This window comes from Aegilops tauschii, chromosome 7 (assembly GCF_002575655.3).
Source record: "Aegilops tauschii subsp. strangulata cultivar AL8/78 chromosome 7, Aet v6.0, whole genome shotgun sequence".
NCBI lineage: Eukaryota > Viridiplantae > Streptophyta > Magnoliopsida > Poales > Poaceae > Aegilops > Aegilops tauschii.
This window is the reverse complement of record NC_053041.3, coordinates 580,445,210-581,021,925: the sequence shown is the minus strand read 5'-3', so window position 1 is coordinate 581,021,925 and position 576,716 is coordinate 580,445,210. Positions and strand designations below refer to the sequence as shown.

Here is a 576,716-nt window from a genome sequence, read left to right as displayed (position 1 = left end):
GAAACAAATTCCAGTTTTGGCACGAGCTCGTACTGCGGGAGCACCACAAGGCCTGCCGCAGGAGTTACATTTTCCTCTCGGGGCCCACGGGACCGAACTTCAGTGGCTTAGTGCCCGGCCTATGAGTCAATGACATGCAGACCTTAAATGCGGCTGGCCCACATGTCATTCTCATGGTGGTGGCGTGGTTCGTGACTCACTCATTCGAGATGAAATGGCCGGTGGTGGCGTGGCCGTGGCGAGGGTGCCACAGCTGAGCGTCGGGGCGTTACGAGGTGTAGATGGCCACATCGGCGGGTACTACCTGTAGTACATAAGTACTCCAGCTGAGGATTGATGCCCGGGACGAAATGTGTCACAGCCGCTGGATGAAAATTCGATGGTGCGGGAGTACAGATCGGAGCACAACAGCGGAGCAGGCAAACCGCGTCCAATCGGGTGTGTCTGTGGTAGAAAGTTGATGGTCGCCGCAGTTCAGCTGGCCCGCATGTCATGCACACAAAGGCAGAGGAGCGGTGGGGCCGAGAGGGATGAGGGGCATGTCGGGGGATGAGGATCCCTGACGCGAACAATCCTACCATTCTGTCACTAACATGTGGGACCCATAAGCGTGGGTCCCACCTGTCAGCGAAGGAAAGGTAGGGCAAGGCAGTGATAGCCACGTCAGAGGATCCATGTCCACGTCGGGGGACATCGTGCCGTGGGTTGGAGCGGCGTCGTGGGAATCGCGTGTGGGTGTGGCAGTGGTAGAAACAAGAAACGTGATGGTCGCCGTGGTTCAACTTCCATGGACAAACTGTCATGTCTGCTGACACATGTATATCAAAACTAGAGTGTTTATATTTCAAGCATGTGAACAAGTATTATTCTACTACTTTGGATCCATTGCAACGCACGGGCCAGCACATTGGTAGTACACTACAGGAATCAGCTATTTTGCCGTCTGCCACGGCGGACGGCAAAAGCCTTTGCCGTCAGCCGCGACGGCAAAAGGCTCCGGCAAAGTAGGCTACGGTAAAGAGCTACTTTGTCGTCTGCTTCCTGGCGGCTGACGGCAAAGGGCCTTTGCCGTCTGCAGCGGACGGCAAAGAGAGCAGACGGCAATAATTGCGCTGTCAGTCCGTTAAGTGGCTAACGGCAGGCCTTTGCCGTCCGCCGCTGATGGCAAACTTTCTATTGTCTTTGCCGTCTGCCACTGATGGCAAACTTGCTAGTGTCTTTGCCGTCTGCCACTGATGGCAAACTTGCTAGTGTCTTTGTCGTCTGCCACTGTAGGCAAACTTTCTAGTGTCTTTATCGTCTGCCACTGTAGGCAAACTGACCAAATGGGTCAGCTCCCAGGAAGCACAGTTGGCTGCCATGTGGCTTCTTTGCCGTCTGCGGCTGACGGCAAAGAGCCCGTTGCCGTCGGTGGCAGACGGCAAAGAGCCTGCATATTGTCTCTTTTTTCTGTTTTTTATTAAATCCAACAATTTTCACAGCAAATATATATGACATATATAGATATATTTCACAGGCCTATTTAACAGCAAACATATCACATATATCCAGCACATAAGTTCCATACATTCATACATAAGCAAGTTCCATCCATTCTACATAAGCAAGTTCCATCCATACATATTACATAAGCAAGTTCCATCCATCCATTCATACATAAGCAAGTTCCATCCATACATAAACAAGCACTCCATAGCAAGCTAGCTTCCATGAAGTGAATGAAATCTGCAAAATGGCAAAATAAGAAAGTTAGAAATAGGTGACTAGAATAAGAAGACTAGAACAAGAAGAGTAGAACAAGAAGAAGACTAGAACAAGAAGAAGACTAGAACAAGAAGAGTATGTCATTTATGAGCTAACTTACGTGAAATGGATCATATATGAGCTAACTAAGTTGAAATGGGCCGTTTATGAGCTAGCTAAGGTGAAATGGATCATTTATGAGCTAACTTAGTTGAAATGGGTCGTTTATGAGCTAACTAAGGTCAAATGGATCGTTTTTTAGGTAACTAAGGTGAAATGGATCGTTTTTTAGCTAACTTAGGTGAAATGGATCATTTATGAGCTAACTTAGTTGAAATGGATCATTTATGAGCTAACTTAGGTGAAATGGATCATTTATGAGCTAATTTAGTTGAAATGGATCTTTTTGAGCTAACTTAGGTGAAATGGATCATTTAAGAGCTAATTTAGGTGAAATGGATCGTTTTTGAGCTAACTTGGTGAAATGGATCGTTTATGAGCTAAATTAGTTGAAATGGACCGTTTATGATATAACCTAGGTAAGATGGGTAATTTTGGAGTTAACCTAGGTGAAATGGGTCATTTTAAAGCTAACGTAGGTAAAATAGATCATTTAGGAGCTAATCTAGGTAAAATGGGTCATTTTTGAGCTAACTTGGATGAACTGGATCATTTATAAGCTAACCAAGGTAAAATGGGTCATTTTAGAGCTAACTTAGGTAAAATGGATCATTTATGAGCTAACTAAGCTAATTATGCAATTTTTGACATAAGTAAGCTAAGTACAGATCGTTTTAGAGCTAACTTAGGTAAAATGGATGGTTTTGGAGGTCAGTAAGCTTATTAAGTCATTTTGGAGGAGAAGAAGCTAAGTCTAGGTCATTATGGTAAGCATTGGAGGAAATAAAGCTAAGTCTAGGTCTTTATGCATGTGTTAAGCAAAACACTAGATAAACTTACCATGATCCAGGAGGTGTAGGAGCGGGCTGGCTCGTGTCGGTAGCTGGAGAAGGATCGTGCGATGCTTGTCTGGAGTTACACTGCACCAAAGATCATTTCCAATGTCTTGTTAGCATGATGACACTCAGATGTTAAACTAGCAAGTAATGTCCATCCAAATTAAACTCACCGTGGTCCCAGGAGCAATCACTGGCATCGGCGGAGCGGTATGACCGGTCTTCTCGCACACAGACTGCACATTTGGTTTTGACGACTCGGTCATACTAGTTAGTAATGAGACAAACACTACATGAATGTTTTGGCTAATCTGCAGAAGAAACTTACCACAAGGAGCTCGTACATGGCCCTTGCCTACATGTTATTCCGTGCCCTCTCCTCCTCCAACATCTTTGTCGTCCTCTCCTCCAACTCCCGCTGCCTCTCCGTCGCCTCCGCCAGAAGTTTCTCCGTTCTATCTCTCTCACTCTGTATAGCAGCCTGCAACACCACTCACATGACCATTTGTAATCATTGATGGAAGCGCACACAATGTAATGGAGAAAGATAGCTGAGTACGTATCACTAACCTTGATGGCGAGTTGCACTGGCCGTTCACGAGGCCTTATCTCAGGAGCGGAGCTCGACTGGCGCGCCTTGATCTCCGGGAGAGTGCTAGGACAACGGATAAGTCCATCTCCAATGGCTATGGAGCCATGGGACCTCCCGCCACCAGATATCATCACCAGCTCTGGATCAATGGGACCCTGGCTCGGGTTAAAGTCCTCCCCTTTCCTCGCCTTCCCCTCATCTCTATATCTCACGAGCTTGTTGTGGGAGGAGATGTTGGTGAAGTTGTTTGCATCATCGAGGTCAGACTGAGAGAATGCCTTGACTTTCTTGAAAGAGGCAGTGTGGGCCATGGCATACAGGTCGTACACCTCTGGCACCTTATCCACCTTATTGTGGCGTGCCTGAAAGAGAGAAACAATGTAAATTAGTAATTAAAGGGCTCAAGCTAGCATGATGAATGAATTGCATGAATCATGAAGCAAACCACATACCCAGTTCCGCCCGAACTGATATAAGTTGGAGCTGCCTTGATGGTGTGGCACACCTTCCATTTGGGCACGTTTGTCCTTGGCCTCGTTGTGGAGGGCTAGCCATTCTTTTGAGCACCACTCATTGACCAACACCTCCCAACAATCCATCCGATCCGCACACCATCTCGGAGGCGCCTAAGTTAGCAAATAGAAACTTGAGCGCTACGGCTAAGAATTACTAAATGAAGGAACTTAAGTAGAAGGCCTTAAGAATTACCATCATGTACTGCTCCTTACTCAGGAACTTATCGCGGCACGCCGGCTTGGTCTTCTTGATACCACGCAAGGCGTAGTAGTCTCGAACAGCCTGCACCCGAGCCTCGTGCCGTAAGTTCTGTAGTAGGCGCTTGCAGACGTTCTCGATAACATGTGCCGTGTCCTCCTCGTATCCCTCCTCACACCTGTAGAATGTCTGCAATCAAATGAGACAATATTGATTAGTACAATTAATAACTAGCTAGTTGAAGATTTTTAAATGTGTAAAGGAGAAATTACCCAGAACTTTCTGATCACCACGTCTGCCCTCGTGTCGCACAAGACACCGTCGATAATCTCATCCGGCGGGGCCGGGGCAGCCAAGTAGTGCTCCCAGCTCAATCCAAGCTCTGGAAGCCGACCCTCACCAGGCAATGTGACAAACCCCGGGAAGTTTTGCCGGCAAAGAACTCCAAGGACGGAGTTGGGCCGGCGGACACTATGATGGTGGTCCCAACCCCTGCAGCATGACAAGGCCAACACATTAGTTATTTGAAGAAACGTGAATGCTGAAGGTACAAAAATATTAAATGCACTTACCTCTCCCCATCAGGGAAAATCAACCACCTCTGCTCGCGGGTCGCCGGCACGGACGGGAGCCGTGTAGCACCACGCTGGTAGACGGTGCCCCCTCCTCCTCAATATCAGTCGGCTCCCCGCCATCATCAGCATGGCTACTCGGCTCCTCGGGTTGATCCGGCCAGGTACCCCATCCGGACGTGTGCTCCTCCGGGGTCTCGTGGGCCGAACTCTCGTGGGCCGAAGGCCAGTCGACCCGAGGCTCATGGGCCCAAGACCCGTGGACCGGAGGCTCGTGGACCGGAGTCCGTGTAGCCTCCTCCTCGGACGAGTCCACCCTAGCAGTCACGTGCTCGGGTGAAACAGCTGGGGGTGGCGGCGAGGAAGGCACCGTAGCAGTCACCCTGCCTCCTCTCCCGCGACCACGTGCCCCACCTCCTCTCTTCCTACCTCGTCCCCTGCTGGGCACCGCGGTCGACGAAGAAGGGCCCAGCGGTGTCGCCATACTGTCCAGCAACGCTCGGCGGAGAGGTGCGTCTGGAATGGAAGACCACACACCACGCGCCAACGAAGAAGGGGCCTTGGCGCACTTCCGACCAGCGCCCACCATCTTTCAACACCTGCCATGACAAACAGTAAACGAAATTAGTACAACATAAAAAAAAGAACGACATGAATAATAATATGTGTATCACTTAAGTGTATCATCATCAAGTACAACATAAAAAAATTTAATACCTGACACTACTAATAATCTCGATCAGTATTATCAATAAATGCATAATCATCATCATCACTATAATCAATGACGGGGTCATAGGGTTCAGTGGCATCAACATGTGGAAGGCCACCTTGACGTAATCGGTCAAGCAATGACAGGTCATCCGCAGCAGTAACCTCTTCTTGTTCTGGCTCTTCTTGTTCCTCCTCTGGGGTGATGGCTGATTCACTGTCGCTGTCTACTTCAATGTTTTCGGGTGAAGTATAGCGGTTCTTGAAACGCTTTTTGGAAAGACGTGTCTCTTGGAAGAATTCTCCTTCATATGTGTCTGGGTTAATGTGAGGTTCATAATCCTCTTCCTTTGGGGGAGATAGTCTAGCACGTGGCGGCACTTCATAAACGACATCCCAACCTTTCAGATTTGGATTAGTTTGGCAGGCCCACGGTAGATAGAATACTTGGGTCGCCTGTTGAGCCGTAATATAGACATCAGGAACATCTAAATGGGTGGTTTGGTTGATTTCAACTAGCCCTATATGTTCATGAGTCCTTCTAGTCTCCTTCGGCTGAAACCGATAACATTTGAAGACTACGACATTCGGTGGGTTTTCACCATAGAATAGAAGTTCATAAATTGCTTCAACTCTCCCATAATACTCGGTACCTCCTTCGCCGATAGCAGATACACAACAATTTGTAGACTTTCGGTCGGCCATAGATAGCTCTTTGCCATAGGTACGAAAGCGATACCCGTTGATGTCGTATTTGTCAAATGAACGGACCTTATAGTCAAAACCATTAGCAACTTGTCTCAATTCGGCGTCCATAGACTCTGAATTAGCCTACAAGTTTAATATGAAAGGATTGTTGCATTACGCACAAATTAGCGAATGAAATGAAATTGTCTAATAGAAATTACCGTTTGTTTGAACCAAGAGATGAAACCGGGATAGCCGCCTCCTTGCTTTGCGAGAAGCTCATACTCTTCGACAGAATCCTTTTGGATCACCGCTCCATACGAGAATAAGGCGACGTATCGACTGTATGAAATATCCAGGAATAAGAGCAGTTCAAAGGAAATAGAAGTTGCGAAACAATGTACTGAGAACTTACTCGATGTACGGCCGCACTTCTATCAGGTTGTTGAAGATATACAACGAAATGGTCCGCCATTGTTCGTTATCCAAAGATACTGGATTTGAAACAATGGCTGGTGCGAGATTCCCTTTGAATAGGCTGAGGTTGGATCCACCCTTTTTAGGGTCGTCACCATTGTACCAAGGCTTCGGATTATGCAAATGACGATTTTTGGCTTCGTAGTGTGCTGTCACGAAGTTTGCCGCCTCCTCAGTGATGAATGCCTCAGCCATCGATGCTTCAATTCTACGTTTATTTTTACATTTTTGTCGAAGCGTCTTCTGCATCCTCTCAGTTGGGTAGCACCAACGATTTTGCACGGGCCCCCCCAATCTTGCCTCGGTCGGGAGATGCAAAATCAAATGTTGCATTGGATTAAAGAAGCCCGGTGGAAAGATCTTCTCTAACTTGCAGATCAACTCCGGCGCCAACTCTTCCATTTCTTCTAGCACGCCAGGCGATAGTTCTTTCGCACAAAGAACACGGAAGAAATAGCTGAGTTCTGCCAGTACTAGCCATTCATCCTCAGGGATGAAGCCACGCAACATCACCGGCATTACCCGCTCAATCCATATGTGCCAATCATGACTCTTGAGACCAAATATCTTCAATTTATCAAGACTGGCTCCCCTCTTTAGATTCGCTGCATACCCATCAGGGAACATCAACTGCATTTTCACCCACAAGATAATTTCCCTCATAGCTGGCCTTCCAAGATTGAACCATGCCTTTGGCTTCGTCCAGTTCTGCTTTCCTTTCGGTTCTTTCATGTTTTGTAACGGCCTATCACATAGCGCCTCCAGATCGACTCTAGCCTTAGTATTATCCTTTGACTTCCCATCTATGCCGAACAATGTACCAAAAAGTGCCTCGGCGATATTCTTCTCAGTGTGCATCACGTCGATGTTGTGTGGGCAAAGGAGGTCTTTGAAGTAAGGCATATCCCATAAGCATGTTTTGTGAGTCCAGGCGTGCTTAGAATTATACCCCTTGAAGTACCCTGGACGCTCTGGATCTGGCTCGAGAGCGTTTAACTGATCCAGGGTCTGTTGGCCTGTCAATGCAGGTGGTGCAGAGTTTTTGACAACTCTACCTCTGATGAAGTTCTTCTTGTCTTTCCTGAACTTATGGCGAGGATTCAGGAACTGTCTATGCATGTCGAAGCAAGAAAACTTGCGACCGGCCTGAAGCCAACGAAACTCAAGAGCTCCCTTGCATGTGGGGCACGGGAACCTTCCATGCACACACCAGCCAACGAATAGCGCATACGCCGGCAAGTCATGCGTCGAGTACATGTACCAGACACGCATTATGAAGTTCTGTTTGCTATAGGCGTCGTATGTCTTGAACCCATTATCCTAGGCTTCTTGCAATTCGTCCTTAAGCGGCTGCATGTACACATTCATATTTTTCCCCGGATAATTGGGCCCTGGAATTATCAACGTCAGGAAAATGTTCTTTCTTTGCATAATCTGTCCGGGGGGAGATTGAGTGGAAAGACAAATACGGGCCAACAACTGTATTGGGCTGCCGTCATACCAAACACACTGAACCCATCCGTGCTGATGCCGACTCGAGGATGCCTCGGATCTGCCGCTTTGTCAGCATGTAATTCATCAAACTTTTTCCACGCAACACCATCCGATGTGTGTACAATCATCAGATTCCCATCTGCATCTAGTTCGGTTCTTTTGCCCGTTTTGTGCCATGTCATCTGTCTGGCCGTCTCTTCGACCATGAAAAGACGTTGAAGTCTTGGTACGATTGGCATATACCGAAGAACACTAACGGGGATTTCGGTCTGTGTCTTCTCACCCATACCGTTGTCTACCAAAACATACCTGGAAGACTTGCAAATGGGACAATAGTTCAAGTCCGCATAGTCAAGCCTAAACAAGACACATCCTTTCTCACAGGCATGTATCTTATCATAGGGCATCTTCAGTGCATGGAGGATTTTGTCCGACTGGTACAGGTTTGCAGGCATTACATGGCCTTTGGGTAGAAAGCGTCCAAATACTGTCATCATTGCATCGTAGCATTCTCTGCCCAAGTTGAACTGAGCCTTCAGAGCCATTACTTGTGAGATGGCATCCAACTGACAAAGCTCAGTGTGCTCATGGAGCGGACGTTTTGAAGACTCCAACATTTCATTGAAGGCCTTTGCAGATTCCTCCATCTCCTCGTCCGAATCCCGAGCATCATCGAAGTCTTGCACCATGTTTTCCATCCCGGTACCATGCTCGTCGGTGCGACGACGATCCACCTCAGCTCGGTCACGTTGGGCAGACTCACCATGAAATGTCCACACCATATAATCGGGCGTAAAACCACTCTTCTGTAGGTGTTTGCCCATTTCAGCCTCTGTCCTCTTTTCCCAATTGCCGCACCGTAAAAAGGGGCACCAGGTTTTCCTCTGGCCATTTGCAAATGCGGCTCGCACAAACCCCTTGGTTTTGTGAACCATTCAGTGCTCCATTTGTTCTGACCAGTGTGACCGGTGTACATCCACGCACGATCACTCATCTTGACTTTCAGAGCTACTAGACACACAACAAATATATATATATATAATTCACCATGTATATATTTATCAGTTGATCTACTTTGTCAATTTTATTACGTCCATGCAACCTACACTCTAATAGGTAATGATAGGTCCTAATCCCACCCGAGTATGTTTAGATTGGGTTCATTTTCCCATGCTATGCTCCGGATCCTACGCAAAATTTCGGCAGCACCTCCCTGCTGTTCTCCTGATACACGTCTCTGCAATAAACAGAGAGGATGTGTACCCGGAGAACAACAGGGAGGCACTGACGAAACTTATGCGTCAGATCCGGAGCAAAGCATATGGGAAAACGAACCCAATCTAAACATACTCGGGCTGTCCATGGATAGCGTTGGACAATTCGAAAGAATCAAGGTTATAAATATGCAAATGCATGCATATTTATAACTATGACGCTTTCGAACGGGAGACACATATTGGTTACGCATACTGATGATTCAAGACACATATATAGCTAGCTCTCAAGTTTCATCGGCACGAACACCGGAACAGAGCAAATAATTAATGGGGGAGGAGGACATGTTATTTGTGCTCACCCACGAACGAAGGGGCAGAGCTCGTCAAACGCACAGCGAGGTCGTTGACCACCAAACCCCGCAGCGATGAAACAACTGCACATTTAAATCTACCCAATCAACACAATTATATATGATGTTTTCATAACAAAATCGAAAAATATAAGACCTAACTAATAATTCACAAATATATGACCCCATCGGCCTCTGCAAGGCCAAAGAACACCTTTTCGGGAGGTGTCGGGGGTCGGGGTGTCGTGTCGGTGTCGGGGTGCCGTGTCGGGGTCGGGGTGCTGTTTCGGGGTCGGGGTGTCGTGTCGGGGTCAGGGGTTAGGGGGTCGGGTGTCGGGGTGGAGTCGGGGTCGGGTGTCGTGGTGTGGTGTCGGGGTTGGGGGGTCAGGGGGTCAGGGGGTCGGGGTGTCGTGTCGGGGTCGGGGTGTGGTGTCGGGGTCGGGGTGTCGGCGGGTGGGGTGGGGGCGGAGGGGTCTTCTTCTTTCTTTCAATTCTTCTTCTTCTTTCCTTTCTTCTTCTTCTTCTTTCATCTTTTTTCTACTTTTTTACTTCTTTTCGTTTCTTCCTTTCTTCTTCTTCTACTTCTTCTACTTCTTTTCTTCTTCTTCTTTTTACATCTTTTTTGTACTTCTTTTCTTCCTTTCTTCTTCTTCTACTTCTTTTCTTCTTTTTCTTTTTTCATCTTTTTTATACTTCTTCTCTTTTCTTCTTCTTCTACTTCTAGCACTAACACTAACACTAACACAATCTAGCACTAACAATTAAACAGAAAAAAATGAAAAAACAGAAGAAAAAAAAACACTAGTCCCTCACCGGAGCAATGGGACGGTCGGCGGGGGGCGGTGGCGGGGGGGCACCGGGCGGCGGGGGCGGTGCCGGGGGCGGCGCAGGGCGGCGGGGGCGCCGCCGGGCGGCGGGGGAGGCGCCGGGCGGCTGGGGCGGCGGCGGGCGGCGGGTGGCGGGGCGACGGGGCGTCGGCGGGTGGGGTGGGGGCGGCGCCGGGCGGCGGGTGGCGGGGCGACGGGGCGTCGGCGGGTGGGGTGGGGGCGGAGGGGTGGGGGGCGACGGGGCGGAGGGGGCGACGGGGCGGCGGGTGGCGGGGCGACGGGGGTGGCGGCGGCGGGCGGCGGCGGCGGCTGTGGGGTGGGATGTGGTGGCGGGGCGCGTCGGGGAGGAGAGAGGGAGAGAAGAGAGAGTAACGGGCGGGGGGGTAGGGGCCGTTAGTTAGTCTCCTCTTTGCCGTCCGCCAATCTTTGCCGTCCGCCTTTATGTCTCTTTGCCGTCTGCTAGCAGACGGCAAAGAGGTGGGGCGTTAAGTTTTTCTAAACGGGCGGGGGGTGGGGGCCACCTCTCTCTTTGCCGTCAGCCAGCGGACGGCAAAGATTCTTTGTCGTCCGCTGGCTGACGGCAAAGAGCCGGCAGCTGGCAAAGACCTGTTTTGTCGTCTGCCATTTCTTTGCCGTCTGCTTTTGGGTAGCTGATGGCAAAGAGCTTCTTTGCCGTCAGCTAGCAGACGGCAAAGAGCTGGCAGATGTCAAATTAGCTGATTCCAGTAGTGGTAGTAGTGTCCATCTCTATCTCTAGAGGCCTTCCCTCGTTCATCCTTTTCTCTCACAAGATAAACTACTCATACAAATGCATCTTGATGTTCCGTGGAACGCACGAGGATGTTTCCTTGGGGGTCTCTCCAGCGCGGCGTGGCCGTAGTTGCAAGTTGACGCCCCTTGGGATGCCAACGTTGAGGGGCACTCGGATTTCCTCCGATGAGCAGGTAAGATGAGTTTGATCACGTAGTAAATGCATTCTAAAGACTACTTCCGTGTCCATTTCCTAATTCTCCCCTGCCCACTGTTTCACAGGTTAGGCTCGGTGCGAGTGGAGATTGGCTTGCATATGTACGGGAGGGTACCAACATCAATTTGCACAACATTTACAACGGTGACACCGTTCCCATAGAACCTTTGTCCAACATTAGGATCAGCCATGCAACGGGCCACCACATGAATTGGTATGATGGAACCACGGTGAGATTGAATAAGATAGCACGAACCTTGCACATGGCGGTCAAAGGCGGACCATGCTGTCTACGGCTGATTTGTTGCCGTACGAGTAGGAAGACGCTGTGCTCCTTTCTAACTGCATCTTCGCGGTGACAAACCAGGGGACTTATTTTGTATGGGACACATCCTACGATATACTCCCTCTCTCCCAGTTTATTTGTTTTGAATCTTTTCGTTTTATAAGTTTCAAATTCAAATTTAGAGCTCCCCATCACATGTTGAGATAACAATGTCCATTAAATCGTTGCATGCATGTATAGTAAAGAAACAAATCTCGAGTTTGGCACGAGTTCGTGCTGCGGGAGCACCACAAGCCCTGGCGCAGGAGTTACATTTCCCTCTCAGGGCCGTCGGGACTGAGCTTCAGCGCCTTACTACACCTACCTTTGAGTCAATAACATGTGGACCCGATAGGTGACTGGTCCACATGTAATGCTCCCGTAGGCAGAGGGGCAGTGGGGCCAAGAGGGGTGAGCCGCAGGTCGGGGGACGTGTGGTTTCATGGGTTCGAGCGGCGTCGTGGGAATCGCGGGTGGTTGTGGTAGAAACTTGATGCTCGCCGCATTTTAGGTGGCCCACATGTCATGCACACAAAGGCAGAGGGGCGGTGCGGCCGAGAGGGGTGAGGCGCACGTCGGGGGGCGTGGTGCCGTGGGTTGGAGAGGCATCGTGGGAATCGCGAGATGAAACGTGATGGTCACCGTAGTTGAACTTCCATGGACAAGCTGTCATGTCTACGGACACATGCACTGCATACCGATCACTGGAAGGAGTAGCAGAGAAAGCTATATATGCGGATAAATAGTTCCTTATAGTCAAGCGGACCCACGCTACTACTCTGTTCCAAAGACATGCACACCATCGAAATAGTCCATCTATATCAATATACACCGAGAGGGAATAATTTTTTTTACAAGAGAGGAAATAGTTCATCCATCCATAATGCCCTCCTGCTGGTGCAGCCTTTTCTTCTTCTTCTTCTTCTTGTTCTCATTCTCTGTGGGAGACGGCTTCGCAACAAGCTCTTTGGACCTTGCAGCTATCTCGAAACTCACACGGGCATCGAGGGCAGCATATTTTATCCCCTCGTATGTCAAGGGATAATTCTCCCATCCAGACGACCTTAATGCCACCGTCTCGTCACCCTTCTGAAGATTTGTACTAAGCACAAAATTTGCTACGTCAAATAGGGATGGTGTCTGTTTATCACAATCTTCTACAGGAATTTTGATTCTGGTTTGTAGGTCAGCGATGCTTTTCAAATCAAGGTTGTACGGCTCCAGCTTCTGTTTGTCCCCTTCGATGGCTGCCCCACAGAAGTATACGTCCTCTCGAGACAAGAAATCGTGAAGCTCACCTGGTATGGAGGGCGAGTGTATGATGTGGTACACCAATGTTGGAAATATGCCCTAGAGGCAATAATAAAATGGTTATTATTATATTTCCTTGTTCATGATAATTGTCTATTGTTCATGCTATAATTGTGTTATCCGGAAATCGTAATACATGTGTGAATACATAGACCACAACATGTCCCTAGTGAGCCTCTAGTTGACTAGCTCGTTGATCAACAGATAGTCATGGTTTCCTGACTATGGACATTGGATGTCATTGATAACGGGATCACATCATTAGGAGAATGATGTGATGGACAAGACCCAATCCTAAGCATAGCACAAGATCGTGTAGTTTGTTTGCTAGAGCTTTTCCAAATGTCAAGTATCATTTCCTTAGACCATGAGATTGTGCAACTCCCGGATACCATAGGAGTGCTTTGGGTGTGCCAAACGTCACAACGTAACTGGGTGGCTATAAAGGTGCACTACGGGTATCTCCGAAAGTGTCTGTTGGGTTGGCACGAATCGAGACTGGGATTTGTCACTCCGTATGACGGAGAGGTATCTCTGGGCCCACTCGGTAATGCATCATCATAATGAGCTTAATGTGACCAAGTGTTTGGTCACGGGATCATGCATTACGGTACGAGTAAAGTGACTTGCCGGTAACGAGATTGAACAAGGTATTGGGATACCGACGATCGAATCTCGGGCAAGTAACGTACCGATTGACAAAGGGAATTGTATACGGGATTGATTGAATCCTCGACATCGTGGTTCATCCGATGAGATCATCGTGGAACATGCGGGAGCCAACATGCGTATCCAGATCCCGCTGTTGGTTATTGACCGGAGAGTCGTCTCGGTCATGTCTGCATGTCTCCCAAACCCGTAGGGTCTACACACTTAAGGTTCGGTGACGCTAGGGTTGTAGAGATACTAGTATGCGGTAACCCGAAATTTGTTCGGAGTCCCGGATGAGATCCCGGATGTCACGAGGAGTTCCGGAATGGTCCGGAGGTGAAGAATTATATATAGGAAGTCCAGTTTCGGCCACCGGGAAAGTTTCGGGGGTCACCGGTATTGTACCGGGACCACCGGAAGGGTCCCGGGAGTCCACCGGGTGGGGCCACCTATCCCGGAGGGCCCCATGGGCTGAAGAGGGGAAGGGAACCAGCCCCTGGTGGGCTGGTGCGCCCCGCTTGGGCCTCACCTGCGCCTAGGGTTGGAAACCCTAGGGGTGGGGGGGCGCCCCACTTGACTTGGGGGGCAAGTCCCCCCTTGGCCGCCCCCCCCCCCCCTTGAGATGGGATCTCAGGCGGCCGGCGCCCCCCCCCCTGGACCCCTATATAAAGAGGGGGGAGGGAGGGCAGCAGCACCAAAGCCCCTGGCGCCTCCTTCTCCCTCCCGTGACACCTCTCCCTCTCGCTAAGCTTGGCGAAGCCCTGCCGAGATCCCCGCTACTTCCACCACCACGCCGTCGTGCTGCTGGATCTCCATCAACCTCTCCCTCTCCCTTGCTGGATCAAGAAGGAGGAGACGTCTTCCCCAACCGTACATGTGTTGAACGCGGAGGTGCCGTCCGTTCGGCGCTCGGTCATCGGTGATTTGGATCACGACGAGTACGACTCAATCAACCCCGTTCACTTGAACGCTTCCGCTCGCGATCTACAAGGGTATGTAGATGCACTCCTTCCCTCTCGTTGCTAGTAAAATCCATAGATTGATCTTGGTGATGCGGAGAAAATTTTAAATTTCTGCTACGATCCCCAACAGTGGTATCAGAGCTAGGTCTATGCGTAGTTTCTATGCACGAGTAGAACACAAACTTGTTGTGGGCGTAGATGTTGTCAATTTTCTTGCCACTACTAGTCTTATCTTGTTTCGGCGGCATCGTGGGATGAAGCGGCCCGTACCAACCTTACACGTACACTTACGTGAGACAGGTTCCACCGACTGACATGCACTAGTTGCATAAGGTGGCTAGCGGGTGTCTGTCTCTCCCACTTTAGTCAGATCGGATTCGATGAAAAGGGTCCTTATGAAGGGTAAATATAAATTGGCATATCACGTTGTGGTTTTACGTAGGTAAGAAACGTTCTTGCTAGAAACCTATAGAAGCCACGTAAAAACATGCAACAACAATTAGAGGACGTCTAACTTGTTTTTGCAGCATATGCCTTGTGATGTGATATGACCAAAAGGATGTGATGAATGAGATATATGTGATGTATGAGATTGATCATGTTCTTGTAATAGGAATCACGACTTGCATGTCGATGAGTATGACAACCGGCAGGAGCCATAGGAGTTGTCTTTATTTTTTGTATGACCTGCGTGTCATTGAATAACGCCATGTAAATTACTTTACTTTATTGCTAAACACGTTAGCCATAGAAGTAGAAGTAATCGTTGGCGTGACAACTTCGTGAAGACACGATGATGGAGATCATGATGATGGAGATCATGGTGTCATGCCGGTGACGAAGATGATCATGGCGCTGCGAAGATGGAGATCAAAAGGAGCAAAATGATATTGGCCATATCATGTCACTATTTGATTGCATGTGATGTTTATCATGTTTTACATCTTATTTGCTTAGAACGACGATAGCTCAAATAAGATGATCCCTCGCAATAATTTCAAGAAAGTGTTCCCCCTAACTGTGCACCGTTGCAAAGGTTCGTTGTTTCGAAGCACCACGTGATGATCGGGTGTGATAGATTCTAACGTTCGAATACAACGGGTGTAAGCCAGATTTACACACGCAATACACTTAGGTTGACTTGACGAGCCTAGCATGTACAGACATGGCCTCGGAACACGGAAGACCGAAAGGTCGAGCATGAGTCGTATAGAAGATACGATCAACATGAAGATGTTCACCGATGTTGACTAGTCCGTCTCACGTGATGATCGGACACGGCCTAGTTGACTCGGATCATGTTTCACTTAGATGACTAGAGGGATGTCTATCTAAGTGGGAGTTCATTGAATAATTTGATTAGATGAACTTAATTATCATGAACTTAGTCTAAAATCTTTACAATATGTCTTGTAGATCAAATGGCCCACGCTAATGTTGCCCTCAACTTCAACGCATTCCTAGAGAAAACCAAGCTGAAAGATGATGGCAGCAACTATACGGACTGGGTCCGGAACCTGAGGATCATCCTCATAGCTGCCAAGAAAGATTATGTCCTAGAAGCACCGCTAGGTGACACACCCATCCCAGAGAACCAAGACATTATGAACGCTTGGCAACAGCGTGCCGATGATTACTCCCTCATTCAGTGCGGCATGCTTTACAGCTTAGAACCGGGGCTCCAAAAGCGTTTTGAGCAACACGGAGCATATGAGATGTTCGAAGAGCTGAAAATGGTTTTCCAAGCTCATGCCCGGGTCGAGAGATATGATGTCTCCGACAAGTTCTTCAGTTGTAAGATGGAGAAAAATAATTCTGTCAGTGAGCACATACTCAAAATGTCTGGGTTACACAACCGCTTGACTCAGCTGGGAGTTAATCTCCCGGATGATGCGGTCATTGACAGAATCCTTCAGTCGCTTCCACCGAGCTACAAGAGCTTTGTGATGAACTTCAATATGCAGGGGATGGAAAAGACCATTCCTGAGGTATATTCAATGCTGAAATCAGCGAAGGTGGAGATCAAAAAGGAACATCAAGTGTTGATGGTGAATAAAACCACTAAGTTCAAGAAAGGCAAGGGTAAGAAGAACTTCAAGAAGGACGGCAAGGGAGTTGTCGCGCCCGGTAAACCAGTTGCCGGGAAGAAGCCAAAGAATGGACCCAAGCCTGAGACTGAGTGCTTTTATTGCAAGGGAAGTGGTCACTGGAAGCGGAACTGCCCCAAGTACTTAGCGGACAAGAAGGCCGGCAACACCAAAGGTATATGTGATATACATGTTATTGATGTGTACCTTACCAGCACTCGTAGTAGCTCCTGGGTATTTGATACTGGTGCGGTTGCTCATATTTGTAACTCAAAGCAGGAGTTGCAGAATAAACGGAGACTGGCAAAGGACGAGGTGACGATGCGCGTCGGGAATGGTTCCAAGGTAGATGTGATCGCCGTCGGCACGCTACCTCTACATTTACCTACGGGATTAGTTTTAAACCTCAATAATTGTTATTTAGTGCCAGCTTTGAGCATGAACATTGTATCTGGATCTCGTTTAATGCGAGATGGCTACTCATTTAAATCCGAGAATAATGGTTGTTCTATTTATATGAGAGATATGTTTTATGGTCATGCCCCGCTGGTCAATGGTTTATTCTTAATGAATCTCGAACGTGATGTTACACATATTCATAGTGTGAATACCAAAAGATGTAAAGTTGATAACGATAGTCCCACATACTTGTGGCACTGCCGCCTTGGTCACATTGGTGTCAAGCGCATGAAGAAGCTCCATGCTGATGGACTTTTAGAGTCTCTCGATTATGAATCATTTGACACATGCGAACCATGCCTCATGGGCAAAATGACCAAGACTCCGTTCTCCGAAACAATGGAGCGAGCAACCAACTTATTAGAAATCATACATACTGATGTGTGCGGTCCAATGAGTGTTGAGGCTCGCGGAGGCTGTCGTTATGTTCTCACTCTCACTGATGACTTGAGTAGATATGGGTATGTCTACCTAATGAAACACAAGTCTGAGACCTTTGAAAAGTTCAAGGAATTTCAGAGTGAGGTTGAGAATCAACGTGACAGGAAAATAAAATTCTTACGATCAGATCGTGGGGGGGGAATATTTGAGTCACGAATTTGGCACACACTTAAGGAAATGTGGAATAGTTTCACAACTCACGCCGCCTGGAACACCTCAACGAAATGGTGTGTCCGAACGTCGTAATCGCACTCTATTGGATATGGTGCGATCTATGATGTCTCTTACCAATCTACCGCTCTCATTTTGGGGCTATGCTTTGGAGACTGCCGCATTCACTTTAAATAGGGCTCCGTCGAAATCCGTTGAGATGACACCGTATGAATTATGGTTTGGGAAGAAACCTAAGCTGTCGTTTCTAAAAGTTTGGGGATGCGATGCTTATGTCAAGAAACTTCAACCTGAAAAGCTCGAACCCAAGTCGGAAAAATGCGTCTTCATAGGATACCCTAAGGAAACCATTGGGTATACCTTCTACCTCAGATCCGAAGGCAAGATCTTTGTTGCCAAGAACGGGTCCTTTCTGGAGAAAGAGTTTCTCTCGAAAGAAGTAAGTGGGAGGAAAGTGGAACTTGATGAAGTACTACCTCTTGAACCGGAAAGTAGCGCAGCTCAGGAAGATGTTCCTGTGGTGCCTGCACTGACTAGAGAGGAAGCTAATGATGATGATCAAGGTACTTCGGATCAAGTTACTACTGAACTTCGTAGGTCCACGAGGACACGTTCCACACCAGAGTTGTATGGCAACCCTGTCCTGGAAATCATGTTGTTAGACAACGGTGAACCTTCGAACTATGAAGAAGCAGTGGCGGGTCCAACAAATGGCTTGAAGCCATGCAATCCGAGATAGGATCCATGTATGAAAACAAAGTGTGGACTTTGACAGACTTGCCCGATGATCGGCGAGCGATAGAAAACAAATGGATCTTTAAGAAGAAGACGGACGCGGATGGTAATGTTACCATCTATAAAGCTCGACTTGTCGCTAAGGGTTATTGACAAGTTCAAGGGGTTGACTACGATGAGACTTTCTCACCCGTAGCGAAGCTGATGTCCGTCCGAATCATGTTAGCAATTGCCGCATACTATGATTATGAGATATGGCAAATGGACGTCAAAACGGCATTCCTTAACGGCTTTCTTAAGGAAGAATTGTATATGATGCAGCCGGAAGGTTTTGTCGATCCTAAGAATGCTAACAAGGTATGCAAGCTCCAGCACTCCATCTATGGGCTGGTGCAAGCATCTCGGAGTTGGAACATTCGATTTGATGAGATGATCAAACCGTTTGGGTTTACACAGACTTATGGAGAAGCATGTGTTTACAAGAAAGTGAGTGGGAGCTCTGTAGCATTTCTCATATTATATGTGGATGACATACTGTTGATGGGAAATGATATAGAATTCTTGGGAAGCATAAAGGCCTACTTGAACAAGTGTTTTTCAATGAAGGACCTTGGAGAAGCTGCTTATATATTAGGCATCAAGATCTATAGAGATAGATCAAGATGCCTCATTGGTCTTTCACAAAGTACGTACCTTGACAAGATATTGAAGAAGTTCAATATGGATCAGTCCAAGAAGGGGTTCTTGCCTGTATTGCATGGTGTGCAATTGAGCACGGCTCAATGCCCGACCACGGCAGAAGATAGAGAAAAGATGAGTGTCGTCCCCTATGCCTCGGCCATAGGGTCTATTATGTATGCCATGCTGTGTACCAGACCTGATGTAAACCTTGCCGTAAGTTTGGTAGGAAGGTACCAAAGTAATCCCGGCATGGAAGACTGGATAGCGGTCAAGAATATCCTGAAGTACCTGAAAAAGGACTAAGGATATGTTTCTCGTTTATGGAGGTGACGAAGAGCTCGTCGTAAAGGGTTACGTCGATGCTAGCTTCGACACAGATCTGGATGACTCTAAGTCACAAACCGGATACGTGTATATTTTGAATGGTGGGGCAGTAAGCTGGTGCAGTTGCAAGCAAAGCGTTGTGGCGGGATCTACATGTGAAGCGAAATACATGGCGGCCTCAGAGGCAGCACAAGAAGCAATCTGGGTGAAGGAGTTCATTACCGACCTAGCAGTTATTCCCAATGCGTCGGGCCCGATGACTCTCTTCTGTGACAACACTGGAGCTATTGCCCTTGCCAAGGAGCCCAGGTTTCACAGGAAGACCAGGCATATCAAGCGTCGCTTCAACTCCATTCGTGAAAGTGTTCAAAATGGAGACATAGATATCTGTAAAGTACATACGGACCTGAATGTAGCAGATCCGTTGACTAAACCTCTCCCTAGAGCAAAACATGATCAACACCAGAACTCTATGGGTGTTCGATTCATCACAATGTAACTAGATTATTGACTCGAGTGCAAGTGGGAGACTGTTGGAAATATGCCCTAGAGGCAATAATAAAATGGTTATTATTATATTTCCTTGTTCATGATAATTGTCTATTGTTCATGCTATAATTGTGTTATCCGGAAATCATAATACATGTGTGAATACATAGACCACAACATGTCCCTAGTGAGCCTCTAGTTGACTAGCTCGTTGATCAACAGATAGTCATGGTTTCCTGACTATGGACATTGGATGTCATTGATAACGGGATCACATCATTAGGAGAATGATGTGATGGACAAGACCCAATCCTAAGCATAGCACAAGATCGTGTAGTTCGTTTGCTAGAGCTTTTCCAAATGTCAAGTATCATTTCCTTAGACCATGAGATTGTGCAACTCCCGGATACCATAGGAGTGCTTTGGGTGTGCCAAACGTCACAACGTAACTGGGTGGCTATAAAGGTGCACTACGGGTATCTCCGAAAGTGTCTGTTGGGTTGGCACGAATCGAGACTGGGATTTGTCACTCCGTATGACGGAGAGGTATCTCTGGGCCCACTCGGTAATGCATCATCATAATGAGCTCAATGTGACCAAGTGTTTGGTCACGGGATCATGCATTACGGTACGAGTAAAGTGACTTGCCGGTAACGAGATTGAACAAGGTATTGGGATACCGACGATCGAATCTCGGGCAAGTAACGTACCGATTGACAAAGGGAATTGTATACGGGATTGATTGAATCCTCGACATCGTGGTTCATCCGATGAGATCATCGTGGATCATGCGGGAGCCAACATGGGTATCCAGATCCCGTTGTTGGTTATTGACCGGAGAGTTGTCTCGGTCATGTCTGCATGTCTCCCGAACCCGTAGGGTCTACACACTTAAGGTTCGGTGATGCTAGGGTTGTAGAGATACTAGTATGCGGTAACCCAAAAGTTGTTCGGAGTCCCGTATGAGATCCCGGACGTCGCGAGGAGTTCCGGAATGGTCCGGAGGTGAAGAATTATATATAGGAAGTCCAGTTTCGGCCACCGGGAAAGTTTCGGGGGTCACCGGTATTGTACCGGGACCACCGGAAGGGTCCCGGGGGTCCACCGGGTGGGGCCACCTATCCCGGAGGGCCCATGGGCTGAAGTGGGGAAGGGAACCAGCCCCTGGTGGGCTGGTGCGCCCCCCTTGGGCCTCCCTGCGCCTAGGGTTGGAAACCCTAGGGGTGGGGGGGCGCCCCACTTGACTTGGGGGGCAAGTCCCCCCCTTGGCCGCCCCCCCCCCCCTTGAGATGGGATCTCACGGGGCCGGCGCCCCCCTGGACCCCTATATGAAGAGGGGGGAGGCAGCAGCACCAAAGCCCCTGGCGCCTCCTTCTCCCTCCCGTGACACCTCTCCCTCTCGCTAAGCTTGGCGAAGCCCTGCCGAGATCCCCGCTACTTCCACCACCACGCCGTCGTGCTCCTGGATCTCCATCAACCTCTCCCTCCCCCTTGCTGGATCAAGAAGGAGGAGACGTCTTCCCCAACCGTACGTGTGTTGAACGCGGAGGTGCCGTCCGTTCGGCGCTCGGTCATCGGTGATTTGGATCACGACGAGTACGACTCCATCAACCCCGTTCACTTGAACGCTTCCGCTCGCGATCTACAAGGGTATGTAGATGCACTCCATCCCTCTCGTTGCTAGTAAACTCCATAGATTGATCTTGGTGATGCATAGAAAATTTTAAATTTCTGCTACGATCCCCAACAACGAAAACATCATCTTCGAGGCACAGCAGAAGGACGGCGGCGCGCTGGATCTTCCCAGGGGCACGCTCCGTGTACTCTGCGTCGGGACCGATGACCCTCGTCTCTACCTTTTCGAGGGAGTTGGATAAATTGTTGATCCACTGCCGAACAACCCTTGGGTGGACGGTGACGGTGGCAACTATGCGCATCGAGCCTTCGACGAGGACATGTTGGACGCTAAAAACCTGCATCTCGATCTCTTTCGCCATTTGGAACCGCTGGAACGGAGGGCTATGGTTTGGAGAATTAGGATTAGATGGCTAGTCTAACTGAAGTAGTAGAAGATTATTTAAAGAGGTTAAAACAATGTGAACGCAGTGGGGTTTGGATGCAAATGAAGACGAAGGGGAGGTGAAGAAGCCGAGGAGAATCGGTTCCCGATGGAGAAGTAAATGGGAGAAGTGGCATGCAGACAGTTGATTAGATGGCTAGGTAGACTAAACAAAAAGGCTATGCGGGTAGACTGATGAGTCGTACCTATTCGTGTACGTGCCCATCCTTCCTGATAAGTGGGACCTATGCAAACAGATAAAGAAATGTGTCATAGTTTTTTTTGAGCGCGTGAGTGGGAGACACAACATTCTCTGGTTAAGGAATACTCCCTCCGTTTAGGTGAGTATAAGTCACCTTATGAAAATCAGGTTTTCCCAAAACCTTTAGGCGTGGAGCATTAACTTCCTGCTCAATCCCCTCCCAGCCTCGATAGCCAGCGTTCTCTTCCTCTGCTGCCGCGTTCTACCTTTCCATTTTTCCTCTTCTCAAGTGTGGAACACTCTGCATGCCGTCCTTGATGCACCAGAACGACCACTGCATGCATCGCGGCAGGGCGTTGATTGGGCATGCACGAGAACTTGGTTCTGCTCGCAATATGGATGATACCTGAACGATGAAGTGAACAGGCATGCTAGCACGAGAGACCTATTTCCACTATACAATACTGGAGTACTCATGTTCCTACTAGTAGTAGTAGTACAACTGTGGTACACTTGATGGTCAAAATACTATTCATCCGGTCCTCACAGTGAAGTGACAACACCCTGCGCCTGACACTAGTCCAGGCGGCGTGTTCGGGTTACCAAAGTCAACCTCACCCTGTGCACTGTGCAGTCTGTCACCGCCGCTATACAGCACATTGGCGCCTCGCCTCGTCTCCCTCTCCGCTCCCATAGCACCACTCCATCTCCATCCCCTTCTCCGTCTCCGTCTCCGTCTCCATCTCACTATGCCCCCGTGTACCGTCGCCTCACTCGCCTCCCCCAGTACCACTATTCCCTCGCTAGCCGCTCCAGCACCGACATCCTTCTCCCCGTAAATCAAGCCCCCTTCCAAACTCCACCATGGCCGAACGCGAACCGCGCAGCATCCATATGAGCCGCAATTGGAGCAATCTCCCCAGTGACATCCTCGACCTCTGTTGTTCGTGTATGGATATGTTGAGCGCCCTGCGGCTGGCTGCATGCTCGAGGGACATGCACACGGCCATCATCGAAGCGAGGCCTAAGCTTTTCAAGACACCCTGCTTGCTGCTATCTGGTCTTGCGAGATTGGCTCACCATGATACGGAGGCGTGCATGATGCCCCTCGACTTCAATCCGATCTCCATTAGCCGAAACTTCTTTGCAGGTATGTAGTGGGTCGCCGTACATCATTTCCCTCGACATCGATCCGATCACCATCGCCCGAAACTTCTTGGCAGGTATGTACTGGGTCGGCGTGAACTCCCACTGGATGGCTGCCTTCAGAGAAGACGGTAAAAAGTTGGTGCTCGTGAACTTCCAGACCTCCCATGAGATTATCCTTCCTCCGTTGGATTATATAGAGTATTACCATCGCGGTCCAAGTCATCTAGATTACTATGTCAGTTGGGCGGACCTTGTTTTGCAGAAGATTGTAATCTGCCAAGTGCCCACACGACATGCGAATTACGCAGACTTCAAGCTAATTGCCTTGTTCGACCGCGGACTCGCCTATCTTTACGTCGGTGCCTTCTTTAGCTAGAAACAACTCGGCTTGCAGTGGATCATCGTCAAAACTGATACACACTTCTGTGATGCTATTGAACACAATGGCATCATCTACGCGATCGACAAAGCAGATGGCACCATGTATTGCTGGGACGGCGCGTGTAAGTTGTTTCCATCTCATGTTAATGATGACGCCATGACACTGTTTGAACTTTTTGTGATGATTGGCATATCCCTGTTTGAGCAGAATTTGAGTAGAACTATGGAAATGTATTAGAGACGCCGTAAATTAGCTATATTTGGAATGAGTTAATTCATGCGATTGTGACCATGTCATTACAGCCAATTTGTACCCTGAATAATCAAACGGTTAGGAATATATGGATATTATCCTTATTTTACAGTAATCTATATACTACTACTAAATATGAGTGTGTATCAATGGCCATGTTAGTTTCCTCATTTTCATGATGTAGAAACATGCACCACACTGTTGGTTTCATCTAACCATACATTAGGGAAGTAAATGTGCATGTGGAGAACTCTATATTTGGAAGTAGTGAAATCCTGCAATGCTTACCATGTGTACATACCTATATTCGCCCTTCAGCAATCAATGGCTAGAATAATATCCTCACAAAAAAATTGCCCACAGAACACGAGTATATAACAATGCATGGTATGTTAGTTACCTTGAAGAATTTGTTTGTGAGGACAGAACATGATTACTCCCTCCGTTCCCAAATATTTGTCTTTCTAGAGATTTTAACAAGTGACTACATACGGAGCAAAATGAGTGAATCTACACTCTAAAATATGTCTACATACATCCGTATGTTGTGTCTATTTGAAATGCCTAGAAAGACAAATATTTGGGAACGGAGGGAGTACATAACATGCATGACATGGTAGTTTCCTGTGAAGAATCGATTGCGAGATAACATGAGTATAACCATGCATGGCACTTCTATATTTTCGAACCCAGTATACATTTCCCTGCATTTTCCTCCCAGTTCCAACAGGGACATATCAATGCTGTTTCTTGCATTATCCTACTCATACTCTGAACAATGCTGATCTTATATTAACAATGCCTGTCCTTTTTGATATGATGCAGTGTCCCTACAGTTACTGCCCTTTGTAATCACACCACCTTTGCCAAAAACAGGGAAGCACAACTGGTTCCTCGCTCGATCAGACGACGGCAAAAGACTGATGATCATTCGGACACATGAGCCGGAAAAGTTATATTGCAAAAACCCCACTGTATACAAGCACCGTGTAATACGTGAGTATCCGGACAGTGGTTGTTACGTCTATGAGCAGGATACCAGCTTGTTGGGGCCTTTAGGATTTTTTAGTTGGAGGCGGGTAAACAGCCTTGGTTCACACTCTCTGTTTCTCGGACTCAATTATCCGATTAACCAGGAGATCACCGTTGGCAAGGACCTTGATGGCAGAGAGGCTCTGTTTGCTATGGAAAACTGTGTCTACACGGCGAGCCCTAGGAGTTCGGGAGCAAACTCCCCTGATTGTCAACGATACAGCCTGCAGCCAAAAGAAGGTGAGAATGACAAAGGCATCCGGATTAACTTTGATCCTTGGATGTCTCAATTACGACAGGCAGTGATGTGGTTCAAGCCTTCAGGTTGATAGGTAATTGGGCTGTTGCATCGAAAGGGTGGAGTACTGGTGTCTCCGGATCACTGATCGCTGAAGCGGGGCTGCAAATTATGATGGTGTTGGATCATCTCTTCGAATGACTTTGTTGTCTTTGCTGCTGGTTCTGGATGGGTAGTTCTTTCTTTTGTTATGCATATTCCTTGTCATTTGGTCATCCTCGTCTATGTCACTCTTACTATGTAATAGTTGCTTCTATTTAGAATGTCATTCTCGTCTGGATCACGAGAGTCTGAGCGCTGCAGATGGGTGTGTTTTGGTGGTGTAGCAAGACTTCTTATGAACTATCATGTCTTGCTGTTTATGTCAGTAGTAGTCACTAGTCAGTGTTTGAATGTTGTATATATCATTGTTTTGAACTGTTTATTGTCTCGAACTACTGGTGGGCTAAATGAGGGCATCACCATTCTCCAGTGTTTAGAGTATATCTCCTTTTTTCAAGTTATATAATTTGAGCTCAATGTCTTTTCGATGATGTACACTTGTTTGGGCCAGTGAGGTGTCGTTGAATATGGGCCGAGTAGTAACGCAATGCTAAACAGGTCAATTATGACTCTCAAGCCGGGCTCTCAAAAGATCCTGAAAAAAAAGGCCGGGCTCTCCAAAAAAGAAAGAATAAGGACTCTTAGGCCGACATGTGGTTGCCACCGGTGTTTTCGTGCGCTTGCGCGCCGAGAGCATATTGGCGCGTGCTCGAAATTCATGCTACCTTTTCATCCCCAGTCTCCCGCCCCTCCCCCACCTCTGGAATCTCGATTCCTACTCCAGTTCCCCCTAATCCCCCTCCTGTACTCCCTATACTCAAGCGCACTATCATGCCGCCGGTCAACGCGGATCTCCGAGCCGGAGATCCTGAGGTCCGTCCTGCCTTCGGTCGCTGCGTGCTGTCGCTCAACAGTGGCATGGCGGCGCTTGACGACCAGTTTGCCGGCAAAGTGCTGATGGTAACCATCAATGGCAACCGGCCTCCCGTCTCGCCGGACGACCTTGTTAAAGCTCTTGGCATTGCGCACGGCATCCAAATAAGTGACTTGCTCGTCGAAGTCTATCTGCCACCGACTGATTTCTTCGTCAGGTTCCGGACAACTTTCGACTGCAGTCGTGTGTTCGAATCTTCCCGGCGTTTGTTCTGCGATGGCGCGATGGTGAGCTTTGATCGGTGGCACCCAGGATGGGGCTTAGTGCCCTCTAAGCTTGATTTTTTAACAAAGCTTACCTTCCATGGCATGCCTCGACGTGCTTGGAACAACGAGTCCATGAACGAGCTTATCAACAACCTTGGAGGTGAGCTCGTAAGTATGTTTGTTCCTCCAGACAGCTGGGCTCTGACGGTTATGGCATGGATGAAGAAGCCGTCCACCATACCGAAGGTGATTGGTGTTGAGATACCGGTGCAGGAACCGGGGTTGTACTATTCGTCGCCACCAAGGCCGCCGCGGACCATGTTAGGGATGTACCTGTATCGAGTGTTCGTGCATGTCGAAGAAGTGGTCAATCCATCAATCGAAGTCCTGCCGCCGCCGCTGGTGCCAGGGTCCGTCGACGACGTCCATTACAGGAGTCAACGTCAGACTTTCCCCGTGTTGCTCGGAACGATGGATGGCACAGGGCCTACTCCATCGCACGGCGGAGGCCACTGCTTCTCTGGGAGAAGAGGCAGGGCTGGCTGCCTGGATGTGCTCTAATTTGAGGTAACAACTGAATCTTGTCAGATACTAGTTAAATCCAAGCTATGGGTGTGAAGCACTGATATGCCAGTACATTTGATTGTGACCTGTTCTAATTTTGTACCTGAACTTTTTTTAGAAAGGGATGTACGTCAACTTAATGTGCTAGCAGAACTTATTGTGTTGTCTGTCTGTTTTCTTTGCACAACATTCAAGATATTTCCCCGTCATTGATAAAGACGATGAACCATTATGTACGACTTCGTTGGTTTCAACATAGCCCTTCCCGTAGCGATCCACTTCTTCCATCCTGATTGTGCCGCCTGCGTGAAATTTTTGTATGCAAGTTCAGTGTGCTATGATGTTCTATATGATTGTGTCAACTATATAAGTTTTTACTGAGCATCAGCAATGCATATGGCTGAAAGATGTATTTACGAGCATCGACCGATGGGTCTCTCTCTATCTCTCTCTCTCTCTCTCTCACACACACACACACGCGCGCGTGCGCACACGCACACGCACAAGTGGGACCCGTTGAATTATTTATTTGCTCGTGACAACTTTTAATTAGGTTACACTGTAATCTAAATTTTTTCTTAAGTTATTAATTGAGCTCAGTGACTTCAAAAAGTTGTACAGAAGCCTTGTTTGGGCCTTTCCGGCGTCGCTGAATGTGGGATGAGTAACCATGTTAGGTTGTACTGTACTACACAGGCCATTTTTTTCAACATCAGCAATGCAACAGGGCCGACAGTTGTACACAATATCTGGGTCAACTTGTTATTCTCCGCCCCGCTGGGCTGCAAACTTTCCTAGGAGGTATGCATTAAGCTTAACAAGAAAATGGACTTTAAGAAATAATAAATGGGATGTAATTATAATAACTGGACAGTTACTATGCACCAAACACGTAATTAGTTTGAAAAATATATTATTTTTGGAATTTGAAAATTTTAATTTCATTACTTGTTGCGCGCGCAATATTTCGTTGGATTTTTTAACGTAATACAACTTTATTTTGAAATTATATTTAACCTGACTAGAAATTTCGGATCCCATCAAAATGTGGGAATTTTTTTTGAATTCTGTTTTGAGCGATTGTTTGAAATTATTAATCGTTGTCCTAGCTAGAAGTTGGGTTGTACTTTTAACAAACTGTAAATGGGTTATAATAAATTCCATTAGAATTAAAAAAGGGTTGTACATTCTTACAAATCGCAAATGGGCTATATGTTCTCTGCCAAATCCGAGCTGTGGGCCTACTAAGTTGACACGTACCAAGGGCTTGTCAACTTAGTCAATATAAATGATTCTAGCTGCAGTGGCTGTCACATCCCTAGTTCTGGTATGACCTAGACTAGCTAGTCATATGTGCATCATGTTTAAATTCCATTTAAATTTGAAGTGGGGATCTATGAAACCCTCAGAATCATTTCTGGAAATGACCCAAAAAAAATTGCTCCAAAAGGGTCCAAGAAAATGTTCATGTTGCTCTCTGAAAATATTGGACAGAGATAAAAATCAAACCAATATTTTTAGGGGCTCATTAATATTTATTTTGGGCATTTGGAATTAATGCAGTAATTATTTGCTTTGGATATATATTGTTATATATATAAAATATTGTCCAAAAATTATGCCATTTGTTAAGGAGTTCTGGAATAATACCACTAGCCCCAACAAAAAATTGGCATAAGAAAATAAAATGGTTTATCATTTTTTATTAAACCAAACGAATGTCAGAAAAATAGAAAAGAAACAGAAATGGAAAAACCTACCTGTGCTTACCTGCGGCCCAGCTGGACCAGCCCGCCAGCGCCGTCGTCCTCCTGGCGCCAGTCGGCCAGGCGTGTGGCCGGCGCGCGCGCACGGCCGTGCCGCCACACCACCTGCCTGCCTGTCCTCCCCCTCGTCGCCTGGATGCCCCGCGTGACGCCACGCGCCGCCCCGCACCTCTCTCGCTCTCCCCCGTGCTCATTCCCTCTTCCCCTTCGCTCTCTCTCTCGCGGCCGAACGCGCCCGTCGCCGCCGTCCACAGCCACCGTGGCCTCGGCCACTGCCGCACCTCCCCGACACGCTCCACAGCTCCGCCGCGACCCCCTCTCCCTCCTCATCGAGCCAAGCAACCCGGGCGAGCTCCGCTTCGTCCTCGGCGGCATCGTCTTCATCTTCGGCCGCCCGAGATCGACGGCGACCCTCCGGCCGCACCAGCCCTTCGCCGAGCTCTCCGACGACGCCCCCGAATCCGCCGTGAGCCCCTGCATCGGTTCCCCCTTCTCTTCTGCTTCCCCGTGCTCTGTAGCCCCCGCAGCCGCTCGAGCCCGAGCTCCGGCCGCCGCCGCAAGCTCCGCTGCGGCGAGCTCCGGCCACCCCTCCACCTCCTTCCTGCCCCACCAGATGCGCGAGAGCCCGGGCTACGCCCCGGTGCCCTTAGTCGCCGCCCCCGTGGCCTGTAACGCGGACGCCGCCGCGTCCAGTGGTCGCCGGCGACGAGCCCCGTCGCCTTAGTCCTGCCACGTGGGTCCGGCCTGTCAGGTGATTAGCTTAATGCTAATCACCACCTAAACTAACCCCTGACACTGACCAGTGGGCCCCAGCGCCACTAACACTATAATTAGGATAAACTAACCCCCTGTTTAACCCTGTGTCACTGACGTGTGGACCCCACACGTCAGGTTTGACCTGGTCAGTCGTGGTTGACTCGCTGACGTCATGCCACCGTCATGCTGACGCATTTATTCCTTTCTGGATTTAAATTAAATCAGGAAATTCCAAAAATTAGTAAAACTTCTAAAATTCATAGAAATTCAACCGTAGCTCAGATTGAAATAATTTATATATGTAAAATCATCAGAAAAATGCAATCTATCCATCTGTACTAGTTTCATGCATGACAGACCAACTTATAGCTACTGTATAGGTGAAAACATATAAATGGCATATATAAGAGCTTACTTTGGAGATGCATTTGAATCTTTGGTTCAAATGGATTTCACCCAAATGAATGCTAGATGCATTAGCACAAACAGCATCACATCTACATGCCATGATCATGCATCATATTGTTGCATATGCTTGTGTATTGATTGTCGACAGCGTTCCTTCTCGATAGGTCCTGCTCCGAAGAGTGTTCGAGAGTACCTGCCTGTGAAGCAGTGCCTCCTCTGTTGATCTACCAGGCAAGCAAACCCCCTTTGTTCATTCCGATACAACCCTACTCTCTCGCTCCTGCTCTCTTTTACTACATTAGGACAACAACGATTCAACTGCTACTTTATGCTGCGGTAGTTGAACCCATTCCTCTGCATGACCTGTCATTGCCATAGTAAATAGTTGAAACCCACTAGCATGTGTAGGAGTTGATTGAGCCATGTTGTGTTCCTACCATGCCATGCCTGCTATTGCTTAGAGTTGTGTCAGGTCTGGTTCATTGGGAATGAATTGGAGTGCTACGATATGTTCTGGTGCCGAGAGTTAAGCGTGTGAACACGATTTGGTAAAGGTAGCGGTGAGAGGCCATGTAGGAGTACATGGTGGGTTGTCTCATTGGGACCGTCCTTAAGAACCGAGTTCTGTGTAAGTTGTCCAATGACTAGCTACTACCACACATTGGGCTCCGGGCGCTCCAAGCTCTCTCGACTTATTAACCGCCTTGGTCTCTGTCCAGGAGTTGCAATTAGTTTCTGGTGTTTGTAGGTAGTGTTAGTAGTCTACCAAGTGGCACCCGGCCAGGTGGGCTTGGGACAGACTAGGCACAAGTGGCACGGTGTACCAAGCGTAGATCCATCCGGCGAGGTGGGCTTGGGAACCCTACACACATCGTTTGGGGCCGTGAGCGACACCCCGGCCGGATCTCCTTGCGGATGGAACCCGAATAGGCGATAAACCTGGACTAGAGTCTTGTGTGGTTAGTCAGGTCGTGGCCGACACCCTCGCCAGGCTTCCGCTTGAAGGTTGCCGAGGTACATGACGTGTACATGGCGGTAAGTGGCGAGAGCGTGTGTGAAGCAGTACACCCCTGCAGGGTTATCATGATCTATTCGAATAGCCGTGTCCTCGGTTATGGACTTCTTGGATGCTTACGTGGTACATAGACAACTTGAAGTGGATACTCTAAAATGCTCAAGATAAGTGTGAGTGCTATGGATGGCTTCTCGTAGTGAGACGGGAATGAATCCATAGTGGTCTATTGAGGTGGTGATTAGTGGACTCGTGTGCGCCTTCTTACCTCAAAGAAGTTTCTCGTAGTCGTAGAACAGGATAGCCACTGAGTCAAGCTGGCTTGCTGCAACTAAACCCCACACTACCTTCTTGATACAAATGCATGTATGATAGGATCTGATGTAAGTCTTGCTGAGTACCTTTGTACTCACGTTGCTTTATTTATGTTTCTGCAGCGGAGACTTCAGTCTTACTAGTAGTTCCGCTTGGACTTCGACGAGTAGCTTGTACCTCAGCTACGATCTTGTACCCTTGGGAGGGGCTTGTAGATAGTCAGGCTTCTCAGCCTTTTCTTTTGTAGTTGTCTGTACTCAGACATGTAATGCTTCCGTTGCTTGTATGCTCTGAATGATGGGTCATGTGACCCCTGTTTGTACTTAATGCTATGTGGCTCTTCTCGGCCTTTTATCTATATGAGTTTGCGTTATGTTGTGATGCCATGTTGTACAGCACATACTTGCATACGTGTAACGTGTATTGCTATGTGTGGGATCCGACAACCTAGTTGTCTATCCTTGGTAGCCTCTCTTATGGGGAAATGTAGTCTAGTGCTTCCACCGAGCCATGGTAGTCCGCTACAGCCCGGTTTACCGGAGTCCTGCTAGCCCAGCACTACTGCTCCGGAACACTTAGACTGGCCGGCATGTGATTCACTTCGTTCCTGTGTCTGTCCCTTCGGGGAAATGTCACGCGGTGACATCCAGAGTCCTGCCTAGCCTGCTACAGCCCGGGTTCCCGGAGTCCTGTTAGCCCAGTTGCTACAGCCCGGATTCACACGCTGCTGACCGACATGCTCGATGTTGTTTCATGTATGCCTGTCCCCGTAAGTTAGTGCCACTTTGGGTTCACGACTAGTCATGTCGGCCCGGGTTCTTTGTCATATGGATGCTAGCGACACTATCATATACGTGAGCCAAAAGGCGCAAACGGTCCCGGCCATGGTAAGGCGACGCCCGTGGGAATACCGTGCGTGAGGCCGCAAAGTGATATGAGGTGTTACATGCTAGATCGGTGTGACTTAGAATCGGGGTCCCGACAGCTTTTGGTATCAGAGCCTGACTGCCTGTAGGATTTCCAAGCCAACCTGGTCGAAGTTGAGTCTAGAAATTCTATAGTTATGTAAGGGAATTGATTGTGGAAGGTAACGTAAGGCTCTTTTTACTTCTTTTATCTCATGCCCTTCTGATCTGAGTCATCCTATCTTTCCTACGGGGTTAAGGAACTAGGCTTCCTCTTCTGTCTATCAGGATCACGTGTACTACTCCGTTGTCTCTTAGGATTGGTTGATCAGAGTCATATCCCAGTTCGAGTACCTCCGGTGTAGCCTATTTAGTAATATCTCAGAACCTTGAGTGACCATGTTGAGTATGGTGCTACCCCGCCTTTTGCAGAATGTCTCATTTTGAGCATTTTACTGCCGTTATGCTGCCAGATTTGTCCTAGGAGTTTGAGAGATACTAAATTTCCTTATGCTACATGTTGCATCCTATAGTTGTTGTTGACCTCGTCCTTGGTTCCGCTTCTCAGGATGTCGTCAGTTAACCGAAGTTCTGTTGCTCGTTGCCTGAACCACGGAGGTGGTAGGGATGAGGAGGATCCTTCCGACCAGCCTTCGTTGGCAGAGTTTATGTTAGAGATGGAGAGGAACAAGCATGAGTCTAACCGCTTGTTAGCACGTATCGAGGAGAACACCGCACCCCAGTGCAAAGAGTCAGCGACCATCTATGATTTCATTGGTCTGAAACCACCTACCTTCCATCATTCCATTGAGCCACTCGATGCAGATGACTGGCTCCGTAGTATCACACACAAGCTGCATTCTGCGAACGTAGCTGAAGGTGACAAGGTCACCTATGCTGCATATCACCTGGAAGGTCCTGCTAGTCTTTGGTAGCAGAACTATGAGGCTATGCTTCCAGCTGGCCAGATACCGACCTGGAGAGATTTCACTGAGGCTTTTCGCGAGCATCGCATTCCTCAGGCTCTCATTGACCGCAAGAGAGAAGAGTTCTGTAGTTTCACCCAGGGTAAGATGGCTGTTCATGCTTACAGTAGAGAGTTTGAGAACCTCGCCCGCTATGCTACAGAAGAAGTGTCCACGGACGCTAAGAAGCAGGCTAGGTTCCAGAACGGTCTCAACCCCAAGTTGCGTCGAGATCTCCACCTGCACCATTGCAATACATTCCAGGCTCTTGTGAACAAGGCCATTAATGCGGAGACAACTCAGCTCACCTACGAGGAGTCTCGTAAGCACACCCGTGATTTGGGTTCTTCCTCCGGTTCTAGTTCTCAGAAGCGCCGGATTTGGATTCCGAACTCTGCTCTTCCACCCGGTTATACCCCGAGACCACCTTATGTGGCGCCTCACCCAGTTCAGCCGTATGCTCCACCCAGGCCTATTGGTGGACCGCCTGCCAACGCGGCTCCACGTCCTACCTCCAAGATTTGTTACAAGTGCGGAGAGCCAGGCCACACCGCCCGTATTTGCACTCAGACCCGTGTTGCTCCACCCCAGCCCGAGAAGTCTGTTGGCCGTGGTAAGCCATCACGCAAGATGATCAGTACCAAGTCAGCTCCCACTGAATGTGGACGTGTGCATCACGTCTCAGCTAAAGACGCTCAGGATGATCCAGATGTCGTTCTTGGTACACTCCTTGTAAACTGTCATCCAGCTTCGGTTCTATTCGATACTGGAGCATCTCACTCCTTCATCTCTGAAGGCTATGCTCGTTTGCACGACATGTCATTTTGTGATATGCCAACTCCACTTGAAATCCAAACTCCAGGATCTAGATGGCAAACTACCAGAATAAGCCATGGCAATGAAATCCTTATTGACAGACTTGTATTCCTTGCCTCACTTATAGCCCTCAAGTCTACAGATATTAACATCATCTTGGGCATGGACTGGATGACAGCTCATCATGCCAAGATTGATTGTTACACCAGGTCTGTTCAACTCACACACCCATCTGGCAAGTTAGTCACTGTCTCCACCAGAGTTGCAAAGCGTCAACTCTATTCTCTTAATGCCAGTCCTCTTCCAGACCTTGAAGATATCCTGGTAGTCCGTGACTTTCCGGATGTCTTTCCAGAAGAACTGCCAGGTATTCCACCTGACAGGGATGTAGAGTTTGTCATAGATCTTATCCCAGGAACCGCCCCAATTTCTAGGAGACCTTACAAGATGGCACCCTTAGAGCTAGCCGAGCTTAAGAAACAACTCGATGAATCCTTGCAAAAGGGTTTCATCCGTCCTAGTTCTTCTCCTTGGGCTTGCCCCGTCCTCTTCGTCAAGAAGAAGGATGGTACGGACCGGATGGTTGTGGATTATCGTCCCGTTAATTTGGTCACGATAAAGAACAAGTATCCGCTCCCCAGGATCAACGACCTGTATGATCAGCTCGCTGGATCCTCAGTCTTTTCCAAGATGGATTTGAGGTTAGGCTACCACCAAATCAAGATTAGAAACGGGGACATTCCTAAGACGGCTTTTGTCACTCGTTATCGCCAGTACGAGTACACCGTCATGTCCTTTGGTCTAACCAATGCTCCAGCTACCTTCTCCCGCTTGATGAACTCGATCTTCATGGAGTACTTAGACAAGTTCGTCATGGTTTACCTCGATGATATCCTTATCTACTCGAAGAACGAGGAAGAGCATGCCGAACATCTTAGACTTGTGTTAGAAAAACTCAGAGAGCACCGCCTTTATGCCAAGTTCTCCAAGTGCGAATTTTGGTTGCCAGAAGTGACCTATCTGGGCCACGTGATCTCTGGTAAGGGCATTGCTGTCAATCCCGAGCGAGTTCAGGCCGTTCTTGCTTGGACTCCACCTGTAACGGTTAAGCAAGTTAGGAGTTTCCTTGGTCTAGCCAGTTATTGTCGCCGCTTTGTTGAGAACTTCTCCAAAGTAGCCAAACCCCTCACGGAACTTCTCAAGAAAGATAAAAAGTTTGAGTGGTCCCCACAGTGTGAGTACAGTTTTCAGGAACTGAAAAGACGCCTGACTTCTGCTCCCATACTGGTGCCACCGGATTTCACTAAAGACTTTGTTATCTACTGCGACGCCTCACGACAGGGACTAGGCTGCATTCTTATGCAGGATCGTCATGTGATTGCCTATGCATCTCGACAGTTGCATCCACATGAGGAGAATTATCCTACACATGATCTAGAGCTTGCAGCCGTAGTCTATGCACTTAAGACATGGCGACATTACCTTCTTGGTAAACGTTGCGAGATTTACACCGATCACCAGAGTCTCAAGTATATTTTCACCCAACCAGATTTGAACCTTAGGCAAAGACGTTGGTTGGAGTTGATCTCAGATTACGACTTAGGGATTACCTACACCCCGGGCAAGGGCAATGTCATGGCTGATGCGCTAAGTCGTAAGTCCTATTGCAACAATCTTATGTTGCAGCAGGGCCAACCACTTCTCCATGAGGAATTCTGTAAGCTTAACCTTCACATTGCTCCTCACGGATTCCTTTCTACCTTGGTGGCGAAACCTACTCTTGTGGATCAGATCATCTCTGCTCAGAAGCAGGATACGGGAATTTCCCGGATCAAGAGAAACATTAATAAGGGAGTTGGTGGAAGTTTCTCTATAGATGATCAAGGTGCTGTTTTCTTTGAGAATCGCTTGGTGGTTCCCAAGAATCAACATCTTTGGCAACTGATCCTTAAGGAGGCTCATGAATCTCCTCTCATGATTCATCCCGGTAGTACTAAGATGTATCAGGACCTACGCCAGAGGTTCTGGTGGACTAGGATGAAGAGAGAAATTGCTGAGTTCATAGCTAACTTTGATGTTTGTCGTCGCGTTAAGGCAGAACATCAAAGGCATGGTGGCACCCTTCAACCTTTAGCCATTCCTGAGTGGAAATGGGATAAAGTTGGTATGGATTTCATCACCGGCTTTCCCAGGACCAAGAAAGGGAATAACGCTATCTTCGTAGTCATTGATCGTCTTTCCAAAGTGGCTCACTTCCTACCTGTTCGAGAGAGTATCACTGCTAGTCAGCTCGCTGACTTATATATTTCTCGAATAGTGTCACTTCATGGTGTTCCACTAGAGATCAATTCAGACCGTGGTAGTCTCTTCACTTCTCATTTCTGGGAGAGTTTCCAATCTGCCATGGGCACCCATCTTTCCTTCAGTACCGCTTTCCACCCTCAATCAAGTGGTCAGGTGGAAAGGGTCAACCAAATTCTCGAAGACATGCTTAGAGCTTGCGTTATCTCATTCGGTATGGATTGGGAGAAATGCCTACCTTTCGCCGAGTTTGCTTATAACAATAGCTACCAATCCAGTCTTAAGAAAGCTCCTTTCGAGATTCTGTATGGACGAAGATGTCGAACACCTTTGAACTGGTCAGAAACCGGTGAAAGACAATTCTTTGGACCGGACATGATCCAGGAAGCAGAAGAGCAAGTTCGCATCATTCGTGAGAATTTGAAAACAGCCCAGTCTCGTCAAAAGAGCCAGTATGACCGTTGTCATAAGGAAGTGGCTTATGAAGTTGGCGACAAGGCTTACCTTCGGGTTACTCCCCTAAAGGGTACCCATCGTTTCGGTATCAAGGGCAAGTTGGCTCCTCGTTACATTGGTCCTTTTTGCATTCTCGCTAAACGAGGAGAGGTTGCCTACCAGTTGGAACTACCCCCACATCTTTCTCGAGTCCATGATGTCTTCCACGTCTCTCAACTCAGGCGTTGCTTCTCGGATCCCATCCGCGGAGTGGACCACGAAACGCTTGATCTCCAAGATAACCTCACATATCGAGAGTACCCTATTCGCATTCTTGATCAAGCAGAGCGTGTCACCCGACGTCAAAACACCAAGTTTCTCAAGGTTCAGTGGTCTCATCATTCCGAGAGCGAAGCTACTTGGGAGCGAGAAGATCGTCTTCGACTGGAGTACCCCACCTACTTTCCATCGACCCCTGAATCTCGGGACGAGATTCTTTCAAGTGGGGGCGAGTTGTCACATCCCTAGTTCTGGTATGACCTAGACTAGCTAGCCATGTGTGCATCATGTTTAAATTCCATTTAAATTTGAAGTGGGGATCTGTGAAACCCTCAAAATCATTTCTGGAAATGACCCAGATAAATATTGCTCCAAAAGGGTCCAAGAAAATGTTCATGTTGCTCTCTGAAAATATTGGACAGAGATGAAAATCAAACCAATATTTTTAGGGGCTCATAAATATTTATTTTGGGCATTTGGAATTAATGCAGTAATTATTTGCTTTGGATATATATTGTTATATATATAAAATATTGTCCAAAAATTATGCCATTTGTTAAGGAGTTCTGGATTAATACCACTAGCCCCTACAAAAAATTGGCATAAGAAAATAAAATGGTTTATCATTTTTTATTAAACCAAACGAATGTCAGAAAAATAGAAAAGAAACAGAAATGGAAAAACCTACCTGTGCTTACCTGCGGCCCAGCTGGACCAGCCCGCCAGCGCCGTCGTCCTCCTGGCGCCAGTCGGCCAGGCGTGTGGCCGGCGCGCGCGCACGGCCGTGCCGCCACGCCACCTGCCTGCCTATCCTCCCCCCCGTCGCCTGGATGCCCCGCGCGACGCCACGTGCCGCCCCGCACCTCTCTCGCTCTCCCCCGTGCTCATTCCCTCTTCCCCTTCGCTCTCTCTCTCTCGTGGCCGAACGCGCCCGTCGCCGCCGTCCACAGCCACCGTGGCCTCGGCCACTGCTGCACATCCCCGACACGCTCCACAGCTCCGTCGCGACCCCCTCTCCCTCCTCACCGAGCCAAGCAACCCGGGCGAGCTCCGCTTCGTCCTCGGCGGCGTCGTCTTCGTCTCCGGCCGCCCGAGATCGACGGCGACCCTCCGGCCGCACCAGCCCTTCGCCGAGCTCTCCGACGACGCCCCCGAATCCGCCGTGAGCCCCTGCATCGGTTCCCCCTTCTCTTCTGCTTCCCCGTGCTCTGTAGCCCCCGCAGCCGCTCGAGCCCGAGCTCCGGCCGCCGCCGCGAGCTCCGCTCCGGCGAGCTCCGGCCACCCCTCCTCCTCCTTCCTGCCCCACCAGATGCGCGAGAGCCCGGGCTATGCCCCGGTGCCCTTAGCCGCCGCCCCCGTGGCCTGTAACGCGGACGCCGCCGCGTCTAGTGGTCGCCGGCGACGAGCCCCATCGCCTGAGTCCTGCCATGTGGGTCCGGCCTGTCAGGTGATTAGCTTAGTGCTAATCACCACCAAAACTAACCCCTGACACTGACCAGTGGGCCCCAGCGCCACTAACACTGTAATTAGGATAAACTAACCCCCTATTTAACCCTGTGTCACTGACGTGTGGACCCCACACGTCAGGTTTGACCTGGTCAGCCGTGGTTGACTCACTGACGTCATGCCACCGTCATGCTGACACATTTATTCCTTTCTGGATTTAAATTAAATTAGGAAATTCTAGAAATTAGTAAAACTTCTAAAATTCATAGAAATTCAACCGTAGCTCAGATTGAAATAATTTATATATGTAAAATAATCAGAAAAATGCAATCTATCCCTCTGTACTAGTTTCATGCATGACAAAACAACTTATAGCTACTGTATAGGTGAAAACATATAAATGGCATATATAAGAGCTTACTTTGGAGATGCATTTGAATCTTTGGTTCAAATGGATTTCACCCAAATGAATGCTAGATGCATTAGCACAAACAGCATCACATCTACATGGCATGATCATGCATCATATTGTTGCATATGCTTGTGTATTGATTGTCGACAGCGTTCCTTCTCGATAGGTCCTGCTCCGAAGAGTGTTCGAGAGTACCTGCCTGTGAAGCAGTGCCTCCTCTGTTGATCTACCAGGCAAGCAAACCCCCTTTGTTCATTCCGATACAACCCTACTCTCTCGCTCCTGCTCTCTTTTACTACATTAGGACAACAACGATTCAACTGCTACTTTATGCTGCGGTAGTTGAACCCATTCCTCTGCATGACCTGTCATTGCCACAGTAAATAGTTGAAACCCACTAGCATGTGTAGGAGTTGATTGAGCCATGTTGTGTTCCTACCATGCCATGCCTGCTATTGCTTAGAGTTGTGTCAGGTCTGGTTCATTGGGAATGAATTGGAGTGTTACGATATGTTCTGGTGCCGAGAGTTAAGCGTGTGAACACGATTTGGTAAAGGTAGCGGTGAGAGGCCATGTAGGAGTACATGGTGGGTTGTCTCATTGGGACCGTCCTTAAGAACCGAGTTCTGTGTAAGTTGTCCAATGACTAGCTACTACCACACATTGGGCTCCGGGCGCTCCAAGCTCTCTCGACTTATTAACCGCCTTGGTCTCTGTCCAGGAGTTGCAATTAGTTTCTGGTGTTTGTAGGTAGTGTTAGTAGTCTACCAAGTGGCACCCGGCCAGGTGGGCTTGGGACAGACTAGGCACAAGTGGCACGGTGTACCAAGCGTAGATCCATCCGGCGAGGTGGGCTTGGGAACCCTGCACACATCGTTTGGGGCCGTAAGCGACACCCCGGCCGGATCTCCTTGCGGATGGAACCCGAATAGGCGATAAACCTGGACTAGAGTCTTGTGTGGTTAGTCAGGTCGTGGCAGACACCCTCGCCAGGCTTCCGCTTGAAGGTTGCCGAGGTACATGACGTGTACATGGCGGTAAGTGGCGATAGCGTGTGTGAAGCAGTACACCCCTGCAGGGTTATCATGGTCTATTCGAATAGCCGTGTCCTCGGTTATGGACTTCTTGGATGCTTACGTGGTACATAGACAACTTGAAGTGGATACTCTAAAATGCTCAAGATAAGTGTGAGTGCTATGGATGGCTTCTCGTAGTGAGATGGGAATGAATCCATAGTGGTGTATTGAGGTGGTGATTAGTGGACTCGTGTGCGCCTTCTTACCTCAAAGAAGTTTCTTGTAGTCGTAGAACAGGATAGCCACTGAGTCAAGCTGGCTTGCTGCAACTAAACCCCACACTACCTTCTTGATACAAATGCATGTATGATAGGATCTGATGTAAGTCTTGCTGAGTACCTTTGCACTCACGTTGCTTTATTTATGTTTCTGCAGCGGAGACTTCAGTTTTACTAGTAGTTCCGCTTGGACTTCGACGAGTAGCTTGTACCTCAGCTACGATCTTGTACCCTTGGGAGGGGCTTGTAGATAGTCAGGCTTCTCAGCCTTTTCTTTTGTAGTTGTCTGTACTCAGACATGTAATGCTTCCATTGCTTGTATGCTCTGAATGATGGGTCATGTGACCCCTGTTTGTACTTAATGCTATGTGGCTCTTCTGGGCCTTTTATCTATATGAGTTTGCGTTATGTTGTGATGCCATGTTTTACAGCACATACTTGCATGTTATGCGTACGTGTAACGTGTATTGCTATGTGTGGGATCCGACAACCTAGTTGTCTATCCTTGGTAGCCTCTCTTATGGGGAAATGTAGTCTAGTGCTTCCACCGAGCCATGGTAGTCTGCTACAGCCCGGTTTACCGGAGTCCTGCTAGCCCAGCACTACTGCTCCGGAACACTTAGACTGGCCGGCATGTGATTCACTTCGTTCCTGTGTCTGTCCCTTCGGGGAAATGTCACGCAGTGACATCCGGAGTCCTGCCTAGCCTGCTACAGCCCGGGTTCCAGGAGTCATGTTAGCCCAGTTGCTACAGCCCGGATTCACACGCTGCTGACCGACATGCTCGATGTTGTTTCATGTATGCCTGTCCCCGTAAGTTAGTGCCACTTTGGGTTCACGACTAGTCATGTCGGCCCGGGTTCTTTGTCATATGGATGCTAGCGACACTATCATATACGTGAGCCAAAAGGCGCAAACGGTCCCGACCATGGTAAGGCGACACCCGTGGGAATACCGTGGGTGAGGCCGCAAAGTGATATGAGGTGTTACATGCTAGATCGGTGTGACTTAGAATCGGGGTCCCGACATGATCGTACGATGTCCATCCAACGGCCGTAGTGCTTCTTCAACCTCTGGTCTTCTTGCTCCAGCCACCCAAAGCAGCGCCGGTCGTGTCGCGTGCTCCTGCCTCCCGTGGCCGGCTGTGATGCCGCGGAGGCCTCACCGCCCCGTACTACTCCCACCGCTGGCCAGGCCATCCCTCTGCTCACCCACACCCCCTGTTATTCTGCGGCGATGGCAACCTCACACCGCAGCCGAACCAATGAACCCTCGTACTCCTCTCCGCGCGGACTTCCACTGCTGCGTCTTCCCCGGCTCCGCGTCGTCCCCTTCCTAGGCCTCGCCGTCGTCCAGACCACCGCCCTGGTGCTCTCGGCGCGGCGTGGTCAACGTGGTCAACGACCGACTTCCATCGGAAGAGTACTGTACGTGGAGAGGCTGACAGCTGGGTCCAGGCGGCCGCAAGGAAGTGCCTCCTTATTACGCGCAAAATAATTATTCCTCCACCTCACAGCAGGGACCCACTGGACGGGCCACCTTATTTCACGAAAAAATGTTTCCCCCCTGACTGCTGGGACCCACCGAACGGGCCAGCGTATTTCGTGAAAAAAACGTTCCCCCCGCTGTCAGCTCGGACCCACCGGAAGTGCCTCCTTATTACGCACAAAAAAATGAATACTCCCCCTGCTAGCTGGGACCCACCATGGTGGGAGGCTGACTTGTGGGCCTACTAAGTTGACTGGGACGGGGGCCTTTGTCAACTTTAGTCAATATGAACGATTCTAGCTCCAGTGACCGTACGATGTCCATCCAACGGCCGTAGTGCTTCTTCAACCTCTGGTCTTCTTGCTCCAGCCGCCCAAAGCAGCGCCGGTCGTGCCGCATGCTCCTGCCTTCCGTGGCCGGCTATGCTGCCGCGGAGGCCTCACCGCCCCCTACTATTCCCACCGCTGGCCAGGCCCTGCGGCGACGGCAGCCTCACACCGCAGCCGAACCAGTGAACCCTCGTACTCCTCTCCGCGTGGGCTTCCACTGCCGCGTCTTCCCCGGCTCCCCGTCGTCCCCTTCCTAGGCCTCGCCGTCGTCCATCGCCCTGGTGCTCTCGGCGCGGCGTGGTCAACGTGGTCAAGGAACGACTTCCATCGGACGTGGTCTGTACGTGGGGAGGCTGACAGGTGGGTCCACGGCCGCAGCAAGGAAGTGCCTCCTTATTACGTGGAAAATAATGATTCCTCCACCTAACAGCTGGGACCCATCGGACAGGCCACTGTATTTCACGAAAAAAACGTTTCCCCCTGACTGCTGGGACCCACCAGCTACATCTTCGCATGCAAGGAAGTGCGTCCGGGCAAAAAAAATGATTCGCCCCCCTGACTGCTGGGACCCGCCAGCTACATCTTCGCAGGCAAGGAAGTGCCTGACAGTCGGAACCCACCTGGTCGAAGCGTACGTAGCGTTGTCATTCTGGTCGCGAACGTGTACGTACATATATACTGGTGGATGTAGAGGCGCGCACGTGTCGTAGTAGAGGCGCGCACGTGTCGTAGTAGAGGCGCGCACGTAGCATGTACACGTACGTACAGCGGCCAGGGTGCAAGAAAGAAAATAAGACCACGTATGTGTACATATGGGCGGGGTCTCGAACGCCTACTCGCGCATACGTACGGCCAGGACTCGTGTACATGGCTGGGTCGGAACGGAGAAACAGCGTCGTCGTCGTGTTCATGGGGAGGCAACGGAATGCGTCGTGTTCATGGGGAGGCAACGGAATGCGTCGTGTTCATCGGGAGGCAACGGAACGCGTGGGAGCCAACCGGCTGGGTCAGAACGGAATGCGTGGTCGTGTTCATCGGGAGGGCTTGGACAGAACAGGCGATGGAAATGAGGCCTGGTGTACCGCACAACGGAGGAAACGGACCTCCTACGTTCAGAACGGGGTCCTGTTGATCGGGAGGGGTTTGGCGTACCGCAAAACGGAGGAAACGGACCTCCTACAGTCGAAACGGGGGTCCTGTTGATCGGGAGGGGTGTGGCGTACCGCAAAACGGACGAAACGGACCTCCTACGGTCGAAACGGGGGTCCTGTTGATTGGGAGGGGTGTGGCGTATCGCAAAACGGACGAAACGGACCTCCTACGGTCGAAACGGGGGTCCTGTTCATCGGGAGGGGTGTGGCGTACCGCAAAACGGGACTCCACGGGATACTGTTCATCTCCACCGTCGACCTCCTCCAGCCTCCACGGGCTACCGTCGACCTCCTCCAGCCTCCACAGGCTCCTGTTCATCCAGCCTCCACCGCGCGCTACTCCACCGGCTACTGTTCAACCACCCCTCCACCGTCTACTGTTCATCCAGCCCTCCACACCACGGGGTCCTGTTCAACCACCCCTCCACGGGCACCCCTCCACCGTCTACTGTTCATCCAGCCCTCCACCACATCACGGGGTCCTATTCATCCAGAGGCAACGCCACCGCTCACTGTTCATCCAACCCCCCCCCCCCCCCCGCAACGCTCACTGTTCATCCCAGAGGCAGCATCGATCGGCTTCAGTTAGCAGCAGTAGCGAAGGAATCGCTCGATCGGGTTCAGTTAACAGCCATCGATCGATCGCTCGGGTTCAGTAACGCGTAGCCTGCAGTGCAATCGCTCGGGTTCAGTTAGAGCCCAACGCCTCGCTCGGGTTCAGTTAGAGCCAATGCCTCGCACACACGCGCGTACGTGTACGAGAGAAACGCGCATCGCTCGGCCCCCGACCTCCCACCGTAACCGGGAACTCCCCGAAATTTTCCTCGCCCTCGCTTCTACCACGGTTTTTTCCGTCATGGACGGCCCAAAGAATGTCATGCAGCTGCGTCTCCGGCCCGCCCAGGACGAAAAGCCCATTTCTGTAATGATTTTTTGTCATAGAAGTAGGAGCCCACCACATCTATGATGATACCGGGTTTTGTCACAATTATCATCATAGAAGTGTCATATGTATGACAGAATTTTTTTTCTTTCGGCCCAAAATGTCACGGATGTGTCTTTTTTTACTAGTGTTATGATCAAAATAAATCTTTTACCAAACATATCATTGATGCTTTAATGCAATCCTATGAAGAAAAGCTTGAATTAGAAGTTTCTATCCCTAGAAAACTTTACGATGAGTAGGAACCTACTATTAAAATTAAAATTAGAGATCATGAATGCTATGCTTTATGTGATTTGGGTGCTAGTGTTTCCATGATTCGAAAAACTTTGTGTGATGTGTTAGGCTTCCGTGAATTTGATGATTGTTCTTTAAATTTGCATCTTGCAGATTCCACCATTAAGAAACCTATGGGAAGGATTAATGATGTTCTTATTGTTGCAAATAGGAATTATGTGCCCGTAGATTTCATTATTCTTGATATAGATTGCAATCCTACATGTCCTATTATTCTTGGTCGACCTTTCCTTAGAACGATTGGTGCAATTATTGATATGAAGGAAGGAAATATTAGATTCCAATTTCCGTTAAGGAAAGGCATGGAACACTTTCCTAGGAAGAAAATTAGATTACCTTATGAATCTATTATGAGAGCCACTTATGGATTGCATACCAAAGATGACAATACCTAGATCTATTCTTGTTTCTATGCCTAGCTAGGGGCGTTAAACGATAGCGCTTGTTGGGAGGCAACCCAATTTTATTTTTGTTTCTTGCTTTTTGTTTCTGTTTAGTAATAAATAATTCATCATGCTACTTCTTTGATTGTGTTTTTTGTGTTTTAATTAGTGTTTGTGCCAAGTAAAGCCTTTAGGATCTTCTTGGATGATAGTTGTTTGATCTTGCTGTAAAAAACAGAAACTTTGCGCGCACGATATTAGTTTTCATAAATCACAGAAATGTGCTTTTCAGTTGATTATTTTTGCAGTAGATTAATAAACAAATTACCCTGGACTTCCTAATTTGGAGAATTTTTAGAGTTCTAGAAGTTTACGTTTGATACAGATTGCTACAGACTGTTCTGTTTTTGACAGATTCTGTTTTTCGCGTGTTGTTTGCTTATTTTGATGAATCTATGGCTAGTATCGGGGGGTATGAACCATAGAGAAGTTGGAATACAGTAGATTTAACACCAATATAAATAAAGAATGAGTTCATTACAGTACCTTAATGTGGTGGTTTGTTTTATTTCGCTAACGGAGCTCATGAGATTTTCTGTTGAGTTTTGTGTTGTGAAGTTTTCAAGTTTTGGGGTAAAGATTTGATGGATTTTGGAACAAGGAGTGGCAAGAGCCTAAGCTTGGGGATGCCCAAGGCACCCCAAGGTAAAATTCAAGGACAACCAAAAGCCTAAGCTTGGGGATGCCCCGGAAGGCATCCCCTCTTTCGTCTTCGTCTATCGGTAACTTTACTTGATGCTATATTTTTATTCACCACATGATATGTGTTTTTGCTTGGAGCGTCTTGTATGATTTGAGTCTTTGCTTTTTAGATACCACAATCATCCTTGTTGTACACACCTTTTGGAGAGACACACATGAATCGGAATTTATTAGAATACTCTATGTGCTTCACTTATATCTTTTGAGCTAGATAATTTTGCTCTAGTGCTTCACTTATATCTTTTTAGAGCATGGTGGTGGTTTTATTTTATAGAAATTATTGATCTCTCATGCTTCACTTATATTATTTTGAGAGTCTCTTAGAACAGCATGGTAATTTGCTTTGGCTATAAAACTAGTCCTAATATGATAGGCATCCAAGATAGGTATAATAAAAACTATCATATGAAGTGCATTGAATACTATGAGAAGTTTGATTCTTTATGATTGTTTTGAGATATGAAGATGGTGATATTAGAGTCATGCTAGTTGAGTAGTTATGAATTTGAGAAATACTTGTGTTGAAGTTTGTGATTCCCGTAGCATGCACGTATGGTGAACCGTTATGTGATGAAGTCGGAGCATGATTTATTTATTGATTGTCTTCCTTATGAGTGGCGGTCGGGGACGAGCGATGATCTTTTCCTACCAATCTATCCCCCTAGGAGCATGCGCGTAATACTTTGCTTTGATAACTTGTAGATTTTTGCAATAAGCATGAGTTCTTTATGACTAATGTTGAGTCCATGGATTATACGCACTCTCACCCTTCCACCATTGCTAGCCTCTCTAATACCGCGCACCTTTCACCGGTATCATACACCCACCATATACCTTCCTCAAAACAGCCACCATACCTACCTATTATGGCCTTTCCATAGCCATTCCGAGATATATTGCCATGCAACTTACCACCGTTTCGTTTATTATGACACGCTCCATTATTGTCATATTGCTTTGCATGATCATGTAGTTGACATCGTATTTGTGGCAAAGCCACCATTCATAATTCTTTCATACATGTCACTCTTGATTCATTGCATATCCCGGTACACCGCCGGAGGCATACACATAGAGTCATACTTTGTTCTAAGTATTGAGTTCTAATTTTTGAGTTGTAAGTAAATAAAAGTGTGATGATCATCATTATTAGAGCATTGTCCCAAGTGAGGAAAGGATGATGGAGACTATGATTCCCCCACAAGTCAGGATGAGACTCTGGACGAAAAGAAAAAAAGGAGAAAATAAGAGGCCATAAAAAAAGAGAAAAGGCCCAAATAAAAAAAAAGAGAAATAGAGAGAAGGGACAATGTTACTATCCTTTTACCACACTTGTGCTTCAAAGTAGCACCATGATCTTCATGATAGAGAGTCTCCTATGTTGTCACTTTCATATACTAGTGGGAATTTTACATTATAGAACTTGGCTTGTATATTCCAATGATGGGCTTCCTCAAAATGCCCTAGGTCTTCGTGAGCAAGCGAGTTGGATGCACACCCACTTAGTTTCTTTTGTTGAGCTTTCATACACTTATAGCTCTAGTGCATCCGTTGCATGGCAATCCCTACTCACTCACATTGATATCTATTGATGGGCATCTCCATAGCCCATTGATACGCCTAGTTGATGTGAGACTATCTCCTCCTTTTTGTCTTGTCCACAACCACCATTCTATTCCACATATAATGCTATGTCCATGGCTCACGCTCATGTATTGCGTGAAAATTGAAAAAGTTAAAAAAATAAAGTATGAAACAATTGCTTGGCTGAAACCGGGGTTGTGCATGATTAAATACTTTGTGTGATGAAGATAGAGCATAGCCAGACTATAAGATTTTGTAGGGATAACTTTCTTTGGCCATGTTATTTTGAGAAGACATGATTGCTTTGTTAGTATTCTTGAAGTATTATTATTTTTATGTCAATATTAAACTTTTATCTTGAATCTTTCGGATCTGAACATTCATGCCACAATAAAGAAAATTACATTGAGAATTATGCTAGGTAGCATTCCACATCAAAAAATCTGTTTTTATCATTTACCTACTCGAGGACGAGCAGGAATTAAGCTTGGGGATGCTTGATACGTCTCCAACGTATCTATAATTTTTGATTGTTCCATGCTATTATATTATCTGTATTGGATGTTTAATGGGCTTTATTATACACTTTTATATTATTTTTGGGACTAGCCTACTAACCAAAAGCCCAGTGCAAATTACTGTTTTTTTTGCCTATTTCGGTGTTTCGCAGAAAAGGAATATCAAACGGAGTCCAAACGGAATGAAACCTTCGGGAGAGTTATTTTTGGAACAAACGCAATCCAGGATACTTGGAGTGGACGTCAAGGAAGGAACGAGGCGGCCACGAGGTAGGAGGGCGCGCCCAGGGGGGTAGGCGCGCCCTCCACCCTCATGGGCCCCTCGTGGCTCCACCGACCTACTTCTTTCGCCTATATATACTCATATACCCGAAAACATCCAGGAGCACCACGAAACCCTATTTCCACAACCGCAACCTTCTGTACAAGTGAGATCCCATCTTGGAGCCTTTTCCGGCACTCCGCCGGAGGGGGAATCGATCACGGAGGGCTTCTAAATCAACACCATAGCCTCTCCGATGATGTGTGAGTAGTTTACCACAGATCTTCGGGTCCATAGTTATTAGCTAGATGGCTTCTTCTCTCTCTTTGGATCTCAATACAAAGTTCTCCTCGATTCTCTTGGAGATCTATTCGATGTAATTCTTTTTCCGGTGTGTTTGTCAAGATCTGATGAATTGTAGGTTTATGATCAAGATTATCTATGAACAATATTTGATTCTTCTCTGAATTCTTTTATGCATGATTTAATATCTTTGCAAGTCTCTTCGAATTATCAATTTGGTTTGGCCTACTAGATTGATCTTTCTTGCAATGGGAGAAGTGCTTAGCTTTGGGTTCAATCTTGCGGTGTCCTTTCCTAGTGACAGCAGGGGCAACAAGGCACGTATTGTATTGTTGCCATCAAGGATAAAAAAGATGGGGTTTATATCATATTGCTTGTGTTTATCCCTCTACATCATGTCATCTTGCCTAATGCGTTACTCTGTTCTTATGAACTTAATACTCTAGATGCATGCTGGATAGCGGTCGATGTGTGGAGTAATAGTAGTAGATGCAGGCAGGAGTCGTCTATTTGTCACGGACGTGATGCCTATATACATGATCATGCCTAGATATTCTCATAACTATGCACTGTTGGAAATATGCCCTAGAGACAATAATAAATTGGTTATTATTATATCTCCTTGTTCATGATAATCGTTTATTATCCATGCTAGAATTGTATTGATAGGAAACTCAGATACATGTGTGGATACATAGACAACACCATGTCCCTAGTAAGCCTCTAGGAGACTAGCTCGTTGATCAATAGATGGTTACGGTTTCCTGACCATGGACATTGGATGTCGTTGATAACAGGATCACATCATTAGGAGAATGATGTGATGGACAAGACCCAATCCTAAGCCTAGCACAAGATCGTGTAGTTCGTTTGCTAAGAGCTTTTCTAATGTCAAGTATCATTTCCTTAGACCATGAGATTGTGCAACTCCCGGATACCGTAGGAATGCTTTGGGTGTATCAAACGTCACAACGTAACTGGGTGGCTATAAAGGTGCACTACAGGTATCTCCGAAAGTGTCTGTTGGGTTGGCACGAATCGAGACTGGGATTTGTCACTCCGTGTAAACGGAGAGGTATCTCTGGGCCCACTCGGTAAGACATCATCATTATGTGCACAATGTGACCAAGGAGTTGATCACGGGATGATGTGTTACGGAACGAGTAAAGAGACTTGTCGGTAACGAGATTGAACAAGGTATCGGGATACCGACGATCGAATCTCGGGCAAGTAACATACCGATAGACAAAGGGAATTGTATACGGGATTGATTGAATCCTCGACATCGTGGTTCATCCGATGAGATCATCGAGGAGCATGTGGGAGCCAACATGGGTATCCAGATCCCGCTGTTGGTTATTGACCAAAGAGTCGTCTCGGTCATGTCTGCGTGTCTCCCGAACCCGTAGGGTCTACACACTTAAGGTTCGGTGACGCTAGGGTTGTAGAGATATTAGTATGCGGAAACCCGAAAGTTGTTCGGAGTCCCGGATGAGATCCTGGACGTCACGAGGAGTTCCGGAATGGTCCGGAGGTGAAGAATTATATATGGGAAGTCCAGTTTCGGCCACCGGGAAAGTTTCGGGGGTTATCGGTATTGTACCGGGACCACCGGAAGGGTCCCGGGGGTCCACCGGGTGGGGCCACCTATCCCGGAGGGCCCCATGGGCTGAAGTGGGAAGGGAACCAGCCCTTAGTGGGCTGGGGCGCCCCCCTTGGGCCTCCCCCTGCGCCTAGGGTTGGAAACCCTAGGGGTGGGGGCGCCCCACTTGGCTTGGGGTGGAAGCCACCCCCTTCCCCCTTGGCCACCGCCCCCCTTGGAGATCTGATCTCCCAGGGCCGGCGCCCCCCCAGGGGTCCCTATATATAGTGGGGGGAGGGAGGGCAGCAGTAACACAGCCCCTGGCGCCTCCCTCTCCCCCAGCAACACCTCTCCCTCTCGCAGAAGCTTGGCGAAGCCCTGCCGAGATCCCCGCTACTTCCACCACCACGCCGTCGTGCTGCTGGATCTCCATCAACCTCTCCTTCCCCCTTGCTGGATCAAGAAGGAGGAGACGTCGCTGCTCCGTACGTGTGTTGAACGCGGAGGTGCCGTCCGTTCGACACTCGGTCATCGGTGATTTGGATCACGGCGAGTACAACTCCATCAACCCCGTTCACTTGAACGCTTCCGCTCGCGATCTACAAGGGTATGTAGATGCACTCCCCTTCCCCTCGTTGCTAGATTACTCCATAGATTGATCTTGGTGATGCGTAGAAAATTTTGAATTTCTGCTACGTTCCCCAACAGTGGCATCATGAGCTAGGTCTATGCGTAGTTTCTATGCACGAGTAGAACACAAAGTAGTTGTGGGCGTCGATTTTGTCAATTTACTTGCCGTTACTAGTCTTATCTTGATTCGGCGGCATCGTGGGATGAAGCGGCCCGGACCGACCTTACACGTACTCTTACGTGAGACAGGTTCCACCGACTGACATGCACTAGTTGCATAAGGTGGCTAGCGGGTGCCTGTCTCTCCCACTTTAGTCGGATCGGATTCGATGAAAAGGGTCCTTATGAAGGGTAAATAGAAATTGGCATATCACGTTGTGGTTTTTGCGTAGGTAAGAAACGTTCTTGCTAGAAACCCATAGCAGCCACGTAAAACATGCAACAACAATTAGAGGACGTCTAACTTGTTTTTGCAGGGTATGCTATGTGATATGATATGGCCAAAAGGATGTGATGAATGATATATGTGATGTATGAGATTGATCATGTTCTTGTAATAGGAATCACGACTTGCATGTCGATGAGTATGACAACCGGCAGGAGCCATAGGAGTTGTCTTAATTTTTGAATGACCTGCGTGTCAATGAAAAACGCCATGTAATTACTTTACTTTATTGCTAACCGTACGTTAGCCATAGTAGTAGAAGTAATAGTTGGCGAGACAACTTCATGAAGACACGATGATGGAGATCATGGTGTCATGCCGGTGACGAAGGTGATCATGCCGCGCCTCGAAGATGGAGATCAAAGGCGCAAGATGATATTGGCCATATCACGTCACTTTATGATTTGCATGTGATGTTTATCATGTTTACATCTTATTTGCTTAGAACGACGGTAGCATAAATAAGATGATCCCTCACTAAAATTTCAAGAGACGTATTCCCCCTAACTGTGCACCGTTGCGAAGGTTCGTTGTTTCGAAGCACCACGTGATGATCGGGTGTGATAGATTCTAACGTTCGAATACAACGGGTGTTGACGAGCCTAGCATGTACAGACATGGCCTCGGAACACATGCGTAACACTTAGGTTGACTTGACGAGCCTAGCATGTACAAACATGGCCTCGGAACACAAGAGATCGAAAGGTCGAACATGAGTCGTATGGTAGATGCGATCAACATGGAGATGTTCACCGATGATGACTAGTCCGTCTCACGTGACGATCGGACACGGCCTAGTTTGACTCGGATCATCTATCACTTAGATGACTAGAGGGATGTCTATCTGAGTGGGAGTTCATTAAATAATCAGATGAACTTAATTATCATGAACATAGTCAAAAGGTCTTTGCAAATTATGTCATAGCTTACGCTTTAGTTCTACTGTTTAAGATATGTTCCTAGAGAAAATTTAGTTGAAAGTTGGTAGTAGCAATTATGCGGACTCGGTCCGTAAACTGAGGATTGTCCTCATTGCTGCACAGAAGGCTTATGTCCTTAATGCACCGCTCGGTGTGCTGAACCTCAGCGTCGTCTGTAGATGTCGCGAAACATCTGACATACACGTTTTGATGACTACGTGATAGTTCGGTGCGTAATGCTAACGGTTTAGAATTGTGGCACCAAAGACGTTTTTGAAACGTCGCAGAACATATGAGATGTTCCGAAGACTGAAATTGGGATTTCAGACTAGTGCCCACGTCAAGAGGTATGAGACCTCTGACAAGTTTCTTAAGCCTGCAGACTAAGGGAGAAAAGCTCAATCGTTGAGCATGTGCTCAGATTGTCTGAGTGCCACAATCGCTTGAATCGAGTGGGAGTTAATCTTCCAGATGAGATAGTGATGGTTCTCCATAGTCACTGCCACCAAGCTATTAGAGCTTCGTGATGAACTATAACATATCAGGGATAGATATGATGATCCTTGAGCTATTCGCGATGTTTGACACCGCGAAAGTAGAAATCAAATAGGAGCATCAATTGTTGATGGTTAATAAAACCACTAGTTTCAAGAAGGGCAAGGGCAAAAGGGATATTTCATGAAACAGCAAATCATTTGCTGCTCTAGTGAAGAATCCCAAGGTTAAACCCAAACCCGAGACTAAGTGCTCCTGTAATGAGGGGAACGGTCACTGAAGCAGAACTACCCTAGATACTTGGTAGATGAGAAGGCAGGCAAGGTCGACAGAAGTATATTGGATATACATTATATGAATGTGTACTTTACCAGTACTCCTAGCAGCACCAGGGTATTAGATACCGGTTCGGTTGCTAAGTGTTAGTAACTCGAAATAAAAGCTGTGGAATAAACGGAGACTAGCTAAAGGTGAGATGACGATATGTGTTGGAAGTGTTTCCAAGGTTGATGTGATCAAGCATCGCATGCTCCCTCTACCATCGAGATTTGGTGTTTGCGTTGAGCATGATTGGATTATGTTTATCGCAATACGGTTATTCATTTAAGGAGAATAATGGTTACTCTGTTTATTTGAATAATACCTTCAATGGTCTTGCACCTAAAATGAATCTCGATCGCAGTGATACACATGTTCGTGCCAAAAGATGTAAAATAGTAATGATAGTACCACATACTTGTGCCACTGCCATTTGAGTCATATTGGTATAGAATGCATGAAGAAGCTCCATGTAGATGGATCTTTGGACTCACTCGTTTGAAAAGATTGAGACATGCGAACCATGTCTATTGGTATATATGCATGAAGAAACTCCATGCAGATGGATCGTTTGGACTCACTTGATTTTGAATCACTTGAGACATGCAAATCATACCACATGGGCAAGATGACTGAAAGGCCTCGTTTTCAGTAAGATGGAACAAGAAAGCAACTTGTTGGAAGTAATACATTTTGATGTGTGCAGTCCAATGAGTGCTGAGGCATGCAGTGGATATCGTTATGTTCTTACTTCACAGATGATTTGAGTAGATGCTGAGTGTATTTACTTGATGAAACACAAGTCTGAATTATTGAAAGGTTCAAGTGATTTTAGAATGAAGTTGAAGATCGTCGTGACAAGAGGATAAAGTGTCTATGATATGATCATAGAGATGAATATCTGAGTTACGAGTTTGGCACACAATTAAGACATTGTGGAAAGTGTTTTACAATTAATACCGCCTGGAACACCATAGTGTGATGGTGTGTCCGAACATCATAACTACACCCTATTGGATATGGTGCATACCATGATGTCTCTTATCGAATTACCGCTATCGTTTATGGGTTAGGCATTAGAGACAACCGCATTCACTTTAAATAGGGCACCACGCAATTCCGTTGAGACGACACCGTTTAGAGAAAGCTAAGTTGTCGTTTCTTAAAAGTTTGGGGCTGCGATGCTTATGTGAAAAAAGTTTCAGGCTGATAAGCTCGAACCCAAAGCGGATAAATGCATCTTCATAAGAATGCCCAAAACAGTTGGGTATACCTCCTATTTCAGATCTGGAAGCAAAAGTAATTGCTTCTAGAAACGAGTCCTTTCTCGAGGAAAAGTTTCTCTCGAAAGAATTGAGTGGGAGGATGGTGGAGACTTGATGAGGTTATTGAACCATGACTTCAACTAGTGTGTAGCAGGGCACAGGAAGTTGTTCCTGTGGCACCTACACCAATTGAAGTGGAAGCTTATGATAGTGATCATGAAACTTCGGATCAAGTCACTACCAAACCTCGTAGGTCGATAAGGATGCGTACTACTTCAGAGTGGTATGTAATCCTGTCTTGGAAGTCATGTTGCTAGACAACAATGAACCTACGAGCTATGGAGAAGCGATGGTGGGCCCATATTCCAACAAATGGTTAGAAGCCATGAAATCCGAGATAGGATCCATGTATCAGAACAAAGCATGGACTTTGGTGAACTTGCCCGATGATCGGCAAGCCATTGAGATAAATGGATCTTTAAGAAGAAGACGGACATGGACGGTAATGTTACCGTCTATGAAGCTCGACTTGTGGCAAAGAGAATTTTCACAAGTTCAAGGAGTTGACTACAATGAGATTTTCTCATCTGTAGCGATGCTTAAGTCCGTCGGAATCATGTTAGCATTAGCTGCATTTATGAAATCTGGCAGATGGATGTCAAAAACAAGTTTCCTTACCAGTTTTCGTAAGGAAAGGTTGTATGTGATACAATCAGAAAGGTTTTGTCGATCCTAAGGATGCTAAAAGGTATGCTAGCTCCAGCGAACCTTCCATGGACTAGAGCAAGCATCTCGGAGTCAGAATATACGCTTTGATGGAGTGATCAAAGTTTTTGGGTTTATACAAAGTTTGTTAGAAACTTGTATTTACAATAAAGTGAGTGGGAGCGCTACAACATTTCTGATAAGTATATGTGAATGACATATTGTTATCCGAAATGATGTAAAATTTCTGGAAAGCATAAAGGGTTGTTTGAAAGGAGTTTTTTTAAAAGGAAGACCTGGATAAAGCTGCTTACATATTGGGCATCAAGATCTATAGAGATAGATCAAGACGCCTGATGATACTTTCAAAGAACGCACACCTTGACATGATTTTGAAAGAGTTCAAAATAGATCAGCAAAGAAGGAGTTCTTGGCTGTGTTACAAGGTGTGAGTATTGAGTAAGACTCAAGACCTGACCACAGCAGAAGAGAGAGAAAGGACGAAGGTCGTCCCCTATGCTTTAGACATAGGCTCTACAGTATGCTATGCTGTGTACCGCATATGAAGTGTGCCTTGCCATGAGTTGGTCAAGGGGTAAAATAGTGATCCGGGAATGGATCACATGACAGCGGTCGAACTTATCCTTAGTATCTAGTGGACTAAGGAATTTTCTCGATTATGGAGGTGAAAAGGAGTTCGTCGTAAAGGGTTACATCGATGCGAACTTTTACACTAATCCGGATGACTCTGAGTAGTAAACCGGATTCGTATAGTAGAGCAGTTATTTGAAATGGCTCCAAGTAGCACGTGGTAGCATCCACAAGATGACATAGATATTCGTAAAGCACACACGAATCTGAAAGGTTCAGACCCGTTGACTAATAACCTCTCTCACAAGCATAACATGATCAAACCAGAACTCATTGAGTGTTAATCCAATAGTGATGTGAACTAGATTGTTGACTCTAGTAAACTCTTTGGATGTTGGTCACATGGTGATGTGACCTGTGAGTGTTAATCACATGGTGATGTGAACTAGATTATTGACTCTAGTGCAAGTGGGAGACTGTTGGAAATATGCCCTAGAGGCAATAATAAATTGGTTATTATTATATCTCCTTGTTCATGATAATCGTTTATTATCCATGCTAGAATTGTATTGATAGGAAACTCAGATACATGTGTGGATACATAGAAAACACCATGTCCCTAGTAAGCCTCTAGGAGACTAGCTCGTTGATCAATAGATGGTTACGGTTTCCTGACCATGGACATTGGATGTCGTTGATAACGGGATCACATCATTAGGAGAATGATGTGATGGACAAGACCCAATCCTAAGCCTAGCACAAGATCGTGTAGTTCGTTTGCTAAGAGCTTTTCTAATGTCAAGTATCATTTCCTTAGACCATGAGATTGTGCAACTCCCGGATACCGTAGGAATGCTTTGGGTGTACCAAACGTCACAATGTAACTGGGTGGCTATAAAGGTGCACTACAGGTATCTCCGAAAGTGTTTGTTGGGTTGGCACGAATCGAGACTGGGATTTGTCACTCCGTGTAAACGGAGAGGTATCTCTGGGCCCACTCGGTAAGACATCATCATTATGTGCACAATGTGACCAAGGAGTTGATCACGGGATGATGTGTTACGGAACGAGTAAAGAGACTTGCCGGTAACGAGATTGAACAAGGTATCGGGATACCGACGATCGAATCTCGGGCAAGTAACATACCGATAGACAAAAGGAATTGTATACGGGATTGATTGAATCCTCGACATCGTGGTTCATCCGATGAGATCATCGAGGAGCATGTGGGAGCCAACATGGGTATCCAGATCCTGCTGTTGGTTATTGACCGGAGAGTCGTCTCGGTCATGTCTGCGTGTCTCCCGAACCCGTAGGGTCTACACACTTAAGGTTCGGTGACACTAGGGTTGTAGAGATATTAGTATGCGGGAACCCGAAAGTTGTTCGGAGTCCCGAATGAGATCCCGGACGTCACGAGGAGTTCCGGAATGGTCCGGAGGTGAAGAATTATATATGGGAAGTCCAGTTTCGGCCACCAGGAAAGTTTTGTGGGTTATCGGTATTGTACCGGGACCACCGGAAGGGTCCCGGGGGTCCACCGGGTGAGGCCACCTATCTCGGAGGGCCCCATGGGCTGAAGTGGGAAGGGAACCGGCCCTTAGTGGGCTGGGGCGCCCCCCCTTGGGCCTCTCCCTGCGCCTAGGGTTGGAAACCCTAGGGGTGGGGGGCGCCCCACTTGGCTTGGGGGGGAAGCCACCCCCCCTTCCCCCTTGGCCACCGCCCCCCTTGGAGATCTGGTCTCCCAGGGCCGGCGCCCCCCCTAGGGGTCCCTATATATAGTGGGGGAGGGAGGGCAGCAGTAACACAGCCCCTGGCGCATCCCTCTCCCCCAGCAACACCTCTCCCTCTCGCAGAAGCTTGGCGAAGCCCTGCCGAGATCCCCGCTACTTCCACCACCACGCCGTCGTGCTGCTGGATCTCCATCAACCTCTCCTTCCCCCTTGCTGGATCAAGAAGGAGGAGACGTCACTGCTCCGTACGTGTGTTGAACGCGGAGGTGCCGTCCGTTCGGCACTCGGTCATCGGTGATTTGGATCATGGCGAGTACGACTCCATCAACCCCGTTCACTTGAACGCTTCCGCTCGCGATCTACAAGGGTATGTAGATGCACTCCCCTTCCCCTCGTTGCTAGATTACTCCATAGATTGATCTTGGTGATGCGTAGAAAATTTTGAATTTCTGCTACGTTCCCCAACATGCACTTCTCTATCAATTGCTCGACAGTAATTTGTTCACCCACCGTAGAATTGGCTATCTTGAGAGAAGCCACTAGTGAAACCTATGGCCCCCGGGTCTATTTTCCATCATATTAATCTCTTGTCAACTTGCTATTTCTATTGTCGTTTATTTTGCAATCTTTACTTTCCAATCTATATCATAAAATACCAAAAATATTTATCTTATTATCACTATCAGATCTCACTTTTGCAAGTGGCCGTGAAGGGATTGACAACCCCTTTATCGCGTTGGTTGCATGGTTCTTATTTCTTTGTGTAGGTACGAGGGACTTGCGTGTAGTCTCCTACTGGATTGATACCTTGGTTCTCAAAAACTGAGGGAAATACTTACGCTACTTTGCTGCATCACCCTTTCCTCTTCAAGGGAAAACCAACGCATGCTCAAGAGGTAGCATTGATCTCCATTGAAGCATCGTTGTCGTCTCGCCAACTATTGCTACTACGACTATCGCTACCGCTTAGTGATAAAGTAAAGCAATTACATGGCGATTGCATTTCATACAATAAAGCGACAACCATATGGCTCCTGCCAGTTGCCGATAACCATTACAAAACATGATCATCTCATACAACAATTTATATATCATCACGTCTTGACCATATCACATCACAACATGCCCTGCAAAAACAAGTTAGACGTCCTCTACTTTGTTGTTGCAAGTTTTACGTGGCTGCTACGGGCTTAGCAAGAACCGTTCTTACCTACGCATCAAAAACCACAACGATTTTTCATCATGTGTGCTGTTTTAACCTTCAACAAGGACCAGGCGTAGCCAAACTCGATTCAACTAAAGCTGGAGAAATAGATACCCACTAGCCACCTGTGTGCGAAGCACGTCGGTAGATCTAGTCTCGCGTAAGCGTACGCGTAATGTCGGTATGGGCCGCTTCATCCAACAATACCGCCGAATCAAACTATGACATGCTGGTAAGCAGTATGACTATTATCGCCCACAACTCTTTGTATTCTACTCGTGCATATAACATCTACGCATAGACCTGGCTCGGATGCCACTGTTGGGGAACGAAGTAATTTCAAAAAAATTCCTATGCACACGCAAGATCCATCTAGGTGATGCATAGCAACGAGCGGGAGAGTGTGTCCACGTACCCTTGTAGACCAAAAGCGGAAGCGTTATGGCAACGCGGTTGATGTAGTCATACGTCTTCACGATCCGACCGATCTCAGCACCGAACGTACAGCACCTCCGTGTTCAGCACACGTTCAGCTCGATGACATCCCTCGTACTCTTGATCCAGTTGAGGCCGAGGGAGAGTTTCGTCAGCACGACGGCGTGGCGACGGTGATGATGAAGTTACCGGCACAGGGCTTCGCCTAAGCACTACGACGATATGACCGAGGTGGAATATGGTGGAGGAGGCACCGCACACGACTAAAACAACTGTCAGCTTATGTGTTCTAGGGTGCCCCCTGCTCCCGTATATAAAGGAGCAAGGGGGAGGCCGACCGGCCCTCATAGGCGCGCCAAGGGGGGAGGAATCCTCCTACTAGTAGGAGTAGGACTCCCCCCTTTCCTAGTCCTACTAGGAGGGGGAAAGAGAAGGAAGGAGGGGGCGCCGCCCCTCCCCCTAGTCCAATTCGGACTAGGCCCATGGGGGGGCGGCCAGCCCCTTGGCAGCCCCTCCCTCTCTCCCCTAGGCCCAATAAGGCTCATTACTTCTCCGGTGGTTCCGATAACCCTTCCGACACTCCAATATATCCGGTGACCCCCGGAACTCATCCGGTGTCTGAATATAGTCATCCAATATATCAATCTTTATGTCTCGACCATTTTGAGACTCCTCGTCATGTCCGTGATCACATCCGGGACTCCGAACTACCTTCGGTACATCAAAACACATAAACTCATAATACCGATCGTCATCGAATGTTAAGCGTGCGGACCCTACGGGTTCGAGAACTATGTAGACATGACCGAGACACTTCTCTAGTCAATAACCAATAGCGGAACCTGGATGCTCATATTGGCTCCTACATATATTCTACGAATATCTTTATCGGTCAAACCGCATAACAACATACGTTGTTCCCTTTGTCATCGGTATGTTACTTGCCCGAGATTCGTTCGTCGGTATCTCAATACCTAGTTCAATCTCGTTACTGGCAAGTCTCTTTACTCGTTCCGTAATGCATCACCCCGTGACTAACTCATTAGTCACATTGCTTGCAAGGCTTATAGTGATGTGCATTACCGAGAGGGCCCAGAGACACCTCTCCGAAACACGGAGTGACAAATCCTAATCTCGATCTATGCCAACCCAACAAACACCATCGGAGACACCTGTAGAGCATCTTTATAATCACCCAGTTACGTTGTGACGTTTGATAGCACACTAAGTGTTCCTCCGGTATTCGGGAGTTGCATAATCTCATAGTCATAGGAACATGTATAAGTCATGAAGAAAGCAATAGCAATAAACTAAATGATCATAGTGCTAAGCTAACAGACGGGTCTTGTCCATCACATCATTCTCTAATGATGTGATCCTGTTCATCAAATGACAACACATGTCTATGGCTAGGAAACTTAACCATCTTTGATTAATGAGCTAGTCTAGTAAAGGCATACTAGGGACACTCTTTTTGTCTATGTATTCACACATGTACTAAGTTTCCGGTTAATACAATTCTAGCATGAATAATAAACATTTATCATGATATAAGGAAATATAAATAACAACTTTATTATTGCCTCTAGGGCATATTTCCTTCATATGTGGCAGAGTTCAGTAGAGTGAAAATGATATTCAACGGCCAATAATGCAGCCGATGTGCAGCCGACACATACTCTACACCATGAGATTGATGTGCATCTAATTTACAAACGGCCTGATGGGCAACGTCGCCTGATTATCGTGTGAAAAGCATCGGTTGAATAGCAACGCTCCAAGGCTCAAATCTTAAAATAGAAGCACTTCCTCTTTATTCTAGAATCTTTCACACTTTAATTATTAAACTTTTTTCTTCTAAATAAATTACCATTATGTTTTACTTTATGATTTATGATGTGCAATGTGCACAAATATCAAAACACAAACACTTCTTTATTCTGAAATCTTCCATACGATAATTACATAAACACTCTAGCGGGGCAGCATCCATCGTTCACGGGTTACGTTGAGATTCCTAAGAGCTCTGTTGGTATAAACCTTTCTCGGTGCAATATAGAGAGAGTGACATCACTCATGTATTTATTTGCTTATGGTTCATGTAATGATTGGTCAGTTGAGGGGGTGACCCATTTAACTTCTAGCTTATGGTAAAAGATTTCCAAACGGGTGCACACACTCTTGGTCGTCCAATCCAAGGCGAGGATGAGCACATTGTGCGATTGCGAGACGGGGGCATTGCACTCAATGGCGTAGGCAGCGCCGAGCCATGACCAAGGCTAATAGCTATTGCTACAGACACATTATTTCAGCCACGCGCCCCAGGCCATGGCCCCTCTTGTTGGGGGCCTGGCTACGCCACTGATTGCATTGTTAATGGAGATAGGCATGAGGTGTCAGCGTCCAATATTTCCCCTTTCTCCTAACTTTTTCTCGCCCAATCTTATCTCACACGTGTCACTTCTCTCGCTTCCTTGATCATGGCATGATTCTTCTATCAACAGTTTCGCAACAGTGGTGGCTATGGCACCCTGACATGGGTGGGGATGGATTGAGTCATCATGGTACAAACACAGAACGCTCATTACACGCATGCACACTCAGTCGTATGAGCACACACGCGCGCACAATTTATCCCTATGTTGCAACTTGATATCTGAAGGGGATACTAGCTAGGGAAACGAAGGGCAAAGACATTTTATTTCTGAACTACGTAGCCTCTTTGTGGATTGCCGGACCTACACCTTATTGCTGGAGATTTCAACTTAGTTCGATACTCCACTAAGAAAAGTAATGGTAATAACAACCAAAACCGAGCGAGAAGTTTAATGCTTGGATTGATCTTTGGAGCAAAGATTGAATGGGCAGTAGGCTCTTTACTTGGGCTATTGATCAATATGAGATTATCATGTCTACCATAGATAGGGTTTTCCAGTACACTAAGTTAGATACATAATTCCCTCTAGCTATGGTTCAATCTTTACCTAGGTTGGGGAGTAACTACACACCTATTATGTGGGATTCAGGTGTTGGTCAACTTCCTAAAAAATTGTCTTTAAATTTTAGAAGTGGTGGCTGGTCGGAGCTAATCAGAAAGATGTTTAAAATTTTTCGAATCAACCCAGTATGGGCATAACCCCCATAGAAGTATCACTTATTAAAATTAGGAATCTTAGAACGACCACAAAAGGGTGGAGTAGCAGTATACAAGTTAAGCTCAGAAACCTAAAAAAAAGATGATGCTGTAATATTATATACTCCCCTTCGTCCGGAATTACTTGTCGCGGAAATGGATAAAAATGGATGTATCTAGAACTAACATACGTCTAGATACATTCATTTCTTCAACAAGTATTTCCGGACGGAGGGAGTACTAGTCATCAAAAGAGAAAATGCCATGGCAGTTTTACGAAAAGCCATTCAGTTTCTCCAAATACACTGAAACCGTGAGAGGAACGTTCGCAAATGCCATCTTTTGTGGCGAACGTTCGCCAGAAACGGCAACTCTTATTTTAAAACTACTACTGTTCACTTCCAAGTCCCTGGACAGTGGGACCCATGTGTAAGCACAAGCCGGGGAACACGCGGCCGGCGCGTAAAACCCTAAACCCCTCCCTCGCCCTCCACTCCCCCTCCTATCTAATCCAAAAATCCCCTGCTCCTCCTCCTCTCATCGCCTCTCTTTTCTTCCTCCCCAAGACCTCCGACCCCCTTCCCCCAGGCCCATGCCCCGGGCCCCGAAACCCTAGCCCCCCCCCCCCCCCCCCCCCCCGCCCGCCTCCGCCCCGCCATGCCGCCGCGGCCGTCCCTCCAGTCGCTGCTCCTCATGGCCGCCTCCACCTCCGCGGGCGCCGGGGGCTCGGGCCTCCTCCTCGCCGCGCGCCGCCGCTTCCCCGCCGCCTTCGCCGCCGCGGGGGGCCACCGCGTCGGCCTGCTCCACTCCTTCCCCTCCCGGACCCGCCTCCCCCGGCGGCCCGAGCTCGCCTGCTGCTTCGGGACCGCCCCCGCCGAGGCCGTGCCCGCCGCCGCCCCCGCGACCCCGCGCTCCAGGAATGGTAATGCGACGCCGTACCACTCCGAGAGATTCTTTGGTTCCGCTTTGTGGCGCAGGCAGGGGTTCCTTCTTCTTTCTGCATCACGCACCGCGTGCAACAGGGAGCTCTGGCGCCGAGCGAGCATTGCTGGTTCAGTGCTTAGTGAAATTTCAGTAGCACCGTACATTTCTTATTGTTTTGGCTTGTAGTAAGATAGATAGTTCTGAAGCCTGCGCTCTTATATATGATATCAAGGGAGATCGTGCTCGAAAAAAATCTTGGGTTTGTGGCCTAGAAAAAGCGTTTCTCTGTTTTACAGAATTTGAGGTCTCTCGGTTGTGAATAACCTGGCGCACCTGCTCATTTGCATAGCTGCTGTTTTGTCGCATTGAAAGTGGTTTGCTAATGCTTCGTGATAACTAGATGTAGAATCCTTGCTGTTTTTACTGATGTGCTGTCATTCTGTGATAACAGTTCGTTCCATGGAGGAGAGAAGGGCTTGTGAAGAACGACTAGGGCAGGTAGTTGAGAAGATGAAAAAGGAAGGAATAGATATGAGCCAATGGAGGCTTGGCACTTTTCAACGGACGATTTGCCCACAGGTATGCCTTTTCTGATACCAAGAATTGTTGTTTCTATTTGCTTTTCTTTTCATAATGTATTTAGTTGGGTAAGCAAGTAAGCTAAAAGGGTTGTTTTTTCTGGATTGAGAACAATCAAGAATTCACAGCCACAATTTGTTTTGAGCGGTTTAATTAGCTCATTTGTGTTCCACATATCATGCACATTGGAAGTATGTATCAACGAGCCTGCCTTCTTGTAGAGTGAAGTGGCTGCACATTATGATCAATTTGATGACCAGCTTACAAACATGTTCATCTGTATATAATACAGATACATATATGCTATTTTGGTGATCCATTGTACTTTATATTCTATCAAACAGCAAATGGTTAAGTATGATTTCCCTTTTGTTAACTAGTGCGAAGGGGGCTCAACTGAGGAACGAAGCCTCAGCGTATTCATCCGGGAAGATGGGTGAGTTTTTATGTACAGCACATTTTGAGCTTGTTAGTTGGAGTTGTTTCTTAAGGTATATGTACTGTAGGCTATTTGTCATCTGATCTCTGTCCTATGCTGTTTCTTCAGTACACATGGAAACTGGACTTGTTTTAGAGCGAATTGTGGATGGAAAGGCTATACCCAGGTGAGTTTAGCAACAACTTAAAGAAAACTGAAAGTAATATAGCTCTTGAATCTTGATACCACTATTGTTCTGTCTTGCGTCTGCAGCCTGATGGAGTTCCGAAGGCGTACCAAGCAAAGAAGGACTCGGGAAATGAAAATGAAAGTGACCAGGAAGTCAAAGCAAATCAGCCAGTCAAGGTTATCAGAAAACTTCGTGAAGAGGACCTGCGTCTCGAGCCTCTTTGTGATGAGGTAATGGAAGTATTATCAAGTAGACTTTTTTTATTGTTATATTCTTCAAATGATACTGAAACCATCTTCATAGTTCTCTTTTGCATTCTTTGTTGTATGCTGGCAAAACTTTTGCACATGAGTATTCTGTAAGATGGTTATCTCTTGCAGCTCGTGACATACTTTTCAGAAAGAATGATATCGGCAAAAACACTTAGAAGGAACAATGTATCGCAACGTAAAAGGAATAACAAGGTATGACTGTACTGTTGATGCATTTTTACTATGGAAAAACATGCATTGGGTTACACACATATGGTATTTCGTTGCAGATCGTTATTGCTTTCACCTATAGACGTGATAAAGTCCTTGTTGGCTGCAAATACAGGGAAGTATCTAAGAAATTTTCACAGGTTTGTTTTGATGTTCCTTTTTAGGTTGCATGCTTAATTTATATTTCTATGAATATTATTCATACTCACTTTTTCTTCTTAACAGGAGGCGAACACAGAGAAAATTTTGTACGGTCTGGATGATATAAAGCAAGCACGCGATATTATCATTGTATGTTCTACATAAGCCATGCGACATTTTTCTTATTTATTTTTTGTTGCCAATCCATTTGAGCTTGAGTTCACAAAGTATTTACTAGCTTTTTGTCCTTTCTGACATTGCAGGTTGAGGGTGAAATTGATAAACTTTCCATGGAGGAGGCTGGCTATTGTAATTGTGTGAGTGTGCCAGATGGTGCACCAGCGCAAGTATCAAACAAACTCCCGGACAAAGATCATGTTAGAACTATTTTCTGATACTGCTGCTAGTTTTTGTCACTAGAGTTTGTGTTTGCCACTGTTATTTATTAGTATAGCTCCTTTAATGTGAGCTGATCTGTACTGGAAACCTTAACTGTGACCTAACATCTTCTTACGTTCCCTGTAAAGCTAGGATAAAAAGTATTCATATCTGTGGAACTGCAAAGAGTATCTTGACCCGGTGCGCATTTTCCTCGTTTCAGAAGTTATTTGCAAACTCTATTGTTAAGATCTTAGTTTTGGTGTACTGAATATGTTCTGCTATATGGTATTAGGCATCTAGGATAATACTGGCAACGGATGCTGATCCTCCAGGGCAGGCTCTTGCTGAGGAACTTGCTCGACGTCTTGGTAAAGAAAGGTTTGTCTGCCATTGTGTTGCAATCACAAGCCTCCACAATTACTTTAATTACCTATGACTGCAGGTCATCATTTAACTCGTTTGCCACATTTAATTTGATGCAATCAGGTGTTGGAGGGTCAAATGGCCAAAGAAGAACGAGACAGAATTTTGCAAAGATGCTAACGAGGTTTTTTATGGCATGCATATGCAACTTTGACTGATAAATAATATCACTATCATTCTTTTGCTTGTCTTTCATGCTGAAAGATTTCTGATGTCACAAGTACGATCAACCTCTAAGAGGTGTAAAAATGTCCTGCTCCTAACGTGACTTTCTAGCGATAAGCTTATACTAACTTGTATCGAGAGTCTAAATGTTAACTTCCTCATCCTAGATTGTAGTATTAACGTATTATGATGCTTTCTGAAAGTAATCTACTTGTTGTTCTTAATTAGAGCCTGTAAGGTTTTGTGTATGCAATTAATCTACATTCTGAAGAACCATCTAAAATATATAGCCACATTTGAGTTCAGTTCGTATTATCTCTAGCTCTGTTTTTATGAAACTAGACAACTGTGTTTTGGAACTTTGGGTGTTCTTACACGTCCTGTAGTTGATCCTTGTAACTCCCTTTTCAACTACAGGTACTTATGTTCTTAGGACCACGAGCATTGAAAGAGGTTATAGAAGGTGCAGAACTGTATCCTATAAGAGGTCTATTCAACTTCAAAGATTTCTTCCCTGAGATCGATAGTTATTATCTAGGAATTCATGGGGATGAGCTTGGAATTCCTACTGGTTGGAAATGTATGGATGGGCTCTACAAGGTATCTATTAGTTGTGTTTTTCATTTGTTTTTCGTCCTATTTTGATCGGTTCGAGCTGGCTTCGTCCCTTGCCAAGTTAAAGAGTTCCTTTGTTTTCTTTTGCACATGGAAGCTTGTTTTATGACCGCATTGGCTGTTGACATATGCCATGAAATCAGATCATTTAACCAATTTCAGTGAACTTCATACTGTGTTGTCATGTATTATGACTCCTTGATACTTGTTGAAAACAACTAGGTGATTTCTTCCTGCCAAGAGTTCCTTCTCTTTTCTTTATTTGCACACTGAAGGTCGTTTTCTGACTGCAACATGAAACCAGATTATTTAACCAATTTTGGGAATAGCCGTTGACATGTGGCATGTTGTCGTGTTTTCTGACTTGTTGATCTAGTTGAAAGCAATTATATGATTCCAGCTTCAGTGGCTAGCGTGCCCAAAAAGATGGGCCTGAACTGTAGCACATTGGAAGCTATAGTTGCAGGCTTCAATGCATTAGGCATTAGCCACAATTTCTCATGTGATTTTGTTTATTTTCCTGCAGGTTGTTCCTGGGGAATTGACCATAGTAACAGGAGTACCAAATTCCGGCAAAAGTGAGTGGATCGATGCATTACTGTGTAATATAAACAATCAGTGTGGATGGAAATTTGTACTATGCTCGATGGAAAACAAGGCAAGCCATTGTTTACTATCAATGCTATCTAGCCTTTCATTTCATTCGACACCTCGAAATAATGATGATTTTGGTGTTTAGGTCAGAGACCATGCCCGGAAACTATTGGAGAAGCACATTAAGAAACCTTTCTTTGATGCTAGGTAAGGATAAGAGTCTGCAAGTGTATCTCTGTTTGTGTCTGATCTCATATATGATACCTAGAATAAGCAACTGCCTTTTAAAGGACAGTTCCTTTTGAGGAAGAGAGTAAGCTCACGTGCTATCAACTGTGAAGTCAACAGAAGATTATTTGGAATAGATTCCACTCTGAACTTTGGCTATTTATTCTTGTTGTTTTGAAGGTTTTGTGATTACATCTAGTTGGTTTAGCAATCCTTGTTTTGGTTTCTACAGATATGGGGGCTCTGTGGAACGGATGAGTAAAGATGAATTTGAAGAAGGCAAAGAATGGTTGAATGAGTCATTCCATCTGATTAGGTATATACTAAGTTCAATTACATTGTTTTAAATAGTGGTAAGACGTCAGGGTTTTCAAAGACAGTTTGGATCTGCCCATGAAACCCACCTTTTGCAAATTTTAGAACTGGAGCTGCTATTTGTGGTGCGTGCATATAACCAGATTGAACGCACCACCCTTCCTTCTGTCGGTTTTGTCCCGGTTGTCGGTTGATCCCAATCCCGAGACTGAACACCCTAAGTAATAGGTCAGCAAGCGACCACCCCACCTTGCAGCACTGTTTCAGAAAGCACCCTTGAAAGTGTTTTAACCAATACTCGTTTTAACATTTTAAAAATAAAATTATATATTTGTGATATGAACTATACTAAACACAGAACAAAATGATCACTTATATAAACTTACCATACATTGTATCATGTTTGTTCCATATGAGGACGTTGGTAAGGGTCTGGTCAATACTAGCTTGAAATTCCAAATGATGGTAGGAACTAAGCAACAAAGAGTGGTGGAATAAATAAGCAAAAAGAAGCATGTAAACACTATAATCCAAATGTGTTATATTTGGAAAGGAGCGACACATTGTAGTTATCATTCTCCAATTCCATTTGTAGAAAAATATAAGCCTAGTCTGTCTGAGTTGCATGCTGTAATCTGGCAATATGAACTTTGGAATTTGAAATATTTTTTAGCTGCAAATTTTCTACTTATCTCGCTTTTTTTAGCAAAATTTATCTCGCTTTCATTGGAGTCAAACTCAGTCACTTGTGTTTTGTGCTGCCTATATAGCTTGTTGATGAAGCGAAACAAAAACCAAAATTATTTCCTTGTGGCCGCTTGAAAGGTCTCTGTAGCACTCTAAGGCCTGCTAAACTGCTAAACCAATAACATATGGTCACAACACTTATATCTTCATCATCTACGGCTACATTGGTAGCAGCCACTATTATCAATGTTTATTTTCAGTCATCAAGAGCGCTCTGTTTAGAAGGGCATGGTAGCATCAGTGTGTCTTGGCTTCTCTTCATGCGCACTTTACTGGGAAGGAATAGTAGTTGTATTTCTCTTGGATGATGTGCCTGTATTAAATGGTGGTTCAGATTTCAAGTTGACGTTGAATATGTGTTGCTTAATCAGGTGTGAAGATGATTGCCTTCCATCCATCGATTGGGTTCTTAATCTTGCTAAAGCCGCAGTTCTAAGACATGGAGTACGTGGTCTTGTGATTGATCCTTATAACGAGCTTGACCATCAGCGCCCCCCAAATCAGTAAGCATTACCCAAACCATACATTCATTGTAAAAGATAGGTAGCGTTTTTGCAAGTATGTCAACTATAACTCTGCTATTACCCAGCTACATATGTTTCCCTTTTGTTTTTGGTGAGTTAACTCATTTGCTATGTTATTAACAGAACCGAGACAGAATATGTCAGCCAGATCCTTACGAAGATTAAGCGTTTTGCACAACATCATTCATGTCATGTATGGTTTGTTGCGCACCCTAGGCAGGTAATAAAAATTTCACACAATCTCATATAGATCTTTGCAACACAGTTGCAATATGCAATCAGGTTTCATTTGGTGTTATTGTTTGTAAAAAGCTTCACAACTGGACTGGCGCACCGCCTAATATGTACGACATCAGTGGAAGTGCGCATTTCATAAACAAATGTGATAATGGTATCGTCATACACCGAAACAGGGATCCAGATGCTGGCCCTGTGGATGTCGTGCAGGTTGATATTTGCACCTTTTCAACACATGCTTCATTTTAATGCCAGTGCCTGACTCTTATCTGTTTTGCCTGGTTGGATGGGGAATCATAGGTCTGTATGAAGAAGGTTCGGAACAAAGTGATTGGGCAAATAGGGGATGCTTTCTTGACATACGACCGGTATGCTCATCACAAAACTAATTGTTTCCATCATTTTCTAAACTGAGGTTTCTTGATGATCCTTCATAACCATTTCAACATAATGATTTTTTTTCTGCTTTGTTCCATAATTTCTGAAGTGCCTTTGTAAAGGGTCAATTATGGTTTATGTAGTTTACCTTGTCTTCAAATTGCATGGCTAACTTAATAACCAAATCATGGTCGTATTTCCTGCCACAGGATTACTGGTGAATACAAGGAAGCCGATGAGGCCATTGTAGCAAAGGTGGTGAAGCAGCAGATTCGTCAGAAATCGACAAGTTACCAACGCTGATTTACTTTGCTCGCTCTCCCGGACAGTTGCCACGGTTGAGATATTATGGCCCTCGCTTCTGTGGATGTCACAGTTGACAGTTTGCCGTGTGATCGTGGCAGATTGGCTAACTTGATCGTTCATGCATCTGAGCTGATTCCTGGTGCGAAAAATGTGGTCGAAGGCTACTAACCTTACTAAGACGGCCACATGGCATTGCTGGGGTGTGGTGGTGTATAGCAAGCTAGATCATATTATTGTAATTAATCGTCGCACCAGGCGGAGGTCGTGTCAGCAGGGAAAGCTCATCTCAACCGCTAGTAGGTTATTTTTTGTATGCCCTTCCGACGGTTGTAGCAGTTGGAAGTCCATGACACTCACACGTACCGTTGGCATCAGTTTGCATGCATCAGCAGAAGCCCATGATTTGCTCATCGGAGGCCCCATGTTTTGAACCTTCCTACCACCCAGCACATGCCATCGACCATGTGGTGACCAAATCTATTTGGATCTGAGCTGGAACGACAAATGCTTCCAAAATCTATGATCATTAGATCATTAACCAGCATTTTTCTTTCCCGCTTAACTTTGCACCGTTCATTCGTGCTTGTGTCCCTGTGCCGCTGGCTGGCCCTTGGTTAACAGCTAGCTGGAGCTGGTCTTGCTAGGTGTTTCTGATGGGCAGCCAGCTGGACCAAAATCAAGGCTGGTTCTGTTTGATTGGCAACGGCTGTCCTGTGTCTGATTGGCAATGGCAATGGCTGGCTGTTGCTTTGCTCAACAGTCGGCTGCTTGGTTGTGCTTTACTGTAGTACAGGGTACAGCCCACTCTCTTTTTTGGCAAACGGCGGTACGCCCTACTGGAGCTGCTGCTGCAGCTGTATGGGCCAACCGAATGCGTACTTGTTCCTTCACCACAAATAAATTTTTAAAAAGTGTGCATCGGTTGGTCGGTATCAAAACCACCGCTTCTTTTATTTCTCCAGCTTGCAAAAAAGCCATAGGCAATGCACCACCGAATGCACGATGATCTTAGAGTATGAACATATGACTTGGCCTAGGACAACGGACGCCTGCTTCAAATCATAGGCCAACTCAGACAGAGCGCACCTGTTCCTTCACCGAAATAATTCTTAAAAAAAATGCGTACCAATTAAAATCAGCACCACCACCACCTCTTTGCATGCATTGGAACCTCCAGCTTGCAATTAGCTGTGACGCCATAAACAATGCGCCACTAAATGCAATGACATAAATTTCATATTGTGTGTGTGAACAATACCGTGACTTGGCCTAGACTAGCAAGAACAAGAAATATCCTCATCAAAAAGATAAAGCAAGAAGAAGAACGCCCTGCTGTCAGGTCAAACGCCGAGCTGGCAGTCAGATTTAATAATAACAACAAGTAAAGGTACGGGCCCAACAAACAAAAGCGAATCAATCAAACAACAAACAACAGCCTAGCATCTTTCTCAAAAAAAAAAGGAAAAAAAAAACAGGCTAGCATGGCCTCTCTACTGACTGCCTGTAGCCAGCAGCGAGGGAGCACTGCCGCGCGAGAGAAACAAAAGCGGTTAGCAAGGAGGTAGCCGTTGGCATGGGCCGGCCCGCCTGGCCCTGCGCCGCAGAAAGCAAAGCAAAGCGAAGACGGACGACCCAACGGCTCGCCCGTCCTACCTGGCGCCACCCCATTGGCCCCCGCCCCGTAGCCGTTGCGAGGCCGCGGTGCCCGCTATATAGCGCTCCCTTCTTCCTCCCCGCTCCACACACCACCACCAAAGCCACCTTCGCCTCTGACACCGCCCAGGAATCTCCGGCCTTCTTTGCTTTGCTCGCGTCTGTCGTCGTTGTGAGGTTTCTTGTTGAGTGACTGACCGGCGGCATGGGCGTGGAGGTCGTCTCCGGCGGGGCTGTGGAGGCGGTGGCGCCGGCGAAGGAGGTGAGTGCGAAGGTGGAGGTGGAGGCGGGCGCGGCCGCCGTGGCCGTGGCCAAGAACATGTCGTTCAGGGAGGAGAGCAACCGCCTGGGCGACCTCAAGGACGCCGAGCGGAAGGCGCTCGCCGAGCTCCGCGCCAAGGTCGAGGAGGCCATCGTCGAGGGCAAGCTGTTCGACGACGACAGCGCCAGCGTCAAGGTCAAGGCGAAGGTGGAGCCCAAGAAGAAGGAGGGTAAGAAGAAGGAGGGCAAGAAGAAGAAGGCCGAGGAGAAGAAGGAGGAGGCGGCGGCCGACGAGAAGAAGCCGGAGGTGGCTGCTGAGGAGAAGAAGGAGGATGCGGTGGAAGCGGGTGAGGAGAAGAAAGAGGAGGAAGCCAAGGAGGAGGTGGCCGTGGCCGAGCCGGCCGAGGAGAAGAAGGAGGAGGCCGTGGCGGCCGAGGAGAAGCAGGAGGAGGCGGCTGAAGAAAAGAAAGAGCCGGAGGCCGAGGCGGCCGCGGAGAAGGAGGAGACCGCCGCCGTCGAGGCCGAGAAGGCGGCGCCGGTCGCGGCGGCCGTCGTCGACAAGGACGTGGCGCTGTGGGGCGTGCCGCTGCTGCCGAGCAAGGGCGACGAGGCCACGGACGTGGTCCTCCTCAAGTTCCTCCGCGCGCGCGACTTCAAGGCGGGCGCCGCCTTCGACATGCTCCGCCGGACGCTCCGGTGGCGCCGGGAGTGGAAGAGCCTGGCCGCCACCGCCGCCGACGGCGACGACGACGAGGGCGACGCGCTCCCGGAGGGCGCGTGCGTCCTCGACGGCGCGGACCGCGAGGGCCACCCGGTGTGCTACAACGCGCTGGGCGTGTTCGCGGACGAGGCCGTGTACAGGAGCGCGCTGGGCACCGACGGCGGCAAGAAGCCGGCCCGGTTCCTCCGCTGGCGGGTGCGCGCCATGGAGCGCCACGTGGCCGAGCTCGACTTCCGCCCCGGCGGCGCCGCGTCGCTGCTGCAGGTGACGGACCTCCGCGGCTCCCCCGGCCCCGCCAGGAAGGACCTCCGCGTCGCCATGAAGCAGGTGCTCGACCTCTTCCAGGACAACTACCCCGAGCTCGTCGCCAGGAACGTGAGTGCCCAAAACATTTCGATTTCATTCCCCCAAGCATGCCATGAAATTGCTTCGAGATCTGACTGGATTTTCATGGCGCCGCCGTGCTGCAGATCCTGATCAACGTGCCGTTCTCCTACTACGCCTTCACGACCGTCTTCTTCCCGTTCCTGACGCAGCGGACCAAGAGCAAGCTGGTCGTCGCCCGCCCCTCGAAGGTCACCGAGACGCTGCTCAAGTACATCCCGATCGAGGCCATCCCGGTGAAGTACGGCGGGCTGAAGCGCGACGGCGACACGGAGTTCGCCTGCGAGCACGACGCCGAGATCGCCGAGGTGGTCGTCAAGGCGAACTCCACCGAAACCATCGAGATGGAGGCCACCGAGGTACAACAGAAAGATCATAATTGCTATGTTATTATTCTCATTCAGAATTGCAGAGCCGACTGACTGAATTTGTAACATTCAGGGCGACACGACGCTGACGTGGGACGTGACGGTGCTGGGGTGGGAGGTGAGGTACACGGAGGAGTTCGTGCCCGCCGACGAGGGCGCGTACACCATCGTGGTGAGCAAGGGCCGGAAGGTGGGCGCCGGCGAGGAGGCGGTGCGCAACTCGTTCCGCGCGGTGGAGGCCGGCAAGGTGGTGATCACGGTGGAGAACGCGACCCGCGGCAGGAAGCGGGTGCTCTTCCGGCACAAGGCCAAGAGCGCCCTCGCCAAGAAGTGCTGAAGAAAGTGATGATAAATTATGAGGCTTTGGGGGGGATTCTTTGGAGGGGGACTTGTGTGCGTGTGGATTCTACATTCATTATTCAATTCTTTTGTGCAAGAGAGTACTGTAGTAGGGGTTGTTGTGTTTCGCGAGCACCATTCTTTTGTCATGGAATTATTATTGTCTGAGAATATAAAGAGGTTTTTACCCGGTTAAAGTTTATGCCCTGTTTTCGAAATCAGGACCGAGATTCAGTGACATGCAATCATGCCCCCCTCTTTTCGACACCCCAGATCCACCTCTTGGCAGCCTTTTTTTTTAAGAAAGGCCATCATGGCTAGCTTTATTGATTTCAAATAGGAATTACATCGTCTACGAGTTTGGAAACCAGACAAGCCGGGGGCTCATCAGTCCATGAATTACAAATCTTATTACAAAAACAGTAACTAGCTAGTACATGCGCCGCTTGATTCGAAGAACAAGCACAATGTTTAAAGATAACCTTCCCAATTGGCTGTCTATTTTTTATTTCTACCTTTCCTTTTGTTTTTAGAATCTTTACGCATTTTTACCTGACTCAACATTGTTTGGTGGGCTCGGCCCGCTAACGAACGAACACTCCGCTGCGGCAAGCCGTGGCGTACAGCCCAACTCAAGTCTGACGCCCCCTCCCCCGCCCCGATCTTCTTCTCCGTAGCCGCAGCAGCGCCGGCGGTGGAGGCCCCCGATCCGATCCCCACCGCGCCGGCTTCACTCACTGCTTGAGGTGAGTCCCGTCGGGATCTCCCGCGCCTCCTCCTCTCCCTTCTCTCCCTCCGGATCCCAGGCTGCTCTCCTCCTTGAGGAGCCGCTCCAGTCCTAGATCTCCATTCCATGCGTCATGCGCGTGCGTAGTGACTAGTTTTAGAATGTACGTACTGTAGTTGATGTTTCTACTTGATGCGGTGCCTTCATAATTCTAGATTTTCAGACGAGAATCAGACGCCGTAATGTATGCCATCACCAGTTGGAAAACCCAAAAAACAAAAGAAAAACCCACTGTAACCTGGTTAACGAACATGTCCTCGGTTTTTTCTTGTTTGATTTCTTCCGAGCTTTTAATCTTGTCAGAAAACTATAGGTTACCAGTTAATGGTTTGATGGTTTGGACTCTTTTTGTCGATTCATGATTCGGTGAGTCCAGGGATTGGCGTGCACCAAATTCAGGTATTGATTGACGTTACATTTCCTAGCAACCAAACAAATTTCGACTTCTGCCCCCTTTTTTTTCATTCACAGTAGCGGTGTAAAACCATTGACCGTTTGCGTTTATGTTTGCGTCACCATTCTGGAAACAAACATGTCCAAATTCGTAACGCGTGCGTGTGAGCTGCTAGGCTGTGACAGCCTTGTTACGGTGCAAGAGAATCTGATTGCGAATTGTTTTTCTTTCTTACTGGTTAGCTCCAAGCGTTCTGAGGGTGCAAGGTTTGTGAGGATGCCGAAGGCTGACGGGGATGCCAAGCTCCTGATCCAGTCCCTGAACAAGGCCTATGCTGCCACGCCCACGAATCTCAAGGCAATTGCCATTCTCTCTCGTGTTGCCGCAAGTGGCCACTGTCAAATATCTGATTGCTGATCCTATTCTAACATTTCTGCAGATCATTGACCTGTATGTGTTTTTTGCCATGGTGACTGCGCTTGTTCAGGTAATTTAGGATGTTTCACGTTTTCCCAAAGATATGTGATTTAGGATGGATAAGTTTAAATCTTACTTGACAATTTCATTTTTCAAGAAAGCAAGGATACAAAGAGGGTTGTGATATTGTGAAATGATTTGTTCTAGTATAGCATGAAAATCTAGGAAGGGCGGTATCATGTTTGCTTACTATACCGCATTTCTCAATTTTGAAGGAGCAGGGTGTCAGCCTGCAAAAAACTGCTGTGCCCAGTACCTAGCCATCTGGCAACCAAATTCGTGTAGGTGTAAATGTCATGGATTGCTAAGCATTTGTATGCCCCTTGATGTTTGATTTGACAGATCAAGTGTTAGCCATTGTTTTCTAGGTGGTGTGCTTGATATAGTGTGTACTGGCCAGATTATTAGGATCAGGTGCAAGTTTCCTTTAAGCACGTACTTTTGCTGACTAGCATTATCTTTGTCATCAGTTTATAAGCCATAAGTCTTCTGTTCACCCATAATCACAAAAGGCCCGATCCATTTGCAAACTACTGAAATGCTCCCTCATGTGGCAAACCAGGTTGGTTACATGGGAGTAGTTGGGTCATTTCCCTTCAACTCGTTCCTCTCAGGTGTCCTGTCATGCATAGGAACTGCAGTGCTTGCTGGTAAGAATTTCATAAGCCCCTCTCAATCCTGGCCACCCTTCCTTGGCTGCATGATATGTCATTGTCTACGTTTTTGCAGTGTGCCTCCGTATTCAAGTCAACAAGGACAACAAGGAATTCAAGGTAACTCTAGTTTCATTGTTAGCGTTTAATCTGCTGCAATACTCTGTTCTTTGGAATCCAGCATAACATTGTATGTCAAAACATTTATGTACAGGATCTTCCTCCAGAAAGGGCCTTTGCAGATTTCGTCCTGTGCAATCTGGTGCTCCACCTGGTGATCATAAACTTCCTCGGATAAGCCACTGTCCTATGAGTTTTTTAGATTTTGTAGTGTCCTAATGTTTGAGACTGTCATCATGTTCGATGTTCATGTGGTACCGCACACCATCTATGTAATCCGAGAGTTTCTCTGTGAACTATAATAATTTCGTGAATTTAGTGCTAACAACATAAGGACATGAGAACTTGCTTTCTTTTGATGCGGTGAAGACTGGCAAGATCGCGAAAGTCATCTTTTGATCCCGAGCTCATATGCTCCCGCATGAACAGTAAAATCGAAAAAATATCAAAAAAAATTCAAAAAATTCCAATTTTTTTTTGAGAGAAACATTGACAAAAGTTCTAAGTGCCTGCAAAAATTCATCATGAAATCACATTCCTGTAAGGCGTGGCAAAAAAAAAACAAATTCAGTGCTTCAAAATGCTTTTGAAAGTAGCTTTTTCAGAGTACTGTTTTTGTTTTTTTGCCCATGCCTTCTAGGAATGTGATTTCATGACGAATTTTTGCAGGCACTTAGAACTTTTGTCAATGTTTCTCCCAAAAAGAATTTGGAATTTTTTGAATTTTTTTCGATTTTACTGTTCATGCGGGAGCATATGAGCTCGGGATCAATTCCTCCGCGTCCGCAAGATCACTTCAATATTGTCACTGTTCTTTACTGCCGAAGCTGTTAAAGAAAATAAAATGTTTGTCCTGATGCCGCAATGCTCCAAATATTCTAGTGTCCTAATGTTCAAACACTGAACTTGAAGCTCCAAATATTGGCACCGGGAGTTGTGTACTTATGGAGTTCTTTTTTTCTTTTTGCAAATATTTTGTATTTCCCATTCACCCAATCAGTATGCTTCAATTTCATTTGTGCCGGAGAGTAAAATTTCAATGCAGAACCACTTCAGTTTTATTACCCCATATTTTGATACCCAACCACCATAATTGTTTGCATTGCAATGCTTCAGGTTATTCATTCGACCAGCGTGCTTGAGTTGTACCAAACACCGTGAAGGGATACAATTCCGGACCTCAGGTGCATACTTGAACCAAACAAGACTGCCGTTTTTTCATTCCAGCGCCAGTAATCTGTTTCCAACTGCGTCACCAAAGTTCAAGCAAACTATCTATACCATGCACCAGCCTACTCTTTCCAAAGGCCCTCCGTTCCAAAATAGATGACCCAACAATATTAAGCAAAACAGCATATGCCACTTCTCTAGAAGACCAAGATAACAATTTGTCAGATTTACCAATACAGAATGGCAAGAAGTATACCTGGCCATATGTTGGGCTGGGCCGGGCCGGGCCGGGCCCGGCCATCGGGCCTAGATATCAGGCCCAGGCCCGACCCACCAGTGGAAAAGCCCGCCGGGTCTCGAGCCATTGGGCCAAGCCCTTCCCTAAATCGCAAATATGCCAAGCCCGGTCCAGCCCAGCTGTCGGGCCTATACCTCAGGCCCAGGCCCAATTCGTGGGCAAGGTCGGGCCGGGTGAGGTCAGGCTTTTTCGGGCCAGGTCGGGTCGGGCCGGCCGGGCCGGGTATCCCATGGCCATGTATAGTAGGAAGGAACTTTGTCTATTAGTATAATTAAAATAACAAACAAAACCTACCAGGGCAACATTGCATTTATAAATCACATCTTTCTTTTCGTAACAATGAGCCACCTCGTCGATTTCCATTAAAGAAACCACCAACAGGGTTATTACAACGGTAGAAAGCAAAACAAAGGAGAAACTAAAGAAAGTATTTAGCGAACACACTCGCATCTCAGTGCGCAAGTTGCACAACCATTTGAGCAAAACATCTATCATCGCAAAGCGTACAACCAGGAAACCAACAACATCTATTTAACACAGAAAAACAGCGACAACAGGCATGAAACTGATCCTCATCAAGAACACACCATCTAGTGCACAATCATCTTCCTTCAAGCTTCAAGATGTCTACTTAGGGGATTCCATCCATGGATCCTGGCATATGCTTCTTCCAGGATCAAGATCTTGATCTTCAGATTGTTAGAACAGGGTTGAGCTGTGTGTAGTGGCTTCTTTGCTTATTTCCCTCACAAGTATATGTACTGCTGGCCTATTGGCCCCGTTGAATAGAAGCTCATTTCATAACATGGTATAAGAGCTAGGGTTAGGTTCCCCACTGCCGCCGCCAGCTGGTCCAGGCCACCGCTGCCGCCATCCTTCCCGGCCGATGCCAAATTAACGGTGAATAACCAAACCAAATACTCCATCCGTCCTAAAATTTTTGTCTTAGATTTGTCTAGATAAGGATGTATCTAGTCACGCTTTAAAGTTAGATACATCCGCATCTAGAAAAATTTAAGACAAATTTTTTGAGACGGAGGTAATGTAAACTTTGTACTCGCGACAAAAACAAGGACAAAAATTATGGAACGGAGAGAGTAATATATTATACATGTAAGAAGAGCACACCGATACATTCCCAGGCAAGCATACATGTAAGACCACACCGATACTTGGGCACACACTTAACATTGTTTCATGCGTAGTCTTTGGCAAACAGCACTCTCGTCAAATCAATAGGGGTTTTATGACGGTACATGGTTGACACACCACAGCCACATGAAAACCTTCTTATTACAAACACAAACATGACCACAAGCCAAACAAAACCAAACCACACACAAACAAACGGTACGTTCGTCTCCATCTCGTTGGAAACAAATCAAGAAGATGTACTCCTGATCTTGGGAAAACACAACATCACACCGATTTATTCTTCAGAAAAACACACCAACATAATCTTTGGAAATGAACACCTGAACCGCTGTGGCAACGCAGCAGTCAGGAGCAGCAAGGCATGACATCATCTTGCACCACCAAATCTAGACAACATAGCATAGGGCATTATAGTTGAGAGTAGAATGCATAGCCGAGAGGATGATAGGAATTGAACACAATACATGCATGATTAATTAACTTGTTGATGTACATCTGCACTTGATCTACATGCAGAGTATTCTTTGAAGTGCATATTACTCTACCATATAGTAAATGTTAACTTTATGATATGGTACATATATTAAGCAAGAAACCACTGGAGAAAGCATTGTGCATGTGTACCTAAAACGGGTTGCGACGGTTTCACCGGAGAACGGAAATTCTCTCCAGGGGCATCTTGTAATAAGACGAGTGGTGCGTCTTGAAGAGGGAAGGATGATGGCCGGCCTCCTGACCGTCCCACTCCAGCTTGTCCCACCAATCCTTCTCGCAGTCCACGACAGGGTGGTTGTCTCGGCCGATGGCTGGGAGGCGCCTCAGACCCCAGCAGCCCCTGACCCTGATGGTCTCGAGCTTGGGAGCAAACATCTTGGCTTCGCATATCTGCTGCAGCTTGTGGAGGTCGTGCAGGTACACATGCTTCAGGTTGGGGAACTCCAGTGTACCACTTATGAACGCCATAGGTATGTATGTTGAAATGCTCAGGTCGAGCTTCTGCTCCACTGGGAACACCACTTTCAGATCGCCACAGAAGACGATGTGGATGGTCTCCAAGTTTCTCAAGGTGTCCAACCACGACAGTGGGAGGATAAATGTGAGCCTCGGGCAGGAGTGAAGGTGTATGCTCTGCAGTTTCGCATACCTATGAGCACGTGCCGAGTAATACCTGGCCGATCCTTCGCTCCAAATGCAGCGGGCCATTGGAAGATCAGCTGCCCAAATGCTCTCTAGTTCTTCAAAATTGCAATAAACGTGATTAGCATCGAATACTGTGTGTAGCTTGGGACATCGCTCCACACGACACCATTTGAGACAATTCCAACCAAGTTTCAGCACTTGACCGGACTTCATGAGTCCAGGGATGTTTCCAGGGTTGGCAGTAGTGATGGAAGAATTGTCATGCACATGCAGCGACTCAGCCTTGTCCATCACTAAGATGATAGCTTTCATTCCTGGGATGGTTTCCACGCTAGTGTTGCTAAATCCATCACCAATCTCCACATGGTAGTCCCCCGGCTGAAACTGCACTGCGCTGCTGTAGTCATGATCAATACTTATGTCATCAACAGCAAAATCATTGTAGGTGTTGTAAGAGTGATTGGGAAATAATGACTTCGCTAGGGGTGGCCCTGATATGCTGTCAGAGCCCATCTTCTCGTTGCTGCACCACTGTCCGCCAGCAGATATGCAGAGGTTTAGACTACATCCAACGGTGTATGGGGACCAAAAGATATTGTAACTTCTTCGCACTAGTGACTGAATGAATCTCATGTCCATTGTAGCAACATATCCATGATGATGTCCCTTTTTTAGCTTGTCTAAATCTGGTAGTGTTCTTTCGACCTTTTCTCCTCGGGTGTCAATGACTAGCAAAGTTAGTCTGGGCACCCCCATTTCTGGCCAAAGCACGGCACGAAGCTGCTCACAACCCATCATGATGATTCGTTGGAGACATGGGACAGGCACCACCTCAGACCGAGGAATGCCAAAATCATACAAATCAACAGTGTCGTTGCTTCCATTGCAGAATAGGATTAAACATCTGTGTTCTTGTAGGGTTCGGTGGATCTCTCTCCCGACATCATTAATCTCACCTCTTGATGCTTCATCTGTCCCAGTGAAATCATCTTCCCTGTCTTGCCTATCAATGGCAGCCATCACCCGATGAGGAAGCTCCAGTATTTGTGCGATTGTCCTTTGGAGTGCTCTTCGGCTTTTCCACCTGGAGCAATCAACGTGGATGATCTTGTCGAATCTTTCCAACAGATACGGAGGAGGGTGCTTGTCTATTGCTCTAAGCACCGCAGAAGCAGCCAGGCCTTGATATCCATCAAAATAGATGGGCTTATGTGCAGCCCTACTCGTATCCACTAGATAATAACGAGAGATCTTCTCTGCCGCTTGTTCGACATTGCTCGCAAAGATGACCTACATTATTTGATGGCAATTAAATGATGTTGCTGATTACCATTTTGCGATTTTTGTCAAGTGTAGTAGTAGTAAGTAGTAACAAATACTCCTACGCAAACAACGCCTCTACTTAGTTTTTGCTATTATTAGGAACAGTAATTAAACTGCGACGGTATGTCACGACCACAACTTGAGTATGTCTGTGTTTGTCAGACGGACCTAGCTAGAGAAGGATGGCGGGAGGAGGATTTAATGGCGGTGTGTTAGGGCAAAGATGTACGCGTTGCTCCGGTTAGGGGTACTGCAGCCAGGGGAGGAGGCAGAGAAATTAGTTAATTAAGCAGATGGCAGTTGGAGGAGGGTTCTCCCCTTCTAGCCAGGCTCCTAGCAGCTCTTGTAATGTCAAGCCTGGCGTTTAAAGGGCTAATTAATTTCAGCAAGAATCACATCCTCTATCTGGAGTGCTCTTGTTCTCTACTGCGGCTAATTAATTAAAGAGAAAAGTATACTTTTCGTTTCTCAACTCTTGGTGAAGTCTAAATTTGGTCCATCAACTTCAAAACCGGACAACTTGCACCCCCAAGTACCGAAACCGGACAAGGTTCGTCCCTGGACTTGGTTTTGACCGATTTTGGTGTTGACTCACCCCGGTTTTGACCGGTGCTCACTCATATTCCTGTAATCTTTTTATATCCGTGAACTTTTTGAATTCACATACACTTTTCAACTCCGCGTAGTTTTATCAAGGTCGCGTATTTTTTTCAAAAATAAACATACTTTTTTCAAATCAGCGAATATTCTGAAATTCGCGTACCTTTTCCAAATCCGTTATTTTTTAACATTTACGTACTTTTTGGCGAAGGTACATGAACTTGGAAAAAGTACACATATTTGAAAAAAATACATGAACTTGGAAAAAGTACGTAGATTTAAAAAAAGTACACAAATTTTAAAAAGGTTCACGTATTTGAAAAAAATAACCGAATTTGAGAACATTACGTGGACTTGGAAAAGGTAGGAAAATTTGAGTCGGAACGGTCAAAACCGGGGTGGGACAGCACCAAAACCAGTCAAAACCGTGACCAAGGATGAATCTTGTCCGGTTTCAGAAGTTAAGGGTGCAAGTTGTTCGGTTTTGGAGTTGAGGGACCAAATCTAGACTCCGCCAAGAATTGAGGGACGAAAAGTATACTTTTCTCTTAATTAAATTAGCTAGCTAGCATATCTCAGAAATTTTAAGTTTAGGATTAACTATGGAGACTGTATGTACCTGTTTTATGATTAGCATACCATGCACCAGAAGAAAGTATTACTGGTCTACATTGGGAGAACTGCATGCATGCGTGTAGCTAGGTGGAAAAAGTATGTACCTCTTGATCTCGAGGCATGATGACTAGTGTTCCAGTGAAGGCCCGGCAAAGGCAGGAAGCTCCAGAATTCTAAACCATCGATCTGCACCTCCAGGTGAATCAGTTTGCAGCTGGCACCTAGCTATACCAGAAGAGCCTAGGTATTAGTTATGTTCTTGCCTGAACAAACATTGTCAATCGATGCATAATTAAATACCTATTCTTTTGGAAAGAAAAGAAACTGCAAGTAATTAACCTGAGAAATATATATATAGCGGAAGAATCATATCAGTAGTGTCACCTTAATCCGTAGGCTGGCACACCTTGTGTGCTGATCTATGATGCGGTTGCGGTTGCAGTAGAAGATGTATGTTTACGTCAGGTGAAGGAGCAACAATGAATGAATGGGGATAGTGGAGAGCGATTGCAGAGTGTTGCCGACATGCTGGGATGCAGCAGTGTTTGGTCTTTGGCTTTAGTTTTGGCCAAAGCATCCGTAGCTGGTTCTTTGCTTCAGGCTGGAGCTACTTAAAGAATAAAGATTGAACTATCAGCTTCCTCCTTTTCTTTTTCTTTGAATAATATAAAGGAGGAGGCTAGACCTTGGATTGGAATCCAAGCAGGTGTATCTAAAGGTGTGCGGGAGGGGCACACAGATTTTTTCTTCTGTTCTCTTTCATGAAAAAACATAAAAATAACACTACCACAAGCAGCCATGGAGGAAGTATATCCAGCAGTTTGCATACATGAGCCCAAAGCTGCCATTTTGTGCGGAAAATGCATGTGATACAGTGCAAAGATTCGAAGAATGCAAGCACCATAGTTCGGGCATCTCCAACGCTGACCGGCAAATATGCTCCGGCATCCGTCCGCGGATAGGGGGATCAGTCCATGGACATTGATGCCGGAGGCCGCCATCCAAAGCTGCTCGCATCCAATGCAAGCATCAACTATTTGAACTAACTAGATAAAATTCATTCAAAGACAGCGGATTTCATTAAAGTTTGGATATAATTTACATAAATGAACGAATTTTCGACCGTTTTACTTAAAACTATATAAAAAACTAAACCCTATACCGGACAACCACCTCATACGCGTGGCCGCCATGTCCTGCCGCACCGCGTCGCCGTCCATGTCATCGTCATTGTCGTCATCTCTCCAGCAGTGCAAGGATGTCGAAGGGCCGCGGTAGCCTACCGCTCTGCCTTTTGTTGTGTGGTGCGGAGGGCCGCCTTGGCCACTGCTGGCGGGGCCGCGGAGCTCTGGCCGCGGCCTTGCCCTTGTCGGTCTTGGCGAAGCAGTCGCTAAGCGACTATTGCTCGCCGATCTTGGCGAGCTCGCCGTCAAGGCGGGGGCGGTGCCTGGTTGCCGTCTCCGCGGTGGTGACGGAGTGGTAGAGCGTCCACGCGGCAGCGAGGTCAGGGTCATTGCAGACCCATTTCGGGGCCACGTCTATCTTGGGGAACGCGAAGCGGCGACCGGCATTGCGCCGATCATACCTTGCCTACTGCCTTCCCGCACGCTCCGCCTCGGATACCATGACACGAGAGTCGGCGGCACTACCGTAACCGCCGCCTCCGAGGTAGTGGAGGAGCAGCCACGTGCCTTTGCGGTCGCGGGTGGCAGCTCCTCCTTTATCTAGCGGCGGTGGCGAGAAGGCCCATCAATCCACGTGTACCAGCTGTGCGGCAGGGTCGACGTCGGCTGGACCTTGACGCGGTGGAGGCGCAAGGGGGACGTCCGCTCCTTCTTCACGCGGCCTCCGACGTGGAGGCCTGAAAGTGCAACTTATCCCCGGGTGGTTTTGGTAATTCATAACAACATATACTTTATTTAATTAATGCCTATTCAAAGAATATTTCAGGAAAGTTCAATTAGGTATGGAAAATGAAATGTGAATATGGACCCCTCAAAATGCAAAGGACATGCATTAACAAAGCTCCAAGACTCTACATGTGGTTAAGTGATCAAAGATCACACTGAGTCCATAGGAAAGACAATACTATTAAAAGGGGATGATGTTTTGATCATGAGTCATTTGCTCAAGTGCTTGAAGATATTGCTCCAAAAACCCTTAACCACACCCTCACAATCATATCTGTCCAAAACCCTAAAGTCATTCTTGGTCCCACCGAACCAATCCATTCTAGTCTCACCGAGATACACCAGAGAGAGCTACTGCTTAAATCCTAGGAACTCGGTTTCACCGAGATGACATTCGGTCCCACCGAAGTGAACGTGCCAACCTTCTATAACCTATCGTTTTCATTTCGGAATTTCTAAATGAAACCGATCGGTGTCACCGAAGTGTGGAAAGTGCTTAGGTCATCACATATCGGTCGCACTGAGTGGATTCATCTGGTCTCACAGAGACATCCGAAGTTCAAAACTTTTGCATTGGTCTGTCTCACCGAGTGTTTCACTCGGTCCCACCGAGTTGTGCATAAAGGTGTGTAATGGTTAGATTTTTGGTGATGGCTATATATACCCCACCCACACCACCTACTCTTAGAGAGAGCAACAAGGACGAAACTACCACTTCCTATATCCATTTTTTGAGAGAAAACCACCTATACTTGTGTTGAGATCCAGGAATTCCACTCCAACCATTTGATCCTTGATTTCTAGCCTCCTCGAGTTGCTTTTCACTCCAATACCTCTCCTACTACCAAGCCAAATCTGTGAGAGAGTGATTGAGTGTTGAGGAGACTAACTTTTGAAACACAAGAGCAAGGAGTTCATCATCAACAACATCTATTACCTTTTGGAGAGTGGTGTCTCCTAGACTGGTTTAGTGTCACCTGGGAGCCTCCAAATCATGTGGAGTTGAACCAAGGAGTTTGTAAGGGCGAGGAGATCGCCTACTTCGTGAAGATCTACCCCGAGTGAGGCTAGTCCTTCGTGGGCGTAAGCCATGGTAGCATAGACAAGGTTGCTTTTCGTGGACCCTTCGTGGGTGGAGCCCTCCATGGACTCGCCCAACTGTTACCCTCCTTGGGTTGAAGTCCCTATCAACGTGGATGTATGATAGTGCCACATATCGGAACCACGCCAAAAATTCACGTCTTCATTGTGTTTGATCTTCCGATTTCTACCTCCCTTTACTTTCTTACGCTTGCATGTTGTTCCTTATCCGCTGCCTATACTCTAGAAATGCATGTGTATATTGTATTGGTTGCCATTTAACTTGTGCTAAAAATTGGTCTAAATTTCAATTTAAAAACTGTAACTCGTGCCTTGTTAGTGTCTATTCACCCACCCCCCTTTAGACCTATCTTCTCGATCCTACAAGGTCGCGGTTGCGTGGCAGGGACGCCGGTTCATCTTTCACCTGCCGTAGTGGGGATGTTGCCTCCTGCTACACATGGACATGCGTCGGGGACGATGGCTCCTTCACGCGCGTCGGTGATGACCCACAAGTATAGGGGATCAATCGTAGTCCTTTCGATAAGTAAGAGTGTCCAACCCAACGAGGAGCAGAAGGAAATGACAAGTTGTTTTTAGCAAGGTAATTTCTGCAAGCACTAAAATAGTCGGTAACAAGTAGTTTGATAGCAAGATAATTTGTAACGAGCAAGTAACGGTAACGTTAAATAAAGTGCAGCAAAGTAGCCCAATCCTTTTGTGGCAAAGGACAGGTCAAACCGGTCTCTTATGATAAGCAAAGCGTTCTTGAGGGTACACGGGAATTTCACCATATCACTTTCATCATGTTGGCTTGATTCGTGTTCTCTACTTTGATAATTTGATATGTGGGTGGACCGGTGCTTAGGTGTTGTTCTTACTTGAACACCTCCTAGTTATGATTAACCCCCTCACAAGCATCTGCAACTACGAGAAAAGTATTAAGATAAAATCTAACCATGTCATTAAACTTTTGGATCCAAATTCGTCCCTTATGAAATAGCGCATAAACTAGGGTTTAAGCTTCTGTCACTCTAGCAACCCATCATCTAATAACTACTCCACAATGCATTCCCTTAAGCCCAAATATGGTGAAGTGCCATGCAGTCGACATTCACATGACACCACTAAGGGAATCACAACATACATATCATCAAAATATCGAACACATATCAAGTTCACATGATTACTTGCAACATGACTTCTCCCGTGACCTCAAGAACAAAAGTAACTACTCACAAATGATAATCATGCTCAAGATCAGAGGGGTATTAAATAGCATAATGGATCTGAACATATAATCTTCCACCAAATAAATCATATAGTAATCAACTACAAGATGTAATCAACACTACTTGTCACCCACAGGTACCAATCTGGGGTTCCAGTACAAAGATTGAACACAAGAGATGAACTAGGGTTTGAGAGGAGATGGTGTTGTTGAAGATGTTGATGGAGATTGCCTTCCCAAAGATGGGAGAGTTGTTGGTGATGATGATGGCGATGATTTCCCCCCTCCGGGAGGGAAGTTCCCCCGGCGGAATCTCTCCACCAGAGGGCAAAAGTGCTCCTGCCAAAGTTCCGCCTCGAGACTGCGGCGCTTCATCCCGAAAGTCTCCTCCTAATTTTTTCTAGGTCAAAATGACCTCTATACCAGAAGATGGTCACCGGAGGTGGGCCGAGGAGGGCACAACCCACCAGGGCGCGCCTTGGGGCCCAGGCGTGCCCTGGTGTCTTGTGCTCACCAGGGTGGCCCCCTCCGGTAGTTATTTGCTCCAGTATTTTTATATATTCCAAAACAATTCTCCGTAAATTTTTCGCTCATTTGGAGATGTGTAGAATAGGTAACTCTGACGTAACTTTTTTAGGTCCAGAATTCCAGCTGCCGGCATTCTCACTCTTTGTGTAAACCTTGCATATTATGAGAGAAAAGGCATAGAATTACTACAAAAAGCATTATTATGCATAAAAACATTACAAATAGCAGTAGGAAAACATGATGCAAAATGGACGTATCAACTCCCCCAAGCTTAGACCTCGCTTGTCCTCAAGTGAAAAATCGAAATCGAAAATCATGCCCACATGCTTAGAGAGAGAGAGGTGTCGATAAAAACAAAATACGGACATAGAAGAATCATGCTTATTATTATAACAGCAGAGAAATTTAACATAAAACTTTATCACGCAATTTTTATCATATAACTTCTCATAAACAAGTAACAATTCATCACAACATTGAAGTATAAAGCATAAACCTTATTGGAAGCCAACAAACTATGTTCTCAGTCAACTTTGCAACTACAATTCATCATATTTTCAGGAACGGTCATGTATCGGAGCCTTTTGGCAAGTTCACAGACTCATGTTGGGGAACGTAGCAGAAATTCAAAATTTTCTACGCATCACCAAGATCAATCTATGGAGTAATCTAGCAACGAGGGGAAGGGGAGTGCATCTACATACCATTGTAGATCGCGATGCGGAAGCGCTGCAAGAACGCGGATGAAGGAGTCGTACTCGTAGCGATTCAGATCGCGGTTGATTCCGATCTAAGCGCCGAACCACGGCGCCTCCACGTTCAACACACGTGCAGCCCGGTGACGTCTCCCACGCCTTGATCCAGCAAGGAGAGAGGGAGAGGTTGGGAAGACTCCATCCAGCAGCAGCACGACGATGTGGTGGTGATGGAGGAGCATGGCAATCCCGCAGGGCTTCGCCAAGCACCGCGGGAGAGGAGGAGGAGGGAGAGGGGTAGGGCTGCGCCAAAAGAGAGACGTTCTCGTGTGTCTGGCAGCCCCAAATACCTCCAGTATATATAGGGGAAGGGGGAGGGGCTGCGCCCCATCTAGGGTTCCCTCCCCAGGGGTGGCGGCAGCCCCCAAACCCATCTAGGGTGCGGCCAAGGGGAGGAGAGGGGGGGGGCGCCACTAGGGTGGGCCTTAAGGCCCATCTGGACCTAGGGTTTGCCCCCTCCCACTCTCCCATGCGCTTGGGCCTTGGTGGGGGGGGGGGGGGGGCGCACCAGCCCACCTGGGGCTGGTCCCCTCCCACACTTGGCCCACGCAGCCTTCTGGGGCTGGTGGCCCCACTTGGTGGACCCCCGGGACCCTCCCGGTGGTCCCGGTACATTACCGATAACACCCGAAACCTTTCCGGTGACCAAAACATGACTTCCCATATATAAATCTTTACCTCCGGACCATTCCGGAACTCCTCGTGACGTCCGGGATCTCATCCGGGACTCCGAACAACATTCGGTAACCACGTACATACTTTCCCTATAACCCTAGCGTCATCGAACCTTAAGTGTGTAGACCCTACGGGTTCGGGAACCATGCAGACATGACCGAGATGTTCTCCGGTCAATAACCAACAGCGGGATCTGGATACCCATGTTGGCTCCCACATGTTCCACGATGATCTCATCGGATGAACCACGATGTCGGGGATTCAATCAATCCCGTATACAATTCCCTTTGTCTATCGATATGTTACTTGCCCGAGATTCGATCGTCGGTATCCCTATACCTTGTTCAATCTCGTTACCGGCAAGTCTCTTTACTCGTTCCGTAACTCACATCATCCCGTGATCAACTCCTTGGTCACATTGAGCACATTATGATGATGTCCTACCGAGTGGGCCCAGAGATACCTTTCCGTTTACACGGAGTCTCGATTCGTGCCAACCCAACAGACACTTTCGGAGATACCCGTAGTGCACCTTTATAGCCACCCAGTTACGTTGTGACGTTTGGCACACCCAAAGCATTCCTATGGTATCCGGGAGTTGCACAATCTCATGGTCTAAGGAAATGATACTTGACATTAGAAAAGCTCTGAGCAAACGAACTACACGATCTTGTGCTAGGCTTAGGATTGGGTCTTGTCCATCACATCATTCTCCTAATGATGTGATCCCGTTATCAACGACATCCAATGTCCATGGTCAGGAAACCGTAACCATCTGTTGATCAACGAGCTAGTCTCCTAGAGGCTTACTAGGGACATGGTGTTGTCTATGTATCCACACATGTATCTGAGTTTCCTATCAATACAATTCTAGCATGGATAATAAACGATTATCATGAACAAGGAAATATAATAATAACCAATTTATTATTGCCTCTAGGGCATATTTCCAACAGTCTCCCACTTGCACTAGAGTCAATAATCTAGTCCACATCACCATGTGATTAACACTCATAGGTCACATCACCATGTGACCAACATCCAAAGAGTTCACTAGAGTCAACAATCTAGTTCACATCACTATGTGATTAACACTCAATGAGTTCTGGTTTGATCATGTTATGCTTGTGAGAGAGGTTATTAGTCAACGGGTCTGAACCTTTCAGATCCGTGTGCTTTACGAATATCTATGTCATCTTGTGGATGCTACCACGCGCTACTTGGAGCCATTTCAAGTAATTGCTCTACTATACGAATCCGGTTTACTACTCAGAGTCATCCGGATTAGTGTCAAAGTTCGCATCGACGTAACCCTTTACGACGAACTCCTTTTCACCTCCATAATCGAGAAAATTCCTTAGTCCACTAGATACTAAGGATAAGTTCGACCGCTGTCATGTGATCCATTCCCGGATCACTATTGTGCCCCTTGACCAACTCATGGCAAGGCATACTTCATGTGCGGTACGCAGCATAGCATACTGTAGAGCCTACGTCTGAAGCATAGGGGACGACCTTCGTCCTTTCTCTCTCTTTTGCTGTGGTCAGGTCTTGAGTCTTACTCAATACTCACACCTTGTAACACAGCCAAGAACTCCTTCTTTGCTGATCTATTTTGAACTCTTTCAAAATCATGTCAAGGTGTGCGTTCTTTGAAAGTATCATCAGGCGTCTTGATCTATCTCTATAGATCTTAATGCCCAATACGTAAGCAGCTTCATCCAGGTCTTCCTTTGAAAAACTCCTTTCAAACAACCCTTTATGCTTTCCAGAAATTTTACATCATTTCGGATCAACAATATGTCATTCACATATACTTATCAGAAATGTTGTAGCGCTCCCACTCACTTTATTGTAAATACAAGTTTCTAACAAACTTTGTATAAACCCAAAAACTTTGATCACTCCATCAAAGCGTATATTCTGACTCCGAGATGCTTGCTCTAGTCCATGGAAGGATCGCTGGAGCTAGCATACCTTTTAGCATCCTTAGGATCGACAAAACCTTTCTGATTGTATCACATACAACCTTTCCTTACGAAAACAGGTAAGGAAACTTGTTTTGACATCCATCTGCCAGATTTCATAAATGCAGCTAATGCTAACATGATTCCGACGGACTTAAGCATCGCTACGGATGAGAAAATCTCATCGTGGTCAACTCCTTGAACTTGTGAAAATACTCTTTTCCACAAGTCGAGCTTCATAGACGGTAACATTACCGTCCATGTCCGTCTTCTTCTTAAAGATCCATTTATCTCGGATTTCATGGCTTCTAACCATTTGTCGGAATATGGGCCCACCATCGCTTCTCCATAGCTCGTAGGTTCAGTATTGTCCAACAACATGATATCTCAGACAGGATCACGTACCACTCTGAAGTAGCACGCATCCTCGTCGTCCTACGAGGTTTGGTAGTGACTTGATCCGAAGTTTCATGATCACTATCATAAGCTTCCACTTCAATTGGTGTAGGTGCCACAGGAACAACTTCCTGTGCCCTGCTACACACTAGTTGAAGTGACGGTTCAATAACCTTATCAAGTCTCCACCATCCTCCCACTCAATTCTTTCGAGAGAAACTTTTCCTCGAGAAAGGACCTGTTTCTAGAAGCAATTACTTTTGCTTCCAGATCTGAAATAGGAGGTATACCCAACTGTTTTTTGGGTATTCCATGAAGACGCATTTATCCGCTTTGGGTTCGAGCTTATCAGCCTGAAACTTTTTCACATAAGCATCGCATCCCCAAACTTTTAAGAAACGACAACTTGGGTTTCTCTAAACGGTGTCGTCTCAACGGAATTGCGTGGTGCCCCTTTTAAAGTGAATGCGGTTGTCTCTAATGCCTAACCCATAAACGATAGTGGTAATTCGATAAGAGACATCATGGTATGCCCCATATCCAATAGGGTGCAGCTATGATGTCCGGACACACCATCACACTATGGTGTTCCAGGCGGTATTAATTGTGAAACACTTTCCACAATGTCTTAATTGTGTGCCAAACTCGTAACTCAGATACTCATCTCTATGATCATATCACAGACATTTTATCCTCTTGTCATGACGATCTTCAACTTCACTCTGAAATTACTTGAACCTTTCAATAATTCAGACTTGTGTTTCATCAAGTAAATACACTCAGCATCTACTCAAATCATCTGTGAAGTAAGAACATAACGATATCCACTGCATGCCTCAGCACTCATTGGACTGCATACATCAAAATGTATTACTTCCAATAAGTTGCTCTCTTGTTCCATCTTACTGAAAACGAGGCCTTTCAGTCATGTTGCCCATGTGGTATGATTTGCATGTCTCAAGTGATTCAAAATCAAGTGAGTCCAAACGATCCATCTGCATGGAGTTTCTTCATGCATATATACCAATAGACATGGTTCGCATGTCTCAATCTTTTCAAAAACGAGTGAGTCCAAAGATCCATCTACATGGAGCTTCTTCATGCGTTTTATCCCAATATGACTCAAATAGCAGTGCCACAAGTATGTGGTACTATCATTACTTTTGGCATGAACATGTGTATCACTACGATCGAGATTCATTTTAGGTGTAAGGCCATTGAAGGTATTATTCAAATAAACAGAGTAACCATTATTCTCCTTAAATGAATAACCGTATTGCGATAAACATAATCCAATCATGTTCAACGCAAACACCAAATCTCGATAGTAGAGGGAGCATGCGATGCTTGATCACATCAATCTTGGAAACACTTCCAACACACATCGTCATCTCACCTTTATCCAGTCTCCATTTATTCCGCAGCTTTTATTTCGAGTTACTAACACTTAGCAACCGAACCGGTATCTAATACCCTGGTGCTGCTAGGAGTACTAGTAAAGTACACATTCATATAACGTATATCCAATATACTTCTGTCGACCTTGCCTGCCTTCTCATCTACCAAGTATCTAGGGTAGTACTGCTTCAGTGACCGTTCCCCTCATTACAGAAGCACTTAGTCTCGGGTTTGGGTTCAACCTTGGGATTCTTCACTAGAGCAGCAAATGATTTGCTGTTTCATGAAGTATCCCTTTTGCCCTTGCCCTTCTAGAAACTAGTGGTTTTACTAACCATCAACAATTGATGCTCCTTCTTGATTTCTACTTTCGCGGTGTCAAACATCGCGAGTTGCTCAAGGATCATCATCTATCCTTGATATTTATAGTTCATCACGAAGCTCTAATAGCTTGGTGGCAGTGATTATGGAGAACCATCACTATCTCATCTGGAAGATTAACTCCCACTCGATTCAAGCGATTGTGGCACTCAGACAATCTGAGCACATGCTCAACGATTGAGCTTTTCTCCCTTAGTTTGCAGGCCTAAGAAACTTGTCAGAGGTCTCATACCTCTTGACGTGGGCACTAGTCCGAAATCCCAATTTCAGTCTTCGGAACATCTCATATGTTCTGCGACGTTTCAAAAAACCGTCTTTGGTGCCACAATTCTAAACCGTTAGCATTACTCACTGAACTATCACGTAGTCATCAAAACGTGTATGTCAGATGTTTCACAACATCTACAGACGACGCTGAGGTTCAGCACACCGAGCGGTGCATTAAGGACATAAGCCCTCTGTGCAGCAATGAGGACAATCCTCAGTTTACGGACCCAGTCCGCATAATTGCTACTACCAACTTTCAACTAAATTTTCTCTAGGAACATATCTTAAACAGTAGAACTAAAGCGTATGACATAATTTGCAAAGACTTTTTGACTATGTTCATGATAATTAAGTTCATCTGATTAATGAACTCCCACTCAGATAGACATCCCTCTAGTCATCTAAGTGATACATGATCCGAGTCAAACTAGGCCGTGTCCGATCATCACGTGAGACGGACTAGTCATCATCGGTGAACATCTCCATGTTGATCGTATCTACTATACGACTCATGTTCGACCTTTCGGTCTCTTGTGTTCCGAGGCCATGTCTGTACATGCTAGGCTCGTCAAGTCAACCTAAGTGTTTCGCATGTGTTCCGAGGCCATGTCTGTACATGCTAGGCTTGTCAACACCCGTTGTATTCGAATGTTAGAATCTATCACACCCGATCATCACGTGGTGCTTCGAAACAACGAACCTTCGCAACGGTGCACAGTTAGGGGGAACACGTCTCTTGAAATTTTAGTGAGGGATCATCTTACTTACTACCGTCGTTCTAAGCAAATAAGATGCAAAACATGATAAACATCACATGCAATCAAATAGTGACATGATATGGCCAATATCATTTTGCTCCTTTGATCTCAATCTTCGGGGCACCATGATCATCTTCGTCACCGGCATGACACCATGATCTCCATCATCATGATCTCCATCATTGTGTCTTTATGAAGTTGTCACGCCAACGATTACTTCTACTTCTATGGCTAACGCGCTTAGCAATAAAGTAAAGTAATTTACATGGCGTTATTCAATGACACGCAGGTCATACAAAAAATAAAGACAACTCCTATGGCTCCTGCCGGTTGTCATACTCATCGACATGCAAGTCGTGATTCCTATTACAAGAATATGATCAATCTCATACATCACATATATCATTCATCACATCTTCTGGCCATATCACATCACATAGCACATGCTGCAAAAACAAGTTAGACGTCCTCTAATTGTTGTTGCAAGTTTTTTCTTGGCTTGTATAGGTTTCTAGCAAGAACGTTTCTTACCTACGTAAAACCACAACGTGATATGCCAATTTCTATTTACCCTTCATAAGGACCCTTTTCATCGAATCCGTTCCGACTAAAGTGGGAGAGACAGACACCCGCTAGCCACCTTATGCAACTAGTGCATGTCAGTCGGTGGAACCTGTCTCACGTAAGCGTACGTGTAAGGTCGGTCCGGGCCGCTTCATCCCACAATGCCGCCGAAACAAGATAAGACTAGTAGCGGCAAGAAGAACTGGCAACATCTACGCCCACAACTGCTTTGTGTTCTACTCGTGCATAGAAACTACGCATAGACCTAGCTCATGATGCCACTGTTGGGGAACGTAGCAGAAATTCAAAATTTCTACGCATCACCAAGATCAATCTATGGAGTAATCTAGCAACGAGGGGAAGGGGAGTGCATCTACATACAATTGTAGATCGCGATGTGCAAGCGTTGCAAGAACGCGGATGAAGGAGTCGTACTCGTAGCGATTCAGATCGCGGTTGATTCCGATCTAAGCGCCGAACCACGGCGCCTCCGCGTTCAACACACGTGCAGCCCGGTGACGTCTCCCACGCCTTGATCCAGCAAGGAGAGAGGGAGAGGTTGGGAAGACTCCATCCAGCAGCAGCACGACAGTGTGGTGGTGATGGAGGAGCGTGGCAATCCCGCAGGGCTTCGCCAAGCACCGCGGGAGAGGAGGAGGAGGGAGAGGGGTAGGGCTGCGCCGAAAGAGAGACGTTCTCGTGTGTCTGGCAGCCCCAAATACCTCCAGTATATATAGGGGAAGGGGGAGGGGCTGCGCCCCATCTAGGGTTCCCTCCCCAGGGGTGGCGGCAGCCCCCAAACCCATCTAGGGTGCGGCCAAGGGGAGGAGAGGGGGGGCGCCACTAGGGTGGGCCTTAAGGCCCATCTGGACCTAGGGTTTGCCCCCTCCCACTCTCCCATGCGCTTGGGCCTTGGTGGGGGGGGGGGGCGCACCAGCCCACCTGGGGCTGGTCCCCTCCCACACTTGGCCCACGCAGCCTTCTGGGGCTGGTGGCCCCACTTGGTGGACCCCCGGGACCCTCCCGGTGGTCCCGGTACATTATCGATAACACCCGAAACCTTTCCGGTGACCAAAACATGACTTCCCATATATAAATCTTTACCTCCGGACCATTCCGGAACTCCTCGTGACGTCCGGGATCTCATCCGGGACTCCGAACAACATTTGGTAACCACGTACATACTTTCCCTATAACCCTAGCGTCATCGAACCTTAAGTGTGTAGACCCTACGGGTTCGGGAACCATGCAGACATGACCGAGATGTTCTCCGGTCAATAACCAACAGCGGGATCTGGATACCCATGTGGGCTCCAACATGTTCCACGATGATCTCATCGGATGAACCACGATGTCGGGGATTCAATCAATCCCGTATACAATTCCCTTTGTCTATCGATATGTTACTTGCCCGAGATTCGATCGTCGGTATCCCTATACCTTGTTCAATCTCGTTACCGGCAAGTCTCTTTACTCGTTCCGTAACTCACATCATCCCGTGATCAACTCCTTGGTCACATTGTGCACATTATGATGATGTCCTACCGAGTGGGCCCAGAGATACCTCTCCGTTTACACGGAGTGACAAATCCCAGTCTCGATTCGTGCCAACCCAACAGACACTTTCAGAGATACCCGTAGTGCACCTTTATAGCCATCCAGTTACGTTGTGACGTTTGGCACACCCAAAGCATTCCTACGGTATCCGGGAGTTGCACAATCTCATGGTCTAAGGAAATGATACTTGACATTAGAAAAGCTCTGAGCAAACGAACTACACAATCTTGTGCTAGGCTTAGGATTGGGTCTTGTCCATCACATCATTCTCCTAATGATGTGATCCCGTTATCAACGACATCCAATGTCCATGGTCAGGAAACCGTAACCATCTGTTGATCAACGAGCTAGTCTCCTAGAGGCTTACTAGGGACATGGTGTTGTCTATGTATCCACACATGTATCTGAGTTTCCTATCAATACAATTCTAGCATGGATAATAAACGATTATCATGAACAAGGAAATATAATAATAACCAATTTATTATTGCCTCTAGGGCATATTTCCAACAACTCAAACATCATTTAATCTTCTATGATTGTTAACACTCACAGCATACCCATGAACAAAAAGTTTCAACCAGACACATAGAAAGATAGGGGCTTATAGTTTTGCCTCCCAGCGTATTCACCTCACGGGTGATGACAACAATAATAACTCATGTTCACTCATATCCAACTGGATATATGTGCCTAGATCTTTCCTCAACACATGATGCTTGCAAAAAGAGAAAATAAAAGGAATAGGGAAGAATACTTTGACTCTTGCATAAAAGTAAATACATAAAAGTAAAAGATAGGCCCTTCGCAGAGGGAAGCAGAGGTTGTCATGCACTTATTTGTTTGTATACCAAATCCCTTAATGCAAAATAACATCACGTTATATTGCCCCTTATGATAGCAACCTTTATTATGCAGTCCATCGCTTTTATCACTTTGCCATCACAAGTTCGTACAACGCTCAATTTTCTCTTACACTAAATGATCCAACACATTTAGAAGCAATTTTTATTGCCTTATTGTACCAATGACAACTTACTTGAAGGATCTTACTCAATTCATAGGTACGTATGGTGGACTCGCAAAATAAGATTTTGGGTTTAAGGGTTTTTGGATGCACAAGTAGTATCTCTACTTAGTGTAGAGTTTTTGGCTAGCAAAGATATTGAGCAAGCACCACATGTTGAAGGATCTATGACAATATAACTTCTATGTGAATATGAACAAACATAAATCATTACGTTGTCTTCCTTCTCCAACGTCAACAATTTTGGCATATAATATTTAATGTGGGCTCACAATCATAAAAGATGTCCAAGATAGTGTATTTGCATGTGAATCTTCTCTTCCCTTATTAATTCTTTCATGAATTGCATTATTGACCAATGCTATGTTTGTTAATCTCCAATAAATTTTACCACTTACACTTTTCCTTATGTGATGTCATTACTTACCATAAGATTAGCATATGATCTTTTTCATTTATTTTTATTTCTTTTTATTAAAGCATAAAAGTAAAGAAACAAAACTCAAACTACTCTTTATTATATATCTCGCACACGATTACATAGATAGATAGATCACTAAGCAAGCACTCGAAGATAGATTGAACTAAACTTTTATTCAACTAAATCATAGGATAACTAAAGATCAAACTAAAATAGATAAAGGCAAAGATAGTGGTGGTGATACGATACCAGGGCACCTCCTCCAAGCTTGGCACAAGCCAAGGGGAGTGCCCATACCATGAACTCAAGTCTTCTTTGGTGGGGAAGATGGTGATGGTGGTGATGAGGTAGCATTACACTTCAGGCTCAGAAGGTGCTCCAATCTACAAATGGTGCTCCGGAGGGCTATGACATGCTCTTGCAACAGAATATTTTCACGAGTGAGATATTTATTTTGCACATGAACCGTTTCAATGATCCTAAAAGCTTCAATTTCAGTAGGGGTGAGATGATCGTAGTATGGTAGAAGAATCTCTTCTTCTTGTGCTGCCGGAACTTGATATCTCGCAACTTTCTTGACCTTATCACCCTTGATGGTCTCCTCTGGTTCCTCTCTCTTTAGTTCTATCTTCATCAACCAAGCATCCTCTTCTACTTTGTTGGAGGAGGGAGAAGATATGATGCCTGACTTGACAGATCTAACAAAAAAACAGCAAGAAAGAAGAACAGAAGATTTCTCCGTGATACGGTGTGCAATACTTTCGGGGGGTATATAAAGATCTTTTATCTTGGGAAACAAGCAAACAAGAGAAAAACGGAGTCGGGAAGGTTCCCGAGGTGGGCACAACCCACCTGGGCGCACCAGGCAAGCTAGGCGCGCTCTGGTTTCTTGTGCCCTCCTCGGTTGCCTTCCCGGTTGTTCCTTATTTTCCTAATTTTTAAAATATTCTAAAACTAACAAAAAATATTTTTGCGGATTTTTCGGAGTCCGTTTACTTACCGTATCACGTACCTCCTCTTTTTCAGGATTCTGTAGTGTTCCGAAAGGTTTATTTTATGTGTTCCTCCGGTGTCATGGTTTGAATAATATTGCTTTCAACATTAATAGGCGTACCTGAGATAAGTGTTTAATTCTTTGCCCATTGACCACCTTCGGGTTAGTACCTTCGGCATTATTAATCTTGATAGCTCCAGAGTGATAAACCTCGGTCCTTCCCATTTAGAGAGAAGTTTTCCTGCAAAAAATCTAAAACGAGAGTTGTACAAAAGAACATATTCTCCAACTTTGAATTCCCACTTAGATTCTTTTGTCATGCCATCTTTTAACTTTTTTTAAAAATAATTTGGCCTTTTCAGAAGCTTGGGTTCTCCATTCATCTAATGAGCTAATATCAAATAACCTTTTTTCACCGGCAAGTTTGAAATCATAATTAAGTTCTTTAATTGGCCAATATGCTTTATGTTCTAACTCAAGAGGTAAATGACAAGCTTTACCATAAACCATTTTATAGGGAGACATACCCATAGGATTTTTATATGCTGTTCTGTAGGCCCAAAGTGCATCATCCAACTTCTTAGACCAATTCTTTCGAGACCTATTAACAATTTTTTGTAATATTAATTTTATTTCTCTATTGCTAAGTTCAACTTGACCACTAGATTGAGGATGATAGGGTGATGCAATTCTATGGTTAACATCATATTTAGCAAGCATTTTATGGAAAGCACCATGAATGAAGTGTGAACCACCATCAATCATTAAATATCTAGGGAATCCAACCCTTGGGAAAATAACTTCTTTAAGCATTTTAATGGAAGTGTTATGATCAGCGCTACTAGTTGGAACAACTTCTACCCACTTAGTGACATAATCAACAGCAACCAAAATATGTGTATACCCATTAGGGGAAGAAAAAGGTACCATATAATCAAAACCCCAAACATCAAATGGTTCAATAGCAAGTGAATAATTCATGGGCATTTCTTGACGCTTATTGATATTACCAATTCTTTGACATTCATCACAAGATAAAACAAACTTACGGGCATCCTTGAAGAGAGTAGGCCAATAAAAACCAGATTGTAATACCTTGTGAGCAGTTCTATCTCCCGCATGATGTCCTCCATAAGCTTCAGAGTGACATTTCCGTAGGATTTGTTTCTGTTCATGCTCAGGTACACAACGTCTAATAATACCATCTACTCCTTCTTTATAAAGACTAGATGACTAGTTGCGCCAAATGGCGCAAAGGCCCATTTAAAACCATGTTCGTGTTGAAAATATTTGCATTTTTTTCAATAACCGTATATTTGAGTACATTTGGTAAGAACTTATACCCCTATACATAAAGGAAATTAAATGCAAATATTTTCTGAAGGTAATAATGCCACAAATTAGATTATCGGTAGGTCAAGATAGTTGAGTCTGCAATTAGGAACTCCGAGTAGCTGTAAACTTGCATTAAAAAGAGTAAACACAAGTGACACAATAAAATGTACTTAATACATGAACTCGTGAACATTTGTACATGATAAGTTAATAGAAATAGTGGTCAATTACATCATATAATTTGGTTCTATACTCTTGTGTATATATCCTAGGTGCTACCCCTTTGTGATCAACTCTTTGTCCTTCGAATCGAATGGCACGGCTACTGCCCCTTGTGGAAAAAGAAAGGACTCTATAATACCCATAAACGTAAACTTATAATTGCAAAAACAAAACACCACAAGCACCATATATAAGGATATATTACAAAATACAATGCAGTTCATAGGCTCATTCTTCAATTGACATTCTGGACATCAAATCAAAATTATGAGGTATTGTTGTGAATTGCAAAACTTCTAAACCAGGTGCTAGCCTCAGAACATCCTTCAGTATGTACCTACCACAAATTATAGTCAGATTAATAAAATACATATCCCTTTTTAGAAGAGAAAATACACAACCATCTAAAATAGAGAAAATTGGCGGCATGCGGCATAAAGAAGATATTGCTCATGCTCGCTTGAGACAAGGAATATAGCTAAAGAATTTTCCAAACCTTGAGAACGAACTACAATAAACAGCAAAAAGAATCTAATATTCTACATATGCTGGACACATGGATGTTACTACAAAAAGGGAATGCATCAACAAGCATAAGTATCTCATTTTTAGCTACCAATATTAGCAAATATTCTGTTATGGGAAACTATTTAATGGTAGAAACTCTGAAAGACGCAAAGTCATTCGTTTCACATCATCATCTTGCTGGTGACCAAATAAACACTATTGTTTCATGTGTAGTTCAAGGCTGTATTTCAGAAAGTCTAACTGTGTCGGAAAGAAAAACTTGAAACCAACACTGTAAAAAAAGCGTGCCTAAAACTGTAAAAAATTTGAACCTAGTCCAAGCACTTCCTAAAATACCTTGTTATGTTCTCTATGAGTGCACTCATTAATCTGTCAGCGGGTGTCATAAAGAGCATCGGCGAGACACCTTTTACCATGCGGCAGCTAGTGTCATGTAAAAAGGGGTGGAATCATCAGGTGAAGATTTTGCATCCCTGAGTATAACTAATAAGGATATTGCACTACCTCCTGGTTGTCCTACCAGTAAACAATCATATCAACATATGAACCACATAGTTGTTGGGAAAACAATGGTTTCTAGGTTGGTTTTTAGCACCAACCCTTAGAATGTTGCAATGTTACTTATGCTGATACATCAACTCTATTCAACAGTGTACCAAAAATGTCTTGCTTCAGACAGAGATAATGAATTAACAATTCCATCATGTGTTTTTCAAACCCAGCAATTCTTAATGTTGCATGACCTTGTGGAGTCAGGTAGATATCACAAAATTCTATGAAAGACTACCAGCCAAAATGGCAAAAGAAAAGAAAGTTCAGCAGAGCAGAGAGAGTAGAAAATTCATTATTACTTGGGAGCGACACATGTTCATTAACTGGGGGAGGCATGGTGTCATCTGTTTTCAATGGCCTGAAATCAATCCAACAAGCTTCATCTACCAAGGAGATAACCCATTAGGCCTTTTAACACTCTGCATCATCATCCCATCTGATCTGTCAGGCTGACAGTCAGCGAACAATACTTCAGCTTTGCACATGATTTAAGGACAATCTAATGGGAGCAATCGTAGAAAAGTAAATCAACAGTGAATTGTTGTTTTTGCCTTTTTGGAGACATCTCTTACGATTAAAATACCTATCCAGAACAATCAATATAAGGCATTGTGAGCAGATAAACATTATTGTTTCATTATCTCCCAACAACCTAGATCAAAAGCATTAACCAACTTAGTGTGTGCCTAGCCTTACAGAATATCATAGCACAGACATTCATTGAAGAAGATAAATGATTATAAACTCTGAGCCAGTCACACTACCACAAAAACATGATAACCCTTGAAAAAAATACCAGCTCGAAGGTATGGAGGCAAAAGCATCAAAGGTATATGGGGAAGAACTCACCAGAGCAAAACCAATGGAACAATTAGTAATCCTGCTTACATGAAGCACCAGCGAAAACAATGATAAATTTAGACCGGCGCTTCAGCAAGAAATTACTTCAACACAATGGCAACCAACCACAACTCCTTTAAAGATGACTATAATGAATTTAACACAGTAGTAGTTTAGTTTCCACAAGTGAAACAATGAAGAAGCTTATTGTATAAGTTTACTTAATTTGGTCACAGTAAGCTAAGTATTTATGTGCACAAAATAGGGAGGCACACTTTCTTCAGGCCTGATTACTGAATGGCAGGTACTAACTGAAGTAAACCAAGCATGTATGTGCTCTGAATATTCACAATTGCCAGTAAAAAAAGTAACTAACTATATTTACCAAAATGTACAATGCCCAAGCTCAGTGAGGGAAACAAACACAAGGAATAGAGGTCGCAGACCTGAAACCTGCTGAAGTTTGCGTCGGTCTCCCTCTCAAGGGCCAATCTAGAAACAAAATCAGCAAGCTATGTGCCTCCATGGCAAGTTTTCCATCTATAATTGAGAAGCACCTGCAAAGATGGAATAGTCATCAGCCATAAATCACAAGTTCTAGGCAAAGAAAGAGAATTCCTATAAAGCAAGTATCAAAACATTGCTCCCTTCAAGATGATGTCCCCTCTGCATCATAACATTTTTTCCCGACCTTTGAAGACACTGCACTGAACCCTCTTCAGCAAATAGAGCATAGATTCATGAAGAGCTCTAGAAGAGATTAAATGGGTACACATGACCATTACACATGTCATGAGTTAAATAGGTTCGTTATGATGACAGGAGCAAAAGCAAGTATACTATAAGGAATTAATTACGATATGGGATTACAAATTTGAGAAAACAAGGGAGAAATAATAAGGTACCCGAGCAAATCGGAAGAGCGGCGACAGAATAATAAGGTACATAGATATTAGAGGTAAATTGTTATCCGGAAATCTATACATGGTTCAAACATGGTTCAATCTTATTTAAGAAATTAAAATTTTGATTTTTATGTGACCCACATTATAGAATAAATGCTAACCTTTTGACAAGTCCTATGCAATATCAAGAATCTAGATCCAACCAATGCACTCGACTTGCCCTGCAAATATATACATGGTTCATAGTTATTTTCAGAAATTAGGATTTCATCCACAGTTGCAACTCCAACACCAAAAAGAACTAACCATTCATTTTTTAGAAGTTTGGACAGAAACAAAGAACAATGCTTACCTGATAGAAACCAACAGAGTTGAACATAGACTCTGATTGAGAAGCCAAATTGAGATGCCATTGAGCACTCCAAATCCCATGAAGGTCCTTCCATAGAAAGATTTGTGCTCAAAGGGCTTCATACATAATGCCACATGAAGTCAATAGAATGGAACAAAGAGATGCCAGGCTATCAACATGGTTGTTGTACAATAAAGAATAAGGGTGAGTAAACTTTTAGGGTAAACCAATCTACTTTTGTTTTTTCTAATATGTTTAGACTACTACTCTTTCCTTCTCAAAATATCATTTGATAACTGGTACACCACAATCTCACTCTAGCTCCTTCTGCTCGACATATTCATTTCAGTAAGTCACCCTAGCCGAGTGGTTGTATCATTCAAGTTAAGCTCACGGCTTGTTTATTTTGTTTTAACCATGGTGTGTTACAACCCACAATACCTATCCATACCGAAAAACAAAATTTGCAACTCGCACTAACCAACATAGTTTTTTTCCTGAATTTACACTTGCAATACCACATACCAAAATGGATGCGGTAGTTACATGGAGTAATTAGGCTATTGAAAATAATATGTAAATCTATCGATGCTCCAAGTATATATTAATTAAAAGCCAACCTAGTGTAATTTTCATTTAAGAATAATATAGCATTGACCCTGCGATATACTTGTATGCGGATTTTCTTAGAATCACACTTGCTTCGCTATTTTGTACACCGGCACGCTCTCTTCCATACTAAGCATATGTTGGCTACTTCAGTAGCACCTATCCATATTTTCACTTTGCTAGGATATTCGCTGGAAGAGAAGAAGTGAAGACTCTATTCTTCAACTTTGTTGCCATGCATACATACACATATTCAGTTGACGAAACATGGTTTACTTTATACTTACACACATGATCCTAAATCTGAGAAACCAGAAATGGCCTAGTCAAGCTACAACCTTTGAACACATACCTTATTTTGCCAGATGGTGTGCAGTGTGATGGCCACGAACAACAAGACCTGGACCAAAATACCGAAGATGATTCCCATCCAAAGGCCCTGCCCACCTGTATAAGGAAGCAAGTGAAGGCAAGTTCAAAAGCAAGCATGAGAACACATGATAACCGAGCTAATATGTTCACTGTTTGTTGTTTTTTCAGAAGGGGATGACCCTGGCCTCTGCATAAGTGATGCACACAGCAAGTATTCACTGATGCATACCAAAAAAAATGTGGCTTCACATCCCTGTGACAGATTCCGAATAGTAATGAATGTACACGAGCCCCCTAAATAGACACCACCAATGTAGAATTGACTTAGAATAGTTGCACAATGGAAGACACACATTTCACATTTATTCATTGACAATTCACAAACCTGATAGGTGTAAAGCTTGACGTAGATAAGTGACATCCCCTGTTTGGCATTACTGTAGTTCTTAAGCCCGCGGTAGAGCGTCTCGGGGACATACTCCGTGACAAGGTTCAGAAACAGCTCACTCCACTTGTGGTTGAGAAGAAGCAGTGCTTGAGGAAGACAACATTGGAATGGTTAATCGAACGCATAAGCTGCAGCTCCCGATAGTACCTTCTTAATGGCTACCGTCTCCCCAGTTTCCAAGCATTTAGCCTACACATGCAACCATTTCGCTAAACATCAGGCTGGTAATCGACAACACAAACAGAGAAACAAACATTGGCTAGAGCAATCACCTGAAAGACGGCGCCAAATGAACCAGTGCCCAAAATGTGCTCTGCCATGTAGCTTTTGCGTTCCATCTGGTTTCATCCTTTCCAGGTCTGAATTTTGAGCAGGCAAATAAACTCGTCTCATGGAGCAGCAACTGCCAAATCCACCTTCTTTTGGCACTCTGGTTTTCCATCACATCGCTTCTTTGTCCAGTGATTTTCAGGAAGGTGGCAATCTCCCAACATACTTCTCATAACAACTAACAGGCAATGCCGTTCCTACCAGTGTGACCACCAGCAGAACCCATTCGGACTTCCATGGCCTTATCCTCTATTATATATTTATATGAAGACTGGTTAGTGAAATAGGCAAAGTAGTAAAGTAACTAATTTGTGTATCATAAGTACAAATTTCTGATTACTGCGAGTAATCAGTAGTAGTAGCATCTGGGACAAAATTTTAGTTTTTACTCAACAACACATCTCACTAAGGCAATACTGGCCGTAAAACTCAGGCCAAGAGACACAAGGGAAACATAAGAGACGGACAGCGCACATGTCGCCGGCCTGAGCTCGACCGCATGTTGTCCTCGTTTCCTCCAACTCGAGGGCGGTGTGCGGAGGCAGGGGAGGAGTCGCCGCTGGCGAGCAAGAGGGATAGGAAGAGGGCAAATCAGAGGGAGCAAAAGGGGCAGAAGGAAGACCAGCGAAGGCGACGACGGCATCCTTCCCTGCCTCGTACCCTCCCCAGATGGGCCCCGGAACAGCCGCCACCATCTCCGTCGTCTCGTGCCCGAGCGGCACCTCATCGCAGCTTGACGCCGCCACCACCGCTCCTCTCGCGCTGCCGCCGATGCATCCGCCGCTCCCCCGCCTTGAGCCGGCCTGCCGCCATTTAGCCTTAGCGGGAGGAGGAGAAACACGAAGGGGAGGAGGCGGAGGGGGGGGACACGGGGCTCGAGAGCGGAGGGATTGGTGGCTGGAAGACGCGAGGGGAGGCCCCAGATCGAGGGGAGCAGCGGCGATGGAGGGAGAGGAGGCCGCCGGAGTTGGGGTTGGGTGGTTGGGGCGTGTGCCCCTGCCCGCTACCACCCGTCGGCTCTGCAGGCCGCGCCCCGCGCCACCCGCGCGAGCCCGCTGCTGCTTCTGGGCGCCACCCGTGCGCGCTGCTGCTCGCCCCGCCTGACCGCCCCGTGCACGCCTTGTTCGCGCACCGCACGCGCCGGCCGCGCCCTGTCCCACGCCCTTTAGCGCTGCTCCGCGCACGCCCGGCGCTGCTCGCTTCCGCTGCACCCTTCCGCAGCCGCCATGCCCGCCGCCGCCGCGGCCCGACCGCGTCCGCCTCCCTTCACCGCCCGCCTACGCCTGCCGCTGCCTCCCGCTTCGCCGCTGCGCGCCCACAGCCGCGGCGATGGCTGATGGAGGATGGGGAGGCGTCGTGGGAAGAAAGAGACGAGCGGCAACGGCGACCACGCGCTGGGGCTTCGAGAGGTGGATAGAAGTGGAGGGGAGGAGGAGGCGGCACAGCGAGGAGGGGACGCGCAGGATTGGCCCGACAGTGCTAGGTTTCCGGTAGAGGATTGGCCTGGCTCTTGTCGAGGATCTCGTTTTCGGGAGTGGATTGGTCTGCCTCATTCACGCAGGCTCCAGGAAACCCTCCCTCTGCTCGATGGCCCCCATAGGTTCGCGACCCCACCTGTCATCCTCTTCCGAAGCAGTCACAAAGGTAAAAAAAAGTGGACGGCTGACCAAACGCCAGCAGCCAAAAAAATACACTGTTGCGCTTCGAGCAACCCAATCCTGCGGCCGAACGCGTCGCGTGCGCGCAGTGCCCCCAGATGGGCGGCTACTTTTATATGTTCAACTAGATGACCCGTTGCACCCATGGCGCAAAGGCCGAGTGCAAACCGGGTATTGGAGGAGGACTTGTTGGCATTTTTTATTAACAAATTATAATAATGTGCGTTCATTTTTCCCCGCAAGCAAATAAACTAACTATAATATTTGTAGGCAGTCCTCTCTCGACGGTTGGGAGTTTTTTCCCGCGAACAAATAAACTAACTATAATTAAGTTACCTGAGTTCACTACGATCTGCTGGTAAATAAAAATTTGGGAATGGCGATCATACATTTTCTTTAAGTATTATTATTTTATCAAATTTGGGAAATGTAGACCGTAAGTCAAAAAAAAAAAATGAAAGTAAGACTCCGTCGGCCTCATTAAAGCTAAGAAGGCACCTCGTCGACCTCATTAAAGCTGAAAAGGCACTCTTCGGCCTAAGAGGGGTCATACTTTTGAAAATTTTGAATCAGGGCATACATTTTCCCAATTTGTTAACATAAGCTCTAGAACAGCTAATATTGCATTGGGAACAGCAGATACAGTAGGCGATTGCGTGAACAAATATTTACAGTAGATTGAAACAGTCATTCGAGAGAGAGGGTACAACAAAAGAGGTCTAATAGCGTTATCCACGGAATATGAAAGTTGCTCCGTTCGGATTTAAACAGGTAAAAGTATGAATGGAGTTTTGGCTTGTCTTTATGACTGCCAAAACCGGGATTGCAAACATGCAAGTAACATAGCAGTAGACTGTTTAAAAGGGTGTTGTAGGAAAACAACGGTTGCCATGCAGCGTTCACTTGTTCTTGCAGGCTTCAAAGTAGCGGCGAAGAAGGTAGTAAAGGCCAAAACAACCTGAGGAAAAATACAGGAATATTCATAAGGTAAGAGCTCAACATGGTACCGGAAAGTTTATAGGAGGAAAATTGCTACTGCAGCAAAGCTTATTATACATGTAGCCTATCAGTTATTGGCAGAAGGCGTGGACATGAATACATGTATGAGCTGATATGAGAGGCAGAAGATAAAAGTAAAGAAGTGAAAAGATTATTAGTTGCGTGAATAGACATACCACACATAGACGCTCATTCTGAAGCGCAGATTGCTTAGGGACCTATCATTGTTTTATGAAATGGTTGATGCAGCAGCAGCAGTAGTGGCAATCCTGAAATTATGAAGTTTTCAATAAAAGGCATACATTAGTAATGAGTATTTATATTCTATATGAATATAAATAGAAGGCCAACAAGACAAAATAATGAATGTGAGGCAGCAAAATTTAGAAGCTGAATTGCGTGGGTTGATAACAGCAAATTTGTTATGGTTCATGCATCTATTTCCAATCTGGATAAATAGTCAATAGCGTTTTATGTCTCACTGTATAGATATAGTGTACCCGTTAAGCCTAGCTGGCTGAGCAAGCACCGCTTCCGCGCTGTTGGCAGGTGCAGCAGTACAAGCATCTGGATCAACATCAGCAAGTGCAGGGGCCTGTGACAGGGATATGTTGATCACTGGGAATCATCAAAGGAAAAATCAACAACAATAAAAGAGAAAGCTATGCTGAAACTTGAGTTCTTAAATGGTTGTGGGGTACATATTGGGGCAGCAATCAGTACTATCTCTCTACTATCTGGTTAATTTCGGGTGTCTACTATGAGTTTCATCTTGGGTGCAAACAAACATTAAGGGAGCCATTATCTGTATTTTTTAACTAAGGGTATTATCTGCCTGCTATCATTTGTTTTGGGTCTATCCACAATTTGCTACCATCACTCTGGATTTGTGCATGCACTCCTTACATAATCTCACTATGTTTTATTCCCATGCATGTCAGTTATTGTACACAATGGAATTGAACATGTAGAGCAAAAGAGACGAGCCTTGTGTGGCAATAAAATTTCATGCAGACGTCGCTCGTGGGCGCAAAGGCAGACCCCCCTCCACCCATTCGGATCATAATCAAGAGGAAGATAACTGTTCTGAGGGGGATTCAGAAGCAGAAGACCACTCCTATTTACCCCATGAGGTCTTCTCTCTAACTTGGCATGCCGTTGTTGGTAATATCATGCATATGGTGCCTTGCATTGCTTAGTGTATACACCAAAGATGACATCTGCTTAGTTTAGACATGCTTTGTGTCAATGCCATCTGTTTAGTTTCTTTATCGTATATGTGAATCATGCAATGCCATCTTGTTTAGCCAGGCATCATATATGTGAATTTTGCAATGCCACCCTGGTTAGCCAGTCATCTTATATGTGAATTATATCATGACATAATTTTTTTATTACGTGTTAAATTTGTCAACAATTTTAGTAATTCAATTACTCTTCCTGTGCATCAGCCATTCGGCACGGTCATGGAAAAATCTGGAGTGGAAACAAGGTCTTTAGAGCAGACAATGCTATCTAACAAAGCACATGTCTTGCTGGTTACAAATAGCTCCTCAGAGGAGGATTCAGAGACAGATGACCAGTCCTATCCCCCCCCCCCCCCCCCCCCCGAGGTGCATGCTCTAACTTGGCAGAGTTATGTTGCTCATATCGTGCGTATGGTATCTTGCATTGCTATGTCATTTGCTTAGTTTAGACATGCTTTGTGTGAATGCCACCTGTTTAGTGTCTAATTACCATATATGTGAATTATGCAATGCCATCTTGTTGCAAGACATTATATATGTGAATTATGCAATGCTATCTTGTTGCAAGGCATTATATATGTGAATTACGCAATACCATGTTGTTTAGCCAAGCGTCATATATGTGAATTATATCATGCCGTCCTTTTTTGTATTTCTCATTGCTTTTGTCAACAATGTTTGTATATTCAACTGCTCTTCCTGTGCATTAGCCATTTGAATTGGTGATGGAGAAATCTGGAGTGAAAACAAGGTCTTCACAGCAGACAATGCTACCTGGTGAAGTAGATATCTTGCTGGTTACAGATAGCTCTTCCGAGGAGGATTCAGAGGCAGATGACCAGTCCAATTATCCCCCTGAGGTGTATGCTCAAACTTGGCAGGGTTATATTACTCATATCATGCATATGTTGTATTGCAATGCTTAGTTTTTACATCATATACACGATATTGAATGCCATCTCCTTAGTTGACACATCATATATGCGATTGCCCTCTGCTCACTTCCTTAGTATATAAATCATATATTTGAATTATATCATGCCATGATGTTTACATAGACAGCATGTATTTGAATTATGGCATGCCAACCCATTTTCTAAAGACATAATATAGTTATATCATCTCATCCTATTCACATAGTCATCATATTTTGAATTATGTCATTCTATCCGTGAATTATATCATGCCATCATGTTTCCATCGACGGCATGTTTGTGATTTATGGCATGCCAACCACTTAGACACATCGTATAGTTATATCATGTCATCCTGTTTACATAGTCATCATATTTTGAAGTATGTCATTCTATCTTGTTTAGTTAGCCATCATACATGTGAAATTGTGTCATGCTATCCTGTTGAATTAGCCATCATATATGTGAAATCATGTCCTGCTATTCTGTTTGGTTAGACAACATAAATGTGAATTATTTCATGCCCTGTTTTCTTCCCTACTATCCATTGCACCTGTCTATCTTACAATGTCTGTACATTCAATTACTTTTCTTGTTTATCAGCCATTTCAATTGGAGGGGGTGATGGCAGTATCTGTGGGAGTAAAAACACGGTCTTCAGAAAAGATTGTGCTACCTGTCGATGGAGATAGAACCATGGTTGTACTTGCCCAAGAACCAGCCCCACCACACATAACCCAGACTCACGCAGATTGTACCCCTACCCAGTTGGACAGAGAACCAGCTACACCCCTTCTAACCCCAACCCCAGCAGATAGTAACCCAGTTCCCATTGACACAACACCGTCTCCACCACAGAGCACCCAAACACGAGCAGTTAGTAAGGCAACTGCAGTGCCCAAAGCACGAGGACCACCACTCCGAACCCCAAGTCAACGCTTAAAGCAGAAGAAGAATTGTTCTCAGGTCAGATTCCGTAGCTATGGTTCATACTACTTTGCTCTTGCATCACTGTATTTACTCATACCAACTAATTTCAAATTTGAAGGATGCAATTGAAACTCCAATGGCGCAACAGGTATGTTTTAAACCTTTTTCTTTAACGCGTTTGCTGTTGTAACTTGCTCTATCTTGATTTCAGTTTCAATTGAATAAACAGTTATATTCTCATGCCATGCACCTTACAAGTGTTGTTATTGCTGTGTAGTTTCCCACACATATATTCTGTCTAAGCTGCTTTGTCTTAAATAGATATGATTCGAACTGTATCTATCTTGATTTGGCAACATAAACTAGAATGATATAGACCATACAGTGACCATACTACATAGATATTTGTTTGTTTCATGTTGTTATCCTGTCCACCTTACTACTGAACTAGTTTACCAAAATGAGTTTCATATACTACATTGTAAACCTGTGATGTGTTTCTTTGTTTCTCTTTTAGAATGCGGATAAAATATTGGAGAAGAGTACCCCGTTATGCAATGGTACAGGAAGTAATGCAGATAAGGTTCAAGATAGTGAGACATCCCTGTTGGTCTCCAAGAAAGATGATAAAAACTATATTGAAGACCCTGAGACAACCCCAAAGTCCTGTCTAGATGTAGTGTTTGAGTTACTGGCTACTACTGCTGGCACCAACTCTTCGAACTCGCTGCCTGAATCAGTTCGGCTTCTTGAGTCTCAACTTCAAGTTGAAATACATCATTCAGATGTTATGCGACAGGAAGCCGAAGGACTGAGGAAGTCCCTGTAGAATTCAGATGCATACTTTCTGGTGCAACAGCATGTGCTGGAGGATTTAAGCGCCAAAGAAGAGAAAGTTAATAAGCTTGCTAAGCATCTTGCCAGCATTATGGGTACCCAGGATATTGTTTCTTGAGCTCTTCTGAAGTGGTTTCAGTTCTGGACTTGTTTTGCTGCGGCGTTTATATGCTGCTTTGTTCCCTATATTTGCACTGGTGGCGAACTTTGATGCCCAGTGGATGTAATATGTGTAATAGCCATGATAGCCTAGCGTAAGTTGCTTGCCTATTTATTTCCTTATTGTGTTGTTTATTTGTTTTCTTGTAGTCAGTGCAGTTCTTTTTCTGTGGTTTGCTAGTGGCCGCAATAACCTATTTTTTAAAACTAGGCCACATTAACCATGGGCTACATATTTACTGTAGTTAACATGGGCCTCCTACGGGTCGTAGAAACAATGGGCCTTCTATGGGCCGTAGAAACAATGGGCCTTCTACGGGGCGTAGAAACCATGGGCCTTATACGAGCCGTTGACACAATGGGCCTTCTACAGGCCGTATCATCAGTAGGCCTTCTACGGGCTGTATGATCGGTTGGCCAAACATGGGCCAATAGCAGACCACATTATGGCCATAAATGGGCTAGAGTTGAAATCGTCCGTTCATGGGCCGACCATAACGGGCCGTCGTTAATCGGCCGTATTTGATGACGCTATGAAAACGGCCCAACGTATTAACGGGCCACAAACGGGCCGACTTTAACCACGGGCTGAGTTTGGCCCACAAGCAGAAAATGACAGTAACGGGCCAAAAGTAAACGAATGCTAGAAATGAGCCCAAGAATAAATGGGCCCTGAGATGGCCGAAAGATAACATGGGCTGGAAACGGCCCAATGGAATAATGGGCCGTTAATGGGTATAAAGTGATACACTGTTCATTACGGGCCAGTTTTACCACGGGCCGTTAATGGGCCGAGGGTTACTAAGGGCCTCATATGAGCCGAAAGACGTCATGGGCCATACATGGGCCGGAAGTTAAAACTAGCTGGAATTATAATGGACGGCCCAGATGACGCTACTGGGCCTAATTCGGATAGGCCGTAAACGGGCCCTGGGTTAGCGGGCTGTAAATGGGCTATATGCGAACAGGCCGTTAACAGGCTTGTCATGGGCCGGCCCGCCACCTTTTGACCAAGTCAAACGGGTCGGCCTTTTCACAGGAATGGGCCTCTGTTGGGCCATGCCACGTGTTGACGTATCATAGGCGCTTTGGGTCCAATGAGTGGATGACATATGTCCCAACGGCGAGCCGACACGTGTTCCCTCCAGCCAATGATGATTTTACACGTGGAAAATCCCCATTGGTCGGGGCTATTAACGGGTTATCGGATCCAAAACTGGACCCGATAGCTTAACGGCGTTCCGTTACGGTGGATGCCACGTGTCGGTCACCCTTGACGAAAGCACTTCTGTGACGCGCGATTTATCGTCATGGAAGTGGACACTTCCGTGATGATAATTTTGGTAATGTCATGGAACACTTCTACGACAGCATAGGTATGACTATCTTGATTCTGTCATAATATTGTCATGGATGTACATGCATGACAGAAAACGTGACCTACTGTGACAAACACGTATCATCACGGAAGTGTATTTTTTGTAGTGGAAGGTGGTGGTGATGAAGAGATCTTGTCCTCGGATTTCCATGGCAGTGGTCCACCATCATAAGAGGAGGAGTGAGTCTCACGGGTCCTACAACTAGCAGCCAAACTCATACCTTTAAACCTCGCCTCATATTCAAAGACTTGGTTTTGGAGATCGTAGATCTGGCTTTGGGGAAGTTGACTTGCTCGTTGAGGGTGAAGACGATGTCCTTCATGGGCTTGCCATCCACCTTAAGATCACGGGAGAGGTCCGTGATCATGAGGTGATTGGCATTGAGTCCACGCTCCACCATCCCCTTGCACCGGAAGACCTCTTGCTCCATAGCTTCAAGCCTGGACTCCACGGTTCCTGTTCCCTTGGGACCTTGCACATCGCGGATGTGAAGCACCCACTCATGCATCTGGATAGCTTGGGGGTGCCGCACCACCTCCCGCAGATATGGGTTGATGACGTTCTTGAAGAACTTGTCCTTGGAGGAGCTTGAAGCGGCCATGGCAGATAGGATCTGACAGAAAACGGCAAGGAAAAGAAAACCGAAGATTTCTCCGCGGTACAGTGATCAACAGGTTCGGGAAGTATATATAGATTTTTTATCCTGGGAAACAAGCAAATGGAAGAAAAACAGAGTCCAGAAGGTGTCCCTGGTGGGCACAACCCACCTAGGCGCGCCAGGCCCTGGTGTCTTGTGCCCACCAGGGTACGCTTCCCGGTAGTTTCTTATTTTTCCTATTTTTCTAAATATTCCAAAACTGACAGAAAATATTTTTGTGGATTTTTCGGAGTCCGTTTACTTACCGTATCACGTACCTCCTTATTTTCACGATTCTGGAGTGTTCCGGAAGGACTCTTTTATGTGTTCTTCCGGTGTCATAGTTTGGATAATATTGCTTTCAACATTAATAGGCGTACCTGAGATATAATGTTTTATTCGTTGCCAATTGACAACCTTCGGGTTAGTACCTTCATCATTATTTATTTTGATGGCTCCAGACCGATAAAGTTCCTCGATAACATAGGGGCCTTCCCATTTTGAGAGGAGTTTTCCTGCAAAGAATCTAAAACGAGAGTTGTACAAAAGAACATATTCTCTGACTTTAAACTCACGCTTTTGGATTCTTTTGTCATGCCATCTTTTAACTTTTTCTTTAAATAATTTTGCATTTTCATAAGCTTGGGTTCTCCATTCATCTAAAGAGCTGATATCAAATAACCTGTTTTCACCAACAAGTTTGAAATCATAGTTGAGCTCTTTGATAGCCCAATATGCTTTATGTTCTAACTCAAGAGGCAAATGACATGCTTTTCCATAAACCATTTTATAAGGAGACGTACCCATAGGATTTTTATATGTTGTTCTATAAGCCCAAAGTGCATCATCTAATTTCTTAGACCAATTCTTCCTGGACCTATTGATAATCTTTTGCAAAGTTAATTTTATTTCTCTATTGCTAAGTTCAACTTGACCACTAGACTGAGGATGATAAGGTGATGCAATTCTATGGTTAACATCATACTTGGCAAGCATTTTACGGAAAGCACCATGAATAAAGTGTGAACCACCATCAGTCATTAAATATCTAGGGACTCCAAACCTAGGGAAAATAACTTCCTTAAGCATTTTAATAGAGGTGTTGTGATCAGCACTACTGGTTGGAATAGCTTCTACCCATTTAGTAACATAATCAACAACAACCAAAATATGTGTATACCCGTTAGATGAAGGAAAAGGTCCCATGTAATCAAATCCCCAAAAATCAAATGGTTCAACAGCAAGTGAATAATTCATAGGCATTTCTTGACGCTTACCGATATTACCTATTCTTTGACATTCATCACAAGATAAGATGAACTTACGGGCATCCTTGAAGAGAGTAGGCCAATAAAATCCAGATTGTAATACCTTGTGAGCAGTTCTATCTCCAGCATGATGCCCTCCATAAGCTTCGGAGTGACATTTCCGTAGGATTTGTCCCTGTTCATGCTCAGGTACACAACGTCTAATAATACCATCTACTCCTTCTTTATAAAGATGTGGGTCATCCCAGAAGTAATGTCTTAAATCATAGAAAAATTTTGTTCTTTTGTTGATATGTAAAACTAGGTGGTAAATATTTAGCAACAATGTAATTAGCATAATCAGCATACGAAGGAGTACTATGAGCAACATTATTGCATCTAACTGCTCATCAGGGAAACTATCATCAATAGGTAGGGGGTCATCAGGCACATTTTCAAGCCTAGATAAATTATCAGCTACGGGGTTCTCAGCTCCTTTTCTATTAATGATATGTAAATCAAATTCTTGTAACAAGATAACCCACCGAATAAGTCTAGTTTTAGCATCTTTCTTTTCCATAAGATATTTAATAGCAGCATGACCGGTGTGAACTATTACTTTGGAATCAACAATATAAGGTCTAAATTTATCACAAGCAAACACCACTGCTAAGAATTCTTTTTTAGTAGTAGCATAGTTTCGTTGAGCATTGTCTAGAGTTTTACTAGCATCATGAATAACATTCAGTTTCTTATCAACTCTTTGTCCTAGAACAACACCAACAACATAATCACTAGCATCACACATAATTTCAAAAGGCAAGTTCCAATCAGGTGGTTGAACAATAGGTGCAAAAATTAAGGCTTTCTTGAGTGTTTCAAAGACTTGTAAAAAACATCATCAAAAACGAAAGGAATATCCTTTTGCAAAAGATTCGTAAGAGGCCTAGAAATTTTAGAAAAGTCTTTGATAAATCTCCTATAGAAACTAGCATGACCTAAGAAACTACGAATACCTTTAATATCTTTAGGACATGGCATTTTCTCAATTGCATCAACCTTAGCTTTGTCCACTTCAATACCTCTTTCAGAAATTTTATGACCCAAGACAATGACTTCATTAACCATAAAGTGTCACTTCTCCCAATTCAAGACAAGATTTGTTTGTTCGCATCTCTGCAAAACTCGATCAAGATTGCTTAAACAATCATCAAAAGACTTCCCATAAACAGGGAAATCATCCATGAAAACCTCATCAATATTTTCACAAAAGTCAGAGAATATAGCAGTCATACATCTTTGGAAGGTAGCAGGTGCATTACATAAACCAAAAGGCATACGTCTATAAGCTCGGTGCTTCCTTAGAACTTTCAATAATATTTCCTCTTCATGTTCTGAAAGGTTAGCACTAATAATAACAGGATATATCTTCTTTTCATCAGGATAAGCATATTTCAAAGTGTCTCGCAGTTGTTTTAATTCAAACACAGGATCGCCTTTAGGTGGAGCAGGACCTCCTAGAGTTTTAATAGGCAAATTGTGTTTAAGCAGAGGACGTTGTTCAAACAAAATCTTATCTATTTCATTTCTTTCATGCATATGTAAATCATTTTCATGGTCTAGCAAATATTGTTCTAGTGGATCAGTAGGAGGCACAACAATAGAAGCAAGACCAATTAGTTCATACTTACTAGGCAATTCTTTTTCATGAAGCTTTCTACTAAACTTGGAAAAATTAAACTCATGAGACTCATCACCAAAACTAACACCGATAGTTTGTTTCTCACAATCTATTCTAGCATTAACGGTGTTCAAGAAAGGTCTACAAAAGATAATGGGACAAAAGTCATCTTGTGGGGAACCAAGAACAAGAAAATCAGTAGGGTATTTTATTTTCCCACACAAGACTTCAACATCTCTAACGATCCCAATTGGTGATATAGTGTCTCTATTAGCAAGTTTAATAGTAACATCTATGTATTCTATCTGTGCGGGTGCTATGTCATTCATAATTTCTTGATATAAGGTATAAGGAATAGCACTCACGCTAGCACCTATGTCACATAAATCATGATAACAGTGATCTCCTATTTTAACTAAGACAACGGGCATGCCAACAACAGGTCTATGTTTATCTTTTTTATCAGGTTTGGAAATTCTAGCAGCTTCTTCACAGAAGTAAATAACATGCCCATCTACATCTTCTTCCAAGAGATATTCAACCATAGCAATACTAGGTTCTACTTTAATTTGTTCATCAGGTTTAGGTGTTCTAATATAGCTTTTTTTACCACAGTTTAAGCTTTAACATGTTCCTTTATCCTAACAGGGAAAGACGGTTTCTCAATATAAGCAGAAGGAACAACGGGATCAACATTGTAAAGTATAGTTTCTTCTTTAACTGGCACAGGTTCTTTAATTTCTTCTTTAATAGGTGGGTGATATTTAAAGCACTTCTCTTTAGGGAGATCAACATGAGTAGCAAATGATTCACGGAAGGAGGCTACTATCTCAGAGTCAAGTCCATATTTAGTGCTAAACCTTTGAAAAGCATCGGTATCCATAAAAGATTTAACACAATCATACTTAAGTTTAATACGTGACTCTTTACCTTCGTCGAGTTCCCAATCTTCAGAGTTGCGTTTAATTCTTTCACAAAGATCCCACCAGAATTCAATAGTCTTCTTCATAAAAGAGCCAGCACAAGAGGTATCAACCATGGTTTGATCATTACGAGAAAGCCGAGCATAAAAGTTCTGGATAATAATTTCTCTTGAGAGCTCATGATTGGGGCATGAATGTAACATTTACTTAAGCCTCCCCCAAGCTAGAGCGATACTTTCTCCTTCACGAGGTCAAAAATTATATATATAATTCCGATCACGATGAACTAAATGCATAGGATAAAGTTTTTGATGGAACTCCAATTTCAAACGATTCCAATTCCAAGATCCAATATCATCGCATAGCCTATACCATGCCAATGCTTTTCCCTTTAAAGATAAATGGAAATCCTTTTTCATAACTTCATCTCCGGGTAAACCTGCAAGCTTGAACAATCCACAAATTTGTTCTACATATATCAAGTGCATATTAGGATGTTCGGTTCCATCTCCTGCATAAGGATTCGCTAGCAGTTGCTCTATCATACCCGAAGGGAATTTAATATTCAACATTTTAAGTAGGTGCAGTAGGTTGAGGGGTAGCTAATTGTGGTTCCGTTCGAGGTGAAGATACCCCGAACAAACCCCTCAAAGGGTTGTTTTCCATGGTAACAAGTGACAATAAATTTCAGCACACTATATAAATGTTTCCTTACCGAATTCCACTTACCGAAGGCGCTTCACTCTCCGGCAACGGCGCCAGAAAATAGCCTTGATGACCCACAAGTATAGGGGATCAATTGTAGCTCTTTCCAATAAGTAAGAGAGTCGATCCCAACGAGGAGCAGAAGGAAATGACAAGTGGTTTTCAGCAAGGTAATGTCTGCAAGTGCTGAAATTGTAAGTAACAAAGTAGTTTGATAGCAAGGTATTTTGTAACGAGCAAGTAATGATAGTAGTAACAAAAGTGCAGAAAGGTAGCCCGATCCTTTTGAGGCAAAGGACGGGCCAAAACAGTCTCTTATGATAAGCAAAGCGTTCTTGAGGGTACACGGGAATTTCATCAGGTCACTTTCATCATGTTGGCTTAATTCGTGTTCGGTACTTTGATAATTTGATATGTGGGCGGACCAGTGCTTAGGTGTTGTTCTTACTTGAACAAACCTCCTACTTATGATTAACCCTCCCGCAAGCATCCGCAACTACGAGAAAAGTATTAAGAATAAATTCTACACATAGTATTAAACTTTTGGGTCCAATTGGTCCCTTACGGAATAGCGCATAAACTGGGGTTTAAGCTTCTGTCACTCTCGCAACCCATCATCTAATTGCTACTCCACAATGCATTCCCTTAGGCCCAAATATGGTGAAGTGTCATGTAGTCGACGTTCACATGACACCACTAAGGGAATCACTGTTTGAAATATGCCCTAGAGGCAATAATAAAATGGTTATTATTGTATTTCCTTGTTCATGATAATTGTCTGTTGTTCATGCTATAATTGTATTAACTGGAAACCGTAATACATGTGTGAATACATAGACCACAACATGTCTCTAGTAAGCCTCTAGTTGACTAGCTCGTTGATCAATAGATGGTTATGGTTTCCTGACCATGGACATTGGATGTCATTGATAACGGGATCACATCATTAAGAGAATGATGTGATGGACAAGACCCAATCCTAAGCATAGCACAAGATCGTGTAGTTCGTTTGCTAGAGCTTTTCTAGTGTCAAGTATCATTTCCTTAGACCATGAGATTGTGCAACTCCCGGATACCGTAGGAATGCTTTGGGTGTACCAAACGTCACAACGTAACTGGGTGGCTATAAAGGTGCACTACAGGTGTCTCCGAAAGTGTCTGTTGGGTTGGCACGAATCGAGACTGGGATTTGTCACTCCGTATGACGGAGAGGTATCTCTGGGCCCACTCGGTAATGCATCATCATAATGAGCTCAATGTGACTAAGGAGTTAGCCATGGGATCATGCGTTACAGTACGAGTAAAGTGACTTGCCGGTAACGAGATTGAACAAGGTATTGGGATACCGACGATCGAATCTCGGGCAAGTAACGTACCGATTGACAAAGGGAATTGTATACGGGATTGATTGAATCCTCGACATCGTGGTTCATCCGATGAGATCATCGTGGAACATGTGGGAGCCAACATGGGTATCCAGATCCCGCTGTTGGTTATTGACCGGAGAGTCGTCTCGGTCATGTCTGTAGGTCTCCCGATCCCGTAGGGTCTACACACTTAAGGTTCGGTGACGCTAGAGTTCTAGAGATATTAGTATGCGGTTAACCGAAAGTTGTTCGGAGTCCCGGATGAGATCCCGGACGTCAGAGGAGTTCACTAATGGTCCGGAGGTAAAGATTTATATATGAGAAGTCCTATTTTGGCCACCGGAAAATGTTCGGGATTTTTTGGTATTGTACCGGGAAGGTTCTAGAAGGTTCCGAAGTGGGGCCCACCTGCATGGGGGGACCCACATGAACGTGGGTAGTGGGGGCAAGGCCCCACACCCCTGGTCAAGGCGCACCAAGATCCCACCTTAGAAGGAATAAGATCATATCCCGAAGGGATAAGATCAAGATCCCTAAAAAAGGGGGATAACAATCGGTGCGGAAGGGAAATGATGGGATTTCTTTTCCCCACCTTTGCCAGCGCCCCAATGGACTTGGAGGGCAAGAAACCAGCCCCTTCCACCCCTATGTATAGTGGGGAGGCGCATGGGAGCAGCACCCCAAGCCCTGGCGCCTCCCTCCCTCCCGTGACACCTCTTCCTCCCCGCTTGCGCTTGGCGAAGCCCTGCCGGGATCCCGCTACTTCCACCACCACGCCGTCGTGCTGCTGGATCTCCATCAACTTCTCCTCCCCCCTTGCTGGATAAAGAAGGAGGAGATGTCCCCGCTCCGTACGTGTGTTGAACGCGGAGGTGTCGTCCATTCGGCGCTAGGATCATCGGTGATTTGGATCACGACGAGTACGACTCCATCAACCCCGTTCTCTTGAACGCTTCCGCGCGCGATCTACAAGGGTATGTAGATGCACTCCCCTCTCTCTCGTTGCTAGATGAGTCCATAGATTGATCTTGGTGATACGTAGAAAATTTTAAATTTCTGCTACGTTCCCCAACAATCACAACATACATACTAACAAAATATCGAACACATATCAAGTTCACATGATTTCTCCCGTGACCTCAAGAACAAAAGTAACTACTCACAAATGATAATCATGCTCAAGATCAGAGGGGTATTAAATAGCAAATTGGATCTCAACATATAATCTTGCACCAAATAAACCATATAGTAATCAACTACAAGATGTAATCAACACTACTAGTCACCCACAAGCACCAATCTATAGTTCCGGTAACAAGATTGAACACAAGAGATGAACTAGGGTTTGAGAGGAGAGGGTGCTGTTGAATATGTTGATGGAGATTTCCCTCCCCAAGATGGGAGAGTTGTGTGTGATGATGATGACGATGATTTCCCCTCTGGGAGGGAAGTTCCCCCGGCGGAATCGCTCCACCGAAGGGAAGAAGTGCTCCTGCCCAAGTTCCGCCTCGAGACGGCGGCGCTCCATCCCAAAAGTCTTCCCCTTATTTTTTCTAGGTTAAAATGACTTATATACCAGAAGATGGGCACCGGAGGTGGGCCTGGGTGAGCACAACCCACCAGGGCGCGCTTGGGCTCCCTGGTGCGCCCAGGTGGGTTGTGCCCACCTGGTGGGCCCCCTCTGGTACTTATTTGCTCCAATATTCCTCATATATTCCATAGTAACAAGTGACAATAAATTTCAGCATGTAATAATAATTTTTCCTTACCAAGAGTGCTTCACTCCCCGGCAACGGTGCCAGAAAAGAGCCTTGATGACCCACAAGTATAGGGGACCTATCATAGTCCTTTCGATAAATAATAGTGTGGAATCCAACTAGGAGCAGAAGGAAATGACAAGTGGTTTTCATCAAGGTAATTTCTGCAAGCACTGAAATAGTCGGTAACAGGTAGTTTGATAGCAAGATAATTTGTAACGAGCAAGTAACAGTAACGGTAAATAAAGTGCACCAAGGTAGCCCAGTCCTTTTGTGGCAAAGGACAGGCCAAAACGGTCTCTTATGATAAGCAAAGCGTTTTTGAGGGTACATGGGAATTTCACCATATCACTTTCATCATGTTGGCTTGATTCGTGTTTGCTACTTTGATAATTTGATATGTGGGTGGATCAGTACTTGGGTGTTGTTCTTACTTGAACAAACCTCCTACTTATGATTAAGCCCCTCGCAGGCATCCGCAACTATGAGAAAAGTATTAAGGTAAAATCTAACCATAGTGTTGGGGATATAACTATTGGGTATGACCCGCCCAGGAGGGGCCGGGCCATACCACTGGCGGTTCATAATGACAAGGTCAATGAAGATGTTAAAGATGGCGGTTCACGAAGCAGGCTTATTGAAGGCCCAAGACCCAAAGGCGACTTGAGAACCACGGGCGTAAACCACCATTTATTATCTTGTACATTAAGGAAACTATAGGTTCTGTCACCGAGCCAGGCACGTTGTGTATGAGCCGGTCGGAACTCTGTAGGCCGTCGGGCATCAACCTATGTATATAAAGGGGTGACCCGGCAGTGGTTTAGGGCAAGAAACAAGAGATCGAGAACTAGGTCAAGCGTATTCACTCCCTGGTAATCGAAACCTAAGCAATACCACCTCAAACTGGATTAGGCTTTTACCTTCAACGCAAGGGGCCGAACCAGTATAAACTCTCTGTGTCCCTTGTCCCATTTAACCCTTTTAAGCTAACCTAGTTGCGATGGCTCCACGACTAATTCCTTCTGCTAGGACATCTGCCGTGACAATTCCACGACACATAGCATTAAACTTTCGGACCCAAATCGGTCCCTTACGAAATAGCGCATAAACTAGGGTTTATGCTTCTGTCACTCTAGCAACCCATCATCTAATAACTACTCCACAATGCATTCCCTTAGGCCCAAATATGGTGAAGTGTCATGTAGTCGACGTTCACATGACACCACTAAGGGAATCACAACATACATACTAACAAAATATCGAACACATATCAAGTTCACATGATTTCTCCCGTGACCTCAAGAACAAAAGTAACTACTCACAAATGATAATCATGCTCAAGATCAGAGGGGTATTAAATAGCATATTGGATCTGAACATATAATCTTCCACCAAATAAACCATTTAGTAATCAACTACAAGATGTAATCAACACTACTAGTCACCCACAAGCAGCAATCTATAGTTCCGGTAACAAGATTGAACACAAGAGATGAACTAGGGTTTGAGAGGAGATGGTGCTGTTGAATATGTTGATGGAGATTGCCCTCCCCAAGATGGGAGAGTTGTTGGTGATGATGATGACGATGATTTCCCCCTCCGGGAGGGACGTTCCCCCGGCGGAATCGCTCCACCAAAGGGAAAAAGTGCTCCTGCCCAAGTTCCGCCTCGAGACGGCGGCGCTCCGTCCCGAAAGTCTTCCCCTTATTTTTTCTAGGTCAAAATGACTTATATACCAGAAGATGGGCACCGGAGGTTGGCCTGGTGATGAGGCACAAACTAGCAAGACGCTAATTCGTGCGTGAAGACAGTCCGATCTTTCACGGTACTAGCAGCAACACCAAGAAATTCTGGTCGAGCAATGATGCAAGACCGTAAAATCGAAACTTGTGTCGAGTAGATGAGATCAAGTCCACGCGCAGCAGCAACAAAATCCCCACGGATCAGCAACGAAGATATTTGGTGTCCCCTGACATAGGACGTTTTCGATAGCTTTATTCAACTCACGACTAAAACAATCTCAAAACAACCTGCCGTAGAAGGCCGAAGCCGTGCCCTTTATATGAGCGACGCACAAGTCCAAATCACCTACGGTAGAAAACCAAAACTAACAAGGACTCTCTCTCTCTCTCCTATCTCAACTAAACAAGATAATAACTAATTAAATATTCGGCTACATTGATCACCTGACAACCGAACGAGACCAGAATTAGTACTTGCACATAACCTTCTTTGGACTTGCAATACACATAGCGATTTTCTTATTTGGTGGAGTCCTAAAATTTGGCTCCACCTTTTCCTGTAGCGGAGGGATCTGAATCAATATTGAACCAATCAAAATATGTTGTTTCGGAATAAAATGCTCCTGGTTACTTTCAGGTGTGGGTGAATATTCTTTTGACGCCAAACAATAGCTTTGGTTTTAGTGGTCACATCATCCCATCCCTCTTGAAACGAAACCGTCCTCAGTTTCGTGGTAGTTTTAGGGACTTTCTTTAGAGCGGAAATAACTGAATCCTCTTTGATAGCATTGGCAAACATTGGTTGTAGCACGTGCCTCCTTCCAGCATCCCAAAAAGAATATGTGTTCGACCTTCTGTCATGGGTGGCATGATGATCGTACTGCCGTGGTCTACCCAATAACAAGTGGTATGCATCCATTGGCAAGACGTCACAGATAACTATATCGTTATAGCCGCCAACTGAAAAATTTACACGCACCTTGTGAGTAACTTTCAATCTGCCTGACTGATATAACCATTCGATGCAGTGTGGTTGTGGATGCTTCCAGGTAGGCAAAGCTAAAGCATCCACCAAGTCCTTGCTGACCGCGTTGGTGTAGCTTCCTCCATCTATGATCAACTTACAATTAGTGTTGTTGATTTTGCACTGAGTTTGAAAAATATTCCAACGTTGCCCCTTATCCTCAATGCGATCTTCTTGCACTCGCTGCACCATCAATGACGGATATGATTCGGCAACTTCAAAACCCGCGGTCACCTTTTCAGCATATTCAAAATTTTCACTAGAAATGCCTCTTCATCACTAGTGGATGCATAACCATCTCTTGTGAGCAACACTTTTTTCTCATTAGGACATTCACGCTTCATATGTCCCCTTCCTCCACACTTGAAACACTCTATGTCACTAGTGCGTGTGGTCGACTGCGCTTAGAATCAGACCTCGACAATCCTAATTTGGAAGCATCCTTCTGCACAGAATCATGAGAGAGATTTGATGTTGCTGCCCTAGAGCTAGGAACGACATCCTCACTCTTATGTTGCGAGCGTCGCCATGTGTTCAAAGTGGTACTAGTAACTTTGTTAACTTGGCGTCGCCTAATCTGTTATTCTGCACGCACAGCTTGGTGCACAAAATCTTGTATGTATTAGTAGACCACCATGTCAACATGATCCTGCACCTCAATATTTAGCCCATTAAAGAAACGTGCCATGGTCGCCTCCGAATGCTCCGTTGTTCCTGTACGAATCATAAGCAATTCCATCTCCTTGTAATATTCATCAACACTCATATTACCTTGAGAGAGCCGCTGCAACTTGTTGTACATATCTCTTTTATAGTGCTCAGGAACAAAACGTCGCCTCATGAATTCTTTCATCCCTCGCCAAGTCATCGAGCGATGTCTTGAACGACAAATTTGACTCCACCAAATTAGCGCGTAACCGGTGAACTCAATTCCAGCAAGTTGAACTTTCTTCTCCTCGTTATAATGATGGGCATCAAAAATTTGATGAACGCGCATCTCCCACTCCAAATAACCTTCTGGTTCGCACTTGCCGGAGAACGAAGGGATTGAAATTTTTATGCATCCAATTCCATCATCCACAGGCACATGCACAACTTGACCAACTCGGTCATGCACTCCGCCATGTACGGAAGTTTCAGGGCGAGGCTCATAGTGTCGTGTTCGTGGCGCGTACCCCACCTGGTCAACGCCATCACCGAGACCATCATCTCCAGCATGAGGTTTTGCCGCCAAACGAGGATCATGCACGCCGGCATGTCCGTCGCGAGCAGGTGGTGCAGAATGCAGTGGAGTAAAATTCATCGCCGGCATATTGATGATGTGGTGGAGTAAAATTCATCGCCGGCATATTGATGATGTCTGCCAAACCATCGACCCGAGTGATCAGGATATCTATCCTTTTGGCAAGCGCATCATGACATTGCTTGATGTAGTTGCATGTGTGGTCAAAACCGTCCCAAATATTTTGAGGAATATCATCCGCATACACTGGACGTACAACTTCCTCAGAATCAGCAGCAACCTCATCACCCTTGTTGACCGAGGTTGACATCTTGATCAACACAGTACCGTGAACAACCTTAGCTCTGATACCACTTGATGAGGCACAAACTAGCAAGACGCTAATTCGTGCGTGAAGACAGTCCGATCTTTCACGGTACTAGCAGCAACAACAAGAAATTCCGGTCGAGCAAAGATGCAAGACCGTAAGATCGAAACTTGCGTCGAGTAGATGAGATCGACTCCACGCGCAGCAGCAACAAAATCCTCACAGATCAGCAACGAAGATATTTGGTGTCCCCTGACATAGGACGTTTTCGGTAGCTTTATTCAACTCACGACTAAAACAATCTCAAAAGAACCTGCCGTACAAGGCCGAAGCCATGCCCTTTATATGAGCGACGCACAAGTCAAAATCACCTACGGTAGAAAACCAAAACTAACAAGGACTCTCTCTCTCTCTCCTATCTCAACTAAACAAGATAATAACTAATTAAATATCCGGCTCCGTTGATCACCTGACAACCGAACGAAACCAGAACTAGTACTTGCACGTAACCTTCTTTGGACTTGCAACACACGTAGCAATTTTCTTCTTTGGCGGAGTCCTAAAATTTGGCTCCACCTTTTACTGTAGCGGAGGGATCTAAATCAATATTGAACCAATCAAAATATGTTGTTTTGGAATAAAATGCTCCTGGTTACTTTCAGGTGTGGGCTGAATATTCTTTTGACGCCAAACAATAGCTTTGGTTTTAGTGGTCATGTCACCTGGGTGAGCACAACCCACTAGGGCACACCTGGGCTCCCTGGCGCACCCAGGTGGGTTTTGCCCACCTAGTGGGCTCCCTCTGGTACTTATTTGCTCCAATATTCCTCATATATTCCATAAAAATTCTCCATGAAGTTTCAGCTTGTTTGGAGTTGTGCAGAATAGGTAGCCTGACGTAGTTTTTCCAGGTCCAGATTTCCAGCTGCCGGAATTCTCCCTTTTTATGTGTACCATGTAAATTATGAGAGAAAAGGCATTAGAATTACTCCAAAAGGCATTATTATGCATAAAAACATCATAAATAATAGTAAGGAAACATGATGCAAAATGGACGTATCATTTGGTTCTATCTCCTGCATAAGGATTAGCTAGCAGTTGTTCTATCATACCCGAAGGAATTTCATAACCAATATTTTCAGTAGGTGCACTAGGTTGAGGGGCAACTAATTGTGCTTCACATCGAGGGGAATATACCCCGAACAAACCCCTCAAAGGATGGTTCTCCATAGTAACAAGTGACAATAAATTTCAGCATGTAATAATAATTTTTCCTTACCAAGAGCGCCTCACTCCCCGGCAACGGTGCCAGAAAAGAGCCTTGATGACCCACAAGTATAGGGGACCTATCGTAGTCCTTTCGGTAAGTAATAGTGTCGAATCCAGCTAGGAGCAGAAGGAAATGACAAGTGGTTTTCATCAAGGTAATTTCTGCAAGCACTGAAATAGTCGGTAACAGGTAGTTTGATAGCAAGATAATTTGTAACGAGCAAGTAACAGTAATGGTAAATAAAGTGCACAAGGTAGCCCAATCCTTTTGTGGCAAAGGACAGGCCAAAACGGCTCTTATGATAAGCAAAGCGTTCTTGAGGGTACACGGGAATTTCACCATATCACTTTCATCATGTTGGCTTGATTCGTGGGTGGACCGGTGCTTAGGTGTTGTTCTTACTTGAACAAACCTCCTACTTCTAATTAACCCCCTCGCAAGCATCTGCAACTATGAGAAAAGTATTAAGGTAAAATCTAACCATAGCATTAAACTTTTGGACCCAAATCGGTCCCTTACGAAATAGCGCATAAACTAGGGTTTATGCTTCTGTCACTCTAGCAACCCATCATCTAATAAATACTCCACAATGCATTCTCTTAGGCCCAAATATGGTGAAGTGCCATGTAGTCAACGTTCACATGACACCACTAAGGGAATCACAACATACATATCATCAAAATATCGAACACATATCAAGTTCACATGATTACTTGCAACATGACTTCTCCCGTGACCTCAAGAACAAAAGTAACTACTCACAAATGATAATCATGCTCAAGATCAGAGGGGTATTAAATAGTATAATGGATCTGAACATGTAATCTTCCACCAAATAAACCATATAGTAATCAACTACAAGATGTAATCAACACTACTAGTCACCCACAGGCAGCAATCTGAGGTTCCGGTACAAAGATTGAACACAAGAGATGAACTAGGGTTTGAGAGGAGATGGTGTTGTTGAAGATGTTGATGGAGATTGCCTTCCCAAATATGGGAGAGTTGTTGGTTTTCCCCTCCGGGAGGGAAGTTTCCCCGCCGGAGGGCAAAAGTGCTCCTGCCCAAGTTCCGCCTCGAGACGGCGGTGCTTCGTCCCGAAAGTCCCCTCCTAATTTTTCTAGGTCAAAATGACCTATATACCAGAAGATGGGCACCGGAGGTGGGCAGAGAAGGGCACAACTCACCAGGGCGCGCCTGGGGGCCCATGCGCGCCCTGGTGTCTTGTGCTCACCAGGGTGGGCCCCTCCGGTAGTTATTTGCTCCAGTATTTTTTATATATTCCAAAACAATTCTCGTAAATTTTCAGCTCATTTGGAGATGTGCAGAATAGGTAACTCTGACTTAGCTTTTTTAGGTCCAGAATTCCAGCTACCGGCATTCTCCCTCTTTGTGTAAACCTTGCATATTATGAGAGAAAATGCATTAGAGTTACTCCAAAAAGCATTATTATGCATAAAAACATTACAAATAACAGTAGGAAAACATGATGCAAAATGGACGTATCAGTCGGCGATTGTGGTGTCGGGCCCATCTGACGGAGCGAGCACTCCGTCATGATCTCCATCTGACAGACGTATTCTTCTTTTGCCAGAGTCGCCTCCAAGAGGAGACGGGCCGCTGCTGCGGCTGGCCCTCCTCATCGCTAGAGGAGATGACTACTCCTCCTTGCCGGAGTAGCCAGCTCCCTTGGATGCAGATGGGCCCGGAGAGCGAGGGCGGCGGCACAATGATCTGCGTGAACAAGAACTTCAACCGTCTATGCCTGCCGGCGCGGAGAACCAAGACTTTGGCATCTCCGCTGGGCTCGGGGAGGAGGAAGGGCTCATGGAGGTGACGGGGAGGGGGAGGGGAAATGCTCAGGGAGGGGGAGTGTGGCTCTGTGCATTGCCGGCGCATGACTGAAATATCCGCGGTTAGGCCAGGCGAAGGGGCAGTCAGCCCGCTTCAACGCGGCGCAGCGGCTACAGTTGGTTACTCGGGACGTGGCGTCCGCATTGAAGCGGCGATGCCTAATACGTCCCAACATATATATAATTTATGAAGTATTCATGCCATGTGTACAACAATTTTATATGGTTTTGGTATAATTTGAATAGAACTAACCCAGACTGACGCTGTTTTCAGCAGAACTACCGTGGTGTTTTTTTGTGTAGAAATAAAAGTTCTCGGAATGGGCTGAAAATTTACGGTGATTTTTTATGGACCAGAAGTGACCCACAGAGCACCGAAGCTGGACCAGGGGATGGCTGAGGGAGCCATAAGCCTGGGGGCACCTCCCGAGCTTGTGGGCTCCTCGGGCACCCCCCTGATGTGAAATCGACGCCAAAATTTCCTATATATTCCAAAAACCCCAAAACTTGACCTAGATGAGAAGTTCCGCTGCCCCAAGCCTCTGTATCCACAGAAACTCAATTGGGGCCCTGTTCCGGCACCCTGCCAGAGGGGAAAATCATCATCGGAGGCCATCTTCATCATCTCGACGGTCTCCATGACGAGGAGGGAGTAGTTCACCCTCGGGGCTGAGGGTATGTACCAGTAGTTATGTGTGTGATCTCTCTCTCTCTCTATCTATCTCTCTCTCTCTCGTGTTCTTGATTTGACACGATCTTGATGTATCACGAGTTTTGTTAATATAGTTGGATCATATGGTGTTTCTCCCTCTCTATCTTGTTATGATGAATTGAGTTTTTACCTTTGAGGTTTCACTATTATCGGATAGAATACTTTTATGGATTTGAGAACACTTGATGTATGTCTTGCATATGAATACCCATGGTGACAATGGGATATTATATTGATTCACTTGATGTATGTTTTGGCACTCAACTAGCGGATTCCCGAGGTGAAATTGGGGTAATCTATGCATAGGGGTTTATGCACGTTTTTGTCCTACTTTCTCCAGTAGAAATCTTGGGGCACTCTTTGAAGTTCTTTGTGTTGGATTGAATATTATGAATCTGAAGTTGTTTGATGCATATCGAATAATCAACTCAAGGATACTTGTGGTGACATTAGAGTATCTAGGTGACATTAGAGTTGGTTGATGTGTATCATATGGTGTTATTTTAGTACGAACTCTAGGGATGTTTATGACACTTATAGGAATAGCTCAATAGATTGATCGGAAAGGATAACTTTGAGGTGGTTTCGTACCCTACAAACAATTTCATCTTATGTTCTCCGCTAGATAAGAACTTTGGAGTGACTCTTTGTCACACGTTGAGGGATTGTTATATGATTCAATTATGTTAGCACTGTTGAGAGATTGCACTAGTGAAAGTACGAACCCTAGGCCTTGTTTCCAAGCAATTCAATATTGTTTGTGCTCCATTTTACTACTTATTACCTTCCTATTTTTATATTTTCAGATTACAAAAACCTATATCTACTCACTATACTACACTTGTATCACCATCTCTTCACCGAACTAGTGCACCTATACAATTTGCCATTGTATTGGGTGTTTTGGGGACACAAAAGATTTCTTGTATTTGATTGCAGGGTTGTTTGAGAGAGACCATCTTCATCCTACGCCTCCCACGGATTGATAAACCTTAGGTCATCCACTTGAGGGAAAATTGCTACTATCCTACAAAACTCTACGCTTGGAGTCCCAACACGAGTCTACAAGAATAAGTTATGTAGTAGGCATCAAGCTCTTTTCTGGCACTGTTGCCGAGGAGGTGAGTGCTTGAAGGTATATCTTTAAATCTTGCAATTGGATCTTTTAGTTTCTTCTTTTATCGCTAGTTTGGTTTTATAAAAGAAAACTACAAAAAAAAATGGAAGTTAGGTTGCCTCAAATTCTTCATCTTTATCATGCCTTTCTTGAAAATGATGGATCGGAAAATTAAGCTCAATTGTTAGAAGAAGAATTCAATAAAATGTTTGGCATAGACTCTTTGATTGATGAGCATGATTGCAATGTTGCTAGTATGAATTATTTGAATATCCATGATGCTAGTGATATAGAAAGCCATAAGCTTGGAGATGCTATATTTGATGAAGATGATATTTTTAGTCCCCCATGTTTTGTTGAGAAAATTTATTATGATGATAGCATGCCTCCTATTTATGATAATTACAACGATGAGAGTGGGTTTGGAAGAGTGTCAACTCTAAGTAATGATCCCACTATTTTGGAGGGTGTTGAATCTTATTGTAATAATTATGAAAGTGGATATGGATAGGTCATTACTTTATTTAATTATGATTCCACTATTTCGGAAGAGATTTCAATTGATTATGACAACAAAGTTGCTATCTATAATTATTATGGTGATGACATATATGCTATAAAGAATAATGATAACCATGAAACTTGTGATCATGATTTTTGATACGTCTCCGTCGTATCTACTTTTCTAAACTATTTTGCCCTTGTTTTGGACTCTAACTTGCATGATTTGAATGGAACTAACCCGGACTGATGATGTTTTCAGCAGAATTGCCATGGTGTTATTTTTGTGCAGAAATAGAAGTTCTCGGAATGACCTGAAAATTCACAGAGATCATTTTTGGAATTAATAAAAAATATTGGCGAAAGAATCAATAGAAGGGGGCCCACACCCTGGCCACAAGGGTGGGGGCGCGCCCACCCCCTAGGGCGCGCCCTCCATCCTTGTGGGCCCCCTGGACCTACACCGACCTCAACTCCAACTCCATATATTCACGTTCGCGGAGGAAAAAATCAGAGAGAAGGATTCATTGCGTTTTATGATACGGAGCCGCCGCCAAGCCCTGTTCTTCCTCGGGAGGGCAGATCTGGAGTCCGTTTTGGGCTCCGGAGAGGGGAATCCGCGCCATCATCATCATCAACTATCCTCCATCACCAATTTCATGATGCTCACCGCCGTGTGTGAGTAATCTCATCGCAGGCTTGCTGGACCGTGATGGGTTGGATGAGATCTACCATGTAATCGAGTTAGTTTTGTTAGGGTTTGATCCCTAGTATCCACTATGTTCTAAGATTGATGTTGCTATGACTTTGCTATGCCTAATGCTTGTCACTAGGGCCCGACTGCCATGATTTCAGATCTGAACCTATTATGTTTTCATGAATATATTTGTGTTCTTGATCCTATCGTGCAAGTTATAGTCACCTACTACGTGTTATGACCCGGCAACCCTGGAGTGACAATAGTCGGGATACTTCCCGGTGATGACCGTAGTTTGAGGAGTTCATGTATTCACTAAGTGCTAATGCTTTGGTCTGGTACTCTATTAAAAGGAGACCTTAATATACCTTAGTTTCCAATAGGACCCCGCTTCCATGGGAGGGTAGGACAAAAGATGTCATGCAAGTTCTTTTGCATAAGCACGTATGACTATATTCAGAATACATGCCTACATTATATTGATGAATTGGGGCTAGTTCTGTGTCATCCTATGTTATAACTGTTGCATGATGAATGTCATCCGCCATAATTATCCATTGCCTACGAGCTTTTCACGTATTGATCTTTGCTTCATTACTTTTCCGTTGCCATTGTTACGATTGCTACAAAACGGCTACTGTTACTTTTGCCACTGTTACTGTTACTTCCATACTACTTTGCTACTAAATACTTTGCTGTAGATATTAAGTTTTTCAGGTGTGGTTGAATTGACAACTCGGCTGCTAATACTTGAGAATATTCTTTGGCTCCCCTTGTGTCGAATCAATAAATTTGGGTTGAATACTCTACCCTCGAAAACTGTTGCGATCCCCTATAGTTGTGGGTTATCAAGACCTTTTTCCGGCGCTATTGCCGGGGAGCATAGCTCTATTTTCTTAGTCACTTGGTATTTGTATAGGGAAAATTTTGTTTTTGCCACTCTAGATTTTGCCAATGTTCCTTATGCCACTCTAGAATTTGACATCACTTTTGCCACTCTTAGTTTTTGACAATTATCACAATTGCCATTCCGGTGGCAAAAGAAAAAATTTCAGAGTGGCAATTGTGATAATTTTCAAAAGCTAGGAGTGGCAAAAATGAAATAAAATTATTTCACTTTTGCCACAGAATGGCAATTGTGATAATTGTCAAAAACCAAGAGTGGCAAAAGTGAAATGTCAAAATCTAGAGTGGCATAAGGAAAATTGGCAAAATCTAGAGTGGCAAAACCAAAATTTTCCCATTTGTATATGTTGATTACTATGAGGAATCTGAAAGACAACAAAACCAAGATCTATCCCTCAACTACGAGGGGAGGTAAGGAACTGCCATCTAGCTCTGCACTTGATTCTCCTTCTGTTTTGAGTAAACTTGTGACACCTATACCTGCTATTGATTCTGATATGTCGCATGTTATTGATGATGCCACTTCTGCTATGCATGATGCTTATGATGAAACTACTTCTCTGCTTGATAATACTGTGCCACTAGGTGAATTTCTTGATGAACAACTTGCTAGGGTTAGAGAGAATGAAATTACTGAAACTGATGATATTTTTGAAACTAAAGATTATGATTCTCCCCCTAGATATGAATTGCCCGTTGTACCTGAGGGTTATGTTATGGATGAAGAAACTGCTAGAGACTTCTTTGCTTGCAATGCTAGGGAAGATCTTAAGAAACTGTTAGCTAAGCTGAAAGAAAAATATTTGAATTCTAGAATGAAATATGATCCTAATTTTTCTACTTCACCTATCTTTGTTACTAATAAGGATTATGAATTCTCTGTCGATCCTGAGTTAATTTCTTTGGTTGAATCTGATCCTTTCTATGGTTATGAATCTGAAACTGTTGTGGCACATCTTACTAAATTGAATGATATGGCCACCCTATTTGCTCATGAGGAAAAAAATTGCTACTACTATATTCTTAAATTGTTTCCTTTCTCGTTAAAGGGTGCTTCAATTCTTATCTTTTATGTGAGCATCATCAAAATCATCATGCCTAGCTAGAAAGGCATTAAAGAAAAACGCTTGTTGGGAGACAACCCAATATTTATAACTATTTTTTTGTCAACATGATTAAGCTACTATAGTAATCATGTTTTATAGCTTTTGTTTCAATAAACTACCAAGTAAAGCCTTTGGGATAGTGTGGATAATAGTTGACTTGATTCTATGCAAAAATAGCAAATTTTGCGCCTAGTTTTGGAATTACCATAATTCACTGGGATGTGATAAAAGTTTGAAATTTTTACACATGATTGATATACAAATTTCCTACGTTTTCCTAAATTTTTAGTTACAGAAGTATGGTTCTTGTTCAGATCATTACAGACTGTTCTGTTTTTTTACAGATTTTGTTTTTGATGCACAGTTTGCTTGTTTTATAGTTTCTATGACTTATATTGGTCAATATAAATTGTAGAAATTATAGGTTACAGTAGGCATTGTTTGAGAGCAATTATGAATCTTGTCTTGACTGTACCAAAGTGAAAGATTTGCTCTTTATCATACTAACCTATCTCATGAAGTTTCGTTAAGTTTTCTGTGATTGAAGTTTTCAAATTTTGGGTGAGATATCGATATGAGGAGAATAAGGAGTGGCAAGACCCTAAGCTTGGGGTTGCACAAGGTGTTGGTGAACGTAGTAATTTAAAAAATTCCTACGCACACGCAAGATCATGGTGATGCATAGCAACGAGAGGGGAGAGTGTCGTCCATGTACCCTCATAGACCGTAAGCGGAAGCGTTATGAGAACGCGGTTGATGTAGTCGTACGTCTTCACGATCCGACCGATCCAAGCACCAAAGGCACGGCACCTCCGAGTTCAGCACACGTTCAGCTCGATGACGTCCCATGAACTCCGATCCAGCAGAGCTTCGCGAGAGAGTTCCGTCAGCACGACGGCGTGATGACGGTGATGATGTTGCTACCGACGCAGGGCTTCGCCTAAGCACCTCTACGATATGATCGAGGTGGATTATGGTGGAGGGGGGCACCGCACACGGCTTGGAACAATCAACTTGTGTGTCTTTGGGTGCCCCCCGCCCCCGTATATAAAGGAGCAACGGGGAGGCCGGCCGGCCCTAGGAGGGCGCGTCAAGAGGAGGAGTCCTCCTCCTAGTGGGAGTAGGACTCCCCTTTCCTAGTCCCACTAGGAGGGGGAAGGACCCCCCCCTTCCTTGTACTATTCGGACTGAAGGGGAGGAGGCGCGCGACCTGCCTTGTCCGGGCCCTCTCTCTCCACTAGGGCCCATCAAGGCCCATTAGCCCCCGGGGGGTTCCGGTAACCCCCCCCCCCCCGGCACTCTGGTTTTCTCTGAGATCCCTCGAAACTCTTCCGGTGTCCGAATGTAGCCATCCAATATATCAATCTTCATGTCGCGACCATTTCGAGACTCCTCGTCATGTCCGTGATTATATCCGGGACTCCGAAATACCTTCGGTACATCAAAACACATAAACTCATAATACCGATCGTCACCGAACGTTAAGCGTGCGGACCCTACGGGTTCGAGAACTATGTAGACATGACGGAGACTCGTTTCCGGTCAATAACCAATAGCAGAACCTGGATGCTCATATTGGCTCCTACATATTCTACGAAGATCTTTATCGGTCAAACCGCATAACAACATACGTTGTTCCCTTTGTCATCGGTATGTTACTTGCCCGAGATTCGATCGTCGGTATCTCAATACCTAGTTCAATCTCATTACCGGCAAGTTTCTTTACTCGTTCCGAAATACATCATCCAGCAACTAACTCATTAGTTGCATTGCTTGCAAGGCTTATAGTGATGTGCATTACCGAGAGGGCCCAGAGATACCTCTCCTACAATCAGAGTGACAAATCCTAATCTCGATCTATGCCAACCCAACAAGTACCTTCGGAGACACCTGTAGAGCACCTTTATAATCACCCAGTTACGTTGTGACGTTTGGTAGCACACAAAGTGTTCCTCCAGTATTCAGGAGTTGCACAATCTCATAGTCATAGGAACATGTATAAGTCATGAAGAAAGCAATAGCAATATACTAAACGATCAAATGCTAAACTAACGGAATGGGTCAAGTCAATCACATCATTCTATAATGATGTGATCCTGTTAATCAAATGACAACTCATGTCTATGGCGAGGAAACTTAACCATCTTTGATTCAACGAGCTAGTCAAGTAGAGGCAAACTAGTGACACTCTGTTTTGTCTATGTATTCACACATGTACTAAGTTTCCGGTTAATACAATTCTAGCATGAATATAAAACATTTATCATGATATAAGGAAATATAAATAACAACATTATTATTGCCTCTAGGGCATATTTCCTTTAGTCTCCCACTTGCACTAGAGTCAATAATCTAGATTACACAGTATTGATTCTAACACCCATGGAGTCTTGGTGCTGATCATGTTTTGCTCGTGAGAGAGGCTTAGTCAACGGGTCTGCAACATTCAGATCTGTATGTATCTTGCAAATCTCTATGTCTCCCTCCTTGACTTGGTCACTGTCGGGTGGTAGGTGCGACATATGCCAACGGGTGGCTTATCATTGTGGGAGCTAGTAAGACGTCGCCGGTGCCTGGAAACGGGATGAGGCGAAGACATGCATGCTGGCAAATCTTACCCAGGTTCGGGGCTCTCCGTGGAGATAACACCCCTAGTCCTGCTCTGTGGGGTCTCTGCATGATCACTAGACCAAAATGAGTAGCTACAAACGCTCCTTGAGCTGTCAGGTTAGAGGGAGAAGAAGGGCAAGGCTAGCTCTCCTTTTCTCTCTATGTGGTGTGTGTAATTCTATGAGACCAACCCTTTGCATGGGTGCCCCGGGGGGTTTATATAGGCCTACCCCCCAGGGGTACAATAGTAATCCGGCTGGGCGCGGGTCCCAGCCGTCAGTGTATGTGTTCGCCGGCTTCTCCGCCGGCCATTGGGGCCCGCCGACTGGTGGGTCCCGCCGGCTGCCGGCCTCTTGGTCGACAGGCCGGCCCCACCGCCTGGCAGTCTTGTCGGCGGCTGGTTACTGTTGCCTCGCCCCTGATGACGAGGGCTTTGTCAAGGTAAGCGTGGCTACAGCGCCGCCGCCTTGTGGGCTCTCACTGTAGCCTCACCTCGTCTTGTCTCCTTAATGAGGCTAGTGTTTCGAGAGAGGGAGGTAGCCGGCTATTGGGAGCCGGCCACGCCCCCAGCCGACAAGGGGAGGCCGGACCGCCTTTGAGCGTCTCTCTGGCTAAAGGGGCCCGCCGCCAGCGGGCCGTACTGGCATTTGTCGTGGGTGACGTCGAGGTCAACATGGCTACAGTGCCGCGCCGGGCGGGAGATGGCTGATCCGTACGGCGCCCTGTGGCCATGCCGGCTCCGGGATTCGGGGGTAGTGGGCCGCACTGCAGCCATGTCCCATCTTATCACCGTTATGTGGACGCAGTCTTGGTGGGTGCGGTCTTGGCCGGCTTCTGGGAGTCGGCATTCTTCAAGGCCGGCTTCCTGGAGTCGGTCCTCTTGGGGCCGGCTTCCTGGAGTCGAACATCTCGTAGCTTTCTTGGGGAAGTTTTCTGACTGGGTCGCCTTCGGGAAGTCGGCCCTGGGGATAGTCGGCCTGGGGAAGGCGGCCCTATGCTTCGTATGCTTGAAGGCTTGAATGGCTTAATAATTTTTGAAGAGCTAGGGGAGTCGGTTAGGCTACCCGTGGCCATTTACTCTGACAGTAGTCCCCGAAGCTGGTTGGGCCTCGAGGTTGAGTGGAGGTCGAGAAGCTCGGGTAGCTTCTTATCTTGACGAGTCGGCAGCTGGGAGCCGGCTTCGGTTGGGCGCGCCGTCTTGGCGAAAAAAATTGAAGTCGGAGGGCGGGAGTCTACTGGCGCGCGCGCTGGGCTGCGGGCCGGCCACTCGCCGCCTGCGAACCACGTGGCATCCCTTGGCTGAAAAGCCTGCCAGCCCACGCGCGACAAGACGTCGCCGCAGGTCGGGGGCCCACCACTCCTACGCCCGGGCCTGGGCGCGGATTCTCTGCGGCCCAAAGCCGTCCTCATGTCTTCCTGCGGCGGTTTCGGCACGCCTTTAGGGCGCAGTAATCGCGGGACGTGGGGGGACTGGGAGCAGTTAATCCCACGTCCCACCCCATGTCTCGCCTCCTCGGCTTCGCCGCACGAGGCTATAAGTAGGGGGAGGAGGGGAAGCGGCAGGCGCTCGCACGCTCCCCTCCTCTCCGCCATCTTCTTCCTCCTGCTCTCCCTCATAGCAGCGCCTCGCCGCCGCGCCGTCCCACCATCCTTTTCTCCGCCGCCGCGCTCATTCTCGCCGGCTTCACGCCGTCATGCAGTACGGCGGGGACTGGGACGGCTCCAACGTCCATGAGGACCACGTCGAGTTCCTCCGCAAGACGCGGCAGCTGCCCGGCGCGGATAAGGTGCGGGTCCGCCTCGCGCCCGCGAAGGAGATCACGCCGGAGCCGGAGGAGGGCGAGCGGGTGGTCTTCCGCTCGCATTTCTTGCGCGGCATCGGCTTGCCCGCGAGCGCCTTCTTCCGCTCTTTTCTTGAATTCTACCAACTCCAGCCGCACCACCTCACCCCGAATACGGTGCTGCTACTGTCCGCCTTCGTCACCTTGTGCGAAGGCTACCTCGGCATCCTCCCCACCCTCGAGCTCTGAGGGGAGTTCTTCCAGTCCAAGCTGGGCACGTGTATGCAGGGTGTGCCGGCTCAGAGTGGCACCTTCATCGCGATGCGGAGGGTGACAGCTGACAACCCCTTCCCCGTCATCACGCTGATCCAGTCGGTGAAGCTCTGGCAGAAGTCATACTTCTATGTGAAGAACGTCGCCCCGCAAGGCGACTACGTCAATTTGCCGGCTTACGTAGCCGGCCCGCCGGCGGGTAGGCGGCCCCAGTGGTCCTATCGGGCCGTGACGCTGACGCCGGCTGGAGTCGCGGCTGTCGCCCGACTGCGAGTGATGATCCAGTCGGAGGGCCTATCTGGGCCCGACCTGCTGGCCGCCTTCGTCACGCGCCGGGTGCTTCCGCTCCAGAGCCGCCCTCATCTGATCTGTCAGATGAGCGGCCAGCTCGATCCGAGTCGGATGTGCACCAAAGACATGCCGCACGACGAAGTGGCCCACATGGTGAACTACCTTGCGAACTGCAAGCTCTCCGCAGAGTGGCAGTTTGGCAAGGAGCCATATTGCTGAGCTCACCCGCCGCCCACGGTACGTTCTCTTTTTCCCTTTCTTCTCTCAGTTTTGTCGCCGAGTTCCTTTTGGCCGACTCTGACTAGTCGGCTTGTCTCGACAAAGCCCTCTTCTTCGGCCTGCAGGCGGGTCGGACGCGGAGCGCCGATTCGTCCCCGACCGGACGGAGCACGATCTGGAGGACCCCGACTTGGGGGCGGCCGCCATGGAAGACAACACCGAGGCGGGCGGCCGCCAAGCCGGCGGCGAGGCAGGCGGCTCCGGGCTTGGAGTCAGCTTCGACGACTGGCCGGATGACGACGAGGCGGAAGTCGTCCCACGACGCCAGCCGGCTTCTGGCCACGGCGCAGGTTCCTCCTTCGCGCCGCCTGCTCGGGGCGGCGGGCAGAAGCGTCGTGCCGCGTCGGGCTTGTTCGGCAGTCGGACGAAGAAGCCCAAGGGCGGGGCAGCGGCGACCAGGCGGGAAGAGGCGGCCACGAAGGCGGCCCGCTTCCGCAAGGCGGTGAAGCAGCCGCAGACGGTGTCGGCGTAAGTATATACTCCTTCATGTATTCTTTCTTATTTTCTCTGGTAGTTCATGAATCCTTGTCCTTTCTCAAAAAATCAGGGCTCCATTGTCGCTCGAGCGGGTTGCTGCCGCCTCCGTCGTTGGATCGCCGGGAGGATCCGGGAGCACCACTCGCCGCGTGGACCCCCGTGCCAATCTTCAGGCGGTGACGAAGCGGAACGCGCGGGAGGCGCGGGAGGAGCGGGAGGCGGAGGCATTGAAGGCGGCCGCCGCCAAGGTGGCGTAGGAGGAGGAGACGGCGAAGGCGCGCGCCGATGCGGCGGCCAAGGCCCAAGCGGAGGCTCCGGCCGCGGCGATGGCGGAGGGGGCTTTGCTAGTCACCCCTCTGCGCGTCGCGGCGCCTGAGGCCCCAGAGCCCCCGCCAGAAGAAGCCGGCGGCGACCAGCCGGGATTGGAGAGGGAGGACGACGTTGTCGTCCTGGAGAGGGAGGCGGGACCGGCCCCGCCGACTGGGGCGACCCAAGGCGGCCGGCCTAACTTGCCGCCCGCGCAATCGGCCGGGGGCGAGCCGGCCGCGAGGACTGATCTGGTGGTCCGGACGCCGTCGTGCCAGCGCGCGGGGAAGGCCGCATCAGAGCCGCAGAAGGCTGCATCGGAGCCGCAGCAGGCCGCGGGCTCTAGCTCGTCGGCCCAGGACATGGAGGCGGCCACCGCCATCTCGGGGTGGACGCCGGGTGGAGGGACGGCGGTGATGAATGTGGCCGCGCAGGACGTCCGGACCCGGCTTCAAGCCCAGGCTGCGGCGCTCAGGAAGTACAACGACGAGTTCCTTGCGACGCGGGCGGCCATCCGGGTTAGTCTTCTAGTCTTTGCTTTTTTTGATCTTGGTTTCTTCCGTGGGGGCGCGTCAGCGCACCCACTGGGTGTAGTCCCCGAGTTTCGAGTCGGCTGCTGAGCAGGCGGCTTGGAACTTCCTAGTGGACCTTGTTTTGCTGTCCTTGTTCTCATTCGCTCTTCTGCCTGACTTGCAGGACTACCACAACCTCTGCGCGGCTGCCTTCAACTCCCAGGCTCGGGAGCTGACCCAGAAGACTGCTGACTTATCTGAGAGCCAGTGTAAGTGCTTCGTTTTTATCTCACGTGGGGGCGCGTCAGCGCACCCACTGGGTGTAGTCCCCGAGATTCGGGCCGACTGCTGAGCAGTCGGGTCGGATCTTCCCTGACGACTTCTTCTTATTGCTTCGTTTTTCTCTGCCATCCCTGCAACGGCCAACACCAGTCTAAGGGAGCAGCTGGGAGGGACTCAGGCCGCCCTCCGTGCTAAGGAGGCCGAGTTTGCCGCCTTGGTACAGGAGCATGACCGCCTAGCCAAGAGGTTGGACGACCAGGAGGAGAGCCACAAGGCGGCCCTGAAGGCGGTGCGGGACAGCGAGGCCGCCCTCCAAGCCGAGTATGAAACAGAAGCGGCCAGCTGGGCCGAAGCGAAGCAGTCGCTGATCAACGGCTATGGCCAGATCGAAGACCTGGTTGACGGTAAGCCGCCTTCCTCTTCGTCCTTTCTTGCCGCTTGCCGTTTTAGCTCGTTTTCTGACTTGGTGTTTTTCTCTTCTTTCTCTTTCTTCCTTGCGCAGAGTACTTCCCTGGCTACTCTATGTTGGGGATCGTAGCAGAATTTTAAAATTTCCTACGCATCACCAAGATCCATCTATGGAGTATACTAGCAACGAGGGGAAATGAGTGCATCTACATACCCTTGTAGATCGCGAGCGGAAGCGTTCCAATGAACGGGGTTGATGGAGTCGTACTCGCCGTGATCCAAATCACCGATGACCGAGTGCCGAACGGACGGCACCTCCGCGTTCAACACACGTACGGAGCAGCGACGTCTCCTCCTTCTTGATCCAGCAAGGGGGAAGGAGAGGTTGATGGAGATCTAGCAGCACGACGGCGTGGTGGTGGATGTAGCGGGGATCTCGGCAGGGCTTCGCCAAGCTTCTGCGAGAGGGAGAGGTGTTGCAGGGGGAGAGGGAGGCGCCATGGGCTGCGGTGCTGCTGCCCTCCCTCCCCCCCACTATATATAGGCCCCCTGGGGGGGCACCGGCCCTGGGAGATCAGATCTCCAAGGGGGGCGGCGGCCAAGGGGGAAGGGGGGTGGCTTCCCCCCCCCCCCCCAAGCCAAGTGGGGCGCCCCCCACCCCCTGGGTTTCGAACCCTAGGCGCAGGGGGAGGCCCAAGGGGGGGCGCCCCAGCCCACTAAGGGCTGGTTCCCTTCCCACTTCAGCCCATGGGGCCCTCCGGGATAGGTGGCCCCACCCGGTGGACCCCCGGGACCCTTCCGGTGGTCCCGGTACAATACCGATAACCCCCGAAACTTTCCCGGTCGCCGAAACTGGACTTCCTATATATAATTCTTCACCTCCGGACCATTCCGGAACTCCTCGTGACGTCCGGGATCTCATCCGGGACTCCGAACAACTTTCAGGTTTCTGCATACTAATATCTCTACAACCCTAGCGTCACCGAACCTTAAGTGTGTAGACCCTACGGGTTCGGGAGACATGCAGACATGACCGAGACGCCTCTCCGGTCAATAACCAACAGCGGGATCTGGATACCCATGTTGGCTCCCACATGTTCCACGATGATGTCATCGGATGAACCACGATGTCGAGGATTCAATCAATCCCGTATACAATTCCCTTTGTCAATCGGTATGTTACTTGCCCGAGATTCGATCGTCGGTATCCCAATACCTTGTTCAATCTCGTTACCGGCAAGTCTCTTTACTCGTATCGTAATGCATGATCCCGTGGCTAACTCCTTAGTCACATTGAGCTCATTATGATGATGCATTACCGAGTGGGCCCAGAGATACCTCTCCGTCATACGGAGTGAAAAATCCCTGTCTCGATCTGTGCCAACTCAACAGACACTTTCGGAGATACCCGTAGTGTACCTTTATAGTCACCCAGTTACGTTGTGACGTTTGGCACACCCAAAGTACTCCTATGGTATCCGGGAGTTGCACGATCTCATGGTCTAAGGAAATGATACTTGACATTGGAAAAGCTCTAGCAAACGAACTACACGATCTTTGAGCTATGCTTAGGATTGGGTCTTGTCCATCACATCATTCTCCTAATGATGTGATCCCGTTATCAATGACATCCAATGTCCATAGTCAGGAAACCATGACTATCTGTTGATCAACGAGCTAGTCAACTAGAGGCTTACTAGGGACACGTTGTGGTCTATGTATTCACACATGTATTACGATTTCGGGATAACACAATTATAGCATGAAAAATAGACAATTATCATGAACAAAGAAATATAATAATAACCATTTATTATTGCCTCTAGGGCATATTTCCAACAGTCTCCCACTTGCACTAGAGTCAATAATCTAGTTACATTGTGATGAATCGAACACCCATAGCGTTCTGGTGTTGATCATGTTTTGCTCTAGGGAGAGGTTTAGTCAACGGATCTGCTACATTCAGGTCCGTATGTACTTTACAAATATCTATGTCTCCATTCTGAACACTTCCACGAATGGAGTTGAAGCGACGCTTGATATACCTGGTCTTCCTGTGAAACCTGGGCTCCTTGGCAAGGGCAATAGCTCCAGTGTTGTCACAGAAGAGAGTCATCGGGCCCGACGCATTGGGAATCACCCCTAGGTCGGTAATGAACTCCTTCATCCAGATTGCTTCTTGCGCTGCCTCTGAGGCTGCCATGTACTCCGCTTCACATGTAGATCCCGCCACGACGCTTTGCTTGCAACTGCACCAGCTTACTGCTCCTCCATTCAAAATATACACGTATCCGGTTTGTGACTTCGAGTCATCCAGATCTGTGTCGAAGCTAGCGTCGACGTAACCCTTTACGACGAGCTCTTCGTCACCTCCATAAACGAGAAACATATCCTTAGTCCTCTTCAGGTACTTCAGGATATTCTTGACCGATGTCCAGTGTTCCATGCCGGGATTACTTTGGTACCTTCCTACCAAACTTACGGCAAGGTTTACATCAGGTCTGGTACACAGCATGGCATACATAATAGACCCTATGGCCGAGGCATAGGGGATGACACTCATCTTTTCTCTATCTTCTGCCGTGGTCGGGCATTGAGCCGTGCTCAATTGCACACCTTGCAATACAGGCAAGAACCCCTTCTTGGACTGATCCATATTGAACTTCTTCGATATCTTGTCAAGGTACGTACTCTGTGAAAGACCAATGAGGCGTCTTGATCTATCTCTATAGATCTTTATGCCTAATATATAAGCAGCTTCTCCAAGGTCCTTCATTGAAAAACACTTATTCAAGTAGGCCTTTATACTTTCCAAGAATTCTATATCATTTCCCATCAATAATATGTCATCCACATATTATAAGAGAAATGCTACAGAGCTCCCACTCACTTTCTTGTAAACACAGGCTTCTCCATAAGTCTGTGTAAACCCAAACGCTTTGATCATCTCATCAAAACGAATGTTCCAACTCCGAGATGCTTGCACCAGCCCATAGATTGAGCGCTGGAGCTTGCATACTTTGTCAGCATTCTTAGGATCGACAAAACCTTCCGGCTGCGTCATATACAATTGTTCCTTAAGGAAGCCGTTAAGGAATGTCGTTTTGACGTCCATCTGCCATATCTCATAATCATAGTATGCGGCAATTGCTAACATGATTTGGACGGACTTCAGCTTCGCTACGGGTGAGAAAGTCTCATCGTAGTCAACCCCTTGAACTTGTCGATAACCCTTAGCGACAAGTCGAGCCTTATAGATGGTCACATTACCATCCGCGTCTGTCTTCTTCTTAAAGATCCATTTATTTTCTATGGCTCGCCGATCATCAGGCAAGTCAGTCAAAGTCCATACTTCGTTTTCATACATGGATCCTATCTCGGATTTCATGGATTCTAGCCATTTGTCGGAATCCGGGCCCGCCATCGCTTCTTCATAGTTCGAAGGTTCACCGTTGTCTAACAACATGATTTCCAGGACAGGGTTGCCGTACCACTCTGGTGCGGAACGTGTCCTTGTGGACCTACGAAGTTCAGCAGTAACTTGATCTGAAGCTTCATGATCATCATCATTAACTTCCTCCCCAGTCGGTGTAGGCACCACAGGAACATCTTCCCGCGCTGCGCTACTTTCCGGTTCGGAAGGGGTGACTATCACCTCATCAAGTTCCACTTTCCTCCCACTCATTTCTTTCGAGAGAAACTCTTTCTCCAGAAAGGACCCGTTCTTGGAAACAAAGATCTTGCCTTCGGATCTGAGGTAGAAGGTATACCCAATGGTTTCCTTAGGGTATCCTATGAAGACGCATTTTTCCGACTTGGGTTCGAGCTTTTCAGGTTGAAGTTTCTTGACATAAGCATCGCATCCCCAAGCTTTTAGAAACGACAGCTTAGGTTTCTTCCCAAACCATAATTCATACGGTGTCGTCTCAACGGATTTCGACGGAGCCCTATTTAAAGTGAATGCGGCGGTCTCTAAAGCATAGCCCCAAAATGAGAGCGGTAGATCGGTAAGAGACATCATAGATCGCACCATATCCAATAGAGTGCGATTACGACGTTCGGACACACCATTTCGCTGAGGTGTTCCAGGCGGCATGAGTTGTGAAACGATTCCATATTTCCTTAAGTGCGTACCAAATTCGTGACTTAAATTTTCTCCACCACGATCCGATCATAAGAATTTTATTTTCCTATCACGTTGATTCTGAACCTCACTCTGAAATTCCTTGAACTTTTCAAAGGTTTCAGACTTGTGTTTCATTAAGTAGACATACCCATATCTACTTAAGTCATCAGTGAGAGTGAGAACATAACGATATCCTCCGCGAGCCTCAACACTCATTGGACCACACACATCGGTATGTATGATTTCCAATAAGTTGGTTGCTCGCTCCATGTCACGACCGGATTTTCGGGATATTAATTTCCCAGAAAACGGCCTTTGTGCTCACCAGCCCCAGGATTACTGTTAGCTGATGAGGCACCAACTTGATACAAGAATTCCAAGCAAAGTACAAGATATGTAGTACAAGACCATTGTGGCTTAGGAGTACAACACTTGGTTTCTAGTGGTTGATGGCGGAAGCGGTTTGTGGTTCATCTGCGTCTATGGGACTCCATTTCCTACAAGAATAGCTGACCAGGATAACTCCTATCTTCGCGAGGCTGCTATCGTTGTTGCGTAGGTTCCGGGGCTGTCATCGCAATGCTCTCTCCATGCAAGAAATATGGCCAAGACAATAGCCAGGGACAAGCCACTGAGTACGTTTGAATGTACTCGCAAACATTAAGAACACGGGTATAATATAACAAGGGGGTAATCATGCTCCGAAATATTCATGATCATAACGTCTGCCATGAAAATCTGTGATGCACGCATGCAGGGAAAATATGAACATGTAATACGGGAGTAAAAATAGAATGCACCGACCGAGTGTCTGAAATGACTCCTCGAAAGGTTGCAAATAAAATAAAAATGCCTCAGTCGGGCGTCTGAGCGACACCACATAAAGGGCTTATGAATAATAAATAAAATGACAAACGTGCCGCAGTAGGGCGTCTGAGCGACGCCACATAAAGGGCTTATAAAGGATAATTAAACAACGAGCATGCCGCAGTCGGGCGTCTGAGCGACACCACATAAAGGGCTTATAAAGAATAATTAAATAACAAGCATGCCGCAGTCGGGCGTCTGAGCGACGCCACATAAAGGGCTTATAAATAATAAAGAAATGACAAACATGCCGCAGTCGGGCGTCTGAGCGACGCCTCATAAAGGGCTTATATAAGAATAATCACAGTGAATATCCAGGAGGTAGAACCATCCCAGGGATACTCAATAATTCGAATAATGTAACTGGTTAGTCCATAATAATAAACATAATCCTCATACGTCACAGGTCATAAACAATATCTAGTCTAGACGTTTCTCCATCCGAAGACCATCACTAGATTCTAGTTAGCCGTTTCTCCATCCGAACACCGTTACTAGACCCACCTCAGACTGAAGTCCTTACCCATGAACATGGCTATCCAAAAAGATATGACCTCTGCAGAGGGTGTACTCTTTACCCACGAGTAACGGATTTATTTAGTCCATCGGGACTAATTCCGCCTACAGCCTTTTAATTGAAAACACGCCTAACCTGCACACACCAGCTTAACTTACCGGTGTCTGGAATCACCCACGACACCTGTCAAGCAAAACTCTAAGTGGGGAGGCTACAACCTCGACGTAGCATGGGATCAAATTTATATCGTGCGCTCTAAGGGGTGCCCCCCTCTCGGTCCCAACCGAAAACACCCATGCCCCCGGACCAGGTGGCATGCCTACCGGATGCATCCGGTATCTTCCACCATGGCCTCTCTGTACGGTGTGTGCCTTGGTAAGGGGTTGACAACTTACTGAACCGTACCCTACCTGCGGCAGGGACAAGTGGTAGTACAAAACAAGTAGGGGAAGTTACTGAACAAGACTCGACCTACGACCGACTCAGGTGGTCCAAGTATTCTCCGAATGATTAGCATAACCAAAATATTCCCATTAACAGACAGAATCACCGCTCATCAAGCCTCATCATGCCATACCGGACACACTCGTCTCGACGAGGAACTAGGGACAAGCTCGTGTCTACCCAAGACCACGACTTTCCCGGCTTCCTTCCGGTATGCATGAGAAGCTCACGAGGATGGTCTTTATCTCCAGCAGAACCATTACTAACAGTAAAGCATCTCCAATATGCACTTATGTGTGTGACTTTACCGTTACATAAAAATAACGAATGCTCCAAGTCAAAGTGGTGTTGTAACCGTATCAAAACACCTCACGAAAATATTATGCCAGGGTTCAGAATGCTTGCCTTCAAGGGTATGCAAGGGGGTGCACTTATTTGAAAATTTTCTTCTCTCTCCATTTCCCTATTTTGAAAAATATTCAGATAACAAATATTTCAAAAACAGTACAACAATTTGTCCCAAATATTTTTGAAATAAATCTTAAAATAAACTAGATGAAATTTGAGAGAGGTAGGAAAAAGAATCAACTCATTTGGAGTTTTATTTTAAAAGATATAGCCAGTCAAAGTTCTATTTTTAATAAAACCAGAAAAAGAAAACGTTTCGGTACAGAATACGCTTTCGGGGTAGGGGATACGTACTCGCGGAAATACGCTTCCACTTAAGCCAGCGTGGGTGGCGCGGGGGTCACTGACAGTGGGTCCAGAGGGCCCACTGGTCAGGTTTGACCATTCCCCCCTCTCCCTCCTCTTCCTCTGCCTGAACGGGGCGGGACTCCGGCGATTGCCATCGACGAACGGCGGCTCCTTGAGGGCACCTGAGGGCAGGGATGGACCCGCCAGACCGGGGCGGTCCTCCCGGTGGTCGCTGGGTCGGCGGTGGTGGGAGGAGTCGCCGGCGGCGAGCTCCGCGGCGGAGAGGGCTACGGGAGGGAAGTGGGTTTTGGGCTCCGGTGATTTCCGGTCGAGGCTGAGGCGCTGGGCAGCTTCGCAAGAACAAGAGGAAGCGAGTGGTGGCGCTGGATGGGCGAGGGAGTGCCTAGTTGCGACGAATGGCACCGGAAGGCAGCGGCGGCCGAACCGGCCGGAGGTGGGGGAGATGGCCTCTTCCGGTCAATCCACTGCTTGGGGGAGCTCTAGGGGGAAGGTTTGAGGTCGCGTGAGCGCTCGGAGGGGCTCGGGGTCTCCTTTTATAGGCGTTCGAGGCTGGTCCCGCGGCGGCCGTGGATAAGAACACCGGCGACCGTCGCTCTGTAGCTGCAGGGCGACGTGGCGGCGACGAGCGCGTGCCGACGGGCTTCAGGATAAGCTCGAGCTGTTCACAGGGGCAGCTGGCGCGCTGGTGTGGCTTGGGCGGCGCGTCCATGGCAGGAGCTCACTACCGACGCCAGCGTGCCGCCAAGGGCTTCTGACGGCGGCGCTGTAGGGCGCCATAGGTGGCTTGGAGGGTACTGGCGAGTGGGCGAGTGTAGTGCGCGGCTCTGCAGGCGAGCAAGGGCCAGGGCGTGACGCGGCGAGGGCGGCAGTGCGACGCGGTGACTCGGTGCACGCGCGTGCAAAACGTGCGCTCTGGGCGCGCCCAGAGCACGCACGGGACATGCTCGACAAAATGCCAGGGCAGCCTAGAGTGCGAGGGTGAGGCTGGCAATTAACAGGACTAGGTTAGGAGTAGCTAGGATCTTAGTGGACAAGGTTGCTGGGTCAGTGGATCAAATCCATAATGCAAACTAGCAAACATGCCAAAACTAACTGTGCACACCAAGTGTTCGACAGAATGCCAAGTGCATTTAGGCAACTCTTGGAGTGGCCAAAATCTCCAGATCAGTGTCTCTCTAGATGTAGGTGATGATGGCAAGATCATTTGGGCAAAGCCAGAAACTTGCTAGTGCAAGTTTTGCAAAACTTCAATTTTGGACAGAAGGAAAAAGGTCTCATTGCATGCACTTAAAATCCTCCAATGGGTCCCCTCTCCTGGACTTGAGGGTTTGGTAGGGAGGGCTACAAGCAGGAAAAAGCTCAGGGGCACTAGAGCAAAAATAAAATGGGGTTGCGGTACAAATCACCAAACTGGACCAGAATGAAAAAGAGGTTGATTCACTCAAAAGTTTCAAAGAACATCACTGGGTTTTTGCATGAAGTTGAATTATATGCATCTACTGACATCCCCAAACACTTGGAAGAATTTTTAAAGAAATATTTAAATAGGTTGCAGTGCAAAAATGCCTACTGGACCAGATTTGAAAAGTTGATGTAGAGCTCAAAATCTCCAATAACTAAAAGATATTTTTGCATAAAAGTGATGTGGAGTCATCACATGACATCCCCAAATTTTGGTGGAAATTTTAAATGCATCAATCAAATGGTTGCAGTGCAAAACAGGCTCCAAATTCATGAAAAATCATTTTAAAAGAATAAAGCTCAGGGAAAAGCAATCTTGCAATTAAATCCTCTGATAAAGAATTGTTTCTTAGAGAGAGTATATAAGTCCAATAATACCTTTGGAAAGTTTTCACTTGAGGTAAAAACCCATAATATCAAAAGGGAAAATCTAGACAAATGGAAAAGTTTTATTTCCTGGCAAAATTTTAATTAATAAAACAAGGTCAAAATTTTGGGGTGTCACACTCCATTGTTCCGGAGAACGGAGTCTTGGTCATCTTACCCATGAGGCATGGTTCGCACGTGTCAAATGATTCGTAATCAAGAGACTCCAAAAGTCCATCTGCATGGAGCTTCTTCATGCGCTTGACACCAATGTGACCAAGGCGGCAGTGCCACAAGTATGTGGGACTATCGTTATCAACTTTACATCTTTTGGTATTCACACTATGAATATGTGTAACATCACTTTCGAGATTCATCAAGAATAAACCATTGACCAGCGGGGCATGACCATAAAACATATCTCTCATATAAATAGAACAATCATTATTCTCGGATTTAAATGAGTAGCCATCTCGAATTAAACGAGATCCAAATACAATGTTCATGCTCAAAGCTGGCACTAAATAAAAATTATTGAGGTTTAAAACTAATCCCGTAGGTAGATGCAGAGGTAGCGTGCCAACGGCGATCACATCGACCTTGGAACCATTCCCGACGCGCATCGTCACCTCGTCCTTCGCCAGTCTCCGCTTATTCCACAGTTCCTGTTTCGAGTTACAAATATGAGCAACCACACCGGTATCAAATACCCAGGAGCTACTACGAGTACTGGTAAGGTACACATCAATTACATGTATATCACATATACCTTTGGTGTTGCCGGCCTTCTTGTCCGCTAAGTATTTGGGGCAGTTCCGCTTCCAGTGACCACTTCCCTTGCAATAAAAGCACTCAGTCTCAGGCTTGGGTCCATTTCTTGACTTCTTCCCGGCAACTGGCTTACCGGGCGCGGCAACTCCCTTGCCGTCCTTCTTGAAGTTCTTCTTACCCTTGCCTTGCTTGAACTTAGTGGTTTTATTCACCATCAACACTTGATGTTCCTTTCTGATCTCCACCTCCGCTGATTTCAGCATTGAATATACCTTAGGAATGGTCTTTTCCATTCCCTGCATATTGAAGTTCATCACAAAGCTCTTGTAGCTCGGTGGAAGCGACTGAAGGATTCTGTCAATGACCGCGTCATCCGGGAGATTAACTCCCAGCTGAGACAAGCGGTTGTGTAACCCAGACATTCTGAGTATGTGCTCACTAACAGAACTATTTTCCTCCATTTTACAGCTGAAGAACTTGTCGGAGACTTCATATCTCTCAACCCGGGCATGAGCTTGGAAAACCATTTTCAGCTCCTCGAACATCTCATATGCTCCATGTTTCTCAAAACGCTTTTGGAGCCCCAGTTCTAAGCTGTAAAGCATGCCGCACTGAACGAGGGAGTAATCATCAGCACGTGATTGCCAAACGTTCATAACGTCTTGGTTCTCTGGGATTGGTGCTTCACCTAGCGGTGCTTCTAGGACATAATCTTTCTTGGCAGCTATGAGGATGATCCTCAGGTTCTGGACCCAGTCCGTATAGTTGTTGCCATCATCTTTCAGCTTGGTTTTCTCTAGGAACGCGTTGAAGTTGAGGACAACGTGGGCCATTTGATCTACAAGACATATTGTAAAGATTTTAGACTAAGTTCATGATAATTAAGTTCATCTAATCAAATTACTCAATGAACTCCCACTCAGATGGACATCCCTCTAGTCATTTAAGTGAAACATGATCCGAGTTAACTAGGCCGTGTCCGATCATCACGTGAGACGGACTAGTCAAGATCGGTGAACATCTCCCTGTTGATCGTATCTTCTATACGACTCATGCTCGACCTTTCGGTCCTCTGTGTTCCAAGGCCATGTCTGTACTGCTAGGCACGTCAAGTCAACCTAAGTGTACTGCGTGTGTTCCGAGGCCATGTCTATACATGCTAGGCTCGTCAACACCCGTTGTATGCGAACGTTAGAATCCATCACACCTGATCATCACGTGGTGCTTCGAAACAACGAACCTTCGCAACGGTGCACAGTTAGGGGGAACACTTTCTTGAAATTATTATAAGGGATCATCTTACTTACTATCGTCGTTCTAAGCAAATAAGATGCAAAACATGATAAACATCACATGCAATCAAATAGTGACATGATATGGCCAATATCATTTTGCTCCTTTGATCTCCATCTTCGGGGCACCATGATCATCTTCGTCACCGGCATCACACCATGATCTCCATCATAATGATCTCCATCATTGTGTCTTCATGAAGTTGTCACGCCAACGATTACTTCTACTTCTATGGCTAACGCGTTTAGCAATAAAGCAAAGTAATTTACATGGCGTTATTCAATGACACGCAGGTCATACAAAAAATAAAGACAACTCCTATGGCTCCTGCCGGTTGTCATACTCATAGACATGCAAGTCGTGATTCCTATTACAAGAATATGATCAATCTCATACATCACATATATCATTCATCACATCTTCTGGCCATATCATATCACAAGGCACATGCTGCAAAAACAAGTTAGACGTCCTCTAATTGTTGTTGCAAGTTTTTACGTGGCTTGTATAGGTTTCTAGCAAGAACGTTTCTTACCTATGTAAAACCACAACGTGATATGCCAATTTCTATTTACCCTTCATAAGGACCCTTTTCATCGAATCCGTTCTGACTAAAGTGGGAGAGACAAACACCCGCCAGCCACCTTATGCAACTAGTGCATGTCAGTTGGTGGAACCTGTCTCACGTAAGCATACGTGTAAGGTCGGTCCGGGCCGCTTCATCCCACAATACCGCCAAAACAATATAAGACTAGTAGCGGCAAGAAGAATTGGCAACATCTACGCCCACAACTGCTTTGTGTTCTACTCGTGCATAGTAACTACGCATAGGCCTGGCTCATGATGCCACTGTTGGGGATCGTAGCAGAATTTTAAAATTTCCTACGCATCACCAAGATCCATCTATGGAGTATACTAGCAACGAGGGGAAAGGAGTGCATCTACATACCCTTGTAGATCGCGAGCGGAAGCATTCCAATGAACGGGGTTCATGGAGTCGTACTCGCCGTGATCCAAATCACCGATGACCGAGTGCCGAACGGACGGCACCTCCGCGTTCAACACACGTACGGAGCAACGACGTCTCCTCCTTCTTGATCCAGCAAGGGGGAAGGAGAGGTTGATGGAGATCCAGCAGCACGACGGCGTGGTGGTGGATGTAGCGGGGATCTCGGCAGGGCTTCGCCAAGCTTCTGCGAGAGGGAGAGGTGTTGCAGGGGGAGAGGGAGGTGCCAGGGGCTGTGGTGCTGCTGCCCTCCCTCCCCCCACTATATATAGGCCCCCTGGGGGGCGCCGGCCCTGGGAGATCAGATCTCCAAGGGGGGGCGGCGGCCAAGGGGGAAGGGGGTGGCTTCCCCCCAAGCCAAGTGGGGCGCCCCCCACCCCCAGGGTTTCCAACCCTAGGCGCAGGGGGAGGCCCAAGGGGGGGCGCCCCATACCACTATGGGCTGGTTGCCTTCCCACTTCAGCCCATGGGGCCCTCCGGGATAGGTGGCCCCACCCGGTGGACCCCCGGGACCCTTCCGGTGGTCCCGGTACAATACCGATAACCCCCAAAACTTTCCTGGTGGCCGAAACTGGACTTCCGATATATAATTCTTCACCTCCGAACCATTCCGGAACTCCTCGTGATGTCCGAGATCTCATCCGGGACTCCGAACAACTTTCGGGTTTCCGCATACTAATATCTCCACAACCCTAGCGTCACCGAACCTTAAGTGTGTAGACCCTATGGGTTCGGGAGACATGCAGACATGACCGAGACGCCTCTCCGGCTAATAACCAACAGCGGGATCTGGATACCCATGTTGGCTCCCACATGTTCCACGATGATCTCATTGGATGAACCACGATGTCGAGGATTCAATCAATCCTGTATACAATTCCCTTTGTCAATCGGTATGTTACTTGCCCGAGATTCGATCGTCGGTATCCCAATACCTTGTTCAATCTCGTTACCGGCAAGTCTCTTTACTCGTATCGTAATGCATGATCCCATGGCTAACTCCTTAGTCACATTGAGCTCATTATGATGATGAATTACCGAGTGGGCCCAGAGATACATCTCCGTCATACGGAGTGACAAATCCCAGTCTCGATCCGTGCCAACTCAACAGACACTTTCGGAGATACCCGTAGTGTACCTTTATAGTCACCCAGTTACGTTGTGACGTTTGGCACATCCAAAGTACTCCTACGGTATCCGGGAGTTGCACGATCTCATGGTCTAAGGAAATGATACTTGACATTGGAAAAGCTCTAGCAAACGAACTACATGATCTTTGAGCTATGCTTAGGATTGGGTCTTGTCCATCACATCATTCTCCTAATGATGTGATCCCGTTATCAATGACATCCAATGTCCATAGTCAGGAAACCATGACTATCTGTTGATCAACGAGCTAGTCAACTAGAGGCTTACTAGGGACACGTTGTGGTCTATGTATTCACACATGTATTACGATTTCCGGATAACACAATTATAGCATGAACAATAGACAATTATCATGAACAAAGAAATATAATAATAACCATTTATTATTGCCTCTAGGGCATATTTCCAACACTATACTGCTGCCAACCAGATCGTCGAGGCCCGCCGCGAGGCACAGAGGCAGGCTGGCGCCGAGATCGCGCCGAACGCTCGCCGGTCGCTGGAGGAGCAGCTCTTGGCGATCCAAGCCCGCCTCCAGCCGGCTCATCGCCTGCTCCGCCGGCTTCAGCGTGTCGGAGCGCAGGTGTTGGCCGCTCTCTGTCCTGGTGAAGTGATTCCCCGCACCCCCAGTCGGACTGCCGACTGGCTGGAGGTGGCGGTCGGCCGCTTCGAGGCCTGGAAAGCTTCGGCGGCTCGGTCCGGCGCCAGGCGGGCGCTGGAGTTCGCCAAGGCCTGGTATCCCGGGCTGAGTCTGGACCAGCTGGCCACCTGGCGGCAGCAGGCTGACACGAAGCTGGAGTCGGCGCGGCCGGCTATCATCCGGCGGGCTTCGGCGATCGCCGACTACACCGACACCAGCGCCTTCGCTCCTGAGGTGGACGACAACGGTGTTGCCCGGCCGGAGGAGTGGTTCGGGCTGAACCCGGCGGACGGCGAAGACTCGGCGGAGGAGATCGACTCCAGCGACGAGGGCGAGGAGGAGGGGGAGGAAGGTGAAGACGCCGGGCCAGATGGTGGAGCGGCCGGTCAGCCTCAGCTTGACCGTTCCTCCAGCAACAAGGCACGCGCGGGTGCGCCGCCTGCAGCCGGCGATGATCAAGCCGAGACCCGCCAGCCAGCCACTCCTCCAGCCGGTGGCGCCGTCTCCACCGACCAACCCGGCTCCCACACCGCGCCCTTAGTCTAGTCTGCTATCTTTATTTTCCTGTCTTATCACTCTTGGAACAATATTTTGTTAAGTTTGCACAATTCCACCCACTGGGGGTGTATTCGAACTATGTTGATTGCCGGCCTGTTGGGGGCCTTATGTGTAAATATGAATATGCATGTGTTTGGCTTTCCCTTGTTCTTTGCTTTTCATCCTTCTGCTGTTTCCTTTGCCGCCCTCCCTTGGTTTCCGCCTCCCTAGTCGGACAGTTGCTCTGCAATCTGTGGCTGGAGAAGTGCTTGGCCAGTTGGGAGGGCAAGTACTCTAGCTTTGTTGGATTATAGCGAAGTGTTTGGGAGGCCGGCCAGCCGGCTATTTTGACAGTCGGCTTGCGTGGTTGGAGGCCGTCTTTTCGTTATACAAGTTCGTTAGTCCTTAGCCATTTTTCGTGTGGGCATCTTTTCTGCCTTTGGCTCTTGCTAGTCGGACAGTCGGTTCTTCGAGCTGCGACTTTCAACAAGAGAGGGTCCGGGAGCCGGCACACTACTTGTCTGACTTCAGGTAGAACTTTTAATATAACTTAAGGCGGCCAGTCCCCGGGTCGGCTAGTAGAACCCGGTGCTAGACAGAGAATCAAATGTAATAATACATTCATGAATATGACAATCGTCATTCATAGATAAAGGAAGGCAGTCCCCGAGTTCTCCTCGGGGGGCCTGTTGTTTCGTACTTAATACAAAAGGGTAGCATGATACATACTGCTTTCAACTGTAAAATCTTCTCAGGAGGTTCGCGTTCCATGGTCGCTCCGACTCCTTGCCGGAATCATCCCTCTTGCGTGCTCTTGGTTTTTGTGCGTCGATCAGGTAGTAGGAGTCGTTGCCTAGTGCCTTGCTGATGACGAAAGGGCCTTCCCAAGGGGCCGAGAGCTTGTGTTGGCCGGCTGTTCGCTGGATCAGCCGAAGCACAAGGTCACCCTCTTGGAAAGATCTTGGCCTGACCTTGCGGTTGTGGTAACGGCACAACCCCTGCTGGTAGATGGCGGACTGGCTAAGTGCTAACAGCCGGCCTTCTTCCAGCAGGTCGACGCCGTCTTCTCGTGCTTCCTTGGCATCCGCCTCCGTGTACATGGTGACCCGAGGCGAGTCAAACTCGATGTCGGTTGGGATGACAACCTCGGCACCATATACAAGGAAGAACGGAGTGAAGCCGGTCGACTTGTTAGGGGTAGTACGCAGACTCCAGAGGACAGCCGGCAGCTCATCGAGCCAGCAGCCGGCCGATCACTCTAGTGGTACGACCAGTCGGGGCTTGATGCCAGAGAGGATGAGTCCATTTGCATGCTCGACCTGGCCGTTTGACTGCGGGTGGCAACAGACGCTAAGTCCAGTCGGATACTCTGCGTCGTGCAGAAACGTGCCAGTGCTCCTTTGGCAAAGTTTGTGCCATTGTCGGTGATGATGCTGTGCGGCACGCCGTACCCAGTAGTGATGTCGGCAATGAACGTCATGGCAGTCGGCCCGTTCAGCTTATTGATCGGCTTTGCTTCGATCCACTTGGTAAATTTGTCCACGGCGACAAGCAGATGTGTCAAGCCACCGCGGGCTGTCTTGAATGGGCCCACCATGTCCAGCCCCCAGACGGCAAAGGGCCAGGTGAGGGGGATGGTCTTGAGTGCAGAAGCCGGCAGGTGTTGCTTGGAACTGAAGACTTGGCATCCTTTGCAGCTCTTGACTATCTCTTTGGCATCTTCCAAAGCAGTCGGCCAAAAGAAACCGTGGCGGAAAGCTTTGGCCACAAGTGATCTTGAGGCTGCGTGGTGGCCGCATTCGCCTTGAAGGATATCCTTGAGGATTGCCACTCCTTTCTCTGGCACGACGCAGCGCTGGAAGACTCCAGTGACGCTGCGCTTGACAAGCTCTCTGTTTATTATTGCATATGCTCCGGCTCGACGTTGCACTAGTCTTGCCGAGATCTCATCAGCCGGCAGCTCTCTGTTGACTAGAAAGTTGAGAATGGGCTGGGCCCATGATGGAGCTGTGACTTCTTCTACTGTCAATACGGCCACCATGACTCGGGTGGGTGGTTGGGTGGTGGGGGGGGTTGGAGTCGGCCACGGCTTCTTGTGTTGCTGCAGTCCCCGGGCCGACTGCTGCAGTCCCCGGGCCGGGTTCTGAAGTCCCCGAGCCGGCTGTTGGGTTCGTCCAGTCGGATCTGGCTGCATCAGGGGCAGGCGGTACGAAGATAGAGTCCGACTCTGGAGACGGCTTGATGGACGGCTTGAGGAGGCGCTGGAGAGAGACACCGGTCGGTATAGCCTGTCGGGTGGAGCCGATCCGCGCCAGGGCATCTGCTTGGTCGTTGTCGGCCCATGGTACGTGAAGGAACTCGCACCCTTCGAAGTACCCACTGATCTGCTGGACGAGGAATCGATAGCTCGCCATGTTTGCATCCTTGGCGTCCCAGTCGCCAGATGACTGCCGGACCACCAAGTCTGAGTCGCCATAGCACAGGATCCGGCGTATGCCAAGCTCTTTGGCTAGCCGGAGCCCGTGTATGAGTGCCTCGTACTCGGCCAAGCTGGTAGATGTCGGCCCACCGCGTGAGGTAGTCGCGGGTCGACTCGTTGGGCCCTTGGACGCATAGGGAGAGCTGGCGAGGCTTGGGAGGCCGCTTGTACGTGCTGGTGAAGTTGCGGACGAAGACTTCCGTGAAGTCCAGCCAGCTGTTGACGCTGTAGGGCTTGAGGCTGTTGAGCCAGGTACGCGCCGTGCCTTGTAGCATGAGGGGGATGTACTTCACGGCTACGCGCCTGTTGCCGTTGGGTATGTTGACAGCCGTAGAGTAGTCGATGAGCCAATCTTCTGGCTTCACAGAGCCGTTGTACTTGGGCGTGTCTCTGAGGAGCGAGAACCCTTTGGGGAAGGGCTCATCGCGGATGCGGGGGCCAAAGCATGGCGGACCGACATCGTCTTCTTCTTCTAGCACCAGGGATCGAGCCAGGCGGTCGATCCGGTGCCGGGCGTCGTTCTCGCCGACTCCTTCACGGTGGCCTAGTCGGCCACCAAGAGTCGGATGCGTGACAGGCGGCGGGGTGGGATATCTCTCCCCTCGAGGCGGGGGAGGAGGCGGGTTTCCTTGGCGCTCCACTGCTCGAGGGCGGCCTTCCGCGTCGCGCTCGATGGTGATCCGAGTCCGGCTGCGGCTAGCAGCCGGCTCCTTGTCTTTCCTCGCGCGGGCGCCGCTCGCAGTCGGCGATCGGGATGCCGCGGCGTTATCTCGGCGCGGGGGAGGACTCTCAGCGCGGGCGCCGGCTTCGTGTCGTTCTGCGGCCGCGTTGATCAGCTGCTGGATTCGCCTTGTCATATAGGGGAGCTCATTGGCTCCCAGCCCATTTAGCTCTTCAGCTGCCGCCTGAGCGGCTCGCAGATTCTCGAGCGGGATGGCGTAGACGGGGTGCTCCGCCCCCAGCATGCTGGCGATGGCCGCGCCGCGCTTCTGGACGAGGCCGGCTCGGCTCGGCCCGCCATGAGGCGGTGTGCCAAAGGCGGCGCGGTCGACTTCGCGCTGGTGAGCCTCGGTGAGGCGTCTCATGGAGGCTATCTTCTGGCCTTCCGCGATGAGGGCGAGGCGGTGTGCCTCCAGGGTCTTGGCGTCGGCATCAGCCAGGATGGGGATGGATAAGTCATGCATCGCAGCTTGCAGGGCGTCGTGGGCGTTCTCGCCCGAGTTGGCGACGTGGCTGATGATCAGCACTTCGATGACAGCGCTGCTGCCGCTGTCAGCTCGAGGGAGAGGGTCGTCGAAGACTACCACGTCGGAGGGGTAGGCGTCAAGCGATGCCGTGTCGAAGTCGACAAGCATCGGGTCGGTGGAGCCGACCGACTCCAAGTCTACAGCAGGCTCGCCAGAGACGTGAAGTTGGTCGAGGAGGCTGACGAGGCAGCTCTCGGGGTAGTCCGTGCCCGCGTCGGACGCGGGCTCGTCGGAGATGCGAGTCTCGCCGAGCAGATCGGCGAGGCAGCTCGCTGCGCAGGCGTCGTCGACGCCTTGCAGCGCATCGGGGCAAACGCCGTCGGGCGTAGCAGGCTGGCTGCGCTCGCGGGGGAGGAAAAGGGTTCCCGTCTAGAACAGGTCTCCGGACGACGGTGCACCTGGCCCCACGGTGGGCGCCAAATGTCGGGTGTAGTCGGGTGGTAGGTGTGACATATGCCAACGGGTGGCTTATCATTGTGGGAGCCAGTAAGACGTCGCCGGTGCCTGGAAACGGGATGAGGCGAAGACATGCACGCCGGTGAATCTTACCCAGGTTCGGGGCTCTCCGCAGAGATAACACCCCTAGTCCTGCTCTGCAGGGTCTCCGCATGATCACTAGATCGAAATGAGTAGCTACAAACGCTCCTTGAGCTGTCGGGTTAGAGGGAGAAGAAGGGCAAGGCTAGCTCTCCTTTTCTCTCTATGTGGTGTGTGTAATTCTATGAGACCAACCCTTTGCATGGGTGCCCCGGGGGGTTTATATAGGCCTACCCCCTAGGGGTACAATAGTAATCCGGCTGGGCGCGGGTCCCAGCCGTCAGTGTTTGTGTTCGCCAGCTTCTCCGCCGGCCATTGGGGCCCGCCGAATGGTGGGTCCCGCCGGCTGCCGGCCTCTTGGTCGACATGCCGGCCCCACCACTTGGGGGTCTTGTCGGCGGCTTGTTACTGTTGCCTCGCCCCTGATGATGAGGGCTTTGTCGAGGTAAGCATGGCTACAGCGTAGCCGCCTTGCGGGCTCTCACTGTAGCCTTACCTCGTCTTGTCTCCTTAATGTGGCACGTGTTTCGAGGGAGGGAGGAAGCCGGCTCCTGGGGGCCGGCTACGCCCCTGGCCGACTAGGGGAGGCCGGGCCGCCTTCGAGCGTCTCTCTGGCTAAAGGGGCCCGCCGCCCGCGGGCCGTACTGGCGTCTATCATGGATGACGTCGAGGCCAACATGGCTACAGTGCCGCGCCGGACAGGAGATGGCTGACCCGTACGGCGTCCTGTGGCCATGCCTGCTTCGGGATTCGGGGTTAGTGGGCTGTATTGTGGCCACGCCCCGTCTTATCACCGTTAGGCGGATACAGTCGTGGTGGGTGCGGTCTTGGCCGGCTTCTGGGAGTCGGCGTTCTTCATGGCCGGCTTCTGGGAGTCGGCCATCTCATAGCTTTCTTGGGGAAGGTTTCTGGGACTGGGTCGCCTTCTGGGAGTCGGCCCTGGGGATAGCCGGCCGGGGGAAGGCGGCCCTATGCTTCGTATGCTTTAAGGCTTAAATGACCTGATAATTTTTTGAGGAGCCAGGGGGAGTCGGTTAGGCTACCCGTGGCCATTTACTCCGACAGTAGTCCCCGAAGCTGATTGGGCTTCGAGGTTGGGTGGAAGTCGAGAAGCTCGGTCAGCTTCCTATCTTGACGAGCCGGCAGCTGGGAGCCGGCTTCGGTTGGGCGCGCCGTCTTGGCAAAAAAAATTGAAGTCGGAGGGCGGGAGTCTGTTGGCTCGCGCGCCGGCTGGCGGGCCGGCCACTCGCCGCCTGCGATCCACGTGGCATCCCTTGGCTAAAAAGCCTGCCAGCCCACGCGCGCGACAAGACGTCGCCGCAGGTCGGGGGCCCACCACTCCTACGCCCGGGCCCAGGCACGGATTCTCTGCGGCCCAAAGCCGTCCGCATGTCTTCCTGCGGCGGTTTCGGCACGCCGTTAGGGCGCAGTAATCGCGGGACGTGGGGGGAGTGGGTGCAGTTAATCCCACGTCCCACCCCACGTCTCGCCTCCTCGGCTTCGCCGCACGAGGCTATAAGTAGGGGGAAGGGGAAGCGGCAGGCGCTCGCACGCTCCCCTCCTCTCTGCCATCTTCTTCCTCCTGCTCCCTCTCACAGCAGCGTCTCGCCGCCGCACCATTCCACCACTCTTTTCCCCGCCGCCGCGGTCATTCTCGCCAGCCTCACGCCGCGATGCAGTACGGCGGGGACTGGGATGGCTCCAACGTTCATGAGGACCATGTCGAGTTCCTCCGCAAGACGCGGCGGCTGCCCGGCGCGGACAAGGTGCGGGTCCGTCTCGCGCCGGAGAAGGAGATTACGCCGGAGCCGGAGGAAGGCGAGCGGGTGGTCCTCCGCTCGAATTTCTTGCGCGGCATCGGCTTGCCGGCAAGCGCCTTCTTCCGCTCCTTTCTTGAATTCTACCAACTCCAGCCGCACCACCTCACCCCGAACACGGTGGTGCTGCTGTCCGCCTTCGTCACCTTGTGCGAAGGCTACCTCGGCGTCCTCCCCACCCTCGAGCTCTGGGGGAAGTTCTTCCAGTCCAAGCTGGGCACGCGTATGCAGGGCGTGCCGGCTCAGAGTGGCGCCTTCATCGCGATGCGGAGGGTGACAGCCGACAACCCCTTCCCCGTCATCACGCTGATCCTGTCGGTGAAGCTCTGGCAGAAGTCATACTTCTATGTGAAGAATGTCGCCCCGCAAGGCGACTACGTCAATTTGCCGGCTTAGGAAGCCGGCCCGCCGGCGGGTAGGCGGCCCCAGTGGTCCTATCGGGCCGTGACGCTGACGCCGGCTGGAGCCGCGGCTGTCGCCCGACTGCGGGTGATGATCCAGTCGGAGGGCCTATCGGGGCCCGACCTGCTGGCCGCCTTCGTCACGCGCCGGGTGCTTCCGCTCCAGAGCCGCCCTCATCTGATCTGTCAGATGAGTGGCCAGCTCGATCCGAGTCAGATGTGCACCAAAGACATGCCGCACGACGAAGTGGCCCACATGGTGAACTACCTTGCGAACTGCAAGCTCTCCGCAGAGTGGCAGTTTGGCAAGGAGCCATATTGCCGAGCTCACCCGCCGTCCACGGTATGTTCTCTTTTTCCCTTTCTTCTCTCAGTTTTGTCACCGAGTTCCTTTTGGCCGACTCTGACTAGTCGGCTTGTCTCGACAGAGCCCTCTTCTTCGGCCTGCAGGCGGGTCGGACGTGGAGTGCCGATTCGTCCCCGACCGGACGGAGCACGATCTGGTGGACCTCGACTTGGGGGCAGCCGCCATGGATGACAACACCGAGGCGGGCGGTGGCCAAGCCGGCGGCGAGGCAGGCGGCTCCGGGCTTGGAGTCAGCTTCGACGACTGGCCGGATGATGACGAGGCGGAAGTCGTCCCACGCCGCCAGCCGGCGCCTGGCCACGGCGTGGGTTCCTCCGCCGCGCCGCCTGCTCGAGGCGGCGGGCCAAAGCGTCGTGCCGCGCCGGGCTTGTTCGGCAGTCGGCCGAAGAAGCCCAGGGGCGGGGCAGCGGCGACCAGGCAGGAAGAGGCGGCCGCGAAGGCGGCCCGCTTTCGCAAGGCGGTGAAGCAGCCGCAGACGGTGTCGGCGTAAGTATATACTCCTTCATGTATTTTTTCTTCTTTTCTCTGGTAGTTCCTGAATCCTTGTCCTTTCTCAAAAAACCAGGGCTCCATTGTCGCTCGAGCGGGTTGCTGCCGCCTCCGTCGTTGGGTCGCCGGGAGGATCTGGGAGCACCACTTGCCGCGTGGACCCCCGTGCCGATCTTCAGGCGGCGACGGAGCGGAACGCGTGGGAGGAGCGGGAGGCGCGGGAGGCGGAGGCATTGAGGGCGGCTGCCGCCAAGGCGGCGCAGGAGGAGGAGGCGGCGAAGGCGCGCGCCGACGCCGCGGCCAAGGCCCAAGCGGAGGCTGCGGCTGCGGCGATGGCGGAGGGGGCCTTGCTGGTCACTCCACTGCGCGTCGCGGAGCCTGGGGCCCCAGAGCCCTCGCCAGAAGAAGCTGGCAGTGACCAGCCGGGGCTGGAGAGGGAGGATGACATCATCGTCCTGGAGAGGGAGGCGGCACCGGCCCCGCCGCCTGGGGCGACTCAAGGCGGCCGGCCTAACCTGCCGCCTGTGCAATCGGCCGGGGGTGAGCCGGCCGCGAGGACTGATCTGGTGGTCCAGACGCCGTCGCGCCATCGCGCGGGGAAGGCCGCATTAGAGCCGCAGAAGGCTGCATCGGAGCCGCAGCAGGCCGCGGGCTCCAGCTCGTCGGCCTAGGACATGGAGGCGGCCAGCGCCATATCGGGGTGGACGCCGGATGAAGGGACAGCGGTGATGAATGTGGCCGCGCAGGACGTCCGGACCCGGCTTCAAGCCCAGGCTGCGGCGCTGAGGAAGTACAACGACGAGTTCCTTGCGACGCGGGCGGCCATCCGGGTTAGTCTTCTTGTCTTTGTTTTTTTTTATCTTGGTTTCTTCCGTGGGGGCGCGTCAGCGCACCCACTGGGTGTAGTCCCCGAGTTCCGAGTCGGCTGCTGAGCAGGCGGCTTGGAACTTCCTAGCGGACCTTGTTTAGTTGTTCTTGTTCTCATTCGCTCTTCTGCCTGAGTTGTAGGACTACCACAACCTCCGCGCGGCTGCCTTCAACTCCCAGGCTCGGGAGCTGACCCAGAAGACTGCTGACTTATCCGAGAGACGGGGTAAGTGCTTCGTTTTTTTATCTTACGTGGGGGCGCGTCAGCGCACCCACTGGGTGTAGTCCCCAAGATTCGGGCCGACTGCTGAGCAGTCGGGTCGGATCTTCCTTGACGACTTCTTCTTATTGCTTCTTTTTTCTCTGCCGTCCCTGCAGCGGCCAACGCCAGTCTAAGGGAGCAGCTGGGAGGGTCTCAGGCCGTCCTCCGTGCTAAGGAGGCCGAGTTTGCCGCCTTGGCGCAGGAGCGTGACCGCCTGGCCAAAAGGTTGGCCGACCAGGAGGAGAGCCACAAGGCGGCCCTGAAGGCGGTGCAGGACAGCGAGGCCGCCCTCCAGGCCGAGTATGAGACAGAGGCGGCTAGCTGGGACGAAGCGAAGGAGACGCTAATCAACGGCTATGGCCAGATCTAAGATTTGGTTGACGGTAAGCCGCCTTCTTCTTCGTCCTTGCTTGCCGCTTGCCGTTTTGGCTCATTTTCTGACTTGGTGTTTTTCTCTTCTTTCTCTTTCTTTCTTGCGCAGAGTACTTCCCTGGCTACTCTACCGCCGCCAACCAGATCATCGAGGCCCGCCGCGAGGCACAGAGGCAGGCTGGCGCCGAGATCGCGCCAAACGCTCGCCGGTCGCTGGAGGAGCAGCTCTTGGCGATCCAGGCCCGCCTCCAGCCGGCTCATCGCCTGCTCCGCCAGCTTCAACGTGTCGGGGCGCAGGTGTTGGCCGCTCTCTGGCCTGGTGAAGTGATTCCCCGCACCCCCAGTCGGACTGCCGACTGGCTGGAGGTGGCGGTCGGCCGCTTCGAGGCCTGGAAGGCTTCGGCGGCTCGGTCCGGCGCCAGGCGGGCGCTGGAGTTCGTCAAGGCCTGGTATCCCGGGCTGAGTCTGGACCAGCTGGCCACCTAGCGGCAGCAGGCCGACACGGAGCTGGAGCCGGCGCGGCCGGCTATCATCCGGCGGGCTTCAGCGATCGCCGACTACACCGACACCAGCGCCTTCGCTCCTGAGGTGGACGACAACGGTGTTGCCCAGCCGGAGGAATGGTTCGGGCTGAACCCGGCAGACGGCGAAGACTCGGTGGAGGAGATCGACTCCAGCGACGAGGGCGAAGAGGAGGAGGAGGAGGGTGAAGACGCCGGGCCAGATGGTGGAGCGGCCGGTCAGCCTCAGCTTGATCGTGCCTCCAGCAACAAGGCACGCGCGGGTGCACCGCCTGCAGCCGGCGATGATCAAGCCGAGACCTGCCAGCCGGCCACTCCTCCAGCCGGTGGCGCCGTCTCCACCGACCAACCCGGCTCCCACACCGCGCCCTTAGTCTAGTTTGCTGCCTTTATTTTCCTGTCTTGCCACTCTTGGAACATTATTTTGTTAGGCTTGCACAATTCCACCCACTAGGGGTGTATTCGAACTATGTTGATTGCTGGCCTGTTGGGGGCCTTATATGTAAACATGATTATGCATGCGTTTGGCTTTCCCTTGTTCTTTGCTTTTCATCCTTCTGCTGTTTCCTTTGCCGCCCTCCCTTGGTTGCCGCCTCCCCAGTCGGACAGTTGCTCTGCAATCTGTGGCTGGAGTAGTTCTTGGCCAGTTGGGAGGGCAAGTACTCTAGCTTTGTTGGATTATAGCGAAGTGTTTGGGAGGCCGGCCAGCCGGCTGTTTAGACAGTCGGCAAGCGTGGTTGGAGGCCGTCTTTTCGTTATACAAGTTCGTTAGTCCTTAGCCGTTTTTCGTGTGGGCATCTTTTCTGCCTTTGGCTCTTGCTAGTCGGACAGTCGGTTCTTCGAGCTGCGACTTTCAACAAGAGAGGACTCGGGAGCCGGCACACTACTTGTCTGACTTCAGGTAGAACTTTAATATAACTTAAGGCGGCCAGTCCCCGGGCCGACTAGTCGAACCCGGTGCCAGACAGAAAATCAAATGTAATAATACATTCATGAATATGACACTCGTCATTCATAGATAAAGGAAGGTAGTCCCCAAGTGCTCCTCGGGGGGGCTGTTGTTTCGTACTTAATACAAAAGGGTAGCATGATACATCTTGCTTTTAACTGTAAAATCTTCTCAGGAGGTTCGCGTTCCATGGTCGCTCCGACTCCTTGCCAGAATCATCCCTCTTGCGTGCTCTTGGCTTTTGCGCGTCGATCAGGTAGTAGGAGTCATTGCCTAGTGCCTTGCTGATGACGAAAGGGCCTTCCCAAGGGGCCGAGAGCTTGTGCTGGCCGGCTGTTCGCTGGATCAGCCGGAGCACAAGGTCGCCCTCTTGGAAAGATCTTGGCTTGACCTTGCGGTTGTGGTAACGACGCAACCCCTGGTGGTAGATGGCAGACCGGCTGAGTGCCAACAGCCGGCCTTCTTCCAGCAGGTCGACGCCGTCTTCTCGCGCTTCCTTGGCCTCCGCCTCCGTGTACATGGTGACTCGAGGCGAGTCGAACTCGATGTCGGTTGGGATGACAGCCTCGGCACCATATACAAGGAAGAACGGAGTGAAGCCGGTTGACTTGTTAGGGGTAGTACGCAGACTCCAGAGGACATCCGGCAGCTCATCGAGCCAGCAGCCGGCCGATTGCTCCAGTGGTATGACCAGTCGAGGCTTGATGCCGGATAGGATGAGTCCATTTGCTCGCTCGACCTGGCCGTTTGACTGCGGGTGGGCAACGGACGCTATGTCCAGTCGGATACTCTGCGTCGCGCAGAAACGTGCCAGTGCTCCTTTGGCAAAGTTTGTGCCGTTGTCGGTGATGATGCTGTGCGGCACACCGTACCGAGTAGTGATGTCGGTGATGAATGTCACAGCAGTCGGCCCGTTCAGCTTCTTGATCGGCTTTGCTTCGATCCACTTGGTAAATTTGTCCACGGCGACAAGCAGATGTGTCAAGCCGCCGCGGGCTGTCTTGAATGGGCCCACCATGTCCAGCCCCCAGACGGCACAGGGCCAGGTGAGGGGGATGGTCTTGAGTGCAGAAGCCGGCAAGTGTTGCTTGGAACTGAAGACTTGGCATCCTTTGCAGCTCTTGACTATCTCTTTGGCATCTTCCAAAGCAGTCGGCCAAAAGAAACCGTGGCGGAAAGCTTTGGCCACAAGTGATCTTGAGGCTGCGTGGTGGCCGCATTCGCCTTGATGGATATCCTTGAGGATTGCCACTCCTTTCTCTGGCTCGACGCAGCGCTGGAAGACTCCAGTGACGCTGCGCTTGACAAGCTCTCTATTTATTATTGCATATGCTCCGGCTCGACGTTGCACTAGTCTTGCCAAGATCTCATCAGTCGGCAGCTCTCTGTTGACTAGAAAGTTGAGGATGGGCTGGGCCCATGATGGAGCTGAGACTTCCTCTACTGTCAATACGGCCACCGTGACTCGGGTGGGTGGGTTGGGTGGTGGAGGGTTGGAGTCGGCCGCCGCTTCTTGTGTTGTTGCAGTCCCCGGGCCGACTGCTGCAGTCCCGGGGCCGGGTTCTGAAGTCCCCGAGCCGGGTGTGACTACGACAGTCCCCGGGCCGGTTGTCGAAGTCCCCGTGCCGCCTGCTGGGTTCCTCCAGTCGGATCCGGCTGCATCGGGGGCAGGCAGTACGAAGATAGAATCCGGCTCTGGAGACGGCTTGATGGACGGCTTGAGGAGGCGCTGGAGAGAGACACCGCTTGGTATAACCTCTCGGGTGGAGCCAATCCGCGCCAGGGCATCTGCTTGGTCGTTGTCGGCCCGTGGTACGTGAAGGAACTCGCACCCTTCGAAGTACCCATTGATCTGCTGGACGAGGAACCGATAGCTCGCCATGTTTGCGTCCTTGGCGTCCCAGTCGCCAGATGACTGCTGGACCACCAAGTCTGAGTCGCCATAACACAGGATCCGTCGTATGCCGAGTTCTTTGGCTAGCCGGAGCCCGTGTATGAGTGCCTCGTACTCGGCCACGTTGTTGGAGGCGGCGAAGTGGATTTGCAGCGTGTATCTGAGTTTGTCGCCTTTGGGAGAGGTGAGGACGATGCCGGCTCCCAAGCCGGTGCGCATCTTGGACCCGTCGAAGGGCATCCGCCAATGGGTAGAGTCGGCAGCCGGCGGTAGGTACTGGGTCTCGGCCCAGTCGACGAGGAAGTCGGCCAATGCTTGGGACTTGATGGCGGTGCGGGGCTGGTAAAAGATGGTGTAAGGTGCCAGCGCGATGGCCCATTTGGCCACCCGACCGGATGCATCCCGGCTGCCTATGATCTCGGCGAGCGGGGCGGTGCACACGACCGTGATGGGATGCTCTTGGAAGTAGGGCTTCAGCTTCTTGGCGGCGAAGTACACCCCATAGCACATCTTCTGGTAATGCGGGTAGTTTTGCTTTGAGCTGGATAGTACTTCGCTTAGATAATACACCGGCCTCTGGACTAGCTGGGCTCGGCCTTCTTTCGGGCGCTGGACCACGACAACTGTACTGACCACTCGGCTAGTCGCGACAATGTAGAGGAGCATGGGCTCCTTCTCAGTCGGCGCCGCCAGGACAGGTGGAGTAGTCAACATCTTCTTCAACTCATGAAAGGCTTGGTCGACTTGGTCATTCCACTCGAAATGAGTGGATTTCTTCATGAGTCGGTACAGGGGAAGAGCCTTCTCTCCTAGCCAGCTGATGAAGCGGTTTAAGGAGGCCAGGCACCCAGTGAACTTCTGCACATCCCGCAACTTGGTGGGAATCTCCATCCTCTCAATGGCCTTGATCTTCACAGGGTTGCACTCAATGCCGCATTCGGAGACCAGAAAGCCTAGAAGCTGGCCGGCTGGTACTCCGAACACGCATTTCTCGGGGTTGAGCTTGATCTGGAATCGGCGCAAGTTGGCGAATGTTTCTTTGAGGTCCTCCAGCTGGGTGCCGCGCTTCTCTGTCTTCACCACAATATCGTCTATGTAGACGTGGGCATTTCTGCCGAGTTGCTTGAGGAGGCATTTCTGCATGCAACGCTAAAAAGTGGCACCGGCATTCCTTAAGCCGAATGTCATAGTCAGGTAACAGAAAGCTCCGAATGGTGTGATGAAGGCCGTCTTCAGGCGGTCTGCTGGGTCCAACTTGATCTAATGGTACCTTGAGTAGGCATCCAAAAAACTCAACAGCTCGCATCCGGCCGTGGAGTCTATCACTTGGTCAATTCGTGGCAAAGCCAACGGATCTTTGGGGCAGGCCTTGTTCAGGCTGGTGTAGTCTATACACATACGCCACTTGTTGTTCTTCTTCAACACCAAGACTGGGTTGGCAAGCCACTCTGGGAAAAATACTTCCATAATAAAGCCGGCGGCAAGGAGCCGGGCTATTTCTTCTCCTACAATTCTTGGCTTCTCTTCTGACAGTCGGCGAAGGGGCTGCTTGACCGGCTTCGCGTCGGTTCGGACGTGTAATTTGTGCTCGGCGAAATCCTTCAGAACACCCGGCATGTCGTTTGGGGACCATGCAAAGATGTCTTGATTCTCACGGAGGAAGTCGACGAGCAGGCCTTCCTATTTACTGTCCAGGTTTGCCCCAATGACAGCAAACCTTTCCGGGTTCTCCGGGTCCAGAGGTATCTTCTTCGTCTCCTTGGCCGGCTGGAAGGAGCCCTGCGCATCATAATACTTGGGGTTGGGGGACAAGGCCGGCTGCTTGCCGGCCATGGCCACAACCCGTTCTAGTATCTTCTTCTCTTCTGCCACTACGAGGGACTCGGCCAGCCGACTGCTGGCTGTAGCGCACTCGATGGACTTCTTGTAGTCGCCGGCTACAGTGATGATCCCCTTCGAGCTCGGCATCTTCATCTTCAGGTAGGCGTAGTGGGGCACAGCCATGAACTTGGCCAGAGCAGGTCGGCCAAGCAAGGCATGGTAAGGGCTCTCCAGATCCACTACCTCGAACCAGATCGCTTCTCGGCGAAAATGATCCTTGTCTCCGAAGAGAACATCCGTCTTGATCTTGCCGATCGGGGAACAGGACAAGCCGGGTACGATGCCATGGAACACGGTCCGGCTTGGCATGAGCTGCTTCACCTTGATGTTCAGCTTCTCCATGGTATCGCGGTACAGTATGTTGATACTGCTTCCGCCATCAATCAAAACGCGGGAGAATCGGGCGGCTCGCCTCTCCGTTGCAAGGGTGACGTCCAATACTAATGCGTAGGAGCCAGGGGACGGCATCACCTCTGGGTGGTCGGCCTGGCTCCAGTTGATGGGCTTCTCGGACCAGTGCATGAACTCGGGGTTGCTGGAGGCGACTGCGTTGACCTCTTGGTGCTGTCGGCGCCGACTGCGCTTGTCTTCAACTTGGCTTGTGAAGACGACGTAGGCGGCGTGCTCTTCAGGGAACTCATCTTGAATGGCTCCGACTGCTGGTCGAGCCGCCGGCTGCTGGGGGGCTGGAGGCGGCGGGCCGGGAGGCGGAGGCGGCACCAGCCCCTCGCCCTTGGAGATCCGTGTGAGCCAGTGGCACTTTCGGGTCGTGTGGTTGGACGGCTTCGCGCCGCTATGGAATTTGCAGGGGGCATCGAGAGTTTGCTCGTAGGAGAAAGCCGGCTGCCAAGCCGGCCTGCCCGTCCTTCTTCTTGGGAGCGGGCCGTTCTTCAGGCTACTCATCTTCAACTATGGCCACTTGCCGACTGGTGGAAGGCGGCATAGGGGCCTTGCGCATGTGATCATTCTGGTAGGGGCGCCGATTGGAGTCGCCAGCCGGCGTCTTGGGAGCCGGAGCGATCACCTTCCCAGAGGCGTCCACTCGAAGCTCAGTCTTCATCGAGGAGTCGGCCGTGGCGTACTTGTCCGCGATGATCACCAGTTCGTCGAGGGTAGCCGGCTCGTCGCAAAGGAGTCGGAGCTTGAGGAGGGTGCCCTCTCGGCACCCAGCGGTGAAGTACTCGATGGCCTGAACCTCGTGCAGCCCCTCGCATGAGTTGCGGAGCTCGGCCCACCGCGTGAGGTAGTCGCGGGTCGACTCGTTGGGCCCTTGGACGCATAGGGAGAGTTGGCGAGGCTTGGGAGGCCGCTTGTACGTGCTGGTGAAGTTGCGGACAAAGACTTCCGTGAAGTCCAGCCAGCTGTTGACGCTGTAGGGCTTGAGGCTGTTGAGCCAGGTGCGCGCCGTGCCTTGCAGCATGAGGGGGACGTACTTCACGGCTACGCGCCGGTTGCCGTTGGCTATGCTGGCAGCAGTAGAGTAGTCGATGAGCCAATCTTCCGGCTTCACAGAGCCGTTGTACTTGGGCGTGTCTCTGGGGAGCGAGAACCCTTTGGGGAAGGGCTCGTCGCGGATGCGGGGGCCAAAGCATGGCGGACCGACATCGTCTTCTTCTTCTAGCACCAGGGATCGAGCCAGGCGGTCGATCCGGTGGCGGGCGTCATTCTTGCCGACTCCTTCGCGGTGGCCTAGTCGGCCACCAAGAGTCGGATGCGTGACAGGCGGCGGGGTGGGATATCTCTCCCCTCGAGGCGGGGGAGGAGGCGGATTTCCTTGGCGCTCCACTGCTCGAGGGCGGCCTTCCGCGTCGCGCTCGATGGTGATCCGAGTCCGGCTGCGGCTAGCAGCCGGCTCCTTGTCTTTCCTCGCGCGGGCACCGCTCGCAGTCGGCGACCGGGATGTCGCGGCGTGCTCTCGGCGCGGGGGAGGACTCTTAGCGCGGGCGCCGGCTTCGTGTCGTTCTGCGGCCGCGTCGATCAGCTGCTGGATTCGCCTTGCCATGTAGGGGAGCTCATCGGCTCCCAGCCCATTTAGCTCTTCAGCGGCCGCCTGAGCGGCACGTAGATTCTCGAGCGGGGTGGCGTAGACGGGGCGGTCTGCCCCCAGCATGCTGGCGATAGCCGCGCCGCGCTTCTGGACGAAGCCGGCTCGGCTCGGCCCGCCATGAGGCGGCGTGCCAAAGGCGCCACGGTCGACTTCGCGCTGGTGAGCCTCGGTGAGGCGTCTCATGGAGGCTATCTTCTGGCCTTCCGCGATGAGGGCGAGGTGGCGTGCCTCCAGAGCCTCAGCGTCGGCGTCGGCCGGGATGGGGACGGATAAGTCGTGCATCGCCGCTTGCAAGGCGTCGTGGGCATTCTCGCCCGAGTTGGCGGCGTGGCTGATGACCAGCACCTCCGTGACAGCACTGCTGCCGCTGTCAGCTCGGGGGAGAGGGTCGTCAAAGACTACCACATCGGAGGGGTAGGCGTCGAGCGATGCCGTGTTGGAGTCGACAAGCATCGGGTCGGTGGAGCCGACCGACTCCATGTCCACAGCAGGCTCGCTGGAGACATGAAGTTGGTCGAGGAGGCTGACGAGGTGGCTCTCAGGGTGGTCCGTGCCTGCATCGGATGCGGGCTCGTCGGAGATGCGAGTCTCGCCGAGCAGATCGGCGAGGCAGCTCGCTGCGCAGGCGTCGTCGACACCTTGCAGCACGTCCGGGGAAACGCCATCGGGCGCAGCAGGCTGGCTGCGCTCGCGGGGGAGAAAAAGGGTTCCCGTCCAGAACAGGTCTCCGGACGACGGTGCACCTGGCCCCACGGTGGGCGCCAAATGTCGGGTGGTAGGTGCGACATATGCCAACGGGTGGCTTATCATGGTGGGAGCCAGTAAGACGTCGCCGGTGCCTGGAAACGGGATGAGGCGAAGACATGCACGCCGGCGAATCTTACCCAGGTTCGGGGCTCTCCGCGGAGATAACACCCCTAGTCCTGCTCTGCGGGGTCTCCGCATGATCACTAGATCGAAATGAGTAGCTACAAACGCTCCTTGAGCTGTCGGGTTAGAGGGAGACGAAGGGCAAGGCTAGCTCTCCTTTTCTCTCTATGTGGTGTGTGTAATTCTATGAGACCAACCCTTTGCATGGGTGCCCCGGGGGGTTTATATAGGCCTACCCCCCAGGGGTACAATAGTAATTCGGCTCGGCGCGGGTCCCAGCCGTCAGTGTCTGTGTTCGCCGGCTTCTCTGCCGGCCATTAGGGCCCGCCGAATCGTGGGTCCCGCCGGCTGCCGGCCTCTTGGTCGATAGGCCGGCCCCACCACTTGGGGGTCTTGTCGGCGGCTTGTTACTGTTGCCTCGCCCCTGATGATGAGGGCTTTGTCGAGGTAAGCATGGCTACAGCGTAGCCGCCTTGCGGGCTCTCACTGTAGCCTTACCTCGTCTTGTCTCCTTAATGTGGCACGTGTTTCGAGGGAGGGAGGTAGCCGGCTCCTAGGGGCCGGCTACGCCCCTGGCCGACTAGGGGAGGCCGGGCCGCCTTCGAGCGTCTCTCTGGCTAAAGGGCTCGCCGCCCGCGGGCCGTACTGGCGTCTGTCGTGGATGACGTCGAGGCCAACATGGCTACAGTGTTGCGCCGGACGGGAGATGGCTGACCCGTACGGCGTCCTGTGGCCATGCCTGCTTCGGGATTCGGGGGTAGTGGGTTCTACTGTGGCCACACCCCGTCTTATCACCGTTAGGCGGATACAGTCGTGGTGGGTGCGGTCTTGGCCGGCTTCTGGGAGTCGGCGTTCTTCATGGCCGGCTTCTGGGAGTCGGCCATCTCATAGCTTTCTTGGGGAAGGTTTCTGGGACTGGGTCGCCTTCTGGGAGTCGGCCCTGGGGATAGCCGGCCGGGGGAAGGCGGCCCTATGCTTCGTATGCTTTAAGGCTTAAATGACCTGATAATTTTTTGAGGAGCCAGGGGGAGTCGGTTAGGCTACCCGTGGCCATTTACTCCGACAGGTGGTAGGTGCGACATATGCCAACGGGTGGCTTATCATGGTGGGAGCCAGTAAGACGTCGCCGGTGCCTGGAAACGGGATGAGGCGAAGACATGCACGCCGGCGAATCTTACCCAGGTTCGGGGCTCTCCGTGGAGATAACACCCCTAGTCCTGCTCTGCGGGGTCTCCGCATGATCACTAGACCAAAATGAGTAGCTACAAATGCTCCTTGAGCTGTCGGGTTAGACGGAGAAGAAGGGCAAGGCTAGCTCTCCTTTTCTCTCTATGTGGTGTGTGTAATTCTATGAGACCAACCCTTTGCATGGGTGCCCCGGGGGGTTTACATAGGCCTACCCCTCAGGGGTACAATAGTAATCCGGCTGGGCGCGGGTCCCAGCCGTCAGTGTCTGTGTTCGCCGGCTTCTCTGCCAGCCATTGGGGCCCGCTGACTGGTGGGTCCCGCCGGCTGCCGGCCTCTTGGTCGACAGGCCGGCCCCACCGCCTGGCGGTCTTGTCGGCGGCTGGTTACTGTTGCCTCGCCCCTGATGACGAGGGCTTTGTCGGGGTAAGCATGGCTACAGCGCCGCCGCCTTGCGGGCTCTCACTGTAGCCTCACCTCGTCTTGTCTCCTTAATGAGGCTCGTGTTTCGAGGGAGGGAGGTAGCCGGCTATTGGGAGCCGGCCACGCCCCCACCCGACTAGGGGAGGCCGGGCCGCCTTTGAGCGTCTCTCTGGCTAAAGGGGCCCGCCGCCCGCGGGACATACTGGCGTCTGTCGTGGGTGACGTCGAGGCCAACATGGCTACAGTGCCGCGCCGGACGGGAGATGGCTGATCCGTACGGCGCCCTGTGGCCATGCCGGCTCCGGGATTCGGGGGTAGTGGGCCGCACTGCAGCCACGTCCCGTCTTATCACCATTATGTGGACGCAGTCTTGGTGGGTGCGGTCTTGGCCGGCTTCTGGGAGTCGGCATTCTTCAAGGCCGGCTTCCTGGAGTCGGTTCTCTTGGGGCCGGCTTCCTGGAGTCGGACATCTCGTAGCTTTCTTGGGGAAGGTTTCTGACTGGGTCGCCTTCGGGAAGTCGGCCCTGGGATAGTCGGCCGGGGGAAGGCGGCCCTATGCTTCGTATGCTTGAAGGCTTGAATGGCTTAATAATTTTTGAAGAGCTAGGGGGAGTCGGTTAGGCTACCCGTGGCCATTTACTCCGACAGTCACGGATGGAATTGAAGCTTCTCTTGATGTGCTTGGTTATCTTGTGAAATCTGGATTCCTTTGCCAAGGCAATTGCACCAGTATTGTCACAAAAGATTTTCATTGGACCCGATGCACTAGGTATGACACCTAGATCGGACATGAACTCCTTCATCCAAACTCCTCCATTTCCTGCTTCCAAAGCAGCTATGTACTCCGCTTCACACGCAGATCCCGCCACGACGCTTTGCTTAGAACTGCACCAACTGACAGCTCCACCGGTCAATATAAATACGTATCCAGTTTGTGACTTAGAGTCATCCGGATCAGTGTCAAAGCTTGCATCGACGTAACGGTTTACGACGAGCTCTTTGTCACCTTCATAAACGAGAAACATATCCTTAGTCCTTTTTAGGTATTTCAGGATGTTCTTGACCGCTGTCCAGTGTTCCACTCCTGGATAACTTTGGTACCTCCCTGCTAAACTAATAGCAAGGCACACATCAGGTCTGGTACATAGCATTGCATACATGATAGAGCCTATGGCTGAAGCATAGGGAACATCTTTCATTTTCTCTCTATCTTCTGAAGTGGTCGGGCATTGAGTCTGACTCAACTTCACACCTTGTAACACAGGCAAGAACCCTTTCTTTGCTTGATCCATTTTGAACTTCTTCAAAACTTTATCAAGGTATGTGCTTTGTGAAAGTCCAATTATGCGTCTTGATCTATCTCTATAGATCTTGATGCCCAATATATAAGAAGCTTCACCGAGGTCTTTCATTGAAAAACTTTTATTCAAGTATCCTTTTATGCTATCCAGAAATTCTATATCATTTCCAATCAACAATAATCCACATATAATATTAGAAATGCTACAGAGCTCCCACTCACTTTCTTGTAAATACAGGCTTCTCCAAAAGTCTGTATAAAACCATATACCTTGACCACACTATCAAAACGTTTATTTTAACTCCGAGATGTTTGCACCAGTCCATAGATGGATCGCTGGAGCTTACACACTTTGTTAGTATCTTTTGGATCGATAAAACCTTCAGGTTGCATCATATACAAATCTTCTTCCAGAAATCCATTCAGGAACACAGTCTTTACATCCATTTGCCAAATTTCATAATCATAAAATGCGGCAATTGCTAACATGATTCGGACGGACTTAAGCATCGCTATGGGTGAGAAAGTCTCATCGTACTCAACTCCTTGAACTTGTCGAAAACCTTTCACAACAAGTCGAGCTTTGTAGACAGTAACATTACCATCAGCGTCAGTCCTCTTATTGAAGATCCATTTATTCTCGATGGCTTGCCGATCATCGTGCAAGTCAACCAAAGTACACACTTTGTTCTCATACATGGATCCCATCTCAGATTTCATGGCCTCAAGCCATTTTGCGGAATCTGGGCTCATCATCACTTCCTCATAGTTCGTAGGTTCATCATGGTCTAGTAACATGACCTCCAGAACAGGATTACCGTACCACTCTGGTGCGGATCTTACTCTGGTTGACCTACGAGGTTCAGTAGTAACTTGATCTGAAGTTACATGATCATCATCATTAGCTTCCTCACTAATTGGTGTAGGAATCACAGGAACAGATTTCTGTGATGAACCACTTTCCAATAAGGGAGCAGGTACTGTTACCTCATCAAGTTCTACTTTCCTCCCACTCACTTCTTTTGAGAGAAACTCCTTCTCTAGAAAGGATCCATTCTTAGCAACGAATGTCTTGCCTTCCGATCTGTGATAGAAGGTGTACCCAACAGTCTCCTTTGGGTATCCTATAAAGACACATTTCTCCTATTTGGGTTCGAGCTTATTAGGTTGAAGCTTTTTCACATAAGCATCGCAGCCCCAAACTTTAAGAAACGACAACTTTGGTTTCTTGCCAAACCACAGTTCATAAGGCGTCATCTCAATGGATTTAGATGGTGCCCTATTTAACGTGAATGCAGTCGTCTCTAAAGCATAACCCCAAAACGATAGCGGTAAATCAGTAAGAGACATCATAGATCGCACCATATCTAGTAAAGTACGATTACGACGTTCGGACACACCATTACGTTGTGGTGTTCCGGGTGGCGTGAGTTGGGAAACTATTCCGCATTCTTTCAAATGAAGACCAAACTCGTAACTCAAATATTCTCCTCCACGATCAGATCATAGAAACTTTATTTTCTTGTTACGATGATTTTCCACTTCACTCTGAAATTCTTTGAACTTTTCAAATGTTTCAGACTTATGTTTCATCAAGTAGATATACCCATATCTGCTTAAATCATCTGTGAAGGTGAGAAAATAGCGATACCCACCGCGAGCCTCAACATTCATCGGACCACATACATCGGTATGTATGATTTCCAACAAATCTGTTGCTTGCTCCATAGTTCCGGAGAACGGCGTTTTAGTCATCTTGCCCATGAGGCATGGTTCGCAAGTACCAAGTGATTCCAAAAGTCCATCAAAATGGAGTTTCTTCATGCGCTTTACACCAATATGACCTAAACGGCAGTGCCACAAATAAGTTGCACTATCATTATCCACTCTGCATCTTTTGGCTTCAATATTATGAATATGTGTATCACTACTATCGAGATTCATCAAAAATAGACCACTCTTCAAGGGTGCATGACCATAAAAGATATTACTCATATAAATAGAATAACCATTATTCTCAGATTTAAATGAATAACCGTCTCGCGTCAAACAAGATCCAGATATAATGTTCATGCTCAACGCTGGCACCAAATAACAATTATTCAGCTCTAAAACTAATCCCGAAGGTAGATGTAGAGATAGCGTGCCAACCGCGATCACATCGACTTTGGAACCATTTCCCACGCACATCGTCACCTCGTCCTTAGCCAATCTTCGCTTAATCTATAGTCCCTATTTCGAGTTGCAAATATTAGCAACAGAACCAGTATCAAATACCCAGGTGCTACTGCAAGCATTAGTAAGGTACACATCAATAACATGTATATCACATATACCTTTGTTCACCTTGCCATCCTTCTTATCCGCCAAATACTTGGGGCAGTTCCGCTTCCAGTGACCAGTCCCTTTGCAGTAGAAGCACTCAGTCTCAGGCTTAGGTCCAGACTTGGGCTTCTTCACTTGAGCAGCAACTTGCTTGCCGTTCTTCTTGAAGTTCCCCTTCTTCCCTTTACCATTTTTCTTGAAACTGGTGGTCTTGTTGACCATCAACACTTGATGCTCCTTCTTGATTTCTACCTCCGCAGCCTTTAGTATCGCAAAGAGCTCGGGAATTGTCTTATCCATCCCTTGCATATTATAGTTCATCACGAAGCTCTTGTAGATTGGTGGCAGTGATTGAAGAATTCTGTCAATGACAATATCATCCGGAAGATTAACTCCCGGTTGAATCAACTGATTGTTATACCTAGACATTTTGAGTATATGCTCACGGACAGAACTATTCTCCTCCATCTTGCAGCTATAGAACTTATTGGAGACTTCATATCTCTCAATCCGGGCATTTGCTTGAAATATTAACTTCAACTCCTGGAACATCTCATATGCTCCATGATGTTCAAAACGTCGTTGAAGTCCCGGTTCTAAGCCGTAAAGCATGGCACACTGAACTATCGAGTAGTCATCAGCTTTGCTCTGCCAGACGTTCATAACATCTGGCGTTGCTCCTGCAGCGGGTTTGGCACCTAGCGGTGCTTCCAGGACGTAATTCTTCTATGCAGCAATGAGGATAATCCTCAAGTTACGGACCCAGTCTGTGTAATTGCTACCATCATATTTCAACTTTGCTTTCTCAAGGAACGCATTAAAATTCAACGGAACAACAGCACGGGCCACCTATCTACAAACAACATAGACATGCAAAATACTATCAGGTACTAAGTTCATGATAAATCAAAGTTCAATTAATCATATTACTTAAGAACTCCCACTTAGATAGACATCCCTCTAATCATCTAAGTGATCACGTGATCCAAATCAACTAAACAATGTCTGATCATCACGTGAGATGGAATAGTTTTCAATGGTGAACATCACTATATTGATCATATCTACTATATGATTCACGCTCGACCTTTCGGTCTCAGTGTTCCGAGGCCATATCTGCATATGCTAGGCTCATCAAGTTTAACCCGAGTATTCTGCTTATGCAAAACTGGCTTGCACCCATTGTATGTGAACGTAGAGCTTATCACAGCCGATCATCAGATGTTGTCTCGGCACGACGAACTTTTGCAACGGTGCATACTCAGGGAGAACACTTATACCTTGAAATTTAGTGAGAGATCATCTTATAATGCTACCGTCGATCTAAGCAAAATAAGATGCATAAAAGATAAACATCACATGCAATCAATATAAGTGATATCATATCGCCATCGTCATCTTGTGCCTTTGATCTCCATCTCCAAAGCACCGTGATGATCACCATCGTCACCGGCGCGACATCTTGATCTCCATCGTAGCATCGTTGTCCTCTCGCCAACTATTGCTTCTACGACTATCGCTACCGCTTAGTGATAAAGTAAAGCAATTACATGGTGATTGCATTTCATACAATAAAGCGACAACCATATGGCTCCTGCCAGTCGCCGATAACTTGGTTACAAAACATGATCATCTCATACAATAAAATTTAGCATCATGTCTTGACCATATCACATCACAACATGCCCTGCAAAAACAAGTTAGACGTCCTCTACTTTGTTGTTGCAAGTTTTATGTGGCTGCTACGGGCTGAGCAAGAACCGTTCTTACCTACGCATCAAAACCACAACGATATTTCGTCAAGTATGTGTTGTTTTAACCTTCACAAGGACCGGGTGTAGCCACACTCGATTCAACTAAAGTTGGAGAAACTGACATCCGCCAGCCACCTGTGTGCAAAGCACGTCAGTAGAACCAGTCTCGCGTAAGCGTACGCGTAATGTTGGTCCGGGCCGCTTCATCCAACAATACCGCCAAATCAAAGTATGACATGCTGGTAAGCGGTATGACTTGTATCGCCCACAACTCACTGGTGTTCTACTCGTGCATATAACATCTACGCATAAACCTGGCTTGGATGCCACTGTTGGGGAACGTAGTAATTTCAAAAAAATTCCTACGCACACGCAAGATCATGGTGATGCATAGCAACAAGAGGGGAGAGTGTCATCCACGTACCCTCGTAGACCGTAAGCGGAAGCGTTATGAGAACGTGGTTGATGTAGTCGTACGTCTTCACGATCCGGCCGATCCAAGTACCGAACGCACGGCACCTCTGAGTTCAGCACACATTCAGCTCGATGACGTCCCACGAACTCCGATCCAGCAGAGCTTCGCGGAGTTCCTTCAGCACGACGGTGTGATGACGGTGATGATGTTGCTACCGACACAGGGCTTCGCCTAATAAGCACCGCTACGATATGATCGAGGTGGATTATGGTGGAGGGGGGCACCGCACACGGCTTGGAATGATCAACTTGTGTGTCTTTGGGTGCCCCCCCCCCCCGCCCCCGTATATAAAGGAGCAAGGGGGGAGGCCGGCCGGACCTAGGAGGGCGCGCCAAGAGGAGGCGTCCTCCTCCTAGTGGGAGTAGGACTCCCCTTTTCTAGTCCCACTAGGAGGGGGAAGGAAGGAGTGGGAGAGGGGAAAGGAAAGGGGGCGCCGCCCCCCCCCCCTTCCTTGTCCTATTCGGACTCAAGGGGAGGGGGCGCGTCCTGCCTTGGCCGGCCCCTCTCTCTCCACTAGGGCCCATCAAGGCCCATTAGCCCCTGGGGGGTTCCGGTAAACCCCTCCCCCCCCCCCCCCGGCACTCCGGTTTTCTCCGAGATCCCCTGAAACTCTTTCGGTGTCCGAATATAGCCATCCAATATATCAATCTTCATGTCTCGACCATTTCGAGACTCCTCGTCATGTTCGTGATCATATCCGGGACTCCGAACTACCTTCAGTACATCAAAACACATAAACTCATAATACCGATCATCACCGAACGTTAAGCGTGCGGACCCTACGGGTTCGAGAACTATGTAGACATGACCGAGACTCGTTTCCGGTCAATAACCAATAGCGGAACCTGGATGCTCATATTGGCTCCTACATATTCTACGAAGATCTTTATCGGTCAAACCGCATAACAACTTACATTGTTCCCTTTGTCATCGGTATGTTACTTGCCCGAGATTTGGTCGTCGGTATCTCAATACCTAGTTCAATCTCGTTGCCGGCAAGTTTCTTTACACGTTCCGCAATACATCATCCCGCAACTAACTCATTAGTTGCATTGCCTGCAAGGCTTATAGTGATGTGCATTACCGAGAGGGCCCAGAGATACCTCTCCGCAATCGGAGTGACAAATCCTAATCTCGATCTATGCCAACCCAACAAGTACCTTCGGAGACACCTGTAGAGCACCTTTATAATCACCCAGTTATGTAGTGACGTTTGGTAGCACACAAAGTGTTCCTTCGGTATTCGGGAGTTGCATAATCTCATAGTCATAGGAACATGTATAAGTCATGAATAAAGCAATAGCAATATACTAAACGATCAAATGCTAAGCTAACGGAATGGGTCAAGTCAATCACATCATTCTCTAATGATGTGATCCCGTTAATCAAATGACAACTCATGTCTATGGCTAGGAAACTTAAGCATCTTTGATTCAACGGGCTAGTCAAGTAGAGGCAAACTAGTGACACTCTGTTTGGTCTATGTATTCACACATGTACTAAGTTTCCGGTTAATACAATTCTAGCATGAATAATAAACATTTATCATGATATAAGGAAATATAAATAACAACTTTATTATTGCCTCTAGGACATATTTCCTTCACAAGGCACCCCAAGGTAATACTCAAGGAAGACCCAAGCGTCCAAGCTTGGGGATGCCCCGGAATGCATCCCCTCTTTCGTCTTCAACATTATTGGTAACCTCACTTGAAGCTATATTTTTATTCGTCACATGATATGTGTTTTGCTTGGAGCATCATTTTATTTTATTAGGATTTGCTTGTTGTTATTTAGAACAATTTTCTGTATCTTTTATTTCAATATAAATGTCAAGTATAGCCCTTACCATGCTTATTTTGCAAGTGTATATGTTGCTGTTTGAAAACAAATTTTTTTCTATTATTTTCTAAATTCCTCTGGAAAGTCAGAACGTGATAAAATCCTAAGAATTTTACACAGTAAGCTACGATAAGTTTTCTACAATGTGGTAATTTTTTAGAATTTTTGGAGTTATGAATCTTCTTTCACCCTTTAGACTGTTCTGTTTAGACAGATTGTTGTTATGTTTGCATATGTTTGCTTGTTTAATGATTCTATTTGATGATAGGAGTATTAAATATGCATATGCATTTAGTATGTAATTTCAAATTATAATTTTAGTGATTTGTTATAGTAGAGAATGATAAGGTTTTGCGTTGATTTATACTAACTTATCTCACGAGTTCTTGTTGAGTTAACCGTGATATGAGAGGAATTAAGGAGACACAAAAACTCAAGCTTGGGGATGACTAAGGCATCCCAAATTAATATTCCAAGAAGTATCAAGCATCTAAGCTTGGGGATGCACCGGTAGGCATCCCACCTTTCTTCTTCAACAACTATCGGTTAGTTTTTGTTGAGCCTAAGTTTTTAATTGTTCACGTCATATGTGCTATTCTTGGAATATCATTTTTTTGTTTTTTTTGTTATTTGAATAAAATACTTAAGATCTAGAATTTTTAAATGAGAGAGTCCTCACATAGATACTCAATTATTTAACTACTCTTTGTGCTTTACATATATCCTTTTGAGTAGTTTGTCATTTACTCTTGTGCTTCACTTATATCCTATGAGTAAATTTTTGAATGAATTGAATATCATAAAGTTGAAATTATATGTGCTTCATACGCGTGTACCATGCTTTGAAATATTTCACATTTGGTTTAGAAAGTAAAATCTATTGAAGTTTGACAATCACAATATTGGTCATACAAACAATTCATGAAAGATAGTATATGAAAGAGAACTTTCACATACAAATATATTATCTTGGACATCTTTTATGATTGCGAACACCCATTAATTATTTTCACTTGAGAAAATTAGTTAAAGTTGGACAAGGAAGACAACATAATGAGTTATGGTTGAGTATATTTGTATAGAAGTTATATTGTTACGGATCCTCCAACATGTGGTGCTTGTTTAGAATCTTTTGCTAGCCAAAAAATTTATACTAAGCGGGAATACTGCTTGTGCATCCAAAATCCTTGAGCCAAGTTTCTTCCATGAGTGTCCACCATACCTACCTATATACGGTATTACTCTGCCGTTCCAAGTAAATTTGCATGTGCCACCTCCAATCAATCAAATAAGCATTTGTTTTGTGTGCTCGTACCGCTCATGGAGCGGCAGGGGGTGGTCAGTATCTTCCATGCTAAGCGGGTTATTCTCATGATGGGTGTTTATTCACTTTTCATTGCACGAGAGAGGCTGGTAATTGGGATGCTTAGTCTCATGATCAAAACGCAAAATAATGAAACAAAGTCCCCCGGAAAGTTGATTGTATGGAGGGCACCCGATGATTCGACTAGCCATGGCTTGTGTTTGAATGGTTGAGAGGGAGTAAACTTTACCTTTCCACTTGGGACCGCTTATAATGTGTTTAGCATGGCAGATATCGAGAACTCTTGGTCGTGACATTGACAGGAAATGCATGCCTCTCAAAATGTATTCATCTCTGTTTTAAGCATCGAGCTTTGGCACCTCTGCAAATCCATACTTCCCTCCGCGAAGGGCCTATCTTTTACTTTTTAGTTTTTACTTTCATGCAAGAGTGAATAGTATTTCTTCTTATTCCAACATATTCTTTAGTTAGCAAGCATCATGTGGTGGGGAAAGATCCACGCATATATGGCCATTCAAATATATTTGATCATGATTTATTATTGTTGACAATTATCACTATGATAAATAAGTTGGGAGGCGAAACATTAAAGCCATATCTTTCTCTGTGTTCGATGGATGCTATTTGTTCTAAAAATATGCTTTGAGTATTAGCAATCATAGAAGATTATATGATAATTAAGTATGTGAAGCCTTTACTTAGACTTTGTTGAAAATAAGATGCATTGAAATTGTTTGGTGACTAAGAACATAGGTGACTGGCTGACTGAATTTGGTTGTGTGACACAAACGATTCAGGGTGACACGACGCTGATGTGGGACCTGGCGGTGCCAGGGTGGGATGCGAGGTACACGAAGGAGTTCCTGCCCGCCGACGAGGGCGCGTACACCATCGTGGTGAGCAAGGGCCGGAAGGTGGGCGCCGGCGAGGAGGCGGTGCGCAACTTGTTCCGCGCGGCGGAGGCCGTCAAGGTGGTGATCACGGTGGAGAACACGACCCGCGGGAGGAAGCGGGTGCTCTTCTGGCACAAGGCCAAGAGCGCCCTCGCCAAGAAGTGCTAAGGAAATGCTGATTCGGGGGGAATTCTTTGGAAGCTGAGCTGAGATCTGTGTCATTCGTGTGTGTGGATTCGACATTCATTCCATTCTTTTGCGCAAGAGTTAGTGGTACATTGTGTTGTGTTTGGCGAGCATTCTTTTGTCATGGAATTATTATCTGAGAAACATAAAGAGCTTGCAAAATGTGCCTTTCTTTTTGAATGACATTACATGTTTTTACCCTTTTTTAGATCTTGGAAAAAACTAACGCCCACACGTGTGGCATCATGCGCATCGCCGACACGCCTCCTTTACCACTCATTTTGCCACATGTGAATAAATGACATCAGCAGGAATCTTTTTTGTTTTTCGGCTTCAAAATTTTTTATCTCCTAATTAAAAAATCAAATTAAAAATCCGTTTTGACCATTAAATCCGACTCGACGAGATCTTCAAAATAAGACCCAATGTTGATATGTTTCGACAAAAAAAATAATTCCTAAAAGTTCCATGATGTTTACACTGTAGTTGCCATAGTGCTTAAACTAAAGTTGCCATGTGGCAACTTCAGTTTGTAGAGCATGTCAATTTTACTATTTTAATGATGGCAACTTCAGTACTTTGACCATGAAAATTATTTTTTGTATGAACCATGGCAATTTTAAGTGCATGTATCATGGCAATTTTAGTTTATGGTTCATGACAAGTCTAGTTTCTTAATTCCCCATTTTATAAATGTCAAAATTTACTTTTAAATGTAGAAGAAAATAGCTTAAACATATCATGGCAACTTTAGTGTAAACACCATGGCAATTCATGTGCAATAGACATGGCAACTTTTAACCCCAAAAAAAATTCGTCGAAATATATTGATTTGAGATCTAGTTTTGAAGATCTCGTCGTGAGGAATTTAATGGTGAAAACGGATCTTCAATCGGATTTTTCATTTAAGAGATAAAACATTTTAAAAACTAAAAATCCAAAAAGATCTTCACATGCATGCATGCGGTTACGTGGCGCAGTCTGTGTGTTATAGGACGTGTGGGCGGGTTTCGCTCCCACCACACGTGTGGGCGTTAGCGTTGTCCTAGATCTTTTAGGGCAGCCTTTTCAAGAAATATATAGATATTTTTTGAGAAAAAAGAAATATATAGATAAATTATTATTATTTTACCTTTTTTTAGGTGTAACTAGGGTTTTATTCAACGATCAAAACTGACGGGATACAAATGATGTCTGGTGTGTTCCCTAGCCACACATGTCGACCAATAGGGAGTGTCGAGGCTGCTTTTGCCAAGGCATGAGCCTCACAGTTCGCCTCCCTATTTTCAAACCGAAAACTAACTTTAACAAAATCTAAAGTTCTAACTTTAATCTCTTCAATTACACAGGCATAAGAAGATGATTGCGCAGCACCATTGATGACTGAGACGACTTGCAGGCAGTCCGACGCTATGATCACATGTGATAGAAGAAGATCTTGAGCAAGTGCTAGTGCCTCATTGCATGCTTGGGCCTCCAGACTTGCAGCGTCCACTAAACCTTCAAACACCACCGCGGATGCGCCAATGTAGCTTCCTTCTTTGTCCCTGCATATAACCGCGCATGCTCCCGTCTTCCCTGACCTGGAGATAGCGCCATCCACATTCATCTTCGCCGCATCTTCACCAGGTGGAATCCACTTCCGGCCTCTTGGCTTTGCCTCGCTGGTATGCAATATGGAATTATGCTTCGATGCTATTTCAAGGTCCTGCAAGTACCTGTTAACGAAGCACATGGTAGATAATGGGCTCTGGAATTCATTATCAAGGATCGCCCTTCTCCGTGCCCACCATATTGCCCACATGGTGATTAGAACTCTAGCGAGATCTTGCTGATTCAATGATTCAAACAGCCAGAATAGCCATAGCCTTGCATCATCACTTCTGTTGGAAATCAGATGTTCCAGTGTTTCCTCATCACCTAGCGCCCACACGCACCGTGCCATCCTGCACTCAAACAAGGAATGCCGCCATGAGTCATATTCCTCCTTGCATAAACCACAGTCAGGGGATGTGGCCATCTTGCGTTCATGGTGGACAGATCCAGGACATTTCTGCTAATCTCCAAACAAAAACCTTGACCTTTGATGGAACTTTAACTTTCCACAATTGAGACCATGATCTGCTTTTAGCTTCAGTGTTCGAGTGGCTCGGCCTATGCTCTAGCCAGTCCTCTCATTGGTATTTAATTCCTCTTATCATCCTATATGCTGATTTGACTGTGAAGATTCCCCGACGGTCGTAGTGCCATGCCCAAAAATCAGGCTGTACACGAGAGCTTAAAGGAATGTTCAGAATAACATCAACATCCGGCTGAACAACGTTCTCGGTCAGCACTTGTTTGTTCCATGATCTGGACGTTGCATCAATGAGTTATGACACTAACTGCGGCGGAGCGGGAGAAATAGGACATATAGATCTCAACTTGAAATCTCGCGGCAGCCAGTTGTCTTCCCAAATGCGTGTTTCAGCCCCCGATCCAATTCTCTTTATCAGGCCCAAAGCAAGCACATCTCTTCCCTCCATCAATGAGTGCCAAACCTGGGAAGGCCGAGCGCCAAGGCTTGCAACCAGTATGTTGCTCTGAGGGTAGTATCAAGCACAAAGAACACGTGCACTCAAGGACTCCGGGTCTTGAAGTAATCGCCAGACTTGACGAGCAAGTAAAGCAAGGTTGAAGAGCTCTATATCCCTGAATCCAATGCCTCCCATATGCTTTGGTTTACACATAGTCTTCCAAGAAACCCAAGCCAGTTTTCTTTGGCCTCGCTTACTCCCCCACCAAAACTTTCGAATAAGGCTGTTTATATGTTCAGTTAGGCCGCGGCAAAGTTTGAAGCATGACATAGAATATGTCCGGATGGATTGTGCAACCGATTTGATCAAGACTTCTTTCCCCCCTGCTGATAAACATTTCTCCATCCATCCTTGAATATGTTTCCAAATCATGTCCTTCAAATATCTGAAACTTCCTTCCTTGTTCTTCCCTAGATCCGTGGGTAGGCCTAAGTATTTCTCTGATAAGGATTCTTTTTGAACATCCAATGCATTCTTTATCTCATTCTGTGTAGCCTCTAGCACACCCTTGCTGAAATATATAGAGGATTTCTCTGTGTTGACACGCTGGCCCGACGCATCACAATACATCCTCAAAATGTTCTGGACTCGAGTTGCATTCTCCATGTTAGCTTCAAAGAACAAAAGACTGTCATCTGCAAAGAGCAAGTGATTAACTTGCGGGGCTGTTTCTGCCACAGCTAAACCCCGTATACCGCCACCATGATGTTTTAGTAGACATGAGAGACCCTCAGCTTCAAGTAAAAATAAGTACGGGGAGATAGGATCCCCTTGCCTCATGCCCCTTGATGGCCTGAAATCATGCAAACTGCCACCGTTAAACAGAACTGAAAATGTGACTAACGAAACACATCTCATAATAGTCTCTGTGAACCGTGGGCTAATACTCACTCTCAACATAACGGCCTTCAGATAAGGCCATTCCAAGCGATCATACGCTTTCATCATGTCTAAATTCAGGGCAACGAAATGATTATTCTTTACTCTCCTCGTTTTCATATAATGCAAGCACTCGTAAGCTGTCAAAAAATTATCCGTGATTAGGCGTCCAGGCACAAAGGCCGACTGCTCCTCAGAAATTACCTCAGGGGGGATGATCTTCAACCTATTAGCTAAGACCTTTGACGCAATCTTATAGATCACGTTGCAAAGACTTATAGACCGAAACTGTCCTCTAATGGACTAGCGATCTTGGGAATAAGAACAATGGACATACGGTTGATATCCTCCGGCGAGTCCTCTCCATCAAGCAATCTGATAATCATGCCAGTAACCTCTTCACCACATAGGTCCCAATGTCTTTGAAAAAAGTGTGCAGGAAAACCATCGGGACCCGGTGCTTTTGTTGGGAACATTTGAAAGAGAGCAACCTTGACCTCCTCTTTTGTGTATGGTGCATTAAGCTTCGCATTCATATTTCCATCCACTATGACAGGGATGTGGGACAAAACCTCCTCCATCCCAATACAGCCTTCAGACATGTACAAATTCTCATAGAACTGGTTAGTCATTCCTGCCATCTCTTCAGCGTCTGAAGTAACTGTCCCATCCGGCCTCTCAAGCTGAGCGATATTGTTTCTTGCCCTTCTAGCACTTGCCTTCTTTTGGAAATACTGAGTATTGCTGTCACCTGCACACAGCCAGTCGATGCGCGACCGTTGTCTCATCATTATCTCCTCTCGGTATGATATCTCGACAATCTTGTCCTTGACCCTCTTTTCCTCCTCGCCCGGCCCAACACGAGTCGGGTCGGCTCGCAAAACTGCTAGCTGATGACGCAGCTTTCTCAACTCTTCCCGTACTGACCCAAACATTGCTCGGCTCCAATGTTTAAGTGACGCTCCGACCGATGACAACTTGGCAGCTAACTCTGTTATATTGGTAGCTGGTTGGTTCTGCTCCCACTCACGTTTCAGCGTAGCCCCAAACCGATCATCCGTCTCCCAACAACATTCATAACGGAAGGGCTTCCTCAGTGCAATCCTCAAATTGTTCGCTTCCAGTTCATTTAACAGTAAAATTGGGATGTGATCTGATTTTGCTGCTGTGAGATGTTCCACTGAAGCAAAGGGAAACATAGCTGACCAGTTGGCACTCGCCAAAGCTGGGTCAAGCCGAACTCTGCAAAATTCGCATCCCACCACTCTCTTCTCAACGGTCTAGTCCAACGCTTTGTATCCGAGACCAGCTAGTTCGCATACATCGACCGCTTCTTTGAAACCTTCCATTTGTGCACTATCTCTCTCATTAGGGCCCATCTGCTCCTCTTGTCAAAGTATCTCATTAAAGTCCCCGATGCACAGCCATGGCAGGGTACTCTCTCCTCGTAAGAGCTTCATTGTGTCCCACGTCTTGTACCTCAAGCTCCTGTTAGCTGCACCATAGAAACATGACAAACGCCATGGGTCCTTGCCCGGCTCCTTCACTACGGAATCAATATGGTATTGTGAGTAGGATTTTATTTCAAGATCAACATTATTCTTCCAAAACATACACAAGCCTCCACTTCTGCCCGCACTATCTACTCCAAAACGACCTGTAAATCCTAAACTACCCGCCAAACCTTCCACCCTATACTTCGCTAACTGCGTCTCCACAATGCAAAGCACCATCGGCGCACATGCCTCCACTAAATCGCGGAGCTCTCTGACCGTCGTAGGGTCGCCAATCCCGCGACAGTTCCAGCATAGAGTTCTCATTGGGCTCGGCGGCCCTCCCCGGAGGAGGCCGCCTGATCAGTTATGTCCATTTCATCACCATGCAACACACCATCCTGCCTTCTTCTCTTCACTATAGGGACTTTCCCCAGAGTATTATTTACCCCCGTTGCAGTATCATCTCCATTGTTTTCCAACATTAGAACTATTCCAGCAACCCTTCCTTCTAGGTTTGGAACCACTTAGCCTCGAATATTGACTGACCCATCAGCTGAGACCAGCCTTTTGCGCATGTTCATGTTATCGGTTGCTCTCGTATCTTGTTGGGAATAGTCCACATTAGTAAATTGCCAGTCATTCTCCTCCCCCTCTCTTCTTTCTCCTTCACGGCCTCCCCTCCCTTGTTTACCACCTCTACCTCCTCTTCCTCCATACCTACCTCCTCTACCACGTCCCTCCATGTTCGCCCTTCCTCCTGCCACATATGTTGGCTGCTCCGATCCCCACAGAAGCCACTCTCCCCAGTCGCAGGTACAAGGATCATGGATTCCGTCCCCGCATTCCTCCATTGTGTGTCCCATCAAACCACAAAAATAGCAGAAGTCCGGCAGCCTATCATAGAAGACAGGATATCTCTTCATCTCCCTGAGGGTTATCGGTGCAAACCTAACAAGAGGTGTACTCACATCCACAGAAACCCTGATTCTCAAAGCACTTGCTGGATTGATCTTGCCTTCATTGACAATGACTGTCGGAGTAATGGGCCATGGGTAGCCTAACCCGAGCCCCAAAACCTTTCAAGGCATCGGGGCTGGCTGCGCCCCTCAAGACGTCAAGATGAAGCGCCGCCTTCTGGTGACCGGCTGGCCGAACGGCCGACTGCTAGAAGACGGCCGCGCTTAAGAAGACGGCCCCGAGACGGACCAACTCCTGGCAGGCGGCCTCCAGAGAGGCCGATTCCTGGCAGTCGGCCCACGGTGCCCTCAGAGTCTGCGCCCCCATTAAGGAGACAAGACAGGGTGAGGCTACAGTGTAGCCCATCATCCCCGTATCCAGGGTCGGGCGAGGCCACAGTGCTCCGTACAGGCGGAGATCCCCGCCCGGCGCGGCACTGTTGCCACTCCGCCCCTGACATCACCCCTGTCAGGCAAAGCCCTGCTCCCACGACCGCCTGTCAGTGCGGCCCAAGGACGACGGGCCCTACCGATCAGCGAGAGCCCGGAAGACGGCTAGAGCCCCACCAGCCGGACCCGAGGGAGGTCAGCCCCCAGCAGTCGGGCCGCCCCTTCCTCGGGGCCCACGCGCCAATAACCAGACGAGACGCAGAGTGGCTACAGCAATCGCCCGCCAAGCGGCAGGACTGTGGCCACGCTCTCCTGACCAAGCCTGCGTCATTAGCATCACGGCTACAGTGATCAGCAGCCGACAAGACCCGTGAGCGGCGGGGGCGGCCTGTCGGCTCCGTACCAGATCAGTCGGCGGGGCCCACCAGGCGGCGGGCCCCAGCAGCCGGCGGAGAAGCCGGCGACCAGAGAGACGGACAACCGGGTCCTACACCCGGCTAGATTACTATTGTACCCCTGGGGGTAGGCCTGTATAAACCCCCCAAGGCGCCCATGCAAAGGGTTCGAACCTGCTAGGACTAGACTCACACTTAGAGGAGGAAAGAGCGTGCCTGCCTTCTTCCACCTCTAGCAAACAGCTCAAGGAGCACCATTGTACCACTAGTGCCTTAGTGACCATCCGGGGACCCCGCAGAGCAGGACTGGGGGTGTTATCTCCACGGAGAGCCCCAAACCTGGGTAAAGTCCGCCAGCGTACGTGTCTACGCATCATCCCGCTTCCAGGCACCGGCGACGTTCTACTCACTCCCACCATGATAAGCCATCCTTTGGCATATGTCGCACCCAACCCCCGACATTTGGCGCCCACCGTGGGGCGAGGTGCACCGTCTCCCGGAGACCTGCTCTGGACGGGAACCTTGTTCATTCCTGGCGAGCGCAGCCAGCCCGGCACGCCAAACGGCATATGCACCGACGTGCTACGCGGCATGGAGGCCTCCTGCGCGGCGAGCTGCCTCGCCGATCTTGTTGGCGAGATTCGCCTCTCCGACGAGCCCGCATCTGATGCGGGCACCGATGGCCCTGAGAGCCGCCTTGTGAGCCTCCTCGATCAGCTCCACGTCGCCAGCGAGCCTGCTGTTGACTTGGAGTCGGTTGGCTCCACCGACCCGATGTTGGTCGACTCCGACACGGCGTCGCTCGACGCGTTCCCCTCCAACGTGGTGGTCTACGACGAGCCGCTTCCTCGCGCGGACAGCTGCGGCAGCACCGTCACGGAAGTGCTCGCCATTAGCCACGGCAAGCACTCAGGCGGAGGTGGTCAAGATCCGTTGCAGGCGGCGATACAAGACCTGACTGCGCACATCACGGAAGACGCTGACGCCGAGACGCTGGAGGCACGCCGCGTCCATCTCGTCCAGAGCGCCAACCGGCTGGCCAGCATGAGACGCCTTTCGGAGGCCTACCAGCGTGAGATGGACCATGCTGTCGGTGGCACGCCAGCTCCCGGTGGGCCTAGCCGCATTGGCCAAATCCGGCAGCGTGGCGCGACCGTCGCCAGCTTGTTCGGGACAGATCGTCCCGTCTATGCCACGCCTGCGGAGAACATACGAGCTGCCCAGGCGGCAGCAGACGATTTAGACAAGCTCGAGGGCAACGAGCGTCGCCACATGACGGAGCGAGTTCAGCAGCTCCTTGACGCGGCTGCTGAGCAGCAAGATGCCGGCTGCCGGACCGAAGCGCCCAACCGGCGAAACGACGATCCGCCTCCTCGACGAGACCAAGGCGCGACATCCCGGACGCCGACTGGTGGCGTCCGCGATAGAAGAGACAAGGAGCCGGCTGCCAGCCGCAGCCAGACTCGCATCACCATCGAGCGCGACCAAGACGGCCGCCCAAGAGCAGTACAGCGACGAGACGACTGTCCTCCTCCTCCTCCCCACAGGGAGAGGCGCGTTTCCCCGCCGCCTGTTGATCACCCGTCACTCGGCGACCGCCTTGGGCGCCGAGAAGGAATCGGAGAAAACGACGCCCGCCACCGGATCGACCGCCTCAACCGATCCCTGGCGCTAGAAGAAGAAGATGAGATGGGTCCGCCTTGCTTCGGCCCCCGCATCCGGGACGAACCTTTCCCCAAAGGGTTCACGCTCCCGAGAGATACTCCCAAGTACACCGGCTCCATGAAGCCGGAGGACTGGCTGGTCGACTACTCCACAGCCGTCAGCATCGCGAACGGCAACAAGCGCGTTGTCGTGAAGTATGTTCCGCTCATGCTCCAGGGCACGGCTCGGACATGGCTGAACAGTTTGAAGCCCCGCGGCATCAATAGCTGGGTTGATTTCACTGAAGCATTTGTCCGTAACTTCACCAGCACGTACAAGCGGCCGCCCAAGCCTCGCCAACTCTCCTTTTGCATTCAAGGCCCCAACGAGTCGACTCGCGACTATCTTACGCACTGGGCCGAGTTGCGCAATTCGTGCGAGGGTGTGCACGAGGTGCAGGCCATCGAGTATTTCACTACCGGGTGCCGAGAGGGCACCCTCCTCAAGCACAAGCTTCTCTGCGACGAGCCGGCGACCCTCGACGAACTGCTAATCATAGCAGACAAGTACGCCACGGCCGACTCATCCATGAAGGCGCAGATTCAAGTCAACGTGTCGGGCAAGGTGGCCCCTCAAGCTCCTCGGACCCCGGCTGGTGACACCAGTCGGAGGCAGCAACCAAACGACAACAAGCGCAAGGCCATATAGCCGGCTTCCTAAAGCCGGCAGGTGGCGACAGTTGAAGATCAGTAGCCAGAAGGATCGCCTCCTCCCAAGCGCCAGAAGGGCGGCAAACCCAACTGGCTACCCGCTTTCTCGTACGAGCAGACTCTAGATGCACCTTGCAAGTTCCATAGCGGTGCGAAGCCGTCAAATCACACTACTCGGAAGTGCCACTGGCTCACCGGGATCGCCAAGGGCGACGGACTCCAGCCTCCTCCGCCAGCCGGCCCGCCGCCTCCTCCTCCTCAGCAGCCGGCAGCCCGGCCAGTCGGTGCCATACAAGATGACTATCCCGAGGAACATGGGGCCTACGTCGTGTTCACCAGCATAGCCGACGACAGGCGTAGCAGACGGCACCAGCAGCTGGAAGTGAATGCAGTAGCATCGGAGACCCCCGAGTTCATGCACTGGTCGGAGAAGCCCATCAGCAGGAGCAGAGCTGACCACCCGGAAGTGATGCCAAATCCCGGCTCTTATGCCTTGGTGTTGGATGCCACATTTGCCACAGAGAGGCGACCTGCTCGTTTCTCCCGAGTCCTGATAGATGGCGGCAGCAGCATCAACATCCTGTACAAGGATACCATGGAAAAGTTGGGGATCAAGCAGAGACATCTTCAGCCCAGCCAGACTGTTTTTCATGGCATAGTTCCTGGCCTTTCCTGCTCACCAATCGGCAAAACTCAGATAGATGTTCTCTTCGGGGACAAAAATCATTTCCGCCGAGAGCCAGTCTGGTTTGAGGTGGTGGACCTTGAGAGCCCCTATCATGCACTGCTTGGTCGGCCTGCTCTGGCCAAGTTCATGGCGGTCCCCCACTATGCCTACCTCAAGATGAAGATGCCGAGCTCCAAGGGAATCCTGACCATAGCAGGAGACTACAAGAAGTCGTCCGCCTACGCAGCAGAGAGCAGCCGGTTAGCCGAGTCCCTCGTGATCGCGGCTGAGAAGCGGCTCAGGTTGTGGCGATGGCAGGCAAGCAGCCGGAAATGTCACCCAACCCCAAGGAGTCGGAAGCTGAGGGCTCGTTCAAGCCGGCCAAAGAGACAAAGAAGATACCCTTGGACCCGGAGCACCCGAGAGAAGTACGCTGTCATAGGTGCGAACCTTGACAGCAAATAGGAAGGCGAGCTCGTCGATTTCCTCCGTGAGAATCGGGACATTTTTGCAAGGTCCCCCAAGGACATGCCGGGTGTTTCGACAGAATTCTCAGAGCACAAGCTACATGTCCGGTCAGACGCCAAACCAGTCCGACAGCCCCTGTGCCGCCTGTCGGAGGAGAAGAGAAGAGTTGTTGGAGAAGAGATAGCCCGGCTTCTAGCAGCCGGCTTCATCATGGAAGTATTCTTTCCAGAGTGGCTAGCCAACCAGGTCCTGGTGCTGAAGAAGAACAAACAGTGGCGCATGTGTATTGATTACACCAGCCTCAACAAAGCATGCCCCAAAGACCCGTTCGCTTTGCCAAGAATTGACCAAGTGATTGACTCCACAGCCGGATGCGAGCTATTGAGTTTTTTGGATGCGTACTCAGGGTACCACCAGATCAAGCTGAACCCGGCCGACAGGCTGAAGACCGCCTTCATCACGCCATTCGGAGCCTTCTGTTACCTGACCATGACGTTCGGCCTGAGGAATGCCGGCGCCACATTTCAGCGCTGCATGCAGAAGTGTCTCATCAAGCAACTCAGCAGAAACGCCCACGTCTACGTGGATGATGTAGTGGTGAAGACGGAGAAGCGTGGAACGCTGCTAGAAGACCTCAAGGAGACCTTCGAGAACTTGCGCCGATTTTAAATCAAGCTCAACCTAGAGAAATGCGTCTTTGGAGTGCCAGCCGGCCAGCTTCTTGGCTTTCTGGTCTCAGAGCGCGGCATAGAGTGCAACCCTATGAAGATCAAAGACATCGAGAGGATGGAAGTGCCCACCCGACTGCTGGACGTGCAAAAATTCACCGGTTGTTTGGCATCCATCAGCCGTTTCATCAGCTGGCTGGGCGAGAAGGCTCTTCCCTGTACCAGCTCATGAAGAAGACCACTTTTTTCGAGTGGAACGACAAGGCGGATGAAGCTTTTCTCCAGCTCAAGAAGATCTTGACCACTCCGTCTGTCCTAGCGGCTCCGACTCCTAAGGAGCCCATGCTCCTCTACATCGCCGCTACCAGCCGGGTGGTCAGCATAGTCATGTTGGTGGAATGCAAGGAATAGGGCAAAGCACTACCAGTCCAGAGGCCGGTGTATTACCTTAGTGAAGTGTTGTCCACCTCCAAGCAAAACTACCCCCACTACCAGAAGATGTGCTACGGCGTACACTTCGCCGCCAAGAAACTGAAGCCATACTTCCAAGAGCACCCAATCACTGTGGTCTGCAAAGCTCCGCTTGCCGAGATCATCGGAAGCCGAGATGCTTCAGGCCGAGTGGCCAAACGGGCCATAGATTTGGCCCCCTACACCATCTACTACCAGCCTCGCACCGCCATCAAGTCACAAGCACTGGCCGACTTCCTCGTTGATTGGGCCGAGACCCAGTACCTGCCGCCTGCGCCAGACTCCACCCATTGGCGAATGCATTTTGATGGTTAAAAGATGCGCACCGGTTTGGGAGCCGGCGTCGTCCTCACCTCTCCCAAAGGCGACAAACTAAGATATGTGCTGCAAATTCACTTTGCCGCCTCCAACAACGTCGCGGAATACGAAGCACTCATTAATGGGCTTCGGCTTGCCAAGGAACTCGGCATTCGCCGGATCCTGTGCTATGGTGATTCCGACTTGGTGGTCCAACAGTCGTCAGGCAACCGGGATGCCAAGGATGCAAATATGGCGAGTTACCGTTTCCTCGTGCAGCAACTCAGTGGATACTTTGAAGGGTGCGAGTTTCTCCATGTGCCAAGGAGTGACAATGAGCAAGCAGATGCCTTGGCACGAATCGGTTCCACCTAGCAAGCAATACCAACCGGCGTCGCCCTACAACGCCTCCTCAAGCCGTCTGTCAAGCCATCGCCAGAATCGGATTCCATCTTTGTGCCGCTCCTCCTGAAGCAGTCGGATCCGACTTGAGGACCCCAGCAGCCGGCACGAGGAATTCGGCAGGCGACCCGGGGACTGCAGCAGCCGAACCCGGTCCGGGGACTTCAAAGCCCGACCCGGGGACTGCAGCAGTCGGCCCGGGGACTTCGTCAACCCAGCAAGCGACAGCCGGCTCCAACCCGCCGCCTCCCGGCCCAACCGCCCTCGTGCAAGTAGCAGTCTTAGCAATCGAAGAAATCGCAGCACCTTCATGGGCCAAGCCCATCTTCAACATCCTGGTGAACAAAGAGCTGCCGACCGATGAGATCTCGGCCCGGCAAGTGCAACGCCGGGCAGCAGCATACACCATAGTCAACAGAGAGCTTGTAAGGCGCAGTGTCACTGGCGTCTACCAGCGCTGCGTGGAGCCGGAGCAAGGCCAAGCAATCCTCAAAGATATCCATCAAGGCGAGTGTGGTCAACACGTGGCTTCAAGAGCACTCGTGGCCAAAGCTTTCCGCCATGGGTTTTTCGGGCCGACTACTTTAGAAGACGCCAAAGATCTGGTCCAGAAATGCAAAGGGTGCCAGAAGTTCCGCTCGCAGCCACATCAGTTGGCTTCTGCACTCAAGACTATCCCCATTGCCTGGCCCTTTGCTGTCTGGGGCCTGGACATGGTGGGACCATTCAAAATAGCACGAGGTGGCATGACTCATCTGCTTGTCGCGGTGGACAAGTTCACCAAGTGGATAGAAGCAAAATCAATCAAGAAATTGAATGGTCCGACTGCTGTGACTTTCATCTCCGACATCACCATCCGGTATGGCATACCACACAGCATCATCACCGACAACGGCACGAACTTCGCCAAAGGCGCCTTGGCCCGTTTCTGCGCGACGCAGGGCATCCGACTGGACTTAGCATCCGTTGCCCACCCGCAGTCAAACGGCCAAGTGGAGCATGCAAACGGCCTCATCTTGTCCGGCATCAAGCCCCGACTGGTCGAGCCTCTGGAGCGTTCGGTCGGCTGCTGGCTCGACGAGCTGCCGGCCGTCCTCTGGAGTCTGCGCACAACCCCGAACAAGTCAACCGGCTTCACTCCCTTCTTCCTTGTCTACGATGCCGAAGCCGTCATCCCGACGGACATAGAATTCGACTCCCCTCGAGTCACCATGTACACCGAAGAGGAGGCAGAAGAAGCACGACAAGACAGCGTCGATCTGCTGGAAGAGGGCCGGCTGTTGGCACTCAGCCGGTCCACCATCTACCAGCAGAGTCTGTGTCGATACTACAATCAAAAGGTCAAGCCAAGATCCTTCCAAGAAGGAGACCTCGTGCTCCGGCTGATCCAGCGAACAGCCGGCCAGCACAAGCTCTCGGCACCTTGAGAAGGCCCCTTCATCATCAGCAAGGTGTTCGGCAACGACTCCTACTACCTCATCGACGCTCAGATGCCTCGAGCACGCAAAAGAGACGACTCTGGCAAGGAGACAGAGCGACCATGGAATGCAAACCTCCTTCGAAGTTTTATAGTTGATACAGTATGTACCACGCCAACTTTTGTATTAAGTACGAAGACTCCAGGTCCCCCGAGAAGAGCTCGGGGACTGCCCTCTTTTATCTATATGATAAGTATTATGCCTGTCATTTGAGTTATTTCATTTATCCGTCCGGCACCGGGTTCGACCAGTCGACCCGAGGACTTGCCGCTTTGTACTATGAAATGCTTCCTGTAGCCGGAAAAGTAATGTGTTGGCACCTTAGCCTTCTCCTGCTAGAGGCCGCAGCTCGCAGAGCGACTGTTCGGTCGGCAGGAGCTGAGACGAAAAGGGTGTCTGCATGAAAAATGGCTAAGGACCTAAAGCATACACATAGTCCAAGCCGGCTTCTCGCCTCACCGACCGGCTGCCGAGCAGCCGGTCGGCCGGCTTCTACTTAACTTGCCAGAAAACTCTAGCCGGCTAAGTACTTGCCTTCCCGAAAGTGGCTAAGTACTTGACCCAGCCACAGTCTGCAGAGCGGCTGTTCGGCTAGCAAGACGGCAACCAAGGGAAGGCGGCAAAGGAAAAAAGCCAAAGAGCAGAAAGCAAGGAAAGATAGAACTCGGCTAAAATATTTACACGTCAAAAGGCCCTTGGCCGACATTCAACATAAGTTTGAAATACACCCCGCGGGTGGAATTGTGCGAAAATAACAAAGTTTGTTGAGACCGATAAGCAGGAAGAAGCAAAGGTAAATGGCAGCCTAGGAAGCAGTAGACGGAGTCGGCCAAATGGTGGAGTCGGTGGTGCCGGCTAGTTGGGCGGCCGGTTGGTCGGTCTCCAGTTGGTCGCCCTCAGCAGCAGCCGGCTCGCTCGGGCGTGGCTCGTTGCTGGAGGCGTGGTCGAGTTGAGGCTGGCCGTCCGCTCCGACCTCTGGTGCCTCCTCTTCACCTTCCTCCTCCTCTTCATCTTCTCCCTCGTCGCTGGAGTCGATCACCTCGGCCGAGTCCTCGCCATCCTCCGGGTTCAGCCCAAACCACTCCGGCGGCGCCTCAACACCGTTCTCGGCCAGCTCCAGGACGAAGATGCTGGTGTTGGTGTACTCGGCGATTGCCGCCGCTCGCTTGACAAGGTCGTCCTCCACTGCCACCAGCTCCTCCTGGGCTTCCAGTCAAAACATGGTCAACTGGGCTAGGTCTAGCCCAGGGTACCACGCCTTGACGAACTCCAAGGCCCGGCGCGCTCCGGCCCGGCCGAGGAGCCCTTCCACGCCTCAAGACGGCCGGCCGCCACCTCCAGCCAGTCGGCAGTCCGACTGGGAGTGCGCAATGCCGGCATGTCCGGCCACAGGGCAGCGATCGCCTGGGCGCCGACACGCTGAAGACGGCGCAGCATCCGGTGAGCCGGCCGAAGACGGGCCTCGATGCTCAGGAGCTGCTCGCTAAGGGTCCGGGGGCGTCGGCAGCAATCTGCGCACCTTCCGCCCTCCGTCCTTCGCGATCAGCTTCGATGGCCTGATTGGCGGCGTTAGAATGACCAGGGAAGAAGTCTGCCAAAACAGAAAGCAAAGAGCCAGAGTTAGAGGCGAGAGGCCGGCTCGGTCAGCAGCCGGCAGCTCAAAGAAGGAAAAAGAGGGAAGCTCACCATCAACTATGTCTTCGATCGCGCCAAAGCCGGCAGTCAGCATCGCCTCCTTGTCAGTCCAGGCGGAGCGTTCGGTCGCGAACTCGGCGAGGAGGCTGGTCTCCTTGTCCTCCGCCTCCTTCTGGCTTTCTTGAGAAGCTCCGCCTGCTCCGCCAGTTGCGTGACCAGCCGGTCACGCTCTTCGGCCAGTTTGCTGCACTCCATTTCCTTGGCACGAAGCGCGGTGTTGGCCTCGCCCAGCTGCTGCTGCAGGGTGGTGTTGGCCTCTGCAGAAGAGGAAAAGGACATCAACAAAGAAAGACGAAGTTGCCAGGAAGATCCGGCCCGACTGCTCAACAGCCGGCCCGAATCTCGGGGACTACAGCCCACGGGTGCGCCAGCGCGCCCCCGCGGAGAAAGAAGCTATCAAGTGTCAACCAAAAGAAGAACAGTTGCCGGGGAGATCCGGCCCGACTGCTCAGCAGTCGGCCCGAATCTCGGGGACTACAGCTCGCGGGTGCGCCAGCGCGCCCCCGCAGAGAAAGAAAAAGGCTTACTCCGGCTCTCCGACAAGTCGACGGCTCGTTGATCCGACTCCTGGACCTTGGAGTTGAAGGCGGACGCGCGGAGGTTGTGGTAATCCTGCAGCAAAGATATTAGTACTCGGAGCTTGCCAAATTAAAGTTCAGATCCGCCTGCTCAGCAGCCGGCCCGAAACACAAGAATTAAAAACAAAGAAGCAAGAAGCGTACCCGGATGGCCTCTCGCGATTCCAGGAACGCCTTGTTGCAGTGCTTGAGAGCGTCGGCCTCGGCGCGGAGCTTGGCTTGAACGTCCAGGATCGCCTTGTTCAGAGGGCCCGTCCCGCCTCCCCGCACCCACCCAGTGGGCGCGGCGCTGGTCGCCTCGGTGTCCAGGATCGAGGAGCTTGCAACGCCGGTCTCCAGCGGGCGTGGCGTCGAGGCCGCCTTCGCGAGCCGGCGGCGTGAGGGTGTGCAGACCCCGGGAGTCGGGCCTGTCACCATCTCGTTTCCGGCTGGTGGCGCCGGCGGGTCGACCGGCTGCTTGTCTCGCGCCTCCTCAGAAGGTGGCGGCGGGGGTACGATTACGTCCGGCATGGCGGTGTCGCTGCCGTCCCTCTCCATGATAGGGTGCTCGCCGCCGGCTTCCTCGGTCTGCGCCACGAACTCCGGTGGTGGCGGCGCAGAGTTCAGGGGGGACGACAAACATCGCCGACTGACGGCGTGCGGCTTCCTCGGCCTGCTTCTTCGCCGCAGTGGCGGCCTCGGCCTCCGCCAGCTTCCTCAATGCGGCGGCCTCCGCTCTGTCCGCCTCCGCCCTCTCCAGGCGGGCGGCCTCCTGCTCCTCGCGCGCCTCCCGCACGTTTCGCTCCGTCGCCTCCCGGAGGTCGGCGGCCGGATCGACCCGCCGGGTGGTGGTGGAAGTCTCCGCCGACCCCACGATGGAGGCGGCGGCCGACTTCTCAAGAGAGAGCGGGGCCCTAGATCAAGGGAGGCGAAGCAAAGAAACTCAGACAAGACCAGAAAAGGAAGGAGAAAGTACGAGAGGAAGATAGTACTTACGCGGAAACTAGCTGCGGCTCCTTCACCGCCTTGCGGAAGCGGATGGCTTTCGCAACCGCTTCATCCCGCTTGGTCACCACGGCCGAGCCCTTGGGCTTGCCGACTGCCGAACAGGCTCGGCGCGGCCCTGTGCTTTTTCGCGCCGCCTCGGGCTGCCGGCGCGTCAGACGAGCTCGCGCCCGGCTGATCAAACCCCGGCTGGCGACGCGGGACGACTTCCCCCGCGTCGTCGTCTGGCCAGTCCTTGAGGCCGGCTCCGAGCCCTGAGCCGCCTGCTGCGTCGCCTCCTCCCTCGGCGTCATCCTCCAAGGCCGCCGCCCCCAAGTCGGGGTCATCCACGTCGCTCTCTGCCCGGTCAGGGAGAAATTGACGCTCCGGCCCCGCGGCGCCGGCTGCCGGCTGGAGGAGGGAGCTCTGTTCGAAGAGCTGGTTGGTCAGGCTAGACAAACGGAACTCGGCAAAAGGAGAAAGAGAGAAGGAAAGGAAATTTACCATAGGCGGGCTGTTGGCGCGAGAATACGGCTCGTTGCTGAACCGCCACTCTTCCGTAAGCTTGCAGTTCGCAAGGTAGTTCACCATATGAGCTACCTCGGCGTGAGGCATCTCCTTGGTGCACAGCCGGCTGGGGTCCCGATGCCCGCTCATCTGACAGATCATGTGAGGGCGGCCCTGGAGTGGGAGCACCCGGCGCGCCACGAAGGCGGACAGCAAGTCGGGCCCGGTCAGGCCCTCCGACTGTACCAGCGTCCGGAGCCACGCGATGGCGGCGGCTCTGGAAGGCGACAGTGTTTTTGCCCGGTACGGCCAGTTGGGCCGCCTCCCGGCTGGCGGGCCGGCAGCGTAAGCCGACAGGTTGACCCAGTCGCCCTCCGCGAAGATGCTCTTCACGTAAAAGTATGACTGCTGCCACATCTTCACCGACTGGATCAGCGAGATGGGAGGAAATGGATTGTCGCCGCCCGGCCTCCACACCGCTATGAAGGCGCCGCATTAAGCCGGCACGCCCGCGACGACGGTGCCGAGCTTGGTGTAGAAAAACTCCCCCCAAAGCTCGATAGTGGGGAGGACGCCGAGGAAGCCTTCGCACAGAGTGACAAAGGCGGATAGCAGCACCACCGTGTTCGGGGTGAGGGTGGTGCGGCTGGAGGTGGTAGAATTCGAGGAAGGCCCGGAAGAAGCCGCTCGCCGGCAGGCCGAGGCCGCGCAGGCAGTGCGAGCGGAAGATTACCCGCTCGCCCTCCTCCGGCGCCGGCGAGATCTCCCCCTCCGGCACGAGGCGAACCTTCACATGGTCCTTGCTGGGCAGCCGCCGCGTCTGGCGGAGGAAGTCGATGTGGTCTTCATGAACTGTGGAGCTGTCCCAGGCTCCGGTGCGCGCCATGGGACGAGAGGTTGACGGAGACGAACTGCGGCGGCGCTTCGGTGGGGCTCGGGGCGCTGCGGCAGGAGGAAGAAGATGAAGGGAGAGTAAGGGTGGAGGGGGGCGCGTGCTTTGCCGCTCCCTCTCCTTTCCCTACTTATAGCCAGGGGCTATGAAGCCGAGGGGGTGGGCGTGGGATCGTGGGATTAATTGTGCCCACGACCCCACGTTCCCGCCTTTACCGCGTGGGTTACTGCGCGTAGTAACTCCACAGAGAAACCCAACCGCCCGCCTCGGCCACAGCGGGTCCGCTCGTAGGCCGAGGCCCGGTGGTGGCGGGCCCGGCCTACGGTCGCGTCCCATCACGCGCGTGGGCTGGCAGGCCGACCCGGCTGGCTGGCGCCACGTGGCACGCTCCCGACGGGCGGCGGGCCGAGAAGCTTAGCAAGCACGCCACCTGGTTCCCGACGATGCGTTCGAAATTCCTGAAAGCTCCGACTGGACGCACCCGACTCCTGCCAACCGGCTTCCCAGGAGTCGGACGAAGCTCCCTTCAGAGTACCCGGAGGAACAAACTGTTGAGGCTCTTCGGCTCCTCGGCCGCGGCACCTCACCAGCTTCGGGGACTACTGTCGGAGTAATGGGCCACGGGTAGCCTAACCCGAGCCCCAGAACCTTTCAAGGCATCGGGGCCGGCTGCGCCCCTCAAGACGTCAAGATGAAGCGCCGCCTTCTGATGACCGGCTGGCCGAACGGCCGACTGCTAGAAGACGGCCGCGCTTAAGAAGACGGCTCCGAGACGGACCGACTCCTGGCAGGCGGCCTCCAGAGAGGCCGATTCCTGGCAGTCGGCCCACGGTGCCCTCAAAGTCTGCGCCCCCATTAAGGAGACAAGACAGGGTGAGGCTACAGTGTAGCCCATCATCCCCGTATCCAGGGCCGGGCGAGGCCACAGTGCTCCGTACAGGCGGAGATCCCCGCCCGGCGCGCCACTGTTGCCACTCCGCCCCTGACGTCACACCTGTCAGGCAAAGCCCTGCTCCCACGACCGCCTGTCAGTGCGGCCCAAGGACGACGGGCCCTACCGATCAACGAGAGCCTGGAAGACGGCTAGAGCCCCACCAGCCGGACCCGAGGGAGGTCGGCCCCCAGCAGTCGGCCCGCCCCTTCCTCGGGGCCCACGCGCCATTAACCAGACGAGAAGCAGAGTGGCTACAGCAATCGCCCGCCAAGCGGCAGGACTGTGGCCACGCTCTCCTGACCAAGCCTACGTCATTAGCATCACGGCTACAATGATCAGCAGCCGACAAGACCCGCGAGCGGCGGGGGGGCATGTCGGCTCCGTACCAGACCAGTCGGCGGGGCCCACCAGGCGGCGTTCCCCAGCAGCCGGCGGAGAAGCCGGCGACCAAAGAGACTGACAACCGGGTCCTACACCCGGCCGGATTACTATTGTACCCCTGGGGGGTAGGCCTATATAAACCCCTAGGGCGCCCATGCAAATGGTTCGAACCTGCTAGGACTAGATTCACACCTAGAGGAGGAAAGAGCGTGTCTGCCTTCTTCCACCTCTAGCAAACAGCTCAAGGAGCACCATTGTACCACTAGTGCCTTAGTGACCATGCGGAGACCCCGCAGAGCAGGACTAGAGGTGTTATCTCCACGGAGAGCCCCGAACCTGGGTAAAGTCCGCTGGCGTACGTGTCTACGCCTCATCCCGCTTCCAGGAACCGGCGACGTTCTACTCGCTCCCACCATGATAAGCCATCCTTTGGCATATGTCGCACCCAACCCCCGACAATGACCGTAAAAGGTGGTTCTCCAACCTTGGCAGCAACTTTCTCCGCGAGCTCTCTCTTGGCTGTCAGTCCATCCGGCAGCCCCTTGACTCTCAGTCCATCCGGCAGCCCCTTGACTCTCGCCCACAAAGGTACTTTGTTCAGCTTGTACTCCGAAACATCGGTACTTAGGGGGGATTATTATTTTACCTAATTCCCTAAAAAATGTTTGGTGGGCTCAGCCCGCTAACGCACTCCACTGCGCAGACGGATTGCAGCCCAGCCCGAGCCCCACATCCTCCGCAATCTCCTTCTCCGTCTAGACGGAGCTGCGCCGGCGCTAGTGGCCCCCGATCTCTCTCTCTCTCTCTCCCCCTTCGGCGTCCACGAACAGCTATCGTGCCGCCGCAAGCCAGTGCCCAGCCGGCCCCTTCGCTGATTGAGGTGGGCGACGCTTCTCCTGCGGATCCATCCCTCCTGTCCTCTCTGCCCGCCCACCACCTCCGTCCGTGTAACGAATGCCCTTTTGGATTCTGAATGCTGATTGAGATCTCTGGTTGATGCATGCCACTGTCTTCAGAATCCCAAGTAGAAATTTATTAACCAAACACCCCCACAAAATAGTAAAAAGCATTGCAAACAAACACGCCCTCGGTTTTTCTTGCTGTAATTGATTTTCTTCCTAGTTATTGTCAGTCTGCACATAAAACTGCAGCCACATCTGAATTATACGGATTGCCAGTTAACTCTTTGGTCATCTGAATTCGTTTTGCCGATAGATGGCTCGGTGAGTCCATGAATTGGCATGCAAGTCCATAGTAACCGTACGCATTTCGATTCTTGCCCATCCGGTTCACAACAACGGTGTAAATCCGTAACGCTTACATGTGCATTGTCATTTTGAAGACAAAAATTACAAAATTTCCGATGCGTGCATGTCAGCTGCTAGGTTTTGATCTAGTCTTGCCACGGTGCTGGAAGATCTGATTGTGACTTGTTTTCTGTTTCATACTGGTTAGTTGGCTTGAAGTGCTCTGGTTCGCGAGGATGCCGAAGGATGCGGGGGATGCCAAGCTCCTGTTCCAGTCCCTGAACAAGGCCTACGCCGCCACGCCCACGAATCTCAAGGCAATTGCTATTCTCTCTCGTGTTGCTGTCAACCTGTGGCCACAGTCAGACTATCTGATTGCTGATCCTATTCTTAACATTTCTGCAGATCATTGACCTGTATGTGGTTTTCGCCATGGCGACTGCCCTTGTTCAGGTAATTTTTCGATGCTAAACTTCTTACTGAGGATATGTGATTTAGGATGGAGAAGTTAAATCTTACTTGAACAACTTCGTTTTTCGATAATACATGAGTGCAGAGAGTGCTGTCACATTATGAAATATCTTGTTCTAGTATAGCATGAGGGTTTGGAAAGGCAATGCCATGTTTGTCTATTATGCCACATTTCTCAATTTTGAATAGGAGCAGGGTATCAGCATTCAAAAATCTGCTGTACCTAGTACGTAGTCATCTGGCACCCAAATTTGTGCAGGTGTAAATGGCATGGATTGCTAAACATTTGTATGCCCTGTGATGTTTGAATTGACAGATGAAGTGTTAGTCGTTGTTTTCTAGGTGGTGTGTGTTATATAGTGTGTCCTGGCAAGATTATTAGGATCAGTGCAAGTTCCCTTTAAGTATGTGCGTTTGCTGACTAGCATTATCTTTATAAGCCATAAGTCTTCTGTTCACCCATAGTTACCAAAAAGCTGAGCCATTTGCTACTTATGTGACAAACCAGGTTGCTTACATGGGAGTAGTTGGGTCATTTCCCTTCAACTCGTTCCTCTCAAGTGTCCTGTCATGCATAGGAAGTGCAGTTCTTGCTGGTAAGAATTTCTTAACCCCCTCTCGATCCTGGTTACCCTTCCTTGGCTGCATGATATGAAACTGTCTGTGTTCTTGCAGTGTGTCTCCGTATTCAAGTCAACAAGGACAACAAGGAATTCAAGGTAACTCTACATTCACTGTTAGCGTTTTATCTGCTGCGATAGTTTGTTCTTTGGATTTCCAGCATAACGTTGTACGTCAAAACATTTATCTGCAGGATCTTCCTCCAGAAAGGGCCTTTGCAGATTTTGTCCTGTGCAATCTGGTGCTCCACCTGGTGATCATGAACTTCCTCGGATAAGCCACTCTCCTACGAGTTTCCGAGATTTTGTAGTGCCCTAATGCTTGAGACTGTCATCATGTTAGATATTCATGTGGTATCACACAACTGTCTGCGTGATCCGAGAGTGTCTCTATGAGCTATAATAATTCTGTGGACTTAGCATTAACAATGTATGGAAATGAGAACTTAATTTCTTTTGAGGGGGTGAAACTGGCAAGATCACTTCAATATGATCATTCTGCTTTACTATGCAAGCTGTTAAGGGAAATATTGATTGCCCGGATGGCCGCAATGCCTTCGAGCTCCAAACTTGAGGTTGCAAACATTGACACCTGATTTCTGTACTGAGTTTCATTTGCGTCGAAGAGTGAAATATTGTGTGGTACTGGATATCCAACTTCTCCATTCAATCCAAGATTACTTCAGTTTTATTACACCAGATTTTGGTATCCAGTTTTGCCTGTGTTGGATCAGTGTGTTTTGCTGTTTTCCTGGCACCATGAGTCACCATGGTTGTGGTACAAAATTTCCTGTTCTTGAACAGTTATGCAACTTCCTCGACCAAGCGCCATGAAGGGATACGTTTCCGATGCACACTTGAACAAAACAAAGCTGGCATTTTTTTTTTTTCATTCTCTCCTGTAATCTGATCTTAGTTGTGTTAGTACCAAAGTTCGACCAAACACAGCACATTATAAGAAGGCTCTGTTTGATCTTCTATGCCACGCACCAGTTCTGCTTTTGAAATGCCCTTGCAGTTTAGAGATTTTCCAAATGCATAAAGCAAAACAGATGCCACTTTCCTAGAAGACCAAAACTACATTGTGAATCAGATTTGCCAATCCAAAATAGCAGGAACTTCGTAGTATAAGAAACAGAGCCTATTAATAACCTTAAGCCTTAAGGCAACATGATATTAAGAAATTATAACAGAATCTATGTACTCCCTCCGTTACTGAATATAGGTCTTTTCAGAGATTTCAATGAGAACTGCACACATATGTATATAGACACATTTTAGAGTATAGATTCATTCATTTTGCTCCATATGTAGTCAACATTAGAATCTCTAGAAAGATTTATATTTAGGAACGGAGGGAGTATATAATAGCACTACATGAACCAACTGTCAGCCTACAGGCAAGTTCATTCCAAGATCGAATGAAGATCGTTGCCCATAGGTTGGAAGATCATTCAACCAAAGCACTATGAACTCCAGTTGAACCGCATTCCAAGATCCCAAGATGACAGAAGCATATTTGGCAACTTGGCCCAAAAATACTGGACACGAAACAGAGATTTTGCAGTCTAGCAACACTACTGAATAACACACCAAGCAGTCACAGTCAAACCTTACACCAAACGCTCATCACGACATGAGCATACACGACAACCACAGGTCCACATAACGAAAAAATAAGTCTGTCAAGGCAACACGACCGACATTTAGAACGGAAAAAAATAGCATCTAGCTATCATCACCTAACAGCACCACGAGCACTCCAACGACGTAACGAGCGATATAAGGCATATCCCTGGGAAGAAAGGGGGAAGCCCGCTTAGGCAGCCTCCTCATCCTCCTGCTCATCCTCATAGTCCTCTTCCTCCTCGACCGTCGCATCCTGGTATTGCTGGTACTCCGCCACCAGGTCGTTCATGTTGCTCTCGGCCTCGGTGAACTCCATCTCGTCCATGCCCTCGCCCGTGTACCAGTGCAAGAAGGCCTTCCTCCTGAACATGGCGGTGAACTGCTCGCTCACACGGCGGAACATCTCCTGGATCGATGTGGAGTTGCCGACGAACGTGGAAGACATCTTCAGGCCAGTGGGCGGGATGTCACACACGCTCGACTTGACGTTGTTGGGGATCCACTCGACGAAGTAGGACGAGTTCTTGTTCTGCACGTTCAGCATCTGCTCATCCACCTCCTTGGTGCTCATCTTCCCACGGAACATGGCTGAGGCAGTGAGGTAGCGACCATGCCTTGGGTCGGCAGCGCACATCATGTTCTTGGAGTCCCACATCTGCTGGGTGAGCTCGGGCACAGTGAGGGCACGGTACATCTGTGAACCCCGCGAGGTTAGCGGAGCAAATCCAACCATGAAGAAGTGCAGCCTTGGGAACGGGATCAGGTTCACAGCAAGCTTCCGGAGGTCTGAATTGAGCTGTCCAGGGAAGCGGAGACAGCAGGTAACACCACTCATAGTTGCAGAGATAAGGTGGTTCAGATCACCGACTGCAAACAATAAAGAAAGATGAGAACCAAGTGAATAAATTTATGAGCAGAAACAGAACAACAGATTAACTAATGTGGTATAGTAAGAATGTTCATCTTTTTAGTCCGCCAATATGAGCTTAAAAGGCTCCAGGTAACATGTGAAAGCAAATAATGATTCTAGTAATACCACCTACAAGGCTAGCACAAGCGACAGCATATGAACTAAACTATCCTTAATGGTGTTATAAAGGTAATGACATTAGTGTATACATGTAGATAATCAGTGGCATAAAAAATATGTACCGGAAGAACCATACAGAACAAACAGGTAAAGGTGTAGTATATTAGCTGGGGCAGTATATTAAGCATGCTAATCTTCAGTTAACCAATCATGAGCTTACATGGACAATAAAATACTTATTCAAGTAATCCCACCTACAAGACTTAACACAAACAACAGCTGAAGAAATAACACCCCTTTATGGTGTTTGCAGATTGCATTTACAAACATCACGCAGAGTGGTACACAATAATGGAAATGAAGAATCAGTTGTAGAGTGGTACACAACTTAGAACATAAAAGAGGTAAGAACCAAGCGAAACAATTTTAGCTAGTGCAGTGTATTAAGAACGTTACTCTTTTCAGTCCACGAATCATGAGCTTAAAATAAAAGGCCCCATTTCGCATGAGCAATCAAATACTGATTCTAGCAATACCACCTACAAAACTAGCACAACAACTACTTAAGAAATAACTATCCTTCATGGTGTTGAAGGTACTGAGATCAGTTTTTACATTTAGACAATCAGTGCCATAAAGCATATGTACCAGAAGATCCATACATAACAAACAGGTAACGATGTGTACATGTGCAATCGTATACTGTGACAACAAAATGCTGACAACCATGTTCACAAATTGCATTTACTGGACTCAACAATAGACTATTAGCTCAGTAATCCAAAGACTAACACCTGGAAATGGAGAACCAGTTGTAGGATGCTAAATACTCACAACACAAGTACAAGTTAACACCTACTGAGCATCATGTGAAGCATGTATGTGAGACTAAACATGAGTGAAGACATAAATGTAAACACTGACAGTGGACAACATAAGTAAGGACAACATAACAGTTCAGCAAGATGTCAATTACTGAATGCTGATACACGACTTATGAAAAATGCAGAAATGAACCTGGAGAGCATTTCAGCACTTACAGGTGGGTGTGGTAAGCTTGAGCGTCCGGAAGCAGATGTCGTAGAGAGCCTCGTTGTCAAGAACCATGCACTCATCCGCATTCTCAACAAGCTGGTGCACAGAGAGCGTAGCATTGTATGGCTCCACAACAGTATCAGACACCTTGGGCGATGGGAACACCGAGAATGTCATCATCATCCGGTCCGGGTACTCCTCCCTGATCTTGGAGATGAGCAGGGTGCCCATTCCGGAGCCAGTGCCTCCTCCCAGCGAGTGGCAGACCTGAAATCCTGCAGTGAGGAAGAGATGAATAATTACTTACGCATCTAAATCAGTTGCCACTGCACAAGTAAGCACAAAGTAGTCATTCAGAGAGAAATCAACGGCCCAAATTCCTAAATGGACTCGTAAATCCGTCAAATCTACGCCAAACATTTCAGATCTACAAGTTCACGGCGCCCGAAATGCGGAATAAATCACAGATCTACAGGCTAGATGCGTCTAGGGCAGAGAGAGGGCAAGCCCTCGCTCAGATCCGGCGGGGGGGAGCACGTACCCTGGAGGCAGTCGCAGTTCTCGGCCTCCTTGCGGACGACGTCGAGGACGGAGTCGATGAGCTCGGCGCCCTCGGTGTAGTGGCCCTTGGCCCAGTTGTTGCCGGCGCCGGACTGGCCGAAGACGAAGTTGTCGGGGCGGAAGATCTGGCCGTAGGGCCCGGAGCGGAGCGAGTCCATGGTGCCGGGCTCGAGGTCCATGAGCACGGCGCGGGGCACGTAGCGGCCGCCGCTGGCCTCGTTGTAGTAGACGTTGATCCGCTCGAGCTGGAGGTCGGAGTCGCCCGCGTACTTGCCCGTCTGGTCGATGCCGTGCTCGTCGCAGATCACCTCCCAGAACTTGGCCCCGATCTGGTTGCCGCACTGGCCGCCCTGGATGTGGAGGATCTCCCTCATGGCGGCGGGGCGGGGGGCGGCGGCGGGGCTAGGGTTAGGGTTCCGGCGAGGTGGGGTGGGGTGGGGGTTTTGGAGCGGGGATGGCGGAGTGGTCGAGTGGGGGGAGCGGGGTGGCGACCGGGGGAGTTTTTATCTGAGGACGCGTGGGTGAGGCTGGCAGCGTGGGCGCATTTCGAAATTTGTTCGCGTACTACAGTTTTTCAGTCTTCTCGTGGCAACCGCGTCGTCTGTTTGAAACCTTGATTTTAAAAAAATGGATTTTTTTATTTTAAGTTTGGAAAAAACATACCCCTCAAAGAAAAAAAATGTATGGAAAAAAACATAAAACACATGTTTTTTAAAGGGCTCATATCTATTACGAAAGTTTATCGGAAGTGCAAAGCACCCCTAATGTAATAGAAATTGCATCGACGTCCCGGGACCATTGAATGAACATCGTCATCGTCGAAACGAGTTGCCCCCGTACCGGAGCCTGTCTGATTTGTCGATGATAGCCGATGAAGTCTTCGTGCACTTGCCCATAAGGATCAGCGCCTCGGAGCCGCAGTTGTCGTCGTCGTTCAACCCTTGGATCGATTTGAAGATCCGAATGCCAAATCTCGTCGTCGCTTACGCACAACGAGATATTCTAACCTTGACGCCCTAGAAGTTGGCAGGAATCTACACCAGAGCACATTCTGATCCGTCTCGATGGATGAACTTGAGAAGGATCAAAGCCCAGAATAATGACCCGGAGAATAAGTGTCGTCATTCGTCTGAACGCCGCCCCTTGCAAGGACTAAAACTCTAAGATATCTACTAGCCGGAGTTGAGGCACCAGGATTCTCTTCCACACCATTGGTTGTCGGAGCGACAGACAGAGGGGAAGCAAATCCATGGGATCGCCCGCGGAGATCCCAAGGCCAAAGGCTTTGCCCTAGTTGTCTTGCAATAGGGAAATGAAGATGTTAAAAAAATGGTTAAAAGAACATACCTTTGTAAAAACATATGTTTTTGGGTGGGTTGGACCAAACATATGTTTACAAACAAAGTGTGACCTAGCATGCAAACATGCCTCGTGGAAAAATATAAAGGTCTCTTTGATTCACAAAAGTTTCAAGGCCTCTTTGATTCAAGGAATTTCCTCCTTCATCTGCAAATTTGCCCAACTTATTATCGAACGACGAATCAATTTGATTAGTACAATTGGATCAATGTCCGTCTTTCTCTCGAATACTATGTCATTTCTACATCTTCGAATGATCCAATATAGCAGCAACACCGACCAGTACCATTCATTTTGAAAACTTTCAAGCTATCTACCAAGACACACATTTAAGCTATCTATGTAGATCTTAGATTGAAACCACACGTAAAAAGGCTCCAAACCAGCCTAGCAACAAAACATCCAAATAAGTGATGCTCAATGCTCTCATCATGACCACATAACACACAAATTTTATTGTCTTTCGACTCCTTTCTTGGTTGTCTCTAGTTAAGACCTAAGATACTATTTTTAATCATCAACCAAAGAAAAACTTAAATTTTTGGTGGAATTATAATCTTTTGCATTTTGTGGGAATCCATTACCTATCACAACTAAATGTCTACGGTGAGATTTGAGTGAATACACCATCAATAGTTGCCATCCACTTTAGTGAATCTTTATTATCAGACATTTTAATCTCACCAGAGCTCAACTTGAGACTATCACGGAGAGGTAAAGTATCACCCACAGGGTCCTAAATTTTAAACCCTCCCATCCTTTTTGTAAGGCATTAGCCACAAAAATTTTCTGATCAAGGAATGCGAATTGTTTCCTTGGGACAGACGAGGCGGGTGACCAACAAACCCTAGAGGTCCAGATCGAGGGGCCTGCTGTGGAGGCGCTGGAGGGTTGTTGTGGGGCGATCAAGGAGATGTGCACTCAAGCGGCGACCTTCACAAGGTAGTGCGTGACGCTGGCGTTGGTGAAGCCGGTGGTGGCCGGAGGCATCCAGCGTGGAGATCCTCGTCGGTGGTCCGGCTTGGCTGGATCATCAGAAGAGGGCGTCTGTGCACAGTCCTAGACGGCGGCGAGCTTGACATCAACCCGGACATGTCATACAACGACATGGGTGATTTTTTTCCAGCCTTTCTTGAGAGTCTTCGTGTTTAGTTTGGGTCGGTGAAGCAGCAACATAGCCCCAGGGTAGGAATAATGGTCTCCCCATCCTATCCCTATTCGGTTGGTGTGTGTTTCGCCAGCGAAGGGTGTGTGGAGCCATGTCTGGGTGGGTCTTCTGGGACCCGGCCGGTTTAGGTTTACGGTGGTTCCATTTGGATTGGGTCGGCTTTCTTTGCCTTCAAAGTTTTACTGACCCTCACCGATGTTTATTTTTTGCCTCCGGGGCGGCGATTTGCTTCACGGATCGCGGCCGCCTCTCCTGCTCTGCATTGACGACTTTTGGCCCGCTGCTTCTATGAGCTCCCAGGTTTCAAAAAGTGTGCTCCACCGCGGAGGCCCAGATGCGGCATCAAACTATGCTCACTCTGCGTCGCCGGTGGATGCAGGAGGAAGAAGACTTCGGCACTCCCAAGATTTTGGATGTGTGTCTTTTCGTTTTCTTTAAGGGTATATTGTAATCAAAGCTCCAACTATATAACCTCGAATGGGATATTTTGAAAGATTCATCATCAACCCATCAGTCCTTCCCGAACCTTGTGTTCTTTTCGTTACCCACTTTCTTACGGTGGCTTTTGAATCTGCCCAGTTATGATGCGGCAGCGATCATACCGAAGGAAAAGAGGGCAGCAAAGCCTACCCCTACCACGAGCACGCATCACGTGTGCCAGCAGCCGTGAGCACCAATCAGGCAGTCACTGAACTGCATCCTTCAACCACCTCCGAACCAACAAGGGAACATCGGGTGTGCCCGCGAACGCGGGAACAGCATCCATCACCGCCCGTTGAGCTGTCCGTGTCCCCAAGATTCGGATTTCCCTCCCATCTGCTAGCTAGGCATCGCATCAGACTTACTCCACCGCTGTTAATTGTCTATCCTCCACCGCTGCGTCGAAAAATGCAGTTGCTGCCGGCCGATTCGTGCATATGGCAAGCCTAGACGAGGACCCAGCGTGTAACTCAACGAAACCGATGCATGGTGCTTGGGGTTCATTGATCCAAGCGTTGAACGCTTGTTCAATGCCAAACGAGAACCGCACGGGTCAATTCAGCACCAATTAAACCACTTATTACGCATCGGTAACTTGATCGGTTTCATCTTGACCTGCGTATAAAATCGGCTTAATCTCGCCTTGCAGCTCCACACACCCCCTACGTGGTCTCAAGAAGGTCTCAGCCAACCGAGCGCGCGCAGCCAGCTACCACAGCAAGCGGTACAAAGGCGTCGTCGGCCGAAGAAAAATGGCGATGGCTCGCGCCGTGCTGCTCGCCGCGCTCGTCCTCTGCGCCGCCTCCGCGCTGGCGCACGCCGGCCGCGTCATAGAGGAGGGGGGGCGGGGGTCCGGCCTCGAGGCGGCGTCGTCGTGGCTGCAGCCGCCGGCCGAGGCTCCGTCGGCGTACGCCGGTGGCGTAAAACTGGGAGGGTTCGGTGGCGGCTTTGTCGACTTGCTGGGGTACGTGTTCAAGTGGGCCAAGGACGCCTTCGCCGCCGCCCTCGGATGGAAGGTCTAATGTGAAGCCGGCCGGCATTCGTCCTCGCCGCATCGGTCGTGCTCTCCGCCGTCTCCGGTAGCCTGGTCTGTGCCTTGGACGGAGAAGAAAATAATAACGGTGCACGCATGTGCTGGCCTCCTTGACTGATTATTCACTTGCACAATAGAGCACCCTCTCTTTCTCGTTTGCATGCTTTGTCTTTCCGGCGTCGTTGTCACTTGTCAGTGCCGATCATCAATAAGATGATTTTTTTTATTTAACGTGCAAGGCAAGAGCACCCCCGATTTCAGAAAAAACAAAAACAAAATGGTCCTGTTTATAAGGAAAACTAGGCCAAAAAACAAAAACAAAATCATAAACACACACACAGGGGAATAAATCAGGCCAAAACCCTGCAACCATGCCGACATCAGCCAACTCGGTCCACTGCCAACAATAAGAGGATCATGTAACGCCACACACCACTTTGTTCCCAAACTGGTTTCACGTTGGCTCTGCCGCACTTTGTATGTTGTGAGCTTGAGATGTTGTTTCATTGTGTTGTTTTCTGAAATTTCACTCAAGTAACCGAGGCGTTACTGAGGTCAACTCTAACGCGGTCCACCAAAACCGATACCATCGAATATCTGCGGACAGGAGTAGGGGCGGTCATTATCCGATCACATACAACAAATGGCCACTTCTAGTTTTTTTTTCTTCTATAACCAGACCACTCAAAACAATCAAAGATAAAAAGCACAATTTTTAAGCAAATGAAAGATAAATATTCCGATGCAACAATGCCTAATAAGTATATTACAATCTAAACATAAAATACCTCAAGTTTGAATTCAACCTAATCGGACCATATTCTAGTTGTCCATATGAAACATCTAAAGATACTCAACTAGATCATTCTACAACTGCTCATGAGCTCCTTGATGTCGAATTTCGATGATGCATTTGGGTAAAATCCTCAAATGTCGCCGTATTCTGCTCTGGAAACTGGATAGGATTACCCACATTTTGAAAATCCAGACCATGACAAACTCCATCACCCTCATCCTCCAGAATCATGTTGTGCATGATCACACAAATTGTCATCACATTCCACAATGTCTCTGCGTCCCATAGCTAGTTTAGCATGTCCGCGAACAACTGCAAAGCGGGCTTGAAGCACTCCAAATGCCTCTCCACATACCTTCTAGCAGTTTCTTGTTTTGGGGCAAAGTGACATTTTTTGTTACACTTTGGTTTTGGAGATGGTCTTGACAAAATTCGCCCATGGAAGATAGATACTATTACAAAGATAGCAACCCATGTTGTACCCATGACCATTGATGGTATAGTTGCACTTAGGAGCTTCGCCCGCACATAACCTTGCAAATAATGAAAACCTTTGCAACACGTTGATGTCATTGTGAGTCCCAGACACACCAAACAAAGTGTGTCAAATCCAACGGTCATCTGATGCAACAACTTCAAGAATGACGGTAGGCTCTTTGCAACGGCATTGGTATTGCCCTTGTTGAGTATATGTGTAGTTCTTCCTTCCAATGCCTGCAATCCAGGGATCCAAGCATACATGAAAACCCTCTTTGCTTGTCACATTTTCATGAGCCTTGGTGTGCCTACGAGAATTGGTTCTCTCAAGTACTCCTGTCTAGACACCTTCACCGCCGCAATAACAAATGTCACCATGGCTTTGGCGCCATGTGCTTCCAGACACCGGGGGTAATTGTCCCACAAATATACGGATGTGCCATAGGCAAGCAATCCTCGTTGTAGCAGTGCATTTTTGGTAACCAAAGAACCCAAGCATTCTTCTTCGGTGTGAAGTAATCATCATAGCCTGGACACCATGGTAGAGGTGATCATACACTTACCACCGCATCCGAAAGCGACGACAGAACTATGACTCAGAAGAGCGTATTGGGGGCAAAGTAGTCATCAACCAACATTACGTACCCCCATGCCCTATTCCGATTCAACACTCCATGTCCCTTTCTCGAACACTTGTAGTTGAAAACATGCTCCTCCACATGCATTGCATCTGCAAGAACCGCCCTCATCATCGCCATTTCAACCTCATATTCCTCCTCTTCATCCGAAAAAGACGACATAATGTACTCGGCGTAGAAGTCATCGTCTGAATCCATCGTCTTTCTTCAAAGTAAACAACGTGAACATCAATTCTTTTGGCAATGGCATTTGACTGAACACTTGTCGAGCGTGGTATACACTGAAGGAAATATGCCCTAGAGGCAATAATAAAGTTGTTATTTATATTTCCTTATATCATGATAAATGTTTATTATTCATGCTAGAATTGTATTAACCGAAAACTTAGTACATGTGTGAATACATAGACAAAACAGAGTGTCACTAGTATGCCTCTACTTGACTAGCTCGTTAATCAAAGATGGTTAAGTTTCCTAACCATAGACATGAGTTGTCATTTGATGAACGAGATCACATCATTAGAGAATGATGTGATTGACTTGACCCATCCGTTAGCTTAGCACTATGATCGTTTAGTTTATTGCTATTACTTTCTTCATAACTTATACATGTTCCTATGACTATGAGATTATGCAACTCCCGAATACCGGAGGAACACTTAGTGTGCTATCAAATGTCACAACGTAACTGGGTGATTATAAAGATGCTCTACAGGTGTCTCCGACGGTGTTTGTTGAGTTGGCATAGATCGAGATTAGGATTTGTCACTCCGATTGTCGGAGAGGTATCTCTGGGCCCTCTCGGTAATGCACATCACTATAAGCCTTGCAAGCAATGTGACTAATGAGTTAGTTATGGGATGATGCATTACGGAACGAGTAAAGAGACTTGCCGGTAACGAGATTGAACTAGGTATTGAGATACCGACGATCGAATCTCGGGCAAGTAACATACCGATGACAAAGGGAACAACGTATGTTGTTATGCGGTTTGACCGATAAAGATCTTCGTAGAATATGTAGGAACCAATATGAGCATCCAGGTTCCGCTATTGGTTATTGACCGGAGATGAGTCTCGGTCATGTCTACATAGTTCTCGAACCCGTAGGGTCCGCACGCTTAACGTTCGATGACGATCGGTATTATGAGTTTATGTGTTTTGATGTATCTAAGGTTGTTCGGAGTCCCAGATGTGATCACGGGCATGACGAGGAGTCTCGAAATGGCCGAGACATAAAGATCGATATATTGGAAGGCTATGTTTGGACACCGGAATGGTTCCGGATGAGTTCGGGCATTTTCCGGAGTACCGGGAGGTTACCGGAACCCCCCGGGGTGTCAATGGGCCTTATTGGGCCTTAGTGGGAGAGAGGAGGTGGCGGCCAAGGTGGGGGCGAACCCCCAAGCCCAATCCGAATTGGGAGGGGGGCCGGCCCCCTTTCCTTCTCTCCCTCTCCCTCTTCCTTCTTCTCCTACTCCAACTAGGGAAGGGGGGATCCTACTCCCACTGGGAGTAGGACTCCCCCTTGGTCGCGCCATTGAGAGGGCCGACCCTCCCCTCCTCCACTCCTTTATATACGGGGGAGGGGGGCAATCATAGACACACAAGTTGACAGTTGTCTTAGCCGTGTGCGGTGCCCCCTCCACAGATTTCCACCTCGGTCATATCGTTGCAGTGCTTAGGCGAAGCCCTGCACCGGTAACTTCATCATCACCGTCACCACGCTGTGCCGATGAAACTCTCCCTCGACCTCAGCTGGATCTAGGGTTCATGGGACGTCACCAAGCTGAACGTGTGCAGATCGCGGAGGTGCCGTACCTTCGGTGCTAGGATCGGTCGGATCGTGAAGACGTACGACTACATCAACCGCGTTGTCATAACGCTTCCGCTTTCGGTCTACGAGGGTACGTGGACAACACTCTCCCCTCTTGTTGCTATGCATCACCTAGATATATCTTGCGTGATCGTAGGATTTTTTTTGAAATTACCGCATTTCCCAACAGTGGCATCCGAGCCAGGTCTATGTGTAGATGTTATATGCACGAGTAGAACGCAAAGAGTTGTGGGTGATAATAGTCATACTGCTTACCAGCATGTCATACTTTGATTCGGCGGTATTATTGGATGAAGCGGCTCAGACCGACATTACGCGTACGCTTATGCGAGACTGGTTCTACCGACGTGCTTCGCACACAGGTGGCTAGTGGGTGTCTATTTCTCCAACTTTAGTTGAATCGAGTGTGACTACGCCCGGTCCTTGTTGAAGGCTAAAACAACAAATTTGACGAAAAATCGTTGTAGTTTTGATGCGTAGGTAAGAACGATTCTTGCTAAGCCCGTAGCAGCCACGTAAAACTTGCAACAACAAAGTAGAGGACGTCTAACTTGTTTTTGCAGAGCATGTTGTGATGTGATATGGTCAAGACATGATTATATAAATTGTTGTATGAGATGATCATGTTTTGTAGCATAGTTATCGGCAACTGGCAGGAGCCATATAGTTGTCGCTTTATTGTATGAAATGCAATCGCCATGTAATTGCTTTACTTTATCACTAAGCGGTAGCGATAGTCGTAGAAGCAATAGTTGGCGAGACGACAACGATGCTTCGATGGAGATCAAGGTGTCAAGCCGGTGACGATGGTAATCATGACGGTGCTTTGGATATGGAGATCAAAGGCACAGGATGATGATGGCCATATCATATCATTTATATTGATTGCATGTGATGTTTATCCTTTATGCATCTTATTTCGCTTAGTTCGGCGGTAGCATTATAAGATGATCTCTCACTAAATTTCAAGGTATAAGTGTTCTCCCTGAGTATGCACCGTTGCGAAAGTTCATCGTGCCGAGACACCATGTGATGATCGGGTGTGATAAGCTCTACGTTCACATACAACGGGTGCAAGCCAGTTTTGCACATGTAGAATACTCGGGTTAAACTTGACGAGCCTAGCATATGCAGATATGCCCTCGGAACACTGAGACCGAAAGGTCGAGCGTGAATCATATAGTAGATATGATCAACATAGTGATGTTCACCATTGAAAACTACTCCATCTCACGTGATGATCGGACATGGTTTAGTTGATATGGACCACGTGATCACTTAGATGATTAGAGGGATGTCTATCTAAGTGGGAGTTCTTAAGTAATATGATTAATTGAACTTTAATTTATCATGAACTTAGTACCTGATAGTATTTTGCATGTCTATGTTGTTGTAGATAAATGGCCCGTGCTGTTGTTCCGTTGAATTTTAATGCGTTCCTAGAGAAAGCTAAGTTGAAAGATGATGATAGCAATTACACGGATTGGGTCCGTAATTTGAGGATTATCCTCATTGCTGCACAGAAGAATTACGTCCTAGAAGCACCGTTAGGTACCAAACCCGCTGCAGGAGCAACGCCAGATGTTATGAACGTTTGGCAGAGCAAAGCTGATGACTACTCGATAGTTCAGTGTGCCATGCTTTACAGCTTAGAACCGGGACTTCAAAGACGTTTTGAACGTCATGGAGCATATGAGATGTTCCAGGAGTTGAAGTTAATATTTCAAGCAAATGCCCGGATTGAGAGATATGAAGTCTTCAATAAGTTCTATAGCTGCAAAATGGTGGAGAATAGTTCTGTCAGTGAGCATATACTCAGAATGTCTGGGTACCACAATCACTTGACTCAGCTAGGAGTTAATCTTCCAGTTGATAGTGTCATTGACAGAGTTCTTCAATCACTGCCACCAAGCTACAAGAGCTTCGTGATGAACTATAATATGCAAGGGATGGATAAGACGATTCCGGAGCTCTTCGCAATGCTAAAGGCTGCGGAGGTAGAAATCAAGAAAGAGCATCAAGTGTTGATGGTCAACAAGACCACTAGTTTCAAGAAAAAGGGTAAATGGAAGAAGGGAAACTTCAAGAAGAACGGCAAGCAAGTTGCTGCTCAAGTGAAGAAACCCAAGTCTGGACCTAAGCCTGAGACTGAGTGCTTCTACTACAAAGGGACTGGTCACTGGAAGCGGAACTGCCCCAAGTATTTGGCGGAGAAGAAGGATGGCAAAGTGAAAGGTATATTTGATATACATGTTATTGACGTGTACCTTACTAATGCTCTCAGTAGTGCCTGGGTATTTGATACTGGTTCTGTTGCTAATATTTGCAACTTGAAACAGGGGCTACGGATTAAGCGAAGATTGGCTAAGGACGAGGTGACGATGCGCGTGGGAAATGGTTCCAAAGTCGATGTGATCACCGTCGGCACGCTATTGTTGGGGAACGTAGTAATTTCAAAAAAAATCCTACGCACACGCAAGATCATGGTGATGCATAGCAACGAGAGGGGAGAGTGTTGTCTATGTACCCTCGTAGACCGTAAGCGGAAGCGTTATGACAACGTGGTTGATGTAGTCGTACGTCTTCACGATCGACCGATCCTAGCACCGAAAGTACGGCACCTCCGTGATCTGCACACGTTCGGCTCGGTGACGTCCCATGAACTCATGATCCAGCAGAGTGTCGAGGGAGAGCTTCGTCAGCACGACGGCGTGATGAAGGTGATGATGAAGCTACCGGCGCAAGGCTTCGCCTAAGCACTGCAATGATATGACCGAGGTGGATTATGGTGGAGGGGGCACTGCACACGGCTAAGAGATCAATGATCAACTTGTGTGTCTATGGGGTGCCCCCTCCCCCGTATATAAAGGAGTGGAGGAGGGGGAGGGGGCCGGCCTCCTAGGCGCGCCCCAAGGGGAGTCCTACTCCCACCGGGAGTAGGATCCCCCCTTCCCTAGTTGGATTAGGAGAGAAGGAAGGGGAAGGAAGGAGGAAGGAAAGGGGGGCCCGGTGATAACCCACAAGTATAGGTGATCGCAACAGTTTTCGAGGGTAGAGTATTCAACCCAAATTTATTGATTCGACACAAGGGGAGCCAAAGAATATTCTCAAGTATTAGCAGTTGAGTTGTCAATTCAACCACACCTAAAAGACTTAATATCTGCAGCAAAGTATTTAGTAGCAAAGTAGTATGGAAGTAACGGTAATAGTAGCAAAAGTAATATTTTTGGGTTTTGTAGTGATTGTAACAGTAGCAACGAAAAAGTAAATAAGCGGAGAACAATATGTGAAAAGCTCGTAGGCATTGGATCAGTGATGGAGAATTATGCCGGATGTGGTTCATCATGTAACAGTCATAACATAGGGTGACACAGAACTAGCTCCAATTCATCAATGTAATGTAGGCATGTATTCCGAATATAGTCATACGTGCTTATGGAAAAGAACTTGCATGACATCTTTTGTCCTACCCTCCCGTGGCAGCGGGGTCCTAGCGGAAACTAAGGGATATTAAGGCCTCCTTTTAATAGAGTACCGGACCAAAGCATTAACACATAGTGAATAAATGAACTCCTCAAACTACGGTCATCACCGGGAGTGGTCTCGATTATTGTCACTTCGGGGTTGCCGGATCATAACACATAGTAGGTGACTATAGACTTGCAAGATAGGATCAAGAACTCACATATATTCATGAAAACATAATAGGTTCAGATCTGAAATCATGGCACTCGGGCCCTAGTGACAAGCATTAAGCATAGCAAAGTCATAGCAACATCAATCTCAGAACATAGTGGATACTAGGGATCAAACCCTAACAAAACTAACTCGATTACATGATAAATCTCATCCAACCCATCACCGTCCAGCAAGCCTACGATGGAATTACTCGTGCACGGCGGTGAGCATCATAAAATTGGCGATGGAGGATGGTTGATGATGACGACGGCGACGAATTCCCCTCTCCGGAGCCCCGAACGGACTCCAGATCAGCCCTCCCGAGAGAGTTTAGGGCTTGGCGGCGGCTCCGTATCGTAAAATGTGATGAATCCTTCTCTCTGATTTTTTTCTCCCCGAACACGAATATATAGAGTTGGAGTTGAGGTCGGTGGAGCTCCAGGGGGCCCACGAGGCAGGGGGCGCGCCTCCCACCCTCGTGGACAGGGTGTGGGCCCCCTGGCCTTGATTCTTTCGCCAATATTTTTTTATTATTTCCAAAAATAATCTCCATGAAGTTTTAGGTCATTCCCAGAACTTTTGTTTCTGCACAAAGATAACACCATGGCAATTCTGCTGAAAACAGCGTTAGTCCGGGTTAGTTCCATTCAAATCATGCAAGTTAGAGTCCAAAACAAGGGCAAAAGTGTTTGGAAAAGTAGATACGACGGAGACGTATCAACTCTCCCAAGCTTAAACCTTTGCTTGTCCTCAAGCATTTCGGTTGATAAACTGAAAGTGATAAAGAAAAACTTTTACAAACTCTGTTTGCTCTTGTTGTTGTAAATATGTAAAGCCAGCATTCAAGTTTTCAGCAAAGATTATGAACTAACCATATTCGCAATAACATTTAGGTCTCATGTTTACTCATGTCAATGGCATAATCAACTAGCAAGCAATAATAATAAATCTTGGATGACAACACTTTCTCAAAACAATCATAATATGATATAACAAGATGGTATCTCGCTAGCCCTTTCTGAGACCGCAAAACATAAATGTAGAGCACCTTTGAAGATCAAGGACTGACTAAACATTGTAATTCATGGTAAAAGAGATCCAGTCATAGTCATACCCAATATAAATTAATAATAATGGATGCAAATGACGACGGTGCTCTCCAGCTGGTGCTTTTTAATATGAGGGTGATGACTCAACATAAAAGTAAATAGATAGGCCCTTCGCAGAGGGAAGCAGGGATTTGTAGAGGTGCCAGAGCTCGATTTTAAAGCAGCGATAAATAATATTTTGAGCGGCATACTTTCATTGTCAACATAACAGCCAAGAGATGGCGATATCTTCCATGCTACACACATTATAGGCGGTTCCCAAACAGAATGGTAAAGTTTATACTCCCCCTCCACCAACAAGGATCAATCCATGGCTTGCTCGAAACAACGAGTGCCTCCAACTAACAAGAGTCTCGGGGGAGTTTTGTTTGCAATTATTTTGATTTGATTTGCTTAAAGCATGGGACTGGGCATCCCGGTGACCAGCCATTTTCTCGTGAGTGAGGAGCGGAGTCCACTCCTCTTGAGAATAACCCGCCTAGCATGGAAGATACAGACAACCCTAGTTGATACATGAGCTATTCGAGCATACAAAACAGAATTTCATTTGAAGGTTTAGAGTTTGTGCTATCTCTTGAGCACTGCGTTGGTTTTCCCTTGAAGAGGAAAGGGTGATGCAGTAAAGTAGCGTAAGTATTTCCCTTAGTTTTTGAGAACCAAGGTATCAATCGAGTAGGAGACCACGCTCGAGTCCCGCGCACCTACACAAACAAATAAGAACCTCGCAACCAACGCGATAAAGGGGTTATCTATCCCTTCACAGTCACTTACGAGAGTGAGATCTGATAGATATGATAAGATAATATTTTTGGTATTTTTATGATAAAGAGAACTAAAGATGCAAAGTAAAATAAACGGCAATAGAAATAGCTAAGTGTTGGAAGATTAATATGATGGAAAATAGACCCGGGGGCCATAGGTTTCACTAGTGGCTTCTCTCAAGAGCATAAGTATTACGGTGGGTAAACGAATTACTGTCGAGCAATTGATAGAATTGAGCATAGTTATGAGAATATCTAGGTATGATCATGCATATAGGCATCATGTCCGTGACAAGTAGACCGAAACGATTCTGCATCTACTACTATTACTCCACACATCGACCGCTATCCAACATGCATCTAGAGTATTAAGTTCATAAGAACAGAGTAATGCTTTAAGTAAGATGACATGATGTAGAGGGATAAACTCATGCAATATGATATAAACCCCATCTTTTTATCCTCAATGGCAACAATACAATACGTGCCTTGCTGCCCCTGCTGTCACTGGGAAAGGACACCGCAAGATTGAACCCAAAGCTAAGCACTTCTCCCATTGCAAGAAAGATCAATCTAGTAGGCCAAACCAAACTGATAATTCGAAGAGACTTGCAAAGATAACCAATCATACATAAAAGAATTCAGAGGAGATTCAAATATTGTTCATAGATAAACTTGATCATAAACCCACAATTCATCGGATCTTGACAAACACACTGCAAAGGAAGATTACATCGAATAGATCTCCAAGAAGATCGAGGAGAACTTTGTATTGAGATCCAAAGAGAGAGAAGAAGCCATCTAGCTAATAACTATGGACCCGAAGGTCTGAGGTAAACTACTCACACATCATCAGAGAGGCTATGGTGTTGATGTAGAAGCCCTCCGTGATCAATGCCCCCTCCAGCGAAGCGCCGGAAAAGGCCCCAAGATGGGATCTCACGGGTACAGAAGGTTGCGGCGGTGGAAATAGGGTTTTGGCTCCGTATCTGATGTTTCCAGGGTATATGGGTATATATAGGAGGAAGAAGTACGTCGGTGGAGCAACGAGGGGCCCACGAGGGTGGAGGGCGCGCCCAGGGGGGCACTAAAAAAAGACACATCCGTGAAATTTTGGGCCGAACGAATTTTTTTTGTCATACTTATGACACTTCTATGACGATAATTGTGACAAAACCCGGTATCATCATAGATGTGGTGGGGTCCTACTTCTATGACAAAAAATCATGACAGAAAATGGGCTTTTCGTCCTGGGCGAGCCGGAGACGCAGCTGCATGACATTCTTTGGGCCGTCCATGACGGAAAAAACCGTGGTAGAAGCGAGGGCGCGGAAAATATCGTGGAGTCCCTGGTTACGGTGGGTGGTCGGGGGCCGAGCGATGCGCGTTTCTCTTGTACGTACGCGCGTGTGTGCGAGGCGTTGGGCTCTAACTGAACCCGAGCGAGGCGTTGGGCTCTAACTGAACCCGAGAGATTGCACTACAGGCTACGCGTTACTGAACCCGAGCGATCGATCGATGGCTGTTAACTGAACCCGATCGAGCGATTCCTTCGCTACTGCTGCTAACTGAAGCCGATCGATGCTGCCTCTGGATGAACAGTGAGCGTTGCTGGGGGGGTGGATGAACAGTTCCCGGTGGGAGTGGATGAACAGGACCCCGTGGCGTTGCCTCTGGATGAACAGTGAGCGTTGCTGGGGGGTTTGGATGAACAGTTCCCGGTGGGGGTGGATGAATAGGACCCCGATCGTTCAAGCCGGTTGGGGCTGGATGAACAGGACCCCGTGGAGGGCAGGATGAACAGTAGGCGGTGGAGGGCTGGATTAACAGTAGCCCGTGGAGGGGTGGTTGAACAGGAGCCCGTGGAGAGGGCTGGTTGAACAGTAGCAGGTGGCGTAGCGCGCGGTGGAGGCTGGATGAACAGGAGCCCGTGGATGAACAGTCGCAGGTGGAGGCTGGAGGAGGTCGACGGTGGATGAACAGTAGCCCGTGGAGGATGGAGGGGGTCGACGATAGAGATGAACAGTATCCCGTGGAGTCCCGTTTTGCGGTACGCCACACCCCTCCCGATGAACAGGACCCCCGTTTCGACCGTAGCGCTCCAACACAAGTCCGTTTCCTCCGTTTTGCGGTACGCCACACCCCTCCCGATCAACAGGACCCCTGTTTCGACCGTAGGAGGTCCGTTTCCACCGTTTTGCGGTACGCCAGACCCCTCCCGATGAACAGGATCCCGTTTCAAACGTGGCCGGTCGAACACAAGGCCGTTTCCTCCGTTCTGCGGTACGCCAGGCCTCGTTTCCATCGACTGTTCCGTCCAAGCCGATTGGCTCCCACGCGTTCCGTTGCCTCCCGATGAACACGATGCATTCCGTTGCCTCCCCATGAACACGACGACGACGCTGTTTCTCCATTCCGACCCAGCCATGTACACGAGCCCTGGCCGTACGTACGCGCGAGTAGGCGTTCGAGACCCCGCCCGTATGTACGTACATGGCCATATTTACTTTCTTGCACCCTGGCCGCTGTACGTACGTGTACATGCTACGTGCGCGCCTCTACTACGACACGTGCGCGCCTCTACATCGACCGGTATGTACGTACACGTTCGCGACTAGAATGACAACGCTACGTACGCTTCGACCAGGTGGGTCCCGACTGTCAGGCACTTCCTTGTGCCTCCCACCAAGGTGGGTCCCAACTAGCAGGGGGAGTATTCATTTTTTCGTGCGTAATAAGGAGGCACTTCTGGTGGGTCCGAGCTGACAGCGGGGGGAACATTTTTTTCACGAAATACGGTGGCCCATCCGGTGGGTCCCAGCAGTCAGGGGGAAACATTTTTTTCGCCAAATACGATGGCCCGTCCGGTGGGTCCCTGCTGTCAGGTGGAGGAATAATTATTTTCCGCGTAATAAGAAGGCACTTCCTTGCGGCTGCCGTGGACCCAGCTGTCAGCCTCTCCACGACAGTACTCTTCCGATGGAAGTCGTTCCTTGACCATGTTGACCACGCCGCGCTGAGAGCACCAGGGCGGTGGACGACGGCGAGGCCTAGGAAGGGGACGACGCGGAGCCGGGGAAGACGCGGCAGTGGATGCCCACGCGGAGAGGAGTACGAGGGTTCACTGGTTCGACTACGGTGTGAGGCTGCCGTTGCCATAGAATAACAGGGGGTGTGGGTGAGTAGAGGGATGCCCTGGCCAGCGGTGGGAGAGTAGGGGGCGGTGAGGCCTGCACGGGAGGCGGGAGCAGGCGGTCCCGCCGACGCTGGATTTGGCGGCTGGAGCAAGAAGATCAGAGATTGAAGAAACACGATGGCCGTTGGATTGACACCCAACGGTTACGTCTGCTAGAATCGTTTGTTGACGTATATAATAACTAAAAAAATCTTGCATACGCGGCAACTTAATGGGCCCATAAGTCAGACCATTCCCTCTTTTTTTAATAATTTATATATAGCTCATTGCGACTTCTTATGCAATTTATTGCAGTCCGTTTTTTGGCTGGCCAGGGCCAATTTCGCATATTTCTGTGGGTTCCAAACTATTTTTAATACCGAAAAGTCGAGCCAGATTTAAAGTACTTTGAAGATATATTTAAATTAGGTTAATGCCCAGTGAAATAGGAATCTGAAAATGTGAAAAAAATTCAGAAATTATAAAGTAATTGCCAATTTGCCATCTGTTTTTATATTTACAACCCATTTCATATTACTTTCAAGATTTGCCGGCGTCTTGAAAGAGTTGCAGCCCATCAGGGCGTAGAAAAATAAGTAGGTCTGGATTGGGTATTCTTCAGAAAAAATAAACTGGGCTCATTTTCACAAAGAAAAAATAGCTGGGCTGGTCACATGGTGAACATAAAATATAACCCTGGGCTAGACGGACCACAGCCCAGTTCAAACCCTGCTCCATCTCAACAATAACAAAAAAATACTGCTCGAGCTGCTACGTCCTAGGTGTCAGCCGATCTTGTGTTGTTCTCTTGTCTATTGACTATATACGCTCACAATGTCGTGGGTCCCAGATGTCAGGAAAACACTAGGAGGAAGCATTTTATTTTTCCATACGCTGACATGGTGGGCCCTAATGTCATCCTCTCCACGTACTTCTGCCGATTCCTGTTGTTTGTTGACCATGTTGACAACGCGAGAGGGCGGCGCCGTGGCGAGCGCACCAAAGCGCGCGGAAGACGACGGCGAGGCCTCGGACGTCAGCGTTAACGATTTAGGAGACGGCGGGGCGGCGATGCGTGCGCTGAGGCGCAGCCAGCCGTGGGAGGCAGAAGCAGGCGGCCCCGCCGGCGCTGGTTTGGTTTTGGCGGCTGGAGGAAGACAGGACTGAAGAAACACGACAGACTGTAAAAGCAGCAGGAGTACTTAACAACCTTAACTGAAACCAGCAGGGGCGCTTAACAACCATAGCTGAAAGCAGTATGAGTACTTATACAGGTTCAACCGTACAAAGCACGCCTCGAACAGTGCTACTTTGCCTACAGTTAACCAAGGGTGAGGCCGCCAAGCCCCAGGACAAGGCCCAGGCGCCACCCCGCGCATCCACAACCTTTTGAAAGCGGCTTCATCTCGCAATGTGGTCATTAAACAAGATATTCGCTTTAGATCCATGGAAAAGCAGGAACATAATCTTCTGTCCTATTCTCCAAGATGGACGGGCCTTCATTATTTGAGACCACCCATGAATAAGTATCTTTTCACCTCCAAGGGGAATGGAGTAGGTCGACATAAACATCATGTTGTGACCAAGCACAAGTCTGACCCGGCCATGGTCAGGCATCTGTATAGGAACAATAGAACTGGGCAGTTTCTGTTTCAAGAAGATCACAGCTGTAAAACTGTGTATAAGCAATAGTTTATGAACAACATATATAACAGAAAATAGCTCGTACCATAAGTTTCTCGACACAGTTGGACCTGTTCAACGAGTGCAGCAGTGGCACACATATCCCACGTGGCCTTCCACCATTGAAATGCCCCACAAGGACCTCAAGACGATCAATAAAGTGTAGGAACTTGTGGATGTCGTCCCAGTCAACTTCAGTGCCATCAGTAACAGCCGAGTTGTTACAGAATAACAAATGAGTAGCCAGCTTAACTCTGAAAAAACCTACACGTGCCACCAATTATAAGAAAATATTAGTTAGAAGTAGCATCTTCGTGAGAGATTCGTTGCTACTTCTAAAGTTAAATTGTGATCAGTTAGACAGAATAGGTGGATTAAGAAGTAATCGAGGCAACAAGCAAGAACCAGATACAAAACTAACCTGGATGAAAAATTGGAACGACGTCGGGGTGGAAGATCACAGTGAAGATGAGACCAGGTTCTGCTATTTCCATCAACATTCGTGCGCCAACTTTCAGTCTGTAACACTTGAGAAAGTTTATCCAAGTTCGGCCATAAAAAAAGCAGCATCTTCTTGGTTCATGAACCCAACTCGAAACTTATATCCATGGCTTGTCTTCACTGTTACCATTAAACTAGTGTATTCAGTTATGGCAAGGCCGAGCATCTTGAGTACATGTGTTCTGGCAGAGCAAGGAATGCACTGCAGGAAAATAATATGAGAACACAATGTATTCCCTATATCCAAATCTAGAAATACTTTCCTCCTTCACGTCAGTGTTGACCATGGTACTAGTACCTTTTATCCAAATATAGCAATCCAAATTTCCAAATTTGTCGACATCATGTTCAAAAAACCCCACCCTCCCGGATAGAAAAGAGGATTCTGGGAACATACTGTGCGCGTTTTAAAATCCTGTGTTAGGATGAGAAGGAACAAGTGTGGCATCTCGCCGAGGGCACAGAAACCTGTAGGGTCCTTGCACTTTGGGCATTGCAAATGAAACACACTAGATTCAGTAGGAAGAAAAATGCATCAACAGTGGCGGCTGCCATCCTAGGAGTACCCGCGACCAAGGGACTTGGATTTATCGGGGATGGATGAACAATTCGTACCAGGTTCTCCATGAGAAAACCCTATGCAATCGCCGAGTGGGGGTTATCTATGAACAAGCAGACAAGGGAGAAGGGATTCAGGCCGAGTGAAATATTGCCGCTTCGTCCGTCCAGCTTACTGCTAAAGCTGGAAAGGTGGGGGTTTTTGTGATTTGACGGCTCATTGGGCATTAATGCGACGCTACGACCGGGGTGTGTCTACCGTGAGGTTGTGCACTCTAATTTGGTGCATATGGCATGTGGACCCCGTTGCCGGATGCCCCACATATCAGCGCAAGGAAGTAGAAAGACAGGAGTAACTAGTTATTACACATAAATATATTTTTGACAGAGAGATATTCCCTCTGTAAAGAAATATAAAGATCTTTTATATCACAACTTTATACATAAGAAAAATCAAGGGGAATATATATATAACATACATAATTATAAAAAAAGAGTTTTTTTAACATGGTATAGACGAGTTGGTCATGATGGTGTGCCTGTCATCCTGCAGTATAGGCCGTCCAATTTCTATCTGACGGATAGGAAGGAAACTATGGCAATTTTGCAAAAAGGTACCCACACACCTCTCCACATTTGCAAATAAGGCCTTCCCTCGTTCATCCTTTTCTCTCACAAGATAAAATACTCATACAAATGCATCTTGATGTTACGTGCAACGCACGGGCATTATGGGGGTTCAGCTGAGAAATACTCAGACAGGCTCACGATTCTGGACTTTGGGCCATAGGCCGGTGGGCCTGCATGTTTGGGGGCCCATGCGTTCTACCTCAGCGCTTTTCATATTGCAAGCGGTCGGTACGGCGCTGGTTTTAGATGCTGTCACAAGGCGAATACACAAAATTGAATAAAGCACAACAGCTATTGGAATGAAATCAAACGACAGTTCCTAACCAGCAATCAGAGTTGCAATTCTATCAATGATACTGTCGTACTACTTATACACATAGGACACTTGTTTCACCATGCTAGAGTATTACATCAAAATCTCTCGGCGGATAGATCAGTTCGGCAGTACTGAAGAATTTCAAAGTTGATATGTACCAGCTCTCCTTGCCGAGAAAGTTTGATTTTGACATCATCCCCTACCGCAAGATATGATTTAGATTTGAACCTTGACCATCCTTTAGCATCAATCATCATGCGACCATCCTTTGTACTTACGGTATATTGAGCAGGTTCATTCACACCAAGGTTGCGCATGGTAAGAGAAACTTGGCTGCTGTCGCCCGGATTGTTGAACGACTCCCACGTTGCTCTAGGAATTCTCTGTTTGCAAACAAGAAGACATACCCAAACAGTTAGATCAACACAGTGAATCATGTGAAACAACATGGAAATAAAAAAGAACGAAACACTTGGGCGGCCAATGCTTACCAAGAAGGTGGACATGTCGGTTTTTGTAAGGACTTTGGTATATGAAGTGCGAACTGCAGCCCAGTCTGTTGCCAGTGCAACTGCTCGTTCGGTTGCCGCTGCATGGGCCGGAGCAGATGCAAGTGCAAGTGCTGGTGCAGGTGCCGAAGCCGCCGCTGCTGCCGGAGATGGTGCTCCTTGTAGAGCTGGTGCCGGTGTCGTAGCAGGTGCCGGTGTCGATGCCCGATCCTCCGGTAGATCAGCTTGATCCGCTGACGCGGTCGGTGCCCAATCCTCAGCTGGATCAGACTGAGCTGCTGCCGCTGTCAGTGCTAGAGCAACTGTCGGTGCTCAATCTGTTGCTGAAGGTGGTACCGATGTGCGATACAGCGGCGATCGTGTCTGGTCTGCTATGATTAGCTTTCTAACTTGACTAGGCTTCGTGACCATGATCCAGTTTTTTTCTTCATTTCTTTTAAATGCGAGAAGGACTAATTGTGGCATTTTTGTTAAACCAAACTGCAGTTCATCATAGGGATTCAACTTGTACTCAGACAACAGACTAATCCAGTTTTTTCCAGTAATATAAGTGATGGACAGTGCCTTCGTTACTGACACGACATAAGAAGTGAAACCTGCAAAAATAGCCATCGTAGAGCAAACCAAACGGTTTATTCTGTGATGAATGTCACATGGCAAAACCTGCATCGTAAAATTGCAGGAAAAGAAAGAAAACATGACATTAAATCAATAAGATTTAGACAGTAAATCAATAAGATTTACTTGATGTGACACGAGTGAATCCTTACCAGGAAATCACTATGTTGAAGTACTAAACAGAAGCATGCAGGGGCCCCGCCTACTCCCAGAAGCAGGACAGTCCAAAGGTCGTGACAAATCGTATGGACCGAACATCCATGGGACTGGAAATCCTGGTGGGTGCGATAAACCCTGCAATGCATACAAATATTGGAGTGTAACCATAATTGATAAACCGTCCTCACAAAAAAGATGATCTGGATACTTCAAAATATACAGACTGAATTGAGTGGACAGACTTTAACATAGACCGTTCTCAGGACTGACCACACACCAAAAGCGGCAGTACTAATAAACAATACAGGGTTCACAAACACAAATCAAGTACTGAACAATAGTACTTACTACAGACAAGCAAAGTTGCACTAATTAAACTCTGCAGACTATTTCTTGCCACCGACCTACGGGATGAACCCCGCATAACTGACTAGGCCATGGACTTCGTGAGAGATGTCTACATGCACCATCACCATCTTGTCAACCTTGGAGAACCTAACAGAGTGGTCTTTCCACTCATAAACATGATCATGAAGACATGCCGCATCAGATTTGTTGGGAAGCTTTACAAGAACCACACCCTTCGTAATCGAAGGCACAGCCCGGAAATTGTTGTGGTCAAGTACAGCCTCGAGAACACGCCTGACAACAATGCTACAGGAAAACACTACTTCAGGACACGTGGCGACAAGGACACAGCAGCTGGATAGTTTAGCAGTAGAACTCATCCTCAGGTCTTCCAGTTCACACGGCATGACTTTGAGAACTTCATCTCTACCGCGGACCTGGTTCTAATTCAAACAGAAACCATATTTTATTACTACTTCCGTTCAGAAATATAAGATGATTTTCAATATTATACTCCATATATGACTACATATACGCACAGAAATGAGTGAACAAAGACACTAGAACATGTCTTCAAAGGCATGAGAGCAGAGGGATTACTTGCAATATCCATAACACAAGTTACTGAGGCAAATATACCCTCTTCAAAGGTAGCATTGATGTTCATAAAGTACTCCCTCCGTCCCAAAATTCTTGTCTTAGATTTGTCTAGATACGGATGTATCAAGTCACATTTTAGTATTAGATACATCTGTATCTAGACAAATCTAAGACAAGAAATTTGGGACAGAGGGAGTAGTTGAAAGTAATCTATAAGAAATCAGTGTCAACCTCTCGCATGTTTTGGTCAAAAGAGGAATTTAGAACCGTCATTTGGCACACAAAAATCACATGCAAGATCACCTAGAAAGTTGTACTACTAGTACTAGTACTGCGTGTTAGATGAAAAAACATGATCAAGATCGAGAGAAAGATCGTCAAGAAGAGATATTACCTGGACTTGCTTAATGAGGGATCCCGGAGAGGGGGGCTTTGACAGGGCGATGGCTTTGAGCTTGTCTGCGGTAGTCTCGGTGGGGTGCTTGCGCTTCTTCGTACCATGAGCCTCGACGGTTTTGGCCAGAGCCATAGACATCACTTCGGCCGGTGCTCCAGCGTCCATCAAGAAACTGTCAAATAGAAATAAAAGAAAAGAAACCATAATCACAAACCCAAAAGAAGAAAAGAGAGGGAGTTATATGATCAGTCTCGGGGTTGCAAGACCGGGCCTTGGCCAGAATCAACACCATTGATGCGGTCACCTTTCCTTCTTTGGGAGAGAAGAACAATGGCAGAAGCAGGTCGGGGTTTTCTTGAAGAAACGAGGAACAAGATGAGGGAGAAGCGAGGGTTGGGTAGAGAGGAAGCTGAGAGAGAAGAGTGAAATGATGGTTGCTTCGTCCGTCCAACTTACTGCTCGAAAGGAGGGGGTTTTGTGATTTGACGGCTCATTGGGCATTACTACGGTGCTTCGATCGGGGTAGTCTACCGTCACTCTACTACGGAGTAATTTAGTGCATGGCTGGTGAACCCCGATGTTGGCTGTCCCACACGTCAGCGAAAGTGAGTAATTTAGTGCATGGCTAGAGGAGGATCCGCACGGTAGAGCATGTCCACTGTTTTTCTAAAGAAAAAAATGATTACAGTAAGCGTTTCCACTCTTACGACGGAGGAGTGCGAAACACGGTAGCCACTTGAACATACACAGTGCTCCTACTACTAGGCATGTGCAGTGGTTCATACATCAGTACTACATAATCTTGTTGCTAGTGTAGTAAGATATGACGACGACAAATGATGTTGTGCGCATGTCAACTATATGAACGGTAATGTAGTAACATAGTACCGCTTTCTCGCCTGTCCGGTCGAGAATGAACGGTGAGATCAATGTTAACAGAACTAGGTCTACAGCGCACAGAGAGTACGGTGCTACAATACTCCACGAAACATGAACCATATGAAGCACGAATAGTGTTAGGCAGGGTGTATGAACGGTGCACGGGATGGGAGCAAAAGTTCCCTTCTCGACCCACTTTTGGGTGTTTGGCAGAGTGCATGAAGGGTGCATGAGTCCACACTAGTAGGTTAACACAAATACACGAAGAGGAAACAACTACTCCGTCTAGGTGTGTAAGTCATCTTACGTTGTGCACTGCGACCAAGGCGGAGAGGAAAATGAGAAAACTTAATGTCTTTTTGCTAATTAATAGCATTGCATGCAATGAACTAACCACTGCATGTCATGTTTATTAGTCTCAAGTCATTGAAAGCATGCACGGCCCACGTCTCTTATTGGTTGATATGTCACAAAACAAGAAACGGGGAGAGAGTTAATGTACCGTGCCTAAGTGTTTTGGGATTATTTGGTTTTCGTAAGGTGACTTACACACCATATTGAGATGTGAATGCAACCAAACACACCCACACACCTTGTGCTACAGTGACTGATCTGCACCGTCTGAGCTTGATCCAACGGTCATGTTGCGCCGAGACATGGACATGCCCATGCAGAGGGCGCCTAAACACCACCGAAGTCCCTCCGCTTCTCGAGGCGCACGACGTTGGTGATGTAGGGGGCGAAACGGCTGAAAGGCAATGCAATCTACGGGAAGGCGGAGGGAGCCAGCCGAGGAGCGGGGAATCTTTTGGTTTTCACCATGGTAAAACACCAGTCGACGACTTTTCACATCAGGGAGCAGTGGGTTTTACAGGCGGAGTCATCGTGACTAATTGCTGCCGCGCCTGCTCCCGTCAATCAAAAAATTAAAAATCCTGCCGCGCCTGCTCCCGTCAATCAAAAAATTAAAAATTCTGCCGCACTCAAGCACCAGAGCAACGCCGCGGTGGATGTTTAAATTTACCTGCCAGCAAGTAGATAAAAAAGGGGTGAAAAAACAAATGTGGCGGCGGCCTAGCTAATCGGTCGAACTAGCCCAACTAGCTAGCCACTGTGCTTCACTGATGTACTCGGCGGGAAAAGTGGTCTTTCCTGATTTGACGACTCATTTATTTACTTGCTTCGGCGAAAACGCACGATAGGGCGTCCCACGTCAGGAAGAATATATGCGTGCACCACCCGGGAGGACCTCGAAACCGTGCGGTAGGGTGTGCCATGTCTCGGCACGAAGGAAAAATGTGCGTGTAAAAATTTACTGTATCAGACGTAGTACCTATGGTTCGACCTCGGGACCCAGCCAGTCGGTCGAAAACACCCCACTAGCCACACAGCTTCATCATGCTAACATGGCACGAAGGATAGGTGTGGTTAGCTCTGTCTCGACCAGCCACAACGTCTCTTGTTCTAGGCGATTCTTCTATTTTCCAAGCTTTTTTTAGTTGTAATAACACCATGGCAAGCTAGCGCCGCTCTTTGTGTGTGCCCGTGCAAAGGTTAGACGATGGAGAGAAGAGAGAGATCGCAGACCTGGGACCCACCAGTAAGTGAGTCAATGGTCATGCACGTGTAGACGAGGCATTCCCTCTACTCTACTCAACGTAATACTGTATAAAATCAAGTTATGGGACAAAGCCAACAACCGTTGTTGTTTCAGGCTATCGACTTACGCTTTGTAGTCCAGGTTGCCAGTTCGAATCTCGTCTTTCAGATTTGTTAGTTTTAGGTCCAAATTTGATTAATGACAAGTGGGACCCCCGTGTGTTGTTCCGATATTTCAGTGTAGGATGGTTTTTTTTGAACAAACACTTTGCGCGGTTAGACAAGTAATGGCACAAGTTACATGTATTTTGCAAGTTTATGAACAAAAATGACAGCGGCATAGAATATCACATCCACCCCGCAGCTTAGATGCTATGGTGATACGAGTTTTTACACCGTTGGAAGTGAGATCCAATGGCTTGGGAGTAGTCTTTTAATTATGCACAATTTCCAAACTCTCCAAAGGTTTTTTTGCAAATAAAACATTCAGGCCTCGTGTGTGCCGCTGCATCTTGGATCCAACGGCTCCCCGTTGCTCATATTAGGTGCTCCCCGTAGCTTAATTACCCGCTACGGTGATATGAGCATTAGGTCGTATGATCAGTGATCAGATGGCACATGCGTAGTACTTGTACTTTCTGCGCAATTCCCAAACTCTCTCAGCCGTATATTGCAAAAACATTCAAACGTCCTACTGTGGGCCGTTAGATCTCCGTGAACTCGTATCACCATAGAATATACGGTGCGAGAGCACCTCATATTCTCTCGTGCGAGAAAACATAAGGTGCTCTCGCAGCTTGGATGCTACGGTGATACGAGCTTCGAGGTCGTTTGATCTGAGATCCAATGGCATCTGAGCAGTCTTTGTGCTTGTAAGCAGTGGCCGAACTCTTTGGGGGCTTTTCTGCAAAAAACCATCCGAACCACCGAGGAGGCGTTGGGTCACAAATCCAATGGCTCCGAAGAGCTTGTATTACCAAAGCATCTAAGGTGTGGTAGCACATGATATTCTTACATACATGAGAATATGATGTCCTCCTTCATCTTAGATGCTACGGTGATACGAGCTTCGAGGTCGTTGGATATGGGATCCAAGGGCATCTGAGTAGCTTTTGTACAAATTGTGTGCAATTCTCAAACTCATCAAGGTTTCCTGTAAAAATATTAAGACATCATGTAAGCTGCTATATCTCAGATCTACAAGCTCCAAGCAACTCGTATCAGCATATAGCATCTAAGGTATGGGGGCACATGATATTCTCCCGGAGAGGAGGGGTGGGGGTGCACAACCAATCGGTGGTTGGGAGGGTGGGGACAAATATAATCTAAACAACCCTAAACAGAGCTTCACTATTTTATCTAAGGTCGAGGGGGTGACCCCCGACAATCATAGCTCCGCCTAATTAAACACAACATTTGCATGTACTGTAGTACTAGACTTAATTCATGTTTCAGTTCCATGTTCGTTTTAAATATTGAATTGAGGATCATGCATGTCTTACATTTTACTCCCTTCATTCCTAAATATTAGTATTTTTAGAGATTTCAAGTGGACTGGCACATACGGATGTATATAGACATATTTTAGAGTGTAGATTCACTCATTTTGCTCCGTATGTAGTCGCTTGTTGAAATCTCTAAAAGACTAATATTTAGGAAGAGAAGGAGTATTTTTGAATTCGTGTCATACATGCATGGTTTGGAAAAATAGATGCACTATACTCATTGGATTGTTGTTGTGTTCGTGTGTGGGTGTTTGTGTGTGTGTGTGTGTGGTCATATGCTTGATACATACAAAGTTTTCTCACCTCCATATTTTTCATCTTTTAAATTTGAATTTGCATTGAAAAACTTAGCAGGGATACCATGAAATGTGAAATCCACGTTGAGATCACTATATCACAAACTCACTCTAATTCAACAACTCGTCATAAATCAATTACCACGTTGAGATTAGTATTTGCAAGGAAAATACGGGCATTGTAATACACATAGATTTGTTTGGCAACTTAAAAGGTTCCTTTCGTATTCTCGAATGGTAGGACCCAACGGCGTACTAGCCAGACCTTGGCTCGTGTTGATCCTAAAAAAATAAATAAAAATAAAAAAACCGGGCTCGTGTCCTTCTGGTGGCGTGCGTGGTACGCACATTAGGCAACCCCAACCAGTCGAGCCTCCGCGTTTCGAGTCGAAATATCTAGCGGCCAGAATTCCAGCCCTAGGAAATTCCCCTCATGTCCCTGGTCCATAATGACTACCGATGAACAACGGAGGGATGCTTTAGTAACTAGACAACGTTGTGTTAAAAAAAGTAACTAGACAACGTTACCTACCGTGCCGAGCACGGTTCAATTCCCTCGGTCGCTGCTCGCCAAGGTCACCCGTCAACTGCATTGCCTAGTACTACTACTACTACACCAGGATGAGCATAGAATTGAGCCCGTTTGTTCGTGCCTAGTACTTGAGTTAATATATCAGGCAATGCACTGGTACGGAGGGATTATCCTTTTGCTCTGCATATATAACTTGTCTGAAGTCTAACTAAGCAAAATGTTTGACCAAATCCTTTCTTAAGAAATACAACAGGACAGATGTATGGCTTGAAAATTCATTGCATGATGCAGGTTATGATATTGTTTCGAATCCTGGATCTTAAATTTCAGAAAATCCAAAAGTGACCATAAATTCTTGAAACCGAGCATGGTCACGTGATATGGCACAAATATTACTTCGTAATTTTTTCTTCAATTTGAGACAAGCTACTTATGACAAGTTGCACAAATGAAAAGCCAAGGTATTTTGGAACAAAGACCTGTCACGTTAAGGCGAACGCTTTCACTATTGAAACCGTGGGCGTTTACGTGCCGCCACGAGTCCCGCTTCTCATCGGCAGTTGCCGTCCGAGCAAGCATGTGAGTCGACGGGAGGCGTGCGAGCAGACCACTGCGCCGGCTGACAGGGAGCCGTGCGAGCAGACCGCTGTGCAGGCTCACCAGGAAGCGAGCCCTTTGACCAGGTTCCGCCGCCCACCTTCGTCCCAACTGCTCCCAGTTTTAATGTCGCCGGCGCCGCAGTTTAAAATCAACCCCGCACTACCCGGTATCGCTACAATCTTCTCTCTTCCTCTCCGATTCTCCTGTCGTCTACCTCCAACCAGCCTGACCTAAATGTACGCCATGCCGCATCACGATGGTCTGCCCTTAGTCTTCCAGTTTCCTGAGGAAGACACCCGGCCGGAGTCTCAAGAACATAAGGCGCTTTGGGACGAGCTTGAACTGGCCTTGCGGGAAGACGCCGCGCCTGTCCCCGCTCCCGTTCCGGCTCCCGTCGCCCCGACTGCGCCAGCGCCCATCCCCGTGGCATTGATGGGCTGGGAGCCGCACATTGTCGCCGAGCTTATGCCATGGGGTTCCACGAGGTCCCCGCCGACTTTCACGCGCCCGTGTACCTGCCAGGGCATGCGCCTGCGTGTGCACTGACGCGCACGCCCGTGCCAGTGCACCTGCTAGCGCATGCGCCTGCGCGTGCACTGACGTACGTGCCCGTGCCGGTGCCCGTGCACACGAATGTCTCTGCCGTGCCATTGACAGCGCCTGTCCCCGCGCGGGTGCCAGTGCCCCCCTCAGCGGCATGGATGGCCGCCGTCGACCGCTTCCTTGCACCAACGCCAGTCGCCTCCTCCCGCCAGTTGACTCGCTCCTGGAGACCGAAGTCCAGAACATTGTGGCCTTCCTTGAAGCTAGGGCCAACGTCTAGGAGTACGCCAACAACGGCGCAAGACGCCGCTGTCGCCGTCGGTCAGTGGCCTGACGACACACAGAGCACGGCAGAGGAGCCGCTTCCCACCGCAAGACGCCCCCGCCGCCACCGCGTAATCTAAATTTGCCATGAAAAACGTTCGGATTTCCATGCTTAAAATCCGAACATTTATCATTTCCGTTTATTTTAGATCGATCATCGTATAATTTAAAGTTGGAGTCAGACTGAATTGAATTCTATGGTTTGATCGATTGAATGTTCTGCTAGAGCCGTATCAAATTAAATATAAAACGTCATCAAGCCACATGTATTCCTTGTCATCCAACGACCTAGACTGCTTCAATGTCGAGCGCTCAACACGTTTAGCGTGCAGTTAATTTCATGCTAAAAATAGTGCTAATCACATAATAACACGCAAATAATACCCAACTTAATATCCGCATGCACTTTATATACTTCCAAATTAACGTGCATTGCACGTACACACTGACTAGTGCTGCTAGCACGTGAAACTGGTGCCGTAACTTATGAATGCGTCTAGATATGGTCAACGGCAACATCGCCTGCGAGTTCTTCGTGTTTGCCCGTGCGTCTAAACGCGGAAGGGGAGGAGAGAGAGAGAGCACACATGAAACCCACCAGTAAGTGAAGGCGAATAGTACTAAAAATAATATTACATGTTATCAATTAAATAGGCTGTGGTAATATAAAAAACATTATGTGAACAAGGGGAGGTACACCAAACATTGCTGTTCCACGTATGTTGCCTATTGACGTGCAGCTTGAAGGCCCTGGTCGCATGTTCGATCCTCGTCCTATATTTTTTAATTTGTATATGGGTCCAAATTTGTTTCATGATATGTGGGCCCCTCGGTGTGTAGTTTGTAGCACTTTAATTTGTGGGTCCAAATTTGTTCCATTCCAAGTGGACTATCGGTGTGTAGTTTTGTAGCTTATTTATAATAATTAAAGAGAACAACAGAGTTTTTTGCAATAATACCATGGTGCGACGTTGAAGGCGAGAAAGGACGTGCGAGAGAGCGATGACCGAGCCAGAGGGAAATCAACTAGGGGAGTTGCGGGGGTTGCAACGGTGTTTCGAGTAGTTGTGGGCCCAATGCTACGAAAATATAATCTAAACCGACCGGAATAAATGCCTACACAAATTAATCCAAGTTTGGAGTGCCCCTCGCAATGTAAATAGCTCCGGCTTTGCGAGGGATGGAGAGGTAGCTTCAATGTGTGGAAGATACGGCGTGAGAAAGCGAGGTCAATCGAGAGACATATAGATAGAGAGACAAAGTGAGTGTGGTCTGACATTCATGGAACAAATATATATGCTCTGGAGAGATATTGTCCGATTGAGCTTTTGGCAAGGGTGAGGGTTGTAAGATAGAGCTTGAGAGATGATCCAGTCACAGACGTGTAGATATATTTTGTGCGTGGGAGGAAGCAAGGTCGATCGATCACATAGGGTCGTCGTGCGATCGAAAGAGTGAGATGGGTTGGAGAGAGTGACCTAGATAGACAATGTGCGTGAGAGAGTATACAATGTGAATAAGTTGAATTGGGCTCAAACATGGTGATATATCGTTTTTGTCGGAGAAAGAGCGAGGTCAATCTAGTCTAGACATATAAAGAGAGAGAGAGGGAGAGAGGGAGAGAGAGAGAGAGCAAGCGAGCGTGGCCCGCCACGAGGTCGAAAGAGTGGGGGCGGCTTCGATGGACTGACCTAGATAGACAATCTGTGTGAGAGAGTATAGAGTGTGTTGATCGAGGCCCGAACAGGGAGATATATCATTTGTGTGTGAAAGAAAACGAGGTTAAAGGAGACTCAGATAAAGAGAGCGAGCTTGAGCGAGTGTGGCCCGCCGTGCGGAAGAAAGAGTGAGACAGTCTCGAGGGAGTGACCTAGATAGACAACGTGCGTGCTTGCGCACGAGAGGTTGGGGGTCTAGATAGGCAATGCATGTATTTAGCGCGAGAGGGTGAGAGGGAGAGAGAGAGAGAGAGCTCGGCATGGGGTGCAATGGCGGGTGTGTGAGGTAAATACATTTCATAACAGAGTGGAAAAAGGGGGTTGTGTAGTTGAGAGAGTTAGAGATCGAAACATGGAGAGAAAGAATGGATGTGTGTTGGAAACCGATAGCTTCCTAAGGTGGTTAGGAGAGGAAGATTGACCGATACAGGAAGTATGTAGCGTGTGTGCGGCGACGGGGGGGGGGGGGGGGGCTAAAAACAACATTTGAATGTAGATAGTATGAGACTTAATATCGATGTTTCAATTCGGTGTACATTGTAAGATTTGAGCTGAGGACCATGCATATGGGTAATTATTTCGAATTCGTGCCAGACTAGGTTTCGAAAAGTTGACATTGACTCGATTTGTTGTGCTATTTTGTAGGTCATATGTTTGAATCCATCCAAAAGTTTTCTCACTACCATGGTGTTCATCATATACATATGAATTTGTATTAAAAAGTAGCGTGGATACAGTGAAATGCGAAATCCACGTTAGAATTGGAGATCGCTATGTGACACACACTCTAATTCAAATAACTAATTATGTGACACACACTCTAATCCACATTAGCATGGATACCGTTTCGATTTTTTCCAAATAACTCCTCATTAATTAATTTATAGTATCTCGTTTCGAATGACTAATTATTGCAAGGAAAACACGGGCATGCTAATACATACAGATTCGTTTGCAAATGAAAGAAGATTCGTTTGCATTCTCAAATGTAGGCGCACCAAGGTCGTGTCGTGGTGATCGCGTGTGTCGGACGGACCCAGACACCCACCCCCTCCCTCACTCCCCCTCCCCCCAAAAAAACGGACAACGACAAAATAAGTTCGCGCTTCCACGTTTTGGATTGAAATATCTGGCGGCCCCAATTCCAGCCCTGCAAAATCTCCCTTCTCCACCGTCCCCTTCCGCGCCCAGATTGCTCAAATCCCTAATTCGCCGCCAACCCAAGCAAAGTTCGAATCGCCCCTCGTCTCGTCTCTTTCCCCACCTCTGTGCCGGACGACGAAGACAACGGTCGCACTTCACCACCGCACCGGAGCTACCTCACCTACGCCCTCGTCCACCGCACCGGGTGGTCCACCAACAACGTCGGCCGCCGCAACCGACGTGCCTCACAGACACCGAGTTCCACCGCATCAGGTGCGCTTCACCGACGCTGTCTCCCAGCTCACCGGGGCTACTTCACCGAGCACATCGTCGCACCTCCGCCCCCAAGGCCGTTGGGGCTTCACCAACGGTCTCGTCCACGGCATCGTAGCGCTCCGCTGCCACTCAAGATCTGCATCCGTGTGCGGCCAGCCAACGCCAGCGCATCACCCTCAACGGCTCTGAAGTGACCCGCACTCTAGCTAAGCGAGCATGCCCAAACGCCGGCCCGAACTAGGTATCCACACATCACTCCCTTGTGCACTGTTCCGACGATGTTTGGATATCCTGTCACTGCTCTCTTAGCTTACACGCCTATCCAACTCTGACTTTAACTCTTATTTCTTCTGGAGATATCATCTGAAACAAGCAAATCCATTTTTTAGCGAAGCATGACGGCGCTACGGGATCTGGTACACATCCTGCACACTCGTATAACCTTGTAAGTATCTGTCCTCCGGTACAACAGCAAGGTCTTCGCCATGTCAAAAATGTAGAGGGGGATGCAATGAGCACACGGCCTCCACATCCAAGCAAGTGGTAACATCGACTTGTACATGGAACATCCCAAGCGCAAGCAGAGCTGCAGTGAGCCTGTACAACGAGCTAGCGTAAGTCCCTGCATTTCATTTAAGTCATACTGGCATTCGTGTATGATTTGTGTGCAGGGGCGGATCCACGAATTCAAGTTACCAGGGGCGAACATTTAACTTAAAAAATACGAAGGCACTTGCACTCCGGAAATCAACATAGCTTGAGAAATGTGAAGCTACATGCACTTTGAAAACCAGCTAATGATCCAAAGTGGTTCAGATTATAAACACTAAATGATGCAAGCACCAAAAAACACAAAATGCAACATGGTGTACAAGGACTACAAACATGGTCTGTACCTGCTTGAATTATTCGTTCTCTGGCTGAAAATATCGAAGTGTAATTGCACCTATAACCAGTGCGCAAACTGCATATCAATATATCTATCCTGCACAAGTATGCCAATAGTTTCAAACAACAGATTAGAAAAGTATTTATGCTACGTTGTCATGATACGGGGACTTTCTGGTAGATGGCATCGACGTTTCCTCAAGCCATGAAAATGCACTATAATTTGCTTGTCATCAATGCCTACAAATCTCTATGTCTCTCTCAACATAGCAGATCATCATTAGACACTAAATCCTTCAATGGGAGCTTGCAAAATGCTTGCAGTAGATGCCTCATTAGACACTATATGTTCATCACCAGGAGCATGTAAAATGTTTGCATCAAATCCTTCACTAGCAGTCTGTTCATTAGACACTTCAGGCTCAAGAACAACATGAGCTTGGATGTTTGCACCGGAAACTTGATTAGATAGATCAGATTCAGTCAGTTCAGTATTGATTGGGGGAGTTATAAAATAAGTAGAAATTGGTTTCATTTTCTCATAGATTCCCTACATACAAGCAGTTTTACAACACCGTCAGGTTTAACTATTGGCCAGAAATTGAAGAGTTGAATTAGATATAATCAGGGATGTGATGTACCTGCTCGTTGCGCATGCTACTCTTGCAAGCTGCGACTGTCCGTTTGCGCAAGCTCGATGCCATGCCCGTGCTGCCGCCGCTGCCTCCCACGCAGGCTACACCCAGGGTTGGATCTTCATCTTCTTGTCCTTCCGTTCGCTTGAAGCCCGGCGACCGCCCTCCAACGAGGGCGCGAGGAAGTGCTGTGTCGGTCTATCCAGCGGCGGCTAGGTTAGGAGCGAACCAGACTGGAGGCTGGAGCGGATGAATTGGGTTTTTTCCTGCTGTCGACCGATATGGGAGGCGCTCGTTTGGGCCGCGAGCCTGCTATAGGGCCTGCCTTGCACTTATGTTATTGGCCTATCCAAATTGGAACATTTTTGTTCATTTTTTACATTGCCTGCTCGTGCGTTGGGACGAACAAAACTAGCCTGGGCCAACCTGGACAACTCAAACTAGGTGCACACTTTCGAGCCACCCGAGGCGGCCGCCCATACCAGCCCCTATGGTGGCGTCGCCCCTTTTTGCGTGTATGATAGGGGTAGTGAAAAATATTCCAGTGGCGCTTTTGATTTACCCACAGAATGGTTGAATTGCTTGTTTCTATGAACTGAGTTCGCCAATAATGTGAAGGATGCCAGTCTTTTCATCCTATTGTAGATTGCTTAGATCTCGATATGCCAAAAGTAATCGCATGAAATATACAGTAAAAGCCAGTGTGATGTGTGCGGCTACAACTAGTCTGACTACACATCCTCTTATAACATATCAAGGATGCACCATCTTACCAGATTAACCATTCGACTTACCAATGCAGTGTGGGAAGAAAGAAGTATTGGGACTGCGTATCCAAGCAATTGATGCCATGGACTCCTTTGTACAACCTTGTAAACGAAAAAGAAGTTGCAGTGTGCCTGTACAAAGAACTAGCGTAAGTTCAATTACCTGCTTCTCGGAATTTTAGTTAGCCACTTATTGCAAAATTGTTCAATTACGTTGCTTGGCTTAATTTAGTTTGCTACTGATTACATAATACCACAGCCTGTTAATCCTATTATAGACTGCACCTATCTATGTGTTTGATACTTACTGTTAAGAATTACCTGTTTGCCTGAACTTAAATAGCTACTTGTTTGTTTAACTGCTTTGCTGCTGCAACAACGGGTTACAATGATGTTAATAACTACTTTTCAGCATCGAATTGAAACTCTTTAATTCCTTGTTTGTTTAACTGGTTTGTTGTTATAACTCCCAGTTGAGATGTTTTGCTAACTTCAACTTTTCTGAATCCAATCGGAACTTTAATGGCAAAACAGGTTAGCCCAAGATCATAGAGCGAGGTCCCCATGGACGTTGTATCATCCCACAGCAGTGGCACCGGCCCAATCGTGCATTATGAATTGCCAACTGCTGATGCTCTAGAGGCTAAACTAGTGGTAGAAAGAGATTCTGCTTCTACACTTAGAGATGAAGTTGACATGTTGAGGAAGCAAACAGCACAATCAGTAGCAGTACTCAAGACAACCATTAAATATTTGGTGGATTTCAAAACGAAGCAAGCTGAGACTGACCACATTGTTAAGGTCCTGAAGGAAAAAAAGAAATTAGATTCCCACTTGGTAAATCATAGGTGAAATGTTCTTTCCATCGTTGAATAACCTTTGTGTTGTTTGTTCATGTAATCGATCAAACCATTTGTTTTAGAGATCATGTATAATTGTTTTTTGTTTTTTGGTTTGTAATTTTATTTGAGCACAAGTCTGTCTTAATTGATAAGACTCAGAGACATTTCATTTTGATTGCTGCGCCAGACCTACAAATATGCCAATCGGGCTGAATGTGCATTCAGTAATAATAGTAGTATAGATGGACCATAAGTGGCACGCATTGGAAAGGGCCAAGATGCTGTAGTAGCTTGGCTAAAAAAGGATGCTGTTGTAGCAAAGAAAAGTACAGCGGCCTGGCTTATGTATGTTAGTTGATATTATTGATCCATATACTCTATAAGTGTTTATATGTCTGTTAGTTCTGTACATTCTTGGTTGATTCACTCGGTATTTGAATCTTGATACATCACTTGTGTACATATCTAAATGGGAGCACACATTATGCTACGTGTGACATTTGAGTTGGACATGAAGTGTTCCAAATATTCGAATTCACCTTAAACTGGATTCTAGCTTCTGAATTTGAGTATCGGCATTTGTAAACCATATTCATATATGACAGTAAAATACATCTTTGTCGTCCTTTTGAAGATATATAAAAACACATAGAATGATTTATAAAGATTCGTATAGGAATACAAAATGGATTCAAATTTAGTTGCCAGGGTAAACGTGGATGCCTATTGTCCCAAAATTCGAAAGAAGCGGCAAAATGTCCACTCCCACGTCGGTTGCCCGAAGCCAAGTGTTTGGGAGATGGAAATTACTGTCTACCCATTATACGGACAATCCATCGGCCCGATTTCCATTGCTCTAAATAGGGGTAGGATAGTAACTTCAATAAGACGTGACACGACCGCCTCTGAGCCCATTCCGACACGATGGGCGCCAAACATGGGCGGCAAAACACATTTGATTCAAGCTTGTTCGAAAGACCTCTGTTTCTCCCTCCATTTCCCCATTCATACACGGTGGGCGGCAAAACAAACTGGACTCGGCCGAAATCGATGTAGGCAAATATTTTCAATAGGGGCAGGTTTGTAACTTCACTCAGACGTGACACAACCGCCCTACCTGTCAGCCCCGTTCATACACCGTGGGCGCCAACCACCCTCTCCTCACCTGAAATCGCTCTGGGCAAATATTGGCGAGATGCGAGATTACCGTCGTATCCCCAACCGACGAGACGTCCAAATTTTAAACGGGGGCTAAGTTCGTAACTTTCCCATATTTCAGACAGGCGCGTCCCAAAAACATGGTTCCCCGTACCTCTCCCTCCATTTTCCCATTCATACACCGTCCGCGCTAGAACACCATCCCCACACCAGCCTCCGTCCGCCACCGTCCTCCACCACATCCATCGACGCCGTCCTCCACCACATCCATCGCCACCGTCCTCCACCATGCCGAAGCGCCTACCAAGACCGCATCATCCACTGCTAGAGATGGACGTTTCTCATCCATGGCGACAGACCAAGAGCCTTGCATCACGTCCTCTCGCTTCATCGGCGCCATCGTCCTCTTTGCTGGGGCTGCTCACACGACCTTCTCTTCCACCGCAACGGGACTTATCCCCTGATGCACCCGTCTACCGTCGCAGATCTGCTTCAACGCCACCGACATCCATCGCACCCCCGATGCCTACACGGCGCCGCAAGAGAGGTGGTACTTCATATCTCCTCAACTTTTTGATCTCAACCAGAAAATAGATCTTAACTTGGTTACTCTACTTTCTTTTCAGCTCTTAGAATTTAGTTCTTAGTTCGAAGCAAACAATGGCTGCTAAATATCATTTCTCCGGTTTCCCCCTTTTATGATCACTATACGATCAGAATACGTGCTTCGTGTCATAATGGCACTGCTCGGCCCATCAAGCTAAACAAGCTTAGTTGTTCAAATACGAATCTGATATTATTAAAACAGATTCGTTTAATTGGTCAGCTAAATGTTCCTAAATTAATTTCGAAAATGCATGTTCGCTGCTCGGGTGTGTATCTCTACAGGGTGCCCACGGTGGGCCGGCTCACCCTGGGATTTTGGGTCGTCCAAGGCCTCGATTCCCCTCTGTTCTGCTGCGCGCTTCCGATCTCTACTCGCCCCCAGCCGCCTGCCTCGCCGGCGACTTGCCGTCCCCGGAAGGCATGACTCTAGGAGGAGACGCCGGACTAACAGGAGGTCAGGAGCCGCTCGCCCAACAGCGTCACCGCTGCCCGGGCGCGCCGCCGTGCCTACCTTGCCAGACCGTTCAGGGCTCAGGCGTGCAGCACCCACTAAGCCAACCCGATTTATCCTAAGATAAGTCCTCACACTCAGCAGCCACTCCTCACCACCCATTTTCTAATTGATTCATTACTCATTAGGCAGGACTATCATTACGGTTTGTTGTGTGCTCAGTGCTACCTACACTTGATGGTTCAGATGTATTTCGGTAATCTTTAGTACCTGTAAAGTTCACATGGTTTTCAAAATTCTGGCCCTAGGAACAGACACTAGTCATTTTGGATTGTTGGTCGTAGTGACATTGACCTAGATTACTACTGCAAGCCAGGTTTGTTGAAAATTTTACTTGTCTTTCTTACTCATTCGATATAATATCCAATTATTCACGTCGATTAGTTACAAACAACAAGTGCTAGACAAACTTCTTGATTTAGATTTTGGACGGTCTCTTACTGCACTTACAATTCTGCATACTTGTCCTAGTGAGCTCACAAGTAAATGATTGATTCACTACATCTATGCTTGCCTTGTCATATTTGTTGTCAATATTCTTTTAGGGTGGACCACCCTGTTTCTAAATACTGCAACCGTAGACATGAGTGAATAGTATTTCTCTATGTGATCTCTTCCATCATGTGTGGGCAACTAACACTGCATTGTATAGAAAGAAAGTGTCATTTCCAGCTTCTACATAGGCTTCGATCTTTTACATGGAATACAATCTGCCTACTTGCTTTGTGTCGCACTACCAACACTCCACCCTTGAAGCTAAACATTATGCCACTCATAATTCCTTAGTTTATTTATTCAAATACGAATTTCATATAATTCTAATTTTCCTACTTCAGTTTTGAAATGTGTGTCTGCCTATTATAGAGACATAAGGGGTTTGTATTTCTGTGTGTGGTCTGGTCAGCACGGTTGGGGGGTGAACTTTGCATATGTAGGGGTTTATAGGGAGACACTCTTCGAGTTGAATCCGCAATGCATTCCATAGATAATTTGACTACTTTTTATGTTTTCATGAATCTTAGATTCTGAATAGCATCATAATGATTATGAGCTTGCACGCATGAAAAGAATAAAGCAGAACAATGCCATGGCTGTCAAACTTGGCATTAAGGGACTGAAATCAAGTCTGGATGCAATGCAATGCAAACACTCTCCACCTACAGATTCATGCTCAGAATATGATCCTAATAGTGATTCTGAGCTAGAGGGAGACCTAAGTCAATGTAGCTCCCTAGTGGAGGAGTCAGAGGAAGATGCCCTATCTTATTCACCCATCAAGGTGCTTGCTCTAACTTTCCAAGGTTATATTTGTCGCACATATCTTGCATTTGATGCTTTGCATTGCTTCTACTTTGTTGAACTGCCATTAGTTTAGTTTACACATCGTGTATGTGAATACGGCCTGCCTATCCATTTTCAGTACATATTCCATCTGTCATCATGCCATATTTATCCATTCAAATGTTGTTCTTGTGTATCAGACGTTCAAAAGGAAGAGGGCGATTGCTGATCGTGGAGGAGCACAAGCAAAGTATTTGGAAAAGGTAGTGGCACCTGATAAATCAAATAGCCCATTAGGTGTAGTTGCAATATCACCTGACCCACAAGACACCCCAACTCTAGCAGACTCTAGCCCTACTACACTGGTCATTTCTGATGCCCCAACTCAGCAGACCCCAACTGCAGCGAACATTATGATTATGCCAGTTGACATAGCACCAGCTCTACGACGCAAAACCCCCATTCCAGCAAAGAGTAGACCAAATCCAGTTGCCAAATCCCTTTTCAAACCAGAGAGAGCCCCAATTGCAGCAAATAGGACCCCTATTCCATTTCTTCCCAGTTTAGAAGACAAAGCTTATATTGTTGTCAGGAACTTTGTGCGCATCTTTCCTTCATGGAAAGATTATACCGCAGACACAGAACAATTTCCAATCTTCCTCCGCAACTTACGCGTAAGTAATGTACTAATGTTATTCATGGTCATTACTGCATATGTTTCTGCTGACAGAAGACACAAGATTTCATTCTTTTAAATAGGCGAGGACCAAACTGGATTGTGAAGACGAGCAAGGGTTGGTTGTGCTTTTCAAGCACTCGTTGATGAAGTATCGTTCCTACCTGAGGCAAGTGCACTTCGATGGCAAGCCTCTAAACGAAATTTCTGTAAAGTCTCCGGTGCTACATTTATCCGATGGTGACTAGAATAATCTTGTTACACATTGGTCTCGGCTGCAGCGTAAGGTACTATCTATGACATCACATCACAATTTGAACTACATTTCTGCATTTTCCTTAACGTCTCACTTGTACGAAAACTGTTAGCAGAAGAACATTCATTCTCAAGGGACCACAGAATCTCGCAACTATACTGCACACTGCATTACTCTTGTGAGTACCTCTTGCCCTGTATGACCATACTTACTTTCATAGCTGTTTGATTATGTAGCATCACTGCACATGTTAGCCTCGTTATCGTCCATTTAGTGGACATTATAAGATCCGTATGGACTCTTACATAAATTTAGAATCAATCCAATGCTTTTGAAGAGGTTTAGCTCTGCAGTCCTCTTGTAAGGACTGAACGTCGTCTATCACTGTACTTACATTAACAGCTACTCCCTCCGTCCCATAATATAAGAACGTTTTGTACAGTACACCAGTGTTCAAAACACTCTTGTATTATGGGAAGAGGGATTGGTTCATTGTGTAGCATTCTGCATCTTATCTCCCTCGCCCACCATTTACTAAAAAAGATCAGATCTATATTTAATCTGACCAAAAAGTAGAACACACAGACAATGCCAGTGCAGAAGTGTAGCCCATTGCTCTTGTCAGTACATTTTGTCCTGTAATGCTTGTACTTCCAGGGATTGGTAGTTGATTATGTAGCATCAATCTGCATCTTATCTTCATTATCCTTTATCCCTTCCAGTATTATCATATCTATAATTACTCTCTACAAAATGTAGAGTACATGCAATGCTTATGAAGAAGATTCTGTGCTGAAATTCTTGAGTTATCCTACCCTTGACATGGAGAAGGGCATTATAAAGCCGGTGTCAACTGTTAATGTAAGTCAGTCCTTCTAAACCCTTTATCCTCAACTGCTGTTTAATTTGCTCATACTCCCTATCATTTACTGCTGTTTAGTTTGCTGTTTTTACCAAAATGCATGTTCGCAAGAACCGTAAGTTCTAAGTTTTACTTGTAAAACCAAATTCCTTATTCATACCATGCACATTACTCAATACTCCCTATATGTATGCTTGTTTTGTGGATCTATAATCCAGTGTGTGGTGAAGCAGCCCACGTTTGCACCTTGTCATCTCCTGTTTTATCTTACTGATGTGGCTGATGATATGAACAACATGTCATGCACATTAACCAAAATAGATACAATGATTTTTTTGCCCTTCATCTATGCTTGTTATGTTGACATGGTAATCCAGTAGTGTGGTGAAGCTCCCCGCATTATGAAGAATGCCAAATTATGCTATTGATATTTTGAACTTACTCTTTATTTTCTAATTTGAAATTGGATGGAATTGACAGCACAGTTATCATCTTTGTTTATACACGTGCAAAACCTGTCATCTCTCTGCTTTGTTTGAGGGTGATATGCCTGATGGCATGCACAAGTCTGCTGAAGGTTGTGCGACAAACCCAACATATATTGCAGCAAAGAAGACAAAACATCTTGAAGATAGCGAGACAGCTCCAAAGTCTTGTCTTGATGCAGTGTTCAAGTTACTTGAGACTAGCAGTCAGACAAGCTCACAGAATTTGTTGTCTGAATCAGTTTGACTTCTTCAGTCCCAAGTTCTAGCAGAAAGGCATTCTGCAACTCAACTTCGACTTGAAGTCCTATCTCTAAGAAAGATTGTGGAGAACACCAATGAGAACCTCATCGCTAAACAGCTACACCTGGAAGCTATGATCGACATGCTAGGCCGGTCTCACAGCCTTGCTCAGCAGCTTGCGCAGCAGTTCCCGCGCAAGGCTAACCTTTCTTGAACTGTCTTGGAAGTGGTCTCGGTTCAGTATTATTTTGTTACGCTGCAATGGTGCCCAGTTTTTGTAATCTGCTTCTTCGTTGCGCTTTATGATCACTGGTGGCGAACTTCGATGCCCAGTGGATGTAATATATCATAAATCCTTTATTGTATAGTGTAGGTTTATTCTTAGTTACTATGCCGTAATTTCTTTATTGTATAGAGTAGGTTTGTTCTTATTTCCTACTAGTTACTGCCATCATTCGCTATCAGAAAAAAAATCAGATGTAGTCGTCCGGGCCGAAACATTCGCCTCTAATGGGCCTGGTGTTTAGCGGGCCACAATTGGGCCGTCCTGCATCTTTCTTGGGCCTGAATGATTGGGGCCTTCACACTTTGCGCGAGGCCCACAACTTACACCGGCCTATATTTTAGTTGGGCCTTTTGTGGACCCAGCGCTTAGTTTGGCCCAGGTAGCGTTGGGCCATTAACAGGCTGAATATTGTACTAGCCTATTACGGCCCAGATGAAACCATGGGCCTTTAGCAGGCCGAAATGCATATTGGGCCTCAATTTTCACTAGTCGTCGACGGGCCTTCAGCAGGCTGAAATGTAGACCGGGCCTTTTTGGGCCTAGTTATATCATGGGCAGTTACCAGGCCGAAACATATCTCGGGCCTTAGTTGGCCCACTGATATCATGGGCCTTTAAGAGGCCGAAAGCTTAGTACGGACATCAATGGGCCGAATTATGCGACAGGCCTTTAACAGGCCCAAAGTCACGTTGGGCTTAACTGTTGCCACCTTTATCACGGGCCGTTAGTGGGCCCGATGTCCCGTCGGACCATATATGGCCCATGGGCAGCACGGGCCATTCCCAGGCCGAAAGTCACACCGGGCTGAAATGGGCCCATGTCTACATCGGGCCTCTAACAGGCCGAAAGTCACTGTGCTGTAATTGGGCCCAAATATTCAGCGAACAATTAACGAGCCAGATCTGGCTTCGGGCCGTAAATGGGCCCAAATATTCGGCGAACAATTAACGGGCCAGATCTGGCTTCGGGCCGTAAATGGGCCTTTATTAAGCAGGCTGTTATTGAGCTAGCCCACTAGTACCTGAGTAACTACTACGGGCCTTTGAGTGGGTCGGCCTTTTTAACCTATATGGGCCTTTGTTGGGCCGTGCCACGTGTTGACGTATCATAGGCGCTTTGGGTCCAATGAGTGGATGACATCTGTCCCAATGGTGAGCCGACACGTGTTTCCTCTAGCCAATGATGATTTTACACGTGGAAAATCCCCATTGGTCGGGGCTGTTAACGGGTTATCAGAACCAAAACTGGACCCGATAGCTTAACGGCGTTCCGTTACGGTGGATGCCACGTGTCGGTCACCCTTGACGAAAGCACTTCTGTGACGCGCGATTTATCGTCATGGAAGCGGACACTTCCGTGATGATAATTTTGGTAATGTCATGGAACACTTCTACGACAACACAGGTATGACTATCTTGATTCTGTCATAAATTTGTCATGGATGTACATGCATGACAGAAAACGTGACCTACTATGACAAACACGTATCATCACAGAAGTGTACTTATTTTGTAGTGGGGGTAGGCACGCCCCCTACCTCGTAGCTTCCTCGTCTGTTGCTTGACGTCCACTCCAAGTCCTCTGGATCACGTTTGTTCCAAAAATCACGTTCCCAAAATTCCGTTTGGACTCCGTTTGATATTCTTTTTCTACGAAACCCTGAAATAGGCAAAAAACAACAATTTGGGCCGGGCCTCCGATTAATAGGTTAGTCGCAAAAATAATATAAAAGTGTAAATAAAGCCCATTAAACATCCCAAACAGAATATATAATAGCATGGAACAATCAAAAATTATAGATGCGTTGGAGACGTATCAGTTTGGCACATACAAATTTACTTGGAACGGCAGGTAGATACCGCATATAGGAAGGTATAGTGGACTCATATGGAATAACTTTGGGGTTTAAGGGATTGGATGCACAAGCAGTATTCCCTCTTAGTACAAGTGAAGGCTAGCAAAAGACTGGGAAGCGACCAACTAGAGAGCGACAACAGCAATGAACATGCATTAAAATTAATAAACATTGAGTGCAAGCATGAGTAGGATATAATCCACCATGAACATAAATATCGTGAAGGCTATGTTGATTTTGTTTCAACTACATGCGTGAACATGTGCCAAGTCAAGTCATTCGAATCATTCAAAGGAGGATACCACCCTATCATACCACATCACAACCATTTTAATAGCATGTTGGCACGCGAGGTAAACCATTATAAACTCCTAGCTAATTAAGCATGGCATAAGTAACTATAATCTCTAATTGTCATTGCAAACATGTTTATTCATAATAGGCTGAATCAGGAACGATGAACTAATCATATTTACAAAAACAAGAGAGGTCGAGTTCATACCAGCTTCTCTCATCTCAATCATTTCATCATATATCGTCATAATTGCCTTTCACTTGCACGACCGAACGATGTGAATAATAATAATAGTGCACGTGCATTGGACTAAGCTGGAATCTGCGAGCATTCAATAAACAGGAGAAGACAAGGCAATATGGGCTCTTGGTTAAATCAACAATAATGCATATAAGAGCCACTTCAACAATTTTATTATGGTCTTCTCCTTTTGACCCCCAAAGAAAAGAAAAGAAATAAAACTATTTACACGGGAAAGCTCCCAACAAGCAAAAGAAGAACAGGAAATATTTTTGGGTTTTCTTTTAATTATTACTACTACAAGCAAGAAAGCAAACTAGCTAAAAGCTACAACTAATTTTTTTGGTTTTTCTTAAGGTTTTTCAAACACATAAGAAGAAAACATAAAAAGGAAAATAAACTAGCATGGATATTACAATGAAAGAGTATGAGCACCAAGAACTAGCATGAGCGTGTGAACATAAATGTAATGTCGGTGAGAAATACGTACTCCCCCAAGCTTAGGCTTTTGGCCTAAGTTGGTCTATTGCCACGGCTGGCCTGGCGGATATCCAAAGTTATAGTTGGGGTCGTACTGAGATGCAGCAGCTATTGCATCGTGGGCTGCAGCTTGGAGGCGAGCTGCCCTCGTCCTCCTCTCGTACTCATTTGCCTCCTCCCTGGTTATGACATATCTCCCCTTTGCCTGAAAGTCAAAGAGAGTAGGAGCAGGGAGGACAATATTGACGGCGTGACGCCTGTCAAAGATTAGTTGGTACTGGAGAGGCGGTTCATTCCTCTCAACAAACTGATGGTGAACCATGGCATTAAAATCTAGATAAGAAGGAGGCAATTCCATATCATAATCATGAATAGGTATTCCAAGAAAATTAGCTAGACGGGTTGCATAAATTCCGCCAAAGAAATCTCCATTAATTATATTATTATGCAACCTACGTGCAACAATGGCTCCCAAATTAGAATGTTTATCTCCTAATACAGCACTCCTGAGAACACTGAGGTCAGGGACACACATGTGACATGCTTCATCCTTACCATTTATGCACCTACCTATGAAGAGAGCAAAATAATGTATAGCAGGAAAATGAATGCTCCCTACGGTAGCTTGTGTTATATCTCTAGATTCCCCCATAGTTATACTGGCAAGAAAATCTCTAAATTCAAATTTGCGAGGTTCATTAGGACTACCCCATTGTGGAAGCTTGCAAGCAGTATTAAAATCCTCTAAGTCCATAGTATAAGAATTTTCATAAAGATCAAACAGGACAGTTTGAGAATTACGAGATGATGAAAATTCAAACCTCCTCACAAAGGAATTAGTGAGATAGTGGTACTGACGGCACTTATCTGCCTCAAAGCTCACAAGATCAGCATTACACACATATGCGTTAAATTCTTCCTTGATTCCTGCTCGATCCATGAAGTCCTCTGAAGGCCATTCACAAGCCCGCACTTGAGCTTCCCTCGGTGGTTCATCGTCCGCATCGCGTATTGCGGGCCTGGGCCCTTGCTTCCTTGAAGGACCACCTTGGTACATTTTCCTAAACATATTTCTTACTCTGAAAAATTTCTGAAATTTTTAGTAACTTCAAATAAAAGTGAACCAAACTCAACAAAATTGATAGCAACTACTCCCACAAGTGCCTAGAGACTATATCATGCATTAGAACTACTTGGGACCATATAAATTTGACATGCAAGCTCAAGAACAGGGTCACCTAGGCAGCAAAAATTTGCAATGAATAAATCACTAGAACAAAAACTAATTGGACCATTGGAGGAGTCACATACCGAAGAACAATCCCCCAAAGCAGTTTTGTGAGAGGTGCTTTGAGCAAGGAGATCGAAAATCGCAGCAAAATGAGCTAGAACTCGTGCTTGAGCTGGTTGGTGATTTTTTTGGGAGGAAGAAGGAGTGTGTGGGTGCAGGAATAAGTGGAGGGGAGCCACCGTGGGCCCACGAGGCAGGGGGCACGCCCAGGGGGGTGGGCGCGCCCTGGACCCTCGTGGCCAGGTGCTTGCTCCCCTTGTTGTGTTCTTAGTGCCAGGTATTCTCAAATATTCCAGAAAAATCATATTTCAATTTTAGGGCATTTGGAGAACTTTTATTTTCGGGGTATTTATTTATTGCACAGATAACTCAGAAAACTGACAAAAAATACTAATTTTACTTTATTTCAACTAAATAACAGAAAGTAAAAGGAGGGTACAGAAGGTTGTGCTTTCTAACTTCATCCATCCCATGCTCATCAAAAGGAATCCACTAACAAGGTTGATCAAGTCTTGTTAACAAACTCATTCCGAATAACATGGAACTGGAGAAATTTCGAATAACACTATGTTACCTCAACGGGGATATGCACATCCCCAACAATAAGAAAATCATATTTCTTTTTGACAGAAGGGAGAGGGAATTCAAAACCTCCAATAGTAATCGATGGAATTTTTCCAATAGAATTGATACTGTGGACTTGAGGTTGTTTCCTCGGAAAGTGTACCGTATGCTCATTTCCATTAACATGAAAACTGACATTGCCTTTGTTGCAATCAATAACAGCCCCTGCAGTATTCAAAAAAGGTCTTCCAAGAATAATAGACATACTATCGTCCTCGGGAATATCAAGAATAAAAAAGTCCGTTAAAATAGTAATGTTTGCAACCACAACAGGCACATCCTCACAAATACCGACAGGTATAGCAGTTAATTTATCATCCATTTGCAAAGATATTTCAGTAGGTGTCAACTTATTCAAATCAAGTCTATGATATAAAGAGAGAGGCATAACACTGACACTGGCTCCAAGATCACATAAAGCAGTTCTAACGTAGTTTCTTTGAATGGAGCATGGTATAGTGGGTACTCCTGGATCTCCTAGTTTCTTCGGTATTCCACCCTTAAAAGTATAATTAGCAAGCATGGTGGAAATTTCAGCTTCCGGTACCTTTCTTTTATTTGTAACAATATCCTTCATATACTTAGGATAAGGATTCATTTTGAGCATATCAGTCAAATGCATACGCAAAAAGATAGGTCTAATCATTTCAGCAAAGCGCTCAAAATCCTCATCATCCTTTTTCTTGGATGGCCTAGGAGGGAAAGGCATGGGTTTCTGAACCCATGGTTCTCTTTCTTTACCATGCTTCCTAGCAACAAAGTCTCTCTTATCATAATGTTGATTCTTTGATTGTGGGTTATCAAGATCAACAACAGGTTCATTTTCTAGATCATTGTCATTGCTAGGTTGAGCATCAACATGAACATCATCATTAACATTATCGCTAGGTTCATGTTCATTACCAGATTGTGTTTCAGCATTAGATATAGAAATATCATTGGGATTCTCATGTGTGTCAACAACAGGTTCACTAGAAGCATGCAAAGTCCTATCATTTTTCTTTTTCTTCTTTTTAGAAGAACTAGGTGTATCAACATTATTTCTCTAAGAATCCTGCTCAATTCTCTTAGGGTGGCCCTCATGATACAAAGGTTACTGAGTCACTTTACCCCCTCTAGTTGCAACTCTAACAGCAAAGTCATTATTCTTACTATTCAATTCATTGAGCAAATCATTCTGAGCCTTAAGTACTTGTTCTACTTGAGTGGCAACCATAGAAGCATGTTTACTAATGAGTTTAAGTTCACCTTTAACTCTAGACATATAATCACTCAAGTGCTCAATCATATAAGCATTGCATTTTAATTCTCTACCAAAATAAGCATTAAAATATTCTTGCTTAACCATAAAGTTATCAAACTCATCCAAACATTGGCTAGCAAACTTAGTAGGAGGGATTTCAGCTTTATCATATCTATAGAGAGAATTTACCTTTACTACCTATGTCGGGTTATCAAGATCATGTGTTTCTTCAATAGGTGACGGATTAAAACCATGTATTTCTTCAACAGGCGGTAAATTAAGACCATGTATTTCTTCAACAGGAGGTAAATTCTTAACATCTTCAGCTTTTATACCTTTTTCTTTCATAGATTTCTTTGCCTCTTGCATATCTTCAGGACTGAGAAATAGAATACCCCTTTTCTTCGGAGTTGGCTTAGGAGTTGGTTCAGGAAGCGTCCAATTATTTTCATTAGTCAACATATTATTCAATAGAATTTTAGATTGATCGACAGTTCTTTCCCTGAAAACACAATCAACACAACTATTCATGTGGTCTCTGGAAGCATCGGTTAGTCCATTATAAAAGATATCAAGTATTTCATTTTTCTTAAGAGGATGATAAGGCAAAGCATTGAGTAATTGGAGAAGCCTCCCCCAAGCTTGTGGGAGACTCTCTTCTTCAATTTGCACAAAATTATATATTTCCCTTAAAGCAGCTTGTTTCTTATGAGCAGGGAAATATTTAGCAGAGAAGTAATAAATCATATCCTGGGGACTATGCACACAACCAGGATCAAGAGAATTAAACCATATATTAGCATCACCCTTTAGTGAGAACGGAAATATGTTAAGGATATAATAGTAGTGAGTTTTCTCATCATTAGTGAACAGGGTGGCTATATCATTTAATTTAGTAAGATGTGCCACAACAGTTTCAGATTCATAGCCATAAAAAGGATCAGATTCAACCAAAGTAATTATATCAGGATCAACAGAGAATTCATAATCCTTATCGGCAACAAAGATAGGTGAAGTAGCATAAGCAGGATCATATTTCATTCTAGCATTCAGAGTTTTTTCTTTCAGCTTAGCTAATAATTTTTTAAGATCACTTCTATCATTGCAAGCAAGAAAGTCTCTAGCAGTTTCTTCATCCATAACATAACCCTCAGGCACAACAGGCAAGTCATATCTAGGGGAGAATCTTCACCATCACTTTCATCAATATTATCAGTTTCAATAATTTCATTCTCTCTAGCCCTAGCAAGTTGTTCATCAAGAAATTCACCAAGTGGCACAGTAGTATCAAGCATAGAAGTAGTTTCATCATAAGTATCATGCATAGAAGAAGTGGCATCATCAATAACATGCGACATATCAGAATTAATAGCAGAAGCAGGTTTAGGTGTCACAAGCTTACTCAAAACAGAAGGTGAATCAAGTGCAGAGCCAGATGGCAGTTCCTTACCTCCCCTCGTAGTTGAGGGGTAAATTTTAGTTTTCTCATCTTTCAAGTTCCTCATAGTGACCAGCAGATATAAATCCCAAGTGACTCAAAGAATAGAGCTATGCTCCCCGGCAACGGCGCCAGAAAATAGTCTTGATAACCCACAAGTATAGGGGATCGCAACAGTTTTCGAGGGTAGAGTATTCAACCCAAATTTATTGATTCGACACAAGGGGATCCAAAGAATATTCTCAAGTATTAGCAGTTGAGTTGTTAATTCAACCACACCTGGATAACTTAATATCTGCAGCAAAGTATTTAGTAGCAAAGTAGTATGAAAGTAACGGTAACAGTAGCAAAAGTAATATTTTTGGGTTTTGTAGTGATTGTAACAGTAGCAACGAAAAAGTAAATAAGCGGAACAATATGTGAAAAGCTCGTAGGCATTGGATCAGTGATAGAGAATTATGCCGGATGCGGTTCATCATGTAACAGTCATAACATAGGGTGACATAGAACTAGCTCCAATTCATCAATGTAATGTAGGCATGTATTTCGAATATAGTCATACATGCTTATGGAAAAGAACTTGCATGACATCTTTTGTCCTACCCTCCCGTGCCAGCGGGGTCCTAGCGGAAACTAAGGGATATTAAGGCCTCCTTTTAATAGAGTACTGGACCAAAGCATTAACACATAGTGAATACATGAACTCCTCAAACTACGGTCATCACCGGGAGTGGTCCCGATTATTGTCACTTCGGGGTTGCCGGATCATAACACATAGTAGGTGACTATAGACTTGCAAGATAGGATCAAGAACTCACATATATTCATGAAAACATAATAGGTTCAGATCTGAAATCATGACACTCGGGCCCTAGTGACAAGCATTAAGCATAGCAAAGTCATAGCAACATCAATCTCAGAACATAGTGGATACTGTTGGGGAACGTAGTAATTTCAAAAAAATTCCTATGCACACACAAGATCATGCTGATGCATAGCAACAAGAGGGGAGAGTGTTGTCCACGTACCCTCGTAGACCGACAGCGGAAGCGTTATCACAACGCGGTTGATGTAGTCGTACGTCTTCACGATCCGACCGATCAAGTACCGAACGCACGGCACCTCCGAGTTCTACACACGTTCAGCTCGATGACGTCCCTCGAACTCCGATCCAGCCGAGTGTTGAGGGAGAGTTTCGTCAGCACGACGGCGTGGTGACGATGATGATGTTCCACCGGCGCAGGGCTTCGCCTAAGCTCCGCAACGGTATTATCGAGGTGTAATATGGTGGAGGGGGGCACCGCACACGGCTAAGAGATCTCAAGGATCAATTGTTGTGTCTCTGGGGTGCCCCCCTGCCCCCGTATATAAAGGAGCAAGGGAGGAGGAGGCCGGCCCTAGGAGGGGGCGCACCAAGTGTGGAGTCCTACTAGGACTCCCTAGTCCTAGTAGGATTCCACCTCCCATATGGAATAGGAAAAGAGGAAGGGAAAAAGAGAAGGAAGGAAGGGGGCGCCCCCTTCCCTAGTCCAATTCGGACTAGACCAAGGGGAGGGGTGCGGCCACCCTTGAGGCCCTTTTCTTCTTTCCCGTATGGCCCAATAAGGCCCAATACGTATTCCCGTAACTCTCCGGTACTCCAAAAAATACCCGAATCACTCGGAACCTTTCCGAAGTCCGAATATAGTCGTCCAATATATCGATCTTTATGTCTCGACCATTTCGAGACTCCTCGTCATGTCCCTGATCTCATCCGGGACTCCGAACTCCTTCGGTACATCAACATACATAAACTCATAATAAAACTGTCATCGTAACTTTAAGCGTGCAGACCCTACGGGTTCGAGAACTATGTAGACATGACCGAGACACGTCTCCGGTCAATAACCAATAGCGGGACCTGGATGCCCATATTGGCTCCCACATATTCTACGAAGATCTTTATCGGTCAGACCGCATAACAACATACGTTGTTCCCTTTGTCATCAGTATGTTACTTGCCCGAGATTCGATCGTCGGTATCTCGATACCTAGTTCAATCTCGTTACCGGCAAGTCTCTTTACTCGTTCCGTAACACATCATCCCGCAACTAACTTATTAGTCACAATGCTTGCAAGGCTTATAGTGATGTGCATTACCGAGTGGGCCCAGAGATACCTCTCCGACAATCGGAGTGACAAATCCTAATCTCGAAATACGCCAACCCAACAAGTACCTTTGGAGACACCTGTAGAGCACCTTTATAATCACCCATTTACGTTGTGACATTTGGTAGCACACAAAGTGTTCCTCCGGTAAACGGGAGTTGCATAATCTCATAGTCATAGGAACATGTATAAGTCATGAAGAAAGCAATAGCAACATACTAAACGATCGGGTGCTAAGCTAACGGAATGGGTCAAGTCAATCACGTCATTCTCCTAATGAGGTGATCTCGTTAATCAAATGACAACTCATGTCTATGGCTAGGAAACATAACCATCTTTGATTAACGAGCTAGTCAAGTAGAGGCATACTAGTGACACTCTGTTTGTCTATGTATTCACACATGTATTATGTTTCCGGTTAATACAATTCTAGCATGAATAATAAACATTTATCATGATATAAGGAAATAAATAATACTTTATTATTGCCTCTAGGGCATATTTCCTTCAGTCTCCCACTTGCACTAGAGTCAATAATCTAGTTTACACAGTAATGATTCTTACACCCATGGAGCCTTGGTGCTGATCATGTTTTGCTCGTGGAAGAGGCTTAGTCAACGGGTCTGCAACATTCAGATCCGTATGTATCTTGCAAATTTCTATGTCTCCCACCTGGACTAAATCCCGGATGGAATTGAAGCGTCTTTTGATGTGCTTGGTTCTCTTGTGAAATCTGGATTCCTTTGCCAAGGCAATTGCACCAGTATTGTCACAAAAGATTTTCATAGGACCCGATGCACTAGGTATGACACCTAGATCTGATATGAACTCCCTCATCCAGACTCCTTCATTTGCTGCTTCCGAAGCAGCTATGTACTCCGCTTCACATGTAGATCCCGCCACGACGCTTTGTTTAGAACTGCACCAACTGACAGCTCCACCGTTCAATGTAAATACGTATCCGGTTTGCGATTTAGAATCGTCCGGATCAGTGTGAAAGCTTGCATCAACGTAACCATTTACGATGAGCTCTTTGTCACCTCCATATACGAGAAACATATCCTTAGTCCTTTTCAGGTATTTCAGGATGTTCTTGACCGCTGTCCAGTGATCCACTCCTGGATTACTTTGGTACCTCCCTGCTAAACTTATAGCAAGGGACACATCAGGTCTAGTACACAGCATTGCATACATGATAGAGCCTATGGCTGAAGCATAGGGAACATCTTTCATTTTCTCTCTATCTTCTGCAGTGGTCGGGCATTGAGTCTTACTCAATCTCACACCTTGTAGTACAGGCAAGAACCCTTTCTTTGCTTGATACATTTTGAACTTCTTCAAAACTTTGTCAAGGTATGTGCTTTGTGAAAGTCCAATTAAGCGTCTTGATCTATTTCTATAGATCTTAATGCCTAATATATATGCAGCTTCACCAAGGTCTTTCATTGAAAAACTCTTATTCAAGTATCCCTTTATGCTATCCAGAAATTCTGTATCATTTCCAATTAGTAATATGTCATCCACATATAATATCAGAAATGCTATCGAGCTCCCACTCACTTTCCTGTAAATACAGGCTTCTCCAAAAGTCTGTATAAAACCAAATGCTTTGATTACACTATCAAAGCGTTTATTCCAACTCCGAGAGGCTTGCACCAGTCCATAAATGGATCGCTGCAGCTTGCACACTTTGTTAGCTCCTTTTGGATCGACAAAACCTTCCGGTTGCATCATATATAACTCTTCTTCCAGAAATCCATTCAGGAATGCAGTTTTGACATCCATTTGCCAAATTTCATAATCATAAAATGCTGCAACTGCTAACATGATCCGGACAGACTTAAGCATCGCTACGGGTGAGAAGGTCTCATCGTAGTCAATCCCTTGAACTTGTCGAAAACCTTTTGCAACAAGTCGAGCTTTATAGACAGTAACATTACCATCAGCGTCAGTCTTCTTCTTGAAGATCCATTTGTTTTCAATGGCTTGCCGACCATCGGGCAAGTCAACCAAAGTCCATACTTTGTTCTCATACATGGATCCCATCTCGGATTTCATGGCTTCAAGCCATTTTGCAGAATCTGGGCTCACCATCGCTTCTTCATAGTTCGTAGGTTCGCCATGGTCTAGTAACATGACCTCCAGAACAGGATTACCGTACCACTCTGGTGCGGTTCTTGATCTAGTTGACCTACGAAGTTCAGTAATAACTTGATCTGAAGTTTCATGATCATTATCATTAACTTCCTCACTATTTGGTGTAGGTGTCGCAAAAACTGATTTCTGTGATGATCTACTTTCCAATAATGGAGCAGGTATAGTTACCTCATCAAGTTCTACTTTCCTCCCACTCACATCTTTCGAGAGAAACTCCTTCTCTAGAAAGGATCCATTCCTAGCAACGAATATCTTGCCTTCGGATCTGTGATAGAAGGTATACCCAGCAGTCTCTTTTGGGTATCCTATGAAGACACATTTCTCCAATTTGGGTTCGAGCTTATCAGGTTGAAGTTTCTTCACATAAGCATCGCAACCCCAAACTTTAAGATACGACAACTTTGGTTTCTTGCCAAACCATAGTTCATAAGGCGTCGTCTCAACGGATTTTGATGGTGCCCTATTTAACGTGAATGCTGCCGTCTCTAAAGCATAACCCCAAAACGATAGCGGTAAATCAGTAAGAGACATCATAGATCGCACCATATCTAGTAAAGTGTGATTACGACGTTCGGACACACCATTACGCTGTGGTGTTCCGGGTGGCGTGAGTTGCGAAACTATTCCGCATTGTTTCAAATGTAGACCAAACTCGTAACTCAAATATTCTCCTCCATGATCTGATCGTAGAAACTTTATTTTCTTGTTATGATGATTTTCAACTTCACTCTGAAATTCTTTGAACTTTTCAAATGTTTCAGACTTATGTTTCATTAAGTAGATATACCCATATCTGCTTAAATCATCTGTGAAGGTGAGAAAATAACGATATCCGCCACGAGCCTCAATATTCATCGGACCACATACATCTGTATGTATAATTTCCAACAAATCTGTTGCTCTCTCCATAGTACCGGAGAACGGTGTTTTGGTCATCTTGCCCATGAGGAACGGTTCGCAAGTACCAAGTGATTCAAAATCAAGTGATTCCAAAATTCCATCAGTATGGAGTTTCTTCATGCGCTTTACACCGATATGACCCAAACGGCAGTGCCACAAATAAGTTGCACTGTCATTATTAACTCTGCATCTTTTGGCTTCAACATTATGAATATGTGTATCACTACTATCGAGATTCATTAAAAATAGACCACTCTTCAAGGGTGCATGACCATAAAAGATATTATTCATATAAATAGAACAACCATTATTCTCTGATTTAAATGAATAACCGTCTCGCATTAAACAAGATCCAGATATAATGTTCATGCTCAACGCTGTCACCAAATAACAATTATTTAGGTCTAATATTAATCCCGAAGGTAGATGTAGAGGTAGCGTGCCGACGACGATCACATCGACTTTGGAACCATTTCCCACGCGCATCGTCACCTCGTCCTTAGCCAATCTCCGCTCAATCCGTCGCCCCTGTTTCGAGTTGCAAATATTAGCAACAGAACAAGTATCAAATACCCAGGTGCTACTACGAGCATTGGTAAGGTACACATCGATAACATGTATATCACATATACCTTTGTTAACCTTGCCATCCTTCTTTTCCGCCAAAAACTTGGGGCAGTTCCGCTTCCAATGGCCAGTCTGCTTACAGTAGAAACACTTAGTTTCAGGCTTAGGTCCAGACTTGGATTTCTTCTCCTGAACAGCAACTTGCTTGCTGTTCTTCTTGAAGTTTCCTTTCTTCTTCCCTTTGCCCTTTTTCTTGAAACTAGTGGTTTTACTGACCATCAACACTTGATGCTCCTTTTTGATTTCTACCTCCGCAGCCTTTAGCATTGCGAAGAGCTCGGGAATTGTCTTACTCATCCCTTGCATATTATAGTTCATCACGAAGCTCTTGTAGCTTGGTGGCAGTGATTGAAGAATTCTGTCAATGACGCTATCATCCGGAAGATTAACTCCCAGTTGAATCAAGTGATTGTTATACCCAGACATTTTGAGTATATGCTCACTGACAGAACTATTCTCTTCCATCTTGCAGCTATAGAACTCATTGGAGACTTCATATCTCTCAATCCGGGCATTTGCTTGAAATATTAACTTCAACTCCTGGAACATCTCATGTGCTCCATGACGTTCAAAACGTCGTTGAAGACCCGATTCTAAGCCGTAAAGCATGGCATACTGAACTATCGAGTAGTCATCAACACGTGACTGCCAGGCATTCACAATGTTTGCAGTTGCTGGTGCAGGTGGTACACCTAGCGGTGCTTCCAGGACGTAATTTTTCTGTGCAGCAATGAGGATAATCCTCAAGTTACGGACCCAGTCCGTGTAATTGCTACCATCGTCTTTCAACTTTGCTTTCTCAAGGAACGCATTAAAATTCAACGGAACAATGGCACGGGCCATTTATCTACAATTAACATAGACAAGCAAGATACTACCAGGTACTAAGTTCATGATAAATTTAAGTTCAATTAATCATATTACTTAAGAACTCCCACTTAGATAGACATCTCTCTAATCATCTAAGTGATTACGTGATCCAAAGCAACTAAACCATGTCTGATTAACACGTGAGATGGAGTAGTTTCAATGGTGAACATCACTATGTTGATCATATCTACTATATGATTCACGCTTGACCTTTCGGTCTCTGTGTTCCGAGGCCATATCTGTATATGCTAGGCTCGTCAAGTTTAACCTGAGTATTCCGCGTGTGCAACTGTTTTGCACGCGTTGTATTTGAACGTAGAGCCTATCACACCCGATTAACACGTGGTGTCTCAGCACGAAGAACTTTTGCAACGGTGCATACTCAGGGAGAACACTTTTATCTTGAAATTTTAGTGAGAGATCATCTTATAATGCTACCGTCAATCAAAGCAAGATAAGATGCATAAAGGATTAACATCACATGCAATCAATATAAGTGATATGATATGGCCATCATCATCTTGTGCTTGTGATCTCCATCTCCGAAGCACCGTGCTTGTGATCTCCATCTGCAGTAGGCCTGGCACCCAGCGGTGCTTCCAGGACATAATTCTTCTGTGCAGCAATGAGGATAATCCTCAAGTTACGGACCTAGTCCGTGTAATTCCTACCATCATCTTTCAACTTAGCTTTCTCAAGGAATGCATTAAAATTCAAAGGAACAATAGCACGGGCCATTGATCTACAACAACATAGACATGCAAAATACTATCAGGTACTAAGTTCATGATAAATTAAAGTTCAATTAATCATATTACTTAAGAACTCCCACTTCATCCCTCTAATCATCTAAGTGATCACGTGATCCAAATCAACTAAACCATGTCCGATCATCACGTGAGATGGAGTAGTTTTCAATGGTGAACATCACTATGTTGATCATATCTACTATATGTTTCACGCTCGACCTTTCGGTCTCAGTGTTTCGAGGCCATATCTGCATATGCTAGGCTCAGCAAGTTTAACCCGAGTATTCTGTGTGTGCAAAACTGGCTTGCACCCGTTGTATGTGAACGTAGAGCTTATCACACCCGATCATCACATGGTGTCTCGACACGACGAACTTTCGCAATGGTGCATACTCAGGGAGAACACTTATACCTTGAAATTTAGTGAGAGATCATCTTATAATGTTACTGTCAATCAAAGCAAAATAAGATGCATAAAGGATAAACATCACATGCAATCAATATAAGTGATATGATATGGCCATCATCATCTTGTTCCTTTGATCTCCATCTCCAACGCACCGTCATGATCACCATCGTCACCGGCGCGACACCTTGATCTTCATCGTAGCATCGTTGTCGTCTCGCCAACTATTGCTTCTACGACTATCGCTACCGCTTAGTGATAAAGTAAAGCAATTACATGGCGATTGCATTTCATACAATAAAGCGACAACCATATGGCTCCTGCCAGTTGCCGATAACTCTGTTACAAAACATGATCATCTCATACAATAAAATTTAGCATAATGTCTTGACCATATCACATCACAACATGCCTTGCTAAAACAAGTTAGATGTCCTCTACTTTGTTGTTGCAAGTTTTACGTGGCTGCTACGGGCTGAGCAAGAACCGTTCTTACCTACGCATCAAAACCATAACGATATTTCGTCAAGTATGTGTTGTTTTAACCTTCAACAAGGACCGGGCGTAGCCACACTCGATTCAAGTAAAGTTGGAGAAACTGACACCCGCCAGCCACCTGTGTGCGAAGCACGTCGGTAGAACCAGTCTTGCGTAAGCGTACGCGTAATGTCGGTCCCGGCCGCTTCATCCAACAATACCGCCGAATCAAAGTATGACATGCTGGTAAGCAGTATGACTAGTATCGCCCACAACTCACTTGTGTTCTACTCGTGCATATAATATCTACGCATAAACCTGGCTCTGATACCACTGTTGGGGAACATAGTAATTTCAAAAAAATTCCTACGCACACGCAAGATCATGGTGATGCATAGCAACAAGAGGGGAGAATGTTGTCTACGTACCCTCGTAGACCGTAAGCGGAAGAGTTATGACAAAGCGGTTGATGTAGTCGTACGTCTTCACGATCGACCGATCCTAGCACCGAAAGTACGGCACCTCCACGATCTGCACACGTTTGGCTCGGTGATGTCCCACGAACTCATGATCCAGCAGAGTGTCGAGGGAGAGCTTCGTCAGCACGATGGCGTGATGACGGTGATGATGAAGCTACCGGCGCAGGGCTTCGCCTAAGCACTGCAACGATATGACCGAGGTGGATTATGGTGGAGGGGGGCACCGCACACGGCTAAGAGATCCGATGATCAACTTGCCAGTGGAGGAGGGGGAGGGGGCTGGCTTCCTAGGCGCGCTCCAAGGGGAGTCCTACTCCCACCGGGAGTAGGATTCCCCCCCTTCCCTAGTTGGATTAGGAGAGAAGGAAGGGCAAGGAAGGAGGAAGGAAAGGGGGGGGCGACCCCCCCTCCCAATTCAGATTGGGCTTGGGGGGGGGGCACGCCCCCTCCTTTGCTCCCTTCTCCTCTCTCCCACTATGGCCCAATAAGGCCCATATACCTCCCGGGGGGTTCCGGTAACCTCCCGGTACACCAGTAAATGCCCGATCTCACCCGGAACCATTTTGATGTCCAAATATAGTCGTCCAATATATCGATCTTTATGTCTCAACCATTTCGAGACTCCTCGTCATGTCCGTGATCATATCCGGGACTCCGAACTACCTTCAGTACATCAAAACACATAAACTCGTAATACGATCGTCACCGAACGTTAAGCGTGCGGACCCTACGGGTTCGAGCACTATGTAGACATGACCGAGACACGTATCCGGCCAATAACCAATAGCAGAACCTGGATGCTCATATTGGCTCCTACATATTCTACGAAGATCTTTATCGGTCAAACCGCATAACAACATACATTGTTCCCTTTGTCATCAGTGTGTTACTTGCTCGAGATTCGATCGTCGGTATCTCAATACCTAGTTCAATCTCGTTACTGGCAAGTCTCTTTACTCATTCCGTAAGCATCATCCCGCAACTAACTCATTAGTCACATTGCTTGCAAGGCTTATAGTGATGTGTATTACCGAGAGGGCCCAAAGATACCTCTCCGACAATCGGAGTGACAAATCCTAATCTCGATCTATGCCAACTCAACAAACACCATCGGAGACACCTATAGAGCACCTTTATAATCACCCAGTTACGTTGTGACGTTTGGTAGCACACAAAGTGTTCCTCCGGTATTCGAGAGTTGCGTAATCTCATAGTCATAGGAACATGTATAAGTCATGAAGAAAGCAATAGCAACAAACTAAACGATCAAGTGCTAAGCTAATGAAATGGGTCAAGTCAATCACATCATTCTGTGATGATGTGATCCCGTTCATCAAATGACAACTCATGTCTATGGCTAGGAAACTTAACCATCTTTGATTAACGAGCTAGTCAAGTTAGAGGCATACTAGTGACACTCTGTTTGTCTATGTATTCACACATGTACTAAGTTTCCGGTTAATACAATTCTAGCATGAATAATAAACATTTATCATGATATATGGAAATATAAACAACAACTTTATTATTGCCTCCAGGGCATATTTCCTTCAGCTATCTCTACATCTACCTTCGGGATTAGTTTTAGACCTAAATAATTGTTATTTGGTGCCGGCGTTGAGCATGAACATTATATCTTGATCTTGTTTGATGCAAGACGTTTATTCATTTAAATCAGAGAATAATGGTTGTTCTACTTACATGAGTAATATCTTTTATGGTCATGCACCCTTGATGAGTGGTCTATTTTTACTAAATCTTGATAGTAGTGATACACATGCTCATAGTATTGAAGCCAAAGATATAAGTTTAATAATGATAGTGCAACTTATTTGTGGCACTGCCGTTTAGGTCATATTGGTGTAAAGCGCATGAAGAAACTCCATGCTGACGGGCTTTTGAAATCACTTGATTATGAATCACTTGATGCTTGTGAACCATGCCTCATGGGCAAGATGACTAAGACTCCGTTCTTTGGAACAATGGAGCGAGCAACATACTTGTTGGAAATAATACATACTGATGTATGCGGTCCAATGAGTGTTGATGCTCGCGGCAGGTATCGTTATTTTCTAACCTTCACGGATGATTTGAGCAGATATGGGTATATCTACTTGATGACATATAAGTCTGAAACATTTGAAAAGTTCAAATAATTTCAGAGTGAAGTGGAAAATCATCGTAACAAGAAAATAAAATTTCTACGATCTGATCGTGGAGGAGAATATTTGAGTTACGAGTTTGGTCTTCATTTGAAATAATGCGGAATAGTTTCGCAACTCACGCCACCCGAAACACCACAACGTAATGGTGTGTCCGAACGTTGTAATCGTACTTTATTAGATATGGTACGATCTATGATGTCTCTTACTGATTTACCGCTATCGTTTTGGGGTTATGCTTTAGAGACGGCTGCATTCATGTTAAATAGGGCACCATCTAAATCCGTTGAGATGACACCTTATGAACTGTGGTTTGGCAAGAAACCCAAGTTGTCGTTTCTTAAAGTTTTGGTTGCGATGCTTATGTGAAAAAGCTTCAACCTGATAAGCTTGAACCCAAATCGGAGAAATGTGTCTTCATAGGATACCCAAAGGAGACTGTTGGGTACACCTTCTATCACAGATCCGAAGTCAAGATATTCTTTGCTAAGAATGGATCCTTTCTAGAGAAGGAGTTTCTCTTGAAAGAAGTGAGTGGGAGGAAAGTAGAACTTGATGAGGTAATTGTACCTTCTCCCGAGTTGGAAAGTCGTACATCACAGAAGACAGTTCCAGTGATTCCTACACCAACTAGTGAGGAAGCTAATGATGATGATCATGAAACTTCTGATCAAGTTACTACCGAACTTCGTAGGTCAACCAGAGTAAGATCCGCACCAGAGTGGTACGGTAATCATGTTCTGGAGGTCATGTTACTTGACCATGATGAACCTACGAACTATGAGGAAGCGATGATGAGCCCAGATTCCGCAAAATGGCTTGATGCCATGAAATCTGAGATGGGATCCATGTATGAGAACAAAGCGTGGACTTTGGTTGACTTGCTCGATGATCGGCAAGCCATAGAGAATAAATGGATCTTCAAGAAGAAGACTGACGCAGACGGTAATGTTACTGTCTACAAAGCTCGACTTGCTGCGAAAGGTTTTCGACAAGTTCAAGGAGTTTACTACGATGAGACCTTCTCACCCGTAGCGATGCTTAAGTCTGTCCGAATCATGTTAGCAATTGCCGCATTTTATGATTATGAAATTTGGCAAATGGATGTAAAAACTGCATTCCTGAATGGATTTCTGGAAGAAGAGTTGTATATGATGCAACCAGAAGGTTTTATCGATCCAAAGGATGCTAACAAAGTGTGCAAGCTCCAGCGATCTATTTATGGACTGGTGCAAGCATCTCGGAGTTGGAATAAACGTTTTGATAGTGTGATCAAAGCATATGGTTTTATACAGACTTTTGGAGAAGCCTGTGTTTATAAGAAAGTGAGTGGGAGCTCTGTAGCATTTCTAATATTATATGTGGATGACATATTGTTGATTGGAAATGATATAGAATTTCTGGATAGCATAAAAGGATACTTGAACAAGAGTTTTTCAATGAAAGACCTCGGTGAAGCTGCTTATATATTGGGCATCAAGATCTATAGAGATAGATCAAGACGCGTAATTGGACTTTCACAAAGCACATACCTTGATAAAGTTTTGAAGAAGTTCAAAATGGATCAAGCAAAGAAAGGGTTCTTGCCTGTGTTACAAGGTGTGAAGTTGAGTCAGACTCAATGCCCGACCACTGCAGAAGATAGAGAGAAAATGAAAGTCATTCCCTATGCTTCAGCCATAGGGTCTATCATGTATGCAATGCTGTGTACCAGACCTGATGTGTGCCTTCCTATTAGTTTAGCAGGGAGGTACCAAAGTAATCCAGGAGTGGATCACTGGACAGCGGTGAAGAACATCCTGAAATACCTAAAAAGGACTAAGGATATGTTTCTCATTTATGGAGGTGAGAAAGAGCTCGTCGTAAACGGTTACGTTGATGCAAGCTTTGAGACTGATACGGACGATTCTAAATCGCAAACCGGATACGTGTTTACATTGAACGGTGGAGCTGTCAGTTGGTGCAGTTCTAAGCAAAGTGTCGTGGCGGGATCTACGTGTGAAGCGGAGTACATAGCTGCTTCGGAAGCAGCAAATGAAGGAGTCTGGATGAAGGAGTTCATATCCGATCTAGGTGTCATACCTAGTGCATCGGGTCCAATGAAAATCTTTTGTGACAATACTGGTGCAATTGCCTAGGAAAAGGAATCCAGATTTCACAAGAGAACCAAGGACATCAAGAGACGCTTCAATTCCATCCGCGATCAAGTCAAGGAGGGAGACATAGAGATTTGCAAGATACATACGGATCTGAATGTTGCAGACCCGTTGATTAAGCCTCTCTCACGAGCAAAATATGATCAACACCAAGACTCCATGGGTGTTAGAATCATTACTGTGTAATCTAGATTATTGACTCTAGTGCAAGTGGGAGACTGAAAGAAATATGCCCTAGAGGCAATAATAAAGTTGTTATTTATATTTCCTTATATCATGATAAATGTTTATTATTCATGCTAGAATTGTATTAACCGGAAACTTAGTACATGTGTGAATACATAGACAAAGCAGAGTGTCACTAGTATGCCTCCAACTTGACTAGCTCGTTAATCAAAGATGGTTAAGTTTCCTAACCATAGACATGAGTTGTCATTTGATGAACGGGATCACATCATTAGAGAATGATGTGATTGACTTGACTCATCCGTTAGCTTAGTACTATGATCGTTTAGTTTATTGCTATTGCTTTCTTCATACATGTTCCTATGACTATGAGATTATGCAACTCCCGAATACCGGAGGAACACTTAGTGTGCTATCAAACGCCACAACGTAACTGGGTGATTATAAAGATGCTCTACAGGTGTCTCCGATGGTGTTTGTTGAGCTGGCATTGATCGAGATTAGGATTTGTCACTCCGATTATCGGAGAGGTATCTCTGGGCCCTCTTGGTAATGCACATCACTATAAGCCTTGCACGCAATGTGACTAATGAGTTAGTTACGGGATGATGTATTATGGAACGAGTAAAGAGACTTGCCGGTAACGAGATTGAACTAGGTATTGAGATACCGACGATCGAATCTCGGGCAAGTAACATACCGATGACAAAGGGAACAACGTATGCTGTTATGCGGTTTGACCGATAAAGATCTTCGTAGAATATGTAGGAACCAATATGAGCATCCAGGTTCCGCTATTGGTTATTGACCAGAGATGAGTCTCGGTCATGTCTACATAGTTCTCGAACCCGTAGGGTCCGCACGCTTAACGTTCGATGACGATCGGTATTATGAGTTTATGTGTTTTGATGTACCGAAGGTTGTTCGGAGTCCCGGATGTGATCACGGGCATGACGAGGAGTCTCGAAATGGTCGAGACATAAAGATCGATATATTGAAAGGCTATGTTTGGACACTGGAATGGTTCCGGATGAGTTCGGGCATTTTTCGGAGTACCGGGAGGTTACCGGAACCCCCGGGGAGTCAATGGGCCTTATTGGGCCTTAGTGGGAGAGAGGAGGAGGCGGCCAAGGTGGGGGCGCGCCCCACCCCAAGCCCAATCCAAATTGGGAGAGGGGCCGGCCCCCCTTTCCTTCTCTCCCTCTCCCTCTTCCTTCTTCTCCTACTCCAACTAGGGAAGGGGGGGGGGGGAATCCTACTCCCACTGGGAGTAGGACTCCCCCTTGGGTACGCCATAGAGAGGGCCGTCCCTTCCCTCCTCCACTCCTTTATATACGGGGGAGGGGGCACCCCATAGACACACAAGTTGACAGTTGTCTTAGCCGTGTGCGGTGCCCCCTCCACAGATTTCCACCTCGGTCATATCGTTGCAGTGCTTAGGCGAAGCTCTGCACCGGTAACTTTATCATCACCGTCACCACGCCGTCGTGCTGACGAAACTCTCCCTCGACCTCAGCTGGATCTAGAGTTCGTGGGACGTCACCGAGCTGAACGTGTGCAGATCGCGGAGGTGCCGTAGCTTCGGTGCTAGGATCGGTCGGATCATGAAGACGTACGACTACATCAACCGCATTGTCATAACGCTTCTGTTTTCGGTCTACGAGGGTACGTGGACAACACTCTCCCCTCTCGTTGCTATGCATCACCTAGATAGATCTTGCGTGATCGTAGATTTTTTTTGAAATTACTGCGTTTCCCAACATACACCATATAGCGGAGGATACCTGGGCAGCCGCAAAATTCGAGGTGGAATGGCAACGCAGTGGATGGCAGGAAGCCGCCTGGGTGGAGAGATGGAGGTCCCACAACCTGGGCGGCGACTTGGGTGGTACAGCGGGGCCGTGGTCGCCGACAGAGCGGATATTGAGCACAGTGAACAGGGATGGAATGAGAAAAAGTGCTCTAGGTGGGGTATTTTGGGATGGACCGGGCGTGTCGGAATCCAATGCGGCGAAGGTCCGAATGCCTGCAAACCTCCATACGTTTAGTGCCGGTTTGTGGGGTTTTTTTGCATCGGTCCAAACATATTCGTTGAACGACGTTGGATGGAAAAAGATGTTTGGACAACCCGGTCTAGATATTTACGAGAGGTTTGGTGGATCGCGCTAGAGTTGCCCTAAGACAACAGGTCTGCTGATCATGATGCGATGAAGGCATATGTCCATTGCCGGGTTGGGCTCGCTAGAGCTATATCTCTTGTGTTGCGAGATGTAGATATGGCTCGCTTCTCGCGCCCAGACCGCTCACTGGTTGTTAGCCGACCCAGTAAGGGACGCGTTGATGAGCGGTTTTCTTCCTCCCCTTCTTCATTTTTTGTCGGTCAGTTTTCTTACCTTTTTTTTGTTTTCCTTCAATTTTCTTTGTTTCGTTTTCAATTTTATTTTGTTATCTTTTTCTTCCTTTCTCATTTTTCTTTTTCCTTTTTAATACATGTCTATTTTTTCATACATATTGTACTTTTTTCTATATAGTAGGAGCATTTTCTATATAGTTTACATCTTTTAAATACATGACTAATATTTTTTCAAATATATTTATTGATGTCTAATTTTTTCTTACTCGCTGTAAAAATTGTGTGTACACAAGAAATATTCTTTTATATATGTTTAACATTTTTCAAATACATGACTAGTAACATGCAAAAAATAAAATAAGAAAATACATGACTAATATTGTTTTTAAATATATATTTACATTTTAAATACAATATCAACATTGTTTTCAAATTTATGTTTGGTGTCTACATTTTTTATACATACTAGCACATATGCCCGTGGGTTGCAACGGGAGACTTCAAGGGACGCGAATCAGGCTCGGAGACATGTGCTTTACTATGAATCAGGGGTGGCAAGGTCGAGAAACTAAGCGCGGGACGCATGTTACTCATGACAATAACAATGGACGAATTGATAGTAGGGTTATTCAAGACGGTAGTTCAGAACATGAAACATGATCCCGAGTCAATTGATCTGGGTGAATAACACAAATTCAGATTATTAGTGCATAATGAAATTTATAAAAGTATAATAGGAAGAAATAACATTAGTCATTATCACTAATGATGCAACGGCCTAAATAGATTTTATGCCGTGCAACTTGACATCATCGGTCAAACCTAGTACGTGCTTGATACACCATTAATTACTGTTTAGGCTTATGGATAATGGAGATTGCTCGAATATGTCTTGTTTTTATATTAATGAACACTCTAAGAAATTCACAAGCTTACTAATAGGCATGACAAGAGTAATGCAAACTTTTTTGTAAAGAAAAGCATTAATACAAAGTTTTCATATTTCAAAGAAAGCTAAATTTCATCAGCTTGAAAGTGGGCGGCGTATCTAGATCGAAGCCGAATGTGAAAGCTTCCATCGATATTTGGTCTACTCCGAGTTGCAGACGGATCACTCGCTCCGCACCATGTCCTAGACGAATCGTTTTTCAGAGGAAAAATATTAAAATCAAAGGTGTTTTTGTAAGAACAAAAAGGATACCTCATTATGGCTTCTAATTAAAAACTTTCATAGACTTGACTTGAAATCCCCTCTTTCCATCCTTATTGTCCTCTCTTTTACTTTCTTATCCGGGCAACTTATTATTTCCTTCCTTATTGATTCTCGAAATTGCTCCTTGATACTCAGGAAACTCGAAGATCTATTTAAATTACGAAGTTTGGATTGAAGGCAGCGATGTGGGACTATTTAAAATCTACACGGACCTTTATTATAGCATATAAAGGAAGCTAGCTTAGTTGGTTAAATCATGATTTGTTGGGCACGAGGTTGCGAGTTCGATTCTGCACACTAATATTTTTGCACTGTTGGGCTGGGTGGGCCGGAAAAATTGGTGGCCTGTTCACCTTCGACTGGTTTGGAAAACCAGGGCGTGGATTTAAAACATCGAGCGACTCGATCGGGTTTGACGTACGACGGATGAATAAATCGGATGTACGGACGAAAATTTAGGAGGAAGAAGCGATCACCCTTTTATTATTACTAGCAATAGCAACTAGCAAAAGTGCGATCACCCTTTTATTATTACTAGCAATAGCAACTAGCAAAAGTGCCCGTGCGTTGGAACGGTACAAAGTTGGGTCATCTATTTTGGAATGGAGGTAGTACTACCTCCCTTCACCATCGTTTAAAAGAGCAGTAAATCTTCGCCAGTCGTTTTTACTATTTGTTTTTCTAGAATTCATTTGGGTGTTGTTTTAAAATAATTAGTATCACTCGAATAATCAGTATCACTTTATTGAAATAATCCTTATCACTTTGTTGAAATCATATAGTTTTGAATTAAAGAAATCTATAGTTATTTTAGAGTATGTAATAAAACATACATGTGATAAAAAACATACCACTATCCCTAGGGTACGTAGAAGCATATGGCATATGCACGCTGCATGCGTGTTGTAGCCAATCCATGCGCAGGATCAGTTAATTGGTCTTTGCATGCAATTTTTTGATGAAGAAATCTTTGACCTGTGGCTTTGGCGCGCCTTCCCATTATGAGGTCTTCCTTTCTAAAAAATCCATCCGAATGATCGGTTAATTGGTCATTGCATGCACTTTATGCGAAGAAGAATTCTGAAAAAAATATGATAAAGAAATCTTTAACCTATCTATGGCCTTGCCGCACCCTCCCATTATGGGGTCTTTCTTTCTAAGAAATCCATCCGATTGATCAGCTAATTGGGCTGTTATAATAGGGGAGATTTCTTTCTTTTGCATTTCTTAGCGCAAGATCCCCTCTATCAGATACTTATGTGTCCTCTTTTTCATATAGCACAACATCACATCTTTATTGAGCCTCTCTTTATTTAAATTTATATCCAATTTCTGACGAGGCTTGTTGACGTCTACTTGCTGATCTATATAAATTGGTAGAATTTTGTTTAAAGCAGCGAGGTGGTACTATTAAATAAAACAAGCGAGGCGTTGCATGTATAGAACGGACAGCTAGCCCAGCTGGTTGTGTCTCCCCAACAGCAAAACCGTGGCGCGAGTTCGATCCCCTGTGCCCTTATTTATTTTTCGCACTCCTGCAAACGCAAGGGCCGGCCCACTATGGAGTGCGGGTTTATTTTAGAAAAACGTGGGGGCCTTTTTGCAAAAGTGCCGCGACGGGTGAGCGGGCAGAAGCAATGTTTGCTTTATTATTAGGGAAAGATTATATATATATATATATATATATATATATATATATATATATATATATATATATTATTTTATTTTATTATTATTATTATTAGGTAAAGATAAAGATTATACATTTTATACATATGGCACATTATTTATACACATTTAATATTTTTTAAATACATGCTTGATTTGTTTTTCAAATATATGTTTTGATGTCTACCTTTTTTCATACACATTATACAAGTTTCTATACACCTGAAACATTTTTTTATACATGTTTAATATGTTTCAAATACGTGATTTTTCAAAACACATGTTTTTAAATATTTTTCCGAGTACGTGCTAACTGTTTCACAAATACATGTTGGAACATTTTTTGAATGATACAAAACATTTTCTGAACTATGTAAACATTTTTTACATTGTATAAACATATTTTAAGGAACATAATTTTTGAAATTCGTGAACTTTTTTAAGCTACGTTGACCAAAAATTATACTGCTTTAACTTTTTCCTAAATTCATGGTTTTTAAATTATTATTATTTTACGTTGGTTTTACTTTTTGGAACATATGAATTTTAGAATGTTTTCAAAAATATGAACAGAAGAAAAAAACGAATAAAAGAAGAAAGCAAACTCACCTGGGCCGACCCTTAGCGATGGAAAGTAGCGGTTCTTTTGGGGGCGAGACATCATCCTTCCGGGTCTCGCTATAAGCCCAAACGGTCGCGGCTATATGGAAAGTCCACCTCGGCGCTTGGATCAACTTAAAAAAAAAAAACTTCGGCGCTTGGAGACCCCTCGAGACGCTTCGAGAGACTGCGTGGTGGGGACGGACTCCGCAACCGCCTCTCCTACCCGCCCGTTCCGTTCCAGCCGAGCCAGCCTCCTTTACTTGCCCAACCTATAAATTTCTCCACAGGCATAGGCTCCTGTATCCCAATCCAATCGCAAGCCCCCCTGATTCCATCGAGAAAAAAGAATCCAGCTCTCGCGAACCTCCTTCTCCGTCAAGGTATGCGCCCGCCACCGATTACCTCTTCCCCCGATCTATCTGTTTGTTCATGTTGTGGGATTGATTTAGATGCATATATGTGCGAGTGTGATTGTCAAATTGGTCAACGCGATTAGATGACGAGAAGATTGTAGAAACGACATGGATATTTTTTAGAGGATAAAGCAACATGGATATATCAGTAGATACGTGTAGATCGCTGTACCCATGTTCATGATATTGTTTAGATGCCCGGTAGATTAAAGGAAAAACGAGTTATTGTTGGTCTGAAGATTTCGATCCAGTGTGATTGCTGTCCCGTGATGGTTCATCCAGGAGTTGTTGATTAGACTTTTATAGATCATTAGTGTTGGATCTGCCGTTCTAGGTTCTTGTTTGATATGCTTCAGATTATTCCTCATCTGGCCCGATGGTTTTAAGTTGAATCTCATTAGTGTTCATCCATTATTTGCCTTATTGTTATATCAATGTCGGTTATACTATTTCTGCGTCTCTATGTTAGCCTTACAATATTTGTCAAACTGGCTTCTTATACAAATCTGCTTATTTGAACTGGAAGTAGATCCTAAACAGTACATTATTATATTCCAATCCCCTTCGATGTACTTGCTCAGTTCCAGTTGTAAAAATCTGCTTATCTGCTTTGTAATTTCCAGCTATAAAAGCCTGCTTAATTTAAACTGGAATTAGATCATGAGGGGCAGTTCCAGTTCTGTGTATTCACATGCTTCTGTTCATAATTATTGCTCCGCGGTTGTTACTTGTCAGATTTACCTAGTAATCTATCAGAAATTTAGCTATTCACAGCTGTTTACTTGTTTTGTTTCTCTCTTTGTATATATGCCTTCAACTTGGTGTGTGGAATTTCCTACGAGGCATACCTATTACAAAGATTCAGATTAACACAGTCTTCGTCTCTTTACTTTGTTGATCTTTCATATACACCTAACTAGGTTAACTTTTTTTTTTTTTTTTTTGCAATTTTGAACTATGCAGATGCAGATCTTCGTCAAGACATTGACCGGCAAGACCATCACACTTGAGGTTGAGTCATCCGACACGATCGACAATGTGAAGGCAAAGATCCAGGACAAGGAGGGCATCCCACCGGACCAGCAGCGCCTGATCTTTGCCGGCAAGCAACTTGAGGACGGACGCACCCTTGCTGATTACAATATCCAGAAGGAATCCACCTTGCACCTGGTGCTCCGCCTGCGTGGTGGCATGCAAATCTTCGTGAAGACCCTCACCGGCAAGACCATCACCCTGGAGGTGGAATCTTCGGACACCATTGACAACGTGAAGGCGAAGATCCAGGACAAGGAGGGTATCCCCCCGGACCAGCAGCGCCTGATCTTTGCCGGTAAGCAGCTCGAGGATGGTCGCACCCTTGCAGATTACAACATTCAGAAGGAGTCTACTCTCCACTTGGTGCTCCGTCTTCGTGGTGGCCAGTGAGTTCCATGCGACCTTGGAAGTTTGATTCGCAAGTCTGTTACGCGTGGTGGTTTCTTCCCTTGTCTCTTCGGTTACTATGTGCAAGTCTATGTCATGTGTCGTTTGTGAAACTCTCTAGTCCTGTGCCTTATGGCAATGTGATCTCTGTTATGAATTAAGTGAGACCTAAATCTTTTTAATACCTTGTTATTATGGTTGCTTTGCATTCTTAATCTGGATGCTCTTATGTCCTGTTATTATAACACATTTTTGCTCACCATGAATGTAAAGAAGATAGAACCTGCGGCATTTCCACTGCACTAGTCTGTTGTCTTGTTTGTTTGCTGGTCTTGTTTAGATAACAGACTGTTCCTGAAAGAAGAAGAAAAACTGCCGCTGCATTTTTATACCTGCAGTGCACTTGTGCTGTCTTCTCCAAATAACCAAAATGATCACATCGAAGACACCACGGCAACACACATAAAGTGCTTGGGATCCAGTGGTCCACGGTAGTCAAGCCTCTCGCTGGCAATTCACCTTCAATAGTTCAATTCGTATGATGAGATGAGAAAATGTTCCAGTGAGTTTTTTTTGTTCACCATGATTGTTTTATCCCTTAAATGTTTTTTTGCAGCAGTTTATAACCATGAGCATATAACACATTAAAAGCTATGGCACCACCAGTTGTTTATTGCAATGCAATTATTCAAAGTTCTAGCGTCACAACAAAACATGATGGTCAAGAAGCAGCAAAACATTACACGATGGCAACAAAACACAATACTGATTAGGGAAAAATGTTGACAGCTTGATAACAATAGCTGATACAAGTAGAACTTAATTTGCGACAATAATATTAGCTATTGCCACTGATTATTATTCCTTGTTGCAATGCTTATACTTTATCATTGCAACACTTATACTTCCATGGCAGCAGTTCAAGGTATAGCGCACTTGAGTTTGCAGCCAGGAAGGAAGGAGTATTATTAGTTGCATGCGCCATTCTGGCAGCCGGTACCACAGTAGTCCTTGCCAAGACCACAAGACCCATACTGGCTGCAACAATAGTTGTTGGTGCATGGTGCACCATTAGCCTTGTTGCCACATGGCTTGTCTGTGCTGCAGGCGCCGTTTTGGCAGCCAGCACCACAGAACTCCGGTCCTAGGCCACAGTAACCGTATTGGCTGCAGCAGAGGTTGTTGGGGCATAGCTTACCATTGTCCAGGTGGCCACACTTGAGATCAGCCCAGCAAGGACCGTTCTGGCAGCCGTTGCTGCAGTATTCTCTACCGTAGCCGCAGCGACCACCTGAGCCACAACAGTGGTTGTTAGGGCACAGTGTGCCGTTGGCCTGCGTGCCGCAGCGCCGCTCTGGCACCCGGCACCAGCGCTGCAGTAGTCGACGCCCAGGCCGCAGTATCCATCCTTGCTGCAGCAGAGGTTGTTGGGGCACTCAATGCCGTCGGCCTGCTTGCCGCAGCGCGTAGGGCAGGACTGCAGCTGGGCGTGGGTGGTCACCGCGGCAAAGGCAAGCGCGAGCGCGCACAGCAAGAGGCCCTTCATCGCTAGGATGTGTGCTTTACTGGATTTGTTGAGGAGGTGTTGATGGAAATGCCGAATGCAAGGCTCCTTTATATAGGAGTCCAAGTCGTTCGGCGGTGAACCAAACCTAGCTAGGCATTGATCCTAGCGTATTCAAATCTCACGATTTTTTTTAACTCATGCCTTGTAAATCGATTGGTAAATACGGTTTCAGTGTGTGAACCGTCAAGACGAGCCATGGACTTGCTGAAGACTTGGAAATCGATTGGTAAATAAGGTGTCAGTTTGTGAACGGTCAAGACGAGCCATGGATTAACTCATGACTTGGAAATCTGCTTGTACAACATGTAGGTACGCCTCCCACAAGCCGAGGTCAAGTTATCGCATGCATGCATCTCAGTGAGTGTACTAGCATAACATTTACTCTGGCAAGCCGATACGATGTGAAAGATCAAGACGGACATCATTCCTGACTGAACAAAAACCGAGATGACGAGGACCTGACGGCTGAAGTCTGCATTGCATAAGCATATATATTTTCTGAAACGTAGGCAAAATCTTTGCCTCATCCATTAAATAAGAGTGAATAGAGTTTGTTACAAGCAACCCGATTACACGATATGGGAATTACTCTTGCAATATAATGGACCCTAGTTTTTTAGCACCAGCGATGATCCAGAGGCTAGCCTCGGTCGCGATGGAGGCAAGCAATATAGTCGGTGGCACGCTCTTCTGCTTGAACACTCTTGCGTATCGCTCATTCCAAATAGTCCATGAGACAAGCATGGTGAGGAATGCCTTGGCTTGCCTAAATGGCGTGGCGCTGTCGCAAGTACTTGCCCACCAAGCTTCAACCGAGTCGAACAAGGGCCATGCGTTTGTGTCAAGCTCGAAAATGTGGTATTTGTCAGTACCAAAGACCATAGCTTTCTGGTGGAGCGGCACTTATAGAAGAGGTGAGTCCCACATTCTTGCACCCTCTTGCAAAGAGGGCAAAGATCACAATTTGGTCATCCACGCTTCACCAATCTATCAGCGGTCCAAATTCTATCTTGTAGAGCCAACCAAGCAAAGAACTTGACTTTTGGAGGAGCCCAAGCCTTCCAAACCATTCTATGTATGGGTGAGAGAACCATTCGTAGAAATTGCGCCTTGTATGCGGATGCCGTCGAGTATTGCCCATTAGCCGTGCACTTCCATAGGATGTCGTACTCGGTGGGCTCATCGAGTTCGACCTCGTGCAAGAGCATCGAAAGAGTGAAAAACTATGAGATGTGCTTGGCGGAGACGTTGTTTGCTGTCTTCTCCAAATGTTCATATCGAAGGCGTAAATACTGGATGTTTGTATACACCGCGAAAACACACATAGTGTGCTCGGGATCCAGTGTTCCACGATAGAAAAGAAAAATATTCCAGTCTGTTTTTGTTCACCATGATCGTTTCCTCCCCTTCATAGTTTTATTGTATTTCTTTCTATTTTTTCAGCAGTTAATAACCATGAGTATAACACATTAATTACTCAATATTCCAGCGTTGCAACAAATATACCGGTCATGAAATAGCAAACTAAAACAAGTGGCAATATATAGTATCACCATATCATACAATAACATTACACAATGTCAACAAAACATAATACTAGGACAAATGTCGATTATTAGGACAAATGTCGACAGCTTGACATACTTAGCTGGTACAAGTAGAACTTAATTTGGGACAGTAATATTAGCTATTGCCACTAATTATTACTCCTCGTTGCGATGCTTATACTTTCTCATTGCAACACTTATACTTCCATGGCAACAATTCAGGGGTAGCACGCACTTGAGTATGTCAACCAGGAAGGAAGGAGCGTACCACAGTAACACTAGTTGCATGCGCCGCTCTGCCAGCCCGTACCACAGTAATCCTTGCCAAGCCCACAAGACCCATACAGGCTGCAACAATAGTTGTTGGTGCATGCTGCACCATTAGCCTTGTTGCCACACGGCTTGTCCGTGCTGCAAGCGCCGTTTTGGCAGCCAGTACCACAGAACTCCGGTCCCAGGCCACAGTAACCATACTGGCTGCAGCAGAGGTTGTTGGGGCATAGCTTACCATTGTCCAGGTGGCCACACTTGAGATTAGCCCAGCAAGGACCGTTCTGGCAGCCATTGCTGCAGTATTCACTACCGTGGCCGCAGCGACCACCCGAGCCACAACAGTGGTTGTTAGGGCACAGTGTGCCATTGGCCTGCGCGCCGCAGATCTTGTTGTCATAGCAGGCGCCGCTCTGGCAGCCGGCGCCAGTGCTGCAGTAGTCGACGCCCAGGCCGCAGTACCCATCCTTGCTGCAGCAGAGGTTGTTGGGGCACTCCATGCCGTCGGCCTGCTTGCCGCAACGTGTCGGGCAGGACTGCAGCTGGGCGTGGGTGGTAACCGCAGCAAAGGCAAGTGCGAGCGCGCACAGCAAGAGGCCCTTCATCACTAGTAGAAAAAGGGTCTTTTGTCCCGGTTGGTAAGGGCCCTTTTGTCCCGGTTTTTGAACCGGGACTAAAGTGTCGTTACTAATGCCCTAGCCCTTTAGTTCCGGTTCTTACACGAACCGGGACAGATGGGCCTCCACGTGGCCGGTGCGGTGAGCCCAGGCAGGAGGGCCTTTGGTCCCGGTTGGTGGCACTAACCAGGACCAATAGGCATCCACACGTCAGCATTTCAGGGGCTAGGGTTTTTGTTTTTTTTGAAGGGGGGGGGGTTGGGGGTTTTGGGGGGTTAATTTAGGTGTTTCATATATTGTGTTAGCTAGCTAATTAATAGAGAGAAGTGCCCTCTCTTATCTCCGTGCTTGGTCGACGCTACGTACTATATACGTATAGAGAGGACTAGACACGCTAGCTAGTAAGAAAATGAAGGAAACAGAAGATCGTCATGAACATATGCATACAGAGAGAAGTGATATCGACCACCTCTCCTTCTCCGAGAGATTGGTCGAACAACAAGTTCTCGTATATCTATCCGACACTACTGCTACATATATACAATAATTATCTCTTACAATATAATCTCCTAATTATATACGAAGTCAAGGTCCACATGGTATTCTCCGTCTTTAGCGATCACGTGGTCAAGGAAGAATGCCGCCAATTCCTCTTGAATTGCTCGCATACGATCTGGTGCTAGGAGTTCATCCCGCATCCGAAAGATCTAATTTGAAGAAGGGGGTCAATACATACATATATATATATATGAATAAATGAAACTCAACACAAATGATGGTAATAAAATAAAATTGTGAATATTATTGCTTACGCACTTCATATTGTTCATCAGAGTAGCCCCGCTCACAGGTCGTGTGGCGGATGGACTCGCAAACGTAGTATCCACAGAAGTCATTCCCTTGTTCCTGCCACAACCACTTTATAAGAAATAGAGGTCAATCAAACTGATAAGCAAGCATGCTAAATGGTATTGATGAAACTAGCGCTTGAATCACTAGGAGATGCGCGGAACATGCTACTATAGTACTTACTTTCGGGTGTCTAAATTGCAGCTTCTTCGACAGTCCCGGAGCTTTTTTGGTGAATTTTCTCCAAACCCTGGCAGACAAAGAAATCAATTACTTGATATCAGGAAATGAACAAAGTTGCTGATATGGTGGATAATGATCGATTTAACTTACTTCTCGAGCATTTGAGTCATGTCCGCATAGTCCTGGGGATCTTTTCGTCTCGAGTCTAAGACGGTTACTACTCCCTGCTCAAGCTTAATCTCTAGGAGAATATAGTGGAAGCTGCGCACGCATGCACAAGTCATCAATTACATTACTATAACCTGGACTAATAAGGGAAACCGAATATGCACAAGACAGTAACACTCACTTGAAGTTGTAAGGAAAGAGTATTATATCTTTGTTTTCATTTATTACCAACGATCGTAGCAAGTTGGCCTCGGTATTTTCGGCATGATATTTAACCTCAGTTGCATCTATGAGATTTGTGTTAATGAATCCAATATCACCGACTTGTCTTTTCTTCAATTCGGCGATCTTCAATCTGCATAATATAGTGAGGATAATTATAAATACATGCAATGAAAGAGCTGACCTATATAGAGAGACTTAATGACAGAAGTAGTACTACTTACAGACAGTAGCAAGTGACCGTTGATTTATCGAGGGCCTTTTGATTGAAAAACTGGAAGAACTCCTCAAATGGAACATTCAACAGTTCAATTCCAATGAGGTCATGCTCCTCTTTAACTCTCAGCATCAAAGTATCCCTCCCCCTAGACTCTCTGCAGGTTTTCATGTACCAATCATATAATCTTCGCATCATCGTTGTTAGAGATCTTTCATCTTTGATGAGAGGCTTCCCGTAATGGTATTTGTGTTCGTCCACCTCCAGGAAATCATAATGTACATCGTCGGGCAGGTAATCTCCAAGATTGCTATAACCGGCCACCATCCTCGGATCATTAGCGACGATGTCTTTAGACACCTTGAGCGGGGGCCACGATTGGTTCGCTTGTTCGCCGAGCTGGGCAATTTTTTCCCAGCTCGTCGTTCTTTTAACCTTTGATCACTGACAGCACTTCCCGACCGCTCCGCTTCGGCAAATGTCTTTCCAATAATGCGCTCATAGTTGCCTTTCGGCAGAGACTTTGGTGGTTTTGTCAGGGCAGCCAGAGTGCGCTTCGCTTTCACCGGATCTACCTTCTCCTCCGGAGGTGGATGTTTCTTTGCTTTCACCCCTTCAAAGAAGTTCTTCACTTCGGCTCGCACGATCTTCGTGGTTTCCTCCTCGGTCCTCTCGTATGGTAACTTCTCTGGAGTCTTCAGAGAAGGACCGAATCTGTATTGCCTCCTGCCTCTGGCTGTACTGCTAGACGCCGGCAGAGCAGACGGAGCGGCTGCGGCTGTCTTCTTTCCTTGCTTACGAGCGGAGGAGAAGGACTACGATGCGCTGGAGCAGCCGGAGCGGCGACGGGTCTCTTCCGCCCTTGCTGACGAGGCAGAGAAGGAGGAGGCTGGCTGCTCCGGCGCGCCGGCGGAGGCGGAGTGCCGCCACGCGCCGGAGAAGGAGGCTGAGTGCCATAATCACTCGCCGGAGGAGGAGGCGGAGTGCCGCCACGCGCCGGAGAAGGAGGCTGAGTGCCCTGATCACTCGCCGGAGGAGGAGGCGGAGTGCCCTTACTCGCCGGAGGCGTCCAGTTCGGAAGGTTGATGAGCTCCTTCCGCCATAGGCATGGAGTCTTCAGAGCAGAACCCAGCCGAGTCTTCCCTTCACCGGTAGGGTGGTCAAGCTGGAGGTCCTCAAATCCCTCTGTTATTTCGTCCACCGTCACCCTAGCATATCCTTCTGGAATCGGACGACAATGAAAAGTTGCGCCGGGTTCAGGAGGTCGAATAGAGCCGACAGCCGCCTTGACTTTGAAGTTCTCCCATCGCGTCATAAGGTGGCAATGTTGAGACTCCGTGATATCATCCATGGGGTAGCACTACAAAAAAAGACACATCCGTGACATTTTGGGCCGAACGAATTTTTTTTCTGTCATACATATGACACTTCTATGACGATAATTGTGACAAAACCCGGTATCATCATAGATGTGGTGGGCTCCTACTTCTATGACAAAAAATCATGACAGAAAATGGGCTTTTCGTCCTGGGCGGGCCGGAGACGCAGCTGCATGACATTCTTTGGGCCGTCCATGACGGAAAAAACCGTGGTAGAAGCGAGGGGGAGGAAAATTTCGGGGAGTTCCCGGTTACGGTGGGAGGTCGGGGGCCGAGCGATGCGCGTTTCTCTCGTACACGTACGCGCGTGTGTGCGAGGCGTTGGCTTTAACTGAACCCGAGCGAGGCTTTGGGCTCTAACTGAACCCGAGCGATTGCACTGCAGGCTACGCGTTACTGAACCCGAGCGATCGATCGATGGCTGTTAACTGAACCCGATCGAGCGATTCCTTCGCTACTGCTGCTAACTGAAGCCGATCGATTGGATGAACAGTGAGCGTTGCGGGGGGGGGGGGGGTGGATGAACAGTGAGCGGTGGCGTTGCCTCTGGATGAACAGGACCCCGTGGTGTGGAGGGCTGGATGAACAGTAGACGGTGGAGGGGTGCCCGTGAAGGGGTGGTTGAACAGGACCCCGTGGTGTGGAGGGCTGGATGAACAGTAGACGGTGGAGGGGTGCCCGTGGAGGGGTGGTTGAACAGGACCCCGTGGTGTGGAGGGCTGGATGAACAGTAGACGGTGGAGGGGTGGTTGAACAGTAGCCAGTGGAGTAGCGCGCGGTGGAGGCTGGATGAACAGGAGCCCGTGGAGGCTGGAGGAGGTCGACGGTGGAGATGAACAGTATCCCGTGGAGTCCCGTTTTGCGGTACGCCACACCCCTCCCGATCAACAGGACCCCCGTTTCGACCGTAGCGCTCCAACACAAGTCCGTTTCCTCCGTTTTGCGGTACGCCACACCCCTCCCGATCAACAGGACCCGCATTTCGACCGTAGGAGGTTCGTTTCCTCCGTTTTGCGGTACGGCAGACCCCTCCTGATGAACAGGATCCCGTTTTGAACGTGGCCGGTCGAACACAAGGCCCTTTCCTCCGTTTTGCGGTACGCCAGGCCTCGTTTCCATCGCCTGTTCCGTCCAAGCCCTCCCGATGAACACGACCACGCATTCCGTTCCGACCCAGCCGGTTGGCTCCCACGCGTTCAGTTGCCTCCCGATGAACACGACGCATTCTGTTGCCTCCCCATGAACATGACGCATTCCGTTGCCTCCCCATGAACACGACGACGACGCTGTTTCTCTGTTCTGACCCAGCCATGTACACGAGCCCTGGCCGTACGTATGCGCGAGTAGGCGTTCGAGACCCTGCCCGCATGTACGTACGTGGCCGTATTTTCTTTCTTGCACCCTGGCCGCTGTACGTACGTGTACATGCTACGTGCGCGCCTCTACTACGACACGTACGCGCCTCTACTACGACACGTGCGCGCCTCTACATCGACCAGTATATGTACGTACACGTTCGCGACCAGAATGACAACGCTACGTACGCTTCGACCAGGTGGGTCCCGACTGTCAGGCACTTCCTTGCCTGCGAAGATGTAGCTGGTGGGTCCCAGCAGTCAGGGGGGCGAATCGTTTTTTTGCCCGGACGCACTTCCTTGCGTGTGAAGGTGTAGCTGCTGGGTCCCAGCAGTCAGGGGGGAATCGTTTTGTTTTTTTGCCCGGACGCACTTCCTTGCGTGCGAAGATGTAGCTGGTGGGTCCCAGCAGTCAGGGGGCGAATCGTTTTTTTGGACGCACTTCCTTGCGTGCGAAGATGTAGCTGGTGGGTCCCAGCAGTCAGGAGGAAATGTTTTTTTCGTGAAATACGGTGGCCCGTCCGGTGGGTCCCCGCTGTCAGGTGGAGGAATAATTATTTTGCGCGTAATAAGGAGGCATGTCCTTGCTGCGGCCGTGGACCCAGCTGTCAGCCTCTCCACGTACAGTCCACGTTCGATGGAAGCCATTCCTTGACCACGTTGACCACGCCGCGCCGAGAGCACCAGGGCGGTGGACGACGGCGAGGCCTAGGAAGGGGACGACGCAGAGCCGGGAAAGACGCGACAGTGGATGCCCACGCGTAGAGGAGTATGAGGGTTCACTCGTTCGGCTGCGGTGTGAGGCTGCCGTCGCCGTAGAATAACAGGGGGTGTGGGTGCGTAGAGGGATGGCCTGGCCAGCGGTGGGAGTAGTAGGGGGCGGTGAGGCCTCCGCGGCATCACAGCCGGCCACGGGCGGCAGGAGCAGGCGGCACGACCAGCGCTGCTTTGGGCGGCTAGAGCAAGAAGACCAGAGGTTGAAGAAGCACTACGGCCGTTGGATGGACATCGTACGGTCACTGGAGCTAGAATCGTTCATATATTGACTAAAGTTGACAAAGGCCTCCGTCCCAGTCAACTTAGTAGGCCCACAAGTCAGCCTCCCACCAAGGTGGGTCCCAGCTAGCAGGGGGTATTCATTTTTTGTGCGTAATAAGGAGGCACTTCCGGTGGGTCCGAGCTGACAGCGGGGGGAACTTTTTTTCGCGAAATACGGTGGCCCGTCCTGTGGGTCCCAGCAGTCAGGGGGAAACGTTTTTTTCGCGAAATACTGGTGGCCCGTCCGGTGGGTCCCTGCTGTCAGGTGGAGGAATAATTATTTTCCGCGTAATAAGGAGGCACTTCCTTGCGGCTGCCATGGACCCAGCTGTCAGCCTCTCCACGTACAGTACTCTTCCGATGGAAGTCGGTCATTGACCACATTGACCACGCCCCGCCGAGAGCACCACGGCGATGGACGACGGCGAGGCCTAGGAAGGGGACGACATGGAGCCGGGGAAGACGCGGCAGTGGAAGCCCGCGCGGAGAGGAGTACGAGGGTTCACCGGTTCGGCTGCGGTGTGAGGCTGCTGTCGCCGCAGAATAACAGGGGGTGTGGATGAGTAGAGGGATGCCTTGGCCAGCGGTGGGAGTAGTTGGGGGCGCTGAGGCCTGTGCGGCAGCACAGCCGGCCACGGGAGGCGGGAGTAGGGTGTCCCGCCGGCGCTGCTTTGGCGGCTGGAGCAAGAAGATCAGAGATTGAAGAAACACGACGGCCGTTGGATTGACATCCAACGGTTACGTCTGCTAGAATCGTTTGTTGACGTATATAATAACTAAAAAAATCTTGCATACGCGTGAACTAAACAGGCCCACAAGTCAGACCACTCCCTTTTTTTTAATAATTTATATATAGCTCATGGCAACTTCTTATGCAATTTATTGAAGTCGTTTTTTTCGGTTGGCCAGGGCCAATTTCGCATATTTCTGTGGGTTCCAAACTATTTTTAATACCGAAATGTCGAGCCAGATTTAAAGTACTTTGAAGATATATTTAAATTAGGTTAATGCCGAGTGAAATAGGAATATGAAAATGTGAAAAATTCAGAAATTATAAAGTAATTGTCAATTTGTCATCTGTTTTTATATTTACAACCCATTTCATATTACTTTCAAGATTTGCAGGCGTCTTGAAAGAGTTGCAGCCCATCAGGGCGTAGAAAAATAAGTAGGCCTGGATTGGGTATTCTTCAAAAAAAATAAACTGGGCTCATTTTCACAAAGAAAAAATAGCTGGGCTGGTCACATGGTGAACATAAAATATAAGCCTGGGCTAGACGGGCCAAAGCCCAGTTCAAACCCTGCTCCGTCTCAACAATACCAAACAAAAAAAATACTGCTCGAGTAGCTACGTCCCAGGTGTCAGCCGATCTTGTGCTGTTCTCTTGTCTATTGACTATATACGCTCACAATGTCGTGGGTCCCAGATGTCAGGAAAACACTAGGAGGAAGCATTTTATTTTTCCATACGCTGACGTGGTGGGCCCCTACTGTCATCCTCTCCACGTACTTCTGCCGATTCCTATTGTTTGTTGACCATGTTGACAACGCGAGAGGGCGGCGCCACGGCGAGTGCACCAAAGCGCGCGGAGGACGTCGGCGTTAACGATTTAGGAGACGGTGGGGCGGCGATGCGTGCGCTGAGGCGCAGCCAGCCGTGGGAGGCGGAAGCAGGCGGCCCCGCCGGCGCTGGTTTGGTTTTGGCGGCTGGAGGAAGACAGGGCTGAAGAAACACGACAGACTGTAAAAGCAGCAGGAGTACTTAACAACCTTAACTGAAACCAGCAGGGGCACTTAACAACCAAAGCTGAAAGCAACGTGGTCAATAAACAGGATATTCGCTTTAGAGCCATGGAAAAGCATGAACACAATCTTCTGTCCTATTCTCCAAGATGGACGGGCCTTCATTATTTGAGGCCACCCATGAATAAGTATCTTTTCACCTCCAAGGGGAATTGAGTAGGTCGACATAAACATCATGTTGTGACCAAGCGCAAGTCTGACCCGACCATGGTCAGGCATCTGTATAGGAACAATAGAACTCGACAGTTCCTATTTCAAGAAGATCACAGCTGTAAAACTATGTATAAGCAATAGTTTATGAACAACATATATAACAGAAACAACTCGTACCATAAGTTTCTCGACACAGTTGGACCTGTTCAACGAGTGCAGCAGTGGTAAACATATCCCACGTGGCCTTCCACCATTGAAACGCCCCACAAGGACCTCAAGACGATCAATAAAGTGTAGGAACTTGTGGATGTCGATCCAGTCAACTTCAGTGCCATTAGTAATAGCCGAGTTATTACAGAGTAACAAATGAGCAGACTGCTTAACTCTGAAAAAACCTACACGTGCCACCAATTATAAGAAAATATTAGTTAGAAGTAGCATCCTCGTGAGAGATTCGTTGCTACTTCTAAAGTTAAATTGTGATTAGTTAGACAGAATAGGTGGATTAAGAAGTAATCAAGGCAACAAGCAAGAACCAGATACAAAACTAACATGGATGAACAATTGGAACGACGTCGTGGTGGAAAATCGCAGTGAAGATGAGATCAGGTTCTACTATTTCCATCAACATTCGTGCGCCAACTTTCAGTCTGTAACACTTGAGAAAGTTTATCCAAGTTCGGCCATAAAAAAGCAGCGATCTTCTTGGTTCATGAACCCAACTCGGAACTTATATCCATGGCTTGTCTTCACTGTGACCATTAAACTAGTGTATTCAGTTATGGCAAGGCCGAGCATCTTGAGTACATGTGTTCTGGCAGAGCAAATAATACACTGCAGGAAAAATAATATGAGAACACAACATGTTCAAAAAAACCCCACCCTCCCGGATAGAAAAGAGGATTCTAGGAACATACTGTGCGCGTTTCAAAATGCTGTGTTAGGATGAGAAGGAACAAGTGTGGCGTCTCGCCGAGGGCGCAGAAACCTGTAGGGTCCTCGCACTTTGGGCACTGCAAATGAAACACACTAGATTCAGTAGGAAGAAAAATGCATCAACGGCGGCGGCTGCCATCCTAGGATTACCTGCGACCAAGGGACTTGGATTTATCGGGGATGGATGAAGAATTCGTACCTGGTTCTCCATGAGAAAACCCTATGCAATCGCCGAGAGGGGGTTTTCTCTGAACAAGCAGACGAGGGAGAAGGGGATTCAGGCCCAGTGAAATATTGCCGCTTCGTCCATCCAGCTTACTGCTAAAGCTGGAAAGGGGGGGGTTGTGATTTGACGGCTCATTGGGCATTACTGTGGCGCTACGACCGGGGTGTGTCTACCGTGAAGTTGTGCACTCTAATTTGTGCATATGGCACGTGGACCCCGTTGCCGGTTGCCCCACATATCAGCGGAAGGAAGTAGAAAGACAGGAGTAACTAGTTACACATAAATATATTTTTTGACAGAGAGATACTCCCTCTGTAAAGAAATATACAAATCTTTTATATCACAGGCTCACGTTTCCGAGAAATATACTCCCTCTGCAACGCACGGGCATTATGGGGGTTCAGCTTTTTTTATGGGGGTTCAGCTGAGAATATAATACTCAGATAGGCTCACGGTTCTGGACTTTGGGCCGCAGGCCGACCCTGCATGTTTGGGGGCCCATGTGTTCTACCTCAGCGCTTTTCATATTGCAAGCGATCGGTACGGCGCTGGTTTTAGATGCTGTCGCAAGGCGAATACACAAAATTGAATAAAGCACGGCAGCTGTTGGAATGAAATCGAACGACGGTTCCTAACCAACAATCAGAGTTGCAATTCTATCAACGATATACCATGTGATAAATAATACTGTTGTACTACTTATACACACAGGACACTTGTTTCACCATGCCAGATTATTACATCAAAATCTCTCGGAGGATAGATCAGTTCGGCAGTTGCGTGCTGCTACTGAAGAATTTCAAAGTTGATTTGGACCAGCTCTCCTTGCCGAGAAAGTTCGATTTTGACATCATCCCCTACCACAAGATATGATTTAGATTTAAACCTTGACCATCCTTTAGCATCAATCATCATGCGACCATCCTTTGTACTTACGGTATATTGAGCAGGTTCATTCACACCAAGGCTGCGCATGGTAAGAGAAACTTGGCCGCGGTCGCCCGGATTGTTGAATGACTCCCTCGTTGCTCTAGGAATTCTCTGTTTGCAAACAACAAGACATACCCAAACAGTTAGATCAACATAGTGAATCATGTGAAACAACATGGAAAGAAAAAAGAACGAAGCACTTGTGCGGCCAATGCTTACCAAGAAGGTGGACATGTCGGTTTTTGTAAGGACTTTGGTATATGAAGTGCGAACTGCAGCCCAGTCTTTTGCCGGTGCAACTGCACGGGCCGGAGCAGATGCAAGTGCAAGTGTTGGTGCAGGTGTCGAAGCTGCTGATGCTGCCAGAGATGGTGCTCCTTGTAGAGCTGGTGCCGGTGGCGATGCCCGATCCTCTGGTAGATCAGACTGATCCACTGACGTGGTCGGTGCCCAATCCTCAGCTGGATCACACTGAGCTGCTGCCGCTGTCAGTGCTAGAGCAACTGCCGGTGCTCGATCTGTGCAAGACAGCGGCGATCGTGTCTGGTCTGCTATGATCAGCTTTCTAACTTGACTAGGATCCGTGACCGTGATCCAGTTTTTTTCTTCATTTCTTTTAAACACGAGAAGGACTAATTGTGGCGTTTTTGTTAAACCAAACTGCAGTTCATCATGGGGATTCAACTTGTACTCAGACAACAGACTGATCGAATTTTTTCCAGTAATATAAGTGATGGACAGTGCCTTTGTTACTAACACGACATAAGAAGTGAAACCTGCAAAAATAGCCATCGTAGAGCAAACCAAACGGTTTATTCTGTGATGAATGTCACATGGCAAAACCTGCATCGTAAAATTGCAGGAAAAGAAAGAAAACATGACATTAAATCAATAAGATTTAGACAGTAAATCAATAAGATTTACTTGATGTGACACGAGTGAATCCTTACCAGGAAATCACTATGTTGAAGTACTAAACGGAAGATTGATCGTCCAACTACGCGTGGCATGCAGGGGCCCCGCCTACTCCCACAAGCAGGACAGTCCAAAGGTCGTGACAAATTGTATGGACCGAACATCCATGGGACTGGAGATCCTGGTGAGTGCGATAAACCCTGCAATGCATACAGATATTGGAGTGTAACCATAATTGATAAACCGTCCTCACAAAAAATATGATCTTGGTACTTCAAAATATACAGATTGAATTGAGTGGACAGACATTAACAGACATTAACATAGACCGTTCACACACCAAAAGCGGCAGTACTAATAAACAATACAGGGTTCACAAACACAAATCAAGTACTGAACAATAGTACTTACTACAGACAAGCAAAGTTGCACTAACTAAACTCTGCAGACTATTTCTTGCCACCGACCTACGGGATGAACCCCGCATAACTGACTAGGCCATGGACTTCGTGTGAGATGTCTACATGCACCATCACCATCTTGTCAACCTTGGAGAACCTAACAGAGTGGTCTTTCCACTCATAAACATGATGATGAAGACATGCCGCATCAGATTTGTTGGGAAGCTTTACAAGAACCACACCCTTCGTAATCGAAGGCACAGCCAGGAAATTGTTGTGGTCAAGTACAGCCTAGAGAACACGCCTGACAACAATGCTACAGGAAAACACTAGTTCAGGACACGTGGCGACAAGGACACAACAGTTGGATAGTTCAGCAGTAGAACTCATCATCAGGTCTTCCAGTTCACACGGCATGACTTTGAGAACTTCATCTCCACCGCGGACCTGGTTCTAATTCAAACAGAAACCATATTTTATTACTACCTCCATTCAGAAATATAAGATGATTTTCGATATTATACTCCATATATGACTACATATACGCACAGAAATGAGTGAACAAAGACACTAGAACATGTCTTCAAAGGCATGAGAGCAGAGGGATTACATGCAATATCCATAACACAAGTTACTGAGGCAAATATACCCTCTTAAAAGGTAGCATTGATGTTCATAAAGTACTCCCTCCGTCCCAAAATTCTTTTCTTAGATTTGTCTAGATACGGATGTATCAAGTCACATTTTAGTATTAGATACATCCGTATCTAGACAAATCTAAGACAAGAAATTTGGGACAGAGGGAGTAGTTGAAAGTAATCTATAAGAAATCATTGTCAACCTCTCGCATGTTTTGGTCAAAAGAGGAATTTAGAACCGTCATTTGGCACACTAAAATCACATGCAAGATCACCCAGAAAGTTGTACTACCAGTACTAGTACTGTGTGTTAGATGAAAAAACACGATCAAGATCGAGAAAAAGATCGTCAACAAGAGACATTACCTGGACTTGCTTAATGAGGGATCCCGGAGAGGGGGGCTTGGACAGGGCGATGGCTTTGAGCTTGTCTGCGGTAGTCTCGGTGGGGTGCTTGCGCTTCTTCGTACCATGAGCCTCGACGGTTTTGGCCAGAGCCATAGACATCACGTCGGCCGGTGCTCCGGCGTCCATCCAAGAGAGGAAGCTGAGAGAGAAGAGTGAAAGGAGGAACGAGATGAGGGAGAAGCGAAGCGAGTGGGGGTTTTCTTCAAGAGAGGAAGCTGAGAGAGAAGAGTGAAATGATGGTTGCTTCGTCCATCCAACTTACTACTGGAAAGGAGGGGGTTTTGTGATTTGACGGCTCATTGGGCATTACCGCGGCGGTTCGATCGGGGTAGTCTACCATCACTCTACTACGGAGTAATTTAGTGCATGGCTGGTGGACCCAGGTGCTGGCTGTCCCACACGTCGGCGAAAGTGAGTAATTTAGTGCATGGCTAGAGGAGGATCCGCACGGTAGAGTGTGTCCACTGTTTTTCTGAAGAAAAAAATGATTACAGCAAGCGTTTCCACTCTTACGACGGAGGAGTGCGAAACACGGCAGCCACTTGAACATACACAGTGCTCCTACTACTAGGCATGTGCAGTGGTTCATACGTCAGTACTACACAATCTTGTTGCTAGTGTAGTAAGATATGAGGATAACAAATGATGTTGTGCGATATGTAACATAGTACCGCTTTTTCGACTGTCCGGTTGAGAATGAACGGTGAGATCAATGTTAACAGATCTAGGTCCACAGCGCACGGTGAGTACGGTGCTACAGTACTCCACGAAACATGAACCATATGAAGCACGAATAGTGTTAGGCAGGGTGTATGAAGGGTGCACGGGATGGGAGCAAAAGTTCCCTTCTCGACCCACTTTTGGGTGTTTGGCAGAGTGCATGAAGGGTGCATGAGTCCACACTAGTAGGTTGACAAAAATACACGAAGAGGAAACAACTATATTGAGATGAGAATGCAACCAAACACACCCACACGCTTTGTGCTACAGTGACTGGTCTGCACCGTCTGAGTTTGATCCAACGGTCATGTTGCGCCGAGACATGGACATGCCCATGCAGAGGGCGCCTAAACACCACCGAAGTCCCTCTGCTTCTCGAGGCGCACGACGTTGGTGATGCAGGGTGCAACCGCCCGCAGAGCCCGCTCCCGTTCGACGGGAGCCAGCTCGTCAAAGATGGCGTCCAATGGCACGAATGGATTCCGGTGACGGAGCCCTGAAAGGATTCGCCCGGCAACGGCGACGGCGACGGCAGCCCGCAACCCCTCCTTGTCCAGCTCAGCCCCCACCATCGCGCGGAGACGGCTCAGCTCCTTGGAGATATAGGTGAAGAAGGAGACCAGGTCAGGAAGCCGCAGCTCGTTGTAGTCGACCGGGTGGTCGAACGGGTTTAGCCCGACGGCCGGCATCGTCGCGCTGGCACGACGGTAGGCATCGCGCAGCCGCAACACGTTCGTGGCAACTTGGTTCACCAAGTGGCTGAGGTGATCCTGGACCTCATCACGATCGGCCCGCTCGCGCTCCAGCTGGCTCCCCTGACGGCCTATCGCATCTCCCGCTTTCTGCAGCAACGCCGCCGACGCCTCGAGCATCTTTGTGGTGGACGCCTGCTGCTTTTGAAGCTCCGTGAACTCCCGCACATAACGGAGGAGCATGGCACTCCTCTCCTCCTTGAGCTCACGGAGCTCCACGTCCTTGGCCCTGAGCTCTACATCCTTGACATGGAGCTCCTGTGTCAGGCGCCTCACCTCGGACTCCGTGATCTGCTGCGCCGCCATGGCACCAGGTAGAAGAAATGGGGAGAGGAAGCAAAGGGGGCGAAACGGCTGAAAGGCAATGCAATCTACGGGAAGGCGGAGGGAGCGGGGAATCTTTTGGTTTTCACCACGGTAAAACACCAGTCGGCGACTTCTCACATCAGGGAGTAGTGGGTTTTTACAGGCGGAGTCATCGTGACTAATTGCTGCCGCGCCTGCTCCCGTCAATCAAAAAATTAAAAATCCTGCCGCACCCAAACATGAGAGCAACGCCGCGGTGGATATTTAAATTTCCCTGCCGGCAAGTAGATAAAAAAGGGGTGAAAAAACAAATGTGGCGGCGGCCTAGCTAATCGGTCAAACTAGCCCAACTAGCTAGCCACCGTGCTTCACTGATGTACTCGGCGGGAAAGGTGGTCTTTCGTGATTTGACGACTCATTTACTTGCTTCGGCGCTAGGACCGAGGAGGACCCAGAAAACGCGCGGTAGGGCGTCCCACGTCAGGAAGAATATATGCGTGCACCACCCGGGAGGACCCCGAAACCGCGCGGTAGGGTGTGCCACGTCTCGGCACGGAGGAAAAATGTGCGTGTAAAAATATACTGTATTAGACGTAGTACCTATGGTTCGACCTCGGGACCCAGCCAGTCGGTCGAAAACACCCCACTAGCCACACAGCTTCATCATGCAAATGTGGCACGGAGGATAGATGTGGCTAGCTCCGTCTCGACCAGCCACAACGTCTCTTGTTCTAGGCGATTCTTCTATTTTCCAAGCTTTTTTAGTTGTAATAACACCACGGCAAGCTAGCGCCGCTCTTCGTGTGTGCCCGTGCAAAGGTTAGACGATGGAGAGAAGAGAGATTGAGATCGCAGACCTGGGACCCACCAGAAAGTGAGACAACGGTCATGCACGTGTTGACGAGGCACTCCCTCTACTCTACTCAACGCAAGTACTGTATAAAATCAAGTTATGGGACAAAGCCAACAACCGTTCGTTTTTTCAGGCTATCGACTTACGCTTTGTAGTCCAGGTTGCCAGTTCGAATCTCGTCTTTCAGATTTGTTAGTTTTAGGTCCAAATTTGATTAATGACAAGTGGGACCCCCGTGTGTTGTTCTGATATTTCAGTGTAGGATGGTTTTTTTGAACAAACACTTTGCGCAGTTAGACAAGTAACGGCACGAGTTACACATAGTTTGCAAGTTTACGAACAAAAATGATAGCGGCATAGAATAGCACATCCACCCCGCAGCTTAGATACTATGGTGATACGAGTTTTTACACCGTTGGAAGTGAGATCCAATGGCTTGGGAGTAGTCTTTGTAATTATGCGCAATTTCCAAACTCTCCAAAGGTTTTTTTGCAAATAAAACATTCAGGCCTCGTGTGTGCCGCTGCATCTTCGATCCAACGGCTCCCCGGTGCTCATATTAGGTGCTCCCCATAGCTTAATTACCCGCCACGGTGATATGAGCATCTAGGTCGTATGATCAGTGATCAGATGGCACATGAGTAGTACTTGTACTTTCTGCGCATTTCCCAAACTCTATCATTCGTATACTGCAAAAACATTCAAACCTCCTACTGTGGGCCGTTAGATCTCAGTGAACTCGTATCACCATAGAATCTACGGTGCGGGAGCACCTCATACTCTCCCGTGCGAGAAAACATAAGGTGCTATCGCAGCTTGGATGCTATGGTGATACGAGCTTGGAGGTCATTTGATTTGAGATCCAATGGCATCTGAGCAGTCTTTGTGCTTGTAAGCAGTGGCCGAACTCTTTTGGGGCTTTTCTGCAAAAAACCATTCGAACCACCAAGGAGGTGTTGGGTCACAAATCCAACGCCTCCGAAGAGCTTGTATCACCAAAGCATCTAAGGTGTGGTAGCACATGATATTCTTACATACATGAGAATATGATGTCCTCCTTCATCTTAGATGCTACGGTGATACGAGCTTCGAGGTCGTTGGATATGGGATCAAAGGGCATCTAAGTAGTTTTTGTACAAATTGTGTGCAATTCTCAAACTTATCAAGGTTTCCTGCAAAAATATTAAGACACATCATGTGAGCTGCTATATCTCAGATCTACAAGCTCCAAGCAACTCGTATCGGCATATACCATCTAAGGTATGGGGGCACATGATATTCTCCCGGGGAGGAGGGGTGGGGGGTGCACAACCAATTGGTGGTTGGGAGGGTGGGGACAAATATAATCTAAACAACCCTAAACAGAGCTCCACAATTTTATCGAAGGTCGAGGGGTTGACCCCCGACAATCATAGCTCCGCCTAAACACAACATTTGCATGTACTGTAGTACTAGACTTAATATTCATGTTTCAGTTTCATGTTCATTTTAAATATTGAACTGAGGACCATGGATGTCTTACATTTTACTCCCTTCGTTCCTAAATATTAGTCTTTTTAGAGGCTTCAAATGGACTGGCACATACGGATGTATATAGACATATTTTAGAGTCTAGATTCACTCATTTTGCTCCGTATGTAGTCACTTGTTGAACTCTCTAAAAGAATATTTAGGAATAGAAGGAGTATTTTTGACTTCGTGTCATACATGCATGGTTTGTAAAAATAGATGCACTATACTTATTGGATTGTTGTTGTGTTCGTGCGTGTGTGTCTGTGTGTGTGTGTGTGTGTGGTCATATGTTTGATACATACAAAGTTTTGTCACCTCCATATTGTTCATCTTTTAAATTTGAATTTGCATTGGAAAGCTTACTAGGGATACCATGAAATGTGAAATCCACGTTGAGATCACTAGATCACAAACTCACTCTAATTCAACAACTCGTCATAAATCAATTACCACGTTGAGATTAGTATTTGCAAGGAAAATACGGGTATTGTAATACACATAGATTCGTTCGGCAATTTAAAAGGTTCCTTTCGTATTCTCGAATGGTAGGACCCAACGGCGTACCAGCCAGACCTTGGCTCGTGTTGATCCTAAAAAAAAATCGGGCTCGTGTCCTTCGGTGGCGTGCGTGGTACGCACATTAGGCAACCCCAACCAGTCGAGCCTCAGTGTTTCAAGTCGAAATATCTGGCGGCCAGAATTCCAGCCCTAGGAAATTCCCCTCATGTCCCCGGTCCATAATGACTACTGATCAACAACGGAGGGATGCTTTAGTAACTAGACAACGTTACCTACCGTGCCGAGCACGGTTGAATTCCCTCGGTCGCCGCTCGTCAAGGTCACCCGTCAACTGCATTGCCTAGTACTACTACTACTACTACTACTACTACTACTACTACTACTACTACTACTACTACAGCAGGATGAGCACAAAATTGAGCCTGTTTGTTTGTGCCTAGTACTTGAGTTAATATATCAGGCAATGCACTGGTACAGAGGGATTATCCTTTTACTCTGCATATATAACTTGTCTGAAGTCTAACTAAGCAAAATGTTTGACCAAATCCTTTCTTAAGAAATACAACAGGACAGATGTACGGATTGAAAATTTATTGCATGATGCAGGTTATGATATTGTTTCGAATCCTGGATCTTAAATTTCAGAAAATCCAAAAGTGAGCATAAATTCTTGAAACTAAGCATGGTCACGTGATATGGCACAAATATTACTTCGTAAGTTTTTTCTTCAATTTGAGACAAGCTGCTTATGACAAGTTGCACAAATGAAGAGCCAAGGTATTTTGGAACAAAGACCTGTCACGTTAAGGCGAACGCTTTCACTATTGAAACCGTGGGCGTTTACGTGCTGCCACGAGTCCCCGCTTCTCATCGGCAGGTGCCGTCCGAGCAAGCGTGTGAGTCGACGGGAGGCGTGCGAGCAGACCGCTGCGCCGGCTGTCAGGGAGGCGTGCGAGCAGACCGCTGTGCAGGCTCACCGGGAGGCGAGCCCTTTGACTAGGCTCCGCCGCCCACCGTCGTCCCAACTGCTCCCACTTTTAATGTCGTCGGCGCCATAGTTTAAAATCAACCCCGCACTACCCGGTATCGCTAGAATCCTCTCTCTTCCTCTCCGATTCTCCTGTCGTCTACCTCCAACTAGCCTGACCTAAATGTACGCCATGCCGCATCACGATGGTCTGCCCTTAGTGTTCCAGTTTCCTGAGGAAGACACCCAGCCGGAGTCTCAAGAACATAAGGCGCTTTGGGACGAGATTGAACTCGCCTTGCGGGAAGACGCCGCGCCTGTCCCCGCTCCCGTTCCGGCTCCCGTCGCCCCGACTGCGCCAGCGCCCATCCCCGTGGCATTGATGGGCTGGGAGCCGCACATTGTCGCCGAGCTTGATCCCACGGGGTTCCACGAGGTCCCCGCCGACTTTCACGCGCCCGTGCACCTGCCAGCGCATGCACCTGCGCGTGCGCGTGCACCTGCCAGCGCCAGCGCCTGCGCGTGCACTGACGTGCGCGCCTGTGCCGGTGCCCGTGCACACGAATGTCTCCGCCGCGCCATTGACAGCGCCTGTCCCCACGCGGGTGCCAGTGCCCCCCTCAGCGGCATGGATGGCCGCCGTTGACCGCTTCCTTGCACCAACGCTAGTCGCCTCCTCCCGCCAGTTGACTCGCTCCGAAGTCCAGAACATTTTGGCCTTCCTTGAAGCTAGGCCAACGTCCAGGAGTACACCAACAACGGCGCAAGACGCCGCCGTCACCGTCGGTCAGTGGCCCGACGGCACACAGAGCACGGCAGAGGAGCCGCTTCGCACCGCGAGACGCCCCCGCCGCCGCTGCGTAATCTAAATTTGCCATGAAAAACGTTCGGATTGCCATGCTTAAAATCCGAACGTTTATCATTTCCGTTTATTTTATATCGATCGTCGTATAATTTAAAGTCGGAGTCAGACTGAACGAAATGTATGGTTTGATCGATTGAATGTTCTGCTAGAGGCGTATCAAATTAAATATAAAACGTCATCAAGCCACATGTATTCCTTGTCATCCAACGACCTAGACTACTTCAATGTCGAGCGCTCAACACGTTTAGCGTGCAGTTAATTTCATGCCAAAAATAGTGCTAATCACATGACAACACGCAAATAATATCCTAGTAGTTAATATCCGCATGCACTTAATATACTTCCAAATTAACGTGCATTGCATGTACACACTGACTAGTGCTGCTAGTACGTGAAACTGGTGCCGTGACTTGTGAACGCGTCCAGATATGGTCAACGGCAACATCGCCCACAAACATTGCTTAGTACTAAAAACATTATGTGAACAAAGGGGGTACAACAAACATTACATGTTATCCATTAATTAGGCTGTGGTAATATAAAAACATTATGTGAACAAAGGGGGTACAACAAACATTGCTATTCTACGTATGTTGCCTATTGACGTGCGGCTTGAAGGCCCAGTCGCATGTTCGATCCTCGTCCTTTATTTTTTAATTTGTATATGGGTCCAAATTTGTTTCATGACATGTGGGCCCCTCGGTGTGTAGTTTGTAGCACTTTAATTTGTGGGTCGAAATTTGTTCCATTCCAAGTGGACTATCGGTGTGTAGTTTTGTAGCTTATTTATAATAATTAAAGAGAACAACATAGTTTTTTCAATAATACCATGGTGCGACGTTGAAGGCGAGAAAGGATGTGCGAGAGAGCGATGACCGAGCCAGAGGGAAATCAACTAGGGGAGTTGCGGGGGTTGCAACGGTGTTTCGAGTAGTTGTGGGCCGAATGCTACGAAAATATAATCTAAACCGACCGGAATAAATGCCTACACAAATTAATCCAAGGTTGGAGTGCCCCTCAATGTAAATAGCTCCATCTTTGCGAGGGATGGAGAGGTAGTAGCTTCAACGCGTGGAAGATACGGTGTGAGAAAGTGAGGTCAATCGAGAGACATATAGATAGAGAGACAAAGTGAGTGTGGTCCGACATTCATTGAACAAATATATATGCTCCGGAGAGATATTGTCCGATTGAGATTTTTGGCAAGGGTGAGGGCTGTAAGATAGAGCTTGAGAGATGATCCAGTCACAGACATGTAGATATATTTTGTGCGTGGGAGGAAGCAAGGTCAACCGATCACATAGGGTCGCCGTGCGATCAAAAGAGTGAGACGGATTGGAGAGAGTGACCTAGATAGACAATGTGCGTGAGAGAGTATACAATGTGAATAGGTCGAATTGGGCTCAAACATGGTGATATACCGTTTTTGTCCGAGAAAGAGCGAGGTCAATCGAGACATACGGAGAGAGAGAGAGAGATTGAGTGAGCGTGGCCCACCATGAGGTCGAAAGAGTGGCGGCGGCTTGGATGGACTGGCCTAGATAGACAATCTGCGTGAGAGAGTATAGAGTGTGTCGATCGAGGCCCGAACAGGGAGATATATCATTTGTGTGTGAAAGAAAACGAGGTTAAACGAGACTCAGATAAAGAGAGTGAGATTGAGCGAGTGTGGCCCGCCGTGCGGAAGAAAGAGTGAGACAGTCTCGAGGGAGTGACCTAGATATACAACGTGCGTGCGTGCGCACGAGAGGTTGGGGGGCTAGATAGGCAATGCATGTATTTAGCGCGAGAGGGTGAGAGGGAGAGGGGGGGGGGAGAGAGAGAGCTCGGCATGGTGTGCAATGGCGGGTGTGTGAGGTAAATACATTTGGTAACAGAGTGGAAAAAGGGGTTGTGTAGTTGAGAGACTTAGAGATCGAAACATGGAGAGAAAGAATGAACATGTGTTGGAAACCGATAGCTTCCTAAGGTTGTTAGGAGAGGAAGATTGACTGATACAGGAAGTATGTAGCGTTCGTGCGGGGGGGGGGGGGCTAAAAACAACATTTGAATGTACATAGTACGAGACTTAATATCGATGTTTCAATTCGGTGTACATTGTAAGATTTGAACCGAGGACCAGGCATACGGGTAATTATTTCGAATTCGTGCCATACTAAGTTTCGAAAAGTTGACATTGACTCAGTTTGTTGTGCTATTTTGTAGGTCATATGTTTGAATCCATCCAAAAGTGTTCTCACTACCATGGTGTTCATCATATACATATGAATTTGTATTAAAAAAGTAGCGTGGATACAGTGAAATGCGAAATCCACGTTAGAATTGGAGATCGCTACGTGACACACACTCTAATTCAAATAACTAACTATGTGACACACACTCTAATTCAAATAACTAATTATGTGACACACACTCTAATCCACGTTAGCGTGGTTACCGTTTTGATTTTTTTTTTCAAATAACGCGTTATTAATTAATTTATAGTACTCCCTCTGTTCACTTTTATAAGACCTTGAAGACATTTCAGACAATGTGCAAAACAGTTCATTTTAAGTTGTCTGAAACGACTTACAAAAGTGAACGGATGAAGTATCTCGTTTCGAATGCCTAATTATTGCAAGGAAAACACGGGCATGGTAATACATACAGATTCGTTTGCAAATGAAAGAAGATTCGTTTACATTCTCAAATGTAGGCGCACCAGGCAGACCAGGGTCGTGTCGGGGTGGACGCTGCTTTGGTGCCTTAAAGGCAACTGCCTTTGGGTCACTGACATGTGGGCCAGCCACCTGTTGGGCCCACATGCCATGGCCACAAAGGCAGGTGCCTTAAGGCACCAAAGCATAGTCCTGTCGGGGTGGTCGCGTGTGTCGGACGGACGCGTAGCACCCAGCCACCCCCCCAAAAAAGGACGACAATATAAGTTCGCGCTTCCACGTTTCGGATTGAAATATCTGGCGGCCCCAATTCCAGCCCTGCAAAATCTCTCTTCTCCACCGCCCCCTTCCGCGCCCAGATTGCTGAAATCCCTAATTCGCCGCCAACCCTCGAATCGCCCCTCATCTCGTCTCTTTCCCCACCGTTCCCCACCTCTGTGCCGGACGACGACGACGAAGACGACGGTCGCGCTTCACCACCGCACCGGAGCTACCTCATCTACGCCCTCGTCCACCGCACCGGGTGGTCCACCGACAACGTCGGCCGCCACAACCGACGTACCTCACAGACACCGAGTTCCACCGCATCAGGTGCGCTTCACCGACGCTGTCTCCCAGCTCACCGGGGCTACTTCACCGAGCACATCGTCGCACCTCCGCCCCCGAGGCCGTTGGGGCTTCACCAACGGTCTCGTCCACCGCATCGTAGCGCTCCGCTGCCACTCAAGATCTGCATCCGTGCGCGGCCAGCCAACGCCAGCGCATCACCCTCAACGACTCTGAAGTGACTCGCACTCTAGCTAGGCGAGCATGCCCAAACGCCGGCCCGAACTAGGTATCCACACATCACTCCCTTGTGCACTGTTCCGATGATGTTTGGATATCCTTTCACTGCTCTCTTAGCTTACACGCCTATGCAACTCTGAATTTAACTCTTATTTCTTCTGGAGATATCATCTGAAACAAGCAAATCCATTTTTTAGCGAAGCATGACGGCGCTACGGGATCTGGTACACATCCTGCACACCCGTATAACCTTGTAAGTATCTGTCCTCCGGTACAACATCAAGGTCGATTCCTCTTATTTGATCAACCATTCGCCGTGTAAAAAATGCAGAGGGGGATGCAAGGAGCACAAGGCCTGCACATCCAAGCAAGTGGTAACATGGACTTGTACATGGAACATCCCAAGCGCAAGCAGAGCTGCAGTGAGCCTGTACAACAAGCTAGTGTTAGTCCCTGCATTTCATTTAATTCGTACTGGCATTCGTGTATGATTTGTGTGCAGTGGCTGATCCACGAATTCAAGTTACCAGGGGCGAACATTTAACTTAAAAAATACGAAGGCACTTGCGCTCCGGAAATCAACATAACTTGAGAAATGTGAAGCTACATGCACTTTGAAAACCAGCTAATGATCCAAAGTAGTTCAGATTATAAACACTAAATGATGCAAGCACCAAAAAACACAAAATGCAACATGGTGTACAAGGACTACAAACATGGTCTGTACCTGCTTGAATTATTCGTTCTCTGGCTGAAAATATCGAAGTGTAATTGCACGTATAACCAGTGCGCAAACTGCATATCAATATATCTATCCTGCACAAGTATGTCAATAGTTTCGAACAACAGATTAGAAAAGTATTTATGCTATGTTGTCATGATACGGGGACTTTCTGGTAGATGGCCTCGACGTTTCCTCAAGCTATGAAAATGCACTATAATTTGCTTGTGATCAATGCCTGCAAATCTTTGTCTCTCTCAACATAGTAGATCATCATTAGACACTAAATCCTTCAATGAGCTTGCAAAATGCTTGCATTAGATCCCTCATTAGACACTATATGTTCATCACCAGGAGCATGTAAAATGTTTGCATCAAATCCTTCATTAGCAGTCTGTTCATTAGACACTTCAGGCTCAAGAACAACATGAGCTTGTATGTTTGCATCGGAAACTTGATTAGATACATCAGATTCAGTCAGTTCAGTATTGATTGGGGGAGTTATAAAATAAGTAGAAATTGGTTTCATTTTCTCATAAATTCCCTACATACAAGCAGTTTTACAACACCGTCAGGTTTAACTATTGGCCAGAAATTGAAGAGTTGAATTAGATATAATCAGGGATGTGATGTACCTGCTCGTTGCGCATGCTACTCTTGCAACCTGCGACTGTCCATTTGCGCAAGCTCGATGCCATGCCCGTGCTGCCGCCGCTGCCTCCCTCGCAGGCTACACCCAGGGTTGGATCTTCATCTTCTTGTCCTTCCGTTCGCTTGAAGCCCGGCGATCGCCCTCCAACGAGGGCGCGAGGAAGTGCTGTGTCGGTCTGTCCAGCGGCGGCTAGGTTAGGAGCGAACCAGACTGGAGGCTGGAGTGAATGAATTGGGATTTTTCCTGCTGTCGATCGATATGGGAGGCACTCGTTTGGGCCGCGAGCCTGCTATAGGGCCTTCCTTGAACTTATGTTATTGGCCCATCCAAATTGAAACATTTTTCTTCATTTTTTAATTGCCTGCTCGTGCGTTGGGATGAACAAAACTAGCATGGGCCAACCTGGATGACTCAAACTAGGTGCACACTTTCCAGCCACCTGAGGCGGCCGCCCATACCAGCCCCTATGGTGGCGTCGCCCCTTTTTGCGTGTATGATTGGATAGTGAAAAATATTCCAGTGGCGCTTTTGATTTACCCACAGAATGGTTGAATTGCTTGTTTCTATGAACTGAGTTCGCCAATAATGTGAAGGATGCCAGTCTTTTCATCCTATTGTAGATTGCTTAGATCTCGATATGCCAAAAGTAATCACATGAAATATACAGTAAAAGCCAGTGTGATGTGTTTGGCTACAAGTAGTCTGACTACACGTCCTCATATAACATATCAAGGACGCACCATCTTACCAGATTGACCATTCGACTTACCCATGCAGTGTGGGAAGAAAGAAGTATTGGGACTGCGTATCCAAGCAATTGATGCCATGGACTCCTTCGTACAACCTTGTAAGCGAAAAAGAAGTTGCAGTGTGCCTGTACAAATAACTAGCGTAAGTTCAGTTACCTGCTTCTCGGAATTTTAGTTAGCCACTTATTGCAAAATTGTTCAATTACGTTGCTTGGCTTAATTTAGTTTGCTACTGATTACATAATGGCACAACCTGTTAATCATATTGTAGACTGCGTATCTATGTGTTTGATACTTACTGTTAAGAATTACCTGTTTGTCTTAACTTAAATATCTACTTGTTTGTTTAACTGCTTTGCTGCTGCAACAGCGGGTTACAATGATGTTAATAACTACTTTTCAGCATCCAATTGAAACTCTTTAATTCCTTGTTTGTTTAACTGGTTTGCTGTTATAACTCCCAGTTGAGATGTTTTGCTAACTTCAACTTTTCTGAATCCAATCGGAACTTTAATGGCAAAACAGGTTAGCCCAAGATCAAAGAGCGAGGTCCCCATGGACGTTGCATCATCCCACAACAGTGGCACCGGCCCAATCGTGCATTATGAATTGCCAACTACTGATGCTCTAGAGGCTAAACTAGTGGTAGAAAGAGATTCTGCTTTTGCACTTAGAGATGAAGTTGACATGTTGAGGAAGCAAACAGCACAATCACAAGCAGTACTCAAGACAACCATTAAGTATTTGGTGGATTTCAAAACGAAGCAAGCTGAGACTGACCAGATTGTTAAGGTCCTGAAGGAAAAAAGGAAATTAAATTCCTAATTGGTAAATCATAGGTGAAATGTTCTTTCCATAGTTGAATAACCTTTGTGTTGTCTGTTCATGTAATCAATCAAACCATTTGTTTTAGAGATCATGTAATAATTGTTTTTTTATTTTTTGGTTTGTAATTTTATTTGAGCACAAGTCTATATCAATTGATAAGACTCGGAGACATTTCATTTGGATTGCTGTGCCAGACCTACAAATATGCCAATCGGGCTGAATGTGCATTCAGCAATAGTAGTAGTATAGATGGACCATAAGTGGCACGCATTGGAAAGGGCCAAGATGCTGGCTAAAAAAAGGATGCTGTTGTAGCCAAAAAAAAGTACAGCGGCCTGGCTTATGTATGTTAGTTGATATTATTGATCCATATACTCTATAAGTGTTTATATGTCTGTTAGTTCTGTACATTCTTGGTTGATTGACTTGGTATTTGAATCTTGATACATCGCTTGTGTACATATCTAAATGGGAGTACACATTATGCTGCGTGTGACATTTGAGTTGGACATGAAGTGTTCCAAATATTCGAATTCACCTTAAACTGGATTCTAGTTTCTGAATTTGAGTATCGGCATTTGTAAACCATATTCATACATGACAGTGGAATACATCTTTGTCGTCCTTTTGAAGATATATAAAAACACATAGAATGATTTATAAAGATTCATATAGGAATACAAAATGGATTCGAATTTAGTTGCCAGGGTAAACATGGATGCTTATTGTCCCAAAATTCGAATGAAGCAGCAAAATGTCCACTCCCACGTCGGCTGCCCGAAGCCAAGTGTTTGGGAGATGGAAATTACTGTCTACCCATTACACGGACAATCCATCGGCCCGATTTCCACTGCTCTAAATAGGGGTAGGTTAGTAACTTCAATTAGACGTGACACGACCGCCTCTGAGCCCATTCCGACACGGTGGGCGTCAAACATGGGCTGCAAAACTCATTTGATTCAAGCTCGTCCGAAAGACCTCTATTTCTCCCTCCATTCCCCATTCATACACGGTGGACGGAAAAACAAACTCGACTCGGCCGAAATCGATGTAGGCAAATATTTTCAATAGGGGCAGGTTTGTAACTTCACTCAGACGTGACACAACCGCCCTACCTGTCAGCCCCGTTCATACACCGTGGGCGCCAACCATGGGCGCCAACCACCCTCTCCTCGCCCGAAATCGCTCTGGGCAAATATTGGCGAGATGCGAGATTACCGTCCTATCCCCAACCGACGAGACGTCCAAATTTTAAACGGGCGCTAAGTTCGTAACTTTCCCATATTTCAGACAGGCGCGTTCCAAAAACATGGTTCCCCGTACATCTCCCTCCATTTTCCCATTCATACACCGTCCGCACTAGAACACCCCATCCCCACACCAGCCTCCGTCCGCCACCCCATCCATCGCCGCCGTCCTCCACCACATCCATCGCCACCATCCTCCACCATGCCGGAGCGCCTACCAAGACCGTGTCGTCCACTGCTAGAGATGGACGTTTCTCATCCACGGCGACGGACCATTAGCCTTGCATCGCGTCCTCTCGCTTCATCGGCGCCGTCGTCCTCTTTGCCGGGGCCGCTCACACGACCTTCTCTTCCACCGCAACGAGACTTATCCCCCGATGCACCCGTCTACCGTCGCGGATCTGCTTCAACGCCACCGACAGCCATCGCACCCCCGATGCCTACACGGCGCCGCAAGAGAGGTGGTACTTCATATCTCCTCACCTTTTTGATCTCAACCAGAAAATAGATCTTAACTTGGTTACTCTACTTTCTTTTTAGATCTTAGAATTTAGTTCTTAGTTCGAAGCAAACAATGGATGCTAAATATCATTTCTCCGGTTTGCAGCTTCAAATCTGCCATGGCACAGCCATAATACGGTTTAATTGATCATGCTTAGGGTTTAATTGATCATGTTGGTTCTGTGGTGGTTTCTTTAATAGAAATCGGAGGGGAAACCCTCTTTTGCTAAAAAAAATATGCTTAGAGTTTCCCCCTTTTATGATCACTATACGATCAGAATACGTGCTTCGTGTCATAATAACACTGCTCCACCCATCAAGCTAAACAAGCTTAGTTGTTCAAATACGAATCTGATATTATTAAAATAGAGTTGTTTAATTGGTTAGCTAAATGTTCCTAAATTAGTTTGGAAAATGCATGTTTGCCGCTCGGGTGTGTATCTCTACAGGGTGCCCACAGTGGGCCGGCCCACCCTGGGATTTTGGGTCGTCCCAGGCCCCGATTCCCCTCTGTTCTGCTGCGCGCTTCCGATCTCTACTCGCCCCCAGCCGCCTGCCTCGCCGGCGACTTGCCGTCCCCGGACGACATGACTCTAGGAGGAGACGCCGGACTAACAGGAGGCCAGGAGCCGCTCGCCCAACAGCGTCACCGCTGCTCGGGCGCGCTGCCGTGCCTACCTTCCCAGTCCATTCAGGGCTCAGGCGTGCAGCACCCACCAAGCCAACCCGATTTATCCTGAGATACGTCCTCAACACTCAGCAGCCACTCCTCATCACCCATTTTCTAATTGATTCATTACTCATTAGGCAGGACTGTCATTAGGGTTTCTTGTGTGCTCAGTGCTACCTACACTTAATGGTTCAGATGTATTTTGATAATCTTTAGTACCTCTAAAGTTCACAGGGTTTTCAAAATTCCGGCCCTCGGAACAGAAACTAGTCATTTTGGATTGTTGGTCGTAGTGACATTGACCCAGATTACTACCGCAAGCCAGTTTTGTTGACAATTTTACTTGTCTTTCTTACTCATTCGATATAATATCCAATTATTCACGTCGATTAGTTGCAAACAATAAGTGCTAGACAAACTTCTTCATTCAGATTTTGGACGGTCTCTTACTGCAGTTACAATTCTGCATACTTGTCCTAGTAAGCTCACAAGTAAATGATTGATTCACTACATCTATGCTTGCCTTGTCATATTTGTTGTCAATATTCTTTTAGGGTGGACCACCCTATTTATAAATACTGGAACGGTAGACATGAGTGAATAGCATTTCTCTATGTGATCTCTTCCATCATGTGTGGGTAACGAACACTACATTGTATAGAAAGAAAGTGTCATTTCCAGCTTTTACATAGGTTTCGATCTTTTACATGGAATACAATCTGCCTACTTGCTTTGTGTTGCACTACCAACACTCCACCCTTGAAGCTAAACATTACGCCACTCATAATTGCTTAGTTTATTTGTTCAAATACGAATTTCATATGATTCTAATATTCCTACTTCAGTTTTGAAATGTGTGCCTGCCTGTTATAGAGACATAAGGGGTTTGTATTTCTGTGTGTGGTCTGGTCAGCACGGTTGGGGAGGTGAACTTTGCATATGCAGGGGTTTATAGGGAGACACTCTCTAAGTTGAATCCGCAATGCATTCCATAGATAATCTGACTACTTTTTATGCTTTCATGAATCTCAGATTCTGAACAGCATCATAATGATTATGAGCTTGCGCGCATGAAAAGAATAAAGCAGAACAATGCCATGGCTGCCAAACTTGGCATTAAGGGACTGAAATCAAGTCTGGATGCAATGCAATGCAAACGCTCTCCACCTACAGATTCATGCTCAGAATATGATCCTAACAGTGATTCTGAGCTAGAGGGAGGGAGACCTAAGTCAATGTAGCTCCCTAGTGGAGGAATCAGAGGAAGATGCCCTATCTTATTCACCCATCAAGGTACTTGCTCTAACTTTCCAAGGTTACATTGCTCGCACATATCTTGCAACTGATGCTTTGCATTGCTTCTACTTTGTTGAACTGCCATTAGCTTAGTTTACACATCGTGTATGTGAATACGCCCTGCCTATCCATTTTCTGTACATATTCCATCTGTCATCATACCATATTTATCCATGCTGTTCTTGTGTATCAGACGTTCAAAAGGAAGAGGGCAATTGCTGATCGTGGAGGAGCACAAGCAAAGTATTTGGAAAAGGTAGTGGCACCTGATAAGTCAAATAGCCCATTAGGTGTAGTTGCAATATCACCTGACCCACAAAATACCCCAACTCTAGCAGACTCTATCCCTACTACACTGGTCATTTCTGATGCCCCAACTCAGCAGACCCCAACTGCAGCAAACAGTATGATTATGCCAGTTGACATAGCACCAGCTGTACGACGCAAAACCCCCATTCCAGCAAAGAGTACACCAAATCCAGTTGCCAAATCCCTTTTCGAACCAGAGAGAGCCCCAATTGCAGCAAACAGGACCCCTGTTCCATTTCTTCCCAGTTTAGAAGACGAAGCTTATGTTGTTGTCAGGAACTTTGTGCGCATCTTTCCTTCATGGAAAGATTATACCGCAGACACAGAACAATTTCCAGTCTTCCTCCGCAACTTACGCATAAGTAATGTACTAATGTTATTCATGGTCATTACTGCATATGTTTCTGCTGACAGAAGACACAAGATTTCATTCTTTTAAATAGGCGAGGAGCAAACTGGATTGTGATGACGAGCAAGGGTTAGTTGCCCTTTTCAAGCACTCGTTGATGAAGTATCGTTCCTACCTGAGGCAAGCGCACTTCGATGGCAAGCCTCTGAACACAATTTCTGTAAAGTCTCCGGTGCTACATTTATCCGACGGTGACTGGAATAATCTTGTTACACATTGGTCTCGGCTGCAGCGTAAGGTACTGTCTATGATATCACATCACAATTTGAACTACATTTCTGCATTTGCCTTAATGTCTCACTTGTACGAAAACTGTTAGCAGAAGAACATTCATTCTCAAGGGACCACAGAATCTCGCAACTATACTGCACACTGCTTTGCTCTTGTGAGTACCTCTTGCCCTGTATGACCATACTTACTTTCATAGCTGTTTGATTATGTAGCATCACTGCACATGTTAGCCTCGTAATCGTCCATTTGGTGGACATTATAAGATTCGTATGGACTCTTACATAAATTTAGAATCAACCCAATGCTTTTGAAGAGGTTTAGCTCTGCAGTCCTCTTGTAAGGACTGAACGTGGTCTATCACTGTACTTACATTAACAGCTACTCCCTCCGTCCCATAATATAAGAACGTTTTGTATAGTACACCAGTGTTCTAAACACTCTTGTATTATGGGAAGAGGGATTGGTTCACTTTGTAGCATTCTGCATCTTATCTCCCCCGCCCACCATTTACTAAAAAAGATCAGATCTATATTTAATCTTACCAATAAGTAGAATACACAGACAATGCCAGTGCAGAAGTGTAGCCCATTGCTCTTGTCAGTACATTTTGTCCTGTAACGCTTGTACTTCCAGGGATTGGTAGTTGATTATGTAGCATCAATCTGCATCTTATCTTCATTATCCTCTATCCCTTCCAGTATTATCATATCTATAATTACTCTCTACAAAATGTAGAGTACATGCAATGTTTATGAAGAAGATTCTGTGCTGAAATTCTTGAGTTATCCTTCCCTTGACATGGAGAAGGGCATTATAAAGCCGGTGTTAACTGTTAATGTAAGTCAGTCCTTCTAAAGCCCTTATCCTCAACTGCTGTTTAATTTGCTCATACTTCCTATCGTTTACTGCTGTTTAGTTTGCTATTTCTACCAAAATGCATGTTCGTAAGAACCGTAAGTTCTAAGTTTTACTTGTAAAACAAAATTCCTTATTCATACCATGCACAATACTTATTCATACCATACAAAATACTCCCTATATGTATGCTTGTTTTTGTGGATCTATAATCCAGTGTGTGGTGAAGCAGCCCACGTTTGTACCTTGTCATCTCTTGTTTTATCTTACTGATGTGGCTGATGATATGAACAACATGCCATGCACATTATCCAAAATAGATACAATGATTTTCTTTGCCCTTCATCTATGCTTGTTATGTTGACATGGTAATCCAGTAGTGTGGTGAAGCTCCCCGCATTATGAACAATGCCAAATTATGCTATTGATATTTTGAACTTACTCTTTATTTTCTAATTTGAAATTGGATAGAATTGACAGAACAGTTATCATCTTTGTTTATACACGTGCAAAACCTGTCATCTCTCTGCTTTGTTTCAGGGTGATATGCCTGATGGCATGCACAAGTCTGCTGAAGGCTGTGAGACAAACCCAACATATATTGCAGCAAAGAAGGCAAAACATCTTGAAGATAGCGAGACAACCCCAAAGTCTTGTCTTGATGCAGTGTTCAAGTTACTTGAGACTAACAGTCAGACAAGCCCACAGAATTCGTTGTCTGAATAAGTCCGACTTCTTCAGTCCCAAGTTCTAGCAGAAAGGCATTCTGCAACTCAACTTCGACTTGAAGTCCTATCTCTAAGAAAGATTGCGGAGAACACCAATGAGAACCTCATCGCTAAACAGCTACACCTGGAAGCTATGACCGACATGCTAGGCCGGTCTCACAGCCTTGCTCAGCAGCTTGCGTAGCAGTTCCCCCGCAAGGCTAACCTTTCTTGAACTGTCTTGGAAGTGGTCTCGGTTCAGTATTTTTTTGTTACGCTGCAATGGTGCCCAGTTTTTGTAATCTGCTTCTTCGTTGCGCTTTATGATCACTGGTGGCAAACTTTGATGCCCAGTGGATGTAATATGTGTAATAGCCGTGATAGCCTAGCATAAGTTGCTTGCTTATTTATTTCCTTGTTGTCTTGTTTATTTGTTTGCTTGTAGTCAGTGCAGTTCTTTTTCCGCGGTTTGCTAGTGGCTGCAATAACCTATTTTTTAAAACTAGGCCACAATAACCATGGGCTAATATTTACTGTAGTGACACTGGGCCTCCTACGGGCCGTAGAAACAGTGGGCCTTCTACGGGCCGTAGAAACAGTAGGCCTTCTACGGACCGTAGAAACAATGGGCCTTCTACGGGCCGTAGAAACAATGGGCCTTCTACGGGCCGTAGAAACAATGGGCCTTCTACGGGCCGTATCATCAATGGGCCTTATACGGGCCGTATGATCGATTGGCCAAACATGGGCCAATAACAGGCCGCATTATGGCCGTAAACGGGCTAGAGTTGGAATCGTCCGTTCATGGGCCGACCATAACGGGCCATCATTAATAGGCCGTATTTGATGACGCTATGAAAACGGCCCAACGTATTAACGGACCACAAACGGGTCGACTGTAACCACGGGCTGAATTTGGCCCACAAGCAGAAAATGACAGTAACGGCCCATAAGTAAACGAATGCTGGAAATGAGCCCAAGAATAAATGGGTTCTGAGAAGGCCAAAAGATAACATGGGCTGGAAACGGCCCAACGGAATAAGGGGCCGTTAATGGGTATAAAGTGATACACTGTTCATTACGGGCCAGTTTCACCACAGGCCGTTAATGGGTGTAAAGTGAAACACTGTTCATTACGGGCCAGTTTCACCACGGGCCGTTAATAGGCCAAGAGTTACATAGGGCCTCATATGGGCCGAAAGACGTCATGGGCCATACATGGGCCAGAAGTGAAAATGGGATGGAATCATATTGGATGGCCCAGATGACGCTACTGGGCCTAATTCGGATAGGGCGTAACGGGCTGTAAATGGGCTATATGCGAACAGGCCGTTAACAGGCTTTCCATGGGCCGGCGCGCGACCTTTTGACCAAGTCAAACGGTCCGGCCTTTTCACAGGAATGGGCCTCTGTTGGGCCGTGCCACGTGTCGACGTATCATAGGCGCCTTCTGTCCAATAAGTGGATGACATCTGTCCCAACGATGAGCCGACACGTGTTTCCTCCAGCCAATGATGATTTTACACGTGGAAAATCCCCATTGGTCGGGGCTGTTAACGGGTTATCGGATCCAAAACCCGACCCGATAGCTTAACGGCGTTCCGTTACGGTGGATGCCACGTGTCAGTCACCCTTGACGAAAGCACTTCTGTGACGCGCGATTTATCGTCATGGAAGTGGACACTTCCGTGATGATAATTTTGGTAATGTTATGGAACACTTCTACGATAGCACAGGTATGACTATCTTGATTCTGTCATAAATTTGTCATGCATGTACATGCATGACAAAAAACGCGACCTACTGTGACAAACACGTATCATCACGGAAGTGTATTTTTTTGTAGTGTAGCTAGCAGGAGCCGTCAAGACATGCTCCGGCTGAAGCAGCTCGGTGGAGGCCACACTGCTTCTCCGCTGAGATGGCGGGGTAGCTTCAGGGGTAGTTTCGGCAGGTCGATTGCTGCGAGCTACGTCTCGTTCCTCTAGCGCTTGAACCCTTTCGTTCAGCTTCTGAATTTGGGTCTGCTCCACTTTTTTCCTCCTCTCCTGGCTTTTGTAACCGCCTGCGTCCGGAAAACCAGCCTTCCACGGAACGGAGCCTGGCGTGCCTCGTGTCCGTCCAGGGTGCTCAGGATTCCCGAGGGCCATTGTGAGCTCGTCGTTCTCTCTGTTTGGAACGAACGTCCCTTGGTGCGCTGCATCGATATAGTGTTGAAGCCTCTTGACTGGTATTCTCATTTGCTCGTCCGTCCAAACGCACTTCCCTGATACAGGGTCCAAGGTTCCGCCAGCCCCGAAGAACCAAGTCCGGCAACGGTCTGGCCAGTTCATTGTCTCTGGTTCGATCCCTTTATCAAGCAGATCATTCTCAGCCTTGGCCCACTTAGGCCGGGCTTTGAGGTAGCCACCTGACCCCATGCGATGGTGAAGCTTCTTCTTCGCAGCATTTTTCTTGTTTGTTGCTGACAACTTCTTACTCTTTTCCGATGTCTTGTGGGCCACAAATGCGCGCCAGTGATCTCTGATCTTCTCATATTTGCCGATGAATTCTGGTATCTCTTCTTTGTCGACAAACATTTTTAGCTCATTCTTCCACCTCCTGAATAGGTCTGCCATCTTCTTAAGAGCATGAGACTTGATTAATTGCTCTTTAAATGGCTTCTCCGGATCCTCCTCTGGCGGTAGGGTGAAATTTGCCTTCAGCTCAGTCCAAAGATCATCTTTCTGCATATCATTGACATAAGACACCTCAGGGTCTTCCTTCTTAGGCTTATACCATTGGTGGATGCTGATCGGGATCTTGTCCCTAACAAGAACCCCGCACTGAGCAGCAAATGCTTCCTTTGTCCGGATGGGTTCAATCGGTTTGCCGTCGCGCGCGATTGCTGTGATCTCAAACCTTTCATCCGAGCACAACTTTCTCTTCGGGCCTCGTCTCTTTACCGAAGTTGTGCTCGATCCGGAGGGCTAGAAAAAAGAAGAAAGACGAGAGTTAATTAATATGTGTACATACCAAAACAATGAATGCATCAATTAGCTAGTCAGCACAGGCTTAACTAATATATTTACCTGGCCGGACTCTGTTCGGTCACCGGAGCCGTCACCACGGGCTCCTTCTTGCACCAGCATTGGGTCACCGGAGCCATCATAATCATGTCTTTCCTCCTCCACTCTTCGATCACCGTAGCCTGCTTCTTCACCCTGTTCTTCCAGACCATCATTGTCGTTAAGATACGACAAGACATCACCTCCGGCTAAGATTATGTCCCCCAACACCTCTTCTGCTTCCTCGTCTCGTCCGTGCTCCATTGTTTCTGCAAATATTACAACATGGCAATTATTACACAAACATGACAACAGGTGGATATATTAGTGCAAACGTAGACCTAGCTTATTCTGGGTTTGGGGTGGCCTCGGCAACGCTTCAAGGGTAGGGGCGCGGCGGGAGGGGGTAGGAGACCGACATCGTTTTTTCTAGGGTTTGGGTGTCCTCGAGAGTTTTGGTCGAGCGAGAGGGCCGGGGGGTGCACCCGTGGTATAAGTTATCACGGTCGAAGTTATCCGGGAGGGGGTTATATCGACAACGATGACATACATACATGGGAATATAATTTTATCGGGGATGGGGTAGGTCGACCCCCCCTCGTGTTGAAGTTATCGGGACACGGGGTATATCGACAATGACATATCCGATAAAAAATAAGAAGACGAAGAAGAAATAAAAAGAGGAGAAGAAGATATTAATATAGGAGAAGATTGAAGAAAAAAAAGAAGAAAAAAAAGAGGAGAAGAAGAAAGGAATAGAGGAGAAGAAGAGAAAATAGAATATCTCTTCTTTTCTTCTTTTTTCTTCTCCTTATTTTCCTTTTTCCTCTCCTTCTTTTTCTTCTTCTTCATTATCTTCCTAGCTAGATATATAATACTTTTCTAAAAATGTAACTTTTGCATATATAAAACTTTTTCTTCTTCTTCTTCTTCCTTCTTCCTTGTCTTCCTTCTTTTCCTAAATATATACAACTTTTCTAAAAATGAAACTAACCTAAAATGTACCCAAATGTACTAAAAATCTAACTTTTATATGCATAGAGAACATACATACATATATACATTTTTATAAAAATGCAAAAAAACAGAGAGGAAGGCCGGCGGCCGGACCGAACGTGGCGGCGGCGTGTGGTCGGGGCAGGCCGGGGGCGTGGGGCGGCGTCGGGGCAGGGGCTTGGGCCGGGGCGGCGTGTCGGGGCAGGGGCGCGCGGGCGACGGCGACGGCGACGACGGGCGCGGGCTACAGCGACGGCGACGACGGGCGCGAGTGACGACGATGGCGTCGGGGCAGCCTGGCGGCGACGGGGCAGGGGCGATGACGGGGGCGCGCGGATGGCGTCGGGGCGGCGCGCGTACGGCGTTTGGGCGGCGGGCGCCGTCAGGGCAGCGGACGGCGTCGATCTGGGCAGCCTGGCGGCGTCGATGAGCTCGGCGTCGTCGGGGCAACTGGCGATGAGTTCGTCAAATTTTCCTAAGTGCTACTTATATACCCAGGCCTGTGGTCCCGGTTCATAGTAGAAACCGGGACCAAAGACACCCTTTAGTCCCGGTTGGTGCCACCAACCGGGACCAAAGGCCTCTTTTCAGCAGCCCAAAGGGCGGGAAGCGGTGGCCTTTGGTCCCGATTGGTGGCACCAACCGGGACTAAAGGGGGGGCATTGGTCTCGGTTGGTGCCACCAACCGGGACGGAAAGCCTTGCACAGCGGCGTGGTGGTGGAAGTTTAGTCCCACCTCGCTAGCCGAGAGAGAGCCGCACCTGTTTATAAGGTGCGCTGCGCCTAAGCTGTCGAGCTCCTCTCTAAAGCAGGCTTACGGGCCTAACCTCTCTGTACATGCCTGTGGGCCTACTAGGCCTTCTGTGGGCCTGAATCCTGGCCCATGGATGAGTTTCTAGTCGTATTCAGGCCATGGTGGCCCAGTAGGTGGCATAATTTTATTTTTTGCCTGTTTTTTGGTTTTCTTTTTTGCTTTATTTATTTTGTTTTGTTTCTACTTACAACAAAAAACTTATTTATTTTATTTTATTTTGTTTCTAATTACTTATTTATTTTACTTTATGATAATTCTTTTTGCTATTAAAGTTTCTAACAAAAAAAGTTCTTTATGAAAATTCTTTTTGCTTTCAATGATTTTGAACAGAAAATACTTCGATAATTTTAGTTGCATCAATTTTATATAATTTTAGTTTCAGTAATACTAGAGGTTGCTTATAATGTTTTGAACAGAAAATACTTTGATAATCTTAGTTTCATAAATTTTATTTATGTTATTAAAGTTTATTTTATTTTGTTTCTACTTATATATTTTATTAAAGTTTATATTATTTTGTTTCTAATTACTTATTTATTTTATTTGTTATTTTTCATGCACCATTTTTCATGCATTTACTGATTATTTTGAGCTATAAGACCCTAAAATTGAAAAGCATTTCAAATGAACTCTGAAAAGGTTGAAAGTTGGCATGGTATCATCATTTCATCCACATAGCATGTGCAAGAAAGTTGAGAGGGTTACGGCAAAACTGGATGCACTTCGTGTACAAAACGGACAATGGTATCATACTCGTCTGTTACAAAGTTGGCATGGTATCATCATAATAGTTGCGGGAGAAAGTCTTCACTTTTTCTTTGGTTGTGTCATTTGCTTATTGCACCGTAACCATGGATAATCTTCATCGTTTATTAGGATTCTTGGGTCAGCCTTGACTTTGAAGGGAGGAATTTCATGAAACTTTTCATAATCTTCAGACATGTCTGTCTTGCCCTCCACTCCCATAATGTCCCTTTTTCCTGAAAGAACCATGTGGCGCTTTGGCTCATCGTATGATGTATTCGCTTCCTTATCTTTTCTTTTTCTCGGTCTGGTAGACATGTCCTTCACATAGATAACCTGTGCCACATCATTGGCTAGGACGAACGGTTCGTCAGTGTACCCAAGATTGTTCAGATCCACAGTTGTCATTCCGTACTATGGGTCTACCTGTACCCCGCCTCCTGACAGATTGAGCCATTTGCACTTAAACAAAGGGACCTTAAAATCATGTCTGTAGTCAAGTTCCCATATGTCCATTATGTAACCATAATATGTGTCCTTTCCCCTCTTGGTTGCTGCATCAAAGCGGACACCGCTGTTTTGGTTGGTGCTCTTTTGATCTTGGACGATCGTGTAAATTGTATTCCCATTTATCTCGTATCCTTTGTAAGTCAATACAGTCGAAGATGGTCCCCTGGACAACGAGCACAACTCATCACAAACAGTGGTGTCACCTCTGAGACGTGTTTCCAACCAACTGCTGAAAGTCCTGATGTGTTCACATGTAACCCAGTCGTCACACTGCTCCGGGTGTTTGGAGCACAGACTGTTCTTGTGTTCATCGACATACGGGGTCACCAAGGTAGAGTTCTGTAGAACTGTGTAGTGTGCTTGAGACCAAGAATGCCCGTCCCTGCATATTATTGAGTCCGCTCCTAGCGTGCCTTTTCCAGTCAGTCTCCCCTCATACCGCGATTTAGGGAGACCTATCTTCTTAAGGCCAGGAATGAAGTCAACACAAAACCCAATGACATCCTCTGTTTGATGGCGCATGGAGATGCTTCCTTCTGGCCTAGCGCGGTTACGGACATATTTCTTTAGGACTCCCATGAACCTCTCAAAGGGGAACATATTGTGTAGAAATACGGGCCCCAGAATGACAATCTCGTCGACTAGATGAACTAGGACGTGCATCATGATATTGAAGCAGGATGGTGGGAACACCAGCTCGAAACTGACAAGACATTGCGCCACATCACTCCTTAGCCTTGGTATGATTTCTGGATCGATCACCTTCTGAGAGATTGCATTGAGGAATGCACATAGCTTCACAATGGCTAATCGGACGTTTTCCGGTAAAAGCCCCCTCAATGCAACCGGAAGCAGTTGCGTCATAATCACGTGGCAGTCATGAGACTTTAGGTTCTGGAACTTTTTCTCTGGCATATTTATTATTCCCTTTATATTCGACGAGAAGCCAGTCGGGACCTTCATACTAAGCAGGCATTCAAAGAAGATTTCTTTCTCTTCTTTCGGAAGAGCGTAGCTGGCAGGACCTTCATACAGCTTCGGAGGCATGCCGTCTTTTTCGTGCAAACGTTGCAGGTCCTCCCGTGCCTCAGGTGTATCTTTTGTCTTCCCATACACGCCCAAGAAGCCTAGCAGGTTCACGCAAAGGTTCTTCGTCACGTGCATCACGTCGATTGAAGAGCGAACCTCTAGGTCTTTCCAGTAGGGTAGGTCCCAAAATATAGATTTCTTCTTCCACATGGGTGCGTGTCCCTCAGCGTCATTCGGAACAGCTAGTCCGCCGGGACCCTTTCCAAAGATTACGTGTAAATCATTGACCATAGCAAGTACGTGATCACCGGTACGCATGGCGGGCTTCTTCCGGTGATCTGCCTCGCCTTTGAAATGCTTGCCTTTCTTTCGACATTGATGGTTGGTCGGAAGAAATCGATGATGGCCTAGGTACACATTCTTCTGCATTTGTCTAGGTATATACTTTCAGTGTCATCTAAACAGTGCGTGCATGCGTGGTATCCTTTGTTTGTCTGTCCTAAAAGGTTACTGAGAGCGGGCCAATCGTTGATGGTTACAAATAGCAACGCGTGCAGGTTAAATTCCTCCTGTTTGTGCTCATCCCACGTACGTACACCGTTTCCATTCCACAGCTGTAAAAGTTATTCAACTAATGGCCTTAGGTACACATCAATGTCGTTGCCGGGTTGCTTAGGGCCTTGGATGAGAACTGGCATCATAATGAACTTCCGCTTCATGCACATCCAAGGAGGAAGGTTATACATACATAGAGTCACGGGCCAGGTGCTGTGATTGCTGCTCTGCTCCCCGAAAGGATTAATGCCATCCGCGCTTAAACCAAACCATACGTTCCTTGGGTCAGCTGCAAACTCAGCCCAGTACTTTCTCTCGATTTTTCTCCACTGCGACCCATCAGCGGGTGCTCTCAACTTCCCGTCTTTCTTACGGTCCTCACTGTGCCATCGCATCAACTTGGCATGCTCTTCGTTTCTGAACAGACGTTTCAACCGTGGTATTATAGGAGCATACCACATCACCTTTGTAGGAACCCTCTTCCTGGGGGGCTCGCCGTCAACATCACCAGGGTCATCTCGTCTGATCTTATACCGCAATGCACCGCATACCGGGCATGCGTTCAGATCCTTGTACGCACCGCGGTAGAGGATGCAGTCATTAGGGCATGCATGTATCTTCTGCACCTCCAATCCTAGAGGGCATACGACCTTCTTTGCTGCGTATGTACTGTCGGGCAATTCGTTATCCTTTGGAAGCTTCTTCTTCAATATTTTCAATAGCTTCTCAAATCCTTTGTCAGGCACAACATTCTCTGCCTTCCACTGCAGCAATTCCAGTACGGTACGGAGCTTTGTGTTGCCATCTTCGCAATTGGGGTACAACCCTTTTTTGTGATCCTCTAACATGCGATCAAACTTCAGCTTCTCCTTTTGACTTTCGCATTGCGTCCTTGCATCGACAATGACCCGGTGGAGATCATCATCATCGGGCACTGGTTCCTCTTGATCTTCAGCAGCTTCCCCCGTTGCAGCATCATTGGGCACATTGTCTGGTTCCTCTTGATCTTCAGCAGCTTTCCCAGTTGCAGCATCACCGTATTCAGGGGGCACATAGTTGTCATCGTCCTCTTCTTCTTCGCCGTCTTCCATCATAACCCCTATTTCTCCGTGCCTCGTCCAAACATTATAGTGTGGCATGAAACCCTTGTAAAGCAGGTGTGTGTGAAGGATTTTCCGGTCAGAGTAAGACTTCGTATTCCCACATTTAGGGCATGGACAACACATAAAACCATTCTGCTTGTTTGCCTCGGCCACTTCGAGAAAATCATGCACGCCCTTAATGTACTCGGAGGTGTGTCTGTCACCGTACATCCATTGCCGGTTCATCTGCGTGCATTATATAATTAAGTGTGTCAAAAACCATTACAGAACATCATGAATAGATAATTAAGTGACCAAATTAATAGAAGTTCATCATCACATTAAAACCAAAGTATATACATAGTACTCACCTAACAACATATAGCCCTCCAGAGCATCTAATTAATTAAACCATACATTGAAACTATGTAAAACATTTCAATGCGAAAACAAATGCGATCATAATCGCAACTAAGGTAACAATTGATCCAACGGCATAATGATACCAAGCCTCGGTATGAATGGCATATTTTCTAATCTTCCTAATCTTCAAGCGCATTGCATCCATCTTGATCTTGTGATCATCGACGACATCCGCAACATGCAACTCCAATATCATCTTCTCCTCCTCAATTTTTTTTATTTTTTCCTTCAAGAAATTGTTTTCTTCTTCAACTAAATTTAACCTCTCGACAATAGGGTCGGTTGGAATTTCCGGTTCACATACCTCCTAGATAAATAAAATCTATGTCACGTTGGTCGGCATAATTTTCATAAACAATAAATGAACCAATAGTTATAAAGATAATATATACCACATCCGAATCGTAGACAGGATGAGGGCCGACGGGGGCGGATACCAAAACCATCGCACTATATAATAACAAGCAATAAAATAGTAAGAAAATTCGACAAGTATCTATCTAAAGTAAGAATTTTTTCTTTCAGAAAGAAGATAAGAACAAGAGGCTCACCACGGTGGTGCGGGCGACGAGATCGGCGCGGGCGACGAGATCGGCGCGGGCGATCGACGGCGGTGAAGACGGGAATGGGACGTGACGGGCCGCTAAACCTAGACAAATCTCGAGGAAAATGGATCTTTGCGGTCGAGCTTCGAGAGGAGAAAGCTTAACTAGTGTGGCTTGGGCATTTCATCAAACACCTCATGTGCATAGGAGGTGAGCTAGAGCACCACAAAGCCCTCCCCTCGCCGGCCAGAGAAAAACAGAGCACTGGAGTGCTCTGCTCGCGGGCGAGGGGTATATATAGGCACCTCATAGGTCCCGGTTCGTGGCATGAACCGGGACTAAAGGGCAGCCAGTGGTCCCGGTTCAAGCCACCAACCGGGACCAATGGTGGTGGGCCAGGAGCGAGGCGCATTGGTCCCGGTTCTTCCCACCAACCGGGGACCAAAGAGGCCAGACGAACCGGGACCAATGCCCCCACGAGGCCCGGCAGGCCCCTGGCCTCACGAACCGGGACCAATGCCCCCATTGGTCCCGGTTCTGGACTGAACCGGGACTAATGGGCTGACCCGGCCTGAACCAAAGCCCTCTTTTCTACTAGTGCATCGCTAGGATGTGTGCTTTACTGGATGATGTGCTGAGGTGTTGATGGAAATGCCGAATGCAAGGCTCCTTTATATAGGAGTCCAAGTCGTTCGGTGGTGAACCAAACCTAGTTAGGCATTGATCCTAGTTTATTCAAATCTCACGATTGTTTTCAACTCATGACTTGAAATCGGCTGGTGTATACGGTGTCAGTGTGTGAACCGTCAAGATGAGCCATGGATTTAATACATGACGTGGAAATCAATTGGTAAATACGGTGTCAGTTTGTGAACGGTCAAGACGAGCCATGGATTAACTCATGACTTGGAAATCTGCTTGTACAACATGTAGGTACGTGCTCCTACAAGCCGAGGTCCGGTTATCGCATGCATGCATCTGGGTGAGTGTACTAGCATAACATTTACTCTGGCAAGCCGATACAATGTGTGAAAGATCAAGACGGACATGCATTCCTGACCGTGAACAACTACAGAGATGGCTAGGATCTGACTCGCTGAAATCTGCATTGCATAAGCATATATTCCATTTTTGTTTAAATCTCCATACTATAATGCAAACACAAGATTGAACAATCAGCAGCATGAACAAAAAGTATCATATACCCTCCCGATAGCGGTGCAGAGCACGGAGAACCACTTTCCACCTTCAACCGCCGGCGGCCAACCCGTGGGATCTTCCTCCCTTCGTCTGCCGCTTTGTCGGCGAGAGGTGTGGGGAACACTGATGCTTCGGCATCGACATTTAGATAGGTTAGGATTAGTTTTCATGACGATGCGGCTCTCAGGTGATCTCTTTTTTTCGAAACGGCGGCAAAAGATTTGCCTCGTCGACTAATTAAGAAAAAGAGAATTACCTAGTTAATTAACGGAAAACCGATACATATAGACTACATGCGGACTACTCGCCAACAAAGAAATTCCATGACCCCACGGTCAACCCGACAAACATACATAACGCGCAACAACCACGATCCCTCGCACTTCTACGTCGCGAAGAAACCCCAACGAAATCAAGGATGTCTTAGCAATGGCGCCAAAGTTTCCTTGCTGGTGATGGTCGAAGAGACTAATCCACGGAGACGAGCCAATCAGAGATGGTGGTTGAAGAGACTAATCCATTAAGCAGCCACAGACCTTAGCAATGGCGCCAAAGTTTCATTGACTTCCCACGTCTCGGCAATGCTCTACATGGAGGCATCGGCGAGTCGATGCCACATGTCCCTTGCTGGTCGTCCCGATCATCGAGGCTAGGATTTCCATGTCTGGGCCAGCGGGCGCAGACGATGGATATCTCGGTGCTAGGTTGGCGGATGGTGCCATGCAGCCTCACTGCTCTTCTTTGACTTCCTCGAGTGAAGATAGCGGTGCCGAAGTCCGGCAGGTGACATGGGGATGTACCCCGACTGATGTGTCACAGTGGAAATAGTTTTGCGGCTCACGACGAACGTGTTAGTTGGCTCAACGAAGCGGCTACCCGGCAATGGTGCTCCTTCGGATTTAGGTGTGATATACCTTCATATCCTTCGCCTCCGTTTGTATTTTATCGGTGGCGGGTGTGGGCGGTGGAGAATTTCTTTTCTATGTGCATAGGGATCTCCAAGGACATGATTACATTTTTCTTTTTCTTTTTGGGTGTCCTTTCTGCAAATTTACTGGGGCAAATGTCCTTTTGACTTTGTCTTGTTGAGGTGCACATGTGGCGTCATGACCGTAATTTTATATGGACACGTAGCTACCTTTCTTAACAGGAAGTATCATTCTGTGGACAGTAAGCAACACTACATACAGGGACGGAGCCAGAATTCTAACATGGGGGGGGGGGGGGGGGGGGGGGGGGGGCGGTATTTTGCCTAAGCATGCAGACTGATTGGAAGAAAAAGTCCATGCAGACGTTATAATGTTTTTTTTTGACGAATTTATACTGAACTTAATCTTCATCAAAGGAAGAAAATAAGTGTGAGCTCTCTGAAACAATTCAATTTTCATCAAAAGTTATCATAAAACACAGGCAATTGACATGTTAATGAACTAAATCTTTCTACCATATGGGGATAAACGATGCAAAACCTTTTCTCACGGATCAAAAATAATCCCTAATTAGTTTTCTACGTTTGTACTTTCTGCAGTTTTCAGGAGAGATTAATCTTATTTTGTAAGATCAGACAACAACTAAGTAATGAGAACGAGAGAAGAGAGTGACTAACCCTTTTTTTCCTTTGCTCGTTGCTGCTCATGTTGGCTGTGCATCCGGCCGGTGGCCGGCCACACAAGGATCGCCTCGCCCCCTTCTTAGATTGAAAACATTGGGCGGCGCTAGATCGAGAACTGCCTTAAGACCTAGACTTGCTCGAGGGGGAGAAAAGGAAACGACCTGAGCGTGTCCGTCTTTTTCGATGGTGGGCTACTCCTGCTGAGGCCTTCTAAGATGGGCTTCAGAGTTTACTAGGCCGTGGTCAGGGCCCTCAGGGGGGGGGGGGGGGGGGGGGGTGGGGGGGGGGGCGAAATTAGTCATTAACACATTGTTTTTCCGGCTGTTTAATCACTATTGTACGTAAAACAAAATCGTTGGGGGGCGGGGGCCTAGCCCCCCTCGCCCCCCTTGGAATCGTCCCTGACTACATAAGTAATAGAAAAACGAAAACTAAATAAAATCCCGATTATGCTTACGTATATTTGAAAAAAAACTCATACAGAAACTACAGGGAAAACAACTTCCACTATAAATTATAGAAAAGAAGAGAAAATAAAATAAAATAAAATAAGAATCAGATACCATTATAGAGAAGTTAGGCATGGAGAAATTCAGTTCGTGGTGAATACCGTATGTGCTAGTGCAACAGTAACGTGGAGTTTCCTACTCATATGATTTACCTCTTGTTTTCTACGACGATGATGAGTAGATAGGGGATCTCGGGTGGCAGCCCGAGACCTCCGGGGATGGGAACCATTTGCTTCCCCATTCTAGCTTCTCCAGGCATTCGATCTAGTTTTTTGTTGTTTTAGAAAAAAGGCTACCACACGGCTTCAAATTAATGAAGCCCTTACAGGTAACCATACAATACAACAACACACATAACAAGAGAGGAAATAAAAATGGCCCGATACAACGGCGCCAAAGAGCAACCACAGCCCCAGACAAACGGATGCGGCGCCACTTGGGGTCATCTGGGTTCTCGTCCGCAATTAGGCAACCGAAGCAGATCCCAACTCGCCGATCTAGTTATGCTCAGACTTGTTATGTAATGGATGTGTTATGTTGTGACTTAGATGTAATATATTTGAGTTTTTCTCATGTGAGACTTAATATAGATACCGCTTCTTCATATATAAATGGTTTTTTTGCAATGATATTTCACAGATGTAAACCTCATATCATATAACCATGCGTTGAAGTTATATCATGACTATATATACTACTTCGTCATAGACGGTTGAAGTTATATGGCATGATAAGGTATCAGATGCACTTCTATTCTGGTTTTGGCAGCAAGGCGCTAAGTCTGGAATAGTTTCACATCCGGGGCTTTACGGTTTTCCAGTGTTCCAAATGCAGCACAAAGCACAAGAACATACATAATTGAGAATCACATGTTTATTATTACCAGGCCAGTATCTAGCTATAGACAGGAAATCTGAGCCTAAAGTTTATCCAAAAAAGGATAAAAGTAGCTCCCAATTTTTTTTGGCAATCACACTAAATAAATAGATGAGATACGGTCTCACAATCAGAACAAAAAACACAACCTAATGGTTTATCCATCTTCCTTTTTTCTAGATTATCTCTAGTCATGAGTTTGTTATGAGATATTAACCAAAGGAGGACAAGAACCCTAGGGGGAGGAGGGACACAAATAGAACAAACAGAGGGGATGAAAACATGTTGCACTCCTATGAAATTTATGATGCTATATAGAGATTTGGACCCTTGGAGTCACATTGTCAAATTAGAGCATCAATATCATCTCTAAGAGGAAGACTATGAACAATTCGCTCAAATTAATACCATGACTCCACCATCTTTGGGGTGAAAATTCTACTAAAGGCCAGGTTCATGTTGCCATTCTCCCAAATCTGAACACCAATTGGTAGATCATGGGCCGGAATTGGACATATAGGGGAGAGGTGCCAAATCAGGTTTCCTCCCAAAATCTAACGAATCGTTCCCTATCACTAGTAGAAAAAGGCCCATTTGTCCCGGTTCCGGAACCGGGACTAAAGGGTCGGTACTAAAGCCCAATACCTTTAGTCCCGGTTCGCCTACGAACCGGGACAGATGGGGCTCCACGTGGCCGCTGCGGCTTGCCCAGGCAGGAGGGCCTTTTGTCCCAGTTGGTAGCACCAACCGGGACCAAAAGGCATCCACGCGTCAGTAGTTTAGGGGCTAGGGTTTTGTTTTTTAAGGGGGGGGGGGGGGTTGGGGGTTTTGAGGGTTTTGTAGGGTTAATTTAGGGGTTCATATATTGTGTTAGCTAGCTAATAGAGAGAAGTGTCCTCTCTTATCTCCGTGCTTGGTCGACGCTATGTACTATAAGTATAGAGAGGACTCGACACACTAGCTAGTAAGCAAATGAAGGAAACCATTAAGTACAGAAGATCGTCATGAACATATACAGAGAGAAGTGATCGACCTCTCCTTCTCCGAGAGATTGGTCGAACAACAAGTTTTCGTATATCTATGCGACGCTACTGGCAACATATATACAATATAAGATCTCTTACAACCCCCTAACATCTGAACTCAACTTCCACATGGTATTCTCCGTCTTTATTGATGACGTGGTCAAGAAAGAATCCCGCCAATTCCTCTTGAATTGCTTTTATGCGATCTTGTGGTAGGAGTTCATCCCGCAGGTGCCAAAGCTAATTTGAAGAAGGAGCTCAATACATATATATGAATGAAACTCAACACAAATGATGATAATAAAATAAAATTGTGAAAATTATTGCTTACGCACTTCATAATCTTCTTTAGAGTAGCTCCGCTTAGAGGTCGTCGCGTTGTAGATGTACTCGCAAATGTAGTATCCACAAAAATTATTCCCGCCTTCCTGCCACAACCACTTTACGAGAAATAGAGGTCAATCAAACCGATAATCAAGCATTATAAATGGTATTGATGAAACTAGCTAGAATCAATGGGAGATGCGCGGAACTAGCTAGTAGTACTTACTTTCGGGTGTGTAAATCGCAGCTCCCCCGGCAGTCCCGGAGCTTCTACGATGAACTCTTTCCAAACCCTGCCAGACAAAGAAAATAATTATTACTTGATATCAGGAAATGAACAAAGTTGGCGATATGGTGCGATAATCATCGATTGAACTTACTTCTCGAGCATTTCAGTCATGGCCGCATACTCCTCGTGATCTTTATGTCTTGAGTCTAAGACGGTTACTAGTCCCTGCTCAAGCTTAATCTCTAGGAGAATAAAGTGGAAGCTGCGCACGCATGCATAACTCATCAATTACATTACTATAACCTCGAGTAATAAGGGAAACCGAATATGCACAAGACAGTAACACTCACTTGAAGTTGTAAGGAAAGATTATTTTCTCTTTGTTTTGATTTTGAAGCAACGATTTTAGCAAGTTGGCCACGTTTTCTTTGGCATTAAATTTAACCGTCCATTCATCTATGAGATTTGTGTTAATGAACCCAATATCATAGATTTGTGCTTTTCCTCATTCGACGATCTTCAATCTGCATAGTATAGTGAGGATAATTATATATACATGCAATGAAAGAGCTGAGCTATATATAGAGACTTAATTATAGAAGTAGTACTTACAGACAGTAGCAAGTGATGATTATTTTATCGAGGGCCTTTTGATTGAAAAACTAGAAGAACTCCTCAAATGGAACAGACAGCAGATGAATTCCAAGGAGGTCGTGCTCCTCTTTAACTCTCAGTGTAAAAATATCCTTCTAGACTTGCAGGTGTCCATGTACCACTTATGGAATCTTCGCATCATCGTTGTTAGAGGAGGATGACCAGGTTTGACGAGAGGCTTCTCGTACCGATATTTGTGTTCGTCCACCTCCATTGTATCAAAATGTGCATCTTCGGGCATGTAATCACCAGGATTGGTACCGGGCAGCATCCCCGGCAGATTTGCGACGATATCGCTAGACACCTTCAGCGGGGGGCACAATTGGTTCGCCTGTTCGCCGAGCTGGGGAATTTTTTCCCACTTGTTCATTCTTGTAACGTTTTGTCACTTGAAGTAGTTCCCGACCGGCGTGCTTCTTGCACTGCCTTTTTAAGAGCGCGGACATGGTTGTCATCCGGTGGAGGCGGTGGTGGTCGCTTCAGGGCATCCAAAGTGCGCTTCAATTTCACCGGATCTATCGTCTCCTCCGGAGGTGGATTTTTCTTTGCAAAAAAGTCCTTCACTTGGGCTTTACAGATCTTCGCGTTTTCCTCCTCGGTCATCTCGTATGGTAACTTCTCTAGAGGCTTGAGAGATGGACCGAATCTGTATTGCCTGCCGCCTCTGGCTGTACTACTAGACGCCGGAGCAGCCGGAGCGGCGGCAACTGTCTTCCTTTGTTGCTTACGAGGCGGAGAAGGGGGCGGAGTGCTACGACGCGCCGGAGCAGCCGGAGCGGCGGCGGCTCTCTTCCGTCCTTGCTGACGAGGCAGAGGAGGAGGCGGGCTGCTCGGACGCGCCGACGCAGGCGGAGAAGGAGGCGGAGTGCCGCCACGCGCCGGAGCAGCCGGAGAAGGAGGCAGAGTGCCCTGATCACTCGCCGGAGGAGGAGGCGGAGTGCCCTGACTCGCCGGAGGAGGAGGAGGAGGCGGAGGCGTCCAGTTCGGAAGCTTGATGAGCTCCTTCCGCCATAGACATGGAGTCTTCAGAGCAAGACCCAGGTGAGTCTCCCCTTCATCGGTAGGGTGGTCAAGCTCGAGCTCCTCAAATCCCTCCGTTATTTCATCGACCCTCACAATAGCATAGCCTTGTGGAATCGGAAGGCAGTGAAAAGTTGCGCCGGGTTCAGGAGGTGCAACAGAACCGACATCCGCCTTGACTTTGAGGTGCTGCCATTGCGTCATAAGGTGGCAATCTTGAGCCTCCGTGATAGTATCCACGGGGTCGCTGGGATCCGTGAATTCAGGTTGCTGAAGGAGCTCAGTGGAAGCCACGCAGCTTCTCCAATGAGATGGCGGGGTAGCTTCTGGGATAGTCTCAGGTCACTGAGATGGTTGGTCGGCAGCTCGCTGGCTCTCAACTTGTTCCTCTAGCTTTAGTACTCTTGCATTCAGCTTCTGCAGATCGCTGAGCTCCTGTTTCGTCTTCCTCTCCCGGGTTTTGTAACCTCCTGCGCCGGGAAACCCAACCTTCCACACAACGGAGCCTGTCGTGCCTCGTGTTCGTCCTGGGTGCTCAGGATTCCCGAGGGCCTGTGTGAGCTTGTCATTCTCTCTGTCAGGAATGAACGTCCCTTGTTGCGCTGCAACGATATACTGTTGAAGCTTCTTGACCGGTATTTCCAGTTTCTTGTCCGTCCAAACGCACTTCCCTGTTTCAGGTTCCAAGGTTCCCCCAACCCCGAAGAACCAAGTCCTTGAATGGTCTGGCCAGTTCAATGTCTCTGGTTCGACCCCTTTATCAAGCAGGTCCTTCTCTGCCTTGTCCCACAACGGCCGGGCTTTGAGGTAGCCACCTGACCCCGTGCGATGGTGATGCTCCTTCTTTGCAACATTTATCTTGTTTGTCGCTGACATCTTCTTACTCTTCTCTGATGTCTTGTGGGCCACAAATGCGGGCCAGTGATCTCTTATCTTCTCAAATCGGCCGGTGAATTCTGGAGTCTTTCCTTTGTCGAAAAACATTGCTTTCAACTCATTCTTCCACCTCCTGAATAGATCTGCCATCTTCTTAAGAGCATGAGCCTTGACCAATGGCTCTATAACTGGCTTATCCGGATCCTCCTCTGGCGGTAGGGTGAACTTTGCCTTCAGCGTGGTCCAAAGATCATCTTTCTGTCTATCGTTGACAAAAGACACTTGAGGGTCTTCGCTCTTAGGATGATTCCATTGGTGGATGCTGATGGGGATCATGTCCCTAACAAGAACCCCACACTGAGAAGAAAATGCTTCCTTGGTCCGGCTGGGTTCAATCGGTTGGCCATCGCCCTTGATTGCTATGATCGTGAACCTTTCATCCTGGCGCAACCTTTTCTTCGGGCCTCGTCTCGTTACCGAAGTTTGGCTCGATCCGGAGGGCTAGAAAAGAAGAAAGAAGAGAGTTAATATGTGTACATACCAAAACAATTAATGCATCAATTAGCTAGTCAGCACAAGCTTAATTAATATATATACCTCGCCGGACTTTGCAACAACTCCTTCATCCGTTCGCTCACCGGAGCCGTCATCACGGTCTCCTTCTTCCACCGGCATTCCATCACCGGAGCCATGATAATCATGTCCTTCCACCTCCATTGTTCGGTCACCGGAGCCTGCTTCACCCTCTCCTTCCAGACCATCGGTGTCGCTGAGATACGACATGATATCACCTCCGTCGAGGATGATGTCCCCCAACAACTGTTCTGCTTTGATGTCTCGGTGCTCCATAGTTTCTGCAAATATTACTACATGGCAATTAATATACAAACATGACAGATGGATATATTAGTGGCAAACGTAGACCTAGCTAGCTCGACGCTTCTACAGTTTGGGGTGGCCTCGACAACGCTTCCAGGGTTTGGGGTGACCTCGACAACGCTTGTAGGGTTTGGGGTGGCCTCGACAACGCTTCTAGGGTTTGGGCCGGACCGCCTCTCTCATGAATGTCCGACGTCCGGACCAACAAGGGATTTAACAAAATGACGCCATTCTGGATGTGCAGAAAATGGTCCCTATTTTTCTGATCTCATCTACCCTTCTATATGTCACGTTGTCTAGTGTCAAAGGATTCAAGAAAACCATGGCTTCATCATTAGCCAGAAGTAACAGGCGCATGATGGTATGAAGCTCTTCAAAATTATTTTGGAACGGAGTCCTGATAGGATAATTCGCTTCTTGGTACGAAGTTCTGCAAGAGCCTTTCGAATATCGCTATTTGGATGGCCTTTGCTGAACTTCGTAGCAAAAGGCAAATTATCCTATCAAGACTCTGTTCCGAAACAACTTTGAAGTGCTTCATACCATCATGCGCCTGTTACTTCCGGCCAATTATGAAACCATGGATTTCTTCAATACTTAGACATAAGAGAACGTGCAAATGTAGAATGGTAGATGAGATCAGGAAAAATATGGATCAACTTAATTATGCACATCCATAATGGGGGCATTCTTGATAAATCTCTTATAAATCTCGAGAGAGTTGTCGGGTAGGGGTGGGAGGGGGTAGGAGACCGACACCGTTTTTTTTCTAGGGTTTGGGCCGTACCGCCCCTCTCATGAATGTGTGACGTCCGGACCGACAAGGGATTTAACAAAATGGTGCCATTCTGGATGTGCAGAAAATGGTCCATATTTTTCTTGATCTCATCTACCCTTCTATATGTCACGTTGTCTAGTGTCAAAGAATTCAGGAAAACCATGACTTCATCATTAGCCGGAAATGATAGGCGCATAATGGTACGAAGCACTTCAAAGTTGTTTTGGAACGGAGTTCCCGATAGAATAATTCGCTTTTTGGTACAAAGTTCAGCAAGAGCCTTCCGAATATCGCTATTTGGAAGGCCTTTGTTGAAATTCGTACCAAAAGGCGGATTATTCTATCAGGAACTCCGTTCCAAAACAACTTTGAAGAGCTTCATAGCATCATACGCCTATTACTTCTGGCAAATGATGAAGCCATGGATTTCTTCAATACTTTGACAGACAACGTGACATATAGAAGAATATATATATATATATATATATATATATATATATATATATATATATATATATATATATATATATATATATAGATGAGATCAGAAAAAATTGGATCAACTTGTGCACATCCATAATGGGTGCATTCTTGATAAATCTGGACCCTCGACCCCTCAGCGACCCTTGACCCTCTACCCTAGTTCACGAACCTCGACCGCTCGGCGATCCACGACCATCTACCCAAGTTCCTGACCCTCGACCCCCCTCATGTCATGTCTGACGTACCCCCTCATGTCATGTCCGACGTCCGGACCGATAAGGGATTAACAAAATGGCGCCATTCTGGATGTGCAGAAAATGGTCCCTATTTTTCCTAATCTCATCTACCCTTCTATATGTCACGTTTGTCTAGTGTCAAAGGATTCAACAAAACCATGGCTTCATCATTAGGCGAAAGTAACAGGCGCATGATGGTACGAATCTCTCCAAAGTTATTTTGGAACGGAGTCCCAGATAGGATAATCTGCTTTTTGGTACAAAGTTCAGCAAGAGCCTTCCGTATATCGCTATTTGGAAGGCCTTTGCTGAAATTCGTACCAAAAGGTGAATTATCTTATCCGGGACTCCGCTCCAAAATAACTTTGGAGAGCTTCGTACCATCATGCCCCAGTTACTTCCGGCTAATGATGAAGCCATGGATTTCTTCAATACTTTGACACAAGACAACATGACATATAGAACGTTACGTAGATGAGATCAGAAAAAATGGATGAACTTGTGCACATCCATAATGGGGGCATTGTTGATAAATCTCTTATAAATCTCGAGAGAGTTTGTCGAGTAGGGGAGGGAAGGGGTAGGAGATCGAAGATGTTTTTTCTAGGGTTTGGGTGTCCTCGAGAGTTGGTCGAGCGAGTGGGGGTTGATCGACGTCCCCACCTCGACCCTCAACCCTCTACCCTAGTTCCCAACCCTCGACCGCTCGGCGATCCTCGGAGAGTTGGTCGAGCGAGAGGGGGTTGATCGACGCTCGAAGAAGAAAAATAGAAGAATAGAAAAAAGAGGAGAAGAAGAAAAAATAGAATAATTCTATTTTTTCTTCTTCTCCTCTATTTATTCTTCTTCTCCTATTTTTTCTTCTCCTCTATTCCTTCTTCTTCTCCTATTTTCCTTTTTCCTCTCCACTAACCTAAAATCTACTAACCTAAAATGCACTAACAACAACTAACCTAAAATGCACTATAAATCAACTAACCTAAAATGCACTAACCTAAATCAACTAACTCAACATATGAAGAAGGAAATGTTATCGGAGAGGGGGTATATCGACCCCCCCTCATGTATCCACATACATACATCCATCTATGGATCATCATTGGAAAAAAATGCATACATCCATGGATCACCATTTCTCATATATATCCATCTATAGCCACATACATATATAAATGAAAAAAATGCTATGAAAAAAATATATGAACAAAAATACATATATACTTGGTAAATATTCTATGAACATCATTTCACATATATATCAATGCATACATCCATGGATCATCATTGCTCATATACCATAGTCATATATAAAAACTTTCTATATATGAACAAAAAAACATTTTTGACATATTTAGCATATTCTAAATTTTCCTAACTCTTTTACAACCAGAAAAATTACTCCAACTTCATGACAGTACCCACACTCCAATTCACCAAAAACCTTCTGATCCATAGTTCAAAATTTTCAAATTTCATTCAAATGAAATTTGAATCAGATTCAAATTACTTGCTGAAAACCTATTCTAAACCACTCCAACAATTCTGAAATTTTGCCATCGCCTTTGTCTTGCATCAGTACCTCACCACAAAAAATTTCAGAAATTCCAAAAATGCCCAAAACCATCTAGCATTTGATCAAACACCTTCTATATGCACTGTTCATATCTGTAAAAAAAATCAAAAATTTCTGAAAAGTGGACAGCGCGTTGCTGCTGCTCCACTCCTTCTCCTTCTCCTCTCCTTTTGCTCTTCAATGCGTCGGGGCCGGCGGCGACCATGGGGCAGGAGCAGAGAAAAAGGGGCGCTCGGGACCATGGGAAAGGGGGGCACTTCGAGGGGGCCGGCGATGGCTGGAGTCCGGCGACGAGGATGGCGGGCTCGGGGCGGCACGCGGCGACGGGGACGAAGAGGCGGGCTCGTGGAGGCACGCGGCGACGGGGACGAGGACGAGGACGGGGGGCTCGGGGATGTCGGCGACGAGGATGGCGCGGGCTCGGGGAGGCGACGACGCGGTCTAGAGGGCTCGACAGCGATGAGGACGAGGAGCAGCCTGGCGGCGTCGTCGGAGGAGAGGACGAGGAGATCGATCGAACTAAATGAAAATTTCTAAGTGTTTGCTTATATAGACGAAGCATTGGTCCCGGTTCGTGGCACCAACCGGGACCAATGCCCCCCTTTGGTCCCTGTTCGTGCCACCAACCGGGACCAAAGGTCTCTTTTCAGCAGCCCAAAGGGCGGGAAACAGAGACCTTTGGTCCCGGTTGGTGGCACCAACCGAGACTAAAGGGGGGCATTGGTCCCGGTTGGTGCCACAAACCGGTACCAATGCAACCCTTTCCTCCTAGTTGGTGCTACCAACCTGGACCAAAGACCTTGCGCTGGCATGGTGCGGTGGGATGTTTAGTCCCACCTCGCTAGTTGAGAGAGCTCGAGAGTGGTTTATAAGCGCTGCGGCGCCCACCCTCCCGAGCTCCTCTCAACTGCAGGCTTTCGGGCCTACTCTGTCACTCCTTGCCCGTGGGCTGACTGGGCCTGCTTCGGGCCTGAATCCTGGCCCATGGTTGGGTTTCTAGTCGTATTCAGGCCGTGGTGGCCCAATAGGTGGCATTTTTTTCCATTTTTTTGTTTTCCTTTTTGCTTTATTTATTTTATTTTGTTTCTACTTACAACAAAATACTTACTGTTGCTATTTTTATTTATTTTATTAAAGTTTATTTTATTTTGTTTCTACTTATTTATTTTATTAAAGTTTATTTTATTTTTTTGTTTCTACTTATTTATTTTATTTAAGTTTATTTTATTTTACTTTGTTTCTACTTATTTATTAAAGTTTATTTTGTTTCTACTTATTTATTTTATTTTGTTTCTACTTCTTTATTTTATTTTATTTTTTGGGTTTTTATTTATTTTATGAAAATTCTTTTTGCTTATAATGTTTTGACAGAAAATAATTTGATAATTTTAGGGCCATAAATTTTATATAATTTTAGTTTCAATAATACTAGAGGTTTATAAAAGCTTTTTAGTTGATTCCTTTTGCTATTAGAGTTTCATTAAAGTTTTCTAGTTCATTGTTTTTTCTATTAGAGTTTCATTAAAGTTTTTAGTTCATTCTTTTAGTTTATTATTTTTGCTATTACAGTTTCATAAAAGTTTTCCAGTTCATTCATTTTTATATTAGTTCATTTTTTGCGCTAAATAACCCTGAAATTGAAAAGCACTTCAGATGAACTCTGAAGAGGTTGAAAATTGGCATGGTATCATCATTTCACCCACATAGCATGTGCTAAAAAGTTGCGAGGGTTACGGCAAAAACTGGATGCACTTCGTGTACAAAATGGACAATCTCTTTCGAAGTATCATGGTTTCAGACGAAAACTCATCTCTAACAAAGGGATTTCATTTTTTTGAACTTATTTGAACTCCAGACTTTTTGTGTGTTCAAAATGAACCATTCAAAGCCACATCATCAATTTTCAACCCTTTCTAACTTCATCTGTTATTTTTCATGAATTTCCTGATTTTTTTGAGCTAAATGACCCAGAAATTGAAAAGCACTTCAGATGAACTCTGAGGAGGTTAAAAATTGGCATGGTATCATCATTTCACCCACATAGCATGTGCTAAAAAGTTGAGAGGGTTACGGCAAAAACTGGATGCACTTCGTGTACAAAATGGACAATCTCTTTCGAAGTATCAGGGTTTCGGACGAAAACTCATCTGTTACAAAGGGATTTCATTTTTTGAACTTATTTGAACTCCAGAATTTTTGTGTGTTCAAAATGAACCATTCAAAGCCACATCATCAATTTTCAACCCTTCCTGACTTCATTTGTTATTTTTCATGCATTTACAGATTTTTTTGAGCTAAATGACCCTGAAATTGAAAAGCACTTCAGATGGACTGTGAAGAGGTTGAAAATTGGCATGGTATCATCATTCCACCCACATAGCATGTGCTAAAAAGTTGAGAGGGTTATGGCAAAAACTGGATGAACTTCATGTACAAAATGGACAATCACTTTTGAAGTATGAGGGTTTTGGACGAAAACTCATCTGTTACAAAGGGATTTCATTTTTTGAACTTATTTGAAATCCAGACTTTTTGTGTGTTCAAAATGAACCATTCAAAGCTACATCATCAATTTTCAACCCTTTCTGACTTCATCTGTTATTTTTCATGCATTTCCTTTTTTTGAGCTAAATGACCCTGAAATTGAAAAGCACTTCAGATGAACTCTGAAGAGGTTGAAAATTGGCATGGTATCATCATTTCACCCACATAGCATGTGCTAAAAAAGTTGAGAGGGTTACGGCAAAAACTGGATGCACTTTGTGTACAAAATGGACAATCTCTTTCGAAGTATCAAGGTTTCGGACACTATTACAAAGGGATTTCATTTTTTTGAACTTATTAGAACTCTAGACTTTTTGTGTGTTCAAAATGAACTATTCAAAGCCGCATCATCAATTTTCAACCCTTTCCGACTTCATCTGTTATTTTTCATGCATTTACCGATTTTTTGAGCTAAATGACCCTGAAATTGAAAAGCACTTCAAATGAACTCTGAAGAGGTTGAAAATTGGCATGGTATCATCATTTCACCCACATAGCATGTGCTAAAAAGTTGAGAGGGTTACGGCAAAAACTGGATGCACTTCGTGTACAAAATGGACAATCTCTTTCGAAGTATCTGTTACAAAGGGATTTCATTTTTTAAATTATTTGAGCTCCAGACTTTTTGTGTGTTCAAAATGAACCATTCAAAGCCACATCATCAATTTTCAACCCTTTCTGACTTCATCTGTCTCCACTTTTTCTTCGCTTGTGTCCTTTGCTTATTGCACCGTAACCATGGATATTCTTCATCGCTTAACAAGGTGCTTGGGTCAGCCTTGACTTTGAAGGGAGGAATTTCATGAAACTTTTCATAATCTTCAGACATGTCTGTCTTGCCCTCCAATCCAACGATGTCTCTTTTTCCTGAAAGAACTATGTGGTGCTTTGGCTCATCGTATGATGTATTCGCTTCCTTATATTTTCTTTTTCTCGGTTTGGTAGACATGTCCTTCACATAGAAAACCTGCGCCACATCATTGGCTAGGACAAATGGTTCGTCTGTGTACCCAAGATTGGTCAGATCCACTGTTGCCATTCCGTACTATGGGTCTACCTGTACCCCGCCTCCTGACAGATTGACCCATTTGCACTTAAACAAAGGGACCTTAAAATCATGTTTGTAGTCAAGTTCCCATATGTCCACTATGTAACCATAATATGTGTCCTTTCCCATCTTGGTTGCTGCATCAAAGCGGACACCGCTGTTTTGGTTGGTGCTCTTTTAATCTTGGGCGATCGTGTAAAATGTATTCCCATTTATCTCATATCCTTTGTAAGTCAATACAGTCGAATATGGTCCCCTGGACAACGAGTACCGCTCATCAGAAACAGTGTTGTCACCTCTGAGACGTGTTTCTAACCAACTGCCGAAAGTCCTGATGTGTTCACATGTAATCCAGTCGTCACACTGCTCCAGGTGTTTGGAGCGCAGACTGTTCTTATGTTCATCGGCATACGGGGTCACCAAGGTAGAGTTCTATAGAACTGTGTAGTGTGCTTGAGAGCAAGAATGCCCGTCCCTACATATTATTGAGTCCCCTCCAAGCATGCCTTTTCCAGTCAGTCTCCCCTCATACCGCGATTGAGGGAGACCAATCTTCTTAAGGCCAGGAATGAAGTCAACACAAAACCCAATGACATCCTCTGTTTGATGGCCCATGGAGATGCTTCCTTCTGGCCTAGCGTCGTTACAGACATATTTCTTTAGGACTCCCATGAACCTCTCAAAGGGGAACATATTGTGTAGAAATGCGGGGCCCAGAATGACAATCTCGTTGACTAGATGAACTAGGACGTGCGTCATGATATTGAAGAAGGATGGTGGGAACACCAGCTCGAAACTGACAAGACATTGCGCCACATCACTCCTTAGCCTTGGTTGGATTTCTGGATCAATCACGTTCTGAGAGATTGCATTGAGGAATGCACATAGCTTCACAATGGCTAATCAAACGTTTTCCAGTAGAAGCCCCCTCAATGCAACCAGAAGCAGTTGCGTCATAATCACGTGGCAGTCATGAGACTTTAGGTTCTGAAACTTTTTCTCGGCCATATTTATTATTCCCTTTATATTGACGAGAAGCCAGACGGGACATTCATACTGAGCAGGCATTCAAAGAAAAATTTCCTTCTCTTCTTTGGTAAGAGCGTAGCTGGCAGGACCTTCATACTGCTTTGAAGGAATGTCGTTTTTTTCGTGCAAATGTTGCAGGTCCTCCCGTGACTCCGGTGTATCTTTTGTCTTCCCATACACGCCCAAGAAGCCTAGTAGGTTCACGCAAAGGTTCTTCTCACGTGCATCACGTCGATTGAAGAGCAAACCTCTAGGTCTTTCCAGTAGGGTAGGTCCCAAAATATAGATTTCTTCTTCCACATTGGTGCGCGTCCCTCAGCGTCATTCGGAACAGATAGTCCGTCGGGACCCTTTCCAAATATTACGTGTAAATCATTGACCATAGCAAGTACGTGATCACCGGTACGCATGGCGGGTTTCTTCCGGTGATCTGCCTCGCCTTTGAAATGCTTGCCTTTCTTTCGACATTGATGGTTGGTCGGAAGAAATCGATGATGCCCCAGGTACACATTCTTCATGCATTTGTCGAGCTATATACTTTCGGTGTCAGCTAAACAGTGCGTGCATGCGTGGTATCCCTTGTTTGTCTGTCCTGAAAGGTTACTGAGAGCAAGCCAATCATTGATGGTTATAAACAGCAATGCATGCAGGTCAAATTCCTCTTGTTTGTCCTCATCCCACACATGTACACCGTTTCCATTCCACAGCTGTACAAGTTCTTCAACTAATGGCCTTAGGTACACATCAATGTCGTTGCCGGGTTGCTTAAGGCCTTGGATGAGAACTGGCATCATAATGAACTTCCGCTTCATGCACATCCAAGGAGGAAGGTTATACATACATAGAGTCACCGGTCAGGTGCTGTGATTGCTGCTCTGCTCCCCGAAAGGATTAATGCCATCCGCGCTTAAACCAAACCATACGTTCCTTGGGTCACCTGCAAACTCAGCCCGGTACCTTCTCTCAATTTTTCTCCACTGCAACCCGTCAGTGGGTGCTCTCAACTTCCCGTCTTTCTTATGGTCCTCTCTGTGCCATCGCATCAACTTGGCATGCTCTTTGTTTCTGAACAGACATTTCAACCGTGGTATTATAGGAGCATACCACATCACCTTGGCAGGAACCCTCTTCCTGGGGGCTCGTCGTCAACATCACCAGGGTCATCTCGTCTGATCTTATACTGCAATGCACCGCATACCGGGCATGCATTCAAATACTCGTACGCACCGCGGTAGAGAATGCATTCATTAGGGCATGCATGTATCTTCTGCACCTCCAATCCTAGAGGTCATACGACCTTCTTTGCTGCATACGTACTGTCGGGCAATTCGTTATCCTTTGGAAGCTTCTTCTTCAATATTTTCAGTAGCTTCTCAAATCCTTTGTCAGGCACAACATTCTCTGCCTTCCACTGCAGCAATTCCAATATGGTACCGAGCTTTGTGTTGCCATCTTCGCAATTGGGGTACAACCCTTTTTTGTGATCCTCTAACATGCGATCGAACTTCAGCTTCTCATTTTCACTTTCGCACTGTCTCCTTGCATCAACAATGACCCGGCGGAGATCATCATCGGGCACATCGTCTGGTTCCTCTTGATCTTCAGCTTCCCCCGTTGCAGCATCACCATATTCGGGGGGCACATAATTGTCATCCTCCTCTTCTTCGTCGCTGTCATCCATCATAACCCCTATTTCTCTGTGCTTGGTCCAAACATTATAGTGTGGCATGAAACCCTTGTAAAGCAGGTGGTTGTGAAGGATTTTCCGGTCAGAGTAAGACTTCGTATTCCCACATATAGGGCATGGACAACACGTAAAACCATTCTGCTTGTTTGCCTCAGCCACTTCGAGAAAATTATGCACGCCCTTAATGTAGTCGGAGGTGTGTCTGTCACCGTACATCCATTGCCGGTTCATCTGCGTGCATTATATATAATTAAGTGTGTCAAAAACCATTACAGAACATCATGAATAGATAAGCGATCAAATTAATAGAAGTTCATCATCACATTAAAACCAAAGTACATACATAGTTGTCATTGAACAACATATAGCTCTCCGGAGCATCTAAGTAAACCATACATTGAAATTATGTAAAACATTTGAATGCAACAACAAATGCGATCATAATCGCAACCAAGGTAACAATTGAGCCAACGACATAATGATACCAAGCTACGGTATGAATGGCATATTTTCTAATCTTTCTAATCTTCAAGCGCATTGCATCCATCTTGATCTTGTGATCATCGACGACATCCGCAACATGCAACTCCAATATCATCTTCTCCTCCTCATTTTTTTATTTTTTCCTTCAAGTAATTTAACCTCTCGACAAAAGGGTCGGCTGGAATTTCTAGTTCACATACCTCCTAGATAAATAAAATCTATGTCACGTTGTTTGGCATAATTGTCATAAACAATAAATGAAACAAATAGTTATAAAAGATAATATATATACCACATCCAAATCATAGACAGGACGAGGGCCGACGGGGGCGGATACCAAAACCATCGCACTATATAATAACAAGCAATAATAAAAGTAAGAAAATTAGAAAAGTATCTATCTAATCATACAAGTAAGAATTTTTTTTCTTTTAGAAAGAAGATAAGAACAAGAGGCTCACCACGGTGCTGCCGGCGACGAGATCGGTGCGGGCAATCGACGGCGGTGAAGATGGGGACATGACATGACGGACCGCTAAACCTAGACAAATCTTGAGGAAAATGGAGCTTGGAGGTCGAGTTTGGAGAGGAGAAAGCTTAAGTAGTGTGGCTCGGGCATTTCATCGAACACCTCGTGTGCATAGGAGGTGAGCTAGAGCACCACAAAGCCCTCCCCTCGCCAGCCAGAAAAAAATAGAGCAGGGGAGTGCTCTGCTCGCAGGCGAGGGGTATATATAGCCACATCATTGGTCCCGGTTCGTGGCTGGAACCGGGACTAAAGGCCACCCTTTGGTCCCGGTTCCAGCCATGAACCGGGACCAATGGATGTGGGCCAGGAGCGAGGCCCATTGGTCCCGGTTCGTGTCTGGAACTGGGACAAAAGGGTCCAGACGAACCGGGACCAATGCCCCACGAGGCCCGGCCGCCCCCCTGGGCGCACGAACCGGGACGTATGCCCCCATGGGTCCCGGTTCATGACTGAACCAGGACTAATGTGCTGGCCAGGCCTAAACCAAAGCCCTGTTTTCTACTAGTGTATATGAGCGCTCCTAGCGAGGGTTTCCTGCCACCTCCTACCAGCGGCCCCATCGATCCGCCTCGCCTCCTATGGCCTTAGGACCATTAAGGCGCGGTGGATCTTGGCGCTTGCCGGTGGGAGGGCTCTTCCTCCGTTATTAGATGTGTTTTTGAGTTTGCTTAGGGTTTATTTCCTGCTTAGGAAAACGAAGCGACGACTTTCTGAAGATGGAATAATATTCTTCCCGCCTAGTTCCCGTCCTAGTGATACGTCTAGCGTTGCCACCTTGTCGGAGGGCGTGTGGAGGTGTGTTTCCGGTGGATCTCATGAGATTTGGCCGACGTTTGTCTTTGATGGATCTGCTTGGATCTGGTCTTTGTCCGTCTACGCTCGTGTATCCATAGGTTGGATATCCTTCTGATCTACTCTTCTCTTCATCATCGACGGTTGTTGTTCTGGTGCACTGGTCCTTTGGGACTTAGCACGAAGACTTCCTGACTTTCTACTACAACAATGTTTTTCCGGCTCCCATGAGGGAGGGGTGATGATGGCGCCACACCTTTGGCTCGCTCCATTGCTTGTAGTTGTCGCTAGGTGGTCTACGAACTTGGATGTAATTTCTGTTACTTCTGATGTTCTATGCCTCATCGCTTTGTTGATATACACCACTAACTTGGTTACTTTTGTTTTTGCAATTTTGACCTACGCAGATGAAGATCTTTGCGAAGACCCTCCCTAGCAAGATCATCACACTCGAGGTTGTGTCTTCTGACACGATTGATAATGTCAAGGCGAAGATCCATCACAAGGAGGCATTCCCCCGGAGCAGCAACTATAGGGGAACGTAGTATTTCAAAAAAAGTCCTACGATCATGCAAGATCTATCTAGGAAAAGCATATAAACGAGCGGGGAGAGCGTGTCCACGTACCCTCGTAGACCAAAAGCAAAAGCGTTAAGTAACACGGTTGATGTAGTCGAACGTCTTCGCGATCCAACCGATCCAAGTACCGAACGTATGGCACCTCCTCGTTCAGCACACGTTCAGCTCGATGACGTCCCTCGAGCTCTTGATCCAGTTGAGGCCGAGGGAGAGTTCCGTCAGCACGATGGCGTGTCGACGGTGATGATGAAGTTACCGGCGCATGGCTTCGCCTAAGCACTACGATGATATGAACGAGGTGTGTAACTGTGGAGGGGGGCACCGCACACGGCTAAGAGAAACTTGTGTGTTCTAGGGCGTCCCCTGTCCCCGTATATAAAGGAGGGGAGGGGAGGCCGGCCGGCCCTATAGGGTGCGCCAGGAGGAGGGAGTCCTACTAGGACTCCAAGTCCTAGTAGGATTCCACCTGGAGGAAAGGGGGAAGAAGGAAGGGAGAGGGGGAAGGGAAGGAAAGGGGGGCGCCGCCCCCTTCCCCTAGTCCAATTCGGACCCAGGGGCGGCCAGCGCCTTGTGGCCCTTCCTCTCTCCCCACTAAGGCCCATCAAGGCCCATTATTTCCCCCGAGGGGTTCCGATAACCCTCTGGCACTCTGATAATTATCCGGTACCTCTCGGAACTCATCCGGTGCACGAATAACATCGTCCAATATATCAATCTTTATGTCTCGACCATTTCGAGACTCCTCGTCATGTCTGGTGTCTCATCCGGGACTCCAAACAATCTTCGGTCATCAAATCACATAACTCATAATATAAATCATCATCGAACGTTAAGCATGCGGACCCTACGGGTTCGGGAACTATGTAGACATGACCGAGACACATCTCCGGTCAATAACCAATAGTGGAACCTGGATGCTCATATTGCCTCCTACATATTCTATGAAGATATTTATCGGTCAAATCGCATAACAACATACGTTGTTCCCTTTGTCATCGGTATGTTACTTGCCCGAGATTCGATCGTTGGTATCATCATACCTAGTTCAATCTCATTATTGGCAAGTCTCTTTACTCGTTCCGTAATGCATCATCCCGCAACTAACTCATTAGTCACATTGCTTGCAAGGCTTATAGTGACGTGCATTACCGAGAGGGCCCAGAGATACCTCTCCGATACACGGAGTGACAAATCCTAATCTCGATCTATGCCAACTCAACATCGGAAACACCTGTAGAGCATCTTTATAATCACCCAGTTACGTTGTGCCGTTTGATAGCACACTAAGTGTTCCTCCGGTATTCGGGAGTTGCATAATCTCATAGTCAAAGGAACATGTATAAGTCATGAAGAAAGCACTAGCAATAAACTAAACGATCATAGTGCTAAGCTAACAGATGGGTCTTGTCCATCACATCATTATCTAATGATGTGATCGTTGATACGTCTCCAACGTATCTATAATTTTTGATTGTTCCATGCTATTATATTATCTGTTTTAGATGTTTAATGGGCTTTATTATACACTTTTATATTATTTTTGGGACTAACCTACTAACCGGAGGCCAGTGCAAATTGTTGCTTTTTTGCCTATTTTAGTGTTTCGCAGAGAAGGAATATCAAACGGAATTCAAACATAATGAAACCTTCGCGAGGATCGTTTTTGGAACAAACGCAATCCAGGAGACTTGGAGTGGACGTCAAGGAAGCAACGAGGTGGCCACGAGGTAGGGAGGCGTGCCCCCACCCTCGTGGGCCCCTCGTGGCACCACCAACCTACTTCCTTCGCCTATATATACTCTTATACCCTGAAAACATCCAGGAGCACCACGAAACACTTTTTCCACCGCCGCAACCTTCTGTACCCATGAGATCCCATCTTGGGGCCTTTTCCGAGGCTCCACCGGAGGGGGAATCGATCACGGAGGGCTTCTACATCAACACCATAGCCTCTCTGATGATGTGTGAGTAGTTTACCACAGACCTTCGGGTCCATAGTTATTAGGTAGATGGCTTCTTCTCTCTATTTAGATCTCAATACAAAGTTCTCCTTGATTCTCTTGGAGATCTATTCGATGTACTACTTTATGCGGTGTGCTTGTCGAGATCCGATGAATTGTGGGTTTATGATCAAGATTATCTATGAACAATATTTGATTCTTCTCTGAATTCTTATATGTATGATTTGATATCTTTGCAAGTCTCTTCGAATTATCAGTTTGGATTGGCCTACTAGATTGATCTTTCTTGCAATGGGAGAAGTGCTTAGCTTTGGGTTCAATCTTGTGGTCTCCTTTCCCAGTGACAGCAAGGGCAGCAAGGCACATATTGAATTGTTGCCATCGAGGATAAAAAGATGGGGTTTATATCATATTGCTTGAGTTTATCCCTCTACATCATCTCATCTTTCTTAATGCGTTACTCTTTTCTTATGAACTTAATACTCGAGATGCATGCTGGATAGCGGTCGATGTGTGGAGTAATAGTAGTAGATGCAGAATTGTTTCGGTCTACTTGTCGCGGGCGTGATGCCTATATACATGATCATGGCTAGATATTCTCATAACTATGCACTTTTCTATCAATTGCTCGAGAGTAATTTGTTCACCCACCGTAGAATTTGCTATCTTGAGAGAATCCACTAGTGAAACCTATGGCCCCCGGGTCTATCTTCCATCATATAAGTTTCCGATCTATTTTATATTGCAATCTTTACTTTCCAATCTATACAACAAAAATACCAAAAATATTTATCTTATTATCTCTATTAGATCTCACTTTTGCATGTGGCCGTGAAGGGATTGACAACCCCTTTATCGCGTTGACCGCAAGGTTCCTATTTGTTTGTGCAGGCACTAGGGATTTGCGTGTAATATCCTACTGGATTGATACCTTGGTTCTCAAAAACTGAGGGAAAAACTTACACTACTTTGCTGCATCACCCTTTCCTCTTCAAGGGAAAACCAACGCATGCTCAAGAGGTAGCAAGAAGGATTTCTGGCGCTGTTGCCGGGGAGATTTGCACCAAGGCAAGTCAAGATTTGATCTCCTGGTAACTAGCCATTTCTATCGCCGTTGCCGGGTAGATCTACGCTCAAGTCAAGACATACCAAGTACCCATCACAAACTGTTATCCCTCGCATTACATTATTTGCCATTTGCCTCTCGTTTTCCTCTCCCCCACTTCTAAAACGATTTTCGAAAACCTTTGCCTTTTCTTCGCCTTCTTCCCGTATGTCTTTTTGTTTGTGTTTCCATGTGCCTTCTATTTGCTTGCATCTTTGCTTGCTAATAATCTATTGATATGGATCCACTTAAAGTGTTCTACTTGGATCATCTTCGATCTATATGTGCTCGTGCTGAAACCCCAACTAGTTTAGTTCAGGGAAAATCTTTAGATGAGCATGCTAATTTTGTGTGTCATCGTTTGTCTGAAAAGGGGAAACTCTTATGGTATCAAATAAATAGTTTGGTATGCTATGCTTGGAATCTTTGTGAAATTTATGATTTTACTTGTTGCTCTAAGAACCCTAAAAAACACCTTCCCTACCAATGTGAGTTTAATGATAATGAAATCTTATCTTCTTATGGAAAGGGTGTGTATAGTTACTATGACATCGAACAAATTGAAGAATTTGTCATTTTTAAGGGTGCTCATGAAGTTGCTTCTTTGATTGAAAAGTATGATATTACTCTCTACAAATCTGAAATTCCGACATACTTAAATATTGCTATGAAATCTATGCTCATAATGCCTATGTTAAGGAAATTATTGAGAGAATGACCGTTGCTTTGGAAGAAAATAATGATATGCACGAATCTATAGATAATTATGATTCCGATGATTTGATTGAAATATCCCTTGATGAACATGATGCTTGCTATTCTTATGGCCGTGATGCCAATATTTATGGAGATGAATTTGCTATAGTTCCTTATGTTAAACATGAGATTATTGCTACTGCACCCATACTTGATAGTTCCTTGAATCAAAAGCATGATTGCAATGATGTTATTATAAATTCTCTTGATGTCAATTGTGCTAATACTATGCAAAACCCTAAGCTTGGGGATACTAGTTTTGCTATGTCTACTACTTGTTGCAATGATCATGATTGGGGTGATTCTTCTTATGATCTTGAAAATTTATTTAAGCCCCATGATGAATATGAGATTGATAATAGTGTTTGCAATAATATTGAAAGTGGGTTTGGAAGAGTGTCAACTTTAGATCCCACATATTTGGAGAATGTTCAATCTTATGGTATTTTTGATAAAAGTGGGTTTGGAGAGGTCATGACTTTAGTTAATGATAATCCCACTATTTTGGAAGAGTGTCAACTTCGTATGCATGTAGATCGTGTTGAGAATATGTTATGTGATAGCTACTTTGTTGACTTTTCCTATGATCCTACATGTAATTATTATGAGAGAGGAAAATATGGTTGTAGAAATTTTTATCTTACTAAATTACCTCTCGTCATGTTGAGATTGCTATCGTCTCTTTCTTCTTCCTTGCATATGCTAATTTTTGCTTGCTATGGTAACTTGTTTTCAGGATGTTCTTGATCGCTGTCCAGTGATCCACTCCTGGATTACTTTGGTACCTCCCTGCTAAACTAATAGCAAGGCACACATCAGATCTGGTACACAACATTGCATGCATGATAGAACCTATGGCTGAAGCATAGGGAATGACTTTCATTTTCTCTCTATTTTCGGCAGTGGTCGGGCATTGAGTCTGACGCAACTTCACACCTTGTAACACAGGCAAGAACCCTTTCTTCGCTTGATCCATTTTGAACATCTTTAAAACTTTATCAAGGTATGTGCTTTGTGAAAGTCCAATTAAGCGTCTTGATCTATCTCTATAGATCTTGATGCCTAATATATAAGCAGCTTCACCGAGGTCTTTCATTGAAAAAATCTTATTCAATTATCCTTTTATGCTATCCAGAAATTCCGTATCACTTCCGATCAACAATATGTCATCCACATATAATATCAGAAATGCTACAGAGCTCCCACTGATACGTCTCCAACGTATCTCCAATTTTGTATTGTTCCATGCTATATTATATTCTGTTTTGGACATTAATGGGCTTTATTATACACTTTTATATTATTTTTGGGACTAACCTATTAACCGGAGGCCCAGCCCAGCATTGCTGTTTTTTGCCTATTTCAGAGTTTCGCAGAAAAAGAATATCAAACGGAGTCCAAACGGAATGAAACCTTCGGGAACGTGATTTTTGGAACGAACGTGATCCAGAGGACTTGGACCCTACGTCAAGAAAGCTACCAGGACGGCACGAGGTAGGGGGCGCGCCTACCCCCCTGGGCGTGCCCTCCACCCTCATGGGCCCCACGTTGCTCCACCGACGTACTTCTTCCTCCTATATATACCTACGTACTCCCAAACTACCAGATACGGAGCCAAACCTAATTCCACCGCCGCAACCTTCTGTACCCGTGAGATCCCATCTTGGGGCCTTTTCCAGAGCTCCGCCGGAGGGGGCATCGATCATGGAGGGCTTCTACATCAACACCATAGCCTCTCCGATGATTTGTGAGTAGTTTACCTCAGACCTTCGGGTCCATAGTTATTAGCTAGATGGCTTCTTCCCTCTTTTTGGATCTCAATACAATGTTCTCCCCCTCTCTTGTGGAGATCTATTCAATGTAATCTTCTTTTGCGGTGTGTTTGTTGAGACCGATGAATTGTGGGTTTATGATCAAGTTTATCTATGAACAATATTTGAATCTTCTCTGAATTCTTTTATGTATGCTTGGTTATCTTTGCAAGTCTCTTCGAATTATCAGTTTGGTTTGGCCTACTAGATTGATCTTTCTTGCAATGGGAGAAGTGCTTAGCTTTGGGTTCAATCTTGTGGTGTCCTTTCCCAGTGACAGTAGGGGCAGCAAGGCATGTATTGTATTGTTGCCATCAAGGATAACAAGATGGGGTTTATATCGTATTGCATGAGTTTATCCCTCTACATCATGTCATCTTACTTAAAGCGTTACTCTGTTCTTTTGAACTTAATACTCTAGATGCATGCTGGATAGCGGTCGATGTGTGGAGTAATAGTAGTAGATGCAGGCAGGAGTCGGTCTACTTGTCGTGGACGTGATGCCTATATACATGATCATACCTAGATATTCTCATAACTATGCTCAATTCTGTCAATTGCTCAACAGTAATTTGTTCACCCACCGTAATACTTATGCTCTCGAGAGAAGCCACTAGTGAAACCTATGGCCCCCGGGTCTATTTTCCATCATATTTAATCTCCCGACAACAAGCTATTTCTGTCGTCGTTTTTATTTTGCTTTCTTTACTTTGCATCTTTATCATAAAATACCAAAAATATTATCTTATCATATCTATCCGATCTCACTCTTGTAAGTGACCGTGAAGGGATTGACAACCCCTTTATTGCATTGGTTGCGAGGATTTATTTGTTTGTGTAGGTGCGAGGGACTCGTGCGTGGCCTCCTACTGGATTGATACCTTGGTTCTCAAAAACTGAGGGAAATACTTACGCTACTTTACTGCATCACCCTTTCCTCTTCAAGGGAAAACCAACGCAGTGCTCAAGAGGTAGCACCCACTCACTTTCTTTTAAATACAGGCTTCTCTAAAAGTCTGTATAAAACCATATGCTTTGATCACACTATCAAAGCATATATTCCAACTCCGAGAGGCTTGCACCAGTCCATAAATGCATCGCTGGAGCTTGCACACTTTGTTAGCACCTTTTGGATCGACAAAACCTTCTGGTTGCATCATATACAACTCTTCTTTAAGATATCCATTAAGGAATGCAGTTTTGACATCCATTTGCCAAATTTCATAATCATAAAATGCCGCAATTGCTAACATGATTCGGACAGACTTAAGCATCGCTACGGGTGAGAAGGTCTCATCATAGTCAACTCCTTGAACTTGTCAAAAACCTTTCTCAACAAGTCGAGCTTTGTAGACAGTAACATTACCGTCAGCGTCAGTCTTCTTCTTGAAGATCCATTTATTCTCTATGGCTTGCCGATCATCGGGCAAGTCAACCAAAGTCCACACTTTGTTCTCAGTACATGGATCCCATCTCAGATTTCATAGCCTCAAGCCATTTCGTGGAATCTGTGCTCATCATTGCTTCCTCATAGTTCGTAGGTTCGTCATGGTCAAGTAACATGACCTCCAGAACAGGATTACCGTACCACTCTGGTGCGGATCTTACTCTGGTTGACCTACGAGGTTCAGTAGTAACTTGATCTGAAGTTTCATGATCATCATCATTAGCTTCCTCACTAATTGGTGTAGGAATCACAGGAACTGATTTCTGTGATGAACTACTTTCCAGTTCGGGAGCAGGTACAATTACCTCATCAAGTTCTACTTTCCTCCCACTCACTTCTTTCGAGAGAAACTCCTTCTCTAGAAAGGATCCATTCTTAGCAACGAATATCTTGCCTTCGGATATGTGATAGAAGGTGTACCCAACTGTCTCCTTTGGCTATCCTATGAAGACACATTTCTCCGATTTGGGTTTGAGCTTATCAGGTTGAAGCTTTTTCACATAAGCATCACAGCCCCATACTTTAAGAAACGACAACCTGGGTTTCTTGCCAAACCACAGTTCATATGGTGTCATCTCAACGGATTTAGATGGTTCCCTATTTAACGTGAATGTAGCCGTCTCTAAAGCATAACCCCAAAACGATAGCGGTAAATCAGTAAGAGACATCATAGATCGCACCATATCTAATAAAGTGCGGTTACGATGTTCGGACACACCGAGGGAGTCTTGGATTAGGGGTCTCCGGGCGTCCGGGCTATGTGACGTGGGTCGGACTGGTGGGCCGTGAATATACGAGATAGAAGGCTTTCCCCCGTGTCCGGATGGGACTCTCCTTTCCATGGATGACAAGCTGGCGTTCGGATATGAAGATTCCTTTCTCTGTAAACCGACTCTGTACAACCCTAAACCCCTCCGGTGTCTATATAAACCGGAGGGTTTAGTCCATATGGGGAAGCATAATTACACAGCCTAGACATCTAGGGTTTAGCCATTACGATCTCGAGGTAGATCAACTCTTGTAACCCCTATACTCGTCAAAGTCAATCAAGCAGGAAATAGGGTATTACCTCCAATAAGAGGGCCCGAACCTGGGTAAACATCGTGTCCCTGTCTCCTGTTACCTTTGATCCTCAGACGCACAGTTCGGGACCCCCTACCCGAGATCTGTCGGCTTTGACACCGACATTGGTGCTTTCATTGAGAGTTCCATTGTGCCGTCGTTAGAAGGCTCGATGGCTCCATCGATCATCTACAACAATGCCACCTTGAAGGTGACTCTTCTCCCCATCCAAATTTTCGTATTCGGCGGCTTCGCACTGCGGGCCAATTCGATTGGCCACCTGGAGCAGATCGACAGCTACGCCCGGGTCATGAAATCAGCTTTGGAAATCTGAACTACGTCACTGATATCCGAGGAGACTTGATCTTCGAGGGGTTCGCGACACCGACGGCCGCTCTGGCCTTAGATCTGGAGCAAACCGCTAGGTCCGAAGATGGGAGTGCGGAACCCACCGGACTCTCCACAATTATGGAGCTCACTACCACAGATCCAGATAGGACTGTGTCATCGGCAGGCCTGTAGCCTAACCGGACTCCCCTCATCACTGAAGGGCCGGACTCATCCCCAGATCCTAATTTCGGACTCTCGAGGACTGTAGCAAGCGGGCGCGACCCGGAGGCCTTTTCCTCACCTAACGACAAAAGCTCTTGTCTCCCCGTCCAACCCTCCCCTTTAAGCGAGGCCCTGGACCTAATGCGACCCCTCGCCATCGCTGATGAATTGCTGCCAAACTGCGCCCAGCCCATGCTAGGGGCTGAGAGCAGGGAATTTTACGTCCCACCCACCACCCACTTCATAGCCACTATCAAGGATCTAACCGACTGCTCGATTATGCCTCTGAAGACATCGACGGTATGGACGACGATGCCGGAGATGAGCAGGGCCAAAACCCGCCGTTCAACGGACGCTCGACGGCCACTTCCCCATATGACATGTACATGGTGGACACACCCAAAGAAGGCGGCGGCGATGATGAGAAGGATCCAGTCGAGGACGAACCTCCTGAGATACCACCAAAGCATCGACGTCAGCGGCGCCGCTCTAAATCGCATCGCAGAAAAGATAGCAATACCAGCACCGGAGACAATAATACTCCGGAGAACGCCGAAGACCAAGAAGCCCCCATCGAACCAACATCCGAACAGGATGATCGGGAGGACGGGCAAGTTGACCCTGACGAGCTGGCAGGGAACGAGGACTCGGAGGATAGCAACTATCTACCACTCTCCAAAGACGACGTGAGCCTCGGCGACGAAGATTTCATCATGCCAGAGGAACCCCTTGAACAAGAACGCTTTAAGCGCCAGCTAATCGCAACTGCGAGAAGCCTCAAAAAGAAGCAGCCATAGCTCCAATCCGAGCAGGATACGCTCAATGACAGATGGACTAAAGTCCTGGCAGCCGAAGAATACGGCCTTGAACGCCCAATAAAGAGCTACCCAAAGCGCAAGCTGCTACCCCAATTTGACGATGAGGCCCTGGAGCCCATACTGCCAACGTGTGGCGCTGTTGACAGACCTGACCGACAACCACGTGGCCGGGACAGAGCGGCAACTCAAGCCAAACAGCAGCCCGCATGTGGCACCCCGGCTCAGAGAAACCGGAATGCCCCGTATTCCAGCCCAGAGATCGAGGAGAAGTCTTCTAGAATACGGCACTGCTTAGCATAGAACAAACCAGCTTTCTATTATTACACGAATATGAATACAAGGTCTCCGATATTACAATGAATAACATCGGCACGGCGACACTACGCCATCCTCAGTTGCTCTATGCAAGCAGCAGAACAACTCAAAGCAGAGGAAAAACTCTAGCAGCGGAACAACGATGACGGTGGTGAACTCCACCCCGCAGGGACTCTGGCTGGAACGCTTATCCTAGCTCGCGAACACAGGAACAACACCAAACAAGCAAGCAATCCAGGCACGACCTGCAAACTGGCATGACACGCCAGGTCAGTACATTGAATGTACTTGCAAGCTCACAATAACCAGAAGCATTCAAGACAAACAACAGCATGGCAATTACAGGTGTGACGCCCGGGTAATCAAGCTACAGTAACCCCTGGTAATGATGCCATGTCACTTCGATTACTCTTGTTAATCTCGCGTTAATTCAAAACTGATCCAACTTCAAACTGAATTAAAGGCAAACAACAAAAGTTTTCAAAAACTAAAACTAAAATGTCCGGGTTGTGTCAAATAAATCGTAAGTAGTAATGGTGGAGAAACCACATGTTTATAAAATATTTAAATGCTCTAAATTAACTAAAACAGCAACTAGAACAATTAATTAAATACCTTTTAAGATATAAGGTTACAAACTATTTTTAATTAAATGCCTAACTAGTATTGGCAGTGGTATAACTAGTAATACTACATTAGGTGATGTTTTCATAATGAACAAAACTAAAATGTGTAGTAAATAAAATAGCAAAACTAATTAACAGGAAAAGTAAACAAAAGAAAAAAAGGGAAAACAAAGGGGCAAACCCCCCCGGCCCAACTGGGCCACGGCCTAGCAGGCCACCAGGCCGCCCGGCCGCCCCAACCGGCCACCCACTCCCCCCTCACTCCCTTATCCACCCATACCCCCGAAACCCTAGCCCACAACCGCACACCCCCACTCCTCCCCCACGTCTCTCTCCCCCTCCCCGATCCAGATCGGGATCGGGGGAAGGAACCCCCCACGGCGCCCGACCCCGCGGTCGCCGCCGCGCCAGCCTCCGACGTCGCCGCCTCGTCTTACCACCACCTTGCGGACGCCACCTTCCCGCCGGACCGCCTCGTCACCTCCCCGACCCTGGAGGCCGCCGCTCGCCGCCCGAACACCGACGCCGCACAACGCCGCCTCGCCCTCGCCACACGACGACGTCGCCGGAGCAACCTCGCCGGTCTGCCTCCTCCACGCCGTCGTCCCCGCCTTCCACCCCGAGTCCCGCTGCCCCAGACCCCCCCCCCCCGTGAGGACCCCCCTCCTTCTCCTCTTCCCCACGCCCCGCCAGTGCGTGCCCGCACGCGCCCGCCGTGGCTGCGTCCGGCCGCCCTCGCTCCGCCCCGCCTCTGCAGTCCAGTCGCCTGTTGCGCACCCCCCTGTCCAGCGCGCACACGCCGCGGTCGCCGCGCCCCGCGCGCGCCCTCGGCCGCGCTCACCGCCGCGCCGCACCCGCCCCTCCATCCCATGCTCGCCCGCGACCACCGTCGCCTCTGCCACTTTGGCCCGCGGCCACTTCCTCCGCCCCACACGGCGCTCGCCCCGCCTCCGGCCGCCGTGGCTCTCATGCCCCGCTGCGGCAAACCCCCGCCATGGCCACGGCCCCGCCCTACCCCGGGCAGGCTACGGGCGCCCGTCGCCCACGCACACGCGCGCCGCGCCCGCGCCCGCCTGTGGCCCCTGGGCCACTGCCAGGTGGGGCCCCGCGCCCCTGAGCCACTGCCCCTGGGCCCGAACCCCCTATGGGCCACAGACAGGTGGGCCCCCGCGCCCAGAACGTAATAAAAAAATGATTTTAAAAATAAATAAATAAATAATGAAGATAATTAATTAAGATAATTAATTAACTTAATTAATCCTGTTAATATTAACTAATTAAGATTAATTAACTTAATAATTAATTAACCTATTTAACTACTGTTAATTAGCTAACAGCCCCTGACAGGTGGGACCCACCTGTCAGGTTGACCAGGTCAACGGACAACGTTGACTGCTGACGTCATGTTGGTGCATTAATTAAATTTCGAATTAAATTAATTTATTAAATTCTAAAAATGATTTAAATCTTTAAAATTTAATATAAAATAAACCGTAGCTCGGATGGAAAAACTGTGTACATGAAAGTTGCTCAGAACGACGAGACGAATCCGAATACGTAGTCCGTTTGTCAGCCACACATTCCTAGCATAGCGAACATGGAACTTTCCCCCTTCGGTCCGTCTGTTCGAAAACGCCAAACATCGGGAATACTTTCCCGGATGTTCCCCCCCTTCGCCGGTACCACCTACAGCCGCGTTAGGGCACACCTAGCACAGCTCATTGTCATGTCACGCATCGTCATGCTTATGTTTGCATTGTATTTAATGTTTCTTCCCCCTCTTCTCTCCGGTAGACTATGAGACCGACGCTGCTGCTGCCCAGTTCGACTACGGAGTTGACGACCCCTCCTACTTGCCAGAGCAACCAGGCAAGCCCCCCCCCCCCCCCTTGATCACCAGATATCGCCTATTCTTCTCTATACTGCTTGCATTAGAGTAGTGTAGCATGTTACTGCTTTCCGTTAATCCTATCCTGATGCATAGCCTGTCATTGTTGCTACAGTTGTTACCCTTACCTGCTATCCTACTGCTTAGTATAGGATGCTAGTGTTCCATCAGTGGCCCTACACTCTTGTCCGTCTGCCATGCTATACTACTGGGCCATGATCATTTCGGGAGGTGATCACGGGTATATACTATATACTTTATATACATGACACATGTGGTGACTAAAGTCGGGTCGGCTCGTTGAGTACCCGCAAGTGATTCTGATGAGGGGGCTGAAAGGACAGGTGGCTCCATCCCGGTAGAGGTGGGCCTGGGTTCCCGACGGCCCCCGACTGTTACTTTGTGGCGGAGCGACAGGGCAGGTTGAGACCACCTAGGAGAGAGGTGGGCCTGGCCTGGTCGGCGTTCGCGGATACTTAACACGCTTAACGAGATCTTGGTATTTGATCTGAGTCTGGCCATTTGGTCTATACGCACTAACCAGCTACGCGGGAACAGTTATGGGCACTCGACGTCGTGGTATCAGCCGAAGCTCTTCTTGACGTCAGCGACGGAGCGACGCGCGCCGGATTGGACTGGAACGCCTGCTAGGCTAGGTCTGCTTCCGGCCGCCCTCGCAACGTGCAGGTGTGCAATGGGCGATGGGCCCAGACCCCTGCGCGCATAGGATTTAGACCGGCGTGTTGACCTCTCTTTTGAGCCTAGGTGGGGCTGCGACGTGTTGATCTTCCGCGGCCGTGCATGACCCAGGAAAGTGTGTCCGGCCAAATGGGATCGAGTGTGTTGGGTTATGTGGTGCACCCCTGCAGGGAAGTTTATCTATTCGAATAGCCGTGTCCCTCGGTAAAAGGACGACCCGGAGTTGTACCTTGACCTTATGACAACTAGAACTGGATACTTAATAAAACACACCCTTCCAAGTGCCAGATATAACCCGGTGATCGCTCTCTAACAGGGCGACGAGGAGGGGATCGCCGGGTAGGATTATGCTATACGATGCTACTTGGTGAACTTACCATCTATTCTCTTCTACATGCTGCAAGATGGAGGTGGCCAGAAGCGTAGTCTTCGACAGGATTAGCTATCCCCCTCTTATTCCGGCATTCTGCAGTTCAGCCCACCGATATGACCCTTTACACATATACCCATGCATATGTAGTGTAGCTCCTTGCTTGCGAGTACTTTGGATGAGTACTCACGGTTGCTTTTCTCCCTCTTTTCCCTTTTCTATACCTGGTTGTCGCAACCAGGTGCTGGAGTCCAGGACCTAGAGATCCCGAGGATGATTCTGCATGGAGCTCGGCTTCGAGGAGTAGTTAGGAGGTCCCAGGCAGGAGGCCTGGCCTCTTCGATCGTTGCTACGTTGGTGCTAGCCTTCTTAAGGCAAACTTGTTTAACTTATGTCTCTACTCAGATATTGTTGCTTCCGCTGACTCGTCTATGATCGAGCACTTGTATTCGAGCCCTCGAGGCCCCTGGCTGGTATTATGATGCTTGTATGACTTATTTATGTTTTAGAGTTGTGTTGTGATATCTTCCCGTGAGTCCCTGATCTTGATCGTACACATTTGCGTGGATGATTAGTGTACGGTCAAATCGGGGGCGTCACAAGTTGGTATCAGAGCCAACTGCCTGTAGGAATCCCCCTTTCCACACTCCTTGGCCGAAGTCGAGTCTAGACATTACAAAACTTTTACTAACATGGCTGTGTGTCTTACGGGCCCACGTCGCCATTGGGTGGTATTAGGATCTTTTACTCCTTGTCTATACTCCGGGGCTCTGATCTCTCTTCTATTCGGGTTAAGTTAATTTTGCTAAATCTAACATTAGGATCTCGTTATCACTTTCACCCGGAGAGCCCCTTATTACTGATGATCGTCTGCTGCACGTGAAGATCCTGAAGATACTCTCCGCTGTTAACGCGAGAACTTGTCTTCTTCGCTTTTGCAATTCCCTTTCATCGATAAACTCCTATAGATAACCACGTATACTCGCCATTCATACAATGTTTCCCAGTTGATCTTGTTATTACAAGATACCCCGAAATTCCCTCTGTTGTTCCGAGAATCCTTTGAGCTTACTGCCTTGCTGTACTTTGTCACCTGAATACCCCTACGGATAATTCTTGCACTTACCGAGTATCCGCTCATCCCCAGTTGATTCAAGTATATCACAAAAGTGTTCAGAATACCATTCGATCTTCCGAAAATCCTCAGGAGCCTATTGCTCTTGAAATTCTTGCTTACTAGCATAATGATTAATCCCATAAGTCTCGAAATCTTATTGGCACCCTTTGTCATTATCTTTTTGAGTCCATTGATTCAATATGTTGCGAATGCTTGCAATCCTCAATCAGATCCTAGAATTCATCCTTCCGGCTCAGACATCATTTTTAACATGAGCTGGATCTCGACCAATCAAATCGTCGTCGTTTGTACCCCTAAGGCTATTCAGCTTATCCATCCCTAATCAGAGCATTGCTTCTGATCCCTTGTCTTGGAATTCATAATTCTTTTGCAAATGAACTCTGAAGTAGTCAGTTGTTTCTATCATCTGATCTCCTTACATGCTTTTTCTTCTGGTTGAGTACCGATGCTCACACCAGATCCCTTATGGACCATCAGAACCTTGTTGTTTTATCCGACGACGTCCTTCATATTCAATAACTTTGTGAGTCTTTTCTCGGATACATAATGCCTTTGGTAAATTGTATCCTATGCTTTGTCAACAATGCTCTCCTTTCAAGCTTGTGTTATTTACTCCTGAAGTTTGAGGTATATGTTTCTAAGATGCCCCGATGGATTGAACCTATACCTTCCCTAAAAACCGTATGAACCCGAAGGTTTTCACAAGCCATACCCTTCTGGTATTTTACCAGATAATTTTCTACCATACAACTTCATCGAATGCAAGAAGTGAATGAAAGGTTATGCATTGGAGAAGTGGGAGTCGACCTTGAACTTTGTGTTCATGCCCATGGACACGATTTAGACCTTATCATTAAAAGCTTCTCTTAAATTAATTATTCCCTTGGAATAAGTTCATCTTATATCTGTGATCTGGCCTTTTGCAATCGTGGTTCCGACCATGTTCTCCTTTAAATACCATTTCTCGTACAAGTTGAGCACTTGTCTTCTGCAGAGCAATACCCCAGTCCAACCTCTACTTTGATCTACCGTCGAACATTACACTCTGGTATCTCAAGAATACCACGGAACTACATAACTTCTTATGAGTTCTTCATCAACTATTATTCTCGCCAATTCCAACTTCCCTCGGGTTCTAAGTTATTAGTAACTCGAGAACACCGTTAAGTGAATCGATTCCGCACTCCGATTCAATAACTCTAAGTAATTTTTGTTGCTTATGATTTAATAACCCTTCAAGTCATTCCTAGCCCGATCGGCTATATCATTATCATGCAACTTTTTAACTGTGCTATCTGGTCCTTCTTTCCGAAGCACGATTTTCGACGATGAGCTAAGCTTACGCCAACTTTCCTCGTCATATCATTTCGCCTTGAACAACAAGCTTGATTCCGAGTTTGTGTCGTACCCAGGGTTCCAATAACCTTTCGCTTCATCATTCCTTTGACTTGATGTCATCGCCGAGGGATTGCATCTTCATGGAATCTCTCGACAAATGTGTCGTGATCATCATGAGCATTCTGAGTCCTTCCAGAATATCAATTGAATTCATGATGAGAAAGACCATCCTTTCCCTTGATGATTTGTGTTATCATCGGCCACTTTACTGCCTTCCCTCCAACACAAACTTGTTCGTGTTTTGTGTTATACCTTGAGATCCTTGCTATCCAGCATTTGTTCCTCTTTACTTTGGAGTATTACCAAATTTTATATCAAGAATGTCGTGAGAATTTCACCACCTCTTTAGAATTCTTGATATAGTAATACATCTTGCCGTCTACATTCAGTTCTTGGTCCCCATGTTGATTTTAACCGCAGTACCCACAAATGAACTGTGATGTGTAAAATTCAAAACTTCCAGCAACCCTATTGCTTGTAATTTAATGAACGATAGTTCATTCCTTGTGTATTGGTTATCGAGTCACCATTCTAACCTTGATCATGCTACCTAAGCCCATATTCGGGTGCACCTTTCAACCAATGTTTAATTGTGTATGTTTTCCTCGAGCATACATCATTAAGTCATTCGATCTAGCTAATGTTATCTCCTTGTTCACATAGTTGTGGAAATCCATCTTTTGGAAATCTCAATGGATTGTCGCTGAGTCAATCAGTCACCTCCTCACCTCTCCTTGATTTAATGATGAACCCTTGTTCGGAACTCGCTTCCATAGTTCATCTCCCGAGAATCTTCGATGTCGTTTCGACAATTTGTGTTGCACCTTTCTTCTCAGGCATCCTGAGTCTGAGTTATCCTGACACCAATCAGATCTGAATCTCGGTCAAATATGATGGTTGGAACATATTTCCAAGAGTTATAACATTGGTCTATTTATGACCCGATAAGGTGATGTCATGCCTAACCCACCTGGCCGGAGGACCTATTGTTATAAGTTTTCCCTTTTTAGCAAGGTTAGCTATTCTTCCATGAGGAAATTGTAAGACTTACTCTATAAGTTGTTCCTGATGGATCCTTTGTGTATCCATAGCCTGATCTTACCTAATGACCATGTTAATGCTATCTCGAAGCATGTCTGTGTTACTCCGATCTTCAATAAAAACATTTGAAGCACAATGCTAAATTTTCGTTATCAATTATTCAAACACCGTTCTTTGGGTAATGTCATGAACGTCCTCTTCCCTAACCTAAATGGTTCTCTTCTAACCATTGTCCTTGGGAAGGATATACCCCCTGAAATATGTGTTTAAACACATTTTCCTTTCCATTGTTCTGTTTAATCTGATAATCATATTTTCCTTTCCATTGGTTGGCTTAACGTTTTTGGTGATCATTATGATCTAAGCAGTATTAATTCCCTGCTTGTGCAAACACCTCGGTGTACAACTCTGTCGGTAAGACCCTGTTACTATTGTTGGTGACATTCCGGTAACCACCGATGGACGAGAACTTTGCCTATTGGTCCGCCTCGTTTCAACGAGCAGGAAAATGGTTCTCTTCGTCCCTCGCCCTTGGTACCGACAATGTTGCTGACATATAACTGACAGGCTACCCTCTGACATGCCTTGCTATCATGATCGTGCAAGATGTCACCGCCCTTCCTACTTTAACCACATGGTGGGCCCATAACCCACAGTTCCACAGGATCAAAACCTGACTCTCCTGTGCACCCCCTGTTCCCAAATTTATTCATCGCGCGTGGCCTCGTATGTAATTCACGGACCACCGTCCTACTGATCTATTCTGGTATCAGACGCAATACTTACTCTCGCTGCTTGAACCCCTTTCACACTTTGTTTCAGGCAACGAACGATTCACCCGCTCGAAACTTCTCATGGTACCTACTTACCTTGCTCTCGATATTGTCTTAAGTTTCCATTCAAGAGTTACTTTCCGCCACTTTCCCCGATGTTATCAACCAGATAGTCAACCGTTCAGAGGTCTGTTATTCCAAAGTTACCCCTTGTCCTTCGTAAGTACGATGGAGTTCCCGAAGAAAGGATGCCAGCTTCATCATGATGACCTTGAGCAGGAAAAATGAAGACATCAACGTAACGGATCAACTTCTTCGAGAAGAGCAACTAGGACCGAGAAGATTCATTAGAATTCCGTAACCAGAACTTTTCCCCGTCCTCCCCTCTTAAATCTCGGGACGAGATTTCTTGTAGTGGAGGAGAATTGTGACGCCCGGGTAATCAAGCTACAGTAACCCCTGGTAATGATGCCATGTCACTTCGATTACTCTTGTTAATCTCGCGTTAATTCAAAACTGATCCAACTTCAAATTGAATTAAAGGCAAACAACAAAAGTTTTCAAACACTAAAACTAAAATGTCCGGGTTGTGTCAAATAAATCGTAAGTAGTAATGGTGGAGAAACCACATGTTTATAAAATATTTAAATGCTCTAAATTAACTAAAACAGCAACTAGAACAATTAATTAAATACCTTTTAAGATATAAGGTTACAAACTATTTTTAATTAAATGCCTAACTAGTATTGGCAGTGGTATAACTAGTAATACTACATTAGGTGTTGTTTTCATAATGAACAAAACTAAAATGTGTAGTAAATAAAATAGCAAAACTAATTAACATGAAAAGTAAACAAAAGAAAAAAAGGGAAAACAAAGGGGCAAACCCCCCCCCCCGGCCCAACTGGGCCACGGCCCAGCAGGCCGCCCGGCCGCCCCGCCTGGCCCAACCGGCCACCCACTCCCCCCTCACTCCCTTCTCCACCCATACCCCCGAAACCCTAGCCCACAACCGCACACCCCCACTCCTCCCCCACGTCTCTCTCCCCCTCCCCGATCCAGATCGGGATCGGGGGAAGGAACCCCCCACGGCGCCCGACCCCGCGGTCGCCGCCGCGCCAGCCTCCGACGTCGCCGCCTCGTCTCACCACCACCTCGCGGACGCCACCTTCCCGCCGGACCGCCTCGTCACCTCCCCGACCCTAGAGGCCGCCGCTCGCCGCCCGACGCCGCACGACGACGTCGCCGGAGCAACCTCGCCGGTCTGCCTCCTCCACGCCGTCGTCCCCGCCTTCCACCCCGAGCCCCGCTGCCCCAGACCCCCCCCCCCCCCCCGTGAGGACCCCCCCTCCTTCTCCTCTTCCCCACGCCCCGCCAGTGCGTGCCCGCACGCGCCCGCCGTGGCTGCGTCCGGCCGCCCTCGCTCCGCCCCGCCTCTGCAGTCCCGTCGCCTGCTGCGCACCCCCTGTCCAGCGCGCACACGCCGCGGTCGCCGCGCCCCGCGCGCGCGCTCGGCCGCGCTCACCGCCGCGCCACACCCGCCCCTCCATCCCATGCTCGCCCGCGACCACCGTCGCCTCTGCCACTTTGGCCCGCGGCCACTTCCTCCGGCCCGCACGGCGCTCGCCCCGCCTCCGGCCGCCGTGGCTCTCGTGCCCCGCTGCGGCAAACCCCCGCCATGGCCACGGCCCCGCCCTGCCCCGGGCAGGCTACGGGCGCCCGTCGCCCACGCACACGCGCGCCGCGCCCGCGCCCGCCTGTGGCCCCTGGGCCACTGCCAGGTGGGGCCCCGCGCCCCGGAGCCACTGCCCCTGGGTCCGAACCCCATATGGGCCACAGACAGGTGGGCCCTCGCGCCCAGAACGTAATAAAAAATGATTTAAAAAAATTAATTAATTAAAATAAATAAATAAATAATGAATATAATTAATTAAGATAATTAATTAACTTAATTAATCCTGTTAATATTAACTAATTAAGATTAATTAACTTAATAATTAATTAACCTATTTAACTACTGTTAATTAGCTAACAGCCCCTGACAGGTGGGACCCACCTGTCAGGTTGACCAGGTCAACGGTCAACGTTGACTGCTGACGTCATGCTGACGTCATGCTGATGCATTAATTAAATTTCGAATTAAATTAATTTATTAAATTCTAAAAATGATTTAAATCTTTAAAATTTAATATAAAATAAACCGTAGCTCGGATGGAAAAACTTTGTACATGAAAGTTGCTCAGAACGACGGGACGAATCCGAATACATAGTCCGTTTGTCAGCCACACGTTCCTAGCATAGCGAACATGAAACTTTCCCCCTCCGGTCCGTTTGTCCGAAAACGCGAAACATCGGGAATACTTTCCCGGATGTCCCCCCCCCTTCACCGGTACCACCTACTGCCGCGTTAGGGCACACCTAGCACCGCTCATTGTCATGTCACGCATCGTCATGCTTATGTTTGCATTGTATTTACTGTTTCTTCCCCCTCTTCTCTCCGGTAGACTATGAGACCGACGCTGCTGCTGCCCAGTTCGACTACGGAGTTGACGACCCCTCCTACTTGCCAGAGCAACCAGGCAAGCCCCCCCCCTTGATCACCAGATATCGCCTATTCTTCTCTATACTACTTGCATTAGAGTAGTGTAGCATGTTACTGCTTTCCGTTAATCCTATCCTGATGCATAGCCTGTCATTGTTGCTACAGTTTTTACCCTTACCTGCTATCCTACTGCTTAGTATAGGATGCTAGTGTTCCATCAGTGGCCCTACACTCTTGTCCGTCTGCCATGCTATAGTACTAGGCCGTGATCATTTCGGGAGGTGATCACGGGTATATACTATATACTTTATATACATGACACATGTGGTGACTAAAGTCGGGTCGGCTCGTTGAGTACCCGCAAGTGATTCTGATGAGGGGGCAGAAAGGACAGGTGGCTCCATCCCGGTAGAGGTGGGCCTGGGTTCCCGACGGCCCCCGACTGTTACTTTGTGGCGGAGCGACAGGGCAGGTTGAGACCACCTAGGAGAGAGGTGGGCCTGGCCTGGTCGGCGTTCGCGGATACTTAACACGCTTAACGAGATCTTGGTATTTGATCTGAGTCTGGCCATTTGGTTTATACGCACTAACCAGCTACGCGGGAACAATTATGGGCACTCGATGTCGTGGTATCAGCCGAAGCTCTTCTTGACGTCAGCGACGGAGCGGCGCGCGCCGGATTGGACTGGAACGCCTGCTAGGCTAGGTCTGCTTCCGGCCGTCCTCGCAACGTGCAGGTGTGCAATGGGCGATGGGCCCAGACCCCTGCGCGCATAGGATTTACACCGGCGTGTTGAACTCTCTGTTGAGCCTAGGTGGGGCTGCGACGTGTTGATCTTCCGCGGCCGGGCATGACCCAAGAAAGTGTGTTCGGCCAAATGGGATCGAGCGTGTTGGGTTATGTGGTGCACCCCTGCAGGGAAGTTTATCTATTCGAATAGCCGTGTCCCTCGGTAAAAGGACGACCCGGAGTTGTACCTTGACCTTATGACAACTAGAACTGGATACTTAATAAAACACACCCTTCCAAGTGCCAGATATAACCCGGTGATCGCTCTCTAACAGGGCGACGAGGAGGGGATCGCCGGGTAGGATTATGCTATACGATGCTACTTGGTGAACTTACCATCTACTCTCTTCTACATGCTGCAAGATGGAGGTGGCCAGAAGCGTAGTCTTCGACAGGATTAGCTATCCCCCTCTTATTCTGGCATTCTGCAGTTCAGCCCACCGATATGACCCTTTACACATATACCCATGCATATGTAGTGTAGCTCCTTGCTTGCGAGTACTTTGGATGAGTACTCACGGTTGCTTTTCTCCCTCTTTTCCCCTTTCTATACCTGGTTGTCGCAACCAGGTGCTGGAGTCCAAGAGCTAGAGATCCCGAGGATGATTCTGCATGGAGCTCAGCTTCGAGGAGTAGTTAGGAGGTTCCAGGCAGGAGGCCTGGCCTCTTCGATCGTTGCTACGTTGGTGCTAGCCTTCTTAAGGCAAACTTGTTTAACTTATGTCTGTACTCAGATATTGTTGCTTCCGCTGACTCGTCTATGATCGAGCACTTGTATTCGAGCCCTCGAGGCCCCTGGCTGGTATTATGATGCTTGTATGACTTATTTATGTTTTAGTGTTGTGTTGTGATATCTTCCCGTGAGTCCGTGATCTTGATCGTACACATTTGCGTGCATGATTAGTGTACGGTCAAATCGGGGGCGTCACAACAGGTTAAGCAGGAATTAGCATGAAGTCATCAGGATAACATGGCATCAACAATATGATACCGCTAGAACAATAGGAGCATATAAATCTGACGATACTAGCATGCAACAGGATGACACTATATGCACTATTTATTCTGCTCGGGTTACTTCGTAACCATCACATGCATCACTTACCAACCTCGGACATCATACGATTATCTCAGGATCAAATCAAGCTTGGTACAAACAATACCGTAGTAATCATTAAATGACCACAAGGAGCTTGATCTTTACCCACGATTCTCGCACAACATCACGAATATCCAACAACTCGGTATCCTCGATACCACGGTGATCATTCCGGCGATCACAACCATGACCAACACTTGGTCTCAAACGGTGATCTTTCCGGCGATCACAACCAACTTATCTCATCATCAAACCGGGGTTGTTATTAATCAAGTTATTATTATTAATACTGTTGACTCACGGTGGGACCGACTACGAACTGGGCCCTTATCCGTGGACGCGGCTAGCGATAGATTTAATATACACTCTGCAAAGGTTAGTACACTGTACCCAGACCACGGAACCCATGGCCTCGCACTCCAATTCGGGTGGACCAACGGCGTTCCGACAAAACCGATCTACTGCCATGACACTCTCCCGGCCACTCCGACTCACTCCCCATGGGGCTAGTCCTGGGTGGCCCCGTGTCTACCAAAGACACAACGACCACCGTCGTGGTCCGTCCCAAACAGGGACAAAATCGCTTATCATCCAACTACGGGCACACAAGGTTATGTATGCTTACCGGGCTAGGGTACGCACGCCCATAACCTTCCCTAGTTGGAGGCACCGGTGAGAGGCACGACAATAGACCCAGTTAGGACCCCCCATAAGGCAAGTGTGGTTGCACTGGTCAGCTCAATTTGGTGGCAGCATGACTCAGCCAACAGTTGTTCAAGTTCAATTTAATCCGGTTAAACTTGAATGCAATATGTTGAGCCATGATAAAATAACATGATGCAATTACAATGCATGAACATGATATCAACATAAGCACGGGTTGCAACATAACTATCCACCATATCCACAATGAATCATATCCAACTGAGCATAGTATAATGACGAGCATGAATATCACAAGTACAACACTACTCATAGAAACCTAGCATGACCACTAGCATCAACAATAAATATCATGCAAGACATATCAACAATGCTACCATGCAATCATTTAACCAACTGGATGCAAAGGGACATGCATAACGACGGCGCTCGGAACAGACGTTAGTCATGCACCGAAGGCCATCACCAACATCAACATGTACTACTAGCAAGCATAAGCATATTAAAAGAATACTAGCAACTAGTACAAGATAACCAGGTGCAAGACAACATAACACGAGAGTGAACATGAAACTTTAAGCGGCACCGGAGCAACGATAACCATGTTTTAAACAAGCAAACATTTATTAAATATTCAAGTTGAAAACCATGGCTACTGCATGACTATCATGCAAGTGAGTATTGTGGCTTGCCTGGGGTGGAAGAAATCACCGGGACAAAGAGCGAGAAGCTTGCGGAAAGAATCGCCGGAAAAACATTTTCTCTCGGAGGGGGCTGATTAGGGGCAAGGGCAAAAAGGTCATTTTCAGAATGTTAAAACATAGTGAATGATACCAACAGAACGGGCTCGACGAGACGAAGAAGTGGGCTTTGGAATCACCTCATTTGGAGTTGTGAGCAAAAAGTTATAAGGGTTTTTCTGCCAGGGACCTATCTGTAATTAAATCATCACAAACAAGCCCTCGGCTGGAAAAACAGAACGCGCAATCCAGAGAATACGCTTTCAGTGAAGTGAAAGCATATTTCGCACCGCAGAACACTAGAGCACGCTTTCATCGCAAGAAAACGTATTTCTGGGATACCGCTTCCACTTATCCAACTCAGCGGTGGTGGGGTCAGCGGTGTGTGCGGCTGACGGGTGGGACCGCGAGGCCCACCGGCCAGCTAGCAGGGAGGGGTCGGGGCCTTCTTCTCCTTCCCGACGCCGCCCGTGGAGCAGAGGGAGGAGCTCGACGCCGGCGGCCGTTCTGGCGCCACAGGCCACCTCCAGCAGCGCTCCGGCCACCGGGATGATCAGGGAGACGCCGCGCTTCACATGGGCTATATCCCGGACTCCGGGGAGCGCTCGGACGAGCGGGACGGTAGCCGCGGTGGACGGCGGCTTCGGGCAGAGGTGGAACTCGGGGATACGGCACTCCGGCGACGAGGAGAAGGGTTGGGGACGCTTGGTGGGTTGTGGGAAGGCCTCTGGTGGTGGTGGACGGAATAGAGGGGTTCGGCTTCGGGCTAATTTAGCCGGCGAGGAGCGGCGGACATGGAGGCAGAGGGAGGCGAGGAGAGGTTCTCCGGCTCGGGTGACTGGTCGGGGAAGTTGCTGGAGGTGGTGTGAGGCTGGTGGTGAGGTCGCACGGCCTTGGGATGAGCTTATATAGGCAGAGGGGCGAGGTGCCGAGCTGTCGTCGCCGCGGACGCGTGGCCGGCGCCGCGGACGCGTGTGCTCGCGCATGAGCTCGGGGGAAGGCGACGGGGAGACACAGGGAGGAGCCCACGGGGCAGATGGAGCCCACGGAGCACGGGGAGGAAGAAGACGGCGACGAACGGAACCAAATGGCCACTGTTCGCCCGTGGTCACGCGGCGGCGAGCGTCGGTGAGCAAGCGGACGGAGGGGGAGAGGGGTCCACGGGGACGGCGACGATGCAGGATAGCTGCTGGACACGCTCACGCGCGCGAAGGCGACGAGAGGAGGAGGGGGTCCAGCACAAACAGTCACTGGACGCGGCCACTGCACACAGAGCGCGTGCACAGGCACGCCATTGTCGCGGTCACTGCGTGAACCAGGGCATTCAATGCTCTACAGCACCCAAAACGTTGTCTAGCTGATAGTCCATCCAGGGGAGGTTGCTACTGAGGTGGTAGTTTGGTTAAAGACGCTTTGGTTAAATGGTAAGTGAGCTCTGAAGTTTACTGCAGTAAACTTGGCCGTGAAACAGTGATCAACTGAGGTGAGATTAGAGGCAAATGAGTTGTCTAGGGTGATTAGCTTAGGAAGAACTACCATACTGGCGAGTTTGGAAGGAAATGGACCAAGATTTAATGCACTTTCTTTGCAACTGCATAATCTGGTCCAGAAACTTGATCAGGAAGGTGCACTCACATGGAGTGTCAAAATGAGCTCAAATTGGGCAAGGCAGAGTCATTTGGTCCTATGAAGATGCTCAAAAAGTCTCATACCAATTGGCCAAGCCATACTGGTACTTGCTTCACAAACATCTCCTCTGGACAGAAACTTGCAAAACTTCTAGAGGAATAATGGCTTGATGAACAATGCCCAAAATGGGTAGAGGTAGGTTATATGGATAATAGAAGGCCTAGAAAAATTGGCAGCCATAATGGAGCAAGATAAAATATACTTGCTTCACAAACTGAAATTTTGGACAGAATCAAAGAATTGAAGATGAGCTCACATGGAGGCATGACATGAGCTATACTTTGGTGGAGGGCTATTATATGATGATATGAGGGATAATGCAAAATGGAAACTCATTTGGATATGCCTAGCTTGCACCTCCTTCACAAAGCTTATTTCTGGATAGAAACTTTGGAAAATCATAATTAAATACTTACTAGGCAAATGAGGTTGCATTTTGGCATGTGGCAATGATATGGACAGGAAAAGGTGTCCAAGGAGTTTGAGGTCAATTGGGAAAAGAAAAATAGCACTTGCTTAACAATGTGCCATTTAGGGCAGAATAGGAAATGAATTATTTGAGCATGATGATAAACATGACAAATGAAACATTTTTCCATATTTGAGAAAGATATGACACAAAAAATTTATGAGAATTATTTGGGAATTTTAGGAGTGATGTAAATAAAGGTTGCTTCACAACCTAGGGCAATTTGAGTTATTCCTTTAATAGAAAAGGAATATTCCCAATAAAAAGAATATTGGGATTTGGGCTAGGATGAAAATGACAGGGTCTAGGGAAGGATTTGGGAATGACAAGCCACTCTGGAAACAAAGAAGAGGGCATCTTCTTCAGTTTCCAGACCACAAAGCCACGGAAAAAGAAAACTCAAGCAAAAACCTCAGAAAAACAAAAGAAAAATAATGGGCCAAAAATCAGGCTGTCACACCGCGCCACCTCGCCGTAGAGGCAGAGAAACAGCGGCTCCAGGATACGCCTATGACCTACGACAGGACCTGGAAAATAGAGCCGGTCAGACAAGATCAATCTACGGATCACGGGGGCGTGCCCCAGCGCGAGAAGACGTCTATCAGGCCTGGTGCGACAAGCACAACTACACCCGGGCCGAAAACCGCATACGGACTTCATCCGAACTGCGCCGTGACATGGCCCGATACAGAGACGCCGCACACCCCCTATGCTTCACCGATGAGGTAATGGAGCACCAGTTCCCAGAAGGGTTCAAACCCGTGAACATTGAATCATATGATGGCACAACAGATCCCGCAGTATGGATTGAAGATTTTCTTCTCCACATTCACATGGCTCGCGGTGACGATCTACACGCCATCAAATACCTTCCCCTAAAACTTAAGGGACCAACTCGGCACTGGTTAAATAGCCTCCCAGAAAACTCTATTGGAAGATGGGAAGACTTGGAAGACGCCTTTAGAGACAACTTCCAAGGCACGTATATCCGGCCTCCAGACGCCGATGACCTCAGTCACATAGTCCAGTAGCCCGGAGAGCCGGCCAGGAAATTCTGGACCAGGTTCCTAATTAAAAGAACCAGATTGTCGACTGTCCGGACGCCGAAGCCCTAGCGGCCTTTAAACACAGCATCCGCGACGAATGGCTTGCTCGACACCTCGGCCAAGAGAAGCCGAAGTCCATGGCAGCACTTACAGCACTCATGACCCGCTTTTGCACGGACGAAGATAGCTGGCTAGACCGTAGCAGCAACAGTACCAGCGACCCCGGCACTTCTGAAGCCAGAAACAGCAACGGCAGGCCCCGACGCAACAAACACAAGCGTCGAAGCAACAATGACAATACTAAAGATACGATGGTCAACGCCGGATTCAGTGGCTCCAAGTCCGGTCAGCGGAAGAAGCCATTCAAAAGAAACAAAGACAGTTCATCTAGCTTGGACCGAATACTCGATCGACCCTGCCAGATTCACGACACCCCCGACAAGCCTACCAACCATACCAATAGAAGCTGTTGGGTCTTCAAACAGGCCGGTAAGTTAAATACCGAACAAAAGGAGAAAGGGTCGCCCAGCAAGGATGACGATGAGGAGCCTCGTCCACCGAACACAGGGGGACAGAAGAAATTCCCCCCCCCCCCGAGGTCAAAACGGTGAATATGATATACGTTACTCACATCCCCAAGCGGGAGCGCAAGCGCGCGTTAAGGCACGTCTATGCGATAGAGCCAGTCGCCCCAAAATTCAACCCATGGTCAGCCTGTCTGATCACTTTCGATCGCAGAGACCATCGGAGCAGTATCCATCACGGAGGTTCGGCCACGTTAGTCCTCGACCCAATTATTGATGGATCCCACCTCACGCGAGTCCTCATGGATGGCGGCAGGAGCCTTAACCTGCTCTATCAGGACACAGTCCGCAAAATGGGTATTGATACGTCAAGAACCAAGCCCACCAAAACTACCTTTAAAGGAGTAATACCTGGCGTAGAGGCCCGCTGCACGGGCTCAATCACATTGGAGGTCGTCTTCGGTTCGCCGGACAACTTCCGAAGCGAAGACTTGATCTTCGGCATCGTCCCTTTCCGCAGTGGCTACCTGATAACCCACAAGTATAGGGGATCACAACAGTTTTCGAGTGTAGAATATTCAACCCAAATTTATTGATTCGACACAAGGGGAGCCAAAGAATATTCTCAAGTATTAGCAGTTGAGTTGTCAATTCAACCACACCTGAAAGACTTAATATCTGCAGCAAAGTATTTAGTAGCATAGTAGTATGGAAGTAACGGTAACGGTGGCAAAAGTAACAGTAGCAGTTCTGTAGTAATTGTAACAGTGGCAACGAAAAAGTAACTAAGCAAAGATCAATATGTGAAAAGCTCGTAGGCATTGGATCAGTGATGGATAATGTCGGATGTGATTCCTCATGCAACAGTTATAACATAGGGTGACACAGAACTAGCTCTAGTTCATCAATGTAATGTAGGCATGTATTCTGAATATAGTCATGCGTGCTTATGGAAAAGAACTTGCATGACATCTTTTGTCCTACCCTCCCGTGGCAGCGGGGTCCTATCGGAAACTAAGGGATATTAAGGCCTCCTTTTAATAGAGTACCGGACCAAAGCATTAACACTTAGTGAATACATGAACTCCTCAAACTACGGTCATCACCGGGAGTGGTCCCGATTATTGTCACTTCGGGGTTACCGGATCATAACACATAATAGGTGACTATTGACTTGCAAGATAGGATCAAGAACTCACATATATTCATGAAAACATAATAGGTTCAGATCTGAAATCATGGCACTCGGGCCCTAGTGACAAGCATTAAGCATAGCAAAGTCATAGCAACATCAATCTAGAATATAATGGATACTAGGGATCAAACCATAACAAAACTAACTCGATTACATGGTAAATCTCATCCAACCCATCACCATCCAGCAAGCCTACGATGGAATTACTCACGCAAGGCGGTGAGCATCATGAAATTGGTGATGGAGGAAGGTTGATGATGACGACGGCGACGGATTCCCCTCTCCGGAGCCCCGAACGGACTCCAGATCAGCCCTCCCGAGAGAGATTAGGGCTTGGCGGCAGCTCTGTATCGTAAAACGCGATGAATCCTTCTCTCTGAATTGGATAAGGATGCATTTTAAGCATATCAGTCAAACGCATACGCAAAAAGATAGGTCTAATCATTTCAGCAAAGCGCTCAAAATCCTCATCATCCTTTTTCTTGGATGGTTTGGGAGGAAAAGGCATGGGTTTCTGAACCCATGGTTCTCTTTCTTTACCATGCTTCCTAGCAATGAAGTCTCTCTTATCATAACGTTGATTCTTTGATTGTGGGTTATCAAGATCAATAGCAGGATCAATCTCTACATCATTGTCATTGCTAGGTTGAGCATCATCATGAACATCATCATTAATATTATCACTAGGTTCATGTTCATTACCTGATTGTGTTTCAGCATCAGAGATAGAAATATCATTGGGATTCTCAGGTGTGTCAACAACAGGTTCACTAGAAGCATGCAAAGTCCTATCATTTTTCTTTTTCTTCTTTTTATAAGGACTAGGTGCATCAACATTAGTTCTCTGAGAATCTTGCTCAATTCTCTTAGGGTGGCCCTCAGGATACAAAGGTTCCTGAGTCATTTTACCCCCTCTAGTCATAACTCTAATAGCATTATCATTTTTCTTATTATTTAATTCATTGAGCAAATCATTTTGAGCTTTAAGCACTTGTTCTACCTGAGTGGTAACCACAGAAGCATGTTTACTAATAATTTTAAGTTCACCTTTAAATCTAGACATATAATCACTCAAGTGTTCAATCATATAAGCATTACATTTCAATTGTCTACCAACATAAGCATTGAAGTTTTCTTGTTTAACAATAAAATTATCAAACTCATCCAAGCATTGGCTAGTAGACTTATAATGAGGGATATCACCTTCATCAAATTTATAGAGAGAATTTACCTTTACTACCTGTGTCGGTTATCAAGACCATGTATTTCTTCAATAGGTGGTAAATTCTTAACATCTTCAGCTTTAATACCCTTTTCTTTCATAGATTTCTTTGCCTCTTGTATATCTTCAGGACTGAGAAATAGAATACCCCTTTTCTTCGAAGTTGGCTTAGGAGTTGGTTCAAGAAGTGTCCAATCATTATCATTACTCAGCATATTATTCAACAGCAATTCAGCTTGCTCAGCCATTCTTTCCCTAAAAACACAACCAGCACAACTATCCAGGTGGTCTCTAGAAGCATCGGTTAGTCCATTATAAAAGATATCAAGTATTTCATTTTTCTTGAGAGGATGATCAGGCAAAGCATTAAGTAATCGGAGAAGCCTCCCCCAAGCTTGTGGGAGACTCGCTTCTTCAATTTGCACAAAATTATATATTTCCCTTAAGGCAGCTTGTTTCTTATGAGCGGGGAAATATTTAGCAGAGAAGTAATAAATCATATCCTGGGGACTACGCACACAACAATGAGTAAGAGAATTAAACCATGTTTTAGCATCACCCTTTAATGAGAATGGAAATAATTTAAGGATATAGTAGTAACGAATTTTTTCCTCATGAGTGAATAGAGTGGCTATATCATTCAATTTAGTAAGATGTGCCACAACAGTTTCAGATTCATAGCCATAGAAAGGATCAGATTCAACTAAAGTAATTATCTCAGGATCGACAGAGAAATCATAATCCTTATCGGAAATACAAATAGGTGAAGTAGCAAAAGCAGGGTCATATTTCATTCTAGCATTCAAGGACTTTTCTTTCAGCTTAGCTAATAGTTTCTTAAGATCATATCTATCTTTGCAAGCAAAAAGGTCTCTAGAAGTTTCTTCATCCATAACATAACCCTCAGGTACATCAGGCAATTCATATCTAGGGGAGAATCTTCATCATCACTTTCATCAATATTATCAGTTTCAATAATTTCATTCTCTCTAACCCTAGCAAGTTGTTCATCAAGAAATTCACCTAATGGCACAGTATTATCAAGCATAGAAGTAGTTTCATCATAAGTATCATGCATAGCAGAAGTGGCATCATCAATAACATGCGACATATTAGAATCAATAGCAGGAGTAGGTGTCGCAAATTTACTCATAACAGAAGGTGAATCAAGTGTAGAGCTAGATGGCAGTTCCTTACCTCCCCTTGTAGTTGAGGGATAAATCTTGGTTTTTTCGTCTTTCAAGTTCCTCATAGTGATCAGCAGATATAAATCCCAAGTGACTCAAAGAATAGATCTATGCTCCCCGGCAACAACGCCAGAAAATAGTCTTGATAACCCACAAGTATAGGGGATCGTAACAGTTTTCGAGGGTGGAGTATTCAACACAAATTTATTGATTCGACACAAGGGGAGCCAAAGAATATTCTCAAGTATTAGCAGTTGAGTTGTCAATTCAACCACACCTAATAGACTTAACATCTGCAGCAAAGTATTTAGTAGCAAACTAGTATGGAAGTAACGGTAACGGTGGCAAAAGTAACAGTAGCAGTTCTGTAGTAATTGTAACAGTGGCAATGGAAAAGTAACTAAGCAAAGATCAATATGTGAAAAGCTCGTAGGCATTGGATCAATGATGGATAATTATGTCGGATGCGATTCCTCATGCAACAGTTATAACATGGGGTGACACAGAACTAGCTCCAGTTCATCAATGTAACGTAGGCATGTATTCCGAATATAGTCATACGTGCTTATGGAAAAGAACTTGCATGACATCTTTTGTCCTACCCTCCCGTGGCAGCGGGGTCCTATCGGAAACTAAGGGATATTAAGGCCTCCTTTTAATAGAGTACTGGACCAAAGCATTAACACTTAGTGAATACATGAACTCCTCAAACTACGGTCATCACCGGGAGTGGTCCCGATTATTGTCACTTCGGGGTTACCGGATCATAACACATAATAGGTGACTATTGACTTGCAAGATAGGATCAAGAACTCACATACATTCATGAAAACATAATAGGTTCAGATCTAAAATCATGGCACTCAGGCCCTAGTGACAAGCATTAAGCATAGCAAAGTCATAGCAACATCAATCTTAGAACATAATGGATACTAGGGATCAAACCCTTACAAAACTAACTCGATTACATGGTAAATCTCATCCAACCCATCACCGTCCAGCAAGCCTATGATGGAATTACTCACGCACGCCGGTGAGCATCATGAAATTGGTGATGGAGGAAGGTTGATGATGACGACGGCGACGGATTCCCCTCTCCAGAGCCCCGAACGGACTCCAGATCAGCCCTCCCGAGAGAGAATAGGGCTTGGCGGCGGCTCCGTATCGTAAAACGCGATGAATCCTTCTCTCTTTTTTTTTCTCCCTGAACATGAATATATAGAGTTGGAGTTGAGGTTGGTGGAGCCTCAGGGGGCCCACGAGGCAGGGGCCGCGCCCCAGGGGGTGGGCGCACCCTCCACCCTTGTGGACAGGGTGTGGGCCCCCTGGTGCTGATTCTTTCGCCAGTATTTTTTGTTTATTCCAAAAATATTCTCCGAGAAGTTTCAGGTCATACCGAGAACTTTTATTTCTGCACAAAAATAACACCATGGCAATTCTGCTAAAAACAGCGTCAGTCCGGGTCAGTTCCATTCAAATCATGCAAGTTAGAGTCCAAAACAAGGGCAAAAGTGTGTGGAAAAGTAGATACGTTGGAGATGTGTCACTACCACACACTGCTCGGACGGACCGCGTTCGCTCGCTTCAACGCAGTCCCACACTGCCTATCTCAAACTCAAGATGCCCTGACCATGAGGTGTTATAACGGTCAATGGAAACATGGAACGCTTCCTCCGTACTGAGGTGCACACCGCGGCACTTGCAGCGGAAGTACAGGGCGGCCTTATCAAGCCAAATATTACATCGGCGGCCAAACCCCCGAACGGTGTCAAACGAGTCCGGACTACACTGCAGTATAACAGTCCTGCTCTCCAGCAGCTCGATTTACAATTCGGCCTCCGTCTCAGCCCCAACCAAATTTCGGCATATGTACCACGCGTACATAACTACGCACTAAAGATACCATGGGCAAAGATGGAGGCATAGCAAAGATAAAATCCACAATACGGCTCGACCCTATCTGGACCCTCATATTTCGTTTTTCTCTTATTTTTATTTTTCCAGGTTCCTTACAACCCACATCACCTTTCGACAGTACCAAGGGCCCTTTTCTAGGCCCCTCATGAAAACCCGATCGTTGATCCTTTCGAAGGATAATACACCACAGAGAAAAGCAGCGTAGACGTGTGGCAGAGTATCTAAAGGATCTTTAAAGATCACCTGTTCCTTTTTTAGGACCCGTACACAGCTTTCCCTTGTGCTCGGCATGTAAAATAGCCTCGATGCTTATCGCATTACTTGTAAAAATATGTTTTGACGTATCAATCAGACTATAATGGAAACAGTTTTTTCGCCCAACATATTCGGTACTGGCTTATTTCCTAATCTGTATTCCCTCTGTTTTCGTCCCATTTCCATGTAGACCTCGATACGACTTAAATCGCCAGGGGCTCCATTCGGCCACATACATTTCTTAAAAACAAAAAAAAGTCCGAACACTTTTATAGTACAATTTGGCGTCACGAATATAGCATTATATGCATCGGCTCCAAATCATGTCTTTGGTCAATAGTTGGGTTGCCCGGCTCCTGTGGTTACTGCCTTACGTTCCGCTCGTTCGGCTAAAGTAGTAAAGGGAGAACTACTGCGATTGTGTTTCCGGTTCATCCGGATAAACACCTCAGTAGAGAAAGCCGAAAACTGACTATCATGGTGCGGCGAGAGCTGGTCAGCTATTCAGTGACTAATTAAAAATCTCTTGCATTTTTTCCGTATTACGTGAAGGACCGGTCTTCACCCGGTCAGGCATCTACAGCACCCAAGTTCGGACAATCGAATAATCAAACACCTATGGCTAAGTGAGAGCGATAAAGCCACATAGTCTGATTGCCTGGTTCGCCGCACTAACACCTCCTTCAAGGACCAAGCCGTTGGGTCAAGTGTGTCTAGGTGCTATTCCGAACACCCCCGTACTACCTACGTGGGGGTTGAAGCCGATGGCTGGCCAAATCTCAGATACCGTAAACGGCCGCGCAGGAGGAAAATAATTTGAGATAAAACAAGCAAAAAATTATACATAAGCCTTGTTTCATAATACAAAGTTCGGGCAGCATGGATACATTCATTCGAAAATAATGTTCTTCGAGCACTGGCCCTCTACAATGCGGGATCCTTCCAGGACGTCATCAAAATACCGCTCCGGCGTGCGGTGCTCCTTGCCTGCGAGCGGCCCCTCGGTTGCAAGCTTGACGGCATTCATCTTCGCCCATTGCACCTTGAAACGGGCGAAGGCCATCTGGGCACCTTCGATACAGACCGACCGCTTTATGGCATCAAGCCAGGGGCAGGCACTGACTAGCCGCTTCACGAGCCCGAAATAACTGCTGGGTATGGGTTCGGCTGGCCAAAGACGGACTATAACATCCTTCATGGCCAATTCGGCCACCCTATGTAGTTCGGTCAGCTGCTTCAGCTGATCACTGAAGGGCACTGGATGCTCTGGCGCAAGGTACTACGACCAGAATAGCTTCTTCGTTGAGATCCCCTCTTCGGCTCGGAAGAACTCCGCAGCATCAGCAATACTCCGGGGTAGATCCACAAACGCTCCTGGAGAACTCCAAACGCGGGTCAGTAAGATGTACCTTCTCCTTACAAATTTTCTCTGCATGTTAAAGGCCTTACCCGCCGCAATCTGCTTTGCCTCTTGGATCTCTCGGCAGGCGCCTTGGGCTTCAACCCGGGCTTCATTTGCGCTTTGGAGGGACTTAGCAAGTTCGGAATCATGATCCGAAATCTTGCGCTCCAAGGACTCACATTTGCTTATGGCATCCTTGAGCTCTTGCTGGACTTCCTCCACCCTTGCTTCATGTTTTAGGCAGGCGGCTCGTTCCTCCTCCGCCTCCTTCTTGGCTTCGACCAGCGCATTCTTGAGGGTCTCGACCTCAGACGCGTTAGCTATGAGCATAATCATAAAACTCATTCAGATAACAAATCAGAGCTCATATCATTTCAAATATGTTTCGGTATCACATACATTGCTTTTCCTCTAATTTCCACTTTAGTTCGGACACCTCAGCAGCTTGGGAGGTTGCCGCCAACATCGAAGCCTGTTTGTTCAAATAGACATGTATGTTAATCTCCTGCGAGAACTATTCGATCCTCTGTTCGACCTTTCTTTGCGAACACCGAACAGAGCCTTAGGGGCTACTATCTATACACAGGCATTCCTTTTATACAGCTAACAAGTATTACATCACATACCTCAAAGCCTGTTAGAAGGCTAGTATAGGCCTTGTTCAATCCGCTTTTAGCGGACCGAACCTTTTCAACCACCGTACCCATAAGGGTACGATGTTCCTCAACAATGGAGGCGCTCTGAAGCGCTTCCACCAGAGTGTTTGGCGCCTCTGGATTGACAGAGGTCACCGGTGGAGTTGACGCACCCGCTTCTTTCGAAGGAGGCTGCTCACCTGATTCCGGAGCCATGTCGGTCTCCAGAATGATATTCGGTTGGGGGCCGAACTGGGCATGGCCCCCGTCGCCAGTCTCCATGGGGGTCGGTTCACCCATGTTTTCGGCAGCAGAGGTATCACCCTCTAGCACCGCCTTGACGGCTTCTTGCACCTCTCCCTGACCCGGAAGGGTCCTTCGGGACAACACTTCGGTGTTGTCTGTAGCAGTGGGAGGGGAGTCCGGCGGAGGTGACTCGCTCTCCATCATGTTCGGACCCAGCGAATTCCCAGAAGACGATGATCGCTGGGGGAGATCGCGAGCTGGACTATAGCATGTAATTTAATACCTTAGAACCACAAGACAAAAAACTGGATATATGTAAGGTGTCTTTAGATACTTACGATCCGGCCCGGGGCTTTGGCCTAGGGCGCCACTCGGGGATGGCGTCGGCATCCGAGTCAGAGTCGTCCGAAAGGGAGAGTCTTCCTTTCTTGGACGCCTCCGCCTCAAGATCCACGGAGGCTGCCCTTTTCTTCTTTCCCCCTTAAGGGGAGAAGTGCTCTCTTCCTCCTCCTCTTCATCTTCGTCATGACAGGAGAGAGTTTCGGCACCTTCGGACACTACGTTTGAAGCGTCTTTAGGGCGGAGGCCACCTTTGGCCTCCTTGCCCTTCTTCTTGGCCTTCTTTTCCGGCGCCGGAACCAGCATCCTCATTAGCATAGGGATGGCTGGGTCTTCAGGTAGCGGAGCCGGACAGTGAATCCGCTCCGCCTTCTTCGTCTAGCCCTGTAGGAAGAATGGGAAGCGTAGTATACTCCTTGGATCCACAAATTAAGGTTATCAGAAAACTTACATGAGTGGCCAAATGAGTGCAGTAGAGGCCGAGGTCTTCGGTCGTTTTCGGCCACGACTTCTGGGCCTTGAAAAGCAGCTTCCATATGTCTTCGTGTGTTGTGCCGAAGAACCACTGCAGGGTCCGGGGACTGGCCGGATCGAACTCCCACATATACCGAGTCTGGCGTTGACAGGGGAGAATCCGGCGAAAAAGCATCACCTGGATCACGCTGGCAAGACTGGTGTTCTTGTCTACCATACTCTTGACGCACTTCTGCAGCGTCATCACCTCATCAGACGACGCCCAGTCCAGGACCTTGTTGAGCCATGATGTAAGCCGCATCGGAGGCCCGGACATGAACTCAGGAGAAGCAGCCCACGTGGAGTCACGGGGTTCCGTGACATAGAACCACTCCTATTGCCATCCCTTCACGGACTCCACGAAGGTACCCTTGGGCCAAGTGACGTTGGGAAGCTGGCTCACCATGGCGCTGCCGTACTCCGCATGTTGACCATCAACCACTTTCGGCTTCACATTCAAGACCTTGAGCCATAGGCCGAAGTGGGGGGAATGCGGAGGAACGCCTCACACACGACGATGAACGCCGAAATGTTGAGGAAGGAATTCGGGGCTAGATCATGGAAATCTAGCCCATAGTAAAACATGAGACCGCGGACGAAAGGATGGAGGGGAAACCCTAGTCTGCGAAGGAAGTGGGGGGTGAATACTACCCTCTCATTGGGCTCCGGAGTGGGGACGATCTACTTTTTGGCAAGAAGCCGGTGGGCGATTTCCTTGGCTAGGTACCCCGGTTCCCGGAGCTCCTTGATGTTCCCCTCTGTGAGGAGGAGGCCATCCACTTTGTCGTGCGCTCCAGATCCAGACATGGCTGGAGTGTTTTCTGGGGACGGAAAGGATTGAAGCTTCGGTGCTGGAGCTCGAGGGCGGATGGGCTGAGGAAGAAGAAGGCGTGGGGTGAAAAGGTGGATCCTTATCTCCTTATAAAGGCAGTGAATATCAAGCGTCCCCCCCCCACGAGCCTTAAACTCGCCTATTCCCAACGGGTCATGCGGACGGCACGGTTGGATTACCCAAGCCCGTATTGATGAGAATCTCGTAATAAGGGGACATGGTCTCTGCTTTGACAAGACGTGTCACCGGAGGCTGCGTCTCGAAACGCGAAACGGGAGATCGAAACGGTTCAAAATAATGAAGAGGCCAGACGTAACGTCTCACCAGTAAAACTGTCAGTAAAGACATACCATGTTCTTTGATTAAGTATTATGCCCTTGCGGTAGTGGGTTGTAACTGTTAAACAGAGCCGGATATAGTTCTTGTTGATCAAATACCTTGAAGTGTTCGGAGGAGGAACCCGCCTTGCACTGCTAAAGACAATCTGCGCGCCGGACACATCGTCATTGAAGCATGGTTCAGGGGCTACTGAGCGAGTCCTGGATTAGGGGGTTCCCGGGCGTCCGGGCTATGTGACGTGGGCCAGACTGGTGGGCCGTGAAGATACGAGATAGAAGGCTTTCCCCCGTGTCCAGATGGGACTCTCCTTTGCGTGGATGACAAGCTTGGCGTTCGGATATGAAGATTCCTTTCTCTGTAAACCCACTCTGTACAACCCTAAACCCCTCCGATGTCTATATAAACCAGAGGGTTTAGTCCGTAGGGGGAATCATAATCACACAGGCTAGATATCTAGGGTTTAGCCATTACGATCTCGAGGTAGATCAACTCTTGTAACCCCTATACTCATCAAAGTCAATCAAGCGGGAAGTAGGGTATTACCTCCATTAAGAGGGCCCGAACCTGGGTAAACATCGTGTCCCTGTCTCCTGTTACCTTCGATCCTCAGACGTACAGTTCGGGACCCCCTACCCGAGATCTGCTGGTTTTGACACTGACACACACCATTACGCTGTGGTGTTCCAGGTGGCGTGAATTGCAAAACTATTCCGCATTGTTTCAAATAAAGACCAAACTCGTAACTCAAATATTCACCTCCACGATCAGATCGTAGAAACTTTATTTTCTTGTTACGATGATTTTCCACTTCACTCTGAAATTCTTTGAACTTTTCAAATGTTTCAGACTTATGTTTCATCAAGTACATATACCCATATCTGCTCAAATCATCTGTGAAGGTCAGAAAATAACGATACCCGCCGCGAGCCTCAACACTCATCGGACTGCATACATCAGTATGTATTATTTCCAACAAGTCTGTTGCTTGCTCCATTGTTCCAGAGAACGGAGTCATAGTTATCTTGCCCATGAGGCATGGTTCGCAAGCATCAAGTGATTCATAATCAAGTGATTCCAGAAGCCCATTAGCATAGAGTTTCTTCATGCGCTTTACACCAATATGACCTAAGCGGCAGTTCCAGAAATAAGTTGCACTATCATTATTAAACTTATATCTTTTGTCTTCAATACTATGAATATGTGTGTCACTACTATCGAGATTCAACAAAAATAGACCACTCGTCCAGGGTGCATGACCATAAAAGATATTACTCATTAAATAGAACAACCATTATTCTCTGATTTAAATGAATAACCATCTCGCATCAAACAAGATCCAGATATAATGTTCATGCTTAACGCTGGCACCAAATAACAATTATTCAGGTCTAAAACTAATCCCGACAGTAGATGTAGAGGTAGCGTCCCGACGGCGATCACATCGACTTTGGAACCATTTCCCACGTGCATCGTCACCTCGTCCTTAGCCAATCTTCGTTTAATCCGTAGCCCCTATTTCGAGTTGCAAATGTGAGCAACAGAACCAGTATCAAATACCCAGGCGCTACTACGAGCATTAGTAAGGTACACATCATTAACATGTATATCAAATATACCTTTCACTTTGCCATCCTTCTTATCCGCCAAATACTTGGGGCAGTTCCGTTTCCAGTGACCAGTCCATTTGCAGTAGAAGCACTCAGTCTCAGGCTTAGGTCCAGACTTGGGTTTCTTCACTTGAGCAGCAACTTGCTTGCCGTTCTTCTTGAAGTTCCCCTTCTTCCCTTTGCCCTTGTTCTTGAAACTAGTGGTCTTGTTAACCATCAACACTTGATGCTCCTTTTTAATTTCTACCTCCGCAGCCTTTAGCATCGTGAAGAGCTCGGGAATTATCTTATCCATCCCTTGCATATTATAGTTCATCACGAAGCTTTTGTAGCTTGGTGGCAGTGACTGAAGAACTCTATCAATGACACTATCATCAGGAAGATTAACTCCCAGTTGAGTCAAGTGGTTGTGGTACCCAGACATTCTGAGTATATGTTCACTGACAGAACTATTCTCCTCCATCTTGCAGCTCTAGAACTTATTGGAGACTTCATATCTCTCAATCCGGGCATTTGCTTGAAATATTAACTTCAACTCCTGGAACATCTCATATGCTCCATGACGTTCAAAATGTTTTTGAAGTCCCGATTCTAAGCCGTAAAGCATGGCACACTGAACTATCGAGTAGTCATCAGCTTTGCTCTGCCAGACGTTCATAACGACCGGTGTTGCTCCTGCAGCGGGTCTTGCACCTGGTGGTGCTTCCAGGATGTAATTCTTCTGTGCAGCAATGAGGATAATTCTCAAGTTACGGACCCAGTCCGTGTAGTTGCTACCATCATCATTCAACTTAGCTTTCTCTAGGAATGCATTAAAATTCAAAGGAACAGTAGCACGGGCCATTGATCTACAACAACATAGACATGCAAAATACTATCTGGTACTAAGTTCATGATAAATTAAAGTTCAATTTAATCATATTACTTAAGAACTCCCACTTAGATAGACATCCCTCTAGTCATCTGAATGATCACGTGATCCATATCAACTAAACCATGTCCGATCATCACGTGAGATGGAGTAGCTTTCAATGGTGAATATCACTATGTTGATCATATCTACTATATGATTCATGCTCGACCTTTCGGTCTCAGTGTCCGAGGCCATATCTGCATATGCTAGGCTCGTCAAGTTTAACCCGAGTATTCTGCGTGTGCAAAACTGGCTTGCACCCGTTGTATGTGAACGTAGAGCTTATCACACCCGATCATCACGTGGTGTCTCGGCACAATGAACTGTAGCAACAATGCATACTCAGGGAGAACACTTGTACCTTGAAATTTAGTGAGAGATCATCTTATAATGCTACCGTCGTACTAAGCAAAATAAGATGCATAAAGGATAAACATCACATGCAATCAAAATAAGTGATATGATATGGCCATCATCATCTTGTGCCTTTGATCTCCATCTCCAAAGCACCGTCATGATCACCATCGTCACCGGCTTGACACCTTGATCTTCATCGTAGCATCATTGTCGTCTCGCCAACTATTGCTTCTACGACTATCACTACCGCTTAGTGATAAAGTAAAGCAATTACATGGTGATTGCATTTCATACAATAAAGCGACAACCATAAGGCTCCTGCCAGTTGCCGATAACTTTTACAAAACATGATCATCTCATACAACAATTTATATATCATCATGTCTTGACCATATCACATCACGTCAAGCCCCACAAAAACAAGTTAGACGTCCTCTACTTTGTTGTTGCAAGTTTTACGTGGCTGCTACGGGCTTCTAGCAAGAACCGTTCTTACCTACGCATCAAAACCATAATGATTTTTCGTCAAGTGTGTTGTTTTAACCTTCAACAAGGACCGGGAGTAGTCAAACTCGATTCAACTAAAGTTGGAGAAACAGACACCCACTAGCCACCTGTGTGCGAAGCACGTCGGTAGAACCAGTCTCATGAACACGGTCATGTAATGTCGGTATGGGCCGCTTCATCCAACAATGCCGCCGAATCAAAGTAAGACATTGCTGGTAAGCAATATGACTATTATCGCCCACAACTCTTTGTCTTCTACTCATGCATATAACATACGCATAGACCTCGCTCGGATGCCACTGTAGGGGAACGTAGTATTTCAAAAAAAATCCTACAATCACGCAAGATCTATCTAGGAGAAGCATAGCAACGAGTGGGGAGAGTGTGTCCACGTACCCTCGTAGACCGAAAGCGGAAGCTTTGAGTAACGCGGTTGACGTAGTCGAACGTCTTCGCGATCCAACCGATCCAAGTACGAACGTACGGCACCTCCGCGTTCAGCACACGTTCAGCTCAGTGACGTCTCTCGAGCTCTTGATCCAGTTGAGGCCGAGGGAGAGTTCCATCAGCATGATGGCATGTCGACGGTGATGACGAAGTTACCGGCGCAGGGCTTCGCTCAAGCACTACGACGATATGATCGAGGTGTGTAACTGTGGAGGGGGCACCGCACTCGGCTAAGAGAAACTTGTGTGTTCTAGGGTGCCCCCTGTCCCCGTATATAAAGGAGGGGAGAGGGAGGCCGGCCGGCCCTGTAGGGCGCACCAGGAGGAGGGAGTCCTACTAGGACTCCAAGTCCTAGTAGGATTCCACCTGGAGGAAAGGGGGAAGAAGGAAGGGAGAGGGGGAAGGGAAGGAAAGGGGGCGCCGCCCCCTTCCCCTAGTCCAATTCGGACCCAAAGGGGGGCGGCCAGCCCCTTGTGGCCCTTCCTCTCTCCCCAATAAGGCCCATCAAGGACCATTAGTTCCCCCGGGGGGTTCCGATAACCCTCCGGCACTCCGATAATTATCTGGTACCTCTTGGAACTCATCCGGTGTCCGAATAACATCGTCCAATATATCAATCTTTATGTCTCGACCATTTCGAGACTCCTCGTCATGTCCGTGATCTCATCAGGGACTCCGAACAATCTTCGGTCATTAAATCACATAACTCATAATATAAATCGTCATCGAACGTTAAGCGTGCGGACCCTACGGGTTTGAGAACTATGTAGAGATGACCGAGACACATCTCCGGTCAATAACCAATAGCGGAACATGGATGCTCATATTGGCTCCTACATATTCGACGAAGATCTTTATCGGTCAAACCGCATAACAACATATGTTGTTCCCTTTGTCATCGGTATGTTAGATTCGATCGTCGGTATCATCATACCTAGTTCAACCACGTTACCGGAAGGTCTCTTTACTCGTTCTGTAATGCATCATCCCGCAACTAACTCATTAGTCACATTTCTTGCAAGGCTTATAGTGATGTGCATTACCGAGAGGGGCCAGAGATACCTCTCCGATACACGGAGTGACAAATCCTAATCTCGATCTATGCCAACTCAACAAACACCATCGGAGACACCTGTAGAGCATCTTTATAATCACCCAGTTACGTTGTGACATTTGATAGCACACTAGGTGTTCCTCCGGTATTCGGGAGTTGCATAATCCCATAGTCATAGGAACATGTATAAGTCATGAAGAAAGCAATAGCAATAAACTAAACGATCATAGTGTTAAGCTAACGGATGGGTCTTGTCCATCACATCATTCTCTAATGATGTGATCCCGTTCATCAAATGACAACACATGTCCATGGCTAGGAAACTTAACCATCTTTGATTAACGAGCTAGTCAAGTAGAGGCATACTAGGGACACTCTGTTTGTCTATGTATTCACACATGTACTAAGTTTCCAATTAATACAATTCTAGCATGAATAATAAACATTTATCATGATATAAGGAAATATAAATAACAACTTTATTATTGCCTCTAGGGCATATTTCCTTCAGCAACATCTCATCTATGCCGACAAAAGTAGTTGGAAGATGGCCGTACCCTAGACGATTACAACACCCAGAAGGAGTCATTCCTCCACCTGGTCATCCGCCTCTATGGTGGCATGCATATCTTCGTCAAGACCCTTACTTGCAAGACCATCATCCTTGTCATGGAATTGTCACGGCAGATGTCCTAGCAGAAGGACTTAGTCGTGGAGCCATCGCAACTAGGTTAGCTTAAAGGGGTTAAACGAGACAAAGGACACACAGAGTTTATACTGGTTCGGCCCCTTGTGGTGAAGGTAAAGGCCTAATCCAGTTTGAGGTGGTATTGCTTAGGTTTCGATTACCAGGGAGCGAATACGCTTGACCTAGTTCTCAATCTCTTGTTTTCTTACCCTAAACCGCCGCCGGGTCACCCCTTTATATACATAGGCTGATGCCCAGGCGGCCTACAAAGTCCCGGCCGGCTCATACACAACGTGTCCGGCTTACACCCGTGGGTTTACAAGTTAACATATGGCGGTTTACACTCGTGGGTCTCAAGTCACCTTTGGGTCTTGGGCCTTCAATAGGCCTGCTTCGTGAACCGCCATCTTCAACATCTTCATGGGCCTTGTCATTACGAACCGCCAGTAATATGACCCGGCCCCTTCTGGGCGGGTCATACCCAATAGTTATATCCCCAACATTAGGCCCCAGGTTGATGTGAACTTGTTCCTATCAATCTTCAACACTTAAGAAAAAATCCTTCCTCATTTGCTCTTGCGAGATCTTGTAACCCGCCATGACGTCATCCCTTAGGATTGTGGTAACCCGCCATGACATCACCTGTCATTAATATTACGCAAGGCCCAAATCTTAATATACCTTCTCTTTTAATGAGCCTCCGAAAATTGAGGCGTCTGCGCTGTCACATATCCATTTTTTAGCCTCCTCGATTCCTGCGCATGCCACTTATCCTTTCAGCTTTATAAATAGGGCCAGGGTGAAGGAAATATGCCCTAAAGGCAATAATAAAGTATTATTTATTTCCTTATATCATGATAAATGTTTATTATTCATGCTAGAATTGTATTAACCGGAAATATAATACATGTGTGAATACATAGACAAACAGAGTGTCACTAGTATGCCTCTACTTGACTAGCTCGTTAATCAAAGATGGTTATGTTTCCTAGCCATAGACATGAGTTGTCATTTGATTAACGGGATCACATCATTAGGAGAATGACGTGATTGACTTGACCCATTCCGTTAGCTTAGCACTCGATCGTTTAGTATGTTGCTATTGCTTTCTTCATGACTTATACATGTTCCTATGACTATGAGATTATGCAACTCCCGTTTACCGGAGGAACACTTTGTGTGCTACCAAACATCACAACGTAACTGGGTGATTATAAAGGTGCTCTACAGGTGTCTCCAAAGGTACTTGTTGGGTTGGCGTATTTCAAGATTAGGATTTGTCACTCCGATTGTCGGAGAGGTATCTCTGGGCCCACTCAGTAATACACATCACTTTAAGCCTTGCAAGCATAGTGGCTAATGAGTTAGATGCGGGATGATGTATTACGGAACAAGTAAAGAGACTTGCCGGTAACAAGATTGAACTAGGTATCGAGATACCGACGATCGAATCTCGGGCAAGTAACATACCGATGACAAAGGGAACAACGTATGTTGTTATGCGGTCTGACCGATAAAGATCTTCGTAGAATATGTGGGAACCAATATGAGCATCCAGGTTCCGCTATTGGTTATTGACCGGAGAGGTGTCTCGGTCATGTCTACATAGTTCTCGAACCCGTAGGGTCCGCACGCTTAACGTTACGATGACAGTTATATTATGAGTTTATATGTTTTGATGTACCGAAGGTTGTTCGGAGTCCCGGATGTGATCACGGACATGACGAGGAGTCTCGAAATGGTCGAGACATAAAGATTGATATATTGGAAGCCTATGTTTGGACATCGGAAGTGTTCCGGGTGAAATCGGGATTTTTCCGGAGTACCGGGAGGTTACCGGAACCCCCCCCCCCCCGGTAACTTAATGGGCCTTAGTGGGCCTAGGTGGAAGAGAGGAGAGGAGGCCAGGGCAGGGCCGCGCCCCCTTCCTCCCCAGTCCGAATAGGACAAGGAGAGGGGGGCGGCGCCCCCCCTTCCTTCCTCCCCTCCACCTCTTCCCCCTTACACTCCTAGTCCAACATGGAAAGGGGGGAGTCCTACTCCCGGTAGGAGTAGGACTCCTCCTGGCACGCCTCTACCTCCTAGGCCGGCGGCCTCCCCCTTGCACCTTTATATACGGGGGCAGGGGGGCACCTCTAGACACACAATTGATCAACGATCTTTTAGCCGTGTGCGGTGCCCCCCTCCACCATATTACACCTCGATAATATCGTAGCGGAGCTTAGGCGAAGCCCTGCGTCGGTAGAACATCATCATTGTCACCATGCCGTCATGCTGACGAAACTCTCCCTCAACACTCGGGTGGATCGGAGTTCGAGGGACGTCATCGAGCTGAACGTGTGCTGAACTCGGAGGTGCCGTACGTTCGGTACTTGATCGGTCGGATCGTGAAGACGTACGACTACATCAACCGCGTTGTGTTAACGCTTCCGCTATCGGTCTACGAGGGTACGTAGACAACACTCTCCCCTCTTGTTGCTATGCATCACCATGATCTTGCGTGTTCATAGGAATTTTTTTGAAATTACTACGTTCCCCAACAGTGGCATCCGAGCCTGGTTTTATGCGTTGATGTTATGCACGAGTAGAACACAAGTGAGTTGTGGGCGATATAAGTCATACTGCTTACCAGCATGTCATACTTTGGTCGGCGGTATTGTGAGATGAAGCGGCCCGGACCGACATTACGCGTACGCTTACGCGAGACTGGTTTCACCGTTGCGAGCACTCGTTGCTTAAAGGTGACTGGCGGGTGTCTGTCTCTCTCACTTTAGTTGAACCGAGTGTGGCTACGCCCGGTCATTGCGAAGGTTAAAACAGCACCAACTTGACAAACTATCGTTGTGGTTATGATGCGTAGGTAAGAACGGTTCTTGCTAAGCCCGTAGCAGCCACGTAAAACTTGCAACAACAAAGTAGAGGACGTCTAACTTGTTTTTGCAGGGCATGTTGTGATGTGATATGGTCAAGACATGATGCTATATTTTATTGTATGAGATGATCATGTTTTGTAACCGAGTTATCGGCAACTGGCAGGAGCCATATGGTTGTCGCTTTATTGTATGCAATGCAATTGCCATGTAATTGTTTTACTTTATCACTAAGCGGTAGCGATAGTCATAAAAGCAATAGTTGGCGAGACGACAACGATGCTACGATGGAGATCAAGGTGTCGAGCCGGTGACGATGGTGATCATGACGGTGCTTCGGAGATGGAGATCACAAGCACAAGATGATGATGGCCATATCATATCACTATATTGATTGCATGTGATGTTTATCTTTTATGCATCTTATCTTGCTTTGATTGATGGTAGCATTATAAGATGATCTCTGACTAAAAAAATTCAAGATAAAAGTGTTCTCCCTGAGTATGCACCGTTGCCAAAGTTCGTGTTGCCCAGACACCACGTGATGATCGGGTGTGATAAGCTCTACGTCCATCTAAAACGGGTGTAAGCCAGTTTTGCACACGCAGAATACTCAGGTTAAACTTGACGAGCCTAGCATATGCAGATATGGCCTCGGAACACGGAGACCGAAAGGTCGAGCGTGAATCATATAGTAGATATGATCAACATAGTGATGTTCACCATTGAAAACTACTCCATTTCACGTGATGATCGGTTATGGTTTAGTTGATTTGGATCACGTAATCACTTAGATGATTAGAGAGATGTCTATCTAAGTGGGAGTTCTTAAGTAATATGATTAATAGAACTTAAATTTATCATGAACTTAGTACCTGATAGTATCTTGCTTGTCTATGTCAATTGTAGATAGATGGCCCGTGTTGTTGTTCCGTTGAATTTTAATGCATTCCTTGAGAAAGCAAAGTTGAAAGATGATGGTAGCAATTACACGGACTGGGTCCGTAACTTGAGGATTATCCTCATTGCTGCACAGAAGAATTACGTCGTGGAAGCACCGCTGGGTGCCAGGCCTCCTGCAAGAGCAACACCAGAAGTTAGGAACGTCTGGCAGAGCAAAGCTGATGACTACTCGATAGTTCAGTGTGCCATGCTTTACGGCTTAGAACCGGGTCTTCAACGACGTTTTGAACGTCATGGAGCATATGAGATGTTCCAGGAGTTGAAGTTAATATTTCAAGCAAATGCCCGGATTGAGAGATATGAAGTCTCCAATAAGTTCTACAGCTGCAAGATGGAAGAGAATAGTTCTGCCAGTGAGCATATACTCAAAATGTCTAGGTATAATAATCACTTGATTCAACTGGGAGTTAATCTTCCGGATGATAGCGTCATTGACAGAATTCTTCAATCACTGCCACCAAGCTACAAGAGCTTCGTGATGAACTATAACATGCAAGGGATGAATAAGACAATTCCCGAGCTCTTCGCAATGCTAAAGGCAGCGGAGGTAGAAATCAAAAAGGAGCATCAAGTGTTGATGGTCAGTAAGACCACTAGTTTCAAGAAAAAGGGCAAAGGGAAGAAGACGGGGAACTTCAAGAAGAACAGCAAGCAAGTTGCAGTTCAGGAGAAGAAACCCAAGTCTGGACCTAAGCCTGAAACTGAGTGATTCTACTGCAAGCAGACTGGCCACTGGAAGCGGAACTGCCCCAAGTATTTGGCGGATAAGAAGGATGGCAAGGTTAACAAAGGTATATGTGATATACATGTTATTGATGTGTACCTTACCAGAGCTCGCAGTAACACCTGGGTATTTGATACTGGTTCTGTTGCTAATATTTGGAACTCGAAACAGGGACTACGGATTAAGCGAACACTGGCTAAGGACGAGGTGACGATGCGCGTGGGAAATGGTTCCAAAGTCGATGTGATCGCCGTCGGCACGCTACCTCTACATCTACCTTCGGATTAGTATTAGACCTAAATAATTGTTATTTGGTGCCAGCGTTGAGCATGAACATTATATCTGGATCTTGTTTGATGCGAGACGGTTATTCATTTAAATCAGAGAATAATGGTTGTTCTATTTATATGAATAATATCTTTTATGGTCATGCACCGTTGAAGAGTGGTCTATTTTTAATGAATCTCGGTAGTAGTGACACACATATTCATAATGTCGAAGCCAAAAGATGCAGAGTTGATAATGATAGTGCAACTTATTTGTGGCACTGCCGTTTAGGTCATATCGGTGTAAAGCGCATGAAGAAACTCCATACTGATGGACTTTTGGAATCACTTGATTATGAATCACTTGGTACTTGCGAACCGTGTCTCATGGGCAAGATGACTAAAACACCGTTCTCCAGAACTATGGAGAGAGCAACTGATTTGTTGGAAATCATACATACAGATGTATGTGGTCCGATGAATATTGAGGCTCGTGGCGGATATCGTTATTTTCTCACCTTCACAGATGATTTGAGCAGATATGGGTATATCTACTTAATGAAACATAAGTCTGAAACATTTGAAAGGTTCAAAGAATTTCAGAGCGAAGTTGAAAATCATCGTAACAAGAAAATAAAGTTTCTACGATCAGATCGTGGGGGAGAATATTTGAGTTACGAGTTTGGCCTACATTTGAAACAATGCGGAATAGTTTCACAACTCACGCCACCCGGAACACCACAGCGTAATGGTGTGTCCGAACATCGTAATCGTACTTTACTAGATATGGTGCGATCTATGATGTCTCTTACTGATTTACCGCTATCGTTTTGGGGTTATGCTTTAGAGACGGCTGCATTCACTCTAAATAGGGCACCATCGAAATCCGTTGAGACGACGCCTTATGAACTATGGTTTGGCAAGAAACCAAAGTTGTCGTTTCTTAAAATTTGGGGTTGCGATGCTTATGTGAAGAAACTTCAACCTGATAAGCTCGAACCCAAATCGGAGAAATGTGTCTTCATAGTATACCCAAAGGAGACTATTGGGTACACCTTCTATCACAGATCCGAAGGCAAGACATTCGTTGCAAAGAATGGATCCTTTCTAGAGAAGGAGTTTCTCTCGAAAGAAGTGAGTGGGAGGAAAGTAGAACTTGATGAGGTAACTGTACCTGCTCCCTTATTAGAAAGTAGATCATCACAGAAACCAGTTTCTGCGACACCTACACCAATTAGTGGGGAAGTTAATGATAATGATCATGAAACTTCAGATCAAGTTATTACTGAACCTCGTAGGTCAACCAGATTAAGATCCACACCAGAGTGGTACGGTAATCCTGTTCTGGAGGTTAATATACTAGACCATGACGAACCTACGAACTATGAAGAAGCGATGGTGAGCCCAGATTCCGCAAAATGGCTTGAGGCCATGAAATCCGAGATGGGATCCATGTATGAGAACAAAGTGTGGACTTTGTTTGACTTGCCCGATGATCGGCAAGCCATTGAAAATAAATGGATCTTCAAGAAGAAGACTGACGTTGACGGTAATGTTACTATCTATAAAGCTTGACTTGTTGCGAAAGGTTTTCGACAAGTTCAAGGGATTGACTACGATGAGACCTTCTCACCCGTAGTGATGCTTAAGTATGTCAGAATCATGTTAGCAATTGCTGCATTTTATGATTATGAAATTTGGCAAATGGATGTAAAAACTGCATTCCTGAATGGATTTCTGGAAGAAGAGTTGTATATGATGCAACTAGAAGGTTTTGTCGATCCAAAGGGAGCTAACAAAGTGTGCAAGCTCCAGCGATCCATTTATGGACTGGTGCAAGCCTCTCGGAGTTGGAATAAACGCTTTGATAGTGTGATCAAAGCATTTGGTTTTATACAGACTTTTGGAGAAGCCTGTATTTACAAGAAAGTGAGTGGGAGCTCAGTAGCATTTCTGATATTATATGTGGATGACATATTGCTGATTGGAAATGATATAGAATTTCTGGATAGCATAAAGGGATACTTGAATAAGAGTTTTTCAATGAAAGACCTCGGTGAAGCTGCATATATATTAGGCATTAAGATCTATAGAGATAGATCAAGACGCTTAATTGGACTTTCACAAAGCACATACCTTGACAAAGTTTTGAAGAAGTTCAAAATGGATCAAGCAAAGAAAGGGTTCTTGCCTGTACTACAAGGTGTGAGATTGAGTAAGACTCAATGCCCGACCACTGCAGAAGATAGAGAGAAGATGAAAGATGTTCCCTATGCTTCAGCCATAGGCTCTATCATGTATGCAATGCTGTGTACCAGACCTGATGTGTGCCTTGCTATAAGTTTAGCAGGGAGGTACCAAAGTAATCCAGGAGTGGATCACTGGACAGCGGTCAAGAACATCCTGAAATACCTGAAAAGGACTAAGTATATGTTTCTCGTTTATGGAGGTGACAAAGAGCTCATCGTAAATGGTTACGTTGATGCAAGCTTTGACACTGATCCGGACGATTCTAAATCGCAAACCGGATACGTATTTACATTGAACGGTGGAGCTGTCACTTGGTGCAGTTCTAAGCAAAGTGTCGTGGCGGGATCTACGTGTGAAGCAGAGTACATAGCTGCTTCGGAAGCAGCAAATGAAGGAGTCTGGATGAAGGAGTTCATATCCGATCTAGGTGTCATACCTAGTGCATCGGGACCAATGAAAATCTGTTGTGACAATACTGGTGCAATTGCCTTAGCAAAGGAATCCAGATTTCACAAAAGAACCAAGCACATCAAAAGACTCTTCAATTCCATCCCGGATTTAGTCCAGGTGGGAGACATAGAAATTTGCAAGATACATACGGATCTGAATCTTGCAGACCCGTTGACTAAGCCTCTTCCACGAGCAAAACATGATCAGCACCAAGACTCCATGGGTGTAAGAATCATTACTGTGTAATCTAGATTATTGACTCTAGTGCAAGTGGGAGACTGAAGGAAATATGCCCTAGAGGCAATAATAAAGTATTATTTATTTCCTTATATAATGATAAATGTTTATTATTCATGCTAGAATTGTATTAACCGGAAACATAATACATGTGTGAATACATAGACAAACAGAGTGTCACTAGTATGCCTCTACTTGACTAGCTCGTTAATCAAAGATGGTTATGTTTCCTAGCCATAGACATGAGTTGTCATTTGATTAACGGGATCACTTCATTAGGAGAATGACGTGATTGACTTGACCCATTCCGTTAGCTTAGCACTCGATCGTTTAGTATGTTGCTATTGCTTTCTTCATGACTTATGCATGTTCCTATGACTATGAGATTATGCAACTCCTGTTTACCGGAGGAATACTTTGTGTGCTACCAAACGTCACAACATAACTAGGTGATTATAAAGGTGCTCTACAGGTGTCTCCAAAGGTACTTGTTGGGTTGGCGTATTTCAAGATTAGGATTTGTCACTCCGATTGTCGGAGAGGTATCTCTGGGCCCACTCAGTAATACACATCACTTTAAGCCTTGCAAGAATAGTGGCTAATGAGTTAGTTGCAGGATGATGTATTACGGAACGAGTAAAGAGACTTGCCGGTAACGAGATTGAACTAGGTATCGAGATACCGACGATCAAATCTCGGGCAAGTAACATACCGATGACAAAGGGAACAACGTATGTTGTTATGCGGTCTGACCGATAAAGATCTTCGTAGAATATGTGGGAACCAATATGAGCATCCAGGTTCCGCTATTGGTTATTGACCGGAGAGGTGTCTCGGTCATGTCTACATAGTTCTCGAACCCGTAGGGTCCGCACGCTTAACGTTACGATGACAGTTATATTATGAGTTTATATGTTTTGATGTACTGAAGGTTGTTCGGAGTCCCGGATGTGATCACGGACATGACGAGGAGTCTCGAAATGGTCGAGACATAAAGATTGATATATTGGAAGCCTATGTTTGGACATCGGAAGTGTTCCGGGTGAAATCGGGATTTTTACGGAGTACCGGGAGGTTACCGGAACCCCCCGGTAACTTAATGGGCCTTAGTGGGCCTAGGTGGAAGAGAGGAGAGGAGGCCAGGGCAGGGCCGCGCCCCCTTCCCCCCAGTCCGAATAGGACAAGGAGAGGGGGGCGGCGCCCCCCTTCCTTCCTCCCCTCCACCTCTTCCCCCTTCCACTCCTAGTCCAACATGGAAAGGGGGGGAGTCCTACTCCCGGTAGGAGTAGGACTCCTCCTGGCGCGCCTCTACCTCCTAGGCCGGCGGCCTCCCCCTTGCACCTTTATATACGGGGGCAGGGGGGCACCTCTAGACACACAATTGATTAATGATCTTTTAGCCGTGTGCGGTGCCCCCCTCCACCATATTACACCTCGATAATATCGTAGCGGAGCTTAGGCGAAGCCCTGCGTTGGTAGAACATCATCATCGTCACCACGCCGTCGTGCTGACGAAACTCTCCCTCAACACTCAGCTGGATCGGAGTTCGAGGGACGTCATCGAGCTGAACGTGTGCTGAACTCGGAGGTGCCGTACGTTCGGTACTTGATCGGTCGGATCGTGAAGACGTACGACTACATCAACCGCGTTGTGTTAACGCTTCCGCTATCGGTCTACGAGGGTATGTAGACAACACTCTCCCCTCTCGTTGCTATGCATCACCATGATCTTGTGTGTTCGTAGGAAATTTTTTGAAATTACTACGTTCCCCAACACAGGGGTCCCTTTCACTTTCCCCCTTGCCTTCTCGTCTCCATCTTCTACCTCACGATGCCTCTGCGCCCGAGCTCCACCGCCGCCGTTGACCTTCACCACTACCTCGACCACGGCCGCTACATCAACCTGAATTGACCAGAGTCCATCCGCGCGCCTCCGGTGTTCAACAGTTGTGGTGAGTTTTCCCCTTTCCTTTCACCGTAGATCCCATAGAGTTTCCGCAAGTTCGTCGCAATTCATCTCTGCCCTTCCTCGTTCTTCACTGTATTTTCAGATTTCAATCCAAACTTTATACTCCTCCTGCGCGACGGTAGTTGTAGTACTAATTTTTGATATTAAAACATCTCCTCTGCATGAGAAAACCAATCTGGACACATAAACTGCTCAACTGCTGCAACTTAGGTTTAGATATTTTTCCATTATTTGAAGTGCCGTAGATCCAAAATCATAGAAATAATCTGTGAAATCTGTTTTTTCCAATACTTAGCAATTTTTCCTCTCCCAGATCTGTAAATCAATAACTGTGTAAGCGGCTTAGCTCATGAACCGTAACCCGCCAGACACCATTAGTCCCCTCTTAAGCCGCCAATAGCTCATCTCTATAACTTCAATGCCATCCTCCGGTTTAACACCTTTGCATGCATGCTTTATTATTATTTGCCTTTAAACCAACCGTCAGCTTAACCATATAATCTTAAACCGGCATAATCTTCCTTTCAGATCATCAAGAAAATGGCTAAGTCATACACTGCCTGCAATTGGGTCCAATCCTAGGTCACTGAAGAAGACCTGAACAACTTTGTTGTGACTGGCACCTTAGCCAAGAAGGAAGTCATCCACTGGAGGGTCCCTGGCGAAGAAAACCCACCTGAGCCTAAGTACGGAGAAGTGGTTGTTTTCACTGACCACATGATCCGGGGGTTCAGCCCACCCGGCTCAAATTTTTTCCGCGACGTACTTCATTTTTTCCAACTTCACCCTCAAGACATTGGACCCAATTCTGTGTCCAATATTTGCAACTTCCAAGTATTATGTGAAGCTTATCTTCAAGAAGAGCCCACAGTTGAATTGTTAGAGAGTTTTACTACTTAAATCGTTAGATAGAGTTCACTGACGGGCCCAGCTTGGAACTCGGTGGAGTTTCCATTCAGACGAGGAAAGAAGCCAGCTTTCCCTATGCCAAGCCGTCGAGTCATCCCAAAGATTGGAACCAAACTTGGTTCTATTGTCAAAACACATCTCCAGCAGACGAAAATCCTCTGTCGGGTTACCGCGACCACCGGCTTAGCAAAACACATCCACTCCCACACGGATCTGCGCAAAAGAGTGGGTCAAATATGCGTCAACTTTTTCAAAGCTCAGAGCCTTCATGGCTAATGGCCTAACTGGTGTCGACCTTGTTCGGTGTTGGGTCTCCTGGAGGATCTTGCCATTAAGCCGCCGCCCCGGCTTAATGTGCGAATAGACTGGCGATTTAAAAGACCCCCAGCGCCACTGTGACATTTAGCTGTCTGGCGCTGAAATCGCTGAAGCCACCAAGGCGCTGTTGAACGAATCTTGAAAGAATGTAGTAAAACAAGACTTAGTCCTTTCCGCACCTTCAACAAGCCGCCAGCCGTAAGTGTTGCACACCTTTCATTCAACTACATTTACATTAATACTGCCCACTTATGATCTTTCCGACCTCGACAGGCCGACTCTCCGTTTTGGAAGAAGAAGCCACAAGATAAACCGGCCAAACCGGCTCGCACAAAAACCAAGGCTACCAAGAAGCCTGCCAAGAAGAAGAACACTAAGCCCGCCGGGTTAAACATTGACGATGACGCTGATGATGATGAGTCCGAGGTAGAACTTGACTCATTTTTTATGCATCTCATTGACAATGATTGTTATCAGGAGGAAGCCGAGGCCAGCCGTGCAGGTGACAACGAGGTAATTGTTCTTTCCTCCGGCTCAGAGTCTGTGCCAAAACAGAAATCTCGTCAGGCAAGCCGGAAAGTAAGGTTTTCTCATCCTTTGGCTTATTTGGATCCCAACTTTATTTTGAAGAAGCAGCAACATGAAGCTCGCCGCACAACCCGGAATAGCGGAAGCAGGACCCTTTCTTCCGGCTTACCGAACACCCCAGCACCTCGCAAACATCGTCCTAAGGTCTCAAAAATTTCTGACTTAGATTATGCCAAGGCGGGTCTTATTCGTCAGCCTCTTAACCCGTCTGATTCAAATTATCAGGGAACATCTCATTCTTCCTCCGGCGGGTCAACGGGAACTCAAATCCCAACTTTCAAGACTGTACTTGGGTAAGGATATATTTAAACATTCAAACCTTACGCCTGATTAATATACTGACCTCTTTGTGCTTCTTAATTTCAGGGGCCAAGCCAAACCCAGCAAGAAGGTGAAACTGAGTAAGCCGGTCGACGACTCCAAACCGTCTGAGCCGGAAAATCAACAACCAGAATCTTCTAACCCAATTGCCGAGGCCACCCTTGATGATCCGCCACCACAAGACCATGAAGTCTCCATAGACCATATGGACGTTGAACCGGCCATTTCTAAGCCGCCAAGCCCGGTTAAGCCTGCTGAGGAAAAGACTGACGATGTCGTCGTCACTGGGTTTGGTTTCATAGCCCCGGGTCACCCCAATGTCTTATCTAAGCGCAGCGCCAAGGAAGAAATTTCTGCTGAAGATAAAGGCAAGTGGAAGGTAGACTTAGAGAGCTATGCCCAGTTCAGTGCCCAAGACATCCACTCTGGTTATTTGAACCGTCTGTACACCAGCCATGACTTTGAAGGCAGCTTGGTCAATTTGATGAAGGAACGCTATGAGGTAATTCAATCACCATTCTCTTTCATAATTATCTGTCTATCAGCCGCCAAGTCTATAGGATATGATAGAATTTGAATATGCTGTAGACTTTCCAATTGCCATAAAGAACTGCACAACATCACTAGTAGCCTCCAAGGGTCGGCTTGAATCATCATGTTAAGCTGGGACTTTGAAATAGCAGTAAGGAACTTTACATTCGTAGACTCCAAGGGTCGGCTTAATAAGTATGTTAAGACGGGTTTTTAAGTAGCAAGAATCAACGTTGCATCTGTATCCCCCAAGGGTCGGCTTAATAAGTATGTTAAGCCGGGACTTATCAGCATTTGATAGATCAACACTTCAACATATAACCTTGATAAACCGGATTATATCATTATACCCGAGTCATCACATAAATTCGTCTTTGAAAAGAGCAACAAGCATTAGCCCCCAAGTGCCAAGGAAAATACTTGTATTGTGCTTGGGACTTTTAGAAAAGATCTTAAGAGCAATACACATTAGCCCCCAAGTGCCAAGGAAAATACATGTATTGTGCTTGGGACTTCAACAATAATCATACTCATAATATATGTCCATGTTTATACCACAGACTGAACTTTCTGAGAAGGACTCGCAGCTCAATGATCTGAAGGCCAATATTAAAACTCAACAATCTGAGACATCCAAGGCCAAATCAGAATTGAAGACTGCTTTAGAGAACATTGAGCAGCTTAAGCAAAACTTCAATACTGACAAAGATGGCTGGGAGACTGAAAAAGTAGCTCTATTGAAGAGAACAGAAGATGCTGAAGCCACACTTAAACAGGTGACCGACGAGTTGCCCGGCTTAAAGAAACAGATTAATATCATGTCGTCAGCCATCTTTGGTAAGTAGAAAACATGTCTCCCTTGCACCTTAATAATCATATTATAAACGGTTGCCGGCTTACCCATAATTTTTCTAATGTACGTTCTCCGAGCGCTAAGTTGGGCTCCGATATGCGCATCCGGCTTAAAGCTGTCTACACTCTTGTAGAACAGCTATATACTAGCGCCCAACGAACCATTGCTGCTGCGCTGCACAAGAAATCTCCCTCAACACTCATCAAAGAAACACTGGAGAAGTTATCCGTGCTGCCCCAAAGGATTGATGACTTAAAACAGGGAGCTGCCAGAGCCAGCGCCTTGACTGCCTTAAGTCGGGCAAAGGCATGGCAAGCAGATCTTGATCCTGAGGATTTGGCCAATGGCTGTCCCAGCGTTAAAGAATACGGATCTACCTTCAGTGCTGATGATTTTGCAGAAATAGCAAGAGCAATGCGTCCCTTAGCAAGTAAGCTGGCTGATGATACCAATCTATCCACATACCAGGCGGCTTATGACGCTGAAAACAAGAAAGTGAAAGCGTTGGTTCATTAGCCGACGGATCTCATCCCGCCGATTCATAAGCACACCTTCGCTCCTGACATTGATCCATCAAACCTTATTGATGATGAAGCTGTGTTTAGAGCGTTGACCGGTATCAACTGGGCTATGCCTGACTTCTAACTGACGGATAATCAAGGAGCTGAAGATGAAGAAGAGGCGCAAGATGACCCGGAGGCTTCAACCCGCCAACATCCATGAGCCAGTTTAAGAAGCATAATACTTTGCTGTGTTGACATCTCAAAACACTTATCCTCGTTGAGCCATCAGATGCCTTGTAATAGGCTAGTTAAACTCTTGATTTGCCGTGCCATCGTGCATGTTTTGTTTTGCATAACACTGCTGAACCGCCAGTTGAAGCTCTACCACTTATGCTTATGATATCATCAAGTATGTATATCAGATGTTATTTTTCATGCACATAAACAGATCACAAGTGCTCTGGCGGTTTACACCAGAGCGGGTCATAATACCCTATATAAAGACCACTGGTGATCAAATCTGTCCATAACCAGGGCCGGCTTAATCATAATCTTATATAACAAAGTATCATGCCTGTGATATTTGCTTATACTGTCGGTTTATCATACCTGTGCAGTGAGGGTTACAACCCAAAGATTTATACCACTGGCTTATAACGCCATATGCAGCGAAGGACATTATTCCATAGCCTAGAACATAATATTCCCAGCATATCCTGGTGACTTATAGTCCAAAACCAGGCTGGGTGAAATAAAACCTTGGAGAGGCTCATAATATGAACCATAAGGCATGATAGCCATTATTAGTTTCCAATCAACATGTCACAAAAAGCAAACCTCAAAAAAGGAATCTTTCAAATCAAATAAAAGTCAAAAAAACAAGGCTTTCATAGGCGTCCAGGCCTAAAACCCAAGTGCTTTTCATGGGCTTGCACAGCCGCTAGCTGAATCTTCAAACCTTGTAAGCGGACCTCACATAACAACCGCCGTTTTAACCTTGATAAGTTCAGGGTCCGAATAGGATTGACTATCAGGAGTTCGACGGGTTATTCCAGGATTACCTGGGCGGAGTGGCAGACGTACAAGGCAGGATCAACTGAAATTGTTTGGTGCTATGCACCTGGTGTTTCAAACCAAGAGGGGTTTATTAAAGCTATGTTCTGTGAACAGGTAGCCCCCAAGGGATATATATTGAGCTGTGCTCGGTGGGTACCTATGTTTGAGCTGTGCTGTGCAGCAGACTCTCTTCGATCCCTTTTAATCCGGGCATCAAGCCTCCAAGAGCTATGCTCATATGAACTTACAATAAAGAAACATATTCTTTAGAAAGGAAATGACAGAGGCCCTGAATTATCAGGGATGCCGGCTTTATTATATTCATTACAATATATACACCGAAATATGTACATCACAAGTGCCAATGGCTCAAGTGTAATAAGGCCGAAGATGAGCAATATTCCATGGCCGGTGGGTCTCCTCCTCCGACGTGCGTGAGTCCTTGTGGTCTCGAACATCGATAAGGTAGTATGACCCGTTGTTTAAATTCTTGCTGACCACAAAGGGCCCTTCCCAAGGTGGGGATAGCTTGTGCATATCAGTTTGATCCTGGATAAGTCGGAGCACCAAATCGCCTTCTTGAAAGGTCCTGGTTTTAACCCGGCGGCTGTGGTAACGACGCAGATCTTGCCGGTAAATCGATGAACGAGCCGCCGCAAGGTCACGCTCCTCATCCAATAGGTCAAGTGCATCCTGATGTGCTATTTCATTATCAGCTTCAACATAAGCCGCCACACAGGGCGAGTCGTGACGGATGTCACTAGGGAGAACCGCCTCTGCTCCGTAAACCATGAAGAAAGGCGTGTAACCCGTAGATCTATTGGGGGTGGTATTGATGCTCCATAACACGGAGGGTAACTCCTCCACCCAACAACCCGGCGTCCTCTGCAAAGGGACCATAAGCCGAGGCTTGATGCCTTTCAAGATTTCTTGATTGGCCTTCTCATCTTGACCATTAGACTGGGGGTGAGCCACTGATGATACGTCAAGCCGAATATGCTCTCGTTGACAAAACTCTTTCATAGCACCCTTGGACAGATTAGTGCCATTATCAGTTATAATGCTGTGGGGAAAGCCGAAACGGAAAATCACCTTTTTGATGAATTGAACCGTTGTTGCCGCGTCACACTTACTAACCGGCTCTGCTTCAACCCACTTTGTGAACTTGTCAACCGCCACCAAAAGGTGAGTCTTTTTATCCTTAGACCTTTTGAAAGGCTCAACCATATCAAGCCCCCAGACTGCAAATGGCCAAGCAATTGGAATCATCCTCAATTCTTGAGCCAACACATGAGCTCGTCTTGAAAATTTCTGACAACCATCACATTTGCTGACCAAATCCTCAGCATCAGCATGAGCCGTCAGCCAATAAAATCCATGACGAAAAGCCTTGGCCACAAGAGATTTAGAACCGGCATGATGGACACAATCTCCTTCATGAATATCTCGTAGGATCTCATGACCTTCTTCAGGAGAAACACAACGTTGAAACGCCCCCGTAACACTGCGATGGTGGAACTCTCCATTGAAAATAGTCATTGACTTAGACCGTCGGGTTATCTGCCTGGCCAAGGTTTCATCCTCAGGTAACTCGCCCCGGATCATATACGCCAAGTATGGAACTGTCCAATCAGGAATAGCGTGAAGAGCCGCCACCAGCTGTGCCTCTAGGTCAGGAATAGCAAGATCTTCCTTTGTAGGCAGTTTGACTGACGGATTATGCAGAATATCAAGGAAAACATTGGGTGGTACCGGCTTACGCTGGGATCCCAACCGGCTTAAAGCATCAGCCACCTCATTTTTCCTTCGATCAACATGCTCTACTTGATAGCCCTTGAAGTGACCAGCAATAGAATCAACCTCTCGACGATAAGCCACCATGAGCGGGTCCTTGGAATCCCAAGTGCCAGAAACTTGCTGAGCTACCAAATCTGAATCACCAAAACACCTCACCGGCTTAAGTTCATTTCCTTAGCCATCCAAAGACCATGGAGCAAGGCCTCATACTCAGCTGCATTGTTAGTACAAGGGAACATCAACCTTAAAACATAACAAAATTTATCACCTCGTGGGGAAGTCAAGATAACTCCAACCCCCGAGCCTTCCAACTGCCTGGATCCATCTAAGTGAATAGTCCAATACGTACTATCTGGCTTCTCCTCAGGCATTTGCAGCTCTGTCCAATCATTTATGAAGTCCACAAGTGCTTGAGACTTGATGGTTGTGCGAGGCATATACTTCAAACCATGGGGTCCAAGCTCAATGGCCCACTTGGCTACCCGACCTGTGGCTTCTCTGTTTTGAATAATATCCCCTAAAGGAGCAGAACTAACCACAGTAATGGGATGGCCCAGAAAATATTGCTTGAGCTTGCGACTAGCCATGAACACCCCATATACAAGTTTCTGCCAATGCGGATACCTCTGCTTGGATTCAATGAGCACCTCACTGATGTAATAAACCGGCCGCTAAACCGGATGCTCCTTGATTGATTCCTTTCTTTCCACCACAATAGCTACGCTAACAGCTCGGCTATTGGCAGCCACATACAACAACAATGGCTCTTTATCAATGGGAGCGTCCAGGACCGGCAGCTGAGCTAACTGTTTCTTTAAGGCCTCAAACGCCTGATCAGCAGCGTCACTCCAGACAAAGTGATATGTCTTCTTCATCATCTGATAAAGAGGGATAGCCTTCTCACCCAACCTGCTTATGAACCGGCTTAAGGCCACAATACGACCCGCCAAACGCTGAACATCATTAATACAAGTCGGTTTAGCCAGAGAGGTGATAGCCTTTATTTTCTCCGGGTTAGCTTCAATACCCCGTTCAAAAACCAGAAAACCTAAGAGCTCGCCTGCTGGCACACCAAAAACACACTTGGCCGGGTTAAGCATCATCTTGTAGACTCGGAGATTATCAAAGGTCTCTTTCAAATCATCTATCAAGGTCTCCTTCTTCCTGGACTTCACCAGAATATCATACACATAAGCATGAACATTGCGCCCAATCTGATCATGAAGGCAATTTTGCACACACCGCTGGTAAGTTGCCTGGGCACTCTTGAGCCCAAAAGGCATAGATACATAATAGAAGGCTCCAAAAGGTGTGATAAAAGTTGTCTTCTCCTGGTCCTTAACTACCATCTTGATCTGATGATAACCAAAATAAGCATCCAAAAAGCTCAAACGCTCACAACCCGTCGTAGCATCAATGATCTGATCAATACGGGGGAGAGCAAAAGGATCAGCCGGACAGGCCTTGTTTAAGTCTGTGTAATCCACACACATACGCCAGGTACCGTTTTTCTTAAGTACCAGCATCGGGTTAGCCAACCACTCAGGATGAAAAACTTCAACAATAAACCCAGCCGCCAAGAGCCGGGCCACTTCTTCACCTATGGCCTTGCGCCTTTCTTCATTGAAACGGCGAAGGAATTGCTTGACCAGTTTAAACTTTGGATCAATATTGAGAGTGTGCTCAGCGAGTTCCCTCGGTACACCTGGCATGTCTAAAGGCTTCCATGCAAAGATGTCCCAGTTCTCACAGATGAACTCGATGAGCGCGCTTTCCTATTTCGGATCCAGATTAGCACTGATGTTGAACTGCTTGGATGAATTGCCAGGGATGAAGTCAACTAGCTTAGTGTCATCTGCCGACTTAAACTTCAACAAGGGATCATGCTCCGTGGTTGGCTTCTTCAAAGATGTCATATCCGCCGGGTCAACATTATCCTTGTAAAATTTCAATTCCTCTGTTGCACAGACAGACTCAGCGTAAGCAGCATCGCCTTCTTCACACTCTAAGCTATCTTGCGACTTCCATGCACTGTGATGTTGCCCTTGTGACCCGGCATCTTAAGCTGCAAATAAACATAACAAGGCCTTGCCATGAACTTAGAATAAGCCGGCCGCCCAAACAGAGCATGATAAGGGCTCTTGATTTTAACCACTTCGAAAGTCAACGTCTCAGATCTGGAATCATACTCATTTCCAAAGGCAACCTCCAAAGATATTTTGCCCACTAGATATGCCGACTTACCAGGCACCACACCATGAAAAACAGTGTTCGACGGCTTAAGATTTTTATCAGTTAATCCCATGCGATGGAAAGTGTCATAATAAAGGATATTGATGCTACTGCCTCCATCCATGAGCACCTTAGTGAATTTGTATCCTCCAACCTGAGGTGCTACTACCAAAGCCAAGTGACCCGGGTTATCAACCCGGGGCGGGTGATCTTCACGGCTCCAGAGAATAGGGTGCTCAGACCATCGCAAGTAACGAGGAATTGTCGGCTCAACCGCATTTACTGCCCTTTTATGGAGCTCCTGATTTGGCTTACACCGACTTGTGGTGAAAATGTGGTACTGTCCACTATTCAACTACTTCGAGTTACTCTGATAACCAGACTGCTGCTGCTGATTTCCCTGACCAGACTGTTGATTATAACCACCCTGATTGCCTTGGCCTTGGAAACCGGTATTAGAACCGCCGCCACCGTAACCCGAACCGTGAGAGCCGGACCCTGAGCCGCCGTTCGGGCCATGGTTGTTCTGAAAAAGATTGGAAGCTTTGAACTCCTTCATAATAAAGCAATCCTTCCATAGATGAGTGGCCGGCTTCTCGCGTGTATCGTGCCTCGGACAAGGCTGGTTCATTATTGCTTCGAGGTTGAATCTCGATCCTCCAGGCTGGGTCGGCCTTCCCTTGCGACGCTGATTATTATTCTGTGCACTGGTGTTAGCCACAAAGTCTAAATTACCGTCGGCCTTTCGCTTACCATTACCACCTTGGCTTGTCGTATTATATTGCTGCCCCTTTGTATTGCTGCTCTTCTTCCCTTTACCAGTCTTCTCTTCATCAGACTCAGGGTCTTTGGTACTATCAGAGTCGGCGTACTTGACAAGAGCCGCCATGAGCTCCCTCATGTCATTGCAATGGCGCTTAAGCCGTCCAAGCTTCTACTTGAGGGGGAGGAAACGACAATTTTTCTCCAACATTAAAACCGCTGAGCCAGCGTTGATACTATCTGACGAGTGTATAATAGTTGAGATCCGGCGCACCCAGTGGGTTGTTGACTCGCCCTCACCTTGGACACAAGAATCCAAATCCAGGATTGACATAGGCTGCTTGCACGTGTCTTTGAAATTTTGGATAAAGCGGGCCTTCAGCTCCGCCCATGACCCAATGGAGTTGGCAGGCAGCCCTTTCAACCAAGTGCGAGCCGGCCCATCATGGTGAAATACTTAGCACATGCAGCATCGCTAACATCCAGCATTTCCATGGCCATCTCATAACTTTCAATCCAAGCTTCAGGGGGTTGATCTGCTGTGTAATTAGGCACTTTGCGAGGACCATTGAAATCCTTGGGTAAACGCTTGTTACGCAGAGCCGGCACTAAACAGGTCACACCCAATGTTGAGGATATAGACCTGGGAGTCACCCGCCAGGAGGGCCGGGTTACACTAAGGGTCATTGCCAGAAGCCCGGAGCTAAGTTTCAAGATAATGGGCCAGAGATGGGCTGAGACCCGGCGGTGGCTTATTGCCCATAGTTATCATCATTGTTATAGTAGACTTGTAGTGTAAGGCAAGTATTGTTTAGAGTCCGAGCCGGACACTCTTATGAGCCGGCCGGGACTCTAAGGGCCGCTGGGTGCCAACCTCCCTATAAAAAGGGACGACCCGGCAGCGGTTTAGGGGCGACAACAATCTGATCGAGAGCCGGGCATAGCTGTTTAGCTCCCTGGTTATCGAAACCCTGATTAATACCACCTCAACTGGACGTAGGCTTTTACCTTCACCGTAAGGGGCCGAACCAGTATAAACCCTCGTGTTCCTTGTCCCACTTAACCCCTTCAAGCTTCCCAATTGCGATGGCTCCACGACTAAGTCCTAACCCGAGGACATCTGCCGTGACAATTCCACGACAGTTGGCGCCCACCGTGGGGCTGGCGCACGGTGGATTTGAGTTCTTGAAGGGCAGCTTCGAAGGGCTCAAGGGATACGCTGTGGGCCGGATGACCAAGAGTCGTCGCGGCAAGCTCTACATCGACGATGCGGACTGGGGCCCCGACGCCAGCTCAGTGGAGTACGGGTACCGGGTCCCCTTCGGTGGAATTCATGTCTTCATCGGCATGATTGGAGAGCCGGGCCCCGAGCCGGATCTCCGCGCCGGTCTCATCGAAACGGCTCAGCGCGCACGACCCACCCGGGCCCGGCCTGCCTTAAAGCGCGCTTTTGTGGGATGCATCCACGGAGGGCCCTCTGATCCATCTGGGTCTGGGGATGAGGCGGCCGCCGGCTCTGACGGCGAGTCGGCCGCTGATGAGTCAAAATCGTTGTACCAACTTCAAGATGGCAGGCTCATGAGTTATTCCGATGGCAGCAGTATTCCGGACCTTTTTGAGCCGCCAAGTCAGGTTGGAGTTTTTATGGCTAGTGCGCAGCCTGTTCAGAACCCCGCTTCCGGATCGGATAACCCGGTGCCTTCCCCGGCTCAGGTGCTGATGGATCTCACGGATAAGATGACGGCCCTGTTAACCGCAACGGTCGACCCGGCGGATCAAGTTCAGCATGATGCAGCGGTGGCACAGCTAAAATTGGATCTGATAAAAGCTAAAGAGGACCTTGCAGCGGAAGGGATCAGACTGGCTGCGGAGCGGGCGGCTCTCGATGCCCGGACTCAGCTGATTCAGGCGCAGTCCTTCCAACTCACGATGGATCAGAACGCGGCCAATGAGGTCATGAGAAGGAGGCGTCAAAAGGCTCAATCTCGACTCCCGCCGGTTTACGATCCGCACAACCTCTTCAACACACCGGGTGCAGGGTCTAGTCACCCGCCGGGGGTCGTAGCACCCGGATCTGGACCCCTTATTCAACCACGAGTGATGGGGCCTCCCCAGGGGCCCCCCGCCCCGCCTCAGTATGTGCCAATACCCCCGGGCCATTATAATAACCCGCTGGAGAACATGGTCGCCGCAGCGGCACGGCTGGCGGCTCTGCCCTTTGATGGCGACTCTCCGACGGCTATTGAGACCCGCCGGGTCAGAGAACTCCTCCAGACAGCGCTGGCGCAGCAAGAGGCGTACTCCTACAGCCGGGATAGGATCCATTCAACCCCTCGTCTAGGGCAGAGCCCGAGTTACAGCCGGCACATGGTTTCGGCGACCGGCTCAAGTAATGTCCGACGCCATGACCCGCCCCCTGGTCATGGCCCGGCTCATAATGGAGCCTTCTACGTAGCAGACCAAGCACGCCAGGAGGCGGAGCAGGCGCCTCAAGTGATGGCTTACCAGACCCCCCCGGCTTATCCGACGATGTCCGTTGATGCGGGTATCCCTACTAGAACCGGGGGTGTCCCGTGTTTAAAGCCAGCTATCCGTAATGAACGTCTACCCAAGGACTTCAAAGGACCTAGGAAGGTGCCTAACTATACAGCAGACTTACAGCCGGCAGCCTGGATCGAGAGTTATGAGATGGCTATGGAATTGTTGGAAGTCAGCGAGGCGGCCATGGCCAAATATTTCACCATGATGTTAGATGGAACTGCCCACACGTGGTTGAAAGGGTTACCGCCGAACTCCATCGGGTCTTGGGCTGAGCTGAAAGCCCGGTTCATTCAAAACTTCAAAGATACCTGCAGGCAATCTATGTCAATCGTGGATCTGACTAACTGTAAGCAGCAGGAGGGTGAATCCACGACCCATTGGGTTCGCCGGGTCAAGGAGATCATACATTCATCGGATAAGATGGATGCCGGCTCTGCAGTCTTAATGTTGGAACAAAACTGTCGCTTTGTGCCCCTAAAGATGAAACTCGGGCGGCTTAAGCGTGACTGTACTGATATGGGTACACTGATGGCAGCTCTTGTCAAGTACGCCGATTCCGATGGTACCAAGGATCCCCCTTCAGATGATGAAAGGGCAGGGAAGGGAAAGAAGAACGGCAACGGCAAGGGTCCTCAGTTTAGCCCGGGGAACCAAGGAGGAGGCAAGCGCAAGGCCGATGGCAGCCTAGAGTTTGTAGCCAACACCAACTCTCAAGGTAATAACCAGCGACGCAAGGGGAGGCCCCCTCCCCGAGGCGGCGGGTCAGGACCTTCTCTGGAACAGCTGTGGAATGAACCTTGTCCGAGACACGGTTCTAGAGAGAAGCCAGCGACTCATCTGTGGAAGGATTGTGCTATCATGAAGGCCTTTAAAAACTACAATGGTCCGGGTGGCGGCTCAGGCGCCGGCGGCTTTCATGGCCCGGGCGGCGGGTCAAATTCCGGTCCTCAGAACGGTCAAGGGGGCTTTAATCAACAGTCTGGTCAGGGTCATCAACAGCAACAGGGGGGCTATCAGACCAACCCAAAGCAGCTTAGCGGTGGACAGTATCACGTGTTCACCACTAGTTTGTGCAAACGGGACGAGAAGCTTCACAAGAGGGCTGTTAATGCTGTTGAGCCGGCGGTTCCACGCTACTTACGGTGGTCGGAGCAGCCCATAGTGTGGAGTAGGGAGGATCACCCTCCCCGGGTGGATAACCCGGGCCACCTGGCCTTAGTGGTGGCTCCTCAAGTGGGAGGCTATAAGTTCACAAAGGTACTCATGGATGGAGGCAGCAGCATCAACATCCTCTATTATGAGACTTTCCGTCGTATGGGGCTAGTTGATAAGAACCTCAGCCAGTCAAATACTATCTTCCATGGTGTGGTACCCGGTAAATCGGCTTATCCAGTCGGCAAGATCGAACTGGAAGTGGCCTTCGGTGATGAGAACAACTACAGGGTGGAGAAGTTGACCTTTGAGGTGGTCAAGATAAGAAGTCCTTACCACGCCATATTTGGACGGCCGGCTTACGCCAAGTTCATGGCACGGCCGTGTTATGTGTACTTACAACTCAAGATGCCGGGTCACAACGGGACCATTACGGTTCACGGCAGCCGGAAAGTGGCTCTGGAGTGTGAGGAAGGTGACGCGGCTTATGCAGAGTCTGTTTGTGCCACAGAAGAGTTGAAATTTTATAAAGACAATGTTGACCCAACAGATATGACCTCTCTGAAAAAGCCAACCACGGAGAATGAACCAGCAATGAAGTTTAAATCAGCTGATGAGACTAAACTTGTTGATTTTGTTCCAGGTGACTCGTCTCAGCAGTTCAGCATCAGTGCAAATCTGGACCCGAAATAGGAAGGCGCGCTCATCGAGTTCATCCGTGAGAATAGGGACATCTTCGCATGGAAACCTTCTGACATGCCAGGTGTACCTAGAGAACTCGCTGAGCACACTCTCAATGTTGATCCAAAATTTAAGCCGGTCAGACAGTTCCTTCGACGGTTTAACGAAGAGAGGCGGAAGGCTATTGGTGAAGAAGTGGCCCGGCTTTTGGCGGCCGGGTTCATTGTTGAGGTTTTTCACCCAGAGTGGTTGGCTAACCCGGTGCTTGTACTTAAGAAGAACGGCACCTGGCGGATGTGTGTGGACTACACGGACTTGAACAAGGCGTGTCCGGCTGATCCTTTTGCTCTCCCCCGTATTGATCAGATCATTGATGCTACGGCATTGTGCACGCTTAAGTTTCTTGGATGCCTATTCCGGGTATCATCAGATTAAGATGGCAGTTAAGGACCAGGAGAAGACGGCGTTCATCACTCCCTTTGGAGCCTTCTGCTATGTCTCTATGCCCTTTGGGCTCAAGTGTGCGCAGGCGACTTACCAGCGTTGTGTACAGAATTGTCTCCATAAACAGATCGGGCGCAATGTTCACGCTTACGTGGACGATATTGTGGTTAAGTCCATCAAGGAGGAAACCCTGATAGATGACTTAAGGGAAACCTTCGATAATCTCCGGGTCTACAAGATGATGCTTAACCCGGCCAAATGTGTTTTTGGTGTTCCTGCGGGCAAGCTATTGGGCTTCTTGGTTTCTGACAGAGGAATTGAAGCTAACCCGGAGAAGATCAAAGCTATCACTTCTCTAGCTAAGCCGGCATGTATAAATGATGTTCAGCGTTTGGCAGGTCGCATCGCTGCTTTAAGCCGGTTCATAAGCCGCTTGGGTGAGAAGGCTATGCCCTTATATCAGTTGATGAAGAAAACGGATAACTTTGTCTGGAATGATGCAGCTAATACCGCCTTCGAGGATTTGAAAAAGCAACTGGCAGAGCCCCCCGTCCTTGCTGCTCCGGTTGATAAGGAGCCCTTGCTACTGTATGTGGCGGCAAACACACGAGCCGTCAGTGTGGCTATGGTGGTGGAGCGTAAGGAGACGGGTAAGGAGCATCCGGTTCAGCGGCCGGTTTATTATGTCAGTGAGGTGCTTATTGAGTCCAAGCAGCGATACCCGCACTGGCAGAAGCTTGTATATGGTGTGTTCATGGCGAGCCGGAAACTCAAGCATTATTTTCAAGGTCATCCCATCACTGTGGTCAGTTCTGCCCCTCTTGGGGATATTATCCAGAACCGAGAGGCTACAGGGAGAATTGCTAAGTGGGCTATTGAGCTTGGGCCTCATGGCCTCAAATATGTGCAACGCACTGCTGTTAAGTCTCAGGCTTTGGTGGATTTTATTAATGATTGGACAGAGTCGCAAGTGCCTGAGCAGAAGCCGGATAACACCTATTGGACTATTCACTTTGATGGGTCCAGGCAGCTGGAGGGCTCGGGGGCTGGTGTTGTATTGGCTTCCCCTAGGGGTGACAAGTTCCAGTATGTGCTACAATTGATGTTTCCTTGCACTAACAATGCGGCTGAATACGAGGCCTTACTCCACGGTCTTCGGGTGGCTAAGGAGATGAGCTTAAGCCGGGTACGGTGCTTTGGGGACTCAGATTTGGTGGTTCAACAAGTATCAGGCACTTGGGATTTTAAGGATCCCCTCATGGCGGCTTATCGCCGCGAGGTTGATGCCATTGCTGGGCACTTTCAGGGATATCAAGTGGAGCACATTGATCGCAGGAAGAACGAGGCGGCTGATGCTTTAAGCCGGCTCGGCTCTCAGCGAAAGCCGGTGCCGCCTAACACTTTCCTGGATGTCCTATATAACCCTTCGGTTAAGTTGCCTACAGAGGAGGATTTGGCTATCCCTGACCCGGAGGCACGACTGGTGGCGGCTCTTCATGTCATACCAGACTGGACAATGCCGTACTTGGTTTATATAACCCGGGGAGAGTTGCCTGAAGATGAAACTTTGGCCAGGCAAATAATCCGGCGGGCCAAGTCAATGATTGTTATCAACGGCGAGTTGCATCATCGCAGTGTTTCAGGGGTATTTCAGCGTTGTATTTCCCCTGAGGAAGGTCAAGAGATCTTGCGCGAGATCCATGAAGGGGATTGCGGCCATCATGCCGGCTCAAAATCCCTTGTGGCCAAGGCATTCCGTCATGGTTTTTATTGGTTGACGGCTCACGCTGATGCGGAGGACTTGGTCAGTAAGTGTGATGGTTGTCAGAGGTTCTCCCGACGGGCTCATGTGCCGGCTCAGGAATTGAGGATGATCCCGATCACTTGGCCCTTTGCGGTCTGGGGGCTTGATATGGTCGGGCCTTTTAAACGGTCCAAGGATAAGAAGACCCACCTCTTGGTGGCAGTGGACAAATTCACGAAGTGGGTGGAAGCTGAGCCAGTTAGCAAGTGTGATGCAGCCACGGCGGTTCAATTTATGAAAAAGGTGATCTTCCGCTTCGGCTTTCCGCACAGCATCATAACAGACAATGGCACTAATCTGTCCAAAGGCGCTATGGAGGAGTTTTGTCAACGAGAGCATATCCGGCTTGATGTTTCTTCAGTGGCTCATCCCCAGTCCAATGGTCAAGCTGAGAGAGCTAACCAGGAGATTCTGAAGGGCATCAAACCCCGGCTTTTGGTCCCTTTGCAACGGACGTCGGGTTGTTGGGTGGAGGAGTTGCCCTCCGTCTTATGGAGCATCAACACTACTCCTAACAGGTCTACTGGCTTCACGCCTTTCTTCATGGTTTATGGGGCAGAAGCGGTCCTCCCTAGCGACATCCGTCACGATTCACCTCGTGTGGCGGCTTATGTTGAGACGGACAATGAACAGGCGCGCCAAGTTGCTCTGGACTTGTTGGATGAACAGCGTGATGTGGCAGCAGCCCGTTCAGCGATTTACCAACAAGACCTGCGCCGTTATCATAGCCGCCGGGTCAAAACCCGGGTCTTCCAGGAAGGCGACCTTGTGCTCCGGCTCATCCAGGATCAAACAGATGCACACAAATTATCCCCACCTTGGGAAGGGCCCTTTGTGGTCAGTAAGAACTTGCACAACGGGTCATACTACCTCATTGATGTTCGGGAGCGTAAAGATTCGCGTAAATCTGAGGAGGAGACCCGTCGGCCGTGGAATATCGCTCAGCTTCGGCCTTATTACACTTGAGCTACCGGCTCTTGTGGTGTACATATTTATCTCAGACATATATATATTATGATAAGCAATAAAGCAGGACCTCTGTCCTTTTTTCTCCTCCAAATATACGTGTCATACTAATTTGAAAGGAGGATCCGGCTTATGATCGCATTTGAGTCTAGCCGTAAGCAGTAAGATCACTTGGGGGCTTCCTGTTCAAACATGGGTCGTATTCGAACCAAAGAGAACATAGCTGTCGATACCCATTTGATTGGCAAAGTGCCGAGCTCATTGGGAGGTTGCCTTTGATCATATTTGAATCATAGTGTAACCCCTCTGAGAACCGACGTGGATCGTATTCGAATCAGCGTCGTTAAACAATTTTCAGAATCACTTGGGGGCTTCCTGTTCAAACATGGGTCGTATTCGAACCCAAGAGAACATAGCTGTCGGTACCCTCTTGATTGGCATCGCCACACCCATTGGGGGCTATATGATCGTATCCGAATCTTGGCTTAAACCCCTTTCGGGCCGGGTCTCTGGTCGTATTCGAACTGGAAGCCCCTAAGTTCCGATTTATCACAAAGTCTACTCTGATTATGACAACGTGTGCATGGCCGGGTTTCGCTTGACCGGCTTAATTTTGGAGTTATCTTGTTAATTAAACATCCTGGATGTCATCAAGACAAGTCCATTAGAGTTAAGATACCAGCCATGCTACCCGGGTCATTTAATCCGGAGGGTGGTAAGCCGTCTTGAGACTTGTGATTTACCTTTCTATGCAGATGCTTGAAGGTACTTTTTTAAAGGTTGAGAAGCACGAAGGATAATTATGACCCGGAGGAGCATCAAAAGAATGACTTCAAAGGATTTCAGCATTCATTACGTGCACGATGGCACGGCAGAGATAAATTGTTGCACTTATTCTATTACAAAAATCTTTCAAAGTTTCAAGGGTGGAGCGTTGTTTGGTGAGCCGCTAGCCGGTTTATGACGCCTGCTGAGTCGAAGTCCCCGGCTCATCTTCTGCTCCGGCTGATCCCAAGGCTTCGAAGGTCGACGACTTCCAGTTGATGCCGCTGAGAGCTTCGAACTGAGCTTCTTCGTCAATTAACCCGGCCGGGTCAATCTCGGGGGCGTAGGTGTGTTGGCGAGCCGGAGGAATCAGACTAAGAGCTTCATAGCGAGGGGTTGGAATCCTCTGATTCTCCGCGTTGTACCCCGGCTGATACTTGGTTAAATCGGTGTCGTTCCCGATGATGGTGGCCACCGGGCGTACAGCCTTCACGCATGCCGCGAAATCCTTCTGGTCGAAGGTGGAGCTGTCTTCCTTCAGGCTGGGGTAACCCAGGGCGATGTCTGCCGGGTCTAGCTCCGGCAGGAAGGCTTTGGCCCGGCTCAGCGCGGCAATTGCTCCGGATCTTGCGGAGGCTCGACGTAGCTCTTGGATTCGCTGTGGCAAAACTGCGAGCCGGCGCAGGACTTCAGCCAGATGGGTTGGCACCTCATTGGATAGGGCCACCACAGCTAAGGCGCACTGTGACCCGGTGTAGAGTTGTTCCACCAGGGTGTACACGGCCTTTAGCTTGGTGACCACGCTCTGGTTGAGGTTGGCACTCCTGGGACCTGTTTAATAAAGGTCAGGTAAGCCGGTGACAAGGGTGAATCGTAACATGTGCGGACTTGATGAAAGCCGGTGAGGCGACTTACTGAAGATAGCAGCCACCATTTGGGAAACCTGGTGCTTTAGACCGGAGAGCTCAGCGGTCTTCTCAGTGAGGGCCTTCTCCGCCTGTTCTGCCCGGGTCACCAGTGCAGCTTTCTCCTCAGCCCAGGCCTTCCGCTCAGCGTCGAATTCAGTCTTCAATTTCTCCTGAGCGGCGATGCTGGAGACAAACTTGGCATTCGCCTTCCGGGTCTCCATCTCTTGAGTTTTTAACCGGCTCTTGAGACCCGCAAGGTCCGACTCAAATTTCTTGCCAGTAGCCTGCATATATTTCCGGGTTATTAAACAGTCATTGTATAAGTCCCAAGCACTTTCCAAGCAAAGACACTTGGCACTTGGGGGCTAATGCATATTGAACGTGTCTATCTACGTACTGCTGGTTCAATTAAGTAAGCCGGACTCTAAGTCTACAACCTATGCCAAGTATAAGTTATAGACTTGGGGGCTAGCATGACAAGGATCACTATGCGGAAAGTAAGAAGACAGCAGAAGGTTACCTCAGACTTTTGTTGGATCTGATTGACCATGGCGATCTCCACGTCCCGGCTCTTGTGAACCTGGCTGATGTAGCCAGAAACGAGCTCTCCAATGCTCAAATCGGGGTAGCCCGAGAGATCCAGATTCGCCCGGTGGGGTCGCAGCAGCTCCCCCTTCGCGGAGCATTGGGCCAGTGCGGTCGGCCTCCCCGGCTCAACACACTCCGTCCGGGTAATTACCACGTCCGGGTCGTTAGCCGGTGGGGTTGAGCCGGAGGCCTCCGGATTAGCTGACGCTTCGGTCGTTGTCTTGGTGGTCGGGGCAGGGGCTTCAGGCGCCGTATCCATGGGAATGGTGGCCTCGGAGGCGGCTGGCGGATCTTGAGCCGTCGTCTCCGGCTCAGGCAAGTCCGGCACTCCGGCTGACTTGGTCTTCTTTGCTCTTTTGGTGAGTTTTGCCTGGGCACTGAAAAGACAGAAGTGTTAGGCATACAAAGAGTAAATACAGACAGGTAATGTAAGGTGATTGTTATTACCCGGGTGCAGTTTTGAAGGCCGGCAGACTTGACTGCATGGAGTCACTAGAAGAAGGGGAGGTCTCCTGGTAATTGGAGTCAGAAGAATTAAGCGGTTGACGGATAACACCCGCCAACGGATGAAAAGGGTACAAGTGAGAAAAGACCTCGGTGCGACGTTTCCTTGTCGCGTCGGGTAACCCGGCGGAGAGGTCGGTGTCCTTGCGGGCCCGGGTGAGATGCCGGCTTTCGTGAACCTGCTGCTTCAAAAGAAATTGAGGGTCTTGATGAGCTAATGGATGAGAAAAGCTTACTTTCCGGGTTACCCTTCGGACTTTCAGCTGTGGCAAAGGCTCCGAGTCGGAGGGGAGTAATGTTACCTCTTCAATCACCGGGTTACTGGCGCCGGTGTCATCCTGTCAATAAGCAAAATGATGGTAAAGTGGACAGCAGCAAACAATAAATATGGCAAGAGTTTAAAGGTTACCTCTGACTCGGAGCTATCGCTTAATTGCAGCAGCTCCGAAGCAGTGGGTCTGTTTCCCTTTTTGCGAGGGGCGGCTCTCTTGGCGGCTTTCTTCGCCTTCCTGGCCTTCTTGGCCGCCTCATGGTCATACTTGACCCGCCAGAATTTATCATCAGCCTGAGAAATACAGTAATGAGTTCTTAGTAAGATGACAGGTAAAAAAATGGAAAGGTTAAAGTCAGCGGCTTACCGCTGGGGCTGGATTGGTCTTGCAGAACGGGGCTAGCCCGGTTTTTCCACAGTCTGCCAGGCTCTCGTTTAATAGAGCCTTGGTCTCTTCTTCGGCAACGTCTTCTGGAAGGTCGTTGCGACTGTGCCTCTGCGGGTCATCCTTTCGCCCGGTGTACTCACACATTAAGCCGGGGCGGCGGCTCAATGGGATCACCCGCCATGAGATCCAGACCCGGACCAGGTCTATTCCGTTCAGACCGTTGCCTAGCAGGGCCTTGATCTTATTGATCGTTGGAAGCAGAGGCTGGCGTTCCGCGGCAGTCAACTTGTCGGATAGCGGATGAGTCGGCTCCAGGCGCGTTGGGCGAAAGCCGGGCAGCGGGCTCTCATCAGCCGGGGACGTGTCTTGGCAGTAGAACCAAGTCATGTTCCAGTCCTTGGGGTGACTTGGCGGTTCTGCGTAAGGAAATAGACAGTCCCTGCGCCGTTGGATGGAGATGCCGCCTAACTCTAGACTTGGACCGTTTGCGCACTCGGTTTGGCGGTTCAAATAAAACAGCTCTCTGAAGAGCAGCAGACTTGGCTCTTCTCCAAGATATACTTCACAAAAAACTTGGAAGTTGCAGATGTTGGATATGGAATTGGGTCCTATATCCTGAGGCCGAAGGTCAAAGAAGTTGAGCACGTCCCGGAAGAATTTTGAGCCGGGCGGTGCGAAGCCCCGGCTCATATGGTCTGCAAAGATCACTACCTCCCCGTCCCTCGGCTGAGGTCTTTCTTCGGACGGGTCAGGGGCACGGTAGGACATCACTTCCTTCTTGGGCAGATATCCGGACTTAACAAAGTTGGCCAGGGTCTCTTCGGTGACGTTGGATTTCATCCAGTTGCAAGTGATGGGAGCCTTGGGAGGCATGGTGATGGTTGGTGGTCTATGAGGAAGAGAAAAGTGTCCGGGTTAATTATAAGCCGGGGATTATCATTCAAACTACAGTGACGGCTTATGAAGGGGACTAATGATATATATTGATATGGTGGGTTATCTAAGCTGTCGGAGCTTTCAGGTTAAGTTGGTCATCTACGGCTTACTGCAGTTAAGTCGGAGGATTTTACAGAGCATGGTTCTCTTTAAACCGGGCATGTAAGCCGCCGAGATTCAATGGTTGCGTTTTTACTAAGTGTGGTAAACAGGTTTCACATACTACCGTAACTTTTTTGGATCAAAATAGTCGGAGCAGAGAAAATTTTCTAGACCTAAAAAACAGAGGCAGGAGAAGTTCTTGAGGTTGAACACAGTTCTTATGCAGTAAAAAGAGGATTTCTTGCAGATGAAATGAGTTCCGAACGTCTACCGCAGTGGTTTTACGCAAGGATAAAGATCAACCGACTACAGTGGTGACGAGGACTGCCGAGTTTTTGGGCAAAGGTGACAAACACGAAGAACGGGAGGAACCCTACCACAGATCTGTTCTAGCAAGGCAGAGAAGACTCACCGGAGTTGAGGAAGAGCGAAGGTCGCCGCCGTTATCTGGTCCGGGTCAGGGTGATGCAGCGGCCGGGTCGATGAAGATCAGGGGCGCGACGGCGGCGGCGGCGGCAGAAGCTCGGGCAGAGGAACGACAGCGCGAGGAAGAAGAAGGAGAGTGTGAGAAGAGAGTGCCGGGCCGGCCTATTTATAAGGTAAGTCATAAGTGGGCGCGAGATTCAAGGAGACCACGGCGTGGTTATCTCCCCCTCACGGCGCCTCGATTTTCGCAAAGACAGTAAAAGCAGAGATCCGTTGTGGATCTGCGGAGTAAAAAATGGACTTAATGGAGGATGACGTCACGGCGGATTATCCGGAGTCCGGAGAATGACGTCACTCCGGGTTATGGCCTTCACACGAACGGTAAGCCGGAGATTTTTCTGTCGGCAGAGTTGAAGATTGACACGAGCCGGCTCAAGTCAATCTGGGGCCTAATGTTGAGGATATAGACCTGGGAGTCACCCGCCAGGAGGGCCGGGTTACACTAAGGGTCATTGCCAGAAGCCCGGAGCTAAGTTTCAAGATAATGGGCCAGAGATGGGCTGAGACCCGGCGGTGGCTTATTGCCCATAGTTATCATCATTGTTATAGTAGACTTGTAGTGTAAGGCAAGTGTTGTTTAGAGTCCGAGCCGGACACTCTTATGAGCCGGCCGGGACTCTAAGGGCCGCTGGGTGCCAACCTCCCTATAAAAAGGGACGACCCGGCAGCGGTTTAGGGGCGACAACAATCTGATCGAGAGCCGGGCATAGCTGTTTAGCTCCCTGGTTATCGAAACCCTGATTAATACCACCTCAACTGGACGTAGGCTTTTACCTTCACCGTAAGGGGCCGAACCAGTATAAACCCTCGTGTTCCTTGTCCCACTTAACCCCTTCAAGCTTCCCAATTGCGATGGCTCCACGACTAAGTCCTAACCCGAGGACATCTGCCGTGACAATTCCACGACACCCAAGATCCTAGAAATTACGCCTTCCTCCACCGAAGCTGACGGATAAACCGGAGAATATTGATGAGCCGCTTGCTGAGCCGCCAGCTCGCCTTCCCGAAGCGCTCTGCCTTGATCCACCAAAGTCTGAGCATTAGCACCACCACACGCCGGGTCATGTCCTCGAGGTTGGTTACAGTGTTGTTCACTGCTTGAAACTGCTGGCGAGACAATGTGCCTGCTGTAACTCCGGCTTGGACGTGGGGTTGAGTGAATCCGCTCGCGGCTGTAAGAATAAGCCGCTTGCTGAGCCACAGCTGTCTGGAGAAGCTCTCTAGCCCTCCGTGTCTCTATCACCATCGAAGACTCGCCTTCAACTGGTAGAGCCGCCAATCGCGTCCCCACAACAATCATATTGTCCAAAGGGTTAGAATAGTGACCCGGCGGCGTCGTAACATGCTGAGGCGGGGTATTATTTACACGTGGAGAGCCCATCGTGCGTGGCTGAACCAGCGCTCCGGTCCCAGGCGCTTCCACTGTCCGGTTTACCACCGGCGGGTCACTGGTCCCTGCTCCAGGCGTGTTGAAAAGGTTCCTTGGCTCATAAACCGGGGGTAGATGACTCCGGTGCCTCCTTCTCATGACCTCATTTGAAGCGTTCTGATCCAACGTGAGCCAGAAGGAATCTGTTGCGCCTGGGCATCCAAAACAGCCCGCTCTGCAGTCATCCTAGCGTTCTCAGCCGCCAACTCTTCCTTGGCTTGAGCTATCTCATCTCGCAGCTTAGCCACGTCAACCTTGTGCTGTTCCTAGTTGTCCGGGGTTACTTCCACCTCCATAAGAGTCGCCAGAGCCTCTAATAACTCTGTGAGAACTTGAGCCGACGGGCGCGTAGAGCCGTCAGCATCAGCCGCCGCTGCAGCCATTGAACTGGAGGTCATAGCCGCGGCGGTTGTTGAACCAAGCGTCGGCTGTGTACCGGCCATGAGGATCGCAACCCTGTTCGGCGGCTCATAGGGGTCTGGAATACTGTCACCATCAGAATAGCCCCCAAGCCGGCTGTCTTGTAGTTGATACAATGAATTAGTTTTGCCCGTGGATGACTCATCATCAGAATAGATGGCCGTCTCACTGCCAGACACAGATCCTTCTTCAATTTCCGCCCCATGGATGAAACCAACAAAGGCACGCTTCACGGCGAGTTGAACTTGGGCGGGTCGCGCACGCTGAGCCGTCTCGAGGATGTCGGTGCAGATGTCCGGCTCAGGGCCCGGTTCACCGATCTTGCCGATGAAGACGTGGATTCCGCCGAAGGGGACCCGGTTCCCGTACTCAATTGAGCCGGCCTCGGGGCCCCAGCCTGCATCGTCGATGTAGAGCTTGCCGTGACGACTCTTGGTCATCCGGCCCACAGCGTATCCCTTGATCCCTTCGAAGTTGCCCTGTAAGAACTCGAAACCACCGTGCGTTGGCCCCACGGTGGGCGCCAACTGTCGTGGAATTGTCACGGCAGATGTCCTAGCAGAAGGACTTAGTCCTGGAGCCATCGCAACTAGGTTAGCTTAAAGGGGTTAAACGGGACAAAGGACAGAGAGAGTTTATACTGGTTTGGCCCCTTGCGGTGAAGGTAAAGGCCTAATCCAATTTGAGGTGGTATTGCTTAGGTTTCGATTACCAGGGAGCGAATACGTTTGACCTAGTTCTCGATCTCTTGTTTTCTTGCCCTAAACCGTCGCCGGGTCACCCCTTTATATACATAGGCTGATGCCCAGGCGGCCTACAAAGTCCCGGCCGGCTCATACACAACGTGTCCGGCTCGGTGACAGAACCTATACTTTCCTTAATGTACAAGTTAACATATGGCGGTTTACACCCGTGGGTCTCAAGTCGCCTTTGGGTCTTGGGCCTTCAATAGGCCTGCTTCGTGAACAACCATCTTCAACATCTTCATGGGCCTTGTCATTATGAACCGCCAGTGGTATGACCCGGCCCCTTCTGGGCGGGTCATACCCAATAGTTATATCCCCAACAATCCTGGAGGTGGAATCTTCAAACACCATTGACAATGTGAAAGCGAAGATCTAGGACAAGGTGGGCATCCTCCCAGACCAGCAGCGTCTGATCTTTGCCAATAAGAAGCTCGAGGATGGTCGCACCCTTGTGGGTGACAACATCCAGAAGGAGTCTACTCTCCACTTGGTGCTCTGTCTTCATGGTGGCCAGTGAGTTCCTTGCACCCTTGGATGTTTGATTCGCCAGTCTGCGCCTGGTGGCATCTTCCCTTGTCTCTTATGTGCAAGTCTGTGTCATGTGTCAAACTCTTTAGTCATGTACTGTTTGTTAGTACATATGTTGGTGCCTTATGGTAGTGTGATCTCTGTTATGAATTAAGTGAAACCTGAATCTTGTTAATACGTGATAAAATTTATCCTGTGATTGTGGCTGCTTTGTGTTCTTAATCTGAATGTTCTTATCCTATGATAACCCATTTTTGCTCACCATGAATGTCCGGAACTTAGATTATGTGGCGTTTCCACTGGACTTATCTGTTCTCTTGGTTGTTTGCTGGTCTAGTCCCAAACATCTGATATTATACACCATCGTGATTTCTCGTAGATTCAGAGTAAGAGTTTCACTTGCATAACTTGCGATGTTATCAAAATCTGTTTAGATATTAGACTTTGCGGCTCCATATTTAAATCCGGAGTGCAATATTGTGCACTTTTGTTGTGTTCTCCAAATAACCAAAATGATCATATCAAAGGCGTGACAACACACATAAAGTGCTCGGGATCCAGTGTTCCACGGTAGTGAAACCAATAGTTCATCTCGCATGTTTACCATAGAGAATAAAAATGTTCTAGTGAGGTTTTTTTGTTCACCTTGATCCTTTTATTCCCTTCAAAGTTTTATTGTATTCATTTCTGTTTTTTTTCAGCAATTAACAACCATGATTATAACACATTAATTATTCAATATTCCAGCATCGCAACAAAACGTACCGGTCAAGAAGTAGCAACCTAAAACAAGTGATAATATATAGTATCACCAGATCATACAATAACACTACACGATGTCAACAAAACATAACATTTAATAGGACAAATGTTGACAGCTTGACAACCATACTTAGCTGGTACAAGTAGAACTTAATTTGGGACAATAATATTAGCTATTGCCACTTATTATTACTCCTCATTGCAATGCTTATACTTTGTCATTGCAACGCTTATACTTCCATGGCAACAGTTCAAGGTAGTGCGCACTTGAGTTTGTCAGCCAGGAAGGAAGGAGTGTACCACAGTATTACTAGTTGCATGCACCATTCTGGCAGCCGGTACCACAGTAATCCTTGCCAAGACCACAAGACCCATACTGGCTGCAACAATAGTTGTTGGTGCATGGTGCACCATTAGCCTTGTTGCCACACGGCTTGTCTGTGCTGCAAGCGCCATTTTGGCAGCCAGTACCACAGAACTCCGGTCCTAGGCCACAGTAACCGTACTGGCTGCAGCAGAGGTTGTTGGGGCATAGCTTACCATTGTCCAGGTGGCCACACTTGAGATCAGCCCAGCAAGGACCGCCCTGGCAGCCGTTGCTGCAGTATTCTCTGCCGTAGCCGCAGCGACCACCCGAGCTACAACAGTGGTTGTTAGGGCACAATGTACCATTGGCCTGCGCGCCGCAGATCTTGTTGTCATAGCAGGCGCCGCTCTGGCAGCCGGCGCCAGCGCTGCAGTAGTCGACGCCCAGGCCGCAGTACCCATCCTTGCTGCAGCAGAGGTTGTTGGGGCACTCCATGCCGTCGGCCTGCTTGCCGCAGCGTGTCGGGCAGGACTGCAGCTGGGCGTGGGTGGTAACCGCAGCAAAGGCAAGTGCGAGCGCGCACAGCAAGAGGCCCTTCATCGCTAGGATGTGTGCTTTGCTGGATGATGTGCTGAGGTGTTGATGGAAATGCCGAATGCAAGGCTCCTTTATATAGGAGTCCAAGTCGTTCGGTGGTGTTTTAAAATCTCACGATTTTTCTTAACTCATGATCTGGAAATCAATGGTTAAATACGGTGTCAGTTTGTGAACGGTCGAGACGAGCCATGGATTAACTCGTGACTTGGGAATCTGCTTGTACAACATGTAGGTACGTGCTCCTACAAGCGGAGGTCCGGTTATGGCATGCATGCATCTGAGTGAATGTACTAGCATAACATTTACTGCAAGCCGATACAATGTGTGAAAGATCAAGACGGACAAGCATTCCTGATCGTGATTCGTGAACAACTACCAAGATGGCGAGGATCTGACTTGAGTCTGCATTGCATAAGCATATACCCCATTTTGAAAAAAATTATCCATGCTATATAATGCAAATCGACTGTCGTGAACAGAAGAATGAACAATCAGCATCATGAACAAAAAGTATCATTTCCCCTCCCGGTAGGGGCGCACAGGACGGAGAACCGCTTTCCACCTTCAACCGCGGGCAGCCAGCCCGTGGGATCTTCCTCCATGCGTCTGCCACTCCGTTGGCGAGAGGTGTGGAGAACTCCGATGCTTGGGCGCCAACTTGTAGACAAGTTAGGATTAGTTTTTCGAGGTGGCGGCGGCGCTCCGGCGAATAAAGTTTCCTCGACCTGTCTCGGCGATGCTCTGTATGGAGGCATCGAAGAGTCGGTGCCGCATGTTCCTTGCTGGTCATCCGGATCGTCGAGGCTAGGTTTTCTAGGTCTAGGCTAGTAGGTGCAATTCCTTTCTAGGGCATATTCCGAATAGTATTCCCTTGGGAGGAGATACGAACGGGAGGAGACTTTAGACATGACTTGGTTGACGTGCACAACTAATGGAGGTTTTGAGATGAGCCTGGTTGTTAGCCCAAGTAAATTGTCTACCTGACGTGTTGATCTCCAACAGAATCCAGATATCAATCTAGGCATCACTCCATTTATGATCTATATTATCATCTTTCACATCTCCTTCAATGAGGGTAGGCAACCTCCATATACATATGAAGTGTGCTTCATGTGCATTTTTTTCGTAACGGATGCCAAAGATTGGCCTCGTATTTAATTAAGGAGAGGAGAGTTTACACATACCCAACAAACACCACATGACAATTACTCTCGTGATACAATCTTTCCTAGGTTTTCTATCCCCCACGGTGGACCATAACTTTGCCTCGTTCGGGATGATGCCGAGCAAGATTGGCGGTGGAGCACTTTTGTGGCGGAAAACATACGAGTTTCTCTCACTCCATAGAGTCCAATACACGAGCATGGAGGGAGGCCATGGCCTTTCTATCGGGGTTATTCATGCCGGAACTCTTTGACCAGCAACTTTTGATGGATTCCTCAAGATGCCAAGCGGAAGTGTCGATGTCTGCCATCTCAACTTTTTGATTAGAAGCTTCCAAAGCCTCAGGGAGTACCGGCATTTGTAAAAAAAGTGTGCCCCAGATTCTTGCACCCTCTTGCAAAGGGTGCAAAGACCATAATTTTCCTAGCCCCTCTCTTCCAAAATATCGATGGTCCAAATCCGATCTTGCAAAGCCAACCAAGCGAAGAACTTGGCTTTTGGAGGTCCCAAGCCTTTCAAATCATGCGGTCCAGAGGAGATAGTACAATGCCTAAGAACTGAGCCTTGTAAGATGTGGCTGCAGAGTAAACACCATCTTTGGAGTGCTTCCACACCATTTCGTCCTCGGTGTGCACATCAAGGTGGGGTAGTCATGCAAGAGCATCCAAAGAGTGAAGAACTCATGGATGTGGTCAGCGGTGATAACTGTGGAGGGGTTGATCCTTAAAATTCAAGCATTGTCCTTAAGGGCCTCGCACACCTTCCAACCTTTTCTCCTTTAGGCCTCAAAAATTAGAGGGGCGGATGTCCTTAGGCTTTTGCTGAAGCAGCCAAGCGGGGTCCCAGAAATGTGTTTTCGAGGCGTCTCCAACAGTGATGATGGTGAAAGCATAAAAATAAAAAATCAAGATCATTTTCATGTGCATTATGATGACTACACATATGACGACTGCACACATGATGACTCTGCTAGGGTTAGTCTTAGCTTAGCTTGCCAGCTCCCTATGTCGGTTGTGTGCTGTTGGAAATGTCGCCAATGGACATGTGTCAATTTTTTTTTTGATCAAAGGGGTTTCCCCCCGCCCCATTTTATTAAAAACGGAGCAAAGCGCGAGTCAACAGAGACTGTTACAAGCAATCGGGCCTCCCCGAGGTGGCAGACCAGAGTAAATGGAAAGCAGGAAAAACTACGGCCTAAAAAGTTTAAATTCGCAGACACAACTACAGCAAAAATGCCGAAATGAAAAAGCGTCTACTGTCAAACAGACACACTATAGCCCTCGATGGACATGTGTCAATCTGTGTACCATTTCAGTTTCTAGCTTTTTTTTCTTCTTCTGAACGTAATGCGACCTAGGAACCGGGAGGCTGCCTTTGGCTGGAATCCTGGAACTGTATCACGCTGGTTTCGTGGCTGCCACCGCATTCATCATCCGAGAAAAAGAAGTGAAACAAAACCAATGTATGCATGGTTGTGTTTATTCGAGCGTTTCTTTTAGCTGTTGCGGTTCGTGTTTATTCGGGCGTTGGATCCCCTGTTCAATGCGGAACCATCAACGCACGCATGCAGTAATCCTTTCGGCAGTTTCGGTCATTCGTCGGGTCGGTGCCAATGTATATAAACCGGTCGAGCAAGTCGATCTCAGTCAGTGTGATCTCGAGCTTTCGACTGACAACAGACAGTTTCGAGGCGCCGGTCGGAGGGGAAACCAATGGCTCGCGCCGTCCTGGTCGCGGCGCTCGTCCTCTGCGCCGCCGCCGCCCTGGCGCACGCCGGCCGCGTCATACCAGAGGAGGAGCAGGAGCCCCGCGTCCTCGAGGCTGCGTCCTGGCTGGAGCCGCCGGCCGAGGCTCCGTCGCCGTACGCCGGTGGCGTGCAACTGAGAGACAGCGGTAGCACCGGAGGGTACGTCGTCGACGTGCTGTGGTTCGTGATCAAGTGGGCCAAAGACGTCTGTGCGGCCGCCGGCAGACACAAGGTTCAATGAAGCTGGCCGCCGGCATTCGTCCTAGCTGCGTCCGTCGTGCTCTCTGGTCGCCTCCTCAGTCCCTAGAACGGAGTAAGAACGTAATAACGCTGCACGCATATAATGCGTCCATGTCATCTGTCGGTGGAGATTCAACAATAAGAGGATGATACTTCCCACTCTGTTCCCGCTCTGGTTTATGTAGTTTGCTCACGTTGTAGTACGTTGTGACCATGAGATGGGATGCTGTTCGTGCAGTCTTCTGAAATTTCACCCCGCTTACGCAACAGGACTTCCGACATATGTCGATGATGCGCTTCTCTCTGTTCCTCTTGTTCTGCGATGCAAGTTTTTTTTTCGAGTCTGTTCTGCGCGTTGGGCTGCTCCATTGCTCAGCAGGGCGGGAGCAATGGGCTTTATGTCCGGGCCTAATGGGCCAGCATCGAGAAAGCCCACCTCCCAGCTGCAGTTCTTTCGTTGGAGACCCCGTCGAGACGCTTCGAGAGACTGCTTCTCGTGGTAGAGACGGACGGATTCCGCAATCGCCTCTCCTGCCGGAGTGCCGGTACGTTCAGGTCTGTATCCTTTCTCCCATCTATAAATTCCCCCAGACGCATCGACCCCGCTTTCAACGAATCCACTCGCCAGCTGATTCCGATCGAGAAAAAAGAAAATCCTCCACCGCAACACAGCGATCGATCTTTAGCTCGCGCGATCCGTCCCGTCCCCTCCGTCAAGGTATGCGCGCGCCACCGATTCCTTGTTCCCCCGGTCTATCTATCTGTTCACGTTGTGAGATTGATTGAGGTGCTTTCGTGTCAGGCCCTGAACCGCGGACGTACTGAAGATGGACACCAACTTTGTTTTCAGACAAGCAACGGCTGAGATGGCAAGATGGCGTTTCAAGCGATCCAACGGCTCGGATGTATCCTCGCCGGTCTCCAGTAGTTTTAAACCGTTTACTGTATTGTAACCGTTAAGTGACTGTCGGTGAATACATCGTGAGCTGGAAAGGTTATATGTAGCGTGTGTCGCGTGAAGGAGGGCAAGTAATTATTTCCCCAAATTCCTTAGCATAGGTAGAAACCCTAGTTCATCTTGTAAGGCGGGGTATCTTGGCTCCGATCCCCAAAATTGTATCAGCACAGAACCTCAAATTCCCCTGATCCAATGAAATTCAGATAGATCGGTGCAATTCCTGCATTCCGGTCCTCACAAAGGTATCAGAAGCTAGTCGATTTTCGGCATCGACGAAGCGGGGCGGCGGATCAAGCAGAGGAGAACGAGGGGTTGGGTTCTCCCGTAAAATCCCTCCCGTCCCTCCCTGTTTGCGGTGGCGGTGGTGACGTCTGTGGAGGTGAACACGGTGGCGGCGAACATTCGGGCACAGATCGACGAGTCCGGGAAGGTTGCGGGGAGATATTCTTCTCTTGGTAAAATTCCTGTCCCTTACGACGATCCGTGTGCTTTTGGCGGCGTAAAATTCGGGGCGATTCTGCAGGTTGGTTCGCTGTAAAATCCCTGTAGAGCAACGAAGTTACAGGAAGCGAGATCGGGTCAGAGGTCACTGTCTCCACTCTAGATCCGAAGATGGCAGACACGTGTGCTAAGGTCCAGATCACAGTGGACAGATTGGAAAAGGAGATGGCTGATTTCAGGGAGGAATTAGCGGATATGAAAGGATTGCGAGCCGTAGTATAGCAATTACGCTCTGACATGGTGACCATGCCACGAGTAGAAGCAAAACTAACAGAGATGAATTCAGAAATTCAGAAAACTCTGAATCTGATACTGCAAAACATGTCCATGAGCCAGGGGAAGGTGGAAGCAGCTACGCCAAATACAACTATTCCAGTGTGTGCAGGGTTAGGCACAGAGATTCCACCTGTGCAGAAGAGTCGGAGCAACCAGGAGTTACTCAGCCACCAGTGAGCAGAAATCTGCACCAGGAGTTTATGGGACAAGGACAGAATTCGGTCACTAAGATGTCAGGAGTGTCATCAGTACTACCTTCAGCACATATGTTCACTGAAAGTACCAAGATACATACTGATAAGCAGCAAGAGCAGATAGCACAAGACAAGTTCAGGTTATCTTCTGCAAACACTAGTGTGGCAGTACAAGCTCATACACTGGGATTTTCAGGCAATAGTGGGTATTTTGCTCCCATAACTGCACCACTGTATAACCCACTCCCTACATATAATCCTATCACAGGTCAGTACATTAACACGACCACAAATGGACCTGTGCAGCCACCAGTTTATCAAGCAGCAGGAAACTTGTATGATGCTCAAAGAAACCAACATGCCACACAGTTGGGAGGCCCTTCTTATTTTGCTAAAGCTGTGCTAAAAGGACCAAGATTAGAAATACCATTGTTCACTGGGGAGGATCCAATTGGTTGGCTGATTGCTTGTGAGAAATTTTATGATATGTCAGGCACTCCATATGATTAGTGGGTCAACCTTGCTACAGGACATCTGCAAGGAAGAGCATCTAACAGGCTGAAAAACATATGTGTTCCTTGGCAAATGATAACTTGGCAACAGTTTTGTCAGATGATTGCAGATAGATTTTCTGAAGCCAGTGTCCATGAAGCTGTGGAGTTATTGAAAAATATACAACAGAGCAGTTCAGTAGCCAACTACATTGATGAGTTTGAACATTGTGTAGCCTTGGTTAAAAGAGACCATCCCTGCTTACAAGAAAATTTTCTGCTCAGTTGTTTCATTGGAGGTCTGAAACCTGATATTAAACATGAGGTCTGTGGACAGAAACCTACTGGGATTATAGAAGCTTACTGGTATGCAAAGATTTATGAAAAGGCTGCAGCAGCAAGAAAATTACCTGCTCCAGTTGGATATAAACCCAGATCATATTCACAGCCATACAAACAACCTCCTCCTCCACTGCAAGTGCAAGTACCATCTCAAGAGAAGTACACTGTGCCTTTTCCCAAAGATGCAAGGGCATGCTGGTACTGTAGAGAGCCATGGACAAGACAGCACAAATGTAAGATTGGAAAAACACTACACATTCTGCAAGAAGTAGATGAGGATGCTGACAGTGACAATATAGAGGAAATCACTGCCCAGGAGCAAGTATATCATACAGCTCCTAATACTCCAGATAAGGAAAAAGGGGTTGAAGGAGTTGCATCAAAACCTACACAAGCAATGCATATTTCTGCAAATGCTACAGAAGGGACAACAGGTCCAAACACCTTTTCCTTAATACTGGAAATTGCTGGAAGAAAAGCAACAACTCTGTTTGACAGTGGTTCCTCAGACACTTTCATGAGTACAGAATTTGCAATCAAAAGTGACTGCTATCAACAACCAATGGCTCCCAGAAAGGTCACAGTAGCAGGAGGAGGAAAACTTCTGTCTACAGCCAAAATCCCTGAAATGAATTTTAAAGTGCAGGGTCACACTTTCCAGAGCAGTTTCAAAGTGCTGGATCTAGTGTCTTATGACATTATATTAGGTGCTGATTGGATATACCAATACAGTCCCATTTGTTTAGATCTAGTGGAGAGATTGTTGATTCTCACTAAGCAGGGACAACCAGTCACTTTGTTTGATTACACAATACCCAAGAAGAAGTGTCTGATTTCAGCAGCTAAATTGGAAAAATTGCTCAAGAAAGGTGTGATGGGTTATATTTTGCAGATACATGAGATGGAATCTGAACATAACAAAGAGCACACTCCTCCTCCTGTGGCTCTACAACCACTACTCCAAAAATATGCTGATATTTTTGAAGATTCTCAGAAATTACCTCCCAATAGACCTTGTGATCACAGAATTGTGTTGCAAGAAGGAGCAAAACCACCAAATCTGAGGCCATACAGAGTTCCTCACTATCAGAAAGCTGATATGGAAGAAATTATCAAACAGTTAATCAAAAAAGGAGAAATACAAGAAAGTTTTAGTCCTTTTTCTTCTCCTGCAATTATGATTAGAAAGAAAGATGGAGGATGGAGACTGTGTGTGGATTACAGAGAACTAAATGCTATCACAATCAAGAACAAGTTTCCTATGCCCATCATTGAAGATTTGTTGGATGAGTTGTATGGAGCTAAGGTATTCTCCAAACTGGATTTAAGATCTGGGTACCATCAAATCAGAATGTCCACTGCTGATATTCCCAAGACAGCTTTCAAAACACACATGGGGCATTATGAATACACTGTAATACCTTTTGGGTTATCTGGTGGCCCTGGTACTTTTCAAGGGTTAATGAACAATGTGTGTGAAGAAATCAATGAACTAGAGGAGAAGAAATGTATATTAGTGTTCTTTGATGATATGCTCATTTTCAGCAAATCCTTAAAAGAGCACATTGCCCATTTAGAAAGAACCTTTGCAACCTTGAGAAAGCATCAACTGTATGTGAAAATGTCCAAATGCACCTTTGCAACAAATCAAGTGCATTACTTAGGACATGTGATTTCTGATCAAGGAGTATCCACTGATCCTAGCAAAATTCAGGATGTCATGGATTGGCCAGAACCTAATAATGCCACAAAGTTAAGAGGATTTCTGGGTTTAACAGGATATTACTGAAGGTTTGTGAAGGACTATGGAAAAATCTGTAGACCTCTACATGATATGCTCAGAAAAGATGCTTTCCAGTGGGAATCTGCTCAGCAACAAGCTTTCCACACTTTAAAGCAAGCAATGACAACCTGTCCTGTATTAGCACTTCCAGATTTCTCTGTTCCATTTACTATAGAAGCAGATGCTTGTGCAACAGGGATTGGAGCTGTACTCATGCAAAAAGGGAAACCACTGGCTTATCTCAGCAAGAGTTTAGGACCCAGGTCTGCAGCTCAATCAATTTATGAGAAAGAAGCAATGGCTATACTAGAAGCACTTAAGAAGTGGAGACATTATGTGTGGGGAAACAAGTTGATCATCAAAACTGATCAGCAGTCTCTAAAATACATGACAACTCAAAGGTTGACAGAAGGTGTTCAACACAAATTGCTCTTGAAATTGTTGGAGTATGATTATTCCATTGAATATAAAAAAGGAAAGGAAAATGTAGTGGCTGATGCATTGTCCAGGAAGGAGATACTAAAAACAATGCAATGCAATAATGTTACTGTGGTAGTTCCTAAATGGACTGAAGATGTAGCACAAAGTTATTTAGGGGATCAGGACAGTGATAAACTACTAAAGAAAGTAGCTGCTGATACTGATCAAAACCCTAAGTTCTCTCTCAACAAAGGACTGCTGAAATACAAAAATAGGATTTATGTAGGAGCAAGCACTGAATTCAGAAAGCAGTTGCTACAGACATTTCATTCATCTGCTTTGGGAGGACATTCTGGTAGTAAAGCTACTTACTACAGATTAAAGAAAGTGTTTTATTGGCCCGACATGAAGAAGCACATAGAGGAATTTGTCAGTCAGTGTCCTGTTTGCCAATTGAACAAGATTGAGCACATTCATCCCCCTGGATTGTTACAACCACTTCCAGTGCCTGATATGGCCTGGGCACCCATAACAATGGATTTCATCACTGCATTGCCAAATTCACAGGGAAAAGAGGTCATTCTAGTGGTGGTGGACAGACTGACCAAATACTCACATTTCATACCTCTGACACATCCGTTCACAGTTCAAACTGTGTTTGAAGCTCTAATGGACAATGTCATCAAATTACATGGTTTGCCTATCTGCATTGTTTCTGACAGAGACACCATTTTCACCAGCAAATTGTATCAAGAATTGTTCCAAGCATTTGGGGTGAAGATCAGATTCAGTACAGCTTCTCACCCTCAAATGGATGGTCAGACAGAGAGACTAAATCAATGTTTAGAAGCATATTTGAGAGGGATGGTGTTCCAAGAACCAAAGAAATGGTTGAAATGGCTGTCGTTAGCTGAATTGTGGTACAATACCAGTTATCATTCTTCCTTGAAATGTACTCCTTTTCAAGCATTATATGGGTACAAACCACCTCAAGTAGGAGAATTTGCTGTTGACACAACCTTGTCTCCAGCAGCAAAATTGACAGTGGCAGGAAGGGAGCAAATGATGCAAAAGCTGAAAGCCAACTTGGAACATGCACAAAACAGGATGAAATATTTTGCAGATAGACACAGAACAGACAGAGCATTTGAGGTGGGAGACAGGGTATATCTCAAATTCCAGCCATACAGACAGAATGCATTTGGTCTCAGAGGATCACTGAAACTACGATCAAAGTTCTATGGTCCTTACACAATTTTAGAAAGAGTTGGAGAAGTTGCTTATAAGCTGCAGTTACCAGAGGGCACAAACATCCATCCAGTGTTTCACATCAGCCAGCTCAAGAAACATGTAGGACATCAAGTTGTGCCTCTACCGCACGTTCCACTGGTCACCCCAGAAGGATATGTCAAAACTATTCCTATAGCTGTGCTGGACCGCAGGGTGGTTCAACGCAACAAGAAACCGGTTGGCCAATGCTTAGTACAGTGGGAGAGCCTCGCACCTGATGATGCTACTTGGGAAGACGCAGCCTTCCTCAACAAAACATTCCCAGGTCACAAGCTTTTTCGCCTCGAGGACAAGGCGGTTGTCATGGCGACGGCATTGTCAGGCCCTGAACCGCGGACGTACTGAAGATCGACACCAACTCTGTTTTCAGACAAGCAACGGCTGAGATGGCAAGATGGCGTTTCAAGCGATCCAACGGCTCGGATGTATCCTCGCCGGTCTGCAGTAGTTTTAAACCGTTTACTGTGTTGTAACCGTTAAGTGACTGTCGGTGAATACAGCGTGAGCTGGAAAGGTTATATGTAGCGTGCGTCGCGTGAAGGAGGGCAAGTCATTATTTCCCCAAATTCCTTAGCATAGGTAGAAACCCTAGTTCATCTTGTAAGGCGGGGTATCTTGGCTCCGATCCCCAAAATTGTATCAGCACAGAACCTCAAATTCCCCTGATCCAAGATTGAGGTGCTTTCGTTGATGCGGCCAACGCGATTAGATAATGAGATTCTTATCGATTGCTCTACTGTGTCCCAAGTTGTTTCTATGCTGATAGATTGAAAGATAATCGAGGTAGTGTTGAGGATGACTGGATGAGTGAGTGTATCTCGATCAGTTGTACTCGCCATCTAGGGTTTTCAGTAGATTTTGACGGGTTAGTTCTTTTTTTTGGAACATAGACGCTAGCAGCGTCCGGCTTTAACTTAATAAAGCCACCAGGCAGAATCCACACATAGAGTCTTACAAGCCAAATAAAGACAGTCAACGAGCACATGGCTCAAGATATAGCTAAGGAGATCGCAGCCACAAGTTCGATATCACAAAAGCGAAACATCAAGGCCAAAGCTAGCAAAACAAGGAAGTTCATGGTGCAGCCATCATCCCTTGCCGCGCCTTCACCATGGTTGTCTTGATCAGCTCCATAGTCTCTTTCATGCGCTCGATGTCACGCTTCTTCCCCAGCAGTGCCCATACCTGAAGGAAAATATGACATTTGAAGATAATATCAACGGGGTGGGCCGGGAACTTGTGTTCAATCGTAATTTTGTTTCACATTCTTGTTTATTGCTGCATTCAGATATTGATCCACGATCTGGCTTTATAATGGATCTGCTGATGTCCAGTCGACTTGTTGCACAAATCTGCTTGATTTTAACTGGAAATATATCTTAACAGAGATTATGGCCTTTTCATTTTTGCTATGCGGTTGTTATTTGTTTATTTGTTAATTCTGAACTGCGGATTTACTATCTTTTTTTAGGACGAATTTACTACTCCCTCCGTCCCATAATATAAGAGTGTTTAGTGTCAAAAACGCTCTTATATTATGAGACGGAGGGAGTATCTTTTACAACCTTGAAGTAAAACCACGACGTTTATTTTGGATGGAGTATTAGATTTGGATTATCTCAGTCTTTCTTGTTGTTTGTTAATTTTAACTGCAGAATAACTATTTGTAACAAGATATATAATTTATCGCAGTCCTTGTTCTATGACTGTTGATCTGTTCATACGCACCTAACTTGGTCAACTAAAATGCTCTGTTTGCAATTTTCAACTATGCATGCCTATCACATCATTTAGATTAGTGCCCTTTGTCTCATGGCTTTGCTAATCGATTTATCTATTCATGTAAGCCTCTTCCTTGGTGACTTATCCTGCTTTGTTGTAATTTCCAATTATGCAGATGCAGATCTTCGTGAAGACACTCACAGGCAAGATCATCACGCTTGAGGTCGAGTCCTCTGACACAGTCGACAATGTGAAGGCGATGTTCCAGCATAAGGAGGGTATCCGGGTGGACCAGCAGCGCCTCATCTTTGCTCGCAAGGAGCTTGAGGATGGCCGGACACTTCTTGATTACAATATACAGAGGAAGTCCACCCTCCACCTGGTGCTCAGGCTCAGAGTTGGTATGCAGATCTATGTGATGACACTCACTGGCAAGATCATCATGTTTGAGGTTGAGTCCGACACAATTAGCCGAAGATCCATCATGTTTGAGGTTGAGTCCTCCGACACAATTGATAATGCAAGGCGAAGATCCAGGATAAGGAGGGTGTCCCGCCGGACCAGCAGGGCCTCATCTTTGCTGGCAAGCAACTGGAAGATGGCCGGACCCTGGGCGAATATAACATCCAGAAGGAGTCGACACTCCACCTTGTGCTGAGGCTTATGCAAATCGTCATGAAGACCCTCACCAGCAAGACAATCACCCTTGAGGTTGAGTCTTTTGACACGATTGACAATGTCAAAGCGAAGATCAGGGACAAGGAGTGCATCCCGCCAGACCAGCAGTGGTTGATATTTTCCTGCAAGCAACTTGAGGACCATCACCTTGGAGGTGGAATCGTCGGACACCATTGACAACGTGAAGGCGAATATCCAAGACAAGGAAGGCATCCCCCGGACAGCTCGACAACGGACACACCCTTGCTGATTACAACATTCAGAAGGAGTCTACACTCCACTTGGTGCTCCGCCTTCGTGGCGGCCAGTGAATTTCTTTGGGTTCCCGGAAGTTTGGTTCGCATGTCTGTTGAGCCTGGTGGCCTCTTCGTTCGTCGACGTCGTCTTTTTGGTTACGTGAAGTTTGTGTCATGTGTCGTTTCTGCACCTCTTTATCCGTGTGCAGTTTGTGAGACATCTGATGCTGCCTTTGAGCAGCTGCTTGGTCTATGTTATGAATGAGTTGACCTCAGTCCTCTGGATGTCTGATGACCTGTGTTGTGTTGGTCCTGTGGTCGTTTTTGCTATCAAAGATCGTAACTTCAGATTTGGCGTTTCCACGTTTACTGGTCAGTTCCAAACATCTAATTTATCCAATAGGCGTACCCTGAATTCTTCTTGATACGTGAACATCATCATAGATGTTCAGTTCGTGGCGTTTCCAGTCTGCCACTGAACTTGCCTGTGTTGTTTGCAGGTCTAGACATGCACACCGGCGTCATTTCGTCTGAAATTAAATAAGTTGGGTGATTGTTGTATTGCCAATGTTCAGATCGTCTATATAAAGCCGCTGTTCAGCGAAATCTGCAGATTGCAGGTTTCCTTTTCCTGATAATAACATGTTGCAGGTTTCCTTTTCCCGCACTAGGGCATCAACACTGTCCATCAAAACGAACACCCAAAACATTCGTGGACGCTTTCTCGAAATAGGCTCACGCCCCGCTTTATATATAATACAAACATCATAGTGCACGGCCGAACGTTACAAGGTAATGAGGAGACTCTCTTACAAAGCAGATCTTTGTGAAGACACTCACCGGCAAGACCATCACTCTCGAGGTTGAGTCTTCCGACACAATTGACAATGTCAAAGCGAAGATCCACGATAAGGAGGGCATACTACCGGACCAGCAGCGCCTCATCTTTGCAGGCAAGCAGTTTGAGGGTGGACGCACCCTTGCTGATTACAACATTCAGAAAGAGTCCACGTTGCACCTGGTACTTCGCCTCTGTGGAGGCATGCAAATCTTTGTGAAGACCTTGACTGGCAAGATCATTACCCTAGATGTTGAGTCTTCTGACACCATTGACAATGTTAAAGCCAGGATCCAGGATAAGGAGGGTATCCCCCCGGATCAGCAGCGTCTGATCTTCGCCGGCAAGCAGCTCGAGGATGGTCGCACTCTGACTGATTACAACATTCAGAAGGAGTCTACTCTCCACCTGGTGCTCCGCCTTCGTGGTGGCCAGTGAGTTCTTTGGGGCCCTAGAAGTTTGGTTCGCAACTCTCTCCCTGGTGGGCCTCCTCCCTCTTCATCTCTTTGAGTTATGTACAACTCAGTGTCTAGTGCCGTTGTTGAAAATCTTTATTCCTGTGCCACCTGTGAGAACATATGCTATCTTAGCTGCCTTTGAGCAGCTTGGTCTATGTCATTAATAAGTGAACCAGAATCTTAATTCTTGTTAACCTGAAATGTTCTTATCCTGTGATTACGTTAAAGTGAACCATTTGTGTACATTTTTGTCCCTCCGGGCTAAAAGGTGCTCAGGAACAAATGCTGCCGCCGATTTGCAGCCGCTTTTTCTCTCCGTTCCTCCTGTTCTGTGACGCAAGTTTTTTTTCCCTCTTATTCCGAGTTATTTTTTTCCAAGTGTTTTTTTAGAATCTTTCTGAGTCTGTTATGCGGTGCAAGTTACAGATGCACACTGCTTAGAGCATCGACCCCTTAAAAGCGGTTAAACCCGTAAAAAATAAGGCATTTACAATTTCGGTCGAAAGAATGGTCCCTAGCAGATCCCGTAATGTTTTTAAGGGGCACCGAGACTCCATCCGCGAGAACCTTATATGAACAGATTGAAAAGCAGTATACAGTTCAACCCGTAAACAGTCAAACCTCGTCGGAGCAGATGCACCACCGCGGAACTGGCCGGAATCAAAACGAAACTCGCCGGAATCCGTCCCCGCACATCAAAAAAGGTCGCCGCACACCGGAATTGTGTTGCTGGTTGTCCAAATTGTGGCCGGCTTGACCTTCACCGCCAAGGCGAGGCCGGCCACGGGCGGGGTGGAGTAGGCCGCCGGCGGCCCAACTCAAGGTGGGGCAGCGCCGGAGAAGGGCAAGAGAGGCGCAGCCGGGGTGGGGGAGGCACGGCAGGGGCGGACATGGCTGGGGTGGAGCGCGGCGGCGGCGGGCGCGGCCGGGCCAGGGTGTGCATGGCCGGGATTGGACAGGCAGGGGCGAGTGGCATCCGGAGGGAGCGTGGCCGGAGCGGGATGGGTTTGGCCAGAGCGGGGCGATTGCTTGTTGTATTGTTCCAGATACAGTTCGTAATACGGTATCTGTATTTTTCGGCAAAGTTTTGTACCGTAAAAATGGTTTAAAGGGCCCTTTAAACGCGTTTCTAAGGGTTAGCTTTTAAGGGATCTACTAAAGATGCTTTTAGGTTGGGCTCCCGTATGGTGATTCCTATACGGCGCGTAGGTCGAGGGTTATCGACACAGCGCGCGCAGCCCCCTCCCCCCCCCCCCCCCCCCGCCCCACCCCTTGAGCGCTGGAATTTCTATGGGCTGGCCCGTTAAATTCGGGATTACCCCCAACCGGTTTTGGGAAGGTTCTAGGACCTTCCCTCAGCCGTTTTTTCCTTTTTTTCCTTTTAGTTTTTTTTCTTTCTTTGTTTTATTTTTATTTTTCTGTATTCCAATAGTTTTTTCTTTTCTTTTCATCTTTCTTTTTTTCTTTTCTTTTTTCTTTTTCTTCTTTACTTTTTCACCTTTTTCGCGAACTTTCTTTTCAAATCCACAGACATTTTTTTGTTCATCGCATTCAAAAAATGTTCCTCGAACTTAAATTTTGTTCATCGGGATTTAATTGTTTTTCATCAAAATCCTAAATTTGTTCACCGTATTCAAATTTTCATCGTTTAAAAACATGTACGTAAATTTCGAATTTTTTTCATCAATTTCAAAACAAATTCATCAAATTTAAAATTTGTTCATCCATGTTTTTTTAAAATATGTTCATCTAACTGAAAAATGTTCATCATATTCAAATTTTGTTCATGATAATTTTTAAAAATGTTCAACAATATCAAATTCAGTAGCAATTTTCAAAAGCATGAACATTTTTTGGCTCCACAAACCTTTTAAATTCGCATCAATTTTTGAATTTTGAATAGTTTTGGAAATCCTGGATTATTTAAAAAACAAAAAACGAAAACGAAACAAGACAAATAGGGGGCTTCCCGCTGCCACTCATGGGTCGGCCCAAAGTGGGCGCAGGGGTGCGCGCGCGTCCGCTGCCTGGCGCGTGCTGCGCCATATAGGAGGGGAAATGCCTATTAGCCGCTTGTTGCGGCAAGTAGTCGTGACGATGCACAGGGGCAGATTGACAAGCCTTAGGATGCGCCGGCCCGTTCAAATGTTTGAGCGATTCCGGTTTTGGAATATTCTAGGCGGTTCCCAGCCGTTTTTTTCTTGTTTTGGGAACCTTATAAGAGGTGCCTGAACTGGTGTTTCCATTTCCCCTTCTATCCCTTTTTGTATCTTTTCTTTTTTCTGTTTCTTTTTCTTGTTTTGGGAACCTTATAAGAGGTGCAAAAAATGTTCCTGTTTTATAAAGTCTTTCGGGAATTTTAAAAAATATTCTTCTTTTCAAATTTTGTTTGCAATTTCAGAAAAAAAATGTTTTAAAAAATGTTCATTAATTTTAAAAAAGTTCTTCTTTTCAATTTTTGTTATTTTCAAGTTTTAAAAAATGTTCAAGAATTTCAAAAAATGTTCTCCTTTTCAGATTCTGTTCCGAATGTCACTCATAAAATGTTCATATTTTAGAAAGTGTACAGGAATTTCGAAATATGTTCTCATTTCGAAAATTTACTCAAAATTTCAGAAAACTATACGTGTTCAAAAAATGTTTCTTGTTTTTAGAAAAATCAGAATGTCAGAAAATTTTCAATTTTTCAAAAACTGTTAGGTTTTGCAAAAAATGTTCGTTTTTTGGATTATAAAAATTGTTCATATTTTTTCCCAAAAAAGCTTGGGATATCAAAAAATATTTGAGGCATTTCAAATTGTTTGAAATTTTCAAGAAATGATTCTAAAATGTTTTTTTTTCCAAAATCTCAACCCTGTTGTATGTTGTTATAGAGTTTAATGTTCAGAAGCAACTTTGTGGTGGACTGGCTAAGTGATCGCGGTCTGCGTTCTGGTGTGAGCAAGATCTTGTGACGAATCCTAGTGTCACCTATTTGTTTTTCGGGTTTTTTAGGTCGCGTGATACAAGAAAAACAAGCGGCTTTTGCGTCGGTGGGCCAACCCAGTCTTGCTTCGCCCGTGTGTGTCGAGCTTTTGTTTGACGCAAAATGCGTAAGGTCCTTATAGGGGGAGGTGCTATGTGCCGCATTCTGCGGCAAATACACGCCCCGTTGCAAAGGGTGCATTCGACTGGGCCGGCCCATTGCAGCGCACCGCGAACGCGATGGTCAGAAATCGCAAAAAGTCAAGTCGTGGTAGCTGGGATTCGAACCGGCGACTAGCAATTACCGCGTGCTCGCTGTTAGCCACTATGACCGAATATATATAATTGACAAATTGACATCGCAAAAGTTAAAAACCAATAGCAGTAGCAGACTTAACACTATTTCGAAGAACCCCAAACAATATTCCAAAATTTGAGTTATTTCTGAACTTACAAACAATTCTATGAAATGGCAAATACATATTGAAATTATCGATCTTTTTCATAAACATGAACATTTTCCAAATTTGTGAACACAATTTCGAAATGGGAACAATTTTTAAAATCACGAACATATTTTGATTTTTGAGAACCAATTTCGAAATGGAGAACAATTATCAAAATCCCAAACGAATTTGAACCGCGAACAATTTTTGAATACATGATTTTTTTAAAACAAGAACATTTTTTGAAACTTGAACAGTTTTTGTAAAACAGTAACAATTTTTGAAATCCTGGTCATTATTTGAAAAGTTCTGATAAATGTGAACAAAAACATTCCAAACAATTTTTTAAATGCATACACATTTTGAATTTATGAACAATTTCTAAAAACACGACCCTTTAAAAAAGTGAAAGTTTTTCAAAAGCATGAACAATTTTTTAAAAGTTTCCGAATAATTTTCATAATATGATTTAAAAAATAAAAAAACTTGAAAAAAAAAGAAAGGGAAAATAAAATAGAAAGAAAGAAGAAAACTAAAGAGAAAAACGAAACAAAGAAAAAGGAAAAAAGGAAAACCGTGAAAAACCAAAAAGAAACAGGACAACTGGTTCAAGGTCCAGAAAAAACCAGCTGGGAAACTCTTGAAGTTCCCCAAATCCGGAAACGCTGCAACACGTTAATGGGCTAGCCCAAGTCAGCGCTCGATCTCCAACTCCGTGTGAAAGGATGCCTATTCAACGCAGAATGCGTCAAATAGCATATATCTATTTGGATCCCTTGCCAGGTTACCTCGCTAGGCAAAGCTAGCCTTGCCGACGGAGGCTAGCCGATTTGGCTCGCCTGCTCGAGAGAAGAAAAGGTTGGAAACCGCTGGTAACAAGGCAAGCTAAGCAAGCCACTAGTAGAAAAGAGGGCTTTGGTTCAGGCCGGGTCAGCCCATTAGTCCCGGTTCAGTCAAAACCGGGACCAATGGGGGCACTGGTCCCGGTTCGTGAGGCCAGGGGCCTGCCGGGCCTCGTGGGGTCATTGGTCCCGGTTCGTCTGGCCCCTTTGGTCCCGGTTGGTGGGACGAACCGGGACCAATGGGCCTCGCTCCTGGCCCACCACCGTTGGTCCCGGTTGATGGCTTGAACCGGGACCACAGGCTGCCCTTTAGTCCCGGTTCATGCCACGAACCGGGACCAATGAGGTGCCTATATATACCCCTCGCCCGCGAGCAGAGCACTCCAGTGCTATGATTTTCTCTGGCCGGCGAGGGGAGGGCTTTGTGGTGCTCTAGCTCACCTCCTATGCACATGAGGTGTTCAATGAAATGCCCGAGCCACACTAGTTAAGCTTTCTCCTCTCGAAGCTCGACCTCAAAGCTCCATTTTCCTCGAGATTTGTCTAGGTTTAGCGGCCCGTCACGTCCCATTCCCGTCTTCACCGTCGTCGATCGCCCGCGCCGATCTCGTCGCCTGCACCACCGTGGTGAGCCTCTTGTTCTTATCTTCTTTCTGAAAGAAAAAAATTCTTACTTTAGATAGATACTTGTCTAATTTTCTTACTATTTTATTGCTTGTTATTATATAGTGCGCTGGTTTTGGTATCCGCCCCCGTCGGCCCTCGTCCTATCTATGATTCGGATGTGGTATATATTATCTTTATAACTATTGGTTTATTTATTGTTTATGAAAATTATGCCGACCAACGTGACATAGATTTTATTTATCTAGGAGGTATGTGAACCGGAAATTCCAACCGACCCTATTGTCGAGAGGTTAAATTTAGTTGAAAAAGAAAACAATTTCTTGAAGGAAAAAATAAAAAAAATTGAGGAGGAGAAGATGATATTGGAGTTGCATGTTGCGGATGTCGTCGATGATCACAAGAGCAAGATGGATGCAATGCGCTTGAAGATTAGAAAGATTAGAAAATATGCCGTTCATACCGAGGCTTGGTATCATTATGTCGTTGGATCAATTGTTACCTTGGTTGCGATTATGATCGCATTTGTTTTCGCATTGAAATATTTTACATAGTTTCAATGTATGGTTTAATTAATTAGATGCTCTGGAGAGCTATATGTTGTTAGATGAGAACTATGTATGTACTTTGGTTTAATGTGATGATGAACTTCTATTAATTTGGTCACTTAATTATCTATTCATGATGTTCTGTAATAGTTTTTGACACACTTAATTATATATAATGCACGCAGATGAACCGGCAATGGATGTACGGTGACAGACACACCTCCGAATACATTAAGGCGTGCATGATTTTCTCGAAGTGGCTGAGGCAAACAAGCAGAATGGTTTTATGTGTTGTTCATGCCCTAAATGTGGGAATACGAAGTCTTACTCTGACCGGAAAATTCTTCACACCCACCTGCTTTACAAGGGTTTCATGCCACACTATAATGTTTGGACGAGGCACGGAGAAATAGGAGTTATGATGGAACACGGCGAAGAAGAAGAGGACGATGACAACTATGTGCCCCCTGAATATGGTGATGCTGCAACGGGGGAAGCTGCTGAAGATCAAGAGGAACCAGACGATGTGCCCAATGATGCTGCAACGGGGGAAGCTGCTGAAGATCAAGAGGAACCAGTGCCCGATGATGATGATCTCCGCCGGGTCATTATCGATGCAAGGACGCAATGCGAAAGTCAAAAGGAGAAGCTGAAGTTCGATCGCATGTTAGAGGATCACAAAAAAGGGTTGTACCCCAATTGCGAAGATGGCAACACAAAGCTCGGTACCGTACTGGAATTGCTGCAGTGGAAGGCAGAGAATGCTGTGCCTGCTGACAAAGGATTTGAGAAGCTATTGAAAATATTGAAGAAGAAGCTTCCAAAGGATAACGAATTGCCCGACAGTACATACGCAGCAAAGAAGGTCGTATGCCCTCTAGGATTGGAGGTGCAGAAGATACATGCATGCCCTAATGACTGCATCCTCTACCGTGGTGCATACAAGGATCTGAACGCATGCCCGGTATGCGGTGCATTGCGGTATAAGATCAGACGAGATGACCCTGGTGATGTTGACGGCGAGCCCCCCAGGAAGAGGGTTCCTGCGAAGGTGATGTGGTATGCTCCTATAATACCACGGTTGAAACGTCTGTTCAGAAACGAAGAGCATGCCAAGTTGATGCGATGGCACAGTGAGGACCGTAAGAAAGATGGGAAGTTGAGAGCACCCGCTGACGGGTCGCAGTGGAGAAAAATTGAGAGAAAGTACTGGGCTGAGTTTGCAGCTGACCCAAGGAACGTATGGTTTGGTTTAAGCGCGGATGGCATTAATCCTTTCGGGGAGCATAGCAGCAATCACAGCACTTGGCCCGTGACTCTATGTATGTATAACCTTCCTCCTTGGATGTGCATGAAGCGGAAGTTCATTATGATGCCAGTTCTCATCCAAGGCCCTAAGCAACCCGGCAACGACATTGATGTGTACCTAAGGCCATTAGTTGAAGAACTTTTACAGCTGTGGAATGGAAACGGTGTACGTACGTGGGATGAGCACAAACAGGAGGAATTTAACCTGCACGCGTTACTATTTGTAACCATCAACGATTGGCCCGCTCTTAGTAACCTTTTAGGACAGACAAACAAAGGATACCACGCATGCACGCACTGTTTAGATGACACTGAAAGTATATACCTAGACAAATGCAGGAAGAATGTGTACCTAGGCCATCGTCGATTTCTTCCGACCAACCATCAATGTCGAAAGAAAGGCAAGCATTTCAAAGGCGAGGCAGATCACCGGAAGAAGCCCGCCATGCGTACCGGTGATCACGTACTTGCTATGGTCAATGATTTACACGTAATCTTTGGAAAGGGTCCCGGCGGACTAGCTGTTCCGAATGACGCTGAGGGACACGCACCCATGTGGAAGAAGAAATCTATATTTTGGGACCTACCCTACTGGAAAGACCTAGAGGTTCGCTCTTCAATCGACGTGATGCACGTGACGAAGAACCTTTGCATGAACCTGCTAGGCTTCTTGGGCGTGTATGGGAAGACAAAAGATACACCTGAGGCACGGGAGGACCTGCAACGTTTGCACGAAAAAGACGGCATGCCTCCGAAGCTGTATGAAGGTCCTGCCAGCTACGCTCTTACGAAAGAAGAGAAAGAAATCTTCTTTGAATGCCTGCTTAGTATGAAGGTCCCGACTGGCTTCTCGTCGAATATAAAGGGAATAATAAATATGCCAGAGACAAAGTTCCAGAACCTAAAGTCTCATGACTGCCACGTGATTATGACGCAACTGCTTCTGGTTGCATTGAGGGGGCTTCTACCGGAAAACGTCCGATTAGCCATTGTGAAGCTATGTGCATTCCTCAATGCAATCTCTCAGAAGGTGATCGATCCAGAAATCATACCAAGGCTAAGGAGTGATGTGGAGCCTTGTCAGTTTCGAGCTGGTGTTCCCACCATCCTTCTTCAATATCATGACGCACGTCCTAGTTCATCTAGTCGACGAGATTGTCATTCTGGGGGCCCGTATTTCTACACAATATGTTCCCCTTTGAGAGGTTCATGGGAGTCCTAAAGAAATATGTCCGTAACCGCGCTAGGCCAGAAGGAAGCATCTCCATGGGCCATCAAACAGAGGATGTCATTGGGTTTTGTGTTGACTTCATTCCTGGCCTTAAGAAGATAGGTCTCCCTAAATCGCGGTATGAGGGGAGACTGACTGGAAAAGGCACGCTAGGAGCGGACTCAATAATATGCAGGGCTGGACATTCTTGGTCTCAAGCACACTACACAGTTCTACAGAACTCTACCTTGGTGACCCCGTATGTCGATGAACACAAGAACAGTCTGTGCTCCAAACACCCGGAGCAGTGCGACGACTGGATTACATGTGAACACATCAGGACTTTCAGCAGTTGGTTGGAAACACGTCTCAGAGGTGACAACACTGTTTGTGATGAGCTGTACTCGTTGTCCAGGGGACCATCTTTGACTGTATTGACTTACAAAGGATACGAGATAAATGGGAATTCATTTTACACGATCGCCCAAGATCAAAAGAGCACCAACCAAAACAGCGGTGTCCGCTTTGATGCAGCAACCGAGAGGGGAAAGGACGCATATTATGGTTACATAGTGGACATATGGGAACTTGACTACGGACATGATTTTAAGGTCCATTTGTTTAAGTGCAAATGGGTCAATCTGTCGGGAGGCGGGGTACAGGTAGACCCACAGTACGGAATGACAACAGTGGATCTGAAAAATCTTGGGTACACTTACGAACCGTTCATCCTAGCCAATGATGTGGCACGGGTTATCTATGTGAATGACATGTCTACCAAACCGAGAAAAAGAAAAGATAAGGAAGCGAATACATCATACGATGAGCCAAAGCGCCACATAGTTCTTTAAGAAAAAAGGGACATCGTAGGAGTGGAGGGCAAGACAGACATGTCTGAAGATTATGAAAAGTTTCATGAAATTCCTCCCTTCAAAGTCAAGGCTGACCCAAGCATCCTGATAAACGATGAAGATTATCCATGGTTACGGCGCAATAAGCAAATGGCACAAGCGAAGAAAAAGTGAAGACTTTCTCCCGCAACTATTATGATGATACCATGCCAACGTTGTAACAGACGAGTATGATACCATTGTCCGTTTTGTACACGAAGTGCATCCAGTTTTTGCCGTAACCCTCTCAACTTTCTTGCACATGCTATGTGGATGAAATGATGATACCATGCCAACTTTCAACCTTTTCAGAGTTCATTTGAAATGCTTTTCAATTTCAGGGTCTTATAGCTCAAAATAATCAATAAATGCATGAAAAATAAGAAATGAAGTTAGAAAGGGTTAAAAATTGATGATGTGGCTTTGAATGGTGCATTTTGAACACACAAAAAGTCAGGAGTTCAAATAAGTTTTAAAAAATGAAATCCCTTTGTAACAGACGAGTTTTCGTATGAAATCCTGATACTTCGAAAGAGATTGTCCGTTTTGTACACGAAGTGCATCCAGTTTTTGTCGTAACCCTCTCAACTTTCTTCCACATGCTATGTGGATGAAATGATGATACCATGCCAACTTTTAACCTTTTCAGAGTTCATTTGAAATGATTTTCAATTTCAGGGTCTTATAGCTCAAAATAATCAATAAATGCATGAAAATAAGAAATGAAGTCAGAAATGGTTGAAAATTGATGATGTGGCTTTGAAAGGTGCATTTTGAACACACAAAAAGTCAGAAGTTCAAATAAGTTTTAAAAAATGAAATCCCTTTGTAACAGACGAGTTTCCATATGAAATCCTGATACTTCGAAAGAGATTGTCCGTTTTGTACACGAAGTGCATCCAGTTTTTGCCGTAACCCTCTCAACTTTCTTGCACATGCTATGTGGATGAAATGACGATACCATGCCAACTTTCAACCTTTTCAGAGTTCATTTGAAATGCTTTTCAATTTTAGGGTCTTATAGCTCAAAATAATCAGTAAATGCATGAAAAATTGTGCATGGAAAATAACAAATAAAATAAATAAGTAATTAGAAACAAAATAATATAAACTTTAATAAAATATATAAGTACAAACAAAATAAAATAAACTTTAATAACATAAATAAAATTTATGAAACTAAAATTATCAAAGTATTTTCTGTTCAAAACATTATAAGCAACCTCTATTATGATTGAAACTAAAATTATATAAAATTGATGCAACTAAAATTATCGAAGTATTTTCTGTTCAAAATCATTGAAAGCAAAAAGAATTTTCATAAAGAACTTTTTTTGTTAGAAACTTTAATAGCAAAAGGAATTATCATAAAGTAAAATAAATAAGTAATTAGAAACAAAATAAAATAAAATAAAATAAATAAGTTTTTGTTGTAAGTAGAAACAAAACAAAATAAATAAAGAAAAAAAGAAAACAAAAAACAGGCAAAAAATAAAAAATATGCCACCTACTAGGCCACCACGGCCTGAATACGACTAGAAACCCATCGATGGGCCAGGATTCAGGCCCGCAGAAGGCCTAGTAGGCCCATCAGGCATAGCAGTGACAATTAGACCCGTAAGCCTGCAATGGAGAGGAGCTCGAGAGGGGAGCGGCAGTGGGGCTTATAAACCACTGCGCGCCCCTCTCAACTAGCGAGGTGGGACTAAACTTTCGACGCGGGCGCAGCAGCACAAGGCCTTTGATCCCGGTTGGTGGCACCAACCGGGACTAAAGGGGTGCATTGGTACCGGTTGGTGGCACTAACCGGTACCAATGCCCCCCTTTAGTCCCGGTTGGTGCCACCAACCGGGACCAAAGGCTAAAAGGGGCATTGGTCTCGGTTGCTGCCATGAACCGGTACCAATGCTCTCCGTATATAAGCAGGACTTGTAAATTTTTCAGTTTCATCGAACATTTGCCCCCCGATGACGCCGAACTCATCGACGCCGCCAGGCTGCCCGTGCTCGCCGTCGCCGCCCCGCGCCCTTGCTGCCCGTGCTCGCCGACGCCGCCAGGCTGCCCGTGCTCGCCGTCGCCGCCCCGCCGCCCGCTCCTCGTCACCGCCCACTCCTCGTCGCCCCGCGCCGTTGCCCTGCCCCGACGCGCCGCCCCGGCCCGTGTCCCTGCCCCGACGCGCCGCCCCGACGCGCCGCCCCGGCCCGTGTCCCTGCCCCGACGCGCCGCCCCGACGCGCCGCCCCGGCCCGAGCCCCTGCCCCGACGCCGCCCCACGCCCCCGGCCTGCCCCGACCACACGCCGCCGCCACGTTCGGTCCGGCCGCCGGCCTTCCACTCTGTTTTTTTTCATATATATGATTTTTTTCAGATTATGTGCATATGTGTGTATATATGATTATATGTCCTGTTTTTTTTCCAGATTTTTTGTTCATATATATGATGATTTGTTTTTTGCATTTTTATAAAAATGTATATATGTATGTATGTTCTCTGTGCATATAAAAGTTAGATTTTTAGTACATTTGGGTACATTTTAGGTTAGTTTTATCTATATATGTTCTCTGATTTAGTACATTTTAGGTTAGTTTCATTTTTAGAAAAGTTTTATATATTTAGGAAAAGAAGGACGAGAAGGACGAAGGAAGAAGAAGAAAAAGTTTTATATATGCAAAAGTTACATTTTTAGAAAAGTATTATATATCTAGTTAGGAAGATAATGAAGAAGAAGAAAAAGAAGGAGAGGAAAAAGGAAAATAAGAAGAAGAAAAAAAAAGAAAAAGAAGAGGAGAAGAAGAAAGGAATAGAGAAAGGAATAGAGGAGAAGAAGAGAAAATAGAATATTCTATTTTCTCTTCTTCTCCTCTTTTTTTCTTCTTTTTTTTCTTCAATCTTCTCCTCTATTAATATCTTCTTCTCCTCTTTTTATTTCTTCTTCGTCTTCTTATTTTTTATCGGATATGTCGTTGTCGATATACCCCGTGTCCCGATAACTTCAACACGAGGGGGGGTCGACCTACCCCCTCCCCGATAACATTATTTTCCCATGTATGTATGTCGTCGTTGTCGATATAACCCCCTCCCGGATAACTTGGACTGTGATAACTTATACCACGGGAGCACCCCCCGGCCCTCTCGCTCGACCAAAACTCTCGAGGACACCCAAACCCTAGAAAAAACGATGTCGGTCTCCTACCCCCTCCCGCCGCGCCCCTACCCTTGAAGCATTGCCGAGGCCACCCCAAAACCGGAATAAGCTAGGTCTACATTTGCACTAATATATCCACCTGCTGTCATGTTTGTGTAATAATTGCCATGTTGTAATATTTGCAGAAACAATGGAGCACGGACGAGACGAGGAAGCAGAAGAGGTGTTGGGGGACATAATCTTAGCCGGAGGTGATGTCTTGTCGTATCTTAACGACAATGATGGTCTGGAAGAACAGGGTGAAGAAGCAGGCTACGGTGATCGAAGAGTGGAGGAGGAAATACATGATTATGATGGCTCCGGTGACCCAATGCTGGTGCAAGAAGGAGCCCGTGGTGACGGCTCCGGTGACCGAACAGAGTCCGGCCAGGTAAATATATTAGTTAAGCCTGTGCTGACTAGCTAATTGATGCATTCATTGTTTTGGTATGTACACATATTAATTAACTCTCGTCTTTCTTCTTTTTTCTAGCCCTCCGGATCGAGCACAACTTTGGTAAAGAGACGAGGCCCGAAGAGAAAGTTGCGCTCGGATGAAAGGTTTGAGATCACAGCAATCGTGCGCGACGGCCAACCGATTGAACTCATCAGGACAAAGGAAGCATTTGCTGCTCAGTGCGGGGTTCTTGTTAGGGACAAGATCCCGATCAGCATCCACCAATGGTATAAGCCTAAGAAGGAAGACCCTGAGGCGTCTTATGTCAATGATATGCAGAAAGATGATCTTTGGACTGAGCTGAAGGCAAATTTCACCCTACCGCCAGAGGAGGATCCGGAGAAGCTAGTTAAAGAGCAATTAATCAAGTCTCATGCTCTTAACAAGATGGCAGACCTATTCAGGAGGTGGAAGAATGAGCTGAAAACGTTTGTCGACAAAGAAGAGACACCAGAATTCATCGGCAAATATGAGAAGATCAGAGATCACTGGCCCGCATTTGTGGCCCACAAGACATCGGAAAAGAGTAAGAAGTTGTCAGCGACAAACAAGAAAAATGCTATGAAGAAGAAGCTTCACCATCGCACGGGGTCAGGTGGCTACCTCAAAGCCCGGCCTAAGTGGGCCAAGGCTAAGAATGATCTGCTTGATAAAGGGATCGAATCAGAGACAATGAACTGGCCAGACCGTCGCCGGACTTGGTTCTTTGGGGCTGGCAGAACCTTGGACCCTGTATCAGGGAAGTGCGTTTGGACGGACGAGCAAATGAATATACCAGTCAAGAGGCTTCAGCACTATATCAATGCAGCGCAGCAAGGGACGTTCGTTCCAGACAGAGAGAACGACGAGCTCACAATGGCCCTCAGGAATCCTGAGCACCCTGGACGGACACGAGGCACGCCAGGCTCCGTTTCGTGGAAGGCTGGTTTTCCGGACGCATGCGGTTACAAAAGCCAGTAGAGGAGGAAAAAAGTGGAGCAGACCCAAATTCAGAAGCTGCACGAAAGGGTTCAAGCGCTAGAGGAACGAGACGTAGCTCGCAGCAATTGACCTGCCGAAACTACCCCGCCATCTCAGCGGAGAAGCAGCATGGCTTCCACCGAGCTGCTTCAGCCGGAGCATGTCTTGACGGCTCCTGCTAGCTACCCCGTGGATGCTATCACGGAGTCTCAACATTGCCACCTTATGACGCAATGGCAGAACTTCAAAGTCAAGGCGGCTGTCGGCTCTGTTCGACCTCCTGAACCCGGCGCAATTTTTCACTGTCGTCTGATTCCAGAAGGATATGCTAGGGTGACGGTGGACGAAATAACGGAGGGATTTGAGGACCTCCAGCTTGACCACCCTACCGGTGAAGGGGAGACTCGGCTGGGTTCTGCTCTGAAGACTCCATGCCTATGGCAGAAGGAGCTCATCAACCTTCCGAACTGGACGCCTCCGGCGAGTAAGGGCACTCCGCCTCCTCCTCCTCCGGCGAGTGATCAGGGCACAGCCTCCTTCTCCGGCGCGTGGCGGCACTCCGCCTCCTCCACCGCCTCCTCCTCCGGCGAGTGATCAGGGCACTCAGCCTCCTTCTCCGGCGCGTGGCGGCACTCCGCCTCCTCCGCCTGCGCCGGCGCACCCGAGCAGCCAGCCTCCTCCTCTCCGCCTCGTCAGCAAGGGCGGAAGAGACCTGCCGCCGCTCTGGCTGCTCCGGCGCGTCGTAGTCCTTCTCCTCCACCTCGTAAGCAAGGAAAGAAGACAGCAGCAGCCGCTCCGTCTGCTCTGTCGGCGTCTAGCAGTACAGCCAGAGGCGGGAGGCAATACAGATTCGGTCCTTCTCTGAAGACTCCAGAGAAGTTATCATACGAGAGGACCGAGGAGGAAACCACGAAGATCGTGCGAGCCGAAGTGACGAACTTCTTTGAAGGGGTGAAAGCAAAGAAACATCCACCTCCGGAGGAGAAGGTAGATCCGGTGAAAGCGAAGCGCACTCTGGCTGCCCTGACAAAACCACCAAAGTCCCCGCCGAAAGGCAACTATGAGCGCATTATTGCAAAGACATTTGTCGAAGCGGAGCGGTCGGGAAGTACTATCAGTGATCAAAGGTTAAAAGAACGACGAGCTGGGAAAAAAATTGCCCAGCTCGGCGAACAAGCGAACCAATCGTGCCCCCCGCTCAAGGTGTCTAGCGACATCGTCGCTAATGATCCGAGGATGGTGCCCGGTTATAGCAATCTTGGAGATTACCTGCCCGACGATGTACATTATGATTTCTTGGAGGTGGACGAACACAAATACCATTACGGGAAGCCTCTCGTCAAAGATGAAAGATCTCTAACAACGATGATGCGAAGATTACATGATTGGTACATGAAAACCTGCAGAGAGTCTGGGGGGAGGAATACTTTGACGCTGAGAGTTAAAGAGGAGCATGACCTCGTTGAAATTGAACTGTTGAATGTTCCATTTGAGGAGTTCTTCCAGTTTTTCAATCAAAAGGCCCTCGATAAATCAACGGTCACTTGCTACTGTCTGTAAGTAGTACTACTTCTGTCATTAAGTCTCTCTATATAGGTCAGCTCTTTCATTGCATGTATTTATAATTATCCTCACTATATTTTGCAGATTGAAGATCGCCGAATTGAAGAAAAGACAAATCGGTGATATTGGGTTCATTAACACAAATCTCATAGATGCAACTGAGGTTAAATATCATGCCGAAAATACCGAGGCCAACTTGCTACGATCGTTGGTAATAAATGAAAACAAAGATATAATACTCTTTCCTTACAACTTCAAGTGAGTGTTACTGTCTTGTGCATATTCGGTTTCCCTTATTAGTCCAGGTTATAGTAATGTAATTGATGACTTATGCATGCATGCGCAGCTTCCACTATATCCTCCTAGAGATTAAGCTTGAGCAGGGAGTAGTAACCGTCTTAGACTCGAGACGAAAAGATCCCCAGGACTATGCGGACATGACTCAAATGCTCGAGAAGTAAGTTAAATCGATCATTATCCACCATATCAGCAACTTTGTTCATTTCCTGATATCAAGTAATTGTTTTCTTTGTCTGGCAGGGTTTGGAGAAAATTCACCAAAAAAACTCCGGGACTGCCGAAGAAGCTGCAATTTAGACACCCGAAAGTATGTACTATAGTAGCATGTTCCGCGCATCTCCTAGTGATTCAAGCGCTAATTTCATCAATACCATTTAGCATGCTTGCTTATCAGTTTGATTGACCTCTATTTCTTGTAAAGTGGTTGTGGCAGGAACAAGGGAATGATTTCTGTGGATACTACGTTTGCGAGTCCATCCGCCACACGACCTGTGAGCGGGGCTACTCTGACGAACAATATGAAGTGCGTACGAAATAATATTCACAATTTTATTTTATTACCATCATTTGTGTTGAGTTTCATTTATTCATATATATATATGTATTGACCCCCTTCTTCAAATTAGATCTTTGAGATGCGGGATGAACTCCTAGCACCAGATCGTATGCGAGCAATTCAAGAGGAATTGGCGGCATTCTTCCTTGACCACGTGATCGCTGAAAACGGAGAATACTATGTGGACCCTGTGTTCATAATAATTAGGAGATTATATTATAAGAGATAATTATTGTATATATGTAGCCGGTAGTGTCGGATAGATATACGAGAACTTGTTGTTCGACCAACCTCTCGGAGAAGGAGAGGTGGTCGATATCACTTCTCTCTGTATGCATATGTTCATGACGATCTTCTGTTTCCTTCATTTGCTTACTAGCTAGCATGTCTAGTCCTCTCTATACGTATATAGTACGTAGCGTCGACCAAGCACGGAGATAAGAGAGGACACTTCTCTCTATTAATTAGCTAGCTAACACAATATATGAAACACCTAAATTAACCCCCCAAAACCCCCAACCCCCCCTTTCAAAAAAACAAAAACCCCAGCCCCTGAAATGCTGACGCGTGGATGCCTATTGGTCCCGGTTAGTGCCACCAACCGGGAACAAAGGCCCTCCTGCCTGGGCTTGCCGCACCGGCCACGTGGAGGCCCATCTGTCCCGGTTCGTGTAAGAACCGGGCCTAAAGGGCTAGGGCATTAGTAACGACCCTTTAGTCCCGGTTCAAAAACCAGGACAAAAGGCCCTTACCAACCGGGACAGATGACCCTTTTTCTACTAGTGAGCGCTTCCCACCGTGGTCACCCCCGAGATGAATGCGTGTCTCATCAGGCCTTATTCAAGAGAGGAGGTGAAAAAAGCTCTTGAGTCAATTGGAGACCTGAAAGCACTGGGACCGGATGGTATGCCTGATGTGTTTTATAAGAAGTTCTGGGAGCTGGTGGGAATGAAGGTGCAAGAAGAGGTGTTGGGGGTGCTTAATGGTAATCCTATGCCCGAGTCATGGAATGAAACCACCATCGTCTTGATACCACAGAATAATAATCCTGAGAGGGTAACGGAGTTCAGACCGATTAGCCTTGCAACGTTCTGTACAAAGATGATCTCTAAGGTCTTAGCAAATAGATTAAAGGAAATGCTCCCAAAGATTATTTCACCGACCCAATCAGCCTTTGTCCCGGGAAGGTTGATTACCGATAATGTGTTGTTGGCTTATGAGATCAACCACTTGATGCATAAGAGGAAGGGGGGCCGTGATGGACTTGTGGCGGTCAAGCTTGACATTAGCAAAGCATATGACCGTGTTGAGTGGGAATTCTTGGAATGCATGATGCGCAAGATGGGGTTCGGAGAGGTGTGGATTGGCACTATTATGAAGTGCGTTAGATCGGTAAAATATAGAGTGAAAGTGAATAGAAACCTCATCGATCTATTCGTGCCCGAGAGAGGGCTGCGCCAAGGGGATTCCCTGTCCCCATATCTGTTCATCATGTGTGTTGAAGGCTTCTCAGCCCTGCTGCGGCAAGCGGAGGAAGATGATATTATTCAGGGCATCCAAATCTGTAATGGGGCGCCAAAGATAAACCATCTCTTCTTTGCAGATGATTCCCTTATTGTGATGAAGGCAACTACTCAAGGTGCACCTAGACTGCAGTCTATCTTGGCTTTATACGAGTCCCAATCAGGTCAAATGATAAATAAGAATAAGTCGTCGGCAACCTTCAACAAGGGCACAACAACAGCGGTTAAAAGTGAGGTCCTACATATCCTCGGTATCCCTCATGAGTCTCGTTGTAAAAGATATTTGGGGTTATCGATTCATGCTGGTGTTGCCCTAAGTAGGGAATTTGAGTACATCAAGCAAATGATATGGCACAGAATGTAGGGCTGGATCGAGAGGTTACTATCCAAACCGGGCAAAGAAACCTTGGTAAAATCGGTAGCCCAGGCGATCCCTACTTTCGCAATGTCATGCTTTGATCTGACAAAGAAGCTGTGCGAGGAAATTGGTACCCTAATTAATCGATATTGGTGGAGCCAGCAAGACAAGATGGACAAGTGCCATTGGATAGGTTGGGATAAACTTACAAAATCCAAGAAGGAGGGTGGCTTGGGCTTCTGAGAGCTGCACATCTTTAACCTCGCGATGTTAGCCCGACAAGGTTGGCGTCTCCTGCAGGAGCCGGATACACTTTGTGCACAAATCTTGAAGGCTCGCTACTACCCAGACTGTTCAGTACTTGATGCTGTGGCAAAGACAGAGATGTCCTATACATGGCGCAACATATTAAAGGGGATCAAGCTACTGAAGGAAGGTATTTATTTGAGTATTGGGTCTGGTGAGAATGTCAAAATCTAGGACGATCTGTGGATTCCGCGGGGAGAGACGAGGAGGCTGCGAACTCGTCGGGGCAGCGTGCTGATTGATCGAGCTAGTGATCTAATGGATCCAGTCACCGAAAATTGGGATGAAGATCTAGTCAAGGAGCTGTTCTGCCAGGAGAACACAAAGGAGATATTGGCAATCCCAGTGAAGCATGGCATGGATGACCAAGTTGCATGGCACTTTGACCCAAAAGGAGTGTTCTCTGTTAAGTCTGCCTACCACTTGGGGATCAGGCTTAGGGAGACAAAGAAAAACAGAGATGTGAGCCCCTCGGTACCGGCACCTGCGGAATCGCAGAAGTGAAACAGGATTTGGAACCTAAACCTCCCTCCAAAAATACGTATGTTTCTTTGGAGACTTGCGTATAACAACCTGCCTATGTGGATGAATATTAAACGCAAGCATGTTGAGCTGGATACTAGGTGCCCGATGTGCATGCGTCTCGACAAGGATGGTGGACATCTTTAAATGCAACAAATGAAGCAAGTCTGGAGAGCCTTACTGATTGAGGACATCAGGTTGAACCTCCTGCAGTCAAACAATCACATGGCAATGTTTGATCAATTGTGGGCTCTAGATAGTGAGCGATGTGAGCTAGCGCTCATTATGTTGTGGGAGTGGTGGAATATTCGAAATAAAACTAATGCAGGGGAAAGGACTAGTACATGCGAGGAAATCTATTTTATTGGCAGGAAGCTTGTGACTGAATTTGCAGCACTAGGAAGTAAGGCTGGGGTGCAGGTAGTAACACCAGCACCTACATCATGGAGTAGACCAGAGGAGGGATTCATCAAAATCAATTTTGATGCAGCTTTTCAGGTGGCTGTGGGGCACGGGGCTTGGGGCTGTGTTGCCCGTTCGGACCAAGATGAGGTTATCTCTGCTTGTGCTAGAAAACTCGAGTTCCTTACTTCACCACTTCAGGCAGAAGCTACTCTATGTATCAAGGCCATTGAAGCTGCTAGCGAACTAGGCTTCCATCCGGTTATTTTTGAGTCGGATTCACTGCGGCTTGTTAATGCACTGAAGACGGGCGAGTATGACAAGTCCTCCATTGGAGTCCTACTACGAGAAGCACGAAACCTCTGCTTTCCGTCCTTTGACGCATTTAATTTCAATTTTTGTAAACGTTCATGTAATAGGAGCATCTACGGACATAGCAAATATGAGCCCTTAAACGTCCATGGACACCCGGTCAGTGACCAGACGTGTCCGTTTTGAGTCCCTATTTATCCGTCCGCGGAGCCATACTCCTCATTTTTCTTCTCATATGTCCGGTCACTTGCACGTGATTGGTGGAGATGAAGAGAGAGAAATAAAAGAATGAATAAAGAAAGAGAAAAGGTGGTCTGGGGTGGGGCTGCGTCCTATGTGGCGGAATGCCCGGGCGTGCCCGGGCGCGTCCGCGAGCCCTCATATCCTCCCCATATTTGAGATGTATATGAGGGTTCGTGAATAGCCCGGGCGTATAGGGATGATATGAGGGGTCCGGTTGGGTCACGTTTTTTCTTCCCTCTCATGTCCGGTCACTGACCGGGCGCGTCCGCAGGCGTATGAGGGATGGTTTGAGGAGTCCGGTTGTAGATGCTCTAAGGTTGCCCATAGCCTGGCTGCTTTCGGGCTCAAGGCGGGCGTGTCTAAGAGCATCTCGAGCCAAACCCCCAACAGGCCCCCAAGGCCCTTTTTTATCACCGGCGCTAAAAAATGGCCCAGTAGTGCCCCTAGAAGCCCAATTTTCGCTGGTTAGGCCCGACACTGGCGCCAACGGACCCTGGCCGAACCCGGCGCGTTGGGGGTGCCCGAGGGCGCCGGAGGAAGCGTTTTTGGCGCGAAAGCCCGGTGGGGCTGCCGAGTCAGCGACCCTGGCGCATTGTCGTCCTCATCGCCTCAGTTCCCGCGGGAATCAATGCGAAGGCTGCCGCGCCGGTCAGCCTCCATTGATGCCTCACGCGCGGCGCAGTGAAGGTGCCACGCCGCGTGTCCCGCCCGATCTCGCCACGCATACACACGGCAGCCGCCCTCTCACCGCGCAAGCCCGGCTATAAAAGCCACCCTCCCTTGCCGGTGAGCACACACTCCATCGCCAGAGAAACTCTCTTCCCCTCTCACCGCCGACGCCACTCTCGACCGAGCACGCCTTTCCTCCCCATCTCTCCCCGTCGGTGAGCATGGCCGAGCATTACCCAGGCAACGGTGCGGCGGCTAATGGCTTCGGCCGCCATCACCTACACGAGGACGAGGCACGGCTCCTCTACGAGGCCGACTACCCGGCACCGCCGGACATGTGGGTGCCGGGCACGTGGAAGCTGAGCGCCAGCGGAGTCCCAGTGCCACCACCGCTGCCCGACGCGGTGAGATAGCACGCATCCGGTCCTCGCTGCTGGAGCAGTCACGGAACGAGCCGAGGTACGCCCCCAACAGCTACGCGCTGTGGACGGCGTATTTCGAACGCCGCCACGCCGACCAGCTCGCCTCCTCGAACAACGTCGAGCCCCGCGGCCGGCAGGACTCCGAGGGGCAGCGCCGATGGTGGGGCGTCCCCGGCCGCACCCTCGAAGCCGTCCTCGAGTACATCGTGGTCGGCAACACGCCGCACTTGGAGTACCCGGCGCCCCACCTTCTCGGGCCGTCGCGGCAGCTCTTGGACGCTGCGGCGAATGGAGACGACGACCTCCTCGTCGCCGGGCTCTGGCTCCCTGTCCGGATTGCCGGCGCTCCACCCCGTCAAGCCGGAGCCACAGGAGATGCCGCTCGGGCGCCGCACCCGCGGTGGCGCCCTCGTCATCAACGAGGGCGGCCACCCCTCTCCTTCTTCTTCCCGCCTCGTCAGGCCGAAGACCGAGCCGGGGTTGCTCCCCGTGAAGAAGGAGCACGCAGACATGGCCGCTGCCGACGAGATCGCCCTCAAATGGGCGAGGGAGGACTACGTCCACGAGCAGATGGAGCGCTAGCGCCGCGCCTTCAAGGAGATCGCCGCTCGGCGCCGCGGGCGCGAGGAAGGCGGCATTGTTGCCCTAGACAGCGACGACGAGGAGGCACCCGGGCCGTCCAACCCCCACGCATTGGCGACGCTGGTCAGGGGTGTAGCAGGAACGGCGACGACATGCAGGACAAAGGCGATGATGACGGCGACGGCGACTACACCCGGTTCTACAGGCTCCTCGGCATGTAGAAGGCGGGCGGGCGGCGCCGACGGCATAGTGGTGCTAAGCGTAGTTGTCGTTTTTAGTTAGTTTTAAATTTATGTTTTTAATTTTTGTAGAGATATCAATGAAATTATCTAGGTTGGACGAAATTGTGTCGTGTTTGGCCGATTTTCTGTTTCAAAAATCGTCATCTGGGGATGACCTGAGGGCGGTGGCTGAAAACCTACCGTCCCATGCCAAATTTATCGCCGGTTCGTCTCAAGACGGCGCTGTTTCAAGCCCGTGGGGGCCGAACGGCCGGAGATGCTCCAACTCGTGGTGGATGGAGCGGGTCCCGGACTTCGTTGTTGACTTCGTTGTTCCCAGTTAAAAAAAAAAGAGCAAGTTCTTCCGTCCCCGTACCCTTCACCCGTCGTCACCTCCACCCCTGCACACGCGCAGTCTCTCACCGGATCTCCGGCGACCACCGACCACCTCCGACCACCGCTACTCCTTCCCTCTCCTGCGATGGCGCCGCGCGCCGGCGGTCAGACCTACGGCTTCCCCATCTACTGCGCCTCCTGGCTCCCACTCGCAGACATCATCAAGCCCTCCCCATCCGCCGACGGCGACGCGGATGCGGACGCGTCCCCGGCCCTGTCCTCCCCACCCCCGCCCCCCATGGTGGCCCTTGGTGGAGGCGGAGGCGAGGGCCGGAGCGGCGTGCCCAACGCGCTGGTCGTCGCCGCCCTCGACCCCGCCGCTGCAGGGGCGCCTCCAGCGCTCTCCCCCGAGCCGGTGAGCGACCCGCGCCCCCTCGCTCTCTGATTTCACCAGATCCATACGGATCTCGGGGGAGACCTACGTGCTGATCTGCCGCTCTTGTTTTGATGATGGTGGGGTGCAGGTGTTCAGGCTGGGGACAGAGGAGCAGGTACCATACAGGATGGCCGTACACCCCCGCGGCGATGGCCTCCTCTGCGCCTTCCCCAACGGCTGCAGGTACTCGAGTCCTTGGGCATGTGACGCTGATGCTCACTTGTGCATTCGTCTGTCGTCGTGAATTTTGATCAGCTCAAAATCTCCACAATGTGTGCGATCTTTAGTGTTACCCTGTGGGTTAATTGTTGTTAACCTGTGGTTCACATGGTATGTATGCTTAGAATACTTTGGTGTGAGTCCGGTACTTCGTTCGATCAGGGGTGTTGTGGATGTGGGGCTATATGGTGTAAATTCTGATTGATTCGACCAAAATATAATTAACCTATCATATCACAACATAGTGTTCAAGACTTCTAGTAACATACAATGATGCCTCTTGATAACCCCATAATATGCTTGAACTGTCGGTGTAAGCACTGTGCTGGATTTTTGTTAGTATAGCTTATTTCCTGATTGTAGCTAAAACTCGGGGGCACCTGTATCTGTTCCATCTTGTCATGTTAAGTTTATTTCAGTTGTTGGGCCCATCTCATTGGCCTTATCAACGAGCATAACTGGGCTTGTTGGGGTGTTACTGTAGATGAACTGGTGGTTAATTAAGTTTTAGCTGCAAAACATACAACTTTATACTTCTTCAATCTTATTTTACTCTATAAAAAATATGCTGTTTGTCTTTTTTTACTGACTGATTTAAGCACAATTTAAGTCAGCCCGATGGTTCTGCAATTCTGAATTCTTACCATGTGTCACTTGCATAGGTTGGTGCGGTGGGAATCACCAGAAGGAGAAGATTCGCATAGCCTAGTTTTGAGATCTGACCAGGAGGCTTTAGTGAAGCTAAAGGATGTTGGTTTACAGTTGGCTGTGTCATTCAGTGGAGAGGGTTCAATACTTGCCACTGGTGGCGAGGTAAACGAAAGTATTATAGTGTTATGCATTTGCTTATCTTACCTATTATTTCCCTTTTTTGGCGCCAACTCTGTTTGTAGTCAAGTCGTTAGCTTGGTTTATTGTCCCCCCCCCCCCCCCCCTCTAAGTTCGTTTTTTCCATTGGTAGTAATGGAGGTGGCCGCACTTGACTCTCCAAAGCATGACATATGGTAGCTTTGACAGATCTGATAGCTGTAGGTGTTAATAGAAACAATTTCTTTTATATCTAGTGACTTTATGCAGAAAGCAATGTACCATATGGTCATTGTGAACAACAATTTGCATATTGACCATCGCACACTAACTTCTAACTTAATCTAGGAACCTAAAACGCATTTTACAACATTCACAACCATAATTAGTGTGAGCCATAGGATTAGGCAACTGAACTGACATAGATTGTTTATGTGTAGTACGGAAATGTTTGGCAACAACATAAAATTAGCGTCTCTGTAATAAGTGGACAAATGGTTGCAGTTAAGCATACGGATAAACCAACTTAAAGTTAAGCATTCCCGTGATGCTCTTGTTTGTACTCCCTCCGTTCCATATTAGTTGTCAGCGACAACGAATATGCGACAACTAATATGGAACGGAGGGATTATGTTTTTATAAATTCTAGTGCTGTACATTATTTAGCTTAAAATAAATTGTCTATTGCTTCATTATCTTCTGGAAATTCTTACAAGCAAAGCAACCATTCAATGTTTTTTTACCTTCTCATTTTATATGAAGCTATTCTAGGGTTTTCTGTCATTCAGTAAAATTCCATTATAGTCATGCGCTTATGCTTTGAGGACTAGCCAATAAGTTATATGGTTGTGCTGTTTTTTTAGCCTTTTCATGGCAGTTAAAATTGTCCATATGTTATTTTAAGCATGTTAAATAAATCTCCGTGTGCTGTATAGGATGGACATTTGAGGGTCTTCAAATGGCCTGGCATGGAAACCATTATTGAAGATCCTGATGCTAAAACATCTGTTAAGGATCTTAGTTTCAGGTGAAATAGTGCCATTAACTTTCTCTTTCCAAATGGATATTTATTATTTGATACTGATGGGTTGCCTCCGTTTTGGGACATGCTTTAGTTCCGATGAGAAGTTTCTAGTTGTGAACAGGAGCAGTGGCCCATCTAGAGTGTGGGATTTAAAGTCATCTGAAGCTGTGGCTAATCTGCCAAGAGAACAAGTGAGTGATTTTTTTGTTTGCCAATTTGCATTAGTTTATTTTCTTTGTTTAAAGTGCACTTCTGACTCGTACATTTCCAGGGAGAAATATTTGGCTTCTGCCGATTTTCTACTAAGTCTGACAATAGTCAGATTCTCTTTGTTACAGCAATGCAAGGTGACATCATGATTTGAATTCACCCTGTTATGTATGAACTATTTTGAAGTTCTCTTAAAAAATGAACGGAATTGCCTGGTAAATCTGAGACATGACAGTTAGAATACCCTGCTTCTTAGGTGATTACGGGAAAATAATATCTTGGAATACCACCTCATGGACAAGAATTGGATCAAAGAAAGTAACTCGTGATGCGATTTCAGCTTTTTCAGTCTCGCCTGATGGTACACTTCTAGCAATGTGAGTAAGGAACTATGAATTTCACATTAACATGTTCGGTGTTCTAGGTTCAAGAGACATGCGAGTCTAATTTACTTGCCTTTGCATGTCCAGTGGAACTATTGAGGGAAGCATCAGTGTTCTAGGTTCAAGAGACATGCGAGTGGTTGTAACAGTTAAAAAGGCGCATCTTGGCATTGTTACCACATTAGCGTTTTCTCAAGATTCAAGGTTAGTACCTGTGCTCTCGTTCTGCTTTAGTTGATGAATTCCACAAATGCAATCTCTCATTGTTGTTGTTCTATCATATAACAGGGCCTTGCTGTCGACTTCCTTTGACTCAACCGCAAGGGTGACATCGACTGAATCACCCAAGAGCGATGGTATGTTGGTTTCAGATCTTGAGTTATCGCTTATTGTGTACTTGCCAATTTTCTGAGTATTCTGAAAATGGCTGCATGTTTTCTGATAGGTATAAGCCTCTGGTCCATGGTACTAGCTATTATACTCGCAATTTTGGTATATTACTATATGCAGCACAAAGAAGATCTCTTAGCAATGTTGCCACAATGAAATTTTTGTTCAGCCTCTACTGATATCTCACTGCTTACCTCTGATTATCTGATCTTGTACTGGAGATAAATGTTGTATCGTGTCGGAGCTAGAGCAATTTTTGTATTTAGGTGAAAGAAAAACGACTCAAAAACGTCCAGATCTTTTTTATCATGTCACGCTGGTATAAGAAGGCCATCCTCTCCTGGTTTGTAAAATTGGTGGCCATTTATGAGTTATATATAGGAGTATATATGATAACTTGTGCTATTCAATATAGCTATGGTTTATGCTATCAAAGCCATCCATTTGCCGGCTCAAAACAAGGACATCCATTGGCTCCATGATCTGTGTAGAGAAACAAACTAATTATACCCTTTGCATTTTGGTTTTCTCTCATGTTTGTTTTCGGTTCATTTCCTGCGCGCATCTTGACAGAAGAATTGTGTGGCATGGATACGATCAGCCCAAGAGTAGTATCCAATACAAGAGTAGTATCAACCAAGTGTAGTATGAAGAAAGCGCCGAATCTAATAGCCCCTATCCACCGCCACTCCGTTTTCTCCGTTTTTGTGCCTTTATATACTTTTGAAACCCTTTGTGAATTTATCATCCTAATTTTTCCACCGCCGCATACCTTTGTTTCGTGATGTTTCGTGACGATCCAATCCGAAAGCCTTTTCCGCTACTCTGCCAGAGGGGGATTCTTCAATGTGGCCATTTTCATCAACTTAAGGCCATCATGATCGCTTGTGAGTAGTTTTCTTTGAGACTATGGGTCTGTAGCAGTAGCTAGATGATCCCCTCTCCCTTGCTTCTCAATACAAAGATCACATGAGCCGCTCGACATGATTGTGATTCATGATCCATTTGATGTAATCTATTAATGTGTTTGTTGGGTTGTGATCAATTGTCACTTTATGATCAGATTTATTCAACCATCTTTTTGATATTTATTTGGTTCTTTGATGCATAATTCTTATTCATATATGCTCTTCAATCTGTTCTTTTTTCTTGGGCCAAGTTTGGGGTTTGATCTTCAAGTGGGAGTTGTGTATGATAGTTGGGTTCAACCTTGCAAGTGATAAAAAGATGGTTTGCGTAGTTGTCCTTTGAACGTAGGGTGAAGACAATATATCACCTACTTCATGTCATCATGCTTATTATAATACTCTGTTTTTACTTAATATTTTAAGATGCATGCTGGATAGGGGTCTTGGGTAGAGTATTAGCTATAGATGCAGTTGAATAACGGTGTATGGATATTGGGACATTATACTCATATGTTAATTATTGCCATGAATATTCATACTCATAAAAACTGCAATTTAATCATTGCCTTACTCTAATTCGTTAACTGCTTACTGGAGGTGGAAGAAGAAACAACGTACATGGTGTATACCGCTCGCATCCTCTCATGGAGGGCCCACCATGTGCGCTCGATGGTGGCTAGCCTCAGCCTGGTCGGTAGAAACGGCCAATTTGAGCGTTCTTTTAGATGCAGGCTGAGAGATGCTTTGAGTTCCGTGCGGGCCAACTATGTGACCCAGGCAATCAAACAGGCCAAAAACATTCCGTGCGGGCATGGCTGGGCCTAATGCAGGCTACCAAACGCGTCCGATTGGAGGAAATGACGTGCGACGCACGGCTCCTTGGCGGTGCGCACCTCAAGTGCAAATTCGTGCCGAACCTCGGCTCGGCGCTGCTGATCTACAGGCCGGGCACGATTCTCCGGCGAGGGCGACGTCTGGTGCTCCTCAACGCCGATGAGGTGGTGGTCGACGCACGGGGCTGGCGCGACGACGTTTTTCAGGTGGGCCAGCTGGTGGCGTTCTCGTGCCATCTGGCGCGAATTGCGGCGGTTGACCGGTGGGGCGTGGCCGGCGCGGATTCCAAGGTGAGTAATGGCGAGAGGGGGGCAGGGAGAGTGAGATTATTAAGAGACCCACGACGCCTCGGCTCGCCACTTCCTCCCCCACTCCGCTTATCCACACCCACCCCTGCGCCCCGCCGCACCGAGAGCTAGGGTTAGATGACGACGCGCGAGTAGTAGATGTGGGCGCTGTCTGCCGGCGACGAGGTGCTGATGGGAAGGTTGAAGGAGATCGACCGCTGGTTCCCGACGGCGAAGGCGCTCAACGACGCGTCGGGGATGGTGAGAGACAACTCAGGGGAGAGGAGATCCTCAGATGCTTCCCCAACTACGACCGTCAGCCGACGATAGGGGTGCTGCTCTAGGCGATGCTCGAGGCGGAGTCGCCGATCCCGGAGCAGAGGGAGAAGTGGAAGGTATTCCGTTCGCTGCGCTACCGTCAGATCCAACCGCCGGCCCCGCCGCAGGCTCCTCCGCAGGCGGTGGTGATGGGGATCTCGGCGCCCGGATCCAGATGGCTGCCAATCGTCATCGAGGAAGACCAGGAGGGGGCAGAGCCGCCACGACGCCGGGCCAGAGCTCCAGCGACCCCAACGACGCTCCCTCGACGTCACCCTCGCTTCCCGAGGCGCTCCCCTCGCCTCCTAGCCCTCTCCCGCCGCCAATAGGGTGCTCGCCGGCCGGCAACCGTTTCTGGCTGCTGGTCGGGGAGGACTCTGATGAGGACGAGGGGGGGAGGCCTCTGTCCGCTCTTCAGGTACGAAAACAATCTCAAAATACATAGTATCTACTACATCTATTGGTGCGGATGATGCTAGGTGTGACAATAGGAAAAAAAATGAGAGGTTCCCGTTCCAAAGCTAGGAACAATTTGGGGGATCAGAGCAAGTTGGGGAGAGATTGTAACAATAATGATGATGCCTCTAGATACCAGGTAGAGGTGATGAACCCTGGGGGGGAATAGATACCAAATTGAGGGGGAAATTTAGTCCCAAAGGTATAAAAGTTGATGTGTTGCAGAATCACATGAAAGATGGCCATATACCATCAATTTTGCCCTGGTTTAGCGAGGGAGATATAGATTTGGGGGAAATTGAAATGCAGGAAACACCAATTGAGCCTTATTTGGCTTCAAAAGGAAAAGGGATTGGAAAGGAGAAAAAACTGATGACAGTGTGAGACCTCTGATTATTTTTGGAGGCTCAATTGGAAGAGATGTGGATATGGGTGATGAGGTGGGCCTCTCATGGTGGAGGCCTAGTGGGCCTGCGGGGAGCCCAGCCCAAAAAAGAGACGAGTGGCTGGTGGGTATAAAAAGGGGGGAGGGGGTAGGAAAGGAGATACCCCATCTTTTAGGGTCCCCTCCCCCCACTCCCACACCGCCGCTAGAGGAAAATATGGCTGGGAATCATGGAAGAGGCTATGGTGCAGCCAGATTCAATAGAGGGGGCTGGACTGGAGATACTGGGGGGAGATCCAACAACATCAGTAGAGGGGGAGGATTTAGCAGAGGTAGATCGGTTTCCTTTGAAAAATCTGGAGGATATGGAAGAGGTGGTGGCAGATTTGGAAATAATGTTGGATTTGGCAGAGGATTTGATGTAGAGGAGGAACTTTCAGTAGAGGATAAAGGAGAATCTATGATTTGGCACGCCAAAACAGGGAAAAAAGAGATAGTAGAAGATAACAAAAGAAGAGCTAATGAGGAGGTTGGAAAATCTGGTGAAGAGCAAGAGGGGGAGAGAGAGCAGCTGGCCAACGTGGATCAAGGTCAACAACAGAAGTTGCTTGCTTCGTTGCTCTCTCAACTGGTGCAAGGGATAAAAGGCAATGAAAATGGGCAGCTGGGAAAGATGATTGGAAGCTCCTTTGGCAATCAGGCTGGAGGGGACATTCAGAGAAAGGAAGAGAGGAGTGGTGAAACTATGCAGAAAACAGATAAAGGAAATGGGCTGAACCCTAATATGGAGACCAAGAAGCAGAGTGGGAGAGGCAATTGGCAGCAGACCTTGGAAGACAACAAAAAAAGGGAATGAGAGATTGAATAGGTAGGTATGTGACAAATGTAAAGACCCCAGACATACTACCAAAGAGTGTAAAGTGGGTCACTGTCTGATCTGTGGTAGGGACAATCACATTACAGGGGAATACAACCTTTTGAAGCAAATGAAACCAGTGCCAAAGTATGTAGGATATGCTGCTAAGGTTTGGGAATTCTTCTAGTTCAGAGTTACAAAGACATGTTGGTGGCTGGACACACAAATCCTTTGGGAGTGGTGATTGTTAGAGATGGACAAATTAATGAAACCGAATTGACCAGAGCCTTGAGTGAGATGTTTGATTGGGGCTGGCAATGGAGAGTAAAGGAGTTTGGAAAGAATTAAGGATGGCAATTTTACCCATGGGTACGGGTGCCCGCGGGTACCGTACCCATGTGGGCGGGGTATGGGGACAATTTTATACCCATGGGTAGTACCCATACCCTACCCGTTATGTCATGGGTAGGGCACGGGTATAGTCTTTTACCGATGGATATACCCATACCCTACCCGTTTATACTGATATGTGAACCTTACCCATGATTCACAAATGTACCTATGTTAAAGTTGTGTCATGAGCTTATGAACCTATGTTAAAATTGTCTCCGATTGTCAATTTGAATTGAGCTAATTGTCATGTACTCATCTATCTATTATTGAGTTGAGGTCAATGAATTTTTTGTCAAATGTGCTATAAATGAATGTAAAATTACGAATAACTTGTGTAGTGTTTGGTCTTCCCGTTGGGTATCCAATTGGTACGGGTACCTGTCGGGTATGGGTACGGGTAAAGTTTCATACCCATGGGTATGGGTATGGGTAAAAATTTATACCCATTAACGAAACGGGTATGAGTATGGTATTGCTCTACCCGCCCCATACCCTACACATTGCCATCCTTAGAAAGAATGGATTTATGATGAGATTTCCTAACAAGGCTAAACTAGTTGAGCTTGCAAATTTTAATGATTTTAATCTGCTAGGGACTGGGGTGGTGATCAAGGTACAACCCTGGTCTCTTGACCATCAAGCAATTGAAAAAATGCACTCTGCATGGATTAGACTGAGTAAAGTGCCAGACTGCTTTAGACACTTCTTTGGAATTTGTGAAGTTGCTGCAGCAGTGGGACCTGTGCTGGAGATTGATATGGACACCATCAATGAGGAGAAAGTCAGAGCCATATGTGGGATCAGAGATGTGGAAAAAGTTCCCTCTCATGTGGAAATCACTTCCCCTTATTTGCTCATGTTCAGAATAGGGACAGAAGTGGAAAAAGTGGTGGAAATTGGATGGTATAAAGAGGAAAAAAGGAAAAATGATAATATCAATGACTTGGATAACAAAGATGATGAGGAAGAAAAAAGAAAGAAAGTTAGAGTGGAAGATAAAGATCACAAGGGCATTACTCTTGGATGCTTATCTCTCAGACAAAGTGAGGAGATAGATGAGAAAATTGAGAAAGTTAAAGCTCAAGTGGAAGAGAACATACTACAATGGCAAAATGAGATGAACACAGGAAGAAAGAAATGGAAAAAAGAGAGTGATATTATGTTCAATAAGATCAAAGCATTGGAGGAAGATAAAATTAGGCACAGTGCACTATGAGCCAAGAATGAAAAAAGAATCAAAGAGTTGGAAAACAGTCAACAAACTCTGCAGCAGGAGGTGGCACAGCTACAAGAGGAAATTCAGAAGTTAATACAAGAGGCTGCTAATAGAGAGCAATATGAGATGGAGCTAGCTAATATGGACATGGAGGAATATGAAAAAAAAAATCAACCTAGGAAAGAAGATACTGGGTCTGGGAAGTACATTGAACCAACTGATTATAATGCTAGCCAGGAATCTGTTGGTACACTGGGTGAGAAAATGGCTGACATACATGGGGCAGGGGTTCTAGAGAAGGATGGAGAAGAAAAAGAAGTGGAATTAAAAAGAAGTCTCAGGAACAGAGGAAAAGAAGATCAGAGGGTGGAAGAAATGGCCAAAATCAGAGCAGAAGAAAGAGACAATTATGGTAAGAATCTGGATACAGAATTTGCTGATGCTTCTTTGTTGCAGATTAGTTCTATGGTTGGGATTGATTTAGGATGCTCTATTGATATGATTGATAAAAACCTAGACATTATTAAAAAATTGGAGGAGGCTAGAAGGGACATGTATTTTCAAAATATCAAAAAAGAAAATGATGGGGAGAAAAAAGAATAGATAAGAGAGAGGAGGAAATATTTGACATCCCAGTATACATTAATACTGGAGATGTGGATGTTGATGAGATATGCTCTGACTTGGAACATTCAGATGTTGATATTGAAGAAAAGGAATTCAAAAAACTGAGAGGAATGTTCTCAGAAAAAAATGGGAAACCAAGCTCACCAGCTTTGGACTGTGTGAAGCAGGCAATTGGGATCGGGGTGTTGAGAAGAAGAAGAAAAGGAAAGAAGACTAATTAGTCTCTTATCTGATTCAAATATAGACAAAAATAGAGATAGTTTGAGGGGGATTGGTGTGTTTTTTTAGTTAGGCCTAGGTTTTTAATACATAAAAGGATAGAAAAAATCAATAAGGTGGAGAAATGAGAGGGGTTTTTTTGGAATGTTAGAGGTATAGGACAAGATCACAAGAAAAGATACATCAGGGAAATGATCATAGATCAGAGACTGGATTTCATAGGGATTTCTGAATCAATCAAAAAAGATTTTACTAAGAATGAGCTACATAATATGTGTGGAGGAAAAAATTACCAATGGTGTTGGAACCCCCCTAGGGGAATATCTGGAGGGATTTTAGTGGGGATTAACAAAGATTTATTTGATGTGGAATGTATTGAGAAGGGACATTATTTTCTGAGGGTTCTAGTTTATGATAAAAATGCCAAATTACACTGGAATCTGATTACTGTATATGGGGATGCTCAAAAGGAAGGAAAAGCCAGCTTCTTAGCTGAGTTAGCTCGATTATACCATGACAATCCTCTGCCATGCTTGGTTGGGGGGATTTCAATATTATTAGAAATGAAAAAGAAAAGAATAAACCCATGCAGAGTGATCAGTGGTCCTTTATGTTTAATGCTATAATTGAGCAAGCAGGGCTTAGGGAATTGCCATTAAATGGGAGACTATACACCTGGGCTAATAACCAGGGAAAGTCCCACCTATGAAAAGTTGGATAGGGTGTTGACGTGCCCTGCTTGGGAGGAAAAATATCCTAACTATATTACAAGCTTTTGCTAGAGAAGTATCTGATCACACTCCCCTATACCTAGATACAGGGGAAACACATAAATACATCTTTAGCTATAAGAATGCTTGGACATTGAGAGAGGGATTTAGAGAACTGATCTACAAAACATGGAATGAGAAATATAAAGGAGATATCCTGGAAAGATGGCAACTTAAAATGAGAAACCTGAGAAGAAAAACTAAGGGATGGAATAAGAATATGGATGCATGGTATAAAAAATTAAAATGGATATTATTAGGGTATTGGATGAGATAGACAAGAAAGCTAAGAGAATAGGGCTAACTGCTGCTGACAGAGCTGAGCAGAAAGAGCTTAGAGCACAACTCAAAAGAGTGATGCTACAAGAGGAGATGAAGTGGTTGCAAAGGTATAAAGATAGAGAGATCACAGATGGGGATGGAAACACTAGATACTAACATGCAAAAGTAAATGGGAGAAGAAGAAAAAACAGAATCATCTCTTTGGAACAAGATGAAGGGACTATAGAGGGGGAAGGTAGATTGATGGAATACATAACCAATTTCTACAAAACCTTGTTTGGTCACCCTGAAGAGACACAAATCTCTTTGAAAGGGGTGGAAATGGAAAAGATCAGCTCCCGGGATAGGGAGGAGCTTTTGGCCCCTTTCTCCCTGGATGAAATTCATAAAGTAGTGTTTGGGATGAAAAGAAATAAAAGTCCTGGACCTGATGGATTTCCTGTGGATTTCTATCAAGATTTTTGGGATCCGGTCAAATGGGAGATAAAAGCTTTGGTTGAAAGTTTTGCTAAAGGAAAAATTAATATTGCCAGACTTAATTATGGCATCATAACTCTTGTCCCAAAGACAAATGATGCCAAAAAAAATACAGAAATTCAGGCCCATTTGCCTGTTGAATGTGAGCTTTAAGATCATTACTAAAGTACTAATGAATAGATTAGCTAGATGTGTGTCCCCTGTGATATCCAGAAACCAAACTCTTTTATCAAGGGGAGATACATTATGGAGGGGGTGGTTATCCTCCATGAGGCTCTGAATACTTTCCACAGAGAAAAGGAAGATGCTTTGATTTTCAAAGTGGACTTTGAGAAAGCATATGATAAAATCAAATGGCCTTTTGTAATACAAATGCTTAACCTGAAAGGTTTTCCAGATAAATGGTATGACTGGGTGATGGAGACTATAAAAGGAGGACATGTAGGGGTTAGGGTGAATGATGATATTGGGCCATATTTTAAAACTTTCAAAGGGCTGAGACAGGGTGATGCTATGTCACCACTGCTTTTTGACCTGGCTGCTGATGCCTTGGCCATCTTAATGAGTAATGCATGAAAACATGATGTAGTGAAAGGGGTTTTGAGAAATGGGGAGAACAAAGGGATATTAGAGATGAGATAGAAAGTGTTAGAAATCTTAAATTCATATTAGGAGCCTTTGAACAAATGTCAGGTCTCAAAATAAACTTCCATAAGTGTGAATTGATGCTCTTTGGAAAAGCCAAAGAGAAACAGTCAATATATCAGGAAATTTTGACATGTAAAATGGGTGAATTACCCATCAAATACTTGGGGATGCCGGTGGATGAAAACATAATTAGAAACATTCACTGGAATTGTGTGACTAACAAGATTGAAAAAAGATGTAGCTGCTGGCAAGGGAAATTACTAGGGTCCATTGCTGGTAGAATTACCTTGGTGCAAGCCTGTCTAACTAACATCCCACTGTTTATGATGTCCTTTTTTTCTATACCTAAAGGGATCATCAAGAAAGCAGATTTTTTCAGGGCCAGACTGGTGTGGCAAGAGGATGAGAATATTAAAAAATATCATTTAGTGAAATGGGAAACATGTTGTTTGCCAAAAGATGTAGGAGGTTTGGGGATCCTTAATCTGGAGGTGATGAATATTGCACTTCTTGCTAAATGGTTTTGGAAAATGGAAACAGAAGAGGGGTTGTGGCAAGATATCCTTGGAGAAAAATATATAAAGGGACAATGCCTAGCTCTAATGGTTAAAATACCTGGAGATTCACAATTCTGGTCTAGTCTTATGACTATCAAAGAGATTTTTTTATAAATTTGTTAGGAAAGAATTAGGTGATGGAAAAAATACCAGGTTCTGGGAAGATGTATGGGTAGATGATAAACCTCTGAGAGAAGCTTATCCTAGATTATATGATATATGTTTTGACCATAATATAACAATAAATGAAGCCATACAAAAAGGATGGCATGGTTTCACATTTAGAAGAACTTTGCATGGCGAAACTCTGGATTTGTGGAATAGCTTAAAAAGTAGATGTGAAGAAATAACTATGCAAGGAGGGAGAGATAAAGTGATCTGGACCTTGATTGCAGATCATAAATTCTCTGTGGGATCTCTATACAGAAAAATAATTACACTAGGTCTAAAATTTCCACAAAAATACTTGTGGAAGACCAAAGTGCCTGCGAAAATCAAGGTTTTTATGTGGTTGGTTAATAATAAGAGCATTTTAACTAGGGATGTTTTGCTAAAAAAAGGATGGAGAGGGGGGAAAGACTGTGTTTTCTGTGGAAAGGAGGAATCAATTGACCATTTATTTTTTACTTGCTCAGTAGCCTCACTGCTTTGGGCTCTGGTTAAATGTGTGGGTGGGCTCAAAACCACTCCACTGACTGTTAGTGATTGTTTTGGGACATGGATAGGCAAATTCAACAGGGATGATAAGAAAATGGTGATGGTGGGGGTATCTGCTTTATTTTGGGCGATTTGGAAAAGTAGGAATGGGATTATTTTTGAAAATAAAAGGATAAATGATCCTTTCTGCACAATCAAACTAATGAGCCGTTGGTTGATTGATTGGTCAATATTGCAGATGAAGGAGCCGCCAAAAAAAAGTGCTGGAGCTGGAAGCAAGGCTGCTAGAACGAGTAGCAAATGAGGTGTACACAACAAAACAGGGATGGAGGATCAATGTAGCGAGGCTGGGAGGAACTGAAGACTCTACTTCCTGATGTTGCTGTGGCAGTTTCTTAGTTGCTGTTCTAGTAGTTGGTTGCTGCTTTTGTCTAGGTTATCTTTTATCGATGTAGTGCCCTGGTATACTGGGTCTGGGAGACTGTTGGCCTCGGTTGGCTTTTGCGTTGTTGCTCTAGAACTATGGTAGTATTAGGTTGAATGCTATGTTGCTATGCTTGGTTTTCTTTAATGAAAATCGGAAAGGGAAAGCCCTTCTTTCATAAAAAAAACCAAACGCGTCCCCAAGTGTACAAAGTGAAGACGAGATCCATTGGGACAGAGGACGGGCACATGCAGAGACTTTGAGACCAAGGACTAGTCGACAAAATATCGGTGAGGCACATGCGTGAACCTCCACCATGCTCGCTCGTGCTCGAGAAGAGAAAGGCTGACACGCGTAGGCCCTGCCGCAGCTAGCTCCTGTCCTCGGTCTTCAATTTACACATGGTCTGGTCTCACCGAAGAAACCGTGGTGTTGATCTGCTGGATCATGCATGGTGCGGACGGCTCGAAGACGGTCAATTATGGCAGTGTGGCCATAAGTTTTCGACTTTTCGCCATGTACTGTATATTGCTGGCACATACAGCATGCATGCATGTGGCACAGGCGCTCTAGCTCACGTGCGGCGACGCGTCGCGTGCCCCGCCCCGGCAGCTGCGGAGACGAGACGAGAGGCAGGCCTTCATCTGATCTGATATGGTCTGATCGATCGACCAGGCAGAGGCAGGCACGCTCGCGTCCACCCACACGTGCGGTTCGCAGTCCGCAAAGGTGATGGATGCATGCGTTGCAGAGACAGACGCGACGGGACCGGAGAAAGTGCTCTGCGCCATCGATCAAGCTGCAGGCCGACTACCAGTTGAGTCGTGCATGCATGCGCCGCGCTTCGCCACGGCCGGCGTGATCGCTCGACAGATTACCACGGCGTACGGAGGAGTAACTTTTACAAGCGTGTCAGCGTGCATATTTGTATTTTTCAACCTCCACATTTCAATGACCTTTGGCGAGTACGTTCGTACTCCAGCTTCCTTTTTTTTTTGCGAGTCAAATGAGATCGTACTCCAGCTTCCTGCTCTTTCGGGTCCTCATGCACTTGTGAAAGCATAATGCTGTGTCGAACGCAGAGCAACTGACACGGCATAGCCTTCGAAACAAACGAGCATTCGTTTGCACCACGCGCGTGCATGGGTAAAAACTGTTTTGTTGCATCACACACCATCACGTCACGCCCATGCATGATGCGCCGACCATCGGCGTTCCCAGGACGAGGAGCGCGGCGGCGCTGACCTTTTGGTCGGACGCGGGCTGTCACAACTTACGGCGCGAACCGCGCGATCGATCGAGCTGTTGATCTTGGGGACCGGTGTGAGGTCTCGTTGGATTGCAGTTATAGAAGCAGTCTTGAAATTCGTTCGTAGCGAACGATCTGTGCAGTAAGTTGCAGTGGCGTTCCTGTGGATCAATTGAAGCCGAACCTTGCAGATTTTTTTTTGTTGAGAAATCACCTTGCAGATTTGTGAACTGTTTTTTTCTGAGACATTTTTGCGAACTGGTTTTTTTGACGGTTTTTTTATGGTTTGTGGGACGGGCAATGCTAGACCTACGTAAGGCTAGCTATGGGTTTTACGTAAATCAAAACGTGGACAGTTAGGATTGGAGGATTAAGGGCTGAAGGGGCCCACCCCCTGAAAATCGGGGGGGGGGGGGGGGGGGGGGAGGAGAGATTTAGTTAAGGAAATTTACGTAACCCTTCGTAGTGAGTTTCGTAGATGGAGCATTATTGTTTGTGGGACAGACCGCTTGAAAATCCAAATAGACCGGATAAGTGGATCTGGCCCACATGTATATACCCCCACGGCCCAGAACTTCTTTCCATATGGGCCGGGCCATGATACCTTGTTTCTGCGGGTCCAGTTCCTGTGTTTGGTCTGTTTTCGGCCCATGTTGCATGGGCCTCCAAATATATACCTATGATTGCTTCCACATTTCACTTCGCTTTGTCTAAAAAAGAAACATTTCACTTTGCTAGAAAAAAAATCCCCTGAAAAATTTCTAGAAAAAATATTGATATTCTCCTGAATTGTGTAAAGTTTTACTTTCTATGATTGTATGAGTTTTAAGAAGAGGGTAGGAATTGGTATCCATGAATCATTTTTTCAATGAGCCTTTGGATCATCTCTACTTTTAATGGAGCAGTTGGTGGTCTGGTACTCTGGCTTTATTTTTGTCTTGTTTTTTTGTCCCACCTCGCACCACCCCTCCGATTTTTATTTCGCTTCGGTACCCCCTCCTCCGCTTTGCCCGCACGAAAAAATCGTGCGAACCAGGGGACTGAATAGCCTACCCAGTCTAGCTGCCACGATCCCTATCCTCTACATCTCCTCCCTTGACCGATCCAGGGGAGATACCGCCGCCCTCGCGTGTGATCTCCGCGGAGGCCAGCGCCGTGTTCGGCGTCATGGACGCAGGCTCAGCCACCTGCACGCGGCCACTGACGCACCCAATGCGGCGCTACCGCCGACCACCCGCTCATGCCGCCGTGGTCAGCCGCACCGTCATGCCCATCTCGATCACGCCCTTCTCCCCTCCTCTCTCCCTACTCACGAGCAGTCTTATCGAGGCAACCCGACGCCGACCAGCCGGCCACGGACAGTGGCAGCGTTCGTCCCTGAGTCTCAAGGTCAGTATTATCAAATTCTTACTTACGTAGTTTATTCTGCATCTCAATGAGAGGGGTGGTAATTGATCTTGAATTCGTGCCATGTGGAAGTTAGCTGATGTGGGTGTTGGTCCTGTTACATGTTGTGTAATAGCCATACCGATCCAACTTTACTCAAGGATGGAGAGGTTCAGGATATTGAATTTTTGTTGCTATTCCCAACGCCCAATGGTTTATGGTCCTATTGCTGATCCCAATCCAACTCGTTCTTGTTTGCTTCTCATTTGATCAATACATATCATATCCTTCTCGTTTATTTCACATCTTGCTTGTTTATTTTATAGCTTGATGTTTTATCCTTCTCGTTTCAGCAATTAGTTAACTGAATTTGCTCAGAAGCTTGACTGCCGAGACTAGACTAGACTAGCTTGATTTTCTTGATACATCTAAATATTCCAATGTGATATGTTAAAAATTCAGGGAGGATATTTGTTTGGCATATGAGGAAATTTTGGTTAACCAATGTTGACTCTTTCACTTGCTCACCATGTTTTTTTGGTCTGGATTACTTCTCTAACATTTTAAAAATGGCTACTGTCAAGTTTCGGTTGGCGCGGGTGTACAGCGGAGGTATATATGTGCTAAAAGCATGGGTACTAATCAACAATAAGGAGCTGTGATCATTAGAAAAAGTAAGGAACTGAACATCTGGGCCTCACACTAATTACAAATGTCCAGTGGCTTACAAAGGGTACATTTTAGCTTGTTTGAATTTCGAAGATTTAGGCCATATACATTGGTATGTGAGACGTTGTGTCCTCCCATAGAGATACCATCTAGATTTTTATTTTATTTTGGAGTTGGAAGAAGGATGAATAAGATGGACGGATGCCCCTTAATCCATAAGAGAATACATTTAGGTCAAAATATAGCTCTGTGGTTTGGGCTGAGCAAAGAGTTTAATTGGTGTTAATGAGCCCAGCAAATGCAAGTTCATCGATTTCTCATGATATGATTTCGATCTTTACCAAAATGCGGATTATACCATATTCATATGTTCGTTTCCTATGTCAGGTATGCCGTACAGAGGGGATCAAGCTGTATATTGCTATGTGGAATGCTTTGATTCAATGGTGTTGTCGGGTTGGGAGCATGAAACATGCTCTGTAGTTCTTTGGTTCAATGCAGGAGGAAGGGATGTACGTAGACCTGAAGATTTTATTAAGATCATCCACGGGCTGGGGAAGCAAGGGGAGTGAGATTAAATCAAGATTTTTTTTGACAAAATGAGGATTCAATGGCTCAACGAGAGTAAGCCCCAAGCTAGATCATTGTTGTTTTCCTTTAGTAGGATGTCACATAATTCATTTAGAGTGGAGCAGGAACATTCAGAAAGGAAATGTACATCATATATATTAGTATAATACATCTGACACTTTCTCGACTTTCACTAATAGCACATTGATCATAGCATTTGTATAGCTCATTCCGGTGTAAGTCGGGCCAATTTAGAAAATATTTCAAAGGTTATAGAAGTCAGAGTCAAACAGTACAATAAGAGATTTATTCGTGCATAATTTCTAATTCGTTTGTCTTCTAAGGATAAATGGGACTGCTATCTAGACTGTACCTTAAAAACTATTAGACCCTGCTTATAACTATTTTTCATCTTGGTGTGGTTTATAAGGGAGGCCATGCCATTAGTTTTTGTTATCACAGGCCGTGATGACCCTGATTCATTGATGTATAGTGTTGTATGTGGCCAATTACCTAAGACTGTAGTCACACTTCTCCTGATTTGCCTTGATCTGGGATCTGACTTTTGTACTGGTTGTAGTCAATCTGAATTAGTGAGGTACCTTTTGCAACTGTCATTGTTCAGTTCTCTACATTATCATGCATTTTCTTTGCTTTAAAGATGTCATGATGTTCACCATGGCAGAGAAAATATATTTTGAAGTTGTTCCTTCTATTGAAACAAGTATGATTTGGTGTGCCTATGCACGCATGAAAGCAAAAGGTCGAGAGGTTTAAAGATGTCATGTTTTTACCATTGCAGATATCCTGCTTCTGGTACTTGCCTTCTACCTCACAATGTTAACACAAAAGTTACTATATCTGTCAGACATGCCCTCTCTCGTTTAATGATGTCCTGAAATTTCCACATAAAACTTGGTAATCATGCCAAGTAATCATGCTAATTTTGAGAGAAGTTCAAGTGGCATGCCCCCATTTGCCATGGTTGCGATGTAGTAATAAGCTGCAGGACTAAATTTTATTAATGGACTGATATTCTAAAGTTAAATATGTAAGAGCATATTATATTTCTCATAATCAACTACAGTTAAGGTTCCATGCTCTTCCTGCGTTGAACGAGTTAGCTGTTGAGCAGGCTACAGTCTCTTTGTTTGACTAGCTAGGCTGTGTTGTGTACATGTAAAAGAGGATCCTTCTCTGGCTACTTGCATGTATATATGTCTTGAAGCTCTTCGGCATTTTTTAAGATAAACTCTTTCCGTTGTTTGACTAGCACAAGGCTCCAAGAGCCCGCATTTCTGCATGTATATTTTGTTGTACAGCCTATGCTGATTTGCCGACTATAATTTTCAGAAGGTAATACGCAGCAACCGAATTCTCTCGGTAGACTTTGATTTAGTCATGTGCTGAAGCAAATTCTGCCTACCTTATTCCTCAAGAGTTGAAGAGGATGGGAAGACACATGTGCTAAAGCAAAAAAGATCAGTATATTCAGAATCTACCCAATGGCTTACCTTAACTTACATGTAATGCGAGCCTGCTCACATAGCAAGAAACGTATCCTTTTATTCCGCTAGAATTGAGTATCCACTGTTAAAATTCATAACTGGAACCACAAATTACGTGGTCTCTGTGCAATGTCCCCCGTAACCGGTTGCTCTATATCTTTCCTCTCTCAAGCGCACTTTTATTTCTGTATTCCATGCTATGGTAGTATTTTTCTGCCGCAACAATTTGTTTTTGTTATCTTGTCGGCGATAGTGGCAGGCCGTTTTAACAGTGCGATAATGTCATGAGCATTCTAATTATATAGCAGATGAACTGGCAAAAACATACTTACACTTTTGAACCTTCATAAATTCAGAAATAAAGTCGAGGTTGTTGCTTAACTGATCAAGTAATTGCACTTTTATATAGTATATAAACTTGTTTCAAAACTTTAGTTTAGTACATCAACTTGCTGATATTTCGGGGAACAGAGTTGACACCGTCAACTAGATATGTGGAACTGCACATGTTCTTGTTGAGTTGCTTCTTGGACAGGTGTGTCTCTTTTTATGATATTTTGTAAGATTTCATTTTGGCCCCCACACTAGCAGATTACTTGGAGTTTACGCTAATCATTTGCTTACCATCCAATATTCTCATCATTTTCTTCTTAATATAAACCAAACTTTGTGTGTACTGGATATGGTTATTACTCTATCTGTTGAAGGTGCAATAATATTGTTCTCTTTCTCCTCGAGGACGTCCCCAACCGTGTGAAGGTGTTCAAGGAAGGAGGTTCAGAATCATCATCGTAGAATGGAGACGCTGCACATGTTGTCATCATGGTATGGAGTGGCTACAACTCTAAGTGGAGGTGGTGTATATGTCGGAGTGATTTATTCTGTAAGCATTTTCTTTACGTGTGGTGTTTGATTTTTTTACCAAATCACACTTGGTGTATAAGTTTCGGCCCATATTGATTTGTAGTGACAAACCTGGTGTGCGGCTTGTTTGGCTTGTTTGGATCTGCCTTCTTGGCTCTCTGGGCATCATGAGCGGCGCATGTTCCACGCCCCATGATGGTGGCAACGAATCGGCACGAACATGGGGGAGGGGATCAAGATGGAGAGCGGGACCGTTGGCGGGGGATTCCTCCTTGGAGGTTCATGGGGAAGTATGGTGTGAAGAAGAGAGGGTGCCATGACGAAGGAGAGTGGGCATCATCCAGTTTTAAAGGAGAGGACTCTAGCGAAAAATGCCCCGCTACGACGGGAAACCGAGCAGGAAAGGGACGGTCCGACAGGAAACTAAGCATCATGGGGTGGGGTTCTTGTGTTGGGACTGCGTGTTGGAGATAACACGGCGGATAGTTTGGACAACCACATTTCTCCCTCACATATGGGCTGAATTTGGTGTAGTCCGGACTATTGAGGCGGTTGGATTTTGCGGAGCCCACTGGGCGCCCCTCTGATGTCCAAATACGCTCGGACGTATGAGGGAGAAATGAGTTTCGACCTTAGAGACAACCTTAATCATGTGTTTGATTCATTTATATGCATTGTAGCCCGTAACAACGCACGGGCATTCTACTAGTATAATTAAGGTTGTCGGATCTACAGAACATGAGTCCATACGTCCATAATTTCATTCAGACTTCAAACCATGTTTTTGCTTTTAGAAGTCCAGATATGCCCCCCACTTTTATCTCTATGTGTTTTATTTTTTTAGTGTGGTTTTTACCCATTCTTTTTTGGCAGCGTTTTTACCCAAAATTTGTGACGGTGTTGAAAGTTTACATCCTTTAATTTCCCATCATTCCGATAGTCCGCTTGGAGAGAACGAAGCATACCACTAATCAGGCAATCATCAACGACACAATTTTCTTACCTCGGGAATATGACTAGTCAAGCGATCGTCGATAGAGAGCCATGTCTTTGCTCCATTGCTCTTTAGTTGTCGCCCTCTGGGTCGTCTCCTACCCATGCTCGTGGTTGCAAGGAAAGGAGTAGGTGAGCGGGCTATTTTGGCTTGATCATGTCGACCGAGCGGTGCAGATAATCAAGCTAGATTGCCTGTGTTAAAAATGGGTTGCATGTCGCCACTCGGATGAAAAGTGGGTTTTCATCGCGGGGTACATGAAAAATACATGGAAAACATCTAAATTGGTACTCCCCCCGATCATGAAAAAATGTCGCAGTTTTGAACGGCACTTTTTTTCGATCAAAGGGAGTACCTTTTTTTTTGACTATTTACTGTAGAGCCACAGCCCAACAGTCTTTTCAGTCCAATTTTTTTCCAGAAAATTTCGCTCACACCTGCATAAATCTGCTTCTAGCACGTAGGCATGAGGTGTGACTAAGGTCGCTGCAACCACTAGGCTACATGCCCGTTTGTGATTGGTCACGCTTTGGACTCAGTTGCCACATCTGTTATGTTGGCTTAGCATATCATAATCACGGGAAAATGGGTAACGAGATAAACATTGTCACAACATCGCAAGTTCGTGGTAAAAATGTGGCAGAGAAAATTAAAACGCCTTAAAAATACAAACAGGCAGAAAAATGAGAAATTCGCTTGATGTGTTTTGATACCATGTGAAATCAAGAATTTGGATTTTTTTTCTTTTGGGCGAAAGAATTTGGATCTCTTAATCGTGTTTTTCTAATTTTAATTCTCTAATCCGGGTGCGATCCCAGGAAGCCCTAGAGTGCAGCACACAGGAACACAAGATGTTCTACCGGAGTATTATCGTAATCGAACAAACGCCATCGTCCGTGACACGCCTCGTTACTTGATCCGTCCGTTGGGTTAAATAAACAATCACAAGAGTCAGTTAACCAACCTTTGTTCCATGGATATCGTTACCAGGAAGCTCTGCAGGAGGACGAGGAAACAGGAACACCCCGTGCCAAGAGAGACAAAGAGAGATCGACAGGGGATCGTCGCCAGATTTCTCCCCGCCAAACCGCCGCCTCGGGCGGCCGTCGCGTCCCGCTCCGCCGCATTTGTTTAAGCGCTCCGGCGATGTGGCCTCCCCGCGTCCGCTCAGCCTCCGGATTGTTTACTCGCCGGCGAGCGGCTCGAGCCTGCCTGCGTCCATGATTCGAGACATGACTCCTCCCCTCTCCGACTACGGGAGGCATGCATACGCTCTCGGCCTGGCTCCTGTCACTTCTCGCATTTTTCTTCTTCGTTGGAGCAGTAGTGCCTATAGCTAGCTAGGCTTTGCTTGACACGCATGCAAATTGGTTGGTGGCTGTATCCTGCCGAAAAGATGGGCACAATCTCAAGTTACATGCGGCCTGGCGCTGGTAGGCAGACATGCATGGATCTACCCGTACCATCATTATTAAGCTGTTTATTTGGAGCAAATCTGCACCTTAAAGTTAGAGTAGGTCGTTGGATAAGACGGCTAGGCTATTACTTTAGATCTAGCTAGGGTTGTGTTGATTTGTTCCAACGGGTTGCTGCTGCCGGAGCCAATTTGGCGAACCAGGAGTGCTCACAGGAGGCGAATCATTGGGGCCGAGCCGCCGAGCGGATCCTTCACGAGCACTACTTCACAGATCGGACGGGTCACCTGACGGAAGGGTCTGAAACGGCGAGGACTTCTCTGATGGCCTTCTGTTGCCAACTGAAGTGAGGAACGGTGTAGCTATCGGCTGTTCTCCTGAACAATCCACAGCTTTGTGGGGGAACCGATCCGGCATGATCCGTGTGACACGGCTTAAGCTCCGTGCTGTCAACTCGCGCGCGCCTAACAGGGTCGTTGTCTAGCTCGATTCGCCATCAGCTAGGACAAAATCACTGTTTTGAACTTTTTGGAAAAGTTAAGCAGGATTTGACCCCACATTGAAAGTATTTCACGAATCTGACCTTTTTCATCACGCCTGCGACGGCGGCGTTATGCTCCACACTATAGCGCCTCGTCTCATGGCGCCATGACGCTGCCAGCGTGGCACCGTCGGGCCCAGAGCTGCGTATCATAACGCCGGGCGTGGAGGCGCTATAATACGGCCCAAATAGCGTCGGGGTCTGCGGCGCTATGCCTCGTTGCCTTGCAGCCGCAGCCGGCCCACCACGCCACGCTCGAACAGAGACGGCGGCGGCGGCGGCGGCGCCCCTCTCTCCCCTTGTCAAATCTTCACTCAAAATCGGCTGGATCTTAAGCTTTTTTTCGTGGATTTCGTCGCCCATCCATCCCTAAAGGTATTCCCCTCCGATCCCCTCAATTTCATCCGACAAAACCATCACATTGGCCCTATTTTTGCATGTTTAGGTGAAACCCTAGTTCATCATCATGTTACAGTTTTGTATGGATTATTGTGATTGTATTGAGTAAGCATGTTTAGGTGAAACCCTAGGGGCTCCATGGTTCTATCTAAATCAAAAATCAAACTTGGCTGATCAGGCACATTGAAGCAAAGGCTTCCTTGCTGTGTCAGTTTATACTAACATTCATAGCTTACACATTTTGGGCGGCTCTTGAAAATTAAAACAAGGATTAACATTCCTAGCAAGACTGCATTAGCTATGATCTGATTAGCTAGTAGCGGTGTATTTAAGTACACCCGCTGAAAGAGTAGTCTAATTAGCTAAATGCAGCTTTGATGTTTCTCAAGACACAAATTGGTGCTACTACGACAATTGGCTAACATCGGCAGCATTTTATTATGCACCTTTGCCTTGTATGTTCTGAATGATTAAAGTTATGATTCTTTTTTTCAAATAAGTAGGATGACACTTCTCAGTGAGCATTATGATAAGGGTCACCGTGGGCGGCTTATGCCGGATGAGAGACAGGTAATACATATTGATAATGCTAGTTCATACTTGTTAGTACATTGATGTTACTGCCAATTGAAGTGTTCAAATGAATCTGTCAGTACAGTTGAATATTTTGTCACTGATTTATTCTAGTTTGTATTCTTAGTTTACATGGATCTATACTGTTCTAACTTGTATTTTTGTAGGTCTTTTGTCCCCTGCGCCTAAGGGCTCATGAGGCTTCATCCAATAAGATGAGATATGATGAGCGGTACACACAGTACATTGAGAGGCTGGGACTCCTTCCGTTCATCCAGCTTGTCACTCGGTCGACGCCAAGCATGAACCCTTGTGCGATCACCGCGCTTGTTGACCGCTGGAGGCCGGAGACTCACAGTTTTCACCTCCAGACTGGGGAGATGACTGTGACTCTCCAGGATGTTTCGATGATCCTGGCACTTCCCATCGAGGGAGTTCCTGTTTGTTTTAGCACTGGTGCTGCTGGTTGGCGCGCTAGGATGTTTGAGCTTATCGGTGCGGTTCCTGCGGTGCCGGAAGACCCGACTAAAAACCACTGAAAAAATAGCGCGCTATAACGCCGCTAATAGCACGCTATAACGCCGCTAATAGCACGCTATAGCATGTAGAGAATTGTCTCGCTAAATAAATTAATGTACAATACCTCGCTAATAGCACGCTATAGTACGCTAATAGCATATTTTCAGAGGCGACGCTATTTTTTGTAGCACGCTATTTTTTCCATTGCTAAAAACAGAGTCCCCGCCGGCGCGACTTATGTCTGGATTGTAGAACATTTTAGCCAATGCCCCGATGATGCTAGTGAGGAGATGGTGCAACAATATGCACACGCATACTTGTGGTATGTGATCTCGAGGACTCTGTTTGCAGATGGTGGTGGCAGGACCGCTCCATGGATGTGGCTGAAGGCATTATCTGGTTGGGATAGTAAACAGAGCTGGGGTTCGGCGGCACTGGCCTACTTGTACCGTTAGGTAATCACTTGTACATATTTTTTCATGATATTACACCTGCAGACATTCTCTAATCATACCGCTTGTGCCTCTATGTGCAGTTGGATGAGGCGTGTTGTAGGCGCAAAGATGAAGCTAGTATTGGTGGTCCGTTGGTCCTACTTTCGGTTTGGATGTGGGAACACTTCTCAGTTGGACGACCGAGAGTGATTGGTTACGACGCCTGGGATGATCATGACAACCCGCTACGGAAGCCTACATGGGCGTACAAGTGGGACAAGGTTTCAGAGTTCACTGGTGACCCAAACAGGATGTACAGGGAGTACACCAATGAGTTTGACACGCTAACCTCGGAGCAGGTAATAATTGTCATGTTAATATTGAGATTTCCCAGTTTGTCTGAGTTTTTTTAATGTTGCATATTATTGTCATAAAAAAATGTTAACATTAGATGCATATCATTAGCTCCAATTTTTTCTATTGGCTCCCTGCTTGTTCTATTTTGTAGGTGACATGGCAGCCATATGGAGCGCGGGACAATTTTGCTTTCATCCCTGATTTCCAGTTGAACCCGAAGTGCACGGGTGAATCACATCTTTGGCTGATGCGGTGCCCATTGATATGCTTATATGCAGTCGAGTTCCACCTTCCACAGCGTGTGATGACCCAATTTGGGTTATTTCAGGATACACCGCCGAAGTGGAAGGACACGGGTGTCGCGCTTCACGGGTGAGAGTGCATCTTCTGTCTTTAGCATTGTAATACTATTTCAGGCTACTAATACTTGTCATTGTCAATATGAAGCTTGGACAAAATGAAGCAGAAGAAGATCAAGAACTGGGAGTCATATCATGACAAGTTCATCAAGAAATGGAATTACGTCATGAGGGTGGCTAATGATAACCGACAAGTACATCTCCAAGAGTACGATGAAGCTGCATTTGATAAATATCTTCGTTGGTTTCTTAGCGAGTCCCGTGTGGAGTTATGCCCGCCTGCTTATGAGGAGGGCATATTGGAGGCGCCCACAGGTTTTGAAGGGACTGCCAACCTTGAGTATAACAGGCTCATCAGAGAGGGCAGACAAACCGGATTCGCTCCTGTGATCAACTTTATTGTAAGTTTTGCCCCTTTCGACGTATCAACATAACTAGAGCTCTCTTGTTGACATGTTTGTTTTCATAGCGCACTGAGATCTCACGCCAGATTAGTGAAGCCGGCCAAGCACTCGCACAACCTCAGGGTAGGGATTCTGAGAATGCCCTTAGAGAGTTTGTTAAGGTATGTCGTGAGAGCTTTTTGTTTACATGTTCTGTGTTCAAATCCAATAAAATCTTTATTTCGCAATGTCACAGTGTAGCGCTACTCGGTTACGTTCCTTAGCTCATCTTCTTGGTTGCCGTACTGTCAAGGCCGACATGCCCACCCAGTCGAGGTCCACTTCTTCTGAAGAGGAGGTATGAAATCTGTGTTACCATATATTTTTTAATTCTTGCATATAAAATATTCATCATGCTGTGATTGCATAGACGAATGTTCCCATCATCATGTGTGCACCCGTATATATGTATAAGTGTAGTTCTAGAGTCCACATGTATTGCTAATTACCATGTGGAGTTATGAACTGAACATTGCTTGTTGCATGTTTCAAAGTTGATGCTATGATTCGTATTTTGTGAATTGTGTTCCACAAACAAGCTATATGTTACTTTATGATTTATCTTTACTCAAACAAAATGCTGAATTTCTTGCTGGATGCAATTCCACTCAAACACATTCCTTATTTTTCAGGCGGCCGCCGAGATGAACTTGAGGGGGTTTATGGATGATGCACCTCAGCCTAGTCAGCCTATTGAGCGGCGTCACTTCAACTTAAAGCCTAGGAAGACCTTCAACCGTTATACACCGGAGGCATGGAACAAGAAACAAAAGAGGACCGTTGTCGAGTCCGAGAACGAGTTTGAGGACGAGGAGGAACCGGCACCGAAGAAGGTTCTAAGGAGGTTGAAGAGGGTCGGAGTGGAGCCGGGGACGAAGAAGGTTGTGAGGCAGGCGAGGGGGAAGAAGTAGATGTATTTGTGAACTATTGAAGTTGTCACTTTAGTTAGATTCTATTTGTAAACTTGTTGTAATTGTGGACTTGATGTGAACTTGTCGTAATTGTAGACTTGCTGTGAAGTTTTCGTAACTGTGAAATTCTTGTAAACTTATCAACTTCCTGCCAAGCATAGCGCCTGGTCATGAATCATGGAAGAGCTTAAGTATGCGTGTGGTGCTATGGTCTGAATCAGGGCATAGCGCCCCTTGTATGGGAACTATGGTATGAACCATAGCGCCTCTGCGCATGGCGCTGTGGTATGAAGCACAACGCCCTTGCCAGTGGCGCTATGGTATGAAGCACAACGCCCTTGTTGGCGGCGTTATGGTCGAGAGACCGTGCCACGTTGGCTGCCTCGTGGCGCCGCGAGTTGAGGCGCTATAATGTGGTGCATAGCGCCTCCGTTGCAGGCGCGATGAAAAAGGTCAGATTCGTGAAATACTTTCGAGGTGGGGTCAAATCCTGTTTAACTTTTCCAAAAGGGTCAAAACAGTGATTTTGCCCCCATCAGCTAGAGGCAACTTGGAGCTATGGCGGCTGTTGTAGCGACCGGAACACTTTCCACTTGCGGTGGCATCTTCGAGACAGACGACTGGAGTGGGATGGATTGCTACCTGCGCGATCAAAGTGGGCAAAGCAAGGATTACGGACCAGCCGATGTACCATTGCTCTGAATAATAATTATGCATGGGGCACGTATAGACAAAGGCGATACTTACGTACACTGCTTGCATATATAGTAGCTATCTGTCTGATTAGACGTTGCACCATGCATCGCACAGCACCAGCTAGCGGTCGCAGTCGCACATATGTGTGTACTCCGAGGAATCTCGTGCGCGCACGTACACACGAAGGCATGTTCCTCCTCCTACGTTTAGCACGGCAGGACCACCACTCCGCCAGCAACGCATGTTCACTTGGTCAGGCAGGCCATGCATGCAATCTGGCGAGCGTACGAACCCCATCGACGATGAACGAAGCCTCGACACGCACACGCTGGCTGGGTGCGGCGACATGCATGCATGCATGGCATGCACGACGCGCTCGGTCTGGCCAATGGACGCCCGATACGAGTCGGAGTGGCACTGTGGCAGTACTCCGTATACTGGCAGTGTGGTGTCACTGCATGCATGCATGCATGCATGAGTGTATTGCTACTGCTCGACCTCCGACTGCGGGACATTGATGATGAATGGCCCGATCGAAGTCGTGAGGTGTACGAGCGGATCAAGCACGTGGTACGTACGCTTTGGCCGATCTCTGATCCACCGGTGGCCGGCCGATGGATGCGTGGTCAGGCATCGGCACTGGGCTTCATTTACTCCCGTCATCCGTTTCACTTGTCGATATCTACCTTCCGCTGTAGGGCTAGGTGAAGTAAACCGTGCCCGTGCGTCGTGGTGGGTCAAACCCGGCCGGCCGGCCGTCCGGACGCTAGAACGTACGCGTGGCGTCCGAGATCCACCAAACGCGGGTGTCTGCGCGTGTGATGGGGACGAACGAGATCGATGATGCCCGTGCCAGATGGAGCCCTCGACGCGACGTGTCTCGTCGGCCAGCGTACGGGGCGGGACACGCTCACCCGTCGTGCACACGTCCCGTTGCACCACCCATGCATGGCTGGTTCACCTGATCCTCGGGACCCGGACGGAAAGGCCGGTCAATAGCTCCTGTTTCGCCGATACTCTGGCTTGGAAAGGTGAAGCCGGGCGGAAGAAATAGTCGCACGCCAGTACACTACTCCTTTGTCGCATCGGCACAAACAATTCTCCAAAGTGCAAGGAGATCCATGCACGTTGATGTCTCACAGCGAAACGGAATGTGCAAACCGTACAGGCCCTCAGCACAGTACACGCACGGAAGGCAGCGCACAGCTAGCCGTGATCCATCCAGACCCTGACCTGGTTTATCAAACGGACGGACGTGGAGGTGAGCAATGGCGATAGGGTGAATACGACCCGGTCAGCCGGGGCAACCTCGTCAAACCTTCGTCGAGACTCTGGACGCCCATGTCGGGGCGGCGCTCGACAGTGCGGCCCTACCACCCACGCGGCCGCCGGCGACTAGCCCGCCCTGATGCCTGCCCGCGGTGACCGATCACATCGCCATAAAAGCCTTTTGACAGGACACGCTTGCCTCTCCAAAAGTGATCCCATTCTTTTAAGGACGATCAATCAATCGATGGATCGGCAGGCAAAAAGAGAGAAAAAGAAGTTTATTAGCCCGTCGAGTATTTAAACCAGCTACAGCACGGGCTTCCAGAGAAAGTGAGAGAGAGAGATAGATCTTCTGATCGAGCTCAGCAGCCGTGCAGGCAGGAGGCTGTTTATTTTACTCCATCGCCATGCACGCAGCAGATTAATATGGAGTGGTCAGTCTGTGCCTGCAAGTGTAAAGCAAGCAGCAGCACTCGCCGTCGTTTGCACCTGCTACAGAGCTACAGTCTGACGCACTAATTACATCCACTCTGATCTGATGGTTCTGCATACTCCATCAATTGTTTCTCTTAGGTTTATCCAGTTATGGGGGACTTCTTTTCTGTGTGGATACGTGATGGTTTTTCCGATAAAAATATCCGCTGCAATTCAACTAAGTCCGCATCGGACGGTTGATCACAGGGTTCGCGGCTTCGCGCGACTGTCCGGCGGAGAGCGACGTTATTCGAGGCTGATACGCAACGGGGACCCCAGTACGCAACGGGGGCTTGCTGATCTGACAAGTCACCGTCGTCGTCTTTTTCGTGATAACAGCTATTGATCGATGGCAACAGCTCGAGATTTATGTTGATATAATCAGTCCCCGTCCACTGTATTCCGTGCACACCTGAACCGCCTACCACTGGCCGTATACATGTATTTTCAGGCACATATGGTTGGAGATAAAAAAAGTACGTATGACTAACCTTCCATTGGATGTCAAATCATACTTCCAAAAGAGCGATGCTAGAGTCACGGGGGGTTTACGGGGTTGTGACGGGGTTTGTTAGGATTGATTGGCTAAGATTTTATTAAGTGAGATGGGCCCACCAGTGAAAATCAGGGGGGCCAATTAGAGGAGAGGATGCATCCAGGTCCGTGAAAGTCCGTGATTGTTATCCGTGTGTGTAGTATTATCGCTTCCAAAATCTAATCTAGTAGGAGTACCTAACATTTGCTATGGTCTGGCTTCATTTGCCCTAACTTGATTCGATGCCATTTTTGGCCTCCTTGAATTTCTTGCCAACATATCTCAGGCCTAATTTCGTGGGCGAAGTCGATTGCGTTGCCGTGACAGCCTCAACAAGGCCAGCAAGCTGGCGACTGCGCTCTTCAGAATTTATGCCCGCTGAGCTGCTGCCAAACAGCGGTTTTGATTCCCAGTTGGGCTGCCTGCGTGGTGGTGGCATAAATCCGCCATGAAGGCCAGCTCTCCTTCTGTACGTCGTCCCAAATCAAATCATACTTGCTTCCTTCACGCGCGCGCGAGGTGAGGGGAGGCGTGGGCAGGTACGTACGCGCGCGCGGTGATGAACAGCAGCTCTAGCTGGATTTAAATGCGGTGTCTTTCTATTTCTTCTTCGGAGCCTCGAGCGCTCTTTCTGGCGAATCATGTCCCTCGGTAGCTACTGCCTAGGTCGTTGTGATATGTAACATCAGCTAGCACGATCGGACATCCGCCGTGATCCCTTTGCGGGTGATCGGCAATCGATCGATCGATCTGCTTTTGCCGGTGTCATCGGAACAAAACGGGCATGTACGGCTTGTGAACTCAGTGCACCTCACAGAGCTTTAGACATGGCGAATCGACGCAAAGTTTCACTTTTTTTTGGGCAATAGATAGTAAAACCATTCATTCTCCATGAACGAAAACAGTCGAAGTGACGCGTCCTTAGGACGAGAAGGCGACTCGTCCCTCTATCTTGCTCCGGCGTGGCGACGGGGAGGGAAACCCTATATCGCACCGCCGGTTCCCTCCCCTCCTCCCTCGCCGCCCGCCAAGGGTGCGGCTAGGTGAAGCTTGGTCGGCGCCAGCGGCGGCGGCTTTCTTGTCCTGTGACGCGGTGGCAGTGGATCCATGGCACACGCGACGCTTGGGTGTGGCAAACGTGCGCCGGTGTTGGCGGATCCATGGCAGACAAGCTCGGATCCTAACCCTACCACTCAAGGCGCCTCTGGTTGGGTTGGGTTGGGCGGATTTATCTAGCCCGACGTGGCATTTCCTTTTGAGTTGGTGTGCGTCTCTGACGATAACTTATGCCTCCAGCTCTCCTGGTTCACGAGACTACCACCGGGGAGAAATCCTTTACCCAGATCTTCCTCGCACGGATGATGCCGTGTCAGCTACGGGCGCTAGCGGTTTTGGGGTGGAGTGTTAATTGTAGATACAGTTGTATAAGGGTCTACATATCACAGACGTAATGATTATACAAGAGTATGCCATGAATCACCATAGTCATAAATATAAGTATTGCAGTTTAATCACCTCCCAACTGTAATGTTCACCACACCACACTTATCTGCTTGGAGAGATGACACTAGTAAACCTATGGGCCGGGGCTCTATTTTTCATTATTGAAAACATCTACGAAAATAGTATTCTTTGTTGTACCGTTTACTTTATTTTATCTATATATCAATTCCTACCATACTGTGTAATTTAGCCTTGTAAATAACAGGACAAGAAGCTTGACAACCTTCTAGCAATGTGGGGGCAAGAACGTGTTGTGTAGGTATCTGTGACTTTATTTGCTAGAAGAACTCCTTTTGGTTTGACTCGATCGAGAAAAATACTTAGTGCTAGTTTACTGCACCCTTACACTTGGGGAGTTACCCAACCACATGTACAAGGGAGCAAGCACACCTCTGGCTTGTCGTCGTCATCCATCTCGGCAAACATCTTGTCGATCTCCGCATCCGCTGACCTAGGAAGCGATAGTTGGCCTCCACCTCCGCCTCCTACTGGATGGAGTGGAGGATGGTCTGCCGCTTCACCGTCTCCTCCGCCTGGGTCACCCCAAACTCCGCCAGTACCTCGTGCATGGTGAAGTCCACAACATGAGGGATCCGCATTGTGGCCACTTCATCAATCCCAAGATGATGTGCCGGCTCAGTCACTCGGAGTTCCTCATAGGGGTAGGAATGTGCTTGCTTGCGTTCATAGAGGTGACTGTATGTGTGTATGTTAGAGCGTATGCTTGTGTACTGTGTTAAAAGAATCAATTTTTGTTTTCTTGAAAAGCCCCCATAAAGCCCGAGCTTCGAACGAATTCACCCTTTGTACTCGAGTATTTGACAAAAAACTACCACATTTGGGGTTCGCGTCCCATAGAACTACCACTTTAAAAAAGTGACTGATAACTACCAAAAAATTGGAATCTCGTGACTAAAAACTACCACTTTCGGAAAATGGCCCGTTTAGAAGATTTAAACGTGTTTATGACATGCGGGGCTCGTCTGTCAGGGATGACGTGGCGGGAAAGTCAACTCCGTTTATTTTTTACCATTAAGTTGACCTTTGTGATAGGTGGGGCCCACATCAATCTTCTTCTTCCTCTTCCTCTCTCTTTTTGGCATTTCAACAAACACTTTCAGTGCATGGAGGCGGTGGGACTAGTGCGGAGGCCACCAGCGAGGCGTGGCTGCTGGCCACGGCGGATAGCTATGACCGGCTAGGTCAAATTCGCGCCGCCGTGGCCCGCCCTCCCGTCTTCCTGTGGCCGCGGCGGCCAACGACTTCTTCGCCGGGAGATGGAGGGGCGGGTGCTCCCGAGGCCAAGCCGCAGCAGCGAGCCGAGCCCCACAACCATGGCGAGCCCCAAGCCCCGGCCACGGCCACGGGATAGGGAGAAGCCCAACCCACAGCGCCGCAGCGGCTCGGCAGCCTCGGCGGCACGCGTGCTGCAAGGCGTGGCCCTGGTGTGCGTGCCCCAGGCTTGGGAAGTTGGCCTGAAGCGCCTGGAGTAGCACGCCGCGGCCGCGTTCTCCCAGGGGTCTGGTGCCTTCGTTCCGGCCGCCTGCTGCGATCTACCCGCTAGGTTCGCCGCCATACCTCGCCGCTCGTCGCCTAGCTAGAGCTCCACGATGGAGGTGCAGGCTGGCTATCAATGCGGCACGACGGGGAGGAGCAACGACACTCGAAGGACACCACCAGCCTCTGGCGACCCCGCGCCGCGCCGCCTTTCCCCGGACCCCTGGATGAGCTCGAGCTCCATGATGGAGGCGGCAACGACAACAACGCTCCTCTCTGCAGATGTGGTGTTTGTTAAAATGCCAGAGAAAAAGAGAGGAGGAGGAAGAAGAATGACGTGTGGGCCCTACTTGTCATAACGGACCTAATGGTCAGACTAAACGGTATTGACTTTTTCTCCCCGTCAGCCCTGACAGACGGGCTTCACCTGTCATAAACACGTTTAAATCGCCTAAACTAGCCATTATCCGAAAGTGGTAGTTTTTAATCACGAGATTTCAATTTTTTGGTAGTTATCGGTCATTTTTTTTAAAAGTGATAGTTCTGTGGGATGGATGTCTGAAATGTGGTAGTTTTTTGTCAAACACTCTTTGTACTCCATGTTTTAGCACATGGATTTTCGTTACAATTTTCTGGAACTTTTCCATGATAAAAGAAACAAAATAATATATGTAAGTAGAAAATTTTAATACGATTCCCTGGTTTCTGACGGGCTAACTACGAGGAACATGAGGATCTGGGAAATCGTGAGACTGCGTGCCGACATTACAGCAATACTTGGTCGCATCCCAGCTGACAAGACTTTTATGCCGATTAATTAACCAAATCCAAACTAGCTCCCTGCCCCACGCTTGACATGACATATGCCTATGCAATAATAAAATCAAATAGTGCCTTCCCAGGTGCATAATAAAATCAAGTACTACTAGTACACAAAGGAAGACGACAAGGAACAATGGTCATGACCAAATAATTGTTTTTACTACACAAAGGAGTACAGGAAAAGCTGAATCAAGATCTACCATCCAAAGGCTATCCTTTTGCACCATGCAATATAAATGCACGCACCAACACCATCTACTAGATTCTAGATGATGTGCAGTGCAATTTGTGAAAAAGACTACGCTATTCACACATGGCAATCATATGTGTGCATGCATGCAATTGCTTCCCATGGCCTCACCACTACATGTTGTCTGGCTACGGTGTATAGGCCATTGGCATTGCCCTCAGAGCATCCACATCTGGGCGCCTCAAACCCGCCTCATATGTCCGGACGGACCGTCCGATCACTGTCCGGTCATGATTTTGTGACCCAGACGTCCTTCTCAAATGGCCCTCAAACGCTCGGGCTAACCGGCACCCCTTATATCCAGCCCAAATATGAGACGGATATGGGGGAGCCCGGACGCGGGCGGGTGCGCCCGTCACGTCGGACTGCGAAGGGGTTCCAGTCAGAAACACCCTGAAACCCGACGGTCCGAAACTCGTCTCCTCCGCCGGAATAGTGGCGCCATGTGACGCAGCTCCGGCGGGCCGCGTCATACCTAGCCCGGCTATTTAAGTCCATGGGCGACACCGAAACCCTACCATCTATCCATATTTTCCTCCTCCTTCTGTCCGCTGCCGCCACCGCTTTTCACTCCACCCGTCCGCCTAGTAGCCATGCCCCCACGCCGCTGGTGAGGAGCGAGCCTTTTCTGACGCCGGAGCGCCAGCTCGAGCTGCTTGAGCAGATCCGGACTAGGTGTGAAGCCCGGATCGCCGCGGAGCTACCTTCGGATGCAGTAGATCCGGAGTAGGAGTTGGAGGAGGAGGAGGAGGAGGAGGAGGAGGAGTAGTAGGAGGCTGACGAGGAGGAGGAGAATGAGCCGGAGGAGGAGGATGTGGGGACGCTGGCGACGCGGATCTGCAGGCGGAGCAGCATGCCATCCTCAATTCCCTCCGGTCGGAGTCGCCTGCGGAGGCCAGACGCCGTCGCCGGCAGGAGATGGAGGCGCAGGAGGCCACGGAGGAGGCGGAGATGCTCGCCTACATGGATGAGGTCGAGCATGAGGAGGATGAGCCGGAGGCCTTCTACCCGCCTGTCCAGCCGGCACCCGATACCGTCGTCGTGTGGGTAGTACGTAGAATTTTTTTGCACATTTTGTATGGATTTAGAGAATGAAATATGAGAAGTCGGATACATAGTTGTTAATTTGAGACGTTACCGATCAATATCCGCGGACGCGTCCGGTCGCGTCCGCGGGCATTTAAGGGGCCGGATGTGCCAAGTCGACCACTCTGTGCCCCTTGTGTTGCATTCTGCATGGTGCACAATGTCATGGATGTGTAGTACCTGGTCAACTCGAGTCTAATACTGTGGGTGGCTACCTAGGGTCCTGCTCCTCTGTGTCTCTTGCCTCTTGGAACAAGACGACAGAGAAAGAGCAGTGTTGGTCACAAAGACATATAGAACAGTGCAAGGTCAGGCTTCCCAATAGGGTATCATCTTATTCTGTTTGAATGCATCAAATTACTAATTAATTAAGCCTGAGGTTTTGTTCATGCAATGACCAAGGTGCTGTTTGGAGTTCTGCAATTGTTTTACGAGTAGCAAAATGGTGAGCTGTGCTGTGCTGAGAGACTGTTGTTTGAAAACGAGGGCCCTTGCTTTGTTCGTATATATGTGTTCACCAACACTGCTCAGGTGGGTGAGATAGGTCCCATATTCCAGTTATGATGTTTCGACTTTTACATTTGATATTATTCCAAAGCATGTGTAAACGACATGTTGCAAAAGAGTTATATTGTTACCTCTGTGGGTAAATGAGACCTGCGCCATGGCACATGTAGGTGAAAAATGTACGACTTAAACATCCCTATAGTACTACTACCTACTCAAATGTATGACATAAGTAAATGACAAGCTGCAAAAAAAGTTACTTCCTCCATCCGGCTATATTGGTCGTCCTCGTATTTTTTTAATCAAAATTTGATCATCTATATAACCAACACAATACAATGTATAGGATGCAGAATGTTTATTTTTTGTTTTGTATTTGAAAGAGGTTTCCACTGTTCAATTTTTGTGATATATAATTTATATTGCATTTGTTGAATTTATAATAAAAGTTTGCAGAAAATACAAGAATCCTTAATAAACCCGAACGGAGGAATTAAATGCTTAACTATTTGGTTAAACAAATGTATGACTCAGACGCCCATATATGCTACCGACTTCTAGTATATGTTCTAGTGCTATCAAAACTTACGCATGTTAGATAAAAAAACTGTACCATTAACATTTTTATGAATAATTGTTTCACAATATATGTAGTTATACATGGATGGCGGCTAGCGCAATTGCAAGAGCGCGGTTGTGCGCCTTGGCAGAGCCAAGTTTGAATCCAGTGAGCGGAATTTGTTTCGCAGATTAAGACTTGATGTGCCACACCTTCTTCTTAATTAAAATGTCACGCGGCTCCTCCCGCATTGACTTATAATATATATATATATATATATATATATATATATATATATATATATATATATATATATATATATATATATATAACATACATACATATTCACACAAGGATTGATTTTCAAAGTCGCTCATTAGATACTGTCTAAATTGATACCTATTCTGTTTTTTGCAAATGATGGCGGTATATAAATACACCCTGGCAGCCAAGGCAAACTTATGTATAATCATGCCCATTAAACTGAACAAAATACTGCACTGTACATGCAAAAATGCTCAAGAGCTCGGCCTCAATGGAGGCCAATTTTGAAATGATCAAATTTCAAATTTGCACATTCCATTTTTCAAATACACATATACTTGGAGATATAATTCTTAAGTGTGTAAAATTTTAGAACAAAATATGCTAAAGTTAATGCTAAAAAACAAATATAAGGCTTTTTAGTAGATGCACCATTCAAACTCAAAATCCATGAGTTTTTGTTTTGCACAGATCGTATTTTAAGGTATTTCATCCTAAAATTTTACACACATACACATTACATCCTTGTTTACTTTTACATTATTTTTCAGGTTTTTCTAAAACTGAGAAATTCAAATTTTTGAAAATAGTGGCCTCCATGGAAGCCAAGCTCCGAAACGCCCGACTCACTGTACATGTAATTCGTTTGAGACTTCGCTACCATACGCCTGGACTGGAGTTCACCCATCGGAGACATCGACTTGCTCTGGGCCGGCAGTGTGCACTGTGCACCTAACCTACCAGGACCGTGCATGGTTTTTTTTTTATTTTTTTGCAAATCAAGAGCTTTATTACTCAATTAGAAGGATTACATGGGAGCTGAGTACAATTAGCTAAGAAAAGAGGCATATAATTTATCCACAAACATCTCCTCCTCTCTTCTGTGGCTTGCTTTGCACACTGATGGGCTGCTTCATTGGCTTCCCTGCGCACAAACACCAGACCACAGCTCATAAATCCTCCTAAATGCTCTTTGATTTCATGGCAAACAACTGCATTCGCTGCTCTCTCTGAAAGTTCAGAGTTGCACATCCTAACCATCTCTTGAGCATCACTTTCAACACATATCCGTGAGTAACCCATGTCTCTGGCTAGTTGAATCCCGTCTCCGATAGCGTATAGCTCCATTGTTTGGGCACTTGATGCAAACCGATACCACAAGGCCTGCGCTCTAATTAGGTAACTCTAAAAATCAATGTGGACGCAGCATTTCTTGAGCAGGCAGGGTGCGGAAGCACAGGGCTTGGTGGTCCAAGATTCCGAGGGCAACCTAATTAGACCGCACATGGTTATGATCGTAAGATAAGACACGAGTAACCGGGTAAACAATCTAGTGATAACTCACCGGCCACAAATTGGCGATCGATTGGACGTGGTATACCAAAAACCAAAAGACCGGTTCTTTTTCTCCGGCTAATGAGTGGGGCACCCACGCAGAAAGAGGAAGAAGAATAGTGCTACCATCGTGCTTCTCCGGCCGGTCTCTTCAGGAATCAAATGATTTGAGAATCCATTGCCCATTTGGCCCTAATCATCAGGCGCAACGAGAGCACACGGACTCCCATCCCTGGCTAGATAGCATCATAGCGATCTAGGTGTTCCATGGACCTCGGCGGGAAGACACACGCCAACATATCAACTAATTAGAGCATCTATAGCCGGACACCCCAAACCGGCATCAAATGCCCGGGCGGTCCGCTTGATCACTGTCCGGTCACAAAAATGTGACCCGGCCCGGACGAACGTCTTAAACGGGACTCAAGCATTCGAACTGACCGTCACGACGCATATCCATCCCAAATATAAGGCGGATATGGAAGTGTCCGGACACGTCCAGAGTGCATGCAGACGCAGGAGATCTGGGGCTGGCCACTTCTTGCATTTTTTCCCTTTGGATTGATGTAGCAGCAGTACTGCTAGTACCTATAGCTAGGCTTTGCTTGACACGCATCCACACTGGTAGGTGATTGTATCTTGCTGAAAAGATGGGCACAATCTATAGGCCCTGTTTGAATCATGGGGTTAGAGCTAGTTTGGGTTAGTTGGGGGCTCAAATAACTCAAAAGTATCCAAACAGGGACGGTTAGAATGGGTTAGTTTCATCTAACCCAACTATCCCGATGAAGAGGTGCTTATTTGGGTTAGAGTGGGTTAGAAAATAACTCTAACTCTAACTGTGTTAGAGTATCAAAAAGGGCCTATGGATCTACCCTACTTTCATTATAAGTTGTTTATTTATTTGGGATAAATCACAGAGTATCAGCTCTGGTAGTGGTGGTGGGAGTTACGCAAGTACAGTATCATCGGAGAAATTACACTACTATGTGCAGCCGAGTTCCAAGCCTGTTCTTTTGTCTTCGAGAGACGGGATTTAAACATGGCGAAGCGAAACCGACGGGGCCTGCTTGTTCGTGTGCGACGGCTTCGACGGACGGAGGTGCGGCTTGTGCGGGGGGTTGCGGAGATGACGGCGCACACACTGCAGCGTCGTGACGAGAGCTTCACGAGCCCTTTCAGGCTTGGCCGGCCCGTGGGCCTGGTGTGCTCTTCTTGCTGCGTCCGGCCGATGCCGCCAAGGGCGGTGGAGGTTGTCCCCTCCCGCGTGGCTGCTGATTCTGCCGCTCCTTGTTTCCGGCTGTCTCCTCTCGGTTCCGTCGGTCTCGCTTCTCCTTCCATGGTGAGACGGCGATGGTGATTCAAAGGCCGTGGTGGCGCATGTTGGTGGGCAGTGCGGTTGGTGGTGTGCTGCGGATCGGTCGGGGCTGTGGTTGTTTGGCGGGCGGGAGAAATCCCCGTCGGCTTGGTCGGCACCGACGCGGTGACGCCCGCGGGCGCCATCATTCCTTCCCGAAGGGCGTCGGGTATGCCCCCTCCACACGCCCCTCCGTGTACCGGGGGAAAACCCTAGGATCCGTTCAGGCAGTAGCGTCGGCATCGTCGCATTCCTTCCTGAAGGTGTTGCTTGGTATGCGGCGGTCCGAAGTTCTAGGAGCGTGGTGGAAATTCTCCGGCAGGCGCAAGGGTCGCGGGTCATCCTCGTTTTCGTCGATCCGACTCTGTTGTCATTTTTTTTTCTTTCTCTGTTATTTCTTTTGGGCGTGCTTGTGCTGTCTGCCCCAGCAATGGATTATCAATTGTATCGGGTGGTTGCTATATCTATATAACGGGGCAAAAGCCTATTTCAAGATTCAAACATGGGAGGCCAATAGCTTCACTAAATTCACTCTTGATCTTTGTAAAGGCCGTCATCTTTGGCTTCTTCGGCCTCTGAATATTCAATGTATCTCTACTAATATTATTTATGATCAATAAAGTAAAATGTGTTTAGCCTATTTTTTTTGGATAAATCATAAATGGATACGGTGCCACGCAAGGATGTAATCACGCCCGTCCGCTCCCACATGATTCATACATTTTAACACAACAAGCATGTATAATGAAATCTCTGCACCGAATCGATGTTGTATAGCTTTGCCTATTCTATCTGACCACTCAAATACCTGTCCCAAAGGACAGTCACATGCAACCAAACGAGACTCTAATTAACGCATTGGTGGATCGGTCATAATGGCTACCTACAACACGTTCCTCGCCGTCTCTTAGAGCATGATGAATAATATAGTCAAGTGCTGACTATAGCATGTTGCGATGTCATCTTATGCCAATATAAGTGAGACTTATAAAACGGAAAAAAACAGAAACTTTGAGATACACACTATAAACTGAAAGGGAGTTAGTATAAGGAAGTATTAGTTAGTAACATATGACTCACTTTTCACTCTCACAATGCTTCTAATGCTTCTTGAAGCCCGTGCTATAGCCGGTTGTAATTCTACAGTCCTCTTCTATTCTCTCTCTTTCAACTCAGCAGAAACATAATATTTAAATTCTTATAGCCCGCTTACATCATCTTGTTATACTTGTTCTTCAAGACAATTAGCCTACTTGATTCGGCTGCCCAACTATTCACCTTCGCGTTCGCCCGCGCTCTTTCTTACCACCATAGCCTCGCAGCAGTTGAGAACCATGTGTTGTGCCAGGCATCTATACGCAACTTCCATCTCTAAGTCATCATCCAGTATGTGGTGTTATGGTTCACACGTATCATCTAGCAATAATTAATATTGATGTGTTGTTGTTATGCGTCAGCATTAGAGTTAATTTTGTGTTTGCCACAACCCGGAGCCGTGCGATTCTCGTGATAAAGATCATTCTTCTCACACCAAACATCAACACGTCAAACAACAATAAGCAGAGTACTCCTATAAATAACACGTGTCCAACACAAAACAACAGCCATAAATATCCCACATGCTGCCACCATTCGATTAATTGGTCGCCTGGGGCGTTGTACTAAATGAGAATGCAGGCATTCAAGCCACCTTGGATTCTCAACTGCCGCGAGTCTGGCGTTGAGAACCATGTGTTGTCCCAGGCATCTCTACGCAAATTCGACCTCTGAGTCAACATGCTCGACCGTGGAGCGTCAGTCTCTACCAACACCCCGGACTGGCTAATACTAACAAAGAACAAACTAAAGACATGGAACTAATCGAGTCAAGCACGTACGTCCATACCAAAAAACCAAAGGATCTAATCGAGTTCTAAATGCTAACTTATGCACTTTTGTGTCCGCTGAAGACCATTTTCCGATCTTCTACTTTTCCACATGGGCAGCGCTACCAGACAAGCTGGTAATCGTACGTACATAAATGTCGTCTGGTCCACTCATGTGAGGTATACTATGACGTATTCCCGTGCAACGGCTAATAATGCGTCAGGTATTATGCACGGCCCTACATAGTAGTAATCGCAATGCCCATGTGGAGAATTCGGCATGGCATGCCACCATGTCGCCAAAATGCGCGTCCGTTCATTTGGGGCAAATCAGCAGCTTAAAGTTAGGCGGTAGCCTCGTACGATAAGGCGGCTAGGAGCTTACTTTAGATCTATTTTGTTCAAAAGTGTTGATGTTGCCGGAGCCAATTTGGCGAACCAAGAGTGCTTACAGGAGGCGAATCATTGGGGCCGAACCGCCGAGCGGATCATTGACGTATCGACCGGACGGGTCACCTGACGAGTTCATTTTTTTGACATGCACCTGATGAGTTGGTCTGAAACGAAAGCACCTTTGCGATCGACTTCTATCGCAACTGAAGCGAGAAACGGCGTTGCTGTGGCTTAGAGCATCTCCAGCCGTTCGGCCCCCCAGGGCGCTGAAAAAAAGCGGCCTGAGGGCGAGCCGGCGCTAGATCGCCCTCTGGGGCTCGGTTTGCTCCCAGTCATGCGCCCGCGGTCGCCGCGGGTTCGGCGAAGTTCGTTTCAATTTTTTCCAAACTCGGCGAAGTTCGGCCAATTTTCGATGAAATTTGTACAAAAACTTAAAAACATGCATGAACTAACTTAAAAACGAACTAATAAAAGCCTAAGCCGCCGCCGCCACCGTCGCCGTCGCCGCCGCCACCGTCTACATGCCGAGAAGACTGTAGAAGCGGGTGTAGTCGCCGCCGCCGCCGTCGTCGTCGTTGCCACGCGCCTCACCTGCGTGCCTGCTGCATCCCTCGCCGGGGTCGCCGGCAGCGGTTGACGGCCCGGCCTCGCCCTCGTCCTTGCTGTCGATGATGATAACGCCGCCCTCCTCGGCGACACGGCGACGCTCCTTGGCGCGGCTACGGGCTGGGTCTCCAGGTACGCCCGACGCTGGCGGCGCACCTGCTCGCGGACGTAGTCCTCCTTCGCCCATTTGAGGGCGGACTCGTCGTCGGGGGCCACCATGCCAGCGTGCTCCGGCTTCACGGGGAGCACGCCCGGCTCGGGCTTCGGCCGGACCAGGCGGAGGGAGCGCCTCGTCGGTGCAGTCGCAGGCGAGGGCTCGTTGATGACGAGGGCGCCACTGCGAGCACGACGCCCGAGCGGTGTCTCCTCCGGCTCGGGCTTGACAGGGCGGAGGGCCGGCGAGCCGGAGCCCGACGACGAGGACGACCCCGACTCCATTCACCGCGGCATCCAGGAACTGCCGCGCCGACGAGAGAAGGAGGGCCGCGTCGGGTACTTCAGCCGCGGCACATTGCCGGTCTCGATGTGGTCGAGGACGGCGTCGAGTGTGCGGCCGGGGACGCCCCACCACTCGCGCCGTCCTTCGGAGTTGTGGCGGCCGCGGGGGATGATGCCGTTGACGGAGGCGATCTGCTCCTCATGGCGGCGCTGGAAGTACATCGTCCACAGCGTTTCGCTGTCGGGCACGTACCTCGGCTCGTTCCGCTGCTCCTCCGTCAACGTGGAGCGGATGCGGGCAATCTTCGCCCGCCGTGCCGCCCCTTCGGGCACCGGAGGCACCGGGACGCCGCTGGCGCTCAGTCTCCACGAGCCAGGCACGCGCATGTCGGGGGGCGCCGGGTACTCGGCCTCGTACAGAAGCCGCGCCTCCGGCTCCTGGAGGTGTCGGCGGCCGAAGCCGTTTGCCGCTGCGCCGTCGCCTGGGTATCTCTCCGCCATGGTTTCGCTCGTCGGGGGGCAGGGGGAGTGGTGGGAGAGCTCGTTGGCGGGGAAAAGGCTTTCACTGGAGGTAGAGGGGGGAGGCTGTGGCGCTCACCGGCGGGGAGGGGCGCCTTTTTATAGCCGAAGCGGGGTGGCCGTGGAGTGGCATGCGGCGGACACGTGGCGCATGCGGGCGGGACGCGCGTCGGCGGCGTCTTCACGGCGCCGCCCGTGAGGCATCAATGGAGGGCGACCGGCGCGGCAGCCTTCACATTGATTCCCGCGGGAACCGAGGCGATGAGGTCGACGAAGCGCCTGTCTCGCTAACTCGGCCGGCCCGCGGCTGTTTCGCTCCAAAACACTCGCCCCGGCGTCCCCCCGGCGCGTCGGGTTCGACCTGGGTCCGCCGGCGCTGATTTCGGCCCAAGCCGGCGAAAAAGGTTCCTGGAGGCGCGACTGGGCCGTTTTTTCGGTGCCGGCGCAAAAAAATCGCCTGGGGAGGCCGTTCTGGGGGCGCGGCTAGAGATGCTCTTAGATCGACAGACAAACTTTGTAGAGGGAACCGGTCCGCTGATCCGCGGCCGTGTTGTCAACTCTGGGCGCCTGACCTAACCGGGTCGTTATATCTGGCCCGAGCGTCCCTCTCGCACACGTACGACGGTGTCGGTGAGCGTTTCTGCTCCGGTGCTCCCCCCGGGCTGAACGCGAGGTGGAAAAACACATCGACAGCCAGGATGAACCAAAAACGGTTCATAATGAGGGGCACGATCGTCTTTGTTGCCCCCGCGTATAGCCGTCGAGGAGCCCTGGGAGGCCCGTACGGGCCCGGTTAGATCGTATGCCCGGCCGTATACGTATTTGTATATGGCGGCGTTTCGTGCACGCGTGGAGCCGCCCGCGCGTGGGGCAGCACGTGTCACGTGTAGATTCCAAAACCGTCCCATCATATAAATGTGGACGGCAACCACCTCCGGCCCCATCGCCCACCATTTCCCCCCGCCGCATCATCTCCCTCTCCCCGCTCCCCACTCCCTCTCCTCTCCAACCTCCTCGTCGCCCTCACCGCATCCTCTCCATCGCCATGGCGGACGCAGGAGGCGAGCGCCCCGATTGGGGCGCAGATCTGGTGGAGCAGGCGCGGCAGGTCGCTGTGGGCACCTTTGTGAGGGGACATGCCGGCGTCCAGCGCGGTGCTCCCCCCGCTGCAGATCTGGAGAAGGCGGGGGCGGGCTGCAGCGGCGCAGTCCAGCCAGATGCGCCCGCTCTGGCGATCTCCGGCGAGGCGCAGAAGGTGGAGGTGGGCTCTGGCGAGGCACACGAGGTGGAGAAGGTGGAGGCCGGCTCTGGCGAGGAGCAGGCGGAGTAGGAGGTATCTGCTTATCACTTTAATGTGGTAGTTTTTAGATTGTAGGGTTTGTGGCTAGAAGGTTTTTTGGTTAGATTTGTTGGATGTAGGGTTTTCTCTGCATTAGGGTTTTTGTGTATTTGATTCGTGCAAGAATGGTGGACCTCATATGATTATTAGATTAGGTTAGAAGTAGCCGGATTGAGGGATGGTTTTTTTTCCAGATGCTTATTAGATTAGTAGTGGAATTTTTGCAATTCTTTAGGTGTTTGGCTTGAGGATTAGACGATGGATTAGTCAAATATATACTTCTATATTGGTTTGGGTTGGTGCCTGCTTTAGTTCTTTGGCTTGATGATTAATTAAATGGATGCTTAGTTCTAGGGATTATGCCAGTCATAGTTGCAATTCTTAGATGCTTGATTGATGCATGTTGTCATAGTTGCAGTTCTTTGATGCTTGATTGATGCCTGTCAGGCAGAGGCTATGAGATGGGTTGTGCATGGCCTTGTGTTTTTGGAAAATGTCTACCTAAGGTGATTAGATGGTGCACTAGTTTGGTTGTAAATATAGTGAAGGATGTGCTCATGTAATGGGTGTTGTCATGTTAATCAAAAAGAGCTTCTCAAGGGCTGGATTTGTTTGTGTTGGATTGGGGCTTCTGAAGGAGAGGGGAAGGGGCAGTCTATGCTTATTTAGTTTAGGTTAGTAGTGGAATTTTGCCGTTGCTTCAGAGATATTTACAGCATTGAACATCCTCTCCAATGCCGTTGCTTCAGAGATAAAAGCACCTTGGGGTTTTTTCAGATGCTTATTAGATTAGAAGTGGAATTTTTGCTTGTTAGATTTTAATTAGTATGAGGTTGAATACCTTATTTAAGGGGGAATTTAAGGTCAGATAGACGTCATATGATTATTAGATCTGTAGTTCAATGCTGCAGACGTATATGATTATTTGATTTGATCTGTGGTTCAATGATACTGGATGGAAACATATTTGATTTGGAATGCATTAATTTTGATGTGCCAATGAATTGATTTAGATGATACAAGATTCATCTATAGTATAATTTGTTGTTGTTTAGGTAAGTAATGAAATTTTAGATGTTTGTTGGAGATGTATGCATTTATAGTTGAAGTTGTACCTAATTAACTACCGCATTATGTTAATATGTGTAGGAGCTTTGCTGTATTATCCCAAAAATAGTAATTTGTGCATATTAAAATTTGTAGTTGGCTTCTGTAATTAGTAGCAATGGATGTAATTTTATATTTAGGGGGCTAAGAGATAACTCACTTTACAATTGCAGAAGGGTGGCCTCAAAAACAGTAACATGGCCTTGAAATATTGTCCTTGCCCAAAATTTTATAAACCAAATTTTGTAGGCAGACCTATTGTCCAGCCTCATAAAATTAACCTGGCCAGAGATTTTCCTCTTGTGCAAATACTTATGATGAATTACAAAAATATGCAGCTAGGATGTCACCATTGTATAACTATGAAGTAAACATTCCAAGGCAGGATCCTAGCAACAAAATATACTATATGTTTCCATTAAGTAGTGTGGGGGGGGGGGAATTCCCTCAAAAGAAAAGTGTTGGGTTAATCCAGGGAATGTCAAGAATGCAGCTTGGATTTTCATTAGCATTTATGAAGGAAAGCATTTGTTTGTTGATTGATTGCTTAGGTTCTGTATTTATAAGGAAAGCATTTGGTCACTTGCAACATACCAATGTGGTTCACATTCACAATTTTGTCTGTAATGACATTCTTTGAACTGCAATTCAATTCATTGTAATTGATGTGCTTGTTTGACAATATAGCAGCAGGAGGATCTTGTGGGCAACAAGAGGAAGTGGGACAAGACTGGGTTCTACCCATATGACTCTGATGAAGATGAGCCGTATGAGGTAAGGCCTAGTTGAAATGTTATTTGTGCATTCAGTTATTATTACGTGTTTATAGTATTTGAATGCATAATGTATTAATGTCAGTCATTAATGTGTGCAGTATGAATCTGGAGATGATGTGGTCGAGGGGAACATCGAGTCCTTTGAAGAGAAGGTGGTGTTGAAGATCAGGGCCCAAGGACCTGGTATGTACCACAACCGGAGGACGGAAAAGTACCGCTACCCCTTCTGCAGCAAGCCCAAGCCCAGGTCTGGGTTATTCACTACAAAAAAAGACACATCCGTGACATTTTGGGCCGAACGATTTTTTTTTCTGTCATACATATGACACTTCTATGACGATAATTGTGACAAAACCCGGTATCATCATAGATGTGGTGGGCTCCTACTTCTATGACAAAAAATCATGACAGAAAATGGGCTTTTCGTCCTGGGCGGGCCGGAGACGCAGCTGCATGACATTCTTTGGGCCGTCCATGACGGAAAAAACCGTGGTAGAAGCGAGGGGGAGGAAAATTTCGGGGAGTTCCCGGTTACGGTGGGAGGTCGGGGGCCGAGCGATGCGCGTTTCTCTCATACACGTACGCGCGTGTGTGCGAGGCATTGGCTCTAACTGAATCCGAGCGAGGCGTTGGGCTCTAACTGAACCCGAGCGGTTGCACTGCAGGCTACGTGTTACTGAACCCGAGCGATCGATCGATGGCTGTTAACTGAACTCGATCGAGCGATTCCTTCGCTACTGCTGCTAACTGAAGCCGATCGATTGGATGAACAGTGAGCGTTGGGGGGGGGGGTTGGATGAACAGTGAGCGGTGGCGTTGCCTCTGGATGAACAGGACCCCATGGTGTGGAGGGCTGGATGAACAGTAGACGGTGGAGGGGTGCCCGTGGAGGGGTGGTTGAACAGGACCCCGTGCTGTGGAGGGGTGCCCATGGAGGGGTGGTTGAACAGTAGCCGGTGGAGTTGCGCGCGGTGGAGGCTGGATGAACAGGAGCCCGTGGAGGCTGGAGGAGGTCGACGGTGGAGATGAACAGTATCCCGTGGAGTCCCGTTTTGCGGTACGCCACACCCCTCCTGATGAACAGGACCCCCGTTTCGACCGTAGGAGGTCCGTTTCGTCCGTTTTGCGGTACGCCACACCCCTCCCGATCAACAGGACCCCCGTTTCGACCGTAGGAGGTCCGTTTCCTCCGTTTTGCGGTACGCCACACCCCTCCCGATCAATAGGACCCCGTTCCGAACATAGGAGGTCCATTTCCTCCGTTTTGCGGTACGCCAGGCCTCCTTTCCATCGCCTATTCCGTCCAAGCCCTCCCGATGAACACGACCACGCATTCTGTTCTGACCCAGCCGGTTGGCTCCCACGCGTTCCGTTGCCTCCCGATGAACACGACGCATTCCGTTGCCTCCCCATGAACACGACGCATTCCGTTGCCTCCCCATGAACACGACAACGACGCTGTTTCTCCGTTCCGACCAAGCCATGTACAGGAGCCCTGGCTGTACGTATGCGTGAGTAGGCGTTCGAGACCCCGCCCGTATGTACACATACGTGGCCGTATTTTCTTTCTTGCACCCTGGCCGCTGTACGTACGTGTACATGCTACATGCGCGCCTCTACTACGACACGTACGCGCCTCTACTACGACACGTGCGCGCCTCTACATCCACCAGTATATATGTACGTACACGTTCGCGACCAGAATGACAACGCTACGTACGCTTCGACCAGGTGGGTCCCGACTGTCAGGCACTTCCTTGCGTGCGAAGATGTAGCTGGTGGGTCCCAACAGTCAGGGGGCGAATCGTTTTTTTGCCCGGACGCACTTCCTTGCGTGTGAAGATGTAGCTGGTGGGTCCCAGCAGTCAGGGGGGCGAATCGTTTTTTTGCCCGGACGCACTTCCTTGCGTGCGAAGATGTAGCTGGTGGGTCCCAGCAGTCAGGGGGAAATGTTTTTTTCACGAAATACGGTGGCCCGTCCGGTGGGTCCTCACTGTCAGGTGGAGGAATCATTATTTTGCGCGTAATAAGGAGGCACTTCCTTGCTGCGGCCGTGGACCCAGCTGTCAGCCTCTCCACGTGCAGTCCACGTTCGATGGAAGTCGTTCCTTGACCACGTTGACCACGCCGCGCCGAGAGCACCACGGCGGTGGACGACGGCGAGGACTAGGAAGGGGACGACTCGGAGCCGGGGAAGACGCAACAGTGGATGCCCACGCGAAGAGGAGTACGAGGGTTCACTGGTTCGGCTGCGGTGGGAGGCTGCTGTCGCCGCAGAATAACAGTGGGTGTGCGTGAGTAGAGGGATGGCCTGGCCAGCGGTGGGAGTAGTAGGGGACGGTGAGGCCTCCGTGGCATCATAGCCGGCCACGGGAGGCAGGAGCACGCGGCACGACCGGCGCTGGTTTGTGCGGCTGGAGCAAGACGACCAGAGGTTGAAGAAGCACTACGGCCGTTGGATGAACATCTTACGGTAACAGGAGCTAGAATCGTTCATATTGACTAAGTTGACAAAGCCCTCCGTCCCCGTCAACTTGGTAGGCCCACAAGTCAGCCTCTCACTATGCTGGGTTCCAGCTGGCACGGGGAGTATTCATTTTTTTGTGCTTAATAAGGAGGCACTTCCTTGCGTGCGAAGATAGCTGGTGGGTCCGACATGTCAGCGGGGGGCACGTTATTTTTGCGAAATACAGAGGCCCTTCCGGTGGGTCCCAGATGTCAGGTGGAGGAATCATTATTTTGCGCGTAATAAGGAGGCATTTCCTTGTGTGCGGCCGTGGACCCAGCTGTCAGCCTCTCCATGCACAGTCTACTTCCGATGGTGTCGTTCATTGACCACGTTGACCACGCCGCGCCAAGCGCATCCAAGGTGGTGAACGACGGCGAGGCCCCGGACAGCAACGAGCCGGAGATGGGAAGACGCGGGAGTAGAGTCACAGACGAAGAGGTGTACGAGGGTTAACTGGTTCTAGTGCGGTGTGGTTCGGCAGTCGGTGGAGAAGAACAGGAGGTGTGGAGGGGTGGAGGGATGCCCTGGCCAACGATGGAGTAGCGCTTCATAGCGAAGCGTGCTAAGCAGAGCTGCTAGCAGCAGGAGGCGGGAGGTGGTCCCGACGGCACTGGAGGAAGAAGACGAGAGATTGAAGATGGATGCCGGTCGTTGGATGTAAATCCAACAGCTAACATGTCAGAATCATTTCTTGACTAAATTGACAACAACTTGTGTTGGCTTCGACCTATTGGCCCACATTTCAGCATCCAAAAATGTGGCACGTATTCAACCCATTTTTCAGAATTTACAGTCTTTTTTTTGCGCCATAGAATTTACAGTCAATTTGATCTTCTTTTTTGAATTACAGCCATTAGCTGGGCTGGGTGAACAAATAATGTAGCATCCATGCGGCCCATGTATTTTATTTCCTAAACAATTACAGGTCATTTGCACTTTCTCGAAATACACGATTTTGCAGGGCTGATTCTAATTATAATGTTGGGTTGGGCCAGCAATGTTATCAAAAAATAAAAAGGGGCTGAGCATTTTGTTATAAATATATTTAAATAATAAGTGATATTATTACATTCGTCCTTAAATCTTACCAAGCTTTTGTACACAATCACTAAGATTTTCGTGCCAAAACAATCCAGGATTTTATTTGTTAAGAAATTATTTTTATAAGTTAATAAGATGTGGGATATTGTTTTCTTACATATGTAAGTATCTGTTAAATATATGATGACAATAAAAATAATATATAATAACATATACAATAATTTAAATATATATAATATAGTTAGAAGGGAAACATAAGTTGGACCTGGCGTTCCTATTCTTATATAGAAAAATAGAACAGACCTCTGCGTTTTCTTCAAAAAAATACATAAATTGGGCTGCCAAAAATAAAACCTCGGATGGGAGGTCCATAGGCCGGTCGATACATGGCGGCCCTAAGAAAATACAAACAGGCCTATGGACCTCCCATCCGAGGTCGTGGGCTGCGCATGTTAAAAATGAAAGCCTAGACGGGGCAGCCCAAAACCACGTCCAACACTTGCCAAAACTTCGTCCCTCGTTTTCTCTGTGTTTCGCACGCTCGACATTGTGTGGGCATTTTGACTGTGCATCATATGAAGATGTGCTATGCATGAATGTTGATCAACATGATGTTAACTGGCTGGTAGTTCCATTTTCGACCATGAATAAAACTTCCAACATGATGTTAACCCTGTTTGAAAAGGCCGTGTTAATATAAATGCTCTGCCTCTGAAAGTTGCAGTTTCTTATCTGAAACTGAACTTGCAGTTTCTTATCTGAAACTGAACTTGCAGTTTCTTATCTGAAACTGAAACTTGCAGTTTCTTCTCTGAGAATCACATTGTCTGCACTTTTATACTCCTATGAAACTACATTTTTTAAGTGCTAAAATAGATCTCTAGAATTTATAAAATACTTCATATGCACAATACTGCAAATCTGAAATTCAAAAGACATTCATATCTGAAAGTACTCTCAAAATACACAACACAAAACACAATTCACAACCTGCAAATACTAACAACCCTAAGCTCCTCCTGACAATTCACAACCTGCCCGACTATTGGGCTGGGGGGGGGGGGCAGCCCCCTCCTATTCCTCGGCGGCAGACAGCCGCCCCGTGAGACGATGTGAACAGCGAGGGAGACGATGGCGGGGAAGCGTCGTCGGGCCAACTGCTTTTCTCCTCTTGCAGTTGGGTTCGATCGACGAAGACTCCACCGGCTCGCTCTGACAGGACACCCTAACAAACGGCACCCTGTAGATGATCGATCCTTCAATCTCTGGTCGATGCTCCATCTGGGATCGATACTCCCACCACCGCTCCCTCACGATCGGATTCGGTGAATCTATTTGCTCCATGGCCCAGAGGAGCAGCTCTATGTACTCCGGCGCGACTCCCTCCGGGAGTATCGCCGCCTTTTCGCTCTGTTGCAGATATTTGGCCATGGATGTCGCCGTCGCCGCTAGTTGGTCCTTGTTGTCAAACCAAGACTGTATCTCCAACATCCTAGCTAGCTTCACAGGGTCGCCGTCTGCGATCCTCACGTATCGGTTGTACTCCTCCATCGATCTACTTCTCCACAGCACCTTCACTCGCCGGCGGTGGTTTTTGAATGGAAGAGGAGAGGAGCAGCGCTGGTTTTGGATTAGAACGGGAGAGGAGCGACGCTGGTTTTGGACTGGAACAGGAGAGGAGGGGCGGTGGTTTTGAAATGGAAGAGGAGAGGAGCGGCGCTGCATTTAGATTGGAACAGGAGAGGAGCGGCGGTGGTTTAAGAGGAGAAGAGCGGAAGAGCGGCGCTGGTCTTGGAAGTATTTTTTTGTTGTTTTGCGTATTTTGGGTCAAAGTTTGACCACGTACTGTATTCGACAAGCAAAATGTGAATGCATGTCACCAAAAATTGTATCGTTTGGTTCGTATCTGAATGTACTTTCAAATTATATTATTTTTGCAACGTATAACATATATTTTATGTGCAAAAATCATGGTCAATTATGACCCAGAATAAAAGGGATAGTAGTTAATGTGGGGTCGCTTTCTTAATTGAAGGGTAAATTGATTTTGATTTTGATCCAGTCACAGCGCGCCGGCCCTCTCGTCCAATCCTAAATCGCTGCCGCACGCTCCTCTCCCTCTTCTCCATTGCAAAACCACCTCCTCTCCTCTCCATCATCTCCATTCCAAAACCACCGTCTCGCCTCTCCCTCTTCTAATCTTCTCTATTGCAAAACCACCTCCTCTCCTCTCCATCATCCCCATTCCAAAACCACCGTCTCGCCTCTCCCTCTTCTGATCTTCTCCATTGCAAAACCACCTCCTCTCCTCTCCATCATCTCCATTCCAAAACCACCGTCTCGCCTCTCCCTCTTCTCTATTGCAAGACCACCGTCTCTCCTCCCATCTTCCAAAGCTAGCACTGGACCACTCAGAAGGACATCTATGGAGAGGATGCAGCAGCGAATCAGGCAGATCGCCGGCGGCGACCAGGCAAAGTTAGCCAGGTTGAAGGAGATCCTTAGTTGGTTTGACAATGAGTGGGAGATTTCGAGGACGGTGCGGGCCATGTGGCAATGTATGCGAAAGAGCGAGACGGCGGCGATGTACATGTACTCCTCGGCGGCAGTCACGCCACAGTCCTCCGAGTTCATTGAGTATCTCCTCTGGGCGATGGAGCAGACAGATTCGCCCGAGGCGACAGTCAGGCGGAGGTGGTGGGCGTACAGGTCGAAGGTCGAGCACCCAGAGGATAACGAATCGATCGAGTATGGTGTGCCGTTCGTGAGGGTGCAGAGCCAGCCGGAGCCACAGGAGTATTCATTCTCCCACCGCAAGAGGAGGCCGGATGGCGTGACGTCGCTTCCTCGCCGTTCTCCACGGTTCCCTCGACGCTCGCCTCGTTTCAACGGCGGCGGTAGGGTTTAAGGTAAGCTTCGCACTAACCTAATCTTCCACCTGCTCATGCTTAGAATCAGTGTGACAGCTAACGAAAATCATGCTTACAATCAGTCTCCGAGTACTACGCCAATCACCCTAAAATAGCTCTGGACCTTTGGGTCAAAGTTGTGACACAGTGTACAAATAAAGAAAAATAGATTGGTGCTTCTTTCAGAAAAGAGTACTCCCTAGAAAACTGCCAATATAAGCTACTAGTATTTGGTTAGATGATTTGCTGCCGAGAAAGATCCGCCCACAGAGAGCGCCACACATCCCACTGGTGGTGGTGGATGCCAATGCGTGCATGCAGCATGGTTGGTGTCGGTAATTTTTACTTGGCACACCTCGCACTTTGCATATATGCCGGTTCCATACGTACATTTGTGCAGTTCCACCAAAATGCAGCTGAATAACCCTGTTTGCACAGATAATGAAAAAGCGTGATTACATTATAGTGGCACTAGTTGATGAAACACACAAAATAAATAGAAGAAAATATTGCGATAGTATCATAGTATGCCATGCTGCGAAGGCGAGATGGGCCCTGCGACGCCTCATACGGTACACCTCATACTGGACATCGTCCCAAGTCTCCCAGATACACCTTCTGCCAGTGATGAACATCAGTGTACAGCGGTAGTACAAGGAGGCGCCTTGAGACATTCAAATCTCTATTTTTGTACATATCAACTAAAATTAAGCACCCCAGTTTGCAGAAACGCTTAAACATTAACAATGGGACTAGTTGATGAAACATACATTAACAAAGAGAAGCACTTTCTTTATCTACATTGGAAATGAAATGATAGAGATGACACTCGCTCTATTTTAACTGCATTATTACTCCATTTTATCAGTGACACTAGGGTCGAGCAGGTGGCAAACGAGGTGTACCGTGCGTCGCAAGGATGGAGGCCGGGGGTGCTTAGACTGGGATGCTGAAGTTGGCTCTTTCAGTCACCAACATGGATGATTCAATTCATGGGACCTTTTGGTGCAGTTCATCGAAAATGAAGCAATGTCCCGTGAGCTAGCAGCTTCTTCTTCAATTTTTTTTTAAGAAAAGGGCTCCAGCCCCGGTTCCATTTCCATCAGAAAACGAAACCCACAGAGCTTCTTCTTCATTAGTTGCAATAAAATTGAGCAACATCAAGGTTGGTTGTGAAGCTCCTGGAATGCTCAACTATAATTTGGATATCATTTGTGCAGTTCAACTAAGATCAAGCGTGAAATGTATATCTCTGTTTGCACAAAAAAGGTGGAAAGGAGGGTGACTAACAAGTGATGAAACATGCATCAAATGAAAAGAAGCATGTTCCTTATCTGAATGGCAATCCTACAAGGACAGTAGCAATTTCTAAAGCACTGGCATTGCTATATATTAGTGTGGGCATTAGGATTAACTATGACAACCGTTAAATACGACATTACTTTGGGCACGGGAGAGTAGGCGGACCAGGATAGTTGCATTTCTAACGAAAAGAACCAACTTATCTTAATGGGAAATTTTAGCAGGACATGTAAAGAAGTGCCATTGATTCATATTACTGGAGGCATTACATTGAAAACAACATTGGTTTAACGTGTCCTTACTTTTAATAGTGCGACTGCTACATTTTACCAGTGGCGTTACATAAGAGTGGCTCGGGGCAACAAACATCAGAACAGGATATCTGGGTTGGTCCCATTTTTGTTCGGTATAGCCACCTTATACTGTGTGAGGCTAGCAAATCTAGTGCTGGACTTACTCTGTTGACTTGTCCCCCAGTCCCCACTTTCTTTCCTTTTTCAACCAATAGATCGGGTTTATATTGAGTTTGTACTGCATTTCCCTTTATTTCCCTATTAGACCTAGAGACCAGTTGGATAGCCAGTCTCTGCTACTTTTCACCCCCATTATTTCCTCTTTCGACCAAGTCCTAGATTCAGGTAACAAATCCTCCCCCACCCCCACCCCCTTTCTTCCTTGTTTGAACCAAGTAGTACTAGATTCGAGTGCATGAACTAGTTTTACCTATTAAACGTAAAAAATTTGGTGGTTTTCGAACAGCCGATCGATCCTATCTACGAGGGGGCCTGAGAAATTGTAAAAGATACAAATGCAGTGACGTCAGGAGCTCGGGAAGTAGAGCAAGGCCAGTTTCGAAGGAAGTTATACCTGATGGTCGCCGGGATGTCGCTAGGTGGGCGGCGGGAGGCCGGATCTGCCCACACTATGGCAGCGAGGAAGAAGGGGTCGGAGGCCCTCCCTTGCCAGCGGTGCTTGGGAGAGAACGGCAAGGCAGGCTGATCAGGACGCGCCCAGCAGTGGGTAAGAGCCGTCGCGAAGGACGATCGCGTGAACGTTGCACCTTCTCACCTTCCCGGGCGGAGACGATCCGGCTGGATCAGTGACCAGCGGTGAGCAGAGAGAGAGAGAGAGTGTGGCCACCGCTGTCGTGTTTAGATCTGGAGAGGCCGAGACAGTGTGAAGAGAGCAACACTAGAAAGCAAGCGCGGAGGCTCCTGCCTATATAGTGGAGTAGTACTAGTTTTCTTTTGTCTACCGGAGCCGGCTTGACCTCGTCAATGACTGTCGAGAAGTCTTCATGCACGTGGCCCGGAGGCGCAGTTGTCGTCATTTTGATCTGAAGCGCCGGATTATAACATATAACATGAAAAAATGCCACATGACAAGAAATCATAACCTCACTGCCCAAAGGAGACAACATGAGTCCCGACGGACAAACTAGACGAGGAACAAAGCTCAAATTAAAGATAAACTCGTAGAAAAGGGGTCCGTCAATAGATGTCCTAATTAACATAGCCGGCTTGCTTAGATGGCAGCCGAGTAGTCACTGTTCGTGCATGTGCCCCCAATGACTAGCCCAACTCAGTTGTCGCTGTTTAACCCTCACAGTGATCTGAAGCACATGACACCTAATTTTGCGAGATGACAAGAATCCTTTTTTTAGATTTCTCACCACAACTACAGCCATGTACAACACAGCCTGCACGATATGTACACGATAGCCAATCCAGGCGTGTCTGCTGGAGTCTGGTCACATGCATGGACGAACTGATCTTCCGTGTCTTGCAGGGATCGTCCAGGCACCAACGTAGTACAACACTTCTCTAGTACTATCGCTCGTCTCGCTCTTCTATTAAGTCACCCGACTTGCAGGGCCGGGGAATGTGCCTATGGTCGGTTCTCAATTGCTGTCCCACATGTGTGTGCAAACGCAATATGACGCGCGTTCCATTCGGAGAGCAGCGTGCCAGATCGACCGACCGTCTGGGGTGCGACGCGAACGCGACGGGCGTGCTGTATACTCTTTACATGTGTACAGCCGTTTTCTAGACGCTTTGCTCCATGGCGCGGGCGCAATCCATGGATACAAAATTAGTATACTGTATACTATTTAAAAGTCGAGGGCGGGGCTTTTCCTGCGTGGTAGGCGGCGGGGCAGTTCCGCCTAATCGGTTCGACAGAGACGCGAGAAGACGAGGGAGTAGGCTGCTGCAAACGTAGGGCTGTGTGATTTGACAGCGAGTTACTTTTGGACAGGTGGGGCCCCGTGATTTGACTTGCCATTATCATTTTAACTGCGGCGCTACGACCGGCGTGAGTCTCCCGATTGCTGACCACCTCCATACAGGTGCCTCTCCCAATGCTCCACCATGTAGTAGAGGCTGGCTCTTGCATGAGAGCCCACTTCTCCACTTTTTCCTTGCCTCTCTTTCCTCCACATATGCAAAAATGCCATGTAAAGCGCACTATTGTACTTACTTTTACTTGCTCCTACAGGTGCTTAAGCTTGCCACATAGGCATAAAGTCTGACGTGGCAAGTTAATCAAGAAGAGACAGGCTAGTTTGGTGAGCCAAGGAAGAAACGGTGCTAAGCGCGTGTACCTAGGTGAAAAGACAATTTTGAGTCTATAGCTAATTAAATGAAGCAAACTTAGCAACACCATTTCATTTTCCTTGGCAAATGCAATAAATACTAGTACTCCCTGTGTCCCATAATATAAGAACGATTAGTCCTCTCTCTACGCATTTAACTCCTCTCCTTTAACACAGGCGAGTTCTGGATTGGAGGGTTGGGAGGATAATAAATGCTCATTAACTTGATTTTAGCCTTTTTAGTATTTGGATCCAAGCATGGGTGAGGCTAGCATGTTTTAGTCCCACTACTTTTAGTCATGGGACTAAAACGTATCCAAGCACCCTCTTAGTTTTATTTGAGGGGTGGGTTGTGCTGGACACCATTATTGTGACTAGCCTTTTTAATAGTACTATATGCATAATTTGGCGACGAGCGCTCTCTATATGTACCACCTTTTTTTTAATTTCAAGTTTTGCTCCATAGCGCAATCCATCGATACTACTGCTATACAAAAGTATACATTTTTTAAAAGGCTAGAGGGCAGGGCAGTCTAGCTTGGTCGGTTTCACGAGAGGCGAGGGCCTTTGTGATTTGACGGCTCATTACTGCTGGAAGGCGGGGCCTTGTGATTTGACTGCTCGTATAAATGCGCCGACGACTTGATCGAGGAGGAGCAAAGAACCGTGCGGTATACTCAAGTTTTCCACTGGAGTAGTACTGCGACGGAGGAGCACGAAACATGGCAGCCGAGTGCCATATGGCGATAAAAAATGATCTAATTTTGCTAGTCATCTCATTGTTAGCATTGTTCTATTCATTCCCTAAAAAAACCATTGTTCTATTCATGCTTCGCAGAGAACGTGACACGTGCGGCGAAACACCCGAAGCAAAAGATGTAACACAGGAGCAAAAGAAGAAGGAAGATTATCACCCCAAATGATCTAATTCGCCGCGGAGTCGTAACTGCTTCTTCATCGCCTCCACGACCTCCATCTCCTTGCGCGTCTCCTCCGCCATCTTCTTCATTCTGTCCATGACGCGGGATTTCTCGACGCGAGCCTTCATCATCTGTTCCACGGCCGCATTACGTACCTTGACAGCAGCCGGGTGCTCGATGCGGAGCTTCGCCCACTCCTCCTTCTGTTCCATGATGAGGGCCTGCAGCATCTTCATCGAGGAACTACTATTCTCATGCAGCTTCTTCCAGCCGGTGTTCTTCTCCTTCAACAGGTCAATCTCGTGGCAGAGCTTCGCCTTATCGTCCTGAAGTCGCAGGATTTCGCCGGTCGCCTTCTTCTCTGAGGCAATGCTCTTCTTCAGCAGCATCACCAAGCCGGCGGTCAACTCCCCTTGCTGATTGAGCTCAGCGGGCATGTCGTTGAGGCTCTCCTTCAGCAACTCCATCAAGCCTTGGATGAACTCTTTCTGCTTATTGAGCTGATCGGGCATGCCGTCGAGGGATAACGACTCCAGCTCCGCCGGCTCGGCATATTCGCCTCCGCGGCTAGGGCGCTCCTGGGAGCCATCGCCTGCCCGTGAGAGATCTTTCGAGGTCTCTGCGTGGCGGCGAGCCCTCTTTTTTTTTCCGCAGCCTTGGTTGCCGCTCCCTTGTTACGAGTAGTTCTCGACCTAGAGCTCTGCTCACCGGCCATGGCAACGACGGATGAAGAAGAAACACTTATGAGGAGGAAAGGTAGAGTAATTTTCGGTTAAGTAGTTCCCCTTTTTATAATCTAAGTACTAGCACTAGTACTAATACCTGCATAGTGGGAACACGTTCAGATTTGGTACGTACTAGTAGGTGTGAGCAGGCTTTCGAATGTGATGGGAACAAGGTAAAGATTAATTGATGGTTTTGGTTTCGAGGCCCGAAACGGCTCCCGATGAGTTTAGCGGAACATAAATTTCAAGTACTACACTGCTCAAATGCGTAAATATTATGTTACTGTCAAAAATTGGCACAAAATACGAAGGAGATCAATGGAAGTACTACTAGCAACCCACGATTTAACTACTCGCATGCGCGCAGTGGAGTAATAATGTCTTTCTTCCGCCCTCACGTCCACTCAATTTGCATGCGCTGTATTAATTGACCATCAATGAAGTGAACGACTTTACACGCGTCAAATTATCACATGGGGTGGATCTTGGTACAAAATTGCGTCCGCCCGTGTACGCGCGTGTGCGTGCGAGGGAATGAGTGCATGTGTGGCGTGCGTGCACATCTTCGCTTCGTGCATGTATCGCCAGTATGATTTAGGGAGGACGAGTACATTCTTCTAGAACCAGCAGCACATCACTGTGATCAATCCACGCAAGGAGGTCACGACAACGCCTCCACATGTGCCACGTGGCTTCATGAACTGTAAGAGAGACACTGTGTAGCGTGCCATTGGTATTCTAATTTACGTGTTTTGCACATACTCGAAGTACTAGTAAGGTACACATGCATTGCACGCATCAGATTTTGCAACCAAATTATGAATAAATACCACACTATAGCATGTAAGCTCTGAGTCATATATGCCTGATGTAGCCCTTCGTTTAATTCTTATAGTTCATCTCATTCAAAATCAATTAGTTTTTATAAAAAAGCTAAGAACGCGGGAATAGGAAAAACATGGGATTATAGTGGAATGTCGTCTTGAATCCTACAGGATTGTACGAGTGTTTGATTGTGCAAAAAAAGCAGAATTCTTTCAAAGAGGTTTGAGTGGATGGGATGTTTCCTATGAAATCTAGTGCAAATGAATCATATGGAAAAATTCCTATGGTTTACAATCCTACGAATCAAACAACCAAGATAGGAAAAATTCCTAATGATTAGAATCCTCCAAAATTCCTTTGAGAATCCTTTGAATCAAAGAAGCCCTTAATCTATTTTATGATTCATGGAATTGTGCGTTGTAAAGCATAAAGTAAAAACAAATAATGGCAATTCAACTAGAAAAAAAGTTTGGGCAGTTATGATACGGAAGATTCTAGAACAAAAGAGAACCACTGTTGTTTTGAGGTTTGTGCATTATGCTTAAGTTCAACCATGGAGTCTGCTAGATTGTACATGTGGAAAAATCCGGTGGGGGCTAGAAGATGGTCCGAGGGGCCGAGTGGAGGGAGACTATGAAGGAATGCACAAGTGCGAGATCGATATTTAGAGAGAGGGGTCGAACACGTGCGCTGTTGCGCGCAGTGGTGGAGCCATGAAAAATAAATGAGCTAGGGGGCCAAGCATTGCTAATCCTTTACAAGGAGGGTCAATTCATGAACTTAAACCATTTTTAGCAGCAATTGTCTAATGATCACAATCATATTAGCCTCGATATATAGTGATGTTAGGGGGGAGGGGGGCAGGGCCCTTACTGCCCCTGTCTTCGCCATTGTGCACGCGTCTGAGAGATGAAGCGGAAGGCATGGATGATGAGAGGGGGACGTTGGATATATAATTAATGTGGGTGTATTAGCTATATATGTTAATCCTATATAGAGAGGTATAGATTGATCGATGTGGACGTGGGAAAGAGGGTGAGACCTCACGTGTGGAAAACCATGAAAGACCTAGCTATAGACACACATACATAGAGGAACATCGATCGTTGCGCATGCACGCGTGAGAGATAAAGAATGCCCGATATGATGGAGAGGAGGATGTGTGTGGGTGTGTGCCTTCATGGGAGACCGACCTGAAGAAAAAGATTGCATGCGTGCGATGGATAATGCTGACTGGTAGTGTGTGCGCATGCATGCACGAGAGAAAGTTAGTGGTACAATTATAAAGAGAAGACTACTGTGTGGGTGTAAAAGAATAGGTGAGGTCATAATCAATGTAAAGTTGAATTCAAATATTTGAATAAGAGATCCTGATGTTTGAAACCCATGCATGCATGAATATAACGGAGATCTGCGCGGTGTGGTTTGGAAACGAGCATGTTGTAATGTATACACATTGAACAAGGTCAGACTGATTTGAATTTGAGATACCGATGGCAGACATCATTTGGCCACGTCGCATCCGTGCATGGACACACTATTCTAATTGGAGATGATGGGCGGCTTTCGCATCACATATCTATATCTATACCCCTATATATATATTATATTTTATATTTTTATATTGTGTGCGGGTAACTTTAACTTTGAATGATGGTCGTTGGATGAGGTGAATCCGATGGTCCAAAGATGGCAAATTTGAGCACTACTGGCCGTTGGATATCATCTAGATTCCACCAGATTTCGCCACATGTATAATCTAGAAGACTCCATGGTTGAACTTAAGCATAATGCACAAACATCAAAACACAAGCACTTCTTATTTGTTCTAGAATCTTCCATATCAGAATTGCCCAAATGTTTTTCTACATGATTTGCCATTATTTGTTTTTACTTTATGTCTTACGACACACAATTCCATGAATCTTAAAATAGATTAACTTTCTTATAAAAACTAGATGATTTTGAATGAATTGAACTATAAGAATTAAACGAACATCTACATCATGCATATATGACTCAAAGCTTGCATGCTATAATGTGGTATTTATTCATAATTTGGTTGCCAAATCTCATGCGTGCAATGCACGTGTACCTTACTCTAGTCTAAATGGTGTTTGTGTGTGTGTGTTGTGCGTGTTGAGGTGCAAATTGTCTTTTTTGGGTACACGTTAAGCTTGTTCTTCCGAAATTTCAAGCCGCGCCTTGTTATGCCAAAAATTCAAGCTAGCGTCTCTGTCTATCGTGCTGCGAAACTCCCGCCTCTTCAACCCGCGCCTTGTTAGCCCGAAATATTTAAGATATATCTTTGTCTCGTTGTGCTCCGACAACTCCCTCCATCTCAACCCACGCCTTGCTATTCCGAAATTACAACGCGCGCAAAAACTCCCACCTCCTGTGAAATCCCGACACGCGAAATGCCCGTGGTACCCCTGAACCGAAAGAATCGGCTCAAATCGGTGGGGGTACTTTCGTAACTTACCCCACATTTCGGACAAGCGCGTCTCTAAGCCATGGTTCCCCACTGCCATCCCATTCGCACCCTGCTCCGTCCGCCACCCAGCCGGAGCCTCTTCCCCGACGACGTCGTCCACAGCAACACCTCGACGTCCCTCATCCACCGTACCGGATGAGGATCCGTCGTCGATCTCATCGTCCCGCCGGTTCAGCCACCCCGTCCTCCACCTCCAAGGAGTTGCCCCGACGTTCCCCTCGTCTTTCGCGCCACCTCCATTCCCACACCGCCGTCTTCACTTGCACCACCGGAAGAGCATCATCATCACCGTTTCCTCGGATGAAGCTGCAGCCTAATCGGCGCCACCAAAGAGGTTGTACACTAATCGCCGCATTTTCTTCTTGATTTGATCTCACGGTGTTGCCGGCGCTCGGTCCCGAGCCGACACGGCGCGGCTCCATCCACGGCGGCGTCGCCGGCCACTTCCTCCACGGCGTCGCTCCCTCGGCGGCGACATCCACATCAGTAGGAGCTGCTGCTGCTTTAGCTCTCGCTCGCGCTGCTGCTCTGCTCTTGCTCTCGGTCCCCTGCCTGGTCTGCTCTTGTTATTGCTCTTGCTCACGCTGCTGCTCTCGCTCTTGCTCTTGCTTGCGATGCTGCTCCGATTTAGCTACACTTCAGTCGACTGAATCAACTTTTGGGTCAGTCGATTTTCAGGGGGTGGGGGGGGGGGGCTAGCCGTGGTGAAGGAAGAACCAGCCGCAGCGGGGAGGGGCGCTCGCCGGAGAGGTGCCCCACTATCTATCTTAGGGTTCAGGATGGGGGCGGTGGTCGCTGGCGGTGGCGTGGCGATGGCGTGGGGATCGCCGGAGAAAAAGCTCGGCACGGGGGGGGGGGGGGGCTAGAGGGATGGCCGGGGCGGTGGCGGACCGGCGGTGGGGAGTGTTTTCGGGGTGGGCGGGGCGGCGCACCGCCGGCCGCGGGCGGCGGGGGGCTGCTGTTTGGCCGGTGGTGGCTGGCGGCTCAGGGGGGTGGAGGTTGAAGATGAACCGCACGCCCTTGATTTCGTATCCAACGGCTGCAAAATCAACTAACCAGAGATGAAAAAGTCAGTCGACCGACGTGTAGCCTCACCTTGCTAGTGCGTTCAGTTTCGACAGCAAAATTCAGTTTCGACAGCAAAATTCAGTTTCGACAGTTAAGTTCAGTTTCGACAGTTAAGTTCAGTTTCGACAGTTAAATTCAGTTTCGACAGTTAAGTTCAGAGATGAGCGGCTGATGTATTTTACATCTAGCACTTTGTGGTTATGTATTTTACGTCATGTATTGGAGATGCTATTAGAATTCCACTCAGGTTAACGTTGTTCCTTGTCTCTCTTGTCCTGCTTCAGCCTCGGCGTCGTACAACTCACCAGAGCTGCTCCAACGACGAAACCCTGCATCAGCGGAGCAGTACCTCGGGCTCCATCTCCAGACGCCTAAGATCTTCTTCGCCTCCTCCGACAGCCAAGTCAGCCGGAGCATCCTCACCGGCCAACCCAATCACGCTGAGATCGACATGGCTTCCCCAAAGAGGTTGTACACTTGTTGCATCTCTTTTTTACTCTACATGTTATATATATTGTCCACTGAGCACTCGTAGTAACGGGAAATACGATTATTTTATCCTACTATATGACAAGCAGTGAGGTACCAGGCAACTTAGCTATCCGTGATGGACTCTCTTGAACGCCATCATTATTTATCTCTGCGCGTTTGAGCTGTGCATTTGTCGATGGGCCTGGGAGTTGAGCTAGTATGGCAATGGCCTGGGTCCAAAGTAATACAAGTAGCACAAAAACATTTTTTTAGTGTAGGATTTTCCTTGCTCAAGCCTGCCTACTAGAATCGCCAGTGCTTGAAAGGAAAAGTGAATGAAAAACATCGGAATTGGAAAATTCCTATGGTACTACTTTTCATGAATTTGGTGCAAAGGAATGGAGCAAAGGAAAACTGTAGGATTTGTTCCTTTAGTGTCTCCTTGAAAGAAAAACCGTAGGAATTCTAATTTCCACTTCTCCTCCTTTTCATATTCCTATTCATCAAGCACAAGACTAAGAGATAGTGGCATAATAGAATTATAACCGTACATTTTCTTATGGTTCGACTTAATCTCACCATGCTTTTTTGCATCCTGTGATCTTCCAGTTGTTGTGAATCAAACACCCAGATTGGCAGAAATCCTGTGTTTTTAAATTCTCTGTTTTGCACGTGCATTCCTATCCAATTCCTGTCTATTTCCTATCCCTGCATTGTTAGAATCCTCAAATTCAAACAAGCCCTTACTCAATTACTTCTGTTATAGATATGTGTCAAAGAAAACCTTCTGTGGTTTGTCCTGCTCCTGCGGCGCTATGTTCCACCCCAGCTCAGCTGCTCCAACGATGGAAGGGTTCACCACAGCAGGGATCCGCTCTCCAGACTGTCTTTCGCCGCCTCAGATCTTCTTCCCTGCCGCCGGCAGCCACGGCAACTGCATTACCATCATCAACTGAGCAGATGACCTTGAGGACTACACGGGTCCGCAAGAGAGGTCGCACTCTTCCGTGTCTGCTTATGTTATGCGTCGCTTAATATGATGACATGCTACATTATCGTCGTGTTCACCTATTAGACTCCGAGTCAGGTCCAAACTAATGCTGAAACTTGAGTTTTTTAAATGGTTGTGGGGTACATATTGGGGTAGCAATCAGTACTATCTGTCTACTATCTGGTTAATCTCCGGTGTCTACTATGAGTTTCATGTTGGGTGCAAACAAACATTAAAGGTGCCATTATCTGTATTTTTTAACTAAAGCTATTATCTGCCTGCTATCATTGGTTTTGGGTCTATCCACAGTTTGCTACCATCACTCTGGATTTGTGCATGCACTCCTTACATAATCTCACTATGTTTTATTCTATGCATGCCAGTTATTGTACACAATGGAACTGATCATGTAGAGCAAAAGAGACGAGCCTTGCGTGGCAATAAAATTTCATGTAGACGTCGTTCCATGGTGGGCGCAAAGGCAGCCCCCCTCCACCCATTTCGGATCGTAATCAAGAGGAAGATAACTGTTCTGAGGGGGATTCAGAAGGAGAAGACCACTCCTATTTACCCCATGAGGTCTTTGCTCTAACTTGGCATGCTGATATTGGTAATATCATGCATATGGTGCCTTGCATTGCTTACTGTATACATTAAAGATGTCATCTGCTTAGTTTAGACATGCTTTGTGTCAATGCCATCTGTTTAGTTTCTTTATCGTATATGTGAATCATGCAATGCCATCTTGTCTAGCTAGGCATCATATATGTGAATTTTGCAATGCCACCCTGGTTAGTCAGTCATCTTATATGTGAATTATATCATGCCATCATTTTTTTATTACGTGTTAAATTTGTCAACAGTTTTAGTACATTCAATTACTCTTCCTGTGCATCAGCCATTCGGCACAGTCATGGAAAAATCTGGAGAGGAAACAAGGTCTTCAGAGCAGACAATGCTATCTGACGAAGCGCATGTCTTGCTGGTTACCGATAGCTCCTCAGAGGAGGATTCAGAGACAGATGACCAGTCATATTCCCCCCCGAGGTGCATGCCCTAACTTGGCAGGGTTATGTTGCTCATATCGTGCGTATGGTATCTTGCATTCCTATGTCATTTGCTTAGTTTAGACATGCTTTGTGTGAATGCCACCTGTTTAGTGTCTAATTACCATATATGTGAATTATGCAATGCCATCTTGTTGCAAGACATTATATATGTGAATTATGCAATGTTATCTTGTTGCAACGCATTATGTATGTGAATTATGCAATGCCATGCTATTTAGGCAAGCGTCATATATGTGAATTATATCATGCCGTCCTTTTTTTGTATTTCTCATTGCTTTTGTCGACAATGTTTGTATATTCAACTGCTCTTCCTGTGCATCAGCCATTTGAATTGGTGATGGAGAAATCTGGAGTGAAAACAAGGTCTTCAGAGCAGACAATGCTACCTGCTGAAGCAGATATCTTGCTGGTTACAGATAGCTCTTCAGAGGAGGATTCAGAGGCAGATGACCAGTCCTATTATCCCCCTGAGGTGTATGCTCAAACTTGGCAGGGTTATATTACTCATATAATGCATATGTTGTATTGCAATGCTTAGTTTTTACATCATATACACAATATTGAATGCCATCTCCTTAGTTGACACATCATATATGCGATTGCCCTCTGCTCACTTCCTTAGTATATAAATCATATATTTGAATTATGTCATGCCATGATGTTTACATAGACAGCATGTATCTGAATTATGGCATGCCAACCCATTTTCTAAAGACATAATATAGTTATATCATCTCATCCTGTTTACATAGTCATCATATTTTAAATTATGTCATTCTATCCGTGAATTATATCATGCCATCATGTTTCCATCGACGGCATGTTTGTGATTTATGGCATGCCAACCACTTTAATAGACACATCGTATAGTTATATCATGTCATCCTGTTTACATAGTCATCATATTTTGAAGTATGTCATTCTATCCTGTTTAGTTAGCCATCATACATGTGAAATTGTGTCAGGCTATCCTGTTTAATTAGCCATCATATATGTGAAATTATGTCCTGCTATTCTGTTTGCTTGGACAACATAAATGTGAATTATTTCATGCCCTGTTTTCTTCCCTACTATCCATTGCACCTGTCTATCTTACAATGTCTGTACATTCAATTACTTTTCTTGTTTATCAGCCATTCCAATTGGAGGGAGTGATGGCAGTATCTGTGGGAGTAAAAACACGGTCTTGAGAAAAGATCGTGCTACCTGTCGATGCAGATAGAACCACGGTTGTACTTGCCCAAGAACCAGCCCCACCACACATAACCCACACTCATGCAGATTGTATCCCTACCCAGTTGGACAGAGAACCAGCTACACCCCTTCTAACCCCAACCCTAGCAGATAGACACCCAGTTCCCGTTGACACAGCACCGTCTCCACCACAGAGCACCCAAACACGAGCAGTTAGTAAGGCAACTGCAATGCCCAAATCACGAGGACCACCACTCCGAACCCGAAGTCAACGCTTAAAGCAGAAGAAGAATTGTTCTCAGGTCAGGTTCCGTAGCTATGGTTCATACTACTTTGCTCTTGCATCACTGTATTTACTGATACCAACTAATTTCAAATTTGAATGATGCAATTGAAACTCCAATGGCGCAACAGGTATGTTTTAAACCTGTTTCTTCAACGTGTTTGGCTGTTTGCTGTTGTAACTTGCTCTATGTTGATTTCAGTTTCAATTGAATAAACAGTTATGTTCTCATGCCATGCACATTACAAGTGTTGCTATTGCTGTGTAGTTTCCCACACTTATATTCTGTCTATGCTGCTTTGTCTTAAATAGATATGATTCGAACTGTATCTATCTTGATTTGGCAACATAAACTAGAATGATATAGACCATACAGTGACCATACTACATAGATATATGTTTGTTTCATACTGTTATCCTGTCCACCTTACTACTGAACTGGTTTACCAAAATGAGTTTCATATACTACATTGTAAACCTGAGATGTGTTTGTTTGTTTCTCTTTTAGAACGCGGATAAAATATTGGAGAAGAGTACCCTGTTATGCAATGGTAAAGGAAGTAATGCAGATAAGGTTCAAGATAGTGAGACATCCCTGTTGGTCTCCAAGAAAGCTGATAAAAACTATATTGAAGACACTGAGACAACCCCAAAGTCCTGTCTTGATGTAGTGTTCGAGTTACTCGCTACCACTGCTGGCACCAGCTCTTCGAACTCGTTGCCTGAATCAGTTCGGCTTCTTGAGTCTCAACCTCAAGTTTAAAGACATCGATCAGATGTTATGCGACAGGAAGCCGAAGGACTGAGGAAGTCCCTGCAAAATTCAGATGCATACTTTCTGGTGCAACAGCAAGCGCTGGAGGACTTAAGCGCCAAACAAGAGAAAGTTAATAAGCTTGCTAAGCATCTTGCCAGCATTATGGGTACCCAGGATATTGTTTCTTGAGCTCTTTTGAAGTGGTTTCAGTTCTGGACTTGTTTTGCTGCGGCGTTTATATGCTGCTGTGTTCCCTATATTTGCACTGGTGGCGAACTTTGATGCGCAGTGGATGTAATATGTGTAATAGCCGCGATAGCCTAGTGTAAGTTGCTTGCTTATTTATTTCCTTGTTTTCTTGTTTATTTGTTTGCTTGTAGTCAGTGCAGTTCTTTTTCTGCGGTTTGCTAGTGGCTGCAATAACCTATTTTTTAAAACTAGGCCACAATAACCATGGGCTAATATTTACTGTAGTGACACTCGGCCTCCTACGGGCCAAACAGTGGGCCTTCTACGGGCCGTATAAACAGTGGGCCTTCTACGGGCCGTAGAAACAGTGGGCCTTCTATGGGACGTAGAAACAATGGGCCTTCTACGGGCCGTAGAAACAATGGGCCTTCTACGGGCCGTATCATCAATGGGCCTTATGCGGGCCATATGATCGATTGGCCAAACATGGCCCAAACGGACCGCATTCTGGCTGTAAACGGGCTAGAGTTGGAATCGTCCGTTCATGGGCCAACCATAACGAGCCATCGTTAATAGGCCGTATTTGATGACACTATGAAAACGGCCCAACGTATTAACAGACCACAAACGGGCCGACTGTAACGACGGGCTGAATTTGGCCCACAAGCAGAAAATGACAGTAACGGGCCGTAAGTAAACGAATGCTGGAAAATAGCCCAAGAATAAATGGGCTCTGAGAAGGCCAAAAGATAACATGGGCTGGAAACGGCCCAACGGAATAACGGGCCGTTAATGGGTATAAAGTGATACACTGTTCATTACGGGCCAGTTTAACCACGGGCCGTTAATGGGTGTAAAGTAATACACTGTTCATTACGGGCCAATTTCAGCACGGGCCGTTAATAGGCCAAGATTTACATAGTGCGTTATATCGGCCGAAAGACGTCATGGGCCATACATGGGCCAGAAGTGAAAACGGGCTGGAATCATATTGGATGGCCCAGATGACGCTACAGGGCCTAATTCGAATAGGGCGTAACGGGCCTTGGGTTAGCGGGCTGTAAATGGGCTATATGCGAACAGACCGTTAACAGGCTTTCCATGAGCCGGCCCGCCAGCTTTTGACCAAGTCAAACGGGCCGACCTTTTCACAGGAATGGGCCACTGTTGGGCCGTGCCACGTATCGACGTATCATAGGCGCCTTCTGTCCAATGAGTGGATGACATCTGTCCCAGCGATGAGCCGACACGTGTTTCCTCCAGCCAATGATGATTTTACACGTGGAAAATCCCCATTGGTCGGGGCTGTTAACGGGTTATCGGATCCAAAACCCGACCCGATAGCTTAACGGCGTTCCGTTACGGTGGATGCCACATGTTGGTCACCCTTGACGAAAGCACTTCTGTGACGCACGATTTATCGTCATGGAAGTGGACACTTCCGTGATGATAATTTTGGTAATGTCATGGAACACTTCTACGACAGCACATGTATGACTATCTTGATTCTGTCATAAATTTGTCATGGATGTACATGCATGACAAAAAACGCGACCTACTGTGACAAACACGTATCATCACGGAAGTGTATTTTTTTTGTAGTGATTGGAGCATCTGATGGAACATTGCCGGGCTATATCGATCTCCAGTGATGAGTACAAGATCAGGGCTCAGCATTCTGCCCTCCTGAAGGTCCTGAGAAACCCTAACCTCTAGTCCTACATCATGCTGATCATCAGAAGCTGGAAGCCGTACTCATCATCAGTATATTTGATGATGTTTAATTTTGGAAAGCTGCATTTGGGTCTGAACTGGTTGGAAACTACCTCTATTAATGTAATGTAATGTAATGTATTGTGTGTCTAAACTGGATCTGTTGTGAACTGCCTGGTACCTGTGGTGGTAACCTAGAATGCTATCTATATATGTGTGGCCTTAACTTTATTCGTGGTGAATGCTTCCTTCATGTTTAGTTGTTGTTTCGATGGTGCAATGATCACAAATGGCGCTTCAGTTTTGCTTCAGACATGCTGCAACACTTGTCTATGCTGTGGGCAAGTGCAACATGTTGTGCGCATGTGCCAATTATACCAAATATTGAATCGGGCAATGTTCCAAATTGGCTGTAATGAATTATAGTACATGGGGTTTCGTAAAGTTACTGATAATTGTTCATCCTCACACATTCCATCAATGCATAATTTGGATAAGCAAAAAGATCAAATGTTCCATCATTTGAACCAGTGTTGCAATAACAGAGCAAATATTCCATCATCAAAGTGTGAAGGAATTAAATGTAAATTTAGAAGACTAATGTAATACTAGTTAAAAATAATGTGTGCAAAAAAAAAGGAATTTGAAATAAGATCTACCTTATTTTGTAATAAAGTTATATTACCCTACTTATTAGAATTTTGCAAATGTCACTTATTTATAAGAAAAGAAAATATAAATATTCAAAAAGATGTGTTTGACAAGAATACCTTTTGAATTTTTGGTATGTTATTATTTGAGCGGTCATGTAATTTTTATGTTATTTTTTGAGTGCTCAGGTAATTTTTATGTAAAGTGAAGGAAAAGGAAAATAATTAACAAAAGGAAAAGCATGGGCCAGCCTAGCCATCTTGGAAACCTAACTTTATAAATAAAAAAAATTCAAAAAATAAGAGGGCATTAAAAAAATAAACAAATATAAGAGGGCATTAAACAATAAACAAATATAAGAGAGCATTATAAATTTAAAAAAAATCAAAAAAATAGAAAGAAAATATAAGAGGGCATTATAAATTTCAAAGAAAATATAAGAGGGCATTATAAATAAATATAAGAGGGCATTAGAAATTTCAAAGAAATTTTGGAAAAGGAATATTTTACAATGCCCCCTAAGGTATAGACCGATGTTTTGACCAGCCAGTCTAGAGGGCTTTATAAATTAATAAAAAATTCAAAAAAATATAAAACCTTGGAAACCTAGCTTTTCTTGTGCAAGAGATCATGTGTGCCAAAATTGAGGTCATTTGGAGGTGGTCGAAAAAATGACCGCATTTCGGAGGGGCCATTTGGTCTACTTAAGCCAGTTTTTGAACAAATGTGATTTTTCCGACCACCTCCAAATCACACAAACTTTCTTGAACATGGTGACCCACATGTTCCAATCATGCCTATGAAAGAAAATTTGGAAAAAAGAATATTTTACAATGCCCCCTGAGGTATAGACCGATATTTTGACCAGTCAGTCTAGAGGGCATTATAAATTAATAAAAAATTCAAAAAATATAAAACCTTGGAAACCTAGCTTTGTTTGTGCAAGAGATCATGTGTGCCAAAGTTAAGGTCATTTGGATGTGGTCAAAAAAATGACCGCATTCCGGAGGGGCCATTTGGTCTAACTGAAGCCAGTTTTTGAACAAATGTGATTTTTCCCACCACCTCCAAATCACCCAAACTTTCTTGAACATGGTGACCCACATGTGCCAATCATGCCTATGAAAGAAAATTTGGAAAAAGAATATTTTACAATGCCCCCCTGAGGTATAGACCGATGTTTTGACCAGTGAGTCTAGAGGGCATTATAAATTAATAAAAAATTCAAAAAATATAAAACCTTGGAAACCTACCTTTGTTTGTGCAAGAGATCATGTGTGCCAAAGTTGAGGTGATTTGGAGGTGGTCAAAAAATGACCGCATTCCGGAGGGGCCATTTGGTCTTATAACTTAAGGCAGTTTTTGAACAAATGTGATGTTTCACACCACCTCCAAATCACCCAAACTTTCTTGAACATGGTGAGCCTGATGTGCCAATCATGCCTATGAAAGAAAATTTGGAAAAAGAATATTTTACAATGCCCCCCTGAGGTATAGACCGTTGTTTTGACCGGTCAGTCTAGAGGGCATTATAAATTAATAAACAAATTTAAAAAAATATAAAACCTTAGAAACCTAGCTTTGTTTGTGCAAGAGATCATGTGTGCAAAAGTTGAGGTGATTTGGAGGTGATCGAAAAAATGACCGCATTCCGGAGGGGCCATTTGGTCTAAACTTAAGCCAATTTTTGAACAAATGTGATTTTCCCACCACCTCCAAATCACCCAAACTTTCTTGAACATGGTGACCCACATGTGCCAATCATGCCTATTAAAGAAAATTTGGAAAAAGAATATTTTACAATGCCCCCCTGAGGTATAGGCCGATGTTTTGACCAGTCAGTCTAGAGGGCATTATAAATTAATAAAAAATTCAAAAAAATATAAAACCTTGGAAACCTACCTTTTTTTGTGCAAGAGATCATGTGTGCCAAAGTTGAGGTGATTTGGAGGTGGTCAAAAAAATGACCGCATTCCGGAGGGGCCATTTGGTCTTAACTTAAGCCAGATTTTGAACAAATGTGATTTTTCCCACCACCTCCAAATCACCCAAACTTGCTTGAACATGGTGACCCACATGTGCCAATCATGCCTATGAAAGAAAATTTGGAAAAAGAATATTTTACAATGCCCCCCTGAGGTATAGACCGATGTTTTGACCTGTCAGTCTAGAGGGGCATTATAAATTAATAAAAAATTCAAAAATATATAAAACCTTAGAAACCTAGCTTTGTTTGTGCAAGAGATCATGTGTGCAAAAGTTGAGGAGATTTGGAGGTGGTCCAAAAAATGAGAACATTCCGGAGGGGCCATTTGGTCTAAAACTTAAGCCAGTTTTTGAACAAATGTGATTTTTCCCACCACCTCCAAATCACCCAAACTTTCTTGAACATGGTGACCCACATGTGCCAATCATGCCTATGAAAGAAAATTTGGAAAAAGAATATTTTACAATGCCCCCCTGAGGTATAGACCAATGTTTTGACCAGTCAGTCTAGAGGGCATTATAAATTAATAAAAAATTCAAAAAAATATAAAACCTTGGAAACCTAGCTTTGTTTGTGCAAGAGATCATGTGTGCCAAAGTTGAGGTCATTTGGATGTGGTCGAAAAAATGACCGCATTCCTAAACTTAAGCCAGTTTTTGAACAAATGTGATTTTTCCCACCACCTCCAAATCACCCAAACTTTCTTGAACATGGTGACCCACATGTGCCAATCATGCCTATGAAAGAAAATTTGGAAAAAGAATATTTTACAATGCCCCCCTGAGGTATAGACCGATGTTTTGACCAGTCAGTCTAGAGGGCATTATAAATTAATAAAAAATTTAAAAAATATAAAACCTTGGAAACCTAGCTTTGTTTGTGCAAGAGATCATGTGTGCCAAAGTTGAGGTCATTTGGAGGTGGTCGAAAAAATGACCGCATTCCGGAGGGGCCATTTGGTCTTAACTTAAGCCAGTTTTTGAAAAAATGTGATTTTTCCCACCACCTTCAAATCACCCAAACTTTCTTGAACATGGTGACCCACATGTGCCAATCATGCCTATCAAAGAAAATTTGGAAAAAGAATATTTTACAATGCCCCCTGAGGTATAGACCGATGTTTTGACCAGTCAGTCTAGAGGGCATTATAAATTAATAACAAATTCAAAAAATATAAAACCTTGGAAACCTACCTCTGTTTGTGCAAGAGATCATGTGTGCCAAAGTTGAGGTGATTTGGAGGTGGTCGAAAAAATCCCTAGAACACTGCCGCGGCGTGACGCAATGTGTGTTTTGTGTCCGAATTCGTGCACACCTTGCCTGGGGGGCCACATTGGCCATGCTCACATGCTCCCAAAAGTTGGGGTCATCTCATGCATGCCCTCACATGCACCATGTACAAGCCGGACCATTCGGGTCTGCCGGAGTGCAACTTTGAAAGAGATTTTCCTTGCCGGACCCACCAAATGATCCCAAACTTTTTGCACACCCTACCATGACCATGGCATGCATGTGGGAGGAGAATTCATACACCACGGCCTCATTTTTGTTGAAATCCCATTAATATCCATGTGTATTACATGTAAGTGAGCATGTGTAAAATTTATTAGATGACTTGAAGGTCAAAACATTAACTTGTCATATATGCAAAAAATGTGAATTGAATGCAAGTGAGCATGTGTATAATTTAGTGTGTGATTTGAAGATCAATACACATGGCAATATGCCAAAAAAAGTGCGAATCTACCAGAGCAGGAGAATTCATACTCCACGGCCTGCATACGACTAGGAACCCTGCCGTGCAAGGGCCAGGATGCAGGCCCGTGGTGCATAATATCTCTGCTGCTAGTAGGCCCCACGGGCAAAGGGGACGAGAGTTAGGCAATGTACTGCCTGCAATTGATAGGAGCTTGGGAGGGGAGTCGCAGCCGGGTATATAAACCGGTGTGGCGCTCTCTCGCTTGGCGAGGTGGGACTAAAATCCCACCACCCAACGGCTGTGCGCAGCGATGTGCCGTGCGCGGCTCCGCCTTAGGCCCAATTCGGGTGGGCTGGCCCAGGGCAGCCTTACCCGCGCGCTGATCTGTTTGATATTCTCTTTGTTTTTCACTTCTTAACTCCAAAATTTCTTTTCTTGTTTATATTTCTAATATTTAAAAGCAAATTTCTTTTTTTCTATATTATTTCTAATAGTGTTTACTAAAATTAAAAAATTATGCCAAATTCTATTGTGTTTCATTTCATTTGTTCGTTCTCTTTTGTATTTTGATAATATTTACGAAATATAAACTAAAATGGTGTGTTTTATTTCAATTCTTCATTCTAATATTTCTTATCTTTATCATTTTTGAAATATTTTTAGTTTGTAAGATAAAATGTTTTGTTTTATTTCACTTCTTCATTCTAATATTTGTTCTCTTCTTTATATTTGAAATATTTCCAAAATGTAAGATGATATGTTATCTTTTATTTCACTTCTTCATTCTAATAGATCTTATCTTTTTTATATTTGAATTATTTTTTAAATGTAAGATAATATGTTGTCTTTTATTGCACTTATTCATTCAAAATTTTCTTCTGTTTTCTATATTCTCGTCTTTTCCTTGTTCTGACAGTTATACATTTAAATAATGTATGATATAATGTTGTCTCATATTTCACTTTTCATGGTTGTCTTTCCTAATTATAAATTTTCTTTGCTGTTTCATACTTGAAATATTATTAAATCAAATATAGTTGGGACAATCGCATGTATGCCTCGACTTGCACCATGTACTACAATCAGGTTTTTCTTCTCGGTCTCACCAATTGATACCAAACTTTTATGCACACCCTACGATGAGGATAGCAAGCATGCCTGGCAACTACCATTCATTTCCGACACTCTATGCATTTTGTAGGCGTTTTGCGGTGATAAAACCCTAGAACAGTGCCTCGACGTGACGCAACATGCGTATTGTGTCCGAATTTGTGCACACCTTACCTGGGGGGGGGGGGGTCACATTGGCCATGCCCACGTGCTCGCAAAAAGTTGGGGTCATCTCATGCATGCCTCCACATGAACCATGTACAAGCCAGACAATTCGGGTCTGCCGGAGGGCAAGTTTGAAAGTCGTTTTCCTTGCCGGTCCCACCAAATGATCCCAAACTTTTTGCACATCCTACCATGACCATGGCATGCATGTGGGAGGAGAATTCATACACCACGGCCTCATTTTTTTTGAAATCCCATTAATATCCATGTGTATTACATGTAAGTGAGCATGTGTAAAATTTATTAGATGATTTGAAGGAGAAACCATTAACTTGTCATATATGCAAAAAAATGTGTATTGAATGCAAGTGAGCATGTGTATAATTTAGTGTGTGATTTGAAGAACAAAACACATGGCAAAATGCCAAAAAATGTGCCCACCTACTAGAGCAGGAGAATTCATACACCCCGGCCTGCATACGACTAGGAACCCAGCCGTTCATGGGCCAGGATGCAGGCCCGTGGTGCAGAATTTCTGCTGCTAGTAGGCCCCACGGGGCAGAGGGGACGAGAGTTAGGCAATGTACTGACTGCAATTGATAGGAGCTTGGGAGGGGAGTCGCAGCCGGGTATATAAACCGGTGCGGCGCTCTCTCGCTTGGTGAGGTGGGACTAAACTCCCACCACCCCACGGCTGTGCGCCGCGCTATGCCGTGCACGGCTCTGCCTTGGGCCCAATTCGGGTGGGCTGGCCCAAGGCAGCCTTACCCGCGCGCTGATCTCTTTTATATTTTCTTTGTTTTTCACTTCTTAACTCCAAAATTTCTTTTCTTTTTTATATTTCTAATATTTTAAATCAAATCTATTTTTTTCTATATTATTAATAACAGTGTTTACTAAAATTAAAAATACATATGCCAAATTCGGTTGTGTTTTATTTCATTTGTTCGTTCTCTTTTGTATATTGATAATATTTACGAAATATAAACTAAAATGGTGTGTTTTATTTCAATTCTTCATTCTAATATTTCTTATCTTTATTATTTTTGAAATATTTTTAGTTTGTAAGATAAATTTTTCTGTTTTATTTCACTTCTTCATTCTAATATTTGTTCTCTTATTTATATTTGAAATATTTCCATAATGTAAGATAATATGTTATCTTCTATTGCACTTCTTCATTCTGATAGATCTTATCTTTTTTACATTTGAATTATTTTTTAAATGTAAGATAATATGTTGGCCTTCCTAATTATAAATTTTATTTTCTGTTTGATACTTGAATATTATTAAATCAAATCTAGTTGGGACAATCGCATGCATGCCTCCACATGCACCGTGTACTAGAAGTAGGTTTATCTTCTCGGTCTCACCAATTGAGACCAAACTGTATGCACACCCTAGGATGACCGTGGCAAGCATGCATGGCGAGTATCGTTCATTTCCGTCACTCGATGCATTTTCTAGGGTTTTTCCGGCGACAAAACCGTACAACATTGCTCCCATGTGACGCAACGTGCGTTTTGTGTCCGAATTCATGCACACCTTGCCTGGGGACCACATTGGCCAAGCCCACATGGTCCCAAAAGTTGGGGTCATCTCATGCATGCTTCCACATGCACCATGTACAAGCAGGACCATTCGGGTCTGCCGGAGGGCAGGTCTGAAAGTGGTTTCCTTGACGGTCCTACCAAATGATCCCAAACTTCATGCATACCCTAGGATGACCATGGCATGCATGCATGACAAGTATCGTTCATTTCCGACACTCGATGCATTTTCTAGGGTTTTTCCGGCGACAAAACCCTACAACACTGCCCCCACGTGACGCAACGTGCGTTTTGTGTCCGAATTCGTGCACACCTTGCCTGGGGGACCACATTGGCCAAGCCCACATGGTCCCAAAAGTTGGGGTCATCTCATGCATGCTTCCACATGCACCATGTACAAGCAGGACCATTCGGGTCTGCCGGAGGGTAGGTCTGAAAGTGGTTTTCCTTGACGGTCCCACCAAATGATCCCAAACTTCATGCATATCCTAGGATGACCATGGCATGCATGCATGACAAGTATCGTTCATTTCCGACACTCGATGCATTTTTTAGGGTTTTTCCGGCGACAAAACCCTACAACACTGCCCCCACGTGACGCCACGTGCGTTTTGTGTTCGAATTTGTGCACACCTTCCCTGGGGGACCACGTTGGCCATGCGCACATGGTCCCAAAAGTTGGGGTCATCTCATGCATGCCTCCACATGCACCATGTACAAGCAGGACCATTCGGGTCTGCCAGAGGGCAGGTCTGAAAGTGGTTTTCCTTGCCGGTCCCACCAATTAGGAAGTCATAAATATGACAAAATTTAATCATACATATTTGAAATGAAATTGAAAACAATGAGAAGAAGTGATATGGAATTATGAAACATGAACAAAAAAAATAGGAATAAGAAGGAGAAAACATAAAATAACAGGAAAACCGAATTAAAAGGGAAAGAGGAACAATACATTTGAATGTATAATATTGTAGAAATGATAGAGATACTATAAATATTGTTGAACATATACAAGTATACAATGTATAATATTGTTGAACATATACAAGTATAATATTGTAGAAATGATAGAGATACTATAAATATTGTTGAACATATTCGACATGCAGGTCGTCCACACGTGTAGGCCGACCTCGACGAACTACGTCGACAACGCATCGCCGACTTCTTTCAGCTTCGTCGACCGATCAAGTAAATTGTCCTCCCTACCTCGCGCCTTCATAGCAAGCTACTTCCTCCGTCTCGTTGCTTTGATGGACTTAGGTTTACCACATATTTTCAACTAGTATCAACTCGACTAGATCCGTTCTAACCAGATGGCGTTGATGAAAACAATCTTTGGTTCTTTCATAGCATGGTACAATAAGATGTTGTTTCTCGAGAAGCATGATGCAATAGATTTTTTGTCACATGATCCAATTATATTTTTGTCACACGATCCAATTATATTGTTGTGCACATATAACATTAAAGAGTTATTAGCATTAGATGTTGATGAACCTCAAATAGGTACCATTGCTATAGGCTCTAGTTATTTACAGCTGATCAATTTGTCACCCTGTTAATAAGACAACCAGACGAATTAGTAACAGTTTACCATATTAAATTTATTTATTATATAATTTATCTGATACTCAAAGAACTTTATCAGATGCAAGTAAATTCAATTACCAATTGTAGTTATTTTTTTATTGCCTCATGTCAGCACACACTTGGCTGCATGTTGGAGTATACATGCTGCTAGTTTTATATTTGCATTAGTTTTATTTTTTGCATTAGTGTTAGCTACTGCCAGAAAGTTCTATATTTTTGCATGTCTATTGTTATTTTTGCTTTAGTGTTCGCTAATGTCACGAAGTTATATATTTTCTTTCAACAGGATGGACGAGCTGACACTAGTGCAGAACCGGGCTTTAGCGCCGGTTCATAAGGGCCTATAGTGCCGGTTTCACAACCGGCACTAAAGAGTGGGGACTAAAGGTCCCCCCCCTTTAGTACCGGTTCATCACGAACCGGCGCTAAAGTGCCACCACATGGCATGAGCCAGGCCCGGGTGCGTGTAGGACATTAGTACCGGTTGGTGTTACCAACCGGTACTAAATGTTTGGGGGTGTTTTGGTTTTATTTTTTATTTTTCCTTTAATTTTGTGTTTTCAATTCAATTTAATGATTATTTTACATTATAATGAGATGTTAAATCATTAGGTGATGGTACCGCAGATTAGTTTCGACTGGATGCAAGTGGATCCTAGCTAGCTAAGTGATCAAGTATATGCCATATCCATATATTATACTTGATCACTTAATTATAGATGATCAAGTATAATATGGATATGGCATATACTTGATCACTTAGCTAGGATCCATCCAGCTGAAACTAATCTGCGGTTTCTTTCATAAATGATATAATAACTCATCATCATCATCATATTAATATAAAAACTCTTGCATCATATCATCAAAAACAGTATACTAGCTAGCTAAAAATCATCATAGTCGTCGTTACCACTGTTTAATCATCATAGTCATTACCGTTATCTAATCACCACCAACACTAGCTTAAAGAAGAAACATTCACTTGTACCAGAAGCAAAGATATCATCAAGTTCAACATGGTCATGATATTATAAGCGTTCATAACACCACAAAAGCAAATCACTCTTTGAGATTAAATTCAGGACGAAGAACACGGACATGAGAGGACAAGTACTAAGAGCATGAACTAGCTAAATCACTCCTGCTGCTCTCTCTCAGGTAAAATAGCATAGACATGTACAACTCTCCTGATTCATCATACTGGAGCATGCAGATGAACCTGTCTCCTAATCATGGGCTCCTCTTCTCATTGCTGCCCCTAGTACTTCTCTGGGGTCGTTAACAATTTTGCTCCAATCTTTCACTATTAAGCATTCATCGCTTTTAGAAATCCTGAATGCACTCATGTGCAATGTAGGATATCTTGGCCATAAGCTAACCATTGACATGTGACCTTTAGTCTCGATCCACTGAGGCACAACTGTCATCAGGAGTCCCAGTTGAAGAACATCGTATAGTAATTAATATACTTAGCAATGATAGTTTAGCAAAAAAAAATGTATGCAAAAGATGCACTGAGGACAAATAGTAAAATCTTACCATCTTTCGTAAATAGATGTGACCGTAGTTCAATACGATCACTATTGGTCGCACGTTTTGAGTACTAACATTTCTAAGTGCAGGAAGAAAATTTGTCTTGACTGTACGAAGATCCTCAAGCCATGAAACATAATGACTTATCTCCTCGCAGTTTAGTTTAGCTCCGGGACAGTAGTAGGTCCTGTCTACCAAGCGCCGGACATGTTTGCTTGAATGGAAATAAGCTGTCAATAGAAATTAGTTGTCAACTATTTTTGAATAAACAATATCAAAGACATAAATATGGTTGAGAAACTCACATAATGGTAGAACTGGACGCGTCTGCACATCGACCCAGATGTCTCTATTACCTTCAATATCATCTTTCGGACAAATATCAAAGGTGATAACCATATCACGCTCAAATGCATAAGCCTTGCATAGTGCTTGCCAAGTTTTGCATTCAAAATAGGTGTACGTGTCTGCATTGTATAATTTGACGTTGAAAGTATAACCATGCTCGGTCTTCAGGTAAACTCTCTTTACCTCCATAGTTTCCATAGCACTGAAACCTATCTTATCCAATACAAAAATTCTTGCATGACAGGGGATGCGCTAGTAGAATAGTGAAAATTTAAAATTATAAGTTGAAGCAAATGAAGCATATATATGTCATGCTTAATTACGAAAAAAGACTTGTCATTGTGACTTACTGTATCCACTTCGAAGGTCTCATCCAGCTTGATGCTGAAGCGCCTATCATCAACAAGGAAATTTCTGTCGCACAGGCCGCGCTGGTCTTCACAGTATTCGCACATAATGAAATATTTTTCATCGTCAGACGAAATTTCCTATGTTCATATAGGTGAAACATTAAACACTTACTAGTTCTATTAATTCAACTACTTCTATTAATTAAACTACTTCTATTAATTCAACTAGTTCTATTAATTCAACTAAGCATTTACTATAAAAATACACTAGTTATATTAATTCAACTAAAACTAAGCATTTACTAAAAATAAACTTGTTCTATTAATTGTCTTACTAAAATAAAGTAGCTAGTTCTATATAGTAATATTTTAATTAGATCATCAAATCTCAGATATCTAAATTTTCTTACTAAAAATAAACTACTTCTATTAATTCAACTAAGAATTTACTAAAAATAAATTAGTTCTATTAATTTTCATACTAAAAATAAACTAGTTCTATTAATTTTCTTACTAAAATAAACTAGTTCTATTAATTGAACTAATTCAACTAAGAATTTACTAAAAATAAACTAGTTCTATTAATTTTCATACTAAAAATAAACTAGTTATCTTAATTCAACTAGTTCAAATCTCATATATATACCTAATTAATATCTAGCTAATTCATCTAACAATTGACATTAATATTTAACAACTTTTCCATCCAATTCATCTAACATTAACATTCTAACATTCTTATCTACGTAATTCATCTAACATTAATCTAAACAAAAGAAAACAGAAAAGAAGTAAAAAAATATGTGTGTGTGTATGTGTGTATGTGTGTGTGTGCACGAGCGGGGGGCGGCGGCGTACGTGTGGAAGGCGCGAGACGGCGACGTGACGGGGACGGCGCAACGACGGGCGGCGGGCCGGGGGCGACGGCGGGGACGCGCGGCGACATACGTAGTACGGGGCGGCGCCGACGGGCGGCGGGGGCGACGGCCCGTGGCGGGGGCGGCGAGGGCGGCGCGCGATGGGCGACGGCGCGGCGGCGTCGGCTCGCGCCAAGAAGATGGAGTAGAAGTGGTGGTCGCTGCAACTGAATTTTTCGTAAGTGCCATATATATAGGAGGGGCCTTTAGTACCGGTTGGAGCCACCAACCGGTACTAAAGGTCAATTTTCGCCAGGTCAAGCGGCGGGAAACGGCCACCTTTAGTACCGTTGGTGGCTCCAACCGGTACCAAAGGCCCACGCATTAGTAGCGGTTGGAGCCACCAACCGGTACTAATGGTTGTGCGCTGCCACCCGGGAGGCACAATGTTTAGTCCCACCTCGCCGAGCGAAGGGCAGCCGCACTGGTTTATAAACCCAGCCGCGACTGCTCCTTCGAACTTCTTTATATAGCAGGCTTGTGGGCCTAACTATGGCGCGCTGCTCTATGAGCCTGCTGACCCTTCTGGGTCTGAATTTGCACACCCTTGGCCTGGCAGGCCCACTGGGCAGTGCCCCACAATTTTTTATATAGTTTTTTCTTTTCTTCATTATATTTTTTCTTCTATTTATTTTTGAGTAATTTTTTATATAGTTTTTTCTTTTCTGTTTTATTTATTTTCTTCTATTTATTTCGGAGTAGTTTTTTTGCTGTATTTAGTTTCTTTGTGAATATTTTTAAAAATAGTGTCCTTAGTTTAAAAAAGTTTTGAATGCTGCATACTGAACCAAAAAACGTGTTGGAAATTGATGACGTTGCTTTGAGTGCTGCATACTGAACCCAAAATAGTCTGGAGTTCAAATAAGTTTAAAAAACATTGAAGTGCCCGTGTAACAGATGAGTTCTCGTCCGAAACCCTGATACTCCGAAAGAGATTGTCAAGTTTGTACACGAAGTGCGTCCAGTTTTCGCCGTGACCCTCTTTACTCTTTTGCACATGCTATGCGGGTGAAATGATGATACCATGCCAAGTTCCAACATTTTCAGAGTTCATTTTGTAGTGATTTTCAATTTCACGGTCATTTCGCTCTCTAAACAAATCGGTAAATGACTGAAAAACAGGAAATGATGTCAGAACGTGTTGGAAATTGATGACGTCGCTTTGAATGCTGCATACTGAACCCAAAATAGTCTGGAGTTCAAATAAGTTTAAAAAACATTGAAGTGCCCATGTAACAGATGAGTTCTCGTCCGAAACCTTGATACTCCGAAAGAGATTGTCCAGTTTGTACACGAAGTGTAGGAGATATGCCCTAGAGGCAATAATAAATGATATTATTTATCTCCAAGTTCATAATTATGTTTATGTTCCATGCTATAACTGCAATGATTCTCGAGTCTGCAATATCCACGAGGCTCGGAGGGAGACTCATATGCACGTGTGGAATAATAAACGGTAAGAAGTATTCCTAGTCTGGCCTCTAAGACTAGCTCAAGTGTTGCATGATGGTTCTGTTTTCCTGATCATGGGCATGTCTATGCCATCAATTTTGAGGGCACAATGTTAAGAGAACATTTGTGTTGAATCGACCCGGATTGATGTTATGCTATGAGATTCATTCGTCACAAGTTAATGGTACATAACACAGAGATGGTTAACGTTTGCATGATTCCTTAGACCATGAGAGTATCGAGTTTCTTCATGCTGGCTTCATGAACTTTGGGGTTTGTTAAACGTCATCCGTAAATGGGTGGCTATTACGACGGCTTACGGGTTCATGGAAAAGTATGTCAAGTAACTTGATAGCTCAAGATTGGGATTTGCTCCTCCGACGATGGAGAGATATTCTCGGGCCCTCTCGGTGTTACGGTATCCATAATCATCTGGCCAGACACCTTGTGATTTGATCACTGGGATGCCGGAACACGAAAACGAGAAAAGAGAACAAAACCTCACTGTAATAAATTGTTCGTCCACGGGGATGCAATAAATCTCACCTCGGGTTTTTGTGACATATCGCGAAGCAACAGGAATAGCTCACTGTAACTGGAGGTTCACTCGAATATTTATTCGTGTGGGTATAGGGGTCAATATGGGTGTCCACGGCTCCGATGTTGATCATTGATCGGAAGGGGTTCCGGGTCATGTCTATACTTCACCGAACCTATAGGGTCACACGCTTAAGGGTCATCTATCTGTTGAATACTAGACAGGGAGTCTGAGAGAAAATCACCGAAAAAGTTTCGGACACCGAAAAGTTTCGGACAGCGGAAAAGTTTCGCAGAGAGAGGTCATCGGATGAGTTTCGGTGAAACCGAAAAGTTGTTTCGGGATATACTATTAAGTCAAATTGGTTTCGGCACATGCCTGATAATTCTTGGAGGGTGCCAAGTCATTCTGGAAACTTTCTGGAATTTTCCGGGATAAAAGCTGGAATTGCTCCGGAGCTGCCGGAACCACTTCAGATGCTTTTCGCAGATGAAAATTACTAATCCGGAATTGTTTCGGAACGCGTTGAAAATTATTTGAGTGGGTACTGGAAATGTTCTAAGCCCACATAAATATTTTCAGTTCGAACGGACGCTGAAAAATGTCGTCGTGAATAGTGAAAGTGCTTTTTGGGATATTTATGGAAAGCCACCTTTTGGGGCTTTTTCCAAAAGGCTTCTAGAAGGACTTGGGGATCAAGGAACCCCCTTTGGGGGGCCCCATGAAGGTGGGACGTTGGAGGGTGCAGCTCCTCCATGGGGCTCCACTTGTCATCCCTTTATGCCTTTTATGCCCTTTATGTGTGACATAAAGTGTGGGCATTTTTGGGTTTTTCATGTGTCCCCTACCCCTTGGGTTTTCCTATAAATAGAGGTGGAGAGGCACTCTCCACACTCACTCTTGCTCACATACAAGTGCCATTGCAATGATCTGGCTTCTCTCTCCCTCCCCGCGAAATAGTTTCGTAGAGGCGAAAGGCTGTCTCGGTTCCGGCATGAACTAGTTCTGGACGGCGAAGCCCTGCCGGATAGATGACACCGTATGTGTGCAACTCTATAGAGAGATTGTAATTTCGGTCTTAGTTCGAGAGTGCCTCCCAAAGGGCTGTCCATGTGACCGTCCGAGTTTCAAAGGTCCTCCCGAAGGGCTGTCCGCGACACCGTCCGTGGGACTGTTCGTCCACCTGCCGGAGGGCTGTCCGAGCGGCAGATGAGGGTATACATCATCGCGGTTGGGAGGCTGTAAAATCCTAGCTGCGGGGATCTGCGCCGCCGATCGTCATTGACTCTACTTCCCGCTGCGCTACAAGTCGGTAACGAAAAAGATCAAACCTTGTATGCAGTCTCCATAGTGGTCCTGGGCTAGTGCGTAAGTCAGAAATTTTTTGTTTTCTGCTATGTTACCGCTACAGTGGCATCATGAGCCGTGCTATGCGTAGATGCAGGTAGCGATCTAGAATACATAGAGATGTATGGGTGTTGCACAATATAATTTGTAGTAGATGAGTTCTACTACTGAAAATTATTTGTGCGGGTAGCAGATGAAATATGTTACCCGATGTTCTTGTTGTTTCCCTGGAATTTGCATATTTCTGATCTTGATAACGGCATCTTGGATTTTCAATGTTCTGGCAATCCGTGATCCTGATTGATCAACAAAGTGCTAACAGTTCGTTGAAATCCACCATAGTTAGAAAGAAAAATGAAATTTCGCAGACAAAAGGGCAATGCAGATATGATCTGCACGGGGGTAATGCGTATGACGAAGTTCAGTATGGGGCTCGAGATTTTATTATCTCGTGTTTCATACGCCCCGCAAAGTTAATCTAGCGACTTGAATTATCATACTTGATGATGGACGTTGGTAGCTTCGGTTTGTTTCGAAACCTTAGAAGCCACGAAAAACAAGTTTTTGCATGAACCGATTAGAGGCGTCTAACTTGGTTTTGCAGGAGGGTTTTGCATGTGCATGTGATGTGGTATAGCAGTGTTCATAATAATTGGATTATGTATGAGATGACTATATGATGTAAATTGATTAACATGACCTGCGTGTCATGATTCGGCATGATGGCTGGAGCCATATGATTGTCACTTTAATGACCTGCGTGTCAACCTTAAGTAATGCACTTATTTTATTAGGCTATAGAGATAGCAATATTATCTGGTGCATCGATAAGCTGGTGGCAATCTTCATGAAGGTGAACACTGACGCGAATGCCGAAGATGAAGGAATGAAATACTTCTCCGTCAGAAAGGGCAATACCATATCATGCTATTATGAATTGCCTGAGATGTTTATCCCTTATGATGCACCCTTCTTGATTGCGGGGTAGTCGCTTTTTATTAGGGTGATCTCTCACTTAAAATATCAAAGTAGTTAGTGTTCACCCAAGTGTAGCACCGTCTGAAATTCATATCTTTTCGGGGTGCGCCATGTACACATGAGCATGAACGAATCGAGAGGAATGAGGCGGGTGATGTCAGACATCGCAGCAAGATCACTTGGTTGTCTTTGACATTCAGGCAGGAGAGTCCTGAGCTCGGAACACGCCCATCGAAAGATGAACAAGAATCACATAGAGATGTGATCGGCAATTTGGCCTACCGATTGAAATTCGTGTCATCAGTGATGAACCCGTCAATGGCATCGAATAGAAATATGGATCTTGGATCACAATAAATCAATTATGAGAGATATTGAATTGAGTGGGGGCGCACTATAGAATTAACTTGTTTAATTCTCAGTGCAATTAATTATGAACACTGTCTAAGTGTTTCTTGCAAAATAGTTGTAGAATAATGGCTCGCGTTTCCACCTTCCCTGTTAAAATTGAATAGCTGTTAAATATCTGGTTAAAAATTTACGATTGGTAACGTAATGTGAGGATTGTCCTCAAAAGTGCCGAGAAGGACTTTGTCCTATCGCATGCTTTCCGTATACTCCCACTAAATGCAATGGGTGATGAGACTCTCGTCCTTCGATCCAAAAGCTAGAATTCCATTGCAGTCAAGTGCAATATGTTTGCTTCCATGAAACTCGAACTTCGAAAGTTTGGGATAGTTATGTGATATTCATGGAACTGAAAAGTAATTTTCAGATACAAACAAAGGTTGAAAGATATGAAATATCCAAAGCAATGTTTGTTTGCAAATTATTAGTAAAGTGTTCACTATGCATTAGACTGATAAGAGAGGGATCCAGAAGAATGCATGTCATATGATGAAAGGTGAATAAAACAACAACTTAAAGAGAAAGGAATTGTCCAAAGGGTGTTAGTATGACTCACACGCCTAGGAAGTCCGGGGCTAACACCACTCTTAAGTTGGGTGCTTCTTTTGCGAGTCGGAAATACTAAAAGTTAAACTGTTAGAAGTATAAAGGCAGAAAGAAAGATGTCTGGAATATCCAGCTCATGTATGAATGTCATACAAGTTTTTGATGTATAGAAGGCTGGTCAAAGATAAAATTCTTGGGAGTTATGGTTAAACATGTTAATCACTAATTCTTGGGTATTGTGAGTTAATCACAAAGATACCCGCTCGATTGCATTTTGTTGCAACTCGATGTAAGAACTACTATGTCCTAAAAGACAGGCCAGGAATGAGGTTTAGATAAACACATGGAACATAGTAAATGTTACTATATCTTCCATCGGTGTATTACCATATGTATTTATTTTCATAAAATATTTTAGGGTTTTACACACTCTAGCCCATTGCATAAAGTATCTTGCAAGAAGGTTTTTCATAAGAGAACTTTTGATGTTTAGTATTATGAATAAACGTAAGGGCCATAGTTTCATTATGAATGAGATGTATGTTATGAATAATGATATTAATATATTACCTTTGTGTTTACTTTCATAATTCATTTTAGAGTTTCTTACACTCTATCCCATTGCACAATGTTTATTGCAAAAGGGTTGTTCATAAAAGAACAATTGTTGTTCAGTATTATGAATAACATGAAGGGCCATGCTTCCATCCAAGATGGGATGCATGTTATGAATATTGATGGTAAAATGATACATCCATAACACTGACGCTAAATGTCGCAAGACTATGAGAATACCACACATATGTGGCACTACATTTGGTCACATTGGAGAAACCTGCACGGAAAAATTCCATTATGATGGATTTTGAAGTCGTTTGATTTTTAATCATCTGACACTTGCAACTTTCCTCCGAAAAGTGAAGTGACTGAAATACCGTTCACAGGCCATAAGGAACGAGCAACAAACTTGTTGGTGATCATACATTTTGATGTGTGTAGTTCAATAAATGTTGTTGCAAGTAGTGGATTAATCTATCTTCAGAAATGAATGAAGTAGATATATGGATATTTGCTTCATAAGACGTAAGTCTGGATCTTTTGAAATCATTCGAAAGGTTTTCAAAAATGAAGTAGAAGTTATTGTAACAAGGAAATTATGTTTCTACAATTTGATTGCAGAAAGGAATATCTAAGTTACAAGTTTAGCGAATGTCTGATGAGTTGTGAAAAGAGTTTCATAACTTACACCTCCCGGAACACCACTATGAGTGGAATGTCCGTGAAGATGTAATCAAGCCATTTATGACATGGTAAGATCAAAGATGACATAAATAAATTTGCCATTATTACTTTTAAAGAGTAATGCTTTAGAGATTGCGGCTTTTACACTGAAAGGAGCTCCATCAGGTCTGTTGAAATGGTGGCATGGTATGGTACGCCCAACCATGTTATATCTTTTCTTAACATTTGGAATATGGGGCTTCCGTAAAAGGTTACAAACCTATTCCAAATCAGACAAGTGCTACTTTGTAAGTTATCCCAAGTCATTGGGTATTCCCCCACCACTATACCGAGGCAAATGATTTTTGCCACAAAACGGTATGGTTTTAAAGAGAATAGTTCTTGCAAAAGGGTAAGTGGGAGGACAGTGCAACTCAACGAGATAACAAGTATCTTCGTCATCACGTTAAAGGAAAGGAACCTTGGAAGTGATTCCAGAGTTTCCTACTGCGACTGACAAGGAAGCCTCTACATTAGATGTATGGACTTCGGTCGAACTTGCAGTTGAACAACGTAGGCAAAGCTCGTGCAAACCTCTCAGGTGTGCAAACGAGATATTGTTGTTAGACAACAGTATACCTATGATACACAAGGAAGCGTTGATGGGCCCTGATTCCGGAATTGGCTAAATGCCAATATAATCCGAGCTAGTTTCCATAAATGATTCAAGATTTAAATCTTGATAAACCCTCTGAAAGACTTGGAGTCTAACGGATTGTAATGGGACTAAAAACTGATACGGATAAAAATGTTTTATCCATTAAGCTCGACTTGTTGCAAGAACAAGTTCAAGGAGTTGACTACAATGAGATTGTGTCACCATAGCAATGCTTAAATTCGGTTCGAGTTAAACTAGCAATTAATACATATTTCAAACATGAGATATGAAACATGGATGACAAAAGAATTTCCATGAAATGGAAATACAACCTAGGACTTGTATGTGATACAATCCAAAGTATTTTGTCAGTCCAGAGTATGCTAGTAAGTATGCAAACTTCAGAGTTCCAGCAATGGACAAAAGAGAGCAAAATGGAGTTGGAATCTTCGTTTTTGATGGAATGGTCAAAGGGGTTTGACTTCATCAATGGGTAACGAAGATGCTTGTGGTTTCAAGAAAGTAAGTGGGAGCATAATAATATTTCTGAAAACCTTGTGTGCTTGACACATTGTTAATTGGAAATAAATTTCTTGACATGAATTAGGACTTCATTTGAAAATAGTTTTTCGATGAAGTGCTTGGGCTAAATAGCCTTGATATTAGGCATAATGATCTATGGAGATAGATTTACCTAATAGGGCTGAGAAAAAATACATATCGACAAGATGCTAAAACCTTTTAGCACTAAGAACGACAAGGAGTGATTCTTGCCAAAGTTGCATGGAAAGAGTTTTTGCAAGAATCGGTGTCCCAAAACACTGATGAGCAAAATACATGATGGAGATTCGACACACTCATGTGTTTGGATTAATCATGTATTCCATGCTATGTAAAACAACCAGATATGTCCAATACTCCCAAGCTGTTGCGAGTATAGATACCAAAGTGATCAAAAGTACTGATCATGGGACAACAATGAAAAAGGGATCATTGAGTACTAAAGTAGCACTGATGACATGTTTTCTCGCAAGTGGAGATCATGAAGAGTTCGTTGTAAAAGGTTACATCGATACAATCTTCATCATTTCACCATGCGATTTTCGATTTAAATTGAGGGTTTTGTGTAACACACAATATGGTGGGGCAGTTAGTTGGAAATTGTTCCAAACAAGTTACTGTGGCGAATTCTATAATAGAGGCGAAGTATGTTGCCGCTTTAGAAGCGACAAAGACAAAGATATTGAATCATATAGTTCATTCATGAACTTAGTATGGTTCCAAGAAGGCTTTTGTCAACGGGACACTATTGCAGATAGTTTCTCCATAACTCAGTCTGAGGAATCAGGTTTCGACCAATGATTCACATATATACAAAGCCAAGTCCGCACAAAATATGAATTTTGTGTAAGTGTGAAAATGCAAGGATATGCAGAGATACACATGGAGCTGAAGTTGTCAGATCCGATGGACATCAGGCTATACCACATGTGAAGCATTTTTTACACCAGTATGCCATAGGTGCAAAGTGCATTAGCATTAACTAGATTATTGACTCTAGTGCAAGTGGGAGTCTGTAGGAGATATGCCCTAGAGGCAATAATACATGATATTATTTATCTCCAAGTTCATAATTATGTTTATGTTCCATGCTATAACTGCAATGATTCTCGAGTCTGCAATATCCACGAGGCTCGGAGGGAGACTCATATGCACGTGTGGAATAATAAATGGTAAGAAGTATTCCTAGTCTGGCCTCTAAGACTAGCTCAAGTGTTGCATGATGGTTCTGATTTCCTGATCATGGGCATGTCTATGCCATCAATTTTGAGGGCACAAGTTTAAGAGAACATTTGTGTTGAATCGACCCGAATTGATGTTATGCTATGAGATTCATTCGTCACAAGTTAATGGTACATAACACAGAGATGGTTAACGTTTGCATGATTCCTTAGACCATGAGAGTATCAAGTTTCATCATGCTTGCTTCATGAACTTTGGGGTTTGTTAAACGTCATCCGTAAATGGGTGGCTATTACAGCGGCTTACGGGTTCATGGAAAAGTATGTCAAGTAACTTGATAGCTCAAGATTGGGATTTGCTCCTCCGACGATGGAGAGATATTCTCGGGCCCTCTCGGTGTTACGGTATCCATAATCGTCTGGCCAGACACCTTGTGATTTGATCACTGGGATGCCGGAACACGAAAACGAGAAAAGAGAACAAAACCGGTGACGAGGTAACTTGCATGGTGGACAAATTGTTCGTCCACGGGGATGCAATAAATCTCACCTCGGGTGTTTGTGACATATAGCGAAGCAACAGGAATAGCTCAATGCAACTGGAGGTTCACTCGAATATTTATTCGTGTGGGTATAGGGGTCAATATGGGTGTCCACGGCTCCGATGTTGATCATTGATCGGAAGGGGTTCCGGGTCATGTCTATACTTCACCGAACCTATAGGGTCACACTCTTAAGGGTCATTTATCTGTTGAATACTAGACAGGGAGTCTGAGAGAAAATCACCGAAAAAGTTTCGGACACCGAAAAGTTTCGGACAGCGGAAAAGTTTCGCAGAGAGAGGTCATCGGATGAGTTTCGGTGAAACCGAAAAGTTGTTTCGGGATATACTATTAAGTCAAATTGGTTTTGGCACATGCCTGACAATTCTTGGAGGGTGCCAGAGTCACTCTGGAAACTTTCTGGAATTTTCCGGGATAAAAGCTGGAATTGCTCCGGAGCTGCCGGAACCACTTCAGATGCTTTTCGCAGATGAAAATCACTAATCCGGAATTATTGCGGAACGCGTTGAAAATTATTTGAGTGGGTACTGGAAATGTTCTAAGCCCACATAAATATTTTCAGTTGGAACGGACGCTGAAAAATGTCGTCATGAATAGTGAAAGTGCTTTTTGGGATATTTATGGAAAGCCACCTTTTGGGGCTTTTCCCAAAAAACTTCTAGAAGGACTTAGGGATCAAGGAACCCCCTTTGGGGGGCCCCCATGAAGGTGGGACGTTGGAGGGTGCAGCTCCTCCATGGGGCTCCTCTTGTCATCCCTTTATGCCCTTTATGTGTGACATAAAGTGTGGGCATTTTTGGGTTTTTCATGTGTCCCCTACCCCTTGGGTTTTCCTATAAATAGAGGTGGAGAGGCACTCTCCACACTCACTCTTGCTCACATACAAGTGCCATTGCAATGATCTGGCTTCTCTCTCCCTCCCCGCGAAACAGATTCGTAGAGCCGAAAGGCTGTCTGGGTTCCGGCAGGAACTAGTTCTGGACGGCGAAGCCCTGCCGGATAGATGACACCGTATGTGTGCAACTCTGTAGAGAGATTGTAATTTCGGTCTTAGTTCGAGAGTGCCTCCTGAAGGGCTGTCCATGTGACCGTCCGAGTTTCAAAGGTCCTCCCGAAGGGCTGTCCGCGACACCGTCCGTGGGACTGTTCGACCACCTCCCGGAGGGCTGTCCGAGGGGCAGATGAGGGTATACATCCTCGCGGTTGGGAGGTTGTAAAATCCTAGCTGCGGGGATCTGCACCGCTGATCGTCATCGACTCTACTTCCCGCTGCGCTACGAGTCGGTAACGAAAAAGATCAAACCTTGTATGCAGTCTCCATAGTGGTCCTAGGCTGGTGCGTAAGTCGGAAAAGTTTTGTTTTCTGCTAACGCGTCCAGTTTTTGCCCTGACCCTCTCTACTCTTTTGCACATGCTATGCGGGTGAAATGATGATACCATGCCAAGTTCCAACATTTTCAAAGTTCATTTTGTAGTGATTTTGAATTTCACGGTTATTTCGCTCTCTAAACAAATCGGTAAATGACTGAAAAACAGCAAATGATGTCAGAACGTGTTGGAAATTGATGACGTCGCTTTGAATGCTGCATACTGAACCCAAAATAGTCTGGAGTTCAAATAAGTTGAAAAAATATTGAAGTGCCCATGTAACAGATGAGTTCTCGTCCGAAACCCTGATACTCCGAAAGAGATTGTCCAGTTTGTACACGAAGTGCGTCCAGTTTTCGCCGTGACCCTCTCTACTCTTTTGCACATGCCATGCGGGTAATGATGATACCATGCCAAGTTCCAACATTTTCAGAGTTCATTTTGTAGTGATTTTCAATTTCACGGACATTTCGCTCTCTAAACAAATCTGTAAATGACTGAAAAACAGCAAGTGATGTCAGAACGTGTTGGAAATTGATGACGTCGCTTTGAATGCTGCATACTGAACCCAAAATAGTCTAGAGTTCAAATAAGTTTAAAAAACATTGAAGTGCCCGTGTAACATGTAAAAATATACATAAAAAATACATTGATTATCATTGATCTTTTTGTGTACAATCTGAATTGTCAATATGAGTCCTCAACGGTTTAGAAACCGGTGAAGACTCATATTGCGACCACAAATTCTACACATAGAGTTGAATGAAGACCAAGTGGTTGTGATAGTTTGAGAAGTAACATATTTAAGGTGGTAAAAATCTTTCTAGGGGAGCGAAGTGGGACTAAAAACAGCCTGCCACAACATCTTTACTACCGGTTCATGCCACGAACCGGTACTAAAGGGGCTGGCCGGGCCCCAGCCTCTTTAGTACCGATTCATGGCATGAACTGGTACTAAAGGTTCGCACTAAACCGGTACTAAAGAACTCCTCCCGCCTAGCCGTTTGAACCGGCACTAATGGACACATTAGTGCCGGCTCATATGCAAACCGGGACTAATGTGTCTCACATTTGACCCTTTTTCTACTAGTGTGAATGGAGAAATAGTATGCGCCGTTGAGAAATGGTGCAAGCTTGTTGCAGCTCTATCGAGTGGTCAACGCGCTAGAGTGGCTGATACAACATTCCGCAGCATGCTGCAGATACCATCTATTAAGATGCGTACCCTACTGATTAGGTATACGATTGAGAATTTTGAGGCCAGCACGGCCAGATTCATTATACAAGAGCAGGTTTGGGAGGTGACTCTCGGTGCGGTCGACGTCGAGTGCATCTTTAACCTCGAGAACCAAGGACTGTCCGCTTCGGACATTCTGACTGAAGAAGGCGAGGACATCAAGGAGCGGGTGCCGCCACAATTTCTTAGTAAGACATCAGAAAACATAGTGATAGATAATCTCATTGAGGACATAACTAAAAGTAAAGCCACCGACGATGATTTCCTTCGGAAAGTAGTCCTTGTCCTGTTAGGAACAATTATTGCTCCCATGTCGAGCAAGATTGTGCCAAAGCAGTACTACGCTTTGGTCGATGATGTGAAACGTATTTCAAAGATTAACTGGAATGCCTTCACCCTGCGTGTTCTCCTTGATTGCCTTCGCATAGGGAAGAAAGGAAAACACCTCCGCCAATGGCCGAAAGGCAATTTGGCTCTCTTGCAGGTACACATATGAGACCTGTTGCATAATTTCAATTATCATATCATTGCAATTTTATGTGATGTATTGTACTAACTCTAATTCCTTATATTCTTTTTGTAGTACTTGTACTGGGAGAAGGTGCAACCGGTCGAAGGCGAATGCGCCTATAATCCCAACTTGTCCATACAACCTCTTATGAGGAACTGGACCGAAGGTGCAGCCACTAGGAGAGATCGGTTCGATTATGACAATGGGCGCGGCCGTGGTAGCGTCAGGGTAAGTCATTGTGTTCCGTCTTTCTTAAATGTTTTGTAACTTAATACTATTTATTTTTTATTCATCACATGTACTTCAATATCGCATGCAGATCGAAAATAATATCACCCAGGAGTATAGGGCTCAGGAGCCCAACATCCCAAATAATGCGCCCACCATGAAGCCAAAAACCACGCCTGCAAAGGAAACACAAAGAAGTCGACGACAGCCCCAATGTCGGAAGATTTGATGGAGCTTCTAATGAAGCGGTTCATGGACTTCATACACACCCAGATGAGGGAAATCCCTGATCAAGTTGCTGAGGTGTCACAGCCAAACTTTATAGTTTACAGTATGTTTGTTGTTTTAAACCATGCTAGCATTACTAAATTTATATTTCTATTGCAGAGGTTGTTGGAGAAGTTGAACAAATCAGGTGTCATGTACAAGCCGGCTGCTGTCGTGCCATCCGTGGACAATGATGTGGATGAAGAACTGGATTCGTTCGAGAACGATCCATTTGAAAAGAAGGAATTCGTGTACAAGGATGACATAGACTCACGCGGAGAGCCTGTCATTGACATGACGCAGCCTGATGAAGTGGTTCCCAACCATAAAACCGTACCTGAGGTACTATGTATATATATTTCTGTCTATAATTTTCTCCTTTAATTTATTTGCGTGCTGAAATGTTCACACAATTTTGTTTGCCAAACAGAAAACCCCACCGAAGATGAATGGACACAAGGAAGCTTCACCTATTAGGCGTAATGATGAATGTGGCGCTACACCCGAAAACCCTTGGGTCGTTGGTACTTCTACTCAAGCACCTTCATCGGACATAGACATTTGTCCATCTTCTGTCAGCAAATTCATGGCTAAGGCGAATGGAAAAAAGGGTGCAACAATCGATAAGGATGAGGAAGTTATGTCCGGTAAGCGCAAGAGGACCGTTCCTAAGAAATTTGAATCCCCCTACGCACTTGACAAGCCTAGCAGGCGTCCCAACTGTGGTCAGAAACCCTCCGGTACTTCTACTACTACTAGAGGTATCGTAACTAACTTTCTTATTTTCTTATATGCTACGAATGCATATGATCACCATTGTTGGCGTTCATATTATTTCATGCAGCTCTGTTTTCTGAAAATCATGAGCCGGAGGTTGTGGCAGATGAGTTGACGCCGGAAATAATTGATGCAGTTGTTTCATTTGTTGAGTTAGCTGCTAGCGCCGAAAAGAATAAGGGGAAGAAAGTTTACTACAGTGAAGGGCGTGGCATATCTCTGACTTCCGAAAGGATTCGACCGGTACTAACTCATAGATGGCTGTCGGACGATGTAAGTACTACTTGCATGTCCTGTTATTAAAATTCTCAATAATCTATGTCTCAACTTTCAACCTGTAATGCCCTGATATTCTATGAAGGTAATTGATGCTTATATGGGACATTTGGAGCTGTGCGTTGGTCATGATCGTTACCTCTGTCCAGCGTGGAGGTCCAAATTCCTTGTAGATCGTGCTATCGCACGAGACGATCCATTGCCGTCGAGTTGCAACATGGATAGTGCTCTGTCCAAAGCTGGAGCAGTTAATAGAGTCACGAAAGAGTATACTGTGCGTGATAAGGTACGTTATGTTTGTAATTCTTCACTACAGGACATTTCATCAAGTATTTCGTTTGATCCACAATGGTTTTTTGCATTGTAGTCGTATATCGCATTGAATATCGACAATGCCCACTGGATGACCGTGGTCATGCACTTGATCATGCAAGAATTCCAAGTTCTCGATTCGCTCTATCCTCTGGACCTGACAGAAAAGACTATGAAAGCACTGGTAATGTAACCAACATTTGTACCATTGGTCTTACATGTTGTTTATGATTATTCTTTAACACTATCCTCTTTATAGCGAATGGATATAGCACACGATATGCACCTAGCAAATCTTATTACACCAGGGAAATATCCGGACGTAAGTAAGTGGCATATCAAGGAGTATGACATGCCCCAACAAGAGGATGGGTGAGTTAATAGGACATCATGCACATTCAAACAACAACACACATGTTCGTATTGCCCACCGCTAATGTTTGCATATGTACCAGGAACTCTTGTGGCCTTTTTGTCACAGAATGTCTAGAACATTGGGACGGGGACCGAATAACCCGCGATTTTTCACACGTATGCTGTTATTTACGTTTGTAGACTAGCTACTATGGTCGTGTAGCAACTTCGGTTCATGTAACCTTTATGTCATTTTTGCAGGCCACAGTTGACGCAAGGAGAAGACGTTTCGTCGCGGAGTTGATTATGTCACCTTCGAACATGATGGAGTGTGTGAAGAACAAAATTCGCGAAATCGCAAGGAAAAGGCGCGCCCGAAGAATTCATGCGGCATGCAAGATTGAAGTTTTAGTGGTTTGGATTTAGTCCGGTTGAAGGTTTCGACGGCATGATTATCTTAGGGGTTCTATCATTTTTATGTAATAAACAGGGCATCTCGAATATTGTGACACATACATGTGTATGTGTGTGTCATCCAATTCGCTCGTATCAGACAATTCTGTCATACAATTCGCTAGGAGAAGACAATTTGGTCGTACCAATAAAGTTTTGGCTTCACTTATCAATTGTTCTTGCTTAATATTTTTCTCGTTCTCCAATTTTTTTATAATTGTATTTTTCACGGCTTCACTTATCAAGTGTTCTTGCTTAATATTTTTCTCGTTCTCCAATTTTTTATAATAGTCTATTTTTCTCTTCAACTGCTCTCGTAAGTTTCATATTAAAATTTTCACAATCTTTACTTTTTTAAAAACTCTACCAAGCTTAGCCTTCTGCCTAAGCTATCTGCATGTCATCATCTTGCATAATCTCATGGTAATTCCCCTCATCACATGATTATGAAAAGTAGTCATGGTAGATAAGTAAATATATCGAGCCAAAATGTAATATTACATTGATCAAAATTAGTCATGTCAGCTCGTTGGCTCTATCGCGTGTTATCAGGCATCATTTTTTCTATTTTGTTTTACAAACCCGTTGTTTTTTTATTATATGTATAATTAACTTTTTCTGTACTCACCATGATGCCAGGCACGGCCCATCTAACCACGTGAGGGGCCCCACGGGCGGGCTATCGTGCCGGCAGCGCTACACCAGCCCATTTTGCCAGGTTCACATCGATCTTTCCCCTTTTCTCGTTTCCCTTTCCAAATCCCTAGCCCTCTCTCTCCATTTGCGCCTCCAAATCTTGACGGCGAAAGCATGACAGCGAGCTGGGCGTCGGGCGGCGGCGGCGAGAAGAGCGGTGGCGACCGCAAGTTAGGTCGAACCCTGGGTCTTGCAAGCAGGTGGGGCGGATTCAGTGGCACAGGAGGCAGCGGCGGCGGATCGAGTGGAACAGGGGACGGGGGTTTCGTGGGCGGCGGCGGGCCGGGAGAACCCACGTCAGGTTTTATTCAGTGCTACACTTTGGTGGCAAAAAGGAAAGTTCTTTACCATTGTTCTTTACATCCCAGCATTATCGCCCACAATTCATCACTTGTGGCCATCACAAGCTCCATCTATGTGGCCATCAGGAAACTCCTGGTGGCCGTGTCTGCATAGATGCAGACAATTTTGGCAGCGCACTCGGGGGATGTATGTTTGAGGTTAGTCTACTGAGCATGATCTTCAAACTAGTACTGCTATTGCGGTCAAGCTACAAAAAAGTTCAGTGTTTAACGCTTGCAGTGACAAGTTCAGTTATAAAATAACTTGAATTTCTCATGATTTATTTAGGATGATATCACTTCTGAGTATGTTGAATGGGTTGATGGGGAGTGGGACAGGAAAGCAAAGTCAGTCATTAAGTATCTTGCCATGAAGAACAAGAAACTGGAGACTAAGATTACAGAATATGAAGCTGAAATTAAAAGGAATGAGAAAGAAAAGAGGGCAATGGTTAAGATGCACAAGGAAATATTGCTCTATAGGGATAGGATTTTCGGATTTGGAGGTCTTGTGTATCTTGGCCTACTTGCCATTATGATTGCTGTCATAGTTAGCAAATAGATTGTTCATAAAGTTATTGACATGATGAAATGCTGCTGAATTATTTTCTACTCAGTTTATGGGCAAAGTGTAACAGAGATTGCAGCATAAATAACATGGGGCCATCATGATTGGTAGACAATGCACTTTTTGTATGTTCTATATTTGGCAGACAATGCACTTTTGCATTTTCTATATTTGGCAGACAATGCACTTTTGGCATTTTCTATATTTGGTATGGGATGCACATGGGCACATCACCTAGCAACACTACTGGTTTATGCAGCAGCCCAGTTCATTGTCTTGTTGCAACATAGGAGCAACATGTAGCAGCACCTACACCTTTGATGCAACACTGAAGCAAAGCAACAGTACATATTCAATATTCAGAAATTTAACTGAACTTGACACTTAGGGTGAGCAGTAGATATTCAGTTCTTCAGCCACAAAGAACCCGATCAAACCGTACCGATTGCATAACTTATATGCTTACATATAAAAGCATACCTAACCAACATCAAACCCAAAATAATGTTAACTTATATGCTGAAACATATAACAGCATACCTAACTTAAGATAACCAGCAGCTTCCTCCTCCTTCAGCAACTGTGCCCATCTTCACTTCTTCAGAAATTTGAGGCCGCGTGAGCGGCGCACCACACACGGAGAAGCCTTCTTCTTGACCGCCGTTCTGTTCGACAGCTGCGCCACCTGATCCTGAGCCACCTGATCCTGAGCCACATCCTCTTCTTCCACCTTCACTATGTCAGGGAGGAGGGGAAGGAGCTCGACGTCGATGGGCATTGTCTTGCCACCCTCGACAGCGACCGGCGCTACCATCTGCACAGCGTTCTCCTCGCCCTCCTCATGGTCATCAGGGATGACCAGTACCTCCTCCACGTCGTCCTCCACGACGTCAGAGCCCAACGGCAGCACTGGCTTCGGCACGTGGCGGACCTGTTAGTCCGGGCTGATGGGCGCAGGGAGAGCGAGCTCGACGTCGACGCGCTCCGCCCTTGACGCGACGCGTGCTGAATCTGGCCGCAACGTCATGGTGGTGGAGCGGTACATCCACCACCTTGCGCGCTGAACAGGGGAGTCGCTCAGCGTGGCCTCTCGCATTGCCCACACGAGGAGGACAGCCGGCGGGACGCCGCGGCCGTAGGGGAAGGCGCGCTTCCTCTCGGCGTCGGTGAGGACTTTGACGAGGCCACGAGCGTGGTTGACCAACATCTCCGTGCTGGGGAACCAGCCGCACACCTCCGTCAACTGCGCGCGCCACCCCTCGTCATCGCCGGCGAGGTCCATCATCGATCTCTGCCAGCTGAGGCTTCTCTCCATGGAGGCGGCTGCAGCGGTCGCCGGCGAGGGTTTTCTCGATCTACTGTAGGTGGGGATAAGAGGGGAGTTCGAATCGGCGCCCTTGGGAGGTGGGTGAGTGTGTGGTGGGGAGGAGAGTGGTACAGTTACTTCTTTAATGGCATTTAGGACGTGGGTAGGGGAAATGTACAATATTCTTTCTACCTCCCGCCCCGGTCATAACACAGTAAAGAATTTTTTTGATTTTTGTTTAGAGGGAAACATCTTTCTTTATTTAAACAAAGACTGGGATACAATCAGGGGGCGAAAGTCTCCAAACCAAAGAAACACAATCGCCTACAGCTACCTTAGCCAAAGTATGAGCCGGCCGATTAACACAGTAAATAATTGAAGCAAGTGTTCTACTCTTGTTCCTTCTCCACTTTTCTGCACATGATAAAAGACAAGCTAAGTTAATGAATGATACAAAATTTAATAATCCACAATGCATACAAACACTTACTTCTGATATAGTTTGCATTTCTTGCTACGTCTAGTGTGTCCTACCAATTTGCAAGCGCCGCACCGGGTTTTCAACTCATCAAAAGAGAGTGGTCTACCATTTTTCGAGACAGGGGGGCTCTCATCTACCTTTGTTGCACCTTTGCTTGACACTTTCATAGGATCTTTAACCTCAATCATGTTGCCTTCACCATCGTCCACATATTCAACTGCACACTTACTGATGTCATTTGTTTGCTTCAACAAATTTTCCTGTAGCAGATCATACTCATGACCCTTAGCTATCACAGCCTTCAAACTCTCCTGTAACTGATCCCACAAAGCAGGGTGTTTGCATGCCGTATGCATAGCTTCAAACGCTAACACACTGACCTGGCTATATTTCATTCTTTCCCCAGCCCCAGTCCAACCAAATCCCAACAAATCGCTTATGCGCCTCGCGGGCAGTCCCAACCTTACTTCTTTCGTGAACCGAACAAGAACTAAACACTTTGGTATTTCAGATATGTTCAAGTGCTTCAGTACATGGAATATGTGCTTGCAAGGTAGACCCTTTCGAATCATTCTTCTGCAGCTGCACCTTATAGTTTCTGCGGAATTTACTGGTGTATACTCCACCTAAAAACGGCGCTTCCGGTTATTCTTCCAGGCCACAATGTACTACTGTGATCCGTCTCCCAGCTTAATTTCTACAATCTCCATGTCGTCAATTTTGTTAAGATCATCTTGCAACATATAGAAGTTTGCTGGAGTGAAGACGTGAGAAACAGCTATCTCAAGTTTCCTAGAGCTAGTAACTGGCACCGGTAAACTCTGTGAGGCCGTGCAGTCATCTCGCGCCTCGTTTTCACGGATACGCACAACGGCGTTCTCATATTGCAAAATCATATCCACGAGGGTCATTTCACTGTCTAGGTGGAGGTGAAGGCATGATTTCAGGCTTTCACTCCGCTGGTTGCTTTTCATGCCAAGCCAAAACCCCTCTGTTAGATAAGCCGCGACCCACAGTCTCCTCTTCTTATACATCCGCCTCAACCATGCTACAGTTTTTTCTGACTGGCATCTTTTGGAGAATGCGTGCCATCTCTCCTCAAACGTGGTCGTGGACGTGCTGTAGTACAGAAGAGTTCGGAACTCCTTCAAGGACTTGTGACTGAGGTGCATCTTCATATTTTTCTCTATGTGCCACGTACATATACGGTGCCACACGTCTGGCAAGACTTCGCGAATTGCCTTGATCATCGCAGTGTCGGCGTCTGTGATAACACTCTTAGGCATCTTTTGACACATGGACCTCAAAAAAGTCTGCAGAAGCCACACGTATGTCTCCTCGGTCTCGTCTGAAACTACGGCACAGCCAAAAATAGTGGTCTTCCGGTGATTGTTAAGACCAACAAAAGGTATGAATGGCATACCATAGCGGTTCATCTTGTATGTGCTGTCAAATACAAGCACGTCGCCGAAGTCCTCATAGTCATGACGAGATTGGGAGTCGCACCAGAACATCCTATTCAAATGTCCTTCCTTATCTAGCTTGTACTCGAAAAAGAAGCTAGGATCCCTCTGTTTCCTACTGGCCATGATGCCTATGGCTGTGGTAGCATCTCCTTTTGGAAGCAGCTTCCTCTTCTCCTTGGCGCAAAGGTTGTATATTTCATGCCTGGTAAAACCAACACCGCCGTACCATACATGTTTGCTGATGAAGCAATCCATCATGTCGTGAATTCTAATCCCTGCAGTTCCCATGGACATTATCTCATGCTTCTGGTACTCTTTGATTTTTCTATGGGACCAAAGAAAAGGTACCTCGTCCGGTCCTGCCAACATATGGCTATGCTTGTCCTCAAAACGTTCAACATACCAAACCCCACGCTTTTGGTCAAGCTTGACGGTCAGGTGCGCTTCATAAAAGCAGCGTGTCTCGGCTCTGAGCCTACGGCTGTGTCCTTCCTCGGTTAGCAACTTGCTGTCACGTTTTCCTTGTCTGGAACAAACAAACCGCCTATAACACATATGACATGTCTCCGTTTTGCTATACCTGACCTTATTCCTTCTAATGCTGAAACCATTATCTCTAGCATAGCTGTTGTAGAAATCATACGCAACATCGTGAGACGTAAGGGTCATTTTCATTATCTGCATGAACATATCCCTCTTATCACTGCACTGGCGGTATCTTGGACATTCTTTGCTCCATCATCTTGTGTCACCTACACAATCAAACAACAGCCATGAAAACAGTTTTCCATGGTTTAACATTACTTCCATAGAACATTGATTACACACATACCTCACTCATGATGATCGACGACTGGGACTCCCCAGAATCAGGTGCGTCTAATGATTCGTCGTTAAGGACTGTCTCCGCGTCGGATTCACCATAATAGTCGTATGCATTATGACATTCGGAAATGAACTGAAAAATACAACACAAATACATAATTACTTATCATATAATATTCCAGAAGAAATTCAATTTGCATGCCAACAAAAGTTTTCACTTACGTACCTAACTAAGGTAATCTTCATTCGAGAGCTCCGAGTTGTTTTCCTGATCATCATCAAGCTCATCGAGCTATAAATTTTCAACACAAAGATTTAATGTTGTCGGATGCCACCAAAAAATTACAACATGACAATGCCACTCACATTAAGATCGTCCCATTCGTTCCCATTCTCTGACCGATCTTCACGATCTGAATTTTCATCATCTGACCAATCTTCTATACAGTCTTTCATCAGTTCTCCAAACTCCATGTCTACCATGATATCAGTTAACTCCTCGTCCGCCATTTCCTACAACCAATAATATGTATCATCACATGTGCAAACATTATCAATGATGAAATATACAACACATAGCACACGATCACGGATGTTATGTAAACAACCGCAACCGAGGCCGTTCAGATCTGCCAAACTTAGTAAGGAAGATGGCCACGGCACCCGTCGTGATCACTTTCAATCGCGAGGAACTGCACGATCTCAACACCTAGCTAGATCTGTGATTACCTCTGCCGCCGGATACCTAGGTTAGCCGCCACATCAAATAACGATACTGGTGGTGCGCACAGCCGACGGCAACCGATGCTGCGTGAACCCAGATCACGAGGAGCAGCACTACCGGAACAAGATCCACGATCGCATGCGCCGCCGGGTAGCTAGGTTACCCGCCCCGCTAGGTTAACCACTACCACTGGCGGCGGCAGTTCGTTCGATGTTGCCGCGAGCGATACTAGAGGGCGGACGCGGGATGCGGTACCTGTGCGCGCTCGTTGGAGATTCACGACGTTGTCGCTCCCGTTGTCCGACGAGATCGCCGGCGACGAGATAGCCGCCGCTGGAGATCTACTACGTGACTTATGGAGCTGCGTCAATGCTAGCGAGATTGATGGAGCTGCGTGAATGATTGGATTCGGCAGGTCTTACGTGGACGTGGGGTCGTGTGATGTTTTTTTTCGGATCAGGATACTGTACACATACAGTCTGGGTTATACAAGGCTAGACAGGGCTTGGATCTGGGCTACGGCGGGCCAGAAAAAAAACAAACTCGCGAGGATAAAAATACCCCTCAAAAATTAGGTTAGGGGAGCACCGGAGCAGGGCTCGTCGGCGAGGTTCGGATTCGCCATGCATCATCAGGGACTTGGAGCGACGGGAACGCTTTCCACTTGCGTTCATTCAGGTGGTGTTTTCGACTCGGAGGGCCAGGGCATCTGTAGATATGGATCTGTTTGGAGATGTATTAGTATGTATAGATACGTGTGATCGATGATGATGCCTTGCCGACTGCGCGGTCGATGTGGGCAAGGCAAAGGATTACTGGGACCCTGGCTCTGAGAAAAAGTTAAGCTGGCATGTGGTGCACGTATGGAGTATAGACAAACGACGACGCTGTACTGTACGTGCTAAACTGTGCATGCGTGCACACTTTTTCTGCGCAGGGCATGGTAGTGCCACTGCCTCCACGTCAGCACTCCTGTATATATTCAGGGTGACATACGTGGTAGTTATTTTACGGTTTCGGAAATCGTAACACGTACACATGAAACTTGATTGCGCACCGCAGGAACAGCACTGTGGCAGTGGCCGCAGTCGCACATACTCCGAGGAATCTCGTGCCCGCGGCGCGTGAGGGTACACACGAACGCATGTTACTCCTACGTGTAGCACGCACGGCACGGCAGGACCACCAGGACCAGCGACGCACCTTCAGTTGGCCTGGCGAGCGCGTACGTACGGGCCAGCCCCACGGACGTACACGTAACCTAGCATGAATGAGGCCTCCAGACGTTGCCTGGCTGCGGGCCAAATGGCCAATGGACGTCCGATATGAGTCCGAGTGGTAGTAGTAGTACTCCGTACATCATGCAGAGTATTACTTCTCAAAAAAGAAAACACTAACGCCCACACGTACGGGCGTTCCTCAACTCGCCCACACGATCTGAACCGTCGTTCAGTGCTTTTTGCATGAATCTTGGCATGAAAAGGTTGATTTTCTGTGCCATGTAGGACGGGGCTGGTGTGTGAGCGTTGGAGAGTTTGCCTACACGCCCGCACCATGCTGTTTGCCAGCTGCGCCGTGTGGCGAACTAGTTTCTACCCACACAGCCGTCACCTAGTTCATGCGCGTGTGGGCGAACGGCTTTTCGCCCCACACGACACTCCTACGTCGTGGTTGGCAACTGCAGTTACGCGAACGTGGCAACTCGTTACACACATGGCAACTGTTATTCTTTGCTAGACGGCAACTGCAGTTGCGCGTACGTGGCAACCAGATAAACCCACATGGCAACTGTTATTCTTTGCTAGACGGCAACTGCAGTTGCGCGTACGTGGCAACCAGATAAACACACATGGCAACTGTGATTAACAATACATGGCAACTATGGTTGGACCACACGTGGCAACTAGGTAAACACACATGGCAACTACTGTTTGACCATATGTGGCAAGTAGTTAATCACACACGGCAACTACGATTTGATTACACACGGCAACTACCATAAATTATACATGGCAACTATAGTTAACCAAAACAGATAGAGTTGCCATGCTTTTACAACTATACTTGCCATTCCGGATAACTACATCTGCCAACCAGGATGGCAACTAAATTGTCAACCCGCGGGGTACCTAACGTAGCTGCGTTAGAACGTGTGGGCATTTTTGCTTCGTGCCACACGCGCGGGATGAAGATAAGTAGTACTTGTTGGACGGGTGGCACGAAGTAGCCGCGCCCACACGCGTGGACAATTCTATTGTTCGCCCAGCCCGTGTGGGGTGCCTCCACTTACACCACACACCATGTGTGGACACATGTCGAATATACCACACGTGTGGCAGTTATCGGCGTCAAAAAAAATGCAAGAGTATTATTACTCGGCCTCCGTTTGCAGGGAGGGCACTGATGCGAGCGAATTAACCCATGGCCACATCAGGCCGTCAATCCATCAATCAAAAGTTGTACAAACCGATCAAGCAAAAGCACACCGTACGCTCTGGCCGATCTCTGATCCACCGGTGGGCGGTGGCCGGCCGATGCGTGAACAGTCGCTGCCGCCGGGCTTCATTTAACGCCCGTCGTCCGTTTCATCTGTCGCTTCCTCTTTACTCTGCGTGCCGATCACTGCTGTAAAAATATGAACAGCTTTGCTGGTGATCACCGCAGAGGATTTATATGAGCCGTAGTAACTAGTAAGATGATCGGTCGACATACCACGAGGCTTCCTCCCTTCCTTCCGCTGTAGTAGGGCTAGCTGAACCAAAACGCGACCGTGCGTCGTGGTGGGTCAAGTCAAACCCGGCCGGCCGGACGGTACAGCGTACGCGTGGCGTCCGAGATCCAGCAAACACGCGCGTGTGATGGGGACGGACGACGGCCGATGCGCGTGCCTGCATCGTGGCTCGACGTTGCTTGTGCATGCATGCCTTACTGACGACCGGCCGGCCGGCCAATTGTTCTGTTTCCGCAGAGCTTCAGTATTCCAAGTACTCTACTTCAGCCATCCACCCGTCAACAACAACCCGGGCTTGTTGGAACGGATAGAGGTGAGCAATGGCGATAGGGCGAACAGCAACAAGTCAGCCGGGGCGCACCTCGTCAAACCTTCGGCGAGACTCTAGACGGCCATGTTGGGGCGGCGGGTGGCACGGAGGGCCTACCTCCCCACGCGGCCGCCGGCGACTCGCCCGCCCTGATGCCTGCGTGCAGTGTGACCGATCACATGGCCATAGAAGCCCTTGATAAGAGGCATGTTTGCCTGTCAAAAGTGATCCCATTCTTTTAACGATCAATCAGCCGATCCATCGGCAGGGGAAAAGAGAGAAAATGAAGTTGATTAGCGCACGAGTATTCAGGCCGTGAAGCACGGGATTCAGAGAAAGTGAGCGAGGAGAGAGAGAGATAATAGACCTCCTGAGAGCTCAGCAGGCGGGCAGGCAGATCCGTCCGTCGTCAAAGACGAGTCTTGTCTGCTTATTTTACTCCATCGCCATGCATGCGGCAGACGTACTTTTACGGCGCTGCTAGAAGGAGGTTTGCTGCTACAAGGAGGTTTACTTGATTAGATTAATACATCTCCTCTTTTTATAGAGAGGTTTACATGATTCCAAATAAGGTTTTACTTGACCCCTAAACAAGCGGCTCTTATCTCTAATTAACTTTAAAACTAACGGGCTATACCGCCAGCTTAGGGCCATTAAGCCCATTACGTACTCTAACACGTACATACGCCTGCAAGTGTGTAAGGGGCAGATTCTGACTATCTTTGTCACATATTGTCACATTATTTTTGCTATACTTGTCTAACTTGACTATCAAATTCTTAGCCACATTTTGACCTAATTTGATCAAACTTGCTTAAGGTAAGACGTGGCAAAGTGTGATAAGGTGTGGCTAGAAGCCTAGAAACCAAATTGCCCCTTAAGTGTAAGCAGCAGCACTCGTCGTCGTTTGGACCTGGTGCACAGCTACAGTCTCACGCTCATTGCATGCGCCTGATTCTGTATCTCTAGAGCTACTCCATCTAGAGTTTTGCTTACTTTTATCCACTTATTATGGAGGTTTTATGTGTGTGTGGATACGGTGGTGCGTGATGAAGATAATGCGCGCCGCAACCAAATTATATCGGCATCGGACAGTTGATGGCACGCACTGTTTGGCGGAGAGCGACGTTATTCGAAGCTGATACGCGACGGGGACTCCCAATTGAGCATACATTAGATGCATCTGGGGCTTGCTGCTCTGACCAGTCACCCTCGTCGTCTCTTTCGTGATAACAGCTATCTATACTTGATGCTGATCGATGTCAAATTTGGAGATTTGTGTTGATAATCAGTCCCCATCCACTGTGTTCCATCACAGGCCGTACATATGTATTTTCAGGCACACACGGTTGGAGATCTATACTAACCTTCAATTGGAGGTCAAATCGTCCTTGAAAATCAACCTAACATTTGCTATGGTCTGGCTTGATTTGGCCCTAACTTGGTTCGTTGCCATTTTCCGCCGTCTTAATTTCCTCCTGCCAATACATATCCTGGCAACGGCACTGTTCAGAATTTATGCCCGCTGAGCTGAGCTGCTGCTAAACAGCGGTTTTGATTCCCAGTTGGGCTCTGCTGCTGCCTGCGTAGCGATGACATAAATCCCTAACAGCTAGCCCCGGTCAAATCCGCCATCAAGGTTAGCTCTCCGTTGTACGTCGTCTCAAATCAAATCACATTTGCTTCCTTCACGCGCTCGGGGTGATGGACATCATCTCTCGTTCCCTGGCGGACTCAACTTCCCTGACGTGCGGCAGGGTGCAGTTGAGTCACTGACATGTTGGCCATCCGTCTGACGGGCCCATATGTCAGTGACTGAACTGTACACTGCAGTACGTCAGATGATAGCTAGCGTCTAGCGGCTAGCTAGGTTGACCTGATCGTAACATCAGCTACTGAGATACTAGCACGGTCGGGTATTTGCCGTGATCCCTCTGGCGGTGATCGAGCGATCCATCGATCTGCTTTTGCCGGTGTCGATGGAAAAAGCGGCGCGATTCATAGAGCTTCAGAAATGGCGAACCAATACAAAGTCCCACTTTTATCTTTTTTTTGGCAAAAAATGTAATAAAACCACTCCTTCTTCAAGATGGAAAACAATCAAACGGAAAAAGCTATCCGCAACTGAAAATAAATCTCACCGCTCAGAAAATACAGAGAAGCAATGCTCTCCATCGAAGCATAGACAGTAAAGACGACTCAATGTAAAGTGATAACTCTACGGTGCCGGTATGTGTAATGCCAACGCATCAACCGTCTGCCACGGTATCAAGATTGTGTGGTGAGTCTGGGTATAAAGATCTGAAACGTTTTGCTGGAGGTATACATACAATACGTGTCTCTGACGGGTCTTCATCGATCCGGTTGGTTTAGGTTTTCGGTGGGTCCGTCTGGATTCGACAAGCTTTTATGGTTTTTGAAGTTTCTACATGCCTTTATTGGCGTTTTCTCCTCCAGGGCGGCGATTTGGTTCGCAGATCGCGGTTGCCGGTGTGTCCTGGTATGCATCGACGACTTCCCGGTCGCTGCTTATACAAGCTCGTGGGTTTTAACAAGGTTGTCTCTGCCAAGGTGGAGGTTGAGAGGCGGCATCGGGTTATGCTCACGGCATGCCGCCTGTGGCTGCAGGAGGAAGGCGACTTCAGCACCCCAAGATTGTGAATGCATTTTTATCTTCGATAATTCTACACTTACGGGCAAGATGGCACGGAAACGACCTACAGACTACTCTCCACCAATCTCTTTTTCCCCTTGATTTTCAAGTGCGGGTCCACCCCCCTCCAGATTTCCAATCAAGGTTTCACAGCCCAGTCCATAACGTCAATCAATAAGAATCAGCGCGTAAGTGTAGCATTTTCCTTTTATCTTTCCGTTTGCCTGTGTTTGTAAGGACCTGTAATATTTAATATATGGCCATTGGACTTTTTCGCAAAAGAAAGGTATAAGTGCACATCTTTTTGTCGGATAGTTGTCCGAGAAAAGGTACTCCCTCCGTTCCATAATATAAGAGTTTTTTGACACTAGTGTAGTGGAGGGGTGGGTGGTGGGCTGGTAGCTGCATGCACACAAGACTCTCTCCAAACAAGAGACTTGCATTTTATTTTGGCTGTGGCATTTTGAATTGCTCATAACTTTTGAACCAAATATCCGTTTTTGAAACTTTTTATATATTTGAGTTAGGGTGATAACGGCTTTAAAAAATCGCAATGTTGGATACATTTTGACTAGTTTAAAAAGATCATTCAATTCAAATAACTAATTTCACTAAATTCAAAAAACTCGCTCATTTCAAATAACTAATTTCACTAATTTGAATTATAGATATCACTAATTTCATAAACATCACATTGTTCCACTGTTTAGATAAGGAGATTTACACGATTTCACTATTTCAAGCTAATGATTTTGACTGTTTTGAAAGACTCATTTTAATTTTTTCACTTATGTAATATAGTTCCAAAAAACACGAAAAGTTGGCCTTAGTAACACCATGTAATATGTTCCATGTGGGAAAAATTAGGGATGTTTTTGAAGGAAATATGCCATAGAGGCAATAATAAAGTTGTTATTTTATATTTTCTTATTCATGATAAAGGTTTATTATTCATGCTAGAATTATATTGATCGGAAACTTAAATACATGTGTGAATACATAAACAAACACCGTGTCCCTAGTAAGCCTCTACTAGACTAGCTCGTTGATCAAAGATGGTTAAGGTTTCCTAACCATAGACATGTGTTGTAATTTGATAACGGGATCACATCATTAGGAAAATGATGTGATGGACAAGACCCATCCTTTAGCTTAGCATAATGATTGTTCAGTTTTATTGCTATTGCTTTCTTCATGTCAAATACATATTCCTTTGACTATGAGATTATGCAACTCCCGGATACCAGAGGAATACCTTGTGTTCTATCAAACGTCACAAAGTAACTGGGTGATCGTAAAGATGCTCTACAGGTATCTCTGAAGGTGTTTGTTGAGTTGGCATAGATCGAGATTAGGATTTGTCACTCCGAGTATTGGAGAGGTATCTCTGGGCCCTCTCGGTAATACACATCATAAGCTTGCAAGCAAATTACTAAGGAGTTAGTCACGACGTGATGTATTACGGAACGAGTAAAGAGACTTGCCGATAACGAGATTGAACTAGGTACGAAGATACCGACGATCGAATCTCGGGCAAGTAACATACAGATGGACAAAGGTAATTACGTATGTTGTCATAACGGTTCGACCGATAAAGATCTTCGTAGAATATTTAGGAGCCAATATGGGCATCGAGGTTCCGCTATTGGCTATTGACCGAAGAGGTGTCTCGGTCATGTCTACATAGTTCTCGAACCCATAGGGTCCGCACGCTTAATGTTCGTTGACGATATAATGTTATATGAGTTCTATGATTTGGTGACGGATGCTGTTCGGAGTCCCGGATGAGATCACCGACACGACGAGGAGTCTCAAAATGGTCGAGAGGTAAAGATTGATATATAGGATGATGGTATTCAGACATCGGTGTTTCGGAGAAAACCGAATAGTCATCAGAGTACCGGTCACCCCCGGGAGGGTATTGGGCCTATTGGGTATAAGAGGGGAGCACACCAGCCCACAAAGGGCTGGCGCGCCCCCCATGGCAGCCGCCCAAGTGTGGAAAGGAAAGCGGGAAGGATTCGGCCTCCCCTGCCTTCTCTCTTCCCCCCTTTCCTTTCTTCTCCGGCAAATAAGGAAAGTGGGCGCCCCTTGGGGAGGACCCCAAGTAGGATTCGGCCTACTTGGGGCGCCCTCCTGGCTGCTCCCTCCTCCCCACCACCTATATATATGTGGGAGGGGGGCCTAGCACAACCCAGACAATTGCATAGCCGTGTGTGGCGCCCCCCTCCACCGTTTACACCCCGGTCATATTTTCGTAGTGCTTAGGTGAAGCCCTACGAAGATCACTTCACCATCACCGTCACCACGCCGTCGTGCTGCTGGAACTCATATACTACCTCGCCGTCTTGCTGGATCAAGAAGCACTACAAGAAATATGTCAACTTGTGACCTTCTGTCAGCGACCCTGGAAGAATTGGTCATAAATCTATGACCATTTGAGACCAATTGGTCAAAAGCTGTTCGGGGGGCTCCAAACTCTAAACTATAACGACCATTTTGGTCCGAAAGGTCGTAATTTCCTTACATGAAATGGTCATAAAGCAGACAGCACTGGTCCGCTGCCTTATTTCTAGCTGATCACGACCAATATAGATGGTCATAACCTTGTAAATTGTGCTGGATTGCTATGACTAGGCGCCACCTCATCAGTTTTGCCTATGTGTCATGTCCATGTGTCAATTTTTGCCCTAGGTTGTGAAGCAACCTATAATTCTGTCATCCCCAAAATTCCCCAAAAAATGTCATAAATTCTTTGGGTCATATCTTTGTCAAATATGTAAAAAACCTTCCTTGCCTAGTTCAAAAAAAATTCAAGAATATTCATTTTTCTATTCTGTTCAAAACAACACTTTGTGAAGGAAGTGCTATTTATATATTCTTGATTGCCCTCAAAATTTTTGGGCACTCTTTCCTGTCCAAATCATTGTCTCATGAAAAAATTCTGCTCCATTTTCCCAGTAAATCTTCCTCGGCAAATTTCCAAAGTTTTTGTCCACCTAGAACCTTTGTGAAAGAAGTACTAGCTATGCATATCCTAATGAGTTGAATTTTTGCCACATATTCTATATGCCCATATCATAGCTCTCCACAAAAGTTTAGCCCCATCTAACAATCCACGAGAGAGCAACATCCAATCTTTGTTTCTCGTAATATTTTCAGTTTGTGAAGCAACTATATTTTATATTGCTTTATAATTGCTGAAAATTTACCAGGAGATGACCCTGCCATAGAATGTCCCTCCACCAAATTTTAGCTCATTTAATTTAACCATTTTCCCTCAATATGTTTCCCAATTTTTTGTTTAGTGGAGAGCATTGTGAAGGAAGTACCATTGTTATATATCCAAATGACATAAAATTTATGCAGTTCCTTCATATGCCCAAATTATCACACTCCTCCAAATTGCAGCTCAGTCAAATCATCTATGTGAGCCCAGGTTCAATTTCTATTTTATGGCTAGATTGGCACATTGCAAAGCAAGTGTTATCTAGACCCCTCCTATTACCCTCAAACTTTTTGAGCACTCTTCCATACCCAAATCATTGCCACATGATAATATTCAGCTCCATTTTCTTGGTAAATCTTCCTCAAAAAATTTCCAAAGTTTCTATCTAGAGAGAAGGTTTGTGAAGTAAGTACTAGCTAGGCTTGCCCAAATGATCTAAAAATTTACCAGGGCATGACCATACCTATGTAACTTACCTACACCAAATTTGAGCTCATTTCATTTATCCAATTTCTCTCACTAATTTTCCCAAGTTTCTGTCCAGAGATGTGCATTGTGAAGGAAGTACCACTTTGGCATGTCCAAATGGTATCAATTTTCTACAGTTCTTTCCTATGCCCAAATAACCATCCTCCACCAAATTTCAGCTCATTCCATTCATTATTTTGAGCCCAGTTTCAACATTCATATTTCTGTCCAGTGTGGTACTTTGCAACCAGCTAGGCTCCTCCTTTTGAGCTGAAAATTTATGAATACAGTCTTCTTAGTAGATGATCATCCTCAGCCAAAACTCACGCCCATTGGCCATGTGCATTTCCCGTACCGCTAATCAAACACTTGGCTGCTAATTCATGTTTGAGCATAGTTCGGTCACCTCGTGAAAATCTTATGTTGTAATTTTCTTCCTAGAACCTACCTGGGGAGTGCCCAACCCAATAGACATGCCTAGGCCGCCCAGAACGCATGGCAACACCACAGTCACGCGGTGACCATGCGGCGGGCATGCGAGTTTACGCGCTCTGGAGTTGGGGCCCTCGGCCACCGTCCAAACCTCGACGTATCGCCACCAAACCATGTATTTTTGCTTAAATAGATACTTATGTAACTAGAAATGATTTTTGGAAAAAATAAAGAGCAAACTATGAGGCAGCTATAGTTCAAATTTGATCCGCTTCCTACTGAATCGGTCGAAATTTGTTTTTTTCACCAGAGGTGGATCAAAACTTTTGTCACCCAACCATTTGTTCAATTGTTCATTAAATATGGCCTAGTATTTTAGAAAATTGATTTGGTCCAAAATTGCAACAAATATATGGTAGTTCCTTCACAAAAAATGTCATTTTGGGCACTCGGAAAATGGAAAATGGATTATTCGTCCAAAGAAAATGAAAACTCCCTTAGGCAACATTGTTTGACATTCCAAGATGCACCCTTGTGCACAATATGAGATCATTTGAACAAACTATGCCACGAATGCGGCCATAAGTTGATCATTTGTCTTGAAAGCCATGAATCTTCACATATGATAGCTCATTTCTAAGAACACTTTTTTAAAAGAATTGCCGTATTACAAGTTTATTATTTTTCCTCGTAACTTGGTCACATATAATGACACAATGCAAAGGTTTTCCAATTTTTTGATTTTTTTGAATTTTTTATGCCCGTGTCAAAATGCGGTCAAAACGGCGGGCATGACCGTTCCTAGCTAGTGCTTGAATCTTGGATTTTTTTGGTGTTTCTATGATTAAATAGATACTTATGTAACTATAAATGATTTTTGGAAAAAAATAAAGAGCAAACTATGAGGCAGCTGCAGTTCAAATTTCACCCGTTTCCTACTGAATCGGCGGGAATTTGTCTTTTTCACGAGAGGTGGATAAAAGTTTTGGACATCCAACCATTATGTCAACTGTGCATTAAATATGGCCTAGTATTTTATAAAAATAATTTGGTACAATTTTGCAATAAATATATGGTGGGTCCTTCACAAAAGAACTCATTTTGGGCACGCGGAAAATGGAAAAATGATTTAAAAGAACTCATTTCTCATAACTCTTTTAAAAAATACTTGTCTTATATTAATTTGTGATTATTCCTGAAAACAATAGTAAAATTTGCTGACACAATGAAAAGATTTTTTTTCAAAATTTCAGGTCATAATAAAATAGCTAACATGATTTAGCACCTTACGTTTAGTCGATTACAACCAATTTAAATGGTCAAAATATCATACATGTATACTCCGTTCTGATTGGTCCAGGGGCCTCTCACGCGGATCGTGGATAAATCACCGTCGGATCCTCCTAGATCCAACGGCCCGCACCTCACCCTCTCACCCACCCACCGTGAGCTACCCCTAAAAAACCCACCACACACCACTCCTCTCTCTCCCTGCAGCGAACCCTAGCGCTCCCGATCCAGATCCCTCCCCTCGCCGCCACCCACTCCTCCCCTCCCCACCTGAGATCCTCTCCCCTCTCCCCACTCTCAGATCCAACTGGCCCGAGACGGAGGCCGCGAGTGGGGGTCCTGGTCCTCTCCCTCGTCGTTCTCGGCGACGGCATCTAGCTGAGCCACCGGGGCGCCACCACCGACTGCGAGCGGTTCCTAGAGCGGCCAGTCATCGCGCTGGAGGCGCTGCTCCTGGCGCTCTCCCTCGCGGGGCTCACGGGGTCCCTCTGCCGTTTCTTCATCGTCTTCTCCTTCGTCGTCACCAACCGCGACACCGGCTCTGTCGTCTCTGGCCGCGGGTACCCGGAGTACCGCCCTGGGGAGTACTCCACCTGGCAGCACGGTGTGGAGTACTGGATGATGGCGTCCCTGCTGCTGCGGCTGCAGGAAGGAGGTGCGGCGGAGGTCGTGCAGGTGCGGGATCCCGACGCTGCCGATGCCTTCTTCGTGCCCTTCTTCTCCTCGCTCAGCTTCAACTTGCACTGAGGCCGACCGCCTCCTTCAAGTAGCAGATGCTCCTCCACACTCCCTTATCTCACTACTTGCTACTGGAATCAGCTTCTTGATTGGTCACTACTAGGAAAAGGGCTATAGATGATATGGACACTAATGGCGCACCAGACATGTGGTGCGCCACTACTATATACTAATGGCGCACCATGTGTTGGTGCGCCATTAGTGTCCAAATACTAATGGCGCACCACATCCACGGTGCGCCACTAGTAAATATTTTTTTTTTCAAAACTAGTAATGGCGCACCAGGGGATAGTGCGCCATTACTAGTTAAACTAGTAATGGCGCACCTCATCCACGGTGCGCCACTAGTAAAAATTTTTCAATTTTTTTCCAAAACTAGTAATGGCGCACCAGGGGATAGTGCGCCATTACTAGTTAAACTAGCAATGGCGCACCACATCCACGGTGCGCCACTAGTAAATTTTTTTCAATTTTTTTCAATTTTTTTTCAAAACTAGTAATGGCGCACCGTGGGAGTGGTGTGCCATTACTAGTTGAACTAGTAATGGCGCACCACTCCCACGGTGCACCATTACTAACTTGACCCAAAAATTCCAATGAATGCACCCCCCCCCCCCGTGGACCGCCTTTTCAGTTAAAAAAAATTACAAATAAGTTTCCCATGTGATATGTGGTCTAGTTGTTGGGAAAATTTACAAATATGAATTTCGACTTTATTTGCAAAATCTCTCTGGAATTTGTAAAATGGGCATAACTTTTGCATACGAACTCGGACTAAAAAGTTTTTTATATGAAAAATCATCTACTCGAAAAGTTACATCCGAATTTAACTGGGGGAACCCCGTTAAACATTTTCAAAATCCTCAAAAACCTAACAAAAAAGTTACGGGGCTTTCAAGATCTAGAGGCAAAAAAATTCAAACTTACTAGTGGCACACCGTTTGCTAGGTGCGCCACTAGTAACAGAAAAAAATTGGTGTTGAAATTTTTTTTGGATATTTTTTTCAAAAAATGATACATAATATGACCGGGAAGTTTGAAATATTTTTCAAAATTTCATCATACTCATGAACATGAACAAAGTCCTAGCCATCAACAAGGTTTAATAGGATTGATATGGTAGATATATCAACAAGTGCCTGTTAAGTGAGGTGGTGCTGGGTTGGATAGAACTGTGAAGTTAAGCGTGCTCGGGCTGGAGTAGTGTGAGGATGGGTGACCTTTCGGGAAGTTTGACCACTTAGTGCGATTTAACTTGAGATTAAGCATAGTGACCCGAGATTAAGCCATGGTGACCCGAGATTAAGAAAAAACTAAAAAAAATTTGAAAAAAAATTGAAATTTAAAAAAAAACCACTTAGTGCGATTTAACTTGAGATTAAGCATATTGACCCGAGATTAAGCCATAGTGACCCGAGATTAAGAAAAAACGAAAAAAAATTTGAAAAAAAAAATTGAATTTAAAAAAAAAATTCTGAAAAAATATTTGAAAAAAATTTGTTACTAATGGCGCACTTCTATGGGGTGCGCCATTACTAAGTCAGATAGTAATGGCGCACGGCATGATGCGCCATTAGTATACCAGATACTAATGGCGCACCAGTGGTGCGCCATTAGTATTTAATACTAGTGGCGTGGTACTAGTGGCGCACCAGTAGTGCGCCATTAGTAGGCAAAACTGGTGCGCCACTAGTAGGCCTTTTCCTAGTAGTGGGTGCTGTGCTGCTACTGGGTGCCTTTGTATGTTAGATGAACATATTATGTGGTCTTCTCATACATGGAGTTCTGATTAGCCATGTTTTTAGCTGCTTCTTGGTTGGTGCTGCACCTGCATTGATACTGTGTGAGGTTGCAAACTTGTTGGAGTCTGTAGTTGTTTGCCGGGAAATCCACCAATCTGACTCGATTCATAGGAAGTTAGGATGGTAACTGCGACGACATTTTTATTCTGAGTGAGAGGATAACAGTTGGACTCTGTTAGAGTTCATACTCTTTGGCGCTGTGCAAGAATTAGAGATGGAGCACCATTTGTTTGGCTCAGATTCCTGATGTGTTTAGATTCAGAAGGACTGATTCACTTGGAAACCGCTACTACTTAATTCACTTGGAGACATTTGCATACTCTTCTCTTCCCAACTACAAGTGTGACCTGACTGAGATGTCTGAAATTATTAGTGCAGATGCTTTTCTGAGAATTGTTTCCACATTATCTCATTTACCCCAAATCAGGTTTCTGAGAATTGTTTCCACATTATCTCATTTACCCCAAATCAGGTTACATGCTAATTGTACTCATTCAATTAACTCTTTTAAACATGACTTGGTTATTT

The 576,716-nt window shown here is 46.8% G+C and overlaps 12 protein-coding genes, 4 long non-coding RNA genes and 2 pseudogenes across 23 annotated transcripts; 9 read left to right on the top strand and 9 right to left on the bottom strand.

Annotated features, from left to right (window-relative positions):
• Positions 1-62,151: 62,151 nt before the first annotated feature.
• LOC109752291 (twinkle homolog protein, chloroplastic/mitochondrial) lies at positions 62,152-69,706 on the top strand. Of its 2 annotated transcripts, XM_045230989.1 has the most exons (22): positions 62,299-62,571; positions 63,025-63,152; positions 63,533-63,588; positions 63,700-63,757; positions 63,844-63,990; positions 64,141-64,224; positions 64,302-64,382; positions 64,468-64,533; positions 64,647-64,760; positions 64,915-64,962; positions 65,057-65,142; positions 65,251-65,311; positions 65,770-65,815; positions 65,891-65,952; positions 66,494-66,625; positions 66,707-66,768; positions 67,022-67,105; positions 68,223-68,354; positions 68,499-68,595; positions 68,688-68,822; positions 68,913-68,980; positions 69,200-69,706. In XM_045230989.1, exons 1-22 carry the CDS (start codon positions 62,307-62,309, stop codon positions 69,291-69,293), a joined length of 2,106 nt encoding a protein of 701 aa, XP_045086924.1. In that variant the 5' UTR covers positions 62,299-62,306; the 3' UTR covers positions 69,294-69,706. The 2 variants fall into 2 exon arrangements, with proteins under 2 accessions (XP_020166775.1, XP_045086924.1); XM_020311186.4 differs by having other exon boundaries at positions 62,152-62,571; positions 65,770-65,952.
• Positions 69,707-71,024: 1,318 nt separating this feature from the next.
• On the top strand, positions 71,025-73,219 carry LOC109752292 (patellin-6). The gene is made up of 3 exons (XM_020311189.3): positions 71,025-72,306; positions 72,402-72,674; positions 72,757-73,219. Exons 1-3 carry the CDS (start codon positions 71,155-71,157, stop codon positions 73,018-73,020), a joined length of 1,689 nt encoding a protein of 562 aa, XP_020166778.1. The 5' UTR covers positions 71,025-71,154; the 3' UTR covers positions 73,021-73,219.
• A 409-nt stretch (positions 73,220-73,628) lies between these two features.
• Positions 73,629-75,786, top strand: LOC109752285 (dolichyl-diphosphooligosaccharide--protein glycosyltransferase subunit DAD1). Its single transcript, XM_020311180.4, has 6 exons — positions 73,629-73,768; positions 74,446-74,560; positions 74,643-74,690; positions 75,243-75,330; positions 75,410-75,453; positions 75,548-75,786. Exons 2-6 carry the CDS (start codon positions 74,480-74,482, stop codon positions 75,629-75,631), a joined length of 345 nt encoding a protein of 114 aa, XP_020166769.1. The 5' UTR covers positions 73,629-73,768; positions 74,446-74,479; the 3' UTR covers positions 75,632-75,786.
• Positions 75,787-77,994: 2,208 nt separating this feature from the next.
• On the bottom strand, positions 77,995-82,521 carry LOC109752286 (uncharacterized). 2 transcript variants are annotated; one of them, XM_020311182.4, is made up of 4 exons: positions 82,139-82,521; positions 81,859-81,979; positions 78,701-80,506; positions 77,995-78,462 (listed from the first exon to the last, which is right to left on the bottom strand). In XM_020311182.4, exons 2-3 carry the CDS (start codon positions 81,874-81,876, stop codon positions 78,722-78,724), a joined length of 1,803 nt encoding a protein of 600 aa, XP_020166771.1. In that variant the 5' UTR covers positions 81,877-81,979; positions 82,139-82,521; the 3' UTR covers positions 77,995-78,462; positions 78,701-78,721. The 2 variants fall into 2 exon arrangements, with proteins under 2 accessions (XP_020166771.1, XP_020166772.1); XM_020311183.4 differs by having other exon boundaries at positions 81,859-81,975.
• A 16,841-nt stretch (positions 82,522-99,362) lies between these two features.
• On the bottom strand, positions 99,363-102,413 carry LOC120968223 (uncharacterized). 3 transcript variants are annotated; one of them, XR_006666478.2, is made up of 3 exons: positions 101,587-102,345; positions 100,085-101,286; positions 99,363-99,557 (listed from the first exon to the last, which is right to left on the bottom strand). It is a non-coding gene; the product is annotated as an uncharacterized lncRNA (long non-coding RNA). The 3 variants fall into 3 exon arrangements; XR_012189744.1 differs by having other exon boundaries at positions 99,363-101,286; positions 101,587-101,856; positions 102,207-102,286; XR_012189743.1 differs by having other exon boundaries at positions 99,363-101,286; positions 101,587-102,413.
• An 801-nt stretch (positions 102,414-103,214) lies between these two features.
• Positions 103,215-105,639, bottom strand: LOC109752287 (uncharacterized). 3 transcript variants are annotated; one of them, XR_012189742.1, is made up of 4 exons: positions 104,779-105,639; positions 104,099-104,405; positions 103,764-104,015; positions 103,215-103,672 (listed from the first exon to the last, which is right to left on the bottom strand). It is a non-coding gene; the product is annotated as an uncharacterized lncRNA (long non-coding RNA). The 3 variants fall into 3 exon arrangements; XR_012189741.1 differs by having other exon boundaries at positions 103,216-103,672; positions 104,631-105,638; XR_002230265.4 differs by having other exon boundaries at positions 103,226-103,453; positions 104,631-105,638.
• Positions 105,640-184,050: 78,411 nt separating this feature from the next.
• Positions 184,051-184,914, bottom strand: LOC141027433 (uncharacterized). The gene has a single exon (XM_073504464.1). The coding sequence runs from the start codon at positions 184,912-184,914 to the stop codon at positions 184,051-184,053; it is 864 nt and encodes a 287-aa protein (XP_073360565.1).
• An 18,111-nt stretch (positions 184,915-203,025) lies between these two features.
• Positions 203,026-205,188, top strand: LOC109752290 (dolichyl-diphosphooligosaccharide--protein glycosyltransferase subunit DAD1-like). The gene is made up of 6 exons (XM_020311185.4): positions 203,026-203,221; positions 203,797-203,905; positions 203,994-204,041; positions 204,568-204,655; positions 204,735-204,778; positions 204,874-205,188. The coding sequence occupies exons 2-6, from the start codon at positions 203,825-203,827 to the stop codon at positions 204,955-204,957; spliced, it is 345 nt and encodes a 114-aa protein (XP_020166774.1). The 5' UTR covers positions 203,026-203,221; positions 203,797-203,824; the 3' UTR covers positions 204,958-205,188.
• Positions 205,189-206,238: 1,050 nt separating this feature from the next.
• LOC109752288 (tubulin beta-1 chain) lies at positions 206,239-278,647 on the bottom strand. Of its 2 annotated transcripts, XM_073505260.1 has the most exons (4): positions 278,620-278,647; positions 208,915-209,441; positions 208,379-208,648; positions 206,239-207,175 (listed from the first exon to the last, which is right to left on the bottom strand). In XM_073505260.1, the coding sequence occupies exons 2-4, from the start codon at positions 209,306-209,308 to the stop codon at positions 206,499-206,501; spliced, it is 1,341 nt and encodes a 446-aa protein (XP_073361361.1). In that variant the 5' UTR covers positions 209,309-209,441; positions 278,620-278,647; the 3' UTR covers positions 206,239-206,498. The 2 variants fall into 2 exon arrangements, with proteins under 2 accessions (XP_073361361.1, XP_020166773.1); XM_020311184.4 differs by lacking the exon at positions 278,620-278,647 and having other exon boundaries at positions 208,915-209,472.
• Positions 277,503-437,991, top strand: LOC109767843 (polyubiquitin-like; annotated as a pseudogene).
• LOC109752293 (uncharacterized) lies at positions 279,877-280,743 on the bottom strand (annotated as a pseudogene).
• LOC109752294 (uncharacterized) lies at positions 282,412-283,118 on the bottom strand. The gene has a single exon (XM_020311190.2). It carries the CDS (start codon positions 283,116-283,118, stop codon positions 282,522-282,524), a length of 597 nt encoding a protein of 198 aa, XP_020166779.1. The 3' UTR covers positions 282,412-282,521.
• Positions 423,953-424,700, bottom strand: LOC109767844 (uncharacterized). Its single transcript, XM_020326569.3, has one exon. The coding sequence runs from the start codon at positions 424,674-424,676 to the stop codon at positions 424,080-424,082; it is 597 nt and encodes a 198-aa protein (XP_020182158.1). The 5' UTR covers positions 424,677-424,700; the 3' UTR covers positions 423,953-424,079.
• A 21,789-nt stretch (positions 437,992-459,780) lies between the features above and the next one.
• On the top strand, positions 459,781-463,580 carry LOC109767845 (SEC12-like protein 2). Its single transcript, XM_020326570.4, has 10 exons — positions 459,781-460,173; positions 460,283-460,377; positions 461,076-461,226; positions 462,156-462,247; positions 462,336-462,435; positions 462,516-462,591; positions 462,711-462,831; positions 462,925-463,041; positions 463,126-463,193; positions 463,283-463,580. The coding sequence occupies exons 1-10, from the start codon at positions 459,904-459,906 to the stop codon at positions 463,381-463,383; spliced, it is 1,191 nt and encodes a 396-aa protein (XP_020182159.1). The 5' UTR covers positions 459,781-459,903; the 3' UTR covers positions 463,384-463,580.
• A 12,231-nt stretch (positions 463,581-475,811) lies between these two features.
• On the top strand, positions 475,812-478,026 carry LOC120968221 (uncharacterized). Its single transcript, XR_005762462.3, has 2 exons — positions 475,812-476,179; positions 477,233-478,026. It is a non-coding gene; the product is annotated as an uncharacterized lncRNA (long non-coding RNA).
• Positions 478,027-484,089: 6,063 nt separating this feature from the next.
• LOC141027432 (serine/threonine-protein phosphatase 7 long form homolog) lies at positions 484,090-485,395 on the top strand. The gene is made up of 3 exons (XM_073504463.1): positions 484,090-484,149; positions 484,764-485,021; positions 485,171-485,395. Exons 1-3 carry the CDS (start codon positions 484,090-484,092, stop codon positions 485,393-485,395), a joined length of 543 nt encoding a protein of 180 aa, XP_073360564.1.
• A 373-nt stretch (positions 485,396-485,768) lies between these two features.
• On the top strand, positions 485,769-486,872 carry LOC120969627 (uncharacterized). The gene is made up of 3 exons (XR_012188600.1): positions 485,769-485,943; positions 486,018-486,119; positions 486,454-486,872. It is a non-coding gene; the product is annotated as an uncharacterized lncRNA (long non-coding RNA).
• Positions 486,873-560,188: 73,316 nt separating this feature from the next.
• LOC109767847 (protein FAR1-RELATED SEQUENCE 5-like) lies at positions 560,189-565,101 on the bottom strand. The gene is made up of 5 exons (XM_020326572.2): positions 565,027-565,101; positions 562,178-562,324; positions 561,819-561,944; positions 561,567-561,664; positions 560,189-561,512 (listed from the first exon to the last, which is right to left on the bottom strand). Exons 1-5 carry the CDS (start codon positions 565,099-565,101, stop codon positions 560,189-560,191), a joined length of 1,770 nt encoding a protein of 589 aa, XP_020182161.2.
• Positions 565,102-576,716: the final 11,615 nt, after the last annotated feature.

Coding starts and splice junctions, on each gene's coding strand:
- LOC109752294 (XM_020311190.2), bottom strand. CDS start 283,118: ATGAAGGGCCTCTTGCTGTGCGCGCTCGCACTTGCCTTTGCTGCGGTT.
- LOC109752290 (XM_020311185.4), top strand. CDS start 203,825: ATGCCGAAGGATGCGGGGGATGCCAAGCTCCTGTTCCAGTCCCTGAAC. Junction 204,042..204,567: donor TGGCGACTGCCCTTGTTCAG/GTAATTTTTCGA, acceptor GTGACAAACCAG/GTTGCTTACATGGGAGTAGT. Junction 204,656..204,734: donor AGGAAGTGCAGTTCTTGCTG/GTAAGAATTTCT, acceptor GTGTTCTTGCAG/TGTGTCTCCGTATTCAAGTC.
- LOC109752285 (XM_020311180.4), top strand. CDS start 74,480: ATGCCGAAGGCTGACGGGGATGCCAAGCTCCTGATCCAGTCCCTGAAC. Junction 75,331..75,409: donor AGGAACTGCAGTGCTTGCTG/GTAAGAATTTCA, acceptor ACGTTTTTGCAG/TGTGCCTCCGTATTCAAGTC. Junction 75,454..75,547: donor AGGACAACAAGGAATTCAAG/GTAACTCTAGTT, acceptor ATTTATGTACAG/GATCTTCCTCCAGAAAGGGC.
- LOC109752292 (XM_020311189.3), top strand. CDS start 71,155: ATGGGCGTGGAGGTCGTCTCCGGCGGGGCTGTGGAGGCGGTGGCGCCG. Junction 72,307..72,401: donor CCGAGCTCGTCGCCAGGAAC/GTGAGTGCCCAA, acceptor GCCGTGCTGCAG/ATCCTGATCAACGTGCCGTT. Junction 72,675..72,756: donor TCGAGATGGAGGCCACCGAG/GTACAACAGAAA, acceptor TGTAACATTCAG/GGCGACACGACGCTGACGTG.
- LOC109767844 (XM_020326569.3), bottom strand. CDS start 424,676: ATGAAGGGCCTCTTGCTGTGCGCGCTCGCACTTGCCTTTGCTGCGGTT.
- LOC109752288 (XM_073505260.1), bottom strand. CDS start 209,308: ATGAGGGAGATCCTCCACATCCAGGGCGGCCAGTGCGGCAACCAGATC. Junction 208,649..208,914: donor GAACTGCGACTGCCTCCAGG/GTACGTGCTCCC, acceptor TCCTCACTGCAG/GATTTCAGGTCTGCCACTCG. Junction 207,176..208,378: donor CAAGCTTACCACACCCACCT/GTAAGTGCTGAA, acceptor TATTGTTTGCAG/TCGGTGATCTGAACCACCTT.
- LOC109752291 (XM_020311186.4), top strand. CDS start 62,307: ATGCCGCCGCGGCCGTCCCTCCAGTCGCTGCTCCTCATGGCCGCCTCC. Junction 64,963..65,056: donor GCAAAGAGTATCTTGACCCG/GTGCGCATTTTC, acceptor ATATGGTATTAG/GCATCTAGGATAATACTGGC. Junction 68,823..68,912: donor GCCCTGTGGATGTCGTGCAG/GTTGATATTTGC, acceptor GGGGAATCATAG/GTCTGTATGAAGAAGGTTCG.
- LOC141027432 (XM_073504463.1), top strand. CDS start 484,090: ATGACTGTGACTCTCCAGGATGTTTCGATGATCCTGGCACTTCCCATC. Junction 484,150..484,763: donor TTCCCATCGAGGGAGTTCCT/GTTTGTTTTAGC, acceptor CTCTATGTGCAG/TTGGATGAGGCGTGTTGTAG. Junction 485,022..485,170: donor ACACGCTAACCTCGGAGCAG/GTAATAATTGTC, acceptor TCTATTTTGTAG/GTGACATGGCAGCCATATGG.
- LOC109767847 (XM_020326572.2), bottom strand. CDS start 565,101: ATGAAGCCCGGCGGCAGCGACTGTTCACGCATCGGCCGGCCACCGCCC. Junction 562,325..565,026: donor GATCAGAGATCGGCCAGAGC/GTACGGTGTGCT, acceptor TATTGGTTGTAG/GAAATGGCGGACGAGGAGTT. Junction 561,945..562,177: donor ACGAATGGGACGATCTTAAT/GTGAGTGGCATT, acceptor TGTATTTTTCAG/TTCATTTCCGAATGTCATAA.
- LOC109767845 (XM_020326570.4), top strand. CDS start 459,904: ATGGCGCCGCGCGCCGGCGGTCAGACCTACGGCTTCCCCATCTACTGC. Junction 462,248..462,335: donor GTTAAGGATCTTAGTTTCAG/GTGAAATAGTGC, acceptor GACATGCTTTAG/TTCCGATGAGAAGTTTCTAG. Junction 463,194..463,282: donor TGAATCACCCAAGAGCGATG/GTATGTTGGTTT, acceptor GTTTTCTGATAG/GTATAAGCCTCTGGTCCATG.
- LOC141027433 (XM_073504464.1), bottom strand. CDS start 184,914: ATGGCCACATCCCCTGACTGTGGTTTATGCAAGGAGGAATATGACTCA.